Below are 519,194 nucleotides of genomic sequence, written 5' to 3'. Positions count from 1 at the left end.
ATAATGACCACCCATTACAAAGATAAGGCAAGCAAGAAAACAATGTGGGTCAGCTCTCGAAACAGGATTGGGGAAAACAACTATACCATGCAAATGGACACCCTACATAGCAAAGAGACGTAGGACCATAAACACTCACAGAATCGACCTAGATCTTCTGGAAAAATACAGAACAGAGTATGCAAAGAGAATGGTAGTTCAGAGGAATTGGAGGATGAAAGAAGAGGCAGTGCGAATGGCTATTAACAACAAGAAGAGGAAGCATGAGTGGTTGACAGATGAATGCAAGAATGCAGCGGAAACCAGGAGGAAACCATGGATGAAATGGCAATCCTGTAAAAAACAAGAAGACTGGTCGAACTTCCAGACAGTGAGAAAAATTGCTAGCAAAACGATCAGAAATGACAAGAGAAGTAGATGGAATGAGAAACTTAAAGAAGCAAACACAGCCTTCAAGAAATACAAATCACGAATCTTTTTCAAAGAATTGAAGAGCAGAATTAAAAACTTAGGGGCAAAACAACCCTTCGTAATAGCACATGATTGCACAATAAAAATTGGCGAAAGAGAGGTGTGTGAGGAAATGGCTATGTATTTTAGGGATTTTCTGAATGCAGAAGCACTTACAGTAAAGTGGACACACTTACGCTCTAGGAACCATAGTCAGGATAATCTAGACAGTGCACCCACCAAGGCAGAAGTAACAGAGACAATTAAAGACCTGAGACAACAAGACATCAGGCAATGATGGTAACTGTCCTGAAGAGATCCAGTGGGGTGGACCTGAAATAGAAAAAAGTATGTACAATATAATAATGGATAGCTGGAGAAATAAGAAAATACCCATAGACTGAAAGGAAGCCGTTAAAATACCACTACACAAGAAAGGGAACAAGAAAGTACTGGATAACTACAGGGGCATCTCTCTCTTAAATATAGGGTAAAGGTTTTGTCAAGAACCTTGCTGAACAAAGTTGAAGAACAACTCAGGCCTACAATAGGAGAGTACCAGTGTGGCTTTAAAAAAGGGAGGAACAATACAGAACAGATATTTGGAATAAAACGTGTAATAGAACACAGACACAAGAAAGGAAAAAAGATACTCGTGACATTTGTGGACTTCCAAAAGGTCTACGATTCATTTAACAGAATAGTCTGCTTTATGTGATTGCATATAACAAGACCAAGACATTGAAAGCTTAGTCTGACTGGTTTGTCAGTTAGAGGTGAGACTCCATCACCTCCAAAGGTCCGAGGCATTTTGCTATGATTGTTGCCAGCATCATATTTAAAGTATCGGGAAAGCAGGTTGCTAGCCTCTCTTGCCCCGAGTCACATTTAATTTTACCCCTAACGGTTGAGGGACGAACCGGGGGATTTGGTAGTCTTTGCCGTATGAGCACAAAGGTGACCACGACTCAGAATATGTCTGAGATGCCCAGCCTTATTCCAAAGTAACTGGTATCCCGACTGTCCGGACCACTTACTTGGCCACTCATATGTTGCCCGTGGTTCATGAACTAGGAGATGACTACAGGAACCCACACCAGGAACCACCAATTTAAAAACAAGCTCACAGGGCTTAAAAAGACTTGGAAAACAAATAACTGAATTTAATAGAATTTTAAGTTTTACACATTTTGGAAATGAAAGAAACTATCAGTGCTAACATGTGGAGCAATTATTCCGATGAAGAAGACCAGCTGATGTTCTAGAATCTTATACCGCAATTCAAATCTACAAATAGGATCCCAACTAATACAAAACCAAGAACATGATGAGTAATCAAGACAGTTATCTATAAATGCTTCCCCATTAACATACTGCCTCTACTTCTAAAAGCCCCTTTAATTAGAAACTTGGACAGTGTCAGATAATAAAACTTAAAGAAAAAATAGCAAATTAAGAAATGGACAATCATGTCTCTTCAAAATTTTAAACTTGATCAGCGCCAGATGATAAAATTTAAGGAAATTTGGCAACCTGGGCAACAGCTGTTCATGGCCCTGAAAAATATGATCCCATTAGAGTGAAACTGTTAAACTGACATTAATTAAAACACAAGATAGTGTGATGTCCCTTTTAAAAAAGAATTAAACAAAATATTACAATTATTGTGACAGAAGCCCGTAACAAAGTTACATGATTTTCCCGAGGTGATGCAGAAGATGGCTGTCTCAGCAAAGACGATGCCAGCAGACGATGTTAGCTCATCTTATGTGCTGAACCAGTTGATAGCTCACTGAGCCAATGGAGAGCACAGTGATCTCATAATCCAAACGCAAAAGCACCTAATGAATCAGACTCTCCAAAACACCAGGCTCTCTGTACATTAGTTAATACAAACTCAATCTCCAAACGAGAGGAAAAGGACTTCAACATACAAGTAAAATAAATTTTAGTGCTCAAGAAACAACGGGGGCCAAAATTGCTACAATAACGCATACACAGGAATAATGCCAGAGAACTTCCATGTCAACAGGCCTTGTACCGAATGTGACCAAATCTGGGCCTTACACTGCGCATCACTCCAAGCAGACCAAGTTTGACTTGGTGCCACAAACCATACTGTCACTGACAGCAACCGCCAGGTCACTAGCTCAGAACGGTCATACCCTCTAATTGGAAGACACTCTGCGTGGCAAAGAACCGCTACTTCTATAGTGTGCACAATGGGAGACTTGAAGAAGGAAGCCACCATGGCTCAATAATGTTAAATAATTTTGAATAAACAAATGGAAATTTTGTAGTCATTGTAACTTTCAGTTAAAAGTATAGAACGTTAATTTTCCATAAATAAGTGTTTCAGATCTGGAAACAACTCGTACCTGTGAAAAATGAATGGTGTGTGAAGATGAATCAAAGCCAAAGGTTAATTCACTCTGCCACTCACATCACCTCATGTCACGTCATACACTCAGAGCGGAGAAAATATGAAATTCACACTACACAAGTATCTCACTCCAGTAAAACCCTGGCTGCATTAACGTTTTGGAAGAGAAACTGGCATCACTTATCTAGCTGCTGTGCATGCATGGCTGCAATAACAGATGAACAGCTGATGCGAAATTCTGTGTTCGACTGGATTGTGATTGTATATTCACAGCTATAAAATCTGTGCACTTTTCCTTATTTTGATCCCTCCATTATCTATATGCACTAAACAAATTAGGGAGTATCGTAAACTGGCTGACTACTACTAACTGGACAAATGCAGTGCAAATTACATTTCAGTTGCACTAAAGACCTTTCGCCTGACAGAAGCGTGTGATTGCTATTTTTGTAACTCATGTTTGTGATCCTGTTGTAGAAGCAGACCCAAGATTAAGCAGTAGTCAGCATTTTCTGTAATGTATGTGATCAAGTTATTTATCATTGCATTTTAAATGTCGTGAAATGTATTAAAGTATTGAAGCTTTTCCTGCTAAATTAATAAAATAAGAGCATAGATTTCGGTTTTCGTTTGAATATGTCTGAATAATTTTAGCTTCGCTGCGATTAAGATGTCAGTGAACTACCTCTACCGGTGATTCAGACTCCTAGAAGAATTTAAGAAATTGGTGCTTAACACCAACTAGCAACAGAGAAGTGTTTCTGAAATTTGAATTTTCTTTCCTAGGTTCTGACAAACAGTTATACAACATTAATATAATTCATGGGGTTAGAGTATTAATTACATTTAAATTATCTGCATAAATGTGTTTAAAGTAATCCCCAATCTGCCAGTAGTATATGCACTATTAATTACATTTAAATTATCTGCATAAATGTATTTAAAGTAATCCCAAGTCTTCCAGTAAACCCTTCTTTAAGAAGCTAGGTACTGTACCTTTACCATATACACTCCTGGAAATTGAAATAAGAACACCGTGAATCCATTGTCCCAGGAAGGGGAAATTTTATTGACACATTCTTGGGGTCAGATACATCACATGATCACACTGACAGAACCACTGGCACATAGACACAGGCAACAGAGCATGCACAATGTCGGCACTAGTACAGTGTATATCCACCTTTCGCAGCAATGCAGGCTGCTATTCTCCAATGGAGACGATCGTAGAGATGCTGGATGTAGTCCTGTGGAATGGCTTGCCATGCCATTTCCACCTGGCGCCTCAGTTGGACCAGCGTTCGTGCTAGACGTGCAGACCGAGTGAGACGACGCTTCATCCAGTCCCAAACATGCTCAATGGGGGACAGATCCGGAGATATTGCTGGCCAGGGTAGTTGACTTACACCTTCTAGAGCACGTTGGGTGGCACGGGATACATGCGGACGTGCATTGTCCTGTTGGAACAGCAAGTTCCCTTGCCGGTCTAGGAATGGTAGAACGATGGATTCAATGACGGTTTGGATGTACTGTGCACTATTCAGTGTCCCCTCGACGATCACCAGAGGTGTACGGCCAGTGTAGGAGATCGCTCCCCACACCATGATGCCGGGTGTTGGCCCTGTGTGCCTCGGTTGTATGCAGTCCTGATTGTGGCGCTCACCTGCACGGTGCCAAACACGCATACGACCATCATTGGCACCAAGACAGAAGCGACTCTCATCGCTGAAGACGACACGTCTCAATTCGTCACTCCATTCACGCCTGTCGCTACACCACTGGAGGCGGGCTGCAAGATGTTGGGGCGTGAGCGGAGGACGGCCTAACAGTGTGCGGGACCGTAGCCCAGCTTCATGGAGACGGTTGCGAATGGTCCTCGCCGATACCCCAGGAGCAACAGTGTCCCTAATTTGCTGGGAAGTGGCGGTGCGGTCCCCTACGGCACTGCGTAGGATCCTACGGTCTTCGCGTGCATCCGTGCGTCGCTGCGGTCCGGTCCCAGGTCGACGGGCACGTGCACCTTCCGCCGACCACTGGCGACAACATCGATGTACTGTGGAGACCTCACGCCCCACGTGTTGAGCAATTCGGCGGTACGTCCACCCGGCCTCCCGCAAGCCCACTATACGCCCTCGCTCAAAGTCCGTCAACTGCACATACGGTTCACGTCCACACTGTCGCGGCATGCTACCAGTGTTAAAGACTGCGATGGAGCTCCGTATGCCACGGCCAACTGGCTGACACTGACGGCGGCGGTGCACAAATGCTGCGCAGCTAGCGCCATTCGACGGCCAACACCGCGGTTCCTGGTGTGTCCGCTGTGCCGTGCGTGTGATCATTGCTTGTACAGCCCTCTCGCAGTGTCCGGAGCAAGTATGGTGGGTCTGACACACCGGTGTCAATGTGTTCTTTTTTCCATTTCCAGGAGTGTATTTATGGTATGAAAACTCTAGTGTCTTAACAGTAACGTAATGTGCAATGAATAGCAGACTATTTAAGCAGTGACAATCATCATCATCACAATGATGTTGTTATTGTTGTTGTTGCTGTCGTTGCGATCTGCAGTCAAAAGACTGATTCGATGCAACTCTCCACAGTACTTTAGCCTGTGCAAGAGTTAATCTCCGAATGACTATTGCAACCTACATCCTTTTGAACCTGCTTGCTGTATTTATCTCTTGAACAAAATAAACTATGTAAGAAACAAGCAAATTCCAGCAGTAAATGTAAAACAACAGAAAAAAAACTAACCAAGAAAGCAATCGAAATGAGAATAAGCAAGCAATACAAGTGTAGGCAAATGTACCACACGTCTTAGCAGCTATGTTCAGAGTGGTAGAACATGCGCAGCCAGGTGTTCTATGAAGCCAGGTGGGTATGATGTCAGTTTCCAGTACGAAATGTCAGCACATACAGGAGTTTTACTCACACCCCTTCAGACTACCAGCCAACCTTATTAAACTTAGGCAGAATATTTATGACCTGAATGTCCTGTACAAATTAACAAGACTGCATATTGCCAAACAAAAACGTGACACAGATAAAAGACCTTTAAAGCACAACTCCAAACCTCAGAAAACAGGTCCATGGTGATGAAATGTCATAAGCCACTAGCGTAAGAAAGGCCTCCAGTAAACTGATTAACAAGTACTGGGAAACCTACATGCATAGGAATAGCAAACCTTTATGCATTGGATTGGATTTTAACATTACAAAAAAAAGCATCAGTGTGTAACCTTTTTAATAAACACTGCATACCACTAACAGGAAATCCAACATACAATATAGACATGTCCCAAGAGAGACCATATCACATCACTCAAACAGTGGATTATCAATTTAACAGGATTAAGGCAAACGAAAGAAGTTTGAGAATTCTCACATTAAACAACAAACTTTCATCTGAATGGAATGGTATATTAAGTACTGTAGTTAAAACAAGCATAAAAGAAATAGTTAAATCACATATCTACCCCATAAACAGTAATACTAGGGAAAATATTTATTCTAGTAGCCAGAAAATAATTATTGTTAAATCAGTGAATAAGAAGGGAAGTACAAAAGAGGCTTCAAACTACTATCCAATAAGAGGGTGAAATTATTATCCTTTCTCAGCTCTCTGCTTATTTTACAAAAAACAAATTATTAAGAGAAAAAATGCATTGTTTTAGGAAAGATTATTGCACAACAACTGCAGGTATTGAATTTCTCCATACGTAGTGCACCTTCCTATGAAGTCATTAGGCATATTCGTAGATATTTCCAAAGCCTTTGACTTGGTCAACTATGGACTACTCATTAAGAAATACAACATCAAAGACTCACCTATGCATTTACTGTCCATGTTCTTAACGAAGGTTCATGCAGAATGGATAATATGATGATAGATCTCCAGTCTTATAGAGATACAGTAATCCAGGGGGTGCCACTGGGGTCAATTGTTGGTCCCTTCCTCTTACTGACGTTTGTCAAAGACATGAACCAACCCTCCAGATCACATCTGGTATGCTATGTTGATGATACCTCTCTCTTATTCTACAAGAAAGTCTTTGAGGCATTACACTCAGTTGAAATTAAGGTTATAACGGAAGTAACAACACATTTTCCACACCAAGGCTAACACTAACTTCAGTAAATCCCAGCTACTAACATTCAAAGCAACTAACCCTCAAGACGTTGAAATAAACAATATATGTGGTAGTACATCAATAGAAACGCGTAAGGTTAAAGTTCTTGGGGTCCACCTGTACAAAAATCTTCACTGATTAAAGCACATTAACTTTGTATGTGAGAAAATCGACAATAGCTTGTGCCTGATAAGCCAACTGGCAAAATTAATTTCAAATCAAACCTTAAAAATAGTATACTATGGAAAATTTATCCGTTTCTTAATTATAGTATTGAACTGTTGTGCTGTGCAGCAGACCTCCATCTGAACAAATATTAGTATTACAGAAGAGAGCAATTAGGTTTCTGCAGGGACTAAGATCCAGGGAGCCCTATCCAGAAACCTTCATGCAACAAAAATGTTTAACAACGTATTTGTATAAACTTATTATTTTTGTGAATAGTGAAAACAAAGCAAATAAATGCAGTGACACACATAATAAGCAATTAAGGGAAACTGCTCCTAACAAAGGACAAAATTAAAAACAACTGACAATATTCTTCATTTTAGTGAGAGGATATAGTTATACAAGCTTTAAAAACTTTTGAAGCAAAGCTGTTCCACAGAGAATTAAAAGCTTCCCTAGTAAATATTTCTTTGTATTTAATGAGCGAATTCTAAGTTACATTTCCTCTGTTTCAGTTGGTTATATATTTAGAATATTGAGGTAAATATATATACCACTAGTACATGTGTTATTTATATTAATGTACAACACAACACATTTATGACCTCTACAAAACTCATTAGGTTGATAGTTACATACAAATGTAAATAAATAATAAATAAATACTTCACATCGAAACATTCTGAAGTCCACTTCAAATGGCGGCATTCCCACTGGCCATCAACGGATCCTAACGTGACGTTACGTCAAGGTTTCTCGGGAAGAAAGTTTTAACTGCAATATCGTTTGCTACCATCGGAATTTAACCCATTTCCACCGCACTTACTCATCTTGTAGTGGTGGATTTTGTGCTTCTCTGTTTTTTAAATATTTATCATATTATTACTGGTCGTTTTCATGGCAAATCTTTCATGGTGTTTCAAGTATTTTTTCTATTGACTGTTCTTACACAAGCGAGGTCAAATATCTGAAAGAGACAAATTATGTAGATTTTACAGTAAAAGAACAGGGCAGACTCCCACTCCATATATAAATAAGAAAGTAAGTCAACAATACCATGTTCATTAAACAATATTTTATGCGAAAAAGTCAGCTTCAACGAAGGAGAAAAGTATAGTTGTTTATGACCTTACTCATCACTTTAAAAAATCATATTGGATGATGTAAACAGTTTGTAGTTGTTTCCTTATTGAGCGATGTGTTTGGATGTATACATTTTTGCTAGCAAATAAATGTCAATGTTTTGAAATGTTGTTTCACTTCTCAGCACTCTACCACACAAAACTGAGGTTATGAAGTTTGACTATGCTGTAAATAAAATTTATCATTGTTTGTTCCCCACTACAGTACTATAATTCCACACTTTGAATCACATATGATAACATACAACCTCACTTTCACCATTGAGTACTGGAGTAAGGGAACTAATTTGATATGTCGTAATGTGACTCACAGTATGAATACACTGTACAGGTCAGGATGTTGAACAGTGGTATACAAAATGGCTCTGTTGATCTGACATAGTTAATCATTGCCCTCCAAATTAATGAACATGGAAGTCATTTTCTACAGAATTAACATTAATCACGATTAACTCAGTTCATTACATTAAAAATGCATTATCAATCATCTGACAAAGGCTGATAATTTCAATCAATACCTTGGAAAGTCTGGTTAAGGACCTTGGGTCTGGTTCTAATAAACTCATATCAGTATGAAAAAGGCAGACAAAACTAAAGAGGTCCATGCGTTTGCATCTGTAATCAAAGTGAGAGCATATTGACCATAAAATCTTGAAGTAAATCCTCTGAAAGAAGCTTGATATTACACAAACTCAGCAAAAATAATTTGTCTGTTCCTATGGCTTGTCTAGCTGTTGCAGCTAGATCTCACAATATTAATCTGCAGATTGAGAATGAAAAATCATTAATTCGTTTTGTACCAACAACATGCCTCTGTGGCTAAGTTCAAATTAGCTGGAACATTTGCTGAGCCCCACACTCATCGGCTCAAAGAGGCCTCTGCCTGCAGAGATGCTTGACTAAGAACAGAGAAGAAATCTGGCAGAAATGGACCCTGGGAGAGAAGAGTGGCAGAAAAGTATTTTGTACTGACTGCTTCCTATAAGGCAGATTCGTGTTTTCACGTTTTCGTTCTTCACATCATTTCGACTGGCTGACTTATGGATATTTCGAGCGCTGACTAGTAAAAAGAAGCCTTAAAAGAAAGCTCCTCTTGTTTCAGGCAGTTCTAGGGTACTGATGACCTCAGACGTTAAGTCCCATAGTGCTCAGAGCCATTTGAACCTCTTTTTGTCTCAGTCTGTGGCCATTGAGGTTGGACTTCAATTGTACAGACGAGTTTCTCTATATAACTTCTAAATTATTCTTGTTAGCCAGTCCTGGCTGTACTTACATTGTGTTAAACATTTTGCTTTTGCAGTGCCTGTTCTCGGCGACATCCCATGCCTTCAAAGGTGTCCTGGGTTCTCACTCCACTTGCAGATGTTACATATTGTGGCTGGAGTATTTCGAAGAAGCTCTGCTTTCTACATTCCCAAAAGTGTCCTTCCAGGCCTCAGTAAAAGTATCAAATCTCCTTAATCCACATGCAGGTTGTTAAAATAGACTCTGTTGGTGACCCTGCACTAAGGGAAAGCGTATATGTAATGTAACCTCTGGCGTGCGGCGTCAGGCGGTGGCTTTTCAAAGTAAAGGCCATCCTGACCAAGTGACACTTATCTCTGCAGTTTCCAAAGAGTCCTTCTGGGAATTCTCCTTAGAGCGACCTCCCCTGTCTAGCTAACATGATGTGCTATGCAGCTAGGCACTTGTAGCCTAACTCAATATACCTTTCTAGTGGCCTCTTATTTAGATGAAAAATGCAATCCAATATGAAAATGAAATCTACATTAATTATTGGCAGTTACTGGTACTGATAAATCTCTAATTTACCAGTAGGGATTAATTATTCCAGTTTTGGCAAATACGGACAAGTAACATCACCCCTTACAGCTGTTTTTCGATTTATGCAGATGTAATTGCGCTCAGAACTTGTTAAGGCGTAAATGCATCAATGAAATTTTACCTACATAGCATCGGATTATGTGGTAATTTAGGCCACTGTTTGGGATTAGGATTTTGCCAAGGGTAGACATTAGTGTTTTGTTACGTCATACAGGGTGAGTAACTAACTATTTCCACCAAGAATAACTCCAAAAGTATGATACGAGCTGAAACGTTTGTGAGACAAAAGTTGCGAGGGACAACAGGAGCCGTAATATGACGTTGGTTTTTGTTGATTGGGGGGGGGGGTCACTTCAGAGATATGAAGGTCAACCCAGTTTTTTAAAAATTCTATGCTATAGTTTGGTACTTCTTTTCTAATAGCAGCTATCGAGACGATTCCAATGATGTGTAACAGTAAGGTCATTGAAGGTGAACGAAGGTCACAAAAGTGGCAGGAACGTCCATTTGCAGTAGGTGTTCGCAGTGAAGACCTTTGGTATCATTGCAGAGCTGCAATATTCTTATCACTGATTGAGTGGTATTCCTTATCACTTTGGCACTTACCGAAGCACATTCTCTGACAATTCTCTCTCGCATATCATCAGGTGTAGTTGGAATGTCGTTATAAACAATGTCTTTTGCAAATCCCCACAATAAAAAATCCAGGTGAGTCAAGTCTGGCGAACGAGCCAGCCATGACATATCTCCTCCACGTCCAATCCAACGATTTGGGAATTGTCTCTGCAACTCATTTCTAGCCATCAGCAAAAAAGGTGCTGTATACCCATCGCGTCGATACCACATTCTGTTCCTTGTCCTTGAAGCTATTTATTCCAATAACAGACCTAATGTTTCTTGGAGGAATGTAGCTTACTTTCTACCATTAAGTTTTCACCAAGCATGGGTTTTTATGTACAACTTGCCACAGCCAACATGGGTTTTCAGTTGCCGATAATGCATGTTTTCAAATCAACATTTCCATGGTTCGTGAATGTACCCTCGTCAGTAAATAAAATCAAATTAATAAATGTGTCATCCCTCTGTATCTGAAGTGGAGGCCATCAGCAGAATTCAATGTGATGCATACAATCTGTACCAGTTAATTCTTGGTGGAGACTGATATGGTGAGGATGATATTTATGGCGAAGCGGAACACAAACGACACTACTCTGGCTCATGCCAGATTCCCTTGTGATTTGACACGAACTAATACAAAGATCATGAACCACAGTGACAAGAGTACCAAATAAATGTACGATGTGTAGGGTGAGTATGTTGAGGATATCTTTCAGCTTATAAGTCTCTAGCTCTCACTGAAATTCGTTGGCATTCTGCATAAATGAGAAGCATATCGACTTGTTCTTTGAAGGAATACATCATTCACATTCGCTTGATTCGGCGACGCTAGTCTTATTGTTCCTATTAAACTTATATTGCGAAACTGTCGAATGGTGTTTAATGTCAATGGCACGTTAGATGGATATGCCGTATTCGACGAATATTTACTATTTACACGATATACAAGAGAGAATTGTCAGAGCAAATGCTTCGATAAGTACTGAAGTTATAAGGAATACCACTCATTCCATGATAAGAAGATAGCAGCACTGCACTGATACCAATGGTCAACACTTCTAACACCTTCTGTGAATGGACGTTCATGCCACCTTTGTGACCTTCGTTCACCTTCAAAGACCTTACTGTTACACGTCGTTGGATTTGTCTCGATAGCTGCTATCAGAAAAGAAGTACCAAACCATAGCATCCAATTAAAAAAAACAAAACAGGGTTGACCTTCATATCTCTGAAGCAACCCCACCTAGCAACAAAACGGTCATATTGTGGCCTCCACTGTCCCATGCAACATTTGTCCCACAAAATTTCAACTACTATCATACTTTTGGCGTTATTCTGGTGGCATTAGTTAGTGACTCACCCTTTATACTGACCCAATAAACCTTCACCCACTCACCCTTTTACTTCTCTGGCATAAAGTTGAATTAATTTATCAAACATCAGAGATTTATTTAAACTACCAGCTAACAACTCATCCTATTTAAAAATAACATCAGATCTCAGCTTTGAGTTTGAGAGGCATTCGCCCTAAATGACTTTATAAAATAATGGATGTTACTTTTCTCACTCATTCAGATGCTGATGGCTTAAATGCACTCATACTTCGCATCCTTTAAAATATCCACTGATTATTCACCTTTACTCCAAATAATTTTCCTTTATGAACTTGCTCACAAGCCTGCAAAATATACAGGTTAAGACATAACAACATAGAAAAAACCTCTTACAAATTACATCACCATACAAGAATATGCAAAGAACAATATAATCAAAATTCAAAACAAATACATCACCATATTTGTCACAGAAAAATACAGAATTCAAGACACATGCATGATACAAATATAAATAAAACAATGTACAATGCACAACATGCTCCATGCAGTTTAGTGTAAATGTAAACACACAAAATACCAAATTCAGTTTTCCAGATAGAACTCTCCCCCCCCTCTCAGTGTCACTATGCATGAAATGGTGTGAACATTTGTAAATAATGTTAAGTGAATAAGAGTAATAGCTGGTGGAGTCAAACATTACAACACAAGAATTTTCCACATAAGATCATAAATATTTAAGTGAAAAGAAAAAAATTCTACAGAGTTCATAAATACAGTTCATCTGGACACCTACAGGTCTATCTCTGTTACATGAAATGAAACACACACAAAGTGCAAAGACTGACCCTGAAAAAGAAAATCAGGCAGAAATTGTCGTTAGTTGGTGCCACAACACAAGTTAATCACATGAGATTAGCAAAGTCACTGGCATGGTATGTGACTTAGGCAATTACTTTCAGCATTCAACGTTCAGGAAAACAAGTCTGGTTTGTTGTAGCACATCAATCTACTTTGACATGAAGGCTACCTGTTTACAATGCCATGTCATCCTCAGCATAAAGTTTTTCATTATTGTCTTTGCCACTTGTACACATACAAAAACGGAAGCTCAGGTATTCACAGCGCTGGTGACCATAATCTACTCTACGTAAGTGCAAATTCTGGTGTGATCACAGCTGTGCAAATTAGTTTTTAAGTACAGGTGTAGAACTAAGGTCCAATCACTCGCTCAACATTGTGAAATGTGACTAGTGTATGTCTGAGAAACGACCGGCGACCTTCTCTCACTTTGCAAAATGCATCAGTGTTCATTTGATATGAAGACACAGTCTCATCGTTCATTAGGTGAAAAGAAACAGTCTCTAAGTATGAAGACAAAGGTACAGTTATCATCTGGACAGCACATCATGGATAGCTGTCTAACTAAAGGAAGACCCAACGTGACATCACCGTCTGCACATGTAAACAGGGCCACTGGCACTCACCTGTTGGGTAGTATTGAGGCCTTAGACACTCAGCTGTGTGGTTGTTCACTTGATGAGGCGACTGTGTATTTGAGAAAGTCCTTGGGACCACCACTTACACTGTGGTCCCATTCAACCTTGGAGCGTATTGTTCCTGAAAAGGGGTGACTCGATTGGAGGGAGGAGGTCACTGTAATTCACCTCAGCTGGCCCACCATCTCTCTCCGGCCAAGTGTGTGTTTGGTAGTGACTCGACCATCACGCCACCTAATTGTTCCATCCCTTTCGTTATATCTGAAATTTACGCCATTCTCATGTCTACTTCCTGGCGTGACCTTGAAAAATTAAAAAAAATCAACAATATAATCCACATAAATACAATTACACTCTGCTGTTATAGTTTTTTCTCAATAATTGTTACAGTGACACTTCTTTAATAAAACAATCTCCTTTATTTTTAATTCCAATTAATTTTGCTCAATCAGTAACTCAACTTCAGTTTTCTTACTATGAACAATTAATAGAGTTACATTCCTTTAATGCTTTATCTTTATATATTTAATTTGTATCAACTTTAACATTCTCATTAATTCTTAACTCACTGAATTGTATATATTAACATTTACTTTACTTCCTGATACTTAATTACCTCACAGAAAATTTCCAAAACCAAGATTTTTATAAAATGTATTTTTCACATTATTTCAACATATAGTTGTCATCTGTTGCTAAGACAACCAGCGATATTAGCACATGCAACTAATCAATCATGACCACAACTATGTAACTCATATCTCTCACCTAACGTAACATTAGTGTCAGAAATTACACAACTCTGTCACCTTTGAAAACTCTAAAACGCTTAAATAGCATGTAATGACCTTTCATTGATTGAGAATATGCTTATCTTCACCAGGATTACTACAGCCAATTAGCTGAGGACTGTTTTTCTTCCTAGTGGCTCCTGAGTCCTTGTGAAGACAACTGAACCTGTTCAACACGAAAACTCTCCTTTACGACCTCACAACTCTTATATTTTCTCATAGGATCTCTTTATTTAATTATTGATGACTCTTAATGGTACACAGCATCTCTTTCTTTTAACCATCTGAAATTATTTTTCGTCGAATTAATATAACTGATCGTTGACCAAAAACTGCCTACAACTTTTCAGTTCCTTGACATGCATGGCCTCACAGCTTTTCCTCTGCACTTCACTAACGTTTCCAGATACACCAGCATTACTTTTATGACATAAATTATGCATAGATAACACTAAATGATAGAAAACAAGAAGAAGCGGTTCCCAAGAGCAGAAGATAGAGACACAGATATACAGAGGAAACACAAATCATGCCCATGATAGTATAATATTTACATAAGTCTAATTAACGCTAAAACAAAATTTTATGTCAGATCTTATCAGTAAGGTATTTAAAAGTCTCACGTCACTGTCAACACTAAAACCTTGTTATCACTTCCTTAACTGCAAGCCTTCAATATCATCTTCACATCATCTCTTTATAACAACTTAACAGCCACTAATCTGTCCTTTGCATTGCTCTCCTTCAAACACTAACATGTTAATTTCTCTCTCTTTACTCATACCCTAAGCTACATTTACAGTTCTCGACGAACCTTTACATTTTACTTCACCCCCTCTCATCCTACCAGGGCTAATAGATCACTTATCTACCATTGTTACTTCTCTTTGAAGTATACCCGCTCTTCCAAGGTTTGTGATGTGGCATTTGTCCTCCCATTTCATATCGTCCTTCCGAGGGGTCACAGTAGCATAGTTGACACTCAGAACTCACAGTGATTGTGCAAATTCCTTAACGTCTGACATAATCCTCCCAGCCAAAGCGAGTTCTCGTTAGATATGGGGTGACATTTGCATCACACAAATGTTGATTAGTTTGGATGGTTTGTACGGCTCATCTAGGTATTGGTAGTGCTGCAACAATTTCCAAAAATACTGTGCAGTGTCCCAACATCTCGACGGAATGTGTGATTCTATCACAAATGTGTCTGCTTTTTCTTCTTCGTACTTCATCTTCTACCAGTAGTGACTAAAATGCTTGTTTGAATTCTCAAAGATTGGCGCTGCTGATATTGTTACTTGCTGCTTTTTCACATATCAGAAAAATATGTACTAAGCGTTTATTGGTTCATCCTTCTCAGCATGACTGAAATTATTTATTATCTTCTCTGTTGCGGTTGATTCTACGCCTTGCTACTTTTCTGACTAGTTTTGTATGGTGTTCCATGGATTTCAGATACTTCACCCCTCTTCTATCATTCTTGTTACAGGAACAGAGTGTCTTACCTTTGCAGATTTCTGTAACAACAGCTATTTCATCTTTTCAACCTTTCTAAATTGCGCCTCCTCACATTCCTTAAATATTACCCTGAGAATTCCCTCTCAGTTCTTAAATTCTTCCTTCTGTTCTTCAAATTGAATATTACTTTTTTCTCCTACTTTCCCTCGAAAGAATTTTCCCTTCCCTCAAATCATGCATTCATTTTATTAAAACATCTCTGTTTTTCACAGATCGTTCTTTCATTTTCTAGAACTGCTTGTCATTTTTCTCTTCATTTTTCCTTCGCATATCCTCATTTTCCTCGAATATTCCTTCCAGCTTTCTAAAATAACCAATAAAAACACTTCGTAAATCGCATCCTCTGTTGAGTTGTGGCATTATCTCCTGAATTATATTGTCTCTATTATCTCGTCTGCCGATGGTGCCGCAGTAGTGCCAATTGGTAGAGGACTAGAGACTCACACACATGTCAGCCACACCAAGAGCTGCACAGTTATCTCCAGCTATAACAGATGCTCAGAGGCCAGAGAGACTCTCATTGTGACCACTAAGCAGTTAACTGATCAATTTATATGGGAGGCATAACTACCCAGCGCAAACACACGCAATATCGAATCTTCTCACACAACAAAAAGGTTGGCTACTGTAGCTGCTGAACCACCAGATTGGTTACTTCACTATTCAGCCACCTGAGGACGTCTCTGCAGGGACTTGTCCCTGCAGCTGAAGGAAAGATCCGACAGGTCAGAGAATTCTTTGTACCTGCCAGTCATGCTAGGCTATGACACAGTTCCCTGTCACTGACACCTTGCAGCTGCCCCTGAAAGCGGCACACAGCAAGACAAACGGGCATAAAAAATCCACATTAGCCTATCTGAGACATGGACGTTTTGTCCATACACTTCGAATTTAAACACTATATGCAGAATCCTCCCTTTTATACTGTACAACAGTATGTAATAGCCAGTATTTCCTCTAAGTATTCTCTCATCAGGTAAAAACACAATTTGTTCTTATCAGTTTAAAATATCTTGCATCCTGCATCACAGGACTGGAGTATTAAACTCATTTTTGGTTCACAAACATAGTGCTAAGAGTATGTCCTACCTCTGTCACAGGATTCCTCCTCATTTCCGAACTCTCTTAATGTAGCCAAATGCCCCATCAAAGGAATTGTAAATATCTGGTTAATACAACGGGTCGCTCTACAAATTCGGTAATATAGCTGATTTTGTTACAATGGCCATCTGTCCCTGTTTAGGTGGGAGACCATAATTTTTTTAAAAGGTCTTGTTGCCTCGAAAACACGCCTGATTATTGTTCCAACTCGTGAATCACATCCATGGTACTCCAGCCCTCACTTCCAGCCACCTAGCGGTATGTCATTGGTATCAGACTGATATACTAATTAATTAAATTAATCATAATAGTGCTTTTGCATGATGAGTAATTTTCTTCCAGCATTTGGATTACACTCGCCAAGTAACCTTTACAAACACTTCTGTGGCGTCTCTGGGGGTTTACCACAGGTTTGGTAGTCACTTCCTCTGATATCAAAACTGGTGGCAGCCATAGTCAATCAGTGTGGCAAGCATCATCAATTGACCACGTTCCATCTTTTGTTTGCCTTGTCAAGCTGGTTGAAGTATGTCACTTAGAATTCCGGTATACTGCTCCCAAACTAGTCCCGCTGATACCTGTTGGTCTGTGAGGGCAGTAGGATGTTTCACTCTTTTCTCCATGCCTGCGACGTCTCGATCTTTGATCTGCCGCAGAAAACGGCACACACGTGAACACAGCCACTACCGTCAACGCCAAACTTACATGAGCCTGAAGACGTGGGTTTCTCTCTGAATATAGACCTATGGAAGCATTCCTACTGGCTCGCGCCAAATTAATGGGCGGATGCTTCAAGAACTCAGATGGGAATCCTGGAGGGAATGTGGTGGTGTTTTTGGGGATCACTATTCAGGACCAACATTTGATGCTCACTGCAGAAGTATTCTACTGTCACCAACAAAAATTTTGTGAAAGGACCAAGAGAATAAATCAGAAAGATTAGCGCTCATATGGATACATATAGATAGCTCTTTTCTCCCTTATTCTATTTGCAAGTGGCATGGGACAGGATATGACAAGTAGAGGTACAGGGTAACCTCTGCCCCGCACCATAGGGTGACTTGTGAGGTATGCAGATAGATGTAAATTTTATCTGTCCATTAAGATGTCAGTCTATCCATTTATAGGCACACAAATCTCACAGAACAATCTTGTCAATAGGCCAAAGTTCTGATAGTGATAGAATCTCAGTAAAAACTTCGCATTAGCCCCTAATTTTCTCAATGCAATCAGTTCGCAAGAAATATGCGAAGGTCGTATATGTTTGGCCACAATACTTAGAAGAAACGGTATAGGGGTCACGTCGCAACTCCCCTTTTGTCAGAATATCACTTCCCTACCGTATTCTCTCGGATTCTCCGGTCTTCGCCAGTGGCATTTGAATCCATCTTATTTCGACTAGTAAGAGCTGTCCCCCACCAAGTCACAGACCTCTACTAATTCTTCTGAAGTCCCATGACGTTCCGACAGTACTGTTCCATTAGTTAGATGACAATCTAGTCCTCCACCCATTATCGACTATGTAAAGAGCCATCGCAACGACAAAAATAATGCACAAAAGTTAAGGAGGAAATTCACAACAATCCAAAGTATACTTGGAATGCACAAAGAAGTTCAGAGACATAACACAGTTAATTCATTGATATCGAATGACTGTCAATAAATATCCCCTTGTACATGCCCTAATCTCCTTTATCGTATTCCTATGATTACTACATTAGAAATATGATAGCGTAATGGCGTCAGACTCTTTATTGACAGCACAGTCTCTCTCCCTCTCTCTCTCTCTCTCTCTCTCTCTCTCTCTCTCTCTCTCTCTCTCTCTCTCATCGTTATTTTTATAACATCCAACAGAGTAAAACTACAAACTATATAATCTTCGCTAACGCCACTCGCTCGATAACATTTTACCAAGTATCGCTCTTCAAATATATCAAAGCAATTACCATCTGCGTATTGACATCGAACATATGTGGTGATCCCATTAAATATACATGTATTGATCCATTGGAACAGGTGGCCACTGAGCGAAGTCGCTTCTGCTGACCTCTGTTCAATTTGATCATCTTTATTGGAGGAACACAGTATCCCACAGACTATCAATCACAATAGATGCAGCTTGTGTTGTTGTTTCGTAAGCAGTTTGATACCTTGTTTTTTTTTTTTACTGTAACACATAGAAGCAGTGTATTACTACAGCTTTGTACATCGCCATTCACTTTGTTTCTCCACCATGACTTTGAGGTCTGTGTCTGGTGCTAAACTGACATTAACACGTTTTGTTCCATTGGCTCTCACAGAAAGCTGGACACTAAATTGTGTAAGGTAAGCTGCTCTCACAACACACAGGATGGTTGAAATAAAAGATGGAGGTGGGATTTCTTATAGAAAAAATGTCTCGAAGTTTTGCTTTCAAAGATACCAGAGCATTGGTTCCTCATGTTGCACCCACTTATATGAGCTCTGTTTCACTGTCCTAGATGGTGGTCATCTTAACCTCCAAATCTTTGGACACTGTCTCTTTCATTTTTATGGATTACGATTCATAACCACATGTGGAAAAAGCGTGTATTTTTCAGGAATTAAATCCATAGAGCACAGATAGTATGCACCATCAATTGTCAATCCCACTGGTGGAGGAATGGAATGATTTTCATACAACCAGGCGAGCATGTATGTACCCTTATTCTTCCATACTTTTGTCGTAATTTCATCAGTTTTTCATATTTTCCATCAATTTTCGGAATTATACCAGGTATTCTGTACTTTCAATGCATTTTACCCAATTACTTGAATTCGAAACCACAAGCCTCGACGCCATGTCATGTCAACAATGCGGCTTATCGCGTCAGTCTCATTACGGTATCAGCCAATGACATTGCAGCATGTTTCTCAATTTCTGTATCATTGCTAAACCACCCCCTAAATTACTTTGCAAATGCTATATTGTATTTGGACATGTCACGAACCTGTTAAACAGTCTACACAACATGACACAAATACTGTTTATTAGTGTTGGAAATAGCAGTCAGCAAAGGGGTGGTGCAAAAACTATGTTCCTTAACCAAAACACTTTATAAATTCGGTAAGATTTTATAACGAAATGCTATCTCTCCCTGTATGGATGGGAGTCACAAAGTATTCTTGCATGCGTAGGACACAGTCAGAGATTGAAAGATCTCACCAACATATTTGATGTTTACCTCCCCAACAAGCGAATCATGTCCATAGCAGCTTTCTGCTATCTATTTCAAAACGAGTTGTTCTTTTGTTGAAGCTATTGGCTAAGGATCTTGAGCAAAACTCTTAGATGGTCTCTCTATTGTTCTTGTAACTGTTCCTCTGTCTTTTACCAACCCTCCCTACAACACAGTCTCAAATTTTACTTGGAACTGACAAGAAGTAGAAGAACACTACACCCGCTACATTCAACGTCTCATGAAGGAACAGATGAGTCGAATTCCACATAATCAATGCACTTTGATGTTTTGCTTTTGGAAAAAGCATAACACATGTTCCAGACTTCCACAACTGACTGACACTGGTGATACAGACTGGTATTCTCATTCCAATGCCGTAACTAAGGTTCTATGAAGAATGTTTTGTACCTGTTTTACTTATGTCGAACAATGAATTACATACGATCTCTCCAGTTGCATGATTGCTGAGGAGGTTAGCGCTCCTTATTGGCATATAGTAGATACGAACTGGATATATTTGAGAGTGTTTTGGTGATATAACAGACAGTTAAAAAGAAGTAGAAACGTATGATTTGTGCCTGGACCTCCAGATGCAAGGAGTTTGAAACATTTTGCTTAAATCATTTGTGCTATCAAATCTGTAGTATTGTTTTTAGTGTTTGGATTCCTTACCAAGAAGGTACTGGAAAGAGAGAAATACACGTTCAGTCCCAAGGCTACACGGTTTGCATCTAAACATGATATAGTTTTAAAGCAGTGATATATTAGTCGTTAAGAGTGCAATGTTAGTAATATATGCAGGAAATATACACAGTGTATCAAAAAGAATCATCCGACTTGGCATGTTTATATTTCTGAAACTAATAAACATATGCAATGAATTTTATTTTTTGATGAATGGGAAACTCAAAAATTCTTTTTTCATACCTTTTGATAGGTGTTCAATATGCCCCTCTTGAGGTGCGTGGCCTATCTCAATGTTCTATTCAAATTGTTCCCACACTGCAGCGGGTATGTCTTGAGTTACAGCTTCTGCAGTTGCAGTTATGTGGTGTCTCAGTTCATTCATTGTTGCTGGTAAAGAAAGCACATAAACAGAGTCTTTTATAAACCACCACAAGAAACAATCACGTATAGCCATGTCCAGTGCCCTTGGGGGCCATTAATGTAAGGCTGAATCATTTGGTCTAGTGCGACCAATCCATCGTTCAATAATCTTTTGATTTAAAAATTCCCACACCACCAGATACCAGTGTGGCAGTGTCCCATCCTGTTGGTAAATGAAGTCGTTCGAATCAGTCTCCAACTGTGGGAAAAGAAAGTTCTCAAGCATAACGAGATATGTGCTTCCTGTAACAGTGTTCTCGGCAAAGAAAAATGGACCATACACCTCTACCTGTGAAACTGCACTAAAAAGATTAAATTTTGGAGAGTTCCTCCCATGTTGTACAACTTCATATGGTGGCTCTGTACTCCATATTCTCACATTATGATGCTTCACCTTTCCATTTAAGTGGAATGTCGCTTCATCACTAAACACTAAGCGTGGAAGAAAACTGTCATCTTCCATCTTGCCAAGAACGAAATTACAGGATTCCACACACTGTTGTTTGTCACCTTCACGACGAGCTTGAAGTAGCTGAATTTTGTATGGTTTCATGTGTAAATGTCGACTCAACACATGCCAGACGGACATCAGGTGCATGTTGATTTGTCCAGCTGCATGGTGAACATATTTCTGCACACTCCTTGTGAAACTATGGCGGATGCGTTTGAAGTCTGTGTTGGGCACTCGGAGACAGCCTGGCGATTTGCCTTTACACAAACAACCTGTTTCTCGGAATTATCATGCCACCATCCAATGCTCTGTGCTGTAGAGGAATCCACACCATAACTAGTACGAAAGTCAAGCTAAACTGTTCTTACTGATTCGCATTGTGCAAAATGTAGGATACAAAACACTTTCTATTGTCCCAAAACCATTTTCACTGGAACTGAAGTCGGCGCTGCTGCTGTCTAGTGGGAAGCATGTAAAGGTCGAGAGTTTGCTCTTTCCAACAGTACATTGTTCACACACATATCTCAAATAAGATAATAGTTATGATTTTTTTTCAATCAGCTGATTCTTTGTGACACACCCTGTATTTCCAACATCTGCATACAAACGCCGTGCAAGTTTTCTATCCCACTCACTATGGAGAGAAACTTTAAGATGATAATAAGATGTAAATTGCCTTTCGCAGCCTATATTTTACCCCTGCCACCTTCTGAATTTGAAAGAGAGTATTCCAGTCAACATTGTCAAAAGCTTTCTCCAAGTCTACAAATGCTAGAAATGTTGGTTTGCCTCTCCTAAATCTAGCTTCTAAGATACGTTGTAGGGTCAGTATTGCCTCACGTGTTCCAATATTTCTACGGAATCCAAACTGATCTTCCCTGAGATCAGCTTCTACCAGTTTTTCCATTTGTCTGTAAAAAATTCGCGTTAATATTTTGCAGCCGTGACTTATTAAACTGATGGTTCGGTAATTTTCACATCTGTCAACGCCTGCTTTCTTTGAAATTGGAATTATTATATTCTTCTTGAGGTCTGAGGGTATTTCGCCTGACTCATACATTTTGCTCACCAGTGGTAGAGTTTTGTCAGGACTGGGTCTCCCAAGGCCGTCAGTAGTTCTAATGGAATGTTGTCTACTCCGGGGGCCTTGTTTCGACTCAGGTCTTTCAGTGCTCTGCCAGACTCTTCACGCAGTCTTTTATCTCCCATTTCATCTTCATCTACAGCCTCTTCCCTTTCTATAACATTACCCTCCAGTATATCACCCTTGTATAGACCCTCTATATACTCCTTCCACCTTTCTGCTTTCCCTTCTTTGCTTAGAACTGGGTTTCCATCTGAGCTCTTGATATTCACGCAAGTGGTTCTCTTTTCTCTAAAGGTCTCTTTAATTTTCCTGTAGGCAGTATCTATCTTACCCCTGGTGAGATTAGCCTCTACATCCTTACATTTGTGCTCTAGCCATGCCTGCTTAGCCATTTTGCACTTCCTGTCGATCTCATTTTTGAGACATTTGTTTTCCTTTTTGCCTGCTTCATTTACTGCATTTTTATATTTTCTCCTTTCTTCAATGAAATTCAGTATTTCTTCTGTCACCCAAGGATTTCTATTAGCCCTCGTCTTTTTACCTACTTGATCCTCTGCTGTCTTCACTACTTCATCCCTCAAAGCTACCCATTCTTCTTTTACTGTATTTCTTTCCCCCATTCTTGTCAATTGTTTCCTTATACTCTCCCTGAAACTCTGTACAACCTCTGGTTTAGTCAGTTTATCCAGGTCCCATCTCCTTAAATTCCCACCTCTTTACAGTTTCTTCAGTTTTAATTTGCATGTATTCTATTATCTTAGTAGTTATACCTAAGAATGTTGTATCAACTGTTCTGTAAGATATTTGTTAGCTGACACCACATACGGTGCGTGGTGGAGGGTACCCTGTACCACTATTAGTAATTTCCTTTCCTATTCCACTTGCAAATAGAGCGAGGGAGAAAAGGCAATCTATATGCCTCCATATGAGCGCTAATTTTTCTGATCGTATTCTCATAGTCCTTTCACAAAATGTATGTGGGTGGCAGTAGAATCGTTCTGCAGTCTGCTTCAAATATTGATCCTCAATAGTGTTCCTTGTAAAGAGCACCACATTCCCTCCAGGGATTCCCATATAAGTTCTCGAAGAATCCGCCCACTAATTTGGTGCGATCCCATAGGAATGCTTCTATACAGCTATATTCTGATGGAAACCCATGTCTTCAGGCTCATACGCGTTTGACGTTGGCGGTGTTGGGTGCTGTTCACATGTGGACCCATGGTGGTGGCGGGTTGTTAGCGGAGGCCTCATGAGGATGGGGAATGGAGTGAAAGATCCTACTGCCCTCAAAGACTGACAGGTCTCAGCAGGGCTCGTTCGTTGACATTATACCAGAATTCTAAGTACTTACTTCCACCAGACTGACAAGGGAAACAACAGATGGAACTTGATTAGCGTTGCATACTTCAGCATATGGACGATGGTTAGCACCAATTTGGTATCATAGGAAATAACTATTTAGCTTGTGGAAAGCCACCAGAGACGTCACAGAAGAATCTGTAAAGATTACCTGGCGAGTGTAATCCAAATGCTGAAAGAAAATTACTCATCATTCAAAGACACTCTTATGATTAATTTAATTAATTAGTCAATCAATTTGATATCAATGACATGCCACTGGGTGGGTGGAAGTAAGGGCTAAAGTACCACGGATATGTTTCATGAATTGGAGCAGTAATCAGACGTGTTTTCGTTGTGATGAGATCTTTTAACGAAATTTTGGTCTCCTACCTACATAGGGAGAGACAGCCATCGTAATAAAATCAGCTATATTATCGAATTTACAGAGTGATACATAGTATTAACTTGAAATTTACAACTCTCCTGTGTTACCATATTAAGAGACTGCATAGGTGATGAGGCATTTGGCTACTTTAAGAGAGTTCGAAACTGAGGAAGTATCCTGTGACAGAGGCGGAGCTTGATCTAAGGACTCCAGCATGAGCGAAAAATGAGTTTAATATTCCAGACCCATACTGTAGATTGTAACAGACATTAAGGTGATGAGAAGAGATTTTTCGTTACCTGGTGACAGAACTTGGAGAAATGTAGTCCATGCCATACTGTGGTACATGATTTTCAGGATTTTAACGTAAGGTAACGATACACTAACGGTGTGAAAACTTGTGTATGTTACGCTTTCTTTTGTATTCGAAAATAACTCTTATAAGAGGAAGGAATCTACACTTCACGTGAGAAATTGGAGACGTATGGACAAGGCAACATCCATGTCTCAGATTGGGTGTAGAGAATTTTTTAAACTGGGGACAAGCTACATAGGGTGTGGAATTGTGATTAGAACTATACACCCAAGCCGCGCCTGATTGACTCACAGCGTGCTGCAGCCAGTGACATGAGCAGTTATGAGGTGTCGGCGACGGAGCCAGGGCTAAGCCTCGTGCGACTGGCAGAGTTTGCCTAACGTAAATATCACTGCATATCGACGTCACTGTTCACCAGATTTGACAACCGATATGTGGGCAGGTCCACTCGTTACACAATTTATTTTTAATGATAACACTGTTCTTCCTAGGTCATGTGTCGCGTCATTGAGGACCAGTGGATTTACAATCCACAACATAAGTTCCGTGATGGTATGAATGCAACACTTCAGACGGCAAAATGCTGGCATCGGTCCACGATTTGTCCAGGAGGAAGCGGTCGTCGTATTTCTTGCACATTACATTCCCTGAAGTCCCATCCAAAATGCCTCCACCAATGTTGCCTTCAATATTTTTGTGCTTGGCAACTGTAGGTCCAGTGGTTTACCAGTTCCTGTTAATACTGAACAGGATATAAAATCTGTTAAATCTGGGCTCAAGAGGATAATCAATAAGCCAAAAATTGATTATTTTAGGACACGTCTCAGAGACATTCACTGGAATGATGTTTACAGTGCTCATGGCACGAATGAAAAACATAATACTTTTGCTAATAAAGTGCTTACCTTATTTGAACACTGTTTTCCCCCAAAACTAACCAAGGTTACAGCAGTCTACAAAGAAGCCATGGATTACTGAAAGAATAGGGGTATGTTGTTAAACAAAAAGAAAACTGTCTCTGTCAATCTGAAACAGTTCTGACGGTGATGCTATAGCACATTACAAGAAATACTGCACAATATTAAAGACTGTAATACGGACATCAAAGCAAATATATTACAAGGAAAAGAGAGTCATATCAGATAACAAAATAAAGACAATATGGGATATAGTGAAGGAGGAGACCGGCAGAAGCAGGCGTGAAGACGGACAAATAGCATTAAGAGTAAATGATACATTTGTGAAGATGTGCATAGTGTTGTAGAACTTTTTAACAAACATTTTATAACTGTTACTGAAAAGATGGAGTTGTCAGGTTCTGTAGATGCTGCCATGGAATACTTCAGACCAGACGTTGCAAGTAACTTCCACAATTTGAAGTTGACCTTCACTACCCCAGCAGAAATAATTTCCATCATAAAGCCTTTAAAATCAAAAACATCTAGTAGGTATGATGAAATATCAACAAAGTTAATTAAAGAATGTGATTCTGACTTAAGTAACATATTGAGCTATCTGTGTAACCAGTCGTTTATCGGTGTAATATTTCCTGAATGGTTGAAATATTCTGAAGTTAAGTCACTGTTTAAGAAGGAAGATAAAGGAATAGCATCAAATTTCCGTCCAATTTCACTTTTGCCAGCATTCTCAAAAATTTTATAAAAAGTAATGTATAATCGGCTTTAGAACTATCTTATCTCAAATAACATACTGTCGAAGTCACAGTTCGGGTTTCTAAAGGGTTCTGATATTGTGAAGGGTACCTACAGTTACAGTGAAAATGTGCTTAATTCATTAGATAAAAAACTGCAGTCAACTGGTATATTTTGTGATCTGTGAAAGGCATTTGATTGTGTAAGTCACAGTATCCTTTTAAGTAAATTAGAATATTATGGTGTAACAGGAAATGCTGCAAAATGGTTCAAATCTTATATCTCTGGCAGCAAACAAAGGGTGTTATTAGGAAAGAGACATGTATTAAGCTATCAGGCATCATCCAAATGGGAACTAATTACATGTGGGGTCCCACAAGGTTCCATTTTAGGGCCCTTACTTTTTCTTGTGTATATCAATGACCTTTCATCAGTAACATTACCAGATGCCAAGTTCGTTTTTTTGCCAATGTACAAACATTGGAATAAATAGCAAATCAAGTGTAGTCTTAGAAAGATCGGCTATTAAAATATTTGTGGACATTAATCACAGGTTCCTCGCCAATTCTCTGTCGCTAAACTTTGGAAAAACACACTAAATTCAGTTATGAACTTGTAAAGGGTGTCAGACGAGTATATGCTTAAAATAAGATGACAAACATGTGGAAGAAGTGGACAGTGTTAAATTCTTGGGATTACAGCTTGATAATAAATTCAACAGGGAGCAGCACACCACAGAGCTGCTGAAGCGTCTTAACAAATTTCTATTTGCAATGCGAATTGTAACAGACATTGGGGATACAAAAATGAAAAAGCTGGCATACTATCCTTACTTTCATTCCATAATGTCATATGGGATAATTTTTTGGGGTAATTCATCAAGCCAAGCTAAAGTTATCTGGGTACAAAAACGTGCAGTAAGAGTTCTGTGTGGTGTGAACACAACATCCTGCAGAAACCTGTTTAGGGAACTAGGGATACTAACTACTGGTTCACAATATATTTACTCCTTAATGAAGTTTGTCATTAAAAATACATCACTTTTTCAAACCAATAGCTCAATTCATGGAATCAATAGTAGAAATAACAATAATCTTCACAAGGATTTGAAGTCGCTTACTCTTGTACAAAAAGGTGTGCATTATTCAGGAACACACATTTTCGATAATTTGCCAGCAGCCATAAAAAGCTTAGCAATCAATTAAATTCAGTTTAAGAGAAGCCTAAAGGATTTATTGGTGGCCAACTCCTACTCCATTGATGAATTTCTTAGTAGAAACAACTGATTTGTGTGTATATATTTATATATGAGTCGCCTAGATGCAAAACTGTCCATGTCCTCCATAACCAGTTTTGAGAAAAAGTGGATAAACTGTTTTCACTGGGTAAATACACACTGCCCCCACACTGTATGTTGTATACATAAGTATGGATTAGTAGAAAACCATTTGGGCTATTGAAAAAAAAATGAGGAACTCAATGCATGTAAGATATAAGCAAAATAAAAATGGACTTGGACAGTTTTGCATCTGAATTTACAGATGGCCAGTTTTGCATGCAACTGAAATGGACATGGACAGTTTTGAACCTGACTAGTTGTACATGAGGAGAGGATATGGGGTGGACATAAAACTGTGTATTCAGTTTCAATTTCTTTTAATATTTCTGAAGGTACATGGTGTAACAACTGACAAACTACAATCCACTTAATACATCATATCTTGAACAATGTCTTCATCTTCTCCTGCTAGGTATTCTGATTCAACGGATACCCCTGACCCACTGAAACCTAGTAATGTCATGTACCATGACAGGGATTCACATTCCCTCCAGGACTCACCATAGTGTTTCTCGAGGAGTTTGAAACATCCTCCAGTTTCTTTTCATTAACAGGAACAACCGTGTTCATAATGCAGCTCTAGTTTATGTGTCCTAAGTGTTTTCCACGTTTGTATACGGACACTGGTAGGTTGATTTCAGAATTATAATTAGGCTCCCTTTGTACTTTTATAGAATTCTGAGAATCACGGATGATGATCACTCGTTTTCCTTTCGTTATCTGGAAGGGGAATGATGCTGTGGTTTAGTGATGTTTTGAATGGCTCCTTTCCAGGCAACTACCTTCCAGTCTCTTCCAACAATGTGAAGGGTCCCATACTGTTCCATGATGGTATCGTACTCCGATGGCTGAATTATCACTTCTCGTTTCCGCAGTTGCCTTTCGATGAGTGTAAAAATTCCATCAGGAGGCATGAATGAATGTCCAGTTACGTGATAAATAACTTCTATTTTGTTTACTCCAGGCGCATGTTTGTACATCCAGTGACACAGCATTGAGACAACTATTGTGTTCTTATTTTGCCCAGGGCATCCATCGGCAATTTATTTCATTTGACCCCTCCTTACTTTCATGTTCATGCCAAGTGTACATGAAGACATTATTAGTGGTTAACTTTGTTTTAGAGGAACCTACTACAGTGGCAAATTTGTATAGGTATAATTGCCAACTGCAATAGACACTCTGATCAGGTATTTTTGTCAAGGTTTAATTCTTTTGGCAGTCAAAGGACATTGTCAGAAAGTTGTCTTACTTTTCCTTCAGCAGTGCATAGAAACTGTTTGCTTTAAAGTTATGAAGTCTCTTTCGACCCATAAGTTGAGTTTTCTTAATGTCAAACTTTTCAGTTTTGATCTGCTCCAAAAGTCTGAGGCACATGGAACAAACATCTGTTTTTGGAAAGTCAAATCCAATGTTAAACTTAGTCTTAAATGAGTTCCTAAAAAAATTCTGCGTGACTCTCTTTTCCGAGTAAGCACAGAATTGTAATGTCGCGACATCTTTCCAATGTTGCGAGTCGCAGGTAAATACACGCGACAACTTTTCTCCCTGCAGTAATGTGACTCAGTTGGAACATACCTTTTTATATGAGCAATTACTTCCTGTCGTTTGGGCTCACTCTTCATCGTGTGGCGATCACCTCCTCTTCTCTCCTTAGCAATATCTCCAGTCTTGAGGTGATGGCAAGCAATGTTTTGCACTCTTGCTTTTGAAACACCAAGAATGTTAAAAAAATGTTTCACGGCTTACTTTCATTTTCACTGACCCACCAGGTACTTTTTTTTCGTACGAAATAAGAGATTGTCTGTCTTCTGTTGATTTGTCTTTCTCCTGTACAACGAGATCTCGAAGTTGTCTTGATACTGATGTATTTCAGAAGGAAATTATCTTGGTAAGTTTTATCACACTTTGCATAATAGCTGGTATGAAAAGACTTAATATCTGTCATTGTCAGGCAAGCACAGTCCCATCCGACACGATGACCACATTTTGGATACTGAGAAAGTGCTTTGGACGAATATCTGAGATCACACACATAAACAAAAAGTTATTAATAGATCAATGTTAGGTCATGTCAATAATAATAGTCTACACACGTATTTATTACTTTCACACAAATGCGAGCAATAGGGTATACATTTTTTTTAACACGCTGAACTGTTATTCTGATGTTCAGATTTCCACCATTTACTGCATGATGTGAAGACAAAAATAATACATACCTCTTCAATTTTGCCATCTTTCGTTTCCACTGGTCTTCACGGCATACCTGCTTCCTAAAACGGTCAGAATGTCTTTCTGTCATGCCTTGATTATGGTCCATAATTTATAATATATTTAGATGAAAAATGTGTATAACTTTCAGAATAAACAGCTGTAAGAGACCACACAAGTACAATGTTTACATGGTTATGGTATCCATCTTTCATTACAGTCATATGCCCCTAGCCTTCAATGCAATTTGCCAAAAGGGACGAGGCAAGTTTCGCACTCAACTTACTGATGGTCATGGACAGTTTTGAACCTAACCACACTTTTGTGAGCTGTTTTCCATAGGACATGGAGAGCTTTGAGCATAAATAACATTTCAAGTATGTGTAAAATGTCATGCTCCACAATCCAGAGTTGTCAACTCAATTTATTTAAAAAGTGGACATGGGGAGTTTTGCACCAAAGCATATATATATATATATATATATATATATATATATATATATATATATATATATATATATATATATATGTGTGTGTGTGTGTGTGTGTGTGTGTGTGTGTGTGTGTGTGTGTGTCAGGTATTATTATTTGTCTGGCATGTTCTACATCCTGGAGGACCTCCTCACTACAGATCAATTGAAATGAAAGTAAATCTAATCTAATCTTTATTTGCACAGATGCATCATGGTAAATGTCATTAGCCGATGCACTACTATCAATATCTACTACAGATCAATTGAAATGAAAGTAAATCTAATCTAATCTAATCTTATTTTGCACAGTTGCATCATGGTAAATGTCATTAGCCGATGCACTACTATGTTATTGCACTTCACATGCTCAGTTCCATCGTGCTCACATTTTATCTGGCTATGTACAAAGAATGTTTGTTAAGAAGCTTTTCCATAAATGTTTCATCACAATTATTCTCATAGCGATAAATGAAGAATAGTTTTAACAATTTTGCACACTTTCTTCATCGCAGTTACAGGCATTTGCGATGTATGTAGAATGTCTTTAAAGAGGTCTCTTTCACATAAATCTCGTGGTTTTAGACATTGTGATACATATTAAAAATTCTAATCACATTTACATGTATTACATCTTGCTTTACATCAGTTTAGATAATCACACATAATTACATTACATTTTGGCTTTATATGGAATACAAGTATCTACATAATCTTACAGACGTTACAGATTTTTGAGCCAAATTTTGCATTTGGCAATGATGTCACCAGAAATTGGAAAGATTAGACACAACATCTGGGTACATCAGCAAACAAGCCCAAGCCCACATATACTAATGGACAAACATCTAAAACAACACACTGAAATCAAACCTACAGAATTATGGTGTTAAGAATGTGTTTAGAGTGTGTATATGGCCTTGGTATCATATAAACATTTGTTATGCAGTATAAAGTGCATCTAATCCGTTCCTAGGTGACAGTGTTTGGTTGTCAAGTGGTTTTGTGTATGTGTCGATCAGTCATGAATAGTCCTTGACCCTCGCCAGAGTTAGTCAATTATGTTGTCTCGAAAATATTTTCATCACACATGCGTAAATGTCATCATAACATTTAAATTAAAATTTAGGCTAATGTTGTTTACGTATGTTCAGCATAGTCGAAATTTCATCTTACTCTGCTGCTGGCTGGATCAGCTGAAATAAAATTTCTCATGCTTCATAATTTCCTTGCAGTAGTACTCAGAGGTATATGTGTTTTATAAATGTACAGTTTACTTACTCATTACTTATAGGTGTATGTTTACTGTTTAGAATGAAGTACTCTTAAGTCTCGATGAGTGTAAAGCCAAATGATTCTATTTGTTTTTGTATTCTGCAATAGGCATGCACCAGGATGCGGTACGTTGACAATTACACCATTGTACAGCAGGCGCCACTTCACATTGCGCAGCTTTAGAGCAGAAGATTCGTAGTAAGTACGTAATAGCACTTCCAAGCCTACCTTGAATTCCTGCTTTCCCTTAATAGTACTAACGTAGTACCTGTTTCTTGCACTAGCATGCTGCATCAGCGAGGTTAGTACTTCCCTTATCTTTTCATCGTGCGATAGCTGCTGAGATGAAATCCACCATCAACTGTGTTACACCACAATGGCGAACAGGTGTGTCAGGAATAGTGTGTAGAATAGTTTTCTTTGAAATGCACTACAAACTAGCTTGTTCCTATGTCACTGTGCTAACTGCCGAAGTGGAGTCAACCAGAAACCTAGAGCTTGATACTTCTTGAAGTGTAAGGTTTATTTGGCCATCTGCATCTTGTACAATATTGACATAATGCCTTAAGCTGCCCAGCAGGTTGTTGTTGCTGCCATTTGGAATTACAAGGTGAAATATATATACGCTGTTACACCAAACTTCTAAAGATACCATCATATCCGTCATGAAGGTAATTTTCGTGGTGTGCATTGTTTTGTTGTGACCCGCCTGCAAGGCCAACTCATATTTCGCTGTGACCACAACCTCCCTTCTATACAAACATGGCTGACTGTTAAGATAACGAAAATATTTGATGCATAAAGCTGTCTCATAATGTGGCTGAGATACCGAGTGGATTCTGCAATCCAAGTTCAATATCACTTCTATGGGTTCCAGCTTCTTTGAAGTAAGTGTGGCATGTAGAGAAGGTGGGAGTTTCAGTATCCACACTCTCCATGAAGTGTCACCAGAAAAAAACGTTGGATGGTATAGCTTTCTAAATTGTGATGTCGTTCTGTCCCCGAATTTTTCTTTGTACAAGACCTTGTATTAGGCGTTCAGGGCCCTTTGACAAATGTAACAATAAAGTCTTTTTCATCATATCAAAATTTTTTGATGTAGATGGGAATGAAATGTGAATGCTCTGCCAAATCGTTCAGCACTGCTATGAACTTTTCAGTACCATATTTTTTGCAACTTTGTAGAATTAATTCGACAATTTGAATTGTTGAAGTGTTGGTCGGCTAGAACGCTGGTAATTTAGGAATGCTTCCTTATTTCAGTCGCTTGCCATTGAAGACTTGTTGGAAGGTTATCATTTTGCCCAGCTTGGAGGATGAAAGTTTTTGCGATACTTGGAGTTCAGCAGTAACCAGGTACACATCTTTGTCGTCTGTATGGCTATAAACGGTGCGGCAGTAAAATTGGAGCTTGGTTTGAACGATTAAGTGGTATGTTACGATGCAAGCAGGTTATATTCTGGTGCGGTTAGCCTGATGTTGACAGTGTTCCACACGCGACATCTTATAGAAGATTTGATGGTGTGTGGCACAATTTGACATGTTTGCTCCCTCACTACACGAAAGTTGCTGATTACTTGGTCTGCTAAGACCTCCACAGTCTGTGTAGTTTGTTGGTTCAGTATCCTGTCTCCTCCAGTTTTCTTCATTCTATAGTGATAGAATGAGAATGGTGTGCAATCCGCCATTTGAGGCTGTGTCCTGAGTGACAACTTCCACTATTTGCTGGTGTTGTAAGTCATCCACTGAGGCCCAAGGCAGGCCTCTGTGGCCGTGCGGTTCTAGGTGCTTCAGTCCAGAAGCGCGGAGCTGCTACGGTCGCAGGTTCGATTCGTGCCTGCATGGATGTGTGTGATGTCTTAAGGTTAGTTAGGTTAAAGTAGTTCTAAGTCTAGAGGACTAATGACCTCAGATGGTAAGTCCGTTAGTGCTCAGAGCCATTTGAACATATGAGGCCCAATGTTTCGTGTTACGTATTCGTTGTTGTGAAGTATCTGCTGACTCGGGATCACCACCGTAATTATGGACGTCTTAGCGAATGACGAGCGTACAAACCGCATAGTGAACAATAACTACTTCACTGAATGTCGCTTTACACAACATGAATACATACGAACAGTTTGCATTACCAGAGCACAGTGACTATTGTTTTTCCCAAAGAGCCCTCACTTTGGGCAGATGCAGAGTAGTTGCTGTTACTGTGGAGAATCTCGCTGAGAATCTCGAAGTGAAACAATGGTCCTGAGGAAAATTTGGGAGCCCGCGAAAGAAAATTAAATTTTAAACCAGGAAGTCATTGAAAGCTGATCGCTATACAACTATGAAAAACATTATGGAAACCTCATAAACGAATAAATGACTTGATTGCTCTCCTGGGGTTGATCTCCAAAAAGAGTGTCTATTTTCTAAGTAAGAAAACAAACACCTTTTTCTCATTAGTAAAGAAGTCAGGTAAAAAGTTGCTGCCACATTTGAAGGCATCCAGATCGATGCTGTGCAGCAAGAATAGCAGCAACGTTAAGCACACCGGGTTTTCAGAGGAAATACAAAAAATAGACGTTTATACGATACAGCAAAGAAGTGTAAAAAAACGAATATAAGAATATTAGTAAAAATTAGAGGTAAACAAAGAAAGCAGTCGAAATGAAGTGAGCTCGTTACAGTCGAAATGATATTTAAAGTTAATTACTTACTGTACCGTACATAATTAAAATGCCAAAACAGAACAATCTGGAACGAAAATTAGAACAAGTGAAGTGAAAAAATTCTGACATGATGCCAAGCTTTAACATATTGTCCTGCCAAAGTGAAGTGCCCTACTGAAGTAGAAATTACGATCACTTAATACGATACTATATAACATTTTTCCGAACAACTATCGAACACAGAAGCTTGTGTCAAAACAAATGCCAGGCGAATTTTGGATGATGGCGGATCTTTCGTGGTGCATGAGAGAAGTGATAGTTTTGTGCAGTGTTTGTTTACTTTAACGTGTTTACACCTGTTACAGTTCTTGGTTGTTGTAGGCATTGATTCACTGCTTGCTTCGGAATGCAAATAACAGTAGTCACCCTAATTATATGTATTTTGACAAAACACCGAAAAATTTAAATGTTATTCGTGTTTGATATCGGGAACGTTGCATCTAAAATTACAGGTCCGAACGACAGATATTTCGTCTCCGATTACACCTAATGGTAAGTACAGACACATTAGACAATAATTAATAGGCTTTCATTTCGTCTGTGCGGAATTTTACGCTTTTGCTTGTGCTCTCCCAGCATGTTGAATTCACTTACGAATGGCAACTGGTTATTTGCGCACTATACATAAATCGTTAGGCCTGCCCATATTGTATTGGTACTTCACGAATTTTAACTTTAAAAAATTCTTTTGGAATTAATTCACCTTAGTATTGCATAGCCTGTCAGATCTTGGGTTGTCTGCACTCTAAAAGTTTTGGTTATTTTCATTCGGTACGCGACTGACAGATGGACAGATAATCCGGTTTTATTGCAGTGCATCCTCTCCAGCAAGAGTGATTTGAATCTTGGCTAAACATAGCCGTTTGTGATGTGTGTGAAAGCAGTTGTCAGTAAGATCTCTCTCTCTCTCTCTCTCTCTCTCTCTCTCTCTCTCTCTCTCTCTCTCTTTTGTGTTTGTGTGTGTGTGTGTGTGTGTGTGTGTGTGTGTGTGTGTGTGTGTGTGTGTGTCATCACTTCAGTCTCTCTTTGTCCCATAGGTTTTACAACCAAAATGTTCTTAATATTGATGTACTCAGTTATCGTGTGCATGTCTTTATCCCATGCACTGCCATCATTTTCTTCATTCAGAGTCTAGTTACTCCAACATATCACAGAGTTCTGGAATCATAGGATCAAAAGTAATTGTTCAGCACATGTTAGTAGTATATGTTTTATTTTTTGCCATCAGATTCTGTGTTGCATGAATCCCAAGTTGTGCTGTGGCTTGGCAAATTTATAAAATTTTGTTTCACAGGGAAACATCCATCAGTATGATAGTAGCAATGATGTAGGCCTAAGTAGAGATAAAATGTTGTACACTTAATCCACCATGTGGAATGATTCGCAATTGCAAGTAACAGTTCACCAAGTTTGGTGCAGTAGCATGTCCATCACAATACCTGTTACCATACATTCCTATAAATGTAAATAGCATCTAAAGTCATTATGTGTTGTGATCTTACTGACCCATTCACCATACAGTCAGATAAGGAAAGATTAGCATTTAACATCTAGATGACTTTGGGGCCATTAAAAACATTTCCATAGTCAAGTTGAAATTGCACAAAGATTGGGGGGTTGCATTGTGTTGTTATCACTGAACATTCTTGTCTGTAGCTCTCTCAGATGCAGCAACTAAATTAACTTATCTTTGAAGAGTGAGTTCAGAAACCTCACTAAAGGGTTGAAACTGAGAATGCTTTTCTTAATTTAAAGTTCACGCAGATTTCAATGTAATTAGAAGTGTTGAAATCCTTGCATACCATCATCTTTGGATAAGATCTTCAAACATTCACGACTGTCCATTGTGTGAGCCTCCTACATTGGCACTGGTGATGTAGACATTGTACGGCTGCAAGAGGAACATTAACAGCAGTGTACAGAATGCTTTGCTTTGGATGCTGTACCATACTGTTGTTTATTGTGAAGACAGTCTCACCAAAACAGAACCACAAGGAACATCATTCCTTTGCTTGGAAGAGTCCCACCCTCCCATGTTCCACACCCCCTATGTCCTGCAGATCCATTTTTTTTTTTTTTTTTTTTTTTTTTTTTTTTTTTGCATTATCAGTCACGTGTCTGCAGAGGAATGCGTACTGTGTATCCCTTCCAAAATGATTAATCTGTCAAGGATAAAGTGCTGCACCACACCAAAAGCAGATAACAAGCTATATGGATGCTAAATGCCTCACAATGTTTTGCAAAGCACTACACTGTTTTCAGGTTTACTGAACAGTCACTCTTGCTCTGTTGTCAGTATATAATGTTCTTTCTGCTCATTCTTGGTTTTTGTCTCCTGATCTTCACATTTCTGTTTCTGATGTTGTTCAGCCCTCCAGACACACCAGTGAAATCCTGAAAAATATCCCCAAAGACATTTGAAGCAAAAGCTGATATGGCCTAACGAGTCTGAAAATTTTACCGTCAACTGCCATGAAACCTGACCATATACAGGACACCAAAGATGACACCTCAGTGACATTTATGATGTATGGTTTTTATCAAAATCCCAATTCAAGAGTTTTTTGTTGCTTTTTATTTTAGGCCTATGTGAAAGATAACAATTTTCTCATCGGATATGGTTAGTCTAGAAATACTTGCGGAAGTTCTTTTGTGATGGATATCCCACCTTTTTTTATTATTAAAATTAAACAGTAATTGTCTCCATGAGAAATGCCAACCTCATAAATGTAGTTGTTGTTATTATTAATCAGTACTTTAAAGTACCACATTCCTTCAAAAAGGAGAAATCCCCATATTCATTTTAAGCAGTTTTATAAACAATGTTTGGGTTGAACTCATGTGTCTAAAACTGAGAGTTCAGTTGTGAATAGGCATGCAAAGATGGTAGTGCACCAAATTTGTCTCCTGTACCACTATGTAGTTGTGTGAATTCTGCTAACTGCATTTTACAGTTATTCTGTGGGAAAGATTGTCTTTGAAATGTCTTCTGACTGGGTCACAGGAGAAAAAAGTGTGTTGACTATTTGTGTTTCCATTAAAGATCGATTGTAAGACTAAGAAAATGGCAGACTTTCTTCAATTTTCACAAATGTGGTGATTTCCTGGGAAAGGGCAGACTCACCTAACAGACACTTCGTATGGAAAATATAACAGATGACTCTTTGGAAGCTACACTTCTTCAGCTACTTGTGTACTCTGCAAACCACCCTGAGATGCATTTTGGCAGGGGGTACATCTATGTTACTAGTTATTAGGGTTTCTTCCTGTTCCATTCACGTGTGGAGCACAGAAAGAATGATTGTTTGGATGCCTCTGTGCGTGCAGTAATTGTGGCTTGTAAGTAAGTAATGGGACAAGTGCCAAAAAATTGATTTAGAGATGTTGTTGTTGTGGTCTTCAGTCCGGAGACTGGTTTGAGGCAGCTCTCCGTGCTACCCTATCCTGTGCAAGCCTCTTCATCTCCCAGTACTTAATGCATCCTACATCCTTCAAATCTGCTGAGTGTATTCATCTCTTGGTCTCTCTCTCTACGATTTTTACCCTCCACGCTGCCCTCCAATGCTAAATTTGTGATCCCTTGATGCCTCAGAACATGTCCTACCAACCGGTCCCTTCTTCTTGTCAAGTTATGCCACAAACTCCTCTTCTCCCCAATTCTATTCAATACCTCCTCATTGGTTATGTGATCTACCCATCTAATCTTCAGCATTTTTCTGTAGCACCACATTTCGAAAGCTTCTATTCTCTTCTTCTCTAAACTATTTATCGTCCATATTTCACTTCCATACATGGCTACACTCCAGACAAATACTTTCAGTAACGACTTCCTGATACTTAAATCAATACTCGATGTTAACAAATTTCTCTTCTTCAGAAACACTTTCCTTGCCATTGCCAGTCTACATTTCATATCTCCTTTACTTTGACCATAATCCGTTATTTTGCTCCCAAAATAGCAAAACTCCTTTACTGCTTTAAGTGTCTCATTTCCTAATCTAATTCCCTCAGTGTCACCCGACTTAATTCAACTACTTTCCATTATCCTCATTTGCTTTTGTTGATGTTCATCTTATATCTTCCTTTCAAGACACTATCCATTCCGTTCAACTGCTCTTCCAAGGCCTTTGCTGTCTCTGACAGAATTACAATGTCATTATCGAACCTCAAAGATTTTATTTCTTCTCTATGAATTTTAATACCTACTCCGAATTTTTCTTTTGTTTCCTTTAATGCCTCCTCAATATACAGATTGAATAACATTGGGAAGAGGCTACAAACCTGTCTCACTACCTTCCCAACCACTGCTTCCCTTTCACGCCCCTCGACTCTTACAACTGCCATCTGGTTTCTGTACAAATTGTAAATAGCCTTTCGCTCCCTGTATTTTACCCCTGCCACCTTTACAATTTGAAAGAGACTATTCCAGTTGACGTTGTCAAAAGCTTTCTCTAAGTCTACAAATGCTAGAAACGTAGGTTTGCCTTTTCTTAATCTTTCTTCTAAGATAAGTCGTAAGGTCAGTATTGCCTCACGTGTTCCAATATTTCTACGGAATCCAAACTGATCTTCCCCGAGGTCGGCTTCTACCAGTTTTTCCAGTCAACTGTGAAGAATTCGTGTTAGTGTTTTGCAGCCGTGACTTATTAAACTGATAGTTCAGTAATTTTCACATCTGTCAACATGTGCTTTCTTTGGTATTGAAATTATTATTGTTCTTGAAGTCTGAGGGTGTTTCGCCTGTCTCATACATCTTGCTCACCAGATGGTAGAGTTTTGTCAGGACTGGCTCTCCCATGGCTGTCAGTAGTTCTAATGGAATGTTGTCTACTCCCGGGGCCTTGTTTCGACTCAGGTCTTCAGTGCTCTGTCAGACTCTTCACGCAGTCTTTTATCTCCCATTTCATCTTCATCTACAGCCTCTTCCATTTCCATAATATTGTCCTCAAGTACATCGCCCTTGTATAAACCTTCTATATACTCCTTCCACCTTTCTGCTTTCCCTTCTTTGCTTAGAACTGGGTTTTCTATCTGAGCTCTTGATATTCGTACAAGTGGTTCTCTTGTCTCCCAAGATCTCTTTAATTTTCTTGTAGGCAGTATCTATCTTACCCCTAGTGAGACAACCCTCTGCATCCTTGCAATTGTCCTCTAGCCATGCCTGCTTAGCCATTTTGCACTTTCTGCCGATCTCATTTTTGAGACATTTGTATTCCTTTTTGCCTGCTTCATTTTCTCCTTTCATCAATTAAATTCAATATTTCTTCTGTTACCCACGGATTTCTACTAGCCCTTGTCTTTTTACCTACTTGATCCTCTGCTGCCTTCACTACTTCATCCCTCAGAGCTACCCATTCTTCTTCTACTGTATTTCTTTCCTCCATTTCTGTCAATTGTTCCCTTATGCTCTTCCTGAAACTCTGTACAACCTCTAGTTTTTTTCAGTTTATCCAGTTGCCAGCTCCTTAAATTCCGACCTTTTTGCAGTTTCTTCAGTTTCAGTCTACGTGTCATAACCAATAGATTGTGGTCATAGTCCACATCTGCCCCTGGGAATGTCTTACAATTTAAAACCTGGTTCCTAAATCTCTGTCTTACCATTATATAATCTATCTGATACCTTTTAGTATCTCCAGGGTTCTTCCACGTATACAACCTTCTTTTATGATTCTCGAACCAAGTGTTAGCTATGATTACGTTATGCACTGTGCAAAATTCTACCAGACGGCTTCTTCTTTCATTTCTTACCCCAATCCATATTCACCTACTATGTTTCCTTCTCTCCCTTTTCTGCCTTGAATTTCAGTCACCCATGACTACCTGAATAATTTCTTTTATCTCATCATACATTTCATCAATTTCTTCATCATCTGCAGAGTTAGTTGGCATATAAACTTGTACTAGTGTAGTAGGTATGGGCTTTGTGTCTATCTTGGCTACAATAATACGTTCACTAAGCTATTTGTAGTAGCTTACCCGCACTCCTATTTTTTTTATTCATTATTAAATCTACTCATGCATTACCACTATTTGATTTTGTATTTATAACCCTGTATTCACCTGACCAAAAGTCTTGTTCCTCCTGCCACCGAATTTCACTAATTCCCACTATATCTAACTTTAACATATCCATTTCCCTTTTTAAATTTTCTAATCTACCTGCCCGATTAAGGGATCCGACATTCCACACTCCGATCCATAGAACGCAAGTTTTCTTTCTCCTGATAACGACATCCTCCTGAGTAGTCCCTGCCTGCAGATCCAAATGGAGTACTATTTTACCTCTGGAATATTTTACCCAAGAGGATGCTATCATCATTTAACCATACTGTAAAGCTGCATGCCCTCAGGGAAAAATTACGGCTGTAGTTTTCCCTTGCTTTCAGCCATTCACAGTACCAGCACAGCAAGGCAGTTTTGGTTAGTGTTACAAGGCCAGATCAGTCAGTCATCCAGACTGTTGCCCTTGCAACAGATAATCAACAAAAAGTGTATAGCACTGGAACAAAAGCAGTATAAAAGTTGGGGATCACTATACAAACACTATAACTATACAGATTTCTTGTCACGTATGTGTTTTTATTGTATGTTAATGGATTTAAGAACAAAAGATACAAAATTTGAAGAAAATGAAACGTTCTGTTTGCAAAGGGTTTAACATAAATAACGATACAAGTACCATCATGTCCATTTTCACTCATTTCACAAGTTGCTTATGGAACCACTTATTCTCTTCTCTTACATGGTATCAGTTTAGCTAAATTACTTCTCGTATCTTCAGACAGCCTACATTCATGGTGTAGTGTTTCCAGCTGCACATGTTGAAGATCAGAAGGCTTCACGTATCTCTTCAAGATGTAATATTCCTTGAACTCTTCAGTTTCACTAAGAGTTGACTGAACTTCCAGTACCCCAGTCTGTTCAGCAGTCAATCTCATCCAGTGTGCTTCATATATTTTTCAGTAGCTGACTTAAAGTCGTAAAAATCTTTCTTGCATAATAGTCACTATAAATGTTATTGTGTGTGTAGCTGCAGCGATGAGGCGAACTAAATCTTTTGGAACTTCACACACAGCTAGCCTCTTTTGTTTCTCAGTGTGTGTAAAATCATGATCACAAGACATAAAACTGTGTCCTTTCACCAAACGCTTGTGTTCTTTTTCCGTAAAGTAACCCTTTGCTGAAAGGTAAACCCCCAGAAACATCATCTTGTTTTTGTTCTGCCCACAGCAGTTGTCACTCCACATCATTAGTTTATTTTTACAAGTAAGTGTTGAAGTAAAAGCTTTGTGCACACAGGAAGCAATTTCATTCCCACCCCTGCCACATATGGCCTCATGCCAGAGAAACATGTGACCAGTTTGATTATCACCAGCATGAATGCAAAAGTTGTAATTTGAGAACTGTTGTAAATAGTACATTTCACTGTGCCTTAATGAAGGAAGAGAAATCACTTTTTGCAAATCCATTGCAGCTGTACATACTTCCGAGGTAAGCCCGTGACTTTTGATTGTGTCAGCTTTCATGGAATCCATAGCTTTCTATGTTTTTCAGTGATGGCGTTCTAGCTACAGTTTATTGTCTTTATTATTGGGATCACACCTCATTTTGGCTTTAAGGTCACATGTAGAACATGTGTCACTTGACAAATGATGAAATTTTAGCTTGAGGAATTTGTCTTTAAAAACTTTTGCATAGAAGCGGTATATGATGTTGCCTTTGAAATTCCTTAAATAAATGATAAACAGTCAGGTCTTCACTTAAGTATTGTTTATCACCCAATTTTTCCCTTAAATAGTGGCTTTCTTGTCTTGGTATGGCGTTAATGTGAGCAAAAACCAGCTTTTCATCTTGTTATGTATCTTTCCAGTGTTTTGTCTTCTTTCCTCACTTTTCTTCATACACAGTCTCGCCAATCTGCTGCAACTGTGTTAGTGTGTAAACTCTTCTTTTGGTCAAAATGTGAACCTCAATAAATGTTCCTTTACATGCTCTTATTACATCTCCCTCACCATCAGGCAATGTGCAACACAGTTATGTTTTACTTCTTGGGTTGACCAGTTGTCCTGCACCTTCCTCAGTAGACAGCTGAGTAGATTCGTTACTGTCTTTATATACTTTTGACCTTCGCCTCTTACTTTGCAAACATGTATGTGAGACATTGCGTAGTTATTTTGCTTTACTGTATCATTTAGTGAGCAGAGTTCCTTAAACAACCTAAGTTTCTGATCATATGAAAGGTGCCTGCATTTAAACTGAAATTTACAAGAGACCTTAAAGAGTGAAGCAGTATATGTAATATGTTTAAATCAACATGTCTAAGTATTTGCAGGTTAGTAAATGATTTCATTCGAGTAGTTAACTAAAACCTCATAATCTGAATGATGATTTTTGTCCATACAAGATTTGTTTCAATAACAAATTAAATGAGTTAAAATACTAGAATATAACTTATGCAGATTCCAACCCTTGCAATAAAAATTAAAACAGCAATCAAGGCCTACCTGGTGCTTGGGAGCCTCTTAAGCTGGAACCACAGTGCTGACTTTTCGAGTATATTCCTTTCCTTCGTTGCTTAATTTCTTCCTTTCACTTTGAGCTCTACCTTCACCCCTCTTCCTCTGATTTGGTGCACTTTTCCTTTACATTTTTCAATATTGCGTATTATGTATCTGTAATAATTTCTTTGGCAGTGTCCTATTATTGCAAACTAACTACAGAGCTACTCAACAATTTAGTTGAACATCGATGTTGTTGTTAGGCATGAAAGCCGTTGTGTGACAGCTGTCAATACTGTTTCATGCTGTTCTGGTACTTGTATCAGAATATATGTTATTGGCGTTGGCAGTTACAGTGGAATTTCACCTATAACTCAAATTTTCATTTTTTGGCAATTTACCCATTATTTACTTACATGTCACAACGATTCTAATTTTATCCTCATGATTTATGTATGAGTGATATGTAGGATGTTGTATCATATCCCTAGAGTAATCATTTAAAGCTGATTCTTGAAACTTTGTTAATAGACTTGCTCGGGATAGTTTACGTTTGTCTTCAAGAGTCTGTCATTGCAGTTCCTTCAGTATCTCTATGCCACTCTCCCATGGATTAAACAAACCTGTGACTAGTCATGTTGTCCGTCCCTGTATATGTTTAATATCCCCAGTTAGTCCTATCGGGTACAGGTCCCACACTCTTGAGCAATATTCTACAATGAGTTGCATGAGTGATTTGTAAGCACTACCTTTTGTAGACTTTTCCAGTATTCTACAAATAAACCGAAATCTACCATATGCTTTACCCACGACTGAACCTTTTTCATCATTCCATTTCATATCCCTTCAAAGTTTTATAGCCCAGTATTTGTATGAGTTGGCCTATTCCAACAGTGACTTATTCAAATTATAGTTATAGGATACTAAGTTTTTTCATTTTGTGAAGTGCTCAGTTTTACATTTTTGAACATTTAGAGCAAGTTGCCAATCTCTTGCATTATCTCGAAATCTTGTCAAGATGTGACTGAATATTTAACCAGCTTCTTTCAGATGGTACTTCAGGAATTACAGAAATGTCTGAGTCCACCTGCCTGCTTTGACCCGCAACGTCATCAATACAGCAGAAATGGCCATTTTAAGTGTCTCCAAAATGGCGCCTATGACATCACTACATACACAAGACAACAAACTTGGAAATACACATAAAGAAGACATTAACATCTCCCTCCAAAAATACAGTCAGACTACCAGAACAACCAAGGGAAATTGGGGGCTTTAGTGTGGGGACAAGCTAAATATAACAGTAAAAAACACCATGATACAAAACCACACAAAATGACTGGGGGTGGGGGGTGTAAATTATTACAACATTTCGCTACACCAACAAAAGCTACAGGAATTGGACACTTCCCTTGACCTATATACCTCAACCGCAACTGTCGATGACACTAAAATAACACCTACAACTACGAAAATTGGAATCAGATATTTCTCTTGACCTATGTAGGTCAACCAGAGCTGATGATACCAAAACACCAATGCCTACAACTAAAACTACAAACATAGACTCGGACATTTCCCTTGACCTATATAGGTCAAGGCTATATAGGTCAAGACCATAGCTGATGATACCAAAACATCAATACCTTCAATTACGAAAAATAAAATCAAGACCACAACACCTCAAAAACCCAAACATAAAACGTCCTTAAATGAATTAAAGCACAATCAGTTCACCATAAACACATGAAGCATCGCAACTCGAGAAGAATAGACCCAAAAGAACAATTACTTATCATCAACAAATTCCGTTGCTGAGGCCACCTGCCCATGCCCTGCCCCCCCCCCCCCCCCCACCTGCATACACAGAGGGCACCATTAAATGCAACAAGACAACATCTAAAAACACAAGCAATTCAAACTCCCTGCCATAATGACGTCACACACTACAACACCCTAACGTCATGGGTCAGAGCAGGCGGGTGGAATCGGATGCTTCCATTGACCCAGTGCTTCATTACAGATAACTGCATTATCTGCAAAAAGCCTGATTTTACTATTAATATTGTCTGCAAGGTCATTAATATACAACATGAACAGCAAGGGTCCCAAGACATTCAAGATAACATGCTATGTCCTCCATAACAAAAAGTCATCAATCCAGTCACAAATTTCACTTGATGTCCCATATGATCATACTTTTCACAATAAGTGTCACTGAGTCACATGCTTTTCGGAAATCAAGAAACACTGCACCGACCTGGTTGCCTTGATCCAGAGCTTTCGGTGTGTCATGTAAGGAAGTTGTGTATCGGGTTTCACATGATTAATGTTTTTGAATACAATGCTGGTCGGCAATGTGGAGGTCATTCTGTTCAAGATACCTCATTATGTGTGAGCTCAGAATATGTTCTAAGGTCCCACAACAAATTGATCTCAAGGATATTGGATGGCAGTTTTGTGGATCACTTCTACTACCCTTCTTGTAGACATGTGTGACCTGTGTTTTTTCAAGAACTGGATGTGGTTTTTTGTTGGGCGATCTGCAATAGACTACAGTGAGAAGAGGGGCTAACTCAGCTGCAAATTCAGTATATAATCTGACAAGGATTCCATCGGTGCTTGGAGCTTTGTTCAGTTTTAATGATTTCAGCTCTCTCTCGACACCACTGACTGTTACATATTTCATTCATCTTTTCAATGGTACGAGAATTAAATTGGGGCAATTCTCCTGGGTTTTTCTCTGTAAACGAACGATTGAAAATGGAGTTAAGCATTTCAGCTTTTCTTTGCTATCCTCACTTTCAGTTCCTGCCTCATTCTCTAGGTATTGGACACTAACTTTGTTGCCACTAACAGTTTTTGCATATGACCAAAATTTCTTTGGGTTTTGTGAAATATCATTTCACAATTTGCTGCTACAGTAATCATTGAAGTCATCGCGCATTGCTTTCGTGACAGCCAAACACGATTCCTTCATCATCTCTCTATTGATATCCCTGTGCTTTGTACTACACCTATTATACAGTAAGCTCTGTTTCCTTAGAAGTTTCGTTACAGTGACTGCATACCATGGTGGTTCCCTCCCATTATGAACTGTTCTACTGGGTACATATAAACTAGAGCCAGAGTTCCTCTACATGCTTCTGATCTCTGCTGACAGATTCAAGTTCATCATTGAGATATGACATTACTGGTTTTTAATATAGTTTACTGAACGTATGTAGCTTTGTGCTTGTTTAAGTTGTCATTTGTACTTTGGTAACCATTGTTGCCACAACCACATCATGGTCACTGATACAAGTTTCAATCTGGACATCCTCAAAGAGGTCAGTTCTGTTAGATCCAATATATTTCCACTTGCAACATGGGAGAAGAGTACTCATTAGGAAAACTGTTGCCATTGATGCCTTCACGGACAAACTCAAAACTGACAAAGTAATATCACACCAACATGTGAAGAAATTCAACAACAAATTCCAGAAGTTATGGGATGCTTGGAGGCTGCAGAACTGTGTGGAGTGCTTCACTGTGACTTGACTGAGAAATAATGTGTGATTTTACCATAGTAAGTACACGAGTATCACTGGCATATTTTCAAACAAGACCACAAGCATTGCAGTTATTAATGACGACGGAGGACATTATTTATCACATGCATTGTTAGCAGTACACAACATTTTTCAACAGCTGCATTCACAGGCAGATTTGATTGGTCCACCTAGTCACTTCAAAACTCACTACCAGCTGTCTGAATTCACATATTTGCTTATGCTGAAGGAGTATATCTACATAATGACTGTTAATGCTGACTTGAAAGCTTATAGATCTTACTTGTGAGTTAAATGAAATTGTTGTGAACATTATGCTACCAGGTGGACCAGCTTCTGAATATAGGTTTTTGTTGCAAGACTAACTCCTTCACCAGTGTGCACTCCCATTTTATGATGTTTTGAAGACTGTGTGTACCGTAGTACCAATTGGTTCATCATGAAAGCATCATTCAGTACGAAGGGAAGGTTCAAGCTCGTTAGAACACACAGTTAGTTCACTTAATTACAAATTTTGTTTCTAAGCAGAGTGCACGAAAGTACTGTGAGCCCAGTATGTGAGAACATGGTAATGCAAATGGTTTAATGTGTGACAGAGTTTTCAGATGTTTATAAGTCCTATTAAAAAGAAATGTTGAATTTAAAAGAAGAGCATTACATAACCACCAAAACCTGCTGTATTGTGTTGTCATTGGCGGGTATCAGTTTTGTTCATAATTATTATTAGTTGCAGCGTCTAGCATCTGATGTAGGTCTAATTATTATACATTTGACACCAAGGAATCTTCCTGTAACCTGATGTAATGTTAATCTGTGATTTGAAGATGGTCGCTTGACTGAAAATGGTTGTCTGTTGGCAGATAAACATTACAGCAGATGTTGGTGGTTTCGTGACACAGTATTTTACATAAATCAAAGCTGTGCAACACTTTTTACAGAAAAATATTTTGAAAAATGGAAGTTCTTCTTTTCATGTTACGTAGTACTGTGTGATTCTAATTGGCAGTAAAAACAAATTGTATGTTTGGAGGTGGGGGAGGGGGGGGGGAGAACAATTCTTGAGACTTTGGCTTAGCCATTTCTCCGCAATATCTTTTCTTCCAGGGAAATATGTTGGTAGGTCCCCTTGGAAGTGAAGTTGTGAGATTAGGTAGTGAGTCATGATGGGATAGCTTAGTTGTTATGGCACTTTTACATGGAAGGCAAAGTCCCAGGTTTGAATCTCAATCTGGCGCATAGTTTGTATGTGCCACAATATTCATAGAGGTTGAAACTTCCTGGCACATTAAAACTGTGTGCCGGGCCAAGACTCGAACTCGAGACCTTTGCCTTTTGCGGGTAAGTGCCCTACCAACTTAGTTACCCAAGCATGACTCACGCCCCGTCCTCACAGCCTCACTTCTGCCAGTACCTTGTCTCCTACCTTCCAAATTTTACAGAACCTCTTCTGCGAACCTTGCAGAACTAGCATTCCTGAAAGAGAGGATATTGCGGAGACATGACTTAGCCACAGCCTGGGGGATGTTTCCAGGATGAGATTTTCACTCTCCAGTGGAGTGTGCGCTGATATGAAACTTCCTGGCAGATTAAAACTGTGTGAGTCATGCTTGGGTAGCCCAGTTGGTAGAGCACTTGCCCGCAAATAGCAAAGGTCCCGAGTTCGAGTCTCGGCCTGTCACACAGTTTTAATCTGCCAGGAAGTTTCATATCAGCGCACACTCTGCTGCAGAGTGAAAATCTCATTCTGGATTCATAGAGGTTGTTTTTGGTCCCTTTTTACTCTTGCTTTTCATAATTTTATGAGAAAAAAGAGCTATTGGTAGCAACAATACAAATTAAATACAATTCTTGTCATACACTTCTGTAATGTGATTATACTCTCCCTGTAAGTGGAGTTTTCCAAAAAAAATGAGCCCATAACTCATTAGTGAAGGGAAATGGGCAGAATGAACTTAACTTATTCATTTTAAATCAACTATAGCAATGATCATGCATACTGCCAATATTGATGAATATAGGTGCTTCATTAATTATAGGCAGGGGTTTTTCCAATTAAGCTTGTAATATATCTGTAATTCCAAAAACTTAAAACTTTCTACTACTTGGGTTTCATTGTTAGAGAAGACTATTTGATAATTTGTTTGCTGGAACTGCTCACTTTAGCCCATCTATGTGTCTAAACTGACCTTCTTTATCACCAGTCTCCATGTTTAGGAAAAAGGGAAAGGTCCGGGAGTATAAAACGCTAGTCAACCTGTACGACATGTACCAAGAAGTAGTACGGAAAACTTCATTCTCTTGATCTGTCATTAAGTATTTATGTAATTTACACTTTACATACTGCTGCTGAAGTTGCCAACACTTTCATCCTTAGCCTGTAGACAGTGATAAACAGAACATTTTGTCAGTTGTGAATCTGGACTATGATGCATATATGAACACTTTGTTTTCACGTATACTGGAAAATTACAGATTGCTATCTAGTTATTTGTCTGTACCAGGGATCCTTGGACATCATTAATTCATTAGGGAGGAAACTGGATTTCTTCCATTTGCACAATAATCTAAATCAATTCTTCACACATAAATAAATCCATTTGCCACTTAGTATTTAACGCAGATGACCTTCCAGGAAACAGTTAAGACATTTAGTCTGCATCGCTCAACTGGTACACATTGTTCATCAATCAAAGTACTTTATAACACAAAATAGAAATTAAACAATTATAAATTCAGGATCAAGAAATGACAATATTATGAAAAAGATTGCTACTCACCATATGGTGGAGATGTTGAATCACAAACAGGCACAAGAAAAACACACACACACACACACACACACACACACACACACACACACACACACACAACCACAGACAACCACTTTCTGTGGCTGCCAAGTCTTTAAGAGGGACAAACCAGGTGACTGGGAACGAACAGTTGGACCAGATGGACAGACTTTTACAGTGATGAAGTCATTATTTTCCATGGAGCAAATAAAGATAAATGTGGAAAAGTGGATGCATTGGAAAAAGTGCAAAATGAGTTGCTGTTGATTAAGGCCCCCTTTCCTGCACAGTTTCATGCACTTCAGGCATTTGAATGACTGGATGATAGGCCAGCGACTGGTAGTCCACCCAAAAGTTTGATTATGGTACTAGGAATTAACTTTCACAGAGACATTACATGCCAAACAGGCAAGGAGTTAATCTAGCATGGTGAGCTGTATGCTGTGTCAGACTGGTCCAAAAAGATCCAAAAGATATATGTGTGTGTCTGTATATATGCACACTTTCATCTTAATTTTTGATGGATATGTCCTCCCAGAGAAAGATAAGGTTATGCTGTAGAGAGGTAATGTGAAACCTTATGTCCCACTGCCAAAAAGATGTGTTCGTTGCTTATATTTTGAACACATGTCCTCCTGCTGCACAGCAGACTTACAGTGTGGAAGCTGTGGAAGATCACTTCATAAAGGTTGTCCTTGTGTACAACCACCTTTTCAAGTAAGTTGTAAGGAACACCATGCCCCACATTCACCAGTTTGCCCAGTATTTAGAAAAGAAAAGCCAAGAATATAACATGATGGTCGTATGCAGAGCCATGGAAAAAACACGATTATGCAAAAATCATGCCCATTACGCCACCACCCTTTCTCCCACCACCTTAAAAACACCTAATCTACTACGTATATAAACCAAGAACTTTCAAACAATACAAAAAGTATGTGCAACGGAGACTTTCACTACTTTTGACTTACAGTCTTACAGAGTCAGCAGAAGCCTCCCAGCATATGCTGCAGAAGACATTTCATGTCCTTCCAACTGAACAAGAGAGGAAGAACTGCTTCACAGCTTCTTCGTTCCAAAATATAACTGACATACAGTCAAATACTAGACAGTGGTTCTTTTACCCAGAACTAAAACACGGCCAAAAATTACGCGGCAGAGAGCAGCAAAAAAATATTTAAAAAATGTAGGCAACAAGAAAATAACAAGACGGAGAACTAATTCATGTATTCTTTTTTTAACCAGAACACTCCATGACACTGAAAGAATCTATGGTAACTATGCCAATCCCACAGGAGGCATTGGAACACTGTGTAGGTCAAACTATATCAATCTCATCATTTCCGATCACGCCATCTTTACTGCAATTTAACAAAAGCCTGTTGCGTAGTAAAACAAAAGAAGAAAGAAAGTTGGGAGTGAAATGTTTTTTCTGTGACAGCAGGTACCCCAACATCACAGATGTGATCCAGATTACTGTGGATTAATGGATTGCACAACACTAATAGAATCCAGGGAATTGTTGATAAAGGGGAATGAACGCCAGTTTCTCTGACATTGCTGACCTTTTAGCTATACTGTATATTATGCAGAAATGGCAGCATCTAAGAATTACCATCCTAATTCCACTCATTGTTGACTTTTAGCAGAATGTAATACTTTCTACTTCATTGGCAACCTACAATGCAACCTTTACGACCTGCCACCCTACCTAAAACCTCTTTCCTCATTACCTTAGCCAGCTTCATCCTGACCCACAACTTCTTCACTTTTGAAGGCCAGACATACCAACAATTAAAGGGAACAGCCGTGGGTACCAGGATGGCCCCCTCGTACGCCAACCTATTCATGGGTCGTGTAGAGGAAGCCTTCTTGGTTACCCAAGCCTGCCAACCCAAAGTTTGGTACAGATTTATTGATGACATCTTCATGATCTGGACTCACAGTGAAGAACAACTCCAGAATTTCCTCTCCAACCTCAACTCCTTTGGTTCCATCAGATTCACCTGGTCCTTCTCCGAAACCCATGCCACTTTCCTTGATGTTGACCTCCATCTGTCCAATGGCCAGATTCACATGTCTGTCTACATCAAACCCACCAACAAGCAACAGTACCTCCATTGTGACAGCTGCCACCCATTCTACATCAAACGGTCCCTTTCCTACAGCCTAGGTCTTGGTGACAAAAGGATCTGCTCCAGTCCGGAATCCTTGAACCATTACACCAACAACCTGAAAACAGCTTTCGCATCCCGCAACTACCCTCCCGACCTGATACAGAAGCAAATAACCAGAGCCACTTCCTCATCCCCTCAAACCCAGAACCTCCCACAGAAGAACCACAAAAGTGCCCCACTTGTGACAGGATACTTTCCGGGACTGGATCAGACTCTGAATGTGGCTCTCTAGCAGGGATACGACTTCCTCAAATTCTGCCCTGAAATGAGATCCATCCTTCATGAAATCCTCCCCACTCCACTAATAGTGCCTTTCCGCTGTCCACCTAACCTTTGTAACCTCTTAGTTCATCCCTATGAAATCCCCAAACCACCTTCCCTACCCTCTGGCTCCTACCCTTGTAACGGCCCCCGGTGTAAAACATGTCCCATGCACTCTCCCACCACCACCTACTCCAGTCCTGTAACCCGGAAGGTGTACACGATCAAAGAGAGAGCCACGCATGAAAGCACCCACGTGATTTACCAACTTACCTGCCTACACTGTGAAGCTTTCTATGTGGGAATGACCAGCAACAAACTGTCCATTTGCATGAATGGACACAGGTAGACAGTATTTGTTAGTAATGAGGATCACCCTGTGGCTAAACATGCCTTGGTGCACACCCAGCACATCTTGGCACAGTGTTACACCGTCTGAGTTATCTGGATACTTCCCACTAACACCAACCTGTCAGAACTCCGGAGATGGGAACTTGCCTTTCAGTATATCCTCTCTTCTCGATATCCACCAGGCCTCCACCTCCGCTAATTTCAAGTTGCCGCCGCTCATACCTCACCTGTCTTTCAACAACTTCTTTGCCTCTGCCTCTGTACTTCCGCCTCGACTGACATCTCTGCCCAAACTCTTTGCCTTTACAAATGTCTGCTTGTGTCTGTGTATGTACGGATGGATATGTGTGTGTGTGTGTGTGTGTGTGCGCGGACCCTCTCCCTTAAAACCCACATCCTTTCATCTTTCCCTCTCCTTCCCTCTTTCCTGAAGAAGCAACCGTTGGTTGCGAAAGCTTGAATTTTGTGTGTATGTTTGTGTTTGTCTATCGACCTGCCAGCGCTTTTGATTGTTAAATAATTTATATCTAAAAACAAAGATGATGTGACTTACCAGTTACATTGCAGACCCATACACATTCCCTGATACACTTACACATGGAATAACTTATCTGAAACCTAAAGATCAAGCAGACACAGCAAACCCAGCTAAATATCGCCCCATAACATGCCTACCAACAATATACAAAATATTAACTTCAGTCATTACACAGAAATTAATGACACATGCAACACAGAACAAAATTATAAATGAAGAACAAAAAGGCTGTTGCAAAGGAGCACGAGGATGTAAAGAGCAACTGATAATAGATGCAGAGGTGACATATCAAGCTAAAACTAAACAAAGGTCGCTACACTACACATACATTGATTACCAAAAAGCTTTTGATAGTGTAACCCACTCATGGTTACTACAAATATTGGAAATATACAAAGTAGATCGTAAATTGATTCAGTTCCTAAACATGGTAATGAAAAATTGGAAAACCACACTTAATATCCAAACAAATTCAAATAATATCACATCACAGCCCATACAGATAAAGTGTGGAATATACCAGGGAGACTCATTAAGTCCTTTCTGGTTCTGCCTTGCTTGGAACCCACTATCCAACATGCTAAATAATACAAGTTATGGATACAATATCACTTGAACATACCCACACAAAATCACACATTTGCTATACATGGATGATCTAAAACTACTGGCAGCAACAAATCAACAACTCAACCAATTACTAAAGATAACAGAAGTATTCAGCAATGATATAAATATGGCCTTTGGAACAGACAAATGTAAGAAAAATAGCATAGTCAAGGGAAAACACACTAAACAAGAAGATTACATATTGGATAACCACAGCGACTGCACAGAAGCGATGGAAAAAACAGATGCCTATAAATAATCTAGGATACAGACAAAAAATAGGAATAGATAATACAAATATTAAAGAAGAACTAAAGGAAAAATATAGACAAAGACTAACAAAAATACTGAAAACAGAATTGACAGCAAGAAACAAGACAAAAGCTATAAATACTTATGCTATACCAATATTGACCTACTCATTTGGAGTAGTGAAATGGAGTAACACAGACCTAGAAGCACTCAATACACTTACACGATCCCAATGCCACAAATACAGAATACATCACATACATTCAGCAACTGAAAGATTCACTTTATGCGGGAAGGAAGGAGAAAGGGGATTTATCAACATAAAAAACCTACATTATGGACAGGTAGACACTTTAAGAAAATTCTTTATAGAACAAGCAGAAACTAGCAAAATACACAAAGCAATCGCTCATATAAATACATCGCCTACACCACTGCAATTTCATAACCATTTCTACAACTGTTTAGATCACATAACATCAACAGATACGAAAAAAGTAAATTGAAAAAAGAAAATACTACATGGCAAGCACCCGTATCATCTAACACAGCCACACATCGATCAAGACGCATCCAACACATGGCTAAGAAAAGGCAGTATGTACAGTGAGGCGGAAGGATTCATGATTGCAATACAGGATCAAACAATAAACACCAGATATTACAGCAAGCATATTATTAAAGATCCCAATACCACAACAGATAAATGCAGACTTTGCAAACAACAAATAGAAACAGTAGATCTCATAACAAGTGGGTGTACAGTACTAGCAAATACAGAATACCCCAGAAGACATGACAATGTAGCAAAAATAATACATCAGCATCTTGCCTTACAACATAAACTTATAAAACAACACGTTCCCACATACAAGTATGCACCACAAAATGTACTGGAGAATGATGAATACAAATTATACTGGAACAGAACCATTATAACAAATAAAACAACACCACATAACAAACGTGACATAATACTCACCAATAAAAAGAAGAAATTAACACAACTAATCGAAGTATCCATACCCAATACAACAAATATACAAAAGAAAACAGGAGAAAAAATTGAAAAATACATCCAGCTGGCTGAGTAAGTCAAGGACATGTGGCATCAGGATAAAGTTGACATTATACCAATTATACTATCAATTACAGGAGTCATACCACACAGTATACACCAGTACATCAATGCAATACAGCTACATCCAAACTTATATATACAACTACAGAAATCCATAATTATTGATACATGTCCAATTACCTGAAAGTTCCTAAATACAATGTAAAATATACCGTACAGTTAAAAGGAAGTCATGCTTGATCAAGGTCCGCGTCACTTTCCATTTTTTGATTGGACATAACATCTGAGAAAAGAAAGAATAATAATAATAAGTTCAAATCAGTCAACCTAACAAGTAACTTGGGAAGATTATTAGAAGTGATAGTTAATGCATATGCTTGTTGGTGTTTGGAATCTAGAAATCTTTTTTCCCCAATTCTAATGTGGCTTTTGAAGATCTTGATCCACCACAGATCATCTCATATGACTGGAGTTTGTGTTTCAAGAGGCCTTTGTTAACCAACGACATATGGTCACAATATTTTTTGATTTACACAAGGCGTATGATACAGCGTGGGAACTCTGCATAAGTGGTTTTTTTTTCAGCAAATTTACTAGTTTTCATACAGATATATATATATATATATTTTATTAATCGTAGACTGTTTGGAGACAGTGAGTTTGACATCTAGTAACCTATATGTGCAGGAAAATGGTGACCCACGAGGGTGAGTTTTAAGAGACATAATTTTTGCAGTAGCAATAAATGGCATTGTAGACATGATGGTACATACTGTCGCACCAGCATTGTATGTCAGTCATCTTTGTTTATATTATAGCTCCGTATCATTATGTACTGCAGAATTTCAACTAGTCAGCTATACAGAAGGCACAGAAATAGGCCCAAAACTGTTGATACATTTCTCACCAACTAAAGTGTGATTTGTGTACTTCTGTAGAATACTGTGTGCTCATCCTCGTTCAGAGCTGTAACTCGGAACCTAGTTACTCAATGTAGTCGACAGGTGCCATTTACTGGGACTCTTTGATAATAAATTTATATGATTATCACATATATGACAAGTCAAGACTTCCTGCATGGAGAAACTAAATACTCTCCAATTCGTCACTAATAGCTCCTGGGTTCAAAGCAAACAGTTTTATTAACATTTTATAAACAACTCATTTTACCCTTTCTGGACTGTGGAAGCATTGTTTATACGTCAGCAGTACCATCCATCCTAGAAATATTCAATCCTGTCCACCACAATGTAATCCATTTGGCAGCTGGCACTTTTTGAACGAGTCTAGTCCATAGCTCATTGTGGAAGATGGAGTACCACATCAGAAAATACAATGCCAATAACATTTATTGAATGATGCAATCGTGATTAGTCAAATGCCCAACCATCCCTGTCTTCTCATTTTATTTCACAATCCCATAACCTTGTTACTCGTCAGTCATCTTAGAATATGATAACTGGCAGCAGTATGACTGGACGGACATGAACTTCAACTTCCTCTGATTACTTGCTGCAATACTCTGTCGTGAAAGGCATGGTATGTTCCCTACCCAACAGTGAGGATGAGCTTAGTGTGTGCTGCCAAAGAGAATCCTATTCCCAATTTTTATCAATGTGCATTTTATTCATTCATCCAAAAGTATCCTCATTTTAATCTCCTCTAAGCAGATAGCTTCAAACAAGTTGGCAATGCATATGTACACAACTTAAATCAAGAATAACACTCCTTGAGTGTTTGGAAAACAACAGACAAAGGCTGTCCAAAACATCCATTGGTATCTGCCAACAGGGATATTCATTGTTTTTCTCTGGTTGACAAGTCAAGTTGGGGGGTGGATGATACTAACTACATATTTTATGTCAATGAAAATAATCAATTTTTGAAACCATAAAGTCTTTCCTTCTCATCCCATCCTGTAGGTCTCACCAGACTCAGGGGGGTTTCCTGAACTCTACCGCTTTCTTAAACCTCACCAATCCTTTTACTTCACCCTTCTTCCCTCCCCTTGAACCCTTTTGCCAGAAGAAGGAGCCACTGGCTCCAAAAGCTTTCATACATAATAATTTTTATATGTCTGTTTTCCTCTCGGCACTTGGCAAGCAGATTTTTTTATATATCCAATTACATCATAACTACATATTTTCAGTTGCCATTTTAACTTTCAGACAGTGTAATTAGTTGTACTTCTGCCAGTTGAATTTAGTAGGCTAGTTACCCATTTATCTACCTAGTACAAAACATATGGTAGTTCGATTACTGTAAGCAGTGCGGGGTGGGGTGCGGGCAGGGAGGGGGGGGGGGGGGGGTGAAGGGAAGGGAACGGAAGGGAAGTTCATACCTACATCTTCTGACACCATGAGAGGATCAAGGGGCTAATAACGATAAAATTGAGCCACTTTATGTTTACAATCGTCATCATCATTGATGTCATCAATTCTTTGTCTGGTCCTCTTTCAAGTCACCATTCCTTTTACTGAATCCTTTATGATTCAGGCCCTTGCAGTGTTCAAGCCAATTTCTTTTCTGTCTCTTAACTGTTTCTGGTATTTGTCTTTTCTCATTCTCTGTATGTAACACAACCTCGTTAATTACTTTATCCGTCCATCTCACACCTTCCATTCTTCTACAGACTGACATTTCAGAAGCCCCTACATATTTATGGTCTTGCTAGCATACTCTCCATTTTTAGGTACCATACAGGTTTTTTGATACAAAACACTTCAATAATCTTTCCATTAATTGTTTATTGAATTGTCAATAGAAAACAGTCCTCCTGTAAATAATTGCTTTTGCAATAGTTATCTTAGTTTTTATTTCTTGATTGTAAGTCATGTTACTTTATTTTGCATACTGGGTACTTGAAATTATAAAGTTCTTCCACTGATTAATCACAAATTTCTATCTTGTTTTGTAAAAACCATTGTCTTCTTCTTTTTCACATTTATGTAATAATAAATAATAATAATAATAATAATAATAATAATAATAATAATAATAATAATATTTATTCAACATCAAATAATCAAATACAATCCCTAGAAATAATACAGTTTCAGGACATCATACAGATTATTCTTCTGAGTACGTCAGTTTATAAATTACAAACTAAAGATTTGTTTGTATTAGTAAATTTTACATTTTGATGGATTTTACATTTGGTAGTATACAATCACGATATTACAAATATTGTTTTTATCAACATTATATTAGTTGTAGGTCACTTAAAACTATGAGCTTGACATACTTATGAAGCACTTTTCATACAGATATAATACTCGTCTAGGGAATAAAAAGGGTTTTCAATTAGAATTCTTTTTAGCTTATCTTTTAATTTGTTAGTAGGAAGGGTTGTGAGACTTTTTGGTAGGGCATTGGCTAGCTTCAGCCCAGTATGAAGTGCATTTAAAATATATATATATATATATATATAAAGCTGTTCTGTTGCTATTTACATGGTATCTGAACTTTTGCCTTGTATCATACTGGTGCAGGTCACAGTTGAAATTTGGATTTATTGTTTTCACAAGCAATATAACTTTCAATATATATACACCTATAATGGTAAGCACACCTAATTTTGGGAACAGATTCTGACATGATTTTCGAGGTTTGGCACCACAAATAATTCTGATAACTTTTTTCTGTAGTATTAATAAAGTACTTATATTAAAAACAAAGATTCCAAGACTTACCAAGCGGGAAAGTGCCGGCAGACAGGCACATGAACAAAACACACAAACACACACACAGAATTACTAGCTTTCGCAACCGATGGTTGCTTCTTCAGGAAGGAGAGGGAAAGACGAAAGGATGTGGGTTTTAAGGGAGAGGGTAAGGAGTCATTCCAATCCTGGGAGCGGAAAGACTTCCCTTAGGGGAAAAAAAGGACAGGTGTACACTCGCGCACACACACACACACACACACACACACACACACACACACACACACACACACACACACACACATCCATCCGCACATGTGATGTGCGGATGGAGATATGTGTGTGTGTGTGTGTGTGTGTGTGTGTGTGTGTGTGTGTGTGCGAGTGTACACCTGTTATTTTACTATCCCCCTTTTCTTTTCTTCTTAAACAGGTTATCGGACACGGTAATAAGTCAAAATCTGTACCATTAGAGCTGCAGGAAACTGAAACATGTAATACCGGCTGTTCATTAATCTTGGGAGAACTTATACTGAATGAGGTATCAGATTTATTGTCATGTATGGAATATATTCATGCCATTAGTTTATTTCACTATTCACACCATAGCTATTTCTGTCAAATTCTCATAAACGTTGTTGCACAGATGCTGTATTTCCATCTTTCCTTAGCTTAAACCATTGAGAGCTCAATAGTACTCCCATACCCACCAGTCACGTTACACATTTCATTTCTTAAAGTGCCATTTCAACCTGCATAATGATTGGAAATCATTTGTCCACTTGGAAACTCTGTGTTGGAATTGCAACTATATTGGGCATTCCACTCAGAGCTGCCAGAGATAGCTGTCGTATATGTGTGAGGTGTGCTTGCTTTTGTTACGTGTATATGTTTTCTTTTGTGAAGAAGGCTCTGGCCGAAACCTGAATGTGGAACAATCTTTTTGTTGCTCCTGTCGGCATTTCAGTGTGTCATTTTTACGTTAAGTAATTTGTTTACGTCTTCCATATTCAGAGCATTTGAACAACATAATTTTTCTAAGTACATCTTCCATACATTCTTTATTCTTTGTTGTTAAGTAATGTGATTACCATTTCCATCTTTATCATCCAGATAATGTTCCATTTCCTGTTTAGAATAAGGCAACTGTGGAAGGGAGAGGAATGTGATAAACCATTCTGCATTAAATTAAGCTATTCAGAAATATCTTTAAGAGCATGTGAGAAGAAAATTTGGCAAGAAAAACGACTGAAACAGTTAAGGAATGAAGAAAACGAAATGGAAATATATGTTCAGTAGACAGTACATTGCATCAGTTAAGATAACAGATGGCACAGCAGCTAACAACTGGGAGGAAATTGTACAAACATTGGAAGATACGTTTAATGTCTGTATTGTTCGTGAGAGGAATCAGAAACACAGGTAGTTAGTTACCTGTGAAAATAGTGATATTCCTGAAGGAATTTTAGATCAATTGTATAAAGGCTTTTGGGGTGAAAAAAAGTAAGGCACTTGGAGATGCAATGATTGAATATAAATGTTCAAAGCTGGAGGCAAATGAATGAAAAAGGAAACTGCAGTTTTTTTAAAATAATGTTTGCAGAGGAAGAATTTTTTTCCAAATCTGATACAATGCTCTAACTACTCTTCTTTACAAGAAAGGAGACAGGCAATACAAGAGAAGCTGCTGACCTCTCACTCATCTCCCTGCTCCCTGTAAAATACAGGACACTCACTAAAATTATGAACAACCCAATCGAAGAAAAAGAAAGAAAGAAACCCATGGATTTCAGCTGAATGAAGGACCATACTGGATTTTGAAGTGAATGTGGATAATGGACCATTTGCAACTGATAAATTACAGAACAGAGCAGTGAGTACAAATTAGCATTTGCATAGCATAGAATTGAGGAAAACTTTTGGCTCAGTTCCAAATTTATCTGTACAAGAAACTTTAGAAGCGAGACACTGATGCAGCCTATGTTAGTATAGTGAAGAATGTGTACACCAATGGACAGCATCTGTTAGACTTCATACAGTAGAGGCAAATTTATGAATTGGAAGACCTCTCAACAGCCCTAGAGCAGGTCTTGAGGTCCTTGAACATTGAAGAAGAAACACATAAGGAAACATACCTGAACATGGTCTGGGTGAAGCATTTAGTGTACTCTGCATACTGTTTACTGTTCAGCAAATCTATGTAAGTGAATTCTGTGTTGCTGCTAACCCTTCTGTGCACTGTGGTAACTTAAAGAGTTTTTGTGTCAATATTACCTTTTTGGCACTCAGTTATTAAGTAAGTTGTGGATATATTGATCGGTAGATGACTCAATTTATCATCATAATGAATTCTGTTACAACTGGTGTTGTTCACTGTTATTGTACTTATACCACTTTTTAAAGCGTGTATCACAATTTACATATGTTACTTGAGAATCATTATCATGTATGTAAAGTGTTACATGCATAGACTATTTTTACTAAGTCTCCTCTGCATTCATATTAGAATATCACATTGTTTATTATATATGTATATAGTTATCATCATTTTTTTAAAGTTTTCCTTGAGCTCTCTTGTTGACAGAGTATAAAATGCTAATGTAAACGTCACAGGGATGATATTTGACTTACTTGTAAAGTGACTACAAGGTACACGGTTGAAAATTGAGTGCAAAAAGGAAATTACATCTTGCTGCAAACTCAAAACATCAGAGGTTAAGTTTGCCAGTATTGTAAAGGTGTATAAACAGCTTATGACAAGAGTACCTCTTAAAAAATGTTAGACCGACTATTAATTACAGACATATGTTACGATGTCCTTCTTATAGAGAAGCCTATCAGTCATATACCAAGCAAGGGAAAATCCAGGATGGAATGTAACAATATTATGAAAAGGAAAGTTGCTACTCACCATGTAACGGAGATGCTGAGTCGCAGATAGGCACAACAAAGAGACTCTCAAAATTAAAGCGTTCAGCCGTAAACACACACACACACACACACACACACACACACACACACACAAAACTCACGTACGCAACTGCAGTCTCAGGCAACTGAAACAACACTGCAAGCAGCAGCACCAGTGCGTGATAGGAGTGGCGGCTGGGTGGGGGTAAGGAGGCTGGGGCGGGGAGGGGTAGGGGTAGTATGGTGGAGGTTGCGGTCAGTGAAGTGCTGCAGGTTAGACAGAGGGCAGGGGAGAGTTGGGGAAGGGCGGGGAGGGGGGAGGGAGTAGCATAAAAGGTGAGAAATAAAAAGATTGGGTGCGATGGTTGAATGACGGCTGTGTAGTGCTTGAATGGGAATAGGGAAGAGCCTGGATGGGTGAGGACAGTGACTAATAAAGGTTGAGGTGGGAAGGTTATGGGAACGTAGGATGTATTGCAGGGAAAGTTCCCACGTGCGCAATTCAGAAAAGCTTGTGTTGGTGGGAAGGATCCATATGGCACAGGCTGTGAAGTAGTCATTGAAATGAAGGGTATGATGTTTGGCACCATGTTCAGCGACAGGGTGGTCCACTTGTTTCTTCGCCACAGTGTATCACGTTGCCATTCATGCAGACAGACAGCTTGTTTGTTGTCATGCCTACATAGAATGCAGCACAATGGTTGCACAGGTAGCACCGCCATTGTTGGGATAGGTGATGTTTGTGACTGGACTGGAGTAGATGATGGTGGGAGGATGTATGTGACAGGTCTTGCATCTAGGTCTATTACAGGGGTATGAGCCATGAGGTAAGGGATTTGGGAGCAGGGGTTGTGTAAGGATGGATGAGTATATTGTGTAGGTTCAGTGGACGGCAGAATACCACTGTGGGAGGGATGGGAAGGATAGTGGGCAGGACATTTCTCTTTTCTGGGCATGGCAAGAGGTAATAGAAACCCTGGAGGAGAATATAATTCAGCTGCTCCAGTCCTGGGTGGTAATGAGTTATGAGGGGAATGCTCCTCTGTGGCTGGACGGTGGGACTTTCGGAGGCGGTGGGAGACTTGTTTTTGAACAAGGTAGGGAGGATAATTACGGTCTGTGAAGGCTTTAGTGACACCCTTGGTATAATTTGAGAGGGACTACTCGTCACTGTAGATACGTTGATGATGGGTGGCTTGGCTGCACAGAAAGAACTTCTTGGTAAGGAATGGGTGGCAGCTGTCGAAGTGGAGGTATTTTTGGTGGTTAGTAAGTTTGACATGGACAGAGATACTGATGTAGCTACCTTTGAGGTGGAGCTCAACATCTAGGAAGTTGGCTTGTTGGGTTAGTAGGACCAGGCGAAGCAAATGGGGGAGAGGTTGTTGAGGTTCTGGAGGAATGTTGATAGGGTGTCCTCACATTTGATCCAGATAGCCAAACATGGTATCAGTGAATCTGAACCAGGTTGAGGGGTTTAGAATTCTGTTTTTTTAGGAAGGATTCGTATAGATGGCCCATGAGTAGTTTGGCATAGGATGGTGCCATGTAGGTGCCTATAGCCTACCCCAGATTTGTTTGTAGGTAATGCCTTCAAAGGAGAAGTAATTGTGGGTGAGAATAAAGTTGGTCATTGTGACTAGGCATGAGGTTGTTGGTTTGGAATCCATCGGTTATTGGGAAAGGTAGTGTTCAATAGTGGCTAAGGCCATGGGCATTAGGAACTTTAGTGCTCAGGGAGGTGGCATTATTAGTGACAAGCAGGGCACCATGTGGTAAAGGGACAAGAGCTGTGGAGAGTCGGTGGAGGAAATGTTTGGTATTTTTTGTATAGCAGGGTAGGTTCCAGGTAATAGGTTGAAGGTGTTGATCTATGAGAGCAGAGATTCTCTCAGTGGGGACACAGTAACCAGCCGTAATGGGGTGTCCTGGGTGGTTAGATTTATGGACTTTAGGAATCACGTAGAACATAAGAGAGCAAGGAGTGGTAGGGGTGAGTAGAGAGATGGACTCCGGGGAGAGGTTCTGGAATGGGTCTAAGGATTTGAGTAGTGACTGAAGATCCTGCTGGATTTCTGGAATAGGGTCACTGTGGCAAGGTTTTTAGGTGGAGGTATCTGACAGCTGGCAAGAGTCCTTCTATCAGGTAATCCTTGTGTTTAAAAACATCACCAATGGGGGCTTTGTCTGCAGGTAGGATTATAAGGTTGGGATCAGTTTTTAGATGGTGGACTGTGGTTCTTTCTGCAGATGTCCCAGTTCGCACTCACTAATTCCACCTTACCCAGTCACATCTGCCATCCCTTTTCTTCACACTTATCCACCCTCAGACCTGCTACCCACAGTAATATCTTTTTTATCATTTATTCTTTACTTTGATCCTTGTGACTTCTCGCCAATTTGAGCGAGTTTTGGGCTTTCTCTATTGTTGACTTTCTCAGATTTCGTCTTGTTTTCCCCTTTTGCATCCATTTCATCCTTGTTGTGAATTTTCTTAAGTATTTGGACGTTTTTTGTGTAATTTTTCAGACATAATTTCAATTTCTTATTTTTTGCACCACCATGGATCTTTGCTCCTTCGATCTGTATCAGTTCAGAAAAGTTTCCTTATTCCTAGCAGGCCCCAGTCCCACATGCTGCTCCTGCATTCTTGCTTGGCTCATGGAATCTCTCCCCCCCCCCCCCCCCCCCCTCGCACACACACACTCACTGGCCTTACCATCAAATTACCCATCTCTGGCTGCCACCCCTCCTTCCACAATGGCCTGAACCTGTTCAGATTCTGTCAGTCATGAGCTGTCACCAACATAGTCCTGCAAAACCATGTCAACCTAGCCCAAACCTCCTTGCAGTACCTTCTCTCCATCCGTTAAATTCTCCTGCTATGCAATACCATAATCCTGAAACCCATAACACACACTGAAACTCTTGCCATGCAGGAACTTGTTCAACATGCACAACGCCACCTCAAAAAGCTCTCCATCCTGCTCACTTCCTACTCCTTGGAGTACCACTGTCTGTCACGTCTACAACAATCTCCAAACCTCCCCCACATCCCCTCATAGCTGACAAACCCTGTCTTACATACCTACTGCACTTACCCCACCCTCCAAAGCTCCCTCCCAGCACCACACAGAATCCAGAACCTAAACAGACTCCAAACACAGTCATGAACCTTTCCTCCAGAAGCCTTAGTCCCACAGAAATATCAGTCCTTTCCAAAAGCCTCACCTTTTGCCCCACTCCCAAATTCAGTCATGCTGGTCTTGTTAAAGACCTTCTCTCCTTCTCCCAGTCCCTAAAGTGGAAACACTTTTTTGCCTCCAACCCTACCAATCAGACTCAACCAAAGGCGAGTATTGAACCTTGCCTGACTCAGTTCACTCCTGTGATCTACCCACACTGCCCCTAATCACCCCCTGTTAAGTTTCCAGAAATTCTTAACCTTTTACCTTGCCTCACCATCATTCCCAAATCCGTCAGCATGCAAACTATCCTTACATCTGCAGAAAATACCGCAATCCACCATCTAGAAACTGACCCTGACCTATAATGCTACCTGCAGACAAAGGCTCTATCTCTGTTGTTTTGAACCACAAGGATTACCTGGCGGGAGGACTCTGCCAGCTGTCAGATACCTCCACCTACAAACCTTGCCACAGTGACTCCATTCCAGAAACCTAGTGGGATCTCCAGTCACTACGCAAATCCTTAGGCCCATCCCAGAACCTCTCCCTGGGGTCCATCTCTCTGCTCACCCCTACCACTCCCTGCACTCTTATCTTCTAGAAGTCCATAAACCTAATCACCCAGGATGCCCTATTGTGGCTGGTTACTGTGCCACCACTGAGAGAATCTCTGCTCTCATAGACCATCACCATCAACTTATTACCCGGAACCTACCCTCCTATATAAAAGATACCAACCATTTCCTCCACCAACTCTCCACAGTTCCTGTTGCTTTACCACACATGCCCTGCTTGTCACTATAGATGGCACCTCCCTGTACACTAAAATTTGTAATGCCCGTACCCTTACCGCTATTGAACACTACATTTCCCAGTGCCCGATGGATTCCAGACCAACAACCTCCTTCCTCATCATCGTGACCAACTATATACCTCCCCCTGTGGGTCTGGGGGTTAGAACAGGCCTGAGGTATTGCAGGCTGTTGTAAGAGGTGACTAAAAGGAGTGTCTTACGTTTCACCCCTTATGTGATGGCCCCTATAGTGTTTGACCTCCATTCTTCCAAATTTATCCAAAGAGAGGGCCAATTCTTAAACGGCGCCTTACATGGTGCATCTTGTCCATCGTGCACTGAAATTTTTAGCACACTTAATCGGCGTGGATTGTAGTTCTGCTTATTCTCCAGCTGTTGGGCGAGGGCACTTCCCGAGTGACTTTTCTGCCATCCACTGTGTAGTGACTTTTTCTGTGCCAACAATGATCATGGACTTCTTTGCACCTCATATCCAGCATGGTAGCCAGTCTACTGTGGTGACACTGCCATATACTCATTGGTTGTGGCCCCCTGACTACATAGGGATCACTCTGCTGATGACTGTGCTGGTAACTCCCCATGTATGCCAAGAAGTAGATGCCCATCTCCCAGGACTCTCGGCAATGGCCATCCTGGGGAGGGCCCCTAGTCGGAGTGGGTGGCATCAGGGTGGATGACACGCCATGAAGTGCACTATGTCATCACTTGGTAGTGGTCAAACACCAGCAGTCTCTAAGTGCTCCAGGCCTCAGTTTAATGCAAGGAAGTATGATCCCAAATCGTTCCTGTCCCTGGTCACATCATCAGAAGCTAAGGATGGCAGCGAACATTATTCGCCCCGTTACCTCATATGTGCGAGAGCTGATGGGGAATCCTTTGTGTCACTGAAGCCTCAGTTTTTTGTAGAGCATTTAGAGGACAAGTTTGGGGAGATGGAGGGATTCCCCAAAATGCAGTCTAGGTCAGTCTTCGTAAAAACAGCATCCTTTGCCCAGTCACAGGCATTACTCACCTGTGACAAGCTGGGGGATGTGTCTGTCTGCATGAAACGCCATAAGAGCTTAAATATGGTCCAGGGTATTATATTCCATAGGGACCTTTTGCAGTCTGATGATGAGCTGTGTCCCAACTTAGAGCGACAAGGTATTGATTTTGTCCAGTGCGTCCATTGGGGTCTGAGGTATAATCAGGTTGTCACTGGGGCCTTCGAGGATGACACATTACCCGAGGAGGTCAAGGTCATGGTATACCACTGTGATGCGGTGCTTTAAGTGCTGGAGGTTCTGGCATATGTCTTCCCTCTGTACTTCTAGTGTCACCTGCCGAGATTGTGGACGTCCTTCACACCCCAATACTCCTTGTGCCCTGCCTCCCATCTGTGTCAACTGCAGAGAGCACCATTCCTCTTGCTCGCCGGACTGCAGGATTCTACAGAAAGAAAGGAAAATCGTGGAATACAAGATCCGTGACTGACTGACCTACACTGAAGCTAAGAGGAAAGTTGAACGGCTACATCCTGTGTGTGTGACATCCACTTGTGCTGCTGCTATGATAATGGTTCTAGCCTCTTCAGTTCCGCCATTTACAGTTGGATCTCAGTGCCGTAAGACTCCGCCTGCCCCACTCGATGGTGGGGGGCACTTCTATTCCTGTTGCTCCTGCACCACCTACTTCGGAGCAACCCCCCCCCCCCCCCCCCCTCTCCTGGAGGGAAATGCAGAAAGCAGGTGTAAAGCTTAACAGTTGCCTTGGCTAAGATATTTGAGGCCCCCCCCCCCCCTCCTCCCCAAACCATTGGGGACATCAGTCCACACTTATCAGCCAGAGAAGTGTAAGTCTTCTTCGGTGCCTCTCGCTAGGAAGGGATCCCTTGGGTCACTCCATTCCCAGGTTCCTACCAGTGGCAAAGCAGACACCTGCCAGTGGCTGAAGCTCCCACATGTAGTTGGTCATAGGGCTTCACGGTCCTCCTCAGTCCCTGAGACTGAATCAGTGAAGCCCTCCGGGCCGGAAAAAGCCAAGGAATGGCGAGAGAAACCTAAAAAGAAAAAGACCCCCAAGAACCAAGAAATTGCAGTGGCACCCACACCACTGCTACCTACAAGCTCTGCATCTAAGGGTGAAGTGGAGATTTTGGCTTCCTCTGAGGACCTAGATCTCGCTGGGCTGTGGATATTGACTGCACGGGTACTCAGTTGGTGGCAGCAGGTGACTCTGAGGCGTAAACTGCCTCCATAAGCGTTTCATGCCTTTCCAGCCTCACGATAATGTCACCCCCAGTGGAATTGCTGTGGTTTTCTCCATCATTCTTTTTAAGCTGTTAGAACATATGGCAAGTCACGGTTGTGTTGGCTCCTGGAGTCACAAGGTCTACTGGCTCCATGCCAGGGTGGTTACCGCCAGGGTCACTCTACCACTGAAAATCTTGTGTCCCTTGAGTCCGCCATCCAAACAGCCTTTACCAAACGCAAACACCTGGTTGCCGTCTTTTTTATTTAAGGAAAGCTTATGACACAACCTGGTGACATCGTGTCCTTGCCACTTTATACAAGTGGGGTCTGTGGGGCCCTCTTCGAATTTTTGTCCAAAACTTCCTGTCACTTTGCACTTTCCATGTCCAAGTTGGTGCCTACCTTAGTTTCCCCCGTATCCAGGAGAATGGAGTCCTGCAGTGTTCTGTATTGAGTGTCTCTCTATTTTCCATGGCCATTGACGGTCTAGCAGCAGTTGTGGGACCGTCGGTCTCACCTTCTATGTATGCAGACGACTTCTGCATTTCATATTGCTCCTCCAGTACTGGTATTGCTGAATGGCGCCTACAGGGAGCCATCCTCAAGGTGCAGGTATGGACTCTAGCCCACAGCTTCCAGTTTTCAGCTGCGAAGTCATGTGTCGTGCACTTCTGTCAACATCATACCATTCATCCCAAACCAGAACTTTACCTCAGTGACAATCCACTCATTGTATTGGGGACATATCGAGTCTTAGGACTGGTTTTCGAAGCTGGATTGACTTGGCTTCCTCACCTTCGTCAACTTAAGCGGAAGTGCTGGCAGCACCTCAATGCCCTCTCTGCCAGAGCAACACCAACTAGGGTGCCTATCGCTCTACGCTGCTGCAATTCTACAGAGCCCTTGTTCAATCCCACCATGACTATGGAGTCTGGTTTATGGTTTGGTGGCGACCTCAGCATTGTGTTTAATGGAGACAGTGCACCACTATGAAGTTTGACTAGCGACGGGAGCTTTTAGGACAAGTCCGGTGACCAGTGTACTGGTGGAGGCCAGAGTCCCTCCATTGGTGATCAGACATCCACAACTTTTCTCCAGTTATGTTGCACACATTTGTAGCTCTCCTGAGCATCCGAATTACCATCTCCTTTTCCGAACCATGGTGGTTCATCTCCTGCATCGGCAGCCCAGGTCAGTTCTTACGATTGCGGTTCATGTCCGATCTCTCCTGTCTGAACTGGAGTCCTTCCCTTTAACACCTCTACTTGAGGTCCATTCATGTACACCTCCACGGTGTAAACCTAGGCCGAAACTTCGTTTGGCCCTAACTCCACGGCTATACACTGTCACTTCCTGTCAATTCTTGGCTTGTCTTGGGGCTCTGAAGGGGTTTACACTGATGGTTCAATGGCTAATGGTCACATTGGCTTCGCCGATGTTCACCGAGGACGTATTGGAACACCACTCCTTGCCAGGTGGCTGCAGTGTTTTCACTGCAGAGCTGGCGGCCATATCTCATGCTCTTTAGCACATTCGCTCATGCCCTGGTGAGTTGTTTCTTCTCTGTACTGGCTCCTTGAACAGTCTACAAGCTATCAACCAGTGCTTCTCTCGCCATCCATTGGTAGCATCCATCCGGGAGTCCATCTATACCCTGGAACAGTCCAGTCATTCAGTGGTGTTTGTCTGGACCCCAGGACACGTCAGCATCCCAGGCAACAGGCTGGCCAAACAAGCTACACGGAAACTGCTTATGGAGAATAACATTCTTGCAACTGATCTGCATTCATTATTATGCCTCAAGGTTTTTCGGCTCTGGGAGACAGAATGGCATAACCTCGGTATGCACAACAAACTGCGTGTCATTAAGGAGACAACAAATGTGTGGAAGTCTCCATGTGGGCCTGTCACTGGGACTCTGTGGTTCTCTGCCAGCTCCACATTGGCCACCCTTGGGTGAGCCACGGCTTTCTCCTGCACCGTGATGACCCACCTCAGTGTCGGTGCGGCACATGATTGACAGTGGCCCATGTGTTGCGCTGTCCCACTTTGGCTGCCCTGCAATGAAATCTTTGGTTACTGGACTTGTTACCATTAATTAGCTGACAACACATCGGCTGGTTTAGTTTTACATTTAATACGTGAGGGTAGGTTTCGTCATTCTGTCTAAGTTTTAGTGCATGTCCTTTGTCTCTCTAAAACCTCCAGCCTAAAAGCACTAGGGTGGAGGACACAATGTGTTGCAGAGTGGCTGGCTTATCCTTTTTATTCTCATGATCAGCCAGCCGTGGTCATATACTCTCTTGTTTCAATTCCTTCTACCTATTTCTTGCGTCTCTCAGTGGTTTTCTTTTGTCTTATTTTGTCCATTGTAGTCTTGGTTTCCCTTCGGTCATTCTTGTGGTTTTCCCCTTTCTCCCAGTTTTGTGTTGTAAGTCTTGTTTGTTTTATTCTCTCTTTTGTGGAATTGTTTAAATAGGAACAAGGAACTGATAACCTAGTAGTTTGGTGCCCCTCCCCCCTTCTTCAAACCAAACAACCAACCATGTCCTCACCCACAATTACTTCTCCTTTGAAGGCATTACCTACAAACAAATCTGGGATTGGGCTATGGAAACAAGCATGCCACCATCCAATGCCAACCTATTTATGGGCCATCTAGAGGAGCCTTCCCTAAAAACCAGAATTCTAAACCATTCACCTGTTTCAGATTCATTGATGCCATCTTTGCTATCTGGATCAAAGGCGAGGGCACCCTGTCCACTCTCCTCCAGAACCTCAACAACTTCACCCCCAGTTGCTTCACCTGGTCCCACTCAACCCAGCAAGCTGCCTTCCTAGATGTTAACCTCCACTTCAAAGGTAGCTACATCAGTATCTCTGTCCATATCATACCTACTTACCAACAGCAATACCTCCACTTCGACAGCTGCCACCCATTTTATTCCAAGGAGTCCCTTCTGTGCAGCCTAGCCATCTGTAGTCATCGCATGTGCAGTGATAAGCTGTCCCTCTCAAAATATACCAAGGGTCTCATTGAAGGCTTCACTTATCACTGTTATCCTCCAAACTTGTACAAAAACAAATCTCCCTTGCATTGTCTTTCCAGTCCTCTACCACCTCCCAAAGTCCCACTGTGTGGCCACAGAGGAGCATTCCCATTGTAACTAAGTACCACCTAGGACTGGAACAACAGAATTATATTCTCCTCCAGGGTTTTGATTATCTCCCGTGGTACCCTGAAATGAGAAATGTCCTGTCCACTATCCATCGCACCCCTCCCACTGTGATAGTCCACCGTCCACCGAACGTACACAACATACTCGTCCATCCTAACACAACTCCTGCTCCCAATCCCTTACCTCATGGCTTGTACCCCTTTAATAGACCTAGATGCAAGACCTGTCCCATACATCATCCAACCACCACCTACTCGAGTTCAGTCACTAACATCACCTGTCCCATCAAAGGCAGGTCTACCTGTGAAACCAGTCATGTGATCTACAAGCTAAGCTGCAACCAATGTGCTGCATTCCATGTAGGAATGCCAACCAACAAGCTGTCTGTCCGCATGAAGGGCCAACGACAGACTGTGGCCAAGAAACAAGTGGACCACCCTGTTGCTGAACACGCTGCCAATTTCAGTGACTGCTTCACTGCCTGTGCCATATGGATCCTTCCCACTAACAGAAGCTTTTCTGAATTGCACTGGTGGGAACTTTCCCTGCAATACATCCTACGTTCCTGTAACCCTCCTGGCCTCAATCTTTGTTAATCACTGTCCTCATCCATTCAACCCCTTCCCTGTTTCCATTCGAGCACTACACAGCCGTCATTCCACTATCACACTCGGTCTTTTTATTTCTCTCCTTTTGTGCTACTCCCCCTGCCCCCTTTCCATTCTCCCCACCCCTCCCCTGCTCTCCTTCTAATCTGCAGCACTTCACTGTCTGCCACCCCTACCATACTATCCCTCCCACTCCCCATCCCAGCCTCCTCCTTACCCCCACCCAATAGTGGAGCTGCTGTTGGTGCTGCTCGTCGCAGTGTGGTTTCAATTGCCTGAGACTGCAGTCGTGTGTGTGTGTGTGTGTGTGTGTGTGTGTGTGTGTGTGTGTGTTTTGTCTATTATTGACAAAGTCCTTAATGGCCAAAAGCTTTTATTGTGAGAGCCGTTTTGTTGCGCCTATCTGTGACTCGAGTCTTTGCTATATGGTGAGTAGCAACTTTCCTTTTCCATACTGTAAGAATGAGATATCTCAATCTCTTTGGAAAATTGTCCTGAAGGGTGCACTTCATAGATGACATATCTACTACATATAAAACTTGGGCCGTCAATTTTATTGCCTTGCTGGAAATATTTTCAACCCTCCTACAAACGTTTGCTCTGGAGGGACTTGATAGTTGTCCTTGCTTCAGAATGGCTTTGAATCGCAAATATAGCAACCAGTTTAAAAAACTGTTAAAAAAATTGCTACATAAACCATAGCCTTAAAAGATGTTCACATTATTGTTTCAAGAAATACTACTCCTTCTATACCTTCTTCCTCTGTCTTTCTTCGCATTGATTTTATTTCATAACCTGTCAATTTAGAACATGATAAACATAGTCCTGGTTGTAAAGAAAAGGAAAAAAAAAAGGTTCATTGCTGTTTACAACATCCTGGCACCTGCAGTTTGTGTATATGGTTATGTTATGTTGTGTCTTGACAGTGATTGGGTCTAGATTCTGAAGCATGTAAATCTTTGAATTGTATGTTTTGTTTATTTATTTGTTTGTTTAAGATGCACCTATTGATTTGTATTGCAGAGCTGAATATGCCCAATGACAGCGCCAGGCTTAAAGCATTACTTTCAGATTTGGGCAGAGCAACACTTCGAGGAGTTCGTAAATGCCCAAAATGTGGGACATATAATGGAACAAGAGGTGTTTGTTGCAAGAATAAGGCCTGCAATGTTGTATTCAAGGAAGCTGGTGAGAAAAGGAAGCTTTCAACGGAAGCCTGCAAACTTGTTACAGGAACAACAACACAGGTATTTTCTTTGTACATAATTTTAATCTGTACAGGGTCCTGTTATGTATTCTTTCAGGAAACAGTTCTTTTTTGCATTCAGTTAGTGCCTACAGTTCTTGTTTTATAAATACCACATGAGGAATTGGTGTCATAGTCACAATGGTGAGCTGTATTAACAGTTGAGACATACGTTGTACCCCCACTGCCGGTATTCTTTTTGTGAGGTTTCACTATGTTTACAGTCTGAGGATCCAATTAGGTACAGACTCATACACATACTTATGAGGCAATATGGAAAAAAGTAAGAGTAATTGATGAACTGACGACAGAAAGCTTCAAAGCAGCCTTACATGAAGCTGACTGGTGGGATGCATATGCAAGACAGATGTCAGTTCAAAATTTAATGTATTTATAGATTTAGTGTACTTATGTATATTTTTGCAGAACATATCAGATCAATTACAGATGTAATATATACATACGTAAAACACATGCAAACTTTAATCAGCTAGCTCAGTAATGGGGCAGGTTGGCTCTAGCCTTTTCAATGGAACATTCCCAGTATACACAGTAGTAAGTTGGGGAAACCATGGAATACTCAGATCAATATGGCTGGTCAGAGATTCAAACCCCACACTACTTCTGAATGTGAGTCCAGCGTATTAATGCTGTGGTGCCTTGGTTTGTATATTTGATATGGGTTTGTATCACTCTGCAGCTGTTATCCCAAGAAAACAAGGCACTGTGGTACTACCAGGACACCATAAAGTCCTGAACCAAAATATCATGTGTAAGACAAAGGAAATTGTTTGGATGATTAGGACAAAAAAAGAAGTAGGACTGTTTAACAAGAAATAAAGAAGTAGGACTGTTTAACAAGAAATATGGCTGTCAAAGAAAGTGATTAAAAAATCAGGATATCTCTGTGTGATGTCTGAAATCATTGATTTATATAGTGAAATGAAATCTATATGGGAATCAGTTAAAAGAGAAACTGAGAAATCAGTTAAAGAATGAGAGGACTGTGAAAGAAAACAGCCGATAATAAATGATAGCTGTCAGGTAGCCAACATATTTAATAAACAGTTCCATGAAGAAGCTCAGAAGATTGGCAGTCACACAGACAAACTACAATTACTCCATGCTCTGCCAAAGAAATTAGAATGCACTTCTTTCTCAAAACCAAAACCTCTCATGGAATTGAGAATATCTCAGGTAAAGCATTAAAATCCTCTTCCTCACATATATGGAATGTATTCAGTCATATATCAACACATCAGCACCACAGGTGATATTTACAGACAGAATGAAATACGAGGTGAGTTCAAAAAGAAACCGAACTTTTGCTGTATCAGCTTTATTTTTTTTATTGTGCAACATTTTAAGCTCTGTCTCCATCAAAATATACCCTCTACTGGCAATACACTGTCCCTATCATTTCTTCCAGTTTTCGATCACTGCCTTCCTGTATCTCCTCTATGGTTTGGAAATGATGTCCTTCCAATGTGTTTTTCAGTATGGGAAACAGGAAAAAGTTTGCTTGGAAAAGGTCCGAAGAATACAATAGATGCAGCATAATGGAAATATGGTGTTTTGCTAGATAACTGCAGACAAGGAATGACGCATGGGCTGGTGTGTTGACATGATGCAACATCCAACTCTGGTTTTCCCACAATTCAGGCCTCTTCCTGCACACAGCATCCCTATTGCGCACTAGGATTCCCTGGTAGACTTCTTGTTTACCATCTGACAACATGGCACAAATTCGTGATGGATAATGCCTTTATAGTCAAAAAAACACAACCATTATCACATTGATCTTCGACCAACTCGTGCATGCTTTTTTTTTTTTTTTGGACAAGCTGACCCTGTGCCCAACCTCTGCGACGACTGCACCTTAGTTTCAGAATCATAGCCATACATCCACGTCTCATTGCCTGTTTTGATATTCTTAAGAAAGTTTTCATTGTGATTAACAGCAGCAAGGAGTTCCTCACACAATTCAACATGGGTCTGTTTCTGATCTTCAGTCAACAAACACGGTACGAATTTTGCACTGACACAACACATCTCAAGTTTTTCACTCAAAATTTGATTGCATGATCCTACACTGATGTCCACCTCCTCAGCAAATTCCCCAGGTGTTACACGACAATTTTGCGAATCACAGCACGAACGCTATCCACATGTCCATCATCTGTTGATGTGGAAGGATGTCTAGACATGGAATTGTCACAGACTGACATTCTGCATTGTTGAAAATGTTTAATCCACTTGTACCTCTGCGTGCGACTCATACAGTCCTCCCTGTATGCTTGGCTAAGCGTTTGAAATGTCTGTGAAATTTTACCAAGTTTGTAGCAGAATTACACACACACACACACACACACACACACACACACACACACACACACACACACACACACACACACACACGAATGCACATGTTGTTATCTGGGTCTATAAAAACATTATCTATCAGTGTGCTGCTTTCCTGTGCCATCTGTGTAGGAAAATCAATAATTGGCATCAAATTGAAAGAACCAAGTAATACTTCAAGGTCAAGCTCTCTATCGGACTCTTTCAGAGAATCTACATTGAAATCCTCACAAACAATAATTTGCTTTCCACTGTCTGACGGATAGCACAACGAAGAATTAAAGTTTTTCAAAAATAGTTGAATATTTCCCAATGGGGGGAAAATGGCTACAATTATAAAAGTGCCATTATTAAGTTTAAGCTCACATGCATATGCTTCTATATGTTGCTCCATACAAAAATTTTTAGTTTCCAAATTTTTCACATTATGACAGCTTTAACATATATGGCAACTCCTCCTCTCTCCATAGTTTCTCTGCTTACATGCTGTGAAAGCTTATATCCACCTATATTTAACATTTACATACCTGTGACTATATGATGTTCAGACAGGCATAGTACATCTATTCCATCCTCAGTTTCTAAATCTTCTAAACAAACAAGAAGCCCATTTACTTTGTTTTTTAATCCCCCAATATTCTGCTGCAATAATATACTAACATTATTTTTCACTGTGCTTTTATGAGAATCTTGTGACATACTAACATTATTTTTCACTGTACAGTTATGAGAATCTTGAGTTATTTTAACATCTCTAGTATCTGCCTGTCTGAGCTTCTCATTAAACTTAATTTCAGTCAATGTTGGATGACTGGACACTGATCTTAGCCTGAAAAAAAAGTAGTACTCCCTTGAGCTTCAGTGCCCCCCCCCCCCCCTCCCCCCTCGTTTTTGCTATCGTCTCAGCCAGTGTACCCTTCCCTTCCCTTTCCTTTCCTATTGAGGTTGTTGTTGTTGTTGTTGTTGTTGTTCTATTGCCACTGGTGACGGATGGCGCTCCTGGACTCTGATCTGTGATCCTGACCCTGTCACACCTTACCAGTGCACTCTTGTGTGATGTTCAGGTCAAACTGGAATGGATGTTACTGACAGCTACTAGAATTACAACAGATAATTTCCTCCTGTCCAACGATCTGTGTTGCTCTCCAAGAAACACATTTTACTGATGACCATTGCCATTATTCTGTCAGATCCGTACTTGTCCCAAGAGAGCATGTGATTGATTCATAAAGATGTCTTCAGTGAGTGGCCTTCCTCTGTACCACATTGGAAGCAGTGTCAGTGTGAATTACCACAATGATCCACATTTTTGACATTCATTTAATCCCATGCAAAACACTTACACACCTACAGGAGACAACCTTAATTCAATGACTCACTTCCAACTTTCAATGTGCGCTACTCAACATGGAAACCTCCAGGCGCCTTGCCGCTCTTTGGTGGGTTTGTTCTTGGCTACCATGGGGCCCCACCCTTTGCAGCATCTTTTCCCTTACAAGCTGCATGTCTATCTTCTTGCTATTCTCTTTCCCCTCCCTTGGTGAACATGCTTGGGATGTTGTTGGAAATGTGTTCTGCATATTCAGTAGCTGAAATCAGATCACTCTCTCCACTGTTTTTTGTTCCTTCTTTCTTTTTTCGTTCCCCTTCTCCTATCATTCCTCAGCTTCGGCATTTGAGGTTACTATTTTTCTTCTTCCTTCCTGTGCACTCCTGAAGCCCAGCCCATGCGTCTGACGCATAAAAGGTGACTGGTAAACATACAATTCCCAGCCCCAGGTTGACATGTAGGGTTTGCACTTACCCCTGGTAAAGGCCAGGGCCAGGGAGGAGTAAGTTGCTACCTTCCCAAATTGCCAATTGGTCCCTCTGTCAGGTGTTTGCGAGGTGTGAACGATCACCTAAGGCAGTTGTGTCCCCTTCTGAAGGGGCCCCCCAGTTCGGAGGTGCACGTCATCAGAGACGTTGGCAATTGTGAGAGATTTTCTCGCAATGAGCCAGTTATTATCTTTGCAGTCCATGTCTACCAAACGTAAACAGAATGAAGCTCCCAATTCAGAGACCCTCCCAGCTGCACCACAGTTTTTCGTGGTTACACGTACTGAAGATGGTCAGTCCCTTACAATGGTAAATCCGTTTCTGATACAGAAAGTTGTTGATGCAATTGCTGGCCCTGTTAAATCCTGCCCTCATTTATGCAGTGGAACTTTTCTTGTGGAAGCTACATCTGATTCTCAACCACTGCTGCTTGCAGCTTTGCTTCTCCATGGCTGTCTCGTTCGAGTCGAGGCCCATAGAACTGAATTCTTCCTGTGGTGTTATTTATACTAGGCTGCTCGACAGCCTGACTGAGGCCAAAATGCAAACATACCTCTCTGGTCAGGGGATCAGGGTGTTATTGCCATCCATTGGGTGGTGACATATTCCTCCTTAGTGCCCACATGCACTCTTCTTCTTACCTGTGATCAGTGGTATTTCTGTCGAAGCTCAAAGCAGGCTATGAAGTTATCACAGTCTGACCGTACATTCTGAACACGATGCGCTGCTACCCATATCATTGCTTCAACCACACTCAACTGTCATGTTGACACCCGGCCAAATGTGTAACCTGTGGTAGGGATGCGCATGAGGGTGATTGTCCGCCTCCTCCTCCCCGCTGTACCAACTGCGATGGTGACTATGCCATCTCCTCTCAAAATTGCCCCATGTAGCTCAATGAGCGGGCTGTCCAGGAGAGCTGGGTAAAAGAAAAAGTGCCTTACCTGGTCACTCGCAAATAATTGGCTAGTCGCAAATCCTGCATTCTACCATCTGGCACTTACATTACTGTTCTTGCTATATCTCAATCTATGAAGGACATGGCCACGCAGGCATGCTACCTCAAATTCAGCTCTGAGGTTGTGAAACTGCCTTGTGTCATGGTAGCATCACCATCTCCTTGTCCAGCCGTGCAACAAGCAGTGAAACTCTCACCCCACAGGGCAAAGTCACCAGCTACACAAACAGCAGGCTGGAAAGGACAGAGTTAATACTCCTGTGAAGACTTCCTGTGTCTCTCCAGCCAACCAATACTTGAGTCTTCCTCTGCTAACTGAAAGGCTCGAAGAAGTCAAACAAAGGCAAATGGTCTTTCCTTCACTGACTCGAAGATCCTCTTTGATGGGGGCACCATGTGATACCCCATCCAGCCGGCCTCCATGTCGCTGGTGTGCACCATCAACCATTTTTCTGCACTGAAGTCCACTGGCTGACAGCAAAACAAAGCTGATGATTCTGTACGCCTCTTGGAGCAAGATCCTCCTGCCTTTGTGCTCTGTGGCAGTGAGTCTTCGCAAGCTGGCATTCAGCAGCCACTGAGGTGACACCCCTTCATTTTTTCCTCTTCATGACTTTCCTCCAGTGGAACATTCACAACCTTCGATTCAACTTGTTGTCCACTTGTTCTCTGCCTTCAGGAAACAAAATTGTGACCTCATAACTGCATTGAGCTTTCGCATTTCTTTGCGGTCCGTTTTCGACCTTACCCCCGAGGTCGGCATTACATCTCATGGAGGATTCATGCTGCTCATACGGGATGATGTTCTTAGTCAGTTCATCTCCCTTACTATCCACAGTTCGCCTTTTCCTTCCTCACTTGACTTTTTCTCTTTGTACTGTTTACATCCCTCCGTCATTTGATGTCACCAGGGCAGACTTGCGTACTTCCTCCAGCTTGTTGGGCAGCTACCCACCCCTTTCTGCTGCTCGGTGACTTTAATAATGCACACCACCCGCTTTGTGGTTCTCCCAGAACCTGTTCGTGAGGTGCCCTCTTGGCTGACCTTCTTAATCAACTTAATCTCTTCTGCCTCAACACAGGAGCACCCACTTTCCTTTCAGACTCCGTGCACACCTTTTCCCATTTGAACCTATCCTTCTGCACTTCCTAGCTTGCCCATAGTCTCGAATGCCCCAGTCTTTTTGACACATACTCGAGCGACCATTTCCCATGTACTATCTGTTTGTGACTCCTACTCCACCTCCGTGCACACCCAAATGGCAGCTTACCAAGGCCAGCTGGTGGCTTTACTCCTCCCTGGTGACCTTTGATGATCAAGATTTCCCCAGTTGTGATGAACAGGTGGAATATCTACACATGTTATTCATACTGCCGCAGAAAGTTCCATTCCTCACACTTCCTCTTCCCGGTCCCTTTTTTTGGGACGAAGCATGCCACGGTGCAGTTCGCTCGCGGAGACTTGCTCTCTGCATTTTTAACCATCATCCTATGATGCCAAACTGCATTCATTATAAACAGATGCATGCACAGTGTAATCTTGTTATGTGGTATAGCAAAAAAGCTAGCAGGATTTCATTTGCTAGTTCTTTGAGTTCCACTCCCTCTTCCGTCATGTGGATTTACCTCCGACACCTCTTTGGGACCATTTCTGGCCTGACAGTAGCAGATGATGTCACCGTGGACCCTATTGCTATCTCCAACACTTTGGGCCGCCATTTCATGGACATTTCAAGCTCCTCCCACTGTCACTCTGCCTTCCTCCATCGGAAACGAGCAGAGGCGGCTCAGGCGATACCTTTCTCCACTCGAAGGAATCGTGAGTGCTACAATGCCGCCTTTACTGTGAGGGAGCTAGATCATGCTCTCAGTTCATCCCGATCCTCTGCCCCAGGGCCAGATACTGTTCACATTCATATGTTGCATCACCTTTTTCTTGTGGGCAAGTACTTTGTACTTAATACGTACAGCTGCATCTGGGCAGAGTGCATGTTTCCCAAATGCTGGTGTGAAGCCACTGTCATACCCAAACCTAAGCCCGGTAAAGACAAATAGCTTCCTTCTAGCTACCACTCCGTTTCTCTCATCAGCTGTGTTTGCAAGGTGATGGAATGTGTGATTCATGCCCGGCTGATATGGTGGCTCAAGTCTTGCAATTTGCCAACCACTGCAGAGTTATATTTCGAGTGTGGCATTCTGCAGTTGACTGTATGGGGCATTGGCAATGGCTTTTGGTTTTCCACTGACAAAAACGTTTGTATTAATTTCTGGCTGTACAATTGGTTTCTTCCACCGTCTTTATACCTTGGACCTATTGCTCTTCTGCTCGTTGAAACTACGAAATTCCTGGGGCTCATGCTCAATAGGAAACTTTCTTGGTCCTCCAATGTGTCTTACCTGGCTGACTGCTATATGCGGTCCCTCAGTGTTCTACATGTCCTCAGTGGTACCTCCTGAGATGCAGATCAAACCACCCTCCTCCGTTTGTACCGGTCCTTTGTCCGTTCGAAACTAGACTATGGGTGCTTTGTTTATGCATCTGCACGTCTGTCCCTCTTATGCCGTCTCAATACTATCCATCACCGTGGCATCCGTTTGGTCACTAGTGTCTTTTACACTAGGCCAATTGAGAGTCTTATGCCGAACTACCGTTGTCATATTGCTGTGGCTTTCTCCTCACCAGGTATGTATGCCATTTGTCGGCCATGCGTGGCCACCCATTCTATGCCTCCTTCTTTGATGACTCCTTTGATTGCCAGTATGGGATGTGTCCCTGTTCTGTGTTACCTCCTGGAGTTCGCTTTGGCTCTTGCTCTGGCATCTTAACTTACCCTCCCTGCAACTTTCCTGCTGGGTGTGGACCATTCACTACCTTCGCTTTGTGTGGTGGGCCTGTGTTCACCTTGGCCCCTAATATGCTTCCTAAGGCCACTACTCCAACCTCACCCTATCGTCTTCAGTTTCACGGCCTTCGCATAGAACTTTGCGTAGTACCTTTGTGTACACTAATGGCTCTCGAACGGACCGTGGTGTCGAGTGTACCTGTGTCATTGGTGCCAGTTTTTCAGTATCGGCTTCTGGAACACTGCTCAGTATTTACAGCAAACCTGTTTGCCCTGTATCAGGCCACGCAGTACATCTGATGACACATGCTTTTCACATCTGCTCAGACTCTCTCAGTGCCCTTCAAAGCCTCTGTGTGCTACACACATTTATTGCAACGGGTCCAGGAGCCACTGGGATGTTTATGTGGGTCCCTGGTCATGTCGGTCTGACAGGAAGCAAGGCTGCTGATGCTGCTGCCAAGGCTACAGTCCTTGTATGTCAGCCCGTTACTTCTTACTTTCCCTCTGATGATCTGTGTGTTACTGTCTGTCAGCAGGTGGTGTCACTTTGGCATCACCACTGGTCCTCTCTTCATGGGAACAAGCTCCATGTTATTAAAGCCTCTCCCAGTGGCTTGGACGACCTCCTCTTGGTCCTCTGGCAGTGAGGAGATCATTTTAACTAGGTTGCGTATTGGCACTGTCTTTTTAGCCATCGTCAACTGTTGAGTGGTGCTCTCCCACCACTTTGTGCACATTGTGTCCAACTTTTAACTGTCCACCTTTTCCTGACGGAATGTCTTTTTTTTTAACCGCTTATGTTCCCATTCGTGTTTGCCATCTGAGTAATCGGCCATTTTAATGAATGATGTGTGGGCTGTCTACCACGTTTTACTTTTTCTCCGTCATAGCAGTATGGTGAAGGCTATTTAATTTTTAGTTTGGGACTCCATTTCTGTATGACATATTTTATAGACCTTTCTCCACATCCCTGTTTTTAGCTGTCTTCTCTTCCATTGATTGGGATTTATGTGCAGTCGTTTTTAACTCCTCTCTTTATCATTGTGTTTTACAGTTTTGACATGACCGTGTATGACCCTAGTTGTTTTTTCACCCTTAAACAAAAACAAACCAATATGGAAAGTATCGCGTTGCCTGATAGGGGCTTTCTGATTGTCCAGCTCCTTTCTGATCTTGATCTGTCTCTCCCACCCTCTGCAGGGTCATCCAAGGCATCTTTTCAGCTGTCAACCTTACAATCACTTCTCCATCTTGTAGTATCACTACAGTGGTCACTATGTGGTGATCTTCTTGACAGTTATCACTTTCCAGTGATCCTGTCACTTCCTCATCACAGCCTGGCAAACCAGTTACCATGGCGGGTTCTCGCAAGATCCAAGTGGTAGTTGTATACCTCTGTTGTTGCTTTTGCCCCTACTGTGTCAGATTGCATCGACGAGGTTGATGTAGATTTATCCTACGCGATCACTCCTGGCAGTGGAACTGCTACTCCCTTTCTGTAGTTCCACTGTGCCAACAGCCAGTGCCATGGTAGACTGAAAAAATTGCAACAGCTATTCAGGATTACGAAAAGTCCCTGTAAAGTCTCAAATGGCATCCTCCACTGATCACATATGCTTCTTCATCCAAGGTGAGGGTCAAGCTTTGTAGTCTACTGCACCACCAAAGATCAACAGCTGTCCTGGGTCTCCTCCTCCATGGTGGTATATCTGCCAATGTGTTGGTTCTTGTTAAACACCTTGTGACCCATTTTGCAACACCACTGGCATCCTTTTCTTGTCCAACTAATTTTTAAATGCATAAAAGGCAAGTTGAAGATGTCACCCTATTCTTCTCCCTCTGTTATGCTGAATATATAATGAATCTTTCATTGACTGGGAACTGCTTCAAGCTCTTGACTTTCACACAGTATGGCCCCAGGCCCTGATTTCATTCATAATCATACAATCCTAAACCTGAATGTTACTCAAAGACTCCATCTACTCTGGGTGTTCCACCGTATTTGACTAGAAGGTGTTTTTCCTTTGCAATGGCAAGAGAGTAACACATCACAAGCTTTAAGTCAGTTGGAAACACAACATTAATTGACATCTACTGACCAGTTAGCCTCAACAACATGCCTTACAAACGCATTGCAAGGATGATTTCCTGATTTTATATTTTGGTTCTCGAATCAAGGGACTTTTTTCCCTCTTACGGTTGGTTTCTGGGAGGGACAATCCCAAACTGACCATGTGGTTAAGTTGAAAACAGCAATCCAACAGGCTTTCTACAAACACCATCACTTTCTTAAAGAAAAGGATTCTATGTAAGGCATTCAACACTACTTAACACCATCACATTTTATTTACTCTCCATGGCTGGAGATTTGAGGCTCCCTATTTATTTTCATTTGTCAGTTTTTATCCCATCGGTTGTTTCAAGTTAGAGCAGTACATCCCTCTGCTCCCCATGGCTCGATGAGAACAGTATGCCGCTGGACTTTATGCTGAATGTTGCTCTCTTTTTCATTGCTGTTAATGGTTCTCCGTCAGACCACACCTTACCCCGGTGCTGTAGACCGATGATTTTTGCATTTAGTATACCTCACAGTTGGAAACATTGGGTGAACAGCAGTTGCAAGGTGCATCCTTTGGATGCCTTTCGTACCTTGATCCATCTGGACCTAGAACTGTACTTGGGTATCCAGCACTTGGATGCTGTTGCACAGTCCGAGTTTTCGGGACTCCTTTATATAAAGCTAACATGGCTGCCCCATATTTGTCAGTTAAAGACTATAGTTGAGGCATAGTAAAAAGCTCTATGACAGCTGACAGTGAAACTGTATTCTCCTTGATAGCGCAAAGTTTATTAGAGGGGATAGTAGCACACATAAGCATCTTCCAACAGCTAAATGCATCAAAGATGAAGACTACACAGTATTTCATGACAACAAACTGCTTCTGATGAGCATGACATTGCAGCAGTTTACATTACATTTGTCTGAGCAGTTGCCAGTGGGCTTATGCACATGTGCAGTTGAGTCACTTGTGAGCAGTACGTTTTCCCACTTCTGGCTACTTGAAGTATGTAGTGGGGAGGAAGGTAGTCTCCACGTGACCTGTGGGTATGTTCAGTGATTTTGCGGTTTCCTTTTTGTTTACAGCTCTCACATCAAATGAAAACAAAATGGATATCTGTGGCCAGGAGATATCAAGTGAATTAAAATACATTCACATAATTACAGTAGGCTAAAGTACGTTATTAGCTTCAGTTTCCTGCTTTTATTTTATTACCATATTTTTGGCAGTCAAGCATTAATTGCCTTGCAGAATAACAAAGTTATTTTTGTTGATTTGGGAAAGAAGTTTGGATTTTATTAATCTTTCCTGTAGAGGCAGTCAATTTATTTGAAACAAAGTGTTTCATTCCACACTATTAGCTAGTTTTAACTGTTTGCTGAATTTCAAGTGCAATTTTCCATCTTCTGCCACATGTGGCATTATGTCGTAATAAAGAACCCACCATGAGATTTTACGTAAGGTGAATTATGTTAGTGCGAGAATGTGCTTTGGATTTCTTAAATTGCCAAGCGTTCGACTCTCATTTAAAGCTCAACTCTTTGAGGGCCAGTCTCTTAGAAGAATTTCGAGCTCAGAAGACCAGACATTTACGTCTTGCTTGTAGCTTCACTATGTACTCGTATATTAATTTAAACCATCAACTTTTCGTATTTGTTTGTTCATGGTAAATAATAGTGATGTTGCTATTGGCTGAGTACATTTCATGTCCTGTGCTCTGAATATCTAGTATCATCGCCTGGTGAGATCACGTGATGCGAGCCATGATTGGTTTACAAAAGTGAATCGCAGTCTTGATTTCAATGCTTCGAAAACTATCGTGCTGTGTTTGGTGGAATTAGAGTATATACTTTTGTAATAAGAAAGTATGCAGTGTTTCGTAATATGGAAATATGCAATGTACATTTTGCTGCACAGCAAAGATCTTTCCAAAACAACGCAAGTATATTAAACCTTCTCCATTCAAAGATTGATACGTTTCACAGTTCCGAGGTTAAGTACACTGTCACTTAACGTGGAAAAAGTTTGTATTCATCCAGGAAAAAGTGTTAAGTTGGGCCCAGCCTACCACAACTGTTTGATATCAACTTGCTAACTCTTTTGTAGCTGCATGCAAGAGTTTAACACTCTCTGCTTCCTTGTCCACTCCTTATGGTTCAGTGGGACCTTGAGCATTGAAATTGTTGTTTCCAATCTATCAGTATGGAGTAAGACTGGTGACTGGCATCTTCTGGACTAGCCTTGTATGCAGTCTTGTTGCTGAAGCATGGATCTTCCTTTTTCAGCTCTGATGATATCAGCTCTTGCTCACTGATGTGATCATCTTCCTACAACTTCCTAATGACCAACATATCTAATTGTTTTTGTGTACAAGGGGTATCAACGCACTGACACCCATCATCAGGTGGAATTATCAGTTGGAGTGTGCCTTGATGCATTCTTCTAGTACCTCCACCTAACCTTGAACCTTGTTAGAATGTGCTCACTGTTTTTTCCTGCACCCCCTCCCCTCCCCCTCCCATCCCCCTCACCCCCTCCCATCCCCCTCACCCCCCTCCCATCGCCCTCACCCACCTCCCCTCCCCTCCCCTCACCCCCTCCCATCACCCTCCCCTCCCCTCCCCTCCCCCTGCTCCCGTTAGGACCCAGAGCATGAATTAGGACTGATCTGTTTCAAGGACCTAGGGTTTCAGTTATCCCCATGACCTTCTGGCATCATTTCCTCTCAGTTCATTGGTAGTATTGAGATGCTACCATCTTCATTCTAAAACCATGGTCATCACACGGCATAGTTTTACATCTTCTGTCAGTCGGGAGCATTGGTTGCCAGGATCATATAGTGTTTTTATGGTGGAGCTGAGACTTGTTAACAGAGCACTACATTTTTTTAACTGTCATCCCTTGACCACATTTTAATTTTTAGTAATTAAGTGAGTAATCTCCAGGCCATTTATTGATGCTACTCCTGTTATTCTCTGAAATCTGCTATTCTTAACTACTGTTAGTACCTTAGCCATACTTAGACTAAAGCAATAAATGAAAATGTGTGCCAAGGCTGGGATTCATGTACCAAATGAAAGTTTGTACCATACCTGGGATTGAAACCCATGTCTGTTGCTGCCGGCTCAGTTCTCTTTTTTTGGCTCCAAAGTTATATGGTTATCCAAAGGAATAAAGTGGCCAACATTCTGGCTAAAGAAACAATTGATGGCCTTGAGTGCAGGTGCATGGTGCACCTTCTTCCATTCCTCCTGGAAGGAATATACAATCCTATGTCACCTCCACATCTAACCAGATTAAACCATAGGTTTATTTGGTGTAATGAACCATCCCCACGTTGTGATTGTGAAGTTTTACAGACAGTAGCACATGTCCTGGTGGGATGCCCTTCACATCTGGCTCTCCATCCTAAGTGCAGTCTTTTGGATTCTTTGTCTGTAATATTGATGATGATTCATGGACAGACTGGTTCTTAGTTTTCTTCATGCAAGTGGCTTTTATTCTCAGATATGACATTTTAAACTACTTTCAGAGCTGGTAGTTGCTGTTGGGCATCTGCTGCACGCTGTGTCTGAGGACCCTTGGACGTATTCTTTTGTCAGGTGCCTTGTTCACCATCCTTTTACTCTGCTCTAATTGCATTTAAGTGTGGTTAGCCCCTTTTTTGTGCCACATCGTAGTTGCCATTTTAGGAGTAACAAGCCAGTAAACAGAGGGTACTGTCTCCATCTGTAACCTCTGTAACCCTTTTACTAAAATGGATCACAGGTGGGAGGGATGGTTGGAATTGCATGCTGATGTGGGGGTGGGGGGCGACACTTGCCTGGTCCTGACTATCTCTCTCCCCTTATTTCCCTTATTTTATTATTGTCAGTCTAACTGATATTATGTTATTTGGCTTTCTCACTTTTACTATTATGAAGGTCCTGACCAGAAGACTTTCTGTATTTTGTAACTGGACAGTCGTCACTGCCCCTCAATTGGTTTGGGCGGGTTAGATGCCAGTGGGGTTTCTTTTGCTAGAGATGAGGCCTGGGAGGTCAACCTCCCGTCTACTCTGAGTGACATAATGTCCTGACCCATATACTTTTAATTCTCTTTAAATTATTTCTCAGCTCTAGCATCAATATTGTTTTGAAGCCTCGATTTTACCACTCCTACATACTTTCATAATTCAATCAAATTTGTGGCTGACTTCACAAGCTCCAAATGAATGGTCACTTGACTGATGGCCTTGCTGTTTATCCCCTAACCACCCCAACTAACCATAGTCAACAGCATCTTCAGAATGGGCATAATCACTGCCAATGTACTGCAGGGACAAATATTGGGTGCACTGTTGTTCTTCTTATTTTGATCTTCCATCATGTATCCAAGAAGCAGATACATTCTTTGTGCTGAGAATGCAAGTATTATTATCAAGTGTAATGGAGCAACTTCATTGCTTGAAAATGTAAATAATTCACTCAAAAATGTAAATAATATTTTCTTGAAAATTAATAACTGGTTCTCTGCAAATTGATTGTTATTGAATTTAGATCAAACACAGTACATGCAATTCAGACCTAGACAAGGCCTTACCACACTGCTAGACATAATACCTGATGGTAAAGCAATAAATGAAAAACCATATTATAAATTCTATTTGTATTAATATAAACTTGAACGGAAGTCATATTTTATAGATTTTCTTCAATGCCCAAGTCCAGCGACTTTTGTGTTATGGATAATATCAGATTTTGCAGGTAAAAAGATTAAAATTTTACTCAGTTTTCCTATCATCATTCACTAACGACTTATGTCATCATTCTCTCCTCACTGATGAAAAAAGTATTTGTTGTACAGAAGTGGCAGCTCCTGAAATAGTTGGGCAAATTGGCAATAGGATCACAATTGACTTGTTCCATATCACAACGAGAGATCACAATAATGATTGAAGGAGCGTGGAGATAACTAACAGTATATGTGATGTAAATAGCAGTCAGTGTTTGAGATATTGACAGGATAGTGCAAGTTCTTGTGAAGTGGGATGAGGAAGGCGGAATGGTGGAAGTAAGAGTTATGCTTGTCTGATTAGAGAGAGAGAAAGAGAGAGAGAGAGAGAGAGAGAGAGAGAGAGAAAGTCAAATGATAAAAGAATAACATGTAATGTTTTCATTGCTGTGGACACATTGTCACACTCACGTTGGAAGCATGTGGGATAGATAACACAAATTGATATACTGCAGTATGCATTTATTATCTTTTCAGTAGAATCTAGCTAACAGCAGCCACAGACTGACTTTTGTTCCACCACTAAAATGTGGATACTTGCAGGTGGCTAAAATGCAAATTGTGCTTAAAGAGTTTTGAGTCAGTCTTAAAACACAGGCATATTTGTGTGTGATTTCTTTCCTCAGCAGCAAGTCAAACAAATCATCCATGACCATTGCATCAAGGTCCAGAATCAGCAGTGATTTGTTTTCCTATGAAGTGTTCCAGAACAGTCTTTACAGAGAAGCATATCATTGAGCCTTCACTGAGTTCCTTTTTAAAACAAATGTACCCTTGGGCACAGCACACACACAAAAATGGGTACAACATACATAGTACATTGTTATGCGTAACACAGTTGTAAATGAAGATGTGTCACATGCACTTGTAACAAGCTTGGTGACATATCAGTAACTCCTGCTCCCTATAACAGTCTAAATATGGTTCAGGGCATCATTTTCCATTGAGACCTGCTCTTGCAATTCAGTGATGACTTATGTGAATAACGGGGTGTACACTTTGTTCATCTTGTCTGTAGGGGGCCAAAGGACAATAGTGTTGCTACTGGTGCCTTCATCTTGTCCTTTGAGGGTGATTCATTGCCTGAAAAGGTCAAAGTGATGGTATGATTTGATTCGATCCTGACAGGGAAGCTAAAACAGCTTTGGTCTGACGTGCCACTGCCCGCACCGGAATAGAGTTTATTGTGCGGTACCTCTCCCTGTATATCTAGTAAAGCCAACTAATACCCTTAAATAGTGCATGGAGTCCCTTTACCGGGTATTTGTTAGATACAGTTTCTTCAGGTCTAGTTGTCCCGAAGATTCTGTGTCTTTTGCTCTCCACTCCATGCATTCGAAGATTATGTGTGATGCAGTTTCTCATCACAGATCCTACATTTAGGGTCTTCTTCCATTATACCCATTGTGTGTAGGTGGTTTTTGAAATTCCCATGGCTGGCCAACAGTCCAGTCATGAGTTTGTTCTCTTTTCTGTTCAATCCCAGGGTTACAGAGATTCTTGTAAAACATGGCTTAGGCATCATTACCTTACCATGTTTTTGTTTATCGACCTTGGTCCAATATTCTATGTTTCCTAAGTCCGTTCCATAGTTTTAGTTTGATCATATCCTTGCTGATTGTTGGGACAGGTTCTGGTCCAATAAATGGAGGTGTTGCCCCCATCCTGGCCAATCTGTCGGCTTGCTCAATGCCACAGATCCCTGAGTGGTCAGGGATCCACACTAGGTTTACCATGTAGCTTCCCCCTAACTGCAGTAGAGTCCTGTGGCATTCTGCAACAATCTTAGATCTTGCTGCAGGAGCTGCCAGTGATTTTAAGGCTGCCTGGCTGTCTGAGTAGATGTAGATGCTATAGTCCTTGTAGCACCTATGCGTATTCTCCTCCACATATGCCCTGATTGCAGTAATTTCAGCTTGGAATACCAAGGCCAGTTTTCCTATAGAGATGATGCCCTCCAGTCTTGGCTGAACCCTGTACACCCCTGCCCCAATGCCTTAGTCTGATTTCGACCCTTCGGTGAACCGAATAGTATCTCCTGTATGGTGTAGAACTTTTTTCCCACTGCTCCCTGCTTCCAATTATAATATTGTTGAAGCAGTTGGGAGTTGTTATATAGTCAGCTGCCATTTCCCCAGCCATTCCTATATTTACCTAATTCGCTATCTTAGTGTGTGATTCTGGATATCCCAAAGAGATCCAGTACTTACCAGTTTTAAGTCTGTATGCCCCAGCTGCTGCCTCCATCTTGACCCCAAAGGTGTATTGGAGGTATGTCCAGGATGGCTTCCATCCCAGCGGTTGGTGTGCTACTAATTCCGCTTGTTATGGCTAAGCAGGCCAGTCGCTGCACCTTAGCAACCTCCTTTGCTGCAACCTGCTGTTTTACCGTCTTCCACCACACTACAGCCCCATAGGAAATCCTAGTCTAACCGCCGTGGTGTATATCCAGTGCAAAGCTCTGGGGCTTGGACCCCAGTTTTTACCACAAGCCCTTCTGGTACTCACTAGAGTACCTTTTGCCTTGGAGCAGATTGTCTTAATGTGAGGGACTCATGTTAGTTTCTCACCTAAGGTTACCCCTAGATATTTCACTATCCCCTTCACATTGAGTTGAGTTCAGTTGAGTTTCATCGAAGAGCTTTAGATTCCAACTTGAGTGTTGGATATGTCTCTTCGTGAATGGCACCACAACAGTCTTCTTAGGATTAACCCCTATATCCTGTTTAATGCACCAGTCTTGCACAATGTCCAATGCACCTTGTGCCATATTTCTAACTGTGTCAGTAAATTTGCCAAGTATTACTATGACAAGGTCATATGCGTATCCTTGGCAAAAGCATTGTCTGGAATTTAGTTCGTCAATGAGTTCGTTCTCCACTAGATTCCACAATAAATGGTACAGAACTCCTCCTTGTGGGCAATCTCTAGTGGTGTTAATTACTGTCTTTTCATTCATCATGGTAGCCTCTACCTTCCTTCCACTAAGCATGAACCTGGTCCACCTGCATATACTCATCCCTAGGTCATGCACCTCTGCTGCCCTTACCAAGGAATCAAAGGCTGTGTTACTGAAGGCCCCCTCAATGTCCAGGAAGATGCAGAGGGTTATTTCTTGGAAGTGAAGTGCTTTCTCCACCTTCCCAACTTGTTGAAGTAGAGCTGTCTCTCATGATTTACCTGGTTGATATGTGTGTTGGTTTGAATGTAGAGGGGCCCTAATAAGCCTCCTCTCCCCAGTGTATACATTAACCAGTTTTTCCAATGTTTTGAGAATGGAGGAGGACAGGCTGATTGGTCTCATATCCTTGGCCTTGGTATGATTAATTCTCTCTGGCTTTGGAACGAAGACAACCTTCATTGCCCTCCAAGCATTGGGAATGATTTCTACTTCTTGGCTAACCCTGAATAACCTGCTTAGTACTCATGAGATTCTCTCCTGCCTGTTGCAGGTGAGCTGGATAGATTCCATTTAGGCCAGGTGACTTAAACAGTTTGAATGTTCCCACCACCCATTGGCTGTTGTTGAAGTCCACACACTCCTTTGCCGATTCCCAGTCCTTCCTTCGAGTGCGTGAGAACCATTGTCTCTCCTGGATCTCATTCTGGCAGAGCATTTTGAGGAAAGTGATTTTTGAGGAGCAGTCCCAGCATCTCATGTGCTGTCTTTGTATGTTCCCCATCCTCCTTGTGGATTGGTTGGTATTCTAGTAAGGATTCTGTGAACTCGGGCATGAGCCGCTGTGCTCTCCACTTCCTCACAGAATGCCTTCCAGGATGCCTCCTTTGCTTGTCTAATTGCAAGGTTGTAGTTTACAAGGGCCTCACGATATTTTGCCAATTGTCCTTTATGTCTTAATACCTTTTTTCTTTGTGTTTCCAAGTTACTATTCCACCAAGGCACACTTCTGTTTGTGCACTTCTTGGTGATTGTGCAGTTGTTCTGATGTGAGGTCACTACAGCAGAGGTAACAGCCTCTGCTATTTCCTCAAACTCTACTGGATTCCTTATCAAGGCTTTAATTTTCGATAAGCTTAAATCAAGGTCCCTCCTATGTGTCTCCCAGTCTCTTTTTCTGAGATTCCTAAAGGTCATGGTCTGTCTGATTCCCATTTCAACCTCGAATTTAATGTACATGTGGTCCGATGAGAATGGCTCTAAGGCCACATGCCATTGTTTGACATAGTTGCTCATCATCATATAACTGAAGGTTATGTCAATTACTTCTTCCCTTCTGCTATTCCTGAATGTAGGTTCATTGCCCCTATTCAGGACCTCCAAGTTACTAGCTAAGAGAAATTCAAGAAGGTACTCACCTCTACTACCGGTGTCTTACACTAGGTTTTGGGAATTGGCATCACATCCAACCAATAGGTGGTCACCTTGCCGATGGGAATCTTCCATCAGTCTCCTCACCTCCAAAGGAGAAGGAGAGCTGTCTTCGTAAGGAAGGTAAGCTGAGGCCAAAACAATTTCCCTTGTGATAACTTTCCTCACATTTTGATGGTTACTATGTCCCTGGAGCAGAAATCCATCAATCCATCATTGACATGAAAGAAGTTCCATTTATTACATAGATGCATATTCTGGAGTTTCTTAGATTTCTAGCATAAATCACCTTACCTCCAGTTCCACCGAGGCCCGATATGCCCCCTTTATATATGTAGGGTTCTTGTATCAGGGCCACATCCACTTCCTGCCTCCCCAGGCAGCGGCTCAGGGCACCAGAGACCCCGTTACTGTGCTGCAGATTAATCTGCAGCACCTCCAGTCTCCTTCTTGCTGCCATAATTGCCTTTGAGGTCTTTGATAACCCTAGTGATGACCTGGAAGAACCCTAAAAACAATTTCAGGTCTTGCTCTCGCATCACCTTCAGGGTTCAAACGGTTCAAATGGCTCTGAGCACTATGGGACTTAACATCTATGGTCATCAGTCCCCTAGAACTTAGAACTACTTAAACCTAACTAACCTAAGGACATCACACAACACCCAGCCATCACAAGGCAGAGAAAATCCCTGACCCCGCCGGGAATTGAACCCGGGAACCCGGGCGTGGGAAGTGAGAACGCTACCGCACGACTACGAGATGCGGGCCACCTTCAGGGACTTATCTCCGAGCTCCACCAGCTGGGTTCATCCTTTTGGTACAACCTTCTGATTGATTACTCTCCAGTCCTCTACTTTTGGGTTCTGGATGCCTATTTTTTCAAACAGAGTCGTAGGGGTGACTCATATTGAAACCCATGAGGTCTTAATTAGTTCCATCGCCATCTTAAGCAGCAGCTTCACATCCTCCCATGAGAATATCGTGTACCTTGTCCTGAAGCCATTCCACCGTATGCACCCCCTCACAGACAAAAATGAGGGCACCACAATCTAGATAGACCCTCCTGAAGTTAGGTCCTGGACCAGCATCGCCCCCCTCGCCCCAATCTTTTCAAAGAGGACCATCTCTACAAGTCCCACCTGCTGCAAAGTGATGGCTACCAGTGGATAGCCTTCGTGCATAACTACCATCTTAAAAACTGAGACTGCAGTACTATAGGCCTGTTTTCCTATTTCTTGCCTCAGATTTTTCTGGGCTCACTTATCCTGGGAGGAGGGATTCTTAGATTTCTCCCTTATCCTCTTGCTGCCTGTCTTCGATGTTGTGGGGGTCTGCGTATCCCCTTCAACCTCAGGCAGTTTTTTCGTGGGGGTCTTCTCAAGCCCTTTTAATTCCCTCTGCTTGTCTTTGGGAAGCAATTCTTTCCCTTCCTTTTGTCTCTGCTCCCTGAGAAGTTTCGTCTTCTGGGCCCCAGACAAGGCTTTAATCTTGATCTGGTCCAACTTCTCGGTTACAGTTCCCACTTCTGGCTCAGGTCTAGACCCTGATTCAGTAGTTTGGATGTCTGAGGTCTCAGTTTGCCCTGCAGTTTGTTTTAATTTATTTTCTTTAGTTGCGTCAATTATAGTCCCACGAGATTTCGGGATACATGGTCCACACCACAGATACCCCGCGCAGTGTAAGACTACTTACTCAGGGAGGTCGCACAGTATCCCTGAGGCTCTATTTGCCACACATCTTCCCAATTGCCACTCACCCTTTGGCACAGATCGCATTATACCTTGGGTTGGGAAAGGAAATTGGCTAAGGACTAGGAGTGGATAAGGAGGATGGGATGTTGTGGGAGACTCTTAGTCTCATCCATCAACTAAAGGCTTTCCAGCAGTAGGTCCTCTGCCTTTGGCATAGCCCTCAGCTTCATGTGGATACGCAAGTCTTTCCACCCTCACAAGCAGCGCTTCATCAAAGTGGTGTCCCCCCCCCCCCCCCCCCTCGGTGAGGAAGTGATGGTATACTGATGCAATGTGAAACCGTATGTAATGTACCTCCACCCCTGTATGCAGTGCTTCAAGTGTTTGAAATTCGAGCACAGGTCTCTGTGTTGCAATGCTAACCCTGTCAATAGAGATTCTGGACAAGCACTGCATGTATATGCTCCTTGTGCTCCTCCCCCCATCTGTGTCAACTGTGGAAAGCACTATTCTTCCTGCTTTCCAGATTGCACCATTTTCCAGAGAGAGGAGAAAATACAAGAACGCAAGACTCTGGAAAAACTTACTTGTAAAGGGGCCAAAAACCTCTTTGGTGATGGTACTTCCGCACGTGTGCCAACAGCAGGCCCTCAGGGCCGCTCAACTGTGCCTGTCCCCGAGAAGGTTGGGGCTCTCCTCTTGCTGCTTCCTTCACACCTACTTTGGGATCATTGGCTTCCCACTCACTGGAGACATTGGTCCCTGCCTTCCTGCTGGAGACAAAAAACCTTCATCTGGCTTCTGTCACCAGGAAGAGGTCCCTTGGTATACTTCCTTCCAAGATTTGCAACTGGACACCAGCCAGTGGCTGAAGGGGCCACAAGCTGCTGATCGCAGGGCTTCACGATCATCATCATTACCTGAAACTGATTCAGAGAAGCCCTCGCAATCATCCAAATCCTCTAAGGAGAGAAATGGTAAGAAGTAGTTCTCCAAGAAGAAGGAGATACCAGTGGCTCCCACACCACCAGATCCCGCCTGTTCAACTCCTGTGGCTGAGGCAGAGATTCTGGCAGCCCCTGAAGCTCCAAGTCACACCATACAACAGAACCCAGAACCTATGTGTGTTGATCCCATAACCTCTCAACAAGTGGCAGCAAGTGATGCTAGAGTACATCCTTACTCCTGAGTGCCTTCATTGCCTCACAATATGTGTCCAACATTATTCTTCAGTGAAATTTTAACAGTTTTTTGCCACCTGGCTGAGCTATGGCATCTTTTAAGCCTGCAATGTTTACCTTCCTTCCAATAGCGAAGTGTCTCAGAACATATTGTTTGCATTGGTTTTTCATCTCCCGCCACCTCTCCTGATTTTAGTTGATTTCAATGCCCATAACCCTTTTTAGTGTGAGACGGTGATCACTGGCTATGATAAAGACCTCAAAAACTTACTGGCACAACTTGACACTTGCCTCGTGAACACTGGTGTCCCATGCACTTCAGTGTGTGCTATGGAACTTTCTCCACTAGTGACCTTTCCATCTACAGACCTTGTCTTCTCCCATTCACCCACTGGAGAGTCCATGATTGCATGTGTGCTAATGACCACTTCCTTATCTTCCTGTCCCTCCCTCAGTGTCACTCGCTGGAAGCTTGTCCAAATGGGCTGTTAACAACATTAAGTGGGATGCTTTTGTCTCTGCTGTCGCTCTTGGCTCCCCATCGCATGGAGATGTCAATGATGCAGTCCAGAATACAAGTACAGCCATTCTTTTGACAGCTGATTTAGCAATCACCTGTTCCTCGGGTCTGACCCAACAGGAAACAGTATTTTGGGTGTCATCAGAAATACAGAGGCCATTTGAGGTCGTAGGTCGACTCTCCAATGCTATAAGTGGCACCCATCCATGGAGCACCTCATTACCTGTAAGCGACTTTGTGCCCAGGTCTGTCACCTAATAAAAGAATGGAAGCTGGAATGCTAGGAATGGTATATTTCAATCTATGGACTACGTACCTCTCACTCGCAAGTTTGGGTAAGAATCAGACTTATGGCTGCCAGACAACAGCTGCAGGTGTACCTGGTATTGCCTTGAATGGGCTGTCTACACTGACTCAGATACCATCGCCAAATATTTTTCTTTGCCTTATGCACGAGCCTCTGTGTGTGAGAATTATCATCCTGCCTTTCATGTCCTAAAATAGCGGACTGTGCGAAAGCAGTTATCTTTTACTACATGCCACCTGGAGCTATACAATGCTACATTCAGCTAGTGGGTATTCATCAGAGTCCTAGCTTACTGCATACGGCCCCAGTGCCAGACTGCTTCCCTAACCAAATGCTCAAGCCCTGTCGATGAACAGCCAGCATCATACCCTTGGCATCTTTAACCGCATCTGGAGCAAGGGTGAGTTCCCATTGCAGTGGTGAGAAGGTATCATCATCATCAGAGTACTGAAACTAGGTAAACACCCTCTAGAGATGGACAGTTGTTGCCCAGTTAGTCTCACCAATGTTCTCTGGAAGTTGCTTGAATGCATGTTAAGTCAGTGCCTGTGTTGGCTCCTTGAGTCTTGGCATCTTGTGGCTCCGTCCCAGGGTGGTTTTTGCCAAGTCCGTTCACTACTGATAATCTAGTTTATCTGGAGTCAGCCATCCAAACTGTGTTTTCCACCTCGTAGCCACCTTCTTCTACCTGTGAAAGGATTATGACACGACATGGTGACACCATTCCTTGCTCTCCCCCCCCCCCCCCCCCCCCCCCCGCCCCTCCCCGTCCCTCTCCCCTTGGGATCTGCTCCGAATCAATTTTTATTTGTAACTTCCTGTCTCATTGTATTTTCTGGGTTCAAGTTGATGCCTGCCACAGTTCTTCCCATATCCAGGAGAATAAGGTCATGTAGGGCTCTGTACCAAGTGTCCCTCTCTTTCTAGAAGCTGTCAAATGTCTAGCAGCAGCTGTGGGGTCCTCAGTATCACCCTCCTTGTATGCTGATGACTTTTACCTCTATAATTGCTCCTGTAGTATGGGTGTTGCAAAACATTGACTGCAAGGCACCATATGAAAGGTGCAAGCATGGCTCCTCATGCGTAGCTTTCGGTTTTCATTCACCAAGACTCGTTTTGTGCAAAAAATGGTTCAAATGGCTCTGAGCACTATGAGATTTAATGTCTATTGTCATCAGTCCCCTCGTTTTGTGCACTTCTGTTGATGTCATTCCATTCACCCACAACCAGAACTTTACCTTGATGACCAACTACTCAATGTGATAGAGACTTATTACTTTTTAGGACTGTTCTTTGATGCTCAGTTGACATGGATTCCCCATTGTCGTCAGCTTATGTTAATGCACTTTGCTGCCTGAGTGACATCAGCTGGAGTGCATATCACTCGATTCTTCTCAACCTTTACAAATCCCTGATACAATCCTCTTTTGAATATGGCAGTCTGGCATATGATTCGGCATTGGCCTCAGCATTGCGGGTACTGGTCCAATACACTACTGTGGGGTTTGACTTGCGTCAGGAATCTTTTGAACTAGCCCTGTGAACAGTTTACTCAGGAAAGCTGGGGTCCCTCCATTGCAGGTCAGGCACCAACAGCAGCTTGTCAGTTATGCTACACACATTCACAGTTCCCCTAAGCATTCGAAAAATTGCCTCTTCTTTCGAATCGTGGAAATCCACGTACCACAACTGCAGCGCAGATCAGGGATTATGGCTGCAGTTCACATCCAGTCCCTCCTCTCTGAACTCCAGTTGTTCCCCCTACCACCCCTCCTCCAGTCCTTTCATGTGCACCTTCATGAGGCATCCCTTGGCCACAGCTTTGTCTTGAGCTATCACAAGGTCTGAAATACTTGGTTCATCGTGGTGCCCTCTGCCACCAGTTTTTCTCCATCTTTGGCGCATCCTGTGGTTCAAAAGTAGTCCTGTGGTTCAAGAGTAGTCTCTACTGATGGCTCGGTGGTTGCTGGTCACATAGGCTCTGCTTATCAACATAGGGGACTCAGTGAACTGCCCTCCTTGGTAGTTTTCTGTAGTGTTTTCACTGCGAAGTTGGTAGCCATCTCTCGTGCTCTTGAGCATATCTGTTCATGCAACAGTTGACCCCTTTCTCATCTGCAGCAAATCCTTTAGCAGCTTGCAAGCTCTTGACGTGTGTTACCCTCACCATCCTTTGGTAATGGCTATCCAGGTTTCTCTGTACACCCTTGAACATTGTGGATGCTCAGTGACCTTCATCTAGACCCTAGGTCACATTGGGATACCAGGGAATGAACTCGCTGATAGCCTGGCCAAACTGGCTACCAGTAAGCTGACTCTTGAGATCTATATTCTGGAAACAGGCCATGGAGCGGTATTACGCTGTAAAGTTTTAGAGCTCAGGAATACAGAATGGCTCACTCTGACTTCACTGAACAAACTATGGTGATAAAGGAGACTATGAATATGTGAAGGTCCTCCCTGTAGGCCTCTCTCAAGGTCTCTAGTGTCCTTTGCTGGCTCTGCATTGACCATACTTGGCTGGCTCATGGTCAACTCCTCCATTGCAAGGCCCCACCCCATTATCACTGTGGTTCCTGTTTGACAGTCATCCACATTTTGGTGAACTGTTCCAATATAGCCACCCTGTATGCAGCGGGCTCTTAATCTCACTGACTCGCTATCCGTGATGTTAAGAGATGGCGCCTCAGTGACTGACGTATGTTTATGTTTTATTGGTGAAGGGGGCTTTTACCAGTCTCTTAAAGAGAGAGCCACTTGGTCTTACCAGCCCATTGAGGGATTGGCAGGACTTTTTGTTGGTTCCTCTGCCCAGGCTGTGCTGCAGCTGTCTGGACTTGGTGGTATACCCCAGCCCTTATCCTACCTGTTCTTTTACTTTTCCTCCTCCTTCACACATGGTCTGCTCGACTTGTTCATCTTTTGTCTATCTGTGCTTCTCTTACCCTGTCTCTGTTGCTAGTCTTTCCTAGGCATTTTCAGAGTGGACTACCTCTGCTTTTGGGCACTTCTGGCTGCTCCCTAGCTTGGGCACCTTGCCTGCCTTTCTTTCTCTGTTTTGCTTTCTTCTTTTTTGTCCCTTATTTCCTTATCTAGCCTTTGCTGACTTTTTGTAGTCCTGGGGTTCTTTTCCCCTGGGTTTTGTGTGGTAGGCCATCTTTAATGTACAGTTATGTAGACCTTACTGTTCAAGGGGCTGATGACTACTAGTCTGGTACATTTGATCAACCAGCCAACGAACCAACCAACAGAACTTCAGATGGTACACCTTCTTGAGTCACATAGCATGGAATCTACAGATTGTAACATTCCTTATTCGAAGACTCATGGATAAGTTTCACCTGAATTACACTGGTTTCTGCCATCTTCCTGTCTTGCATCAAATAAAAAAATGGTCTCTTTAGCTATGCTGAGAATGACTTGTCTCCTAAAATATGTTTCTGTGGCTAAATGTGTTCAACCCAGTAGGATTGTAGCCATGGAAGGGGATAGGTCCACAAATGGCAAATTCGACAATTCAAAGTACTGATTTTATTGAAACTCACTTTGAAATTTTCAAAAATCAGGAAGTCTTGTTGTTTCATTTGCCTGTCCAAAAAGGACTAAATTTAAATTAAAATCTGCAATTACACATAATTTTAAAGCTGGGGCAACAACAGCTAAAATAGTTATACATGATTAGTTGACAATTCACACAGTGATTTTTTTTTAAACAGGTGTTAAAACTATTAAAATGAAACTGAATGAAATGTCCAATGGCTCACTGTAGCTGTATTTGTTCAGGTCACTTATAAATCCACACAACAGATTTAGCAACTTTGAAGTTGCATCTTGTGGTGTAGATATAAATGCTAGGTTACAGAATGCTATAGAATAACAATTGGCATGGCTAGGTAAAGTTCTCATCCCTCCTCAGTTAGTAAAAAAACTGTCATCGATTGATAGAAAGACCATTGTCAACGAAGAATGTCATGACTGTGTTAAATAATGAACTTGACACTTTCTGATTAAAATATGCACTAGTGACACTTTTTATTTTCCATGTTGCCCGTCTTGGTTCAATTTGTGTCACTGTCTCAGTACCTGGGCGGCAGCCACATCACTCGCTTCGACAAAACATGAGACACTTTGCAGCTTATGTTGTTAGCTGCTGTGTTGGTGGCAAATACATATGAGTGTGTCGGCTTTTGTCACTACAGGGCTCAGTACTTCCCTGAATAACATCTATGAGGGGAATTCTGTTGCTTGACATAGGATGAAAAAAGCATATTTTAATCTGAAAGTGTACAGTTTGCAACTTAAAACATGGATGACATTCATCATTTGTGATGGTCTTTTTATCAATTGACAATGGTTTTTTATTAATTGAGGAGGGCTGAGAACTTTACGTGCTGTAGCTACGCCAGCTGTTACTGTACAACTTTCTGTAACCTATAACATAGCATTTTATTTGCACCAGAAAATGCAAAACTGGTTGTGTGGGTGTATAATACACTTGAACAAGTATAGTTACAGCAGACTATTGGATATTTCATTCAGTTTCTTTTTAATGGTTTTAACATCAGCTTTTTAAAAAAGAACTGTCCACTGTTTGAATTGTCAAGTAATTGTGTACTACAATTACGTGTATTCTTTGAGAGCATAATTAGCACAAACAACTGCGCCATTCTGAAATATTTATGAGTTACTCATGCACTGTGTGCTATCTGTCCTAGCCTCCTTGTAGATGATGAGAGGGAAAATAAACACGTCCATGTGTGCTTTAATTTTCATTGTATTTTCAATGTAATATTCTGGGGAAATTGCATGGAATAAAACACGTGAAGATTTTGTTGCATGAATTAGTACTATTTTTAAGGTTATTGTTGAAAACCCATTCCCAGATTCAGAGGCTTTTTTTGTAAATTTGTAAGATTATATAGTGATTAGGGCAGTGGATTCATATTTGAGAGGAATGGCATTCAGATCACATTCTCGCCTTCCAGGTTTAACTTTTCTCTGCACATTACAAACTTTTTAAGGTAGATATCAAGATTGGTCCTTCCCAAGAGTTTTTAACAACTTGTGCATAACCATTTTCTATATTCCTGTGTATTGCCACAGTGAGTTTTTGCACTGCCCATGAACAAATCAAACACAACGTTTTTGAAATCTTTCCATTTGTATATTTCAATTTAAATTGAACCTTAATCTTCCTTCATTTTGTTGGGCTGCAGAAGTTCAAAATGTTGGTCTTGCTCAGGAGTCTGAAATTTAGAGTGTGAGCTTGTTCTAAATTAAACCTTGACTTACACAAAATGCTCAAATTTTCTTCCTCAGAAGAAATATCATTTTGTTGTGAATAGATATGCAGACAGATGAGGTTAACTCAGCTATGAATGAACCATGTAAGCAAGCACTCTGTGTGTTGCAGTTTTTTCTGAGGATGTCCTTCACAGTCAGTAGTGCTGTCATGCAATAAACTGATAAACAGTGACTTCTGATAAGCTTTTGGGTAGCTACTATTATTAAAAGGAAAAATTAAGGTAGCATCTCTGTTTTTATTGAAATTATACTGCATGAATGTAAATGTAGCACACTTCCAAGATTGTTGTTGTTGTGGTCTTCAGTCCTGAGACTGGTTTGATGCAGCTCTCCATGCTACTCTATCCTGCGCAAGTTTCTTCATCTCCCAGTACCTACTGCAAGCTACATTCTTCTGAATCTGTTTAGTGTATTCATTTCTTGGTCTCCCTCTACGATTTTTACCCTCCAGTACTAAACTGGTGATCCCTTGATGCCTCAGAACATGTCCTACCAACTGATCCCTTCTTCTGGTCAAGTTGTGCCACAAACTTCTCTTCTCCCCAATCCTATTCAACACTTCCTCATTAGTTATGTGAGCTACCCATCTAATCTTCAGCATTCTTCTGTAGCACCACATTTCGAAAGCTTCTATTCTCTTCTTGTCCAAACTATTTATCGTCCATGTTTCACTTCCATACATGGCTACACTCCATACAAATACTTTCAGAAATGACTTCCTGACGCTTAAATCTATACTCGATGTTAACAAATTTCTCTTCTTCAGAAACGCTTTCCTTGCCATTGCCAGCCTACATTTTATATCCTCTCTACTTCGACCATCATCAGTTATTTTGCTCCCCAAATAGCAAAACTCCTTAACTACTTTAAGTGTCTTGTTTCCTAATATAATTTCCTCAGCATCACCCGACTTAATTCTACTACATTCCATTATCCTCGTTTTGCTTTTGTTGATGTTCATCTTATATCCTCCTTTCAAGACACTGTCCATTCCATTCAACTGCTCTTCCAAGTCCTTTGCTGTCTCTGACAGAATTACAATGTCATCGGCGAACCTCAAAGTTTTTATTTCTTCTCCCTGGATTTTAATACCTAGTCAGAATTTTTCTTTTGTTTCCTTTACTGCTTGCTCAATATACAGATTGAATAACATCGGGGACAGGCTACAACCCTGTCTTACTCCCTTCCCAACCACTGCTTCCCTTTCATGTTCCTCGACTCTTATAACTGCCATCTGGTTTCTGTAGAAATTGTAAATAGCCTTTTGCTCCCTGTATTTTACCCCTGCCACCTTTAGAATTTGAAAGAGAGTATTCCAGTCAACATTGTCAAAAGCTTTCTCTAAGTCTACAAAAGCTAGAAACGTAGGTTTGCCTTTCCTTAATCTTTCTTCTAAGATAAGTCGTAAGGTAGACATTAACTTGAAAATGGAATAAGTTTATGTTCTGAGCTAAGAGGAAAATCTGAGCAGGATTATTTCTAAGTAAGGACTGACTCACTTGGCACACTATGAAACCAACTATATAACATGAAACTATAAGGGTAAGTCAATTATTATCTGCAAAGTAGTTATTGTAATCAAATAGGAAACTTACAAGAACATCATTTTTGACATAGTCTCCTTGTGTTTCAATGCACTTGGTTGATCATTGTACAAGCTTCCTGATGCCCTCATAAAAGAAGGTTCTTGGTTGAGTTGCGAGCCAAGAATGTACCGCGTCTTTCACTGCTTCGTCCGAGGCAAATGGACGGCCCCTTAATGCCTATTTGAGTGGACCAAGCGAGAGATAGAAGGGGCAAGATCGAGACTATATGGAGGATGATCCAGTACTTCAAATTTGAGTTTTTGGAGCGTTCAGCAGTGTGGACAGCTGTATGCGGACGGGCATTGTTGTGCAACAACACAACACCTTTTGACAGCAATCCTTGGCAGTTGCTTCTATTTGCAGGCTTTAGCATGGCAGTAAGCATCTCACTGTAACATACACTGTTTCTTGTTGTGTCCCTTTCCCGATAATATTCCGATACTGGTTGATGATGGATCCATGTTTCGTCACCAGTAATGATCCAATCTAGGAAGTTGTCCCCTTCATTACCATAGTGACCCAAATGTTTTTTGCAGATGTCCAAGTGCGTTTGTTTATGCAACTGTGTGAGTTGTTTTGGGACCCATCGTGCACAAACTTTATGAAACCCAAGTCTGTTATGGATGATTTCATAGGCAAAACTGTGACTAATTTGCAGATGATGTGCCACTTCGTCAATAGTTAATCGTCTGTCTAAGAGAATCATTTCAGGTGAATGCTCAATGGTTTCTTCATTTGTGGCGGTAAACGGTTGTCTGGCTCCTTCATCGTGCATAACACTGGTGCAACCATTTCGGAATTTTTCTATCCATTCATAGACACTTGGCTGTGGCAAAACATTGTTTCCATATTGTACTGAAAGTCTTCGCGAATTTTGCCCCCTGATACACCTTCCAACCACGTAAAAACAGATCGCTGAACATTGCTCTTCTTTGGTGCAACAGAGCAGCCATGGTTAACAGCACAGCAGCGATAACGAAACTAATGTAGCAGCTTGAAAATTGCAAAGATACAACAACAAATAAGCAAAGCATATGTCATCAACATAAAATGACAGTACTTCCAAATTAAACAGAAATATAACTAAATTGCAGATAATAATTGACTTACCCTCATATTTTATACTTCATCATGAACTCTCAGGTGGCTCTGTCCCCATAATTTGTTTGGCAAAACTAAAAGTTTACTGCATTGTAATAATGCCACAATTATGACCAATGATTTAGGCACTTCCCCTGACATTTTAAATAAAAAAATAAATTATTGTTACATGTATTTATAACGGAAGTTGTCACTATTTGCCCCACATTATCAGAGTCATCCCTGGTTTACATGTCAGCGTGCAAGATATCTTCTCAAGTAGTGACCCGTTTCTCCCACTACCAAATGCTAGAAGCACCATATCTCACAGCATATGTCCTGCTCAGGCTCTCTCCAGCTGTGGGGAGGGTTTCCTGTTACAGTTATGTAGCTATATCATATAACATTATTTTCTGTACTGAATGACTTGTCCTTTGACAGCTTGTTTGTGTTGACTTTGAAAAGTTATGTTACCATTTGGGTGGTCAGTGGCTTCTTCTGGCTAACTTTGTTTTCAAATAACTTCCGGGAATCCAGCCATAACACTTTCAGCGACCGCCGATTTTTTGGCGTGAGAACACCCCGCCATTTTCAAGGCAAACTGCAATGGACAGGCGGCGTACATGCAAATTTAAAGCCTCGGTTCTTGGACTGAAGCAGGAAAGATAACACACACACACTGAAAACTAGTGCCACTAAAGATGACAAAAGTCAGAGCTATCGATAGTGAGAGTATGAATTCGCAGATGAGGTAGCATTGACGTTGTCCCTCTGTTTTTTGACAAGGCAGAGAGCCGAATTCCAGACTGAGTTTCAACAGAAACCTCCATCCCTGTTAACAAGGTTGCTCGCTAATTTAATCTCAACTGTCTCCCTAATAACACTGTCCCAATAGCTGGACGTACATGCTAATATCTTGGTGTTATTATATAACATGGAGTGACTAGTATCCAAGCAATGTTCGGCAATAGCAGATCTACTTGGCTGCTGTAATTGTGTGTGCCGCTTATGCTCAGTACATCGGTGCTCCACGGTCCTGATAGTTTAACCAATATATTCCATGCCGCAGCTACAAGAAATACGATATACACCCGCCTTACGCAGTCCAAGATCATCCTTAACGGAACTCGAAAGTGCTCTAATTTTAGATGGAGGTTGGAAAACACATTTCACATTGTATTTCCGTAAAATACGACCGATCCTGTTGGGCGTGTTTCCTACGTAAGGCAAAAAGGCAGTAGACTTAGGTGTTGACTCAGAATTATCATCAATCACCCGATGTACAGTTGGTCGAAAGCGCAACGCAAGTTCAATCTGTCTATCACTATAACCATTTTGACGAAATGTAACTTCAAGATGGGACAGCTCAGCTGGCAAAGTCTCAGTGTCAGAAATGACATGTGCCCTGTGTACCAAGGTACAAAGTATCCCTTCACGCTGAGCCGGATGGTGACAACTATTACTCTGTAGGTACAAGTTGGTGTGAGTATGTTTGCTGTAGACTGCGTGTCCCAATGATCCATCATCCTTCCTCCTAACCAACACGTCAAAAAAGGGAAGGCAACCATCCTCTTCCACCTCCATCGGTTGCCTTCTAGTCAAGTTGTGCCACAAGCTTCTCTTCTCCCCAGTCCTATTCAATACCCCCTCATTAGTTATGTGATCTACCCATCTAATATTCAGCATTCTTCTGTAGCACCACATTTCGAAAGCTTCTATTCTCTTCTTGTCCAAACTATTTATCGTCCATGTTCCACCTCCATACATGACTACACTCCATACAAATACTTTCAGAAACGACTTCCTGACATTTAAATCTATACTCGATGTTAACACATTTTTCTTCTTCAGAAACGCTTTCCTTACCATTGCCAGTCTACATCTTATATCGTCTCTGCTTCGGCCATCATCAGTTATTTTGCTCCCAAAATAGCAAAACTCCTTTACTGCTTTAAGTGTCTCATTTCCTAATCTAATTCCCTCAGCGTCACCCGACTTAATTCAACTACTTTCCATTATCCTCATTTGCTTTTGTTGATGTTCATCTTATATCCTCCTTTCAAGACACTGTCCATTCCGTTCAACTGCTCTTCCAAGTCCTTTGCTGTCTCTGACAGAATTACAATGTCATCGGCGAACCTCAAAGTTTTTATTTCTTCTCCATGGACTTTAATACCTACTCCAAATTTTTCTTTTGTTTCCTTCACTGCTTGCTCAATATACAGATTGAATAACATCGGGGATAGACTACAGCCCTGTCTCACTCCCTTCCCAACCACTGCTTCCCTTTCATGTCCCTCGACTCTTATAACTGCCATCTGGTTTCTGTACAAATTGTAAATAGCCTTTTGCTCCCTGTGTTTTACCCCTGCCACCTTCAGAATTTGATAGAGAGTATGCCACTCAGCATTGTCAAAAGCTTTCTCTAAGTCTACAAAGGCTAGAAATGTGGGTTTGCCTTTCCTTAATCTAGCTTCTAAGATAAGTCGTAGTGTCAGTATTGCCTCGGACGTTCCAATATTTCTATGGAATACAAACTGATCTTCACTGAGGTGGGCGTCTACTAGTTTTTCCATTCGTCTGTAAAGAATTCGCGTTAGTATTTTGCAGCTGTGGCTTATTAAACTGATTGTCAGTAATTTTCACATCTGTCAACATGTGCATTTATATAAAGGTATTCTAGAAATTATAAGAAAGAAATATCTGCCCTGTTAATATAAATATGGAATAATTTCATGTAATAAAATACAATCTGTTTTGTGGGTACACAGAAATGAGATGTTTCTTTTTAAAAACTGAATTCAACTGTCTGTTGCTTCAGTCTGCAGTGGTGTTGAAGCACAGAGTTTTGTGTGGGATTAAGTCTACAGCTAATATCATCGTATGACTCAGTGTTACCTGCAGAGATATATCTTGTAATCGTACCCAGGTCTTTATTTTGTGAAGGATCAGGCTCTTAATTCACATTCCATCTCTGCTTTGTTTGTAGCAACTGTTATCTTTTGCATTGTCTCCTATTATCTCATCTGTGTTCTGTGTTCAGTACGTAAGATGATATAACACTAACATTGACTGATGTTATAAAAAAGGAAATGGGGAGAGGCAAACAAACACAGAATAATATATTTATAAGGGAGGGGAATAAGTTAATAAATGATCCACAACACTTATCCAACTAAGTACATGAGCATTTTTGAAGTATTGCAAAAAAAAAAAAATCCCCCAAAACAAATACAACAGCTGTAAATAATGTTGCACTAACTACAATGATGTTACTTCCAACCACAGAGAAAAAAGTGAATAAAACTGTTCAAAAACTAAAAAAATGAAAAGTCAGTAGGCTTAGATGAAGTACTAATGTGTGTACTGAAACAATGCACAGGGATTATACAAGGATCCTTAACAAATATGATAAATGAATCCTTCACATAAGGGACATTTCCAGAGCAGTTAAAACAGTCAAGAGTTGTACCTTTGCTTAAGAAAGGTAATGCAGAAGACATAGAAAATTACTGGCCTATTTCCCTGCTGCCACCATTCTCAAAAATAATAGAAGCAATTATGAAAGACAGATTAATGAATTACCGGAATCAAAACAATCTTTTAAGCGAATCACAGTTTGGTTTCCGAAGTGGCAAAAATATGGAGTCAGCTACAGTAGAATTCACAAAAGTTGTACTTGATGCTCTTAATAAAGATGAGTGTGTCACACACGTATTTTTGGATCTTTCTAAGGCCTTTGAGACAGTCGACCACAAGATACTATTAAATAAATTAGAAGCATTGGGAATAAGAGGGGTAGCTAATGACTGGTTTCGATCATACCTAGCAGATAGGGCACAAAGAGTAGAGATAACATACACGTCAAATAGATCTAAACATTTACCAGAACCAAAATACATTAATATAGGGGTACTGCATGGTAGCATTTTAGGACCAATACTATTCCTGATATACATCAATGACTTTCCCAGTAGTGCTACTCATGGTGAAAAAATTCTCTTCGCTGATGATGACAGCATTATTATATCTAGAAATACTTACCCCCAAGCTATGCATATCACAATACTAACATCTCTTCCTCTTTCTGAGCTCAACATCTCACTCATTATAGAGGGATGCTGACTCAGTTTTTCGGGATAGCAAATGGGAAGTTGCGGTACAGAAAATGGCCCAGAGATCACCAGAGAGAGAGAGAGAGAGAGAGAGAGAGAGAGAGAGAGAGAGAGAGTAGTGAGTGAAGTGTTATGAAACAATGTGAGTACAGTGTGTGCAGTGACTGATAATGAGATATGAGTGAACACTGTGGCATTACACTATTTAATAAGTTATCTGTAGAAAAAAAAAGTATATCAGGAGAAAATCTAATGATTGTCTCTAACTCTCTAACTGGAAGTCTGTAATTGTATGTGTATACGAATTAGCTTTATTTTAAATTGGTCTAAACTTGTAAATATTTTGACATTTCCTAAATCCTTGTGAAAAGGTATTGACGAATGAATAAAGTTGCTTCTACTACTACAACTGAAACAAAGTCTTGAAAGTGGACACTGCTAAGTTTTTTGTGATCTTCCTGCCAGTCTTTGTCATCAGGATTGCTACCATTGACATTCACCTTTCAGAATTTGATGACAAAAATTTTATCCTGTCAGCTGTGCACGTTACAAAAACATTTTCCCATGAATTATGAAAGTGGTGAAGCAATATTATCAAAAGCATCTTGTTCATTAGTATCTGCAACACATTAACATGCCAGAATCTGCGAAGCCTCTAACTGTGCTGGATGCTTAGAATTTCATGGGATGAAGTTTGCTTGTTATATTGGGAGGAAGGAAAGTTGCTTAAAAGTTCTACAGGAAAATGGCTTTTCCTTTTTTGTGGTCAGCATAGTTACCTGCAATAAACACAATTTTGTGGCTTGCTTTGATCTTTGTGAACAAACACTTTCACCTTTGTGACTAATTGTATCCTTATCATCCCGGCTCATCATTTGTTTGTTATCTCACATGACAGCTTATACTTGTTGTACATCCCAAAGCACATGAATAATCTTTGTTGAGGTTAATTTACTACACAGAAAATAATTGTCTTTCATTTGTTTTGCACAAGTAAATGGGTCTGCATGCTATATGTGTACCTGCTTAATAAGAAAAAGAGGCATTTCATAATGTTTTTGCACAGATAATAAATAAATAAAAAGTCTCAGGTGACTTTGCTGTGTGAGGAGGTATGTGGTTGGCAGCTAGAAGTCAGGAAAGTGGTTGGGATGGAGTTTTCCCACATCCATCTGCTAACAAAAGCCCACAATTTCCCCTGTACTAGTTGATAAGTAATCCATCATCAGCTGACAAGCTTGTGTGAGTCTACTGGACCTTCAGAAGAAATGTCACTGTCAGAGGGCAACACATCTCACACAGCAGAGAAGTGCTTTAAACATGTGATGCCTTGTATAGTTTCTTAGGAAAGCTTTGGAGAAGCTTCAATGAAGGAGCATTTTACATGGGAACACATTTTAGACAGGAGTATAACACAAAGGACAGGAATGTTATCGTGACAAGATTTTGCTCTATCAGTATTCAGTTACCCAACATTGTAACCAGCTTATTTTGTTTTATTTCGTGTCATGTCTTGAATAGAAATTCAGCACTTGGAGAAATGACACGTTTATAGAATCTCCACTTCTCTTTGTAAAGTATCCATGTATGCTCAGACTGAGTTGACATTCTTGTGAGAACTGTTCGAAAAGGATTAATACAAAATAGGTTTATCTCCTCATTACAATTTGTGGGGATGCTAATTGTTCTTGTTTACTGCAGTTTGGTAAGATTTTTGTGAGGTAGAAATGTGAATGTGTCATTATGGGGTAACTTGCGACGCAGTGATTGAGCTTATATGTTGTGCACTATGCAATAAAGATTAATCAAGCTGTCTTTGGGCACATTAATACACCACCCTATCATATATATATCCACTGATCAAAATGAACCAACTTTTTTTATTAGATAATCAATCTTCAAAGGTAGACACACAACACATTGTCAAGTTTACTCAGAGATTCCATAGATTCCATCCTTAGTTGTTGGCATAGGTCCAAATTTCCTCAAAGGCTGGTGTTGTAAATGTTTTGGAAGGATTCATTTTGCAAAGCTTGAACATGTTTTTATTGTTAACATTCCAGTAAGAAGTATGCTGCCATCACATGTGAACTGATAAAATAATCGTATCACAAATCATCTTCATACTTATAAAATAGTGTATACTGTGAGGATTAAAAATATAGGACTGTCAGGAAGCTTGAGGAACTATCAGATTCAAGCTATGCAGTTCCTCTAATATCTACTTAATGAAGTATTACACTTCTTGGTAGTCTTTTCTGCCAGTTAGACATTACAAAATTAAAGAACCTTGTTTGCTGCTATGCCCCAGTGCAATCTGCACAACTACGCAGATTTGCTCAGTGAAGTGGCCGATCAAAGTATCCTTAACAGTGTGCTATAACTCTAAATAAACGGCAGGAGGTGCAAAGTTCTGGGGTAAACAGTGTGATACTGTAGGCTATGTAGATAATCTGCAACAAAATCTAACTTTACATCTGATGCTCCAGAATTTGACCTAACCTCATCATTAGAAAGTGGCCATTGAGTGGTAGAAGTTGTAGAGGACAATAAACTCATTCGGTTAGGGTGTAACTAGTGTGTTTTACATATCACATTAAAGGCAAATAGTTTTATTTCTACATGTCACAAAACTCAGTCACATTTATCTGATTAGTTTCAGAAAAATACTGTGATTATAAAATAAGGTGAATGTTTGATTGTACTATGTAATGTACTTTAGTGATCATGTATCTCTTTCTTTCTTTACTGTAATGTCTTGTTTTGAATCAGTGACAACCTCCCGTACTGTAACAAAATTTAGAGTATACTAAGTGTCTCCAGATTAACATAGGTCAGATTTGCAGAGACCAGTTATCTGTTTCCTTGAGTTTACCTCTTCCTTAGTAAGACACTTAATCTTTATGTTCCAACTTAATTTTAATAAATATGTTGTGGTGTCATGATTCAACACAGAAAAATAATTCAACCAAGGCAACTGTATCATAAATAATACTCGTGCTTTTGTAACACTTACATTTCATTTTAGTAAAATCTTGAATGATGAACTTAATTTCTTTTCCCAGAATAAGGTTAAGCTGAAGAGGTGGAGGGGGGGGGGGGGGGGGAGTTAAACAAATTCAAGAAATTACCATCAGTAATTCACAGATATTATTTCGATTTTAACATAAAAAGAGAAATGCCATGTTGAAGTTGATAGAGAGTTAATCTTGCTGCTAGATTCTGACTGCACTCCCACAGGGGTAATATTTCTTCATTCATTATAGTTCCCAGAAAGGTTGCTCTGCTATTGTTACTATGCAAATGTGTGCATGTATATGAAACAAAATACATAGAATGGAAATTTCTGTTGGCAAAGACACAAAGTACATGTTATTTAGCAGAGAGCTTTGCACCCATATATACAAAGGTTCCATCCCATATGGAATAGGTTGCCTGTTTTGCTCTCGTGGTAAGTAGCTGTGTGATACTGTGTAATTTACAGGACATGAATTTAATTCCAACTTGCTATCACCACACTTTATATGTTTACCCTTTGAATGAAGGGGATAATATGATGATTACTCTTTTGGTACACATTTAACGAACATTTTGGATCTTTGAACCAGATGGAAACAGAATGGCGTTCTAATGTAGGGGTGGGGTCACTGTTCTTTTTGAAGCTAAGATTATGAGTAGGAAATTATATCTTGCCATTCAGGAAGTTGATGTTGTGGGGTGAGATAGAGCATTGCAATCAATGTTGCTGGATCAAGGTAATGGGGAGAATGTAGTGTTGAGAAAAAAGAGGAGGAGAGACGTAAAATAGTAACTTGGGGTTGAGTAATTTGAGAAAAATGAGGAAGAGTATTCATTGAGTAGTAAGTGTTTCAAACTATCTTATTGAGCCCTTTCTCCTTTGAAAATTTGTCACCTACCATCAAGAATAATCTAAAGACAGTTCGTTCTGTTTTTCCAGGTTTATTCAGTGCGAGTTCGGGACAAAGGACCTGACTATCGTGGATTTGTTCAGCTCCCTGTTGTGCAGCATGCAACAGAAACAGATTCAAGTTTAGAAAATGAAGTGAACTTGATTACACAGACATCTGCTTTGTGTTTTGTTGACACTTGTCAGAGATCATTTGATGCCAGTGTCCTCAAGTGTCATGTAAGCTGTTATTTGTTCTTGATTTTATGATTTATGTTTTAGTTCTAGAGGATAGGAAGAGGACAACTGACGACAGTTATAAATTCGGACAACAACACTAACAGAACTCAGCACTCCTTTTGATAAAGACTAGCTAAAAAACAATTTCCAGCTGCCATGATCTGTTTCATGCAATGTATGCAAACTATTTTACATAAATGCAAAGTTGGTCTCCTGATTAAAGACAAGGCTGGTTTCTTCTGAGAATCAGATCAGGTTGAAGAAAGTGCACCTTACTTACCCTGGTTGATTTTATGTTGACGGGATTGTCAAAGAAAAATATATTAAATAAATTTGTTGTTTGCAAATGGTGAAACACTAAAGTAAACCTTTGATGTGTGTGCTGTCTACTAAGAAGTTTCTACTTAGAACTTGTCTGTCGCAGAGTAACTTGTATGGGCTGATAAATGATTAAAATACAACTTATAGCTTGCAGTAACAATGAGTGTGTTGTAACAAGTAATTTTAACTGGCAACAGATTCAACAATTAACATTTCTGTGTCATAACAAAGAACTGTCATTTTATTATTGTACATTATTTTGACAACTTCCCTTGTTGTCAGATACCAAGGGGGGGGGGGGGGGGGGGGAACTTATGGGTAAGGCAAATGCTAAGACAAAACCATTTACCAAAAACGACCTTAATCTTAATAGGCACTTACCTGTGAGCGGACAAAAACCATTGATATATTTTGTGGCTTGATTTAAGCAAATGAAGTGCCAAATCCCACACTTTAGTTAAACTAAAGTCTCTATCTCTATTGATTAAATCATCCGTCACTCCAGTTTCAATTGCCTCCTTCATTACACTGTCCCAGAAATTAATTGCTTGTACCACAATACCAACATCTTTGCATTTTATTTCTTGTTGTATTGTGGTACAATATGCAATGTGTGGTTTTCATGAGCAGTAAAATGGGCAGAAATGATGTTTATATTGATCTCCATTCCAATATTCTGTACAGCTTCCAGAACTCTCGGAACCGAGGTGATGCAAAACAGTGTGTGTGTGTGTGTGTGTGTGTGTGTGTGTGTGTGTGTGTGTGTGTGAGAGAGAGAGAGAGAGAGAGAGAGAGAGAGAGAGAGAGAGAGAGATTCCACTCTTTTATTAGCCTATCTCCTCTTTTCTACTCTGTGTCTGTCCATCTTCCCCTCTCCCCTTCTCTCTTCATGTTATCACCGCCACCTCATTAGGAGGCTGGTGGTTCTTACCCACAACATTTCTTTCCAGGTCATAAATAACATGTGTATCAAATTTTGTTGAAATCATTCCAGGGATTTAGGATGAGCTTGTTACCTGTGGCTTTGCCTTATACACCCGTCAAATATATTCCACTTGTATTTAACATATTTCACATTTATTTGTACACATATCTCACCTATAACTCGAATTTTGCTCTGCAGTTTCATTTTCATACAGCTCAATGACTATGACGTTGTATTTCCTGAGCTACATGCTGATGCTGAACAGTGCCATAATTTTGCTCGTACATTCAGTATGAATACTGCGAGTAAAATTTGTTGTGAACACATCTGGTAGTAAAGAAGTGATCAATTAAAACATTATGCCTGATGTGGCAGTTTTATTCCATGAACAGTGAACATTTACTAAGTGATAAACTTTTTTTCCTTTCATCATTTTATGGGGGTTGTCATTGAGAAAAAGTTTTATAAAGTTTTGATCATGTGTAAAGTTTGTTGCAAGTCACTAAGCATTCTCATTCTCAAATACTGGATGAATAAAGTGTGGGTGCTTGTGCATTGTGGACTACACTTCTTTTTCACCCCCACCTCCTTGGATAGGTATATGTACTATAAGTATATAGGTATATGTACTATAAGTATGCACTTTTAACCATATGAATACCATTGTGTTGCACATGGTCCTCTCAAGTTTACGTTACATAGAATGAAGTATCACGATCGATAATGTACACTGTGTGTGACATTGTTAACTCTGCCGTGCATTGAGTGACTTCAGCCTGCTTATGAAAAACACCCATTTACTCCTGTCATTAATAACAATCATTGACTCTGTTAGCATCAAAAGTGAAACATTTCTAAAAGAATATTATTTTTAATCGTTTTCTGTGCCATCATATGACATCATATTGTTTAGTGAATTGTATTATATCTCTGTATGTGCTTGAAAGTGGTACCAGAGCTAAAATTGTAATAGTACAGTAAAATGAGATGAATGAAGAAACATAACTAAGAGCAAAAGGTGTCATTTAAAGAATTTATGGACTGTTACAAGAAGTTAATCTTCTCAGAAATGGCACCAGCAAATGAAAGACACACAATTCTGTCATCCTTATTCACGTCAGTTCCCTATGTGTGTGGTTAGGGGCTGCCCCTGGACACCCTATCTGTTTTGTTTGTAATATTTCCCATAAAAGAGAAAGTAATTTGACAAGAGGATCTGCCAAAAAAGCTGTGTAAAGTCTGTGTTAAGCTTTTTGCCAAAAAATTTCAGTGGTGTTTGAGTAGAGTTGTAATTTTGATGTGGTTCCTCTCTTCACCCATTTCCACTCAAACAATCATTGGGATTGGTTGGTGCTAAGTTTGGTACATACTTCACAGAGCTCTTTTGGCATGTCTTCTTGTCAACTCAATTTTTTCTTAGACAGAAAATATTATCAACAAAGAGACAAAGTAACCATTGGCAGGTTGTTTTCACAAGTAGTTGCCATCTCATACATGGAGATTTAGAGGCCAGAGCGCTAAAATCTGCTGAATGTAAGCAAACATGTATCTTATCAGAACGTTGATGACACGTTTGCATTATGGCCACATGGGATAGAGTAACTTCACAAATCCCTATACTGTTTCAGCTCATATCTATACACTATAAAATTTTCAGTGAAACTAGAAGGAGATGAACAGCTTACCATTTCTTCATATTTTGACTAAGAGAAGAGCAGATGGACTCATGGGGTACAGTGTCTGCAGGAAGTCTGGACTTACTGATCACTATCTGCTTGCCACGAGCCATCATCAACCACCACAGAGATTTGCTGTTCATAGAACACTGATCCACAGATCACACATTGTCTGATGACGAAAACTCACTGAAGAACTGAGACACCAAGGGAAGTTTTAAAGAAGAACGGCCACTCAGAACAACAGAACACTGTCTGCAGACAGGACCAAGATGAATGAAGAAACAGCAAGAATCACATACCTTCCATATGCTAGCACCATTGCTGGGAAGTTTGGGAGAATTCTTTGAACGTATTTTACGTGTTGTTGTAGCCTGTCTTTTGGTTTTAAATTTCTGTTGATTGTTTTATTGTTTAGCACTGCCAGGACACAATTGTGAGGGTGGCATGTAGTGTGTACTGTTTGCAGTTTGGTTGGAGTCCAAACACCAAGCAACAAACTCTGCACTCAATACTTTATGAAGACAGTTGGAGAAGTTGTTGAAATATAGTGCAAAGATAGAATGACAATTAGGGAACATACTCAAATCCATAAAGAAAGCTTGAAGGATATCATACCACATTATGCTCTTGGATGACATGCGGTGCCTGGTCATTGACAACACATGTGCAGGATTTTGTCCTTCACATAGTCTTTTATATCAGATTTTCACTTGTATGTTTGGTAACATTTATTCCACTTGGTTTTCATCAAATTAAATTGGCTCTGAATTTTTGAAAGATACAAACTTCATATTGTCAACAAAACAAAATGCTTCCTTCTTATTCACTGTGAAAGCAACAAACAGTGTGGGTCGAATTTGCTCTGGTAGCATTGTAAGCTTCTGGGTGCCGAATATGCCATTTGTGTACAAGGAAAATTTTGCACGTACCCATCCTAACTTTTGTCTCGAGCGGTAACACACACACACACACACACACACACACACACACACACACACACACACACACACAATGTGGCAATAGACTATGGTAAGTGAATAAAAGGGGGTATTTTATATTGTATAGGATAACAATTGCAACACACTGAAAAAAGGTAACTTCTTGCAAAATGCATAGGGAAATGAGCTGTTATTAAATACAACAGATCAAAAACACAGAGTACAGAGTACAAAGTACAGAATGAAACAAAGAGTGTTTGCAGTAATAAATTTTATCGAATATCTTAGTTAATGGAACTGTTATTGCACATATAGATTAAGTAAGTTGTTGATTTAAATCTTCTATAGAAAGTTCATAATCAAATTTGTATAGAGCATCTAATTGTACCAGGCAGTTCATTGTCATTCCTTTTATGTAAATTATGGATTTTGATTGCCTTTTTTTTATTCAGGAAAAGTCTGACACCGTGACATTAACAACATGTCAGCACATCCGTGCTGCAATGCGTTGTTTCACTGAAGCTGTCCCTCTAACTTTGAAGGATTCTGTTCTGGCAGCACTGAATATCAGCAACGAAATAAAAGAGGTCAGTACAGGTTTATAAGTCAGTGAGATTTATATGTATTGCTGTAATGAAACAATTGAGGCAAATGATCTTTAGCAAATGAAGTGGTCTTGCTTTCAGCTGTTAGTGGTTTATTTTACAATTATGATTTTGGCATTATGCCATTTTCTTGCTTCTACAAAAATAATGCAACATAATGAGAATAATGTAAAGGGGGAATAAAAGTACGTACAACCAGTTTTGCAGTTTGTTGACATTCATACATGTACAAGATTTTGGTATATAGGTTTATGTTAGGCAGAGAAAGTTCATATTCTCTTCTTATTTTTACTGTTTATCATTCCTGTTGAACTTCCGTGTAAGGCTACACTGCTGACATACACTTCCAGAAAAGACTTCCAGACACTCCGATTTGTATTTGGGTCCATGTTGTAAAATACTTTCTGTAAGCAATGCTATGCAATGCAATGAACTTAGGTTTTACTTTTTCCAGCCTCTCTTCTAAGATAAGTCATAGAGTTAGTATTGCTTTGTGTGCCAACATTTCTCCAACGTGAACAGATCAGTCCAGATCGCCCTAGTAGGCCTAAGAAAAGAACTGACAAAGGATGCCACATAGTAAAGCGTACCACAGAAACCAATTTTTGCTTAAAAACACAGGAATTTCATGAGTGTGCTGCTACCCAGAAGCCACTGGTCATGACAACAAATAAGGGTTCACTGTTTAGTACACTGCAAACAGTGCCATCATTGGTCAGTGGAGCAATAAAGAAGATTTAATGGAATGAAGAGTCACAATAGAGGCTTCTAGGCCTAGTGAATGATATTTATTTGTCCGTCAGTGAAATTTGGTAGAAATGTGCATCATTTTAGACTCCTCCTCTTGGTTTGTGTGACAGAATGATTTCAGAAGATTATGAGTGATTGTAGCATGCTTTCCATATTGTGGAAACAGTTTGTTAAATGACATGATATAATAATACAAACATTCCTTCCTCTAAATTGCTGGTTTCATTTACGAACAGGAAATAGATGATAGTAAAATACTTAGAAACTATGTGTAAAATTGTGGACATATACTTTTACAATAACTATAAGCATTCAGTTGTTCATCAGTCAGTAGTTTTGCAAATCTTGGATCAGAGCCAAATGTGGGAATTCAAGGCATCAGTAGGGTGTGGCTAAATAGAGACTGTGCCTTTGATCTGTATCAAGTGAACAACCTCAAATTAATATGTCCCTCCCCTCTGACTCAGACATGATGTGACAAACTATGCGCAATGGAAATGATTGGGAAATTAATGGCCCTGGTGAATTAGTTGTGGGTATGGTCCTTGCCAAAATCAGTAGTAGTAAATGGAGCTATGGGCATAAGCTAAGCACTGAATTCAAAGATAGGTCACTTTGAACAACATTTATTCTTCCAGAATTCAAAAGGAAAACCAAAACATCATTTATCAATGAAATAATGACTTCCCAAATCAAACAGATGTGAGAGAAAATTGGACATCAGAATCTGTTTGTGCATTCAATTAACATAAAAACAACACTTAGTGGCAAAGTCTACAGGAAAGGGAGGAAAAAAGCATCTGGTACTAAATTTGCAGTGCACCAAAATAAATTAAACACATGATCTGAATTGGGCATGATGATTGCATCAAGCATTGTGGGGTGAAGAAAACACATGGAGGCACCCCGAATACCTGAGTAATGAGTGAGCCATCAAAAACAATGTAATTCCTTACTGCAGAAGCCAAAGTTGAAATCATAACTGAAGATGAAATGCATCTTTATAAATGCCCCCAGGAGAGACAGCCGAAGGATCACAGTAAAGTTCACCGAAGATGAGTCCCCAAGAAAACCCGCTCCTCAGAGCTCTACACTGAGAAGTGGAGAAGTTACTGAAATCTGTCTGTGTGCCAGTTTGTAAGACAAACGTGCAGTGGGATGTTTTGTAATAAACCGTGACATCTTTCCTCTGAAAAGTTTATTGATCCACTAGCCAGCTGTAGATTTTGTAAGTGAAACAAAATTTTAAAAGTTCAGTACAGACTCCCACTATCGAAAAAGGTTGTGGCTCAGACCAATGCAAGCAAATCCATACTTCTCTTTCTTGGGAAAAGGTGCATTAACTTCCACTCTGTCTACTTTTTTAGGCACCATTAATTATATTGTCTCCCACTGTGTGTGATAGGAAACAGTGCAACAACCTCTATGCTCAGGCATCAGAAAGGGGTGCTGGCACCTTTTCAAACAATGGACTGAATATTCTGAAAGTTTCACACGCATGCAGACTGGTTGTCCACTCGTAGTCTCTCCTTTTATGATTAGCGTCCAGCTTCTGCCCAGCAAGCACTACAGAGGGCAGTTTGTTTGGCTAGGGTAGAGTGTAAAGAAATGCACGGGTCATCTACAGTTTCAGCTTTTCCTTTATTCCACACTGCTGCAGCTATTTTTTACAGATCATTTGTCAGACGCCTGTGCAGTTTCTGTGAAAAATCTCCCCATTTTGCCAAAGTGGTGCCCTGAACACACAGCCCGTGAACTAGTGACCGACCACTGCACCTGGCTCCAGGGAGCAGGGGAGCTGCTCTCTGCTGTGACAATGCTCTTAGAGCTTGAGAAAGTTGATCTCAGTTGTGGCTGCACCTTCCACTCAGTGGGCCACCTAATGCTGCAAAAGCTTGCTGAAGCCCTGCTAATTTACCAACCTAGTACAACATGCAAACCCAGTACCAAGTTAATCAACTATGTCCCAATTTGCATATAAAATATTGTATAACTTAATCCAGAAAAAAGCAAAAAATGAATCTAATTATTGTATGGTCAAAGAAGGAATTATATTCATGAAAATGAAACAGCGGAGCTTTACAGGACAGAAAATACTATAATGTGAACTGTAACTCTTTCATGTGTGTATCGGTGATTTGGAATGAATCCTCTTCTTGGTTCCACTGTGTTATCTAGCCATATATCGTCCTTTTGAACCAAAGCACTCACATTCATATTTGAAACACACATACTTCATTATATTAATATGTGTTTAATGGCTGATTTGGAATGGATCCTTTTCTTGGTTCCACTGTGTTATCTAGCTGTAAATTGTCTTTTTGAACCAAAGCAGTCACATTCATATTTGAAACACACATACTTCATTGTATTAATATGTGTTTAATGGCTGCCATGAATACAAGAGACTTTAATGTAATTTTGGTTAATTTCGCATTGGTGGTAACAGGTCACATCTGTTTACGGATTGTATTTTGATAGTTGGAAAAGTGACAATTTTTGCTAGGCATTGTCGCTTTTCAAGTGGAGAGGCACAAAGTATAAGCATGCTTTTTAGTTTTAACTCTTTCTTCCAGGGCACGCTCTACTGAATATATAATGGCTTAGTGCAGATTTATTCTTGAATTTTTTTGTGATCATATTTTGTTATTGTTGCTGTACATAACTGATGTCACCATATGACATTCGTGATGTACCAGTTAGCAGAAAAACTTCATGATCAGCGTGAGTGGATCAATATTCAGTTACATGTCTGTAAGCAAATGTTTTTAATTTTGCCCTTAACATAATACATTCTGGTTCTTTTCTTGATCCCATCTGTGTACATTAAATAACTTCGAGGGAAATTGGTGATGTGCTGCAGTTTAAACAGTTTTCAATATTAAATGCAGCACATTATAGTGCTGACCAACTGGAAATGGAATCACCAACCTGGCAGTCATTCAGAAATGTTTTCTGTTCATTAGATTACCATGTAAGGCCCCACAAGGTATCCTAATACAGAAGGAACAGTATTGACATACTTGATGAATTACTCTGATTTACGTTTTTGTTACTTCTGTAAAGTACTCCAAGCAGATACTAGGTTGGTACTCCTAACATTAGCATAAATATTTTATTGTTTTTGTTATCTGCCTAAACTATTACTCTGTTTTCAATCTGTTGTTGAAAGCAGTCCTACTCTTCTCCAATGAATATCATTGTTGTTACAGTAATGAAAAATATTGATTAATCTTTCATTGTCCAGGCTAGTTTGAAACGCCATTATACTTCTTTTTTGTACTTGTTACCACAACATGTAAGTTTACAAAAAAATTATGTTCCAGTGTTTGATGTTAAGTCACTTCTGGAATTTCATCTTTTTAACATTCATAATCAATGAGCAGGTCAATGAATGACTGTCCAAAACTGAACACACTGAAACAAATGTAAAAATATTTATTTACTGCCACATGATACTTTTGAAGATTTCTGACTGAAGACATCATGGAGGCTCTTACCAAGCCTGAACAATTTATATTTCGTTAGGTGGCAAGTTCTGTTAATAGTCCAAAAAACTATGCATTAATTACGTACAGGGCATTACTCGCTGCTACTAAGAATAATATGTGAGAGCTTCCACCCTCTTTTGTTTTGTGGTTCTGGATGTAGTCTAAATAGAAGCATATTTTTACCAATGATTTAAAAATCATATAAATTGCCTTACTTCATACAGTTTACCCTAGAGAAATTTTCATTACTAAAATAATTAATACACATTCCATGTATTTCTCAGTAATTCATGTTCCTTTTTAAATGTTAATTGAAGAAGCCCTACTTCCTTGGAGACGCATTTAAGCAGTATTTGTTATTGATCTAAACTTTGATTTTTAATACAATCTTTAAGATAACTTCCATGTTATTGATGATACAAGGCAAAGTCAAACACATTTTTGTAATAAGCTAACTTGGTACTTTGTCAGTATAGGTCAGTGTTGCAGCAAAAGTTTATTAGTGGTGACAAAATTTTTAGAGCATATGGTATCTTTAACTTCAGTTTGGTGCAGAATTGTTGAGAATATTTTAAGTTCAAATTAAACAAATCCCTTGCTATAGAATAGGTTGTGTGTATAAATCAGCACAAATTTAGAAATCACCGCTTGGGTGAAAATTTGCGTGCCCTTTTCTCACATGATATCCTCAGAACCGTGGATAGCAGGTGAAAGTGTTTGATATGGTTCCCTGCTGCAGACTGTTAACGTAGGTCCAAGCATATGGAACAGATTGTAAGATATGGTCCAAGCATATGGAACAGATTGTAAGATATGTGAGTGGTTCAAAGGATTTTAAAGGAATAGACAAGTTTTCATAAAATACAAGGGTATAATCAGGAGTGTCCCAGGAAAGTATGACAGGACTGCTCATGTTATATATATAAATAAACAATTTGATGGATAGGGCAGATAGCAACATCTGACTGTTTCCTGAAGACACTGTAGTGTACAGGGAAGTATTGTTATTGAGTGACTGTAGCAGGATACAAGATGACTTTGATAAAATTTCTCTTTGACGTGGTGAATGACAGCATCCACTAAATGTAGAAAAATATAAGCGAACACAAATGAATTTGAGGAAAAAATCTTGTAATAGTGTTCGAAAATAGTGTTAGGGGATGTGCTGTTTGACACAGTGTGTAGGCATAATGTTGCAAAGTGGTAAGGTCAGCTTCAACAATGACAAGTTATTGTCTTTGGGTTATTGGGAGAAATCTAGTAAAGTGTAGCTCATCTGTAAAGGAAAAATCAGGTAGAACGCTTCTGCAACCCATGCTTGAGTACTGCTTGAGAGTTTATGATCCCTATCATATTGGATTAAAGGAAGACCGTGAAACAGTTGAGGGATATACTAGATTTGTTACCGCCAGGGTCACTCATCATGTGAGTATTACTGAAACTTCATTAACTCAGATTGGGATTGAAGACTATGTTCTTTTGCAAGACATTATTGAAAAAATTTAGAGCAACGTATGCAACTGATTACAGAATAATTCTACTGCCACCAATGTATATATATCATAAGGACCACAAAAAGAAGATAAGAGCAATTAGGGCTCTTGCAGAGGCTTATAGTCAGTCATTTTTCCTAACTCCATTTGCTACTGGAACATGAGAGAGAATGATTAGTAGTGGTACAAGGTATCTCCACCATGTACCATAATGTAGCTTGTGGAGTTTGCATGTAGATAGATATATATGTTGCACAAATTTTTAACTATTAAGTTTTTCTGTAAATTAAAACTTCTTCACCAGAAATAACTACACCACTAGAGTCAACAAAAGTAAATTAATGTTTGAGAAAAAAACCACCTGTGAGCTATTTTGATATTTACTAGGTAATAGTTACCCAAAAATAAATAGTGAAAATAGGAAAAAAAGTTATTTAATCTAGTAGTGATATCAAATCTAGTGGAGATCCCCCAATTTATGTTTCAGATGGTTCTTATTACAGTAATTGGTTGTTGGTTTGATTCCCTGTGTCTCTGATAGTCTCAGGGTACTGAATAATAAACTCATTTACAGTGCATAATGATGGCTGACAAACATTTCTGACTCTTAGTTTGACTATCTATACCTTATTACCTAGAGAACTGGATTCACATTTGGGAGGAAAATGACTCACATTTCCATCCTGTCATCCAGATTACCTGTAAGTTTTTCCTGGGTTTTCAGAAATGTTTTAAGATGAATGCCAAGGTGGTTCCTTTGAGAAAGACATGGCCAATTTCCTTCCCCATCATTCTTTGATCTGAGCCTGTGCTTTATCATCAGTGACTTAATTGTCAGTAAAATGTGAAACTATATTCTTCCTTTTTTCTTGGCCTTTCTACAATTTGGGAAGTTTCAACTTATTCATTGTTATATATGAAGAAAAATGTTGGCGGATTAGAAAGGTGCACTCTCTCAAAAATATGTTTTGCTCATGTAGCTACACTTGATACATTCCTTGTCAAGTGTTTCATTGCCTGTTTGAAGCATTGATATATACAATTACACTCTTTACCACTTTACTTATGTTTGTGGTATTATGGGAGCCTCAGAAGGTTTTAGCTATGCAGGATAGATACAGAAACTGAGACATGTGTATTCATGATTTTATCCTATGTTTTCATCTTTAGTAATTAATTTAGCAGCTCAATCAATAAGTGAATTTTCTGAAATTTTTAATTCCACTAAGTCTTTCTCAGTTTCTTTAAACCAGCTGGGCTTCGTTTTTCGGTTATGGAAGAAGTCAAAGATTTGTTTAGTTAATCTGTTGGAATTCATTCTTAGAAGATGACCATAAAAATTTATTCTCCTTTTTCGCATAGAATCTGAAAGTTTTTCAATTTTCTTGTAGAGAGTTTCATTTTTGATGTATATAATATTATTGTCTTGAAATTTTGGCCCAATGAATTTTCTTAAAATTGCTGCTGCATACAGTGCTTCTGGCTTAATCACTGTCTTGTAATGTGTAATTTTGGACCCCCATGAAAGGGATTTTTTGTTGTATGTATTTTTTGTTAGTTGGAAGGCCAATTCAAGTTAATTTTTCCGGGTTTCCGTCGCTTTGCTTTCCCCAGCATTCCAACTAATCCATTCTCCTAGATATTTGAATTCTTTTACTATTTCAATCTTCTGTTCTTGAACTTTGAGGTATTTACATGAGTGCTTGATGTTTGTCAATATCTTAGTTTTTTCAAAGGAGATGTGAAGACCAATTTTAGCTGCTTGTTTCTTTAGTTCAAGGATTTGCTCCGGTGCTTTTTCCATTGTTTCAGCAAACAGGGCCATATCATCTGCAAAAGCAATGCAATTTACTTCAAGGTTCTTCTTTTTGCAACCCAGTCTTATACCATCTTAATATTTGTGTTCCATTCTTTGACTACTTTCTCAAGCGCACAATTGAACAGCAACGGTGAGAGCCCATCATCCTGTCGCACTCCCGTTTTTATTTCAAAGGGTTCCGATAGTTCGCCCATAAATTTAACTTTCGAAAATGTATTTGTAAGGATCGCTTTTATAATATTAGTTGTTTTCTTATCCAAACCCATTTCATCCAGGACTGATAGCAGAGATTCTGTATCAATCAAATCATATGCTTTTTTGAAATCAATGAAGGAGATTACGTGTCTTTGCCTTTGATTTTTGGTATGCCATAATGTTTTTGAGGTTTAGTATTTGTTCCCAACATGATCTACCATTTCTAAAACCTCTCTGGTATTCCCCGATTTGCGGGTCCAATTGCGGCTCTTGCCCTTTTCAAAAGGACTTTAGAAAGAATCTTGTACATTATATCCAGCAGTGTTATTCCTCTGTAATTGTTGGGGGTCTGTCTTCAAACTTTTGTTGTGGATAGGGTGGATGAGAGCTGTACTCCATTCTGCTGGGATCTCTTCTTCTTTCCAGATTTGATTGAAAACACACTTTAGGGATGTAACTGCATTTTTGTCAGCCTTTTTCCATAGTTCGGCCACTATTTGATTTTCTCCGGATGCCTTGTTGTTTTTAAGTTTTGAAATGACCTTCTGTAGTTCTTCATTCGTCGGTGGTTCTGAATCCGGCTTCTCACGGTTGTTTGGGATGTATTCAAATTTTTCAAGGATGGGTTCACAATTCGAGAGTTTCTCAAAGTAGCCTGCTAGTATTTTGCAGTTATCCTAGTTTATTGTGCAACAGAATGAAAGACCAAGCCATGAAGTGTTTTTTAATTGTGTTCAGAGATCGTTCAAATGCACCCCACCCCACACACGAGGAATGTCTCAGAGTGGCGTGGAGTAGAAAAGGATGGCTAATCTCCAGCCCGTCAATTTGCTGTTGCTAAAGGAGAATCTGGAACCTGAATTTCATGTTTTATGTGAAACATCTAACTCAGTTGATATTTTCATACAAAACTGATGAATACTTAAAAGTATCATATAATTAAAGTAGACAGTTCAGGAAAAGACAGACTGCAACTTAGTGTAAAGAAGATGTCTGAAGTTGCAGACAGGCACAATTAAAAAACATTCACATATAGGTTTCGGCCACAGCATTCATCAGTAACACACACACACACACACACACACACACACACACACACACACACACTCCATATTCACATATACACAAGCAAGCACCTTCACACACACATGACCACCAAGTACAGCATCTCAGGCCGGAATGCAACATCATGTGGGATGCAAGCAATATTCTGGAGGGGGTGGACCAGGTGAAGGGGAAGGAATAGTAGTGTGTGGATGGGAAGAGAGGCAGACCCAGTTCATTGATGGTCTGAACTCAGGGCCAAGACATCCTATCTTCATTCCTTCACAATCTCAACACCTTCTCTCCCATCTGCTTCACAAATATTCATCAGAGTGTGTGTGTGTGTGCGCGCGCTACCTTTCTGGATGTTGACCTCCTCCTCTCTGCTGGATCCACCCTCACCTCTGTCCACAGTAAACTCAACAAGACCTGAATTTTCCTATTCACACCAAAAATCCCTCCCATATAGCCTAGGTACCTGAGGGTGTCATATCCACTCCCTTGCACAGTTTTCTAAGGATCTCACAAGGTTTGCTCCCTTCATGATCCAATACCACCCTGGAATGGAGCAACTGAACCATATGCTTTGCTGGGGCTTTGATACCTATTATCATGCCCTAAAATGAGGAACATCCTACCTGACTTCCCACCTCTCCCAGAGTGGTGTTCTGTTACCCATCCAATCTCCACAACATCCTAATCGATCTCTATGCCACTCCCAATCCCAACTCTTAACACAAGGATCATACCTCAGTGGAAGACCTAGGTGCAAAACCAGCCCAATCCACCCACCCTGCACTTCCTGTTCCAGTCCTGTCACATGTTTACCCTACCACATCACAGATCTGGCCATCTGTGATAGCAGCCATATCATTTACCACCTCTGCAGGAATCATTGTACAACTTTTTACACTTTTTATATTGGTGTGACTACCAAGCAGCTGCCCACCCAGATGAATGGCCACTGCCAGATTGTGGTCAAGAGCCAAGTAGATCATCCTGTGCACAGTGTGCAGCTGAACATAACACACTTGATTTCAATGGCTGCTTCGCTACCCGAGCCATCTGGAGCCTTCCATCCACCACCAGCTTTTCTGAATTGCGCCGATGGGAGCTATCCTTACAACGCATGCTCCGCTCCCGTGATTATCTCGGCCTCAACCTATGGTAACATATTGCCCCCACACTCTACCCAACAGTTTCCACCCCTTCTGTCCTATCATCTCCTCCCCATTCTCATCTCCCACCCTGTGTATTTCCAGCCCTCTGCCAACACTTCCGCCAATCTTTCCCCACTCCTATCCTTTTTTTGTTTCCCTTTTCCCCACCTCCATGTCCAACAACCTCCTCATGCTGTGCCTGTTGGCAGTCTATTCCCTGCACACTCCACAAGACAGCATTTGCCTCTCTTCCCACCCGTACACAAATATTCCTTCCCCTGAAGAAATTGCAAAAAGGTGGGAATTTAAGGAGATGGGACCTGGATAAACTGACTAAACCAGAGATTGTACAGACTTTCAGGGAGAGCATAAGGGAACAATTGACAGGAATGGAGGAAAGAAATACAGTAGAAGAAGAATAGGTAGCTCTGAAGGATGAAGTAGTGAAGGCAGCAGAGGATCAAGTAAGTAAAAAGACGAGGGATAGAAGAAATACTTGGGTAACAGAAGAAATATTGCATTTAATTGACGAAAGGAGGAAATATAAAAATGCAGTAAATGAAGCAGGCAAAAAGGAATACAAACGTCTCAAAAAATGAGATCGACACGAAGTGCAAATTGGCTAAGCAGGCATGGCTAGAGGACAAATGTAAGGATGTAGAGTCTTATCTCACTAGGGGTAAGATAGATACTGCCTACAGGAAAATTAAAGAGACCTTTGGAGAAAAGAGAGCCACCTGTATGAATATCAAGAGCTCAGATGGAAACCCAGTTCTAAGCAAAGAAAAGAAAGCAGAAAGGTGGGAGGAGTATATAGAGGGTCTATACAAGGGTGATGTAATTGAGGACAATATTATGGAAATGGAAGAGGATGTAGATGAAGATGAAATGGGAGATACGATACTGCGTGAAGAGTTTGATAGAGCACTGAAAGACCTAAGTCAAAACAAGGCCCCGGGAGTAGACAATATTCCATTAGAATTACTGACAGCCTTGGGAGAGCCAGTCCTGACAAAACTTTACCATCTGGTGAGTAAAATGTATGAGACAGGTGAAATACACTCAGACTTCAAGAAGAATATAATAATTCCTATCCCAAAGAAAGCAGGTGTTGACAGATGTGAAAAGTACTGAACTATCAGTTTAATAAGTCACAGCGAATTCTTTACAGACGTATGGAAAAACTGGTAGCAGCCGACCTTGGGGAAGATCAGTTTGGATTCCGTAGAAATGTTGGAACATGTGAGGCAATACTGACCCTACAACTTATCTTAGAAGAAAGATTAAGGCAAGGCAAACCTATGTTTCTAGCATTTGTAGACTTAGAGAAAGCTTTTGACAATGTTGACTGGAATACTCTCTTTCAAATTCTAAAGGTGGCAGGGGTAAAATACAGGGAGCGAAAGACTAATTACCAATATTGTATAGAAAGCAGATGGCAGTTATAAGAGTCGAGGGGCATGAAAGGGAAGCAGTGGTTGGGAAGGGATTTAGACAGGGTTGTAGCGTATCCCCGATGTTATTCAATCTGTATATTGAGCAAGCAGTAAAGAAAACAAAAGAAAAATTTGGAATAGGTATTAAAATCCATGGAGAAGAAATAAAAACTTTGAGGTTCGCCTGTGACATTGTAATTCTGTCAGAGACAGCAAAGGACTTGGAAGAGCAGTTGAATGGAATGGGCAGTGTCTTGAAAGGAGGATATAAGATGAACATCAACAAAAGCAAAACAAGGATAATGGAATGTAGTCGAATTAAGTCGGGTGATGCTGAGGGAATTAGATTAGGAAATGAGACACTTAAAGTAGTTTTGCTATTTGGAGAGCAAAATAACTGATGATGGTCGAAGTAGAGAGGATATAAAATGTAGACTGGCAATGGCAAGGAAAACGTTTCTGAAGAAGAAAAATTTGTTAACATCGAGCATAGATTTAACTGTCAGGAACTCGTTTCTGAAAGTATTTGTATGGAGTGTAGCCATGTATAGAAGTGAAACATGGACAATAAATAGTTTGGACAAGAAGAGAATAGAAGCTTTTGAAACGTGGTGCTGCAGAAGAATGTTGAAGATTAGGTGGGTAGATCACGTAACTAATGAGGAGGTATTGAATAGGATTGGGGAGAAGAGAAGTTAGTGCCAGAACTTGACTAGAAGAAGGGATCGGCTGGTAGGACATATTCTGAGGCATCAAGGGATCACAGATTTAGCATTGGTCAGCATTGAGGGTAAAAATCATAGAAGGAGACCAAGATATGAATACACTAAGCAGATTCAGAAGATGTAGGTTGCAGTAGGTACTGGGAGATGAAGGAGCTTGCACAGGATAGATTAGCATGGAGAGCTGCATCAAACCGGTCTCAGGACTGAAGACCACAGCAACAACATCCACCTTTGCCTTATGAACTTTTGATTCTCGACTCAACCCTTCCCCTCTCCCTCTCTCTCCACTTAGCAGAGCACACAAGCTCCCATACCTCATTGTTCCGTGTGACCCATATTTCTGTTCATTTTTAACCTATTTGTATGTAATTTTAGGTGGTTTCATGCAGTTTCACATATTTTTATGTGGTTTAATGCAGTTTCACATACTTAAGTTTTTGTGCATATTTTTATGTATCTACAAAGATTCCAAGACTTACCAAGCGGGAAAGCGCCGGTAGACAGGCACAATAAATAAAACACACAAACACACACACACAATTTCTAGCTTTCGCAACCGAAGGTTGCTTCTTCAGGAAAGAGGGAAGGAGAGGGAAAGACGAAAGGATGTGGGTTTTAAGGGATAGGGTAATTAGTCATTCCAATCCCAGGAGCGGAAAGACTTACCTTAGGGGGCGAAAAAAGGACAGGTGTACACTCGCGCACACACACATGTCCATCTGCACATACACAGACACAAGCAGACTGACAAATGTCTGCAGACTGACAAGCAGACTGACAAATGTCTGCTTGTGTCTGTGTATGTGCGGATGGATATGTGTGTGTGCGCGAGTGTACACCTGTCCTTTTTTCCCCCTAAGGTAAGTCTTTCCGCTCCCGGGATTGGAATGACTCCTTACCCTCTCCCTTAAAACCCACATCCTTTCGTCTTTCCCTCTCCTTCCCTCTTTCCTGAAGAAGCAACCGTCGGTTGCGAAAGCTAGAAATTGTGTGTGTGTGTTTGTGTGTTTTATTTATTGTGCCTGTCAACCGGCGTTTTCCCACTTGGTAATTCTTGGAATCTTTGTTTTTAACATATTTTTCCCATGTGGAAGTTTCTTTCTATTTTATTTTTATGTATCTATGTGTATTTTTTTATATCTGTGAGTGTTTCTGAGTGTCTTTATGTATTTTTTTTAACTGATCTTTACACATCTTTTTGCTTATCCAGCTCCTACCACGACCATCACTACCTATTTTGCCCCCTTTTTGCGTCCTCACTTCCTTTATCCATTGCTGCCATCTTTCTGCTCCAGTTCAGAAAAGTATCCCTTTCACTGGCTGAAAACCAGTCCCACATCCTGTTTCTCAAACACTGCCTAAACCATGGAATCCACTCAAATGGCCCAACTGTAAAGATTCCTTGCTGTGGATCCCACCCCTCCTTTAACAATGACATAGACCTTTTCAGAGTCTGCCAGTTCCGGACTCTCACAAACCTGGTCCTGCGAAAACGCATCTCCATGGCACAGGCACCCCAGGACCACAAGTGCTCCCTCCACAAGCTACTACTGCTCTGCAGTCCCTGCTCCGTATGTCACACCTGTGATATTGAATCCCTTGCTCTCCAGCACCCGGAGGAGCATTCCAGACACCACCTCCATAAGTTATCCAACCTGCTGACAACCTACTGCTGCCTCATGGCACCACTACTGGAACCCCTATTGCACCTACAGTGTTCCTCATCCACCCCTCATAGCAGCTAAAACCTGCCTAGCTGACCTTTTCAACTTGCCACATCTCCCAAAACTCCCTATGAACCATTCATCAAATCCAGAGCCAAAACATTCCTGTAACACTGTTATTAATCTTTCTACCAAAACCCTCAGCTCCACAGAAGTTTCAGTCCTATCCATAGGTCTTACCTTTAGCCCTAAATCAACATTTGACCATGCTGGACATGTCAAACCTACTCTTTTTCTCTCAATCCATGCAATGGAAGGACTTCTTTGCTGCCAGTCTCTCCACCAGAACCACCCTAATTCCGACATTGAAACCGCCCTCTTCCAGTTCATACCACAATCAAACTGTGATCCTGCTGCCCTCCCACCCAACCACCCGCTGCTCCCCTTCCACGAAGTCCTTACCTCCAACTGAGCCTCAATATCTATTCCCAGGTCCATTCCTCAGAACACCAACCTTTCAGTAAAAGAAAGAACATCCATACACAACCTTACAACAAATCCTACCATAATCAAATGATCTGCAGAGAAAGTTTCCACCACTGTTGTTATGAATCACAGTGGCTACCTGGCAGAAGGCCTCTGAAAATTATCTGACTACTCCACCTGTAAACTCTGACAGAGTGATCCCATCCCAGAAGTCCAGTACCTGCTTAAAGCCTTGGGCCTTACCCAGAACATCTTCCCTGAATCCATTTCCCTCCTCACCCCTATGACACCCTGCACACCCACCTCCTACGTAATCCCTGAAATCCACAAACCCATTGAATCATGGCTGCCCCAAGTGGCTGGTTATTGTGTCCCCACTGAAAGAATTTCAGTCCTCATTGAGTAACGTCTCCAATCAGTTGCTCATCATCTAGCCTCCCATGTCAAAGACACCAATCACTTCCTTCAACAACTCTCCACAATACCCACCCCTTTACCTCCTGGATCCTGCTCAACACTGTTGACACCACCTCCCTCTACACCATCATCAACATCCCTCATGTCCATGGCCTTACCGCTATTGAACACTACCTTTCCCAGCATCCTCCAGACTCCAAACTTACTATTTCTATCCTCATTCACCGTACTAATTTTATCTTAACCAACTACTTCTCATTTCAAGGGAAGGGATATAAACAAATCCACAACACAGCCATGGGCACCCATTGGAGCTGTCCTATGCCACCTTTTTATGGGCCAGCCAGAGGAGACCCTCCTAGCCTCCCGAAACACCAAACCCCTTGTCTGCTTCAGGTCCATTGATGACATCTTCATGATCTGGACTCAGGTCCACGACACCCTATCTTCATTCCTTCACAGTCTCAACACCTTCTGTCCCATCCGCTTCACGTGGTACTCCTCAACCCAGCATTCCCTTTCCTAGATGTTGACCTCCTTCTCTCTGATGACTTCATCCGCACCTCAGTCCACATTAAACCCACCAACTACCAACAGTACCTGCATTTTGACAGTTGTCATATTCCTTTCATAATTAAAAAAAAAAAACTCCATATAGGCTGGCTACCTGTGGACATTGTATCTGCAGTGAAAAAAACTCCCTCGCTCAGTATGCTGAGGAGTCTCACCGAGGCCTTCACAGACAGGCACTCCCCACAGTTTTAAACATTTTTGGAAGGTGACTATCAGCAGCTGTCAAGTAATGTATAAAATGCACATTTGACCATCAGCTGCTTTTATTTTAAACCCTTTCCTTCATGGATCATCATCACCGGTAAGGGTTAAATTTGTTTAAGCCACAACATTACATTTTTCATTACTTAAATAATGTGTAGAGTATGACGTGAATATCAATATACAACACAGGACTATTAGAAGCAAATATACTAATAGCAAGTGTACACAGAGCAGTACTGAAGAGCAGATCAGGTGTGAACCTTGCCCAATCCACCCACCCAGCACTTCCTGTTCCAGTTGTGTCACAGGTTTATCCTACCCCATCAGGGGTTGGGCCACCTCTGAAAGGAGCCATGTCGTTTACTAGCTCTTCTGCAATCATTGCACAGCTTCTTGTATTCCAATCAACTATACACCAGGATGAACAGCCAGAACAAAATTGTGGCTAAAAGCAAAGTAGACTACTCTGTGGTACAACATGCAGCTGAAGACAATACATTCAATTTCAATGGCTGCTTCACTACCCAAGCCATCTAGATCCTTCCATCCACCACCAGCTTCTCTGAACTGCGCAGATGGGAGTTATTCTTACAACACATTCTCCACTCTCGTAATTATCCCAGCCTCAACCTATGGTAACACACTGTCCCCGTGTCCTCCACCCAACGATTTCCACCCACTTGATTGTATCATCTCCTCCCCATTCTGACCTCCCATCCTGTTTATTTGCAGCCCTTTGCCAATGCATCTACCTGTCTTTCTTAACTTCTCTCCTTTTTTGTTACCATTTGCCCCACCTCCCTGCCCCACTACCTCCTGGCACTGCACTATTGGCAGTCTAGTCTGTGAGTACTCCACCAGACAGCATTCGTCTTTCCCCCCACCTGTCCACTACTATTCCTTCCCCTTACCCTCCGCAACCGTCTCCAGATTGTTGCTTGCATCTCACATGAAGTTGCATTCCAGCCCAAGATGCTGGAGTTGGTGTTCTTTTTTTCTCTTTTATGTGTGTTTGCGCGCGCGCGTGTCTGTGTGTGTGTGTGTGTGTGTGTGTGTGTGTGTGTGTGTGTGTGTGTGTGTTGGTGGGGGGGGGGGGGGGGGGCAGTGTGCCCATATGTTTCAGCAGTGACATTGTAGCTCATATTTTTTTTGCTGCAAAAGTTTGTGGTTGTGATGTTGAAATTGCTCCTATTTTAGCACCTGCCTGTTGATATCTAGGTAGCTAAGGGACAAATAAAAAGGGTGTGAATAATAATTACCTTCATTGAGAACACAGCTAATAACCACACTTTGACTAAAGGCAATAATTGCATTCCTTAATTTTTCGGAAGATGGCACTGTGTCCAGTGGTGTTTTAGAAGAAGTGTGGCTCTTGGTTTCAAGATATGCACTTACAGAGATAAAGTAGTAAGTGTGGACATAGAAAAGGGTTCCTTTATGCATGGTCATTCTATGTGTGAGTTACGGTTTATGTTTGTCATGTGAAAATTCGAGGTAGTGGCAAACATCTGTGATCTTGGAAAATTGATTCTCAATACTTTACGAGCAGTCTTTTATCAGATGAAACTTGTCTCTCTTCTGACATGTCTCTTTGTGGCCTCAAGTCATAAGACTGACACACAGTTAATTAAGGGGAGAAATACTGACTGTATCTGTAGAATTCATCCTGGGTCATGCAGAGTGATAAGCACCTTAACAGAGACTTAGGTTAGCTTTGACGTTCTTGGAGTTCTCAAGCTGAGGGCTGATCAGTGCAATCTCCTTTCTATAACTGTACATTCTGAAACCTTGTAGCAACCTGACGCAGAGTGGGTAACTTGGCTTAACAGTTCAAGTGGCAAGGATAGCGAGAGATGGAAGGCTGTCAACGTGACAGTGACCAAAATATAGAGGAATTGTTGCATACCTTTTCATGTTAGGCTTGTTCAGATGCCTGGGGCTTTGCCTGAGGTGACATATTTAGCAATATCTTCTCATTATAAATACATTGAATCTAAAATAGCAACAATTACCACATCTAGTACTTAATTTGTTCTTCTGAAATGTGTCCAAACAATTATAAAACATTGTGTTGACTAGTCCATTTAGAAGTCTGCCAAATCTGAGAGGGCTAATACAGTATACTATCGATTACTCAGGTTAATGTGGGGGAAAAGATAAATAAATAATTGAAAAACATGAATAACAAGATATTTTCAAACATGTATTTTTGTTGAAATGTTTATCCCAGTTCTTTGCGTAGGTACTGTAGGCTTCTTTATTTATTAAAATTGTCAGATGTTGATCTGCTTCTTAGTTGAGTTGGCATTTTTTCTCATGGAATTTTGAATTTTTCTTGCAACAATAGTGTCCTGGTCATGAAACCCCCTGTGGCCCTTATAATTTAGAAGAGTACCAACACATTGCATTGAAGTACAGCGATGATAAGGTCACCGCCTTCATTCACACATTCATATTCACTGTCCTCTTCTTTGTTTTGTTGTGAAGCAGCGGTCACAATTTCAGTGTCACACATTTACTGGAAGACGGTTTCACATACATTGGTTGTCAGCCATTCATTATGATTTTCTTCATTGACATCTTCAAAACCATTTAAACCTGTTGCTAGAGATATTATTTGTGCTGTTGTTATTTCTTCTTTCACTGAAACCTTGTAAATCACTTTCTTCTATATATACCAGAATTTTCCTTCATGATTGAACTAGTGTATGTGGCTTGACTTCCTGTCAGGCATCAGAAATCCTTTGTATGGCACCTAGAATTTAAACTTGTTTCAGAACACCACCAAATCATCCTCATCAGACCAGCCCAGTAGTGCCATTTTACCGAAGCAGCTGCACTGTTGTCCATTGACTGTATAATAGCAGTCATGTTAGGAGGTAAAAACTTAGTTACAATGAGACCATAATCACAAGAATCCACATTGGGATGTGAAGGAGTGTTATCAACCAATAGAACAGCCTTCTGTGTCAATCCTTTCTCCTCTAGAAATAACCAAACTTGTGGTACAAAATGTGAGCGGAACCAGTTTCTGAACAATTCACTATCCATTCATGCTCCTTTTCAGTTGTAATAGTGCACAGGGAGACCCTTAGCTGCAATATCCTTTTTAGCTCCAATGTCCTTGAATGATCAGAGATTTTTTGTTTCCTATTACTAGTAGTTTCACGTTGTTGTTCCCACAAGCATTAGTGGTGAGAAATTCTCTTCTTCTACACTTGAACTGAGGTGTTCTCCTCGCACAGTAAGTTTGCAAATTCCATGATATTGTTTGCATCTGGTTAGCCATCCAGATGAGACATTAAATTCTCCCTCTAACCCTAGAGCTTCATGAAAACATTTAGCTTTTTCAGTACACATAATGTCTGAAACAATGACACCTTCTGCTCAATTTTGGCTAAACCATTGCAAAAGAGCAGCATCTAATTCAGCAAATGTAGATGATCTCTTCATGCTTTTCTGTGCAGATGGTGTAGAACTAGAATTGCATTTTCTGACAAAATCCTGTATTTTCTGCTTATTCTTTTTAAAGTCCCAAACAGCTTCCAATAGCATAATCAGCACTTGGTTTGCAGCTGTTTTCACCTTCTAAATTATTCCTGATTTTTATTTTAATATCAGCAAATATTTCTTTCATTTGTCCATTGTCTCTTTTTACAGATTTACTTTAACTTGCTTTGTTGACACTTACATGCCAATTAACAGCAGAAAATGCCAACCAACATGGATTTCGAAAACATCAATCATGTGAAACCCAACTTGCGCTTTTCTCACATGACATACTGAAAGCTTTAGATCAAGGCAGTCTGGTAGATGTAGTATTTCTTGATTTCCGAAAAGCGTTTGACTCGGTACCACACCTAAGCTTATTGTCAAAAGTACGATCATGTGGGGTATTGAGTGGAATTTGTGACTGGATGAAGGACTTTACTGTGGGGAGGACATGCCATGGAGACTATTCATCCGATTTAGAAGTAATTGTGGGTGTGCCCAGGGAAGTGAGTTGGGACCCTTGTTGTTTGTTTTTATTAATGACCCTGCAGACAGTATTAATAGAAAAATCAGGCTGTTTGCAGATAATGCAATTATCTGTAATGAGGTACTATCTGAAAGAAGCTGCATAAATATTCAGTCAGATCTTGATAACATTTCAACATGGTGCAGAGATTGGCAACTTGCTCTAAAAATTCAGCAGTAGTAACCGATTGAACAAATGCACCAGGCACTTGTCTTATACAGGCATTGTCAACGGCAGTGCTGTATTGTGCCTGTTTACATCTCTCTGTATTTGAGTACGCATACCTATACCAGTTTCTTTGTCACTTCAGTGTAGACAACTGAATTTGTATTAGATTTACATGGAACAGGTTGACTGATAACAATGGAAATGGTACTCTGTTGTCAAGTGGCAGTCATTTGAACAATGGAAATGGCAATTATTGTCACACTATGGGTTGTTTGTTATTGTTTGCTGGAGAAAAATATTGCACATGTCCCCCCTCCACTGCCCTCTTTTTTGAAGATGCGTAAATGGTTCGCACATGAATAATTGGGAGTAGCAAAAGTTAGCTGAGTTAGTTACATCAATAAAGAGGCGGTAGAAAGGGTCATCTAAAGTCGAGACAATGAAAGCTGGCGAAGGAAGTAATTGTTAAGCTAGAGTTGCAAACCACTTTATATGGCATTGTTTTAATTAGCAGGAAGAACATAAGCCTCTTTAACAACAAAGAATGACAATAAGAATGGAAAATCACAAATGTTATGAGGATGAATAATGAGCTCCAAAAGACTGCTACCTACCTTTATTCTCACTGACACAGTACCAAAGTTGTTGAAGTACACTTCACCAGTTATTATTCCACTTGTAATTCTTTGTGTACCTTAAGTGTATGTGGAACCTTGAGTGCCAACAGTCCATGCATGTCACCGTGATGTACAAAATGCATGTTAAGCACTGCAGATTTGTGCTATTGAATAAACTTGCAGAAATGCACACAGTATAATGGACGATGATTTGGAATAATGCTTACGACATCTATGGCAACAGAGAAGTTACACATGGCCTGCTGTTGTGTGAGATGATGTGTACCTCAGGAAACTCAGCCAGTCATGAAAGGTTATAGATTTGGTGAGCTGAGAGTTGATTACTGCTCCAGTCATGTATGGCTGTAAGCTCTGTGCATGCTACAATATGACCACTGTTTCAGATGATGATGGAGCACTGTGTGCCACATGGTGCAGGGTTCTTAGCTTAACAGTTTGGATGGTAAGGCAAGTACAAATCTCTGTTAAAAGCCTCAACTTAAATGTGTGCCTCATGTTGATGGGGCATGTATCGGGCAACCTCTGGGACAATAAAATAGATTTCTTGTACCTACATGAAAAAAATGTTGCATCCTTTACAGTGACAGTGGAAAAGATTGAAAAAATGCATGTTTCTGTGTGGAAACATAAAAATAGTGGCAACTCAAATACGTGTACTTGCTAGTGTATTTGAAAGATTGCACTTGCACAAACAAAGAAATGGAGAATACCAACACAACAATAACCAGATCATTAAAAAGGGCAAATAGCACACAAACATAACTCGCAGTGAGCAGCAAAAGACGAATATTAAACCAAAAAACCAGGCCAAAAAGGGAAAACTCTAAAGCCATCATGCATATAGAATAGCCAAAGACACGTGCGCCAAAGCTGTGAACCTAGAAATTTGCCTGAAGCAATGGAATTGTAAGTTAATCTGAGCAAACCTACTCAGACTCACAAAACAAATGAAGAGGAAAAGGAATGGGGGAAATTATGGAAAAACACGTACAAAAAGTCACCCAGTACAATGAGGCAGTCAAACTGTGATCCAGGACAACTGGGAAATCCGGTATAAACCTGTCAATTTTTTCATCTGGGAAACACCTGGGAATGTTTTAAGATTCTGGGAATTTTCCATAATTTTGGCTGGTAAGAACTGATATTCTAACAAATAATTTGACTTCATCCCACTACTGCAGAATAACACTGCAGTAACAAAACATAAATGAGAGAAGAAAAAAAATAAAACTTTAGTTGTAAAGAAAATGCGCTATTTATAACAAGAAAATGATAGTGCACGTACAAGCATGTGCTGACAGCATAATGTGTCAAAGGCTTTAGGACAAAGACTATACAATACATCGTAGAAACAAACTGCATTTGGTGAGTGTGACATCATAATTGTGTATGTTTCTAATAAGTCAAGGGAAAATATTGCAAATGATGTTCGGAGAAGCTGTACTTACAAAGTAAATTTCCTCGACAGTAAGATGAATTATGTAACTTGTGAGAATGTGTGATGAATTTTGTAAATCGTGGAGAGTCTGACTCTATCAAAACTTAGCAATTTGAGGAGCAGGATTGGCCACTTAGAAAACTTTCAGGCCCAGAAGACCAGCCATTTATGCCATCATTTAAAATTTTACTAGCCCATTTATGTTTGATTTATCTTAAAGGAACACACACTAAAAAAGGCCAATCTTCTATGTTAGTTTTTCATATTTATGGTAGTTTTTTCATAGCTTAAAAATTGTGCAATAATGATGACAAGAAGTTCTTGAGCAATTTCACAGGTAATCGACATTTGTGCAGAAAAGTCGAAGTGCTGGACAGAACCTGTATTCAGCCAGGTAACCCTGAAATGTTCGGTGCACAGAAGCAAGTCTTCTGGTCCAGACTGTATACCAGTTAGGTTCCTTTCCGAGTATGCTGATGCATTAGCTCCATACTTAACAATTATATACAACCGTTCGCTCGACGAAAGATCCGTACCCAAAGACTGGAAAGATGCACAGGTCACACCAATATTCAAGAAAGGTAGTAGGAGTAATCCACTAAATTACAGGCCCATGTCGTTGACGATGATATGCAGCAGAATTTTAGAACATGTATTGTGTTCGAACATTATGAATTACCTACAAGGAAATGGTCTATTGACACACAGTCAACATGGGTTTAGAAAACATCGTTCCTGTGAAACACAACTAGCTCTTTATTCACATGAAGTGCTGAGTGCTATTGACAAGGGATTTCAGATCGATTCCGTATTCCTGGATTTCCGGAAGGTTTTTGACACTGTACCACACAAGCTGCTCATACTGAAATTGTGTGCTTATGGAATATCATCTCAGTTATGTGACTAGATTTGCGATTTCCTGTCAGAGAGGTCACAGTTCATAGTAATTGACAGAAAATCATTGAATAAAACAGAAGTGATTTCAGGCGTTCCCCAAGGTAGTGTTATAGGCCCTTTGCTGTTCCTTACTTGTATAAACGATTTGGGAGACAATCTGAGCAGCTGTCATCAGTTGTTTGCAGATGACGCTGTCATTTATTGACTAATAAAGTCATCAGAAGATAAAAACAAACTGCAAAACGATTTAGAAAAAATATCTGAATGTTTCGATAAGTGACAGTTGACCCTAAATAACGAAAAGTGTGAGGTACATCCACGTGAGTGCTAAAAGGAACTTGTTAAACTTTGGTTACGCCATAAATCAATCTAATCTAAAAGCCGTAAATTCAAGTAAATACCTAGGTATTACAATTATGTACAACTTAAATTGGAAAGAATACATAGAAAATGTTGTGGGGAAGGCTAACCAAAGGCTGCGTTTTATTGGCAGGACACTTAGAAAATATAACAGACGTACTAAGGAGACTGCCTACACTACGTTTGTCTGTCCTCTTTTAGAATACTGCTGCACAGTGTGGGATTCCAACCATTTAGGACTGACAGAGTACATTGAAAAAGTTCAAAGAAAGGCATCACGTTTTGTGTTATCGTGAAACATGGGAGAGAGTGTCACAGAAATGATACAGGATTTGGGCTGGAAATCATTAAAAGAAAGGCGTTATTCATTGTGACGTAATCTTCTCACGAGATTTCAATCACCAACTTTCTCCTCCGAATACAAAAATGTTTTGTTGACACCAACCTGCATAAGGAGGAACGATCACCACGGTAAAATAAGGAAATCAGAGCTCGTACGGAAAGATATAGGTGTTTATTCTTTCCGCGCGCTATACGAGATTTGAATAATAGAGAATTGTGATGGTGGTTTGATAAACCCTCTGCCAGGCACTTAAATGTGATGTGCAGAGTATCCATGTAGATGTGGATGTAGATGTAGAAATTTGTGATCTTGCTTGTCAGAAATATTCAGCTGCTGCAGTTTAAGCTGTGCTCATAGGATCCTGCCTAACCACACACTTGAAAAAAAGAGCAAAAATTTTTTGAGGACCAGTATTACATCTGAAAGCTTAGAATTCTTTGATGAAAAATGTTATCTAGTAGTCGTATTTTTTGAAGCAAGAATACGTATGTGCCATAGTTTTCTGAATCGAAGTTCACTGCCAGGCCACTCGGAATGCAACGACAGCCTGTTTCCATATCAAAGCATGGGCATCGCACTTATATGTTTGTGTTCTGTGTACAGAAACTACCATGCTGTAATTGGTGAACCTGTATTTGTACTCTCATAATATTAAAATCTGCAGTGTACGTGTTTCCAAGCATTAAGGGTCTTTCCAAAAAGTGTTACTTTCTCCTGGGAGAGCTGGGAAGTTCTACACTGATGTTTAAATCTTTACCATTAAGGACTGATACATGTTATAGCTCTGAGCGGAAGTATATTATCAATTACACAGCAAAAATGTACTTTCACCCAGAAAAACTTTATTTTTAACCAGGAAATCTTCTAATAATCTTTTTTTCTTGCCTGCCGCATATACACCCTGTCCGTATTGAGGAACGAAGTCCAAACAGCAATTTGTATAAAAGTAGATTACAGCCTATCAAACATAAATACAAGTGATGATGAAGACACTTGTAACCAAGTCAAATTTATAGCTCGTGAAGTAAGTCACAAAAAACTAAAGGACACGGAAAGCAAACACCCAAGTGTTGGATGACAGATGAAATTCTACAACTGTTTGGTTGCAGAAGATCCTTCAAAAGTAAAGGCTTCCTAACGTACAGAAAATTGCAGAAAGTAAGGAAGTACGCAATGCAAAATCATCGTCTTCCAAAAATAAAGGTGAAACAATTACTAACAAAGAGATAGAGGGGCTGGCCAGTACTTACCTCAGCTCAGTACAGCCGATAGAAACACAAAAAACAACCGAAAATTTAAGCTCCTAGCTTTCGGAATAAATGTTCCTTCATCAGGGAGGAGAGAGGGGAAAGAAAGGGAAGAAGGGAAAGTGGATTTAGTTACTCACAACCCAGGTTATGAAGCAACAGGGAAAGGAAAACAGGGAAGGTAGCAAGGATGGAGGCATGGTTGTCCCTCTGACAACCATGCCTCCATCCTTGCTACCTTCCCTGTTTTCCTTTCCCTGTTGCTTCATAACCTGGGTTGTGAGTAACTAAATCCACTTTCCCTTCTTCCCTTTCTTTCCCCTCTCTCCTCCCTGATGAAGGAACATTTATTCCGAAAGCTAGGAGCTTAAATTTTCGGTTGTTTTTTGTGTTTCTATCGGCTGTACTGAGCTGAGGTAAGTACTGGCCAGCCCCTCTATCTCTTTGTTAGTAATTGTTTCACATCTTTATATGAGATTTTCCATTAATTAGTTAAAAATAAAGGTGAAACTGAAATAGAACAGTGAACATGAAAATCATGACTCATTGAACATTACAAGAAAGTAAGGCGAGCAACAGGGATTGACCACAGCAGTGGTAGTAGACACCTCATAAAAAGAGGGCCCAACAACCTCTATAGCACTGGAAAGAAGCTGGGTGAATGGAAGGACTACATTGAAAATCGTTTCTGGCACAATAAAAGTGCTGATCATGGCGTCTGGGAGAGTGGTGGTATGAATATCACAAGAGCAGATGTAGAGTATGCCATAACAATATCAAAGAATGGGACTAAATGCACATAAGGTACTAAATTTGCTCAAGGATGGACAGTTTCTTTCCTCAGGAGTTGGTTTGCTCAACATTATGTATTGTGTGGAATCATACCACACGACTCCTGAAATCAACATTTGTACCACTTCTCAAAAAATGTAAAGTGCAGCAATGACAGCAGAATGATCAGTTTTATGAGTCATGTCCTCAAGCTATTCCTTAAAATACTACATTTGAGCATGTTCCATAAATGTGACGAGAGCATTAGAGATTCTGTGTTCAGATTCCAGAGTGGTCTCGGTACTTGGGAGGTGTTCAAGTATTATTTCATTGATTTTGTGATATTAATGTCAATGTTTGTCCTTGTTTCATTAATTGTGAGAAAGCTTTTGACTCTGCTCAGCTTGGTGAACTGATGCATATTTTAGGTGGACTGGGACTGGATGCTAGTGACATCTTGGTGATAGGTATGTGTGAACTGGAACAAAAGTGTTAGTGTGTATGTCAGTTTACAGAATTAGTATTGATTTTGAAAGGAGTCTACCAGGGATGCACTCTCCCCATTACTGTTTAAAATCATTTCTGAAAAGTTTTTTGGGATGCTGTTGACAGGAAATATCGAGAGGTTGTTAATGACGTTATCATCAGTAACATCAGGTACGCTGATGACACTGTCATACTTGCAACCAGGCTGGAAGATCTTCAAGAACTACTAAGTACTATTACTGAAGAGAGTAACGCCATGGGATTATGTATAAATGCCAAGAAGACAAAATTGATAGTTGTCAGCAGAAACAGAGGTGAAATGCATGGCACTCTTAAATTCGGCAGTGATAATATAGAATGTTTTTCATCACAGAAATATGTTGGGTGCCAAATCAGTGCAGAATTGAACAAGGCAGAGAAGTTCTTCCTGGAAAATGAAGAACGTTCTGACTAGCTGTGATGTAAGTATTTCATTTCACACTGGGCTACTTCAGTGCTATGTGTTCAGTATCTTACTGTATGGAGTTCTGTCATGGACACTTACTACAGTATTGTGTATGAAACTGGAGGTATTTGAAATATGGGCATATCAAAGTTAAAAGTGTGGCAGTGCTGTGGCCCATGAGCAAAGAATTAGAAATTCTCACTATCATCAGAAGAAGAAAACTAGAGTACTTTGCCCTTATAATATGCAATAACAAACACCACCTGTCACAACTAATACAAGACAAGCCAGGAAAGGAAGTATCATTTCATTCCACCACCACTGCAGCACTAGTGTCACAGTTCCATACTTTCACACTCATCTTTCTGGTTCATTGTCTTTCCACTGATGACATTACAGCCATATTCTGTGGTTTTCGCATTTGTTAGTGATGGTTCAAAATGATTTAAGACACTCTCTGAACCCACCAAATGTGAAGTACATTCTGTAATATGAGTGGTTTTTTTTATGCAAAAAATGTTAAACTAGGTGAAATTCACCATCGGTTTGCAGAGATGTAATGATTGCCAGAATGGTGAGAAAGTGGGTGAGACAGTTCAATGATGTCTATCTACATCTACATTTATACTCCTCAAGCCACCCAACGATGTGTGGTGGAGGGCACTGTACGTGCCACTGTCATTACCTTCCCTTCCTGTCCCAATTGCGTATGGCTCGCGGGAAGAACGACTGCCAGAAAGCCTCTCTGCATGCTCGAATCTCTCTAATTTTACATTCGTGATCTCCTTGGGAGGTATAAGTAGGGGGAAGCAGTATATTCGATACCTCATCCAGAAACACACCCTCTCGAAACCTGAACAGCAAGCTACACCATGATGCAGAGTGCCTCTCTTGCTGAGTCTGCCACTTGAGTTTGCTAAACATCTCCGTAACGCTATCACGCTTACCAAATAATCCTGTGACGAAACGTGTCGCTCTTCTTTGTATCTTCTCTATCACCTCTGTCAACCCAACCTGGTACGGATCCCACACCGATGAGCAATACTCAAGTATAGGTCGAACAAGTATTTTTTAAGTCATCTCCTTTGTTGATGGACTACATTTTCGAAGGACTCTCCCAATGAATCTCAACCTGGCACCTGCCTTACCAATGATTAATTTTATATGATCATTCCACTTCAAATTGTTCCGTACGCATACTCCTAGATATTTTACAGAAGTAACTGCTACCAGTGTTTGTTCCGCTATCATATAATCATACAATACAGGATCCTTCTTTCTATGTATCAGCAATACATTACATTTGCCTATGATAAGGGTCTGTTGCCGATCCCTGCACCAAGTGCCTATCTGCTGCAGATCTTCCTGCATTTTGCTGCAATTTTCTAATGCTGCAACTTCTCTGTATACTACAGCATCATATACAAAAAGCCGCATGGAACTTCCGACACTATTTACTAGGTCATTTATATATTTTGTGAAAAGCAATGGTCCTGTAACATTCCCCTGCAGCACGTCGGAGATTACTTTAACGTTTTTAGATGTCTCTCCATTGAGAACAACATGCTGTGTTCTATTTGCTAAAAACTCTTCAGTCCAGCCACACAGCTGGTCTGATACTTCGTAGGCTCTTACTTTGTTTATCAGGTGCCAGTGTGGAACTGTATCGAACGCCTTCCGGAAGTCAAGGAAAATGGCATCTACGTGGGATCCTGTACCTAATATTTTCTGGGTCTCATGAACAAATAAAGCAAGTTGGGTCTCCCACGATCGCTGTTTCTGGAATCCATGTTGATTCCTACAGAGTAGATTCTGGGTTTCCAGAAATGACATGATATGCTAGCAAAAAACATATTCTAAAATACTACAACAGATCGATGTCAGAGATATAGGTCTATAGTTTTGGGCATCTTCTCAACGACCCTTCGTCAAGACTGGGACTACCTGTGCTCTTTTCCAATCATTTGGAACCTTCCGTTCCTCTAGAGACTTGCGGTACATGGCTGTTAGAAGAGGGGCAAGTTTTTTCGCATACTCTGTATAGAATCGAACTGGTATCCCGTCAGGTGCAGTGGACTTTCCTCTGTTTAGTGATTTCAGTTGCTTTTCTATTCCTTGGACACTTATTTTGATGTCAGCCATTTTTACGTTTGTGTGAGGATTTAGAGCAGGAACTGCAGTGCAGTCTTCCTCTGTGAAACAGCTTTGGAAAGAGTTGTTTAGCATTTCAGCTTTACGCGTGTCATCCTCTGTTTCAATGCCGTCATCATCCCAGAGTGTCTGGATATGATTTAACGTAAAACCAGAACTTCCTAGGATTTTCTGTCAAGTCGGTACATAGAATTTTACTTTCAAATTCACTGAACGCTCCATGCATAGCCCTCCTTACAATAACTTTGACATCGTTTAGCTTCTATTTGTCTCAGAGGTTTTGGCTGTGTTTAAACTTGCAGTGAAGCTCTATTTGCTTTCACAATAGTTTCCTAACTTTGTTGTTGAACCATGGTGGATTTTTCCCGTCCCTCACAGTTTTACTTGGCACGTACCTGTCTAAAATGCATTTTACGATTGCCATGAACTTTTTCCATAAACACTCAACATTGTCACTGTCAGAACAGAAATTTTCATTTTGATCTGTTGGGTAGTCTGAAATCTCCATTCTATTGCTCTTACTAAACAGATAAACCTCCCTCACTTTTTTTATATTCCTATTTACTTTCATATTCAGGCATTGCAATGGCCTTATGATCACTGATTGCCTGTTCTGCGCTTACAGAGTCGAAAAGTTCGGGTCTGTTTGTTATCAGTATGTCCAAGATGTTATCTCCACAAGTCTGTTCTGTGTTTAATTGCTCGAGGTAATTTTCGGATAGTGCACTCAGTATAATGTCACTCAATGCTCTGTCCCTACCACCCGTCCTAAACATCTGAGTGTCCCAGTCTATATCTTGTATATTGAAATCTCCATCTAAGACTATTTATGTGAAATGTATTCCAGATTTTCTCTCAGTTGTTCTGCCACTAATGCTGCTGAGTTGGGAGGTCAGTAAAAGGAGCCAATTATTAACCTAGCTCAGTTGTTGAGTGTAACCTCCACCCATAATAATTCACAGGAACTATCCACTTCTACTTCACTACAGGATAAACTACTAGTAACAGCGACAAACATGCCACCACTGGTTGCATGCAATCTATCCTTTCTAAACACCATCAGTGCCATTGTAAAAATTTTGACAGAATTTATCTCTGGCTTCAGCCAGCTTTCCGTACCTATAACGATTTCACGATTGCTGCTTGGTCCTCACATGCCCTGACTTTTCCCCGCACCCTTTGAGGCTGTTGCCCTTTCTGTACTTGCCCGAGGCCATCTAACCTAAAAAACTGCCCAGTCAACGCCACATAACCCCTGCTACTTGTGTAGCTGCCTGCTGTGTGTAGTGGACTTCTGACCTATCCAGTGGAACCCGAAACCCTCCACCTTATGGAGCAAGTCGAGGAATCTGCAGCCCACATGGTCCCAGAACCGCCTCAGCCTCTGATTCAGACTGTCCACTCGGCTCTGTACCAAAGGTCTGCTGTCAGTCCTGTCGACAATGCTGCAGATGATGAGCTCTGCTTTCATCCTGCTAGCGAGACTGGCAGTCTTCACCAAATCACATAGCCGCCGTAAGCCAGAGATGATTTCCTCCGTTCCATAGCAACACACATCATTGGTGCCGACATGAGCGACCACCTGCAGATGGGTGCACCCTGTGCCCTTCATGGCATTCGGAAGGACCCTTCCCACATCTGGAATGACTCCCGCTGGTACGCACATGGAGTGCACATTGGTTTTCTTCCCCTCTTTTGCTGCCATATCCCTAAGGGGCCCCATTATGCACCTGATGTCTGAGCTCCCAACTACCAGTAAGCCCACCCTCTGCGACCACCCGGATCTTGCAGACTGACGGGCAACCTCTGGAACAGGACAAGCAGCCATGTCTGGCTGAAGATCAGTATCAGCTGGAGACAGAGACTGAAACCGGTACGTCAGACAAACTGGAGAGGCCTTCCGTTCAGCCCTCCGGAATGTCTTTCGTCCCCTGCCACACCTCGAGACGACGTTCCAGTATACCACGGGTGAGGGGTCAGCTTCAGTGTGGGCAGTATCCTGGCCACAGCCGTAGTCCAATCGGGGGATACGTGGGACGAGCTGGCCGTCTCCGACAAACCCCCATCCGGACATCACAGTGATGCCTATTGGCAAGAGCCTCAAGCTGTGTGACCAAAGCCAACACTGCCTGAAGCTGGGAGCAAAGGGTTGCCAACTCAGCCTGCATCTGAACACAGCAGTTGCAGTCCCTATCCATGCTAAATTCTGTTGTGCAAAGAACGTCTGAACTAATCTACAGAGAGCACAAACAATTCGACACAAAATTTAAATGGTTATTAAAATACAAGATTGCCTAGTAAATGCAGTAATGCTGCTACTTGCGCACTGCTGACACACTGCTCAGCAGCAGAAGGAGGCTACGCGATTTTACACTATTCAGGCACTGAAACGCGATGCTGCAACTCTGAAATACTACAATACACCCGAAATTTATGAATTAAACAATGCAAGTACCCAAAAACACGCAAAACGATTGTTCATGAAGAAGCATGGAGAGGGTGACCTTTTGTCAATGATGGTTTAGTTGAGAAGGTGAAAGAGAAAATGCATGAAAACAGATGGTTCACAATAAGAATGCTTTGTTATGAGGTTTTTTTTCTTTTTTTTTCCTAAAATTGCAGTTACTTTTCAGAGGTGCGTGGCGCATCCAGGAAAGATCGATGGCAGACATGGTTCTCATAATAAAAACCTTAACCAGTTTCTTTAGTGTTGATTTGTTGTTTATGGCACATTTTGAAGCACAAAAAGTTTCATTTAATTTTTTTCAGTACTTCTTCCATCATTGCCCAAAAGTCAATATATTTATTCCATTCCAACCTCATTTCATCAAAAATGCATTTACTTTTTTTAAAAATCTCCTCACCAGTAACATGCACTGATAAAAGCTGACAAAATAGTAAATCTTTGTGCACATTCAGCATAACAATGCTTTCCATATTGCAGGAGCTGTGGGAAGTTTGTAGCATAATCCACCTAAAATGTAAATTTTGAACTTCCATTAATCATTGCAATACATTCCTCAGATTGGTCATTGCAATTTCCAAAATTCATAACATTTGACAGTGGAGCTTTTTTAAATTTGCTATTAAGTAAGATGCCCATAGGCACTTTTTATTGACCAATGTACAGGATTTAATAGATGTTTTTTGAATCTTCTATAATTCCAGCAGCTATTCAAAAATACATTTTTGAATAGGAAATGCACTGGTGTGCAAAACATCAGGACAAAAGTAACTTTTGTATGGTGTTTTATTACGAAGTAACATAGGTCGATAAAACTCAGTCAGTATGTAGAAATAACTGTTACAGTATAGTGCAGAAGTCAGCTGAAAGATGAACAATGAGAAGAACAGAAATGGCACTTCCTTTCAAAGACAATAATTACACTGAAGTTACCGCAATTTATGATGGTCCCCTGGGCATTACAAAATGCTGTACACAGTTCTTAGTAGGGCCCCTTTTCACCTGTTGCACAATGTAGCAGTTGTCTGCTGCTTTAGTTGACCGGTTGACCATCTCCTCTCCTTCAGGCTGCAGTACTTGTTAGATTAGATTAGATTCATACTTGTTCCATAGACCATGAATACGACACTTCGTAATGATGTGGAACATGTCAGGTTAGTAAAAGATGTCTGTACAAGATATTACATTACACAAAATATTGCATGACACTAATATTTAAGTTGGTTTTTTTCCTCCCTTAATTTATATCTAAAAGTTCAGCCAATGAGTAGAAGTAGTTGTCATCTAGAAATTCTTTTAATTTATTTTTAAATGTTGGTTGACTATCTGTCAGGCTTTTGATGCTGTTTGGTAGGTGACCAAAGACTTTTGTGGCAGCATAATTTACCCCTTTCTGTGCCAAAGTCAGATTTAACCCTGCATAGTGAAGATCATCCTTTATCCTAGTGTTATAGCTATGCACACTGCTATTATTTGTGAACTGGGTTGGATTATTAACAACAAATTTCATAAGTGAATATATATATACTGTGAGGTTACTGTGAGGATCCCTAGATCCTTAAATAGATGTCTGCAGTATGACCGTGGGTGGGCTCCAGCAATTATTCTGATTACACATTTTTGAGCAATAAATACTTTTGTACTTGACGATGAATTACCCCAGAATATGATGCCATACAAAAGCAGTGAATGAAAGTAGGCGTAGTAAGTTAATTTACTGAGATTCTTATCACCAAAATTTGCAATAACCCTAATAGCATATGTAGCTGAACTCAGACGTTTCAGCAGACCATCAATGTGTTGCTTCCAGTTTAACTTCTCATCAATGGACACACCTAAAAATTTTGAAAATTCTACCTTAGATACAGACTTCTGTTCAAAGACTATATTTATTACTGGAGTTGTGTCATTTACTGTACGGAACAGTATATACTGTGTTTTATCAAAATTTAAAGAGAGTCCATTTGCTGAGAACCACTTAATAATTTTGTGAAAACATCATTTACAATTACATCACTTAGTTCTTGGTTTTTGGATGTTATTACTATACTTGTATCATCAGCAAAAAGAACTAACTTTGCATCTTCATCATTGTGGAATGGTAAGTCATTAATGTATATCAAGAACAGTAAAGGACGTAAGACCGAACCCTGTGGGACCCCGTACTTGATAGCCTCCCAGTTTGAGGGAACAGCTGTTGTTTTAACATTACATGAACCACTTATTTCAACTTTCTGCCTTCTTCCAGTTAAGTATGAATTAAACCATTTGTACACTGCCCCCCTCAAACCATAATGATTTAGCTTATCTAAAAGAATTCCATGATTTACACAATCAAACCCTTTGAGTGATCACAAAAAATACCAATGGGTGATGTCCAGTTATTCAGAGCATTTAATATTTGATCAGTGAAAGCGTATATAGCATTTTCTGTTGAAAAGCCTTTCTGAAAACCAAACTGACATTTTGTTAGTACTTTATTTTTACAAATATGGGTGGCTACTCTTGAATACATTACTTTCTCAAAAATTTTTGATAGAGCTGTCAGAAGAGAGATTGGGCGAAAGTTGTTGAGATCCGACGTATCCCCCTTTTTATGCAATGGTTTTACAATGACATATTTCAGTCTATCAGGGAAAACACCCTGCTCCAAAGAGCTATTACATACGTGGCTGAGAATCCTTCTTATCTGTGGGGAACAAGATTTAAGTATCTTGCTGGAAATGCCATCAATTCCGTAAGAGCTTTTCAGTGAGTTTATTATTTTACTGATTTCAGAGGGAGAGGTTGGTGGAAATACAGTTGTTTCAAACTGCACAGGTATGGCCTCTTCTATTAGAAGCCTTGCCTCTTCTAGTGAAGATCTAGATCCTATTTTCTCCACAACATTTAAAAAATGATTATTGAAAATATTTTCAATTTCTGATTGTTTGTTAGTACACTTGTCATTCAGTTTTATGGCACTAAAGTCTTCCTGTGCTCTTGGTTGCCCTGTTTCCCTTTCAATAATATTCCAAATTGCTTTAATTTTATTATCGGAGTTACTGATCTCAGACATGATACAGATGCTTCTGGACTTTTTAATAACTTTTCTTAGTACTGCACAATAGTTTTTATAATATTGAACAATTTCGGGGTCAGTACTCCCTCTTGCTGTTAGATACAGTTCTCTTTTACGGTTGCAAGATATTCTTATTCCTTTAGTTAGCCAAGGTTTTTTGTATGTTTTCTTGGAATTATGTTTAACTATTTTCTTGGGAAAACAATTTTCAAATACCCTTAAAAATGTATCGTGAAATAAGTTATATTTCAAGTTTGCATCGGGTTCCTTATACACTTCATCCCACTCTAGCTGCTTTCCCTAAAGTTTGCAATATTTATATTGTTAATTGAATGCACTGCTTTGAAATTCTGATTTGATATACTGCATGGAGCTATGCCATGTACTGTAACTAGCTGTGCACCATGATCTGAAAGACCATTCTCAACAGGATAAGCATTTATGTCCTTAAACTTATCTTGATCCATAAAAAAGTTATCTATCAATGTCTTGCTGTTCTTTGTTATCCGAGTAGGAAAATCAATGACGGAGCTCAAATTGAAAGAACTGAGTAATACTACAAGGTCATTCTTCCTATTACACTCTTTCAGGGAATCAACATTGAAATCCCCACAAATGATAATTTGCTTCCCCCTGTCTGACAGATAGCACAACAAAGCATCCAAGTTTTCTAGAAATAGCTGGAAATTCCCTGAGGGGGACCTATACACCGTTACAATAATGAAAGTGCCATCATTTAGTTTTAGTTCAGTGGCACATGCTTCCATATGTTGCTCTACACAAAATTTTTTAGTTTCTAAATTGTATTCGCTGTGGAAGCTTTTGACATATATGGCAACTCCTGTGTTTCAGAATGTTTCCCATGCACTTGAAACAATGCTGTGATCAATACCAAACTCCTGGTCTACACTCGTCAAACTTAATCCTTCTTCCAGTTTCGTGATGATTGTTCCCCATGGGAAGCCATCCAAGTTTTGTCTCTGAGCCACGTTGTTATAAAGACCACTACCGCTAAGCACAGTAACTGCTCACTAGTTGTCACACCAGTGTCTCTTTGCTTTCCTGCTACTGTTGCATGTTGTAGGGGCCAGCCCCATTTGATGCTATAATCACACTGATCTCATGCCATCAGACTTCCAGTGTCTTGTGTATCACCGGTGGCAACATGTCCCCACATTTTGATTCATTTCTACCAATTAGTTGACATTTTATGTTACTTTGTCTAGATCATACTCAAATTTTGCAGAGCATTATGTGTTTTGTAAATAGGTATCTTCTTGAAACTTCCTGGCAGATTAAAACTATGTGCTGGACCGAGACTTGAACTCAAGTTCGAGTCTCAGTCCAGCACACAGTTTTAATCTGCCAGGAAGTTTCATATCAGCGCACATTCCACTGCAGAGTGAAAATTTCATTCTGAAAGGTATTTTTTTAATTTTCGTTTTGGCTTTCATTCACAAATGTGGTCTGTCTTCAGCATTTGCAGAAATAAAAGTAAATCAAAATAAATATTTATTTGTATTTTCATTTTACTTTGTGTGCGAAGGCACAGTTGTTTGCAGTTTTATATATCTGCACATACCTATTATAGGATCTATAGCTTCAGTATGATCTATTTTCTCTGTCATTGACAGATTTAACCATTTATCCATTGCTAAGATATTTTGGATTACTTTTTAACTCTGAATCAATAACACCCAGTAACTCGACCAATTCCCTCACTCATTTCTGGATTCACAAACAAAAGGATTGTAGGAACACTAGACTACATCATATAGAATTCTATAATAAGGCTGTTCAAAAACTAAGGTAACTTCTCAAATTGTGCGGGCAACGTACATTCGATTATCAGTCTTACACAATTCCCAAACATATGTTCACAGTTTCAAGTGTACAGCATACTTTGTTTTTGACAGATAGAAAGGTTAGGCGTGAGTTAGTGTGCTAGCAATTTTCGATTATTATAAAAAATGGAGCAAAGAATTTGCATCAAATTTTGTTTGAAAAATGGAATCAAGTGCTCTAAAACACTTGAATTGTTGGCAGTGGCATACAGTGTGTTTGCTATAAGTAAAAAAAGTTTGTTTACAAGTGGTACAAGCTCTTCCAAGATGGCCAAGAAGATGGCAGTGACGAACTTCGGACGCCCTAGCACATCAACAACAGATGATAATGTCGAGGAAAATTGTTTTGGAAAATAATCGAATTACCATGAGAGAAGTTACTGAGGATGTTGGGATACCAGTCGACTCATGTCATGCAATTTTTTCAGAAGTTTGGGCATGAGATGTTTGTCAGTAAAGTTTGTGCAAAAACTTCTCAGTTTTGATCAGAAGAACCGTTGCATGAGCATCACTCAGAAGCTCTTAAATGACGTCATTGATTATCCTGATTTGCTCAAAAGGGTCTTAACTGGTGACGAAACATGGGTTTACGTTTATGACATTGAAACCATAGCCCAATCATCCCAATGGAAGTATCACAGAAAGCCAAGACTGTAAAAAGCACACAAAGTTCGATCAAATGTTAAATTTTTGCTCCCAGTTTTTTAAGTTACTGTGGCATAGTGCATCATGAATGTTTGCCTCAAGGTCATATGGTCAATAAGGAGTATTACCTTGACGTTATGTGCCATCAGCGAGAAGCAGTATGTGGAAAATGTCTGGAATTGTGGAAAAACAATTCATGCTTTTGCATCACAACAACACACCTGCTCATTCATCAATGCTTGTGAGAGATTTTTTGGCCAAAAACAACATGGCAGTCTTGCCTCAGGCACCATATTCACCGGTGACTTTTTCCTGTTCCCAAAACTGAAGAGACTGATGAAAGGATGAAGATTTTCAATGAGTGAGGAAATAAAAACTGCATCGCTGAAGTACTCAAGGCTGTACCAAAAAAATGCTTATGAAAAGTGCTTCGAGGATTGGAGGACACATTGACACAAGTGTATTGTATCTGAGTTGGATTACTTTGAAGGGACAACATGAAAATTCATGAATAAATAAATACGTGTAGTTTTTCAAAAAAATTGTAATGTCACTTTTGAATGCACATCGTACATTGTACACTAAACTTTTAAGAGGATAAACACTTTGGCTGAAATTGAACAACTGTCTAGATCACTGAACATAACAGGTCACAAGCTTTTAACAAACTTTTTGCTCACAGCTGTCACAAACTTCCACACAGCTAGTCTGTAAGAGCAGTGTTTTGAAAGTGACGGGAGTTCTCCATGCTTCGGAAGTTAAACATTAACCAAAGTAGGAGCAATGCAGTACCCAGACATCACAGAATACAAACTCAAATGTTTACCATTACTGATGACTGTGATGGTTCACAATAAAATATGAAAAATTGTAACCAATTGGTGCAACCAACAAGTGTTTGTAGTTGTTTGTCTTTATAATGCATAGCAAACAATGCCAAAACAATTGTCAAATATTAAAAATAATAAAAAAATTCCAGATTATTATCAATACATTTTAGCTCATTTAATATGTTTAGATCAAGTGAAAACTGAATAAATTTGTTTTCTTTCTTTTCCCCTACAGGCAGTTTGGTTTCTCGCAAATGAGTCAGCAGGCCCTCTTGTTCAAAGAGTGTCAAAAAATATAATGGCTGTAAAGTGTAAAGCAAGTCCAAAACATCCATTAGGATATCTGCATTTTTCATTTTTCATGTCAAGGCTGAAAGATAGAGTGGAAAATAAATATTTCTGCAGCTGTACAGCATTTAAGGTAACAGACATGTAACTGACAGTTTTAATGGATTGTATGGGAACAATTATGTTTATACTCTTAAATTGTTAGTAGAGTTGTATTGTGTGTTCTGTGCCTATTATTTCTATGTAGTTAAGAAGACAAATCTAGGAATAGGCAAGACTCATCTCTCTTGTTGTGGTCTTTATTTTGTTTTGTAAATACATGCTGTGGTACACAGTGATAAGAAAATTGCACTTTTAACTGTCACATATTAGTTGTATCTGCTCTTTCATAATATAGTGTTCTTTGTTAACAGTGGCTTAATTCTGCTAAAAGTTTTTGCTTTTAATGGTTTTTCTTTTTTTTAGGGTCAAGTAAAACATGCAAACAATAAAGATGACCCAACATTCAAGAGATGTGTGCACTTTTATGCATGTATATGTGCATTTGCAAGTGACCCAAAACTTTCAGATGAGTTTTCATACTATATAAATTTAGACAAGCCATTGGTTATACCTACATCTCTGACAAGTATGCATAAAATTATTAAATATTATTTGAATGTTTTCATTCCTTATTAATAATTTGTCAAATTGAAGACTAAATATTTGTAGTTGTATGTATTGTCATACGGTAGAAAATATGCTCATCCACCTGTGCAAACAGTGTGAGTGTTCTGTAACTTAATTCATTTCAGTAGTTGTAATGTTGCTCTGGTGACTTTCTTCACAGTCTGATATCATCTGATGATGTCTTGGTGTTTAGGATGCTACAAGTTAGGTTTACTATGTGTTTAACTTCCAGCTCAGTTTGAATCAGATAAGACAAAAATACCTATTCACCTGACAGTAACAGATAGACATACGAGCAAAAGGTGAAAATAATGATTTCTTGGGGAACTGAGTTTCCTTCTCCAGCAAAAGGGGAAGAAATGGCTGGAATCAGTATTATTTGGGAACTGAGCAAGAATGCCACCCATGCAATTATGTATAAATACCCTATTTGTATTGTCGCTGCACAGAAGTTACTAAAAAATATTAATATGTTGCTTGTAAATCTATTTTGATTGCTAGGAGAAATTTTGTGAAAATAATTTGTTACTTGATACTAGTTTAATAATAATAATAATAATAATAATAATAATAATAAAAAATCATTACTGGCAATTAACTTCACTTTGCACTGAACATTGCAGGATATAATCAATAGTTTGAACATCCAATGGAATGTAAGTTACTTTTACAATGCTGATATTTTCATTACTAATTATGCAGCACAGTAACAAAACACATTACTTTTTGCTGCAATGATTCAGTGAAAACGTTACTGTAAATATAGTTTACTCAAAAAGCTTATTCCATGTCTTAAATACTAAAGATATTTACCGTATTTACTCGAATCTAAGCCGCTCTTTTTTTCCAGTTTTTGTAATCCAAAAAAGCGCTTGCGGCTTAGAATCGAGTGCGAAGGAAGCGGAAGTTCTGAAAAACGTTGGTAGGTGCCACCACAACTAACTTCTGCCTTCGAATATATGTAGTGCTACACAGGCCTGCTTTGCAGGCACAAAGATAAATACTGGCAGCAAAACCTGTGTGTCAGCAAAGAAATTTAAAGATAAGGTAGAAGAATGTAAACATTATGCCATGTATTCTTTCGTGTTTGCTGCTATCTCATTTAAATCCTGTCTGCGTAATAAACTACGAAGCTAGAGTGAGACAACAGCAAACACGGAAGAATATACATATCATGTCATGTTCACATTATTCTTATGCTGAATAGTGATATAGTCAGAAATGAAGTACTGCAACTGACTAGATCTAAAATGACTCTAATTTCTGTGCAGAATGTAATGTACTAAAGAGACGCCTGCAAAGATTTTCACACGGAGAATTTTTTTTGTTAAACTCTCATTCAGAACATAACAACAAATAGCTGTCGCTTGCCATTGTTTCGCTTGTAAGACAATTCCTATCCTTTTTTTTATTTTTTTTAAATTTTTAAATTTTATTGTAAGCGGCGGTAGTGCGCACAATAGCGAGCTATGCCGTGAGCGGCTGCAGGTCATAAACACTCATTATCAGAATGTGACAAACAATGCATGACACAGTACAACAATGCATTTTCAGCTTAGAGTAACGTAAACACCTATAACAAAGAGAACAGCACTTATCTGATCAAAGCACAATAAGCAATCGATTCCCAACTAGACAAAGCACGTGAGAAAGGAAGGGTACCCGTATAAATACGGATGGAGCGCCTGACACATAGCAATGGCTACTTGGTAAATCTTAACTGTTAAGCTTACGACTCAAACCAAACTACTGTAGCTGTATCTTCATCCATTTGACCTAAATTGTGTCTCATGTTACAATGGACATCTTTGTTTCGATTTGGAGGTGCGGTGTAAAACTTTTCTCTCCCCTTGAATTTTGAGTCTCAAATTCCAGGTGTGGCTTAGAATCGGGAAAATCTTTTTCCTTGATTTCGAGTCTCAGTTTTTCATGTGCGGCATAGATTTTGAGTGCAGCTTTCATTCGAGTAAATACGGTAGTTTCTTATTCTGTTAAGTACAATTCCTTCCACAGCAATTCATATTTATGTAGATAATCATTCAAATTTTTGCACAGCACTACTTTTACGTAAGGCATTCTCAGTTATATGAAACTGAATTTCCGAATAGCTGAAATAAAATCTCGTAGCAGCTACCTTAACACAAACATTTACTGCTAAACAAAACCTAGTTCATAAAGGGACATGTGAGGAAAATATACAGTTATTGTAACCATATAAATTGACATGCAACAAAAGTCTCATTGGCAGCCAAATTGTGTATTGTTTTCATATCTCATGCTGGCAATAATCCATAATTAAATGTCTTGTCTTATCTTTTACAGTACTGCTGAATACATCTTTTCATGTCTTCCTTCTCCTTAACTGTGAACCAAAACTTTTGATTGGTAATATTTCTAATATTGACTGATTTTTGACTAATGAGTAGTGATTAGTGTATTCCAAAACATGCGGAAGCTCTCTAGTTTGCCCACCACGAAATACCTTAACAACCTGACTTAGAAGAATTCTTCTCAATTTTGTGAAGGTATTTTTGCATTCAATGAATGACTACTTCAGTCACACTCTCATTAATCACATTAGTGTGCATAACTGTGTGTTCAAATGTATATTGCTAGTAGTGAATTGGCATTGTTTTTGTGTGCATTATTAACAAGGATCATATTAAGATTATTTGAAAACTGTTTAGTTTTGTTCCATGAAATGTTTACGTTAGGGAATGGAAAATCCAGGGTGGAATGTAACAGTATTATGAAAAGGAAAGTAGCTACTCACCATATAGCTGACATGCGTCTGTATGGGGGTAAGGAGGAGGTTTTGGAGGGCAGGGAGTGGAATAGTATGGTGGGGAAGTGACCAATATGAAAGTATAAGATAATTATATCAGCAGAAGTAATATGGGACAAAAGATGCTTTTTTTTTCTTGTGGCGTCTCACCAATTTTTGTTTAGGGCAGCGGGTCCGAGCTGGTACAATTTCCACTAAATTTTCTCGTGGTATTTCATCATCATTAACAGATCAGTTATTGACACTGTCTGTGGAATTGCTGGCTGATGACCCATTTGGATCACCACTTGTCCTGCAGGGGTGTGGATGCTAGCTGTGGTTCACAGGAGGACAACAGCTCATTTTCCATGGGCACACCAGTCCAAGAATGCTCAGCCTCCATTGACTGCTTGGTGAGGGGTTCTGTGATGTTGATGAGAGCTGGAAGTGGCGTAGGGTGTGGGAGCGGTTCCACCTCCACCAGTTCCCATTGTTCGTCATTGTTGACCCCTTGTTGGTGCGTAAAACAATAGCACAGGTTGAAGTACTGGCAGGCAGGCTGTTGGGCAGGCTATTTACAGACAAAGTTGATTGTTGAGGGGAGGGGGCATTACATTTCACTGTAGTTGGAGCTGATTGCACTGGATGACCTTGTAATCGTGGCCAGCTTCAACCTCAAACATTTGCCACTCCGTATTAGCCAGTACATGGGAGTGTATGTGATAATAAGACTAGGTGCAAGGGCAGTGGGCCAGCTGAGTTGGGAACGTTGTGTCAAAAAAGTGTGCCATCATTAGCACGTGTAAAATTTCAGACAGATTACATCCATTTATGGGGCAGACAGGTAGGTTGCGAGGAAGTTGGTCAGTATGTCAGCTGCATTCTGAAGGTCAGTTTCTGGACTGGGCACTGAAATGGAAAGGGGCGATGGTCATGTCCTCAATACAGTTGTGTTCACAAATATCCTGAAATATAGATGCTGTATATTGAAGGCTGTTGTCAGAAACCAGTATGAGGGGCTCTATTGCAAATATGAAAAAAAGGCATGGATGTTAGTTGCTGGTGGTTGGTGGTGTTGGTGTTGGTGGTAGTGGTAGCTACAGGTGATAGGCAAAATAATGTGAATAGTAGTAGTGATGGAATGGTTGTGTTTGATGGTAAACAACGCATGTAAGGCACATGTTGTGCTGGACTGTGCATGTTAAGTACAGACTAGGCATCAGTGCAGATTGTTTACGAGTAGTGCACACTTTGCATTTGCATTCAGAGCTGAGGTCGATGTGCAATGAAAGACCTAACAAAGTTCGAAAGAAGCAGATTGTGGGGGCCCAATTAGCTGGAGCATCAGTAACCAAAACAGGCAGCTTATTGAATGTTTCAAGAGCTACTGATCCGACAATAGTGACAGCCTACACAAAACGTGGAAAGATATTATTGTGTAAACATAATAGTGGGCGCAAATCAAAACTAAATGACAGAGACCATTGTATGCTAGCATAAATTGTGTCAAAACAACATAAAAATGCAGTGGCTAAAGTGACTGCAGAGCTCAATAACCATCTTTGAGACTCCTTATCTATCAACACTGTCCACCAAGAACTTCATAAAGCAAATATTCATGGATGAGCTCTATACCGAAACCATTAGTGATGACAACCAAGGAAAAGAAGATTAAAACATGGTATCAGGAGCATAAATCCTGCACAGCTGATCAGTGGAAACACGTCATATGGTCTGACGAGTCAACGTTTTTGTTATTTCCAACCATGGGCTGGATTTAAGTCTGGAGAATGTCAAAAGAAGCCTACAATCTTTATTGTTTGATTCCAATGGTTAGGCATGGAGGTGGAAGTGTGATGATGTCTGCAGCCATATCATGGTATTCTGCTGGTCTCATCATTACTCTCAAAGGCCATGTTAAATCCAATGATTATGTGAACATTTTAGTTGATCAGGTGGACCCCATGATTTAAATGTTGTTCCCCAACAGTGATGCACTCATTCAGGCAATTAGAACAGTACAATCGTAGTATGAGGAGCACGCAACTGAGCTGCAGTGTCTTCCCTGGTGAGCGCAGTCCACGGACTTGAACATTATCGAACTCTTGCAGGCGGTATTGGAGCACAGACTCTGGAGCAGATTTCTGCATCCCTAGTCACTACAGGAGTTAGAAGAGGGCAAATGGGGGTCCAGCCCCTTATTAATAAACCATTCCCAAGTAAGTACAGGTGTTCACATTATTTTGCCTGTCCCCTATACCTGTGCCACAAATGGAAAGTTAGAGAATATGTTGACAACCAGCAGCTACACTGCTTTTGGGAATGATCCAATGAAATCAATATGTGTTCTTTGCTGGGGGTAGCCGTAGAATGGCCAAGGGTTGAAATGCTGTGCCAATGCTGATTGATGATGGGTGTAGGCTGGCTGGCATTTCTGGGCCATATGTTCTATGGTGGCATCAATATGACATTGCACTTCACACATGACATTGCACTGTTACCTTCATTCTGCCTATTCACTAATGTGCAGTGTGGAGAAGCTTCATTACGTAAGTGCAGTGCATGGATGGAATTAGCACAATACATTCAGATTTGTTTGTGGCTAATGATAAGATACCATCATTTGCATTTCTTTGTCAAATATAATTTGACAGTGTAATATGGAACTTTGTTGTCAAAGTTAGACCTCGGTCAAATGTTCTTTGATTGAATGTAGTGTTTCGCCTTAGATTTGATCAAAGAAAACATATGTCTTCTGTTTACTGCATGGAGAAATGTAACCACTTGGAGCGCTAACATTGCTGCTGTTGTCTGACATCTAATGTTTATCAACATGCCTTCAAAATTTGCGTGGTGCATCACATCTACAACAAAACTGATAGAAATATAGGAGACAGGTAAAGCACTGTATAACTTGTGGCATCTCAAGTACAAAATAGAACAAGAAGAAGTGAGAGGTATAAAAAAATCACGGAGGCCATTTGCCATGAAGTATAGCCTATATGTACCTCCGAGGATAACAAGGAGAAAATCATCACTATGTGCCTGGCAAACTCTTCATCTGAACCACACTGCAAGCACAAAAGTGTTCTGTGTGTGAGTGCTGCATGATGGGCCTGTATGGATCTATTAAGGGACAGTGTCAAACATTGCACCTGCTGTGCCATCTTAAAAGGAAGGTTCAAGTGGGAAAAAAGTAACAAAAAGGCAGCTTGTCATCAGTCATCAGGTGAAACTTAATACTGTACCATAGAGAGATACATGAAACTTCTTGATGCCGTATGTATGATACCCAACTCATGTCTCTATTTGCCAGCAATTTCACTGTGTCACATTCAAAGTTTTATATGAAAATTCAATGGGTTGTTCTGTGGCATTAGCATATTTATGGGACTGCACTGAACCAATGTTGTAATCTGAGGCAACAGTGGCTAGCATTAAGTGTTTGTCCAGATTGAATGTTGCTGTGCAAGGGGCCAACCTAAAGCTACACTACTGGCCATTAAAATGACAGGAAGAAGATGTTGTGATATGCAAATGATTAGCTTTTCATAGCATTCACACAAGGGTGAAGCCAGTGGCGACACCTACACGTGCTGACATGAGGAAAGTTTCTAACCGATTTCTCATACACAGCCAGCAGTTGACCGGCGTTGCCTGGTGAAACATTGTTGTGATGCCTCGTGTAAGGAGGAGAAATGCCTACCATCATGTTTCCAACATTGATAAAGGTCGGATTATAGCCTATCACAGTTGCGGTTTATCGTATCGCGACATTGCTGCACACATTGGTCAAGATCCAATGACTGTTAGCAGAATATGGAATCAGTGGGTTCAGGAGGGTAGTACAAAACGCCGTGCTGGATCCCAACGGCCTCATATCACTAGCAGTCGAGATGACAGGCATCTAATCCGCATGGCTGTAATGCATCGTGCAGCCACGTCTCGATCCCTGAGTCAACAGTTGGGGACGTTTGCTAGACAACAACCATCTGCACAAACAGTTTGACGGCGTTTGCAGCAGCATGGACTATCAACTTGGAGACCATGGCTGCGGTTACCCTTGATGCTGACAGGAGTGCCTGCAGTGGTGCACTCAATGACAAACCTGCGTGCACAAATGGCAAAACTTTTTTTTTTCGGATGAATCCAGGTTCTGTTTACAGCATCATGATGGTCGCATCTGTGTTTGGCGACATCGCGGTGAAAGGACATTGGAAGCGTGTATTCGTCATCGCCATACTGGCGTATCACCCGGTGTGATGGTATTGGGTGCCATTGGTTACACGTCTCGGTCACCTATTTTTCATATTGACGGCACTTTGAACAGTGGACGTTACATTTCAGATGTGTTAAAACACGTGGCTCTACCCTTCATTCGGTCCCTGCGAAACCCTACGTTTCAGCAGGATAATGTACGACTGCATGTTACAGGTCCTGTATGGGCCTTTCTGGATACAGAAAATGTTCGACTGCTGCCCTGGCCAGCACATTCTCCAGATCTCTCACCAATTGAAAATGTCTGGTCAATGGTGGCCGAGCAACTGGCTCGTCACAATATGCCAGTCACTAATCTTGATGAACTGTGGTATCGTGTTGAAGCTGCATGGGCAGCTGTACCTGTACATGCCATCCAAGCTCTGTTTGACTCAATGCCCATGCATATCAAGGCCGTTATTACGGCCAGAGGTGGTTGTTCTGAGTACTGATTTCTCTGGATCTATGCATCCAAATTGTGTGAAACTGTAATCACTTGTCAGTTCTAGTATAATATATTTGTCCAATGAATACCTGTGTATCATCTGCATTTCTTCTTGGTGTAGCAATTTTAATGGCCACTAGTGTATTTTTAAGTAGCAAGAAAGATTCCTGGTGTGCCTATGACAACAAGAGTTTAACTCCTTTTTATGCAATTATTGATTAAGCTGGTGGGAAATCTGGGCTCCATTGGGACCATAGTAATTAACTTTGCCCAAAAATGTGTGTAGTTCTTTTAAGTTACTGATTGCATTCACATCATCCTCTGTGGCCATGAGGCCTTCTGTACAATATGTGTCCTAAGTATTTTATAGTTGGCTCAAAGAAACTACATTCATTAAGGTGACAGTGCAGACCATGGGCTTGAAGTAACTCTGATACCATTGTAGGTTTTGCAGGTCCTGATTCTCCATGGCCCCAATAATTAGGTCACCTAAATAATTAACACAATTGAGCATACCTCGAATGAGCTGTTAAGGTGTCTAAAAATAGTGCTTATGACCCTAAATGATATCCTGTTATGACTATACACATTGGTTGTCCTGGTAATCACTAAAAACTGTCTGTGTGATCATCTACAGCTAACTGAAAGTAGGTATCAGTAAGATCTATTTTTGAAAAATAATGGCTCCCAGCCCATTGTCCCAATAGTTCCATCAGTCTAGGAACCGGATACAGATCTACATTAGCTTGTGCATTAATGGTAGACTTAAAAGCACCATAAATACTTAGTGAACCACTTGGCTTCTTAACTGCTGCCATGGCCATTTTCCACTGGCTACACTATTACTGGGGTTATTAGATCCATACTTTGAAGTCTATCTAGTTCTGCTTTAACTTGATTGTGGATGGTGAAAGGAACTAGATGTAATATACAAAACTTAGGCACTGCTGATTGCTTTAAGGATACATGGGCTTGGAACCACCTAATGCAGGCTCAGACAGATGCTTATAATGTATGAAGTTATTTGAATGATATCATTGTTGAAAGTACTATAGGAGTTTTTATTTTAGAGACCTGAGTTTAGGCTGTAATTACAAGTGACCCACTAGGTCTATCACAAAATGAGGTATACCAATATTTTGTCTTGTTTTATTTTGTAATAGGCTGTATGGGACAATTTAGTTTTGAAGTTCAGTATGTATTATTTATTTTAGATTGTAGTCAGGATTGTCCAGTCTTGGGAATCTCCATTAGAAACTACATAGCTTGTAATGTATTTGTCCAATGTTAATGAAATTTTAATACTTTGTAGGCACATACATTGATAGTGAAAATCTTCAGTTAAAGACCTTTTCAGTCCCCCCCCCCCCTCCTCCACCTCCCCCCCCCCCCCTCCCAAAAAAAAAGTGTTCTTATGATTTTTCTGAAGTAACTTTTTCTCAACCCAGGATAAACATATAACAAAAAGCTTGGGTTTGTTTTGAAGGTCTCGGAGGCATATTGATATGATAAAGCTACCAAGATGGAAACAATCAAGTAGTAACTCTAGCATACAGGCAGAGCAAGGTCACAGGCATTCCGTTTCCCAATCACCTGAGGATAGGTAACTGATTGAAACAATGCTGCACTCAGTTGCACAGCTATGTGCGCTGCTAATCACTTACACACAATTGCTCTTTAATATCCCTCTTTATAAAATCTGCATCACACTTTACTGTCGTGGTTGTTGTCATTCTTGCAAACACAAGAGACATCTTCAAAACAAATCAACGCTTTCTGTTACATGTTTATCCCCAGCTGAGAAAAAGTTGAAAATCATAAGAACTTTTTTTCGGTGACTGAGAAATTATGTAACTTGAGATTTCCACTATCACAAAATGTGTCTGTAACATATTAAAGTTTTGTTAACATCGGACTAATACATTTCAAGCTATATAGTTCTGAAATGAACAGTTCCTAGCAAAGATTCCCAAAACCAGATAATCCTTATGAAAATCTAAAATAAAAAATACATGTTGTTGTTGTTGTTGTTGTTGTTGTTGTTGTGGTCTTCAGTCCTGAGACTGGTGCGATGCAGCTCTCCATGCTACTCTATCCTGTGCAAGTTCCTTCATCTCCCAGTACCTACTGCAACCTACATCCTTCTGAATGTGCTTAGTGTATTCATCTCTTGGTCTCCCTCTACGATTTGTACCCTCCACGCTACCCTCCAGTGCTAAATTTGTGATCCCTTGATGCCTCAGAACATACCAACTGATCCCTTCCTCTAGCCAAGTTGTGCCCTAACTTCTCTTCTCCCCAATCCTATTCAATACCTCCACATTAGTTATGTGATTTACCCACCTAATCTTCAACATTCTTCTGTAGCACCACATTTCAACAGCTTCTATTCTCTTCTTGTCCAAACTATTTATCGTCCACGTTTCACTTCCATACATGGCTACACTCCATACAAATACTTTCAGAAACGACTTCCTGACACTTAAATCAATACTCGATGTTAACAAATTTTTCTTCTTCAGAAACGCTTTCCTTGCCATTGCCACTCTACATTTTATATCCTCTCTACTTTGACCATCATCACTTATTTTGCTCCCCAAATAGCAAAACTCCTTTACTACTTTAAGTGACTCATTCCCTCAGCATCACCCGACTTAATTCAACTACATTCCACTATCCTTGTTTTGCTTTTGTTGATGTTCATCTTATATCCTCCTGTAAAGACACTGTCCATGCCATTCAACTGCTCTTCCAAGTCCTTTGCTGTCTCTGACAGAATTACAATGTCATCGGCGAACCTCAAAGTTTTTATTTCTTATCCCTGGATTTTAATACCTACTTCAAATTTTTCTTTTCTTTCCTTTACTGCTTGCTCAATATACAGATTGAATAACATCGGGGAGAGGCTACAACCCTGTCTCACTCCTTTCCCAACCACTGCTTCCCTTTCATGTCCTTCGACTCTTATAACTGCCATCTGGTTTCAGTACAAATTGTAAATAGCCTTTTGCTCCCTGTATTTTACCTCTGCCACCTTTAGAATTTGAAAGAGAGTATTCCAGTCAACATTGTCAAAAGCTTTCTCTAAGTCTACAAACGCTAGAAACATAGTTTTGCCTTTCCTTAATCTTTCTTCTAAGATAAGTCGTGGTTGTATACGTGGAAGAACCTTGGAGATACTAAAAGGTATCAGATAGATTATATAATGGTAAGACAGAGATTTAGGAACCAGGTTTTAAGTTGTAAGACATTTCCAGGGGCAGATGTGGACTCTGACCACAATCTATTGGTTATGACCTGTAGATTAAAACTGAAGAAACTGCAAAAATGTGGGAAATTAAGGAGATGGGACCTGGATAAACTGAAAGAACCAGAGGTTGTACAGAGTTTCAGGGAGAGCATAAGGGAACAATTGACAGGAATAGGGGAAAGAAATACAGTAGAAGAAGAATGGGTAGCTCTGAGGGATGAAGTAGTGAAGGCAGCAGAGGATAAAGTAGGTAAAAAGACGAGGGCTGCTAGAAATCCTTGGGTAACAGAAGAAATATTGAATTTAATTGATGAAAGGAGAAAATATAAAAATGCAGTAAATGAAGCAGGCAAAAAGGAATACAAACGTCTCAAAAATGAGATCGACAGGAAGTGCAAAATGGCTAAACAGGGATGGCTAGAGGACAAATGTAAGGATGTAGAAGCTTATCTCACTAGGAAAATTAAAGAGACCTTTGGAGAGAAGAGAACCGCGTGTATGAATATCAAGAGCTCAGATGGCAACCCAGTTCTAAGCAAAGAAGGGAAGGCAGAAAGGTGGAAGGAGTATATAGAAGGTTTATACAAGGGTGATGTACTTGAGGACAATATTATGGAAATGGAAGAGGATGTAGATGAAGACGAAATGGGAGATACGATACTGCGTGAAGAGTTTGACAGAGCACTGAAAGACCTGAGTCGAAACAAGGCCCCCGGAGTAGACAACATTCCATTAGAACTACTGACGGCCTTGGGAGAGCCAGTCATGACAAAACTCTACCAGCTGGTGAGCAAGATGTATGAGACAGGCGAAATACCCTCGGACTTCAAGAAGAATATAATAATTCCAATCCCAAAGAAAGCAGGTGCTGACAGATGTGAAAATTACCGAACTATCAGTTTAATAAGCCACAGCTGCAAAATACTAACGCAAATTGTTTGCAGACAAATGGATAAACTGGTAGATGCGGACCTCGGGGAGGATCAGTTTGGATTCTGTCGAAATGTTGGAACACGTGAGGCAAAACTGACCTTACGACTTATCTTAGAAGAAAGATTAAGAAAAGGCAAACCTACGTTTCTAGCATTTGTAGACTTAGAGAAAGCTTTTGACAATATTGACTGGAATAATCTTTTTCAAATTCTAAAGGTGCCAGGGGTAAAATACAGGGAGCGAAAGGCTATTTACAATTTGTACAGAAACCAGATGGCAGTCATAAGAGTCGAGGGGCATGAAAGGGAAGCAGTGGTTGGGAAAGGAGCGAGACAGGGTTGTAGCCTCTCCCCGATGTTATTCAATCTGTATATTGAGCAAGCAGTAAAGGAAACAAAAGAAAAATTTGGAGTAGGTATTAAAATTCATGGAGACGAAGTAAAAACTTTGAGGTTCGCCGATGACATTGTAATTCTGTCAGAGACGGCAAAGGATTTGGAAGAGCAGTTGAACGGAATGGACAGTGTCTTGAAAGGAAGATATAAGATGAACATCAACAAAAGCAAAATGAGGATAATGGAATGTAGTCCAATTAAATCGGGTGATGCTGAGGGAATTAGATTAGGAAATGAGACACTTAAAGTAGTAAAGGAGTTTTGCTATTTAGGAAGTAAAATAACTGATGATGGTCGAAGTAGAGAGAATATAAAATGTAGACTGGCAATGGCAAGGAAAGCGTTTCTGAAGAAGAGAAATTTGTTAACATCGAATATAGATTTAAGTGTCAGGAAGTCATTTCTGAAAATATTTGTTTGGAGTGTAGCCATGTATGGAAGTGAAACATGGACGATAACTAGTTTGGACAAGAAGAGAATAGAAGCTTTCGAAATGTGGTGCTACAGAAGAATACTGAAGATAAGGTGGATAGATCACGTAACTAATGAGGAGGTATTGAATAGGATTGGGGAGAAGAGAAGTTTGTGGCACAACTTGACTAGAAGAAGGGATCGGTTGGTAGGACATGTTTTGAGGCATCAAGGGATCACAAATTTAGCATTGGAGGGCAGTGTGGAGGGTAAAAATCGTAGAGGGAGACCGAGAGATGAGTACACTAAGCAGATTCAGAAGGATGTAGGTTGCAGTAGGTACTGGGAGATGAAGAAGCTTGCACAGGATAGAGTAGCATGGAGAGCTGCATCAAACCAGTCTCAGGACTGAAGACCACAACAACAACAACAACAACAACAACAACAAGATAAGTCGTAGGATCAGTATTGCCTCACGTGTTCCAACATTTCCACGGAATCCAAACTGATCTTCCCCAAGGTCGGCTGCTACCAGTTTTTCGATTTGTCTGTAAAGAATTCGCGTTAGTATTTTGCAGCTGTGACTTATTAAACTGATAGTTCGGTACTTTTCACATCTGTCAACACCTGCTTTCTTTGGGATTGGAATTATTGTATTCTTCTTGAAGTCTGAGTGTATTTCACCTGTCTCATACATTTTACTCACCAGATGGTAAAGTTTTGTCAGGACTGCCTCTCCCAAGGCTGTCAGTAATTCTAATGGAATGTTGTCTACTCCCGGGGCCTTGTTTTGATTTAGGTCTTTCAGTGCTCTGTCAAACTCTTCACGCAGTATCATATCTCCAATTTCATCTTCATCTACCTACTCTTCTATTTCCATAATATTGTCCTCAAGTACATCACCCTTGTATAGACCCTCTGTATACTCCTTCCACCTTTCTGCTTTCCCTTCCATCTGAGCTCTTGATATTCATGCAAGTGGTTCTCCTTTCTCCAATTGTCTCTCTAATTTTCCTGTAGGCAGGATCTATCTTACCCCTAGTGAGATAAGACTCTACATCCTTACATTTGTCTTCTAGCCATCCCTGCTTAGCCATTTTGCACTTCCTGTCAGTCTCATTTTTGAGACGTTTGTATTCCTTTTTGCCTGCTTCATTTGCTGCATTTTTATATTTTCTCCTTTCATCAATTAAATTCAATATTTCTTCTGTTACCCAAGGATTACTACAAGCCCTTGTCTTGTTACGTACTCGATCCTCTGCCACCTTCACTACTTCATCCCTCAAAGCTACCCATTTTTCTTCTACTGTATTTCTTTCCTCCATTCCTGTCAATTGTTCCTTTATGCTCTCCCTGAAACTCTGTACAACCTCTGGTTCTTTCAGTTTATCCAGGTCCCATCTCCTTAAATTCCCACCTTTTTGCAATTTCTTCGTTTTTAATCTACAGGTCATAACCAATAGATTGTGGTCAGACTCCACATCCGCCCCTGGGAATGTCTTACAATTTAAAACCTGGCTCTTAAATCTCTGTCTTACCATTATATAATCTATCTGATACCTTTTAGTATCTCCAAGATTCTTCCATGTATACAGCCTTCTTTTATGATTCTTGAACCAAGTGTTAGCTATGATTAAGTTGTGCTCTGTGTAAAATTCTACCAGACGGGTCTTCTTTCATTTCTTACCCCCAATCCATAGTCACCTACTATGTTTCCTTCTCTCCCTTTTCCTACTCTCGAATTCCAGTCACCCATGACTATTAAATTTTCATCTCCCTTCACTATCTGAACAATTTCTTTTATCTCATCATACATTTCATCAATTTCTTCATCACCTGCAGAGCTAGTTGGCATATAAACTTGTACTACTGTAGTAGGTACGGGCTTCGTGTCTATCTTGGCCACAATAATACGTTCACTATGCTGTTTGTAGTAGCTTACTCGCACTATTATTTTTTTTAATTCATTTTTAAACCTACTCCTGCATTACTCCTATTTGATTTTGTATTTATAACCCTATATTCACCTGACCAGATGTCTTGTTCCTCCTTCCACTGAACTTCACTAATTCCCACTATATTTAACTTTAACATATCCATTTCCCTTTTTAAATTTTCTAACCTACCTGCCGGATTAAGGCCTCTGATCTGTAGAACTTCAGTTTTCTTTCTCCTGATAACGACGTCCTCTTGAGTAGTCCGTGCCCGATGATCCGAATGGGGGACTATTTAACCTTCAGAATATTTTACCCAAGAGGACGCCACCATCATTTAAGCATACAGTAAAGCTGCATGCCCTCGGGAAAAATTATGGCTGTAGTTTGCCCTTGCTTTCAGCTGTTCGCAGTACCAGCACAGCAAGTCTGGTTTGGTTAGTGTTACAAGGCCAGATCTGTCAATCATCCAGACTGTTGCCCCTGCAACTACTTTAAATGCTGCTGCTCCTCTTCAGGAACCACACATTTGTCTGGCCTCTCAACAGATACCCGTCCATTGTGGTTGCACCTAGGGTACGGCTATCTGTATCGTTGAGGCATGCAATCATACCCACCAACCCCAAGGTTCATGGGGGTAGAAAAAAATACATATTGAACTATAAATCCAAATTGATGCATATAGTCTAATTCAGAATAAAACAAGAAAAATTTTGGTGTAACTCATTTTATGACAGTCCCATTAGTTCAGCTGTAGTAAAGCCTAAACTGAAGTCTCTATAATTAAAAATCTGATAGTAGATTCACTTGATTTTGAATTTGAAAAGCAAGAAGCCACAAAATATCTAAACCAAAAACTTAAGTTGTTGTCCAAGGATTCACTGCCAGAGGCTTAATAACTAAGTGACATTTTCATGTAGCTTGGCACACAATCTGATCCCCCAAAGGGGTCAATTGTATGTCACACCTCGGCTCTGAGGATACCACAACTGTGATGAACCAATGCACTGATGTGTGTCCACATTAGTCAGTGACACAGCTGCCCCAAATGTAACTGGAATACTGCAGTTGCTCCATTCATTTCCACCTGCAGCACAAACTTCTGCATCCTTTCTGTAACTGCCGTTTGTAGCAACAAGATAAGTGCAGCACACTGGTGGCTGTTGCTGTCATCATCTGCTGGTCAAGTCAGGCACCTGCTAGGTGCCCCGGTTTGGGGCATGCAAAACAGGCGACATCACATAATGGCCAGTGATGTCTTCGATGCCTTGGGCTGCAATCTCAACACAATTCAATTGCATTAGCTTGTCTTTTTGACAGGACACGGAGGGACTTTTCGCATGAGTTACCACTCACTTTGGAATTTGCTGTTGGTATTGTAAGTGTAAGCAAACAATCAGGGGAGCTGTCTTCATTGAAAAATATAAACATGAGTGGGGTCAATCATTCTCCTATCAGTGGTACATATCAAAAGCTTCTGAGAATATCAAGGATTGCTGGACAAGTGCAAGGCCTTGGTATTTACAGACACTGCTGTGTCAGTGGGCAGTCTCACATGACATGCCCACCATGTTGGCGCCCTCCACATGACCTGTAGTCATGGTATGAAACCTTAGTGCCTCTGACCTTTCCTCCATATCAACTCTCAGGCTGGGCATGGAATTCGAATCACTGTTGCCTGCTAAACATTGCCTGCCCTGGAATTTGTGCTGTTATTTATCATAACTTCAGGCAAAAGAATTTGGAGAACTTTGCTTGCTTGTCATGTGTGGCAGGGTATATGTGAATCACGTTCAATATTATCAAATGGTTGTGTAGTGAATTTTGAAATTATCAAGGCTTAAATCAGTGAACATGTATTATGAGAATGGATTATGTGATTCTGTTTCAGGACATCAGATTAGAAAAGAAAGGAGACATAGTCTTTACATGTTCCAAATTTTTGCTGTTATTGAAAGGCATTGCAAAATTATTTTTTAAAAATATTTATGTATTTGGTAGCTTTTACATATCATTCTAATGCAATACTACCCTTTTTTACAGAAAATTTGAAGTTATTAATTGCATTGTTTGAATGAAGATGTAGTCTTGTAAAGAAATCAATCTAGCAATAATTTTTGTGTAGGCCTCAGTTGATGCATGAGAAACTTTGTTTACTTTTGTGAGATGTCCAGTTAAAAATAATTATATTCGATTATAAATATAAAAAATGAAATATAATTGACTTTGTATCATTGGAAAGACAGAATAATTATTTATGGTTCTAGGTTCAGATGAAGACTGTAACAATCAGATGGTTACAATCTTGGCCAGTGGGGTACCCTGTGAAGTGGAAGTACAAGTGTTAAGAAATGATGCCACTCTCTTGGATGCTTCCAGTATACCAGTTTCTGATGACACTCTGGCTGAGGTTTGTCCCTCAATTACTCCACTGAAAAAAACACATTTTGATTTTCTTCAACTCACCAGCAACACACATGTATATCCATGAGAAATAGTAGTTATATTACCACATAGATTGATGATGCAAATATTTGTATTTATTACACTTTATTTGACGCATTATGAAAGGTTGTATTAGTTTGTACAGTTCTGCAGATTCCATTACTTGTAACTATGTTTGTATAAAAGCTTAGATCTGATGCTTCATCACACTTTCCAAAGAAAGTTGAATATTTGAGAGAGAAAATTATAGCTCATGAATTTCTATGAGTAATCAGACATAGCAAACTTAATGTGAGCAAAACTAGATGAATGTGAACTGGCAGTTACTATACCTCTGAGTAAGGAAAATATTCAGTCTTCCACAAACATGGAGTGTAGCCCTTTCATAATGACTTAGTATCTCTTCTGTCCACTCTGTTTTCCCACTCACTGCACTAAACTGTTTGGTGACATAGTCACAGTTTATACAAGACAATAGAAAAATCAGGTTCTGTTTTAAGTGTAGGTTATCTACATGTGTTAAAATAAGAACAGCTCTTACCCCAGTAAAACAGATTGATTGAGCACATAATGAATGTGGTTCGAAATTTTGATCAACTTGTTGCGGAATGTTCAACAGCAGTGTAGAGACTGACACACAAGGTGAAACAAGCAAGGGTGTGACTTCAGAATTTAACTTGAAGCATGTAAAACATGTCCCACCTCTCTCGGTTGTATGTTTCTGTTAAATTGTGTGTGTGTGTGTGTGTGTGTGTGTGTGTGTGTGTGTGTACAAGGCACTACTTTTTGGTATTGTAATGAACCTTCATGTTCAATAAAAACTACCTGGCTTCTAAGAGGGTAACTATTTATAATTTATTTAACAAGAGTTTAAAATTTGAGCGTGTCCTATAAAAATTAAACTATGGTAACTCTAAGAACTTTGCCGGGTTTGGAACATTCCAGACTTCAGTATTATCAGAACAGAATTTTGAAATATTATGTGGTATAAATATGGTTCTCATCTTAAAATGTTGTCTTAATTAATTAATAACTTATGCCGTATGGACACATAAGCTAAACTAATCCCTTTCTCAGAATAGTGAACAATTTGTCTACAAAGTTAACTATTCTGTTTTTCATATATTTCAGTTTTGTAACATGTATTTTTGTAATTAACGGTATTATATTATCTTCAAATTCTGATATCACACGAATAAATTGACTTTAAATAAAAACAATTAAACCACAATGTTCCTGGTTGGATACATTATATGTGTATACTTATGTGTAGCCATGATTCTAAGTTTGTGATAACAAGATGATGATAGAAGTCTGTAGTATATTAGGTGACTGGCTTGTATTGAATTAAACAGACTTCATTTCACATTCATCCATGCAATGAGCTCATCCCCTGATACTACTATAGTAGCATACACTGTAGTCTTCATAGAAAATGGTCAAGATCTGGTGGCCATGATATTGGGCCCCCTTTGCCATCTGTTGATGTGTGTGTGTGACATCCAGATGGTGCTACTTATTTGAAAAGGAGTTCCATCATTTTACAGTGACATTGTCTGCCCATTACTGGAATATGCTGTGCTATAAATGCTGTTGCACAAACTGTGCTTGTTGTGTGTAGCCCTCCACAACTGTTGACTGGACTGGATGTCACTCTTGTTCACAGACAACTATCCACACATAGAAGTAAAATGTGCCCAACACTTCTACCTCTTGGAGAGCACAGGTGGGACAGTTCCACTTTGAAGTGCTTCTAAACATTCTCTTCAGAGGCAACCATTCAGGATCGAGGATAGCGGGCATTTATTCTTGATACTTAATATTAGACACAAGGGCACAGAAATTGATACAGTATTCATATGTATATCAGGTATATTGTAAATTTCTTAATATTCCACAGTACTACGTTACATATGAGGGCTGCTATATATATTTCTGGCCTAATAATGAAAATACGAATATTTATCAACGAAAATGGTTTATTGTTTTTCAAAATATTCTCCATCAAGATTTATACACTTTTGGATGCGCTCAAACCAATTTTCGAAGCACTTTTTCCACTCCGATTGAGACACCTCCAAAACATGGTTTTTGAATGCTGCAACAGCATCTTCTGGCGACGAAAATTGTTGACCACGCATTTTTTTCTTGATGTGTGGGAATAAAAAGAAGTCATTGGGTGCCAAGTCAGGGCTGTACGGCGGATGACCCATCACTTCGACGTTTTGGCCGGTCAAAAAGGCGCTGGTTTGAGCCGATGTGTGACAGCTCGCATTGTCATGGTGCACAATGATTCGTCTTCTCTTGTTCATTTTTCGAATTTCTTCGAAGACTTCAGGCAAACAAATGGTGGTGTACCACTCAGAATTGACCGTCCTACGTTGCTCAAGCGGAACAGTCGCCACATGACCAGTTTTGCCGAAGAAACAGGCGACCATTTGCTTCGAAGTGCTTCTTCCACGAACAACTTTCGTTGGATTTGGCTCGTCTTGGAAGACCCACACGGTCGATTGCTGTTTTGTTTCGGGCTCATACGCATAGATCCATGATTCGTCACCTGTGACGATCTTATAAACGTCTTTTGAAGCACCGCGATCGTATTTTTTCAGCATTTCTTTACACCAATCCCCACGAGCTTTCTTTTGAGCGATTGTCAAATTGTGTGGGATCCAACGAGAACAAACCTTTTTTACGGCCAGGTGTTCATGCGATATCGAATGTATGCTGGTGGGAGAAATGCCTAGTCATGCCTCTATCTCACGGTATGTCACATGACGGTCTAGCATTATCAATTCACGTACGGCATCGATGTTTTCTGGCACAACGGCTGTTTTTGGACGACCTTCATGGAATTCGTCTTTGAGCGAGCGTCGGCCACGATTGAATTCGTTGTACCAGTTTTTCACAGTGCTATAGGATGGTGATTCGTCGCCATACAAAGATTTAAGTTCATCGATGCACTCTTGTCGTGATAATCCACGTCGAAAGTTGTGAAAAATGATCGCACGAAAATGTTCATGAGTTAATTCCATTTTTGTGCCAAATTGATTTCTTCAAGTCCCTGTAAAAGAAAAAAAAATTGTCGTAAGTCAAAAAGTTCTGAGTACATTTATGCTAAAAAATGTCAAACTTTCCAATGGAAATGTCAGATTGCACCTGGCAACACTTAGTGTTGCCTAGGCCAGAAATATATATAGCAGCCCTCGTACAACAAAATGTTCATTGCTGTATGTAAATGCTAAAATTTAGAGGGAAAACTAAAGGAGAAAAATATGCTATGAACTTGCAACTTTTCTGATCTTTTGTCAATTGCTGAAAATGTCAAATGATGGGCAGTATCTCTGTTGGTAAACCTCTCTGCTTACTATTGTGCAGCAACTCTGCTGTTGGCATTGTCATATGTAAGCAACATATCAGTCAGTTTAACTCGTGTACTGTAATACTATCAGCAACATTGATGCATTGATCCACAACAACCCACTTGTAATTACAATAAAGGATTTAAGAAGATGCAACACATGCACAGGAGTGGTATGTGTTCAGTCTGTGAATCAACCTTACTCTGATGGCATGTAGGTTGCATAACTAATCAAGATAGCTGACATAATCTGAGGATACATAGATGCCACCACTCTCAAACTTTGACAGTGGCCAAACTATTCATTTTTGGTCTGAGATTTTTGGCCATTTTACATCTGCACAACATATCAAGAGTTACCAGGCTTTTTATTGTTATCACCAATGTGTACATAATGTTATGTAGCTATCAAAATTTCAAACTGTAGGTCTGTACCACTTGTCAAGAAATGAGAACTCCAAGGAACAGCCCTTATGTGGAAGGAAGGAGAGGACAGTAATGGTCTGTAACAACCAGTTTTTGCTTGCTCCTATGGCTAGAAAGCTTTTGTAAACCTTTACCGTTATGTTATTTGCTGGCCGAATGTTTATACAAAATAATGTTCACCATGGCAGCAGCTATCAGTCTTATTTACGCACACTAGACACAGTATCTTCTGAATGACAGAGTCAGTTGACTTGAACAGTTATTTAGTATGGTACAACACATCTCAAAATGAATCCACAAAACAGCCAAGACGTTAATGTGATGTTTCACAAACACACGGTAGATAAAGACACCATATGATGATGAGAAGACATGACTGATGTCATAATTTGGGATCAGATCATCATTAGTAATTAATATAATGTAATTATAATAGAGGGAAACATTCCACGTCGGAAAAAGATATATAAAAACAAAGATGATATGACTTACCAAACATGTGTATGTTTGTGTTTGTTTGTGTGTCTATCGACCTGCCAGCACTTTTGTTTGTTAAGTCACATAATGTAATTAAATAAATAAAAAAAATCTACTCACCAATTGACAGCAGAACATACACTCATAAAAGGAGAGACAAGCTTCTGGATCCAGTGGCTCTTGTTCAGGCTGAAGGGTTGAAAGGGAAGGAAGAAGGGTGAAGGAAAAGGACTGGAGAGGTCTAGGAAAATGGGTAGATTTTGGAAAATTCAGCCTCAACTGCAGGTCAGGGGAGAATTACCAGCTGGGATGAGAAGGAAAGATTGATACATCTAATTAATATAAATCAATTGCCAATACGGCACTAAGAGAGAAAAGACAAAAGTTTTGTGAGCTACAATCCTCCAGAGATGTCAACCATTCCTCAAGATTTTGAAAAAGATCAGAATTATTTGTGGGTAGTGAAATAATATCAGTTGCTGGTGTGCTGAAGAAAGTTTTTCTGGTGACAAAACCGTGAGGCATCAACCATACAATGGTGTAACATTTGTTTGGTATTACTGCCATTGAGGATCCATTTCTCCAAGCTACTGGAAAGGAATGGTTGAGAGAGGTACACCAAGTCATACAATTTCCTCTTCACCATGTAGCCTCTCTTACATGAAACTATGACTGTTAAATCATTGCCACAACATCTGAAGAGAACAGTTTGTGTCATTTCATGAATAGTAAAGGGACGAACATATTTTCTAGAGTACCTGTTTTAGGTTTCTGTAACTTGTGTATAAAGGGGTGGCAGTGGAATGGCTACTGCTGTAATAGATTGTTAGAATCAAGATGCTGTTTTTCTCATTTGGTTCTATTTTAAACCATTCCTACATAAATGACAAGTAATTTATGATGCTGTAAAATCATGAATGGAATACAAGTAAGAAAGAAAATTACTAATGTTGTAGAGTAAGTTCTGAGCATCTGGTAGACAGATCAGCTTTTGTTTAGCATTGTAGTTTGAAATATGCTCACTATTTTTATATACTTCAATTTAGTGTATTTCATGGCAGTACTCACTTTTCTGTGGATGATATTTTACTTTTTTGTGTTGGTTTCAGTTGTCTAGTGAAAGTATGATTCCATAATGCCATTTCGTCGACTGCGGAAATGTCCTGGTTCAATGCGTTTGCCTCACTTTGGGTGCCTCAAATACCATTTTTCCAAATGTGCTTCCTTCTTGATGTTTATATAAAAAAAAGTAGTAGAATAAATGATTTTTGCTGGTCACTTGCAAATTATTATAACTGGGACCTGTACATTGTTCTACCGTCACACACCGAGTGTTCACTGCAAATTAGCATAAAATAAGGCAAATTACAATTCACAAAAAATATTCTGACAAAAAATAAGAAAACATTTACAACCTCCCTCATTAGATTTGGTATTGACAAATCCGGTAGAAAATAACACAACTCCCAGATCCATAACAAGTTCCACTTTGTGTTGTTTCTTTCTGTTTTATGAAGATACTTCACCTCTGTTCATTATAATAACATAGGCGAATTGTTTCATCTATCAAAAGACTAGAATGTCACTTGACAAAGACATGTTTTGGGCCAGTTGTATCTGCATAATAACAAGTTACAAAACGATCCAGTGCAATCCGTTTGATGCGACAGTGGTCTGCAAAGCTGAGCAAGTCACTTTTGCTCGTGACTGGCTTATCCAACTCTGCAAACAAGCTTAAATGAGAAGATGGATCTGGAGGATGAAGTAAAAACTGAGGAAACGGGAATTTCTGCACATCTTCCAAGTGATAATGTTGGATAGCAATGATTTCAAAGCAAACAATACTTTGTAAAAGCTCTAAGACTACAACCTTTTGCAACTGCGGTAGACATTGTTTTGAACAACATCTGTTGTTTTGGAGTGTGTAATTAACATACTGATAACTTGTTTCATGTGCTGCCATTATCAGTGTAATGTAAAAAGTGTGTATCAGTAAATAACAGTAATAGTACTCCATCCAACACACATTTCTGATCTTTGCTTGTCTTTGCCAACCCCCCCCCCCCCCCCTCCCTCCCCTCCCCATGTTGCTTCTGTCACCTTTGTGTGAACTACTCCTTGATACTGTAACAAGTGACCTAATAATCTGTTCCTTGTTCTGTGTTCCATAATCTTTCTAGTACATATTCATTTCATTCTTTATCTGTCCAATTAATTTTAACACCCTTCTGTACCTGCATATTTTATTTATTTACAGTTTCCCCTTTTCAGATTCAGTTACACCTTAGTTTTGCTTATTTTGAACCTCTGTTTTGTGCTAAGTGTGTTGACCATTCCATTCAACATGTTACCTGGGCTGTAAGAACTATGTTGTATATGGATGTTTTCATTGGTATATGTTTCCCCTGAAACATATAAAATTAAAACAGGAAATAGGAGCCAAGGAAACACACCATATGAAACTTGTTTTATATGATTTGTTTCATTCACACATTACTTTAGAATGTGTGGAGCTCAAAGCTTGCTTTTGCCAGTATTCTGCATATTCAAATTAACACATCTAATTACTGTACAGCAATTGCAGCTTATTGTATAACACTTTATTCTCCTCTTGGTTTGTAGTTCATTGTTTCAACACCCACTTTCAAGCAAAGTACATACAGTTAACCCATTCAAAATTCTTTCAGTTGACAATTTCATAAAGAACATATCTCCCCAAAACATACAAATTCCTGCAGCAAAATAACCCTCCAAAACCTCTGTACATTGTAATAACATAGGCATGTTGTTGTATCTATAAAAATGACTAGAATATCACCATACAGAGACAACAGCGTAGCACACATCCATGACCCTCAAAATCCTTTCCTAAAAACAGAAAACAACTCATTTCTTATATATAATCTCATTTCACCATCACATTGGCTGCAAGCAACTACTGTTTGCATAATGTGGCCTTACTCTCACTGCTTCACCAAAAATCTTATCTCTAAACACCAAACACAAATACATAATAATATTAAAAAAAGGAAAATAAAGCAAACTATAAGCTAACCATAATCTACTATATACATTGGTACACATTCTAATTCATCTGCACCTGTCCCTCATTTCACTGCCTATTTCCCATTTCATCAGTGCCCAGAATGTCTTGGAAAAGTCAAGGCATTCTTAAACTGAATTTTCTTCCTGCACCCTTCAGCATTTATTTTCAGTACCTTTCCTTTATATTATATATTTGCCTCATATTTATTCAGAAAGTCCATCCAACACCAAATTTATGCTCAGATTTGGCAAGACAAGAAAAGCTTTATTAAACAATTCTCCACAGTTATTTACAACTAAAACTACGTATCTCCTTACTGGCTTGCTGTAATTTCCAGTAGCACTTTTTATTTTTACTCTTGTGACTGAAATTCAAATATTTCCTCATTCTTAATGTGCTCTTAAAATCCTGTGCTGTTTCACTAATCCTCATTTGAATCCATTTGTTCCTGGCTGTCCAGTAACTAGAATTAAAATGAACCTCCTCCTTAATGTCCCAAGGTTCAGCCAATAAAGGTGCCTGTCCCACTTCTTCGTTTATACTATTTGGAACAGAATTTACATCACTAGGATTAATGGTGTTACACTCAGCTTCCAATGCAAAAACATCATTATCTGCAGCAATCCCACCCACTGTGTATTACAAAATTACCAAGACCGCTGACTGCCAGACATAAAAGAAATGCAGCTATATTCTCCATATTACAAAAATACACATTCAACTGCCTGACCACAGTTAACTTCACACAAACACTAGATTCTGGCAATATTTGCCTCCACCCAACTTATATTTACTTCTGCTGAAATAGATTACATTTCATATAGTGCAATATTATTTTTATTGCAAACTACTCTCTCATTCTTAACATCACAACACACATTAGTTGCCCAGTCTCCATTGCTGATTTTGACTCATTATTTAACATAAATGCCAAACCAACATTATTTTTCTCTACATTCACAACACTGTTGTCTTCTTCATTAAATAGACCGTCGGTATTAATTTCTTCCCTTTACTTTTCTATTTCTCTGCAAAAATTTCTCCTTTAACCATTTTTTTATAATGCTGTTTAAATCAGCTTCCAAACAAATTGTTAATTTCCGTAACTGCCTCCATTTACATATCCTCTCTGCCCTACTTCTTTGCTTTTATTGTTACAAAAATCCCAACTATTCCGCATATAACCACTATTCCATCTCTTGCCCCTATGTCTCTTACTTTATGTATTGTTCCAGTGCAGACCCCAGTTGGAACAAATTTCAGTTTTCCAAATTCTGTCTCTTCTGTTGCCCTCAGTTATTCAGTTCTATTTTAATTCATTAATTGTGGTTCATTCTGGTAATTATATTCCCCCTGAACTCCTTTGATTCCTATTATCGCCACTTTTTTCCCTTTCCCCCTCTTTTCCCTCTCCAATAACACCAAGACTCTTGTCATTATTCTGTTCCTGTGGATTGTTCCCCCAACTTCTGTTATTTTTATTCTCATGGTAATTCCTTCGATAGTTTTGCTGATTATTAACCCAGAGCTTGGCTTACAGCACAGTGCCTGATCCATCCTCTAAAAGCCATGAAACTCTTCATAGAATCTGTACGTCAGTGTATTAACCTCCACTATAATTTCTCAGGTATCATTCTCCTTAATGTGAAAATTTCAGTAAGGATCACCAGCGCTCTATCTAAATGCACCAACTTTTGTAATTCCTCCTGCCAAATCTCTCTACATCTACATATATACTTTGCAAAGTACAGTGGGGAGCATAGTAGGAGATACATCCCATTGTACCAGTTACTAGGGTTTATTCCTGTTCCGTTCACATATAGAGCATGGGAAGAATGATTGTTAAATGCTTCTGTGCATGCAGTAATTATTCTAATCTTGTCCTCGTGATCCCTGTGTGAGCGATACGCAGGGGGTTGTAGTATATTTGTAGAGTAATCATTTAAAGCTGATTCTTCAAATTTTGTTAATAGACTTTTGTGGGATAGTTCACATCTATCTTCAAGAGTCTTCCAGTTATGTTCCTTCAGTATCTCTCTGATACAATCCCATGAATTAAACAAACCTGTGACCATTTGTGCTGCCCTTCTCTGTAAATGTTCAATATCCACTGTTTGGCCTACCTGGTATGGGTCTCACACACTTGAGCAGTATTCTAGAATGAGTTGTGCTTCCACTTTATTCTACTAATAAACAAAAATCTACCACCTGCTTTGCCAGGGCCTGGACCTATGTGATCATCCCATTTCATATCGCTACAAACTGTTACAGCCAGGTATTTGTATGAGTTGGCAGATTCCTACAGTGGTTCGTTGATATTATAGTCATAGGATACTACGTTTTTTCATTTTGTGAAGAGCAAAATTTTACATTTCTGGACATTTAGAGCAAGTTGCCAATCTCTGCACCATGTTGAAATGTTATCAAGAACTGACTGAATATTAATGCAGCTTCTGTCAGATAGTACTTTACTACAGATAACTGCATGATCTGCAAAAAGTCTGATTTTACTAATAATATTGTCTGTGAGGTCATTAAGATGCAACATGAACAGCAAGGGTCCCAACTTACTTCCTTGGGGATCACCTAAAGCTACTTCTAAGTCTGATGATGACTCACCATCCGAGATAACATGCTGTGCCTTCCCTACCAAAAAGTCGTCAGCCTGGTCGCAAATTTCACTTGATATACCATGTGATCATACTTTTGACAATAAGCACAGGTGCAGTACTGAGTCAAATGCTTCCTGAAAATCAAGGAATACTGCACCTACACGGTTGGCTTGATCCAAAGCTTTCAGTATGTCATGTGAGAAAAGTGCGAGCTGGGTCTCACATGCTCGATGTTTTCGAAATCCATGCTGGTTAACATTAATGATGCTGCTGCTGCTGATGATGATGATTTGTTTGTGTGCGCCCGACTGCACGGTTATCAGCACCCGTACAAATTCACAACTTTTGCTCAGTCCAATCTCACCACTTTCATGAAAGATGATGAAATGATGAGGACAACACCAACACCCCGTCTTCTCGAGGCAGATGAAAATCCCTGACTCCAGAGGGTATCGAACCCAGGACCCTGGGCTCGGGAGCGAGAACGTGACCCCGAGACCGTGAGCTGCGGACAGTTAGTATTGAGGCGGTCATTCTGTTAAAAATACTTCATTATGTTTGAGCTCGGCATATGTTCTAAAGATTCTACATCAAATTGATGTCAAGGATGTTGGACAGTAGTTTTGTGGGTCACTTCTACTGCTCTTCTTATAGATGGGCGTGACCTATGGCTTTTTCCAAAAGCTGGGCAAGGTTTATTTGTTTGAGGGATCTATGATAGATTATAGTTAGGAAAGGGGCTAACTCAGCCACAAATTCAATATAGAATCTAACAAAGATTCCACCGAGGAACCATTTCAGCTGTTTCTCAACACAATTGACACTAATACTCTTATAGTATATCCTTCCCCCTCCACTCCACTGTCTCCTCCCTGCACCCTCCACTTCGCCATCTCCTGCCTCCACCCCCACCCCCACCCCCCACCCCCCAACCCTCCCCCAATACACTGGTTGATGAAGAAACTCATTCCGTAACCTGCATTGCTTGACTTGGTCCACCAAGTATTCAAAAATAAATGTTCAGATATACCGTATGAAGTGGATTGAGCAGCACACTGATTTGCCCATGTCTTAGCAGGACCTTCTAATTACCTCTTAAAGAACTTATTTCTATTTTGGTCACTCATCCCTTCAAGAAAATAATCTTTGCAAGTTCCAAGGAAATCCACAGCCTGGTGTTTACCTTCGCCTGAAAACGTTTTTCCATTGGGTACCCTCCTGATAGGCCAGCCCACATTTCCAGAAGCACTGCATTATTCTAAATTGCTTACTCTACTATTTACATTATTAATTTCACTTTAATTTACAGCTGCCATGCTTATCACTTCTTTTCTTCGATTTCTAGCTGTGCTTGCCAATTCACCCATCAATAATGCTTTGGTTTCGTCACTGCTAGCCACAATATTTCTATTCAACAAAATCAGAGGTGGCCTTGTATTCACATTTCTTTTGTTACAAAACATCTTTCCTGAACCAGCTTCACCCCTTAATTCAGCCTCGGCTGTGTCAGTTCTGGCAAATTGTACCTCTCCAAACTTTACAGTTAAATTCCAGATTTGATCATTTATTCTCCCTCGGTTTTACCATCCTAATTATCTATTTTAATTCCTTTAGAACAATCTGTACTCTCAACTTTGCTACCTAAATTATTCATCTCAGTTTTACATTAAGTAATTATCCAACTCACCATTGCTCTCATTTTGCCTACCTTCAGTTGCTCTGGGCTCTCAGTCTCACTACAAGTAGCTGTGGATTCGCAGTCACTGTGTGCTGTTCCATTTTGTGGCTCCATTACTGTGGCTTGGAGCCTGGGCCTCTGCTTGGTACTGTTGTTGGTTGCTCCAATGTTCTGCGATAGGTTGTGTTTGGTTCGCTGATTTGGGTGAGGGGACCAAACATTGCAGTCATTGGTCTGGTACGTCATGCTGGGGAAGTAAGGCATGATGTGTTACAGCATGGTGCGGTATATGGTTCAGCAGTGGCGGCAGCAGTAGCAACTCCTGGCCTACTGGTCAGTGATCGGGCGGGCATCATGTGCTGATACTCCTGCTGGCTGTTTGCCACTTGGTGATTGTTGCATGTTGGTACTGCTTGTCACTTGGTAGCACATTTCTTGCAAGTTGCTGCACTGGCTTCACTCATAAATGTGCACTGCCTACCGAGTTAGTCCACTCAGAAATAATACCGGATCTGAGTCCCCAAAATGCAGTGGTACGGTGTCCTTTTTTTATTTATTAATTTTTTTTTGGGGGGGATGTGAAATGTTAATGTAGCGTTCACACTGGTTGTCTCGTTGCTTGTTATTGAAAAAGTAAATGACTAATGGTGAAGTTAACCAGTATTTTCACCAGAGGTAGACCTGAAAGCTCCCCATGCATCTGCATGAATGAAAATTGAATAAAGCAAGAAAAACACTGTTCATTGGGCCTCGTGATGCATGGCCAGATTTTAAAATATTAGCCCTGTCACTATCAAGGGGCCAACCAATGCATCCATTGCATTAACCCAAATGAAATCAGTTAGAAGTTTAATAAATATGCAGGCAGGAATTAGCAGCAAAATAATTTTCACTTTTCACAGATGGAATTTGGTGAAGAAAAATTAAATGCAACGTCCTTTCACACTATTTTGCAACAGTTTAGTATTTAAGTAATAATTATCAGTATGAAAACCTAAGTAAGTCAACCAGCAACACATGTTCGCTCAATCTTTGGAAAATCCCCAGAAAATATTAAGTGGATGAGCACATTTCTACATTGAATTTTTGTAATCGCGAACAAATAATATATCAAATGTATTTGCAGAACAATTCATGAAGGTTTAGACTGTGTCACCTAACCTGACGTTAGTCAGAGTCCTCATGCTGAAGAATGTTTCAAAGTCCTGGCAGTCATCACTCATGAAATATTTACAAGTCCATGACCAAAAACTTACAAAATATTTTGGCTTCACTCACAAGACAACTTCCAGCAATTCACAAGCCTTTCTGTTTGCCAGCTCCACTCCAACTGTGTACTGAAATCCAAGCCATAAGCCATCCTGCATGAAAATGGCCACCATTGCTTATACCTTGCACTGATTTGAGTCAAAGTTGTGCAAATATGACTTCAAAAAACATATATAATTTAGAGCAAATTTGACCAGCTTTTCAATGTTTCTTGTAGTTTTTGTGTAGCTTTAATGGATTTTCACACATAATGGTTTTGCCCATATGGACACTATTTTGCATCATTTTGTCACTAATAAATATGAAACAATTAAACTAGTTACAGTCATACATCTCCAGTGGTGCTGCACCTTCACTGTTTCATGTTTTATTTAATAGGAAATTCAGTTGTCCATATGCAGATTATACATTCTTGCCTATAATTTGAAATATGTAATATTCACAGAAACCTGTTAGAGCAGTTTAGTGGTCCTCACTGAGCCCTAACAATTTAAACTATAATTGAAAGAAAACAGCCGTCGGTCACTAATTTTTAATGAATTAACCGGGTTTCAACACTGCTACAAGTGTCTTCCTCAGAATTTAAAACAAAGAATGGTCTATAACATGGTCACAGAATTGTGACTAAAAATGTATGATATAGTAAGAGCTGCATCAGTCTATGACTGAAGACAACAACAACAACAACAACAACAACAGAGTATAAGTTCGGAATCATCATGAAAGACTGGCAGTACTTACATCTCATTTATAAAATAATAAATATGCCAAAAGAGCATTAGTCACAAATATATTTAAGATAATAAAAACTGTGATGTAAACTGAGTCCGTTTACAACCTGCACCACGCAAGTAACAAGCAGCCCTTAGTGGCTCACCATCACTAATGCCCTATTGGCATATTTATTATTTTATAAATGACATATAAGTACTGCCAGTCTTTCACGATGACTCTGTACTTATACTCTAGATCATACATTTTTAGTCATGATTCTGTGAACATGTTATGAACCATTCTTTTTTTAAATTCTGAGGAAGACACTTGTAGCAGTGTTGAAACCCGGTTAATTCGTTAAAAATTAGTGACCGAGGGCTGTTTTCTTTCAATTTTAACTATTCACGGTCTCTGAATGTGCAGCCATGTACAAAATTTTGGAATTTACACTATATTTGTCTGAATCACTTAAGGCATTATTGAATTATTTTATATCCAAAACACTAAATATTTAATAACTCATAAACTAAATTTCATAGTGAGGACACATCAACATTCACATGTATGTCTAGTTTTTGTCTTTAAAACCATTTGATTGATTTCTCTGTTACTGGTTTGGTTTAGTTTTTATTTACAGTTTTCAATTTTCATATATTCTTTCTTCAGTTAGTTTGGCCATGGTGGCTATCCTCTGCAGTTCATCCAAATGATAAGGTTTACCACACCATGTGGCTACATAGCCAGTTGACCTGTAGTGGTGACAACGGTAAGTAGCGGTCGAAAGAAACCGATCACAGATGTTAGGCAGTTAGCTTGGACCTCGGTCAACGTAACCTCATTCAGACATTACTTGATTTGTGTCTGCATCACAAAGTTGTACTTGATTGAAAATGTCAGTTTACGAGCCTAATTCTCGTCATTTTTGGGAGGTGTTACTATTTGCTTCAATATGTAGAAAACAATGGCTGAGTCCCATGGAATGCTCTCAAGTACGCTATTTGTGTAAGAACATGATGTGAGTGGTTTCAACACTTCAAGAATGGAGATTTTAATGTCATAGACTGGCATAGTGGTGGAAGAGAGAATGTTTTTGAAGATGCAGAATTGGAGTCATTGCTGAGTGAAGACTCATGTCAAACTCAAGAAGAATTGGCATGATTAGTGGGAATGACACAGCAAGCCATTACAAAACATCTCAAGGCTATGGGCATCATTCAGAAAGAAGGACCTTGCAGTCCCTTGTGAGCTGAAACCAAGAGATGTTGAACGACATTTGTGTGTTTGTAAACAGTTGCTTCAGAGGCTAAAACGGAAGGGATTTCTGCATCGCATTGTGTCCGGGGATGAAAAATGGGTTCATTACGATGAAAAATGAGTTCATTACAATAACCCTAAATGCAAAAAATCATGGGAATATCCCGGCCATGCTTCCACATCAATGGCCAAACCGAATATTCGCAGCTCCAAGATCATGCTTTGCATTTGGTGGGACCAGCTCGGAGTTGTGTACTATGAGGTGTTAAAACCAAGTGAAACAATCACATGTGCTCTTTATCGAATGCAATTAATGTGATTAAGCAGAGCATTAAAAGACAAACTGCCGCAATACAGCGAGAAGCACAATAAAGTGATTTTGCTGCACAACAACCCTTGACCCCACGTTGCAAAAGAGGTCAAACATAGTTGGAAACGTTAAAATGGGAAGTCCCACCCCATCCACGGTATTCTCCAGACATTGCTCCCTCTATCACCTGTTTTGATCAATGGTGCAAGGCCTGACTGACCAACACTTTCGATCTCATCAATAAGTCACAAATTGGATTAATTCGTGGATTCTTTCAAAAGATGAACAATTTTTTCAATGTGGGGTTCATACACTGCCTGAAAGATGGGAGAAAGTGGTGGTCAGCGATGGAAAATACTTTGAATGATACATGAGTAACCAATTTGTTTCATTAAAGCCTCAAATATTGGGGGAAAAACGGCGGAAGCAAAGCTGTACACCTTGTATGTTCCACAAATTTCCATCCTTGAAGTTAAATAATGCAAAGTATAGCATGCTTGCATCAATATTATTTTAGCAATGTATAAAAATGTATCATTTTTCACTAAAATGCCTATAATGAGAGATTTTTCACCCACCCCCAGGTCATGTGTAACTGTTATTTAATAGTGACCTGCAACGCTGTCCAGGCAAAGCCAGATAATACAGCTAGTTAACCATAATTTTGCTAAGTTTCTAGAGTAAGTGGGAGGGCAGGAAAATAAATTAATATATGTGGCAACAAAGAAATTCTGCATTTTTGCTTTGTTGTACAGTAAGCATTCTCTTACATTCACTGACTCAGCTGTTGAATCAAAGTTATGGCTCAGTGATTTCAACAATGCCGTGATGATTCTGTACAGTCGCAGTTGCAGTGTAAGACTACTCTTTGTTATATTAGTTCTCTAGTGAGAAAATATAAAAGATACACCTGGCTTCTAGTGCTTATGTTGGACACATGTCTATACACAACATTTTGTTTAAGGCACCTTGTTTTCTAATGAAGAGATAGCCCATGATTTATTTCATGGTGCTTCACTGTTACATTTTTGGGCAACATGACAGACAAATTGTAAAATGACTAACATATTCAGCATTTTTGTGTTCACTTCTATCTCAGACCTAGACTGTTGAGGAGAAGTAAAAATACATTTTTTTAGTGGTCTGGTTATAACCATCAAACTATAAATATTTCATATTTGTCAAATATTTACATGTTTTGTGTTTATCATTGTCACATTATTATTGTTGTTGTAATTGAAATTTTTATGTAGTTTATTTTTCCACACTTGTCTCTATGGTCAAATTGTTATGAACTCCATCCAGTTCAAATGGCAGCTGTTCATGCACAAAACTTACGAAACCTATATTCAGCTGATCCTTGAGTTCTGCTTGTCAGTCTGCACACCTTAATATTCATAGAAAATTGAAATTTCAGTAACGTGCCTCATCAGAAGTTTGTTTGGTAAGCATGAGATGGATCACATATATACCTATCCAGCTCTGGTGGCAGACATTACAAGAGAGGTATTATGTATCAGAGAGGTTTACTTTAAAATGAAAACATACACACTTAAGACAAAAAGAAATGTTACGCCATGAAGGAATTATCCGAATAGGATGGGAATCAGTTGAGATGATGATGTCTAAGTACAGACGAACATCATCACTACTGGTTATTGGGCCGTACGGCAGGCGACAATCAGGTTGGTATCCTACTGCGAACCAGGATGTCTCCAGACATTTCTTCAGCCTGGATTCTCATTGACTGTAGTAGAATTGTCTTCAGTGATAAGTCTTGCTTCAAATTGAGTCCCAGTGACCAGCAGAGTAGTGTCTGGAGCTGACCCCAACATTCGTAAGATACCAACTTCTTGGTCGCCCTCTGTAGGGCCTGACAACAGAGAGTAATGGTATAGGGTGCCATTTCATTTCACAGCAAGACCCCTCTGGTTGTCACCCGCGACATCCTTATAGTGCAGCAGTACATCGACAAAATGTATGACCACTTTTTTGCGCTTTGTGGTAATCCAACCTGGGTTTACTTTGAAGCAAGGTAATGCTCGCCGGTGCAGAGGGAGAGTTTCCACTGTTTGTCTTCTTGCTTTCCAAATCCTTCCTTCACCAGCAAGGTTACTGGAACTCTCCTCTGCCGAATAACTGCTTGCATTAGGACCAAAGGTGGACCAATGCATTATTGACTTGCTCAATTTGTGAATCTTTTTCTCTTGAATAAATCATGCAATTTTTCAGAAATTGTAGTCGTTTGTTTGTCTGTACTTGTGCTCCCATGTACCGGTTTCTGTCTCATTCACATAATTCCTTTGCGGTGCTGACAGTCCTTGTTGAACATCAGCCATAGAAATGACAGTACTACATAGTGTATTTTTTGCAAAATGCCGCTTGTGGAGTGTAGATGCAGGTGCCAAATAACTAGCCTTCTTATTGTGAAATTTGGTACACAATGGTGGCTGAAAAACAGAAGAATTGTCAAGAAATGGCTACAGTTGAAACACTGAGGAAACACTCGCAGTCCTCACCTGGTTAGGTGATGTTTACTGTATTTTGATATTGTTGTAGTGTCTTCTGACAAAATATGTAAAAAGATAGACAGAATATTACTGTACAATGTTATAAAAAGGTATTGGCAAAGTGTGATGCTAAATATCAAATGAAATAGATGAGATATTGCTGAAAAAGCTATTTTAATCCTTTGTGGAAATGCTCTGTGCCTCCATTCTATTCAGTCACTCTGTGCTCCTTTGTTTGAGCAAAGGCTGTGATATCTTGTCCTGTCTCCCATATTACACAGAAATGACATATATTACTTATTTTAAATTCTAGTCCTGAAAGAACCGTTCCCGTTTTTTAGTTTCATAGTCAAACGTTGTAGTAAGATATATTATGCATAGTCAAGGAATGTGGATAAAAATAACTGTGACCAAATTTGGCAAAGAAGGGCTAACAAATACACACAACTTAGGATTTTTTTTTTTTTTTTACACGCAGGTGTACCTATGTTTTGAATGTGTGATGTATCAAGTTAACCAACTGAAATTCTGTTTGTAAGAAAACTCTTTATCTGCATCTCTCTTTGAATTATGTTAACCTTTTACAGTATTTTGCTGTTTTACTACACAAGGTGTTATTGCATAGTATATTTTGACACAATTTCCAAAACACCAACACATCTACATAAAATAGAGTAGAAGACAATGCAGAATGTTTTTACAAATGAAAGAATATCAACATTATTTTTTCTCTACAGGAAAACTAAGTTGCATATGACACATTCTCCAGCCAAAACAAAACTATCTCGATATATCACTGATATTACTTTAACTGTTTACATAGGCCTATAAATTTAGTCATATTTTCGATATGTTTTGCTGTGAAGGTGTGCCTATAAGCATGCTATAATATTTTATATACAATTAGCTGAAAACTAGAAAAGTAAAACTATATTAAAATGGATGACAGTTCAGAATATCTGTTGAAGTTGACATTTTTGGCTAGCAAATAGTATTAAGTTAGGTATCCTTGCAGCATCATTCAATGGTTTTAACATCATGGCAGTGCAACATAATCTCATAAAGTATTTGTTTCTTTCGAGGAGTCAGGTTGGAGATAATGCTGTTGGTGACTGGAATGTTCCCATCTATATCGAGAATAGTGCTGACATTTTAAGAATCTTTTATTTATGTATCTTTTCTATTTTCTATGTGCACTAAATTTATTCTGTGTACATGCAGTCAAATAAATTTTGCTTGAAATTACTGGTTGTACTGGAAGGGAGGCCCAGTTATCGAGTACTGTACTTTGTTTCTTTAAACGTCACCAAGTCAGTATGGGTGTAGTCTACTGAGAAAAGGAATAAAGGACTTGGGTGAGAAAATTGTTAACAGTATTTACAGGATGGTTCCGTAGTGATGTTACAAACTTATGGATGACGGAGAAGGGTAAGTGTATAATTTGGGTGAGGGACCCTGGTCTAGGAATGACCAAGTTAAAAGATATAAGCAAAAATCATTCTGATACCTCTGACAGTGGAAAATGTGTACTGTTACTGTTGTTGTGAAGACTGTAGGGTAGGCAACTTTCAGAGGCAGTAGTATGGACCAAAACAAGAAAAAGAGTGTGGTAAACATGCACACTTCAAGAGCTATGAGCACTTGTTCATCTTTGATACTGTGAAACACATCTCTTCTACTGAACGAGTGTCCATAGCTCTTTTAGGTATGCATTTTAAACGACATGTTTACTAGACTTTCTTTTGTTTTGGTGCATACTACCAAAATTGAATGTCGGTTACCCTAATATCTTAGCAACAACAATACTAGTACATCTATTCCACTGTCAGAAGTAACAGAACATTTGTTCACTTATAACTTTCAATTCAGCTGTTTCTGGACGAGGGGCCCTTACTCAAATTGATACAGTTACCTTTCTCCGTCATCCCAGAAAGTTTGTAACTTCATCATGGAATCAACCAGTATGTGCCTATGCATAGAATCTACAAGTTTCAAGAAGGAATTTGTTATTGTTTAAATAAACATTGTCAGTTAAAAGTTGTTATGCCCTGTAAATGTTGCCAAATTTATATTGTGCTCAAATTTCCAGGTACATAGTTTGGATGTACTTCAATCTGACCCTGTCGAAGTACAGATACGTGATATTGACGCAGTTGGAGAGCTGACATTTACTGAGACAAGTTTACTAGGTGACACCACTGCTCCACTTGAGGTGTGTTATTGCTAATAATGTGTTTGGTGATTAAAATCCCATTTCAAATAAAAGAAATGCTTGAAATGTAAGAGTCTTTTGCTACTTAGTTTGTAAACTATTTTTTGTGCATTTTATTTTAACTGTGAAAAGGTAGACATTTGAAATATACTTGAAATTTCAGATTGTAATATGTGAAGTGACAAAATTTCACATACTGCATTTTAACACAACATTTTTTGTCTACATGTCAATCTATACAAATAACACTGGGAAAAAACATCCATGGAAGTCTCTTATTATTGGCTTCTATATTACTGTAACTTTTCTTATGCTGAGAATAACTTGAGCACTGATGTATTAAATCCTTAGTAATTGAGCTGAATTGTGTTTAATAAAACCACTCTCCATAATTCATAATATCTCTCCCTCTCCACTCCCCATCCCCTCACACACATGGATGCGTGCACAAACCCCCCCCCCCCCCCCCCCCACACACACACACACAAAATCACCATACACCAGACCCCCGCATCCCTCACCACAGCGCACCACACATATTGTCTTGAAGTGAGAACTGAAACTAAGAAAACTTTACTGCTGATAAAGTTCTTGAATAATAAATCAGTTTAATCTAAACTGTAGTCCTGGTGGACACTGCAAAATATTGATTGTTTTGTAATGGGAAGTGAATTTGCTAAGTTTGAACAATTTATGTTATTGCTTTGTAGGTTGAAAAACTGCCAATTGGTTTTAAGAATGATGACCATGTTAAATACCATTCCATTTAGCGATTATAGTGGTTAACAATACATGAGACAGAAAAATTGCAAAAAGCTTTTAATTGATGAAATAGAAAAGGCTAAAACATGGTTGACTGAGGGACAAATGAGAAAACGCAAGGAATGGTGTAGCGTAATGGCCTTGTTAAACACCATTCTTTAGCAGAAAAAGGCAAAAGAAAAGGTGACATTTTTCCAAAGAAAGGGAGGTAAAAGACGTCATTTCGCATCCTGAATCCAGAGAGAGAGAGAAGGTATGAGAGAATCCAGAACACAAGAATCACATCTGAAATTTACATTCAGAATTACAGTTATAATCTGGTGAAGTGCCACACGTGAAAGATGGGAGATAAACTTGTGAGATATCACAGGGAATTGTAAATATAAGCTAAAGGAGATGAGTGAAGGATGGGATTCTTATTTGGGGAGGGTGGAGGTGAAGATATCATGAGAATTAAAGAAACAAAATGACAAGAATAAGTGCTCAACAATAATATTGGAACAGACAGAGAGACAGAAAGCAGCACTTAAGTAGAAAAGCGGAGGAAGGAAAACTGTAAAGAAGAATTGAGGACCATTGTGGAAAGTAGTTGATGTAAATTAAAAACTGATATGACAGGAGCCAACTGAACATTTGGGAATTGGGTCTTATCCCAGTGGTAAGATAACCAGCCAAATATATATGTTATCTGATGCCTGAATGTGGCAACAAAACCTTGTCCCCTCAACAGCTGGATTCCTCTCATCCATGGGTCTGAGTGACCCACCCGTCCTTTTTATCATCCCCACCTTACGCCTGTCTCTTCCCTGAGAAATGAACTAATAGTTCCAAAAGCTTACTTTTACAAGTGACTTCTACCAGTACTAAGTATTCTGCCTACTATTCCAATAGTGACCATCAATTCTGTCTCATAATTTTAAGGATTTCTCAGTGTATCTTTCCTTTGTTCCAACAAAATTATGCTGTGTTTGTACTTTGTTTGTAACTTTTCACAGCATCCCTTCATTTATTCCAATATTTAATTAATACAATTCAAATTTTACTGTTCTAACTCTGCTTTGTTTTCACATAAGAGTTGAGAGTACATAAAAGTCTAGAATAATTTGCTAGAAATATTGTCCAAGGGTGCACTCACTGTTAATTTTAATCCGACACAGAAGCTAAGTGTACATACCGTGTCATTGAAAGTTGTTTTGAAAGGTGTGATGTTTGTAGTTTTATCTTGAAAATATGAAAGGGAGGAAAAATCATTTCACAAATGATTTTTAAATAAAACCTGTTTTTTCTGTCTTAAGTTGCAGTGTTTCTTTTCATTTCACAATTTCATAAGAAATGCTTTCATTCTGCTACATCAAAATATTGTTTGGCTACCTATGTTCATATAATTGTTTTGTTAAATGTAACATCTATGAATCTTAAAAGTATAAGTCCTATGTTCCATAAAACCCAAGAAGTCTTTAAAAAGACGCTCAAAACATTTTAAAATAGTAATTTATGATAACAAGTAACATCTGTTATAGTAATACTGATACACTTTGAAAGGCATCTTTTCATTCCCTTGTTGGATAGCCTGTTAAGGCCACCTGGTGATTTGAAGACAGATGTGGCAATTCATGAAGGTGATAAGTCCATTCACAAATGACCTGCTCGGGGGACAAAATGGTAAGCGCCAAAATCATAGTTTCGAGATACAGCGCATCTAAAGTTTCAATTGATCTGCAAATCTGAATAATTTTTTTTGAACAGTCCTTTTATTCTGTAGTGATTCTAACATCTATCTTCTACTATACAGACATAAATGAAACTCAGAACTGACTAAAACAAATGAAATATACAAAAATTATTACATTACCATACACCATTAACAACACTTTACTGAAACTGCAAAATCATTCATCACTCTCATTACTAATGTCTTTTTCATCCGAAACTGTTGGCTTTAGTGACAGGAAAAATCCACGGTGGACAGGAGGTATGTAATTTAGGAGCGACAGGACGTCAGCAACTTTCTTCTTTTCAATAAGCCTTGGCCCATTGTATTTAAGTTGAAGCGTAGGAACTGGTCCTTGCCTTCCATGTTTCCTGAAGCTTATTTCATGCCAAATGTCATGACAAAATGTCTCGCTGATGAATAACAGGGTGTATACGACCCGGGACAACCGGGAGATCCGGGAAAAACCTGGGAATTTATTCATCCAGGAGAAAACCGGGAAAAACCTGGGAATTTTTTAGAATTCTGGGAAGTTTTCATTGTTTTTGTTTTCAGTTAAATTTTTGTAATTTTGACTATCAAGAACCGATACTCTAACAAAAGATATTACTGTATACCACTATTTCAGAATAATGCTGCAACAATAAAACATGAACGAGAGAAAAAAACGAAAATAAAACTTAAATTGCAAAGGAAATGCGCCAATATACAGCAACAAAACACAGTGCTCATACAAGCGTCTGCCAACAGCACAATGTGTCAAATGTTTTAGGAAGACTATGCAATGTTCCGTAACAACAAATTGCCTCCAATGAACATGACGTCACAACTGTTTACGTTAGATTCATTGTAGCAGTTACGAGCGGGATCATGCGCATGTGCAGTTGAGTTGTACCTTCTCCCACTTCTGGCTACAGAAATGTGACTGTTGGCTGTGTAACCAGCGCAGCAAGCAGCTGGATGCTACTGGGAAAAATTTTACTGGAGCGCCCAAGCTGCCAGATTCTTGCATGCACAGCAGGCCCAGTTCTAGGAGGGGGTGGGGGCAAATTCATACTATTGAGGGGGGGGGGGGGCGAACGTGTTTCACAAAGCGACTAGCATCCAGTGCGCGTTAGTCTATTGATTATTCAAGGGGAATCCTTGCCGCATGTCAAAAAAGGGGCTATATGAGCTGAGCGTAGTAAGACCAAACGGAATGAGTGACAACCGTTGTCTGATTGTGTGGTTGATTGGGTTTGCGAATGACGAACTTTGTTGTAATTACTAGCTAAATCCATAGATTCAGAATGGCTCTGAGCACTATGGGACTTAACATCTGAGGTCATCAGTCCCCCTAACTAACCTAAGGACATCACACACATCCATGCCCGAGGTAGGATTTGAACCTGCGACTGTAGCTGTCGCGCAGTCCAGACTGCACGCCTAGAACCGCTCGGCCACACCGGCCGGCCATAGATTCAGACTACAGGAGTGGAAATAAACGAATAACAGGTAAGAAAGATTACGTATTACCTTCTCGGTGCATCTAAGAAAATGAAATTTTAACAGGAAATTTTTGGCCAGCTTGCTATACTACTAAGGGCCAGTTGTACAGTCTCCGGCTAGCAGCTGCTTTAAATTCTATTCTGGAAGAAGTGCAGAAAATGCGTTGTACGAACATGTAGCAACGCCTAACCGGAGATTAATCGTGGGATAACTAAACCGGTGATTCTGGCAGAGTTAGTGGAGTTAACCTGCGAATAGCAGGAATAACTACAGAATTAGTGGTAATAAGACTGTTTGTTATAACGAGGAAGGAGAAGAAACGGGGACATCACTTAAATTATGGAACAATATGACAATTCCAAGTTTGTATAAAAATTTCGTACTACTACTTTTCGATCTCGTACTTGAGAAACTGGAATGTACGAATGAAGTGCGAAACTATTTCCAAACATAAGGCTTTTTGCTTGTAGTAGGACTAATAGGCATTTGATTTTGGTACTTTGTGAATTATATTCTGTCGTTACAAAAAAAGACCGTTTGTGCCAAAACAGTCTCGTTTATTTGGTGTGTATTACAATTGTTGCAGTATTAGAAAGGCCTATTTTGCTTTATCTAGCAGAGAGTGACATAATAGATGTAATCATATTGGGAAACCACACCAGTCTTGGGTCCTATTAGCACTAGCAGCTTTTTCAGAATGAGACAACGACATTTCGACTTTTCATGTAGCAAAACATTTTACGAACTTTGATGAGGTAATAGATTCTTTCGCAGAAAGGAAAGCATGCCATGTAAAGCTGTAGCAAGATTAGAGAGAAAAAAATTCTAGGCGCTAAGGATTGAAGAAATGTGTATTGTCTTGCTTGTCTCATGTCTTTACTGGGTTTATGAATCCTATATTTAATTTTATGTCACACAAAGCAGCAAGTTGTTAGCTGATAGGGAATAAAGAGTGCAATTTTTTTTTTTTTTGAAGTGACAGGATTTCAAACCGGCCAATTGTAAGCAGGAGAAGCATCACAGGACATTTTTAATTTCCACTGTCCTGAATATGGTTTGATGGCATCCATTACAAAATATACAGGTTTCAATTCCACAGAGCATAGCACACTGATGCGTGATAGAAGAATGCTGTAAGAGGAGGCGAGGCACTGCCCTTTGGCACACTTAAGACCAAATAACATGGCTTACATTTCCTCGAACACACAAGTTTTATGTACCAGACTCTTCAGAAAGTTGTGCGCTACAAAATGAAAATATTTTTGAAAATTAGATTTTTTTTTTTTTTTAAACGTCTTATCTCAAACGCTTGAGGGAGTGGCGGGGTATTGCACCTGTTTGGAAATACCGTAGATCCGGGGCTGATGCGCAGAGCAGTCTGAGTTACAGTGGGGTAGTGGGTAGTCTCCACGTGACCCATGTTTACATTTAGTGATTTTGCTGTTTCCTCTTCGTTGACTGCTCTCACGTCAAATGAAAACAAAACAGATTTCTGATTTCCACCTTTCTGACAGTCAAGCATTAATTGCCTTGGAGAACAATGAAGTTATTTTTGTCGGTTTGCTAAAGAAATTTTCTTTTTAATTCCACACATTGTTCGCTGCATTTCAAGTGCACGTTTTCAACTTCTAGCATGTATGGCATTATGCCATAATAAAGAACCAAACATGAGGTAACACAGTACTGGTACTCCTAGAAAATTTACATCCCGAAAACCACATTGGAAAGCTTAATATCAGGTCGTGGCATACTTAACTGGGAATATGGACATACAAATGTGCACATTTTAGTATGGGTCTCGAAATTCCAATGCTCTTGGAGTATCCTCTGATGTCTTGTTTCTTCTATGACATAATATACGATCTTTTAATGTTTTACACGTACGAACATACTCGCTCTCTGCGACATCGTAGCTGCACAAGCGCAGTGACGTCAGTCATCTGGCGCTCTCTGCCAACTGCAGAAAAGAACTTATTTATAACAGGTCATGGGAAAATATTCCAAATGGTGGTTTGAAAATCATTACCATCAAAGTACCGTTCTGGCAGTTACAACGGAGCTATGTACGATGAATTTCTTAAATCACAGAGCGTTTGACTCTCATTTAAAAATCAACTCTTTGATGATGAGCCATTCAGATGAATTTCGAGCCCAGAAGATCAGACATTTAAGTCGTTCTTAAAAATTTTACGATCACATTGGTGTGATATATCTTAAATTGTAATACGTCCATAAAAGACCAACATTGTATGTGAAAGCTTAGCTTCTCTTGCAGCGTATTAATCTTACAGACCAATATTATATGTGAAAGCTTTGCATTTTGTGTAGCAACACTATGTATATTAATTTAAACCATTAACTTTTTCTGTTTGTGCTTTCACGCTACTTAACAGTGATGTTGCTATTGGCTGACTACGTAATGTGCCCTAAGCTCTGAATACCCATTGTCATCGGCTGGCAAGATCACGTGACATGAGCTATGACTGGCTTACAAAAGCGTATCGCAGTCTCGATTTCATTGCTTCGGAAAGTTAACATGCGGTGTTTAGTGGAATTCGTATTTATACTTTCGTCATATGAAAATATGCAGCGTATATGTTGCTGCACATCAAAGATATTTCAAAAACATGTTTTTTTCCCTGTGTTTAGTTTTATAAAGCACCGGGAAATTCTACTCCTGTGTATAAAACCATAGTCGTTCAAAGGACTTATACAGTTCCGAGTGAAAATATACTGTCAGTTAACAGGGAAAAAGGATGTTTTTACCCGGGAGAAAGTGTATTTTTAACCGGGAAATCTGGGAGAAATCCGGGAATCTTTTTTCCTTGTCCACGTATACACCCTGAATAAGGATAATGGATATTTGGAGGTCACCTTCCACCTACATACTTTCCTTTGGTTGACATCTCGACCATAAACTGTCTTCTTTCTGAAGACAAACGCTTCTTTAGAGTGTCGTATTTGACAGAAATCCTCTCTTTTCATATCATATACAAGCAATGTATTCTTCTTAGCTGACTTCTTGATGATCTTGCACCACTGATCTGGACTGTACACTACTTGTACTTGTCGGCGAACGTAATTTTCAATTGTCGCGAAATCTCTATCGGACGGCAACATTGTGTGCCCGCTCACGGGGAAGTGGTGTTAAATCACACGAAATCTACCAGTTGAAATTAGATATTTCCAAAACAGTACCATGTCCCAGTTCTTATTCTGGCCACAGAAGTTATCACATATTGCAATGAGAGTCTCTCCTTTTATGTCGTTTTTCTCAAAGTAACATAAAAGGCACCACAAAATTTCCTCTGATCCATGGGCAGCAGTAGTCTCATTCCACAAAGAGCAGTGCCCTTTCTTCTTGACACAATCATGAACATTGAGATTATACAACCAAATCTTCCTTTTGTAAAAAGCTGGACCACAACTTAACTTAGGAACTGGGAGAGTCTGCTGCTAGTCAAAAGTCACAACATGTAAATTATTGTCTGCTTCTGCTCGGTTCGTCTGGATGGCAATGTTAGCTTGCCCTGCTTCTGCCCAATGTTGGTGTAATTCCAACTGATGCTCCAGACTTACTTTCAGTTGGGGGCAATCAGTGCTCTCAATTTGCACTTTGAGCATGCCACAAGTCTTACACGTATCATTCTTTGGTAACTTTACTCCTATGTTATACTCTTCAGTGAAAATTCGCCTGTACTTGTCTGCAGATACAGGCTCATAGGACATCTCTTTGCAGAAAACATTCTTATAGTGCTCGTAACAGGAGGCGATTGTTGCATCTGTGCCCAGATACAATCTGGCACGACTGTTTGAGCATCTGTAATGACTCTCGTATTTTGGTATTTTGTCGATGTGTTCCCTGACATGGTTAACCCTAGTTTCAGAGTAAGCATGCAGACGTATGGTACGCTTGCCCCATTTGTCCTGGGGTGATGTGGTTGATCGGGATGCGATTTTCTTCTGTATATTTTCGACATGACCGCGATTGTTATGTAGACCATGAATGGCAAGAAAAGCTTTCTTGCATACTTTTACATCACTGCCACTAACTTTTACACTGTAGGAAATAGTACAGTTTCCCCAGCTGCTTTTCGGCAACGTGCAATAGTATTAGATTTCATTGCACCAAAGAAGTATGTATTTGGAATGTTAAAATCACCTATTTCCCAAAATGTTTTGAATAGTTTCATCACATTCAAATGTCCTACTTTTTTGAAACATTTACGAGGGCACTGGCAATTAGGTCCCACAGTTGTTTTACGTACAGTTGCTCCTGTACGAGAAACATACTCTTCACCCGAATTACGTCTCTTATGTTTAATTTTGCATTGAGAATCGACTCTCAGCCTTTTCCAAGGTGTCCTCTTTGTCTGTTCGAGGGCCCCTTCCTGAATGGTTTCTGCAGGAGCGATACACTGTTCATTGTTTTGGGCAATATGATCTGATTCACTATTAACCTGTATAACAACAAAAACTACTATTACCGTTACCATTATTATTATTACATGTAACAATATAAATGAAGAATACACATTCACACACCACTTAGCCAAAAAAAATGTAGCCATTCTAAAATAACCTCAAAATTAACCTACTTTAGGAACATAATGGTATGTACATGCACTTATCATTATGTTCATGAAACGTACTAAAGACAGTATATTTACAAAATAACATACCTCTGAGTCATCTGAATAGTTAGGAATGTATTCTGGAACCTTCTAGAAGATATTAGTGTCATTGGAAGTATATTCCTCGTCTTCTGCCATGTTCACTGTTGCCATAATCTCGGAGATGTTTTTACATGCCGCCTTTCTCTCTGTTACTTACAATTATGTTTCCGCAACAGACGGACAGTAGCACTTACCATTAAGCTCCACCCTGACATCTGTTGAGTGAATTTGGAACTACTAGTAAGTTTACTGCATTGTGCATCCCACAGGTGTTGTCATTAGCTATCTACCGCAAAGTACACGGCGATGGCGCTTTCCATTGTGTTCCCCCGAGCAGCTCAAATAACTCAAAGTCAAAAGATCTCAGGTACACCAATCAATAACTAGATAAACTTCTGTAACATGGAGAAGTTACACAGTTACTCAGTTGGATTCTGGTGAGTGTAGAACATGATATAATGAAGCAATGGAATTTCTTGAAGTAGTTCTCGCACAATATGTCAGATAAGTACTTTGAACATCGACACCTTTCTGTAAATAGGCAATCAAACTATTGAACAAGTATGTTAAAAAAGACACGTAATCTACATACCAATGTTAAACTAAACCAGGTTCACAAATCAAAATGTGTTAGTATTTGGTTGAAACTGAATGTTGTAGAGAGAAACCTGTCGTAAGAAACGAAGTGTGCACAATGGTTCCAACTTTCAACATTAACAGTTTGTAGAGTAATAAATTGTATGTCACAATGGATTACACTTATCTCATCAAGATGAAGAAACAAAGCATGCAATACATTACATGCTCATAATGGCAACATGTAAACCAACAAGTAGGAGACGTAAATGATCAGAGGTGATTTTCTAGCATACAGTTGCAGTAACAAGAATGGTGGAAAGCTCACTCCTTTGAAAACTGTTTGGCCCAAAACTGGTATCAATTCTGCCAGGGAAAGTATTATTTGAAAATAGATTTTACCTGATCGAATTACATACCTGGTCCACTACCAGTTGGATCACATAGCAGTATCCAAACAAACCATAGAGAAAGAGGACACAACATTGATGACTTTTAATAGCATACTCGTTGCCAGATATTTGGAACATTGGCACATATCAGAGGAGCAATGGCAAAATTGCCCCAAAGCATTGGGAAAAGCCAAGGAGGAGAAAACACACATAAGGGAAAATTGGTATGCCAGAATAACAGAGTAGTTAAATGTAAGTAGACACAGGAATTAAAGACAACAGTACTAAGAACTTGTTCAGAGTCTTTACAGTGGTTAGGATGGGTTGCAAACCAATTAGTATGGTGACTGCTTACAAAGAGAACTAGCCGAGAGTTCTAGTCTGATGCATCGAGGAGCTCCTAAATTGTGAGAAATAAACAGAACATTAGTTTTTTTTTTTTTTTTTTTTTTTTTTTTTTTTTTTTTTTTTTTTTTTAAAGTTACACAAGGAAACCCAGCTCCAAAAACATCAGAAATGGGTGAAAGAGAGAGAGAGAGAGAGAGAGAGAGAGAGAGAGAGAGAGAGAGTCTATTATACAGTTGGGGTGGAGGGGGTGTTCATCAGGGAAAGAACAAATTTGAAATGGAAATAGGCACTTAAAGATCTGCACAAGAGTGTCAAAGAATTTTGGAAATAAGGAAAGACAGTGCTTGGTGAAAACAGGTCCACATCCAAGTGTTACATAAAAAAGCACACAAGGCAAATAGCTTTGGCTATATTGACACCTTTTTACCACCAGTTACCTACAAACCACTACAAAAAGTTAGAAGTACTGTTGAGATAAATATTAAAATGATTAGGCCGCCCGGAGAGGCCGAGCAGTTCTAGGCGCTACAGTCTGGAACCACGCATCCGCTACGGTCGCAGGTTCGAATCGTGCCTCGGGCATGGATGTGTGTGATGTCCTCACATTAGTTAGGTTTAAGTAGTTCTACGTTCTAGGGGACTGATGACCTCAGAGCCATTAAAATGATTAGCTTACAGAATTGACAATTAACAAACTAGGTTGAGAGAAATGGATAGGTTTCTACCAAGGTGGTTGTTGTTGTTGTTGTTGTTGTTGTTGTTGTGGTCTTCAGTCCTGAGACTGGTTTTATGCAGCTCTCCATGCTACTCTATCCTGTGCAAGCTTCTTCATCTCCCAGTACCTACTGCAGCCTACATCCTTCTGAATCTGCTTAGTGTATTCATCTCTTGGTCTCCCTCTACGATTTTTACCCTCCACGCTGCCCTCCAATACTAAATTGGTGATCCCTTGATGTCTCAGAACATGTCCTACCAACCGATCCCTTCTTCTGATCAAGTTGTGCCACAAACTTCTCTTCTCCCCAATCCTATTCAGTACTTCCTCATTAGTTATGTGATCCACCCATCCAATCTTCAGCATTCGTCTGTAGCACCACATTTCGAAAGCTTCTATTCTCTTCTTGTCTAAACTATTTATTGTCCACGCTTCACTTCCATACATGGCTACACTCCATACAAATACTTTCAGAAACGACTTCCTAACATTTATATCTATACTCGATGTTAACAAATTTTTCTTCTTCAGAAACGCTTTCCTTGCCATTGCCAGTCTACATTTTATATCCTCTCTACTTCGACCATTGGCAGTTATTTTGCTCCCCAAATAGCAAAACTCCTTTACTACTTCAAGTGTCTCAGTTCCTAATCTAATTCCCACAGCATCTCCCGACTTAATTCGACTACATTCCATTATCCTCGTTTTGCTTTTGTTGATTTTCATCTTGTAACCTCCTTTCAAGACACTGTCCATTCCGTTCAACTGCTCTTCCAAGTCCTTTGCTGTCTCTGACAGAATTACAATGTCATCGGCGAACCTCAAAGTTTTTATTTCTTCTCCATGGATTTTAATACCTACTCCGAACTTTTCTTTTGTTTCCTTTATTGCTTGCTCAATATACAGATTGAATAACATTGGGGAGAGGCTACAAACCTGTCTCACTACCTTCCCAACCACTGCTTCCCTTTCACGCCTATCGACTCTTATAACTGCCATCTGGTTTCTGTACAAATTATAAATAGCCTTTCGCTCCCTGTATTTTACCCCTGCCACCTTCAAAATTTGAAAGAGAGAATTCCAATCAACATTGTGAAAAGCTTTCTCTAAGTCTACAAAAGCTAGAAACGTAGGTTTGCCTTTCCTTAATCTTTCTTCTAAGATGAGTCGTAAGGTCAGTATTGCCTCACGAGTTCCAACATTTCTACGGAATCCAAACTGATCTTCCCCGAGGTCGGCTTCTATCAGTTTTTCCATTTGTCTGTAAGGAATTTGCGTTAGTATTTTGCAGCTGTGACTTATTAAACTGGTAGTTCGGCCTCTCAACAGATACCCCTCCGTTGTGGTTGCACCTACGGTACAGCTATCTGTATCGTTGGGGCATGCAAGCCTCCCCACCAATGGCAAGGTCCATGGTTCATGGGGGGGGGGGGGGGGGTCTACCGAGGTTGCAAACTGTAAAGAGTCCTCAGAATTGGAATGCTGAAATCATTAAAACAGTTGAGTATTATGGAATGCTTATTAATTTACTGCAGGCATTAAGTTTGCAAATGACATTTTTGAGCTCTTCAGAATTAAAATAATAGCTAGGTAACATACGTTGTTTTACTAATCATTAGAGTTTGATGTTGGATAAAATCAGAAGAGAATGAATAAGGAGAAAGGAGTATGGTAGCATGATGTTAGTTGAAAATGAAGATTTGAATTATAGTGCTTTACTTTTACTGGTAATATTAGTGTAATTTTTAAGGGTGAAATTAGTGAAAAATAGTTTCTAAGACTCTCAATGAAACTGCTAATTCTGAGTGAATGATATCCTTACAAACACTGAACATAGGCACAGTGAAAAACTTGAGAAATGTAACTGCTTGGTAGAATGGATCTGATTATGTGTACTGAATAAAAAATCTACAAGGAGAGATTAAAGAATGTGAACTAGGAACACAAAACACCCAAAACATTACAATAATGTAATTTGAATCCTTATAGGCAAAAATTACAAATTATACAACACAATCAAATGAAGGAAGGACAGTTAGGTTTTAATGTATACTGTAGGCAACAATGTCATTACATATCATATTAAAGCTTGGATTAGGAAAGGATACAGAAAGAAATTGACTGTGCCATTTTTAAAGCAACTGTGCTGGCATTTATATTAAGTAATAGGGAAACCACAGGAAATCTACATTTGACAGTTAGATGGGGATTTGAATTGCCATCTTCATGAATGTGAGCCTATTTCTGATGCTAACATCTGCGTTTTATTTGCTGGGCTGTTCAAATGTATTCTGTTGAGTGACTGTATTTATTCAGTTTTGGATTGGAGGAGACCACTCACCAAAAATCAGAAGCATTGAGTTGTCAATAGGCAAACACAAAAGAAAGAGCTAGCTTATGGAGTTATCCTTTGATGAACTAGAGTAAAATACGCATTTTATTTTACTCTAGCTCGTCAAAGGATAACTCCAAAAGCTAGCACATTTTCTTTCTTTTGTGTGTGCATATTGACAACTCAGTGCTTTTGGTTTTTTGTAAATGATCTCCTTAAATTCAAAAGTATTTATATTCTACTAGAATTTTCCTACAACATGTATTTATTCAGTCATTAATTGAAACAACTCATCACCATAATAACTTGTATTTGACTGGAAGTGATTTGCTTGTTGGCATTGGCCATAATGGGTTTGTAAAGTGGGGTTTCTGCTCCAAAATGATGTTACAGTGAAAAAGGTGAACTGGTAACTGGCTCTTAGATCATCCCACAGGGATTTTTTTTTTAAATTTAATGTCAGAACCAGATGGCCCTAAAAAAGGGGAGGGTGCTTTCTATCTGCTGCCTTCCCCTCTCCACCCCACCTCCCACTCCACCCCCTCTGCGAGCTTGCAGTTTTTGCTTGTCGTTTGTCTCTAGAGAGAAACTGGCTAACAATACATTAATGCAGAGTGTATTTGTTTTCTGTTATTTACAATTAGCCACCTTCTCATTTACTTTAATAAAATGGATCAGATAATATACTTACAGAAATGGGTTTAATTTGGAGACTGAAAAAGTGTAAAATTAATCCTCAAAATGTGTGATGCTATAAACACATGGAATAGTCAGCACTACACAACATTGGAAATACAAGTTAACACCACAGAAGCTGCTAATCTCGGAAATGTAACACACATAGAAAAGGGTGTTAGTGTTAGTTCTGTTGGATTACTTCATATAATTTGTGTACTCTGAAAGTTTCCTCAAAATTTTTTGTTATTACTTTTACTTTACTGATTATAACCTCTTCATAGAAGTTTACTGAAAGAACAAACTGAACAGCAAATCCACAGAAATGATACTTACTGTTTATGTAATGCTTTTCAGCTAGCTGTGATTTAACATTAGTCACTGGACATGCAAGTTAAACTTTGCACTGGTATGTAATTATTTAATTATTAATGTTTGAAGCTATTTTTCTGAGAAACAGGATTGTTTCATAAAGATTTTCACTCACCTTTGGAGAATTTTTTCAGTGCCCCTATCTGTGCCTGTTTAAAATAATATTTGACAAATTTACACACGAGTATCTTGTAAATGAAAATAAAAATATTTTAAATAATTTGGAAATATGTTGAACAACGGAAAATGTGGGATGGAATGTAACAGTATTATGAGAAGGAAAATTGCTACTTCGCCATGTAGCGGAGATGCTGAGTTGCAGATAGGCACAACAAAAAGACACTCACAATTAAAGCTTTCAGCCATTGGCCTTTATCAACAATAGACATGCATACACACACACACACACACACACACACACACACACACACACACACACACACACAAATGCAACTCGCACACATGACTGCAGTCTCAGACAACTGAAACTATACTGTTATTGTGGTTTCAGTTTCCTGAGAGTGCAGTCGTGTGTGTGTGTGTGTGTGTGTGTGTGTGTGTGTGTGTGTGTGTGTGTTTATTGATGAATGCCAATGGCTGAAACCCTTAATTCTGAGAGTCTTTTTGTTGTGCCTATCTGCGACTCAGCATCTCTGCGATATGGTGAGTAGCAACTTTCCTTCTCATAAAATTGTTGGAAATATGTTGGACACTCTGGAAGTACATTCAACAAATCTTTGAGGTTAAATTGTTGTTGTAATTGTATTTGGAACCACAACCCAAACTACTTCTGAGAAAACAGTTTACATTTTTGAAGAAACTCCACTTTTTGTGAATGTATTCTGGCAGACTGAGGAAGACCTGAATCCGTGCCTTTTTTGCAGTTTGGTGCCATAACTGGCAAAGTATATTTCCTGGTTGAATTTTTAGTGGGGTTCATCATACAAAGTTTGAGGTTATTTTCCTATGAAATACAGAAGGGCTATTATCTGAGATACCCAAGCAGCTAAAGCTCTTGGTTCTAGTCCTCCAAATAATGGAACCTTAACAACATTTTGCTAACCAGTTTCACAGATATTTATGTGAGAGATTTTGAAATAAAAGAAAACAACCACTGTTGGACTGTACAATGTCGCCTTCGTTTATAGTGGCACTTATATCAGGTCCACCTCTGCCAGATTGCCTGTACATTCTTCATTTACTACTACTGACTAAATTGATACTTAAAATGTTGACCAAAGGAAAGTGTTCCTATTGCTCGTTGACAGCTTCACGCTTCTTGAAGTATAAATTAATTTGTGGTTATCTCATTGTTGTTCATGGCATTATTTACATGAATGCACTTATGGGCAAAATAACTTTTTCCACTTTTTGTCTTCACAGTTTTATTTAACATATACTTTGTTCAAAGTGTCTTTTTTATTTTTTAATTATATTACTTTCCTATCAGATATTTATGCCATTCATAAGATGCTACGTATATGGTGTCATTTCATTTTCATAATCAACATATCTTACTGTGTACACTTCTGGCTTTTAGTCTCTAATTCTCTTCCTCCATTACTTGAGTGACAGGGAAATAGTCACTGTATCTTTGGAATCTTCCCAGTGCCTGGCTAACTGCAACCCAAAAATGCTATGAAATATTTTAACTGTTTCCTCATTTCACTCACTAACCAAAAATGCTATGAAATATTTTAACTGATTCCCCACTTCACTTGCTAAGATAGAAGAGTGAACACAAAAGAAATGAGGAGGAGGAGGAGGGAAATGATGAGGGCAATTTTAAGACCAGCAATAAATAAAGATAACAGTTGGACAATGAAAGAGAACACAAATCAGAGTGAGATTAAAATTATGTGGACACTGTCTCAGACTGAAAAGCAAATTGACCAAGAAAAACCCCAAAGTTAAAGTTAAAAACATGGTATGCTTTATGGAAGAGTCAGGATAGGATTTTAGGAGGCCCAAATGTATCAAAGACAATGTAAAAAAATTGTGGACTTCGATTAACAGACAGAGTATGCAAACTTGAAACAACATGAAACTGCATCTTCAAGGGACAATATCTTGATGAAAACAGCTTTTTAACAACAGCTGACACTTATAATCCTGGGGAAAAGATAACAGTCATGAGAAAGATAACCTTTGTTGTAGATTCCAAATGAAGGAATGAGAGACAATTCGTCCAACAACATTTTGACATATTTGATAAAATAACAACTTCTACAATTTGTAGCTCAGAATATTTCAAATTAGTGTATTCTGCAAGAAACGTAGGACTTGAATGGAGAGGGAAACTTGAGCTAGTAAGGATTAATGAAGTGAAATAATGAGAAATTACTGAATGATCAAACATAGTGTACCAATCATTTTTATGAATGACATTGTAGGAATCAGAGTATTGATAGACTGGGAAGTGTTGCAAACAATAAAATACGATTAAAACGTTAAGAGTGATAAAGCTTTTCTTTTATGGATTGAAATAAATCTGACACAGGCCTATGCAGCATGAGTTTAGATGCATCTGACACGTGCCTGTAATAATAAGTTGTAACTAACACTCTATTTTTAAAAAAAAATTGTGGTAGAAGAAAGTATATATACAAAAAAAAAAGCCCTACAGAGTTACTGGGGTTGTCTAACAGTTAGGGATTCAAATACTGTGTAATTTACCAAGTGGCTGATCTGGACACTGACAACCCAGTAATGACAAAGAGTAAACTGAAATTCAGGGGGTTTGAGAAAAAGAACCACCAAACTTTGAAGTGGAATACTTCTAAGTTACCAAGTGGGCATTTGCTTTTGAAAATAACAGAGGATTTTTTATAGGAAAAGAAATGACACTCAAAGCACAACAAACAGAGAGAAATGAAATTTCATAAACAAGAAAGTAATACTGTCTAGGAAATCAAATATAAACCTAATATTATTATAATGCAATCTATGAAATCAAAAAATGTGGACAAGCAACCACTCGCCTGGAGTTAAATAGATAGTGGTGTGAATACTTCTCTCCCCCACTCCCCCCCCCCCCCTCTGTCTCTCTTGCTCCACCCCCTCCCTCCTTCTCTCCCTCTCTCCCCCTTCCTGGCCCCTCTTTCAATTCCGTGCAGAGAAAGAACAGGGTATGAGATTATTAGAAAGTGGCAAAGGGGAAGATACATATATCACATTGGTAGTGACAGATTATAGAGTAATACTGGTAAAAAAAAGTAGTATGCAGAAATACCCATGAAAAAGTCATTAATAACTCAATTACTCCAACATATTGATGGTGGAAGAAAACACTGGAATTGAATGAGTAGGAAAGGACAGGGTTCTCCTCCATACTGGACTTGTCAGGAAGTAAGTTTGCAAAGTTTTCAAGATAGGAATTTACAAACACTTCATACAAGAAAACAAACTCAGTTGCTTCTTTTGGATTGTCAACTGAGAAGCTTATATTTATCTCGACAGGTGATTTACTAGAGTTATTACTATAGGGAATATTTTGTGACATGGCTGAGGCATTTTACTCTGTGAACCACGATACAGGCAAATCATAAATATTCAGTTCTTAGTGAAGAAATAAAGAATATATTTAACTCCCTCAAAACCAAAACTCTCATGGCATTGAAAATATCTCAGATAAAGAAACATAATTCTTTCTTTACTTGTATGCAATTTATTCAGTTAAATATGCAACACATCGCTATCACAGAAAATATTTGCAAATAGATTAAGCTATACATTTACAAGACATGTTGTAAGTAATTTGTTAATAATTACTGAGCAGTTTCTTGCCTGCTCCTAAATGGTATTAGAAGAAATTATGTATGCAACAACCATAACAGAAATCTCTCAAAGTAAAATACTTAGTGTTGTTTATGACTTTGTTCACAATGGTAAGGAAAGATAGGTTAGAGAGTGGTGTGGCAACTGTTGTCATAGGAAAGCTGGACAGGAACAAAAATGAGTAGCGAGCGAGTTAACACAGTAAACAGAAGAATTACTTAGCTTGTATTTCTGCAAGTGAATGAATACTCATTGCAGCAAGAAATGAAGTCTGGCTCTCTGTGTCAACAAGGAAGAGGCTCCCTGAGCTAAAGCACACACATGGAGTTGGAGCTGTGACTAAGTGACGTCTTCATAGCATTATGTAATAAAGAGGCACTAGTGGGCTGAATGCCTGCCACTGGCCATCCTGTATTGCAGCGGCAGAGGGCACACATGGTACGGAGCGACTGGGGGGTGGCTCAGTAGGTGCATACCATTGAGTCCACCAGATCTTGTGTGACTGTTATTGGCATCAGATGGAAACTTGGAATTCTGTTACCAGCCACAAGAAGCCAGTAGGGTGGTATGGATATGTGATCTTTGTCATTTTGGATTTCAAAGGTGTGTCTCCACAGCAAATGCAATTTTTCAATTCACATACAAAATTTAAATGACAAATTATTTCCAACTGGTATTCTCTGTTACTTGTCAAAGGCATTTCATTGTGGAATTCACAAAAGGTCAAGTACTGTGGTATCAGAGCTCTTACTGGTTACTAGTTTTCATTCTTGCTAACTAAAAGGATGTAATGTGTTGCATTAAGAGACTTGGGGAGTGTAAACAGTGAAACAGCACTTCAGAATGGAGAATAATCACTACAGATTATGATGTTTGTTGTCAACAGTCAGTCTCAGTTTGAAAACAACAATGGCATTCATAAGCTAACTCCACTCAGCCTTAGTGTGACACAGAAAGGAGCAAAGTATTCAGCCATAAACATATTTGGCCTCCTACTCAGTAATGTAGAGAATTTAATGTATAACAAAATTAACTTCAAACATATACTATAATTGTATCTAAAAACAAAGATGATGTGACTTACCCAACGAAAGCGCTGGCAGGTCGATAGACACACAAACGAACACAAACACACACACAAAATTCAAGCTTTCGCAACCAACGGTTGCTTCGTCAGGAAAGAGGGAAGGAGAGGGAAAGACGAAAGGATGTGTGTTTTAAGGGAGAGGGTAAGGAGTCATTCCAATCCCGGGAGCGGAAAGACTTACCTTAGGGGGAAAAAAGGACAGGTGTACACTCGCACACACACGCATATCCATCCGCTCATACACAGATACAAGCAGAAGAAATGTCTGCTTTTTTTCCCTCAGCAAATTTTGGTTGAAAAAAATGCAAAGTTCATTGTGGAACATTATGGAATATTCCCGCTTCAGCCCCTATAATTTCATGAAGTTCTGATAGGTGGCGGTGCTATACATAGCTTTCAAAATGGTGTCTGTAAAAGAGCTGTGTTCCAGGCAGAGCTGGCATTGAATTTCTTTTGGTGGAAAACAAAAGCATCAGTAATATTCATAGGTGCTTGCAGTACATCTGTTTAGTCCTGGAAGTGAACAAAAGGATGGTGACTTGTTGGGTGAGGCATCTGTCATCTCAACAAGGCCACGCAAACTTGTTTGGTCTCCCACGTGCTGGTTGACTGCACACAGCTATGACTCCTGCAATGTTGGAACGTGAAGGAATGAGAATAGGGTGTCATTGATGATATCTTCATGATCTGGACTCTAACCTCATTCCATCACAACATCAATGTCTCCTCTCCAATTCACTTCCCTGGTTCTCTTCAACCCATCATGTACATTGACCACCTCCTCTCTGAGGGCTCCATCTACACCTCAGTCCACATTAGACTCACCAACCAACATCTGTATTTGCATATTGACAATTCCCATCCTGTCAAAATATCCATATATCCATCCCATAAAGCCTAGCCACCTGCTACCTGGGGACAGCATATCTGCAGTGATGGGAGGTCCCTTGCCCAATATGCTTTAGGCCTCAAAAAGGCCTTTCAGACACAAACTAACCTCCAGACCCAGTCTGCAAACATATTTACCGTGGCATATCCCCACAAACCCCAAATCCTTTCACCACCGCCCAAGAACCAGCCTACTTTGTCACCCAGTACCATATGGGCTGGAATAATTATAAACAACATTCTTTGGCAGGGCTTTGATTATGTATAACCTTGTCCCGATGTGAGGAACATCATGCCCGAGATCCTTTCCACCCTTCCTAAAGTGATGTTCCATTACCCACCCAACCTCCACATCATCCTAGTCCACCCCTACACCACTCCCAATTCTAACCCCTTGCCACAGGGGTCTTATTGTTGTGGAAGACCCAGGCACAAGACGTGCCCAATCCACCCACCTAGCACTTCTTATTCCAGTCGTGTTATTTGGTTGGCACATTGGACTCGCATTCTGGAGGACGACAGTTCAAACCTGCATCCAGCCATCCTGCTTTAGGTTTTCCGTGACTTCCCTAATTGCTGAATGGTTTCTTTGAAAGGGTGCAGCTGATTTCCATCCCCATCATTGCCTCATCCGATGGGACCAATGAGCTCACTGTTTGTCCCCCTCCTGTAGATCAGCCAACCAACCAATTCTGTGACAGGCTTATCCTACGCCATTAGAGGCCGAGCCACCTGTGAAAGCAGCCATGTGGTGTACCACCACTGTTGCAATCATTGTATAGCTTTCTGTATTGGTATGACTACCAACCAGCTGTCTACCAGGATGAAAGACCACTGCCAAACTGTGGCCAAGAGCAAAGTGGACCACCATGCTGCACAACATGCAGGTGAACGTAACATGCTTAACTTCAATGGCTGTTTCACAACCTGGGCCATTTGGACCCTCCCCTCCACTACCAGCTTCTTTTCACCCACAAAATCATCCCACCCTCAATCTAAGGTAACCTACTGTCCCTCCCTCCCCCCTCCCAACAATTTCCTTCCCCTCTGCCCTATCAACCCCTCCATTCACATGTCCCTATGTCCCTACCCTTTTTTGTGTGATGCTCTCCACCAATGCACCCAGCTATATAGTCCTTTCCCTGCACCTCTTCTTTCTGTTCCCTTCTTTTCTTTTCCCTCACTCTCTCCCTACACTGCATGAAGTAGCCTTGTCTGCCACCCCTAGTTCCTGCATGCTTTGCCAAGCAGCACTGTTTCCTTTTCATCCACCTATACCCTGCTTTCCCTCCCCCTTCCCCACCTCGCTACAGGTTGTTGCTGCTATTCAACATGTTTCAGTTTGCCTGGCCCCAGCAACCAGAGTTAACAGTTTTTTTGTGTGAGGTGTGCTTGCTTGTGTCAATGCATGTGTGTTTCTCTTTTCTGTAAAAGGCTTTGGTGGAAAGCTTAATCATAATAGTCTTTTTTCATTGTGCCTGTCTGCAACTCAATGTGTCATCTTTACAGTGAATTGCAAAGAATCTCACTTGTGTCTAATGCAGTGTGATCACATGCCACTGTTTTGGACTTTGATGAAGCTGCAAGGTCTAAATTAAAACATATGATTATGGAAAAATCTGAAATCATTCTCACACTGTGGCAACTGATTATAACTGCATATTTCTGTATCATCATGGTAATGCACTTATCCACTAAAAAATGACTGTTACTTTATAATTTAAAAAAATCAGGTGGTTTTTCTGTCGCGACCAGAACAGGAACTCATGTGAAAAAAAAGAAAGAATGATCAATTTGGTCTTCTCTATGATCACACTTATTATTGTCTTGAAAAATATAGCCCCATCTCGCTAAATTAACCTTTGGTCTACTAACTCCAAATCCCAGTCTATCCAGGGACTTCCAAAGTGTCCACTCTTCATTGTAGCAAGGAGGTAAAATTTCAGAAACTTTCTTAGACAGGGAGATGGTAGGTCAAAGCCCTCCATAGTTGCAACCAAGCTTTTCATCAGTGGCTCTAAATGCCGTTGACATTCTAAGGAAACTCCCCCTTCACTTCAGTTGTTGTGGTTGCGGTTTGTGCACATACAGAGGATGAGTTCTGTGCTGCTCCACCAGTTTTCTTTCCTCATTTGCAGCTATTTCTCTTCAGACAGAAGACGGTAAAGCCATTTGCCTTAACTGGATTTCACGTAACCTGTTATGAGTATTCAGGTGTCATTCAAAGGTATGTCAACCTGTTTGGCATGTACTGAATTACATCAAACAGGACCTGCTTACTCTTCAATAGCCTAGCGTAGTGCCGTTGCTGAAGTTTGTATAGTTTCAGGTTGACTATCCTCACTGTGATCCATCCAGTTTCCATAACAGATCGCTCCAGGGGAAATCTTTTGGCTTGCAGTTTATGCAGTGCTTCTTGAACGTAAAAGATGTATCAAGTGTCATTCCCAGATATTTTGGAATATAACAGGGTTCCAGTTCAACACCTGACTATGCCATCTTTAATTTACTGCTAGCTTCCCTGTTTCTCAAATGAAAAGTACACACTTGGGTCCTTGAGTGATTTGGTTAAGTTGGTTTGAGTTGTAGTATATGGAAAGTTGTTTAAGGGCATTCATAATGGTATTCTCCATCAGTTCACCCAAAACCTGAAAACAACCCAATATTTTTTGAGGAGAGTAAAAAGAAATTTTGGTTTCATTGTAACAAAATATGGCACTAAGCTTTTTGCAGAGATTGAATTTTATGTAACAAAGTAATCAACTAATAGTTATGTGACAGGCATGTGTGTAATAAATGGAACTGAATTTAATTTGATCCTGTAGCATTACATTGTGTACAGGAAATATATGTGTAATTTAGGAAACTTCAGATACAGAAAAAACTAATTATCATTTGCTATTATTCCTATGAATTTTGATTACACTCTCTAATATCATTGATTCTAAAGAACAATATACACAAATTTAATTCAGTGGGTACTCTGCAATACGGTAAGATTCCTTTTCCACCAGAGAGTTTATTTGGAAGTTAGTGTCAAGTATGCTGACTTTTGGCAGACTACTTAGTAACTTGAAATCCAAGTACTTAGATTCTTTTTCAGGCATTGTTGGTCTGCAGGCTATGATTTGTGTATTGTTCTTCCTCAGTGTGCTGTGGGTGGGTACATTAAAATTTGTAATCTGCTGTGAGCTATCTTTTGTTATGTATATGTAAAAGTTAAAAATGCATATATTTTTGTAGCAGTTTCTGCATATTTCGAATTTCCTTTTCAGAAAATGATCATAATTGCTTTTTTTATGTGAATACACATACTGTTTCTCAAATTTTTGAGTTTTCCTATACTGTCATTCCATACTTCAGGTACAGTACAAAGAACCCACAATATAACGTGCACAGTAGCTGCTTCAGTATGAATAGGATGGGGCTGAGTTTCTTACGTACAAAATTAATATATGGTTTCTATTTCAACTCATTATACACAGTAATACATAAGAATCTAGTCGATTCTACTTCTTCTAACTTTGTATCCATTTTTATATTCATGTGCATATACTCCTCTTTGTTTTTGAATATTCCATGTTTGCAGATATATACGCTCTTCTCTTAATCTGTTCAAAATTTTTGCCACAATTCACTATTGCCACATCATCTGCATGCATTATTTTCTTCTCTTTCTCCTCAACACCTATATCATTTGTTGTTGTTGTTGTTGTTGTTGTGGTCGTGGTCATGGTCTTTAGCTTGAAGACTGTTTTGGTGCCGCTCTCCTTGCTGCTCTATCCTGTGCAAGTCTTTTCATTCCTGAATAATTACTGCAACTTACATCCTTCTGAATCTGCTTACTGTATTCATCTCTTGGTCTCCCTCTGCGAGTTTTACCCCTAACACTTCCTTCAGTACTAAATTGATGATCTTTTGATGTCTCAGAATGTGTCTTATCAACTGATCATTTTTTAAATCAAGTTGTGCCGCAGATTTCTTGTCTCCCCACCTTACATGATCTGTCCATCTAATCTGCAGTGTTCTTTGGTAGCAACCAAGGGAGGTGGTGCTGTGGTTAGCACACTGGCCCCACATTTAGGAAAATGATGATTCAAACCCACATCCAATCATCCTGAATTCGATTTTCCAAGATTTCCCTAAAGTGCTTCAGGAAATGCTGGAATGATTCCTTTGAAAGAACACAGCTGATTTCTTTTCCTATTCTCCCTTCTGTTTTCCTTCCTATTCTCCCTTCTTCCCTGACTTGAGCTTGTGCACCATCTCTAACGACCTTGTTGTCGAACTGATTTCCTTTCCCTCCTCCTCTCTTCAGTAGCGCCACATTTGAAAAGCTTCTATTTGCATCTTGTCTAAACTATGTATTGTCCATGTTTCTCTTCCATACATGAGTACATTCCAAACAAATGCCTACGGAAAAGATTCTCTAAAACTTAAATCTATATTGAATGTTAACAAATTTCTCTTCTTCAGAAACACTGTTCTTGCCATTGCCAGTATGCATTTTACACTGAAGTGACAAAAGTCATGTGATACCTTCTAATATCATGTTTTGTTGTGTCTAGAAATCCTGCATACTCGGTTCATTAGACAAACAATCAAACAACTCGTATTAGTGAGTTTTATTACAGCAAGACAAGTACAAATACTTAACTTTCATCTGAGAACTGAACTGCAGTGACTGCTGATTTGTAACTTTGTAGAGAATGCTTATGAAGAGGTTACGATGTGTCAGCTAATGAAGAAGCTAACATTGACCCTGCTATCAACGTGGCTGCCACCAGTCAGGCATGGCGCTTATGTTGTCTTCACCTAGGGGCCGCCACTGTCGTGTTGTTGTCCTGGTGTCCTGGAGGGAGGTCGCTCAGTGTGCGATTTGCTGACGTCTTCTCGTAGCCTTCTCTTCTCTGTTGTTCCCGACTGGCATGCCGCAACAGACCATCGTCGTATCGACAACAGGAGGGAGAGGGGAGGATGCAGGAGAATGGATGCTCTGATGGACCGGAACCTGTGGCTGCAGGGGACATCGGACTTTTGGTTGTACCCCACCATCCGCCTGGAGGCGAGAAACAGTTGCAATGACGGATCCTCGGTGTGTGTGGTGCGAAGTTTGGCCGTCTGCTGCTTGAAGCTTCTGACAAAATCTAGATACTGTACTCCATTGAGTTCACAGAATGTTTCACCTTCATTTGACATGAACTGAGGGCTGGTGTCTGACACTGACTTCAGGCAAACCTTCGAGGCAAAAATAGAGGACATTGCCTGAACTGTACTATGTGACATTGTTGAGTTCATTGGCATAGCAAAAGGAAACTTGCTTGAGTCTACCACAATCAACCAAAGAATGTTCCAAAAAGGACCCGCAAAGTCTATGTGGACACGTTGCCATGGTGATTGCAACTTAAGCCAAGCAGAGAATTTTTGTGGCAGAGTGGACAGATTTTCCGCACTTGCGTGACACTGTGACGTCATCTGTTCTGTTTGGGTGTCCATACCCTGCCAAGTACAGTGTCACACTCTAGTTGTTGCATATGAACAATCTGCCAATGTTGTTGGTGAAGTAACTGTCACATTTCTTTTTGCAACGCTTTGGCGCTCAACTCATGTGACTGTCCACTGTCTTTTGAACAAGAATCACATCTTTCTGTATTGCGAGACTATGCTGACATGCAAAATATTGGCACACTTCAGAGTTCTTTATGCTGTGCAGTGAGCAATTCCAAGATGTGTGAATGTCTTTTAGCAAAATGTGAAAATCTGAATCAATTTCTGTGGCCAGTTGTGCAATTTTCCTGTAGTTCAAAGGAAAGGATCGAAGCAGTTCAGAATCATGAGCACCGACATGAAAGCAAGATGCAGCAGAAGCGTCAGAGTCTGTATCAGGGCAACTTGGAATACCCGAAAGTGCGTCTGCATTACCATGTTGAGCTGTCAGACAATACACAATCTCATAGTGGAATTGAGACAACAACAAAGCCCATATTTGCAATTTTTGGGCAGTTCATACAGGAACCAGCTTCATCGGATGAAACAAGGACTGCAATGGCTTGTGATCTGTTGTTGTCTTCAGTCCTGAGACTGGTTTGATGCAGCTCTCCATGCTACTCTATCCTGTGCAAGCTCCTTCATCTCCCAGTACCTACTGCAACCTACATCCTTCTGAATCTGCTTAGTGTATTCATCTCTTCGTCTCCCTCTACGATTTTTACCCTCAACGCTGCCCTCCAGTACTAAATTGGTGATCCCTTGATGCCTCAGAACATGTCCTACCAACCAATCCCTTCTTCTGGTCAAGTTGTGCCACAAGCTCCTCTTGTCCCCAATTCTATTCAGTACTTCATTAGTTATGTGATCTACCCATCTAATCTTCAGCATTCTTCTTTAGCACCACATTTCAAAAGCTTCTATTCTCTTCTTGTCCAAACTATTTATCGTCCACATTTCACTTCGCTACACAGCTACACTCCATACAAATACTTTCAGAAACGACTTCCTGACACTTAAATCAATATTCGATGTTAACAAATTTCTCTGCTTCAGAAACGCTTTCCTTGCCATTGCCAGTCTACATTTTATTCCCTCTGTACTTCGACCATCATCAGTTATTTTGCTCCCCAAATAGCAAAACTCCTTTACTAATTCCCTCAGCATCACCCAACTTAATTCGACTACACTCCATTATCCTCATTTTTCTTTTGTTGATGTTCATCTTACATCCTCCTTTCAAGACACTGTCAATTACGTTCAGCTGCTCTTGCAAGTCCTGACAGAATTACAATGTCATCGGCGAACCTCAAAGTTTTTATTTCTTCTCCATGGATTTTAATACCTACTACGAATTTTTCTTTTGTTTTCTTTACTGCTTGCTCAATATACAGATTGAATAACATCGGGGATAGGCTACAACCCTGTCTCACTCCTTTCCCAACCACTGCTTCCCTTTCATGCCCCTCGACTTTAATAACTGCCATCTGGTTTCTGTACAAATTGTAAATAGCCTTTCGCTCCCTGTATTTTACCCCTGCCATCTTTAGAATTTGAAAGAGAGTATTCCAGTCAACATTGTCAAAAGCTTTGTCTAAGTCTACAAAGGCTAGAAACGTAGGATTGCCTTTCATTAATCTATTTTCTAAGACGAGTCGTAGGGTCAGAATTGCCTCACGTGTTCCAACATTTCTACGTAATCCAAACTGATCTTTCCCGAGGGCAGCTTAATCCAGTTTTTCCATTCGTCTGTAAAGAATTCCCATTAGTATTTTGCAGCTGTGACTTATTAAACTGATAGTTCAGTAATTTTCACATCTGTGAACACCTGATTTGTTTGGGATTGGAATTATTATATTCTTCTTGAAGTCTGAGGTTATTTAACCTGTCTCATACATCTTGCTCACCAGATGGTAGAGTTTTGTCAGGACTGGCTCTCCCAAGGCTGTCAATAGTTCTAATGGAATGTTGTCTACTCCGGGGGCCTTGTTTCGACTCTGGTCTTTCAGTGCTCTGTCAAACTCTTCACACAGTATCATATCTCCAATTTCATCTTCATCTACCTACTCTTCTATTTCCATAATATTGTCTTCAAGTACATCACCCTTGTATAGACCCTCTGTATACTCCTTCCACCTTTCTGCTTTCCCTTCCATCTGAGCTCTTGATATTCATGCAAGTGGTTCTCCTTTCTCCAAAGGTCTCTTTAATTTTCCTGTAGGCAGTATCTATCTTACCCCTAGTGAGATAACCCTCCACATCCTTACATTTGTCCTCTAGCCATCCCTGCTTAGCCATTTTGCGCTTCCTGTCAATCTCGTTTTTGAGATGTTTGTATTCCTTTTTGCCTGCTTCATTTGCTGCATTTTTATATTTTCTCCTTTCATCAATTAAATTCAATATTTCTTCTGTTTGCCAAGGATTACTACTAGCCCTTGTCTTGTTACGTACTCGATCCTCTGCCACCTTCACTATTTCATCTCTCAAAGCTACCCATTCTTCTTCTACTGTATTTCTTTCCCCCACTCCTGTCAATTGTTCACTTATGCTCTCCCTGAAACTCTGTACAACCTCTGGTTCTTTCACTTTATCCAGGTCCCATCTCCTTAAATTCCCACCTTTTTGCAGTTTCTTCATTTTTAATCTACATTTCATAACCAATAGGTTGTGGTCAGAGTCCACATCTGCCCCTGGAAATGTCTTACAATTTAAAACCTGGTTCCTAACTCTCTGTCTTACCATTATATAATCTATCTGATACCTTCTAGTGTCTCCAGGCTTTTTCCATGTATCTGTTACTAAGTAGAATTTTCTGCTATACAAATAGTTGTGAAATGTAATGACACCAAACACAATAGGCAATGTCTCTTTCTCTGTTTGTGAATAGTTACACTGAGATTTGTACAGCACTTTTGATGTGATAACAATAGGCCTCTCTTTATCACCAAATCTGTGCAAAGCACTGTGCTGATCCCTTAAGAGAAAGTGTCAACTTGTAACACAACTGGTTTGTCAGGATCAAATTGAACCAAGCATCAGTCACTGAGCAATGCATCTTTAAGTTTTTGAAAAGCTTCTTGGTACTCTTCTGCCCAAACAAAGGAGACGTTCTTGCGACGCAAGCATCACACTGGAGCTGCAATTTGTTCAGCATTCCATATGGAGCAGATATAATAGTTCATTTTCCCTAAGACTGACTGCAATTCTGTGACAATGTGAGGAAGTGGCAGGTCACGTATGGCTAACAAATGTGACTGAAGAGAAAGTACACCTTGACTGTTTATGATGTGACCACGATACTGCAGCTCAGGTTTTAAAAAGATCACACTTACCCAGTCTGCACTTTAGTCCTGCCTCATATAACACACAAATCAAGAAACCCAAATTTTCAATATGTTCTTCAGGTGTACGACCTTCTACAACAATATTGTCCAAATAGTTTTAACAGCATGGTACTTGAGAAGACTTTGTCCTGCAATGCAATGGGAACAGTTGAGGCCCAGCAAAATTTCAGCTTAGCATTGTCTTTCATAGTAATATGTGCAACAAAATTGGTAGCCTTGCCTAAACCTACAGAAAAGGGTTCAGGGAATTCATTCAGCAGGCTACCTACACTGTTTTTGGCATTGAATGCAGTCACTGACAACACAGTATCATGAATTTGAAAGCCATACAAATCATATGAATCAAGGCCAGATATGTTCCCACAGTCACTTGATTGTAGCACAGTGAAAGTCACAGTCGGCGTACCCGAGCGATACACGGCAGGCAAAGTACATTTTCTGAGAACGGGAATACCTTGTCCATTATAAGTCGTCGGGTGTGTGCTAGTTTTAGACATGCTTGGGAAGCCTAACAGTTCATATGTGTTATGATTCAGCAGTGTAACAGAGGCACCCATGTCCAACTGAAATTTCACGTTTTCCACTAAGATGCAAATGAACAAAAAATTTGTTGGCCTGACGTAGCACAGAAGAAACTGTTTGTTTGCTAGTTTTGCTAATGCTTTTTATACACTGCATTGATTACATGGGCATTATGACTAGATTTTTGTAAGTGGGCGGAATTCTTATGTTTGTTCCATTCAAATATATGGATTGTATGTGTTATTTCTTGCCACAAGCTTAACACTGTGCTTGTCTAGAAAGCAATCTTGGTGTTTGTGCCATGACTAACACCAAGGACATGACTTAATTCTATACACTGATGTAGTTTCCTCGTTTAGAGAACCGTTTATATGGCTTGGCGTGTGCATGCTGTTGCTGCCTACTGGGCTGGTCAAGAGCAAGGGATCGACTCAACCCATCAAATTGGTGGCTGTTCAGATTTATTGGCCGCTGCGGCTCCTGAATCATACTTATCTAGAATTTGCACTGTGTGATGAAATGACACATCTGACTATTTCAAAATCTCTTAGGTTGACACCAGTTACATTGTACATGATTGCATCACACAACGTAACATCTGAGTATAAAGCACCACAAGCACATTTGAATTTCCTTGTCATGCCCTGCAAATCTGTTACCCACTTGCGAAATTTTTTTTTCTGACCTTTTCTTGCAATGAAAGAATTGGTACCTAGCTGCCACCACATTCACTTCCTTGTCGTAATAGTTAGTTAAAGAACCTACAACCTGATCATAGGAAAGTTCACCCAGAGTGGCATTAGGGAACGATTTCTGAATTAGGCAAAAGACTGCAGTTCCTACTGTTGACAAAAAGTGATGTAGTTTCACAGTACCTGATACTTTGTGAGCAATGATGTGGGCTTCATACTGTTGTAACCACTTGAGCCAATCATCTTCTTTTTTATTAAACTAGTGAAAAGGTGGTATGGCACTTGGAGCTACAGTTATTGCATGTTAGTCTGGTGGGCATGCAGTGTCTGTTGCTTTGGTGGCCAGTAACTGCTGTACTGTGTTTAGAAGGGTTGCAATCTGCTCCATCTGAAACTGAAACAACTGTGTTAGCTGTGTTGCATATACCGATTGCAGCTGAGCTGCCTGAGCAGGGGGTAGTAGATGTGGGTTGCTCATTTTGGAACAGGCAAATGCAACAAACAGACAGTGCAAGCAATAAAAAGAAACACACAAGCAAAGAAAATTTATGCAACACCCACCTGAAAACACTGAATAGGAAAAAAAAAACACTTTAACAGACACTGTTAAAAGATGTAAATACACCACTGCAAAGAAAGACAAAGTAGAATTAAGGCACCAGAAAAACACAAAAGCCCACGACAGAACAAAACAGAGACAATCTGTGGCAGCTGATAGCTCTGGGTTCGAAGTATTAACAGGTTGTTGGTATATTAATGCTCTTATATCGTCGGTACCATGTCATTTGTACATCTCATCACCATGTTGTTGTGTCTAGGAATGCTGCATACCAGTACTTGGTTCACTAGACAAACAATCAAACAACTTCTATTAATGAGTTTTATTACAACAAGACAAGTACAAATACTTAACATTGATCTGAAAATTGAATTGCAATGTCTGCTGATCCGTAACTGTACTACGTAGAGATTGCTAGTGAAGAGACTACGATGTTTGGCTAATAAAGTGGTTAACATTGAAGCTGCTATTGAAGTGGCTGCCACCAGTCGGGCGCAGTGCTTATGTCATCTTCATCTAGGGGCCGCTGCTGTGGCGTTGTCGTCTTGGTGGGAGGTCAGTCATCATGCTACTGGCTGACATCTTTTTATAGCCTTCTCTTCTCTGTCGTTCCTGACTGGCATGCTGGTGCTGACTTTACACCGTGACATGTTCGGCTCCTTTTGCCCAGTGTAATGCAGCAATTCGACTTGGCATGGACCCAACAAATTCGAATTGGCATGGACTCAACAAATCATTGGAAGTCCCCTGCAGAAATATTGAGCCATGCTGCCTCTGTAGCCGTCCATAATTGTGAAAGTTTTGCCAGTGCTGGATATTGTTCACAAACTGGCCTCTTGATTATGCCCCTTAAATGTTTATTGGAATTCATGTTGCATGATATGAGGGCCAAATCATTTGCTGGAACTGTCCAGAATGCTCTTCAACAAATCACAAACAATTGTGGCCTGGTTACATGACATTGTTGTTTGGGAACATGAAGTCCATGAATAGCTGAAAAAGATCTCCAAGTAGCTGAACATAACCATTTCCAGTCAATTATTGGTTCAGTTGGACTAGATGGCCCAGTCCATTCCATTTAAATACAGCCCACACCATTATGAAGCCACCACCAGCTTGCACAGTGCCGTGTTGACAACTTGGGTACCTGGCTTTGTGGGGTCTACACTACCTCTTGAATCCTACCATCAGCTCTTACCAATTGAAATTGGGATTCGTCTGACCAGGGCATGTTTTCTTGTTGCTTAGAGTTCAAATGATATGGTCATGAGCCCAGGAGGGGTGCTACAGGTGATGTGTTGTTAGCAAAGGCACTCGTGTCAGTCATCTGCACTGGACTCGCATTCGGGAGGACGTCGGTTCAATCCCATCTCCAGCCATCCTGATTTAGGGTTTCCGTGATATCCCTAAATCGTTTCAGGCAAATGCCGGGATGGTTTCTTTGAAAGGGCGCGGCCGATTTCCTTCCCAATCCTTCCCTAACCCAAGCTTGCGCTCCGTCTCCAATGACCTCGTTGTCGACGGGACGTTGAACACTAACCACCACTGCCAGTCATCTGCTGCCACGGCCCATTAATGCCAGATTTTGCCACATTGTTCTAACAGATATGTTCATTGCACATCCCACATTGATTTCTGCAGTTATTTCACTTAGTGATCTGTATGTGTTAGCAGTGACAACTCTGTGCAGACGCTGCTGCTCTTGGTCGTTAAGTGAAGGCCATCGGCTACTGTGTTATCCATGGTGAGAGGTAATGCTTGAAATTTTGTATTTTCAGCAATCTCTTAACAAAGTGGATATCAAAATATTGAATTCCCTAATGATTTCCAAAGTGGAATGTCCCTTGCTTTTCCAACTACCGCTCCAATCACGTCGAAAACCTTTCCGCATGAATCACAAATGTTAGCTCCGCCAATGAACTGCCCTTGGATACCTTATGTACATGATATTACCACCATCTTTGTTTGTGCACATCGCTGTCATGACTTCTGTCACATCAGTATATATATCCTGTGTTCTTCAGCCATCATTATTTTTCTGGCCAAACAGCAAAACTCATCTACTACTTTAAGTGTCTTGTTTTCTAATTCAATTCCCTCAACATAACCTGTTTTATTTGACTACTTTCCATTATCCTTTGATTTGCTTTTGTTGATGTTCATTGTATATTCTCCTCTTAAGACACTGTCCATTCCATTCAACTGCTCTTCCAGTCATTTGCTGACTCTGATAGAATTAAAATGTCATTGACAAATCTGAAAGTTGTTTTTCTTCTTCTCCCTGAATTGTAATTCTTACTGCAGCTATTTCTTTGGTTTCCTTTACTACTTGGTCAATGTACAAATCGAATAATACTGGGGACAGGCTACCACTCCACTCCCTTCTCATCCACTGCTTCCCTTTCATGCCTCTCTACTCTTATAACTGCTGTCTGGTTTTTGTCTTTCCGTAACCTATCTTCTCAGATAAGTTGTAGGGTCAGCATTGCCTCGCATGTTCCTACATTTCTTTGGAATCCAAACTGATCCAACCCAAGCTCAGCTTCTACTAGTTTTTCCATTCTTGTGTAAAAAACTTGGTTTAGTATTTTGCAACCATGACTTATTACACTGAAATCTGTAATATTTAAACCTGTCAGCATGTGCTTTCTTTGGAATTGAACTTATTACATTCGTCTTGAAGTCTGAGGGTACTTCACCTGTCTAATACATCTTGCACACCAGATGGAAGAATTTCATCATGGCTGGCTCTCCCATTTATGAACAGACTTAACATTACCAGAGCCTGTGGCACTCTTTGTTTGATCGCATTGGTTTCTAATTGGTATGAGGTCTTCTTTGATACATACTGTTGCATAGGTATGATCATCTCCTTTTTCCAGCTTGCCTTTGAATGTCATAGTTTTCCAATTTTTGTATCAGTATTTCATGTACAATGTTATCGAATGCTTTAGAGACAGTGTTTCTCTCCATATCTATCAGCAACAAGTTACCATTTTTATTCAGAAAGATGCTGATCTTGCCACCAAGTATCTGCACACAGAAAACAGTCTTGTCATCTGTCATTACACAGGTAGTTCCAAAATAATTTTCATTAGCTATGAGTAATCTTGCAGCTTCACTATTTCAGCCTGCTGGAGCTTTTTGATTTGAATATGTAAAGAAACTCCACCACCTTTGTGTTTAGCTCTGCAGAGGTAACAGGAAAAGATATTCACCTGTATTGGTTGATTATCTATCTGACTTCCAGTTAGCCCATGTCCAGTAACGCATAATATGTCTGGTTGTATTTCACTTAGGAATACTTCGGCTTCTAGTTTCTTGTTACCATCGTATCGGATATACTGGTGTAGTACTTTTACGTAATTTTCATTCTGCCAACCTACATGCTGGGAATTGCATTGTGAAAGCCTATTCTGTAGTGCCTTCTCCTTTGGGTGGTTCTTATATTTGGAGTTTTCAGCTAGAACTTCTGATTTTTCACCCGTTTCAGGCCACATTAGTTCTGCCTGGATCTTGCACAGACACTTCTAGCTGAACGAATTATGTTTCTTGTCTTCTTAGGAATTTCTTCGTTTCTGCTGTTGATCTTTAACAAATTTATTCTAAAGTATACAAGTAGTCACATTTGGAACCAGAAATCAGAAATTAATTTTTATTCCTTTGTACAGATATGGTCTTGCTTTTTGTAGTGATCAAGCAATACACAAAACCATTCCAAGTAACACAAATATGGCTTCATTCATAAACCTCTGAACAATAATGTAAATAAGCCTCTCATGACTTCACATGTAACAAGGCAAGAGATTCATACAAAAGATGCAGCATAAACAATACCCAGAACAACTGCTGTGAGTGGTACAAACTAAAAGAACATAGAGTGAGTCACCACTGCTCTGCACATGTGTAGGTGCCAAGTCACCAGTAGATGGCATGGCAGAGACAGTACTGTGTGCAAACTTGCTGCAGGTGGCCTCTAGCTGGCCTGTGCTGATACATTTGGGTGTTAATTTAAGTACACATACGGTGCCCTCACACTCAGATGCACTAGTAGCAGTATACAGCACCCCTCTCCATCATGCATGGAGGGCACCCAGTCAATGGAGGAGATGCCGGTGGCCTGAAAAGAGATGCGTCTGTCACATCCAGAGTGGTAGCAGCCAATGCTGATGGCAAGGGTGGGACGATGTGCTGGGTGAGCACCGGAGCGTAGGGCTGGAATGTGTGGAGACACGGGCACACCTGAGGATGGTGGGCCTGTACAGCGTCCAATGACAGCACTGAAGAGGAGGATGCCATCGCCATCTCTGCATTGTCATCAGCAAGCAGGTTACAGTATGGAAGAAATGGGGCTGGACCCAGTGGTGACGAAGGTTGAGCTGATGATGGCGAGGGGGCCAGTGGAGGTGGCCGAACTGCAACAGCAGACTGCAGTAACGGACCCAAGGCCGGAGATAGATCAGTTCTCAGTGCTGTGAAGCTGGAACTCCAGGACGCCGCACATTAAGGAGGCAGCCAATAGGACAGGAGCACCTTCATAGCAGGTGACTATGGGCTCGAGACGGAAGGTGACAGGGTGAGCTGCTGCGACAGGGGCTGCACCCACAAATGGTTAGCTTCTGGTGCGAGTGGGAGCGCAAGTGATCAAAGTGGTGCACCATGGGCCTGTCGACTGTACGGGTGTCACAAAGCTGGCATCCCTGACAGTGGACCACAGTGGCCTCTACCCACTTGGGCTTGTGCCAAAACCCTCACTCCCACACCAGCAATCCCAGCACGAAGTACATGGAGGCATCCGACTGCTGCAGTGAAGCAACTTGGATGAGCTCTGCTCTTGCATAGACATGAAGCGATTGGTGCTCAGAAAATCAAGAAGGGTATTGTCCGGCAGAGAATCCACCACAGACTTTTTTACGTGGGACTCGAACGTACACACTCATCATTCCACCTCGTCATTTGAATGAGAGTGGAATGGCCTCTTTTTCCACCTGAGAGTAATGCTCCTGTTCCGGAGTGAGAGATTTAGATGTGAAAGCAACAGATCAGTTAGAGCCATGAGCATATTGGTGCACTACAACTGTGCCAAGGCTGTATTGTGAGGTGTCAGCCACCAAAAGTATGTGCTGGTCCAGAGAGAATGTCGGTAAACAAGGGGCTAAGATAATTCACATTTCAGCATCTGAAAAGCATGTTCGCAGTCCGGGCTCCAGCAAAAAGGTACATTCATTACAAGGCAATGGGTGACCCTCCCCCCCCCCCCCCCTCCCCCCCCCCCCCCCCCGTCCCCTTGCCACCGGCCTTTCCTCCTTCCCTACAGGAATTTGCGGTAGTATGTTATCTTCCGTAGAAAGGCCTGAGGATCGGAGATTTTGCAAGGTTACACTGTAAGACAGAAAACAAAGTGTGTAAAATTTTTCAAGTGATCTGTGACAGAGCAGCTCTTGACGACAATATCATCCAGATAACTAATGCATCCTGAGACAGGCATAGTTAGTTTCTCTAAAAATCATTGGGAAACAGCAGGAACACTAGCTCCACCAAAAGTAAGGTGCAAATATTGATAGAGACCAAAAGGAATATTCAAAGCTAGAACTCGCTTAGGCTCTTCGTCCACTGGAACATGCAGATGTGCTTCAGGTAAATCAATTTTAGAAAAGTACTGGCCACCAAAAATTTTTGCCAACAGTTCCTCCTGGCATGGGAAATGCTATATTGCCACGATCGCTGCACATTGACAGTATTACTGAAGTCGCTACAGAAGCAAAGTTTTGCTGACAGCTCACTAACTGCATCCAGCAGAGCTGACCATTCACTAGTCATAACATGTTGCACCACCCCTAGCTACTGAAGTCTCTCCAAGTCTACTTCCACTTGAACTTTCAGGGCAACAGGGATAGGACACACATGACAAAAACTATGGGAACCGTGGATTTCAAAGAAATATGAACAGAAAAATTTGTAACAACCATATATATGCCTTCCAAAAACAAATCCGAAAAATCCTTGAATAGTGTTTCCAGTTGAATATATGGTACATGATCCAACACAAGGTTATTTGTGTTAGTGATGGAAAATCAAAAGACCTGAAATGCGTCCATCACAAACAAGTTCTCAACACTGTCATCGGCAACCACCAAAACTGTAATGGAAAAAAACCACTGACTTGCAAGAAGCAGATGTAGTAAACTGCACCAACAGCGGGCTCTTCTATTTGCTTTAACTGACCAGCTCCTGCGTGACTGGTGCCAACAGTGGCAAGCCTAAACTCACATAGATTTGAGAATTTAATAATGATACTGCAGCACCTGTGTCAGCCTGTAACTGGTGGCCTTGGCAAAAACATTTAACTTTATAAACAATTTGGGAGAAGTCACAACTATTGGAGTTTCATCGTGTATGTCCATGTCCATGTCCACATCCTGAGCAATCTTTGGTGAAGGACACAGGGAGCCAATGTGCTCTTTCTTTTGGCAAGTGTTACAAGAAGTCCGGAACTTAGAGCATGCTGAATGTTTGTGCTGGACAAAACAGACAGGACGAGGTGGGAACAGAGAATGCTGACACTGCCGCTGTGATGGTCATAGCCGCTTGGGCCAGTCTTGATCTGCTTGGTGCTGGGCCCACATGTTTACCACCAACACTGCTGCTTCCCCGTGCAACCTATCTGTTGTCCTAGTATGCACATCTTGTGACACTATTGCCACATCACCCCACGCGTCAGTTTGGTTACCTGCTGCCTGAGAAACTTCAAAATATTGTGCTGTTTGCAAAACTTCTGCCAGTGTACGGTTTTCACAGAGTAAAGCCTTCTGCCAAACTTCCTTGTCTGTAGCCAAACAGATAATGTGTCACACACTATAGAATCTGCATAAGAATCGTTATGGGCATAAGTAACGAAGTGACACTTGAGGCTAAGGTCGTGAAGTTTGGCAGTCCATGCCCTGTATGACTGATGTGGTATCAGGAGAATTCAACTTGCACACCACTATGACGTGTTCGTGTATGATGGTTGTTGGACAATAAACTGCACATGTGATCAAAAGTAAGAGCTGCTGATTCTTGTAAATGGGCAAGCTGACACAGTAATTGATGCACCTTATGTGGAATCCGTGAGGGGAATAAGACTTTGCACAAATTCGAGTGCGTCGCACCAAAAGCCAAGAAGTGCTGTCCGAGTCTTTTTTTTGTAAACTTCTCAGTCCTTGTTTGAATCATCTTCATGGAGAAAAAGTGGGCAGATAGACTGTTGGAATGGTACCCTGTTTGTTAATGGAAGCTGACTAAGTGGTCACTGCCAAAGTAAGCTGTTCAATCAGGGCCAGTAGCACAGTGTCCATAATGATTACACGTGATGAAATCACACTTCAAGATTGAACATGCAGAAACTATTCGAATCTCATTGCCAGTCGTGTAATAACCAAGTAATATATGAAACTGATATGAATAACACAAATCAGGCTTTATTCATCAACCTTTTAACAATAACGGCAGTACAGTGGAGACTATGCCATGTGCACACTTCCTACAGCTGCCCTCTAGTGACCAGTCTGCTCTGGTGCAGTTGGTGGTTGATTTAAGTACACATGTGCTACAACACTACACTCAGCACACTCACACTCACTAGTAGCAGGGTAGAGCACCTTTCTTTTAATGTATGTCAAGAACTTCCATTTATATTAGTCTACAGTTTTTTGGCTTGTTGGGTTTATTGTGACACACACACACACACACACACACACACACACACACACACGTCATCTTGTAATACCTTTGTAACTTGTTTTTGTATCCATTTCAGTAGCAAAGGTCAGGTATCCAGAGACTGTCTCATAGCGTGTGTATTTTTTTCCTTTATATAGAATGTAGTGAAATCATTTTGGAAAAGTATTTATTCTTCCAAGCTTAAATTTGTGTTTGTATAAAGTGTTGAAACATTCTTAAACACATCAATATCTGAATATGTTTCCAAGATAGTATCTGGATCCATTTTGTGTTATTTTTTTACAGGTCCTGACAGTGAAACGGAAGCGTGAGGAGCAGTCAACACTGCTTGCACTTGTTGATCAGCCCCCTCGTATAACAGAAAGCTGTGGGAACACTGTTAGTGGAAGTAACATCAACACTGTCAGTAGCAGAGAGATAGGCTGTAACACAACAAATAGGAGAGGCAGTGCTCCAAAAATACAGCAGCCTAGAAAACAGACAACAGAAATTACAGGTCTAGTTTCTTCTCCTTACCACTCCAACATGCTGTGCTCTTTGTTTTGCCTCTGCCTCCATTCTAACCCTATCAATCTCTTCCTCCTATCTCTCCCCCATGAATCTCTTTCCTCTCTATCCACACTCTGATTACATCACACTATCCATCTCTCCCCTTTTCCCCAACCCACTCACATCCCTATCCTTTCCTCACTCCTCCTACCCTCCTCCAATCCCCTCACTCTCTCACCATCGTTACGCTCACTGTCACCAGTTTCTATGATTCTCTCCCACATGATTACCGCCTCCCACTCACATCCCTATCCTTCCCTCACTCCTCCTACCCTCCTCCATTCCCCTCACTCTCTCACCATCGTTACGCTCACTGTCACCAGTTTCTGTGATTCTCTCCCACATGATTACCCCCTTCCACTTTGACTCCAGCCCCATCTCACTTTTTATTTCCTGATCTCTTCTCAGTCCCCCCCCCCCCCCTACCTGCCCCCACACCACCACCACCATTTCTGTCTCTAACTCCATGCTACTCTCTTTCTCTCTCTCTCTCTCCCCCCCCCCCTCCCCTCCGCTCCCCTCCCTTTCCCCCTCCCCCTCTCCCTCCTTCCTCCATCTCCCCGAACCCCTCTATCTCTATCTCTTTCTCCCTGTCTTTTGTCTCTGTCTACCTCTTTCTGAATATCTCTGCCTATCCTTCATCTGCCCCCCCCCCTCCCCCCAGTTTAGTTACTAGAATAACACTCAAACTGTTTGCTTCACAATTTAAAACAACTGTTTCTACTTTAAAAAGCAGTGTAATAGACTCTAAAGCTCCATATAATAGTAATGTGTTATGTAATGTGTTCTTTTGTGATTTCTTCCATTCATGGGGGGTTTAGTCATTAAGCTCAGGGTTATTGTCGGAGCAAAGCCAGTTTATCCAGCATTTTTGTACTAATTTTTAAAATTTTTTAGCAAGGGGGAGACTTTGAAATAGATCAATTTTACTTTTATAGAGAAGTTATTGAACATTTAAGGACAGTTGAAAGATTTTGTGTCCATTTGTTTTGACACTTCTTTTGTGTTAGATACCCATATTTTGCTGAAAGAACTTGTTTCATCAAACCATTGACTAATGTGGCAATAATCTTCTTCCAGGCTTTAAAAGCTATGATAACTTTTTCAATGCTCCTTCTTGTTTGAGGAGAGTTTAAATACATTTTTTAAAATAGTCTTTCAATTAATTATCCACTTTTCTCATAATTAAGATACTCCTTCTACACTTGTCATATTTCTTTGACATTATCTTTAGAAGTTTTACTGAAGACGTGATGTTTGCATGCTTTATTTCTTTGTTGATAGCCCTCGGTGTCGACGTACTGCGTTCGTCGATATACTGGCTGAAAAATGGGGGGTGGGGGTGGAAGTTTAACACTGACTACTGTAAATGACGTAACCATCAGCTGCACAGTTGCATTTGACAGTTCTTTACTTTCACTGTTCACAACCCTCCAATATTACACAGTTAATATGGCCAGTTCACTATTGGTTAACTTTTTATAAGCCTCATTAACAGTTTGCGGGCAAACATCAGCATACTGCTGCAATAGTTTACCATTGAACATGTATGAACAGTAAAAACCTAACCATGCAGTTCTTGCAGAATAATACGGTACATGTGACACTATTGAACACACTCTGTGATTATTTTAACACGTGGTCTATTTATGTTCCTCTTATTTGAAGGTCAAGTTGATGCATTGTTGTTGACCTAATCAATACTGGTTTCTCATCTGAAAATCGGCCTTGGTCTGACTGTCTTGGGATAAAAAATCAGGCCTTTATATATCCTCACAATAATAGGCACTGAAACTATACATTGTTTGATATTTGAGTTACAGAAATTACAATTAAAACATAACTCATTCAATTAACTGAATATATAGAAAAATTCCTTCTTTTAAACAGTTACTTCTACCAAAAAGGTTAGGCTGAATTATTTGTTTAAATGATGAAATTAACACATCTAGTTATACAAACAATATTTTTGACAAATTCAGTAATTATTTTGGAATTAATTAAGGGCTGACTTTGCTAATATGTTTTTGAATAGAGCCAAATAAACATGTAAATATTGCTAGTGGGTCTTATTCCAAATGTTTATAATTAATACACAATTTATATTTATTTATAAATCAACAAAAGAATCTAAGGCATGAAACAATTACTGATCTTCACCCTATAACAAAAGCTATCCACTAAGAATAGTCAAAATAAATTAGGAAACTAATTACATAAATAAAACTAAGCACAAAATTATATCTGATGGTATATTTCTTAAGACTGAGGGTCAACCTTTCTATTTTATGAAAATGCTTATTATACACAGGCATTTTAATGGTAATTAGGGAAAAATAAAAATAAAATGAATTTAAGGAGGGAGATGGCAAAACAAGAGAGGAAGCAAAAAGATCCCAGCTTGCTTCGTTACAAACACTGTTGTGAATGATACGGTGAGGGAGTAGACTCATGAGCCTCTTTTGTAATTGTGGCTCATTATCTTATGTTCCTGTTTCATATTTCCAGCTATTTAAATTAATAATCAAGCAAAAATAATAATTTTTTGGGGACTATAATAAAATTGGACGGATAGAAGATATATTCACCAGAGACAACAGGAGAAGGCACATATAAAAGTTAAGGAAATGTCCAAGCTTTTGGAGCCAGTGGCTTCTTCGTCTAGCAGAAGGATTAAAGGGAAAGGAAGAGGGATGAAGGAGAAGTATTGTTGAGGTTTAGGAAATTGTGAGTGTTATGGAAAAGTTCTGGGTGATTTTTCCGTAACTCTCCCCTTTTCCTAGAACTTGATAGTTCTTTTCCCTCATCTCTCTTCGTTCCCCTTTAATACTTTTGCCACGTGAAGGAGCTATTTACTCTGAAAGCTTGCACATTTCCTTAACTTTTATATGTGTTTTCTTGTGTTACCACTTTGAGAGAAGATTTTTCTTTCTATCCATTTATATTACATATTAATAATTTGATGCAGATGATAATCTTATCTTTTATCCAAGGAAATTCTCTGTTTAATTGAAATAAGCGAATTGTGCTTCTCAACATTACAGTGGCAGGATCTCCAGTACATGCCTTTGTACACAGATTGTTGTTAACCATCCCAATTTCACAGATTTTTTTATTATTTCAACTTTTTGTTGGACATTCAGCTATATTGCATAATTATTTATCAATGATTTATTGAGTTTCTGTGCAGTTCCACTCCAAATGAAAATAATGTCCAAGTACGTGAGGCCATATGTAAGTGAAGTCTTGAGTTGCCCTCTGAACATCATAAATATATACAAGGTGGAGATAACATGAATTTAAACAATGGGAAGTCAGTCCAGGTTGAAATATCAACAGTATTAGGAAAAGTATAGATCACTACTCACCCTAAAGATGACATGTTGAGTTGCTGGCAAGCACAACAAAAAGACCGTTAAACATCTATGTTCCAGCCAAAACCTTCTTTAGAAAAGAAAAACACACATTCACACATTATGCACACCTGACTGCTATTTCCAGCAGCTCTGATCAGAATGCATCTGTCTTGTTCAGTGAAGCAATTCAGAATGGGTCGGGGAAGGGGAAGGGCAAGGAGGAGAGAGAGAGATCGGGGTACAGGTGGGGGCAGAGGAGAGCACTATCAGGCAGAGCATGCAGAGACTAGATGGCGGCAGATTAAAACTGTCACGCACAGCGTCTGCAGGCAGTGGGGGAGAGAAGTTAAGGGAGAGAGGGGGAGGGGGAAGGGATGTACGTGCAGGAAAGGAGGGGAGCAGGTAAGGGGAAAAGACAGGCAGATATATTGCCAGAGAGTGGCACGCAATGTAGGTGATGGTAAGTGGATAGGGAAGAGGTGATAGAGCACTGGGTGGTTGAAACTGTTGGGTGGAGCGTGTGGAGACAGTAGATTATTGTAGGTTGAGGCCAGGATGATTTCAAGAAATTATAATGTGTTGTAAGGATAACTCCTGTTAGCACAGTTCAGATCCATATGTCCTGGGCAGCCACTGAAATCAAGCCTGTTATGTTCAGCTGCATGTTGTGCCACAGGGTGGCCTACTTTGTTCTTGGCCACAGTCTGGCAGTGTCCATTCATCCTGGCAGACAGCTGGTTGGTAGTCATACCAATATAAAAATCTGTGAAATGATTACAGCAGAGCTGATATAGAACACAGCTGCTTTTACAGGTTGTTATTAATGACGACTATGTGGCGGAAGGCCTCTTCCTATTATCTGACACCTCCACTTTCAACTATGCCAGAGTAATCCTCATCTCCGATATCCAGCATAACCTCGAGTCCCTGCTTAAAGCCTTAGGCCCTTCCCAGAACCACTCCACAAATCCATTTCCCTCTTCAACCCTAATGACACCCAGCACACTCACCTTCTACATGCTCCCCAAACTGCAGGAGCCCAACAATCCTGCTCATCCCGTTGTAGCTGGTTATAGGGCCCACACTGGAAGAATTTCAGCCCAATTAATTGCCCGGAATCTAGTCTCCAGTGCCAAAGATACCATTCACTTAATTCACCTACTCTACATCATTTCCAGATCTTTACCATCTCTTTCCCTACTCATCATTGTTGTTGTCACTTCCCTATACACCATCATCCTTCATGCTCTTGGTCTTGCCACTACTGAACACTACCTTTCCCAACATCCTTCAGACTCCAGATCCACTACCTCATTCCTCATACATCTTACTAACTTTATCCTAACAGACAGCTACTTCCCCTTTAAAGGGAAGGTATGCAAAGAAATCCACGGCACAGCCATGAACATTTGCATGGCAGCCTCCTACTCCTACCTGTTTATGGGTGATCAAGAGGAGAGCCTCCTAGCCTCCCCAAACCCCCCAAACTCTTGGTCTTGTTCAGATTCATTTGTGATATCTTTATGATGTGGACTCAGGGCCAAGACACCCTATTCCGATTCCTTCACAACATCAACACCTTCTCTCCTACCCACTACACCTAATCCTCCTCAACCCAGCATGCCACCTTTCTGGACATTGGCCTCCTCATCTCCGGTGGCTCCATCCACAACTCTGTCCACATTAAATCCACCAACCGCCAACAGTACCTGCATTTTGATAGTTTTCATACCTTTCACACCAGGCTCCCTTATAGCCTGGCCACTAGGGGATGGCTTATCTTCACTGACAAGAACTCCATTGTCCAGCACGCTGAAGGTATAACCAGGTGGTATCCCCCAAGATGTAGTTCTGCAAATAGAATACCAGTGACATGTCATTACACACCAATAATCCTCCCACAAACCATAAGAGCCAGCTGCAATGGAGTGTCCCCTTTGTCATCCAATACCACTCTTTATCGAAACAGCTGAACCAAATCCTCCATCAGGGATCGTTTATTATCATGCCCTAAAGTGGGGAACATCCTACCCGAAATCCTTCCCACCCCTCCTAAAGTGGTGTACCATAGCCAACTCAACCTCCACAACACCCTATTCCATCCCTACGCTACTCCCAATTCCAACCCCTTGCCCAAGGGTCATATCACTGTGGAAGACCCAGGTTCACAACCTGCACAATCCTCCCACCCACCACTTCCAATTCCAGTCCTGTTTCAGGCATATCCTACCTCATCAGAGACTGGGCCACCTGTGAAAGCAGCCACATCATATACCAGCACTACTGCAATCATTGCACAGCTTTTTGTATTGTTATGACTACCAACCAGCTGCTCACCAGGATGAACAGCCAGTGCCAAACTGTGTCCAAGAACTAAGTAGACCATCCTGTGTCACAACATGCAGCTGAACATAACCTACTAGATTTCAATGGATGCTTCACAACATTGGTCATCTCAATCCTCTCCTCCACCACCAGTTTTTCTGAACTGCGCAGGTAGAAATTGTCTTTAAACACATTCTCTGCTCTCAAAATTATACTGGCCTCAGCCTATGGTGTGACCTATTGTCCCCACACCCTCCACCCAACAGTTTCTGGCCCTTTTGTTCTAGCACCTCCTCCCTGTTCACATCCCCGTCACTCTCATTGTGTGCCAATCACTGCCAATGCATCGACTCATCTTTCTACACCCCTCTCCTTCCTCTTGCCCTCCACCTCACTGCATCATAGTCTTCTAATGCTGTCCCTGACAGTCTTCTCTTGCTGCCATCTAATTCCTCCATGTTCCGTCAGACAATGTTCTTCTCTCCACCCATCCTTATCCCTGCTATACCTCTACCTTCCATGTTCCATTTCAAACTGCTACTTTTGTTCAACTTGACAGTTGCATTATAGTTGGAGTTACCAGAGGTAGCAGTCATGTGTGCGAGAGATGTCCCTGCTTGTGTGAAGTTTGTGTTTTCTTTGGAGAAGACATTGACCAAAAGCTAAATTTTCAGCAACTCATTGTGTAATCATTATGGTGATTAACGTGTTATCCTTTCGCTAATATTGTAGATATTATAGATTTGATAGGTAACAGAAATAGAATGTCAGGCAGCTTATAAAACTTCTTTTAAGCAACTAAAAGGTCAGAAGAGAGGTTCGCAGACAGCTGAAGAAGTGTGTAATTCCACGTGTTCTAGATTGTGTCTGTTAATTATGTTGCTGTGGGCCTCATGATTACATCATTAAATAGTTGAGAGATGTCTTGTAGGTCAGGCCCAGTTAAGTGAGGTAGTCATCTGTGGGGAACAAAGGTAGTAGACAGGGAAACCAAAAGTTAGAGAAATCAACATTGATTGTGTGCCATATGTGTAATTTTTCTTTAACAAAGAGAGGAAACCACCAGTTTCTTTCCTTTATAATGTGTATTTGTTTCTTCTCAATGTTTGCATAAAAACTCTTATAGATTCTTCTGACCAAATTTATTTCTTATTATCACATAATTTTTATGAAATTCTGCAAATGAGAAAAAAACTTTTCATGTGTGTCCTCCTTTCTAGCAGATTTTTATTTCCACCCCCACCCCCCCCCCCCACCCCCTCTTCTGTCTTATTCTCTCGCCATCTGCAGTTCGCAATCCGGCCTCAGAAACCAGGGCAGTGGTCATATGTGTGTGATTTGTGCTTGCATGAATGTGTATGTTGTCTAATTCAGAAGAAGGCCTTCTGGCCAAAAGGTTGTTTAGCTGTCTTTTTGTTGTGCCTGTCTGTAAATCAACATCTCTGGTATATGGTATCAGTCTATCCTTCTCATAATATTAGTTCTCTGCAACTACTGCTGCAGATATGCTTGGAAGGAAAAAAAGTGATAGTATCTACGGGAATCCTTCCTGTTGCCAGGAAAAAAAGGGAGGAATGGGTCATACTACTGTGACCCATGTCATTATGGAGGCTGAGGAAACAGCAAGCTGAGGTATTAGCCAAGAAGGTGTGCAGCTGATGTAATGTTCAACCGTGTGCCATGCCCTTGCAGAGTGATTTATTGTTATTGGGAAAATAACAAGTGTGGGAAAAGAGGTTGTTGAAAGTTAGACATAGCTGAGTTGCTGTGGGTAATTACAGATATAGTTTGATATGACAATACAAGTAGTCAACTGTGGCCTTATAGTAGGAACAACCCCTGCATTTGCCTTAAGTAATTTATCTTTACCATGTGCAACCAAAATAAGGTTTTTCAGATGAGATAAGAGCTTTCATTCTACCTAATGCAAGGCTGTAGTTAAGCTGACGTAACTTGATCCCTGACAGCTGAAGTAGGCCTACCTCAATCAGTAACATAATGTGAACATCTGTATGGCAATGCCTCAGTGTTGTCACAGTTCTGTAGATGGCTGTGGTTTGTGCATGCAGCCTTTAGCACTTCACAGTTGAAAGTTGGCAACAGCACTACAAACTGTAAGGGATCTCAAAGCCCTTGTTGCCCTCCGCTGTTCAATTTCTACATCTAAATATGTTCTCCACAGGCCAACGTACTGTACGTGGCAGAGCATAACACTGCTATTCATTTCCTTTCCTGTTCTACTTGCAAATGGAGTGAGGGCAAAACGACTGTACGTATGCCTCATTTTCATCTATAGCCTGTTTAACACTCGCAACCGCATTTGGTTCATCTCTAGTGTACAATACTTTTCTTTATAGTGTAAGTTAATGTTTGTTTCTTGCAAATAATTTATTTAATAATTTATAAAGCTAGTACAATGCCAGTCATTACCTTATTAACATCAGTCACAGTATGCACATTATTTCATGTTGCAGAAAGCTAGTGCTGTACTCACTGTTCATTCATTTATCAACACCAATCACTGCATACATTATTTCAAATTGTAAAAAGCAAGTGCAACTCTATGCACTCTTTTCTCAACACCAGTCACTGCTCACTGTATACACTCGTTTCACTATGCACGTAGTGCCAATTTTTAACTTTTTTGCTGTGATTGTTGAAGATATGCTGTTGACACCAAACACAATAATAATAATAATAACAATAATAATAATAATAATAATAATATCCATTATCTACACTATGTTATCAAAAGTACCCAGACACCTGGCTGAAAATGACTTACAAGTTTGTGGCGCTCTTCATCGGTAATGCTGGAATTCAATATGGTGTTGGCCCACCCTTAGCCTAGATGACAGTTTCCACTCTCACAGGCATATGTTCAGTCAGGTGCTGGAAGGTTTCTTGGGCAATGGCAGCCCATTCTTCATGGAGTGCTGCACTGAGGAGAGGAATTGATGTCGGTCGATGAGGCCTGGCACGAAGTAGGCATTCCAAAACATCGAAAAGGTGTTCTATAGGACTCAGGTCAGGACTCTGTGCAGGCCAGTCCATTACAAGGATGTTATTGTCGTGTAACCACTGCGCCTCAGGCCATGCATTATGAACACGTGCTCGATTGTGCTGAAAGATGCAATCACCATCCCCAAATTACTCTTTAACAGTGGGAAGTAAGAAGGTGCTTAAAACATCAATGAAAGCCTGTGCTGTGATAGTGCCATGCAAAACAACAAGGGGTGCAAGCCCTCTCCATGAAAAACACGACCACACCATAACACCACCTCCTCCGAATTTTACTATTGGCACTACATACACTGGCAGATGACATTCACCGGGTATTTACCGTACCCACATCTTGCCATCGGATCGCCACACTGCATACCATGATTTGTTATTCCACACAATGTTTTTCCCCTGTTCAGTTGCCCAATGTTTATACTCCTTACACCAGGTGAGGCATTATTTGGCATTAACCAGCGTGATGGGTGGATTATGAGCTGCCGGTTGACTGTGAAATCCAAGTTTTCTCCTCCCGCCTAACTGTCATAGTACTTGCAGTGAATCCTGATGCAGTTTGGAATTCCTTTGTGATGGAATGGATAGATGTCTGCCTATTACACATAACACCTCTTCAACTGTTGGCGGTCTCTGTCAGTCAACAGACGACGTCGGCCTATACACTTTTGTGCTGTACGAGCCCCTTCAAGTTTCCACTTCACTATCAAATTGGAAACAATGGACCTAGGGATGTTTAGGAGTGTGGAAATCTCATGTAGAGACGTATGATACAAGTGACACCCAATCACCTAACCACGTTTGAATTCCATGAGTTCTGCGGAGCCCCCCATTCTGCTCTCTCACGATGTCTAATGACTACTGCACCTGCTGATATGGAGCAGCTGGCAGTAGGTGGCAGCACAATGCACCTAATATGAAAAATGTATGTTTTTGGAGGTTTCTGAATGCTTCAGATCACATAGTGTATATCATATCTACCAGAACCTGTTCTCCAACTGTTCTACCCCCTTTACACTTTTTTACCTGTTTCAGTGTCCCTGTCTTCCTTTCCTTCTTCTATTCGCTTCTTTCTCGTGTTGATCTCGTACATATCCCTTTTCTTTTCCATTTACTTATTTATAAATTTCTCTGTATATTTTTCATATTTTCTTTAATGTTCTACTACCCATCATGGTTTACTTACTATCTCAAATTTTGCTCTTTCTCGTTGGTTGCTGTTTGTCTTTTCTTGCTTCTCTCCCAGCTGATTTCCTAGTTTGTTCCTCTTATTACCCTGTCCCTCGTGAACATAGCTATGCTGTCACATGCCCTGTAGAGCTCTGTCTGAGCTCTTATTCCTCTCCCCTATTCCACTTCTACATCTAAGTACATACTACACTGTCCACCTTATGGTGCATGGCAGAGGGTACCTTGTACCACTACTAGTTACTTCTTTTCCTGTTCTGCTTGCAAACAGAGTGAAGGTGTCTATATGCCTCCATATGAGCTGCAGTTTCTCCTGTCTTGTCTATGCAGTCCTTACACGAAGTGTACACTTGCTGCAGTTGAATCATCCTTCAGTAAGTCGCAAATTCTGCATCTCTCAAGTTCTCTCAGTAGTATCTCTGGGTATTCCCATTTGAGCTCACAAAGCATCTCCACAATACTCATGTGTTGACTGAACCTGTTGGTAATAAATCCAACAATATGCCTGTAAATAGCTTCGATTTTCATTTAATTCTGAGTAGTGGAGATTCCATGAATGGATCATGCAAGTGTTCTAAATATGGTCTCCTTATAGATGAGCTCCACTTTCCTTAAATTCTCCTAATAAACCAAAATTGTCCATTCACCTTCCCTCCTACCATCCTTATATCCTCATTCCATTTCATATTTGGTTTGCAACATTGTGCATGAACATTTGATCAATGGGACTGTATCAAGCACAACACCATTAATAGTGTATTCAGACATTACATGATTTTTTCCTGCAATTCATTTGCATTGGCTTAAGTTTTTCTACATTTAGAGCAAGCTGTCATTCATTACCAAATAGAAATTGTGTCTAAATCATCCTGTGTCATTCTAGAATCACTTAACAATGGTACTTTCCCATATATTACAGCATCATCAGCAAACAGTCACAAATTGCTGTTCACTCAACAATGGTACTTTCCCATATATTACAGCATCATCAGCAAACAGTCACAAATTGCTGTTCACTCTTATGTGTCAATCCTGACAGTACCCTTGTCTCTGATGAACACTTGCTGTTGAGAACTAAGTACACTTAAAAACTCTTTGATCCACTTACATATCTGGAAACCTATTCTGTATTCTTGGATCTTTGTTAACTGTCTACTGTAGGGCACCATGTGAAAAGCTTTCTGTAAATATATGATTGTGGAATCTGCCTGTTTCCCATTATCTGTGGTTCACCGGATATCATGTGAGAAAAAGGCAAACTCAGTTTCTAATGAGCAATACTTTTATATCCTAGTAATTTGTAGACGGAATCTTTTCTGTCTCAAGGAAGTTTATTATATTCATATGTAGAATATTCTGAAGATTTAGTGCAGCAGTCTTGTGTTTAGGATATTCATCAGTAATTTTATGGACCCATTCTTTTACCCTTCTCATATATAGAGTCAGCTGCACATTTTTTCAGTCACTTGGAACTTCTTGCTAAGTGAGAGATTCACAGTGGAAGAAAGCTAAGTAAGAGGCCAATGCTATAGATTACTCTCTGTAAAACTGAATTGGGACTCCACCTGGATACGGAAACTTATTTGTTTTCAACTCTTTCAGTTGATTCTGTGTGCCAAGGATGCCTATTACACTAGTTAACAACTTTAAACTTTTTTTCTGCATCTGGTTTGTAAATGGGTGGATTTACCTAATTTTGGGATGCTGAATACACTGGTAAAATCAGTTTTTCTCTATGACATCACATTTCCTAGATACACAACAGAATAAAAAATGGTAATATCAAAAATTGATACAGTTAAGTCAAACAAAAAATACACATTCAAAACATTTGAAATCACTACTATTTTGTATGTATATATGGGTATGATGCCAATAAAAGGTCCAAATTAGTTCAGAAGATACCTGCTATCCAGTTACCCCACCCTGCAGTGCCCTTGTGGTCACGCATTGACAGTGCGCCATGTTTTATTGTCATGTCCCCATTTTAATCAATCTCATGTTGTCCTGTCTCTGCCATCTACCTTTTAGCTGATGACGCCCGAGCAGCTGCTCGTGTTCTTCGTTTTATTACTTTGACAGGCTTGTCCAAAGACATCTAACTCTTTTAATTATTTTATCTGCGTCTTTGTAAGAACTTTCTGGTGTTCCCCCTCCCCTGGGTTTTACCAGATTATATGAGCATTTACATTTGTGACTGGCCGCTAATGACCTTAGTAGTTGAGCGCCCTAACCCCCCCCCCCCCCCCCCCCCCCCCGCCACACACACACACACACACACACACACACACAAAAAAAAAAAGTTCATTAGCTATTTTCACCCTTAATTGTCTTTGGTTTTTGAAAAATCCTTGGTAACGGTGTTTCATGGTAAGAATGTCTTGGTGAAAGCATTCACTATGCTCATCGCTTACGGCTCCCAAATTTTCTGGCAAGAAATCAAGGTGAGAATGTAATAAGTGAATTTTAAGTGACGTTCTGCATCCCATGTTCTTATAGTTGTCCAACAAATCATTCACAGTGCTAACATAGTTTTTATCTTTTCTGTTACCCAAAAAGCCCCCTCACAGTTGCTTTTAAAGAAGACCAATCAGATAATTGGATATCTGTCAGTTTAATATCAAAGGTTGGATCTTTCAGCAATTTTATTATTTGTTGTCCAACAAATGTACCCTCTTTCCCCCACTTAATTTGGGAAACGTTTCTTTTAAGTGATTGACAGCCTCATCTTCTTCATCCAGAGCTTTTACAGAGTTCTTGATAAGGCCCAACTTGATGTGAAGGGGAGGAAAATGATTTTATTGTGCCCAACCAATGGGGTATTGTTCACATTTATGGTTCCAGGAACATATGACTTCCTTATAGGCCATTACTAGATCGTATACTGGTTCTTGTTGTCACGGCCATCCCAAAGGCACAAAAAGCAGCAGTATTTCATGAATCCATCCTGTAAACCTGTAAGGAGTGCAACAGCTTTAAAATCACAGCAAAGCTGCCTTTCATGATCCTTATATTTGATTGCCTCTAGCAGCAAAGCCATGGTTTCATAAGTTCCTTTCATGTCTGCTGCATAAGTCGAAGGTACCAATGGAAATGCATTGCCATTATGCTGTAGTACTGCTGTCAAGCTGGTTTTACTGGAGTCAATAAATAGTCACCACTCCTGTGGATTATGTTGTACACCTAGCTGCATCATCAGACCATTGACATTTCTACATACACACATTGAATTCTGCATATCGAAATACTGAGCGAAGGAAGTACCTCTTGATCTGAAACAGGAAAGTTTTGTCCCTAGAGCTACTAGATTGTGAACCAAATCGTTCAATTCCTTTTTATTAAAGAGCTGAGGTGAAGTGTCATAATATTGAGGGCAGTACTCTTCTGTATGTTCGATACTTTCTGATTCACTTGACATGGTGTCTGGTTCCATAGCTTTCAAGTTACAGACAGGAACAGGCAACACCTCATCGTGGGGCACAGACAAATGCACTGAAGATACATTTGGATAGTTTATTTTATGTCTAGTTTTGCTTGAATGTCTTGAAATATCTGTAAGACAGTAGTAACAGTCTGAATGATGGTCATTAGGCTCACACCACAACATCGGAGTTGCGAATGGCATGGCTCACCATTTATCTTCCAACCACTCGGTTAAGGTTGTAGTACAGGTTATGCAGGCAATATGGGGTGCCACATTTTTATCTTGATCACCAACAGGAAAATCAAAATACAATTTATATGAGTTCTAAACCATATCAGTGATTGGTTTTCTTTGGACTATGCTCTCCTGTGCAAATCAAAAACAAACAATTAAACATCAAAAAGAAGAACAGCAAAAAGTGAAATACCAAATACAAAAAGAAAAAACCTTTAAAAACTCAAAAATGGTGCATCCTAGAACATTTTGAAAGGTATATTTGGATTCTACACACCAAAATACATACTAGTTGATGCATCACATCCCAGATGTGTTGTTATGTCCTCCATACAGGACTTTATGTGATGGTCAAACAACAGTGTATTTGGATGGTACTTCTATGTGAATGGTTTCTTAAACACGAAATTTAGAAATTTAGCCTTCCTTTTGCTGTCTTATATTGTAACACCAAACTGGTTGATGAGAGACGGGATAGAATCCTGGGTCCCGCTCAGTTATTTTATGTAGGATAAATATTTTCTTGGGTTCTTGGCAATATCTGTCACTAAAGTATGACAGTGGAAGTTGCTGTATACTTCGTGCCTTGATCTTTTTATAGGCATAGAAATTTCTAGCAATGTTTGCCTGTTAACATTTCCACATTCCTTTTCAAACTCAGAGTGTAACATTCTCTGCTTCCTCAGCATTTTCTAAATTTTATGACTGAACCATGGTGGGTTTTTTCCATCTTTAATCCACTTATTTGACACATACTTCTCCAGAGTCCAAATTACAGTCAGTTTAAACTTTGTCCCTAATTCCTCTATGTTCATTGTACGGGAACTATATTACGTCCATATGTCCATTCATTCTCTAAACAGGATGCAAGCAACTCCTAAAGTACTTTTTCCACTGTAAAACATACTCTACTATCCATCTTAATGGATTTATTATCTTGAGCAACCATTGTCATTATGGTGTATCGTGATCACTAGGGCCCGGATTTTTCTGAACTGTAGGGTGAATTTTAGAACAATTTATACGCAAATCTAGGCATTTTACTGTCATAAAATGTATTTTGATTGTGCATATAAAGTCATATATCAACAAATTTTAATAATAGGTCATATAGCACCTAACTTTTAGTATAATAGGTCTGATTTCTGTCAACTTTTGCCAAAAATGCATATACCGTTTTTCTCTTATCCTATGGGACACATGAATAAGAAAATGAATATGTTGCTCACGAGACAATATGTAACATGCTATTATGAAAGATAAACAGGTAAATTAGTACACAGCTTTATTTCTCAGGACTGTAGCAGAAAATTGGTGTACCACAACAGTCATTTTGCAAACAAAAAACATTGTTGCACAGAGTCGACAATACGCCCTCAGAGCCAACAAAGGCGGCTTATGCCGTAATAATCATGCCAGTTGCACAGGTGTTCCCAGTAACCTGTTTGAATACAGCCTTTGCCTTGTTCAACATGTCTAAAGCAAAGTGCTCCGACAGCGTGAAGTTGCGAGAATATGTTCGAGACTTTGGAGAGAAGTTCTTTAGTACTGATGGGAAAATATTATTTTGTAAAGTGTGTGAAATTAAAGTTAGTGCAGAAAAGCGCTTTAATGTGCAACAACATTGTAATACTGCTAAACACAGCAGCTGTGTGAAAGTAAGTGCTGAAAATAACAGCAGGCAAACACTGTTAACTGAACATACAGGTCAATTGTCAACCTTGCAATCATTCTGCAAGGATTTGTGTGAGATGATGGTGTCCTGCAGCACCCCATTGGAAAAGCTGAAGAATCCACGCTTCAGACGGTTCTTGGAGAAGTACACAACACATCCAGTTCCAGATGAATCTACACTGAGAAAGAACTATTTATCTGTAAGCTACAATGATGTGCTCAACAAAATACGAATTACTATTGCTAAGCAAAAGATCTGGCTATCGATAGATGAAACTACGGATATTAGTGGGTGATATATTGCAAATTTTGTTGTTGGTGTTCCGCAAGTTGATGGCCCTGGAGATATGTTCCTACTAATGTGTGAAGCTCTTGATAGAGTAAACAATTCAATGATTGCCATTTTGTTTGACAACTCTCTGAAGCTACGGTGGCCAGATGGTGTGAAAAGAGACAGCATTTTGCTGCTTGTAACAGATGGTGCTTCATATATGGCTAAAGCAGCCAAAGGGCTTCAGATTCTCTACCCCAGTATGATGTACGCCACTTGCCTTGCACATGCGTTGCACGGAGTTGTCAAAGAAGTGTGATCAAATTATCCTGACATGGACAAATTAATTTCCTGTGGCAAGAAAATCTATGTGAAGGCTCCACTATGGGTGCAGAAATATAAGAAACAAGCACCTTCAACGCCTCTCCCACCTAAACCTGTTCTTACACGATTGGGTTCTTGGCTTAATGCTGCTGAGTATTACTGCACCAACTACACCCAAATAAAGACAATCTTCTGTGAGCTTGATAGCGATGAATCAAGTGCTATCAAAATTGTGAAAAGATACATTGTCTCGAAACTTGGCATACATCAACACCAACTTTTCAGTGATATCAAAAGCCATCAAATGACTGGAAGCTGTTGGCACTCAGCTATGTGAGGCTCTGAGTATTGTGCAACATTTGCAGAGTGAGTTGGGTTAAGCTCATGGTCATGTGGCTGACAAAGTGAAAACCAAATTGCAAAGTGTTCTCCAACAGAATCCTGGATATTTAACACTGTGCAAAATAGTGACAGTCTTTCAGGGAATGCCGCAACATTTGAAGATATTGAAACAAAGGTGAACTCCAGTGACCTGGCGGCCTTCAAATATGCTCCAGTGACGTCTTGTGAATTGGAGAGGAGCTTTTCCAGGTACAAAAGTATCCTCAGTGACAACCATAGATCTTTGACGGTGGAAAACCTGAAATTGCACCTTGTGATCCAGTGCAACTTTGCAGATACTATGTAGAAACAAAAACATTGTTTTACTGTTTTGATAGAAGATCTTTTTACTGTACTTTGTGTTTAGAAAATAAAACATTCAGACTTTCAAAAAATAGGTGCAAATTAGCCACAAACCCTATGCTAAGAAAGAACTATACTTATAATATTTTGAGAAGTGAATTTTGTATTACTTTATGGTGAATAAAAAATTAAATGAACAAACAAGAATGCTTTAAATAAACTTCTATTAAGTCATATCTTATTTTTTAAGGTCATATTTATGTAAGTTTTAGGTCATAAATGCTTGCATATTTCACTGTTTTTTTAGGTAATTAAAATCCGGGCCCTAGTGATCACTAATCCGTGTCTATGCTGATATAGTGCCGTTCCCCCTCCCATTGTTTTTCTCCTGCTGTGTCCCATACCTTTTTTGTCCTGTCTCACAGTTTTATTCAGCTCATCTCTCCCATTGACCTTCTTTCCCAGCTTCTCACTGATTTTTCTTTGCTCCTCTCTATCCTTGCTCTTCTTCCCCTCTGCCATTTCTCATCTCCCTATTTATTAATTCTCTTTTCCCCAACTATCACTTATCTTTCCTCCACCTCCTGCTTCTCTTGCCCTTCCTCCTGTTTCTCTTCTTGTTTTCTTATACTACTTTGTACCACCTTCCCATCCCCACCATTAATGACCTTCAATGCCCTTCATCCTAGGATGTCTTTTGCACATCTTCTGAAGCCGAACTTAATTTTGTGTGTGTGTGTGTGTATGCGATTACACTGTGAAGTGATCTGATGCCAGGGCATCGATGTGCAGGGGCAAAGCCACCCACACCCTGCCTCTTAGGACAGTCATGTGTTTTGCTTTCAAGAATTTTATTTAGAAGTCTGTATTACACAGAATTTGAACAAGGTCAGATCTGGAACTGCTTTATGGCTACTTACAAGTTGCCATTCATCTTCCAAAATATTAAAAATATTCCATACCTACAGGTCTAGCCCTGCCCACCCCCATCCTTCCTCCCCCCACCCTCAGCCACACTACAAACTATTGTATAGGTGCCCTTGATTTGATGAATACATCTTTTTTTTCCCATTGTGAGGCCATCTTCAGTTGTACTTAGCTATATGCCAGACTTTCTAAAGTATTACTAGCTATACTGTTGCTTGTTTGTATACTGGTGACAGGCCTGGTTTACTGGTGCCCAGGTACAATTTGTTTCAGAAAGTCTCAGAAATGTGTAATAGTTTGAGGTTAGGAACTGCATGTGAAAAACAGGCGGGTAGAAGCTGTGAGCTATTTTAAGACAACTCATTTGGTAAACTGATGCCCATGAAAGGCACACAGAATTACCAGGTGAGTCATCTAATGAATTGGTATTTTGTGTCCTAAATGCTCTTTAGCCCAGGGTACAGGACAAGATATAAAATGCTGAGATAAAATAACTGACTGAATAATGTCTTTGAAGAACTAGTTACTCATGAAAGACAAATTTGAACTTGTTGATTTTGTTGGGGCTCTTGTTTTGTTACAGATCATATTGATGAAACAACAACAAGCTTCTCATTTACTCAATGGTTGGCATCAGTGACAGAAAGAATAAATCAAACAATGCATTTCCAGTTTGATGGAAGACCAGATCCACTTGTTTTTCATATACCACAGGCAAGTATTTTACATAAATAAATTTTGTTAACAACTATTTGTTACTAGGGCTACAAGTAAATGACATGCCCAATTTCCTAATTCCTTAACTTTCAAAAGAAAAAGAAGGGAGGTTAGGAGTTCAGCGTTTGATCAACATGTCATTAAATGAAGCAGCTGTTGTTTTATCAAAGGAACCATTCCAACATCTACTGTAAATAACTTTCAAAAATCACAAAATATCACTATCTAGATTTGAACTGAACTGCTCCTCAATGTGACTCCAGTGTTTTAACCCTTTGTGATCATACACATCCCACCCAGTGCTGCAAAGGGTAGCCGTGCTGTCTGAGGCACCTTGCCATGGTTCGTGCGGCTTCCCCTGTTAGTGGCTTGAGACCTCCCTTGGGCATGGGTATTGGTGTTGTCATTAGCATAAGTTAGTTTAAGTTAGATTAAGTAGTGTGTAAGCCTAGGGACTGATGACCTCAGCAGTTTGGTCCCATAGGAGCTTACTACCATCCCATCCAGTAACAGGTCATGATTTTCCAGTCATATGGTCCATTCTGTTTACCCTGTAACTTACGCAGCTAAAATCTTTGTTACATGGAACGGGCACCTCAGGGATGTTGAGTCACCTTACTGACCTTTCTTTCACCACTGTTATCAGTAATACCAGATCACCCATCCATCAGGGCAGGCTCCATAATGACAGAAAAAGTGCAAGTGGTGAGTGAACTTATAAATAAGTGATCCAGAGTGAAGAAATTAACATTGGAATAAGTGATAATAGTAAACCATGACTTGAGTTGTAAAAACAATGAAGAAAAGTATGACTAACAGGGTACAGGTGGCTAGAAAAAAATGTGTGGCAGTGAGAATATAATTACTGCGTCAAAATTTACTGTTCAAAGAAATAACACTCACATTAATGAGTACCCCATAATAGAAAACACCATTGCAGTTTTCACATTTGCTTTTATGGCAATTTCTGCAGAAAATGACAAAACAAATCAACTGATATGCTTCATAAAAGTTTGCTGATTGTTTATTAAAGAAATACTATGTGTATATTGACAGACGAAACGTGATTATAAAGGAACTGAATACATTTCTGGCACTGATTCTCAAAATGGCTATAAATCCAAAGTCCATTGTGAAATAGTACTTTTCAAATTTTTAACTGGATTACACAGTTTTATTTGAATCTCTTTTCATGTCCTAGAACCATACACAGCCTTTGAATATTGTATGTGAACCCGCCATAAGATACTGACAGTCATGTGACCAAAGTACAAAATTTTGTGCTATACTTAAACAGAAAACTGTTGAAAGATATTACAGTGCCTTGTGATCTCACTTTAAATGATTAGCACAGTACTTTTCATACAACACATCATCTTCCAAATGTTCAATCACAAAAACCAGAGTTTCCATTCATGACACAAATTGTACACCACATGTTTGAAGAAATGTTGCAGAATTGTTATGGCATATGTTTCCATACATGCACAGATTGTTTTTACATGAATATCGTTTTGGAAGATGAATGGCAAAAGGAAAGGATCTGCTTGATAGGAACTGTACAAAGAAGTAGGGTTGGCACACCAGAAATAAAGAAATAAAACAATAGCGAAATAAGATTATGCACATGGTACCTTTGAAAATGATATACCTTATACACGCGAATAATCCACACATATTTTTTCTCCAATTTCAGGGCAAAAAAACTGGTTATGCAGACTGATTTTAATAACGTTAGTACAGCTCTGCCTCCAACAATAGATCATGTTGTAGTGTAACATTATTGTGACCTCAGTCTGTAACGCATCAGTAACATGTTAGAATTTAAGTATTAACCACATACAAAATTGCTAAGTATGGCGGCAAGTTCTTATCACTCATCATGTGAGTGAGGGCTGTATTCAGTACTGGTGGAAAAACAAAAAGCGGCTTCGAGAAACGAATGGTAATCACCGGGCATTTCAGAGCCAGAAAGTGAAGCATTCAGATCTTGAAAAAAAGACCCTATGATTATGTAGACGAGAAGTGACGGTATGGATAAATGATAACTTGTGAAATGTGCCAACTCATCGCATTGGCTTTAACCAAAGAACTAAGCATCACGAGCTTCAAAGCTAGCAGGGACTGGCTATTAACCCTTTAACTGCTCTGGACGTGTTAACACACGTGCTTTGTACCTGTCCCTGAGTGCTCTGAACATGTTTAAGTGCTCCACCGGTCCCTCTATCTGGTACTCTGAAGGTGTCTACATGTAAACACTTTCAGAGCACACAGGAACAGGTACAAAGCACGCACGTTAACACGTCCAGAGCAGTTAAAGGGTTAAGATCTTTCAGTCGAAATGGATTAGGCTTCTGAAAGAAAACTACAAGTACTCTATGGCTTCCAGGCAATTACGAGCAAAAAGTAATGCATTTTTATTGCTACATGACAAATTTCCACCACAGACATTCCTATATATTACCCCAAATTGGTAACAAGAGCAAATGCCAGTCTTTTTTGAGATGATGGTTGACAACACCATGAACAGGATAGGAGAATCCACCATTGCGACATGAACTGGTGACAATGAGAACCAAAGGTGTGGAGTGGTGTGTGTAACTGGCGATAGACAAAAACTTTCATCGTACATGATATTTAAAAAGGAAAGCTATTCCAAAAACATCACTGAAAGGCATATTAGTGCGAGCGAACCTGAAATGGTGGATGGACAATGATCTTGTGGTTGACTGGATTATGCATGTTTGGCAATATTGGCCTGGTGCATTACTGAATTTAAGTAACATATTGCTCCTGGACAGCTTCCGTGGACACACAGCTGAGGAAGTGCAAGGAAAACTGGCTGGGTCATTATTGCTGGAGGCCTAACTTCTGACCTGCAACCAATAGATGAGTGTGTAAATCAGCCATTCAAAGCTGTATTTAAACAGCAACATGTGCAATGGATAGCCGATGAAAACCACAAGTTGGCACGAAGTGTAAAAATCAAATGGCCAGATTCGTTCTAGATTTGTGACTAGGTGAAGTGTGCATGGTATCAAAATCTACAACCACTAGTCAACAAATCCTTCAAAAAATGTGGTATCATAAACTCACTGGACAGAACCAAGGACAACGATGTATGGCAAGATGATGATGACAACAGTGATTCTTTTGCTAGGGATGATGAATAGGACCATTATGTTAGAATATTTTTTTGCAAATAAAATAAAAATTAAAGCCAGTATTTTTCCTTAAAATTGGGATGCAAGAGTTATTCATCTGCATAGATTATTCACATACACTCCTGGAAATGGAAAAAAGAACACATTGACACCGGTGTGTCAGACCCACCATACTTGCTCCGGACACTGCGAGAGGGCTGTACAAGCAATGATCACACGCACGGCACAGCGGACACACCAGGAACCGCGGTGTTGGCCGTCGAATGGCGCTAGCTGCGCAGCATTTGTGCACCGCCGCCGTCAGTGTCAGCCAGTTTGCCGTGGCATACGGAGCTCCTTCTCAGTCTTTAACACTGGTAGCATGCCGCGACAGCGTGGACGTGAACCGTATGTGCAGTTGACGGACTTTGAGCGAGGGCGTATAGTGGGCATGCGGGAGGCCGGGTGGACGTACTGCCGAATTGCTCAACACGTGGGGCGTGAGGTCTCCACAGTACATCGATGTTGTCGCCAGTGGTCAGCGGAAGGTGCACGTGCCCGTCAACCTGGGACCGGACCGCAGGGACGCACGGATGCACGCCAAGACCGTAGGATCCTACGCAGTGCCGTAGGGGACCGCACCACCACTTCCCAGCAAATTAGGGACACTGTTGCTCCTGGGGTATCGGCGAGGACCATTCGCAACCGTCTCCATGAAGCTGGGCTATGGTCCCGCACACCGTTAGGCCGTCTTCCGCTCATGCCCCAACATCGTGCAGCCCGCCTCCAGTGGTGTCGCGACAGGCGTGAATGGATGGACGAATGGAGACGTGTCGTCTTCAGCGATGAGAGTCGCTTCTGCCTTGGTGCCAATGATGGTCGTATGCGTGTTTGGCGCCGTGCAGGTGAGCACCACAATCAGGACTGCATACGACCGAGGCACACAGGGCCAACACCCGGCATCATGGTGTGGGGAGCAATCTCCTACACTGGCCGTACACCTCTGGTGATCGTCGAGGGGACACTGAATAGTGCACGGTACATCCAAACCATCATCGAACCCATCGTTCTACCATTCCTAGACCGGCAAGGGAACTTGCTGTTCCAACAGGACAATGCACGTCTGCATGTATCCCGTGCCACCCAACGTGCTCTAGAAGGTGTAAGTCAACTACCCTGGCCAGCAAGATCTCTGGATCTGTCCCATTGAGCATGTTTGGGACTGGATGAAGCGTCGTCTCACGCGGTCTGCACGTCCAGCACGAACGCTGGTCCAACTGAGGTGCCAGGTGGAAATGGCATGGCAAGCCGTTCCACAGGACTACATCCAGCATCTCTACGATCGTCTCCATGGGAGAATAGCAGCCTGCATTGCTGCGAAAGGTGGATATACACTGTACTAGTGCCGACATTGTGCATGCTCTATTGCCTGTGTCTATGTGCCTGTGGTTCTGTCAGTGTGATCATGTGACGTATCTGACCCCAGGAATGTGTCAATAAATTTTCCCCTTCCTGGGACAATGAATTCACAGTGTTCTTATTTCAATTTCCAGGAGTGTATATATGGTAGTACAGATACAAGCATGGCAGGATGAGTTACAGATACTGATGTTAAGCACATGATGCAGTGTTATCCAGGAACAGGTGTAGCAGAGGAAATGGTGTGGACGTGTAACAAGTGAAACACCTACAGTAGTCACAACATATATAAAAAGAATGGGTGTTTTGGGCAGAGCTGATGTGGCATTGTCAGAAAGTCATTGCACCTGTGACGAAAATTATTTTTCTGGCTGCTTGAAATGTCTATAGTAAACATTTTTATAGTGTGCAAGGAAGGACAAAAGGAAAAAGCAACTAAACCTGTTAAAATATCTAGTACAGGCATATGAAATGGAACGCCAAGTGAAAAGAAAACATATGCATACGAAAGACAAAACTTTAGCCTTCTGACCCTTTAGCAGCATGTCATACTATGCAGTTGTGCAAACATTATGTATCTTAAGTGAAAAACATAAGAAACCCTTGCGTATACGTGAATGGTTTCATATGGTAGAGATTGTTGCTCACCGTCAAGAGGAAAACTGTAGGAGCAGAGAGAATGAATCACTATCTCATTTTACTCCGTGTTCTGTATGTTCTTTCTGTATGAATGAAAATATATATTGAGATTCTTTAGTGCACTCTTAAAGCTTTTATTTGTTACAAACTAAACTATAGTAATAGTAATAATAATAATAATAATAATAATAATAATAATAATAATAATAATAATAATAAACCCCGTGGAGGCCCGGGAAAAGAATAGGCCTCCGGTATGTTCTGCCAGTCGTAAAAGGCGACGAAAAGAGCAAACCACTAATAGGGCTAAACCCCCTTTTAGTGTGATTAGTTGGTTCAGGACAGAACTAATGAAGCCTTGGACAAGCGCTGTCATGGTCGGGGACGACGCTTGAACCCTATGCCCGTCCACAATGGTAACGACACTGCTAGCCACTCGGCAAATGATTTACATCCAAATAGAGGTGTTTTGCAGGATATGCTTCCTGCAACCACTCTTGAAGGAAAACAAAGGCAAAGGATGAGATGGCCAGATGAAGTTAACCGACACCTCATGTTCTGTTATTACCAAGCAACAAACTTGGGAACTAACGCAACTGGATACAGATCACAAGTATACACAACATTTATTACCAGATACCCAGGATTAACATTTTTAACAGAACAACAACTAGCTGATCAGATCCGTGTAATAATAATAAATAACAGGATACCCCAGTCAGGATTAGAAAACATCAAACAACAAGTACAACAAATACTGGAACAAAATAATATGCAATCAGAAGAAGAAGAAAATCCAGTAATGGACTCAAACATCCCAGAGCAAACAAACAAAGAACAACACTCATCAATTAAACAATCAGAGGAAAACGAAATCTTAAAACAGCCACCAGAACAAGCACAAATAGAACACAAAGTGACACACATGTTAGATATAGAAGAAAAATTTCAGTTGACATATATAGACTACAAAGACACAAATACAGACATTAGACCATTCTTGCATAGACCACCAAATAACCCACAAGTTGAAACAACAATAACAACTATCAACACAGTCATAAACAACACAATAAATGAAAACACAACTATGGAAGAGTTACAACTACTGGTTTGTGTAGGAGCACTCACGACACTAAATATACACACTAGGCAGAGATCAGAACCAACCAACACACAGACGAAACCCACAAAACCAGCATGGCATCACAGGCTACAGATCAGAAAAGAAAAACTGAGAAAAGACATTGGACAGCTAACACAATTTATAAGAAATGAAATATCAGACAAAAAACGAAAAATGTTAGGCAAAATCTCACAGCAAGAAGCGATAGAGAAATTAGATGAAAAGAAGCAGAAATTACAAGCATTGGCCAAACGACTTAGAAGATACAAAAAAAGTGAAAATAGAAGGAAACAAAACCAAATATTCAACACAAATGAAAAGAAATTTCACCAGACAATAGATAACACACACATTAAAATAGACAATCCACCAAACATAACAGACATGGAAACCTTTGGAGCAACATATGGTCAAACCCGGTACAACATAATAGACGTGCACGGTGGATACAAGCAGAAACACATACAAGATAATACCACAAATGCCTGAAGTGATAATTTTGCAGCATGAAGCCACCCGAGCAATTAATTCTACGCACAATTGGAAAGCCCCTGGAAAAGATAAAATAGCAGATTTCTGGCTAAAGAAATTCACCTCAACACATTCACATCTAACTAAATTATTTAACAATTACATTGCAGACCCATACACATCCCCTGATACACTTACACATGGAATAAATTATCTGAAACATAAAGATCAAGCTGACACAGCAAACCCAGCAAAATATCATCCCATAACATGCCTACCAACAATATACAAAATATTAACTTCAGTCATTACACAGAAATTAATGACACATGCAACACAGAACAAAATTATGAATGAAGAACAAAAAGGCTGCTGCAAAGGAGCATGTGGATGTAAAGAGCAACTGATGATAGATACAGAGCTAAAACTAAACAAAGGTCACTACACTAAATATACATTGATTACAAAAAAGTTTTTGATAGTGTACCCCACTCATGGTTGCTACACATACTGGAAATATACAAAGTAGATCCTAAATTGATACAGTTCCTAAACATAGTAATGAAAAATTGGAAAACCACACTTAATATCCAAACAAATTCAATTAATATCACATCACAGCCAATACAGATTAAGCATGGAATATACCAAGGAGACTCATTAAGTGCTTTCTGGTTCTGCCTTGCTCTGAACCCACTATCCAACATGCTAAATAATACAAATTATGGATACAATATTACTGGAAGATACCAACACAAAATCACACATTTGCTATACATGGATGATCTAAAACTACTGGCAGCAACAAATAAATAACTCAACCAATTACTAAAGATAACAGAAGTATTCAGCAGTGATATAAATATGGCTTTTGGAACAGACAAATGTAAGAAAAATAGCATATTCAAGGGAAAACACACTAAACTAAAAGATTACATATTGGATAACCACAACGGCTCCATAGAAATGATGGAAGAAACAGATGCCTATAAATATCTAGGATACAGACAAAAAATAGGAATAGATAATACAAATATTAAAGAAGAACTAAAGGAAAAATATAGTCAAAGACTAACAAAAATACTGAAAACAGAATTGACAGCAAGAAACAAGACAAAAGCTATAAATACTTATGCTATACCAATATTGACCTTCTCATTTGGAGTAGTGAAATGGAGTAACACAGACCTAGAAGTGCTCAATACACTTACACGATCACAATGCCACAAATACAGAATACATCACATACATTCAGCAACAGAAAGATTCACATTAAGCAGAAAGGAAGGGGGAAGGGGATTTATCAATATAAAAAACCTACATTATGGCTAGGTAGACAATTTAAGAAAATTCTTTATAGAACGAGCAGAAACTAGCAAAATACACAAAGCAATCACTCATATAAATACATCGGCTACACCACTACAATTTCATAACCACCTCTACAACCCTTTAGATCACATAACATCAACAGATACGAAGAAAGTAAATTGGAAAAAGAAAACACTACATGGCAAGCACACGTATAATCCAACACAGCCACACATCGATGAAGACGCGTCCAACACATGGCTAAGAAAAGGCAGTATATACAGTGAGACGGAAGGATTCATGATTGCATTACATGATCAAACAATAAACACCAGATATTACAGCAAGCATATTATTAAAGATCCCAATACCACATCAGATAAATGCAGACTTTGCAAACAACAAATAGAAACAGTAGATCACATCACAAGTGGATGTACAATACTATCAAATGCAGAATACCCCAGAAGACATGACAATGTAGCAAAAATAATACATCAGCATCTTGCCTTACAACATAAACTTATAAAACAACACGTTCCCACATACAAGTATGCACCACAAAATGTACTGGAGGATGATGGATACAAATTATACTGGAACAGAACCATTATAACAGATAAAACGACACCACATTTCAAACCTGACGTCATACTCACCAATAAAAAGAAGAAATTAACACAACTAATTGAAATATCCATACCCAGTACAACAAATATACAGAAGAAAACAGGAGAAAAAATTGAAAAATACATCCAACTGGCTGAGTAAGTCAAGGACATGTGACATCAGGATAAAGTTGACATTATACCAATCATACTATCAACTACAGGAGTCATACCACACAATATCCACCAGTACATCAACTCAATACAGCTACATCCAAATGTATATATACAACTACAGAAATCTGTAATTATTGATACATGTTCAATTACCCGAAAGTTCCTAAATGCAAAGTAACATATACCGTACAGTTAAAAGGAAGTCACGCTTGATCAAGGTCCACGTCACTGTCCCTTTTTGACCAGACATAACGCCTGAGAAAAGAAAGAACAACAATAATAATAATAATAAAATATTTTAGTCTCACTCAGAGCAGCTGATGTATGTAGTCATTGTTTTCATAATATAATGTTATACATAAGTATTACTTTTATATGATATGATAGGTTATGAGGATCAAGAAACATATTAATCGTAGCATTCTTCAGCTGCTTACTTTTTTACTGCTTAATTATTTAAAGTGCAGTGTTATTGCAGCTGGGAAGTTGGATATTTTTTTCTGGGGCTGTCTGTTTCACATTTTCCACCGAATTTCACATTTTCCACCCAGTAAACAGATTTTTTGTCTGAAAGTGACACTGAGAGACATCATTCCAAACTCAGTGTAAAGCTCACTTACACAAGTCAAAGCCACCCATTTTGTATACATCACCGGAAATAAAAATTTTCAGGAAGTGTACTATATCCAGAAAGATATACATTTATGTTTACTTAACTCGAACACTTTTGCATATTCTATCATGTCTTGACTATTGCAAATCCTGGCCACAAATGCTATCACAGAATTTCAGTAAATGTTCCACACTGCGATTCTCTGTTAACTGTAAAAGTTTACTATGGGTTAAAAAGATCTCTCACAATGCAGCTTTCAGAATTCCTTGACAAATTACAGCGTCAAAGTGCCTCAAATTCGAGAGAACACAACCACTCAGTTCTTACCTCAGAAATCTTGGGTAGTATAATACAGGAATTTCTTTAAACTTTTAAGCATCTGGAGTTATATCTCAACTGATAAGTGGCCCACTTTTTGCTGTGCAATTGCTATAATTACCCAGATACATTGTCAAAACTGCCACAAACAAATTATTGCCTCTGGAGCTCAACTAGAAATGACTCGAGTCTTAACAACATGTCTCAAGGATGTGCTGCCTTCTGTGAAAGCAAGTAAAGCTGTTGCCATAATTTGTGCTGGGCCCAAGTAAGTGCAAGTATTTTGACACACACTAGTTTACTGTACAATATAGAGACTTGGTAAATAATTTCTCCAATATGTGACCCCTCAATATCATAAATTCCTTGTATTATTTTACTAGAATGAGTCCTTAGCAAGCGATGTCTCAGTTCAAAACTAATCCTCAAACATTACTTGGGAGATTCATGAATCTTATGAGCAACAATTCATGATTCTGTTTGCCATGACCTGATAAAATGTATACAAAAAAAAGTAGTGACATTTTACAACATGCTGCTAGAGTACAAATAATGTAGTTTCTGATCACTTTTTATAGGATTGAGACATTATAATTGCTATTGCTGCACCGCCAACGTCTCTTAATTTCAGTATGGTCTGTCCTGGATGATCCTTTCATTGCATATCTCTTTTTCACAGTTATCGGTATTGTGTAAATCAAGCTGTTCCAGTTTGAGTGCCACCGGCAGGCAGCCAGGTGCCCACAGACAGCCAGCTTCCCACGAGCACATGTGGGCCGTGAAGGGCAAACACCTGATGTGCAGCTAGTTGTGCAATTGGGCTGTAGCACATGTGATTGACTGCAATGGCCTAGTGCGCGTGGGGAGGGGTGGCCAAGTGGCTCACCCATGTACAGAATGTCTGCAATATGGCTGCATGGTGGATAGTGTACACACACCTGTGTATGCTTATGGGCAAGCTGATGGGCACCTCTAAAACACCTGTACCTGATAGGAAAGCATTGGAAGATCTTGGACTAAATTATTTGTCTTTAATTTTTCCTCAAGTCCTATATACTGTCACTGTTATATTCACATCTTACTATTGATTTTGAACCACCTCTTGCAATATAATTGAGTGAGGAGACACAGTGACAAAGTACGGGACTTGAATTCTTGAGCAGCAGGGTTGAAATACCAGTCAGGACATACTGATTTAAGTTTTGTGATGGAGCATTAAAAAAAAAAAAAAACACGTAGCTAAATTTCTTCCTCGTTTGTATTCAGCTCCATCTCTAATGAAGCCGATGCCAATAAGAGAAAAAGGAAAAGTGCTTGATTAGTGAATACAGAACAGCAGCATTCAAATACCAGTCAGGACCTCCTGATTTCAGTTTACTGTACTTTCCCACAATAACTATTATCAATATTGGGATGGAGCATTAAAAAAACCTGTAGCTAAATTTCTTCTTCGTTCGTGTTCATTCCAAGCTACTGCCTCATCTCTATTGGTGCCAATGCCAATGAGAGAAAAAGGAAAAGTGAAAAGTGCTTGATAACTCAATACAGAAGCATAAACAAATATAAGCAGTGTATTGGAACTAGAGTTGTTAGTCCCTCCCATTTAAACACACATTATCAACTCTTTCTTCATCTGAGATCTTTCTGTAGTTCTTCATACAAACCAATGGTAAGCAAGCTTATCCTGCACCAGAGTGAGTTAGTGTTTATGTTGGTGCCTACTGTATTTTAATTTCATTTGTCCATCTGTGTCATTAAGTGAAGAATCTCCTTCTCCTTCAACCCTTGTTACTAATTAAGAGACCTGGTTACATGCTTATTTAAAATTTTACAAATTTCCATTCGCCTCCTCTCCCCATATATATTCTATATTGTATTCTGTTGTCTCACTGCTTTAATAACTCAGTCTCTGAGTGCATTTCTAACTTCCCCTTTTCTTAATTTAGCTGATTTAAGTGTATGTGTCTGTTTTGATATTTAATTATATTCTGTTGTTCAAAATTAATCAATCCATATTCTTATTTCTTTCTTTCTCCTTCCTCTCTTCCTCCTCCCCCCCCCCCCCCCCTCCTCCTCCTCCTCATCCTTCTCCTCCTCCTCCTCCATCATCATCAGGTGATGACATAGTTTGTTACATTGCAGTCTGTTTCATGGCAGTTTTTCTTAGTATGGATTCAGAATTTCTTTTTACTTGTTAAAACTGGTTTCACTTTTCTTTGAAACTGTCATCAGATCCTTTGTCCTGTGTAACATGTGCAGTTAAATAGCTTAATATTTTTGCTTTCATTTCTCATTTATTGTGTTTCCATTTTTTCTGCCAGTTGATGTTTCAGTTTGCCAAATGGCAAGAAGATGTCTCTGTACCTCATTTGAAATTAGACACTGTACCTCCAATTTCATTTAGAAATGACTGATCTACTCTTAACTGAACACTGGTAGCTGGTTCTCCTTTTGGTGTATTACATCTTACTTCTGTTTATTTATTTTTAAGTTTTGAATCCAGTTCCAAGTCACTACCTTCGCCAATCATTTCATTCACTGTCACCCTTTTTTCCCCTTTACCCTAAAAATAATACTGCTGAGGAAGGTGACACAGTGGTTAACACATTGAACTCATATTCAACAGGACAGATGGTAATCAGGGTTCAAATCACCATCTGACCACCCAAATTTAGTTTTTCAGTGGTTTCCTTAAATTATTAGAGGCAAATGTCAGTATGGTTCGTTGGAAAAAGATACAGATTATTTCCTTCCCCCCCCCCTTTTTTTTTTTTCTTTTTGAAGAAAGATAGAATGTCAAAGTATCAGATGTGCAGCTGGACTCTTAAGCAATTTTCATTAACAAGCAGCTGCTTCTTGGTGTACAGTAAGAAGATTTTTACATTTATTTCTTCTCAAATATTTCTGTATATGACACTTACTGAAATGAAACAGTCCTTGCTTACTGTTGTTTATCAATTTGTTTTAGAATTTCTTTGATTGCCTTCGTGAACGTATTTCATGTGGTAGTAGAAAAAAGAGGCTACCAAATTCTACCACAGCATTCATAAGAAGACATTCAGTGCCAATAGGGACATTTACAAAATACACCTGGAACATTACGAATATCATTCAAGTGAAGCAAATTTTTGAAACATCTCTGGTAAGTGAAAAAGTGTGATGCTGTGAGTTGTGAAACATTCCTGTATTTATGTGTGGCATGAAAGTTGATCAGAAAGTATTGACTCATAATTTGTAGTTAACTTCTAAGAAGCAAACAAAAGAAGTGAAATTTCAGAACATGAACTGATAACTTAAATTAGTAATAATTTTAGGTTTTAATCGTGATCTTTGTCTTTCTAGACTATTTCTATACAGATTCTATAGATTCTATACAGATTCTATACAGATTCCCATGTGCTAAAAAGTTACTACTTCTTTTCCTCACTCCTTAGTGAACAAATGTGTGCAGAATTGCTGCATCCTTAAATTTATTACCATAATGAACTCTTTTTAGTGACCCTAAGAGGTGGCAGACTAATGTCATTGACCCTAGGCTGTATGTCAGAAAAGGCAAGACACTGCATAAAAAGGATCTGATGAGAAAGATAGTTTAAACTGTAATGTTAAAACTTTGCTACAAAAGTTTCACTGCAGATTTAAATAAACTGTAATCCTTGTATAAAATTAAGGCTAAACAAATCCAAAGTGAATGTAAAGAGCACAGCATGAGGAATATTCAATTAATTTGTGTTGGACAGACTGTAACAAAGTTATTACAGCTTGGGATAAAAATGTTTCATCTATTCTAATAATAAAACTGTGAAACCATCAGTCTTTTTTGTACATGATAACTTCAAAGCTACTAGACAAATTTTCATGGAGTTTTCAGAGGTAACTCCATAGATTGGGGCAGCATATAAGCTTTATTTTATTGAAATTGGATCACAGAAAAAAAGGTATCATAATTCAAAGTTGTATCTAAACTCCTCTGCTCAGCTTAGTAGTCCAGATGTATAATTGTCATGGCATAGTACAGCAAATAACGGTTACATGGTGCTGTTAGTTTTTTTTTTTTTTTTTTTTTTTTAAAAAAAAAAACTCAGTGAAAGATGTATTTCTGGGAATTTATGTCAGTGATAGAATTGAACACCACAACTTACCTTTACAAATACAAAGTAGCAGCCAATCTATTTGGCTATGGTACACAGATTTACTGATTATGCTTTGTGTATTAAAAACTTAATGACCTTGCTTGGCATCTTTCAACAGGTATTATTTATATTATTTGCTAGGAAATGTATTTATTAAGTTTGCTCTGTAATTTGGGTGCCTACTCATTTACTTTTTGATTTTGTTTCATTGACGAATAAAGGGCCTAAAAATGGTCAAGTCTTTATTGAATATACCAGAACAGTTAAAAACCTGATAACTGTATAATCTCAAGAATCCACTGAAGATAGTGATGTGAGACTTGCTGTGGCTTGAGAACATAAGGCTTTAACTCATTCTGGAAACAAAGTGTGACATGACTCTGACTGGCAGCATCATGCATTCTTTCATTCTTGAGAAATCATTATCCTCACAGCCTTTAATTTACTTCTCTGCAAATGAAAGAAGTGGAAATTTTTATGTGAAGTGGTGCAGGTGAAAGTATTTTTATACCCAGAAGCCCTCTTATTTTTTATAATTATCCATTTAACTGTAAACGTTTACAATTTCTGGTGAGCTTATGTTATGCCAAGACCATAACACACAAGGCCAGATGTTGAATTTTGCTGGTATTGGCCTTAGTGTCAGTTGCTTTTTGCACAGCCAGCTGGCACAAGTGTGTGTCTAAGTGTAAGTGTGTTTTGAGCATGTATTTATACTCTAGCTTGGCAAAGAATTTATTCTGAAAGCTAAAAAGTTTTCTTTCTCTTTTGTGTGTGCGAGTGGATGTGTCAATGCTGCAGCTAGATCCTCTAATAAGATATTGTCCACTCGCACACAGATATCACAAGATACCATTCTTGTTTGCTGATTTGAAAGACAGAATTGATAATGATTTACAATTAGTTTGGAAACTTTTCTCTGGTCAGTGTTTTGGTAAATGTGTCTGCCAACTGACCAGATTTGATTTAGGGTACAAGGGTACAACGTTCATTTATCTTTTCACTAATATAATAAAACTTTTTGAATGTTTGTTTAGTCAATTTGTGATGATCATTAGTTTTTTACATTTGCAGTGCTGTCTGGTTGTCCACAAATAATTAAATTGGTTGTTCCATATAGACACTGGAGCTTGTGCAAGAATGTGGAAATCCTCATTATTTCAACAACTGTGTCAGATGCTGCAACATAATCTGCTTCCATTTTAGATCTGTCAACACATTTTTGCCTAGGAAATGTCCGGGTAATTGATACAGCCATACACGTTAGAGACTGCTCCAGTCCGTAAAGGTTTTTCTTTAATTTGCAGACTAAGGTTGCATTATCATTAATAAAACTTTCAGGATGTGCAAAATCTTCTTGCAAATAACTGTTCAGAAAGGCAGTTTCCACAAAAAATTGCTTCATGTTCGTACCATGCACTCCAGCCAAAGCTAAAAGAATATGAATTGATTCACACTTAATATGTTGCCCATTAGTTTCACTGTGTGGCATATTTTTAGTATCGTTTTATTTACTGCAGATCACCATTCATGAATTATCTTAAGATGATTCCACATATCACTTGCTGTAGAACACAATACATCAGTTCACCACTGGTCAAATTCCATACCAAACAAGAAAAAGAAGCATTTCTTATGTATTAAGCTTAGTCCACAATTTCTGTGTATCTGTGCCTTCCATTCAATATTTCTATAACTGAAAATCAACTGCATTAAATTTCTGGAGACCGAAAAACTTTGTTTGATCCATATTTTACCTTTCCACTTCCAAGTGAAAACTTTTGCTGTAATAATTGAGCTCTCTTCAAACGTTAGGCTGATGAATGTGGAGAAAGTAAAATATTACCCCAGTTAGTAAACACATTTTACTGGGCACATAACCTGTTAGACAGGCTATTATCAAGTTATTAAGCATAACTTTGAAATGAGGGCAACCACACCCCAAAACTCTGCATGTTGAATAAAAAGTCTTCCGCTCAGAATGTTAAAGCCCGTTATTGAATGTTCACAAGTGGTTTTTGTATCCTTAAAATGCATTGCCAGGTGATCCGTACATCATAGGAGTAACATACGAACTTAATAAAACCTTCTGAGGTTCCAGCCCAGTCAACTGGTTAAATTCCCATGAACTTTTGATGAAGCTCTCCTTGGCCATTGTCAATTGGTGAATGAATGCCGTGTTGCCAGGGCCTCACTGTTTCTTCAGCCTGCGACAGTCATTGCTCATTTTGAATAACCATGCTGTTAAATTATCAAAAGCCTGTTTTTGTGTCAGGAGTCACAAGCAGTAAAAAAAGATCCATAGTTTGCTACAAGTCCACCTAAAACTTGGTAAATCTAGTCTGTATCTGGCTGCTGACTCTGGAATCATTGGTGCTCTCTTCCTTGCTAGATGTTATAATGTTTTCGTGCTGCGTCTGTTATGCCTGCTTCAACTTCATGATATCCGGATCCCACGCTGTGCTGAGCTGCAAACCACTATCCTTATTGCTGGTGTTTTCAGAACTTTTATTTCTACTGCTTCTTTTTTTATGCTGTCCCAATATCTCTTCATCTTCATAATGACATGTTTCGTTGAATAGGCTTAGATGTTGATTTACTCTTTGAAATAACCAATTTTAAAAAATTAGTGATCATAATCACATAAGGCTGCTAGGAATAATATACTTACATTATCTTTTAAATTATTGTAGTGTATAGGGAACACAGGTCTAGCCAAGTCCCACTGTTCAGTTTTAAAGCAATAGAAGTAAGCCGCACAGAGTGGCCATGCGGTTAGAGGCGTCATATCATGGACTGCGCGGCCCCTCCCACCAGAATTTCGAGTCCTCCCTTGGTCATGGGTGTGTGTGTTGTTGTTAGCATAGGTTAATTTAAGTTAGTTTAAGTAGTGTGTAAGTCCAGGGACCTATGACCTCAGCAGTTTGGTCCTTTAGAAATTCATACACACTAGAAATAAGTAACTTGCTGTAAAGCAGTGGCTCAAGTTAAAATGATTGGCCCTTAAAAGCAACCTATAAAATAAAGGTATATCTCAGTAACCATGAAAATAGAAAAAAAAAGTAAAAAACCATATATGCCATAAGAACAGAGCATTAACAGAACCTCACATCTCTTTGATCAGTCTGCTACATTTCTGGACAACAGAATCAGTCCTTATAGAAAGCCTATAGCTTCCTGACCTAGTAATCCATAACTCTTCAAACCATCCAATACAATGCAAGATGGCAGCCAGCCTACAAAGGTGAGTTCAGGGTAATTTAGTTCATAGCTCATTCCAGTAGATATGGGGCTGACTTTGTTACTAACATTAATGGAAGTGTTTTAAAGACCAAGAATGGGAACCATAATCCTTGTGTGGCCTGGGAATTGCTTAATGGCACAATTATCCTTGCTGCCATACACAATGAGTTCTGTAATGATAAGGCTTATCATAAAATACCTTATTTTGGTAACATTTTCAGTATGACTGGCAAACATTTGAGTTCTAAAAACATAATTCCAGCCTGCTTTAATCCTAGAAATAATGGTCAGAGGGTCGGAAAATAATGGTTCAGACATAGGGAAAAGTTGAAAGTTATACATCTCTGGAGTGTATTGCATTACGTGTGATGGGTGTAGTTCAAAGATCAGTCAAACTGGTAGAAATTTTGTGATAGATTAGATTAGATTAGATTAGATTAATACTTGTTCCATAGATCATGAATACGACACTTCGTAATGATGTGGAACGTGTCAGGTTAATAAAACATGTCTGTACAAGAAATTACATTACACAAAATATTGCATGACACTAATGATTAAGTTTTTTTTTTACTTAGTTTATATCTAAAAATTCAGCCAATGAGTAGAAGGAGTTGTCATCTAGAAATTCTTTTAATTTATTTTTAAATGTTAGTTGGCTATCTGTCAGGCTTTTGATGCTGTTTGGTAGGTGCCCAAAGACTTTTGTGGCAGCATAATTTACGCCTTTCTGTGCCAAAGTCAGATATCGTTTAAGAAGCACATTAACAACTGAGGCTACAAATCAGCCTTAAGTACCCACCGACAGGAAACTGGGTGTTTAATTCTACAGGAAACTGGGTGTTCAATTATGGATCTTCCCTCTAATCTTCAGATACTGCATTAAGAAAACAAGGACAATGCACCTAATATTGCTCATGACATGTTTTGACATTCAACTGTATCCTAACCCACTGAAAGGATTTATAATATTATTAGCTCTCTTAAAAACAAGTGTTCCAATGGTTATGATGAATTCAGCACTACCATAATTAAATGTTGCTCCTTTTACTACCACAGTTGTGCAACAAAGTCAACAGTAAAACACTATGCAATATGACTTAAGGAAAACGGCTCACTAATAAAATTACATATGATCATTAAGAATACCATAAAACAGAGAAAGTTAAAAGAAAGACTAGCCACATTGGGACTCTTATTGGTTTTTCCTACCCACAAGTAAATCATTGAAAAGAATCAAAGAATGACCTAGAGTGCTTGAAATTTGCTCATTTATTATAAGTTCTGTGTCTACCTGATTACTAACATACAATTTCTTCCGAAATGTCCATTATTATACCTTCATTACCAAAATGCAAAATGGACATGTTATCTTCAGTGTTTTTAAGCTGTTGGTTCTCCTGTAAATGATATCCCAACACTTCCAGTACCATACTTACATAACCATGTTCTTGAAATCTAGTTTAAAACTCCCTTTCAGTTTGCCTGATGTAATATTTCTCACATGAAAAATAGAAAATCTTATAGATACCTGCATTATAGCATTTGTTTGGTGGTGGTTCTAAGCTGTGTTGAAGTAATTTACTCAGTTTATTATTTGTTCAAAACCCCACTGTAATATTATATTTCTGAAAGACAATCTGCTATCTTACTTAATATGGATCTTTAGTGTGACAAAGAAATATACTACTTTCCTTTCTACTATATTAATTTTTTTTTCTCCTAGTCCTCCTGATTGCCACTTCAGTGAAGTCATCAGCCACTCAGACCTGAACAATCTTTAGAGCAATAAAGCTTAGCTAGCAGATAAAACATTGATGGAAAAAAAAGACAACGATTTTGAGCTTGTTTATGATATACCTTTATTTTTACATTGTGTCGTATTCTGATGATAATATGATGTAAGTATACAACCCCTAGTGGCCTTATGTGATTATGATCACTTATTTTTAAAAATTGGTTATTCTGAAGAGTAAAAGTGTTATTACTCCAATGTACAGATCGGCTGATGATGCATTTTGAGAATGTGAAACTGGTTGTCACCTTTAACAGCCTAAGTAGAAGACTTTCTAGTCAACATATTATTACAATTTGGGATAAATAAGTTTTATTACTTGAATAAAAAGAAAAGAGACACTTCAAATGTAGGGCACACACAGGTTCCATTAACAGTGTTAATAAGACAAAAGGAATAAAAGACAATGTGTCAGTCCGAAATGGCAAAGATATAAAAACATCTGCTGTACTAATAACAATATTATGAAATGGATAATTTGCCACTCACCACATAGAGGAGGTGTGGAGTTGCCAGTAGGCACAATGAAAAGACTGCTAAATACTTAAGCTTTCAGCTAAAAAACCTCCTTCAGAAATAAAAAATGCAGATACATGGCCACTGTCTCCAGCCCTGGATTTGATATGAACAGCAATTTGGGGTGGGTGGTGGGGGTAAGGAGGAGGTATGGGCCAGGGATGGGGAGGGACAGCAAGGTGAGGGTAGGGGCAGGTGGCGTGCTGCATCTAAGAGCGTGCAGTGACATGGTGCAGACAGGACAGGGCTGATAGGTGCAAGGTTTGGAAGCTGTGCCATCAGGACCCTTACTACCAACACAAGATTTTCTGAATTGCACAGGTAGGAAGATTGTGAGTTATTGTAAAGCCAATTTTACACTATTTAGAGTCATGGTGTATTATGTAGTTTATGTAAACATACAGTAACTTTGAGGAGTTTCCATTCATCTGAAGGAAAGATGATTTGCCTATCCATCTGATGTATTTCCTTATCTTCCTATGATGATGATCATTACGAATGAGTTCAGTAAAGGATAAAGAATAGTTCAGACAGCTGATGGCTAGAGTGCAGTTCTTGAAGTTTCAGTCAGCTGTAGCAAGTCACCTCACTAAAATATCAGTACCGTTTCTCTCTCAGTACTGTATCGCAGCTGACCCCTCTCATTCCTATAACCTCCTTTATTTGGTCCAGCTGTCTGTTCCTTTGTCTTCTTACTGGCTTTCTACCAATCACTTCTGTACACAGGCATCTCAAACGGATCCTTGTCACTTTTTCTTTGAAGGAAATGTGCACTCCACCTTCTTCCCTTAGTTTTGTCTTCCCACTCTAACCTACATTTCAGTAGTTTGCAGTTTGTTGTCCTCCTGTTTCCAGTCCAGATGTTGTTATGAAGATAAGGTATGACTGAAGGACAGTCTGTTTTGATCATAAGGCATCATGTTAATTCCGTAGTGAATTCCCAACTTGATGGTAGAACTGAGCTGATCTTTTAATTCGGTTATTGATCTCATGCTGTGTTATCATTCGCAATGATGCACCCAAGATATTTGTACTGGCCTAATGTTTCCAGCTTTGTATTTACACCCTTATTTTCCTTCCTTGTTCTGCCTGCTAACTCAAGTAAATGAAAAAATCCGAAAATTGTGAAATTGTAATTATATCACATATAAAAATATATTTTTGCCATTACAAACTTACATTGCATTCATAATCTGTAAAAAAAAAATCCTCAGGGACTATTGTATGGATTGTGATCTGCTTTTCAGTAGTGGATAGGTTTTGTTTATAATTCATAAATATTGAGTTTTAATTAGCTGAACTCTGATGGAATGAACTCCCCTGTCGCTGTGAAGACAATGTCTTTGCCACCTAGCAGTGTTTGGCATAGGGCCACCAAACTATTATGCTGACAGCTATGCCTAGGACACATATAGCACTTCCATTGTCTGAGATGAGGTTCCAATGTCCCATAAAATATCTGTTGAAGCTTTCCACAGAAAAATCCGACTTAAACATAACATCTGTAGCCCTATGGTTGGCTGTACCCATTTTCTTCTCGGGAGACTTTCATCAAATCTTACCAGTAATTGCAACAGGGATGAGAGCAGACAGAGTCAAGACATCTGAGATTCCCAGTTAACACATCATGTTAATATAACTCCAAAATTAATAAACTAATTGAAAAATTACAACAGAAAACGTGAAATTACACAAAAAATTTTAGCTTAAAACTTATCTCGAATTTCTTGGAATTTCCAGTCTGATATAGTTAACAGCCAAAAATTCTATAGTTCTCCATTTCTGGGACAGATGAGTTATCCATATATGTAATTAAGTTTGTACAGAACTCTTGGTGTGCGTCCCACTCACACTTATTGGGATTTTTTGAAAAGAAGTACTATTATTCGCTTTCCTATCATCTGTAATTTTCCTGTTCTTCCATATTGCATCTACTATTCTATCAACAACTGTATTGTTAATGGACTAGCTGATTTGATCATGTCTGCACCGACTTCATCAAATTCTGTTAATTTTTCTGTGTGTATAATATAAAGGGCTGTTTCCACCTCGTTCTATGTTGAAGGACCCTCTTGATCAGGCTCACCATTACAATTAAAACTGACCTGTGTCGTTACTTCATTGAGGTCTTTTCGTGGATTGCTGTACAGCTTTTCAAAATAGACCTTCATGGTCTTCCTTATTTCTGTTTCTACCCTTACTCTGTTGCTGTCTGGTTGTTCTATTGCTGTTGTGTATTCATTGTGTCTTCTCATATTTCTTATAGTTTTGTAAAATAGTTTAGAATTAACTTAGCTTTCCTGTTCTAGTTTATCTGTGAAATCAATCCCGACTCTCTGTTTCCTTTGACCACAGTTCTTTTTACTTTTTAACTTCTGATCTTGTATTTCTGCTGTAATTCATGTACACTGGATTCATTTCTTCTACAATACTTTTGCATTTCTTTGTCTCCACTTTCATGTCTTTATTTTTCTCTTTCACAGCAATTTCTACTTTGTGGTTTTTGTTTACATTTATTTTGCTTCTAGGTTTACCACATACTTCTACTGCAGTTACAGCAATGCTTTCTTTCCACTCAACATTTCTTTCTTGTAACATATCTGGTGGCACCGTTTTGCCCACTATTTTGTGCACTCAGCTTGTTTCCCATTTACCTTTTAGATATCAAGGTAATTTATCTTCAAAAATATGCTAGTGGATAGGTGTCAGTTGTGTTATATACAAATTTAGTTACCCTGAAAAAATATGTATTGGATAAGCAGTAGTCATGTAAGATACAGTAAATTTAGCGTACTTATGTCAAATTTAGTTCTTGGGAAAGGATAAATCTTCAAATTCATCAAATCAGTTTTATAAAAAGATGTTAATGTTAGGCTCCTGTTGTACATATACACCTACATCTACCTATACACTCTACAACTGATCTATGGTGCATAGTAGAGCATATATTGTACTACTACTAGTCAATTCCTGTCTTGTTCCACCCGCAAATGGAGCGAGGGAATAATGATTGTCTAGATGTCTCCATATGAGCCCAAATTTCCTTTATCTTACCTTAAAGGTTCCTGTTGGATAAATTTCTGTAAAGGCCCATGCCCATACCCAATCATTTAGCAGTGCATTAAGTATGAAGCATCTCATATAGAAGGTTTTGCAGTGAGATCTTTTACATAATGCGGAAACAATAAAATCAACAACAATTAGAACTTTCAAGCTTCCAGTAAAATTAATGAACTCTTAAGATTTCTGGGTTTGGAATTGAGATGATGTCGTCACTTCTCAAACTGTTTGTAGGGCTACATTCGTCAGGAGTGTTCGGTGCTATTTGTTCTAGTTTTGTTGTTTGGTTCTGTATGAGACAGTGCTTAACACATCAGAGGAAGAAAGTTTGAAATATCACAGAAAAAAAACATAACATCAACCCAGTTGCAAATCTGTAGATTAAGAATGTGAACAGGTAATTTTATTTGCTCTGAGAGCATGCAGGTTATCATTGTGCATTTGTGGAGAGGAGAAAAAGAAACTATGGTTTGTCCATCGTGGTGCTTGGTTGATTAACAGGATTGACTTTATGGGACTTACTAGGTTCACTGTAAATACTGACTCACTAAGGGCAGTAAAGACATAGAAAGTGACACAACAGCCTTTTCCATACCTAATGTGGCCTGAAGGAAGTGCTGTCCCTGTTTTCATTGGGGATGGCTAGATTCAGTGCAATACACTGTATACTGAGATTGGTAGTCCAATATATGCATTGTGACAACTGCAGAAGACTGCCATTTGTGGTGATGAAGCAAAACAAATGCAGTTGATTTCTGTTCTTTTGACAGGGTAATGTCATTTGAGGGGAAAGTTAGAGCACCCCTCCTTGTGTTATTGTATATGAGTGAAGGTATCCTGGGACCATCATGAATTATGGTGTGATACTAGCTCAACTCATCATTCAAGCATATTTGTTTCACACTTGATAGCATCAGAAATTAACTGTATCAATTTCACTTAATGCTGCAAGCAGCATTAGTTCTACTCCAGAGGCTGGTGGACATCTGCCCAGAACATCACCTCCACATACACCTAAACGATGTTAAGTTTATCATTTCAGCCTGTTTACACTGTCAATGCCCAAATAATATTTGCAGTATCTTTCAGCAACCTACAGAAAAGCTTTTATCCTGAACACAGGTACATTCTCCCAGGTATTACCATGCCAGAAGTTTGGAACTTTATTTTCTTTTTTGTAAGATTAAAAGTATCTGCCAAGGAAAAAAAACAAATTTTTGTTAGCGATTCTACATCAGCATCCACATTTACACCCTGCAAGACATCTTTCAGTGCTTAGTAGAGCATAAAATATGTACCAGTGTGGTTCTCATTCCCTCTTATTCCATTTGTGAATTTTACATTGAAAGAACAAACTGAATTATGTTACTTGGAAATGTTGAGTGTTGAAATTAGCCATAGTCAAGAAAAATATGTTTCTTGCAATCCATCGTGCACCATTTTCGTTTTTTGTTAGTTTAATGTTAATAATTCAGTTTGAAGAACTGGGAAAACTTGACTTTTTATTGTGTCTTGGTCTGCCAACAACCAAGTCATTTACATCTGGCCGGTAATCAAATCTTATGGACTAGCATAATAGGAATTAGTTGTCCAACTGAAGCTGGACTGTTGATCAGCTACTGTAATGATGGCTGGGCAGTCTTGGAAAAAATGTAAAGGTGTTTGAGCGGTCTTGGAAGAAAGCCACAGAAGATGAAAGAAATCATTGAGGAACTATTATCTGCAGGATACATCCAAATGGTAAGGGAATTAGTAATGTTCTAGTTGTATTGATAGCCGGCACTTTGTATCATCACTGCTAATTCAAGTAAATTGAATTATTTTTCTGATCATGCCTCTACAAAGCATAATCATAGTCATATAACAAATAGCTTAAATGCAGATGATTTAAGACTAACATTAATATAGAGTAATATACAAAAGGGCAGGTTTAATCAGAATGAGGATTTCTGAATATTTGTAGTGTGTGATGGTATCAAGAGTGTGGAAAGTGACATATATGATCAGAGTAACACCAACTAAGAACTAGTCAAGCTTTGTGCACAGTCTGGTAGAATTCCGTCACTCTGCTCCTTACACCCCACTATCACTCTTTCCTTTAGCCCCTTTCACTGTCTCTTGCGTTTTTATATTGCAGTATTGATGAACTTTTTCTGCACTCTTTTTCCTTTCACATATCTAATAACTTTAACCATTTAATCATCAAATCATGTAGCTCAGTTAGATTCTCAGAAGATCAGTCATCAACTGTTTGATATCCACTGTATCCTGCAGAAAAACAAACTAGAGTGAAATATACACTTATATTGGTGTATTTCACTTTTTTCTATTGCTTCTATAGTACAAATAAGACATATAATTCCAGGTGATGTATTTGTATTTCTAAGTAGTAAGGGATGAAATCAAACAATGTACGATCTGGGATGGAATAACAACATGAATTAGGATCGATTGCTACCATCCATGTAGAGGAGGTGTTGAGCCATGGAAGGCACATCTAAAAGTAGACTGTTGGATTAGCTGCTGGAATAAATCCTTCGTCGGATGAAGAAACACACACACACACACACACACACACACACAGAGAGAGAGAGAGAGAGAGAGAGAGAGAGAGAGAGTGGGATTGAGCAAGCAAGCGCCATTGCACTGAGGTGAGTGACGATCTTGACAAGAAGACAGGGGAAAGGGATTAGGAGGGTAGGGATCAGAGAGCTGTAGTACTGCCTGTGGGAGCACTTAGCTGCAACTGCTGTGCTGCGTTCTACATGGGCATGACCACTACCAAGCAGTCTATATCGTCGCCGTTCTAAACAAACAGTTTACAAAACCATCGAGAACATCGAGTTTGCTACAACACCTGGAGATAAGAAGAATCGTATTCCAGTTAAGTCTGTCGCTGCTCAAGCCCTGCTGGATGGTCCTGCCATTTTCTGTAGTTGCAGACTGAACTTTAGTTTAGATATAAATGATTCATTTGGTCATGGCAACGGATAGTTTACTGTAGCCACCACCAAACTGTGGCTAAGAGACAGATGGATCACCGAGTTGCTGAGCATGCCACTCAACATAGTGTACTTGACTTCCGTGATTGCTTCACAGCCTGTTGTGACATCTGGATTCTTCCTACCGACACTAGCTTTTCTGAATTTCTGTGTGGGAACTTTCCCTGCAATATATCTTTTGTTCCTGTAATTCCTCGTGGCCTCAACCTTTATCAGTCCCAGTAACTGCATCTCCCTGCTTGCCTGGTCCACCAACAGCCTTACACACTCCTTCTGTTCTCCTAGTGCACTTGCTTGTTGCTTTCTCTTCACTCGTCTCTTCTGCCTGACACTCACCCTTCCCGAGCAAAAGCTCTTGATGCCCCTCCTAGCAGCCACAAAGAGCTCTGTCCAGTGACTAATAAACAGCTTATTTGTAAATGTGGCTGTTCACTGCTCAGTGTCTCATCTATGTTGTGAGTAGCAATCTGCCCTATTCATGTTGTTATAAGTAGTAAGAAGAATTCAGTACTTGACCTTATTTCTTTATTTGTATGCTTTATTACATTTCCTGGTGGAATGTTTGTTGCTTCACTACACCTTTATTTTCAACAGATGCCACTGGAAATAACACGAAGCTTTATACAGAATAGGGATGGTTCATATGAACCATACCGGCATAAAAGTGATGAGAATGAAATTTATAGAAAAACAAATTGCCAACCTTTGATTAAGCCTCTTGAACTGAAGACATTCCTAAAAGTTGGTAAGTACCGTATTATACAACAACTCATGAGATTTCATCCCAGGATGGAGGTCTGTTGTGATGATGACTAGTGTGTGTTGGGGAATGTCAAAACTATTATAGATCTTAATTTTACATATAATATGTCAGGCAGTATCAAAGCATTTATTGCTTTATCTCTTGTAACAAAAGCATTGTGTCATCAGTGACCAAGTTTGCTACCCTAATCTCGAACTCAGGGTTAAGTGATATGGATCAGGAAGTGGAAAGCATTTTTCTTAACAGTACTTTGAAACACATTTCTCAAAAAATTAGCACATGAAACATATTGTAGCAGCTGCATATGACCATTTAAAATGAAAATATCACTATGGTTGTCCATGACATATTCTGATCCAATTTGGTATAGAATAGTCATTCCACCTGGTAAACTCATATTGCATCCATATTTTGTAGCTTATGGTCTGCATCTTTCAATAGCTCTGTGATCCCCAATTGTGCAGCTTTCATTTTACTTACCTGTTGACCTATATGTATAATCATTGGGATGACTCAAATTTGGTTAAGTCACGTAGATACCATACTTCCTGGTATATGGAGGGTGTCTTAGCTATGTGTTGATAATTTGAGGTTACACCCATGACCATCAACTACTTGGTGTTAGGAATGACCCTGTGAAATCTAAATATGTTTTTTTTCTTTCTTCCTTTCTTTCCTGATGGGTCTTTTCGTTTGGGACAACCTGTGTCTACTTATGAAGGTACAGCTGGCCTTTGCAGTGCTGCTCGGTGCTCAGATTAAGTTTTTGGTATCTTTATTGAAGTGTGCCCAGTAGACATCTGGATGCAAGATCTATTTCTTGGATATCATTCCCCAGCAACACCTATGTAGCAAGTGTATTACTTGGCTCTGGAGACCCTATGGTATTTGTTTCATAAGAGCCTTTTCTAAATGAGAAGAATAAATACGTGCAAGTCCTTACAGCTGTGTAACTCAGCTTGCACTAATGTAGCTCATGTGTTGCATTCTACCTAATACCTTGTGCAACTATATATGCATTAATTGGGAAATTGCCTAATGATTTCTAGCTTATCATTTTGGTTAAGGAACACAAGTCCCAAACATTGAATCCTAATTATTGCCTTATGAATAGACACGAGGAAGCATCTACATGCTTGTCAACTGAACTGGATGTCATAATTTTTTTAGCTTAGGTTTAGAGGCTAATGTTGTGGGCATTGGGCTGTTTCTGTTGTGGCTCGCCGATCTTTCTAAGTGCTGCTGTGCAGTTATGTGCGTCCTATACATGCAGTGCTGTCTGCCAGCCGTGCAGCAGCAGCGCCACCTAAGCGGCCAGCCAGCCAGCGGCCGCTAGACTTGGACTCAGTTATGAGCTATGTTAAAGTGTACACACATCTTACTCTATTTACTTGATCTGTGACTTTCATGTATTTTGCCTTCCTTGAAATATATTTGTTCAACTTGAAGTTATTACAATTGGCGACGAGGTAGTGATTTTTCTTTTCTGTCGTTGACCCAAATGTTTCCATGGCTACTTTAGAGCAACTATTGCAAGGTCTCATAGAACAGCAAACGCTTCTCACAAATGCGATACGTGATTTCGGCGTGGCCTCAAATGCGGGGCGTCTCTCGTCGTTGTCTTTACCTACTTTTCCTCCTAACGATGAGAGGAAGACTGGTCTGATTACGAAAAAGTCTTCGACAGCACTTCTTAGCATTTCATGTCGCGGACGAACAAACATTAAAGTCTTGGTTCCTTTCATGGATTTCACCTCAAATGTATCGGTTGTTGTCGCAATTGGCTCCTTTGAAAGATCCTGCGTCTTTGTCCTTTGCTGAAATGTGCTCACTTCTGTCTGTCTATTTTCAAAAGCAAATGCATGTGGTAGTCTCTCGCGTTGCCTTTTATCATTGTCAAAAAACAACTGAATCAATCCTATCGCGCTTGGGCTGCTGAACTTCACGGCCTCAGTAGAAAGTGTTAATTTGTTACTGAAGTTCACAAAGAATCCTATGCCGATTCCATGGTACGGGATGCTATTATCCGATCGGCACCGACAAAGAAGTTAGGCAATGTGCCTTTCATTTGGCAAATCCGACTCTAGATGAAGTCCTATCCATCGCTCAGTCTCTTGAAATTTCTCGTGCCGCTGGAGCAGAAATAGAGGCATGCGGCGGGCTGGGGAAATACAACCTCTGTGCGGTGTTGACGAAGCGTGTGGTGTGTCCCCACCGGCCAACGTGGCCACAGTACGCTTCCAAGCGCAGCCTCGGCCTAACCATAAACAAACCTCTAAGAAACTGCAGCAAAACCCAAAGCAACTTCCTTCATGTCCGCAGTGTTTTATAAAACATTCACGAGAAGATTGTCCACAACGTTGGACTGTGTGTCACAAATGCAAAAGGGTCATGTGTCATCCATTTGCAAATCCGACCGCATACATGATGCTCATGAACATGACGCAGATTCTGATTCTGTGTTGTCTGTCAATTGTACTTCTTCCCTTTCAGGAAAGTTATTCCTCATTCTCCAAATACTTGGTTGAGATGTTCGCACGCAGGTGGATATTGTTCTGCTGCCACTATCATCAAGTCTCAGACGTATCTTCAGTTGGGTTCTCCAATCCTGTCACCTGTCACTAGGCAATTACAGACTTACAGTAAACACAAGATTTCTCTCTTGGGACAATTTGATGCTGAGGTATAAATCTGTCGTTCGCACTGTTCCCATATTTGTGGTGAACCATAGTAATGCGGAGAATCTTTTAGGTTTCGATTCCTTTCTCGTTTTTGGGTTCTCCATAGATGATCTGTAAATATCATCTCTGATGCTGTTCCTTATGCTCAACTGGATTCCTTGTCGACAACATTTTCGTCCCTTTTTTCTCCTGGGTTAGGCCGTGCAAATGACTTTGAAGCTCATATCACTCTCAAACCCACTGCTCGGCCTAAGTTTTTTCGGGCTAGGCCCATTCCTGTGGCCCTTAATGATCAGGTAAGATGGGAGCTGGATTGTCTCACTGCTTCAGGGGTCTTGCTTCCTGTCACTTCCAGTGAGTGGTCCTCTCGTGTCGTTGTTGCTAAGCCAAATGGTGATATTTGTCTCTTTGGTGATTTCAAAGCCCCTGTAAATGCTCAATGCCTTATTGACACTTACCCTATGCCTCGACCTGAAGAATTGTTCACTAAACTTGCTGGAGGCCAGTATTTTTCTAAACTTGTCCTCTCAGAAGCTTATCATCAACTTCCTGTCGATGCTGCTTCCCGGCAGTTTCTGGTCCTTAACACGCCTTTCAGCCTCTATCAATACCAACGATTGCCATTCGGGTTTGCCAGTGCCCCTGCTCTCTTTCAGTGATTCTTGGAACTATTGCTCACTGTCCCTGGGTGGATAAATTACCAGGACGACTTTTTTTGTCACTATCTCCACCACTGACGAACATCTTCAAAGTCTCCGCACACTTTTTCATGTCTTACAGACTGCCGGTCTTAAGTGTAATTTTCAGAAATCAAAATTTTTTCAGGCATCTATCACGTACTAGGGGTTTCAACTCTCTCAGGATGGTATTCGTCCACTTCAGCAAACTGTCGCTGCGATCGATGCCCTTCCTCACCATACATCTGTTAAGGAACTGCAGGCCTTCTTGGGGAAAATAGCATACTATCACAAGTTTTTACCATCTGCTGCTTCGATGGCTCAGCCATTGCATCGCCTGTTGCATAAAAACGTGCCTTTTCACTGGTCCGCGTCATGCGATGCAGCTTTCCAGAAATTGAAGGCTATGCTGAAACACGCCCTGTGCCTGGCTACTTATCGACCTGGCCAACATCTTGTTCTTGGACGGATGCCTCTCAATACGGGGTCAGTGCAGTCCTTGTGCACCGTTTTTCTGATGGTTCTGAACAACCCATTGCTTATGCCTCCAAAACGCTCACGGATGTCCAACAAAAGTATTCTCAAATTGAAAAAGAAGCTTTGGCCGTTATTTATACTCTTCATAAGTTTTGTGTTTTTTCTCTATGAATCCAAATTTCATCTTGTTACGGATCACAAACCACTTGTTTCCTTGTTTCATCCATCAATGTCACTTCCAGACAAGGCTGCACACTGCCTCCAGCGTTGGGATCTTTACTTGTCTCGTTTCAATTATGAGATTCATTTCCGGCCGACGGCTCAACATGCGAATGCTGATGCACTGTCTCGCCATCCCATGGGTCCTGATCTGGCATTCGATAGGGATGATGCAGAAGGGTTGGCCAGATTGTCCGTCCGCTAAGACTTCTGATCTGTTGCGGAACTACTAAGCTTTGCATTACCGCCTCACGGCTATGGATGGTGTTATCCTCCTTTCCACCGAAAATGCTTCGCCACATGTTGTGGTACCTGCATCTTTGCGTGCTTCGGTCTTGCGCCTCCTTCACCAAGGGCACTGGGGTGTCTCTCGCACAAAATCTCTGGTGCGCTGTCATGTGTACTGGCCCGGCATCGACTCTGAAATAGCACACATGGTTGCTGCCTGCAGCCCTTGTGTGTCACAGGCCGCCACCTCGAAGTCATCTTTGTCGCCGTGGCCTTTGCCTGAGAAGCCCTGGGAGCGTATTCTTGCTGACTTCGTGGGATCTTTTTTAGGTACTTATTGGCTTCTCGTTATTGACGCCTACTCTAACTTTCCTTTCATTGTCCGTTGCACGTTGCCTACCACCGCGGCAACCACCAATATTCTAGCTCACATTTTCTCTTTGGAAGGCCTTCCATCTACTCTTGTTACTGTTAATGGTCTGCAATTTGCCTCTTCCGATTTTGCGGATTTTTGTGCCTGTCGCGGCATCATGCATGTCACAGCCCCTCCGTTCCATCCACAGTCAAACGGTGAGGTTGAACAACTGGTCCGCACATTTAAGGCTCAGATGAGGAAACTCCTGACTTCTTCTGCTGATGATGTGCTTCTACAATTTCTGGCTTCTTAGCGTTTCACCCCCATGGGCGACCACAGCCCAGCTGAGCTCTTACATGGCTGACAGCCCCGCACGCTACTTCATCTTCTGTGGCCTTCCACCTCACGGCCGCGGGTGCCTGTGCTTGGCTGGTTCACTGCCGCCAACCTTGTATGGGAGCGGGGGTATGGCAGGCGGCCAAAATGGAGTCCTGGCTGCATCTTACGAGACCGTGGCCAACGCCTATATGAAATCCAGATGAACACGAGTGTTGCAGTGCATCATTTGGACCAGCTTTGGCCTCGTGTGCTGGTAACGCCTGTTCCAGATGCCGCTACACCACCACCGGCTCTACCTGACACTCGGGATGCTGGAATCTCTCATTACTCACAATGCAGTCCTCTCACCACCATATCGGTGCCAGCACAAGAACTGACGCCACCAGGAGACATGCCCATGCAGGAACCAGATGACCATCATCTGTCGGAGCAACTCTACTCGCCTCCTTATCCTACGGATGCAGACACATCGCCCATGTCTCCTGTTATAACAACCGGACTTGCCGCAATGGGCAGATTGGTGCACGGGGCCCCAGCAGATTCGATCCCCACGTCTCCTGTCATCTTGACCCGTTATCATCGGGGACACTTCTGTCCGTACGGGAAGCCTCCTCCTCGAGACTTTACGGCCAGTCAAACAACACCTATGGATGTTAGCAATCTACAGGCCACCTCCAAAAAGACCTGTGCAAAAACTTCAAATGGGGGAAAAGTGTTGTGACTCTCCGATCTTCCAAAGTGCCGTTGCACAGTTACGTGCATCCTCTACATGCGGCGTTGTGTGCCAGCCATGCAGCAGCAGTGCCACCTAAGTGGCCAGCCAGCCAGCCAGCGGCTACTAGACTTGGACTCAGTTACGATTTGACTGTTAAAGTGTACACACGTCTTACTCTGTTTACTTGATCTGTGACTGTCATGTATTGCATCTTCCTTTAAATATATTTGTTCAGCTTGAAGTTATTACAGTTTCATGTGGAAGTTTGCAGTTAAATGTCACAGTAAAGGATTTGTGGCTAGTTTAAAATATGTTATGGGGGAGGTATGGAACTTCTTTGTAGCATAGTTACAACCAAGACCTCTTTTTGTTAAAATTTTATTTCCATGCGCATCCACAGACAAAATCATGCTCCAGTGTACAACAGACTGTGTTTTCTTTATAAACATGTTTTCATACTTGCATGTTGTATTGCCGAGCTGATGGGAATGAGGGCCTTTCAAACAAAGGCAGGGGCTATTCCCTGCCAACCTGTTTTTGACCCTGATTTTGTATTGCAAAACCACTCCCATGTTGTTCTGGGAATCATTTGCTGCTATATTTATTGTTCTCCAGCCAATTTATTGTGAAAAAAGATGCTAAGTCTAACAGCTCATCCTTTTTTTAAAAAATATTGTCATATGTTTATTTCCTTGTTGGTGACCACGGTGTTGCTTATCTGATTTATTGCAGCTGCTTACAGTATGAACTTTGTGTATTAATTTATTATGCTGTTAAAGATGGGCATTCCTTAAAGATATAAAATTGCTGAAAAATTTTGTGTGTGTGTGTGTGTGTGTGTGTGTGTGTGTGTGTGTGTGTGTGTGTTGGGAAGGGCGGGAGTGGGAGAGGTGACTGTCTTTATTGCCACGAATATGGTGAAAATATTCTGCTTCTTTCTTAAAACAACTAGAATATTTGTATGCCAGATCACCAGTTGTAACCACAAAATTTGTAAGAGATGCTGCAAGCTTTGTAAATGCAGTTCCTTAATAGTCACTGTGGCTGTGTCATCATCTAAAGAATTATAAAAAAAGGCATGGTTTATGTCAGTTGTTTCAACTATTGCAGCAAAATTTCTCGGGCACTAATTACACCAAATGTTAACTGTAAGTATTTGCAACAACATAAAGATGGTGTTTATCATCAGGAGTTGGAGCAGAAATGTAGCAAGTTCAGTTATTGCATCTTCCAAGCCAATTTAAAAAAATACCATTTGCCAACTTGCATAATATCTCTTCTGGGAGAGGTATGATACACATAATCACTACCTCAAATTTGTTTCATTTGTTGATGGTAGTTATGGAATTGTTCTATACTTTGATTGGGTGTTGCATGTTTTGAGTGAGGACTGACATGTGTAGCAGTTTGGTATCACACACACACACACACACACACACACACACACACACACACACACACGCGCGCGCGCACACTTGTGACAGGTGGGTGTGTGTGTGTGTGTGTGTGCGTGTGTGCATGTCTGTGCGTGTGCGTGTGCGTGTGTATGTGTGTGGTTTTTTTTGTGCCTGTTGATGGATCACTGCTTCTGCTTTACTTCTAAATTATTTACACTCTGCTACAACTTTCCTTACCATCTTTATATTTTGATGTGTCATTAACTGACTTCTAGTGTTAGTATTTTAAATCATGTTAAACATCCTTTTTTTTTTAAACTTCCTGGCAGATTAAAACTGTGTGCCCGACCGAGACTCCAACTCGGGACCTTTGCCTTGCGCGGGCAAGTGCTCTACCAACTGAGCTACCGAAGCATGACTCACGATCGGTACTCACAGCTTTACTTCTGCCAGTATCCGTCTCCTACCTTCCAAACTTTACAGAAGCTCTCCTGCGAACCTTGCAAGGTTGTTGTTGCATAGTATGGAATCTTCATGTTTGAATAAGGGTTGATAAGTTATGTGGTTTTATCATACTTCAGTCATTTCTCAGATAGAATGTAACTATTTTAGAATAATCACAGTCTGATGTCTCTAGCATGTTGTTCTTTAATTGAAAGCATAGTGTTAGTAGCCTATAGGCCATGTTTTCTTTTGATTGTCTTATACTACTGATAAACTCATTTTTCTGAGTTTTGTTTTAGCTGACTTCTTCAGCTTGGGTCAGTCTCTCTGTTAGAGCTGTTTGGTCAGTGTAAGTTTCACAAAAGGTTTGTGATTTTTTGCTGTTCCTGATTTGATCAGATAGTATTTTATCAACATGTGGAATCTTTTTCTGATGATGATTTCACAGATATTGCTCCCTACCAGATATTCCACTTCTGCAAGTTCCGTGCAGCGTTGATGAAGTACTTTTTGCTGTGGTGTAAGCAGTTATTGACTCTCTGCATATCTTTGTATCAGTTGTTGGTTCCAGTGGTTGTGAGTAGATCAACTTAAAAGTGATTATTAGCATATATTGAATTGTAGAGATGTTTACGTAACATTCTTCTAATGAACTAAGTACATGTGCTTACTTTTTAACCAAAACAGAAGCGGCAAATCAGTGAGATTAACGTTCTCATTAGGAATTGACAAACAGTAATAAATTAAATACATGTGTCAGTACATAGGTTTTCATGTTATGTGTCATATTGGTTATATCTCTCACAATGAACTTCTTATCTACCTTCAAACTGAAAACTGTGTGTGATAAGTATTTTTTTTCCTTTTCACTGTCATTCAAACTGAATTACAGTATCATTATTCATGGCTGCAGAAATCACACTGCCTAATTATATTACTTTATTTGCTTGATACATTTTGCTGACCTTTTGGAATCAGAAACTTCTGCTACAGAACAGTCCTCATCATAGTGATGTTTAACTTCCAAAATAATGGATTACCTCAGCCCTTACAGCACTTCCTGATGGTAGTCAGTATAACATCTAAGAGCTAAGAAGTCATGGAGTTCAGTATATAGTATTCATTGTATACATAAGGTAATAATCTTCCACATTGTATTTGCACAAGCACAAAATTTTTCTGTCTTTTTGTGTGTTATTACAGCCAGTGACCTATATAAAGATATCATATCTGTAAAATGCAGTGTCTTTTAGTCACATATTATTCATATGTACACTCAATTCGTAGCTATGGAATTCTTTTTAGGTGAACAAATGCACAAAATATGAACACAGTTTTCAAACTCCAGAAATGAGCCATAAGAATAATAACCAAAAATACTAGTTGAGCTCATTGTAAAGATCTGTTCAGAACACTGGGGATTTTAACTGCTCCATGTGAATACATTTACCACTCAGTTGTACACATAAAAAATAACATTGGTAATTACTGCACAAACAGCTCTATCCATGATCATGCAACAAGAGATAGACTCAACTTACATTTACAAAGAAAAAATAAACATAAAACACAAAACAGCATTTTTTACCAAGGAATAAAACTGTGCAATAAATTACCAAAAGAGATTAAAGAAATTGCCAAAATACACTTATTTAAAAAGGGAGCTAAAAAGTACCTATTATGCAATACATTTTATACATTAAAGGATTTTGTAGCTAAAACAGAGTAGGGGTTTTATAAAAAAAAGTTATACAAATAAATAATAATAATAATAATAATAATAATGATTATAAAATATCCAACATTCCACATAACATCTTCACTTTATGTTTTCTCCTTCTTTTTTTCCTTTCTAGAAATACTTACCCCCAAGCTATGCATAGCGCAATACTAACACCTCTTGTGTTTTGTGTGTGTGTGTGTGTGTGTGTGTGTGTGTGTGTGTGTGTGTGTGTGTGGTGAGGAAGTGTTATGAAACAATGTGTTTACAGTGTGTGTAGTGACTGACAGTGAGATATGAGTGAACAATGTGTCATTACATTATTTAATAAGTTATTTTTTTAAAAAAAGTATTGTATACAAGGAGTAAATGTAATGATTGTCTCTAACTAGAAGTCTGTAAATATAGGTATCTATGAATTAGCTTATTTTAAATTGATCTAAATTTGTAAATACTTTGAAGTGTCCTTTATCCTTGAAAAAAGAGATTTACAGATGAATAAAGCTGCTGCTGCTACTAGTACTACTACTATTATTATTTTGAACATTGTACATGCTTAAAGTTTGCTTCATGTGCTTTATATTGTTTACAGGTAATACTGCACCTGACCAGACAGACCCAACTCCATTTGTTATAGAGTGGATTCCAAATATATTGCCAGAAAGCAGTATCGGTGAATTGAGGATCAGATTTGAGTTCGGACATCAACGTAATGGACAAGTGGAAAAGCATTTACAATTAAGGCAAACATATTCGAGATTGGAATCCCGGCTTAATGATGACATCTCAATAACAAGAGTAGATGACTGTGGTTTATTGCCAATGTGATACCTTTGTAAAATGTACATGTTAAACACTTAAGATCTGCAGATTAGCTATTATACATTACTGGTACTCATGAGTAGTAATTTTACTGTTTTATAAGATTTTCTTAAGTATACTTAGTGAGATGTATTTAATTCTTTGGGAAAGTAGTGTGGATAGAGAAACCATAATCAAGGCCACTCAGCTGTGATAATGCTATACTTTCTATGCACTATAGTTTAAACGTGTTGCAGGAGGGGAACTGTCAGTGTAATTTTGTAATTACATATTTTAGTAAAGAATTTTGCAGCTTTTGCATTGTTATATATGTTTAAAAAATTGTGACTTTTTGTGATACTTTCAAATTACAATTAAAGTTGAAAAAAGTGTGCTTTTTTTTGGTAGATAATACTCACTATGAAGACTTGAAAAAATTATAGTGTATGTTTGTTACGTGGCTTGTCAGTGAAGGTGTGAGACTAAGTATGTACCACTAAATAGAAGCCTTGCTTAAAATGTGCATACTGGCGTACAATACCGGTCACAGTGAATATTGTTTCAATGATGATAATTGTGAGTCATATGATTACTACATAATAAAAATGTGGGTCTCTCTAATAGTTGTTTATGTTTGTATTGTGTAGAATATGAAGGACTGAAGAATAAATGAGGAGCAGTTCATGAGTTTGAAAATAAAAGTATTTACAATAGCTTTTAACCACACTTTATACACTCTGCTCTCTGAATTTGTGGGAACTTGATTTTATCTTTCCCTGTATTTTATTTGTCTGTTTTACTTTTTAATATAATCTGAAACATGCCATTTTTTGTAGCTTTTCTTGTGCGCACTTTTGTCATTGTGATCATAAACCTACTCTCATTATGTTCTCATATTTATTTTTCTGTGATTTGCATTTCAACCAACTTTGCAAAGGTGACATCATAAGTATTGTGCCCATCTTTTTCATAGCTGTTACTCGAAGTTTAGTATCCGAACGAGCTTCTTTCAAAACCTAAAAAATTGGTCATTGTACACAGCTTCTTTTGTAAGATCATTTTCTACCTACTTGGACTGTTCTCTCGTAATGTGTACATTTACATTTACATCATCTTCTTAGTGCCATCAGACAATTACAAACAGAAAAGAATATTCAACCATATATATCCCATTAAAGCTCATTTCTTACATAAGACATAATGAAAATGTGCAACTATATTATAATGTCGGTAGCTAAATAAATCCGGTTCACTATTTGGGAGGGGGAGGGGGGGGGTTGCAAGAGGGGCACCTCTCCTTCCTGGAATCTGGGTAAAACCTTTTTATTCATTAGTGGATTCCCAGGAATTTCTAGCAGTCATTCATTAGAATTCTATTAAACTGTAGACTTAACATTGGAGACAGCAATGAGCTTCAGTAAACACTATTGTATACCTAGGATTTTCTTAGTTGTTACTCTATTCATGGGAAATTATACCAATTGCTTAATGCAGCTGCCATTGTGTGGCAGATCTGCTGTCAAGGTGAATACAAACATCTACATAACCATGTCGAAATAAAATCTTGAATTTATTGCGTCAATTCCTTGTTAGTCCTTATCAAAGCTGCAGAAAGTAGCCAGTCTAGCACCCTGATGCACAGATTTTGTCACCAATTCCCAACACAATAAACATGGCAGCAGTATACATACCAGTCATCCATTCCCTGTTTCCATAAGGATAGTCTCATTTGATGCACAATGGAATCACAACAGCACTTTACTATCTCTCTGTGCAAAAAGAAAATCTATAATGTCTTTTTGATTCTGTTTTCAGTTTCACATGAGAGAACAACACAGCCACATTATGTTGTAGCTGTACAAACCTATACTTAATCCCAAATATATAAATAAAAAAATTAAAATAACTTTTTCTACCCTAGAAGAAAGGAAAGAAGTGCGAAATTTCAAGGCTGAGAAATATGCTTTCCAGGCTGTGGACGTTTCAAAATCTATGAGTGCAACACAGTGCCACATGCAGTCACAATGCTATGAATTGTGCATTTCAGTTGCCATGCTACACAATCATGTTATATACTGGAGAGTCAAGGGTTATCTTGATGCAGTCCTTGGATTTGGTTTCCCACATTCTTCAAGCCGTATATTGGCCCTAGGCTACACTTTACCAAACCAACAAAATAGGTGTATCTTTCAAAACAATTTTGTTCAATCTGAGTTAAGCCATTTGACACTATAAAATAAAAATCATGAAACTAATGCAAAAATTAAGGTTTATAAGATGTCATCAAAGTCGAGTAAGCCTTTTAAAAAACTTTATTCCATATTACTCCACATTGAGTTGTGTTAATATCGTATTTTTGTTGATATGCACCACAATTTTCTCTGTCATTCTGGCTTTTTTCCTATTTTAGATTTTTAATTTTCGGATTCAACTTAGCAGTATGGAAGTATGAATAAATTAGTTTTGTGAATATATTCTAGCTATACTACATAACTTGTCTGCCATGGATCAGGATGTAATCTCACATCGTTGAATCAAAAAGGTGACATCAATATTCACATTAATAACAGAAAAAGCGGACTTTGCTTATACTATTGAAATATGCGTACGATTTAGGCACCAATGTAATCTACCTTAAAAACTGTAAGTAGAACCTATTGATGTTTTGAGGCACAATAAGTTTTATTTTCTTCTTGACAGTTTTAATTTTTGGGTCATGACACATTTCAGATTTTCCAAGTCAGTTATATCAAAGCTGGCAGATTTCGAATCTGGACCCCTCTCTGAAGAAGTTTCTGCAGGCTCTCATACCCCTATACATAACTCCAAAATGTTCTAGCATATACTTGCCAGTTACAGAAGAATGGCTGACTGACACAAACATGAGAATATAATACAAAGTAGAAATTAACTTATATTTAATCTGACACAATATTTCAACTACTTCTTTGATTTTATATGGTTTTTCTTTTTTGACATTTTGTCATTATGTCATTTTCACTGATAACATACATTTATAAAAGTATAGTCACCCTAATATTTACTTTCTTTAGCAAAATCAATTGTTGTTGTGGTCTTCAGTCCTGAGACTGGTTTGATGCAGCTCTCCATGCTACTCTATCCTGTGCAAGCTTCTTCATCTCCCAGTATCTACTGCAACCTACATCCTTCTGAATCTGCTTAGTGTATTCATCTCTTGGTCTCCCTCTACGATTTTTACCCTCCACACTGCCCTCAAATACTAAATTGGTGATCCCTTGGTGCCTCAGAACAGGTCCTACCAACCGATCCCTTCTTCTGGTCAAGTTGTGCCACAAACTTCTCTTCTCCCCAATCCTATTCATTACTTCCTCATTAGTTATGTGATCTACCCATCTCATCTTCAACATTCTTCTGTAGCACCACATTTCGAAAGCTTCTATTCTCTTCTTGTCCTAACTATTTATCATCCATGTTTCACTTCCATACATGCCTACACTCCATAGAAATACTTTCAGAAACGACTTCCTGACACTTAAATCTATACTCGATGTTAACAAATTTCTCTTCTTCAGAAACGCTTTCCTTCCCATTGCCAGTCTATATTTTATATCCTCTCTACTTCGACCATCATCAGCTATTTTGCTCCCCAAATAGCAAAACTCCTTTACTACTTTAAGTGACTCATTTCCTAATCTAATTCCCTCAGCAGCACCCGAGTTAATTCGACTACATTCCATTATCCTCATTTTGCTTTTGTTGATGTTCATCTTATATCCTCCTTTCAAGACACTATCCATTCCTTCAACTGCTCTTCCAAGTCCTTTGCTGTCTCTGACAGAATTACGATGTCATCGGCGAACCTCAAAGTTTTTATTTCTTCTCCATGGATTTTAATACCTACCCCGAATTTTTCTTTTGTTTCCTTTACTGCTTGCTCAATATACAAACTGAATAACATCGGGGAGAGGCTACAACCCTGTCTTACTCCCTTCCCAACAACTGCTTCCCTTTCATGTCCCTCGACTCTTATAACTGCCATCTGGTTTCTGTACAAATTGTAAATAGCCTTTTGCTCCCTTTATTTTACCCCTGCCACCTTTAGAATTTGAAAGAGAGTATTCCAGTCAACATTGTCAAAAGCTTTCTCTAAGTCTACGAATGCTAGAAACGTAGGTTTGCCTTTCCTTAATCTTTCGTCTAAGATAAGTCGTAAGGTCAGTATTGCCTCACGTGTTCCAACATTTCTACGGAATCCAAACTGATCTTCCCCGAGGTCGGCTTCTACTAGTTTTTCCATTTGTGTGTAAAGAATTCGTGTTAGTATTTGGCAGCTGTGGCTTATTAAACTGATAGTTCGGTAATTTCACATCTGTCATCACCTGCTTTCTTTGGGATTGGAATTATTTTATTCTTCTTGAAGTCTGCAGGTATTTCGCCTGTTTCATACATCTTGCTCACCAGATGGTAGAGTTTTGACAGGACTGGTTCTTCCAAGGCCGTCAGTAGTTCCAATGGAATGTTGTCTACTCCAGGGGCCTTGTTTCGACTCAGGTCTTTCAGTGCTCTGTCAAACTCTTCACGCAGTATCGTATCTCCCATTTCATCTTCATCCACATCCTCTTCCATTTCCATAATATTCTCCTCAAGTACTTCGCCCTTGTATAGACCGTCTATATACTCCTTCCACCGTTCTGCTTTCCCTTCTTTGCTTAGAACTGGGTTTCCATCGGAGCTCTTGATGTTCATACAAGTGGTTCTCTTATCTCCAAAGGTCTCTCTAATTTTCCTGTAGGCAGTATCTATCTTACCCCTAGTGAGATAAACCTCTACATCCTTACATTTGTCCTCTAGCCATCCCTGCTTAGCCATTTTGCACTTCCTGTCGATCTCATTTTTGAGACGTTTGTATTCCATTTTGCCTGCTTCATTTACTGCATTTTTATATTTTCTCCTTTCATCAATTAAATTCAATATTTCTTCTGTTACCCAAGGATTTCTACTAGCCCTCGTCTTTTTACCTACTTATCTGCTGCCTTCACTACTTCATCCCTCAGAGGTACCCATTCTTCTTCTACTGTATTTCTTTCCCCCATTCCTGTCAATTGTTCCCTTATGCTGTCCCTGAAACTCTGTACAACCTCAGGTTCTTTCAGTTTATCCAGGTTCCATCTCCTTAAGTTCCCTCCTTTTTGCAGTTTCTTCAGTTTTAATCTACAGGTCATAACCAATAGATTGTAGTCAGAGTCCACATCTGCCCCTGGAAATGTCTTACAATTTAAAACCTGGTTCCTAAATCTCTGTCTTACCATTATATAATCTATCTGATACCTTTTAGTATCTCCAGGGTTCTTCCATGTATACAACCTTCTTTCATGATTCTTAAACCAAGTATTAGCTATGATTAAGTTGTGCTCTGTGCAAAATTCTACCAGGCGGCTTCCTCTTTCATTTCTTATCCCCAATCCATATTCACCTACTACATTTCCTTCTCTCCCTTTTCCTACTGCCGAATTCCAGTCACCCATGACTATTAAATTTTCATCACCCTTCACTATCTGAATAAATTTGTACTACTGTAGTAGGTATGGGCTTCGTATCTATCTTGGCCACAATACTGCATTCACTAAGCTGTTTGTAGTAGCTTACCCGCATTCCTATTTTCCTATTCATTATTAAACCTACTCCTGCATTACCCCTATTTGATTTTGTGTTTATAACCATGTAGTCACCTGACCAGAAGTCTTGTTCCTCCTGCCACCGAACTTCACTAATTCCCACTATATCTAACTTTAACCTATCCATTTCCCTTTTTAAATTTTCTAACCTACCTGCCCGATTAAGGGATCTGACATTCCACGCTCCGATCCGTAGAACGCCAGTTTTCTTTCAGCTGATAACGACATCCTCTTGGGTAGTCTCCGCCCGGAGATCCGAATGGGGGACAATTTTACCTCCAGAATATTTTACCCAAGAGTACGCCATCATCATTTAATCGTACAGTAAAGCTGCATGCCCTCGGGAAAAATTACGTCTGTAGTTTTCCGTTGCTTTCAGCCGTTTGCAGTACCAGCACAGCAAGGCCGTTTTGGTTATTGTTACAAGGCCAGATCAGTCAATCATCCAGACTGTTGCCCCCTGCAACTACTGAAAAGGCTGCTGCCCCTCTTCAGGAACCACACATTTGTCTGGCCTCTCAACAGATACCACTCCGTTGTGGTTGCACCTACAGTACGGCGATCTTTATCGCTGAGGCACGCAAGCCTCCCCACCAACGGCAAGGTCCATGGTTCATGGGGGGCAAAATCAATTACTTTGTTAAATATCTTGATACTTATGCAGAATTAAAAGTACTCTACTGCCTTGAAACAAGTATGCATCAATATATTGTCATATTTTTGAAATAAAACTTGACACCCAATGTAGCTGGCATCTGGCCTTGGTTCAGTTTTCAATATTGACAGGAATTTCTAATTTGCAGGAAGACTGAAACAAGATGCACTAAGCCATGTAGTGCTAGTGGTGTTCATTCTTGAATGAGAAGTAATGACTCCAAGGAAAAGCTGGCAGTGTCTTTTACTGTGACAACAGCAGTGTGCTAACCACATGCCACTCCACATGCGTCACACAATTTTAGGGGCTTGGTTGTTTATGTTTCTTGCTTTTCTTTTTCCCCAACCCAAAACTAAAGAAAAGCTAATAGCTTTGTTACTTGAAATGTGTCTTTGATAGCAGTGCAGACTGCTAATTAAATTAATTCACATGTCAGCAGTAGTTTTATTGGTATTTATAACTGTCATTTTATATTAAGTGATATGACATCCAGAATCTGTGGCAAAAGTGCCTAGAGTTGTGGTTGATCTGAATACAAGGAAATCATTAGTGAATGAGAGGCCATTCTCTCTCTCCCTTCCCCCCCCCCTCTCTCTCTCTCTCTCTCTCTCTCTCTCTCTCTCTCTCTCTCTCTCTCTCTCTCTTTCTCTCTCTCTCTCTCTCTTGAGCACTTTCTTTTTGACTTTTTGATAGTCTTTATATTGTGAAAAATATCTTTGTATTCATTGCATTTTCAAGATCATCCATTTCTTCAGTTACAATTGCAACTATGTGGAAACATATTATTTCAGTTTCATTCTACAGTTTGAATGTTGCACTTGTATTATAAACACATTTCTGCTAGAAACATAAATACCCTCATATTCACAATATGAAATTGTTCATGCCAGTAGAAAACAGAACAGTCATTCAGTTGCAATGAAGTACTTGAGATAGACTTCACTGCATGATCAGTGATTGCTAACCTAATGTGTGACATGATTGGTGTTTATCTCATCTCCTTGTCCGAAGAGCTAATGCCAATGCATTAAATTATTATGAGCAGATAGAATAAATGTTATAATTAGAGGTAACTTGAAGCTATAGTATAGTTGTTTTACTAATTCTCACTACATTTACTATGTGTGTCTGCATAATGGTGCAAAATAAAATCTAGTGGTATGACCACTGTTAATGATAGCTGTCTTATGAGTGTATGAATGCTGTTCATTTCTGTATGTGTTGTTGAAACTGCACACTTTCAGTTACTAAATGGCAAAGGCCATGACCAAGCCATTTTGAAAAATTTTGTGTTGGGAAGTGTGAGAAATAGATTGAGGTCTTAAATAATTTCTATTTTGTTATTTCTGCAAGTCTGGTGGAAGTCGCAGGCACAATTTTGTTGTGCTTTAGCATTTCCTGGAAGGGACTGTGAGGTGACAATGTACCTTGTAACTCAACTGGAGTGTTCATGGTTGTTCACAATGCTGCTACTTCTTGTTATCAACCTGTATTTAACTCTGACAATATTATGAAAAGGATTGACTGCTTCCCACCATATAGTTGAGATATTGAGTCACAGTCAGGCACAACAAAAAGACTGATACCAAGTAAGCTTTCAGGCAAAAGACCTTCATCTGAATTAGACAACAAACACACATACATTCATGCAAATGCAACTCACACATAAATGACCATCGTCTCTGGCTGCTAAGGTCAAACTGCAAGCAACTGTGCATGATAGGAGAAACCATGTGGATGGTGAGATTGAGGGGCAGGCTGGGGTGGGGAGTTGGAGGGATAGTAGGGTACGGGTGGGGGAGAGTAAAGTGCTGTTTGTGGGAGCATACAAGGACGAGGTGGCATACAGGGATGAGGTGGAGAAAGGGTAGGGCAGCTAGGTGCCGTCTGGGGATTAAACAGGAGGGGGGGGGGGGGGGGGGGGGAGCTTCAAAGGAGAGAATAAAAAGACTATAGGTGCATTGGTGGAATAGGAGGCAATGTAATGCTGGAGCGGGAACAGGGAAGGGGATACGTGGGTGAAGGACAATGACATGGAGAGTTCCCACCTATGCAGTTCAGAAAAGCTGGTGGTGGTAAGGAGGATCCAGATAGCACAGGCTGTGAAGCATTCATTAAAGTGAATGCCATTGTGTTGGGCAGCATGCTCAGCAATTGGATTGTCCAGCTGTTCCTTGGTCACAGTTTGTCAGTGGCCATTCATGTGGACAGCCATCTTGTTGGTTGTTATGCCCATGTAGAAAGCAGCACACTGGTTTCAGCTTAGCTTTGTAGATCACGTGACTTGTTTCACAGGTAGCCCTACCTTTGACTGGATAGGTGATGCTTGTGGCTGCACTGGAGTAGTTGCGTAGGTGGCTGTGGGAGAATATATTTGACAGGTCTTACATCTAGGTCTATTACAGGGGAATGAGCCGTGAGGCAACAGGTTGGGAGAAGTGGTAGCAGGGATTGTATAGGGATAGATGAGGATATTGTGCAAGTTCAGTGGGCAGCAGAATACCACTGTGGGAGGGTTGGGTAGAATAGTGGGTAGGACATTTTTCATTTCAGGACATGGCAGAGAATGTAATTCATTTGCTCCAGTCCTGGTTGTGACTGTGTCACGAAGGGGAATGTTCTTTTGTGGCCGGACAGTGGGACTTTGGGAGGTGGTAGGTGACTAGAAAGATAAGGTGCGGGAGATTTGTTTTTGTGGGAGAGTAATTATGGTCTGTGAGGGCCGTGGAGAGACCTTCAGTATATTTCAAGAGGGACTGCTTGTCACTACAGATATGGTGGCCAGGAATGGCTAGGCTGTATGGAAGGGACTTCCTGGTATGGAATGGGTGGCAGCTGTTGAAGTGGAGGTGTTGTTGGTGGTTGGTAGGTTTGATATGGACAGAGGTACTGATGTAGCCATCATTGAGATGGAAGTCAACAACGAGGAAGGTGGCATGTTCGTTAAAGCGAATAGGGGAGAACGTGTTGAGGTTCTGGAGGAATGTGGATAGGGTGTCCTCAACCTTGATCCAGATCATGAAGATGTCATCAGTGAATTTGAACCAGGTGAAGGATCTGGGAGTTTAGCAAGGATTCCTCTAGATGGTCCATGAATAGGTTTTTGTCTGAAAGCTTAAGTCTTTTTAGGGTGCCTATCTGCGACTCAACATCTCCGTTATAGGGTGAGTATCAACTATACTTTTCATAATATTGTTACATTCCACCCTGGATTTCCCATTGCTTAATTGTTTGGTTGACTTGAAGATAAGACACTGGATTCAAATTCAGACATATGTGTATTCAAATCCCTGCCCATCCATCCAGATTTAGGTTTTGTATGGTTTCCATAAATAACTTAAAACAAATTTTGCTATGGTTCCTTTCAAAATATTACAGCAGATTTCCTTCCATGCCTTTCCCTAATCTGAGTCTGTACTCAGTATCTAATACCTCATTTTCAGTGGCACAAATCTTTCCTTCAAGCAAATATGATTTAAATTTTTGTTTGAAATTAATTTTATTGTGTATTAGACCCTTCCCACTATTGTGTAAGTGGTCAAATTTTTTTTATGGCTGATTATCTCACTCCTTTTTGTGAAATCCATCCTGGATTTTCCATTGTTTGATTTCATTCCTTTTTGTGCCAGTTGAAGTTGTAGGTAGTGGAAATAATTTCACCTTGTAGTATATTATATTTATGAATGCTACTGTTTTTTTGAACTGTGATTGATTGTTGACAACAGACTTCATGTGAAGTAAATATAATGTGAGGCTGTTATCAGTATGCTCAACTATATCTGAAAAGCTGCCTTTAAGAGGTTGTAGAGTGGACACCACATATTATCCTTGTTATTTGCTTCGGTACAACAAAAATAATTGCATCCTTAATGAAGAGTTACTCCAGAAAATGCTGCCACAACTCATTATACTTAGTCTGAAACAACTTTTCTATGGACAGTTTCAGTGGATCGAGTAGTAGGGGCCACCCACTGTTTGTTAAAAGTCCTTTCTTGAGCACCACATGCTCACCATGTTGCCTGATTCATAGGTTCATACAAAACCTTGCCAACTATAACAGGTGCACATCTACAACACTGACCACCCCCCCCCCTCTCCCCCCCCCCCCCACCCCCCAAGTAGCAGCTGCAGCAACATTAGTTGTTCACATTTGTGACGTTAGTTTGCTTGTAAAGGGATCTGACACACTATATTTTAGCGAGCCTTTAAATATACTTTGTATGGTGATGTACAGCATATCAACAGCTCTAAGTGTTAAGATAGTAACTCCAAACTGTCAGCTGTACAGGAGAAGTAAAAGAAGTTTAAAATGAATAATATAAATCCAAATTTATTTCAGTTTTTTTTACGCTTCGATAAACAGATACAAGTGAAGGTATTTAACATATTATTTTAATATGCTTGACTGGTTTTCAAAAATGGGCTTTGTGGACTTATGCGGTGTTTTCCTCTGGAAAATCTTCAGCATATTTCTATCATAAGTTGTGTTACGATAGCTTTGTGATAACAAAAACTGAGAAAGTAATGTATTGTGATGATCTTATGCACTTTTCATAAGAGATCCCATTCATCAGCGTTTGATACATCACCATCAGTGTGTTCTGGTTTGTTTTTCTACCTGGCATTGATAAAACTGATGATAAGCACTTGGGATGCAGTTGCTGTTCCATAAGGACAAGAGAACCTCCTTGCTTCTTCCATGTATGTGTCCTTGAAGTAAACTTTATATGGTCATACTTTACTCCATATCATTTTATTTTTGTTGGTGTGATATATCCACCATTGCTTCTGCACCCGTTTCTGGAAGTCTTATAATAAGTGCTTAGTCATTTCATTAAATGTGTATGTCTTGTCGGTGATCATGCTCATTCTAATTAAGGTGACCCACTGATCCAGAATTTACACAAAATTGTTCTTCTTTCAATCAGAGGGTGCATGTGTCACCTTCATTTTCGGAATTGCACCCATTATAGAAAGCAGTGTGTGACTCACAATCCAAACTTAATAGATGTAATGACAAACATAGAAAATAGAAATCTGTTCCTTTTTTGGCCTTCACAGTTATCCAAATAGAGTTTGAATATTTTGCCACCTTTACCTGCTTGCATCTGTAAGAAATGGTATAAATACAGCTGGCTATTTCATTTGGATTGCGATGGGTAATGGCCTCGTGCCAAACATAGCACTGCCCTTCCTTGTTTCGCTTGCCATACACTGTGCAATAGAAAATGGAATATTTCTGTTTGTAATAGTAAAGGCTCACATTAGACTAAGGAGTAGCCAACACTTTCTGCAGATCAAAACATACACTGATAATGGATTTTCCTGATTGAAGGGATTTTGTACTTTTCTTTTAGTTCTCTTACAATAATGTTAATTGCAATGTGAGAGGCATATTTGCCAACTTTACTTTCTCCTCTTTAAAAGAACTAGTGTAAAGTTCACACTTATCCTTTTTAGGCTGAATGAATGACAGATTATATTCTTGGTTGAATATATATGTGGGATTCGAAGAGATATAATTATTTTCCTTGATACATTCTTTACACATTCTGTGCATCTTTGCAATGCTCAGTTTGGTATCAAGGTGTTTTGTGCTTGTTTCTCTCCTTGTGTAATATGATTCCACACAAGGATTGCTGTTTGTATGCTCTTGCGCTGACTCCTTTATTTCAGGTTGTATTGTACGAGGCTCACTCCAAAAGAAATGCACACTATTTTTTTAAAAATCCATCTTGTATTCTACATGTTTGAAAGTTTTACAGTGTGTAGATACATCCTTTAGGTACAATATTTTCATTTCTCCACATAATTTCCATCCCTCTCAACTGCCTTACACCATCTTGGAACCAGCACCTGTATACCCGCACAGTACAATTCTGGACCAACCTGTTGGAGCCACTGTTTCGCAGCATGCACAAGGGAGTCATTATCTTCAAACCTTGTTCCACGAAGAGAGTCTTTCAGTTTCCCAAAGAGATGATAGTCACATGGAGCCAGGAAAGGACTATAAGGCGGGTGTTTCAGTGTTGTCCATCCGAGTTTTGTGATCGCTTCCATGGTTTTTTGACTGGCTGTGCATTGTCGTGCAACAGCAAAACATCCTGTTTTTGCTGATGTGGTGGAACACGACTCAGTCGAGCTTGAAGTTTCTTCAGTGTCGTCACGTATGCATCAGAATTTATGGTGGTTTCACTTAGCATGATGTCCACAAGCAAGAGTCCTTCAGAATCGAAAACATCGTAGCCATAACTTTTCCAGCAGGAGGCGTGGTTTTGATTTTTTTTTCTTTGGGTAAATTTGCATAATGCCACTCCATTGATTGCCTCATTGTCTCTGACGAAAAATGATGGAGGCATGTTTCATCACCTGTCACATTTCTTCCAAGAAATTCATCTCCACCATTCTCGTACTATTACAAAAGTTCACTGCGTACTGTCTTTCTTGTTTCTTTGTGAGCCACCATCAACATCCTGGGAACCCACCTGGCACAAACCTTTTTTAACGCCAACTCTTTCGGTATTCTGCAAACACTTCCTTCCCCTATCCCAACGTAGTGTGACAATTCGTTCACTATGATACATCTGTCAGCAGTCAGCAATTCATTAACTCTCTGCACATTGTCCGGAGTGTGTGCAGTACGAGGGCTCCGAGTACAATCATCAATATTGCCGTGCCTGCTTTCATCATGTAACCTGCTTGCCCACCGAGTAACTGTACTGCGATCAACAGCAGCATCTCCATACACTGTCTCGTTTTCACAGCACAGGAATTCTATGACAGCACGTTTCTTCTGACGAATGTCAAGTGTAGCAGCCATCTTGAAGACATACTCTGACAGCGCCACTCACAGGAACAGGTTAAACTAAGTTTCAAAACAAGCGGGAACGATGCATCTACACACTGTAAAACTTTCACACATGTGGAATGAAAACTGTATTTTTACAAAAATAGTGTGCATTTCTTTAGGAGTGACCCTCATATTTCCCCTTTTGGAACCATTCCCCCTCATATCAGGTGACAAAATTCCACCTGTTCGCAGTTTTTTTCCTGGCAATCTTCATTCATATATCTGAAAGAGAGAAGGTATGTAGAAACGGTTCCTCACGCACCATAGTGTTATTTTCATGAACAGTTACAGAATATGGTCTTCAAATTTTTCTTCTTGATTCAGTCATGTTTTGGATCTGTTTTCTGCTAACATGTTTCACACGTCAACAGATGAATTCTCGCTGTCTGCTATGATCTCCAAAACTGTTCAAAAATATCCTGCCTGCCTTCTTGGTTTGACTTATTATGACATTTCAGTAGGCATAAATTAGGATCACATCCAGGCTTCATTAATCTAGCTTAGATTTCAGCACTATTTTGGCCTTTATGGCCAAGCCTCTGTGCAAGGATTCCTTATGCTGTCTGTGCAGCATCCTTGAGGATGGAGTCCTGCTCCTTTTGTGGGTCTTCCTTTCATTACTTGAGCATCACCATGTTGTCTGGTGAGAAGCATGCTGCGTTACATTCTGCTTTGAAGCTGGGTTGCCCATTGGTTTGTAAGGAGTTTTCTCCATTTATAAAATGCATAATGTTAACATGAAATTTTTAAAGTATACTGTTTCCTGAAATATGTGTGCTATGAAAACCTCTACCTTTATCTTCCTTTTGTTTCCCTTTCAACAATATTCTCCTTCACTCCTTCTCATTACATCTGCTTGATAAACTGTCAGCTGTCGTGACACCAAAATCAGGATCAACAACAGGGTCATCACTATTATCCAAATGTAAATACTCAGTTTTTGCCCCCTTTCACATTGTCACCACTTCAGCTGTACAAAAATAAAGCTTCTCTAAGAACAGTTGGAATGAACAAAACTAAGAATTGATATTATGTTGATTGTGAACAAGAGGGAGAGAGGGGAGAGTGTGTGTGTGTGTGTGTGTGGGAGGGAGGGGGGGGGGGGGGAGGGAGAACTCGTAGCCAGCCTTGAAGGCCCAAAGGATGTCTACTGGCCATCTTGTCTTCCTCTGCATTCCAGCATCGTGCAGGTGGGGTAAGGAGGAATATAGACTTTCCAGACCATGGAGGTGCTACTACTCGGTCAAGCAGCTCCTCATTTGGCATCTCAAAGCTGAGTGCAACTCATACCAGTTGTCCCACCAAGGAAAAATCCGTGGTTGTTCTGGGAATTGAACCCAGGTCATGTGCACGGCAGCCATGTACGCTGATCACTCGCATGGGGAGCTCCCCAGTGATGGAATCAAATTTTTGAAATTATGTATACAGTGATGTATGTTAATCTCTCGGTATCAAACTCTGCTGCCATTCACGCTACTGGGCCCACAAGGGCACGTAATCAACAGGCAGACTGGGGGTGGGGGAAGGGGGAATTTTGCATGACACTCTCCGCCTTTAAGAAGACAGATGGAACAGACTGATTGCACATCATAACGGTGAAGGAACAGGACTTGTGCAAAAGGTTGTGGGTTAGTATCTTGCAAGGTGATTTTGAAATTTCTTAAATTTTCATCAAAATGACTTCAGATGGTATTTTCATTCAATAAATTGGGTTGAATGTATTTTTTTCTTTCTATTCCTTTGTCACGTCACTTTAAACCAACTTTACATATTGCTCTCATTTTTTCTTCCTATTCCACTACAGATCTTTGTACATGTGTGTTTAAATATTTTTATTAATCTATCTTAATATTTAAAACCAAAACTTCCAAGACTTACCAAGCGGGAAAGCGCCTGTAGACAGGCACAATAAAATAACACACAAACACACACACAAAATTACGAGCTTTCGCAACCGGCGGTTGCTTCGTCAGGAAAGAGGGAAGGAGAAGGAAAGATGAAAGGATGTGGGTTTTAAGGGAGAGGGTAAGGAGCCATTCCAATCCCAGGAGCGGAAAGACTTACCTTAGGGGGAAAAAAGGATAGGTATATACTCGCACATACACACACATATCCATCCATACATATACAGACACAAGCAGACATATTTAAAGGCAAAGAGTTTGGGCAGAGATGTCAGTCAAGGCGGAAGTGCAGAGGCAAAGATGATGTTGAATGACAGGTGAGGTATGAGTGACGGCAACTTGAAATTAGTGGAGATTGAGGCCTGGTGGATAACGAGAAGAGAGGATATATTGAAGGGCAAGTTCCCATCTCTGGAGTTCTGATAGGTTGGTGTTGGTGGGAAGTATCCAGATAACCCAGACGGTGTAACACTGTGCCAAGATGTGCTGGCCATGCACCAAGGCATGTTTAGCCACAGGGTGATCCTCATTACCAACAAACACTGTCTGCCTGTGTCCATTCATGCGAATGGACAGTTTGTTGCTGGTCATTCCCACATAGAAAGCGTCACAGTGTAGGCAGGTCAGTTGGTAAATCACATGGGTGCTTTCACACGTGGCTCTGCCTTTGATCGTGTACACCTTCCGGGTTACAGGACTGGAGTAGGTGGGAGGGTGCATAGGACAGGTTTTACACCGGGGGCGGTTACAAGGATAGGAGCCAGAGAGTAGGTAAGGTGGTTTGGGGATTTCATAGGGATGAATCAAGAGGTTACGAAGGTTAGGCGGACGGCGGAAAGACACTCTTGGTGGAGTGGGGAGGATTTCATGAAGGATGCATCTCATTTCGGGGCAGGATTTTAGGAAGTCGTATCCCTGCTAGAGAGCCACATTCAGAGTCTGATCCAGTCCCGGGAAGTATCCTGTCACAAGTGGGGCACTTTTGGGGTTCTCCTGTGAGAGGTTCTGGGTTTGAGGGGATGAGGAAGTGGCTCTGGTTATTTGCTTCTGTATCAGGTCGAGAGGGTAGTTGCGGGATGCGAAAGCTGTTTTCAGGTTTTTGGTGTAATGGTTCAGGGATTCAGAACTGGAGCAGATTCATTTGCCACGAAGGCCTAGGCTGTAGGGAAGGGACCATTTGATATGGAATGGGTGGCAGCTGTCATAATGGAGGTACTGTTGCTTGTTGGTGGGTTTGATGTGGACGGATGTGCGAAGCTGGCCATTGGACAGATGGAGGTCAACGTCAAGGAAAGTGGCATGGGATTTGGAGTAGGACCAGGTGAATCTGATGGAGTTGAGGTTGGAGAGGAAATTCTGGAGTTGTTCTTCACTGTAAGTCCACATCATGAAGATGTCATCAATAAATCTGTACCAAACTATGGGTTGGCAGGCTTGGGTAACCTAAAAGGCTTCCTCTAAGCGACCCATAAATAGGTTGGCATACGAGGGGGCCATCCTGGTACCCACGGCTGTTCCCTTTAATTGTTGGTATGTCTGGCCTTCAAAAGTGAAGAAGTTGTGGGTCAGGATGAAGCTGGCTAAGGTGATGCGGAAAGAGGTTTTAGGTAGGGTGGCAGGTGATGGGCGTGAAAGGAAGTGCTCCATTGCAGCGAGGCGCAGGACATGCGGGATATTTGTGTATAGGGAAGTGGCATCAATGGTTACAAGGAGGGTTTCCGGGGGTGACAGACTGGGTAAGGATTCCAGGCGTTCGAGAAAGTGGTTGGTGTCTTTGATGAAGGATGGGAGACTGCATGTAATGGGTTGAAGGTGTTGATCTACGTAGGTAGAGATACGTTCTGTGGGGGCTTGGTAACCAGCTACAATGGGGCGGACGCGATGTTTGGGTTTGTGAATTTTAGGAAGTAGGTAGAAGGTAGGAGTGCGAGGTGTTGGCAGGGTCAGGAGTTTGATGGAGCCAGGTGAAAGGTTTTGTAGGGGGCCTAAGGTTCTGAGGATTCCTTGAAGCTCCGCCTGCACATCAGGAATGGGATTACCTTGGCAAACTCTGTATGTAGAGTTGTCTGAAAGCTGACACAGTCCCTCAGCCACATACTCCCGACGATCAAGTACCACGGTCATGGAACCCTTGTCAGCCGGAAGAATGATGATGGATCGGTCAGCTTTCAGATCACGGGTAGCCTGGGCTTCGGCTGTGGTGATGTTGGGAGTAGGATTAAGGTTTTTCAAGAAAGATTGAGAGGCAAGGCTGGAAGTGAGAAATTCCTGGAAGGTTTGGAGAGGGTGATTTTGAGGAAGAGCAGGTGGGTCCCGCTGTGATGGAGGACGGAACTGTTCCACGCAGGGTTCAATTTGGATAGTGTCTTGGGGAGTTGGATCATTAGGAGTGGGATCAGGATTATTTTTCTTCGTGACAAAGTGATATTTCCAGCAGAGACTACGGTGTAGGACAGTAAATCTTTGACAAGGGCAGTTTGGTTGAATCTGGGAGTGGGGCTGAAGGTGAGGCCTTTGGATAGGACAGAGGTTTCGAATTGGGAGAGAGGTTTGGAGGAAAGGTTAACTACTGAATTTGGGTGTTGTGGTTCCAGATTGTGTTGACTAGAATTTTGAGGTTTTGGGGGGAGTAGAGCTGGAAGTGAGAGATTGAGTAGATGGGAGAGACTGGGTCTGTGTGCAATGAGAGGAGGTTGAGGTTTGTTGGAAAGTTTGTGGAGGGTGAGTGAGTTGCCTTTCCGGAGGTGGGAAACCAGGAGATTGGATAGTTTTTTGAGATGGAGGGTGGCATGCTGTTCTAATTTGCGGTTGGCCTGTAATTATTTGAGTAAAAATGACAAAGTTATTTCATTGAACACTAATCAAATAAAAAATTTTGAGTCACCTGGTAAGAAATGAACCCACTACCTTCTACACACAAATCCTGTACCTTGACTGTTACACTGTGCAATCACTCTGTTACGTGTCCTTTTCTTAAGCTGAAGAGTATCACACAAAATTTCATCAATTACTAGCAGACAAGGGCCAACCGTGGTGAATGGACTCAGAGTGTGAAACTAGGACTCTTAACCTACATCACTTCATAGATGATTTCAAAAAGTCAATCCCATCATTGGGGAATTCTCTTTGTCTGCTACGTTGTTGTGGTCTTCAGCCCTCAGACTGGTTTGATGCAGCTCTCCACGCTACTCTATCCTGTGCAAGCTTCTTCACCTCCCAATACCTACTGCAACCTACATCCTTCTGAATCTCCTTAGTGTATTCATCTCTTGGTCTTCCTTTACGATTTTTACCCTCCACACTGCCCTCCAATACTAAACTTGTGATCCCTTGATGCCTCAGAACATGTCCTACCAACCGATCCCTTCTTCTAGTGAAGTTGTGCCACAAACTTCTCTTCTCCCCAATCCTATTCAATACTTCCTCATTAGTTATGTGAGCTACCCATCTAATCTTCAGCATTCTTCTGTAACACCACATTTCGAAAGCTTCTATTCTTTTCTTGTCCAAACTATTTATCGTCCATGTTTCACTTCCATACATGGCTACACTCCATATAAATACTTACAGAAACGACTTCCTGACACTTAAACCTATACTCCATGTTAACAAATTTCTCTTTTTCAGAAATACATTCCTTGCCATTGCCAGTCTACATTTTATATCCTCTCTACTTCGACCATCATCAGTTATTTTGCTCCCCAAATAGCAAAACTCCTTACTACTTTAAGTGTGTCATTTTCTAATCTAATTCCCTCAGCATCACCTGACTTAATTCGACTACATTCCATTATCCTTGCATTGCTTTTGCTGATGTTCATCTTATATCCAACTTTTAAGACACTGTCCATTCCGTTCAATTGCTCTTCCAAGTCCATTGCTGTCTCTGACAGAATTACAATGTAATCGGCAAACGTCAAAGTTTTTATTTCTTCTCCATCGATTTTAATACCTACTCTGAATTTTTCTTTTGTTTCCTTCACTGCTTGCTCAATATAGAGATTGAATAACATCGTGGAGAGGCTACAACCCTGTCTCACTCCCTTCCCAACCACTGCTTCCCTTTGATGTCCCTCGACTCTTATAACTGCCATCTGGTTTCTGTACAAATTGTAAATAGCTTTTCGCTCCCTGTATTTTACCCTTGCCACCTTCAGAATTTGAAAGAGAGTATTCCAGTCAACATTGTCAAAAGCTTTCTCTAAGTATACAAATGCTAGAAAAGTAGGTTTGCCTTTCCTCAATCTAGCTTCTAAGATAAGTCGTAGGGTCAGTATTGCCTCACGTGTTCCGATATTTGTACGGAATCCAAACTGATCTTCCCCAAGGTTGGCTTCTACCAGTTTTTCCATTCGTCTGTAAAGAATTCACGTTAGTATTTTGCTGCCATGACTTATTAAACTGATAGTTCGGTAATTTTCACATCTGTCAATACCTGCTCTCTTTGGGATTGGAATTATTATATTCTTCTTGAAGTCTGAGGGTATTTCGCCTGTCTCATACATCTGGCTCTCCCAAGGCTGTCAGTAGTTCTAATGGAATGTTGTCTGCTCCTGGACCTTTGTTTCGACTCAGATCTTTCAGTGCTCTGTCAAACTCTTCACGCAGTATCATATCTCCCATTACATCTTCATCTACATCCTCTTCCATTTCCATAATATTGTCCTCAAGTACATCGCCCTTGTATAGACCCTCTATATACTCCTTCCACCTTTCTGCTGTCCCTTCTTTGCTTAGAACTGGGTTTCCATCTGAGCTCTTGATATTCATACAAGTGGCTCTCTTTTCTCCAAAGGTCTCTTTAATTTTCCTGTAGGCAGTATCTATCTTACCCCTAGTGAGGTAAGCCTCTACATCCTTACATTTGTGCTCTAGACATCCGTGCTTAGCCATTTTGCACTTCCTGTCGATCTCATTTTTGGAGCGTTTGTATTCCTTTTTGCCTGCTTCATTTACTGCATTTTTATATTTTCTCCTTTCATCAATTAAATCCAATATTTCTTATGTTACCCAAGGATTTCTACTAGCCCTCATCTTGTTACCTACTTGATCCTCTGCTGCCTTTACTACTTCATCCCTCAGAGGTACCCATTCTTCTTCTAATGTATTTATTTCCCCCTTTCCTGCCATTTGTTCCCTTATGCTCTCCCTGAAACTCTGTACAACCTCTGGTTTAGTCAGTATATCCAGGTGCCCTCTCCTTAAATTCCCACCATTTTGCAGTTTCTTCAGTTTTAATCTACAGTTCATAACCAATAGATTGTGGACAGAGTCCACATCTGCCCCTGGAAATGTCTTACAATTTAAAACCTGGTTCCTAAATCTCTGCCTTACCATTATATAATCTATCTGATACCTTTTAGTATCTCCAGGATTCTTCCATGTATACAATCTTCTTTTAAGATTCTTGAACCAAGTGTTAGCTATGATTAAGTTGTGCTCTGTGCAAAATTCTACCAGGCGGCTTCCTCTTTCGTTTCTTACCCCCAATCCATATTCACCTACTACTTTTCCTTCTCTCCCTTTTCCTACTGACGAATTCCAGTCACCCATGACTATCAAATTTTCTTCTCCCTTCACTATCTGAATAAGTTCTTTTATTTCATCATGCATTTCTTCAATTTGTTCGTCATCTGCAGAGCTAGTAGGCATATAAACTTGTACTACTGTGGTAGACGTGGGCTTCGTATCTATCTTGGCCACAATACTGCATTCACTAAGCTGTTTGTAGTAGCTTACCCGCATTTCTATTTTCCTACTCATTACTAAACCTACTCCTGCATTACCCCTATTTGATTTTGTGTTTGTAACCCTGTAGTCACCTGACCAGAAGTCTTGTTCCTCCTGCCACCGAACTTCACTAATTCTCACTATATCTGACTTTAACCTATCCATTTCCCTTTTCAAATTTTCTAACCTACCTGCCCGATTAAGGCATCTGACATTCCACGCTCCGATCCGTAGAACGCCAGTTTTCTTTCTCCTGATAACAACGTCCTCCTGAGTAGTTCCCACCCGGAGATACAAATGGGGGACTATTTTACCTCCGGAATATTTTACCCAAGGGAATGCCCTCATCATTTAACCGTACAATAAAGCTACATGTCCTCGGGAAAAATTACGGCCGTAGTTTCCCCTTGCTTTCAGCCGTTTGCAGTACCAGCACAGCAAGGCCGTTTTGGTTAGTGTTTTTGGTTAGTGTTACAAGGCCAGATCAGTCAATCATCCAGACTGTTGCCCCTGCAACTACTGAAAAGGCTGCTGCCCCTCATCAGGAACCACGTGTTTGTCTGGCCTCTCAACAGATACCCCTTCGTTGTGGTTGCACGTACGGTACAGCTATCTGGCTATCTGTATCGCCTGAGGCATGCAAGCCTCCCAGCTATGGCAAAGTCCTTGGTTCATGGGGGGGGGGGGGGGGGGGGAGGGGGGGTTACAGAGGCAGAAAAAATGAAGTAAGCCATCATCAACCCATGTTACTAGGTGGCCACCAAATCCAAGTACTAACCAGTCCTGATGATGCTCAACTTCAGTGATCGGACAAGAACCGATGTATTCAATGTGGTATGGCCATTCGCAATATATGTAAGTAATCATGCCTTTTGATACTGAATCTGTGCTATTATTGGAACAATCATTTAGAAATCAGGGACTACAGACTCCAGCATCAGTAGGAAATGATTCCCACACTATTTTTTGTGGCACTAAATAGGGGTCTTTGCCATCAACATTGACGACTCACAAAGTAAAGGGAGTCAACAGCAACTGATGTTCCTGGGCGGTCACCTGTCCAGCTATGAACTGCTCCAGATGTTGCTTAACTTTGGTGATTGGAAGAGAACCAGTGTATTCAACATGGTAAGGCCATTGGAAAAGTAAGTAAATAATCTTGCCTTTTGATTCTAAGTCTGTGATATTATTGGGATGGTCATATAGAAATCAGCTACTACAGCCTTCAGCATCAGTAGGAAACAATTCCCACATTATTATTTGTAGCATGGCAGCCATCAGTGCTGACCACTCAGTTATGGGGGTGGACTAAATGAAGGGAGCCAACAGCACCTGGTGTTCCCAAGCAGTTACCCATCCAAGTACTAACCAGTCCAGTGTTGCGTAACTTCAGTGATTGTACAAGGACTGGTGTATTCAGTATAGTAAGGCTGTTGGCGAAGTAAGTAAATAGTCTTGCCTTTTGGTACTAAATCTGTGCTATTATTGGGATGTCGTTTAGGAATCAGGTACTACAACCTCCAACATCAGCGGGAAATGATTCCCTCACATTTACACTTCGCTCTCCTGTAGAAAGAAACCAGCAGCATGAAATAACAGTTACTGCTGTGACAACATGCATTGTTATTTGTGGCACTAAGCAGGGGTCCTCTGCAAGGCAGCCATCAGTGCGGACCACTCAGCTATGGAGGTGGACAAAATAAAGAGAGCCGACAGCACCTGATGCTCCCGGGTGGTCATCCATCAAAGTACTAACTGATCCAGATGTTGCCTAACTTCAGTGATCTTTCAGGGACCGGTACAGAGGTGAGGTGACACAGTGGTTAATGCATTGGATTCACATTTGGGAGGATATTGGTTCAAGCTTGCATCCAGCCATCCTGATTCAGATTTTCTGTGCTTTCCCTAAATCACTTCAGGCAAATACCAGGATGGTTTGTTTGAAAGGACATGGCTGATTTCCTTCTGCATCCTTCCCTCATTGCATGCGACCGGTGACCTTGCTGTTTGGTACCCTCCCCTGAATCAGTCAACCAACTAACCAGCCAACCTAAGCAAATAATATTATCTTTTGATACTAAATCTGTGCTATCATTGGGACAACCATTTAGTAATCAGGTACGACTGCCTCCAGCATCAGCTGGAAAATCTCCCTCATATTTACACTTCTCACTCCTGTAGAAAGAAATAAGTAGCCTCAAATAATAATTACTGCTGCGACATTACACATTATTACTTGTGGTGCTGAATGGAGCTATGCAGCAAACGAGTTATGAAAAATATTCTTAATTTTTATATAACATGGGTATATATTACTATCTACAGAATTTCTCAACTCTTTTCAAGTTTTTAGTTCTGTATACAAAATTCAGTTCTTTATTATTGTTCATATGAGCAAAAATGGTTACCTACATTCAACAGCATTCACAGGGTTGAGAACCAGGCTCATTATTTTTAATGTTTGACTTGAGTATGTAATTAGTCTGGAGCTTAATTACTGATACCAATAATAAAAATAGTGAACTCAGAACCCATTCACACACATTTTTATAAATTATTATTCTGTGCAAAATCACAGATCAGACTCATACTGATAACCAAGTCTACAATCAGCATAGATATTATTAGCTACAAGCAACCACAGATGACAGTGCTCCCAATTGAATAGCAAGGACAATAAACGTTGTGCCCTTGTAAATTATATACTTCCCTATAAAAACTTAGTAATTGCAATTATGATTTTTATTGTCCTACTATTCTCCAAGGAAAAATTTCGTACATGACTTGTGATTCTTGATTCTTCTCATTGTTGAATGTGTTCCCTAGATGACTTAACAATATTCTGAAGATTGCTACTGCCACTTAAATTGCAGTGCTAGAGATAAGATTTTTAGACAGGAGAAAAGTAGTGAAACAACAATTCTTGTGAATATCATAACTCAATTTGTCCCTGATGTTAATACTTAGATCCATCCATATGTGACTGATTACATGGCATACATGTAACAAATACAATTTCGATAATTTACTCGAGGCATTATGAACACCAGGGAAGCTTTTGCTTTTGAGAGAGTTACATTCTTAATTTATATGTCTGAGCAATTGTACTTTGGCTGTATGGTCTAATAAAGAGTTTTCTTTATCCTCCAGTACTTTGACTAGTAGTGTTTGATAGGGCATTGTAATATACTTAAAGCTTTAGTAACAAACTGCAAGTTAGATGTATTATCACATGGGCTAAGGTTGCCTCCTAAAGGCGTTGAAATATTGAATTTTTATTGATGATGTGACACACAGGAAAGAAATTTTCTTGAAACTGATTCCAGCATCAAGCTGAGTCCAGCACTGGACTCGAATAGTAAGCATTTGTCATTGATCATGACATTAATATTCTGTAAATGCTTCTTGCTTTCTTGCATCTTCTACTAATCTCCCCACTGTTACGATGTGTAAAGTGTCAGTGTTGCTGAAATGATCTTCCCATTACCTGAAAGCATAGATGTTCCATAATTTCATGTTTATTACATTTCCAGATTCTGCTGCATTATTTGTCCACTCACTTTATTTCTTCAGTTGTCTCTCAAAAGATTTGTTACAGAGAATCTTACATGTAGATTACACATGCTATTTCTTAACTGTTAGTCAACTGTTGAACATTAACTGAAGATAAATTTTTGAATGGTAATTACTAGGAATGTGTAAAGCAGTAGAGACTTAATTAATATAAAATGTTATAGACGAAAGTTTCAGCTGTCAGCAGACTGATTTTAGACAAAAATTTTAAGCCTAGTTGTTCTTGTGTATTGTACTGTGGAACTGTAAATGCAGAAAGAAAAATAATGACAATTGCTTTGTTGATGTGTTGTCATTTTGTGGATGTTTGTACCACACCTGAATTAATGATTGTATTTATAGGGTGCAAAATACTTCAAACTTTATTATATTGTGTGCATTTTCAGAATCAGTTATCTTGTCCTGTTCAAATAATTTTTAAAACTGGTAACTAATGATGCTGTTCACAATTAATTTCTAATAATTTTCGTGTGAATGTTGACAGTTTGTTATTTTGGCTACTGCAGCTAATACGATTACCTTAGAGAGTATTATTTTTTAAAAATGCACAAATTTCATAATTCAAGTGGTAACTTGTGTGATAAGTGACATTTAATTGTAAATATTGTAAAATTCAAGGCTCTTATTACTGTGACATTTTTCTTAGAAAAAAGAAGAAGAAAAAAGCTATGTGTGTGTTCTTTGTTTTACCGTTCTTTTTCTTCATTGCTGCAGAATGATCTGGGAAAAGCTCGAAGGTGCAATTTTTAAATCACAGTGGAGGAAAATTTCTACAATACTGTGTTCATTGTAGCAATTTTGTGATATGCAATTGTTCTATATTTGTAGTATTTTGGCACTACTAGAAACAACTTTTCTACTTCCCCTATAGTACACTAAGTATACTTTTAATGAGTTCACAAAGAACATTTGAACTGTAGAGAAATACCATGAATATGATATTACACTATGTCTAATTCCATGATTACACAAAGAACTTCCATTTCATGTTCCATAAAATTGTACTCAGTGTCTTTAAATTAACCATAGTGGCTTGATAAAACATAGGAATCACAACAATATATCCAGACAAAACAGGAAAAAAATGTTGAAAAGAATGTATCGAAAAGTGGGTCAACAAACAAATCCAGTTGCACCAAAATTAATTACACAACCTTACAAAATACGTATAGGACACTAAATGGTGTGTTGCTATTTTGCATATTCACTATATTAGTAAACCAAGTTAAAGGCACTTTTGGATACTACTATGAGTTTTATTAACACATAACTTGAGAACTCATGCAAACTGTCAAAAGACAAAAAATTCCAAAGACTAATCTTTTAACTGCAAAAAGTAAAAGTAATGCCAAACCGTGTCTATTCCAAGGCATGCAGTTTGCTCTGCCAGTAGCAATTCCCACTCAGTCCCTCAGCCCCTCAGTAGAGAGCAAAGGGGAGTTCTGGAAATGTAGGGTACTTGTACTGCATGCATCAACCAGCTCTGGTGTGAACTATTGGAATCTCCTCTGGGTTTCCTTGTATTGACAGCTGCATTGCTGTACTTCACTGTACTTGCTCTGTACCTTCTTTCCATCTCCCTGCAGTGCCCCACAGTTGCTTCCACCTTCTCATGAACCACTTTGTCATCTGATGATGTACATATGCAGGCTGTACTCATTCTAGGGAAATTGTCTGTTGCTTGCAATTACACTGTATTGGCCTCATATGCTCATCACAGTTAGGACTCTGTATGGTCTGGGATACAGTGGTTGCAGAGGGGGGGACACTGCATCTGTCCTCTACATTATATTTAACCGTGTACTCAGATCTTTATGCACAAAAAATTTTTGTTCACCATGCTGTGATTCTGGTGGCAGATATAGCTTGATTATTTGGGTTTCACTTGTTGCAGCAAGTATGGCAGATTGGTCACTTTCAATTATTGCTGTGTCAAAAAAAAGACTGATGATAGGCATAAGATCTCACCTTATACCATCTCTGCTGCTGAAGCTCCTATATCTTATTTATATGCAGTGTGGAGGACTAAAAATACCAGCAGCAGTGTTGAGGGCCAAGTGCCCTCATGACACATTACCACGGCTTTCCTTGTCATGTACCAGCATTCCACTATTTCGTTACTTGCCAGGTGGTGGGTGGTTGTATGGTGATGTTGGAACTCTCACAGATTAACCAGTTCTAGGAACAGTGTTGACTCAAACTGTCACACCTAGTCTATAGTAACGTGTGACTGGCAGCCAAAATGCGCTATCCGCATTCCTAAAAAATCCTTGCCACCATCTCTGTTGAGTTGTTTTTGATTGGAATTGTCTCTGCCCTCTGTGTATATTGCCTGATGGCTGTTTAACAAGTATCAGCACTGTTACTACAGGAAAAGCAGTACTACAGTGTTCACTTATACATGGTAGAAATGGTCTGTCATTTTTGGACATGTCTGCCCAATTTACAATATTTGCATGCCACACATCCCGCAACAATCCCTCCTTATCCTGTACCATGTGAATTATTCTGTCGTAAGTCTACAGTTGTGTTTGCATTGTGGTGGGATGAATTATGAGTTCTGTCGAACACTACTTTGTATTGTTCTTCGGGTATGAAAGATTTGGGCCTGCCTTTTGACACATCATACCAGATCTTTACCCTAGCCCGTGCTGGCTGTACCTGGTTAAAGTGCAGTCCCATTGATTTGCTTTGTAAATATTCTTTTAGCTGACCATTGGTAGACTGTGCTGAGGCCAGCTCCTATAATCCACAGTGTATGAGATGGCTCCAACCCATGAAAAAAAATCAGCCACTATGTTTTCGGCCCTTTTAATGTGGCTGATAAGTGGAATAAAATGTCCAACAAATATGAATTGTCAGAATATTCTTGGTGACCAGTTGTCCTTGTGCTTGCCAAAGACAAAGGCTTATAGTCCATATGTATTATGAATGGTATGGCCTCTGTGTTTGGGTGAAAGTGTGGCACTGCTTCATAAACAGCCAGTAGTTCATGACCAAATGCGTTCCACTCGACTTTTGATGATGTGAGCTTGTGAGAAAAGAAACTTAAAGGTTGCCAGTAAACTCCCAAATACTGGTGGAGTGTGACGCCAATTGCCTATTGGCTGGTGTCCACGACTATTGCTAATAGTACAGCTTGCAGGGGACAGGCTAAAGGAATTGCTTTTTGCAAGCTGTCTTTTACCTGGTTGAAGGCTTAATGCATCTCTGGTCTCCACTGCATTGACCATTGACCTGTAGTGTCTTTTCTTTTAGTGCTCCCATCAGTGGCACTTGTACCTTGGCAGCTCCTGGTAGATGCCAACAGTATAAGTTTACAACCCCTGGGAATGTTCTTAATTGATGAAACTCTGTTGGACAAGGTATATTCTTTATGATTTTTATTCTGTCTTTGAGATGCTGGTTGCTGAAACTGCATAGCTGAGGAAATTTACTTGCTTCTGCCACAGAGTCCGTTTTGCTTCATTGACTACTATGCAGTACTAGTATATCTGGTCAAATACTGCCTTGAAGTGTTCCTTGTGTGCTGTAGCAGTCCTGGAAAATATCAGGATGTCATCCAGGCACAAAGCTGAAATCTAGCCCTCTGGGGACTTCGTCCACGAAATGCTGCCACCTCTGTGCACCATTTTTCAGCCCAAATGGCATTCGTAAAAACTTGAACAACCCAAGTGTAGTTGTCACAGCAATCTTTGGTATGTCTTCTTTTGCCAATGGTATTTAATTGTACACTTTTCACAACCAGATATGCTGAATGTTGTGGCTTCCACTAGCACATTGGTGAAATCTTTAATATGAGGCACAGGGTGTTGTTGCAGAATTGTGCGTTTATTCAGCATGTGGTAATCCTTGCAGGTCCTCCAAGCGCCATCCGTCTTTTTGATCATCCCCATGGGCTGTCTGATCTGCATATAATGGCTGTTTGTAGTGTGTCCTCTAATTCTGCCTTTGCTGCAGTAAAATGGTCAGGCACGAATCTTCTCAGGTATTGTGAGACTGGTTGGCCCGGGGTCATCGTGAGATGGAGTTCTTTATTATGCAACATCCGTTCTATCTGATCCCCAATATCTATGGCACACACAGCACTTCAGCCTGAAGATCATGTTATGATTTCTCTGTCCATCTTTACCTATACTGCATTGAGATTTATCTCGATCTTCTGCTGATAAACAAGACCTGCTTCCAGAATGGGTTGTGCTATATTTGCTTGAATGAAGTTTCGTGTGTACCTCTTACTAAATCCAAAATCCACCTTTACTCTTTGATTTCCATACATTGCTATTGGTGAACTGTTTGTAGCCATGAGATAAGTAGCCTTGAATGTTGTTGTGCTTCCTTTCTTCAGCAATCATTAATGTCCCAACATCAGACTCATAATCAAAGAGATAGAAACGATCTGCAGTAACATCTCTCACATATAATCTTTGTGACAATGTTAGAAGTTTGCTTTGTTACTCACTCTTTTGTGGCCACTTTGTGTTCAGCTTCTTTATTATGGCGATTTGTTAATTCTGTAGCCTGCTGCATCTACTGGCAGCTGCTGGTGCTCTTTGGGTATGAACACAAAGAGCTACACATTGTGGCCTGTTCACTGAAATGGCAATGATGCCAACATGTTGAATCATACTGATTCTTAAGGGCGTTGTCCACTCTTACTTGCAACATCTTGTCTGATTATATTCTTCTTACCTTCTGCCAGTGTGGCTACTTGCTTCTGTAATGCTTTTGTCTGCTCTTTCAGGTAGCTTAACTGCTTACTAATCTCCATCTGTTGCTCTTTTCGAATAGGTGCAGTCTCTTGTGTGTTGATTTCTTTAGTCACTTTCATTACATTTGACGCGTTTGCCTTGTCCAATGCTGCATACAACATGTCTGCAGCTGTGATTATTGAGTTGATGTTGGCTCTTTCATATGCGATTACAGCTTCTTTTACTGCTATTTGCAGCTGCACCATCCATATGTGCTGCCGGCCAAAGTGGCCATGCGATTCTAGGTGCTGCAGTCTGGAACTGCGAGACCGCTATGGCCGTAGGTTCGAATCCTGCCTCAGGCATGGATATGTGTGATGTCCTTAGGTTAGTTAGGTTTAACTAGTTCTAAGTTCTAGGGGACTAATGACCTCAGAAGTTGAGTCCCATAGTTCTCAGAGCCATTTGAACCATTTGAACCATATGTGTTGTAGCATCACATCCAATAACTCTGCCTTTTGTAACAATAATTTGTAAATGCCACCAGAATTTTGAAGGCATTCTATCACCTTTCTGTTTTGCTACACAGTACTTGCTGCATCTGTTGCTCTACTGCCATACACAACCAATTTATTGGTGTTGTCTTCATATGTATATACTGTTGTTCTTGTGGTGTTTCCACTCTAACCTCCATGGCTACAGTGACCACACTAACATCCAAACTATTTACCCTTAACATGAATTTAGTGTTGATTGTCAGTCACATGGTTCTGTACAAATGCTAGGTCTAACATTGCAAACCGTAATTGTGGCCGTTGCGGCAAGACCGACAGAGTTTGGCCTTTAATACTGGGCTTGATTTATTTCATATTTGTCAGCCTGCCTGTTCATTGAATTTCTTTCATCTCTCAACAACTGTGGACATGTCTCTCTGTTGTACTACATTACTATTGCAGCCTGAAGATCCTTAATCTGTTTGTGAAAGTCTTCTTCTAGTTTTAACAACTCCAACTGGGCCCAAGCTTGATCAACTTCTTGATACAAAAATACTATACAATACTGCATAGTCTTTGTTTTTTGTGAATTTTTCTGTGTTTTAGAGGTCACCAATTTTTAGCTATGTTGCGTACAGGTGTATAAAGGAATGAACCTGGAGATAAAATGCAACATATGAGATTTCCACATGACATTGTTCTGTTTACGTAGCCCAGATAAACTATAGAAAACTTTAGTTTGTCTGTTTGAAAATAAAGAACAGCCAGTCAAGATATTTTTAGTGAGCTACTACTTCTCTATAAAGAGTACAGTCTGTAGCTAATTCTTTTGCCAGTGTTACATTTGTGTCATTGTTGTTGTGGTTCAGTCCTAAGACTGGTTTGATGCAGCTCGTGATGATACTCTACCCTGTGCAAGCCTCCTCATCTCTGAATAACTATTCCATCCTTCTGAATCTGCTTACTGTATTCATGTCTTGGTCTCACTCTACAATTTTTACTCCCTACACTTCCCTCTAGTACTAAGCTGATGGCATCTTGATGTCTCTTAAATGTGTCTTATCAACCTATCCCTTCTTCTAGCCACAAATCCCTTTTCACTCCAATCCTATCCAGCACCTCCTCAATTGTTAGGTGATCTAATCTTCAACCTTCTTCTGTAACACCATATTTCAAAAGCTTTAATTCACTTCTTGTCCAAATTACTTATTGTCCTTGTTTCACTTCCGTTCATGGCTACACTCCATACAAACATTTTCAGAAAAGACTTCCTGACATTTAAATCTATATTCAATGTTAACTGATATCTCTTCCTCAGAAAAGGTTTGCCAGTCTACATTTTATATCTTCTCTAATTTGGCCATCGTTAGATATTTTGTTGCCCAAATAGCAAAACTCATCTCCTACCTTAAGTGTCTTGTTTCCTGATCTATTTCTCTCCATATCACATGATTTAATTTGACTACATTCCATTATCCTCGTCTTCCTTTTGTTGACATTAATCTTGTAGCCTCCTTTCAAGACACTGTCCATTCTGTTCAGCTGCTCTTCCGAGTCCTTTGCTGTGTCTCACAGAATTACAATGTCACTGGCAAACCTCAAAGTTTTTATTTCTTCTCCCTGGATCTTAATTCCTACTCCATACTGTTCATTAATTTCAGTTACTGCTTGCTTAATGTGCAGATTGAAAAATGTCAGTGATAGGCTACAACCCTGTCTCACTCTTTCCTCAACCACTACTGCCCTCAGATGCCCCTCAACTGATAACTGCTTTCTGGTTTCTGTACAAGTTGTAAACAACTTTTTGTCCCTGTATTTTACCCCTGCTGCCTTCAAAATTTCAAAGAGAATATTCCAGTCAACATCATCAGAAACTTTTCCTAAGTCTACAAATGCTATAAACATAGGTTTGCCTTTCCTTAATCTATCTTCTAAGAGAGGTTGTAGGCTCAGTATTTCCTCACATGTACCTACTTTCTCCAGATCTCAAACTGGTCTTGTGCAAAGTCAGCTCCTACCAGTTTTCCCATTCTTGTATAAAGATTTAAGTTAGCATTTTCTAACTTTGATGTATTAAACTGATGGTAATTTTCGCATCTGTCAGCACCAGCTTTCTTTGGACTTAGTATTATGATATGACATTATTTTGCCTGTCTCATACATCTTGCACACCAGATGGAAGAATTCTGTCATGGCTCACTCTCACAAGGCTATTAGTAACTTTTCTCCAAAGACCTCTTTAAATTTCCTGTAAATGATATTTGTCTTTGCCCAAGTGATATATGCTTCTAAATCTTTACCTTCGTTCTCTAGTCATATCTGTTTACCCATTTTGCACTTGTGTCACTCAGATTTTTTAGATGTTTGTATTGCCTTTCACGTACTTCATTTACTTGATATTTTCTCCTTTTGCCAATTAAATTCAGTATCTCCTGTGGTAACCATGGGTTTCTACTTGGTGTTCTCTTTTCATCTATTCCACCCTCTGCTACCTTCACTATTTCGTCTCTCAAGGCTACCAGTTCATCTTCTACTGTATGCCTTTCCCCTGTTCTTGTCAATCATTGCCTAATTCTCTGCCTGAAACTCTCAACAACCTCTGGATTTTTCAAATTATCTAGGCCCATCTCCTTAATTGCCTACCATTTTGCAATTTCTTCAATTGTAATCTATGGTTCATGACCAATAAATTATGACCAGAGCCCTCATCTGCCCCTGGAAATGTCTTACAATTTAAAATTTGGTTCATAAATTTCTGTATTACGTGCTCAGGGACTGGGTGTTGTGTTGTCCTCATCATCATTTCATCCCCATCCCCATCTCCAATGCGCAAGTCACCCAATGTTGCATCGAATGCAAAGAGTACTTGCCCTCAATGGCCAAACTTCCCTGAATGAGGGACTCCCAGCCCACAATGCCATACACTCATTTCCATTTTTTCATAATCAGTCTGAAACCTTCCAGTGTCACCAGGTCTTTTCTGCATGTAAAACCTTCTTTCATGATTCTTAAACCAGGTGTTAGGGATAATTAAATTGTGTTCCATGCAAAATTCTGACAGGCAGCTTCCAGTTTCATTCCTTTCCCCCCTGTCCATATTTATCTACAATTTTTGCTTCTCTTCCCTCCCCTACTGTCAAATTTCAGTCACCTGTCTCTACTAAATGTTTGTATCCCTTAAATATCTGAATAATTTCTTTTATCTCAGCATACATTTCTTCCATCTTATCTTATAATAGGATTTTCTGCCTGTTTATGTACAGTATGTTACAGTTGTTTATGTTGAAGGCCAACTGCCAACCTCTGCCACCAAGTATTGATCCTTTGCATCTCTTCCTGTATTTCACTACACTTGCCTCACATTGTGACATATCTACATATAAAATTACTAACCGTGAAGAGCCAGGTTCTGATGTTATCTATTTATCCTCTTATAGATTTCAGGCTTTTCCACATTTTTGGTGGGTCCACAGTTGTGTCTTTGGTGAACAGCTTCCGGTATTGGCTAGCATTATTTCCTCAGATGCCACCAAACATTGAGAGATTGGAAACAGAATACAAAAAGCTTCCAAACTCTATACAGCACTGTAAGGCAGATAATTTGGAATAAACCTTTCACAGGCTTCTAAGTTCACCCTGTATAAAACATACTTCCTTTTTTGCTAATATACAAACTAAAAGCAGCATCAAATATTAGACTGAATAAGAACCATCTACAGGCAACAGAAATTATGCTCTCAGTATTTGCATACAGAAAACAAAACTGGATAAAATAAGGAATGGAGACATCAAACAGCAGCCAGGATTAGAAAGAATTTTGCTGGACATTCTTGAACCAAAGTAGCTGCAATGGTATGAATATGTAAAGACGATGGCTTCCCACAGGACCCTTCAGGTTTACTTTATTGTAATGTCCCAGGGTAGTAGTAGTAGTAGTAGTAGTAGTAGTAGTAGTAGTTTTATTCATCCGTAGATCTCTTTTTACAAGGATATAGGACATGTCAAAGTATTTACAAGCTTAGATCAATTTACAATAAGCTAATTCGTATACACATATATTTACAGACTTCTAGAGACAATCATTAGATTTTACTCCTGGTATACAATAATTTATTTACAAATAACTCATTAAGATTAAGAGGAAGGTCTCATGACAGCTGGGACATGAGGAGTGACAGGCCTCAAAATTCAACATGCCGCTCGGCTTCAGATAAACTAGCAACAACAGTGGAAGGAGAAAAAAGTTGGAGGATATAAAAAAAGTAGAAGCAGGTAATCAGTAAGTATTTATTATACATGGAGAAGCAGGAGCTTTTTTCAAAGTGCACTCTGTTAAGGGTACCATATTGATATAGAGCTTTTTATAAAGACTAGAAAAATGTAGATTAGATTAGATGAACTTTTCGTTCTAGTGGACTCTTAGTGAGGAGATCCTCCAGCATCTAGAACATGTCAGAAAAACATCATTCCAGTCGATACAAAGTGATGAGATCCTCCAGAATGTAGAACATGTCAGAAAAATGAGAAAACACCGTGCATATTTACAAAGAAAAACAAGTATGCTAATGTACCTTCCACAGGTTCCAAGCGAAATGGTCCTGATGGATGAGGAATACATCAAAAAATCTCAAGCATATACTCATTTAAAAGGTAATAAATAGCTTGTCACAAAACATTAAGTGTGCAATACTGTGAGCTGCATCTCGTAATACTTACATGATTGTAGTCAAGCTTCATCAAATAGAAAAATCATTTTACAACATTTACTTGCAATAATCACATTACTGCACATAATTTGTACAGAAGTTAGGTTGTAGTAATACTCACATTATTTTGATATTATTAGTAAGATGAACACTTCAGTAGGTTCTACTTAGAAATTCATCAGTAGACTAGGAGAAAGAAGAAAGTGTTGTATTTTTTATCCCTTTTTGTTCTGATAATAAACTTTATTATCTTATGACAGCTTACAGTAAATTATATAGAATAATAAAAACCGAAGACATAATATCTGTGCAATTAACTTTTTTTTTTTTTTTTGACATGCTGAGAGAGAATGTTGTAACAAGCATACATAACAGGTCCCGGTAATAAAAATGCTTAGTGGTTGCTGTGATTGCCAGCATCATTAAAAGCAAATGTTTTTTCGTATTTCTCCTTGAAACTACGAATTATTGGTGTACAAAAGTCATAGCATGGCAGAAACGAAATCACGTTTGATTGCTGAATCCAGGCCACATGGAAACAATACAAGACATGATGGACAGTCCACAAGTAACTCACAGGAACTGAAATGCAGAGGTAAAAGCCAGTCTTCACTATTTCCAAGCCTATCAGCACCAATATTTATCCAGTAAGGACAATAAAGTAAGTTTTAACATCATATGTACAAAAAGTCATTGCAAAACCTTTATGTTTCTTGCAGTTTCTGTAAGGGACACCTTAAAACAACTCAATCACACTTTTTTTTTCATTAGACTGGTGGTTGCCCTCACCAGATACTGGCAGCAATCTCTACAGTTCCTACAATGACAGTATGCTAGAAACCAATAAATTCTTCAGGCTCAATTTAAACTGTGGTTAAACTTTTTATGGCTGTATTAACAGTCTTCAGAAGAAGTTGATGCTTCCTATTTACTCTGTCCATTGATATCGTGGCTTTGCCAACTATCCTAATGATTCTTATTCATCCTGTACCTATGGTACATAGTGTACCAATAGGTGAGTAGTCACACACACAATTACAAAATAAGACATTTGTTCTATGGAAATAATGTCTTCAAACTATTGCAAAGGCAAGTTTAGTTTATTTTCTATTTCAAGAGGAAAAAGAAAGCATAAATGTGAAAGAAAAGTATATAGGGTGCATATAAATTAGTTACACGAAAGTAACCTTTAATTGTGAAGAAGGTAAATAAGATACAGAAAGATCTGATACCGCACTGAACACAGCATATCTTCAAGTTATATTTACAAATGTTCAATGTGGCTACCTTTTGTAACATGACAATGTCCCATGTGTAATCAGTTACATGTCAAATCCTATCAAGCAAGTCTTTATGTGTGGCGGCAACTGCTTGTGTTATCCATTGTTGCAGCTTGTCAACATTTCCTGTAAGTGGAGGAACAAACACAGTGCCTTTAATGTAACCCAATACATAGAAGCCCATCTGGGTTAAATCAGGTGAATGTGGTGGCCAGTTTATTGTTCCACAATGTCCCATCCATGTCAATATATCACTATGGAGATTTGCAATAACTTCATGATGATAAAGTGGTGACGTGCTATCTTGCTGGAAAGTAAATTCTGTGCTCGCAACCTATTGTAATTGAGTTGTTGGATAATTTAAAGATTGACCCATTGTGATATGCTAGTTACTGTTGATTTGACAAAAAAGAAAGGATCATAAATCTTGTTACATTTTATAGTACAAATCATTTACCTTGGGCAAGTCCGGTACATGTTTGTTTATGTGACTTAGCTTCTGCTTATCCCATGTTCAAACATTATGCTGTTTCACTTTACCACAGTTATGGGAGATGTCTTCATCATTGAACACAATTTATTTGTTAAACATTTCTACACAAAACTCAGCTCGTTTTTCTTTGTCATTTTCTCTTAAAGCTTGCAACAATTCCACTTCGTAGGTTTTCAGTGCCAAGCATTTGCATAATACCTACCACACTGCAACAGTAGTCATATTCAATTCTAAGCCAGCACGTCTTTTTGATTTACCTGGACAATGAATTTAAAACAGCTGAACTTGTTCAATTGCTGTATAAGAGACTGCTAGCCGACCCTGACCCAGCATCTTATGTGATACACAGCCAGTATTGGTGAAGAGCAGTTCTACCATTTAATAACAATTTGTCTTAGAGGTGGTGGCTTGTGACATTTAGTCCCAAATTGTTTCTGAAATGTAGTAGTGGATTTGGGTTCACGAAACTATAAATAATAATGTGCTAGCCTGCACCATCATATGCTTCAAAGATAACTGTTGAAATAACTCATTTGCACATGCCTCCTAGTGGGAACTTCAGGAATTAACAGTGTTAGGCAGGAATAAAACTTGAAGCTATCCAGCATTTAGTGTTGTATCAAAGATTATCCCCCCCCCCCTTTCACAATGGAAGGTTACTTCTATATAACTAATTTATAAACATCCTGTATTGTATGGCTACCTCAGATAATAGATGAAATGTAAAAGACATGGGGCATGCACTTAAAATCCTATATTAAATTGTTATATGTTTTTCCTGCAAAGGTTAGTGATGTATCATGCAGTGTTGTGTAACTCAGTATGAGATTCACTCAAGAAAATTATATTTCCCTTATGGTAGTGTTTGCTCTGAAGAACAAATATTGTTGGCTAAGGTTTTGATTGATTACTTGAACACACAAGAACAACTAATAGTGACAGTGTACACAACTATTCACCTTTACGCCTCTGGCTCTTGCATTCATACATTTATTTTTGACGTAATGTGAGACGACTCACTAACCTCCAACTATTTCTACTCAGACCAGGACAAAGCCTGTAAAAATTGCAATTATCCTAAAAGTTACAGCATAGGTAGTTGCCAAGTTGCTACACAACGCTTTCACTCATTGTAGTGTGTCTGAGATACCTGTTATAAACAAAGGAGCAGGCTGTTGCTCGCATAAGTACACACATACAGTTAATAAGTCCCCAACATGATGCATGTTACAATGGACATGTTGACCTGATCAGTTACAAAGACAAATTAGATGCCACTCAAGTGGTAAAAGTGAAAGAGAACATAATATACTCCCAATCTCAAATGAGCATCATGAGAGAGAATCCAGGTCATCAGAGTGACCATACAGTGGCCTTAAATTTAAGCATACTTCTGTCTGAGTTATTACTGCAATCAACTCTTGAAATGGCATCACTATATTGGCCAGCAACAGGTTTATAGTGTGACTTCATACATAGCAGTTGATAGACTGTGAGGTCAAGAAGTTCATCACATTTTCATCTGTAGAATCCCGACAGGGAAAAAAGAAAATTCTGCAGTTCATTGTTTGCACCTAAAAAATTCGTTCTTGACACCAAACCAACTGCTTTGATTTTGCTTGTTTTAAGACCCATTTTTGTGAATGTTACACATACTAAGAACAGAGCCTGTTAATGATGAACAGCATTGCTTATTGCCCTACTGATGTGGCTTACTAACTCTAGAATCTAAATATTGTCAAATAATTTGCAGAAATTCGTGTACATAAATAAAATTTATGTATTGTATTGGATTTGTGTGAAACTGATCTCGTCAATAGGCACAAATACCATTAAACAGTTAATGCACTGGAAATGGAATCCTAAGAATATTTGAAGTGGTCTCGAAAAATGTCAGGGACTGATGACCTTAGATGTTAAGTCCCATAGTGCTCAGAGCCATTTGAACCATTTTGAACCAACCAAAAATGTCAATTTATTCACATCATGTATTGTACATGGCAAAGGGTAACAGTGATAAACTTTTTATTACATTTCACTTCCATCATTTTAACTTAGCCTTGGGGAGTGGACAGAGCAGTAACATAAATGACTCTGCTGCACTTGTGGCCAGCTCCATCCTATTATGCTCAGCTAGGGTCACCACCATGTTATTGCTGAGTGAGACATGCCAACTTTCTGCCCCATACCGCTGGGAGGACCGGGAGCTGTCATGTGAGGTACTTAAGAGGGTCGATGAGGTAGCAGACACAACAGTGGGTCGCTCTCTTGCCTGCCAGCTTTCTTACCCTTTGGATGCGCCTAACAGTCCTTCCTATTGAGGGCAAAATGCTCTTTGCATATCGTGTGCAGTTCAATATGTGCCAGCTACAGCCAGTTTTCATGAATTTTCTACCCCATAGTGGTAGTTCTTGGGAATAAAACCCATTTTTCTCTGAATCCTGGCATTTATTATTTTATGTGTAGTAAAACCACCCCAGATGCCCACCTGAGCTCCTGATACCATTCTGACATGTACAAACTGGTGTCTGAGAGTGAGATCTTTCCCACTGCTTGATCCAAATTGATATCTTCCTGCCAATCCTATGTTCTGGCAACTACAGTGATGCCTAACTGTTTGCTGCCACAGGCTGCTTAGCTGTTTGTGCTAGAAATGCCTTTGGGTGTCCTCAACTACATGGTATCCCATGACGGCCCAATCAAGCTTGTGAGCACACTATATGGTGGTGCACTACTACATTTTGTCACACATGTGGACAACCTACCAGCAGTAGAAGAGTCACCATAGGCCACATTTCACTGTGTGGTGCTGCTGGATGCTGTAACTGGACAGCTGCCTCTCACAGCTGCAACCAACACTGCCCTCGAAGAAGGTGGTGATGCTGCCGCAACCTCTATGTGATGTAAGTGTCACTGCAAAGTATTCTGCTAGTTAACAACTCTAGCAAACTCCCGCCAAAGGATCTTGACATTGCTTAGAATAGAGCAGGACCTTTTTTGTGTATAACTATTAAGTCTCAGTCCCAGTTTTGTAACCATGCCTAATTTATGTTCTTGCCAACCAGCAGAGAGGATCGAATCATCTCCCAGTGCTGTGACTATGGTGCCGAATGAGCCTTATCACATTACTTTACTGCAACAGCAGATATGCACCATCACTTGAAGAAATAGAGCTGCAGGAACTGCTTAATGTGATAACTCATGAATGTGAAGCCAGAGTTGCAAATGCAGCTCTTCAAGAGCCCCTAAAGTTGAAACAGAAAAATTAGTACCAGTTACAGCCAGTACACTTCCAGATGTAACTTTTGTACCTTCTTTTGCTGGCCAGACCATTTTTTGTTAAATGTCACCAAGCTGAAGAATTTTGGGCAATGCACAAACTTACGTTGAATCAGTAGATGCACTGTGGGAAGCATCCACTTCTGAATTTTTGCAAAGGGTCAGCAGAACTCTACTCCGAAAAGTGTGGTTTAGCTATTACTGTGATTTTGTGTCCCGCTTTTCTAAGCGAGGAGGACATTTGAAGCATTTGCAGACAGAATTAGGGGAGTATGTTGCTACACATACACCCTAGAAAGAGACAATACACATAGTGAAGTGTTAATTGAAGATGCTGAAGCGAGAGCAATCAATATATTCATTTGCATAATCAATACACAAATGGGGAGTGAGGTAGAGGTTGCCTCCCCCATGTCCTTGCATGAAGCAGTCAGACTTGCTCTATTATGCAAGGAAGCGGGAAGATTTGCATCCACTCATGGGTACTCCAGAAAAGCACGATATATGTTCATTAATGACACGAATTGTCAAATACCCAACAATACGGCCAAGTGCTACTGGACTTTGTGTTGTAAGAAATGCCATACTGTCAGACGCAAACAAGATTGTTGTCTGCAAAATAAGTGGCTGAATTCCCCCAAGAGGAACTCACCAGCAGGCAATAAAAAAATAGTTTGTCAGACACACATGCTTGGAATGACATGGGGTCTTATTAGAGGGTGGGGGGGAGGGGAGGGGGAACACGAAGTTCACAAAATGTCCAACAGATGGCACTGGACAGCAAAACGTCAGTGACTGCGCATGACAATCGTGTATAAAAGGAGCTGTAATGAGAGAGAGAATCAGATGCACCAGCAGTTGCAGCATGTTGACATAACTGGAAAAGGCCCTTTTAGTGAAGCTGTATTATAAGAATGGGGAATGTGCTAGTACAGTGTTACGATCCTATCACCATAGGAAGGGGATTCGAACGGGTAAAGGTCCATTGACAAATGAAGCTGTGGCGAGAATGATTTCAAAGTTCAAAGCCACGGGTTGTTTAGACGATAGACCCCATAGTGGCTGACTGAGCACAAGGTGTAAAGCTGCCGAGACAGTTCAGGAAGAAATGGAGACTGTAGCGGGTTCATCTATGCACAGGGAAGTCAGTGCTCGTGCAGTCGCACGTGGCACCGGAATTTCATACACTACTGTTTGTTTGGCACTGAGGTGTACCCTCTGATGCTATCTGTACAAAATCTATCAGCATTATGAACTGTTACCTGGCAATTTAGTGAAGCGGAGGGCATTTGCTGTGTGGGCGTTTCGAAAGATGGTGGAAGGTGACGATTGGTTGAGTAACGTGTTGTGGACCGATGAAACTCATTTCATGCTCCGAGGGTCTGTCAACACCCACAACTGCAGAATTTGGGCTACCGAAAATCCTAGAACTGTCGTGGAAACTCCATTGCACCACAAGAAAGTCACGGTATGGGTTGGAATTTCCACATCTACCGTTATCGGACATTTTTTCTTCGAGGAAATGTGTGATTCTGGTTTTGTAACTGCTACCATGACATGTGAGAGATACGCTGATATGTTACAGAATCACATCATCCCCAGCCCGGCTGATAAACACCTGCTGGAACGCACAATGTATATGCAGGATGGCGCTCCACCCCATATTGCTAGACACATGAAAGATCTCTTGCATGCATCGTTTGGTGATGATCATGTGCTCAGCCGCCACTTTCATCATGCTTGGCCTCCCAGGTCCCGAGACCTCAGTCCGTGCGATTATTGGCTTTGGGGTTACCTGAAGTCGCAAGTGTATCATGATCGACTGACATCTCTAGGGATGCTAAAAGACAACATTCGATGCCAATGCCTCACCATAAATCCGGACATGCTATACAGTGCTGTTCAAAACATTATTCCTCGACTACAGCTATTGTTGAGAAATGATGGTGGACATATTGAGCATTTCCTGTGAAGAACGTCATCTTTGCTGTGTCTTACTTTGTTATACTAATTATTATACTGATCTGATGTAGTGCCATCTGTCAGACATTTTTTGAACTTTTGTATTTTTTTGGTTCTAATAAAACCCCATGTCATTCCAAGCATGTATGTCAATTTATACCTCTCCATCTACATTATTCCGTGATTTATTCAGTTTTCAAATTTATACTGACTTCTTGATCACCCGGTATATGAACCCTCAATGAAATATATCAACTCTGTAAAAAGGAGAGAGCCCACTGAGGTGGCAGACTTAGTTTTAGAGGGAAAGCTCAGAGCAAAGACTGTCAAAATTCTTGTGGACACCAGAGCTCAGATTAGTGTTCTTTTTGTTTCTAATAAAGACAAGCATGTGTTAAATCCACCATGCCACAATATAAGGGGACGTGGAGACAAGATAAACATTACTGCGGGCATCTGTAAAACATCTGCACACTGAAAGGAAAAAGTGTATCTTTGATACGGAAGTAGCAAGGGAACGTAGATGGGACTTTGATGTTACCTTAGGGAATGATTCTCTAACCCACTATCATGCCCTGATAGACTGTAGGACATGCACTGTTCAGTTCAGTGATACAGACCACTGCCCAGACAGTGAGCATGCATCTCATTTTCAAAGCACTTGTGAAGTGGGGCCTACCTCACAAGCTTCAACTGAACCACGTATGCAGACATTAAAGACAATCATATCTGTGACAGTTAGCAGTGGAGTGGGAAGTCAAAGTCTGTGTATCTCTGTGATCGAACTATCTTGTTGACCCACTTGCCCAGAATGACTTTCTCAACAGGCTGCAAATCCATGTTAAAAGAGGTCTAAGTAGACCTGAAGTAAAAAGTAACAGGTTTTAAATACCTCTATGTACTTACAATTTTAGTCAAAGGGACATAGAAATCTCATGTGGCGCAATACTAGCCAGTGGTGAAGAAGTTACCCAAATAGAAGTAGAGAACCAGAAACAGCAGGAAGAGAAAAGATTTTGAGCAATTACTTGTGAGGAAGGTTTGTGCACTAATACCCCCAATAAGAAATCAGTTGAAAGAGAAGTTGGCACATTTGCCAAAGTCTGCACAAAATATTTTGCATTCAGTTTTAGAGGACTATGCATGGTTATTCGAGAAAAGGCAATATTTGCTAGCAACCGACCTTGTATAACATGAAATTCCTACGGGAAATGCTAGTTCATAACCAATAGGTTGTGGACAGAATCCACATCTGCCCCTGGAAATGTCTTACCATTAAAAACATGGTTCCTAAATCTCTGTCTTACCATTATATAATCTGAAACCTTCCAGTATCTCCAGGTCTCTTCCATGTATACAACCTTCTTTCATGATTCTTAAACCAAGTGTTAGCTATCATTAAGTTATTCTCTGTGCAAAATTCTGCCAGGTGGTTTCCACATTCATTCCTTACCCCTGGGCCAAATTCACCTACTACTATTCCTTCTCTCCTTTTTCCTACTATCGAATTCCAGTCCCCCATGACTATTAAATTTTCATCTCCCTTCACTATCTGAATATTTTTTTTTTATCTCACCATACATTTCTTCAATCTCTTCATCATCTGAGAGCTAGTTGGCATAAAACTTATCCTACTGTGGTAGACATGCACTTTGTGTCTATCTTGGCTACAATAATGCATTCACTATGCTGTTCGTAGTAGCTTACCTGTGCTCCTATTTTTTTATTCATTATTAAACCTACTCCTGCATTACTCCTACTTAATTTTGACCGAGCGAGGTGGCACAGTGGTTAGCACACTGGCCTTGCATTAGGGAGGACGACGGTTCAATCCTGCCTCTGGCCATCCTGATTTAGGTTTTCCATGGGTTCCCTAAATCTCTCCAGCCAAATGCCGGGATGGATCCTTTGAAAGGGCACGGCCGACTTCCTTCCCCATCCTTCCCTAATCCAATGAGACCGATGACCTCGCTGTTTGGTCTCTTCCCCCAAGCAATCCAATCCAATCCAATCCTACTTGATTTTGTGTTATAACCCTGTATTCACCTGACCAGAAATATTGTACCTCCTATTAACAGAGACTTCCAATTATGAATGACTGAAGTGACACCAGTGGATAATTATATTGTAAAGTAAAACCACAAACTTTTTACCCCCTGCCCCTACTGCATATTTCATTATCAATTTTTTTAAATGAGAATTCAGCCCTCCATTAGTTTTAAGACCCCTTTATTAAATAAAAATGCTAAATGTTGGCCACCTTCCATATACATCAAAAGAAAAACTTCTGTGCTCTCAATTGGTCATTAAGAGTGATTAGTGTCAGACATTGCGACAATCACAGATTTGTAACTGGCCCTCATGGAAGGGGGAAGGAATTGTACATGGTAACGGGTAATAATGGTAAAAAAATTTTTATTGTGTTCTACTTCCATCTTTCTAACTTAGCCTCAGGCAGTGGCGTGAGCAGTTACATAAACTACTCCACAGTACTTGTGACCAGCTCCCAAGCTGTTACACTGAGCTATTGTATTGCCGAGAGAGAGAGACACGAACTTTCTGCCACAAACGGCCACTGGGAGGATGTGAGTTAGGCAAGGGGAGCAGTGAGGTAGCAGCCTCAACAAGGATCGCTCTCTTGTCTGATCGAGGGGTCCCGGGTTTGATTCCCGGCCAGGTTGGGGACTGGGTGTTTGTGTTGTCCTCATAATTTCAACATCATCATCATTTGTGACAGTGACTAGATTGGATTATTTAAAAAAGAAAAAAAAGAGGACTGTGTAAAAATTGGGACTTTGTACGGGCGCTGATGACTGGAAGTTGAGCACCCAACAAACCAAACATCATCATCATCATCATCATCATTATCATTATCATCTTTTGAGTGCCAACTTCCTTACCCCCTGGATGTGTCCACTAATCCTTCCCATTGAGGGCAAAATGCTCTTTCCTTTCCATGTGCGCTTCACTCCATGGCTGTAGCCAGTTTTCATGAATATTGTACCCCTTAGTGGTAGGTCTTGGGAATAAAATCCATTTTTCTCTGAATACTGGCATTTCTCATTTTACGTGTAGGAAAAACACCCCAGATGCCCACCTGAGCTCCTGATACCATTCTGACATGTACAAACTGGTGTCTGAGAGTGAGATCTATTAAGTGTGGTTTTCCAATTTTTTATTACTATGTTTAGGAACTGTATCAATTTAGGATCTACTTTGTATATTTCCAATATTTGTAGTAACCATGAGTGGGTTACACTATCAAAAGCTTTTTGGTAATCAATGTATGCGTAGCGTAGTGACCTTTGTTTATTTTTAGCTTGATATGTCACCTCTGCATCTATTATCAGTTGCTCTTTACATCCTTGTGCTCCTTTGCAGCAGCCTTTTTGTTCTTCGTTTATAATTTTGTTCTGTTGTATGTGTCATTAATTTCTGTGTAATGACGGAAGTTAATATTTTGTATATTGTTGGTAGGCATGTTATGGGGTGATATTTAGCTGGGTTTGCTGTGTCTGCGTGATCTTTAGATTTCAGATAAGCTATTCCACGTGTAAGTGTATCAGGGAATGTGTATGGGTCTGCAAAGTAACTGTTAAATAATTTATCTAAAAACAAAGATGATGTGACTTACCAAACAAAAGCGCTGGCAGGTCGATAGTCACACAAACATACACAGAAAATTCAAGCTTTCACAACCAACATGTTTTTAGATATATTTTTCCCTCATGGAATGTTTCCCTCTATTATATTCATATTGTTAAATAATTTAGTTAGATGTGAATGTGTTGAGGTGAACTTCTTTAGCCAGAAATTTGCTATTTTATCTTTTCCAGGGGCTTTCCAGTTGTGAGTAAAATTAATTGCTCAGGTGACTTCAGTTTGCAGAATTATCACTTTAGGCATTTGTGGTATCATTTTGTATGTGTCTGTTTCTGCTTGTATCCACCGTGCATGCCTGTTATGTTGTACCGGGTTTGACCATATGTTGCTTCAGAAGTGTTCCATGTCTTTTATGTTTGGTGGATTGTCTATTTTAATATGTGTGCTATCTAATGTCTGGTAAAATTTCTTTTGGTTTGGGTTGAATGTTTGGTTTTGTTTCCTTCTATTTTCACTTTTTTTTGTATCTTCTTAGTCATTTGGCCAATGCTTGTAATTTCTGCTTCTTTTCATCTAATTACTATATCGCTTCTTGTTGTAAGATTTTACCTAACATTTTTCGTTTTTTGTCTGGTATTTCATTTCTTATAAATTGTGTTAGCTGTCCGATGTCTTTTCTCAGTTTTTCTACTCTGATTTGTAGCCTGTGTTGCCATGCTGGTTTTGTGGGTTTCTTCTGTGTGTTGTTTGGTTCTGATCTCTGCCTATTGTGTATATTTAGTGTAGTGAGTGCTCCTATATAAACCAGGAGTTGTAACTCTTCCATAGTTGTATTTTCATTTACTTTGTTGTTTATGACTGTGTTGATAGTTGTTATTGTTGTTTCAACTTGTGGGTTATTTGGTGGTCTATGCAAGAATGGTCTAATGTCTGTATTTGTGTCTTTGTATTCTATATATGTCAGCTGAAATTTTTCTTCTATATCTAACATGTGTGTCACTTTGTGTTCTATTTGTGCTTGTTCTGGTGGCTGTCTTAAGATATCGTTTTCCTCTGATTGTTTAATTGATGCATGTTGTTCTTTGTTTGTTTGCTCTGGGATGTTTGAGTCCATTACTGTATTTTCTTCTTCTTCTTCTGATTGCACATTATCTTGTTCCAGTATTTGTTGTACTTGTTGTTTGATGTTTTCTAATTCTGATTGGGGTATCCTGTTATTTTTTATTATTACGCGGATCTGATCAGCTAGTCATTGTTCTGTTAAAAATTTTAATTCTGGGTATCTGGTAATAAATGTTGTGTATACTTGTGATCTGTATCCAGTTGTGTTGGTTCCTAAGTTTGTTGCTTGGTAATAACAGAACATGAGGTGTCGGTTAACTTCATCTGACCATCTCATCCTTTGCGTTTGTTTTCCTTCTAGAGTGGTTGCAGGAAGCATATCCTGCAAAACACCTCTATTTGGATTTAAATCATTTGCCGAGTGGCTAGCAGTATCGTTACCATTGTGGACGGGCATAGGGTTCAAGCGTCATCCCTGACCATGACAGTGCTTGTCCAAGGCTTCATTAGTTCTGTCCTGAACCAGTTAATCACACTAAAAGAGGAGTTAGTCCTATTAGTGGCTTGTTCTTTTTGTCGCCTTTTACGACTGGCAGAACATACCGGAGGCCTATTCTTTTCCCGGGCCTCCATGGGGTTTATTATTATTATTATGATCATGATCATCATGATCGTCATCATCATCATCATCATCATCATTAGCATTAGGATTCTTATAAACATTATTATTTTGCCCTATAATTAATAGAGTCTTAACTCATCTACATTTGCAGTGTGTATTATTTCTGCTATAGATCCTTTAGAAATTAAGCAACTAGTTCTTGTTGTAAATTTCTGTTTGCTAATGAGCGGTGGAATACTTTTTTTTTGGGGGGGGGGGGGGGGGGAGGGGGGTTATGGGAAGCGGAAGTCAAATTACAAGGATAGTATATTCCTGCCCATTATAACTGCAATACAATCAAGACAACATGCAACATATGTCAAACTGACACGAACATTTCTACATGCTTGGACTGCAAATGATTAGCATCTCAGCATAAACATACAGAGTAGGTAGTATAAGCTCCCTTCATCTTGGAGATTATATGGGTTAATTAATGAATATTATGTACAGTCTTCTTGTTGTAGTTGACCATGTATATCGAGACTTTGTTCATTGTTAAAATGCAATGGTGTGGTACTAACTGATGAAGATGCATTAAGAACTGGTAAAATTTAATTTATTTCCTTTAACACACTGCACAGACATAAACACACTATTATTCAAACTGTATGCCACTACTATTAAACATAAAGATAAATCCTTCACTACGCAACCACCTTTGGCTCACGCAGCCTAACCTTCCACAGCCTCTCAACAACTGCCTCTGCTTGCGACTCCCTGCGCCACTGGGCATTGTGGGCATTGTCGCCCTCCAAAGAACAACCATTTAGAGATACTGCACACCAGTACCTTCATAGTAGGAGCAATGCCGTTTAAAGTTTGTACGTAAGTAAAGATTATGTAGCAAGTTTGTCATTCAGAAATCACAGCTGAATGTTGGTTATAAAAAGATTGTGTTATGTCACATGTGAGAAGTGAAACGTCTACCAGAATGTGTGTGAATTTGAGAGCAGGAGCATTGTGACCTAAGACAGTCTTTTATTGTTCTGTGATAATTCCCCTCATCATGTTAGTTGAAATTGCTTGACTGTCATGTAAATACAGAATTGATGGGTTCATGAGGGTCATATGTATATGACCATGCAGTTTCTTGTAAGTTGACAGATTTAGGCGTGAGCCATGTCTGTACAAAAGTGGTGCATTCTGGTAAGTCAGAAACTAGTGCAATGGCCCAGAAGGACTGCATGCGGCTGCAGGCAGAATGCAGGTAACACTTACAGACAATAGGAAATATGCCAGGAAAAGCCTGTGGAAGTCATATTCTGGAGGTTGGAAAGTACTTCCATTCTGAGCTCAGCAGAATTTGGAAGTTGATGGAGAATATTCATATTGAGAGATTTGTAAATTTCCTTAGTCTGATGGCCACCACTTTATTATGATACAATTCTATAGGCAAACAAGGGGTATATGATGAGGAATAACACTTTGGAGTATCTCGTCATTTGTGCACATTTCTTTTTCACTTAAAATTAAGAAGTTTAAGAACAATATTTTATACCGGGTGTCTTGGATACCAATCACTGCAGAACCAACCACTTAGGCCTAATATTTTTGTTTCATTACTGTGCATGTGAAGTCATATATTATAGTAATGAATCATAAGATGAGTCCGTAAAACAACAGGAAGCCAGAGGCACAAGTAATGATGTCCAATGGGGCAATTTGTGTGTGAGGACAGTGGTGACCAGTCTCGTGGTAGGAACATTCGTTCATCTGGTTTGGCAGAAGTGGTGAGGAGTTTTGTATGGTAGCCTCCAGGTGTTGAACAGTACCTTGAGCTGGATCAATTGTGTTAATGAATCACATGAAGTTATAGAGATATCTAATGCCATTGGGAATTATTAGTGGTTCACAGAGTAATCTATGTTAGACGGTCATATGATTTGGTTTTTGTCTACAACAGAATGATTCATGTCTGTTTTGTGGTGTGTCTGCTCTGACATAGGTCACTCTCTCTGGTCTCAAACGAACACAATATTATATTGAACTTTTAATTTGTCACAATAAACTTTTATTGAAACATAGATGATTCTGTGTATCACCTAAATCAGTGTTTTTGAACTGGTCCAATCTATTGAAATTTCAGACTTTCAGCAAGATGCCATAGTATTCAATATTCTTAACTGTTCTGCTGGAAATAGTAAGTGTTTTGATTTTGCTGCTTGATTGGGTCTATCAGCTCATAATTTTGGGACCTTGTCTGCAATTTGTCTATTGAAGTAGCTAGGTAGGCACATCTGTGGATAAACTTACAGACAGGATTAGGAATGGCTATGTTATTCAGTGTGACCCTGGGTGGTATTCAGTGTGCCACTGGGTGATACTACCCTGCAGCACATCTTTGACAAGGTTTTGGCATAATTCTGATGGTGTCATCAAGGGCACCAGCAGCTGTAGCAGCACAGCTTTTAACATGGCATTGTCAGTAGCAGTTAGTGACTTCACAATGCACACGGACCACACAAAGGCAACTCCAAGCATCAGTCACACACACCACATAAACATTTAGTGAACATCTCTTCAGCTGTACTTCTACATTGTTTTTCACTCTTATTACCTATGGCGTGTGCATCAAAGGATAAATAAGAAATCAGGAATGTCCCAAATCGTCAAGGGAGATGGAAACAGAGAATCCTCGGACAACAGTAATCATGAGTTCTTTGGCAGTATTAAATAATGAATTAAGAGGAATGAAAAGTAATATGGGCAATGAAATCTGAGAATTACATTAGAACTCATGAATTAGCTAGAAAATCATAAAAAATTGCTTGAGGGGATTGACGATAAATCACATATTGTACATTATTAGTATGATACTAAAAGTACTACTATGAGAACCAACACTTTGTCCAACAATTGTTGCAAAAGTTTAATAGATGCAGAGGCAACTCCTCCATACAGGAAAAAGCACACTACTAAATCACAGATGATCAAGTTTGCATATGATTGCATGCCTGCAATGCAGTTTAGGCACACAAACTGACAATGGCAGCTATGGCATATTATCAGCTAGCCAAGCTTTATTTGACTGTGATGACAAGTTAGCCAGTATTAGAGTTTTAGTCTAGCTGTTATTACATGTATTTGTACAGTGTAATGAGTGATCAATCTGTTGCAATTGTCAGGGGGGGGGGAGGGGGGGGGGGGGGACCACATGAACTAGTATCAGCTGTTTGCAACAGAAGTGAAGCTAGCTTCTGTTGGTGACATTGTTCTAGTAATTGAATTTACTTTCGTAGAGCTACGCATTGATAGAGAGTCTGATCAAAAAGTCCTGACAATACTGAATCCATTTTGAAAGATGTAAGTCAAAATTTAAATGATTAATGGAAAATCTAATATAAAGATGTGAAACAAATACTAACAAAGAGATAGAGGGGCTGGCCAGTAATTACCTCAGTTCAGTACAGGCGATAGATACACAAAACAGAACAGAAAATTTACGTTCCTAGCAACAGGGAGGGTAGCAAGGATGGAGGCTTGGTTGTCAGAGGGAAGCCAAAGATTTCCACTGTAAGTGCTGCGCCAGCTTCAAACCAAAGAGGATGCATACAGAAGTAAAGAGGTATGTAGTATGAAGATAAACATAACTGTGAAGGATGAAAAGATGTGTGAATGGCTAAAGAGGAATGGGAAAGAGGATAAGACTGAAGAGTAAATGGGAGTGAGGCTGGTTATCGTAGGTTCAGTCCAGGGGGATGGCGGGATGAAAGGATGTGTTGGAGTGCAAGTTCCTATCTCCACAGTTCCGAGGGACTGGTGTTGGGTGGGAGAAGCCAAATGGCACGTACGGTTTAGCAGGTTGCTAGGTCCCTAGAGTTATGCTGGAGGGCATGCTCTGGTACTGGTTATTGGACATTTCCTAGGTGGACAGTTCGCCTGTGTCCGTTGATGCACTCAGCCAGTTTAGTTGTCGTCGTACCAATGTAAAAGGCTGTGCAGTGCAGGCATGTCAGCTGATAAATGACATGTGTTGTTTCACATGTGGCCCTGCCTTGAATTGTGTATGTTTTACCAGTAGCGGGGCTGGAGTAGGTGGTTATGGGGGGATGCATGGGGCAGGTTTTGCAGCGGAGTTAGTTACAGGGGTAGGAACTGCCGGGTAGAGAAGGTGGTCTGGGAATATTGTAGGGTTTGACAAGCATGTTATGGAGGTTAGGAGGGTGACAAAAGGCAACTCTGGGTGGTGTGGGGAGAATTTTGTCAAGGGATGATCTAATTTCAGGGCTTGACTTGAGAAAGTCATATCCCTGGCAGAGTAATTTGTTGATGTATTCAAGGCCAGGATAATATTGGGTTACAAGAGGGATGCTTCTGTGTGGTCTGGGGGTAGGAACATTGTTGTTGGACGGGGAGGAATGTATTGCTCGGGAGATCTGTTTGTGGACCAGGTCTGCAGGATAGTTGCGGGAGAGGAAAGCACTGGTCAGGTTATTGGTGTAATTGTTGAGGGAATTCATCACTGGAGCAGATACGTTTGCTATGAATAGCTAGGCTGTAGGGAAGGGAACGTTTGATGTGGAATGGATGGCAGCTATCAAAGTGAAGGTACTGTTGTTTAGCAACAGGGAAAGGTAAACAGGGAGGGTAGCAAGGATGGAGGTATGGTTGTCAGAGGGAAGCCAAAGATTTCTACTGTAAGTTTTGTGTATCTATCGGCTGTACTGAGCTAAGGTAAGTACTGGTCAGCTCCTCTATCTCTTTGTTAGTAAGTCAAAATTGCTCATTCCCACTGCTACCCATTCATTGAGACAAACCAACAAACGTATATGATAAAAGGAAGGTCTCTTTTGGGTCGCAGAAGTGCAGAAGCTTGTGAATGTTTCACCACTGGTCACATCCAAAGTACATATTGTAAACAGCTTAGCACATACTAATCCAGTAGGTAGGTAGTGTGTGTGTGTGTTTCTGACCGGAATGCCCACATACAGTTCATGTTATGATTACTGGCACTAAAGAGGCCATTTAACTAATCTCTGCAACAGCGAAATGAAAAACAATATTCAGACACAATTAAACAATTTCCTCTAAATAAAACAACTTTAATATGTAATGTCATTGGATGCATGCCCTTTAAGCTGGAAATTTCCCTGTGAATGAAAGATAAAATAGTAACTTTGCAGATTGACACCACTTCATCTGTTTCGCTACTTGATAAGCATACTTTCATTTGCCTAGGTTCTTCAAAGCTGAGTCAGACCAGACAATGTATCCCCATTAAAGATAAAAATTCAGCTGAAGCATTTTACAAATGGTTTACATCTGTCAATAATTGTATTTCTTGCCATGCATGTTGTCAAATATGTATTTGGACTTTATACCATTACAAGTAGGATGAAATGCATCTGCTTTCAGACAGCTTCCTGTACCAAGACAGCATTATCTTCAAACGCAAATGATTCAAGCTGAATTAGAAAGACTGTTATTGTGATCCAAGGACTGATTTGATGCAGCTAGTCTATTATGTACAACCCTCTTCATCTCTGCTGCTTAACTACTGCAACCTTCATTGATCTGAACCTGCATAGGGTAGTGAAGCTTTGGTCTCCCTCTATGATATTTATCCATCACACTTCCCTCCATTACCATATTGATCCAGGATTCTGTAAATCATGTCAGCAACTGTATAATTTACCAAGTTATGTAATAAATTGCAGAGAACTGTCCAAGTTGCAATATTAATTTTCTCTGTTACTTGAAGACTAATTTCAAGTGCAAGCTCATTACCAAATCATCCACCTAGCTATGCAGTAACATCAATTATGACAGCCACATTATTGTTCATTCTAGTTAAATACATCTTTTAAATTACTGCAGGGCTGAACTTCATTCATCTAACTCTTAGGTTTAAAACTGGTCTTCAAGTAGTAAAGAAATTTAATATTGCAACTTGGATAGTTCTCTGCAATTTATTGCATTATTTGGTAAATCAACAGTCCGTTGATGCCTTAAGAAGTGCACTGTCAACAGATCTCTTCTGCTATAAATTCTTACACTTCCATTTTCATTTGATACTTCTTCATTAGTTGTCTAATCTTCAGCATTCTTCTGTAACACCAGATTACATAAGCTTCTATTCTTATCTTGATATGCATACAAACTATTCATTTATGTTTCTTTACATTCCAGAACAAGTAACTTCAGTCAAGTCCAAAGACACTTACATTTACATTCAATTTTAACAAATTTCTCTTTTCTCAGAAACACTTTTCTTGGTATTGCCAGTCTGCATTTAAAATCTTCGCTGTTTCAACTATTGTCAGTTATTTTGGTGGCCAAATGAAGCAGAGCTCATCTATTACTCTTAGGGTTTCATTTTTTAATGTAATTCACTCAGCATTCCTGAATTAATTCGACTGCATTAGGTGCCTTGTTTTACTTTTACTGAAGTTCATCCTATAACCTCTTTTAAAGATATTCTCAATCCCAGTCAACTGCTCTTCAAGTCCTTTCCTATTTCTGATGGAATTACAGTGTCATCTGTAAAATTTCTGTTTCTTCTACCTGAACTTTAATTCCCTTTCCAAATTCCTCTTGATTTTCCGTACTGCTTGCTGAATATACTGATTGAATAACATTTCAAATACTCTACAATCCTGTCTCACACAACTTTCTGTTTACTGCTTCCTTTTCATGTCCTTTGAGCCTTTATTTTATTTCTGCTACCCTCGTAATTTCAAATAGTCTATCCCAGTCAGCATTGTCAAAAATATTTTTGAACTTGCCTTTCTCCAGTCTTAGTTGCAGAAGATGTCATTGAACCACTGCCTTCACACCTGTGGGCTCACTGTTTTCTATTAGTTATTATCAAAAACCATGTGTGAAAATTTTATAGGCACTATAAATGCTCAGTCAGTGATCATTTCATATGCCTTAGCCAGAGGACGTGTTTGTGAATTAAGAGACAGCAATTGTTTTTCCAAAATAGATTTATCGTCTAGTTATTCACAGCTTCCACTAGATGAATACTTTAAAAAAAGTTTTAATAAATAAACCTTTCATATTATATAATTATAAGAAATTACTATTTGGACTCGCAACTTTTCAACATTTTGTGTACCAAACAATCCAGAATCACACACTTGACCGATATTCAAGGAAGAATTGCATAAATGTTTTGCAAACAATCTCCTTTGTTAACAGATAGATTTTCACAGTATCCTGCCCGTGGATCAGTGTGTGCCACCTACTTTACCTATGACTAAGCTTATGTAATCATTCAGTTTTGTAGCCACATAAGTTGTTACAACCAGGTATTTGCATGAGTTGACTGCTTCTAATTGTGACTCATAGATATTGTAGTTGTAGGATATTTCCCTACAAGTTATTAACGTATTAAGTTAACCACAATAGGCCTGACACTCTTCTCTGAGGAATGCCTGAAGTTATTTCTACATCTATAGATAAATCCCCATCCATTGTAGTGTGTTCTACCTACCAAGAAATCCTAAATCGTCACGAATTTTGTTTGTTACATCCATGCTGGCTAGCATGAAGTATATCCCTTTTGTTTGAAACATATCACTACATTTGAAAGTATATTGTTCTCAGACTCTACAGTATATGGATGTCAATGGTACATGACAGTAGTTTTATGAATCAGTTCTGCTACCCTTCTTGTAGACAGGTGTGGCCTGTGCGTTCATCCAACTACTTGTTTAACCTAAAAAGTGAAGCAGGAATTTGTTGTGAAGTTAGGTTTGAACACAACAGTGCTCCACTAGGCATTGTCCTATTCAAGATACGAAGCATGTTCAGAAAGTAAGGGCTCTGCGATCATAAGAGGCTGTGTTTTTTTGATGGTTGGCAACACTGAGTGGTAGAGGAAGATTCCCTGGCCAGAGCGACCTTTACAGGAACACTGCAGTGTGTAAATAAACATTGTAGTGTCTAGTTACGTGAAATATGTTGGTAAGAGACCCTGCCAAGTGTGAGCCACATGCTGTGATCTACTTCCTACTCACAGAAGGAATAACGCCTACTGAAATTTTTTCATGAATCAAAACAGTTTATGGAAAATGTGTTATGAACAGAATAAGTATGTTTATGTGGTGTAGGGAGTTTAGTGGGCACAGAATAAATATTCATGATGAACACAGGAGTGGAAGACTTTCCATTTAGTCTGATGAGTTGGTGCAAAAAATTGAGAAAGCTGTTTACTAAAACCACTGACTGGAAGTGGATACAATTTATTCAGTGTTTGCACAAGTCTTCAGAATTCTTTTATATGATACAGTTACAGAAATGTTGGTATACTGGAAACTGCACAAGATGGGTCCCAAATGGCTGACAGAGCAGCACAAGAAAAATAAGGTCAGGTGTGCCTGTGAGTTTCTTGAATGACTTCATTCAGAAGATGAGGATTTTCTAAGTTCTATTGTGACTGGAGATGGAATGTGGGTTACTTATTACACACCCAAGACAAAAAGACAGGGCCATCTGCCAAAAAATATGAAACCATAATTTCTGGGAAAAAATCACTGTGTTTTGGGTCTGAAAAGGCATCATTTTAGACAAATTTCTGCCTCAGTGAGAGGCTACCAATGCACAATAATATTGTGAGATGCAAAAAACTCAAAAGGAGTATTCAAAACAAAGAAGGGGACTGCTGACAAGACTGACCTCCCTCCACACATAAGTGGAATTAAATTTTCAACCAAAGAGAAAAGGGGGAAGAAGCTGACAGTCCTCTGAACTTTGAATTGACTTACTGCGCAAGTTATAGGGGGAGCTTCAGTTTGACATAGATTCTCAACGTCCATGCAGCTTGGAATTTTTCACATTAACAGACAAGCCAGAGACTAAAGAAGTGACAAGAGACAGATAAAAATCTTAGGACCATCTGGGGATCACATGCAGGTCTTTGAATTCATTGCCTGATACTTTACCACTGAGTTATGGAACAACACTCTATGCAGTTTCTTTAGAGGCCTCTTTACAGAGACTGTATACCATGAATGGTCTCCCCCATCAACAACTGCTGCAAAAAGTAAGTATTTATTCAGTGCTTGGTCAATCATCCTTTTAAGTCTGAGCCATTTCTTTATATGCTTCTGCTCAATGCTAAATGTTTTGGGTTTCTGCTTTCTGGTGCCAACTTCAATGTGAACACTGACAAATAAAGTATGTACATTTATCATAATTAATATAATTCTGTCATGAGTGGGCTTCTGAGCTATTTGCTCTATATAGTTTTCAGAAATAGTGATTTTATTGTTCACAAGATGTCTTGTCATACCTGCCACATGTACAAAAATGTATTGTCATACCTGCGACATACACAAACTAAAATTATCCCAACTGGCTGTTGGAGATTAAACTCTCCCCCTCTTCTTGGAAGATTGATAGGGGAGCATAAGCCTTAGAAAGACATGAGATTTTCTCTTAAGTTTTTAATTGCATCTGGGGGTAGTCCAATGATGGACAGAAAGATCCAATTACACATTTTTGTCCATGCCTGATGCTAAGTCCTGCCGCAACAAACTCGAACACAGCTTCAATTTCTATCTTGTGAGGTTTGAGTTTCCTTTCTACTGCATCAAGTACACCACCTACATCACCTCCATTTCCCAGTATCATCATCATCATCATCATCATCATCCTAGAGTTTACAGCTCATGACTGTGTCTCTTTGGAACATAGCCATATTTTCCTGACTTCGCATCATGTTTCTCTCTCTTCTTTGACCCAGGCTTCTTCTCTCTTCTTCATACATTCCTTTACTCTGTCAATCCATTTCTGTCTTTGCCTTCCTGTATGAGTATTGCCTCCTATAGTCATTTCAAGAACCTGTCTCTGTATCCCACCAAATCCCATCATTTTAACATGCCCATGCCACCTTAGTACTGTCTTTTCTATGGTTTCTTGTAGGGGTTTCTCTTTCACTGTTTCTCTCACCATCTCATATCTTACTCTGTCCACTCTAGTAAGTCTTATACTATTATGCTGAAATTTCATCTCACAAACCTGTATCCTGCTCATCTGCCTTTTCTCAGCTACCCACTTTCCTGACGCATAGGTGAGTACTGGAACATCATATGCCCTGTATAACAATTGCTTTCTTTTAGCAGATATGTCCTTACTCCATGCCAGTCTTTTTACTCTCTACAGGAATCCGTGGACTAGCCTTCCCCTTTAGATGATCTCCTTATCATTCCTCCCACTGTCTTCTGTTATGCTCTCCTGGTACTTGAAACTTTCTACTTACTTTAGTACCTTCCCCTTTCTTTAGCACTTTCCACTTTCTGTAGTACTTTCTCCCTAATACATATATCCATTGCTCCTCTCATTGCCACCATAAATTCACACAACTGTGCATTAAATTCCAATATATCCTGTCCCACACTTCCTCGTATACATTTTGCCTTTCTTGTATGTCTCCCCCTTCATTTCCCCATACCTTTAGAACATCAGCCTCTTCTTTCAATACATGCTTAGATGAACCACAAAAATTTCACTGCCATCAGTTTCAGGTTTTATCCAGCTTCCTGTCTGTAGTATTATGTGAGCTCCACTGCTTTTCGGGAATGTTTCAGACATGGGATTTTATTGTGAATACTTCAGCTGTTGATCACTAATATTTTAACAGTTTCATCTGTGGAGGGGCATTTCCTTGGGCCTTTGGGTATCCTATGGCTATGATATAAAAAAATTAGCAGTGATCGGAATAGACAAGACTACCTGCAAAATCTGCAGATTTTGTTTTCACATCTCCATGCCACAAGACAACCCACGAAACAATGTGTTGAAGCCATAGATCAGCAACCTCAGCCTTGAATACTAAAGAATTGGAATCTTTTCTCACCAAAGCAAGATATTACATTAAGTTCACCCTAAGGGCTGCCAATAATGTGTCCTCACTTTATCAGAACTGTAAGAAAAAGATAGTCTTTCAATGGTCTTGACCATGCGAGGTCACTCATTAGAAATTGAGATGGTAATTAAAGTCAGCATTCCGTAACAATGTAAGTGCAAGGGGAACAGTTTGTGATTGTCACAAGCAAATCACAGCATGGCATAGACACAGTTCTCTCACACAAGGAGAATGCAGTTATACATCCAATTGGTTATGCATGAAAAACAATGATCCCAGAATAACAAAATTGGTTATAATTTACAATGTAAAAAGTCTATTGTCTTCTGATACAGTACCGAGTTTTACTTGTTCACTGATTGCAAGGCTCCATGATGAGGCAATTCAGATTACACCATGGGTCCATTCCTATGCTGATACACTTGTGACATTTTTAATCGGCCTCCATATCAATGCTAATACTCTGTACCACCTGCCAAAATCCTTCATTGTTGCTTTTGACAGCCAAGAAGTGGTATATTTTCAGATGAATGTTAAACTGACACACTTTATCAAAGAATTTTCTGTGACACCACTGAAAGTGGCCCAAATGACTACATGAGATCCATCCCCCCTCCCCATTCTTGAAATGAGTTGTGTCTGTGTGATACACAGATGGCCTCAAAGCTTGACACTAAAGGTTAACCCAGATATTCAGATCTATTTTTCAGTACAACAGTGTCTGCCTAGTCCAAGGTGCTCTGGTTCTTACAGCAGAACATGTGGAGCATCACCTAGTTAAACCTGGCAGCACTTATGTTTTGCATATTGCAGTTATTGCATAACGACCATTGCAAAATGAAAAACATTGTGCAGTGATACACACACTGGTTGGGCATAAAGACATACTGCACACAGATAGAGCCTGTGTTCATATATTGAGTGATTCAGATAAGACACAACATCCCTTTTATTTTGTGAATAATTCCAGATATTGAAATGAGGTTTTTGGCAAATGATAGTATGTTAAGAGCCACATACGTTTGTCATGTGATAAAATGTTAAGTCTTGTACCAATCAAGATGTTGAAGCTAGTATGATTTTTTTTAACAGAATAATATACTTTTCTTAGTGACATCAAAAAGCATTTGTAAATATGAGTACTGTGATATAACATTTGTTAATTTTGAGATTGGAATTCTTTGAAAAACATTCGAAAAATTGTTCTTATAGTGAAAGAGAAGTTGGCTTGAATTAGTTATTGTGTTATAAACACACTAATGCCAGATTATGTCATTGTATGAAGCCTTTTACTGTTTACTTGTCTGCATTGCAGAACTAGCAAGAATTGTATCAATTATCAGCAGGTCCTTTCAGCTTCGACATTTCTTCCATGCAGACATGTTCACCGATGAAGAGAAGGTAGCCATGCTACTTTTGTGCAATGACTGTCAAAGGAATGCTGTTGTGATGGTCTAATGGTTTTGGTGACAACAGAAGCAGCACAGAACTGGATTGCGCATTTTATTTTTCTCTTATTACAACTGACTTACTTGAAATGTTCAGCTGATCCTCTTCACTGGATATGCGGGTGCATCAGCCTCCACAACTTCTTCCCCAAAGAAATAATTCTGGTTAGAGGGATCACAAAAACTCTCTCACTCTCTCTCTTTCTGCTCTCGAAATAACTAGGTACTCTCATAATACTTTCAGTTCAGTTCTGTGTAATCTTTGTTTTACAGCATCAAATGTAACACTGCATATACTTTGAAATGATCTTAATTTTTAACTAAATTCAGATTCTACATTATTACATTTATCTTCAATATCAAATTATAGATTTTTTAGCTATGTCCTGGAATTGGTTACACTGTGTCTGACTAAAGTCAGTGAACAGTTGGTTTACATGGTTAGTCAAGGAATTACTTAATTCATTCTTTAAATCTAACTGCAAACTCTCCACTTTATCATTTAAGGCATTGAACTTAGCATTTTAAACCTCACCCTGTGCTTTTAGTTTTTCACTTAAGGTAGCACTTAGTTCCTTTCGTATAGAAGTATTTTGAGCAGTAAATTCTTTACTTTGTGCATCTAATCTAGAATTTAATTGTAAACTCTGAGCTTCTAGATTTTTACATAAAGTAGTAATTTGAGCATTTACAGCTGCTGAATCTGCCCACTGGACTTTAATTAAATTCACTATTTCAGACCAGTCTAGCATTTCCCTAGTCACTTTAATAGCTGTGGCTGGTTCTGCTAGTTGCTGTTCTTGATAAGTATTCTTTCTACTTTTAGATCTCATGGCCATTAAAAAAAATTCACATCTGAGTATAATAACTATACTAACAGTCTATTATTGAACAGTGTCCTTAACTTTACATTCAAATAATTATGTCTTTCACTCACCCAGCGTAGAGTCTTAGGCTGCATCGGTGAGCAGGTGTGGAGTCAGTGCCTGTGAATAGCATGGATGCCGGCAGTGCTGAAGGTTAGTTTTAGCGTCGATGTCAGTGAACAGATGTGTAGTCAGCACCAGAGAGCAGCAGTTGGCTGGTTACTGCATCCACAACCCTGCGATGTGTATGAGGGCTGCTTACTCTCCACACCGGAGCCTCATTGTTGAAAAGGTCTTATCGTAACTCTCCTTAGTCTAAACTGTTGAAATTTTCCTTACTTCTGTTTATGCAGAATCCAATTCTGCTAAACAATTTCTCTGTCTTGTTACTATTGGTTGCTATGGCAACACACGATATCTTCTTACGTTGATTTCATTTTAAAATTCCTCTTTCTTCGAGTCCTGATCACGTCAGTTGGCACGTTCTAATGGTTTAGATGACGGAACGTGTAATGTCAAACTGCTGTTCTTGTTAAATAAGTAGGCAATTCATGATGTATTTATACACCATAAAACTCTCTTCTTGTATTTCATTCATACTTCCAGCTTTAGAAACATACTTAATTAACATTTACAAACAAGTTTGGTATTAGAACCACTTGGAAATTCAAAAACAGTTCTGGCTTCTAGTAAGTCTAACACCCAAATTAAGAGTCTCTAGTCAAATCATATTTCATTTGGTGGTAACAATTTCAATCCTTACACCATCAAGGAATAATGCTTGCTTGCTCCTTGTATGTCAGTATGTCACATATAGCTCCTATGATGTGAGCACCAAACATTTGTCGGTGCTGATCAACTGACACGTTTGCAGTATTCTCCCAATACACGTCCATCCTGCACATACAAAAACCGGTGGCACGGTAGATATGTCTCCCCTCTTCCACACTTGTGCTTAAAAATTGAGTGTCTGAGACGGGGAAGACTGAGTGTCTCTGGAATTTACCCCGAAATTCTCAAGGTATTACAACGGTACAGTGGTAAAGGGATATGTCTATCCTGATCATCGCTGTACATTATTCCAGGCCTTTCCATGAGTTATTAGTTCACTAATGCAAACAGACAGCATCAACATCAGAGGATAAGAATGAAGACTGCAGCTGACGGAGCATGTGAAGAAGGTGTTTTAGCTACAATGTCCTTCAGTCCACAAGATTGCACAACACCTATTACTACATAATATGGGATGACCAGACAAGCATCATTTGCATCTTGCAGTGATGTAAATTCCACGCTTATCATTCCATCACAACATCAGGCACTTGGATGGTGTGTTTTTGAACATTGTCTAGTATTTTGTTTTGGTTTGCTCTACGGTGTGTGGGAGACAACACTATGTTTTTCCAATTTGTGCCTTTTGCCAATGAAGCAACATTTATGAACCACACAGAAATTCTATTGTAGGACCTTGCTTTTCCAGAGATAGTAAATGAAAATAAATATGCACATTTTCTTACAAAAATTCTATTTATTCATCTAGAATAAGTACCAACGGATAATCAGCACTGTATGTGGTTCCATAATAGTTGCTGCTCAGCTGACTCTTCCTTTGTTACAGTGGAATGCAACTACTGAATGGAAAGTTTTCTGAGTAATGGACACAACAGGATACTGCAGTACAATGGTCAACCAGGTCCCCTGATTTGACTCCTCTTGATTTATTTCTATGGAGAGCTCTGAAATACACAGCCTATCCTGCAGCCCAGATGATACATGCTGTCGAATTGTCACAGCATGTGATGGCATATCATCCAATGTGCATTCATCTGTTTATCAGTCTGAGTAAAATGTTTAGTTTATTTAAAGTGTATTCTTTATAATTACAATTTTGAGTATTATCTGTAGACACATTTGTTTGGCAGCAGGTTTTTTACCTTTAAGAATCATTCAGGACTCTCAAACTAAAGAGAGTCCAGGTATTTTGTTTTCAAAACTAAGAAAGTTAATACAATAGTTCCTTTTTTGCCATGACTAGGGCTATTTATCATTTTGAAGTATGCGAGACCAACAGCTGTTACACATAAGCAGCAATGGGGAGTGTTTAAATGGAAAACAGCCTCACAAAACTGTAGTTGTTTCCATAAAAACAAGGAAATGTACTCAAATAGCAATAGCAATAGCAATAGCTATAGCTGACTCTGGCCATATTGCTTTCAAATTTTAGTACATTTTTGGATTATTTTGTGAAAGGTTTCAGTGTCAATACTAACAAGTGCTATATCACTGTAATTGTCTTTCCAAGAGCTGTTGACTGCAGTTACGAAAACCATGTGGTTGGAGCAAAACCATACTTGTTTCAATATCTTGGTTGATACCAGAGTTCAGAGTATTATACAAACAAAACATTATGTGCCCCTTAGCATATTGTCAATTGTGCAAAACCTAGTTTCAATATCTGTAACCATTCATGAAATAAAAGAGGTGTTACATCTTAGTGAATCACCATGTATAGAGGGCAAACTCAAACATGTGCCATAATTATCTGTTTATGTACTGGAAAAGTTAAAACCTATGTAACATGAATAATACTGTTAATTAGAATTTACAACCCAGTTGTCTAACTACTCACATTAATTATAATCTGTTTTTGAGTATCATAACCTTTTCTAGTGTGCTTTGTAATCTCCCAATGAGATATTGGAATGTTTCATGGCTTATTTTCCTACTATGAGGTGCATTCAAGTTCCAAGGCCTCCGATTTTTTTCTAATTAACTACTCACCCGAAATCAATGAAACTGGCGTTACTTCTCGATGTAATCGCCCTGCAGACGTACGCATTTTTCACAATGCTGACGCCATGATTCCATGGCAGCAGCAAAGGCTTGCAAAGGCTTCTTTAGGAGTCTGTTTTGATCATTGGAAAATCGCTGAGGAAATAGCAGCACGGCTGGTGAATGTGTGGCCACGAAGAGAGTCTTCCATTGTTGGAAAAAGCCAAAAGTCACTAGTAGCCAGGTCAGGTGAGTAGGGAGCATGAGGAATCACTTCAAAGTTGTTATCACAAAGAAACTGTTGCGTAACGTTAGCTCAATGTGCGGGTGCGTTGTCTTGGTCAAACAGCACACGCACAGCCCTAACCGGACGTTTTTGTTGCAGTGCAGAAAGGAATTTGTTCTTAAAAACATTTTTGTAGGATGCACCTGTTACTGTAGTGCCCTTTGGAATGCAATGGGTAAGGATTACGCCCTCGCTGTCCCAGAACATGGACACCATCATTTTTTCAGCACTGGCGGTTACCCAAAATTTTTTTGGTGGCGGTGAATCTGTGTGCTTCCATTGATCTGACTGGCGCTTTGTTTCTGGATTGAAAAATGGCATCCATGTCTCTTCCAGTGTCACAGCCGATGAAAAGAAAGTCCCATTCATGCTGTTGTTGTGCGTCAACATTGTTTGGCAACATGCCACACGGGCAGCCATGTGGTCGTCCGTCAGCATTCATGGCACACGCCTGGATGACACTTTTCGCATTTTCAGGTCGTCATCCAGGATTGTGTGCACAGAACCCACAGAAATGCCAACTCTGGAGGCGATCTGTTCAACAGTCATTCGGCAATCCCCCAAAACAATTCACTCCACTTTCTTGATCATGTCGTCAGACTGGCTTGTGCAAGTCTGAGGTTGTTTCGGTTTGTTGTCACACGATGTTCTGCCTTCATTAAACTGTCGCACCCACGAACGCACTTTCGACACATCCATAACTCAGGTCGTCATCCAGGATTGTGTGCACAGAACCCACAGAAATGCCAACTCTGGAGGCGATCTGTTCAACAGTCATTCGGCAATCCCCCAAAACAATTCCCTCCACTTTGTTGATCATGTCGTCAGACTGGCTTGTGCAAGCCTGAGGTTGTTTCGGTCTGTTGTCACACGATGTTCTGCCTTCATTAAATTGTCGCACCCACGAATGCACTTTCGACACATCCATAACTCCTTCACCACATGTCTCCTTCAACTGTTGATGAATTTCAGTTGGTTTCACACCACACAAATTCAGAAAACGAATGATTGCACGCTGTTCAAGTAAGGAAAACGTTGTCATTTTAAGTATTTAAAACAGTTCTCATTCTCGCCGCTGGCGGTAAAATTCTATCTGCCATATGGTGCTGCCATCTCTGGGATGAACGCGGCCTCATTTTAAAACAATGTGCATGTTTCTATCTCTTTCCAGTCCGGAGAAAAAAAAAACAGAGGCCTTAGAACTTGAATGCACCTCATAATAGTGATAGGCAATGGTCATTGAAACAGTCCAGTAGTAGAACTGCAGCTCTCATATTTTACTGGTCTTCCAATTCTCTTGCAGTTTCCATCAGTCACCGTGCAATATCAATGCTGCTGGAGTCCTACTACACAGTGCCCCTTCACTCACAACCCCATGTAGCAAGTAACTCTGCCCAGCAGGTAGAAGCACCAACCAGCAGCCCTTATTGCCAACAGCACAAAATGAGTATACTTCCGATCTGCACAAACCATAAAAAACCTCCCAAAAGTGGAGTGTTTCCTACCTACCAACTACCTTAACCCACAAACATCTTTCATCGGTGAGTGGAGATCAAGGAAGAGGAACATCTCATTCTACAAATGACATTTACACTTCAAAACCAGGGCATTAATGTCACTATTTTTGAACTTGAAGTTTATGGATTGAAGAAACTGTCATTATTGTCATTACTATTACTATTATTATTATTATTATTATTGTTATTATCATTATCATTATCATTATTATTACAACTATTGTCATTATTAGTGGTAGCAGCAGTACCTTCTTATGTAGCAGTCACTACTACATGTAGATGTTGGCATGCGATGGAGGAATGTAGGACGTGGATGGAAACTGTCAGGATGCGCCGTATTAAAACTTGGCCATGATCTTCAAGTATTTTATTATTCCCAGCTACAGTGCTGCGTTCCTCTCCGTCTGTGTCACAGAGTCCCACAATGTCAAGGATGCCACTTCACTGTCTGCAAAACAGCTTGGTGCGGAAGGGCTAACTCAGTGACACATGTAACGTACTGTGGCATGCTGACTGTGTTCAGCCACGGAGTTTTGACTACATCAGGATGCACTGACAGCTGACTCAGCAGCCTTCATCCTCATTGTCTCATGGCCGTTAGCAGGAAGCAGTAGGGTGGCCCACTGTTTGCTTCTTGGCTGTCGTGGTTAGGATCAGAGTGACAACAAGCACTTGTGATCCAATAGCCATATATGCAGCCCTCGCCTCGGGATGCCTCTGGCGTATGTTGGGAGCCAACAAGACTGCCTACAGTAGTGAGCCATCGAGTGGACCATCGCTGGCTGGCTATAGACCCTGCGTTGGCCTCAGATGGTCCAACCAGCGACCTACCGTGGACTGGAATGCAAGCACCCCATCTGGTGCTGCGTGTAGCCGGTGGTGTGACATGCGCCGCCGCCCCCCCCCCCCCCCCCCCCCAATCCATGAGACCTGCCACACTTGAATCCCACTCGTTAGAAAACTGGCACCTATTTATATGTGGCTGTGCACCTCTGTTTTGCTAACGTGTCACTCTGAGTCATGTACTCGTAACACCTAGTTAGGCCAGTGGGCCCCTTCTGCCTGTAACTTACGCCATGCAAACCACTGTATTCACTCTTTTCAGCAGTTCTACAACCATGTGACCTCCACTCTACTCTGCAACTGCTGGTAAGTGTAACTTACTGTCAACAGGCCTGTGCCTGGCTGTAACCTGTGCGCTCAGAAATATTGACCGAATCTTTTTCCTATCTTAATGGTGGTGCCGCTACACTTAGTACACAGTCAGTATCACTTACTCACGTTGTCATCATAGACACTCAAATCATTTTGATACTACTTGTCCTATTCACATTGTTATTTCTTGGGAAAATATGATGTAAAAAAAGGTACTGTATGTGTGAAACTCTGGTCCAATGTAAGAGGTCCTGATGGTCCTAGTGAGATCAGATTAAATAAATAAATAAAATAAAGTTTTCTTGGTGACTGTTTCATTAGTAAATCTGTATGATCAAATAAAGAAATCATAACTTTACACAGATGTGTATGTGCGGATGGATATGTGTGTGTGTGTGTGTGTGCGAGTGTACACCTGTCCTTTTTTTCCCCTAAGGGAAGTCTTTCCGCTCCCGGGATTGGAATGACTCCTTACCCTCTACCTTAAAACCCACATCCTTTCATTTTTCCCTCTCCTTCCCTCTTTCCTGACGAAGCAACTGCCAGTTGCGAAAGCTCGTAATTCTGTGTGTGTGTTTGTGTGTTTTGTTCATGTGCCTGTCTGCCGGCGCTTTCCCGCTTGGTAAGTCTTGGAATCTTTGTTTTTAATATATTTTTCCCATGTGGAAGTTTCTTTCTGTTTTATTTACAACAAACATATACATGTACTCTTCCTTCTGTCTTTGTACCACAACTAGTTTAGATTCTTCAGTTTCAACTGGCTGCCTCTTACAGAGTGTAAGGAGTAGTGGCTCATGATCTGCAAGTCCACTTCCTGCAAGTCTAACTGTAAAATCCTCCCTAAGGAAATTCACAATAATATTGTCTATACAGGCATTCTTACGTGTGGCACAGTTATTTGTACAATAGAGGTCTAATGATCTTAGCATGTTCAAAAATGTCCTAGCAACTGGTCTCTGTGTGTTTACCATTTCTATGTTGAAATCACCACATATAGCAATTCTCGTTTTACTCTTCAATATTTTTTTAATTATTAATTCACATTTTTCAGTAAACAAATTTACATCACCATCTGGCGACCCATGTAACCTAACTACCACTATATTTTCATTCATTAGTTTTACACAACTTAACTCCCCATCTAGTTTTGAGGAGTAAGTAGATGCATCAATTCTGGAAAACATTATTCCTTCTTTGACAAAAATTCCCGCCTCACCATTCTTTCTCTGTTTTCTACATATCATGTCTCCCACAGCATACCCTTGGGGAATGAACATATTTACTTGTTCTTGTGTTAACCAGTGCTCAGATACACATATAAGATCTACATGCTCAGTGTTACATAAATGTTCTAATTCTAAAATTTTATTTATAATACAACGTATGTTAACTTGTAGAAAAGTAAGTAGTTTGTCTCTGTCTGTATTCCTCTGAGGGCAATTTGACTTTATATTTGAAGTTGTAGGTTCCGTTAATGTCTTGAATCTTCATGCACTGTGATCATATGTGTTATGTAGTCACATACCTGTTCATCCACTTGATGTCTCATTTTGTTAACTGCTTTCGTCTGTGAAACCACTGCTGATCCCACCAAAAATCCTGATCCCTCGGTTGTGGTTCCCCCCCCCCCCCCCCCCTTCCCCCTTCCTCCGTGTTGACTGCCGTACTCCACATGTTGGTTTTCTCATCCCTTGAGCTTGATTTGCTGCTCTTCTTTTTGCAAGTAGGTCTCTCTTCTCATATGGTGCCTTCTTTCCTGCCACCTCATTTGCTGCTTCTTCAAACTTTTGCACTGTCCTCTTGGGTAAGTTTATTGCTTGAGTAATTGTTCTCTCCACACAAACAGAGTTCACTTTTAAGGATTCTGTTGTTATTTGTGCTTGCATTGTGTCAGTAACAATTCTCATTGATTCTTTATCTGAGACTTCAGTATCCTTCCATTTAAGTTCTATTGCTGTTTTGTACACTTTCCTGTCTGTTTCCACTGATTCATAAATCCTTGTAGCAATTAGTTCTTTACCAGTTGCATTAAGGTGTTGTCCAGGTGCTGTATAAAGCTTCTTGTTACTAGGAGTATCAATAAAACAAGTGTCATGGACGCCTTTCACTATTTTTTTTTTTTTTTTTTTTTTTTTTTTTTTTAGTTTTCTGTTTGCAGACTGAATTTCTAGGTTTACACAAGACCAAGGCAGGTCATGTCTATGTGGTACACCAACTACAATCACCTTTGTATTTGTATTTTGTAATGCTGACAAGGCTTTATGTAGTGAATGAATTGCCATCTTCTTTTCATTCTTTGCTACATCATTAGCCCCTGCCCAGATAACTGCAAAATCTTCACTTGTCAACTTATGGAGGTCATTGCATTTTTTTAGTATTTCACTAGTGGGGGCACCTGGTATCACCTTCCCTTCAACATCATATTTATTTGAAGCTAAGTTTAAAATGTTTCTTGCACAGTCTCTGCCATGGCTATCTGAGACAACGAAAATTTTGGGTCTCCTATTCACTGACTGACTCTCAGGAGCAAAGGTTTGCATTTTCACTGCTGTACCCATAGATTTATTCCCTTTTTTAACTGCTTTCTGTGTTGTGGTATGCACACTGTGTTGTGAATCATGAGTTATGTTGGGTGCATCAAATCTGTAGGTTTTGCACATTTCTATCTTGCCTGATTCTCGCTTCTGTAGTTCGTTTGTTAGCAAACATATAATTGTTTTCGAGTACTTAAGTTCCTTTCTTACTATTCTGAGTTCATTCTGTAACTTTTTGCACTCACACGTTTTTAACGGGTCTGTTTTGATTTCATCCATATCGTCACCGTCACTACGAAAACAATCACTGCATTTCCAGCTTTTCACTCTATTCGTTGAATTTACACACGAGTCATGGAATTTCCTGTTACACTTTACACAACACACGCCTTTTCTTGCTGTTTTGTTACAGGAACATGGTTTATTCCACGCTTCCTCACTTATTTCGTAAATAGTATTCAAATTTTGCGAACTGGTCACGGCCATTGTGCACAAGTTAGTTTCAAAGCACAATATGTCCCTGTTCTTTCAACAGATCGCCGTATTTCTAGTTACTCACTGTTGCACAAGCAGAACCATCCCAACATATAATGAAATGAGACAGAACGATTCTTACAAATGAAAGTATATCAGCCAAGCTTGATTGGTAACTAAGTGAAGTTTTTGTCAGAATAAAACAGTCATAGAGTGTCACACTTAAGCAGAGAGAAATTTAATCTCAGCACTATTGGTGTCCAGTATGTGAACTCTTTTGACAGCTTCATTGAACAAATCAGCTGACAACTTGCTATAAATGTGTGTTGATGTCTGCTGCTACATCAGATTCCTTGGGACAGAGGTGTGTCATCCACAAATTGTGCCAGAAATTGTATGTACCATCCAGCACACAATGGGTGCTCTGGCTGAGCTTCTGTTTCCAGTGGACAGATGCAACGATGGTTCACTGACCTTGCTGAGCAGGGCATGGGCTGCAGATGATGAGGGACAGGTGCAGCAGCCACGTACTGTGAGGAATCCCTTGAAGCTAGAAAATGACATCCTGTAGATTCGTCCGTGACAATGCGGAAATGACAGCATGTGGAGGACAGCTTGACACAGGATCAATGTGATTCAAAGATGCAGTAGATGCAAGTGTTGGTTCACCTTCTTGCAGTTCTGCAGACTGGCTGTGACTTGTACTCCATCTGTGACAATTCAGCAGAGGGGCTGGCAATGCAGGTGTGTAACACCTCATTCTGTGTGTGGAGCTCATCGATTTGTGAGTGCAAGTCTGACAAATCAGAGTGCTGTGCAGTAATACATTTGAGCAGAGATGCACGTGAGGAAAGTGTAGCCAAGTAGGAGGAGAGTGAAGTCATGCTGAACTTGTTTGAGCACAGAACAGTATAACCAGACATGTGCCGGAGCATGGCGGCCTGCAGGTCTAGTGAAAGTTCATAATGGTGTAGAAAGTCAAACCTGATCACAGGTTCACCCAAGTGGGTACATGTCAAAGTCCAAGGGAAGGTGGCAGATGGTGATAGGCAAAGTGACATCTTGATGGAGCCAAGGAGAATGATTAGCAGCAATCAAAGCAAGATTAGTAGGGGAAAGCATGTTGCCCACATGTTTGGCAGGGATAATGCTGATGTCGGAGCTAATGTTGACAAGAAAGCGAGTGTCTGATGACAAGTCAGTGACGTAGAGGCACTGCACTGCTGGAATGAGTGGTGCAGTGTCGGACGATAAGGGGCCATGAAGGATCGTGGCAGAACATGGTGTCTAAATGTGCCTGCCAGTCTCAGTTGGGCAAGGCACAAGGCACGTGGCACGTGGCAGTTGCGGGCATTGCCCCCATAAGTAGCGTGGAACCAGCACAGCGCATCTGACTGTGTCAGGGCTGGTAGCGTGCTGCTTGGGTGAGGTTGGCGGCTGTAGGGAGACCGCTGGCAGTACCTCCTGTAGACTCCTAGGTGGCAGCTCCTGATTGGCAGATGAGGTGCCAAGGCAAGTGCGCTGGCCTCTGACAGCAGGGTGTGGATCCAGAGGCACAGGCATGCCAACTGAGGGTGAAGGAGAAGTCATTCGTGACAGGAAGTGTCAGTGATGAATGATAGCGTAAGCCTGATCCACCATGTGTAAATGAACCGCTAGTGGGTCGTCGACATGAGATAGCTGGTGAATTTGTAGGTCCAAAGGCAGTTTGACCATCCACTAAGTCCAAACCATGGTGTCAGGTAATGCTTGATCATCAATTAATGGATGAAGGGACAGCCCAAGCTGTGAGGTGTACGGTTGCCGAGGTGCTCATCATAAATAGCCTCCGCCGGCGGGCAAGAAAGGCACCTGATGAACAGTGTTTTCACCATCAAATACTTGGGCAAGGCAAGCAGTGAGAGCAGAAGATCCCTGATGAGGCCTGGGTGAACGTGGAGGTGACTCACCAGGCAGACAAAAGGAGTGTCATCGTCCAAAATGCCGTGGCTGTCCAGTAGGTGATCCACAAACGCCAACCAAGTCTTAGGGTTATCTTTTTGCAAAGCTGGTAGCTTGGGTAGCCTGCTGGGTAAAACATGTTGAGGCAGCACCAGCAGGCGGAGATCCATGCGAGCGGGGCAGGACACCTCTGACACTGGAAGTGTAGTAGCGGTGACTGGTGAGTCGCCCAAGGTCTGCTTAGGGTTGGGGCAGCCACATGCAGCACATGCCATGGAGTGTGCGGGTGCAAAACTTGACATGGTGTGTCCAAACTGCAGGCTCAACGAAGAACATGGCGCAGTTGTACCAGCCGGTGCCATTGCAACAGCGGGTGGTAGGTGGTCATGGCTCAGCAACAGGGAGGCTGATCCAATAACCAGTGCATATGGAATGGTCAGCACCATTATGAAAGTGAGCAGAAGGTGGTCATGATGCAACAACGGTGTGGTGGTTGTGGAAACCGATGTGGTCAAGGCGACCGGCAGTATCAAATCAAACCAAACCAAAGGAGACTGCATAGCTGAGGAGTAAACCACAACATTCTTAACTGGACGATGGTCCATGATGTCATTAGGCAACGTGCACTGTCCATGTTGTGGCTGTTATTGTGTTGCTGCTCTAAGTGGTGGCCATGTTGAACCGGGTAAGGTTAGGTGGCCTCCGGAGAGGCTGGGCGTAAATAACTGTTAACTTTTTACCAAAATCAAAGAAGGTACATTTGTCCACTTGTGATTGCAAGCAAAGTCAATTGGGTCTGTTGTATTTGCACCAGAAGTCACTGGTAGATCGATTGTGGCGGAAACAATGTGGGCTGGCATACAAAACCCATTCATGATGAAAAGAAGCACAAAATAACTCGCGATCACACAATGACATTGTTGGGGTCAGCACTGAGGCTATCACGTGTCATAGAGTGGTAATAACATGCTTTAAACATAAAATATACATTTATTTAGCAGAGAAGTAAGCAAATACAACATGGCAGTACAAACATAGCACACCGAGAGAACATAGAACAAAGATGATCAAGTCCAGAGATATGGCGCTTTATGCCAGAGGTGCCACATGTTTAAATGTGTAATACCAATTAATTTATGCAGTGTTATATCACAAGTAAGTAAATTAATAACTGTTGTAAGCTGTCTATTGAAGGTTTCACTTTAATTTGTGTATTTTTCAGAAAAATCAATCATTTCATAGGCACAAATTTTGACCTATTTTTTGTTTACATTATCTTATACTGTAACTTATATGATTGTTTCAATAAAGTACAATTTGTGGTGTTGGTATATTCTTATACACTATCCATTTGTCTCTCTAGTAAGCAGCCAAAGTGATAAAAGTTGGAAATAAGTGAAAAATTCATAGAGTGTAGGCTCAGTTCTTCGTTTTGTTTTGTTTTGTCACATAAACAATATAGATTTAATCATTTCCTTTTCTCCAGAAGTATTGATTTCTTACCAAACTTTAGGCATAAACTTTCTAAGAAATTTAATATACTAATTGAGTAGTCTAGGATCTTATTATTGTTTAATTTAAACGAAAGCTAAGATTTGTTTGCCATGAGTAAGAAGTGTATGACTTGCTGTATAGGATTATTAGTTTCAGGGTGTGATGTGAAGATTGTTGCAGTTTCTTTCATATAAGTGACTGTAGTGGTAATGCAGGAATTTGGGAAATAAACAAGGCTCATTGGTTGTGTAGGATTTGCTGTAGAGATAGGAAGATAGTGGAACAGGAGGAAATGATTGCAGCCCTTCAGGCACAACTAGATAATGAAAAACAAGATCTGGAAAGGTTAAGGGGGGAGAAGGGAAAAGAAAGGTAAAAAGTGACAACAGGTTGTACAAGAAATTGGAATACGACTTTCTCAGACAATTCCGTTGTTAATGTGGAAAACATGTTTTATCTGTTGCCACAATTGGAAACTGAGGAACCACAGATAAATTTAGCAGTAGATAGGACACAACTAACTTTCAAAGAGTGTTTAAGAAGTAAGAAGGCAGAAAAAGGTGCGAAGAAGAAGGAAGTTCTTGTGTTAGGTAGTTCACATGGTAGAGGTTGCAGGATGGACTAAGGTCAGGTTACCATGTCACAAGTTTTTTTAAGCCTATTGCAAATCTGGGACAGATGATAGAAGATATAGATTGACTTTGTGAAGGCTTCAAACAAAAAGACACCATAGTAAAAGTGTCAGGCAAGGGCATAGACAGAGACCCTAATTATTCAATTGAGGTTGCTCTGGTAGAGATAGCTTCAGTAATGAGACATACTGGTGTTAGTTAGGCTTGTATCTGTTCTGAGGCACTGGCATAGCAGCCACTTGAATGAAGTATGGGGTCTGATATTGGTGTGGTTCCTGTTGATTATTGGTATGTGGGACTATACTAGGCATGGCCTTCACCCCAACAGAAAAGGAAAGGAAAAACTGTCTGGGCAACCACCAAATAACTTAAGAGGAGGTACCGTCACATGTGATAAAGTACCAGTGGTTACAAGTGACAGAACAGCAGTTTTCTTAGGATAGGCAGAACAGAAACAAAAGACACTCAGAGACAGGTTGGAAATGACAGTCAAATTGGTAAGACAGGTAGCTAGAAAGCAAATTGTAGTGTACACAAGTCATATAATCAGTTACTGATTGAAACTGTAGATATTAAAAAACTGACAGAAAAATTAGGTTCATTCTGTTGTACTGCAGCCAGTGTGCAAAATCAGTTGTCCTTATTGCACCAGAATATCTGAAGACTGAGGGGTAAGCTTAATGAGTTGCTTATTTGTGTTGAAGAATTAGAGTTGACCAAACCAGTTGATATAATCTGCCTCTCTGAACAACATGTGACCACTGATACAGATGTGTTAAATGTTACAGGATTAAAGTTAGTCTCTTACTTCTGTAGAGAAAACATGGAGAAAGGAGGAACTGCCACATTTATCAGAAACTATTTTAATTTCAAGAATACTGATATAATAAATTTCGCTCACAGCAGCACTTACAAGCTTATGCAGCAGTGGTAGTAGTTCATAATAATCCTTTATAACAGTAACTATATACAGAGCACCTTCAGGAAACTTTAACCCCATCTTAAAAAAGTCTAGAATAGTGGTTCCAGGTGATTTTAATATGGATTTATTCAAAAGCTCTGTCAGGAACAGTTATTGCAGTCAGTAAAACTGTCATTCACAGTAAACTTTGCAATTGTGGTATGTAAATGCTCTGAGACTGCTACTGATACTATCTTTGTTGACAAGTCTAAGGAAAAAAGTCACATTCCAAGACCAATAGAAAATAGGTAATCTGATTATGACATGCAGCATCTTATGACCAATGTTGAAACTTGTCAATTATTAAATCTGAGTACAGGAAGGTAACACATCAGTAAAAATTGAGAATTTTAGCAGACTGCTCAAAGACATGAACTAGATAGATATTTACAGTACTTTGGACTTAAATGGAAAATACAGAGCATTCATTAGTAAAGTTACTTCCTCATTTGAAAATTGTTTACCCCTAAAGGTAACTCAATCCAAACAGAAGCCTAAAAATAAACCATGGATAACACAAGGAATAAGAGTATTATGTGGGACAAAAAGGAAACTGTATCTAGTATCTTGTATCTAGGAAAAGCTCTGATGTTAGCATTGAAATGGATTACACAGAATACTGCAAAATATTGAAGCAAGTAATCCAGATATCAGAGCAGCTTTATTATGAGAAAAAGATAATTGCATTAGGCAACAAAATAAAATCTATATGGGACACAGTGAAGACAGAGACAAATGGGGCCAGAAAGGAAGAGAAACAGATAGCTCTAAAAATAAATGATACATTGATAACAAATGCATGTAGTGTTGCAAATCTCTTAACAATCCTTTTTCTGTTACTGACAACTTGGGGTTATCAGGTTCAGTAAACAGTGCAAATAACTTCAGTAAAATGGAAGTGTTACTTATATCTTCCAAAGAAGTACCTCCAGCAAAAAACCTTAAAATCAAAGAATTTTAGTTGTTATGATAATATATCAACAAAGTTAATCAAAGACTTCTATCTTACGTTATTTGTGTAACACTAGTCTGTACTTTAAAACTTTTTGTCACATGATTTGTTGAATGTAGGTGTCCTTGAAACAATTTTTATGTTGATTCTAGAAATAACTTCCATTTCTGTCTATCATGTTAGGTATTTACACAGAATAAGACGAAATATTTTGATGATTTTTACTTCTGAGCCCACAAATATATTCAAACACTGTCTCATACAAGATGAGTTTTTATAAAAACACATTTTTTAAAAATACCATACATTTAAGAAATACTCCACAGAACCCCCCCCCTAATTTATTTTGTGACTACCTTGTCTAAAAAACATGAAGTCAACAGTGTTCCATAAATTTTTAACCTTCTCTTCTTTGACTTTGTTGCAGATCCTTGTATATGATGACTTTCCCTCTTCAACTTCAAACAATATGTGGCCATAATAGATGTTTTCCATTTCCCCTGGTACCTCCTCTCCATCTCTTTAACATCTTGGTGACAATTTTTACCCTGCACTTGACTGTAATGTCCCAACTTTTGCAGAAAGTAGTCAATATGTGAGTGTAGAAAGTGGACTTTCAAACTCATATTACATCCCATCTTCTTGAAGTTTTGTAATATTTTTTCAGCAAATACCTTGCAATTAGGATCTTTTTGTTCCCAGAAAGTTCTCAGTAACTGACTGGAAGGCAGGCCATGTGTCTTTTTCTCTCCTCTTCAATGTCTTATCAAAATCTTCATCCTTTATCAATTTATTTATCTGAGGATCAACAAAAATTGTCTCATGTGGTGAAGGGAAATTTCTTGGAAAGCTACTTGAACCATGGACCAACCTTTGGTAGAGCCTTTACAAGCTGATCATCAAGCCAGAATTTGTGTGTAGTGGTGGAAGCAAGATTTTCTTTGTTTGTATTTCTACAAGTGGTCTGTGCAGGATATTATTAGTTCCAGGCATAACATTTCTCCACTGTGGCCAAACCCTCACAATCCAATGTATTTTCCTTTCCTGACTGCCCCTTTTGCGTATCAAGCAAGGCATTTTTGTGAACCCAGCCTGTTGTCCTAATATTATTCGAATAATTTTGAAGTCACCACACATTATCTCCATGTCCTCATATACCTCTTTCAGTTGAACATAACAGGCCACAGGAATGGACCCATACACATTCCCATAATGCAGTAACATGCATTCAGGCTTCTTGCTGATGAGTCTAGTAAAAGTCCCCCACTGGGCATGATCGTGTTCAGTGCCACAGATGTTCATTAACTCCTTTATTTTACTGCAGTAAACTAAGGAATCATTCTGTGAGAATGAATCAACTAGTTCTTCCTGTATCTGTAACATGAGTAATGTGTTTCTGGTTCCAGAAGAGTCTTAACTTTTTAACTGGGAGCGAAGTAGGTTCACAGATTCCTTAGGTGGATTCAAATCTCATACGAGATAATTAATTTCACTCTGAGAGAATAATTGTGGAGTAAAGTCATATTCAAGCAGGTAGATACCACTACCATCTTCAGTAATTGCATCAAATTCATTTTCATAATCATCTTCTGCCGCTTTCTCTAAAACAGCTGGAGGAAGAGGAGCAATCAGATCTTCTCCATGTGCAACTGGCCTAATGGCTGAATCAAAGTTTGGATCGAAAATTTGTTTCTTATTTATGGAACTGCACCCCTGAACATTAACTAAACAGAAGTAACAGTCATTAAGGTGATTTTTATCCTACCTCCACACCATTGGAATCACAAATGGCATGCATATTTTCTTTCCACAGTCCTCTATACAATAGCAGCAAACTGTCTTTGGTGCCCATAATTTATCCTGGTCACCACATTTCATTTAAAAATAAGCGTGGTAACCTTTTTTCACAACATCAGTTTTAACCATTCTCTGTTCAGGCACTATTATTTTCACAAATGCATTAGAAAACATTTGGGTCATTCACACACTTGAGTGTTGACATTGTAGTAACCACAAACAACAGGCGAACTCTTTTATTAATAGTGTCTTAAATATAAAGCATAATCAAAATATAGCATTGGTAATGCAAGCCTGTGAGATAAAAAATACTTTCAAGGTGACACAATAACGACTAGCATCACCAGGTGTAGCAACCGAAAGGTATAAAGTGCTGTATTTCCATCCAATAATATGCATAATGCTACTGGCACAGCAACATGCTTTTAAGCAGATTGCAGCAAAAATGTACATGATAGGAAAAAACTGAAAACAGATTTGGAATCAGCATAAAAAGTTGAGACCGAATCACATGTTAGTTTTCAGTCATCTGATACCATGCACACTAGTGCAATCAGCCTCTTATCAGCAGAACATTTCCAGTCTGGTTAAAATATACTGAAGTTAAGCCTCTTTACAAGAGGAGGATAAATAGCTGCCACGAAACTGTCAACCAATTTTACTTTTGCTGGATTTTTCAGAACTATTGGAAAATGTGGTTGTGTTCAGGCATCCTCTTAAGCATCTGACTGCAATTAATATGCCCACATCACAGTTTGGTTTCCTTAAGGATCCCAATATGGAGAAGCTTATTTACATGTTCAATGAGAATATACTTAATTTATTAGATAATAAATTAGAGGCTACTGGCATTTTCTATGATCTCTCAAAAGTCTTTGACTGTCTGAATCACAGCATTCTCTTAAGTAAGTTAAGATTATTATGGTGTCATTGGCAGTGCTGTGAAATGGTTCAAGTCTTAACTAACAGGAAACAATGGGTGTCATTATAAAATACTTGTGAAGTAAGCATTCAGTCTTCATCAGATTGGAAATTAATTACATGTGATGTTCTTCAAGACTCGGTCTCGGGTTCTTTGCTTTTTCTTGTGTACATTAATGACCTCTTGTCTGTTACATTGCCAGATGCTACATCTGTTTTGTTTGCAGATGATACAAACACTGCAATAAATAGTGCACCAAGTACAGATTTAGAGATCCTGCTAACCAAAATTTCACTGACATTAATAAATGGTTTAAAGCTAATTCACGGTCATTAAGCTTTGAAAAGACCCAAAATATGCAGTTCAGAATCTGTAAGAGTTTTCCTTCTAGTATGTGTATAACACATGAAGACATGGAAATCAAAGAGGTTGATAGTGTTAAATTTCTTTCATTCTATTATGTCATATGGGATCATACTCTGGGGTAACTCATCAAACCAAGCAAAAGCCTTTAGAGTGCAAAAGAATCTAATGAGACTCATGTGTGATGTAAATTCAGAAACATATGTAGAAACTTATCCTAGTAACTGAGTATTCCAATCAATGTTTCTCAGTATATTTATTCCTTGATGAAAGTTCTCAAATAATACGACTATTTCCAACCAATAGCCCAATACGTAGTATCATAAGAACAGTCTAAATACAGACCAAAATCACTTATCTGGGTCCAAAAAGTGGTCCAGTATTCAGGAACACACATTTTCAGTAAATTGTCAGCAACCATTTAGAGCTTGCTTTCATGTAAAGCACAGTTTAAACAGAGTCTGAAAGACTTTTTGATAGCTGCCAACTCCTTCTACTGTATAGATGAATATCTTAACAGGGAGAGTTAGACCAGCTCACGTAAAAATGTCTGTTGGATTTCAGTTCTCACAACAGTTGGTTGCAGCAGCCAAGATTAGTCATGTTGTGTGTAATAAATTTATTAAAAGTGCATAACTATATTTCATTCTGACAATGTATTAATTCTGTGAACATTAGCAGTTCCAATGTACTGTAATGTATTCACATATTTTGATTAGGGAAGTGAGTATTGTATTCAGTTGCTAGAACAGTGGTCTGTTCGATCAATAAATACACCAGGAGAAACTGAAGAAACACATTGTATTCAGTGGTTCTATGATTTTTATGTAATATTTTATGTTATATACCAATCCCAAAGAAAGCAGGTGTTGACAGATGTGAAAATTCAAAATTGTTAAGACTTTCGTGGCCACTTGTTGACAAACTGCTTATTTGCTTCTGTCTCGGGTTCTTCGGCCGACGTTCGTGTGATGATTTTGCTGACGTTTCGCCAGCACGAGCGGCTGGCATTGTCAAAGCTTCACCCTCCGGCAATGGAGCATTTATTAAGGCAAACATCATCAACTGAGTGTTGAATAGGTTGTTGTTGTTGTGGTCTTCAGTCCTGAGACTGGTTTGATGCAGCTCTCCATGCTACTCTATTCTGTGCAAGCTTCTTCATCTCCCAGTACCTGCTGCAGCCGACATCCTTCTGAATCTGCTTAGTGTATTCATCTCTTGGTCTCCCTCCACGATGATAACCCTCAACGCTGCCCTCCAGTATTAAATTGGTGATCCCTTGATGCCTCTGAACATGTCCTACCAAACGATCCATTCTTCTACTCAAGTTGTGCCACAAACTTCTCTTCTCCCCAGTTCTATTCAATACCTTCTCATTAGTTATGTGATCTACCCATCTAATCTTCAGCATTCTTCTGTAGCACCACATTTTGTAAGCTTCTATTCTCTTCTTGTCTAAACTATTTATCATCCATGTTTCACTTCCATACATGGCTACACTCCATACAAATACTTTCAGAAACGACTTCCTGACACTTAAATCTATACTCGATGTTAACAAATTTCTCTTCTTCAGAAACGCTTTCCTTGCCATTGCCAGTCTACATTTTATATCCTCTCTACTTTGGCCAACAGCAGTTATTTTGCTCCCCAAATAGCAAAACTCCTTTACAGCTTTAAGTGTTTCATTTCCTAATCTAATTCCCTCAGCATCACCCGATTTAATTCGACTACATTCCATTATCCTCTTTTTTTCCATTATCCTCGATTTGCTTTTGTTGATGTTCATCTTATATCCTCCTTTGAAGACACTATCCACTCCATTCAAGTGCTCTTCCAAGTCCTTTGCTGTCTCTGACAGAATTACAATGTCATCGGTGAGCCTCAAAGTTTTTATTTCTTCTCCATGGATTTTAATACCTACTCCGAATTTTTCTTTTGTTTCCTTCACTGCTTGCTCAATATAGAGATTGAATAACATCGGGGAGAGGCTACAACCCTGTCTCACTCCCTTCCCAACCACTGCTTCCCTTTGATGTCCTTTGACTCTTATAACTGCAATCTGGTTTCTGTACAAATTGTAAATAGCTTTTCGCTCCCTGTATTTTACCCCTGCCACCTTTAGAATTTGAAAGAGAGTATTCCAGTCAACATTGTTAAAAGCTTTCTCTAAGTCTACAAATGCTAGAAAGGTAGGTTTGCCTTCCCTAAACTTTCTTCTAAGATAAGCCGTAGGGTCAGTATTGCCTCACGTGTTGTAACATTTCTACGGAATCCAAACTGATCTTCCCCGAGGTCGGCTTCTACTAGTTTTTCCATCCGTCTGCAAAGAATTTGCGTTAGTATTTTGCAGCTGTGACTTATTAAACTGATAGTTCGGTAATTTTCCCATCTGTCAACACCTGCTTTCTTTGTGATTGAAATATAACTTAAAATATTACATAAAAATCATAGAACATCCTCTTCCATTTCCTTTAATATTGTCCTCAAGAACATCGCCCCTGTTAGACCCTCTTATACTCCTTCCACCTTTCTGCTTTCCCTTCTTTGCTTAGAACTGGGTTTCCATCTGAGCTCTTGATAGTCTTGCAAGTGGTTCTCTTTTCTCCAAAGGTCTATTTAATTTTTCTGTAGGCAGTATCTATCTTACCCCTCATGAGATAAGCCTCTGCATCCTTACATTTGTCCTCTAGCCATCCCTGCTTAACAATTTTGCACTTCCTGTTGATCTCATTTTGGAGACTTTTTTATTCCTTTTTGCCTGTTTCACTTACGCATTTTTGTACTTTCTCCTTTCATCAATTAAATTCAATATTTCTTCTGTTACCAAAGGATTTCTACTAGCCCTCATCTTTTTACCTACTTGATCCTCTGCTGCCTTCACTACTTCATCCCTCAGAGCTACCCATTCTTCTTCTAATGTATTTCTTTCCCCCATTCCTGTCAATTGTTCCATTATGCTCTATCTGAAACTCTGTATAATCTCTGGTTCTTTCAGTATATCCAGGTGCCATCTCCTTAAATTCCCACCTTTTTGCAGTTTCTTCAGTTTTAATCTACAGTTCATAACCAATAGATTGTGTTCAGAGTCCACATCTGCTCCTGGAAATGTCTTACAATGTTGAGGTTGAATGATGTAATAATACTTGTATTCAATATGTTCTCTTCAGCCACAGGAATTGTGCGGAGGCCTTGGCAGACTCTAGCATGCTAAATATAGTTGCAGTATGTAATGCATGATTTTAGTTTTTTAATTGGGATTCAGAATAACAATCTGGTGCCGTTCTAGCAGTGATATGGTAATCTCTGCATATTTCCATGCACCACACTTCTTTGGTACCATGTGTAGTGATGGAAGGGTGTATGATGTCTTCCTCCAACATATCATTGTACTCTGCTGTGGCAGTAGCACAACAGTATGGAGCAATCATCTTCACCTTCATGAAATTGGTGTGCCATGGTGGTGTTATGTGGTGCACAGTGCTGTGGTGTACCATTTCCAGAGCACCTAGAGGTCCTGTGATACCTGGGAACTGCTCCAGTAGCTCGGTATATCCACTGCCTGATAAATTTGGTAGCTGATAGACCAGGGATGCTGTCGACAAGACATGCCTTAGTGGTGTCCAGCAGCAGATGATGATGCTGGCAAATCAGCTCTCATTACGGGTCCTGCCATGTCTGATATGGTAAATTTTCAATTGAAGACACAACATAATCCTGACTCTTAGTTCTGTGTGTTGCATGACATAGGTCACTATGGATGTGTTATTTCATGCAGACAGGTGGTACAATGTTGGTGCCTGATGTTTATGCAACAGGGTCCACGGAAAAAACACATAAATTGGATCTTGGGACCATTAGAAACTTTTGTGCTGTCTTCTAATTGATGATGAAGAGGCATAGAGATGGTGACTGGCAATCAGGTGAGCCTTCTTCTGATTGCCATTGCTGTTTGGGAATGTGCATGGCAAAGCGCTTTCGTGCACCTGGTATCTGAACTTCTGATGACACCAACAAAAGTCCTGCTATGTGGTGTCGCCCACTGCCAGGGAGTTCCTAGAGGAATGACTTCTGGACCTCCTATGAAAGCATCCTCTAATATTTTGGTCAGAGAGTAGCTCACCATTCTGTTTGGTTAGTGCTTCTGCCTCATTCATGAGGCTGCTGTGATCTGCACACATCACTGTGATGCACTTGGGCATGCTGCCACTGTTAAACTTTATGAGAATGGCATGATTATGTCCTGGATTCTATCTACCATGTCTGCTATGATGTCTAGTGGCACCTCTGTCTGCGACACTATAATTGCCTTTACTTTAAATGGCACCACAGTGTGCACAACAGTGTATCCGGTACTATGTACACATTGACCTTGCTGTGAAGATGTCAGAGGCTTTCTGTCCCCAATGTCTTCCTGTGTTAAGTATGTGTAAGTACTTGTCTCACTCACTCTTCCTGTGAAGCTGACACTTTGCATATCAACTCTGTCTTGAATCATTTGTATGATTCTGTCTCCAGAGATGTGGTTATAGTGTCTTGTACTTCCCCAGCATAGAGATGGTCTAATTGGCTGAACACTAGTGTAAATTTAATGGAATCTGCTAATACTTAGCAGAGAGAAAACTCAACATGACTTGAGCAAACCATAATGTTGGATTGCGTGGCCAAAACAGGGGTAGTTCCTCTGTGAATCTTGATATGGTGCATACATCTTCCATCTAAAAAAACTCTTGACTCTTCAAGAATTTGTCATAATTTTCAATGGCTCCATCACATTGTGGTCAGTAATGTGGCATGACTAGTTGATAGCCTTTTGAACTGGATGTGAAGTGCTTGTAACTCAGCCAGGTACAGATAAGAAATTTTAATTCTGGTGTATCATGAACAACATTTTATTTACAATAAACCAAGTCACTGTTACACTGCACAACAATCCAAACATATAATGAAACAAAACATAATGATCATTACAAAGGTAGGTATATGAGTCAAGATAGATCCATAACTAAGTGAAATTTTTGTTGGAACAAAACAGTGATAGGGCATCACATTGCAGCAAAGAGAAATTCAGACCAGCACTCCTGGTGGCCAGCATATGAACTCTTTCGACAGCTTCACTGAACAGATCAGCTTTTGACTTGTTAGTTATGTGGGCTGGTGTCTGCCACTACAATTCCTTTCTCCCGTCTGCCCCCCCCCCCCCTCCCCCCTCTCTATACCTCTTTTTTTTTCAACCTTTTCATCATGTTCACCAGTTGTCCAAATACCATAATAGTCTTTGCCATTACTCACTTGTACAGCATATTAGCTTAGACATTCCTATACTTTGAATATGAAGTAGTATCAGATTTATTTGTTCAGGTTTTTTTTGTGATTCCTTATGCTTCTGTTTTTGTATTGATGTATATACTTGTGAAAAGTCACTTATCTCTGAAAAAACAATTTTTGCACACCTTTGAACTCTCAGTGATGTGTGGACTATCTGTTTAGTGTTAAGTTATCTGAGGATGGCCTAAAATTCCAAAAGCCATTCGTAATGAACTATTAAATAAATCCCAGAAGTTGAAAATACCGCTGAAGTTGTAAAGTTCTTTTATTATTACACGATCAGTTTCAGGCTCTTATAAGCCCATCTTCAGGTGTTGTAACTTGGTGCTGTGACCCCCGAGCACAGCACAGCACACACCATGCCTTGTACACATACATCACGGCACTCGGGGGTCACAGCACCAAGTTACAACAGCTGAAGATGGGCTTATAAGAGCCCAAAAACGGTCATGTGATAATAAAAGAACTTTACAACTGTAGTGGTATTTTTAACCTCTGGTATAATGCTCGGTTGAGGATGTCCCTCCAACAGGATTGTTTGTATTAAATAAATATTATTGTGGAACATCAATTTGGTTTATTTAAGTTTTTGAACATAACAATTATATTCCCAGATTATCAGTTTTTAACGTGCTTGATTGTTGGGTAGAGATGAGTTATTTTTGATAATGCAACTCTTGCACAGATATTCCATGTACAGCAGCAGTTTTTTCCTCATGTTGTTAATCTGCGTAAAAATGCACTGTTTTAATGGGAGAACTGAAAAGCACTATTGCCAGTAGCAAATATCATCCTGTTCTATGAGTTCATACAAACTCAATTACCCAGATTTCTTAGTGTCACAAGTATACTGAGTGTTACTGTTACAATTTGGTATTGGTGAGATTCCTATAGTGTTCTCAGCTTGTCATTGATGCTGGATGGTTGTACATATTTTACTTAATGGTGATGGGGATAACCATGAACAATCATATGTTTCTCAAAGCTACATTTGTATTAAAAAAGTAACTGAATAAATATATTTGCAAATTGTTAAACATTACAAATTAATAAAAAACAAATACAGATAGAAGCAGCAAAGTTACAAAGTTTTTTTTCCCATGATGATTTGTGTTTATCCAGTTACATTATTGTAGCAGCAATAGAGCTCATTCAGCATTTTCCATGTATGCCAAATTATCCAGACCCTGTGCAGTAACATCATTTGTGTTTTTGTCCTTTGGGTCACTGATACAGTAACCAATTGTGAAGTAAATCAAGAGCCCTGAAAAATTACAAAATAACTGTCAATAACTAACTCTAAGGTACAACTTATCTCTTGTAGTGTTTTTCTACCGCACACATTCCATTCATAGTTGCTGCACAAAGTTTTCAACTGCAGATAATTAGTGTGTTGGAGATATCTATTACGATCAGACATAATTCACAGAGCAACACACAGCAATAGAAGTGCCTACCTTTCTCTTACTGTTTATGTCTCCTTATCATCTTTATATTTTATTACTTCTTTCCTGCAAGTGACTGTAGAGATTATTTGTGACAGTACAAAAAGCAAAGCTTAAACTTGAACCAGAAGTATAACTAATACCCTGTACATGAACGCATAGGCAGACAAGCAGTTAAAACCAACCCGCTGTCTTGCTCACCACAAATGAGCCTGGGAACAGTGGGGTACTGGTCCACTCACAAATGAGTCTTGATTTAACCTGTTTAACTGGAGAATGAATCTGATCGTCTGCTCATATATCATCCCCATAGGACGTGGTACAATTCTGTCAATATAGTTGTGAGGGATCAATATGATGACACAAGAGTTATCATTTAGGTACATGAAAATCACTGCACTGTTGTGTGGTGTAACTGGTGGTCCATTATCAAGGGAGAGGGGGGTGGGGGCAGGAGAGGAAGTTTGCATGTAATGGACACAAGGTGGTGTGCAATGCAGGGTATAGGATTGCAGGACAACTCACAGTGCTAGGTATAGAGAGGACTGTGTTACATACATGACAGAAAGGGGGAAAAGGTTATAAAGAGAAAGGAAACAAATAAAACAGCTGTAACAAACAGAGTGTGAGAAAGGATGTGCAAATAAGAAAAATTGACATTATTAATGTATAACAAACAATGAATTGTGATGATTAATAAAGTTAGAATAGGCAATATTATAAAGACCTGAAATTAATTGCACTGAGGATTGGAATCTGAAGAGAATGCTAGAGAGGACAAAGGGGATAGCTTGTCTTAAGGTAAATGGATTGTGGTACCCCAAGATATAGCAAGAGGACATTTACCACTTGTGAACTCCAGAATTGTTATTGCAGAAGAACATTTATACAGCATGAGTCACAAAGTAAGTGTTAATATTATGTTGGGCAATGAGTAGCACAAACTGCAGTTGATTGGCCATATTGTACTGATAATTCACTTGATTTGGTCAGTGGCTGGTTATCATCACAAAGGTTGCAGGACAGTTTTTTTAATGATATAGCTAATATTCCAAGTTGCTTTAACTATGGTTAGGTAATAGGTTAAGAATAATCATAAACTTAAGTCTTAAGACTATATCCAAAAGTTATGTCTAATCAAGAAAAGAAAACATGTTCCAGCATCAGGGGAAAAAAAAAATAAAGAAAAAAAAACTTTACAAAACAAAGCACAGCTCAGTCACAGGGTTTAGGCTGTACTAGGTTGTCCAAAATACATAACTGAGAAAAGGTTATAAATAATATCTTCACACAAATCTGTGCTCCTCCAGTCACTGTATGGTGTGAGGCAGAGCATATTTCTGGTACTACAATCTTATCCTCTTCCCATATTCCATTCACGAAAGGCGTGTAACAAGAATGACTGTGAATAAGCCTTTGGGTGATCTCTAGTTTCTTGAATTTTCTTGCCATCAACATTTTATGATATGTGTATGAGTTGCTCTTGGAATGTAGGCCATGAAATTTCAATAGTAAACACACCTTGTGATACACAACTCTTCTCTTGTAATGTCTGCCACTGAAGTTCGTTGAGCATCTTGGTAATGTTCTTCCACCAACTATATGATGTTATTGGATATTCTCTATCTCCTCTGTTGATCCAACATAGTGATGGTCTCACTCATGTGAAGAATTCTCAATAATTTGTGAAACATTGAATTTGTTAACTACTTCTTTCATGGATGAATTGAATTTCCCTAAGGTTCTCCCGATGAATATAAGCCTGTCATCCGCTTTTCCTATTTGTTTTAAGTCTTCATTCCACTTTACGTCCCTTTGAATGGCTAATGCTAGATGTTTTATGATATTTAATGTTTCCAGCAATTCACTGCCAATAATGTAATTAAAGGATAGTGGATCTGCTCACCTGCTTATGCACTATATGTTACATTTATATATGCTCAGGGTAACTGCCAGTTCCTGCATCATTCATCTATTCTCTGCAAGTCTTGCTGAATTTACTACAGTTTCCTATCATTGCATCCTTCTTATAAACAACTGCATTATCTGTAAATAGCCTCATGGAACTTTCAACATTATCCACTACATCAGTAACATATAACTTGGTTATAATTAAACTTTCACTACTTGAGAGGGGCCCACGAAAAACAAGTGAGTGTAGAAAAATGAAACATTATGCAAACATTTGTAAGGACATGCAGAAGAGAAACAATGAATAAACCACTAAAGGAAACACATTTTAATTTCCACATGAGAAGGTAACATTTGATAGTTCAGTACCAATTTTACCTTCCACGTTACAAATGTTGCTCAATGTGATGACTGTCTGCATCCATGACATCCTGGGACCACACTCATATACCATTATACAATTATTCACAGATCTTTTCAAACAGTAGAATGTTCAGTTCTCATGATAGAGCTCATGCACTAATTGAAGAATGCACATTGTGTCCAGCAATGCACAGATTGAACATCTGAATACGAATATGATAAATAGTTTTCCATCTACATTGGTTAAAATTGCAAAAGTTTAACTATCACTACCCAGTGCACTGCCTGGAAAAAAAAGTGAAGCACATAGATGACCTGGTCAGATGTCAATGTGAAATTGTACACGTGCATACCATCAGTGGTACGATTTAGGGTTGCAATTATTTGTGGCAGGTAGAATGGCCACCAGAGTACACTGGTATTATCTGTGTTGATACCATGCCTGATATAGCATTTAAGGGGTGTGGACAGTGTCAGATGTTGAGTGATCACTGTGAAGTACACAGTGGTGCTGTGTTCTCATCTGAGACAGCATTATTAGCACCTGACAGAGTTTCAAAGCTGGCTCATTATTAGTCACCTTTTGGCACACTAGTCATATTATGCACCATCCAGGTTTTGGGGGCATTCTGATGTAACAGTGACCAGACACTTCTCTGAATGGGAACTTAAGGGCAGGCGTACATGTTGTCAAGGTTCCGGGTGACCCCATCTGATCACCAGAAGGTCACCCTATTGTGCACAAATCACATCATAACTCCATCACATTTGCACCTGCCATAAACTCTCACCATAATCCCAGCAATATTACATGTCATCCTACACCAATGATTGGAAACTAACAGCAGCCACACTAGAGATTAATGTCACATGTGTATACTGCCATTGACATTACAACACAAGCAGGTGGATTTGGAGTGGTGCCTGACTGGGAAATATGGACAGCTGCTGAGGGTATTGCACTGTCTTCAGTGATGAATCACAGTTCTGCACTATTCCAAATGACCATCACCATTAAGCATGACAGTCACCTGGGGAGAGGACCCATACTTCCAAGCTTTTGGAGGGCATTGTGATTTGGGGAACCAGTGGATGTGATGTCAGGTCTTGACTGGTTGAGACAGAGAGAACTCTGATGGCACAGTGGTATGTCATAGACATCCCGCATTCTCGTGTGTTACCTCTCATGCGGCAGTATCATGATGCCATTTTTCAACAGGATAGTACTCATTCACACATGGCTCACATCCTTGTTAACTGTATGCATGATTTTAAGGTACTCATGTGGTCAGCAAGATCTGAAGATCTGTCCCTGATAAAACATATTGGGTCTAGCAGAGATAGTATACAGGATATCAAGAATCAGTTATAACAGTCGTGGGACAGTTTGCCTTAGGAATGAATATGATGGCTTTATGACACCCTTCCCAACTGAATCAGTGCTTGCATCCAAACCAGAGGGTATGCAACATTATATTGATGCATAGGCTCATACCGTCAAGTTCTTTGTAAGTTTGACTCAATTTTGTAATCACTAATAATAATAATAATAATAATAATAATAATAATAATAATAATAATAATAATAATGGCGTGTGACGAGGGCCTCCCGTCGGGTAGACCGCTCGCCTGGTGCAAGTCTTTCGATTTGACGCCACTTTGGCGACTTGCGCATCGAATTGAAATCACTGAAATAACATCACATATGCTCAGATGGAAACCCAGTTCTAAGCAAAGAAGGGAAAGCAGAAAGGTGGAAGGAGTATATAGAGGGTCTATACAGGGGCGATATACTTGAGGACAATATAATGGAAATGGAAGAGGATGTAGATGAAGATGAAATGGGAGGTACGATACTGCGTGAAGAGTTTGACAGCGCACTGAAAGACCTGAGTCGAAACAAGGTCCCCGGAGTAGACAACATTCCATTGGAACTACTGACGGCCTTGGGAGAGCCAGTCTTGACAAAACTTTACCATCTGGTGAGCAAGATGTATGAAACAGGCAAAATACCCTCAGACTTCAAAAAGAACATAATAATCCCAATCCCAAAGAAAGCAGGTGTTGACAGATGTGAAAATTACCGAACAATCAGTCTAATAAGCAACAAATACTTATGCAAATTCTTTGCAGGCGAATGGAAAAACTGGTAGAAGCTGACCTCGGCGAAGATCAGTTTGAATTCCGTAGAAATACTGGAACATGTGAGGCAATACTGACCTTACGACTTATCTTAGAAGAAAGATTAAAAAAAGGCAAACCTACGTTTCTAGCATTTGTAGATTTAGAGAAAGCTTTTGACAATGTTGACTGGAATACTCTCTTTCAAATTCTAAAGGTGGCAGGGGTAAAATACAGGGAGCGAAAGGCTATTTACAATTTGTACAGAAAACAGATGGCAGTTATAAAAATCGAGGGACATGAAAGGGAAGCAGTTGTTGGGAAGGGAGTAAGACAGGGTTGTAGCCTCTCTCCAATGTTATTCAATCTGTATATTGAGCAAGCAGTAAAGGAAACAAAAGAAACATTCGGAGTAGGTATTAAAATCTAGGGAGAAGAAATAAAAACGTTGAGGTTTGCCGATGACATTGTAATTCTGTCATAGACAGCAAAGGACTTGGAAGAGCAGTTGAACGGAATGGACAGTGTCTTGAAAAGAGGGTATAAGATAAACATCAACAAAAGCAAAAAGAGGATAGTGGAATGTAGTCAAATTAAGTCAGGTGATGCTGAGGGAATTAGATTAGGAAATGAGACACTTAAAGTAGTAAAGGAGTTTTGCTATTTAGGAAGTAAAATAACTGATGATGGTCGAAGTAGGGAGGATATAAAATGTAGACTGGCAATGGCAAGGAAAGCGTTTCTGAAGAAGAGAAATTTTTTAACATCGAGTATAGATTTAAGTGTCAGGAAGTCGTTTCTGAAAGTATTTGTATGGAGTGTAGCCATGTATGGAAGTGAAACATGGACAATAAATAGTTTGGACAAGAAGAGAATAGAAGCTTCTGAAATGTGGTGCTACAGAAGAATGCTGAAGATTAGATGGGTAGCTCACATAACTAATGAGGAAGTATTGAATAGGATTGGGGAGAAGAGAAGTTTGTGGCACAACTTGACGAGAAGAAGGGATCGGTTGGTAGGACATGTTCTGAGGCATCAACGGATCACCAATTTAGTATTGGAGGGCAGTGTGGAGGGTAAAAATCATAGAGGGAGACCAAGAGATGAATGCACTAAGCAGATCCAGAAGGATGTAGGTTGCAGTAGGTATTGGGAGATGAAGAAGCTTGCACAGGATAGAATGGCATGGAGAGCTGCATCAAACCAGTCTCAGGACTGAAGACCACAACAACAACAACATGCTCTCAAACTGTGAAGTTTCATTTCATTTCCACCTCCCATTGTGTATGCTTCACATTTTGTCAGGCAGTGTAAACCGTAAAGAGATATGGGCCTATAACACTCCCTTTGGTTAATCCCAAATTCGCTTTACATCTGTTGATTTTGTTCCATTAATAACAATATGTTGAAGTTCTATTTGCAAGGAAGTCCTGAATTTAATGATAACACTTACTTTTTTTTCAATTTTGTTTACATAATGACTGCACTATACTCCACATATCACTTTAATGCATATAGTGGAGTGTACTTTGTACCAATATTAGTAATTTTCTGTCCTTTTCCATTCATGCATTAATAAAGGGAAACAAAACTGTCTGTAATTTTTGAACAGGACAATGCTCAGCCACGCAAGGCACGTTTATTTGTCAGCTGCTGCATGATGTTAAGCTATTCCCTTGGTCAACAAGATCTGCAGATCTGTCCCTGAGAATATATGTGGGATCAGAGTAGCAGTATCCAGGATATCCATGATCAGTTACAACAATTGTGTGCCAGATTGCTTTAGGAGTGGATACAATGGATTTATGACACCATTCCCAACCAAACTAGTGCATGTGTCCAAGAAAGAGTATGTATAACGTATACTGACACGTGGGCTCATACTGCAGTTCTTTACAAATTTGACTCCATTTTGTAACCACTGAAATGACAATATCACACCCCCTCAACCTGGGAAGTTTCTTTTCATTTCCTCCTCTCCTTCTAGGTGCCCTTCAGGCAGTATAACTATAAACAGATAAGGGTCTGTAACACTCCTCAGGGTACTCCCAAAATTGCCTTTACATCTCTTGATTTTTTTTCCCCATTTAGAACAACATATTGAGTTCTGTCTGCAAGGCTATCCTGGATCCAGTTACAAATTTGGTCCAATACTCAGTATTGTTTTTTTAATTTTTCCACTAAATGACTACACTATACCCTACAAGTCACTTTACTGCTTATGGCAGAGAGTTCTTTGCACCAATAATAGTGACTTTCTGTCTGTTTTCATTTGTGTATTAAGCAAGGGAAATGGAACCATCTGTATTCCTTGGTATTCCTGTGCAAAATATATGACAGAGGAAGCAGAACTGTCACATGGTTTTCCTCAACTACTTGTTTCCTAAATTCACTCTAGAGGATTTTGAAATGATTGTGTCATCTTTATTATAAAGAGCCCCATTTACAATCTCTGGACATTTTTGTTACATTTTCATATGGACTGTACCAACTGTTTATGATGCTAACAGAACATCTTTGAATTCACTTTATGCCTACTTTCATTCTTAATTGAGACGGACTGTAAATGATGAAACAGTGTTCTGGAATTGGTCATGTCTGTGATTTCCTGTACAGGTGCACAGCAGTTTGTGAGACTCCTTCCACTAAATCCACATTTGCCTTACCTATCATTGATTTTCACAGTTTGCTGCATTTAATAGTACTTCTTAGTTGTCTTCTTTTTCTTCTTCTACACTTCATGGATTATGCATTGACTCCATTCAGGCTTCACATATTGTCTGTCCGTTTATTCTTAGGTCTTTCAACATGTCCTCTTCCTGCTGGATTGTAAGCTAATGCTAGTTTGAAAAGTCATTTACGGTTCTTTCTCTGTACCCATTCATATAACATGTTTTGGTATTTGGTTATACTACTTTCTTTTTGCCAATACCCAGCATTTATTGCCATGAAGAAGTACTGTAAGAGCCATAGTTTTGTAAAATTTTACTATTTCTTATGTGTCGTCCTCCAGTTATTTGGGTTTGGGTTGTCAAACTGGCCTAGACAGTTATAAACATCTACAAATAAAATTGCCTACATTTGAAAAAATATGTGGCACCATTCATCATTACCTCTTAGTGTTATACCTAAATATTGGAAAAAATGGAAGTTTAGCATTAATGATAGCTAATGGAAGTTTAGCACTAATCTTGTAAGCAGATACTAACATATTCTTTCTGTTATGGATATTTTTTTAACATTCATTCACATTTAAAGAGCGCTGCCATTCTTTCAATCTATGGAAATTTATGCATAAAACTTTCTAAATTGCCTTTCAATCATTGTAGACATCAGAATCATCAGTTAACAATCTGATAGTCCTACTGATATTATTTGACACAATAATTATGTGTATTGAAGGGTCTTATTTTGCTTACGTATGACACATAAGATGTTACTTTCATTTCTATCTCCATTTATCATGTATCATATTAGTACAAGTTTTTCTGTTAGTCAAAAATTCATTATACAAACTGCAGATCTGTGGAGACATTCCATAGGATTATTTAATGGTTATTAGTTGACAATATGGGAGTGCTGAATGGCTTACAAATATTTAAAAAGATAAACTTTCCATTCATCTCTGTCTGCTGTTTGCAGGCTATAATACATGAATAAAGAAGTTGTTTTTCACGTAAGTGTTTTTTAGAATCCTCACTGATTCTCTGAGAGAAGGAAAGTGCGAAACACAATTTTTTGGTGCTACCGAGTAATAACAGCTGTTGCAGACAGGTTGCAGGGACCATTGCTTACAGTACTACCAATGGCCGTATAGGTGGTTTGACCACAGCATTGGCAGGCTACTTGGCACACCTACTGCCCATTGCCTTATTTCAGTGTATGTTGTTAGAAGCAGCACATCGGCACGGCATATGAGCACCGATACCAGTATAATAACCCATCATTTCTAACCAAAGTATTTTTAGCCTGGCAGTACTATGAAGGTACATCCATACCAGGCAACAAGGTAATGGGGTTCTGCAAGCTACTTACATGAGACTGGACTCCATCATAAACGAGTCAACTACTTGGGCTAGTTCCACTCCTGGAGGCTTTGCCTTCCAGTTGGTGGGCTACCATGGGCTCACTTCAGCCACAGCTAGTCTCCTGCTCTGGATGGCACTAGTTCATGTCTAGGGCAGTGCAACCACCCAACTGCTTGCACTCGTGCACGCAAATCTTCCCAGCAAGCTGCTGTTTACAGGAGAGCCTCCACTGCCACAGCCTGTCTTCTGATATGAGAACATGGCAATAAGTTTGCTGGGTAATGTTAATGGCTATTGTCAGTAATTACTTACCTTTCCTCTTTCCATTTTCCTTTTCTCTGTTTATGCTTAACTTTTGATTTGGGTGTGTGGAAGAAATCTATCACAGTGTCATTTACAAGAGTATGATCAAAGGAGGTTTGATGTTGGAAGCATGAATGATAAATAGATGGACCAAATACTGGTAAGCTGCAAAATATTACCATGTTTGTACAGCAAGGATCTTTGCAGAACTTTTTTTTCCCCAGTGCATGATGAAAGGTAGTTTAATTCTGTGGAATAATGTTGTTGCAACATTCAGGTGCTGGTTGGTTGTTGATACTGTGCAATGATGACAATGAATCAGAAAGTATCGGGGGTTCATAGAGGCATGACATGAAAGGTGAGTTGTGAACCATATGGTCCTATCATACTTGGCAAGGTTTCTAGCATTCTCCGAGAAAATTTTTTTGTCACTGTTTGTACAGAATCCATCATATCCCTATGTAGGGTAATGCCTTTTGAGTTAGGTAGATGTGTCTACATCACAGATGAAGTACTATTGATAGTAGTTTTTTCTGTAGACAGAGAGTCTTATAAAACCATCTGAACAGAGGAAGCTAGTATTGAAAATAGCAATATGTTTTGACGGATGCAGAGTGACCAAAATCAATAAGGCGTACAAGTGAGTTGGACTTATGAATTTTAGGAAACATTTAAAAGAAGAACACATGGGGAGTGATGAAGGTTGGGACCAGGAGGAGGAAGTGGTGGTTTCAGGTGAAAGACATTTGCAAGTATTCAGATCAAGTAGGATATGTGGTAGAGAATTTCAGTGTTAAGATTTGCAAGTACAGTAATCTACCATTTGGCAAATACTCTCCATCAGCTAATTCCTGTAGTATACGATCACAGTAGTGAACCAAATGAGTTGGCATAGTTGTTATCACATATTTTGGAGGAGCAGGGTTCAAATCAACATCTGACCCTCACAATGTAAGTTTCCAGCTATTTTCCCTAGCTGATTAAGGTAAACAGGGATGGTTCCTCATAAAACAACATGGAAATTTTTATTCCCCATTCTTGTCCTATCCAAATTTGTGTCCCACCTATAAAGGCCACATCATCAACAAGATGCTGAATTCTCATCTTTCTTCACAGTACTGAGCCTTTTCCACAGGGATAATTATTAGTTTAAGACTGGTCTTAAGACTTTATGTGGTACAAGTTACAGCAGATATGCTTTTTCTGTGAGGGATTTTGGAAGTGACAGAGGCAAGATCGGAACTGTCAAACTCTTAAAAAGTGTACCTGTTGATGATTGGGTGAAATTAGCGGGTCACTTAGTGTCTAATTGTTGTGCACACTGAAAAGTTTGCATCTGGATAATTTTCAACTGATGAAGTTAAGACAAAGTGTTATTGACAGGTCATGGGAGTTGGTGATAAGAAGGTTACAGATGACAAAGGAATATCTTCCACTGCAATTAGTGACTGATGCACAACAGATATTTGACTAATCTAGCGTGAATATAATTAAGTGAAAGATTAAAAATTCAGTGGGATTCAGTGTGTTGGGGGGACTATATTATAACAATCATTTGCATGTACTTTTAATTTTTGTACTCTAGTTACATTTTTACAATAGGAGACTATCTCTCTTTCGCCTTCCTTCTTAAACTCTGTTCCTCTTCTGCCGTTGCCTCCTATTATATTGCTCTCTTTCCTTCTGACCTCTATCAATTTCCTCTCAACTACTCCACTGGCCTAACTCCTCAAATCATCATAATCATTACGTCACTTCACCATTTCCACTGACCTATCATCAATACAACAACTAACACACTTTCCCTACCACACTCCCATCTATTTGCTTTATGCACCATTCTTCCAATCTCTGGACATAACTCCCATACTCATAGCATCCATTCATAATTGTCATTATTTCTCCTCACAACCTCTCAGTTTTACACTCTTGCCCCTTTTTCTTTCACTCTCCTCTCCCTCCCACCCCATCACAGTATTGTGTTTCCTCTCCTTACCTGACTTCCTTTCTGTTTCTACAATCCTCCTCCTGCTCCCACTCCTCACTCTTCCATATCTTCTCTTCCTACCCCTCACATATCCTGTATTGGTATCCCTCTCACTGATTCCTACATTTCCCACCTTCTCCATCAATCTCTGATTTCTCCTTCATCCTCCCCATGATGTAAGTTTCCAGCTGTTTTCCCAAACTGATTACGGCAAACTGGGATGGCTCCCCACAAAACAACATGGAAATTTTTATTTCCCATTCTTGTCCTATCCAAACTTGTGTCCCAGCTATAAAGACCACATCATCAACAAGATGTTGAACTTTCATCTTTCTCTCCAATACTGTCCATTACTTTTTTCACCCTTTGTGTCTCCCCCAGCTATTTTCTACTGTTCTTGTATTCCTCTCACCCCTCCAGTGTGTTTTTGATGACTGTGATATTTGTCTTTCTCTGTTCATATCATACTTAAATTAGCTCTTCTGCTGACAATATTCTTTTTATTTTTCCTATCCCCTACACGACCATTGACCTATCATTTATTTTGATTTGTGTTCGCTCCTGGTGGATGATTATTATGTTGAGTAGAAGGAAACATTAACCTGCACTGGAATTTTTTATATTGCCAGCAATGAAGTTGACATGAACAATGAATGGTTCCTTTAGTGTACTATATTACACTAAAAAACACAGAAATTGTATATGAAACATTTTATTACAGCCTGGCAAGAGCCACTAGTGAAGATTTCTTTACTATATTGCTTCAGTCCACAGATTACATCAGATATCCTGCATACCAAAGGTAAACAGGAACCCTGATAATAGTCTGTGGACTGAAATTGGTTATACAATAAAAAACGTTTTGTCAGTAGCTCTTGGTACTGAATAATGATGTTTTTTTTAAATATTTATGAGCTGTGGAACACTACATTCTTAAAACAATTAGTATATTTACCTATGATGAGCCATACACCAAATCGGATCCATGTGAATACATCCAACATCATCATTAAATAAGTGTTGACAAAAATACATATTGCAGGCAGAATTGGTATAAATGGTACCTGAAACGAAAAAATTCTTTACCATTCAAACTACAATTACAATTATAGTTGAGCAGTTCTACATATGCATGCACCAAGTTTATGCCATAAGCAAGATAGGATACTGGAATACTGAATTTTTGTCCAGTGTGCAGCTTCTGGATAACATATAATTTCCCATACTAGGAATATTGTAATCCTTTTGGAATGAGTGCTGAATGACAAATTGAAATTTCAGAAACAAAATAAAATCAATGTATCATTCAAAACTTTAGTTTTCCTGCTACCTGCATTTTCTTCACAATCTGGGAAGGAATGGATGATATCATCAATATGCTTGATTAGTACTGCATGAAATGACTTTCATAACATGTACTTCATATGTCTTGAGATTTAATACATTCTTGTTCTTGTTGTTGTTGTCTTCAGTCCTGAGACTGGTTTGATGCAGCTCTCCATGCTACTCTATCCTGTGCAAGCTTCTTCATGTCCCAGTACTTACTGCAACCTATGTCCTTCTGAATCTGCTTAGTGTATTCATACCTTGGTCTCCCTCTACGATTTTTACCCTCCTCAATGCCCTCCAATGCTAAATTTGTAATCCCTTGATGCCTCAGAACATGTCCTACCAACCTATCCCTTCTTCTCGTCAAGTTGTGCCACAAACTTCTCTTCTCCCCAATCCTATTGAAAACCTCCTTGTTACTTATGTGATCTACCCATCTAATCTACAGCATTCTTCTGTAGCACCACATTTCGAAAGCTTCTATTCTCTTCTTGTCCAAACTATTTATCGTCCATGTTTCACTTCCATACATGGCTACACTCCATACAAATACTTTCAGAAACGACTTCCTGACACTTAAATCTATACTCGATGTTAACAAATTTCTCTTCTTCAGAAACGCTTTCCTTGCCATTGCCAGTCTACATTTTATATCCTCCCTACTTCGACCATCATCACTTATTTTGCTCCCTAAATAGCAAAACTCCTTTACTACTTTAAGTGTCTCATTTCCTAATCTAATTCCCTCAGCATCACCCAACTTAATTCGACTACATTCCATTATCCTCGTTTTGCTTTTGTTGATGTTCATCTTATATCCTCTTTGCAAGACACTGTCCATTCCGTTCAACTGCTCTTCCAAGTCCTTTGCTGTCTCTGACAGAATTACAATGTCATCGGTGAGCCTCAACGTTTTTATTTCTTCTCCAAGGACTTTAATACCTACTCTGAACTTTTCTTTTGTTTCCTTTACTGCTTGCTCAATATACAGATTGAATAACATCGGGGAGAGGCTACAACCCTGTCTCCTCCCTTCCCAACTACTGCTTCCCTTTGATGTCCCTTGACTCTTATAACTGCCATCTGGTTTCTGTACAAATCGTAAACAGCCTTTTGCTCCCTGTATTTTACACCTGTCACCTTTAGAATTTGAAAGAGAGTATTCCAGTTAACATTGTCAAAAGCTTTCTCTAAGTCTACAAATGCTAGAAAAGTAGGTTTTCATTTCCTTAATCTATTTTCTAAGATAAGATGTAGGATCAGTATTGCTCCACGTGTTCCAATATTTCTGTGGAATCCAAACTGATCTTCGCCGAGGTCGGCTTCTACCAGTTTTTCCATTCGTCTGCAAACAATTTGTGTTAATATTTTGCAGCTGTGGCTTATTAAACTGATAGTTCGGTTATTTTCACATCTGTCAACACCTGCTTTCTTTGGGATTGGAATTATTACATTCTTCTTGAAGTCTGAGATTCATTTGCCTGTCTCATACATCTTGCTCACCAGATGATAGAGTTTTGTCAGGACTGGCTCTCCCAATGCCATCAGTAGTTCCAATGGAAAGTTGTCTACTCCCGGGGCCTTGTTTCGACACAGGTCTTTCAGTGCTCTGTCAAACTCTTTACACAGAATCGTATCTCCCATTTCATCTCCATATACATACTCTTCCATTTCCATAATACTGTCCTCAAGTACACCGCCCATGTGTAGACCCTCTAATACTCCTTCCACCTTTCTGCTTTCCCTTCTTTGCTTAGAACTGGGTTTCCATCAACGCTCTTGATATTCATACAAGTTGCTCTCTTTTCTCCAAAGGTCTCTTTAATTTTCCTGTAGGCAGTATCTATCTTACCCGTAGTGAGGTAAGCCTGTACATCCTTACATTTGTCCTCTAGCCATGCCAGCTTAGCCATTTTGCACTTCCTGTCGATCTCATTTTTGAGACGTTTGCATTCCTTTTTGCCTGCTTCATTTACTGTGTTTTTATATTTTCTCCTTTCATCAATTAAATGCAATATTTCTTCTGTTACCCAAGTATTTCTACTGTCCCTCATCTTTTAACCAACTGGATCCTCTGCTGCCTTCACTACTTCATCCCTCAGAGCTACCCATTCCTCTTCTCTTGTATTTCTTTCCCCCATTGCTGTCAAATGTTCCCTTAAGCTCTCCCTGAAACTCTGTACAACCTCTTGTTTAGTCAGTTTATCCAGCTCCCATCTCCTTAAATTCCCACCTTTTTGCAGTTTCTTCAGTTTTAATCTACAGTTCACAACCAATAGATTGTGGTCAGAGTCCACATCTGCCCCTGGAAATGTCTTACAATTTAAAATCTGGTTCCTAAATCTCTGTCTTACCATTATATAATCTATCTGATACCTTCTAGTATCTCCAGGATTCGTCCATGTATACAACCTTCTTTTATGATTCTTAAACCAAGTGTTAGCTATGATTAAGTTATGCTCTGTGCAAAATTCTACCAGGTGGATTCCTCTTTCATTTCTCTCCCCCAATTCATATTCACCCACTATGTTTCCTCTCTCCCTCTTCCTACTCTCGAATTCCAGTCACCCATGACAATTAAATTTTCTTCTCCCTTCACTAACTGAATAATTTTTTTTATCTCATCACACATTTCATCAATTTCTTCATCATCTGCAGAGCTAGTTGGCTTATAAAGGCAAGGGCTTCATGTCTATCTTGGCCACAATAATGCATTCACTATGCAGCTGGTAGTAGCTTACCCGCACTCCTATTTTTTTATTCATTATTAAACCTACTCCTGCATTACCCCTATTTGATTTTAACCCTGTATTCACCTGACCAAAAGTCGTGTTTCTCCTGCCACTGAACTTCACTAATTCCCACTATATCTAACTTTAACCTATCCATTTCCCTTTTTAAATTTTCTTACCTACCTGCCCGATTAAGGCATCTGACATTCCACCCTCCAATCCGTAGAACGCCAGTTTTCTTTCTCCTGATAACGACGTCCTCTTGAGTAGTCCCCCGCCCGGAGATCCGAATGGGGAACTATTTTACCTCCGGAATATTTTACCCAAGAGGATGCCATCATCATTTAACCATACAGTAAAGCTGCATGCCCTCGGGAAAAATTACGGCTGTAGTTTCCCCTTGCTTTCAGCTGTTCGCAGTACCAGCACAGCAAGACCGTTTTGGTTAGTGTTGCAAGGCCAGATCAGTCAATCATGCAGACTGTTGTCCCTGCAACTACTGAAAAGGCTGCTGCCCCTCTTCAGGAACCACATGTTTATTTGGCCTCTCAACAGATACCCCTCCGTTGTGGTTGCACCTACGGTACGGCCATCTGTATTGCTGAGACACTCAAGCCTCCCCACCAACGGCAAGGTCCATGGTTCATGGGGGCATTATAATCTCACATTTTATGTGGTATTACTGGAGAGGACTGCAATTACTAATTTGTGCTCTACAATACTACTTCCCTTTAGAATTCAAAATTTGACCTGAAATGCTGATACATCTGGTAGGGACCAAAATTCTGCACATTATACAAAATTTGATCCCTTCATGCAGAACAACAATTCTCAAATACCACCACTTCTCAAGTTCTTTAAAACTGCTTTAATAGTGTTTACCATATCATCAATTTTTGTGTACCTTAAAAGTTAATTCCTTTTTTGACACTGGTTGCCGTCCAATGGAAATCAATATACAGACAATACACAGTAAAACAATAATGAGACCTGATATGGCCAATGGGTCTACTGCTTCAATAGATGAGCCTGCTTGTATCACAAGCTGTGATGTCAGGATGCATAAGATTACTGAAAGAGAAAGAAAATGATGATATTTTCAAGAACACGTGTGTCATATCTGTAATCTTTGTAAGTACTTGATCAAATAACTGTGTGTCTTACAATATAACACAATTTCATAAGCAACAATTTTTGTTGATAATTTTGTTGGCCTTTTAAATTTGTCAATGTTTAGTATTTGTCTCACAGTGGCTTTAATATTTGATTGTTTAATTCTGGTTCCTTCAGCTGAATCTGTGTTTTGTTTCCCAGCATCTTCCTCCTCAATTTGTAGATGGTCTTCAGTTTCTCCTGTATACCTATGAACATAAAAACAACACAGAAAAATAAAACAAGAAATTTTCAAACACAATTAAATAATTATCTTCAAAGTCATTACACACAACTATAATTTTGTTGTTATATTATTATGAATTACAATTGTTTTTGGAAATTGATTTATACTTGACAAGAAGCTGTCCTCTTTGTTGTGCCATTGGATCTATTACCTATATTAGGTAATACAGATGAAATACTGAATTTCCTGCCTTAGCTCCTGTGATTTTTATTACACCCTGTGTGACCAATAAGGTCAGAATCATGCAGAAGAGCCCTCTTATAAGACTTTATTGAAACAGATTTCCATAGAATACTTATAATGAACATTTCTGTTTTGAAAAACAGAAATACAATAGTTTCCCATAATTTATGTTTTATTCAGTTTTTTGACAGCTTAAACACACTGATTTTACAGACCTGTTATGCTTTAATGTGGTCTTCAGAGGATTAGTTTGAATACATATTCTTGTTACCACCCAGTTGATGATTTCCATGGAATACTGATAACAGAAACTTATATTTAAAACAATATTGTAATAAATACAGGAAAGACCTTCATTTTATATGGCAGAAAAAGAATAATTTCTATGAAGTTATTCTTCATTTTTCCATTTTTCTTTTTTGATCATTCGAGACCAATGAAATTTCCAATATTGTAATGTTTTAGTGTGGCCATTAAAGAATTAGAGTTTTTCTATTAATATTGTTTTTACCATCTAACTGATGGTTTTGAATAACACTACCTTTCACGATAGTGGAATTACTGTAGTGTAGACCTTAATAATAATTTTTTGTGGAACAAAGTGAATTGCCTGTTAATTATTTTGCCTATAGTCTATTTCTACAGCTCATTCATACTTCTTTCAGACAAGAGTTCTGCTAGGAATCAAAGATCCATGTTAACAGTGTTCTAGTATGTAACAATGCAAGACAAAGGCAAGGGCCTGTTGCTGAAAGCATACCACACCATGCACATCATGCTGCCACTGTAGGAGCAGCAGCACATCTGCCCAATCAATGACCAATGATATTACTGTAATCATGGATGCTTTTGCAGACGATGTGCATCGCAACTGCAATGGCCACTCTGGCAAATGTAACTACTGACCATTGGGCAGGCTTGACAATAAATTAGCAGTTTAATCCTTAACTTTATTGCATGTACATGTGCTTACTCAGCAGTCTAGCATTTTTACTAACTGTGTAATGTACAGTTCCATTGTCTTCAGTATGGAGAGAGACTGTGACTGTCATGTTCACATGTAGGCCATCACTCACAGTTCCAGGTGGTGCAGTTTGAGGCTGTTGCTGATGCACATGCAGATCTGAGGGCACTCAGCACATATAACATGGTCCCCCAATTGGCCCACTAACGATGATGCTTGAGTTACTGCCCACATGAGGTTCACCCTTCACCTGTTGTCAACTGGGAGTCATCCCAAGATATGGGAGGCAGTGAAAGACTTTCTGGGGGACCCATTAAAATGTCTCCCTAGTGCATCTGACAAGTAGGTTTAAGGTGCTCTCTGTGGTTAATGAAGATCCTGAGCCAGATGCTGTTGCTTTTCCTTTTGTAGTGGAAGCCTCTCAGCCTGCAAGATCCAGGCAGCCACAGAGATTGGGATAATTGATACTTAGGAGCTCCAATGGTAGGCATCTAAATGGGGCCCTTAGGGACATGGCTGCCAAGAAGGGGAAGAAATCCAATGTGCATTTAGTGTGCATACTGGGGCATCATCCGAGGTGTGGAATGGGTTCTTCCAGATGCCATGGAGAGCACAGGGTGTAGATAATTGGCAGATAAATGCAGGTGGTGGCTCATGTCAGTACTAATGATGTGTACCTCTTTGGATCAAAAGAGAGTGTCTCTGGTTTCATCCACCTTGCTAAATTAGTAAAGACTGCCGGTCTGGCTTGTGAGACGAAAGCAGAGCTCACCATTTGTAACATTAGTAACAGGGATGATTGCAGACATTTGGTACAGAGCTGAGTGGAGGGTCTGAATCAGAGGCTCAGATGCTTCTGTGGCTATGCAGGCTGCAGATTATTCCACTTGCATGGTAGTGTGGTGGGGTATTGGGTCCCACTTAATAAGTTTGGGGTCCACTACACATAGGAGACAGGTACATGGGTATTGGGGGCTGTGTGCAGTGGTCTAAGGAAAAAGCAAAAATGGTTTCAGTCTCAGAGGGTGTAGGGAAAATACAGGGCAAGGTTTGACCTAGGAACATTACATATTACAGTAGTAAATTGTCACGGCTGGACTGGGAAAGGGCTGGAGCTCCAGGCACAAACAGAAACCACTAAAGTACAAATCATTGAAGGTACTGAGAGCTGGCTGAAGCTGGAGATAAGTTCAGCCAAAAATTTTACAAAAGACCTAATGGTGCTCAGAAAGGATAGATTAAATACTGTTCATTGTGGTGTGTTAGTTGCTGTTAGAAGTAATCTATCTTGTGGCGAAAATGAAGTAGATAGTTCCTGTGATTTTGTATGCACAGAAATCCTAATAAATATTTCCTCCAAAAATTATTTTCAGCAATTAGTTCAGGAGCCCACTCAAAGTGTAAATGGTTGCAAAAAGATATGTGACCTCTCAGCAACAAATAACAATGACCAAATAGGGAGCATTATGATGGATACTGGGATTAGTGACTACAACATTGCTGTAGCGAGACCGTACACTGTAACATCCAAACCCACAAAAAATAAACACAAAATATATCTATTTAAAACAACAAATAAAAATTCACTAGACAGCTGCCTAGAGGACAGCCTCCATTATCTCTAAACTAACTATAAAAAGTGTAGGCCAGATGTGGCTTGGATTCAGAGAAATAGTATCAATAGCAATGGATGGAATGGACCCCACCCCCTCCCACTTCCCACTTGGTATTCCAAACAGGTCAGAACAATGTTGCAGAAATAATGAAAAAAGCATTTAAAATTTAAAAGAATGCAAAATCTCCAAGGTTGGCCAAATTTTACAGAAGCTCAAAATGTAGTGTGAACTTCAATGCAAGATGCTTTTAACAGTTTCCAGAATGCAACTCTGTCTCGAAATCTGGGAGAAAATCCAAAGAGATTCTGGTCATGTATGAAGTATACCAGTAACAAGACACAGTCAATACCATCACTGTATGGTAGCAATGGTAATGTTGCCAATGACAGTGCCAGAGCTGCTAAATACAGTTTTCTGTAATTCCTTCACCAAAGAAAGCAACGTAAATATTCCAGAATTTGAATCAAGAACTTCTGGCAACATGAGTAACTTACAAGTAGGTACCCTTGGTGTAGTGAAGCAGTTTAAATCACTTAGTAAAGGTACATCTTCTAGTACAGATTGTACCTATTACATTCATTTCAGAGTATGCTGACGTAATAGCTCCTTAGTTAGCAGTCATATACAATCACTCACTCAAGGAAAGATCCATACCTAAAGAGTGGAAAATTGCACAGGTCACACCAATTCTCAAGAAAGAACTAGAAATAATCCCATGAAATACACACCAATATCACTGATGTTGATTTGCAGTAGGTTTTTGGGTCATAAACTGTGGTCAAACATTATGAGTTACCTCAAGGATAATGAGCCATTGACACTGAGTCAGCAGAGCTTCAGGAATTATCATTCTTGTGAAACACAATTAGTTCCTTATTCTCATGAAGTGATGAGTGCTGATGACAGGGGATCTCAAATTGGTTCCATATTTCTAGATTTTCAAAAGGCTTTTGATACTATTCCTCATAAGAAGCTGATAATCGAATTGCATTCCCATGGAGCATCATGTTAGTTGTGCAATTGGATTCATGATTTTCTGTCGAAGACGTCAGAGTTCACAATAACTGATGGAAAGTTATCAAATAAAACAGAAGTGATATTTGGTATTCCCCAAGGAAACATTATAGGCCCTCTGCTGTTCATAATCTATGTAAGGGATTTAGGTGACAATCTGAGAAGCTATCTTAGATTGCTTGCAGATGATGCTTTCATTTACTATTTGATAAAGTCATCCTGTAAAATTTTGGTTACATGATAAATTACATTAATCTCCAGGCTGTCAGTACAACTAAATACCTAGGAATTATAATTACAAACAACTTAAATTGGAATTTTCAGATAGGTAAAATTATAGGAAAGATGAACCAAGGACTGTGTTTCATTGGCAAAACACTTAGAAGAAGATGCAACAGATCTATCAAAGAGAATGCCTACACTACCCTTGTCTATTCTCTGCTAGAATATTGCTTTGCTCATGAGATCCTTATTAGATAGGATTGAAGGAGGACATAGAAAAAGTTCAGAGATGGGCAGTTCGTTCTGTCTCATTGCAAAACAGGGGAGAGGGTCTCACATATATGATACATGATTTGGGGTGGCAATCATTCAAATGAAGGCATTTTTCATTTTGGTGAGATCTTTTCATAAAATTTCAATCTCCAATGTTCTCCGTTAAGCGCAAAAATATTTTGTTGACACCCATACATGTAGGAATAAATGATCATTTTAATAAAACAAGAGAAGTCAGAGCTTACATGGACTGAGTTACGAGTTCATTTTATCCACACACTGTTCAAGAGTGGAATGATATAGAAACATTGTGAAAGTGGTTTGATGAACCCTTGCCAGACACTTAAGTATAAATTGCAGAGTAGACATGCAGATGTAGATGTAGATGGGCATGCTCTTATCCCAACTTATCTCTGCCTATGTTAAACACCAGCACCGGCTCATTAGCAACTACTTTTTCAAGCAAATCAGGGAAGGATGGTTCTTTTATAGACAATTTAGTTGCAGTTGTAAAATTGGGGAGTGAAGAGTAATTATTAACTATGGCTTGATTAAAGTTGATGGGGTATGATAGGGCATATGTGATATGGCATGAGCCGGTATCAAACAGAGATCGCATTCCACACCAATGCTGGCAACACAAATCAGTTCCACAGATATTAGAGAAGGCTCCCTGCAATCTGCAGTGATGTATGGAAGGCACTACTGAAGACCACACCTTCCCTCTCAGCATGACAGTGCCCTCACACTGAGGTCAACATAGTGTCAGGCTGGCAAGAGCTCTCCCCACTTTGAGATATCAGCTTTAGTAGCCAACACCGTTGTCTAGGACCAACATGTAGATAATTTCCTGAAAAATTCTTAGTGTTGAACATTGTACCACAAGAGAACAGTCTGTTAATTAGAGCATCATGTGATTCTTTGCTATCCCGTGACAGTTGTAAATTATCCAGTACTCCTGTGACAAAGAAGTGTGTCAAAGTTAGGTAAATCTTTTATTCATTTATGTAATAAAAGGAACTAATGTTTCATGTGTTCTAGTTTGATGAGCCTTCTCTCAGAGCAATCAAAGAAGATACAGCTGTAGCCAAATGAAAGTGTTTTGCCAGCTCACAAAAGTGAGAAGCTTTTGAAAGCTCAATCTTTCCATGACATCCTGGAAGGATGTAGGAATGGCACAGGTTCAAAATGGCTCTGAGCACTATGGGACTTAACATCTACTTAAACCTAACTAACCTAAGGACATCAGACACATCCATGCTCAAAGCATGTGGTTGCGTGGTTCCAGACTGAAGCGTCTAGAACCGCTCGGCCACACCGGCCGGTAATGATATAGGAAGGGGAGGGGGACCATCTAAGTTTTATCATGAGCTGCTTAATAGTATAAATCGAAAACAAGGGGAATCCATGGAAAGTTTTGTTAACAGGATTAGGGAGTTTAATATTAATGCATATGAGCTAATACACAATGACATCAATGAGGCCATTTTTCATTACGTGCGACAGAGAGCACTAGACGAATTCTTGGGGAGTTTACTGGCCAAAATGTCTCATAAAGTGCAAGCTGAAATTCTACGGTCCATAACTTTAGCAGAGACAGATGCAATGACCAGAACTCGGGAAAAGAAGGTAGTTTTTAATGCAGAGATTGTCTGCTATCAGTGTGGTTAGTGTGGTCACACTCAGCAAAACTGTAGGAAATCTCAGTGTGGGAGTGGGAAGTGTAATCAAACTGGACACTTAGAATGGGAATCTCAGCTCATGTTTTCACAAGAACAGGGAAGGTGGTTGCAGGTTAGAGATTGCACAGTGATGTTAAACATCAAAGATAACAGTGTGGTCATTGTGGAGTATTCTCAGTAAATGTGAACACAGGGTACCTGTGTGCTGAATCAATGGCAGACTACAGTTTGACTGGCTGTGTAGGAGTAAGGAGGTGTAAATTTTTACTGGGTATGTATCAAAGATAACTACAGCAAATGAGGGTGTATTTCAAATAAGTAATTTGAACCCAACTCATTGTGGATTAAATGGCATATGTGGTGGTAGTATTCATTCACCCAGTTCTGAGTGAGAGGAAAAGATTTTTGGGCTTGTGTGAAAGTACTTCCTTGAGTTAGCAATTGCTATGATGTCATATTTGGGCTGGGTTTTCTGAGTAGAAATCACGCCAAAGTCATCTGGAATGGCACAAAGCTGAGCTGAATTATATTTAATTTTGTTTGGGTTTTGCTTCCAGAAAAACCAAAATCTCACATGCCTCATCCCTGTCTCAGGGGAAGCAAACTAAACTGCCTGCATGATTCCTTACGTACTACTCATGGGATAAAATACCGAAAGGTACAATGAAGTTAGTCTGGATAGATGCAAACACACATTTGCCATTACTTTGTGTGTAGTTTAGCCCTGTGTAGAAAATGAGCATCTAGATAAAGTGCAGTGTTTTGTACCTTGTTTATCATGTATAAAAGAGGTTGGTGGAAGCCAGGTAGTGCCAGTTAGGGAGAATAATTTTGGGTCAATGAAAGTCAATCTACCATGAGAAGCACAGATAATCAAACTGGAAGTGGGGGAGGAAGAAAAGTTGGATAGGAATATCAATATGAAATGCTCTAAAGCATCACAACCTGTCAATTTAGCTGCACACTGGGGAAAACTCTCATATTTCAAGGAAGTGATAGGGAGATAATAAAAAAAATCATTACTGGAATATAAAGAATTGTTCAAACTTCCCCAACCAATTTGTTTTTTTGTGGTCTTTCATTTAGATGGAGTCATTTAGGGGCGAGCATGGCAGGTGGTACTGTGGCTGGAGTGCTGAATGAAATAATGTATTTGTATGAAGCATAAAAGTAAGTTTCTGTGCAATAAGCAGATTCAGTTTAACTGTTTATTTTGAAGAGTTTATTGCTCCAGGTGTTCAAAGTACTGAGTGACTTAATATCTGAGTATCTGGTATTTACTCACCTGCACTGATACCTTACACCTGATGATGAGTGACCGGACAATCTAAAATGAAGAAATATGTGTGGGAGAATAAACTGAGGGAATGATATTAAAATCAAACAGGTAACTGTGAAAAAACTGGAAGTGCGTGCCAACAATAAGTGGTAGGATAGCCATTTCTCAACTGTGGGTAGGAGTGTGGTGTGACATGTAAGTTCTGTGGAATAGCATTTACCACTTCTAAACATTCAGGTCAATAAAAGATGTTTGTGAAAACTGGATACATTATTAGGTAGTCAGCACTTCCACCTGCTGTGGAGGGCTGTTTATGCTTTGGTGTTGTGGCTTGGTGGTGCCTTAGAAGTCATGGAAAGGTGTGGGCAATAATATCAATGCCAGAACAATTGAAGATTATATATGAGAACTGTTAGTCTGCAATCTCATATCATTTTATGGAGTACTTGGGTGTAATGATATATGTGCTTATGAAACTGGATCATCACTTAAGCCCAGTCATAGGTAATGCAGATGGCAGATCTTGGTTCATTGGTAGGATATGGGTAAAATGGTATCAGTTTACAACACAAATTACTTACAAATCACTTGAGGAACCCACCAATAGAATATTGCTGAAATATGCTGGATTCATTCCAAACAGGACTACCAGGGGATACTGAAATAGTGAAAGGATGGCAACATGAATGGTGACAGGTTTTCTTGACCCATGGGAGAGAGTTATAGAGCTTCAAGAACCAGTGTTAGGTGAGGAATATGTTATCAAGGTGGTTAGGTCAACTCCTTTTAACCAAGCTCAGGGATGAACATTAGAGAGAAAGAGAGAGGGGGGGGGGGGGGAGAGAGAGAGAGAGAGAGAGAGAGAGAGAGAGAGAGAGAGAGAGAGAGAGAGAGAGAGAGAGAGAGAAATTTTCTCTTGTTAGTTAGTTAGTTATATTACTTGTTCCATGGATCATGAACACGATTCTTTCGTAACGATGTGGAATGTGTCAAAGTACACAAGATTCATTTATCCAAAATAATCATTGTTAGTCTTATATACGGTACAATTGTTAATGCTTACTGTATTTCTTTGGCCTATGTCTAAAAATTCATCTATGGAGCAGAAGGAGTTGTCATTCAGGAATTCCCTTAACTTACTTTTGAATGCCGATTGGTTGTCTGTCAGACTTTTGATATTGTTTGGCAATTGACCAAAAATCTTTGTGGCAGTATAATTCACCCCCTTTTGTGCCAATGTCAAATTCAATGAACAGTAGTGAAGGTCACCCTGTCTCCTAGTATTGTAGCTGTGGACTGTGCTATTAATTCTGAAGTGATCTGGGTTACTAACAACAAATTTCATTAGGCTGTATATATATTGTGAAGCTACTGGCAATATCCCTAGTTCTTTATATATTTGTCTACAAGATGATCTTGGATGAGCCCCAGACATTATTCTGATACCTTCCACCAAACCAATGACAAGTACTTGCCCAGACATTGCAGCAAACTTGACTCTGCAGCACAATTATTAACAGATATCCAGCATGTCTCAAGACTGATTAATAGTGTAGCTGACTCCTTGTACAACAATCTGATCAGGAGCTCCATGACATACTCAAAGATACTGAGGGAGGCCTTCAACTCAAATTTCTAAATGTGCCAGGAACAGATGTGCAATTATACTGTGACACCACCAGTGGAAAGACTTGCCTGTATGTGCTAGAAGAGCTCTGCAAACCCCTTTTTCATAGCCTTCACAACCTCTGCAAACTAGGAGTCAGGGGAAATGCTTAAACTTGTCCATGCCCATTATGTATGACGCAGACTACAGAAGTGTTACCAGGAATGGGCTTGTGCATGCCTAGGCTGCCAGCATAGTAAAGTTTTGTGCCATGTCCACACACTCAATGGAAACTTTCTGGAGACAACTTAGAGATATGCTCATGTTCATATTGACTTTTTGGGAACCCTGCTATAGCCAAATGGACAACATTATTTGCTGACAATCACAGACAGATTTACATATTAGCCAGAAGCAATTCCAGTGGACAACAACTCCACAGAGACACTGGCAACAGCATTCACGTCTCAGTGGGTTGCGCATTATTGTTGCCCACTACACATTACTATTGACAGATGGCACCAGTTTGAGTAGGAGCTATTTGTGCATCTCAGCAAGTTTTGGAGTGCAGCCCACCATTCTACCACAAGCTACCACCTGGCCAGCAACTGGTATGAGGAGTGATGGCACAGAACTCTTAAGATGGTGCTCATGTTTTAAGTGGACCGAATCTTCCTATTTGTCCTACTTGGCCTGCATGCAGTGTGTAAGCCAGATCTTGATGTAGCAGTGACAAGAATGGTAAATGGCAAGACACAGTAGCTGCCAGGGGACTTTGTCAATATACACACCTCAACAGGAAGTGATTCACATCTGCCAGATTTCATAGCACAGCTGAGGGAGCACGTATCCGATCCTGGTCCGTATTTTGTTATGGCTTACATCAACATTTCTACACAGGAACTGTCCAACAGTACTAATGTCTTGCTCCATAGAAATGGTGTCAGACCAGCACATATGCCTCCTTGTAGTAACCCCCACCATGACCTGGCTCCACCATAACAAGAAATTGGGCATTTTAATCATTGGCAGACAGCTTAATGTTTCCAGTGACCCCCTAAAGGCTGCAATTGTGTTAGAAAACACACTACTCCATAGCCATGTCACCCACCTCCACTGTCATCTAAACATAGTTGGCTGCCTCCCATCTCTCCAGTGCCACAGCCTCTATGCCAGATACAGCCTGGTCATCATGTACATTTTTCTTCAAGATTCCTAAATGACGCTGAGCCCGGTGGATGCTGGTGAAGCTTCGCTTCTCCTTAGGGGGCTGGTGTAGCTACCACTTGAGATCGCATGCTTAGCATGCACAATCAGCTGATTGCCACAGAATGTCAAGGAGTTCATGTACCTGGCATTTGGGGAGCTGCCTTGTGTTTATTTCTTTCCGCAGTGCGGATGCTCTGTGAATTCCGTGATCTAGCACTTAATTATTCTATTGTTATTTACTACTATCTAGTTCTTTCACTACTGCTGAGAGAACTAAATGTTCATATCCTCTCTCCTATTGGAGGTTATTACACAGAATAGATGGAAGCAATGTATGTGAACTCAGAGCAGCGAATTATTGAATGCAATAACTGCCATCTGTAGTCCACATGCTGAGCACAGCAAACTAAGCCATCGTCTCATGTCCCTACAAGATTAGCGACATATATCTATGTAGGCATACATCTGTATTCACTCACGAGTCACCAATGTTTCATATAACACATTATGTGACAATAAATATTCTGCTCTATTCGATTCACAGTAGACGATAACAGACCGTGAATGGAAAACAAAAGAAATGAGCTACTTAATTATAGTCTTACGGCCAGCAGAAGTAAGATAGGCAGATTTATGAAGGATGAAGGAAGATGACTACTTTAAGAGCTGGCAGGTATTGGACAAAAATGAGAAGGAAAGAAAAATATGACACGTATGCTCCAAAGTAGTTGTAGAAAAAGAGTAAGTGCCAGATCAAAATGTTTTGAGGCAAGGATATTCACAACTGGTTTTTGAGGTTGGATACTTCACTCTATTAGCAACATCTCACAGAACTGTATCTGTTGCAAATAAATCATTTCAAACACATTATGTTTCCCCATTTTATCAACTTTCTGACTGAATTCTTGTAGATACCATCAAATCACTCCTGACATACCATCTAAATCTACACAAAGGGTGTTAAAAATGAGTTGACTATTTTGAGAGGTGGTAGTACCTATTAAAACAAGAAAAAAATTCAATGAACATGGAATCTAAAATGTATGCCTTAAGAGCTTTGAGCAATTGTTCATCTTCAGTGCTGTGAAACACATCTCTTCTAATGCAAGTTCTTTGCAGTCCATATTTTGGAGGAGGAAGTATGGACGGAAATAATAAATAAATGTCCAGTAAACATGGGCTCTGAAATTCATACCTTATGAGCTATGAGCTCTTGTTCAATAGAAGAGATGTGCTTGACAGTGGGAAAGATGAATGTGTGCCCATAGCTCTTAATTAATGCATTTTACAGCCCATTTTATTGGACTTTTTTCTTGTTTTGATGGTTACTATCAGCTCTCAATATCTGACACTTTTTTAACGTCATGTATATATCTTGCAAACAACTTCGAAGGTGCATAGCTTTTTTACCTTATGTTACAGTTTCTACCATTCCAATCATACTTGGAGTGTGGGAAGAATAACTGATTGTGTGCCTCTCTGAGTGCTGTAGTTAGTCTAATTTTGACTTTTTGGTCCCTATGGGAGTGATACATAGGGGGCTGAGGTATATTTCTAGAATCTCCACTTAATACTGGTTTTTAAATAGGTGTATGTAGGAGGATACAGTGCACACATTCATAGCTAGTATTCATGTCACTGATGAATCCTTTTCTATGGGCCTTATGTCATGGTTCAAGATATATTTCTACATCAAAAGCTTCCCCTCCCAATGCTGGAGATATCATCAAAGGCTAAAAGTCTAAGGTGACAGTTCCAAACTCAAACAATCAGCAAGCCAAGCTGTTTACATGCATCCAAGAAACACTAATGTTGTGAGGTCAACAGCTATTGGGGTCATGCCAAGATTTGTTACTAAGCCTGTGATGAGGAAGAGTTGGTGCTGTTTATTTTGTTTAGCCCAGAACTTGTCTAGTTTCAGTCCTTCTTCTTTTCTGTTAAATTACTTCTCTTTTGAATTAGTATGCCTTCTCTGTACATCCTGGAACACTAACAGTTGGTTCTTGATAAAACTGCAGTACTGGGGAAACAAATTTGTTGGTTTCCTGCTCCCATCACATGATCTACTTCAGCCACTTTATCTATGTTTCCCAGACAACAGTTGCTTCTGTGTTCATTAAGTTGAGTGTTAATGCTTCTTTTTGTAGTTCCTAGGTGTACTTGATCACATATAAAATAGATTGTGTATACTCATGCTGTAGCAAGTGGTGGTGGGTAGATACTTTTGCATTCACCAAATATTAATGCAACTTACTTGTTCATTTAAATATTTAAATAATAGTTTGACGTGCAAGCCAGAATCTCCGTGTTGGGATAGTGTTATTAAGGAAGCTGTTGAAATCAGACTATCAAGAAACCTTATTAACAGAGATGGTGGATTTTGTTTAAATGCTGCTTGGAATCTGGCTCTGTCTCTCCTAAAAAAACAGAGGGACAAAATTAGTGCTACCTCACCTGGTGATTAATAGTAACTATCGATATTTCTGACGTGGGTTATCTTTGGTTGTGTTGACACTTGTTCTGTGTGTGCTATCTTCCTTGTTTCTCCTCTATGAACCGAGGTATTAAATTTGCTTGCACATTTTTCTTCCTTGCATTTGTGCCTTGAGAATGGCAGGGTGTGCTCCTGTCAAAATATCGGCGGTGTCCAACGACGTCATCCGGCAGCAAACCCGTAAGTTATTTGAACATTCGATTCACCGGGAAAAGTTAAGGTCTCACATTTAAATATTGTTTAAATACTGAGTTCTTTTAGTACTCTGACCTGCTCAGATAACCATGAATGTTACAGCACCTGCTTCCAGGATTAGGAGGAGCAGCAGCTCATGTTTGAATCTGCAACCTGGATGTGGTTTTAGGTGGTTTCTCACATCCCAGCAGGTGAATTTCAGATTGATATCCTACATCGGATATATGCTATGCCAACATTTAAAACATTTCCTCACACTTGCAAATAGAATTTACTCTAGATTCTGACAGGTATAGCACACTGATTCCATCCTGGAAAGTGGAAAAGGGCAAGGGGAGGGGGAGGGGGAGGGGGGGGGGGGGAGATGAACAGGAGAATGATGACCTTAGATGTTTATCCTCCTTAAATCCACAATCAGCTATCAGCAGCTTAGCACTCAGCTGATGATATCCTATGTGGTTGTTGAGAGCTTCTGTAAAGTTTGGAAGGTAGGAGATGAGGTACTGGCAGAAACATCAGTAGTCATTAGACATAGTGAGAGAGCAGAATGGGGCACTCCATGGAACTCACAGACTTCAGTCAGGAGATTGGGTGTCACTCGTGTCATTCATCTGTACGTGAGACTTCTAGTCTCCTAAAAATCCCTAGGTCCACTGTTTCTGATGTGATAGTGAAGTGTAAATGTGAAAGGACGTGTACAACACAAAAGCATACAGGCCAACCTCATCTGTTGACCGACAGTGACTGTCAACAGTTGAAGAGGGTTGTAATGTGTAATAGTCAGACATCTATCCAGATCATCACACAGGAATTCCAAACTGCATCATGATCCACTGCAAGTACTATGACAGTTAGGTGGGAGGTGAGAAAACTTGTATTTCATGGTCAAGAGGCTGCTCGTAAGCCACACATCACACCGATAAATGCCAAATAACACCTCACTTGGTGTAAGGAACATAAACATTGGACAACTGAACAGTCGAAAAATGTTGTGTGGAGTGACAAATCATTGTACACAGTGTGGCAATCTGATGGCAGCGTGTGGGTATGGTGAATGCCCAGTGAATATCCTCTGTCATCGTGTGTAGTACCAACAGTAAAATTCGGAGTCAGTGGTGTTGTGGCGCAGTCATGTTTTTCATGGAGGGAGCTTGCCCCCCTTTTTGTTTTGCATGGCACTATCACAGCACAGGCCTACACTGATGTTTAAAGCACCTTCTTGCTTCCCACTGTTGAAGAGCAATTCACGGATGATGACTGCAACTTTAAACATGATCGAACACCTGTTCATAATGCATGACCTGTGGCGGAGAGGTTACATGACAATAACATCCTATAATGGACTGGCCTGCACAGAGTCTTGACCTGAATCCTACAGAACACCTTTGCGAGTTTTGGAATGCTGACTTCATGCCAGGCCTCAATGACTGACATCAATACCTATCCTCAGTGCAGCATTCCATGAAGAATGGGCTGCCATTCCCCAGTAACCCTTCCAGTTGTTATCCAGGCTAAGGGTGGGCCAACACCATATTGAATTCCAGTGTTACTAACAGAGGACACCACGATCTCGTATTGTAAGTAATTTCAGCCAGGTGTCTGGATACTTCCAGATGTCTGGATACTTTTGAGTAAATAGTGTAGTATTTCATTATGGACAACTGCATTATCTGTATGAAGTCTGACTGTTAATACTGCCTGCAAAATCATTAATATACAATATGAACAGCAGTGGTTCCAGCACCCTTCCCTGGGACACACTTGACATTACTTCCACATCTGTTGATGGCTCTCCATCCAAGATAACATGCTGCATCCTCCATACCAAGAAATCTTCAGTTCACACATACATTTTGCTTTATCCTCATACGACTGTATTCTTAATAATCAGCATAGAAATCAAGAAATATTGCATCTGCCTAACCGAATTGCTTCATACCTTTCAGTATATCATGTGAGAAAAGTCTGAGTTGGGTTTCATATGATCAAAGTTTCTGGAATACATGCTGGATTATCATTCTGTTAAAGATATGAAATTATACTCATATATTAAAAACAAAGATTCCAAGACTTACCAAACGGGAAAACGCCGGCAGACAGGCACAAGAACAAAACACACAAACACACACACAGAATTACTAGCTTTCGCAACCGATGGTTGCTTCTTCAGGAAGGAGAGGGAAAGACAAAACGATGTAGGTTTTAAGGGAGAGGGTAAGGAGTCATTCCAATCCCGGGAGCGGAAAGACTTCCCTTAGGGGGAAAAAAAGGACAGGTGTACACTCGTGCACATACACACACGCACACATATCCATCCGCACATACACAGACACAAGCAGACATATGTGTATGTGCGGATGGATATGTGTGCGTGTGTGTGTGTGCGCGAGTGTACACCTGTCCTTTTTTTCCCCCTAAGGGAAGTCTTTCCGCTCCCGGGATTGGAATGACTCCTTACCCTCTCCCTTAAAACCCACATCCTTTCGTCTTTCCCTCTCCTTTCTGAAGAAGCAACCATCGGTTGCGAAAGCTAGTAATTGTGTGTGTGTGTTTGTGTGTTTTGTTCTTGTGCCTGTCTGCCGGCGTTTTCCCGCTTGGTAAGTCTTGGAATCTTTGTTTTTAATATATGTTTCCCATGTGGAAGTTTCTTTCTATTTTATTTAAATTATACTTATATATATACTATATATTAAGTCAGAATATGTTCTTAGAGTCTACAACAAATGAATATTAAGGGTATTGGATGGTAGTTTTGTTGATAACTTGTGCTACCCTTCTTGTAGACAGTTGTTTGAGGGCTCTACAGTAGATAAGAGGGTAACTCAGCTGCAAATTTCATATTCTGTTAGGGATACATCAGTCCCTGGAGCTTTGTTCAGTGTTGGTGATTTCTGCTGTTTCTCAACATAACTGATACTAATATCTGTGAAAAAAAAGAAAACTCCACATTCTGGCACTGATGGGCTTATCAGGATAAACCAGTCCTCTATCAGTGGTATCAGTGCTGGATGTGATATGGAAGAGTGCGGGCTTAGCACACTGCTCTCTCAGAAGTTATATTTCTTGACCTTGGAGCCTTTATTCTCACTCAAGTATCTCCTCAGTTGGCATCATGAGGTGAAGTGTATGCACCCCTCTTTCAGTCCTCCCATCAAGGAAAAATCCTTGGCAGTACTGAGAATTGTTCCTGGGTCCTACACATAGCAGCCAGAAATGCTGATCACTGAGCTAGAGTGGTGGATGGGTTTGCTACAGTAGTCATTCAAAGCTTCACACATTGTGATCTTGACAGCCAAACATGTTTTATTGAACATCTCCTTATCTATAGCCCTATGTCTTGTTTTATACCTGTTATGCAGTAGTCTCTGTTTCTTCAAAGGTTTATTTGCCAGAGAGGTTACTTCCATCATGAACTGTTATGCTAGGAATATATCTGTCAAATATTTATTTACCAGCACATTAAGATTTTTGCCACAGCCTTCATCAGAAAAAGAGAAACACAAACCATTCCTTCAAACATGCAAGCACACGTCATGCACATGTGATCACCAACTCTAGCAGCTCAACCTTCTCTACCTGTCAAAGGAAAGATGCAAGTGTGACCTTAGTGCACAGGTGACAGGTACATTTGTTCTAACATGCACCACAATCTACAGTTATTTGTGCCTTGTACCCTACATAACTGCCACAATACCCTATTCACCATGCTGAATGAGTCCCCTGGGCATAAACACAGAGTACACCTGGTGTTACTTCCCATCCACTACTGTCATTTGCATAAGGGCAACAACAATATACCACATGTTTGAAATTACAATGATTACCAGATATCTATCCCTTCATGTTTACCTTCTCTTGAAACAGGACACAGTAGATTTCACAACAGGTGAAGTGAGGCTCACTGACTCAATTTCATCTGTGGAAGATAGAATCTTGAAGCTGTTGGTTAGAGTTATCAATATAACTCCCTAAGCACCTCAAAGCTGCATGCTAGGGGAATGAATATAACTCACCTGTTCGGGTTATCTAGTACTGTCATTGACATGCAACTCATAGTGGAGTGGATGAATAGTGATAGAGCCCATAAATCCTGCAGACGAGACAGAACCCACACTAGAGATACCTTTGGTTTCTCTTGGGGGCTATCCCAACACACACATTTGCAGCAGTTTCCACTCATTTGACATTAGTCAGCTGCTTACGAACATCAAATAACTCATCTTGTGTTCGAGAACAGCTTTCACAGTGGGACAGTATTGTGGATGGTGCAATGTTTTACAGAACAGTAAACAAATAACTTTAAAACAAGCTTGCTGAGTCTCTAGTAATTTCTAGGCCTGTTGAGACTCTCTGCTGATGTGGCAACTATGTTTCAATTAAATGAAGAATTTTAAAAAACCATAAGTAATTACCTTAACAGTAGCACACATGCAGAGACCATAGAATATGCTGTCAATGTTCCTATTGATAGCATGCTAACTAGCTGATCCACATTGAAGATGAGTGCCATAAAAGCTGAAATAAAATGAAAACATTTTATATTTAATAGAGAAACACAGAAGGCTCAAGTGAATGACATATAACAGTACTAATCTGAGAAAAAAAACCCTTGGCACTGTGGACACTTAGGCTTCTAAAAATAATTGATCATTTTTCTTTCTTGAAGCACTTGTGTGGCCTATAATAAATGGTTTGCCTGCCTGTTATGGTCAAATAGCACCAATAAAACACCCCAGTCAATTATATTTAGCTAAGAGGGAAACAGGACAGTTTCATATTACTCATCCACTGTTGGCTCAGTACAATACTCACAAAGGGGAGATAAATTAAATTATTTTCTTAAAATATTCTTACAATAAGATAAACCCAGTTTTTCTCTATGAGCAGTCAGGGGCACTTACAGTGGATGCCAAGAACACATGTTAACATCTGGGGTTGAGCAGTTTTTGCCAGATATGTAATATATATTTAATATAGAGCAATTGCTTTAATCAAGGCAAATTTGTTGTACTACAAACAATACTGCAAAAATTTTCAGTGGCTTCTAAAAAAAGCAAAACCTGTGAACTATGCACAAAAATTCCATGATCAGATAAAAGACACTTCAGAGCCTTGTGAAATATGAAACAAAGAAACCCTATAGGGCAATGATATTCAGATTCTTGATGACAACACACTGCTGGAAAAAAATTAGTACACCTGGTAACATGATATTGATTCTGATTTGATGATGGCATATGCAACCTGGGGGATAATAGATGTACTAATAATGGTTTCAAAATCATCCACCACCAGGTAGCATAGCGGCATAATTACCAGAGCAGCATCTGTGTCCACCTTTTAATAGGGAATGCTCATAGCCAGAAGGCTCAATTTGATGTAAATGTGTGAAGCAAGCAGTCAACAATACCACAGATGCACATTCATGCTTCCCACAGTCAACTGAGTGAGGTTCAAAGGTATCAAATTGTGGACTTTTGAGTGGTGGAATGGTCCTTTTGAAGAATCGCCACACATGTTGGACATGCTGCTTCAGCCGACAATGATGCTGGTATCAGTGGATATATGAATATTCTCACACTCATAGACAAGGTTGTGCATGTTCATGCAGCCCAGATGCCTACCAGGACCATCATATTGTAAGATCAGCAGTGGCACATTTTACAGCTACCACATCATAAAGAAGAGGGCTGATGAAGCATCAGCACCAACTGTTGTGAACCAGTTATTGCCAGTGGGACTATAGGTAAGCACACCTCTAGCCCATCTTCCACTCATGCCATAGCATTCATTTGCATAGATCAAGTAGTATACTGTCAGAAGATCAGTTGGAAAATTGAATGGTGTTCTATGGTCTTCATTGATGAAAGCAGATTCTCCCTGCATGCAATGATGGTTGTTCATGTGTATAACACAGACCTGATGAACACTGTTTTGTAAAGTGCATCTGTTCAAGACACACTGGCCCCATCCTAAGTCATATGATGTAGAGTGTGGTAAGTTACACCTCTCATTCAGCTTTGGTGTTTCTGGATGGGATGCTAACCAATGCTCAGTATGTGCAGAATGTTGTTAAACCCCTTCATTTGCCATTTTCCAACAGAAAGGTGATGTGTTGTTCTAACAGGATAATTCTCAACCACACACTGTCCGTGAAACTCAACATGCTCTGGAAGATCTGCAGCAACTTCCTTGGCCAGTAAGGGCTCCAGGTTTTCCTCCAGTTGAGCATAAGTTGGGTATGATGGAATGAGAAGTGACTTATTAGACTCATCAATGAACAATTCTTATAGTACTTCATGAACTGCGCAAGCAGGCACAGCAGAACATATTCCAGGACAGTATTTGTCATCTGTACAATTGACTGTACAGGAACAGGAACAGGAGGAACAGGACTTCTGGTCAGGTGACTGCAGGGTTATAAACACAAGATCAAATAGGGGTAATGCAGGAGTAGGTTTAATAATGAATAGGAAAATAGGAATGTGGGTAAGCTACTACAAACAGCATAGTGAACGCATTGTTGTGGCCAAGATAGATATGAAGCCCACACCTACTACAGTAGTACAAGTTTATATGCCAACTAGCTCTGCAGATGATGAAGAAATTGAAGAAATGTATGATGAAATAAAAGAAATTATTCAGATAGTGAAGGGAGACGAAAATTTAATAGTAATGGGTGACTGGAATTCGAGTGTAGGAAAAGGGAGAGAAGGAAACATAGTAGGTGAGTATGGATTGGGGCTAAGAAATGAAAGAGGAAGCCGCCTAGTAGAATTTTGCACAGAGCACAACTTAATCATAGCTAACACTTGGTTTAAGAATCATGAAAGAAGGTTGTATACGTGGAAGAACCCTGGAGATACTAAAAGGTATCAGATAGATTATATAATGGTAAGACAGAGATTTAGGAACCAGGTTTTAAGTTGTAAGACATTTCCAGGGGCAGATGTGGACTCTGACCACAATCTATTGGTTATGACCTGTAGATTAAAACTGAAGAAACTGCAAAAATGTGGGAAATTAAGGAGATGGGACCTGGATAAACTGAAAGAACCAGAGGTTGTACAGAGTTTCAGGGAGAGCATAAGGGAACAATTGACAGGAATAGGGGAAAGAAATACAGTAGAAGAAGAATGGGTAGCTCTGAGGGATGAAGTAGTGAAGGCAGCAGAGGATAAAGTAGGTACAAAGATGAGGGCTGCTAGAAATCCTTGGGTAACAGAAGAAATATTGAATTTAATTGATGAAAGGAGAAAATATAAAAATGCAGTAAATGAAGCAGGCAAAAAGGAATACAAATGTCTCAAAAATGAGATCTACAGGAAGTGCAAAATGGCTAAGCAGGGATGGCTAGAGGACAAATGTAAGGATGTAGAAGCTTATCTCACTAGGGGTAAGATAGATACTGCCTACAGGAAAATTAAAGAGACCTTTGGAGAGAAGAGAACCATGTGTATGAATATCAAGAGCTCAGATGGCAGCCCAGTTCTAAGCAAAGAAGGGAAGGCAGAAAGGTGGAAGGAGTATATAGAAGGTTTATACAAGGGCGATGTACTTGAGGACAATATTATGGAAATGGAAGAAGATGTGGATGAAGACGAAATGGGAGATACGATACTGCGTGAAGAGTTTGACAGAGCACTGAAAGACCTGAGTCGAAACAAGGCCCCCGGAGTAGACAACATTCCATTAGAACTACTGACGGCCTTGGGAGAACCAGTCCTGACAAACTCTACCAGCTGGTGAGCAAGATGTATGAGACAGGCGAAATACCCTCAGACTTCAAGAAGAATGTAATAATTCCAATCCCAAAGAAAGCAGGTGTTGACAGATGTGAAAATTACCGAACTATCAGTTTAATAAGCCACAGCTGCAAAATGCTAACACAAATTGTTTGCAGACGAATGGAAAAACTGGTAGAAGCCGACCTCGGCGAAGATCAGTTTGGATTCCACAGAAATATTGGAACACGTGGGGCAATACTGATCCTACATCTTATCTTAGAAAATAGATTAAGAAAAGGAAAACCTACTTTTCTAGCATTTGTAGACTTAGAGAAAGCTTTTGACAATGTTAACTGGAATACTCTCTTTCAAATTCTAAAGGTGACAGGTGTAAAATACAGGGAGCAAAAGGCTGTTTACGATTTGTACAGAAACCAGATGGCAGTTATAAGAGTCAAGGGACATCAAAGGGAAGCAGTGGTTGGGAAGGGAGGAGACAGGATTGTAGCCTCTCCCCGATGTTATTCAATCTGTATATTGAGCAAGCAGTAAAGGAAACAAAAGAAAAGTTCAGAGTAGGTATTAAAATTCATGGAGAAGAAATAAAAACTTTGAGGTTCGCCGATGACATTGTAATTCTGTCAGAGACGGCAAAGGATTTGGAAGAGCAGTTGAACGGAATGGACAGTGTCTTGAAAAGAGGATATAAGATGAACATCAACAAAAGCAAAACTAGGATAATGGAATGTAGTCAATTTAAATCGGGTGATGCTGAGGGAATTAGATTAGGAAATGAGACACTTAAAGTAGTGAAGGAGTTTTGCTATTTAGGAAGTAAAATAACTGATGATGGTCGAAGTAGAGAGGATATAAAATGTAGACTGGCAATGGCAAGGAAAGCGTTTCTGAAGAAGAGAAATTTGTTAACATCGAATATAGATTTATGTATCAGGAAGTCGTTTCTGAAAGTATTTGTTTGGAGTGTAGCCATGTATGAAAGTGAAACATGGACAATAACTAGTTTGGACAAGAAGAGAAAAGAAGCTTTTGAAATGTGGTGCTACAGAAGAATGCTGAAGATTAGATGGGTAGATCACATAACTAATGAGGAGGTATTGAATAGGATTGGAGAGAAGAGAAGTTTGTGGCACAACTTGACTAGAAGAAGGGATCGGTTGGTAGGACATGTTTTGAGGCATCAAGGGATCACAAATTTAGCACTGGAGGGCAGCGTGGAGGGTAAAAATCGCAGAGGGAGACCGAGAGATGAGTACACTAAGCAGATTCAGAAGGATGTAGGTTGCAGTAAGTATTGGGAGATGAAGCAGCTTGCACAGGATAGAGTAGCATGGAGAGCTGCATCAAACCAGTCTCAGGACTGAAGACAACAACAACAACAACAATTGACTGGATGCCAGAGTCAATTCCTACATTGCTGCCCATAAAGGCTACACTACGTACTAATGTGGGTGTTTCAGCATTGGTCGATACCCAGTAAAAGTAAAAGTAATCATTTCATATACTCCATATGCGCTGTTTCAACAATGAATCTTGAGTAAATTGGAAGTTATTAACAAAATTAGTCACTACATTGAGAATTTCTTGGTAAAGAGCACACAATAATTAACTAATTTTTTCTGCTAGTGTATCAGCAAAACAGATATTATATTCAAATTATTAGTCATTAAGTTACATGAATTCTTCCTAACAGCAGCAGTAAAGAAATGGGCCATTGAAAGCAGATTCATTAGATTAGTCAGGTGTTAGATGCTACATAAACAGACATTACTGCTGTCAATTATGGCATGAAAGAGGTCATAAAGATCATTAGGTCACTGTAAAGCAGTAATTCTTTTTGTTATAATGGTGCTGAAATAGAATTATCGAAATCTTTTTCTGATTTGATTGAACCCAGCCTTCTTGTTGCCTTTCTCACAATCATCAGTATGGGTATAATTTGTTACCAGTACAGTTTACAGAAGTATCCACTGCTTATGCCTTTTAATGTATAATGTTTGATGTACATGAAGGCTCACCTTCATGAAGGCTGAGATTAAATCTGAACAGTTTTGTAGACAGTCTTTCTATACATTATCTCTTTCATAACAAATTTACAAGTTTTATCAAGAAAATGGAGGAGCTCATCAAATAAAGCCAAATTACTTCTTATGAAAAGGTTTCCTGCATGCTGGGTGAGCACAAAGAGTGATTTACCATCTGTATAAGGTAGTTAGCACTGATGTATAACTTCAATATGCTAGGAGGGAATGGATGGAAGTCCATACCTATAGCACTCCCATCTCATCTTCTTGCAAGAATAATGTCTGGGGCTCATCCAAGATCATCTTGTAGACAATTATTTAAAGAATTAGAGATATTGCCAGTAGCTTCACAATATATATACAGCCTAATGAAATTTGTTGTTAGTAACCCAGATCACTTCAGAATTAATAGCACAGTCCACAGCTACAATACTAGGAGACAGGGTGACCTTCACTACCGTTCATTGAATTTGACATTGGCACAAAAGGGGGTGAATTATACTGCCACAAAGATTTTTGGTCAATTGCCAAACAATATCAAAAGTCTGACAGACAACCAATCGGCATTCAAAAGTAAGTTAAGGGAATTCCTGAATGACAACTCCTTCTACTCCATAGATGAATTTTTAGACATAGGCCAAAGAAATACAGTAAGCATTAACAATTGTACTGTATATAAGACTAACAATGATTATTTTGGATAAATGAATCTTGTGTCCTTTGACACGTTCCACATCATTACGAAAGAACCGTGTTCATGATCCATGGAACAAGTAATATAACTAACTAACTAACAAGAGAAAATTTCTCTCTCTCTCTCCCTCTCTCTTTCTCTCTAATGTTCATCCCTGAGCTTGGTTAAAAGGAGTTGACCTAACCACCTTGATAACATATTCCTCACCTAACACTGGTTCTTGAAGCTCTATAACTCTCTCCCATGGGTCAAGAAAACCTGTCACCATTCATGTTGCCATCCTTTCACTATTTCAGTATCCCCTGGTAGTCCTGTTTGGAATGAATCCAGTATATTTCAGCAATATTCTATTGGTGGGTTCCTCAAGTGATTTGTAAGTAATTTGTGTTGTAAACTGATACCATTTTACCCATATCCTACCAATGAACCAAGATCTGCCATCTGCATTACCTATGACTGGGCTTAAGTGATGATCCAGTTTCATAAGCACATATATCATTACACCCAAGTACTCCATAAAATGACTGATTCTCTCATCTCATAGAATCAGGTATACTGCTGGTGGCCTGTGTCTTCCCAACAGGATATTTTGATGTCATAACTCAGCATCTTCATAAGTCGAAGATGAAGATACTAAGTTACAGCATCAAAATCTCATACGATAATGAATTCTGGGAAAGTCTAAGAAATTATTATGATCGATGCTGAGTATGACTGATTAACATTACAGGCATAGGGTACTTTGTTCTGTGAAGTGCATAATTTTACACTTGTTTGTATTTAAAGCAAGTTACCAATTTCTGCACCACTTTGAGATCTTATCAAGATTTAAGTGTTTGTGCAGTTTCTTCCTGATAGTACTTCATTATAGATAACTGCATCCTCTGCAAAAATTCTCATGTTACTATTAATATGGTGTGACAGGTCATTATTATACAAAATGAATTGCAAGAGCCCCAATGCTCTTCCCTGTGCCATATTTGAAGTATCTTCTACATAAGTTCTTTACTTCCTACCCAAGCTAACAAATTGTTTGCTCCTTACCAAGAAATTCTCAGTCTAGTGACTAATTTTGTTTAATATCCTGATTGTAGTGTCCTTTTAATTTTGGATTAAAATAGATTTATCTTCCTAGAACAACAAATTTCAATCTCAAATATTACTCATTCTTTGTCTCAGCTTCCTCATTATGACCCACTGTGAAGGAAAAATGGATTAATAATATTGTAAAAATATTTTTAGGAAAGAATTGTTTTTCTCATCATTGGTAAACTTTATTCCATTATTTGTTCTGCAGATTCTGTGTGAACTATGTTGTGGCAATGTCAATCAGGCAGTGCACCACAACACGCACAAAAGAAGAAAATTGGGGTACAAATGAATAATCTTTGCCATTGTCGGCATAATAACTAGTGTTTGCTCTCTTATGTTTGTTCTTTAAGTGTGTATTTTGGAGCTAGAAATAAGTAGTCATATGAAGTAACCCTCCACATTCTTCTGTAGCAAATACATCTATGGGAAGTTCACATAGGTGTGATCCCAAAAAGAGAGAAACAGAGAAACATGTATCATTGGAAGAAATGGATTTTCTGACCCATATATCAGCAGCAGGAGGTAAAATGGAACAAGGTTTTTCACCAGACTCAGGATCCTTGATGGCTAATTTGCCACCAACAGCAACTAGAGAATAATGTCCAAGAGGGGAATGTAAATGTATGAAGCAGTAATGTTATGCTTGCTTCCATCATTTTAGATCATGAAACTGCAGCGGGGTTTATGCAGCCTGAGTGTATTTTTCAGCAATGAAAAGTGTTGTGATAGTGCCACGACATTTAACAGTGCCGCCACGACAGTACGCACAAACGGCGATAGAGGCGCTCCGCAAATCGGATGAGCGCGGGAGCGCCACCTAGCTACGAACGGCACCGGCCGCATGTCACGGCACAGCAGTCGAATACGAGAGACTGAGTTGTAATCATGTGATCAGATATTGTTTCTAAGAGAGAGTGTGAAAATCCACGCAATTATTGTGATTAAAGGTTATAACACTTTTTGGCGACGAGGTCGGGATATTTTCACCGCGTTGTGGATTTGCGTGTTCGTGAAGGGGCAGACATGGAACAGCTTATGCAAGCGCTCATTGAACAACAAACACAGCTGACGGCAGCGATTCAGGCGTTGTCGACGTCGCTTACTCATCGTCTGTCTTCCTCTTCTCCGCCTCCATTCCCTCCTTACGACGAAGCCGCTGAAGACTGGGAGAATTATGAGAAGCGTTTGCGGCAACACTTCTTGGCTTTCGGCGTTGTCGACGCTCCTATGTGTAAGTCGTTATTTCTATCTTGGATTTCCCCTCGGGTCTATCAGCTGCTATCTCAGTTAGCCCCTCTGCGGGAACCAGCCTCCCTGTCCTTCCAAGAAATGTGTGACTTATTGTCTGCCTATTATCGAACAAACACCCACGTCGTTGCCGCCTACGTGGCGTTCTACCGGTGTCGTAAACAGCCCCATCAATCTTACCGGGCTTGGGCGGCGGAACTACACGGCCTGAGTAGGAAATGTCAGTTTGTCACGGACACTCATCACGAGTCTTATGCTGATTCAATGGTTAGGGATGCTATTCTACGGCTTGCTCCTCATAAAGAAGTTCGGCAACGTGCCCTACAACTGCCAAACCCATCGTTGTCGGAAGTTCTAAGCATCGCTCAATCCTTTGAAGTGTCTCACGCTGCTGGCGCACAAATAGACGCGTGGTGTGATGTAGGCGCTGTACAGTCAACTCTCGACAAGGACAATTTGCCTGTTGCACAGGAGAACGAAGATGTGGGGGCGGTTCACTCGCGTAAACAACGTCGCGTTGGGCCGCAACGCTCACAGCGAAACCAGCAACCACAGAAGCCGGTTCGTTCCGCGCTTCCTTCTTGCCCCCGTTGTTTCGTACAGCACGACAGGGCAGCGTGTCCAAAACGTTGGGCCACGTGTAATTCATGTAGGAAAAAAGGCCACATTGCTTCTGTGTGTCAGTCCCATAAAGTTCCTGTCGACGAGGACGAGGCGTCGGACATGGATGTTCACTGTGTGCTTTCTCAAACAAATAAGTTGTTTGTTACTGTTCGTGTTCTGAATAAAGACATCCGCATGCAAGTGGACACTGGCTCTGCAGTAACTCTCATTAATTCTCGCACGTATTTGGCGTTGGGCTCCCCTCCTTTGTCTCCAGTTACGCGCAATCTGAGGACTTATAATCAGCAGAAAATTCCTATCATGGGCCAGTTTGATGCTTCCACTGCCTACAAGTCTGTTGTTCGGTCCCTCACGTTTTATGTGGTGGATCATGCGGGCACTGAAAACCTGTTCGGTTATGATGCTTTCCAGTTGTTCGGGTTCTCCATTGATGATGATGTGCACCTCATATCTGAGGACATTCCGTATCAACAGCTGGATGGATTGTGTTGTGAATTTTCGTCCGTGTTCTCTGCTGGTCTGGGTTGTGCCAAGGATTTTGCAGCCCACATTACTCTTAAACCTACGGCTCGCCCTAAGTTTTTCCGGGCACGCCCTATTCCGGTGGCGTTGCGTGCACCTGTCAAGGCTGAGCTAGACAGGTTAACAGCTTCAGGGATTCTCCTTCCGGTTACCTCCAGCGAATGGGCATCGCCGATCGTGGTGGTTTCTAAACCAAACGGGAGTCTGCGATTGTGTGGTGACTTTAAAGCCACTGTCAACGCTCAGAGCCTCATTGACACTTATCCTCTTCCTCGTCCTGAGGAGTTGTTTACCAAGCTCGCTGGGGGCCAGTTCTTTTCCAAACTTGACTTATCGGAGGCATACCATCAGTTGCCGTTGGACGCTCCTTCCAAGGAATTTCTCGTTATCAACACTCCTTGTGGGTTGTATCAGTACCAGCGATTACCATTTGGCGTCGCTAGCGCACCGGCCATTTTTCAGCGGTTTTTGGAACAGCTCACGGCTTCTGTTCCCGTCTGCATAAACTATCTGGATGACATTGTTGTCACGGGAGCCTCCACTGCGGAGCACCTTCGTAATTTACGTTCACTGTTTCGGGTTTTGCATTTGGCTGGGTTGAGGTACAATCTGGACAAGTCACAGTTCTTCCAACCCTCCATTGAGTATCTTGGTTTCCACTTGTCCCGTGAGGGCATACGCCCTCTCCGTGAGCACGTTGCGGCCATTAACGCTCTACCCCGGCCGTCTACGGTCAAAGAACTTCAGGCGTTTCTAGGCAAGATTGCTTATTATCACAAATTCATTCCATCCGCAGCAGCGGTAGCTTATCCTCTGCATCAGCTGTTACGCAAAAACGTCCCCTTCTGTTGGTCCGACGGGTGTGAGCAGGCTTTTGTCCGCCTGAAGGCTCATTTGCAGTCGGTGCCTTGTCTTGCCACATTCCGTCCGGGTCAGCACTTGGTTCTGGCGACTGACGCGTCACAGTATGGCCTAGGGGCTGTTCTCGCCCATCGGTATGAGGATGGGTCGGAACGACCCATTGCCTATGCTTCCAAGACCCTCAACGAGGCGCAACGCCGTTACTCTCAAATCGAAAAGGAGGCGCTCGCTATCATTTATGCTCTAAAAAAGTTCAGCGTTTTTTTGTATGGTTCTAAGTTTCACCTCATCACCGACTACAAACCGCTGGTCTCTCTGTTCAGCCCCTCGGCGTCACTTCCGGATAAGACAGCTCACCGCCTGCAACGTTGGGCCTTATACTTGTCTCGTTTTCATTATGAGATTCACTATCGCCCCACGGCCCAGCACGCAAACGCTGATGCATTGTCGCGATTGCCGATGGGTCCCGACCTTGTTTTCGATCGTGATGAACTCCTCTGTTTCCACATTGATGAGGAAGAACGTCGTGCAGTCGAGGGCTTTCCACTTACAGGTTCGCAGGTCGCGTCAGCTACTGCGCGGGACCCGGTCCTGCGTCGGGTGATCGGTTTTGTTCAACGAGGTTGGCCGGACAGGACCGGGGGCCGGGCATCGGATCCCCTTCGCAACTACCATGCCTTGCGCCTTCGTCTGTCTGTTCGTGATGGTGTTGTTCTTCTGGCCATGGATGGCGCATCTCCACGGGTCGTGGTGCCAGCCTCTCTTCGCAAAGATGTTCTCAAACTGTTGCACGGAGGCCATTGGGGTATTTCTCGGACTAAGTCCCTGGCCCGCAGGCACGTTTATTGGCCCGGCATTGATTCGGACATCGCCCATATGGTTGCTGCATGTGGCCAGTGTGCTCAGCAACTGGCGGCACCTCGTACAATGCCCTCTCCGTGGCCTGATCCAGCTCAGCCATGGGAACGGGTGCACGCCGACTTTGCTGGCCCCTTCCTCGGTACTTATTGGCTACTGTTGATTGACGCCTTCTCGAAGTTTCCATTTGTTGTTAGATGTCCGTCGCCCACCACTGCGGCGACGACGCTTCCTTTGTCCAAAATCTTTGCGCTAGAAGGTCTTCCATCCACGATCGTCACGGACAATGGCCCTCAGTTCTCTTCGCAGGCCTTCCGTGATTTTTGTACTGGACAAGGGATTCATCATGTTACCGCACCTCCCTTCCATCCGCAATCGAATGGGTAGGTCGAGCGCCTTGTCCGCACTTTCAAATGCCAGATGAAAAAATTCCTTTGTGATTTTTCCACAGATGACGCCCTGCTGCAATTTCTGAGTTCTTATCGCTTCACGCCTCTGGGTGATCGCAGCCCTGCTGAACTCTTGCATGGCCGCCAACCGCGCACTCTACTGCACCTGCTTCACCCTGTCAGGCCTTGTACTGTGTCCCCTAGTGCGGGAAAATACTCGGTGGGCGCCGACGTGTGGGCACGAGGGTATGGATCTCGCCCTAAATGGATTCCAGGGGTGGTCAAGGCTCTTCGCGGCCGCCGGCTTTGTGAAATCCATACGGGCGACGGCACGGTTGTTTGCCATTACGACCAGATGCGCCCACGAGTGGTGGCCACGCCTGTGCCACCGCCCCATCCTTCGCCTCCACCAGCTCGAGACGCCAGTCCTGTCGCTGCTGCCGATCTACCGTCCGTGTTGATGAAGCCGCCGTCGCTGCCGCTTCCAAGTACTCCGGAACCGGCCCCAGTCGCGACGCCATCTTCTCCGGGACCCATCTCACTGGAGCACACTCCCAGGTCAATGACACCTATGGATGCTGCTCCGGAGTTTTCACCCATCATCTCATCCAGGAGGCACGTTCCACGCACGAGCTTCCGTCCTGGACATTTTCGACCATACTCCCGTGTCTCTGCGCGGGATCTCCTCGGGGCCTCTCAAGAGGCCATGGATGTCTCTGCGCTGTCCATGTCTCCAAGGAAGTGAGTGTTTATTTTTTTTCAAGGGGGGAAAAGTGTTGTGATAGTGCCACGACATTTAACAGTGCCGCCACGACAGTACGCACAAACGGCGATAGAGGCGCTCCGCAAATCGGATGAGCGCGGGAGCGCCACCTAGCTACGAACGGCACCGGCCGCATGTCACGGCACAGCAGTCGAATACGAGAGACTGAGTTGTAATCATGTGATCAGCTATTGTTTCTAAGAGAGAGTGTGAAAATCCACGCAATTATTGTGATTAAAGGTTATAACAAAAAGTGTTCACAAAATGTGTTAAATTCAGTATAGTCTGGAAGGTATAGAAGAGTTAGTTGATGCCTTGGGACAACAAAGCTATGGTACCACTCAAGGAGGCACTCATAGAGCCACCTGCTTTATTGCGGAAATATGTTTGTGAAAAATTTTTGCAGATGACAGTATGGGGCACAAGAGCAGATACTTGGAATACTTTGCACTTTAGTGAGACTGGATCTTCTTCCTGAACAAACCTTAAGGGTGCTGTGGTTGGGAAAAATTCTGGCCAACATCCAAACTGTTGTAGAGATGCAAGCAAATACGCCATAACAGGACAGCAGACATTGTCACAAACAATTTAGAGCAGACCTCTACATGGGGAACAGTCAGTGCTATGTGAGAGGAGGGGCCTGAGGCAGACATGGAAACAGTTAAGAATAGTATGAACCCCGTAACAGACAGGAGGAATTCACACTTACAATGCATGCCAACCGGATACACAATGGAGCAGCTAGCAGTACAAGTGGCCAATCTCAATATGCAAGCAGCAACCCATCAGCAACAGGTACATAGTTACAGCTGGAAGAAGTGCAAGGACATCAAAATGCAATCTTCAATTGGAGGCAATGGTGCTGGTATCACAAACGTTTTGGGAACCTTGTTCACCAATGCCCTCAACCCTGCAATTACCCAAACTGCAAAGACAGGTGTAAAGAGCACAAAAACTTGTGATCAACCACATAGGCACCAGGAACAGTATACAATACATGTAAGTAAAGATGTGATGCTGACATCAAACAATACTTTTCAATGATTGTTTGTGCACAAGTATGCTTTGAGTGAGAAATTTCTGGTGGACACATGGTCAGAAATCAGTGTCTACCCAAGAAAGTCTAAAGACACAATAAGAGCAACCACACAGCGTGTATTAACAGCAGCTGGCAATTCCAGAATTTTGGCATATGGTTGGAGCTGATCTGAATTACAACTGAACCAAAATTTTCACCCATCATGGACTTCTATAGTTGCAGATGTGCCTGATCCTACAATAGGTGCAGGTTTCCTGTACAATTGTCATCTCATGCCAGATTTAGTCAACTGTCAATTGGTGCCAATTCATAGAGGAGGAACATTGTTTACAACATCTTCCAAGTCGGGTTTTCACACAGCGCAAGCTGCCCATGCCTGGTACCCCTTCTGCATCATCTGAATAGGGATTCAATGCTGCATTATCTGCAGTGATGTGTGGTGCACATGGGTACACCACACAAGAAGAATGCAAGAAGGTGCTACAATTTGGTTATGGTAGGCAACCTTATAACACTACCCAAGGATGGCCATTTCACAATTTATTGCCCAACTTCCCAGCATTTACAGTGTCTCCTGTCACCTGCAGTGCCTGGCTCCAAATAAGCTGCTCGCAGTGCAGGTAGATTTTGAATGGCTGCTAAAAACAGGTATTGTAACTAGATGTAACAGCACATGCGGATTATCAACTCATATCATTCCAAAGGAAGATAAAGCCAGGAGGATATACGGTGGTTACAGAGCACTCACAGCATGCAAAATTCTGGATGAGTACCCCATTCTGACTGTCACAGACTTCAATAATACCACTAGTTGCTCGGCAGTATTTAGTGTGACAGATTGTATGAAAGCATATTCTCATACACCTATGACTTCAGCGAATCTTTAAGAAACAATAGCCACCATGTCTTCAGACTTTTCAAATACCATTTCATGCCATTTGGCCTCAGGAATGCTACACAGATTTGGTTAATGTTCATGCACAAAATGCTATTGGAGTTGCCATTTGTGTTTTGTTACATGGATGACATTTAATATTCTCTGCTTCAGTAGATCAGTACACAAACCAGCTTTTACACAAGCTGCAATATTACAGTATCATCATTAATGATGTGAAGTGTGTTGTGGGAAAGAGTGAAGCTTGTTTCCTGGAATACTTAGTTTCAGAAGCAGGGTTGGCACTATTACATGACCGGGTCAAAGCAGTGCAGTAAATACCTCTTCCCAGTAAGCACAAAGGCCTTTGGAGATCTTTCGGCATGCTATCTGCCAAGACTAGCAGTAACCCAGGAAATGCTCACAAGTTGCTCATCAATAAGGATACTACAGGCAACTGAAAGATTCCTTGGACTTCTGAGGACATCCAAAACAGGCATTCCTGTAGCTGTAATGGTAGATGCTAGCCAGATAGTGGTAGGTGCAATGTTGCAACAAAAGGTAGATGGGAAGTGGCAGCCACTTGCAGTCTCCTCTAAAAATCTGATGCAACAACAACAAAAATGGATCAGCATCAACCATCAAGCATGTACCTGGCAGGCTGACATTCTCACACAGCCACAGAGGGGAGATATTTTACAGTTTTCATGGACTACAAGCCCTTGGTTGCTATTTCCCAATGAAGCATGGAGCTTACATCACTGCATTAGTACAGGCATGTTGAATATATAACTCAATTCACAACAGACACATGGCACATAGCAGGAAAGGAGAATGTGGTAGCAGATTGTCTGTCCTGGAACTGTGCCAGTCTATGGTATATTCGTTGGGACAAGTTAGCATCAGAGCAGCATGTTGATCCTTTTTTACACAGTCTTCTCCAGGATGGAAACTTGGGATTATTAGAGATGAGTACCACTTACAGAGGTCTCAGAAGGAATTCGGCATGATGCGAGAAGTCAGCAATGGCCTTAAATCCCAGAACCATATTACTGGCAACTTTTTGAAGCATCACACAATCTAAAACACCCAGGAGTGCAATCTACAGCTAAGATGGTCACTGCCAGAGTGGTGTAGGCCAAGATGCAAAGAGATTGTCAGGTGTGGACAAGCATGTGCTTAACATGTCAGTGAAACAAGGTTGGAAAGCACTTGTCCACACCGATTGCTCAATTTCCAATACCTACAGGCAGTTTATCATATCCCCATGTGGACATTGTTGGCCCATTGTAGAGCTCTATGGGATAATAATATCTGTTAATGATCATCAATCATTTTAAAAGGTGGCCAGAAGTCGCAATGTCTACTGACATATTGGCAGAGTCAGTGGCAGAAGAACTGGTGCAAACATGGATCTCCATGTTCGGCCAAGCACATGATATTAGTATAATACATATTGTGAACGGCAATTTGAGAGCCAGCTGTCAACAAGCTCCTGTTATTATTTGGCTGGAACTATCTGTGTTGACAAGCTATCATCCCACCAGTAACAACATGGTGGAGTGCTTCCAAAACACACTCAAGATGTTGCTAATGCATAGTCCATCAGAGTGGGCAGAAGCACTATCCCTAGTCTTATTGGGATTACATGAGGCAATAGAGGAGGATATTCAATGCTCTCCAGCACAATTAGTTTGCAGTGAACAATTGTGGGTTCCAAGGGAATTAATCTCGCCTGACTCCACACAGAAAACTGAACCACAGTTTCTTACACATTTTGTACAATGACTCAATAATCAAATGAGGAACATGCAATCAACCAGCCTCACCAGATATGGCAAATGTTAGTATTAGTGCTCAAGGACTTAGAAAACATGTCCCATGTGTGACTTTCCCTGACTAATTTCACCCTTACAAAGTGATAGAAGGAGCCCACCACATCTTCAAAATTGATAGAGGTGGGAGACAAAAAACAGTTTCTATCAAGAGGCTCAAATTAACATGCATGGAAGGAGGTACCTTCTTACGCACATTGAGACTTTGTTATCTGATGAGGAAACTGACAAGCTGACAGGCAGTTCCAAGGAACAGGGGAAAAAAAGGAAGAACGAGAAGAAATCTTTGCCTATTTTGGCACAGTATCTTATACTAAAAGGTATGAGATAGATTATATAATGGTAAGACAGAGATTTAGGAACCAGGTTTTAAGTTGTAAGACATTTCCAGGGGCAGATGTGGACTCTGACCACAATCTATTGGTTATGACCTGTAGATTAAAACTGAAGAAACTGCAAAAATGTGGGAAATTAAGGAGATGGGACCTGGATAAACTGAAAGAACCAGAGGTTGTACAGAGTTTCAGGGAGAGCATAAGGGAACAATTGACAGGAATAGGGGAAAGAAATACAGTAGAAGAAGAATGGGTAGCTCTGAGGGATGTAGTAGTGAAGGCAGCAGAGGATAAAGTAGGTACAAAGACGAGGGCTGCTAGAAATCCTTGGGTAACAGAAGAAATATTGAATTTAATTGATGAAAGGAGAAAATATAAAAATGCAGTAAATGAAGCAGGCGAAAAGGAATACAAATGTCTCAAAAATGAGATCGACAGGAAGTGCAAAATGGCTAAACAGGGATGGCTAGAGGACAAATGTAAGGATGTAGAAGCTTATCTCACTAGTGGTAAGATAGATACTGCCTACAGGAAAATTAAAGAGACCTTTGGAGAGAAGAGAACCACTTGTATGAACATCAAGAGCTCAGATGGAAACCCAGTTCTAAGCAAAGAAGGGAAAGCAGAAAGGTGGAAGGAGTATATAGAGGGTCTATACAAGGGTGATGTACTTGAGATCAGTATTATGGAAATGGAGGAGGATGTAGATGAAGATGAAATGGGAGATACGATACTGCGTGAAGAGTTTGACAGAGCACTGAAAGACCTGAGTCGAAACAAGGCCCCCGGAGTAGACAACATTCCATTAGAACTACTGACGGCCTTGGGACAACCAGTCCTGACAAAACTCTACCAGCTGGTGAGCAAGATGTATGAGACAGGCAAAATACCCTCAGACTTCAAGAAGAATATAATAATTCCAATCCCAAAGAAAGCAGGTGTTGACAGATGTGAAAATTACCGAACTATCAGTTTAATAAGCCACGGCTGCAAAATACTAACGCGAATTCTTTACAGACGAATGGAAAAACTGGTAGATGCAGACCTCGGGGAGGATCAGTTTGGATTCCGTCGAAATGTTGGAACACGTGAGGCAATACTGACCTTACGACTTATCTTAGAAGAAAGATTAAGAAAAGGCAAACCTACGTTTCTAGCATTTGTAGACTTAGAGAAAGCTTTTGACAATGTTGACTGGAATACTCTTTTTCAAATTCTAAAGGTGGCAAGGGTAAAATACAGGGAGCGAAACGCTATTTATAATTTGTACAGAAACCAGATGGCAGTCATAAGAGTCGAGGGGCATGAAAGGGAAGCAGTGGTTGGGAAAGGAGTGAGACAGGGTTGTAGGCTATCCCCGATGTTATTCAATCTGTATATTGAGCAAGCAGTAAAGGAAACAAAAGAAAAATTTGGAGTAGGTATTAAAATTCATGGAGACAAAGTAAAAACTTTGAGGTTCGCCGATGACATTGTAATTCTGTCAGAGACGGCAAAGGACTTGGAAGAGCAGTTGAACGGAATGAACAGTGTCTTGAAAGGAGGATATAAGATGAACATTAACAAAAGCAAAATGAGGATAATGGAATGTAGTCAAATTAAATCGGGTGATGCTGAGGGAATTAGATTAGGAAATGAGACACTTAAAGTAGTAAAAGAGTTTTGCTATTTAGGAAGTAAAATAACTGATGATGGTCGAAGTAGAGAGGATATAAAATGTAAACTGGCAATGGCAAGGAAAGCGTTTCTGAAGAAGAGAAATTTGTTAACATCGAATATAGATTTATGTATCAGGAAGTCGTTTCTGAAAGTATTTGTTTGGAGTGTAGCCATGTATGGAAGTGAAACATGGACGATAACTAGTTTGGACAAGAAGAGAATAGAAGCCTTCGAAATGTGGTGCTACAGAAGAATACTGAAGATAAGGTGGATAGATCACGTAACTAATGAGGAGGTATTGAATAGGATTGGGGAGAAGAGAAGTTTGTGGCACAACTTGACTAGAAGAAGGAATCGGTTGGTAGGACATGTTTTGAGGCATCAAGGGATCACAAATTTAGCATTGGAGGGCAGCGTGGAGGGTAAAAATCGTAGAGGGAGACCGAGAGATGAGTACACTAAGCAGATTCAGAAGGATGTAGGTTGCAGTAGGTACTGGGAGATGAAGCAGCTTGCACAGGATAGAGTAGCATGGAGAGCTGCATCAAACCAGTCTCAGGACTGAAGACAACAACAACAACAACATCTTATGTTTGCTCTTTGTAGCATGAATGCATTTGTGAGATAGAAGTAAATAGTTATTTGAAGCAACCCTTTACATTCTTCTGCAACAAATACATAAATGGCAAATTCTCAAAGTGTAAATGAATCAGCATTTACAATTCTGTGAAACTGAGTGTTTCCTTTCTTGGTTTAACCTTGTTGATGGATTATTGCTGTTGTTTGACCAATAAGGACAGCTAAACCATTTATTTTTAGGCTCACATCTATTTCATGCAAAACAGTTGGATTTACAAATAAATTATCAGTTGTTGTTGCACTATGTCCTTCCATCATTGTTGAAAATGTAATTGTGCAGATCAGACCAAAGCTAGACATCAGCAACTCTACCTGCCCTTGATCAGCACTATCCAAGATGAAATCAATACTGGAATTTCCACATGCAATACTTCCTTCCCAGTTACACCAAGTAAGTCTTATTTAACAAAAAGCAATCTAAATGGCAATAATTTATTTATTTTTGATTCTGGTAACCAGTTCCCATACACAAGACCACCTTCATCTTGTAGACAAAAACTAGTTACTGGAATCAAAAATAAATAAGTTATTGCAATTTTGACTATTTTTTACAAAAATTGTATGTATGATACAGTGGATCCAAACTGATATAAAGAATAATGTCTTATTTGACCTCCCTATTTCGTTTCTTTATTATCAATCTTCTGACTGGTGTGTAGTGGCCCACCATGAATAAATTAGAGGCCACATGTTTTGTGATTACACATTAGGCCTCTTTAACACAGTGTTTTCCACTGCATTCTGCATCCTCATGCTGTTGATCATTGGTGATTCTTCCTTCTTTTAGAGGTATGCCAAAGGCAAGAGGTTGTCCACACCTCCACCCTCTTTGACAATGCCATTGGCAAAAGCAGTGTGAATCTTCATGCTGGAAGCCTTCAGCCACCACTGCTGATAATTCTAATTCAAAATTTAAGGAGTGGCTTGATTTGGATCTGAGACCTAGAACATTTTTATTATCAGTCAAAGATGCTACCCCTGAACACAGGGCAAAGTTTAAAACACTTCCTGTTTATGGCTTGCAGGTAGACAGAAGTGTTCTCTAGCATGCTTCAAAATCTATTAATGAAGTACTGCACTTGAAGAACTGTTCAATGCAGCTTAATTTAGGTGTATTGATAATGACTTTATTTGCCTTTTTTGTGTATATAGTCACTCCCTGTTCCCTTACATTAGGCCTAACTTGTATTGTAAAATGGAATATTAACTTTTACCCATCAAGGGATATTTGTTCAATTTTTATGGCCTCCAGACGATATTCTGTTATGAACAGTCCATCTGTAAAAGTACCTTTAGATTTTTAATTACCTGCATTGATATATGATGATCCACTTTCTTATTTAATAAGCTTGCTATGTTCTGAAGAAAAAATCTAAATGCATCACAGTTGTCACCTTTTGTGCTACCTGAGCTGCCGTTTTTCTGCTGGTTGTTGCAACTGTGACTATAGTGCTGTTGCTACAATTGGTAGGTAGGGTATACTAGACATGGTCTTCATGAGAGGAAGAGAGGGAAAGATAGGTTGACTGACATTACAGAAAATGTATGAATGGGCCACCATCACACAGCACCAGCATTCAAGCACTTTGTTAAGAAATAAGTTAAAATAACAGAAGAGTTGCAAAAATACTTAAGAATACATGGAAACGTAAGGTTAGCTTATTTCATCAGAATATTAGAGGAATGATACCTTTTTTATGTTAGAGTCAGCCTTTAGGCACCCCATTATGAAAGAATTTAAAACAACAAAAGAGTTATTCAAAATGCTTAAGAATGTACAGAAAAGTAAGGTTAGTTTATTTCACCAGAAAATTAGAGGACTGATAATCAGGTAGAAGAACTTCTTGGCTATTTAGAATATTTAGAGAGCACTAGAAAGACTGACATCCTGTGTCTATCTGAGCGCCATGTAACTACAAGACTAAAGAAGTTAAATATAAAAGATTACACTCGATCAGATTTTTTTTGTAGAACTAATATGGACACAGGAGGAGTTGTTACACTTATTAAGACAGTAAACAAGTTCAGAAACATTGAGATTTTGTAGTGATCAACACACAGAACTGTGTGCTTGTGAATTAATATTGAACAATAGTTCACTCTTAATAGTAACTGTATACAGATACCCATTGAGATAAGTATACAGGGTGATTCAAAAAGAATACCACAACTTTAAAAATGTGTATTTAATGAAAGACACATAATACAACCTTCTGTTATACATCATTACAAAGAGTATTTAAAAAGGTTTTTTTTCACTCAAAAACAAGTTCAGAGATGTTCAATATGGCCCCCTCTAGACGCTCGAGCAATATCAACCCGATACTCCAACTCGTTCCACACTCTCTGTAGCATATCAGGCGTAACAGTTTAGATAGCTGCTGTTATCTCTCGTTTCAAATCATCAATGGTGGCTGGGAGAGTTGGCCAAAACACCATATCCTTAACGTACCCCCATAAGAAAAAATCGCAGGGGGTAAGATCAGGGCTTCTTGGAGGCCAGTGATGAAGTGCTCTGTCACGGGCTGCCTGGCGGCCCATCCATCGCCTCGGGTAGTTGACGTTCAGGTAGTTACGGACAGATAAGTGCCAATGTGGTGGCGCTCCATCCTGCTGAAATGTGAATTGTTGTGCTTCTTGTTCGAGCTGAGGGAACAGCCAATTCTCTAACATCTCCAGATACTGTAGTCCAGTTACAGTAGCACCTTCGAAGAAAAAGGGACCAAAAACTTGATTGGCTGAAATGGCACAGAAAACGTTCACCTTAGGTGAGTCACGTTCATACTGAGTTGTTTCCTGCGGGTTCTCAGTGCCCCATATACAGACATTGTGATGGTTGACTTTCCTGTTAGTGTGGAAAGTTGCTTCATCACTAAACACAATCTCTGAAACGAAAGATTCATCTGTTTCCATTTGAGCAAGGATAAAATCACAGAAATCGATTCTTTTAATGTTATCAGCTGCAGACAGTGCTTGAACCAATTTCAGACGATAAGGTTTCATAACTAACCTTTTTCGTAGGACTCTCCATACAGTTGATTGCTTAATTTGCAGCTCTCTGCTAGCTCTGTGAGTCGATTTTCCTGGGCTGCGAACAAATGCTTGCTGGATGTGTGCTACATTTTCATCACTCGTTCTTGGCCGTCCAGAACGTTTCCCTTTGCACAAACACCCATTCTCTGTAAACTGTTTATACCAATGTTTAATACACCACCTATCAGGAGGTTTAACACCATACTTCGTTCGAAATTCACGCTGAACAACTGTCGTCGATTCACTTCTGCCGTACTCAATAACACAAAAAGCTTTCTGTTGAGCGGTCGCCATCTTAGCATCAACTGACGCTGACGCCTAGTCAACAGCGCCTCAAGCAAACAAATGTACAACTAAATGAAACTTTATAGCTCCCTTAATTCGCTGACAGATAGTGCTTAGCTCTGCCTTTTGTCGTTGCAGAGTTTTAAATTGCTAAAGTTGTGGTATTCTTTTTGAATCACCCTGTATTTTGTAGTGATCAACACACAGAATTGTGTGCTCGTGAATTAAAATTGAACAATAGTTCACTTTTAATTGTAGCTGTATATAGATACCCAGTGGGAAATTTTGAACTGCTTGTCAGAAGTTTGGATTCCTTAGTAAGCCTCTGTCAGGTAGCAGCCAGTAGTTAATAGTCTGTAATGATATAGATACTCCTCAGTGGAAATCAGTTATAATAATTAATGGGCCCAGAACAAATGTTCTTAAGAATGATTTATATAAGATATGACCTCAGATCAAATTTATAATGAACCAAATGCTGACACAAAATTTGATCTATTCCATGATAAATTCATATCATTATTTGAACATCGCTTTCCACATAAGCTGACATTTAAATGGCTGTGTCAAAATCCTTGGAGAACAAGAGGAATGAAAGTATCTTGTGAAAGAAAAAGAGAATTGTGTCTGTTTGCAGGAACAAGTACAAATCCTGCACTAGTTGCACACTACAAAATTACTAAGAAAAGCTATTAAAAATCAAGGAACATGCACATTATGTCAGAAATCAATAATTTTGACAACAGTCTTAGAGTATATGAAATGTAGTGTAACTAGAGACAGGATAACAGGCCAAATAACAGGATAACATAAGTATTGACTGAAATGGAAAGGCTATAAATAATGATCCACAGGTAGCAAATTAATTTAATAATCATTCCTTTGATATAGTGGAAAATATAGGGACACACAGATCAAGAGAAAAGCACACCAGCATACTGAAAATGCAATGCTGATGAAATTCAACCGTATGAATGTATCACCAACTTCTAACCCCCCCCACCACACACACACACCCCTCCCCCCCCCCCCCCCCCCCCCACACACACACACACAAAAAGGAAACTATATATATTCCTTCAAAAATAAAAGTTCATGTGAATGTGATGGTGTTTCCCACAGAGTACTAAAGATCTGTTTCCATGTAATATAAGCTCTGTCTTTTCTGAAACACATAATGCATCATTTACTCATGGCATTTTCCCAGAGAGACTGAAATGTGTCATTCTTAAACCCCTCCATATTAAAGCTGATAGGACGGACATTAATAACTACCAGCCTGTTTCGCTACTGACATCATTTCCATAGGTTTTGAGTAGGTGATGTAGTCTAGAATAGTGTCCCATCTGAACTACAATGATATCCTCAGTGAATCACCGTTTTCATGTCAGAAGAGTTGCTCTACTGAGAATGCCATTTACACATTCACTCAATAAATTTTACAAGCATTAAACAACAAAATAACACCAGTTTCTATCTTCTCTGACCTATGTAAGGCATCTGACTGTGTAAACCACAATACCCTCCTAGATAAACTGTGGTTTTATAGAGTAATGGTACAGCCAAGTGATGGATTCATATCTAACCAAAAGAACACAGAAGTTTGCACTTAGTAATGCTACTGATGTAATCAGGAGAGATTTCTTTGACTGGAGAGACACCATGACTGGAGCTCCCCAAGGCTCAGTCTTAGCTCCACCATTGTTCCTTGTATATGTAAATGATCTTCCAGCTAACATACAACAAGCAAAATTACTTCTTTTTGCAGATGACAGTAGTATTGTACTCAATCAAAGCATATGTACAGCAGCAGAAGAAACGGTAAACAAAACCAGTTAATGTGCTATTAACTGGTTTTCTGCAAATGGTCTCCCTCTCCATTTTAAGAACACAGCAGTATTATGGAAAAAATAGACCACTACTCACAGTAAAAATGACATAATGATTTACAGACTGGTACAATGGACAGACTGTTACACATGAGCTTTCCGCCAAAGATTTTTTTCAGAAAGAAAAATGCACACACATTCATAAAAGTAATACACCTCACCCACACATGACTGCTGTCTCCAGTTGCTCCAGTCTAACTACAACTGTGTCAAGTTGAAGCAGCAATCCATACTGGAGTGGGGAAAGGGGAGGGATAGCAGGGCACTGGTGGGTAGAGAGAAGTCAGTACTGCCTGGTAGAGAGCTGGACACGATGAGGGTCAGAGGATGTGAACTGGGGGGAGATGATAGGACAGTGGAGTTGAAAATTGTGGAGGGTATGGAGACAATAGTTTACCATAGGTTGAGGCTGGGATAATTCTAGGAGCAGAGAATGTGCTGTAAGATAGCTCCCATCTGCATAGTTCAGAAAATCTGGTGGTGGAGGGATGGTCCAAATGGGCTATTGCCCATAGTTTGGAGGTTGCCACTCACTCTGGTGGACAGCTAGTTAGTAGTCATACCAATATAAAAAGATGTGCAATGACTGCAGCAGAGCTGGTATACAGCATAGCTGCTTTTGCAGGTGGCCTGAAATCTGATGAAGTAGTACAAGCCTGTGACAGGACTAAATAATCTATATGATGTCCTGAAACTGTATTATTTCTAGGGATTGTATTTGATTATTCGATGTTGAATAAATATTATTATTAAATAGCAAATGCTGTGTGGGTGGATTGGGCAGGTCTTGAACCTGGGTCCTCCACAGGGATATGACCCCTATGGCAAGGAATTGGGATTGAAAGTGGCACAGTGATGGACTAAGATGTTATGGAGGTTATGTGGGTGACAGAACACCACTTTAGGAGGGGTGGGAAAGTATTTGGGTAGGATGCCCTTCATTTTAGGGTTTGATGATATAAATAATCAAAGCCCTGATGAAGGATGTGGTTCAGCTGTTCCAGTCTGGGGCAGTATTGGATGATGAAGAGGTGTGCTCCTTTGTAGCTGGTTCTTAGGGGTGGAGGGGACCAGTAATGCCATATGGAGTAATGTTATGGAGTAATACATCTTTAAGGGAAAAGCCTTCATTATTTGAAAAAGTGTTGTGTGAATAATATGGGGAGCTCACCCACAATCATCTTGTAACCATCTGTTCTTCAAATGTTGCTTCTCTATATTTTCTCAATAGCATTTCAAAAAAAAAAAAAAAAAAAAAATTGCCTTCCCTCCAGGGATTCCCATTTGAGTTCCCAAAGCATCTGTGTAACATTTACGTCTTGCTCAAACCTACCGGTACCAAATCGAGCAAACCGCCTCTGAATTGCTTCGATGTCTTCATTCAGTCCAACCTGGTACAGATCCAAAACACTTAAGCAGTACTCAAGAATATATCGCACCAGCATCCTATATGCAGTCTCCTTTACAGGTAAACCACTCTTTCCTAAAATTGACAATTTGCCTTCCCTACCACAGTTCTCAAATGCTCGTTCCATTTCATATCGCTTTGTGACATTATGCCAAGATATTTAAATGACTTGACTGTGTCAAGCAGGACACTAGTATACTGTATCCAAATGTTACAAGTTTGATCTTCCTACTCATCCACATTAACTGACATTTTTCCACATTTAGAGATAGCCACCATTCCTCACACAAACTGGTAATTTTGTTGAAGTCACCTTGTATCTTCCTATAGTCATTCAACTTTGACACCTTACAGTACACCACAGCATTATCAGCAAACAACTGCAGATTGCTGCCCACCCTGTCTGCCAAACCATGTATGTATATAGAGAACAACAGTGGTTCTATCACACTTCCCTGGACAACTCCTGACGACACCCTTGTCTCTGACGAACATTCACCGTTGAGGGCAACATACTGGGTTCTATTACACTGGTGTCCAAAATTAAAGCAACAAAGTACTATTTCCCCATCCTATGTCTAATTCATGATATAGTCATACAAACTGCCAACAGATATCCAAATGATCGTGTTCTGCACAGAAGATGGCAATCCAGTCAACAGACAACCACGTCAACAATGATGCCAGAGCATCTATCAAACAGGGTAGTGTTTGCTGGGTAGTACCATAACCACAATTACTGTGTGCACAGTCACAGATGGTGCAGTACAGCACAGAGAAGAAACCTATTGGACACTCTGCTATGGAGGGCCTCAGAAAGAATGGAAGCACAACAGCTGCAAACTGATGTTGCCCCGTAGCTTACTGTGGATTGTTCTGTTGTTTCTTGGATGTTGTGACAGTTTATAGAGAACAGAACTGTATCCCAAAGACTATTGCAGGGCTGACCACATGTGATATCAGAAAGAGAGGACTATTATTTGGCTGTAAGGGCACAATGGTAATGCCTTGGTACTGCATGGCGACTCGCACCTGACATCACAGCACCCACTGGACGTGTTGTATTGAGGCAAACGGTGTACAGAAGTCTTAAGTAGGATGGCCTTTATAGTTGCAAACCCGCTGTATGTTTACCTCTGACGTGTCTTCACAGAAGGGAATGTCTAGAGTAGAGTCATCAACATGCCACCTGGACGATTGAACAGAGCTGGCCTGTTCTTTTTACCATGAGTCATGATTTGGTCTGGAGAGTGACTCTCAGCGGATTAGCGTCTGGAGGGCACATGGAAAATGATTTTTGGACCCAAACAGTGTGGAAAGAGACCAATATCAGGGTGGATCCTTAATGCTGTGGGCAGGGATTATGTTAACCACTCTATCACCTCTCTGTGAAATTGTATAGGTGAATCGGTAAGGTTTAACTGCTGTCAGGTATCATGATGAGATCTTGGGACCTCATGTACAGTTGTTGCAAGGTCCTGTGGGCTTGGACTTTGTATTCAAGGATGATAATGCTCAACCTAATAGACCACAGGTGATTGATCTTTTCTTAGAAATGGAAGATATTGCATGTCTGGCATAGCCTGCTCGCTCTCCCAATTTAAATCCCATAGAACATGTCTGGGATGTAGTAAGGAGTTGGTTACACCCATCAGCTTCCATAAACCACTCCCCAAGACTTGTGAGCAGCTCTACAAGAAGAATGGGCTTCATTGCCTTAACATGAGATTGATGACATCATTCACAACACGCCCTGTCATTGTCAGGCCTATATTGTTTCCAGATGCAGCCACATCCCATACGGAACACATTGACCAGTTTCAGAATGTGTGTGCAAACCTGTTAAGTTGGAATGAATGAAGACCACCTTTGTCTATCATTATTCTTGTTGCAGTTGTTTATGCTCTGCAGTCTATACACTGTTCCTACTTTACTATCACCCGTTTATAATGTTTTGTGGCAAAATCAATGTAATCTTGCTATATTTCCATTTGTTGCTTCATTTTGGACACCAGTTTATTTAAGAATTCTTTGAGCCACACACATAGCCATGAACTTATTCCATATGCTCGTTCCTTCATTACAGACTGCAATAGGGCACTGTGTCAAATGTTTCCAGAAATCTAGAAAAATGATATCTTCATCCGTTGTTCACAGTATATCAAGTGAGAAAAGGGCAAGCTGAGTTTTGCATGAGAAATGCTTTCTAAAACCATGCTGATTCATGGACAAAAGCTTCTCAGTCTCAAGAAAGTTTATTATTTTTGAACTGAGAATATGTTCAGAGATTCTGTAGCAAACTGAAGTTAGGGATATTGGCCTGTAATTGTTTGGGTCTGTTCTTTTAACCTTCTTATATACTGGTGTTACCTGCAATTTTTCCCAGTCACTTGGGACTTTGTGCTGGGTGAGAGATTTATGATAAATGCAGGCTAGATAAGGGGCCGATGTTGTAGAGTACTCTTTGTAAAATTGGACAGGGATTCCATCCAGGCCTGGTGATTTATTTGTTTTCAAATCTTTCAGTTGTTTCTCTATGCCAGGGATGCTTACTGCTACGTCATCCATATGGGAGTCTGTCCAATGGTCAAATGATGATATGTTTGTATGACTTTTCTGAAATATGTACTTACATGTTTGACAGAAAATCTCAAACAGTACTTGATTTGTCACGTTTTCACATTAGTGCGAGGAGCGTATCCAGAAATGTAGTTGGTGTTTTCTCAATTGTGTAGCTGAGTTTTTGGTCTGAACTGTTCCTGGCACCCCTCCATCTCCCCCAATAATCACTATATGATTTTCTATACAAAGTTCATTCTCGACAGAGCCTAAACCAATGAGGCTAGCACTTTACTTAAAAATACTAGTTACCTTTATTCACATGTGAATATAGCAATATTGGTCTAGTGTTTATCTAAAAGTTCATAAAATATCATGTCGAAAACATTTCCAGAAGTATCAAGTCTCCCATATCTTATATGAGCAACGTAGTACAGTGCTCTCCCATTCAGAGGGAACAGTGATTAAATTCTCAGGCAACCATAAAGATTTATTTTTTCAGTAATTTCCCTAATTAGCTTGGTGGAAATGCAGGGGCGATTCCTTTGAAAGGAATACAGCTCAAATCCTTTTCCCATTCTTGTGAAATTTAATCTTATGCTCTGATTTCAATGATCATACTGTCAATCAGGCAAAGATCCTTAATCTTCCTTTCTTCATTTCCTATGCCTCAGGAAGATTTAAAATTATGATGAGCACCTATGATAACCAGGATCTCACACCCTGAGCTAGCACTGGTGTTTATGCTATAACAAAAGCCACAATGCCATGCTTTGTGCACATCCCAAAAGGTATTATTCCTTGCAAGAAATTCACGAGAATCATTTCCTTGGCAGAGTGAATAAAAGTTTGGCATTAGTAAAGAACTTGTAAGCTGTATATACAATGAGCAGCTGCAGTTCATCATTATCATCATCTTCCCTTCCATGAATTAGGCTATCTGCTTGTTGCATCTTCAAAAGTTATTGATGAGCCCTCCTCATTTTGAGTCCATCACAATTTCTTCATTCTCTCAGGTTGTATCTCAACAGTTGTTTTATAGCTGGATCAATAAAAATCTACTCACTAAGTGGTGCAGGAGAACACACATATATAAATGTTATGGAAATTTTGAAGTTTTCAAAGCTAGTGGCTCCTTCTTCTGGCAGAAGGATTGAAGCGGAAGGAAGAGGGATAAAGAAAAATAATTGTCAACATTTAGGAAATGGGGAGAGTTTGGAAAAGTTACCCAGAAGCCTGGGTCAGTGGAGACTTACTGAGCAGGATGAGAAGGAAAGACTGATTGATGGAGACTGCGCTGGATGAGATTTGAAAACCTACAAACTTAGCGGTAGAAGATGTGGTAATAAGGAAGACAGATATTACTGACAAAACATCATGCAAGAGTTAATAAGAGTGGAAAGACAAGTGTATTGTATGTGGTAAATGTTGGGGGCAAGGAAAAATAGGCAGTTTAGAAACTAAAAGCTATGAAAAACAAAAGATATGGAAAACTAAAAGGGAGTGAAGAAGGGAATAGTTACCGAGAAGAGATGCTGAGACCAAAGAAATTAATATAAATTAAAATCAGGTGGGTGGTGAGAACTGAGGATATATTGTGATGCCAGTTTCCAGCTGCCAAGATCTGAGATGTTAGAATCTGAAGCAAAAATCAAGATGGCACATCTGGGGAAACAGTACCCAGGGTCATGACTGTCATATAGAACATGCTCTGCAACAAGATATTGTGTATGAATGGTGGGCTCCATGTAGTTCCCAAGTCGTACAGCGACTGTAAACCATAAAATTATCAAATATGCAGCAACCAGTCACAAAACTATGTTTTATTTATTCATTTTTGCAAATTGATTTCAACTGATTGTTGAAACCATCCATTCCAAGTCAAACATTACCTGCCAACAATACTTAATTTAGGATGCAGTTACAATACTAGAAGTAGAAATAATTTCTGCATAGCCTGTACTTCCTTCTCTAGGGTTCAGAACGGAATTTTATGTTCTGGTGCAAAAGTCTGTAACAAGTTGCCAGATGATATCAGCCAGGAAAGTGGAAAACCCCTTACATTCAGCAGCAAAATGAAATAGAAGAATACCTTGCTGGTCACTCCCACAATTTATAACTCTTGGATTCAGGAATATAAATTGCATGTACTATCTCTAATATTTAACAATATTATGAGAAGGATAGTTGCTACTCACTACTTAGCAAAGATGCTGAGTCACAGTTAGGCACAACAAAAAGACTGGCAAACATTTTCAAAATTGGTTATTTTCATTGATATAATATTTGTATTAGTGACAGTGTGTGTGTGAGCTGTGCTTGTGTTAATGTTGTGTCAGTTTTCTACTTTAGAAGAAGGCCTTTAAGCTGAAAGCTCAAATGTAGAACTGTCTTCTTGTTGTGCCAGTCTGAAACTCAATGTCTCCTCTGCATGAAGAGTAGCAATATATTCTTATCATAATTCTATCATTTCCCATTCTGGATTTTCCATTTTTTAATATTTCTATTACACAGATCCTGACTTTTCCGACTGACAGAGGTTTGTTTAGAGTTACATAAATGCTTTGTTTGAAGTATCAGCTGAGTAGTAAAGGAGGAGGAGAAGTGGTTGTTTTCAAAGAAGCTGTTTCTGTCCTCACATACAAAGTAATCTCAAAGTAATTATCAAAATTATGAGTTTGAGTAGATTAATGTTAGTCATAACTTGTGGTTTGTGTACTTTACCAAAGTAACCAACAGTGAGTGCTTCTGCCTGTAAATATATATCTTGCCTCATTCCACATCCATAGATGCTTTCACCATTATGGGATTTATAAAACACAATGGGAAAATGAATGAATGAATTACTATGCTGCTAGAAGGAATTTTCAATCCTTGAATTAGGTAATCAGATAATTTGTAAGCATTTATAGTGAGATAGGTTTTTGATTTTCTTGTCAGGATTTCCACTCTCTTTCTTTATGATAAACGATATGTTTATTACAGATCATTTCACATATTACATAACCCCACTCTGCTACTCTATTTGAGAAATTTTTTGCATTTTGTATTATGGAACTCATGCTTCAACTCACTAATGTTTTATTATCAGCAACAAATGCTAACAGCTGGTAAAACTACAGAGAAATGAGACTACGAATACTAGACTCTTTAAAGAGACCTCTGAAAGATTCATGGTTATCAACTTAACAGAATATCCATACTGTTTACTGCAACTAAGTAAATAGTTTATTTACTTTAGATGCATTGTCCCAGAAAAAAATAGTAGTGAAGATATATGAAATAATTCAACACCCCTGCCCTTAGATGAACACAGTGTGATATCTTCTAAGTGGAAAACGTGTCAAACTGTGGGTGTTGATTAGTTTATCTGTGTGTCGACTCCTTTTTAATTTGTTTGCAGTCAGATCCCATGTAATTTTACACACAGTGTTTGATTTAGTGTTTAGCTATTAATTTCTACTTCTGGTACCAGTAGGCCACTTTTAGTTGTTTCAAATTACATAATATTAGACAGAGATTTGAACTATTTGCTGTGAACCAGCTGGGTATCTGCTGGTAGAAGTGAGAGCTGCACTTCCTTGCTGGCTTATCTCTGTTGTGAATTTAACAACTTTGGTAAATGGCCATTTTCTTTTTGTACTAATAAATATAAAACTTGGTATGTTTTGTTAATAATCACTCTCTTTCAGCAGTTTTAATCCAAGAACATCACAATGATGATATTCTAGAACTGATGACATCAGACAACTGGATGTAGTGGTTTAAGTTACTACAGATATGTTCAAAGGGCACACATGTTAAGCCTGCAGAGTGAACTATTGCTGTTTACATACACTTATGATACAGGCAACATGAAAAGAAGTTGAATCAGAGTTGAAATTGCAGTTGTCATACCAGTGATAATCCCAGCACAAATGGTTCCAATGAAAGGAGTTTTAAATCTGTGATGTACCTTTCCCAAGAATGGAAATAGCAAACGGTCTTCAGACATAGCATAGATTATCCGTGGAAGTGGAAACATTGCTCCAAGGAAGCTGAAACAGATGTGATCAACAATCTAAATCATTTTCTTAAAGTGCACTCTGTCTCATTTACAGTTTTAGCAATTTAATTTTTTTTAAATGGCCAGTTGTAAGTAGGGAAAAAATTAACAGATTTGTCTATTTTTAAGCTGTATTGCTACTCTCTAATGAATTAATGTATGTAAAGTCTGGAACTGCAAATTCGTTTCATGATACATCTATTTCGGATTACTTAGATTTTGTTGGTTCTCATGATATCTTCAATCTCAGTGACCAAGTGACATGAGACAATTATTAGCACACTGGACTGGTATTCATGAGGCTTATAATCCCAGTTTGGGTATCATGATTTCGTTTTCCTGTGGTGTCCCTAAATCAATTGCGTGGCTTCAGAAGATGAAGGGGTGGGGGAAGAAAGGAAGTGGATAACTTTCCTCCCCATCATGGTACTACTTGAGTTTATGGTGTGTCTCTAATGTTCTCACTGTCAATTCAATGTAAAACACCAACATTCATTTCTTCATTCCAGTGGCTAAAATTTCTTTTGAAAACATCTTTGTCTCCACCATACCCCTGGACAGCATTTCATAATCTGTCTCTCTCTAGTTGCAATTATAATTTTTTTGAATGATTTCTAATGCCTATTTAAAAACCAATGTCATTTTTGAGCAGCAATACAACTTAGATGCAAGCAACAAATTGTTTTATCACCATCTAAATGTAAGCAGCAACATTTTATATTTCACTCCATTAAAATATAGTTATCAATGTGTGAAGTGTAAAAAGTCTATAAAAAGCAGTTACTTTTTCTTTTAAAACTGAAGTAATCTAATGATAATAACTGCAAGGAGGAGAAAAATGCAATGCAGATTTTTATTGCATACCTTGCTCCAAGACCAAATATTGCTCCCACACTTACGATCCATGCTGCCCAGTCCCAACCAACCTCTTGAAATGCATATGATAGTGGGGCACTTGTATCCTAAAACAGAAAATCTTACATTTTATTCACTATACTTTCTGATGGCTGAAGTAGAACTGGTTTCATTAGTCCCATCGTTATAAAATATTAAACACGTTTGTATATTTCTTATTTCCCTCACAGTCACATTAAATTGTTAGTGGACAAGAAACAGTCATAAGCTGTTAAATAATAAAACAATACTCAACCAATTTACCTGTTGGTAGTAGGGAAGCATAAGGGTAAGCACCGATGAAATTCCAAAGTAGTAACAAAAGACAATAAACAGCGAGATTATAATAGACAAAGGAATGTTTCGCTTCGGATTTAGAGCTTCCTCTCCTGAAAGAAAGGAGATGTTAATGAGACATATAGCTTAATTTTGTGAAAAATCACTAGCAAAACTTTTACTCACCTGTTGTAGCTACAGCATCAAAGCCAACAAAAGCATAAAAACAAGTCGCTGCTCCTTTGATAATTCCAGCAATTCCAAATGGTACATATCCACCTTCACCACCATAATAAATGTCAGGTATTTCATTCTTTTGTATTTGCCAGTTATCTATATTACCTTTAAAGAGAATAAACTTTTTTGGTGAATTACACTACAATATTGAGAGCATATTGTTAATATGTTTAAGTATGAGAAAATATTTATCACTTTATACATGCAAAATATTTTCATATTGTTTTGCAAGAAAATTCTGGTAGGACCTAAATACCTTAGCAGTAAAGAAGACCACTCACTGAAAAGCGGAAGCATGGAGTTGTCATCAGGCACACACCATAAAGAAAAAAATCTTATTAACTTTTGGAGTAAACCCTTGTGTGTGTGTGTGTGTGTGTGTGTGTGTGTGTGTGTGTGTGTGTGTGTGTGTGTGTGTGTGTGTGTATACAGCTTTCAGATTAGCTTAAACACAAAAACAGACAACAATATGTTCACTTTTATCTGTTGACACTTCTGAATTGTTCATTCCCTACCTTACTACCCTTGACATTATGGAAACAGGCCTCTTGTGATACAGATTCTGTCAATTAATTTGCCACAAGTTTTTTGGATGCTTTGCACCTTGACAGTAATGTTGAATCTATAATGGGTCACCCTCCTATGAAATTAACTTTTTTCAATAGTAAAACCAATACCACTTATACTATTGAGTCTTGTATGGGTAAACATTATATCAGCTGTCTAACTGAATGAACTTCATATGATTTTGTATATGATGTGTTATGTTTCAGACTAAAACATGTAAAAAGTACTCTGTATGTGCAGTTAAAATTACTCTTCCTTTAAAAGTATTTGAAATTATGAAATTTCTGGTATACTTAAAGTTCATATTATTAATTGCACAATCTAATGGTAATTATTAAAATTAATTCTGGACCCATTTATAAAATAATGATATAAATCAGTAAAGATTATTTTTGTGTCAAGAAAGTTTGTATACTCTTTTAGTTTGTAAACTCTTTGCAATGTGGTAAGTACCACAGAAAGTTGGTAGTGGTGGGCATGGCTTTGATGGAATCAGACATGTTTTTGATTGTGTCACCAATAATGAAATTTGTGGCATGATAGAAGTGGAAATTGTTAAGTTGGTGTGATTTAGATGAATGGGATAAAATAAAAAGATATTCATAGGAAACAGGCAAATCTTCATCAGTTATTTCATCTTCACAAACCCAGAATATTATAAAATTTCAGCTGTCAGAATGTACCCCTAGAAACAACAAGAATTAGAGCCAACAACAAGAAGAGAAAATAAAGACAAGTAAAAAGTTCTTTTTTGTATATCTTACACTTCTTGAAGCTTCCAAAATGTTTACAAAGAGAGAGAATTTTAATAGTGATGTGTGGGAGGGTAAGATTACAAGTCCGTCTATGCAAAAAGATCTGTTAAATTATATGAGGGTCATTCATAAGTCACGGTAACTATGGTATGTCATGTGAACATGTGGCATCACCGTAATCATAGTAAATACATTCAAAAGCCCATGACAAACATTACCAAAATCAACCAACAGATTGTAACCACTTGTGAGGGTTGCTCAGTACCAGTGTTTGAAACTATTCAGTGTGATGTTGGCCATTCTGCGAGATGGATCCTCAGTTCATGCAGCATCAACATTCATTCACAACTGAGGAAAACATTGTGTGGGAAAGTGGGAGATGATTGCAAACAGGGTGAATGTTCTCGCAGCATTTTGGCATTAATGGCAATGCCAGTGACATTCAGTGCCATCCCCATCATTGGAAATCCTGTGTGCATGTGCTGAGGGTCTATTTTGAATCACAGTAGTTGATTCTGATTCATTTTTGTCCCATTTGTACTCATTCACAATACATTTACACAAAGTTACAATGTGTGTGCTTCATTTCAACCTTTACTGTTACCACCTGTACTAGAACTATTTTGTGTTGGGACTCTGATACACACTGCCATACCAGCTCAGTGCACATCACAGAATTCTCATGTTGCCACATTATCACAAGATTTACCATAGTTGCCATGATTTATGGAATGACCCTCATACTGGATCGTCCAATTCAGAATGACATCCTACCACAAGAACTTAGAACTATTCCCATTACCATACATTATTGTGTCACAAAATTGTTGACACTAACACTCATAATTCTGTTGCTAGCAACAGGTAAGCAAGCACCACACACACACACACACACACACACACACACAACTGCCAACTCCAGCATCTGGGGCTGGAGTTGGCGGTTGTGTGTACATGAAGTGTGCTTGCTACTGTGTGTGTGTGTGTGTGTGTGTGTGTGTGTGTGTGTGTGTGTGTGTGTGTGTGTGTGTGTGTACATCTTGCTTTACTGATGAAGGTTGTGGTGAAAAGCTATATGTGAGAATCTTTTAATCATTCCTGTCTGCAAGTTGATGTGTCTTCGTTCCGAAAAGTAGCAATCTATCTTTTCCTACATTGATGACATTCCTGTCTGGAGTTTACATTGTAGGAAAGTATGTTGGTACCCATGGCACAGAAGTATAGCCCACCTTGTGAGCAGGAAAACACAACAGAGGCTGAGTGATGACAGCCACTGATGCTCTGAATGGCAGCCTTTCATTGTTTGTCACAGGCCAAGATACAAAATTCCAGTTCTTAGTAGACATGGGTGCAGATGTATTAGGCTACCTGTCTGCCCATCTGCCACCTCATAAGTGTGGTGGTTACCATTTCTTTGCAGTCAATGGCTTTACAACAGTTACGTATGGTCTTACCGCATTAGTGTTAAACTTAGGCCTATGATTCGGTTGGCCATGATGTCATGGTAAACATCACACATTTTACATTAGGAGCAGATTTTCTATCATTTTATGGACTTTTGTCCAACCTCTGGCATCAATGCCTGCTGGACACTAGCACAAACTTAGCTAGCAGACAACTAGTACGTCGTGTGAAGATGCTGGCATCCGCATGATAACTGGTAACTGAAGATACTCCAATTAATTGAATTTATGAAAACGTTTCCCAGGATCATGTGTCAAGCTCCTATGTTAGCTCCCTTGCACAACATTTTGACCACACCTGGGCCACCTCTTTGTTTGACCACATTATTTAATGCCCCAGAAACTGAAAGTGATTAAACAAGAATTCACATCCATGCTTGCACAGGTTATCTGGAACCTGTCAAGTAGCAGTTGGGCATCTCCCCTCCATATAGTATAAAAAAAGGACAATGGATAGCATACTTGTGGAGACTATTGACAGATAAATGCAAGAATGAGTCTAGATAGTATCCTATACCACACACTGAGGATTCCATGTCCAATGTCTACAGAAAGAGGATATTTTCTATGCTGGACCCCGTTAGACCTTTTTACCAGATATCTGTGGCACCAGATGATGTTCCCAAGGCACATGTATGCATGCCTTTTGCGTTGTTCGAATTCACCCACATGCCTTTTGGACATTCCAAATAATTATGGACAAGGTTACACATAACTTGGATTATTGCTTTGTATGAGGGTTGAATGAAAAGTAATGCCACCACCTTCATTAATTGGGTTTGTATGGGAATATTTTAATAAATCAAATGCAGAAATAATCCTTAGAATGTGATCTTTAATTATCAATTTTCCACATAATCACAAGCCAATTGGATACATTTCTGCCAATGATGAACAAGTTTTCTGAAGCCATCATGGAAGAAGTCAGCACTCTGTTTCCAAACCACAGTCTCACAGTTCTCTCAACATCTTCATCAGAAGCATAATGATGTCCTTGCAGATCGTTTTTCATTACCAGGAACAGATGGAAGACAGATAGTGCTATATCTGGACTGTATGGAGGATGCCTTACGGTGGTGAGAATCAGTCTCTGAAGTTCTGCTGTGGTGACAAGTGAAGTGCATGGTTTGGCATTGTTGTGTTGCAGGAAAACATTTCTCTTTTTCTTTCAGACTCTTGTTAGCCATCATTCCGAGTTCGCGGCATTGTGATGTAATGCTCTGAATTTATTGTTGTTTCACGATCAAGGAAATCAACATGGATAACACCATCTGCATCCCAGAACACTGTGGCCATGATTTTTCCAGCTTAGGGCTGCATCTTGAATTTCTTTTTCTGAGGGAAGTCTTTGTGTCGATATTCCATAGACTGACATTTCGTCTCTGGGTTGTAATGGTGTATCCATGTTTCATCTCCTGTCACAACTGAATGAAGAAAGGCATCACCTTCATTCTTATAATGTGAGAGCTGTTCCTGGCAAATTTCAAGTCTGTGTGCTTTCATTTCAGGAGTCAGCATTTGGGGTGCCCATGGTGCACACATCTTCTGATAGCCAAGCAAAGTAATAATGTGACCCACACATTCTTGTGATATGCCAATTGTGCTTGCAGTTTCTCTCTGAGTGATCAATCTGTCAACATTTTGCTTGTGAAACATGGTAGTTGCTGCTGTCACAGGACATCCAACTCTTCGCTTATCATACAGGTCAGATGTTCCCACCTCAACATCTTTAAACTTACTTGCCCAGTAACGCACAGTACTTACATCAACAGTCACCATAAACTGCTTTCATTCTGTGATGAATCTCCTTTGGGGTGACGCCTTCTGCTGCCAGGAATTCTATGACTGTACGTTGCTTAAATAGCATTGATTGATTGTCTGTGCAGGGTTCCATACTTTACACTGTAACAATACAACTGTTCAATACTAAGGCTGCCCTCCAACTGGAGCTGTAGAGAAGAGGCTTTAGAACAAGCCAGTACCTGCCTTATACCAATGCTGCCAACTGCTGAAGAGTTGGAGGCATTACTTCTCAGTCAACCCTCGTGTAGATAGATGATGTTTTGGTCATTTCATACTTAGAATCTGAGCATCTGTCACACTTATGATAACTCTCTAACCCTCTACACAAGCATGGGCTCATTATTAACCCACTCAATCGTGCCCTTGGGCATCAGATATTCAGTTTGTTGTCTATACTACTAATGTTTCTTGGCTGTACTACTACTGCTCAAGGAATTTGGCAATGAAAAGAGAAGTTAGATGCAATACTTGGTTTCCATGACCTACAACAATTAAGGAACTATGATGCTTTCTCAGAGTCAGAAACTTTTGTTGTTATTTCATCCACAATCAGGCCCTCCTAGCTGCATCACTAAACAATTTCATACGAGGCAAACCAAGACCAAAGGATAAACCTCAGTGGAAATCAGAAGCTGAAATGACATTTTCTGACTTGAAAACTGCTATCACTGAAGTAGCACTCTTGGTGCATGCAGTACCACAAGCACAACTTGCAGTGATGGTTGATGCTTCTGCCTCCACAATTGATGCGGCACTACAATAATGTGTTGATGGACACTGCGTAACACCTCCTTGGTTCAGTTTACAGTGATAAAAGGTATAGAAAGAGTAATTCAAAATTCAGAATAGAATTTTTAGAGGGAGAAAATAGTGTAGAATCAGAGTTCAGTAATTGCAGATCAAAATGGTAGTGTATCAGCAAGTAGTTTAACGTCTAAATACAGAAAAGCCACGGAAGCTCCTTCATGGAGAAGGCAGTGATGTTAAACTCTTGTGATGAAAAACCTGTAAAAAGCCCTGATCGCCATTATTGCTGCCTTTTTTTCCTTGATTGTTTCGTTAAACGACGGAGAACCCGCGTCATTCAGTGAGACAATAATTAGATTGGACTTTATCATGTTAAGATTCACGATAAACTGTTAGAATATTACGGAGATTAAAAGTGATGTAGTGTACAATCTCTGACTGTTGGTAGCAACGGAGTATTAAGGGGATTTTAGGACTTTAGTGCTAGATTGGAACTTTACAGACATATAGATGACAGAAACTCAAATTATCTGCTGATACAAGTGAGTTCAGAGGTACCGGTATTCAGATATTAACGTGTGGACTTTTGAAAGTGTCATGTGCTGTTAGTTGCTAATCTGTACATAGAGCGCCTGCATATCAGCATTTGCAGACTATTTAGATTCCTCCAGGATAGGAACCTTTTAAATAGACCATCCACCACCATCTTAATCCTTGAATATAGAGTGAAAGTGAAATACAAGAGTGTTGTACTTATTTCATTTACCTAGTACTAATCAGTGAAGGTTTTACAGAACAAAAGCTATTCAGCAGTAAGTCAGCACCATCTAGCGGAAAGCGTAGGCATTAACTAACATGCTAACTGAAGTGAACGTTTACATGTTTTACGGACTGCTTAATATGAACTATTGTGACTCTTTGACGTCCCCAGTCCCTCCGAAAGGTGGCACAGGCTGTCTTAATCATAAAAGAGGAGAGTTTACAAGACTCACAGTAATAGCAAAACACAAGGCCCACACCTCATCGGAGAGTCGTCGCTGTCACATCGGGAAGTAAAGCCGGAAAACCTACCGACGATACGTATCTACGAGCAGACGTCAACGTGGAGTACCTAAAAAGGGAACCACAAGAGAGTTGGGGATGCTTCAACTGGCAACCACTAGCCTTCTTCAGCAAAAAGTTATCACCTTCACAGCAAAATTTGTCATCCTATGACCATGAGCTGTATGCTGCCCATGCATTCATCAGAAAGTTCTGAGACTTGTTGGAGGGACAGCAGTTCATTTTGGTGATGGATCACAAGCCACTATTGTATGCTTTCCAACAGTGCCCAAAGAAACCTTCACCATGACAGCTTCGACATCTTGATTTCATCAGTCAACTTACTACCAACATCATCCCCACTGAAGGTGAACTGAACATACCAGCTATCATGTTCTTGTGCATATAATCTATTTCTGAAGCAATTGACTTTGAAGTTCTCATGCAACACAACAATCAGACAATGAATTACATGATTTGTTGATGCAGCCATTACGCTTGTTGCTCCACTGCATTGCACTACCATCATCAGCTGTCCAGTTGCATTGCAATGTTACTATTTGTGACTACCAAGTTCTGTCAAAAGGCAATCATGTTCCTGAACAGTATTTTGCACACTGTGATTAGAACCACAACAAACATGGTGAAGCAAGTGTTCATCCAGCTGCATATGACAGGAATTGTAAGTAATTCATATGATAATGCTTGGCCTGTCAATGCAATACTATTAGAGTACATGTCAGGTCACCACTAGGAAGGTTCATCTCTCCAAATCTACAATTTGAACATATCTGTATAGCTCTCAGAGGACCTCTTCTGCCATTGGAAGGATACAAGGATACACTTACTGTCTCACAGCTACAGACCGCTATATATGCTGGCCTAAGATATTCCCAGTAACTGATATAACCACTGAAACTGTCGTGACCACATTCTTTCATGAGTGGATCACCAATTTCAGCATACCCTCGCAGATCACAAATCACCAGGGAAGGCAGTTTAAATTATATCTCTTCAAAGCACTCTCTGTCTTACTCAGCATGAATTAAATCAGGACTACAACATATCACCTAGTGCCAAACAGCTTAGTTAAGCATATGCACCACCAACTCAAAGTGTTGTTACAAAGCCACAGTTTGCAATGATGACCTATGTGTTTTCCTGCAAGAAGACCTCCAGGCAACTACTGTGGAGCTCATGTGTGGTCAACCTATATGCCTTCCTGGTGCATGCTAACACAGTGTACAAGATGAATCCATTGACCCCCAACAGTTTGTGAATAACCTGCACACACAAATATCACACCTATGTCAAGTGCCACCAAGGGCAAGCTGAAACTCCACCCATTTGTGTTTGGCAAGCTACTTGATTGTCACTACATTTTCATCCAACATGATGCAGTGCACAAGCCACTTCAGCCACCCTAAGATGGATGATACTGTGTAGTTAGCAGGCACAACAGAGTATTCACTGTCATCATAATGGGCACACCCATGGCTGTCAACATCAACAGACTTAATCCTGCCTTTCGTATAATCACCACAGGTCGTGAACCATTAGTACCCACTCATGCAGAGTGGAGCAGCCACAATGGTTGTCAGACTCTACCATTAAGAAACTAGCAGCTACTACTACACAACCGTTGTCAATTGATCTGGACAACACATCAATTCAAAGAGAAGTAGTGAAATTTATCCAAGCTACTGCACTGTGTGTGTGTGTGTGTGTGTGTGTGTGTGTGTGTGTGTGTGTGTGTGTGTGTGTGTGTCATGTAGTGCTATGTGCAAGTGAAGGCTCCACGCAAGATCATCTTTGGCTCAGCCTATGATCTTTGTTTACTCTCTGTTTTTCCTGATATATTATTCTGTTGTTTTGAAGTTGTTGGAAGAGCAGCTGAATGGAATAGATGGTGTCTTGAAAAGAGATTATAAGATGAACATCAATAAAAGTAAAAGAAGGGTAATGGAATGTAGTCATAATAAATCAGGTGATGCTGGGGGAATAAGATTAGGAAATGAGAGACTGAAGGTAATTTTGTTGTTCGAGCAGCAAAATAACTGATAATAAATAAAAGTATAGAAGATACAAATTGCAGACTGGCAATAGCAATGAAAGAATTTCTGAGAAAGAGGGATTTATTAATGTGTAGTATCAATTTAAGTGTTAGAAACTCTTTTCTGAAGGTATTTATTTGAAGTGTAGCTTTGCATGGAAGTGAAACATGGACAATAGGCAATTATGACATGAATAAGAGTAAAGATTTTAAAATGCAGTGCTGCAGAATAATGCTGAAGATTATATAGGAAGATTTAATAGCAAATGAGGAGGTACTGAACCAAATTGGAGGAAAAGGAAATTTATGACACAACTTGCCTAAAACAAGAGATCAGTTGGTAGGACACAACCTGATGCATCAAGGAGTCATCAGTTTGGTGATGGAAAGAAGTGTAAGGCATTGTTGAGGGAGAGAAAAGCTTTGTAGCGATGTTGGTCACCAGCCGAAACAGATGTCAGTTAATCAGCTGATCATCCATCAGATGTCAACAGGATTCACGCACTGACTGCCAGGAGCACTGTGAAATGCTTTCTCCATGTTGCAGTGCATACTCCATGAATTTAATTATTTGCTTTGACTTTTTTAGTATTCCTGTTATGTTTTCCTCACTTAGCTACCAAAAAACTGGCAATTTTCGTTGCAATGGAAATATTTCATAATGTTTTTCCCACTGTTATGTGAGCTTAAAATAAACTTCTTGTCTAAATAGAATATTGAACAGAATTATGCATCATGTGTATCATATTCTCACTGCGCACAAGAACATGATAATGATATTGCAAGCACAACACACACAACTTGCGACATCGGTGACCCCAATGTGATTGCAGGTAGAGAGAGGATAAATCAGCAGCACAGATGGTTAGCAGCAAACTTGAAGGATCAGAAATTGGTGTGCCAACCACATCAAGATTGGCTTTTCAGCTACCACTGTTTTGGCCTCACAAGCTGGCATTATGATTTGCACAAGTGGAAGTGAGTTTCATCTGTGCCAGAGTGGCCACCAACTACACTAAGTTCAAACTGGTGGTCAGTCAGTTGGATCATTGTTATGTAGCTGAGATTCAAAATATTATAACTTCACCTCCAAACATGGAATCACATGCAAAATTAAAGACTGAATTAATATGAAGAGTGTCCACTTTGCAGGAAGAACAAGTATGGCAAATTCTCACACAAGAGGATGTTGGTGACAGAAAACCATTACAGTACCTCTGTCATTTAGGAATCAAGGTTGATGTGCTCACGGTGCCTGATTCATTTTTACGCATGTTGTGCAGCAGCCATCTGCCAGCACAGGTGAAGGCCATTATAGCATAGCAAACGGACATGTCGTTAGATACCATTGCAGACCTGGCACATTGAATTCAAGACACCATCATGCAGACCCCCTGCCCTGTAATTATGATGGTGTGTAACAGCACCTAGGTAGTAACATGGTCAGATTAAGACAGTCTCATGAGCAAGGTCAATGTGCTGAGTAAGCAGATGGGCAAACTACTCTCAGGTACACTAGAGGATGTTTCTGTAGAAGATCTAGAAGTTCTTTCTCAGAGAACTCTGCCATGGCTGAAGATTCAACCTGGGCAGACATGTGTTGGCACCACAGGAAATTAAGAGATCAGATGCAAAAGTGTACTTTGCCTTGTATCTTTCTCAACTGTAAGTGACAGGCAGAAGTAATCACTCCAGACTGTCAGTCGCCATCCTTGCATCTCTTTATGACAGATCACAAGACAGAATGCACATTTTTGGTGGTCATGGGTTTTGACTTAAGTACTTTGTCATGGACCCAGTTACACAAGTATCAATCAGCCACCTTGTTTTGCATTTCAGCAGCTGATAATTCCACCACCAGCACATCAAATTGTACATGGGATTACATCATGCCTTGAAGCGGAATTTCACCGTGGCGTACATAACGGAGCTGATTTCTTAGCGGATTATCAACTGCTGCTGGACGTCACCAATGCCAACCTAATAGAAAACATCATGGAACTATCTGCCAATGGATTCTGATGTAGCGTGGCATTAAATGATGCCAAATTGATCTAGTCAAAGAGTGATGAGTATACCATACTTTTAGAACAATTCCTGGCTATCACAAGGCCTCCTGGGACCCCAGAAAAGGTATGTCACAACGCTGTACATTATATCAATACTACCGGAGGCCCTCTGATCAATTTAATACAATGTTGAAGGAAGGCCTCATTCACCAATCTTGTATGCCTTGGTCGTAACCCCTCATTTAGTGCAAAATAAATAAATAAATGCTTCATGGCATCCTTGTGGTGACTACCAATCCTCGAATGTTAGGACAATACTGGAGCGGTACCCTGCTCCCTTCTTGAAGGATTATAACTACACATTATGTCAAAAACAAGTGTCTAGCATATTACATTGCTCAAAGGCACATACATGGATTCCTGTTGCCAAAAGAGACATCTCGAAAGCAGCTATTATAATGCCATTTGGTCTGTTTGAAAGCCTGTTTATGATGTTTGGATTGAGAAATGCTGTCCAGATGTAGCAAAGATTTATAGATTCATTTTGCAAGGCTTCCAGTGTTGTTTAGCATATGTTGATGATATACTCATCTTTTCAGTGACCCCAGCATCTGATTGAGGTATTTAAATGCCTTGACGAATATAGAGTAGTGTTGAACATCTCAAAGTGTGTTTTTGGTCAGACAGAAGTTACCTCTTTAGGCCACTGGATTTCAACTAAGGGATCACTGCCACCACCAGAAAAAGTAGGGGCTATATTGAGTATTCCATGGCCAGAAACTGCTAAAGGAGTGCGACAATTCTTGGGAGTCCTTAATTTCTACCGATGTCAAATGGTTCAAATGGCTCTGAGCACTATGGGACTTAACTTCTGAGGTCATCAGTCCCCTAGACTTAGAACTACTTAAACCTAACTAACCTAAGGACATCACGCACAACCATGTCCGAGGCATGCAAACCTGTGACCGTAGCAGCAGCTCAGTTCTGGACTGAAGTGCCTAGAACCTATCAGCCATAGCGGCTGGCTACTGATGTCACCTAACTCCGGGAGCCTCTTACTGCAGCTTTAACTAACCCTAAGGTTAAAGGCAAAACACTGATACTGTGGACAGAAATGATGAAAAATGTGTTCGAAGTGGCCTAGAAAAATATAGCAGATGCAACTCTTCTTGCACAACCAGCTTTGGAAGCACCTCTCACGCTGGTAGTGGATGCTAGGCAGATGGCAATCAGTGCTGCCTTGTAACAATATGTAGACGGAGTGTGGTAGCCTCTCACATTCTTTTCACGAAAGCTATCTCCTGTGCAGCAGCAATGGAGCACATACAACCACGAATTATATGTGATTTATGAGTCCATTTAATACTTCCATACACATTGGAAGTTAGAGTTTTTGTCATTTTTACAGACCATTAACCTGTCACCTATGCCTTTTGGCAAAATAATGACAAATATTCTCCAAGACAATATAATCAACTGGAGTTCATCGCACAATTTACTACTGATGTTCGGAATATATCGGGAATCAACAATGTCGCTGTAGACAATCTATCCCCGATGAGCAGTGTCATGAAGACTGTAGATTTTGCACAGCTAACCCAAGCACAGGACTCTGACCTGGAGCTTTGAGACTGTTCACAAGATGCCATGGCATCCATCCATGACATTCGGAAAGTCTCTGTACGTCTGTTTTTTCTTTTCTTTTCTTTTTTTTTTTTTTTTTTAATATTCGAATTTGAAATGTGTATGCAATCAAAAATTCCACCAGTTGTGAGGTGCAGTCTGTGAAATGATTTTTATTGGCAAAAAGCCTAAAACCTATAGAAATTTATCATGAACTGTGCGAAGTGTATGGAAACAATGTAATGAGTGAATGTCCCGTCCAGAAATGGTGCATTTAGTTAAAAATGGCCAAACCAATGTTCATGATGTAGAGAAGAGTGGATGCCCGGGCATTATGACTGATGAACTTGTCACTAAAGTTGATGAAATGATTTCGTGAAAACCATCACTTCACAATAACTGAGCTTCCAGTTTATTTTCTACAGTTTTCATGGACTTTGTTGCTTGAAATTGTCACTCAAAAGCTAGGCTACCACAAATTTTGTGCACGATGGGTGCCCAAAATGTTTACAGAGCACCATAAAGAACAGCGAATGGGGGCAACATTGACATTTCTAGATGCCTACCACAAACATGGTGATTCATTACTGGATAGAATCTAACTGGTGATGAGACTTGGGTGAAACACATCAATTGTGAGACAAAATTACAGTCCATGGTGTGGGGGCACACAAGCTCTCCCGAAAAACCAAGAAAATGTTTGCAAGCCTTGTCAGTAAGGAAGTTGGTGGTGACAGTGTTTTGGGATAGGCAAGGTGTGCTTCTTATTGATTTTCTCAAATGTGGAGCAATCAAAAATTCTGCCCAGTACTGTCAAACTTTGCACAGCCTTAGAAGAGCAGCTAAAAACAAACACCAGGGCAAGCTGTAGTCTAAAATTTTGTTTTTGCACAACAATGCCGACCTCACACAGGAAACTGCACTAAAGAACTTCTTAATTCATTCAAATGGGAAATTTACCCTCATCTGCCCTACAGCCCTAATCTTGCACCAAGTGAAATCCACTTGATTCCCAAGATGAAGAACTGGCTTGCAATGCAGCACTTTGGTGATGACGTGGAACTCCAGGCAGGCATGACCTACTGGCTGAAGTCTCAAGCAGCATAATTTTATGATGAAGGTCATTCAAAGCTCGTCCGCCACTATGATAAGTGCCTCAGTGTGTTTGGTGGCTATGTGGAAAAGTAGTACACCACTCGATCTTTCAGATGTATATAATAAAATGTATTTCTTGCAATTAGTTTCCTTTAATGCCAAAATTTCCCTACTTTCTGAATACCCCTTGTATATTGTGAGATTTCAACTGGGAAAACTTGCCCAATCATTCTCATGGCACTACACAAGCAAGCCTTAAAAAGTCTATATAATTTATGTCACCTTCGGGTGAAGGCAACGATTAGACTAATAGTTAGTCGTTTCGTATGACCTGGAATAGAAAGAAGACTGTCACACATGGGCTGGAGCATGCATACTGTGCCAGTGAAGCAAGATTTCTCACCATGTTTCTGTGTCAGTGAGCAAATTTCCAGACACAACAGCATGTTTTGCCCATATTCATATTGATGTAGTAGGTCTGCTGCCCCCTTCAGTAGGACAGTGTTACCTACTGACAGTAATACATCAATTCATGTGCTGTCCAGAAGCCATTCCTGTAGATAACATTTCTACTGAAATGCTAGCCCCTGCATTTGTGTCACACTGGATTGCCCATTTTGGTTGTCTGCTTCATATAACCATGGACAGAGGTCAGCAGTTTAAATCTGACCTATTTGTTCAACTAAGTAAATTTTGTGGCGCATTGCATCACACAACAACAAGTTACCTTCCTGCCAGTAACAGCATGACTGAACACTGGCTTCTTCCCCAATGTTCTATTCACTGATGAATGTTCCTTCTCAAACAAAGGACACGTAAATACAAGGAACATGCATTATTGGTCCAATACCAATCCACAATGGCATAGACAGGTGTAATATCAGCGTCACTGGAGAGTTAATGTCTGGTGAGGGATGCTTGGTAATACAATTATTGGCCCTTGTTTCATCAATGGTAGTCTGAGCGGCACTGCTCAGACAAATTCTCCCTCCTCTTCTGGATGAAGTGCCGCTAAGAACCAGAATGCTTATGTGGTATCAACACAATGGATGTCCAGCACATAATCCCTAGCATGCACGTCGTGTTCTGAACCAAAGGTATTCTGTCAGATGGATTGGCCAAGGAAGAACAATTACTTGGCCTGCTAGGTCTCCTGATTTAAATCATCTGGACTTTTTTCTTTGGGGATGAATTAAAAACATTAGCTATCATGAAATTCCAACAACTCCAGAGGACATGCAGGAATGTATCATGCTTGCTTGTAATTCTCTTCAGCAGGCAACACTGGAAGCAGTAAATAATTCTTTCATTCAATGAGTGCACCAGTGTAGTGGTGTCCAGGGTCAACACTTCAAGCAACTTTGAATGTTCTACTTCTGGGCAGTGGTACAGGAGAGTCAAAGTCAAGTTTGTGTTGTTTTTACTTGGTTTTCATTTGTTTTCTGACAACTTCAGCAAGGGGACAAGTTTGTGATCCCAGACTCAAAGTCAATGTTGTGTTATGTACTTAATAATGTTGTGTTTCAGTGAATGGTACACTGTGATATATTTTTTGAATAGGTCTTTAGGAGAAGAAATGAATTACCTGTATATTTCAATCATCATTTATGACATTAATTACTTGGATCATGCCTTTACAAACACAAAAAGCATTGTTACATACCTTTCAATGCACCGGCAATGATGGCAAAAGTTAAAACACCAATATTAGCTACACCCATTATGTTGCTAATGATTGATGACTCCTTCACACCAAACGCCAGAAGAACTGTGGAGAACACATATATTTCAGTTAAGAATTTTGATGTTATCTTATTTGTTAGTGTTTCTTCCATATTTATCTGCAACAGTAGTGCAGAAGAAATATAATTTTGGAACTGGCTTTTAAGATAAGTATTATGTGTTATCCAGAAAGTTTTGATATGTTTTTAGATTGTTTTAAATACAGGATATGTGTAGCAAATATTAAATAAATTATTATTATATACATTTATTTCTAGAATGAAAACACAACAACTGTTGTTGGAAATAACAGTGAGGTTCCAATTTTCTACCTTACTTGCATAAATTTATGTTTCATATTTTATTTTGTTTGGTTATCAGTATATTGAGGTATGGAAATGTCCCTTGAAACAAAATGAGCAAATTTTTAAAAATCTTATGTGTCAGACTGTAGCAGTCTGATCACATAAAGTACATTCATAACCAGTGGAATAGAAAGGCTGTCGGGATCTGGACCACGTGTGCTCCCTGCACGAGGGAGTATCAAACACCATGACACTATGCAGAGCAATGGCTTCTGGCCAGTAAACATAGCTCTGCACAAGTAGATTTGTAGTAGACCCTATGTCCTGCTGTTCTGTTGGCTTTTTGCTAACCATGATGTTCAGAAATGGTAAGCTGCTATCTTTTCCCGTTTGCTTCATGAACAGATTATTCGAGTGAAAAGTCCAAATGCTAGAGAAATGTAGGTAATGTTCCTGTTCCATGGCGCCACGCTACAAATGTGTTGACAACATACCACCTAAAGGAGGAAGTAACCATTGTTACATGGTGTCCATGAAACTAACATAACTACATCTGGAGATCTCATAAAACCTCTCAAGCTGTATATCTGGGCTGGGCAGATAGCACTACCTGGGTGCTAGAAAAGATTCATCAAACGACAAAATATGCTTGTGTCAAATCATAAATGCAAAAAATATAATATGTCAACGTACTGTGTTTAATTTCATGGGTGAGATTAATTTCTTTTGTTACCACTTGTAGACATGTCTCTATGGTTTTACTGTCACATATTTGCAATCTTATAGCATCACCATCTATGAACTACAAGTTTATAATTTTCATTTGGTTTCCTTTAAATACAGAGTTTGTTTTGTATTTTAACTATAATGAGATTGTCAGTACTGAATATCCAAAGAAAAATCATCTTACCTGTGAGGAGAAAAGTTAGTCCAAATGCCAAAAAATCTGGATAATCAGATAAAAAGTCAATATTAATTGGCATTGCTTGCCTGCAAGCATTTGAAATAGAATTATTTACTAATGAGTCAATATATCCAGTGAGACCTCTAGCTACACTAGCTGCACCTGTAACAAAAATGGGAGAACATCAATAATTACTTTAAGGGCATTTGAAAACATGTCACATTTTTATCTGCTACAATGCAGATGCTGCTGAACATAACTATGTGTCTGACATTAGCATGTCAGTAAAATAAAAAATACACCCTATTGGACATCTGATGTCAATATAACATTTATGTAGGTAGATCAACATGTCCACAATTCTGTGGATTTTGTAAAATGCCTCAGCAACTTCAGAGTGAAAGACTCAGATATCCTGGTGAGCTTTGAAGTCATTTTGTTATTCACCAGAGCTTATTGGTCAGAAATTTGACAAGAAGACCACAGACCTTTTCAGGCATGTCCTGACCCCCCACATATTTGTTGTTTAATGGAGAATACTATAAAGAAACAGAAGGAATCATAATGGGCAACCTACTCTCACCTGTGGTTGCAAATCTGTATGTGGAGCAGTTTGAGGAGGAGGCCCTGGTGTCATCCAAATGGAAACCAACATGTTTTTTTTTTGTCATATGGATGATACAATGGTCACATGGCTGCATGGAAGGGGCAAACTCCTTGACTTTCTGACACACTTGAACTCCATACATCCAAACATAAAATTCACTATGGAGACCAAAGCAGAAAGATTACCATTCCTGGATGTCATGATCAAGAGAAGAGCAGATGGCACCCAGGCCATGGTGTGTATCAGAAGAAAACGCACCACACTAACCTGTATTTGCATGCACACAGCTGCCACCACCCTTCACAGGTGAATGGGGAACTAAAACCAATAGTACACAGGGTGCATACTGTTTCAGGCACAGAGAGTCTTCTCCAGGAGATGAAATATGGTAGAAATGTATTCTGAAAAACAGGTACACAGAATGGCAGATCAGGCATGCTCTCCACCCTACCACAATAGTACAACCTGTGGAGGTGGAACAAATCATGGAGAAAAGGCAGCCACTGCTTTTATACTGTACACTGGTGCACTATCGGGAAAAATCAGACGCATATTGATGAAGCACCAAGTGAAAACTGTCTTTCGCCCACTCAATAATACAACAGCATTATTGGGAAGTGTCAAAGATGATCTCGGTTTACAGGAGGCCAGTGTATACCAGATTACAGGCGAATATGAGAAGACATATATTGGAAAGACAGTGTGCACCTTTAAAGATCATTCCCAAGAACACCAGAGGCCCAGTCAACTGATGTATCCTAACAAGTCAGCAATTGCAGAACACTGTCTGTCTGAGAACCTTGCGATGGAGTATGAATAGACCAGGACCTTGGCACAGACTTCCAAATACTGGGAGAGCATCATTAGAGAGGCCAAAGATATTTGCAACAGGGATGATCTCATCAACTGAGATTGTGGCTCTAATCTTAGCAAGGTTTGGGAGCCAGCACTGAGTTTAATTGAGAATAGTCTCAGCAAACAAAGGATCTGGTGACCAGACCAGACATAGAATTTATGTCAACACTATCACAGACACCAAAGCTAGAGCCTAAGTGATCACCAATATGCAGCTGCAGATGCAGACCATAGATGGGGCTGTGAGACATTTGGCACACAGAACAAATTCCATAATATTAGCTTTCAGGCAGTTTGTGTTCAGAGCAAACCTCGATCTGAAGCTAATCCTTAGATACCAGAGAAATTGTAGCAAAAATTTTGTCTTCACATTTTTGATTGTAAAAAAGCCTGTGACTCAGTTGACCATACTTCAATCTTCCAGATGTTAGAAGAATAAGGCCTAGATCTGAAAACAGTTGCAGTCATAAAACAGATACTGAGAGAAACAAAGTTCAAGGTTAAATTTATGAGGGAAATCTCAGTCCCTTTCAAAATCAAAATGGGAAGTAGACTGGGAGGTGGGTTGACTCCACAACTTTTCAACTGTGTCCTTGAGAGTAACAGGTTTTTCTCTCACCTCCACATTTACCCCTCCATTGTGGTTGCATCTACAGCACAACTTCCTTGAGAAAGTGATAGAAGAATGGCAAAAACAGAAATCAGTCCTCAAAATTGACCACTTTAGGCAAAGGCAAGTTACCTACACAGTGATTCTTATTAATGTTTAAAAATGCCCAAGGTGACATGGATGATTCTGAGACAAGTAATTCAATGCAAGACACATGGTGCTGCAAATATCTGAACATACCTCAAAAATGGATGACAAATGTTGAACATGTAATGCAAACACTTGACACACATCACCAGGTGCAGCGATTAAGCCTGTTTGTCTGTTGCACCTGACCACCCAAACTCAAGTCCAGTATGCACATCTTTGTAGCTCCACACCTGTGTGTGCAATTTCAGAGTGTGTGGCTCAGGGTTCGAGTCACGCATCTTGCAGGCAGCATTTTTTTCATTGTGTGAGACAATTATGTGTTTGCATTAAGGTATTACAAAGTACAGTAAAACAAAAACCAACTGTACTGCATCACAAGCAAATGAGTATAAGTTTCCAAATTACATCATTATCAGTAAAGACCTATGTTTTCTTTCTATGTAACATCTGTAAACAAAAAAAAAGAAGGAATAAAAGGAAAGAAACACAAAATAAGAACAGCTTTTGCTTGGTTACGCTGAGGACAATCATTTTGTATCTTTTACATTTGCAACAGATCACATTTAGAAAAGGTGTTTGAAATTTGCACTGTTTGCTTCAATGCAAGTATTGCAACACTCAGTCATCCCTTTATGCGTGGGCTCAAGAATACCCTCCATATTGTGGATGTGATGCCACATGTTCAACATTTGTCATTCACTCTTGGTGTATTTCCTGACATTTGAGGCCCCATGTATCAAATATTAAATTACTTGTCTCAGCATCATCTACATTGCTACATGGTTTTTAAACATTAATAAGAATCACCCTGTATAGATTGCCTAGCATTTGCAGACAGTTTAACAATATTAACTCACAACATTTCATCAGCCCAAAATCAAATTGAACTCTTGAAAGCAACTGCAGAAAAAAGTCAGTCACCAACAGACAGTGTACATGGCCTGCAACAAAGAAGCACCAAAATTCTTGAAGCTGGAATACAACAAAATTAAACAAGTTCCAAAATTTCAATATCTCAGCATAACCATTCAGGAATTTCCATCTTTTAGCACCTAACTTTCTTTTCTTTTCTTTGCTTATAGACAGGCAATACTGACTCAGAACCAACCAGAAAATTAAACAATACACAAATATCCATAGTGAAATTACAAAACACAGGTGAAGGTTCTATGGACACATTAAAAGAATGAACCCAGACAGACTTACAAAACAAATGTTCTACAAAGCCTAAATTGACACATTTAAATGGGTTACAAGATAAAAACTGATTAGAAATTGGTATGAATTACTCCAGAATACTGTATAACCAAAACTGTGAAATCCTTAGGTTCATAATTCACACATGGAAAGTTGACAAAGAGGAAAAACCAAAAATGTGTGTGTGTGTGTGTGTGTGTGTGTGTGTGTGTGTGTGTGTGTGTGTGTGTGTGTGTGTGTGTGTGTGTGTGTGTGTGCACATACAGGTGAGTGCATGGATGGAAGTATGTGTGTGTGTGTGGGGGGGGGGGGGGGGTGAGTGGGTGGGTGGGTGGTTGGGAGTGTGGGTGGATGGTTGGTTGGGTGGGTGGGTGTGCTCCACATCTCCCCATAAAATACTGATGCAATTTCAACCAAACTAGGTACACATATCCTTTGCTCTCAGGCAACAATCTCTATGAGTGTTAGAACCACCTACCTAACATACTTCAGGAGATATGACATCATAAAAATGCATGGCATGGAAAACTGCCACATCATGCATGACATTTAAGTGTATTACTTATATGATACTAGATGTATTCAAAATAAATTTTGCAGACAGTATTAACATGTGCTGCTAAATGTACTGTTGCTGTTTCAGTTTACATGTTGTCATTTTGTTATTTGAAGATAGTCAGTGGAGTTGTGAATACTAGTAAACAGAGTGCAAAGCAGAGAAATCAGAACATTTCTAACACATTCTTCTGTTTGAATTCAGTAGAGGGGTGACAACAGTAGAGGCAGTTGGAAACATTTATGCCATTTGTGGGACTATTGCCACTGGACAGAACATGGCAAGAAAATGGTTTTCTTGTTTTAAGGAAGATCATTTTGACATTAGTGACTCTCCATGTTGAGAAAGACCTTCAGGGTTTGATGCAACAAGGAAGGTACAAAAATCAGGTGTATGGGTACCATGTGCTCTAAGTCAAAATAAAAAAAATCGGCAGGTGGCCATATGTCCCTACCTTCTCACTTGTCATCAATGGCTCTGAACAACACCAATCATTCCTATCTTGTATTGTTACTGGTGACTAGAAATGGTATCTTTATGCTAACATAAAGAAAAGAACAGAATGGTTCAGCCTAAACAAAGCAGCTATTCCCCATACAAAGATCTGCTCCAGTCTACAAAAGATAATGCTCTGCATCTGGGGGAACAGCAACAGTGTGGTGTACTATGAATTGCTTCCCCAAGGTGTAGCATTCACTGCTGACATCTATTGACAACAATTGTGATGTCTTGCTGATGCAAGCCAAGAACAGTTACCAGGAAGACTAATATAATGTCCATCCGCATTCTGCTGGACTGACAAAAAACACTATACAACAGAAGTGGGCTGGGAAACCATTCTGCATCCACTATATTCACCTGATCTTGTGCTCTCAAATTTTCCTCTTTTCCCCTCAATGTTGAACAAACTTCAAGGAACTTCCTTTCTGAAAGAAAATGTTCTTATAACATGGCTCAACAAGTGCTTTGCCTCAAAACCACTTGATTTCTAGGGTCACAGAATCGAAAAGTTACCCCAGATGTTGTGCATAGTGAAGAAGAATATATTATTGTTGACTAAAGTCTCTGTTATGTGTATCTGTTGTGTTTATTAAACTTATGGAAAACCACTATGAATTCATGCACCAACCCAATATATCATGGTACCAGGCAAATTTCAGAAGATGTGACATCATAAACACTGAGATGCATAAAAAGCTGCCACATTGTGCATGAAATTTAAATTTAGTACTCCTTTGCTACTAATTCTATTCACAACATATTTTGCAGACAGTATGCACATATGGTGTTGAATGTACCTACACATATACATCATTGTATGACATATTTCAAGAAATGTGGTATCATAAACACTGAGCTGCAAGAAAAATTGCTCCATCATGCATGAAGTTTTAATAGATTTATTCTTTATTATTGAGACACTTGTACAGTCAAATCAAATTCAGGAAAGCCCTGACACTTGATAGTGTTTTCGACAGCTTTCAACTGTGCAGTGCAAATGGCTGTAAGCCAAACAGTAACCATCTTTAGGGCTATGAAGAGGTATTGCCATAGATATGTTTACAAAATCACATAGCAGACGTGGAGAGCAACTGTGCCCAGAGCAGAGAAACTGTCTGGGGTCATGTTTATTAACACTGAACTTACACTTTTGTACATTATGCATATTTCTTTGTAGAACTGTTTCATAATTGAAAAGGAGTTTTCACGAATACATGAAAACGAAATTTTTTGATACTTCACTACAAATACAATTCAGTTTTGTTTTTCTTTCTAATAGAAAATTGACAAAATGAATACCTTCACAATGCTGTGTTTGTTGGCTAGTAATAATAATAAAATTGTTCTAAAAATTGCCACAAATATAAAATACATAATAACAAACAAAGCATCTGAAATATGTGTAACAGAATATTTCTATTCAATAACTGAAGATTTGAGTTTCTAGTATATTTACATAAAAATGAATTGTTTCAAACAGTGGAAAACCCATGATGACCAAATGATGAAAAGGATAAATTGCTACTCACTATGTAGAGGGGATGATGAGTCACAGACAGGCATGACAAAAGAAGGTGTACAGCAGTCTCTCTGTTGTGCCTCCCTCAGGCTCACTGTCTCCTCCATATGGTGAGTAGCAGTCTATCTTTTTCATAATATTAACATGATAGTTTCCCTTACAAACACTGTATTTAAGTCAGGTGTCAGATATCATTAAGGAAATTGCCCTGTATATGACCAAAGAGGCTAAATATATAATAAATTCCACAGTCTACCACCTATTGTATTCAAGGACAATCTGCTTGTCGTATCTGTGTTTATTCCTACAATGAAAATGTGGCATGGGCACACCACTGAGCTAAATGCCACATACCATCTGAACTGAATGGCCAAGGTGGCAATGTAAAAAAATGACATCATGGAGAAGAGAGCATAACATCATTTCATCGACCATGCACAGTGAAGTTACAATGTGTAAGTTGTACACAAAAGTGACTTTTAGCACACAGACTGCAGAAATAACTAAACTGAAGGCCTGAAGACAAGATTTGGGATACTGCACTGCAGTGTAGAGCACTGATGGGTCCAGAAAACTAGGTCACATCCTGACATTCTTGCCAGATGATAACATCATTTGTGTAGGCCAAGTGGTATAAATACTCTGTCTTCCAAATCCCAGTTCTCAGTTTTGCAGCTAACTGGTCCGTAGGTGGGACCTGTGATGCTACATTCATGGCCCACTCAGATGACTGCTCTGTGGTGTTACAGCCAGCTCAGCCTGAAGGACTTAGCTGGTGCTAGTTGCTGCTGCCTTGTCTTCATCTTCGGTGATGAAAAGACCCTGTGTGCCTCCTATCACCGGGCCCCCTGTGGGCCTAGCTAATGGCAGACAGTGAGCTGCCAAATTACCATCACATCAATGCTTACAATAAAAGGTGTACTTTGTACATACTGTGAGAAGAGATATGACAGGACAAAAGTACCACTTATTATGAGGTTACTAATTACTACAGAAGTTAAAACAGTTTGCAATGCACAGTTACAAGGCTTACCTTTACACCAGTGCTTGTGACTTAAAAGTGTCTGCATGTATACCAATACAACAGCCAGTGTCAGCCAGCATGGATTTGAATGTACCAGCAGCCTGCCCTTCTTCAACAGATATTGCATTTATATGTCAACAAACACTAACTTTCTAACTTTTCAGTAATTGTGGATCACAAGCAACATCAGTTAAGGTAACAGGATAGAAATACAGGAATATTAAGACAGCTCCATAAAGGAATGTAAGCAAGGACAGTAAAAAATGCATGTCAGGTGATATATAATCAAAAAGCGAAGCAGCCAAATTGTATAAGTATGGGGAGGGGCAGGGGGTTGGGGTGAGAAGGATGGAGGGAAAAGTATCTTAAGTAAGTGAAGGGAAAGGCACCATTATAATAATATATGTATTAAGAAATATTAATCATAAGGATGAAATGCTGAAAGGGAGACAAAAAGAGAACAGTACTAACAGAAGTTCAATTTTGGTTGACTAAGGAAATTTTTGGTTTCTAGAGTCATTACAAGTGATCTGGATCTTTGTTTCAAAATCAGTGTGATCATTTCTAGTATCAACATATCTTCAAATAATTCCACTGTTGAGGCTATGGTTCACTGGGCATAGTTCTGATGAGGAGACAGTTAATGTAATGGATAATACATCAAAATATTTCACTGTATTGTAATATATGTAATGAAAATCCACTCTCAGTGTCGCTATGGATGGCAAATGACAGCAACTGAGGATTCCAGGTGTTGCACTGCTTGTTACCATATAGTCTTAATGCTTTAGTAATATATTCTTTGAAGTCAGGAATGCATTCTTACCTATCACATATTCCAGAATGAGATTCCAACCTATGAGAAAGGCTATAAATTCACCTACAGTAACATAACTGTAAATGTAAGCAGATCCTGCACGAGGAACTCGAGCTGCAAACTCGGCATAACACAAACCTGTGAACAATAAAGTGTGAAACATTTTGACATTTTTGTACATTGATGACTCATTCCAGTTTTAATTTTATCATCATTAATTTATGTGATTCACTTCAGTTATTTAAGAAGAGAAAAACAAACAGGACTGTATATCCATATGTGACTGTTATATCAGATTTGAGAAATTTCTAATATAAAAACAATAATAGTAGTTTTAATATAATGATAACTGCAATGATAATGACAATGAACATAAATACAGGTTCTACAAGAGGTAGAACAGTTTTACTGAGTAATGTGGAGCTGTGTGTCCCACACTTTAATCTCAGATGTTAGCCACACTATATCTCAGGTTCCACTGTAACTGTTCCTTACAAGTAGTAAGAATATTTGTAGGAAAGAAATAAATGTCTGATCTACTATGATGTACTTGAAAAATTTCTTCCCATTACCTTCATGTAAATTCTCCATGAATAGCAAATTGAGTCAGTCTTTATTATTCAGTGAAACTGTATGTTTTCCTTCCTAGTTTAACATGATTAATTGGGATGCTTTATTGCTATCATTTGAGTATCATGTTCAGATAAACCATTTATTATAGGCTCATAGTTGTTTCATAGAAGACAGTTGGATTTACAAGTAAATTATCAATTACTGTTGCATTGTGACCTTTTATACATATATGTCTACATCTATAATCAGCAAATCACCACGAAATATATGGCAGAGGGCACATTCTGTTGTACTAGTTATTAGGCTTTCTTCCCATTCTATTCATCTATGGAGTGTGGGAAGTATGACTGTTTGAATGCCTCTGCAAATTCTGCAATTTAATTTAATCTTGTTCTCATGATTCCTTCATTAGCAATACGTAGGGTCTTGTAGTGTATTTCTAGAGTAATCAATTAGTCAGTCCTAAAGTCCTAAAAACTTAGTTTACATGTCTTCAAGAGCTTTCCAGTGCAGTTTCCTCAACATCTCTGTGACTCTCTCCCACATACCAAACAAACCTGTGACAATTTGTACTTAGCATATGTTCAATATCCCCTGTTAGTCATTTTGTCTACAGGTCCCAAACACTTGAGAAATATTCTAGAATGTGTCACACAAGTGATCTGTAAGTAATTTCCTTAGTAGACTGATGGCATTTCCCCAGTATTCTACCAATAAAGCGAAGTATACCATCTGCTTTATCCACAATTGAGCCTATATGATCATTCCATATCATATCCCTATAATGTGTTAACTCAGTATTACTATGATTTGACCATTGTGAGGTGCATAATTTTACATTTCTGAACATTTAAATAAAGTTACCAGTCTTTCCACCACTCTGAAATCTTATCAAGTTCTGACTGAATATTTATGCACCTTCTTTCAGACAGTGCTTCATTACAGATAACTGCATCATTTGCAAAAAGTCTGAGGTTACTATTAATAGTGCCCACAAGGCTGTTAATATACAATATCAACAGCAATGGTCACAACACACTACTCTAGAGCATACCTGAAGTTACTTCTACACCAGACAATGACTGTCTGCCCAGGATAACACATTGTGTCCTCTATACCAAAAATTCTCAACTCAGTCACAAATTTTGTTTGATACACCACACGAAAGCTTTGAACAATAAGCACATATGTGGTACTGAGTAAAATGCTTTTCAGTAATCATGAAATAACCACATCCATATGACTGCCTTGATCGAAAGCTTTCATTATCTCAGGTAAGAACAGTGTAAGTCGAGTTACGCATCATTGATGTTTTTGGAATCCACGCTGGTTGGTGCAGAGGAGATTATTCTGTTTGAGGTAACTTATTGTGCTTGAACTGAGAATATGTCATAAGATTCTACAACAAATAAATGTCAAGGATATTGGGCAGCAGTTTTGTGGATCACTTCTACTACCCTTCTAATAGATGGGTATGATCTGTGCTTTCTTCCAGCTACTGGGCATATTTTTCTGTTCAGGACATCTATGATAGACTATACTGAGATGAAGGGCTCAATCAGCTGAAACTTTAGTATAGAATCAGACAGAGAGTCCATCTGGTCCTGGAGCTTTGGTCAACTTTAATGGTTTCATTTGTATCATAACACCACTGACCTAACATTTATTTCACTCTTCTTTTCACTGATGCAAAGATAAAATTGGGCAATTCTCCTGGGTTTTCCTTTATAAAGGAACATTTGAAAATGGTGTTATGCATTTCCTCTTTTGCATTGCCACCCTCAAGCTCACAAGCTTTGGTGCGACTAACAACTTTTACATACAACCAGAATTTCTTAGGGTTGTGTTAAAGAACATTTAACAGTATTCTCCTGTGGTAGTTATTGAAGGCTTCCCGCAATGATCTTTTGACAGCTAAATGTACTTCATTTAGCATCTCTCCTTCTATAGTCTTGTGCTTTGCTTTACTTCTGTTATACAGAAGTATATGTTTCTTTAGAAGTTTCTTTATGACTGTATGTCATGGGGGGGTCCCTACCATTATGAATTGTTCTACTGGGTACATACCTATCTACTGCATGATCAACTACTCTTTTAAACTTGAGCCATAGTTCCTCTACATGCTTCTGCCCTGTGCTGCAAATTTTCTCATTTGGAGGTGACACTACTGCCTTTTTTCTACTTTACTGAACATATATGCCTTTATACTTATTTTAGTTGTCCTTTGTACTTTGGTAATCATTGTCGCCCTAACTGCATCATGGCCATTGATACTGGGTTCGATGTGGACATTCTCAGAATGGTGAGGTCTATTTGTTGCCATTTGATGTAATATATTTCCATCATGAATGGGATTCTGAACTATCTCTTATAGCTAGTTCTCAGAGGAGATATTTAATAATGTTCCACAGACTGCTTCCTCATGCTCACACTAAGAAAACTGTAATTTTCCCAGATGAATGTTGGATGATTAAAGTCTCATTCAATGATTACAGTATGTTTGGGGAAATTTTGTACAGGCAAGCTGAGGCTACCTATAAAGTTTTTGGTTAGAACAGAAGATGAGTCTTGTGGGCGGTAGAAGGATCCATTTACTATTTTATGCCCACCTGTGATACTGGGGCCTGCCCAAATAATCTTGAATGCAGCTTCAATTCCTATCCTGTTGGATTTGAGTTTCTTGTCTACTGCTACAAGTACACTACCTTCATTTCCCATTGGCCTACCCTTTGGATATACACTTAAAATTTTCCCAAAAATCTCACTGTTATCAATTTCACATTTCGACCAGCTTTCTGTTCCTACTATTTTGTGAGTGTCACTGCCTTTCATGAGCACTTCAAACAAATAATTGTTGAGAAAGTTACTGTGGGGGATTGCACCAAAGTTGGGTCTGTGCATGCACTTGATCAGAACTATCTGAGAAAAAAATTATTCACTATTGCTGCTCAGTTATTTTTATGGCATGTGATTAGTACTGCCTTTAACAGCTTAATGAAGCTTAAAACATTTGCTATGGGGACCTGTTGGAACCGCTGTCTTGCATGTTTCCAAGCCTATTAGTGAGGTACAGCACCCAAAGAGATGGTCAATGTAGTACTCACTTACAACTGTGGCATAGTTCATCTTTATTCTATTTTACAATCCTCCTGTTCCTGCATTATGCCCATCTTATATAATGGGATACCAACTTGTATCCATCTAAGTGTATGGGGTCTGTCTGCTGCCATTGAAGTTTCCTCAGAACCATGGCCTGCCCTGAAGCAACACATAATGTAGTTCAACCTACAAAAGCTGTTTAAAAGACATGCATCACTATACCTTTGCGCAGGGTGTACAAAATCTTCTGTTTCCTGTGGTAAACAGCATTCTTGATAGAACTAACTAAGGTTACTGACTAGAGCAAGTGATTCTTTATGTGTGTGCTCTATATGCTCATTCTAACATAAAAAAGCTGTTACCAAGTCCACTCTAACATTCATAGTTCTTGATAGGAAAATAAAAAAAACTGGCTCACACTACCACATTCACTCACATATCAGATTAATGCATGACCTGCTGTTAAAGAACCAAACTTTTTAAGGATCAGTTGATATATTGAAAGTTCAAGATGGTTATTAGTTTTGGTGTGCTTGCTCAGTACTACATAGTTCACTCATGTTCAGTAATCTAAAGTGGAATTACGACTGCATAGCACACCCATTGAATTTTTTAGCCTACTGGAAAGAAAGTCACAATATCCTCTAAAATTCTCAAATCTTCTGAGAAAGTTGTTTATACTTGATCTCAACCATGTTCCAAAACAGTTGTTTTGTACTCAAAGTAAATTACAACATCTTTACTAGAAGACCTAAACATAGTCCCACTCAGTATAAGACTTTACTTACATCTATTCAAAATTGGTGCACGCTAATATCCCCCTCCTCCAGATAGTGCATGCATTCCCCTTTCTGACTGACTGGAAGAAAAAATAGCCAATCACCTGCATAGTTTTTTTATGGGCAACATGGTAATTTCCCTCCTTGACCAATCTCCAGTTCTGAATTTACTTTAATCAGTTTCAAAACTAAATATTTTTTGAAAAGTAATTAATTGAAAATAATCTTATCTTTTCTTGCTCTAAGGACAATATATAGATTTTACTTCTCTGATCCTTACACTAACTACATTAGCCCATCATACCATGTATGTCCCCCCCATGAACCATGGACCTTGCCGTTGGTGGGGAGGCTTGCGTGCCTCAGCAATACAGATAGCCATACTGTAGGTACAACCGCAATGGAGGAGTATCTCTTGAGAGGCCAGACAAACATGTTGTTCCTGAAGAGGGGCAGCAGCCTTCTCAGTAGTTGTAAGGGCAACAGTCTGGATGATTGACTGATCTGGCCTTGTAACATTAATCAAAATGGCCTTGCTGTGCTGGCACTGTGAACGGCTGAAAACAAGGGGAAACTATGGCTGTAATTTTTCCCGAGGGCATGCAGCTTTACTGTATGACTAAATGATGATGGCGTCCTCTTGGGTAAAATATTCCGGAGGTAAAATAGTCCCCCATTTGGATCTCCGGGCGGGGACTACTCAAGAGGATGTCGTTATCAGGAGAAAGAAAACTGGCGTTCTACGGATCGGAGCATGGAATGTCAGATCCCTTAATCAGGCAGGTAGGTTAGAAAATTTAAAAAGGGAAATGGATAGGTTAAAGTTAGATATAGTGGGAATTAGTGAAGTTCGGTGGCAGGGGTTAGTGAAGTTCGGTGGCAGGGGGAACAAGACTTCTGGTCAGGTGACTACAGGGTTATAAATACAAAATCAAATAGGGGTAATGCAGGAGTAGGTTTAATAATGAATAGGAAAATAGGAATGCGAGTAAGCTACTACAAACAGCTTAGTGAACGCATTATTGTGGCCAAGATAGATACAAAGCCCACACCTACTACAGTAGTACAAGTTTATATGCCAACTAGCTCTGCAGATGACGAAGAAATTGAAGAAATGTATGATGAAATAAAAGAAATTATTCAGATAGTGAAGGGAGACGAATATTTAATAGTCATGGGTGACTGGAATTCAAGTGTAGGAAAAGGGAGAGAAGGAAACGTAGTAGGTGAATATGAATTGGGGCTAAGAAATGAAAGAGGAAGCTGCCTTGTAGAATTTTGCACAGAGCACAAATTAATCATAGCTAACACTTGGTTTAAGAATCATAAAACAAGGTTGTACACATGGAAGAACCATAGAGATACTAAAAGGTATCAGATAGATTATATAATGGCAAGACAGAGATTTAGGAACCAGGTTTTAAATTGTAAGACATTTCCAAGGGCAGATGTGGACTCTGACCACAATCTATTAGTTATGACCTGTAGATTAAAACTGAAGAAACTGCAAAAAGGTGGGAATTTAAGGAGATGGGACCTGGATAAACTGAAAGAACAAGAGGTTGTAAAGAGTTTCAGGGAGAGCATAAGAGAACAATTGACTGGAATGGGGGAAAGAAATACAGTAGAAGAAGAATGGATAGCTTTGAGGGATGAAGTAGTCAAGGCAGCAAAGGATCAAGTAGGTAAAAAGACGAGGGCTAGTAGAAATCCTTGGATAACAGAAGAAATATTGAATTTAATTGATGAAAGGAGAAAATTTAAAAATGCAGTAAATGAAGCAGGTAAAAAGGAATACAAACGTCTCAAAAATGAGATCGACAGGAAGTGCAAAATGGCTAAGCAGGGATGGCTAGAGGACAAATGTAAGGATGTAGAGGCTTATCTCACTAGGGATAAGATAGATACTGCCTACAGGAAAATTAAAGAGACCTTTTGGAGATAAGAGAACCACTTGTATGAACATCAAGAGCGCTGATGGAAACCCAGTTCTAAGCAAAGGAGGGAAAGCAGAAAGGTGGAAGGAGTATATAGAAGGTTTATACAAGGGCGATGTACTTGAGGACAATATTATGGAAATGGAAGAAGATGTAGATGAAGACGAAATGGGAGATACGATACTGCGTGAAGAGTTTGACAGAGCACTGAAAGACCTGAGTCGAAACAAGGCCCCCGAAGTAGACAACATTCCATTGGAACTACTGATGGCCTTGGGAGAGCCAGTCCTGACAAAACTCTACCATCTGGTGAGCAAGACGTATGAGACAGCCGAATTACCCTCAGACTTCAAGAAGAATATAATAATTCCAATCCCAAAGAAAGCATGTGTTGACAGATGTGAAAATTACCGAACAATCAGTTTAATAAGCCACAGCTGCAAAATACTAACACGAATTCTTTACAGCCGAATGGGAAAACTAGTAGAAGCCGTCCTCGGGGAAGATGAATTTGGATTCCGTAGAAATATTGGAACACGTGAGGCAATACTGACCTTATGATTTACCTTTGAAGAAAGATTAAGGAAAGGCAAACCTACGTTTGTAGCATTTGTAGACTTAGAGAAAGCTTTTGACAATGTTGACTAGAATACTCTCTTTCAAATTCTAAAGGTGGCAGGGGTAAAATACAGGGAGCGAAATACTATTTACAATTTGTACAGAAACCAGATGGCGGTTATGAGAGTCGAGGGACATCAAATGGAAGCAGTGGTTGGGAAGGGAGTGAGACAGGGTTGTAGGCTATCCCCGATGTTATTCAATCTGTATATTGAGCAAGCAGTAAAGGAAACAAAAGAAAAATTTGAAGTAGGTATTAAAATCCAGGGAGAAGAAATAAAAACTTTGAGGTTCGCCAATGATATTGTAATTCTGTCAGAGATAGCAAAGGACTTTTAAGAGCAGTTGAATGGAATGGACAGTGTCTTGAAAGGAGGATATAAGATGAACATCAACAAAAGAAAAAAAAAGAGGATAATGGAATGTAGTCGAATTAAATCGGGTGATGCTGAGGGAATTAGATTAGGAAATGAGACACTTAAAGTAGTAAAGGAGTTTTGCTATTTGGGGAGCAAAATAACTGATGATGGTCGAAGTAGAGAGGATATAAAATGGAGACTGGCAATGGCAAGGAAAGCGTTTCTGAAGAAGAGAAATTTGTTAACATCGAGTGTAGATTTAAGTGTCAGGAAGTCGTTTCTGAAAGTATTTGTATGGAGTGTAGCCATGTATGGAAGTGAAACATGGACGATAAATAGTTTGGACAAGAAGAGAATAGAAGCTTCCGAAATGTGGTGCTACAGAAGAATGCTGAAGATTAGATGGGTAGCTCACATAACTAATGAGGAAGTATTGAATAGGATTGGGGAGAAGAGAAGTTTGTTGCACACTTTGACCAGAAGAAGGGATCGGTTGATAGGACATGTTCTGAGGCATCAAGGGATCACCAATTTAATACTGGATGGCAGTGTGGAGGGTAAAAATCGTAGAGGGAGACCAAGAGATGAATACACTAAGCATATTCAGAAGGATGTAGGTTGCAGTAGGTACTGGGAGATGAAGAAGCTTGCACAGGATAGAGTAGCATGGAGAGCTGCATCAAACCAGTCTCAGGACTGAAGACCACAACAACAACAACAACAACAACAACAACAACAACCATGTATGTGACACACTGTTCTGTTGCTCCATATGATTCACACTCTCATTTACACTAATTCCATGATTCATGTACCACATACATGCTGCATGCACTCCAGCTCTCAACTCACACAACATCACAAATGAAAACAGTTGTGTCAAACCCTGAAAATAATAATTACTGCATGAAAATGGTACATTATGTAACACATACGTTCTGAACAAGATATTATTTAAGTAACTATTTTGCAACAAGCTATCATTTGACACATGCAAAAACTTATTAATGTATCAAATTGTTGCTTTTAGTGAAAAGTTATATATATATGTTTTTGGGTCATTTTATGCATCTCTGAAATCATTTCTAGTATGAAACTGAAACTTATACACTAGTTAATCATTGTTATCCTGAAAGGCTCTATATAATTTCATCTCAACTCATGCACAATAAAGGACTTCATTAATTCACAGATTGGTGCATAATTTAAGCAATTTGCAAAGTGTATATCTGTGGCTGGGCCTGCAACTAGCAACTGATCACAGAGGTGAAAGATGGTAAAATTTCCCAGTGTCTGAACTCATTCAGTAGCGCACCAGTGTCACTGAGATTAATCTTATAGCTTCCTAATCTTTTATGCAGAATGCTATACCACAGGTGCACCTGTGCAATCTCTGTAATGTTAAAGTGATATACCATTATTCATAGCACATCTATAGTTTTAACATTAGGTATTTCAGATTCCTATAATGATAGAAGCTCATCTTTATTACTTGACAAGCTTCTTATGTTCTGATGGAAGATCAATTGTGATTGTTACTCTTTCTGCTGTCGAAGGAGCCATTTCTTCCCCTCACTGACTGTTACAATTGTGTCTATTCCTATTCAGCAGCTCTGCCTTTTAGGGAAAATACTCTAAAATGGCCTAGGAAAAATGCTTGAATTTTCACTGGTATTGTACAGTTAATGCTTGTGTTACACATGAATATTTCTGAAAATATGTTGTTTAAGCAATCTCATATTGGATATGTTCAGAAGCAGTATGTGTGATGTAGTCATGCTATATGCTCCATGTACTAGGTTCTATTCCTACATGTCAAAAAGAGAAAAAGAGAGATAGAGAGAGGAGAAAGATATGGTATTGGTTTTTGTCAAAAGACTGTATCATGAAGGATAATTCTTGGAAAGAAAAGAAGTGATCTGGCTAAGGCTACCCCAGAAGTCCAAAATAACCTCCAATCTCTGCTTATTGTCTGAGGTCCTTCCCTTGAATCCATTTCCCTCCTCATTCCTATGACACCATGCACATCCACCTTTTACATGCTCCTCAAATTCAACAAACTCACTGGTCCTGGATGCCTTATTGTAGCTGGTTATTGTGGTACCACTGAAAGGATTTTAGCTCTCACCAACCAACATGTCCAACCAGTTGGCAAAATCTAGCTTCCACATCAAAGACAACAACCACTTACTTCATTCACTGACTCTCCACCATCAGCACCCTTTTACCTCCTGGATCAGTACACATCATTGTTGATGCCACTTCCCACAAACCAACATCCCTCACCCCCTTGGTGTCACCACTATTGAACACTACCTTTGCCAATGTCCTTCAGACTTGAGATCCACTACCTCATTCCTCATATGGCGTCTGTTCAAAAAATTCTGGAACTATGTCCACAAAATTTTTCTACGCTTACCTTTTACTTATTGCGCATGGTTTTCTTTGAAATACTCTCCTCCACAATTGATACACTGCAACACTGTTTCCACTTACAGAAGCAGTCTTGGTATGCCTCTTGTTCGATTGTGTGAAGCACCGTTTGCAAATTTTCTTTTATCTCAACTATCTTTGCAAATTTTCATCCTTTCAAGTGGTTTTCAAGTTGGAAATAAAAAAAATTCTGCAGGGCCCAGGTTTGGAGAGTATGGAGGATGAAGCAACATAGGATTTTGTTTTTTGTACAATAGTCATGCACCAACAGGAATGAATGTGTGGCTACATTATCATAATGCAAGAGCCATGAATTGTATCACCAAATTTCAGGCCATTTTCCTTCTCACATTTTCTCACAGGCATCGCAACATGTCCTAATAGCACCATCAATTAAGAGTTTGCCCCTGTGGCCTGAATTCATGATAAACTAATCCTTCACTGTCAAAGAAAACTATCAGCATGGCTTTGGCATTTGATCTGACCTGCTTTTTTTGGTCTTGGATAACCTTTCCTAATCTATTGTGAAGATTGAACCTTGGTATAAACATCAAATCATAGACCCACATCACATCACCAGTTGTCTCTTAAGGAACATCTTGGTCTCATTTGTAGAATCCAAAAGGTCTTCACAGACTGCAAGGCAAAGGTCTTCCTGGTCCTGACTCATGAGCCATGGGATGAATTTGGTGGCAACACATTGCATTCCAAGATGCTGTGTCAGGATTTCATGACATGATGAACTGAAATGTTACATTCTTTTGCTATCTCTCACACAGTCAGTCTTTGATTGACACACACAGTTTTTTTGACATTCTTGACATGAGCATCATCAGTAGATATTGAAGGGTGTCCTGAATGGGGGTCATCTTTAACCTCTGTCTTGCCATTTTTAAACAATGTGAACCATTCATAAAACCAAGTATGGCTTAAGCAATCATCACTGTAGGTTTCCTGCAAGTGTCTCTGTATAGGTTTTCTTGAGTTTGATGCAACATTTAATGCAGACACATTGCTCCTTTGACTCTTCCATCTCAAAATTCACAAACTGTGTGACACAACATTCTACTCAATACAGCATTGAACTAACAGACATGCAGCGATTAAACTTCTGGTAGTTACACCATAAACACACGTGTGTGCAGGAATGCCAAGTGCATTTCACTCCAACACACCATTGGTGTGAAATTATGAATGTTCTGGAGGTTTGTTTTTTAACAGGCCTCAAACACCTTACTAATTGTATATCCTTTGAAAGGAATATATACAAACAAATCTACAGGACAGCTATGGGCACCCACATGGCACCTTACTAGGTCAACTTGTTATATGGACCATCAAGATTATACCTTTCTAGCCTTCCACAACTGCAAAACTCTGGTCTGGTTGAGGTTCACTGAAGATATGTTTATGATCTGGAATCAGGGCCAAGACACTCTATCCTCATTCCTTCACAGCCTCAAGATCTTCTCTGCTATCAGCTTTACCTGGACCTCACCAACCCAGTGTCCCACCTTCCTGGATATAGGCCTTCTCCTCTCTGATGGCTACATCCAGACCTATGTCCACATCAAATCCACCAAACACCAACAGTACCTGTATCTCAACACCTGCTATACCTTACACACACACACACACACACACACACACACACACACACACACACACACACACACACACAAAAGGTTACATACACCCTGGCCACCTAGGGATGGCATACCTGTTGTGACAATAACTTCCTAGCACAGTATGTTGAAGGTCTCACAAAGGTCTTGACAGACAGGCACTATCCTCCAGACCTAGTCCACAAACAGCTCTCCCATACCATTTCTACCCTAAAGAAGCAGTTACAAAGGAGTGCCCACTACATCAATCAGTATCAATTCTTTATGGAACAAATGAACCACACTCTTTGTTGGGTTGGGTTGTTTTTGGGGAAGAAGACCGGACAGTGAGCTCATCGGTCTCATCGGATTAGGGAAGGATGGGGAAGGAAGTTGGCCATGCCCTTGGAAAGTAAGTATCCTGGCATTTGCCTGGAGCAATTTAGGGAAATCACGGAAAACCTAAATCAGGATGGCCGGATGCGGGATTGAACCGTCATCCTCCTAAATGTTTAACCACTGAACCACACTCTTTCTCAGGGCTTTAGTTACCTATCATCATGCCCTGATATGAGGGACATCCTACCCAATGTCCTTCGCACCCCTCCTAAAGTGATGTTCCTTCATCCATCCAACCTCCACAACATCCTACTCCATCATCATTCCTCTCCCAATCCCAAGCCCTTACCATAAGGGTCATATCCCTGTGGCAGACCCAGGTGCAAGATCTGCCCAATCCACCCATCCAGCACTTCCTATTCCAGTCCTACCACAGGCTTATCCCACCCCATCAGAGGCCAGGCTAAAAGTGAAAGCAGCCATGTCACATACGAGCTCTGTTGCAATCATTGCTCTGCTTTTTATATTGGTATGGCTACCAAATAGCTGTCACAAAGCAAGGTGAATGGCCACCACCAAATGTTGGCCAAGAGCATAGTACACCACCATCCTGTGGCACAACTGAACATAACATGCTTGATTTCAACCCGGCCCATGTGTATTATCCCCCCCACCACCTGTTTTCCTGACCAGCACAGATGGGAGTTATCCTTACAACACATTCTCTGCTCCTGAAATTATTGTTTCTACCCCCTAAATCCTATAACCTCCACACTATTCACAGCTCCTCACCCTCATTGTGTGCCGCCCTCTGCCAACACGCCTGCCCGTTTTTCCTCTTTCCTGCTCCTCTCCTTCTCTGCTCTCTGATTCCTCTGACCTCCTCCCACCTATACCCTACTATCCCTCCCCCTTCCCTGCCACAGTCCTGATTAATGCTCAGTGTGACAATTGCATTCCAGTCTGAAATGCTGGTCATGTGTGTATGAGGTGTGCTTGCTTGTGTGAATGTGTGTGTATCTTCTTTTCTGAAGAAGGCTTTGACCAAAAGCTAAGTTGTATTAGAAGTTGTAATTGTATCAAAGTTTATCGCCAGTTGAACATTGAGATGAGACTATCACTCTGTATTGTGTCAAGTGATGAAATATAGTTCAGCGACAGTAACATGACATTTCTGTGGCTCTGGATTGTTTCCAAATTAAGTATTTCATATTGTTCAAGTTTTAATAAAGTGATATAACATTTTGTTTGTTTTGTAGTATCCACTTGACCTCCTGCAGAAGTAAATGTAGGCTCATGAATGTCTTAAGTGTTTTATTTTTGACTGCCACTACAATTTGCAAAGTAGGTGTTATATTTCTGATGTTTCTGCACCCTATCTTCAAGGACTATGAGACATTAGCTTTCAGCATGATAATTCATGACCACATGTGGCCTATGTTGTCCCGACCTACTTCAACAGAGAGAGTGTTTGACTATTGCCCCATCTAACATGTTCTCTAGAACTGACCCATATTGAAAACATCTGGTCACGGGTTACTGAAAGACTGGCACACCAGCCCACGCCATCCATTATAATTGTTAAAATGTGGTACAGAGCTGAAGTAGCATGGAATGCTGTTCCCAGATCTATCACCCAGGCTCAGTTTGACTCAATACCCTGTCTGCTTAGAACCATTATTGCTCTGTGTTTTAAATTATGCACCATCCTTACTCCCAAATCACATAAAATTTTAGTCAAGCATTCATCATACAATACTGTACATGCACAGTAAGATAAATTTTCTTTTTGTAATTCTTTATAATGTTGCACTCTAATGGCCAGTTGTATATTTGGTAAATTAATTGAATCCCTTTACCCATTTTGTCAGATCCTGGCCAGTATTTCCTGATTACATTGCTGAATGTATGATGTGCACTTAACACAATGATGCTTTCTATCTATTGGTATCCTGACAATGCACACTAAGAAGGAATGTACTGCTTGTGCTTGTAGTCCTGCCTATGAATGTGATGACTTTTGCATAGCCTTATTGGAGCCATAGCAATAGTGTCCTAGGTACCCAATGTCTTCACAAAACCACATCACGAACAATCATGGTTCAGATACCAGTTATGAAAGCAGGATCAGCAATACAAAATGACACTTTAAAATACATTTCTATTTCTTTGACATACACATGAAATTACACACAGAGCTGAACTGCCAGCATCCCCAGAGAGCATGCATATACAAATGTAGGCTGTTGACCCCACTGTTAGCTGTGCAACTTGTTAACCCTGCAGTGGTTGTGTAGATTACATACGTAATCCACATGTGGAAATTCAAATAAATTTGGAAGTCCAGAAGCAACATTGCTTCAAGCTTCTGTGTACTTTAAGATGGACTGTTTTTGGACCATGTCAGTGTTGTGTGAGCGCCACTCACATGAGGTTGCCTCACAGGACCTCGTCAAAGTCGACAGTCTACCACTGTAGTCCATGCGGCCTGTTACGTAAATATTTTCGAAAAACCGATTTTTTTTCTTAGTCCACTTTTTCCACTTATTTGTTGGAATATGTATTACATCTATTCATTATTGTTTTACAATGTATAAATATTTGAAGTAATAGTAGAATTTCATTGAATTTTAGGTAAATTATGGATCAGAGGCAAGAAGCTCGGATTATGGAGTGGCTGAAGGAGACTGAGTATGAGAAAGATATTCCCGACTCAAGTTCTAATGATGAAAATGACATTCTGGAAGAGCAGGACCATCAGTCTGAGTCTGAGAAAGAAGGAGAAGTATCAAGTGAGGCAGCTGAGAACAGTCCTGAATTTTCATGTGATGAACCATCCCGGAGAAGCAGATGGGTTGATTTTTATACTGGTGTAGATGAATATCTGGTCAAAGACTCCTCAGGACGAACTAGAGGTCATAACATTGTATATGTTCCTCCTGGTCTTAAAGGAACTGCACGGCAGCAAACTAGATTGCCTTTCCTTGATAATATCTTTTATCTCATAACCAAATACACTTACATGAAAATAGACCACATCAAGAATAATTTTTCTAGAGAGGGAGGTGTTAAACATACAGATCCAGCTGAAATAAAGGGACTTATTGGGATTCTGTTGACAAGTGGCATGCTGAAAATAAGCTGATCAAGCACAAGCCAAATGTTTGACCACATACTGGAATTGATGCAATTTATTTGACTATGTCTGAGCAAAGATTTAAATTTCTTATGAGGACTTTGCGATTTGATGATATTAATGACCAGGAAGTGAGTGCAAAAATTGACAAACTGGCCACAGTACATGAAATATTTGATCTGTTCCTTGTAAACTTTCAACAGTACTTTGTTCCGAGTGCTGAAATAGCTTTGGAAGAACAACGTTTGGCATTCAGGGGACACTGTCCATTTAGGCAGTACATTCCCAGCAAACCCACAAAATATGGAGAGAAGGTATTTGCACTTATGGATGCTCACTACCCCTATACTCTCAACTTGGAAATATATGCTGGCAAACAACCAAAAGGGCTATATCATTTGAGTAACAAAAGAAGTGATGTGGTAATAAAAATGGTACATCCTGTGTTCAGTAGAAACATCAATATAACAATGGACGATTGGTTCTCTTCACTCCATATTGCCAAGCAGCTGTTTGAAAATAGAACAACCATGGTGTCATGGTAAGGAAGAACAAAAGAGAAGTTCCCAAGGAATTTCTTGTTGTGAGAGGAAATCCACCCCAAGAAACATTGGTTTCTTAAGTGCCAAAACCTAAAAAAGTACTGATTTTGATGTCAACAATGCACAATGATGCAAAAATTGATGCCGACACAGGATCTAACCAGAAGCCACAAATAATAACTCACTACAACCATAAAAAGATTGGTGTGGCTCTGTTGATAAGATGTGTATGCTTTATGACGTATCCAGAAATTCAAGAAGATGGCCTCTTACTGTAGTTTATGATTTGCTGAACCTTAGTGCCCTCAATGCACTTTGCATTTATGCAGCGAACCAAAACTACACTGTTATTCAATGTCAAGATTTTTTTATTGACCTGTCTTTGTCTTGGATGAAACCTCTGTCTCAGTAGAGATTAGACAAAAAATGTTTCCAAGAAGTCTGTCCTTCAAAATAAAGAACTTTCTTGGCATTCCTCTCATGGAAAGTTAGCCAGAAACTTCAGGATTGACACAGAGTAGTTCTGTGGGTCACTGCTACAACTGCAGAAGGTCAAGAAATAGAAGTACAAAAAAAAGAATAACACATGAAAAAATTTGTTTGCTCCAATAATTCCAAGATCGTCTGTATTTATTGTTCAGAAAATCATTATTGGATTTGTTTTTACATAAATATGTGGTTTTAGAAAGTAAATCAAAGCCAATGATGCTATTTTCCTTAAAATTATGACTTGCTGTGGACAGTTTGTTGTTTTTTCAAGTATGAGGTCATATGTATACTTTTTGTTGATAGGTTTTAATGAACATTACTATGGGTAACACATTAAAACATTCAACAAAAATATTTGAAAATTCAGTGGCCTCAGTTTTTAGTTGAGAAAATGGCATACATACGTAATCCATGTGACCACTTAAGTTTCTTTTTAGAGCGCGACCACTGCAGGGTTAAGGTTGGGTGACTCGTGTTCTTAAACAATGTAGATAAATGTGTTGTACATGCAACTGCAATGGAGAGGTGTATATGGAGATGAGAGAAAAACCTGTGATTCCTGAAGAGGGGCAGCAGCTCTCCCATTAGGTTCAAAATTCATTTGTTGCAGGGGAAACAGTCTGTATGATTGAGTGATCTGGCCTTGTAGCATATTTTGGTACAGTCAACAGATGAAAGCAAAGGAAAATTACAAATTAAATTTTTTCTGGGCAGCACTATTGTATGGCTTAATAATCATCTTTTGTAATATATTCTGTGGGTAAAGCTGTTCCTCATTCAAATCTCAGAATGTGGATATCATTAAAAAGACACATTGGCATTCTACAGGTCAGAGTATGGAATGTAAGTAGGTTAGTAAATTTAAATATTAAAACAGATAAGGTGCAGTTAGATATGGTGGGAATTAGTGAAGTGCAGCGATGGAAAAACCGTGAGTTTTGGTTAGGTAAGTTTTGGGTTATAAACACAAAATTAAATAGGATTAATGCAGTACTATGTCAAATAATGAATAAAATAGGAACAGAACAGTACAGTCGATGATTTATTGCAGCAAAGATAGATAAAAATCCAGCAACCACAACAGCAAAACAATTCTATATTCTCTGTATACAAAGAAATTTAAACAATACATCATTAATGAAAAAATAATACACACAGCTAAGGGAAACAGCAATTTAATTATTAATTTCTCCATATGCGGATTCCACAACTTATTGTTTAATTAATGAGACACTGTTCCAGTTGCTGTATAGGACTTTATGTAGTCCACAACCAGTTTCAGCCTTTATATTTTGCCAGTTTTCAAGAATATTTATTACGTAATAAATTAAACAGTCTTGAGACATTCTACGCCTCATAATATCATTGGGCATGTAACATTTTAAATCCACCTGACTTGAATTTTTTATCATTTGGATGTGCTCATCTATAGTATAATACAACTTTTATATTCTGTTTGTACTCATACATATGTAAATCTAGTTTTTTCACCCTCCATCATATACCATGTGTCTATACCTATAATATTTATGGCAGTTTTGAGAAACACTTGAAAAGAGCATAATATAAATGCAGAAAATGGTAGTGAATTAAACAAAGTTCTTCACAGCAAAAGGAGCAGCTTTTTCTTGAATAATAAATGTGATTGTGATGTGAGAATGAACTGCAGAAAAAGGCAGAGAAGGAAAAATATTAGGAGAATGTGGACTGAGGGGAAAGAATTGAAAGGGAAAGCAGACTGTTAGAATTCTGCACAGAGCATAATTTAACCATTGCTAAAATTGATTTAAGGACCAAGAAAGAGGCTTGTATGTGTGGAAGAATCCTGTGGACACAAGAAAGGTTCAGATAGATTGTATAATTGTAAGACAGGGAATTCAAAATGAGATTTTTAACTGAATAACCATAATTGATTTGTTATGAACAGCAAATTAAAACTGAAGATATTGCAGAATGTAGGAAACTGGGGAGATGGGACCTGAACCAATTTAAAGAACCAGAGACTGTACAGAATTTCAAATGGAGCATTAGGCAATGACTCACTGAAATAGGGCAAAGGAATACAACAAAAGATGAATGGTTAGCTTTGGGAGAGAAACAATGAAGGCAGCAGAGGATCATATAGGCAGGATGACAAGGCCCAGTAAAAATCCTTGGATAACATTCAATTAAACTGGTAAATGAATCATGCAAAAGGAAATACAGATGTCTACAATTGGCTCAGCAGGCTTGGCTAGAGGAAAAATGCATGGCTGTCAAAGCAAGCATAATTGAGAATTAATGCCACCTACTAAAGGGATCTTTGGAGGGAAGAGAAGCAGTTATATGAACACAGGAGGCTCCAAGCCAGTAATAAGCAGAGAAGGGAAAGTTGAAACATCAAATCACTATACAGAAGGCTTCACAAGGGAAACTAATTCAAGGACAATATTACAGAGAGAGATGAGGAAGTAAGTGAAGATGAGGTAGAAAAATGATATTGTGAGAAGAATTTGACAGAGAACTGAAAGACCTAAGCAGAAACAAAGCCCCTGAAGTTGATCACAGTCCCCCAAAGTTATCAAGATCCTTGGGAAACCCAGCCATAAAAAACTGTTCCAATTGGTGCATGATATGCATGTGACAACGAAATGCCCTCAAACTTCATGAAAAATTTAATAATTTCATTTCCACACAAAGCAAGTACTGAGAGGTGTGAAAATTACCAAACTATCAGTTCAACAATTAAGGGTTGCAAAATACTGACACGAATGACCTGCAGATAGGAAAATATCATATAGAAGGGAGAAAAATATCTGGAAATATCACTTTGCAATCCAATTCCAAAACCTTTCCAACAGCAAACCTGACATTGAACCCTGCCTTGAACAGTTCTCACCATGATCCCAACTTGATCCACCACAACTATCTCAAAACTAACACTTCCATGCCTTCCAAGAATTCTTCACATCCAGCACTGCTTCACAACCCTTCCTCAGGTACCTACAACATGACCCTAAACTGTCCTCCACAGAACTTCAGGCTCTACATTCCCCAAAAGCTGATGACTCCATCATTATCCTCCCAGCAGACAAAAGCTACCACTGTGTTACTTGACTGACAGGAATATGTTAGTGAAGGTATACACCAGCTGTCTGACACCTCTACATAAAGCATCTGCCATCATGATCCTACCCCTGTGCTTCAAACTGACCTGCAGTCCCTCCTGGAAACCTAAGGTCTCTCACTAGGACTTACACTTCAATTCAAAGAACTTCTTACCCTACCTGAACTACACACCTCTACCTTTCACCTACTTCCTAACATCTACAAACCCAATGATCCTGGCAATCCTATAGTTGTTAGCTTCAAAGCACCCACCGAACATATATCTTCCTTAGTTGATCAACATCTTCTTCCTAAGACCCACAAACCCATTCATCCTGACCATTCTATAGTCACTGACTTCAAAGCACCCATAGAATTTATGTCTTCCTTAATTGATCAACACCTCCTGTATTACAGATCCCAATGATTTCGTAGATCATCTGAAATCTGTAGCTGTCCCACTCTCACCACATACCTTACTTGTCAACATTGATGCCATCTCCCTGTATACCAACATCCCCCACATGCATGGTCTGCTGCAGAACAATACTTCAGTCAGCGTCCACCTGATTCCAAACAGATGTTATCTTTCCTGCTCAACTTAATCAACTTTATACTTATCAATAATTACTTCACCTTTGAGGGGCAGACATACAAAAAGATCAGGGGCACAGCCATGGGAATCAGGATGGCTCCTTCCTATGTCAGCCTTTTCATGTGTGAGTTGGAGTGCGCGTTCCTGGGATCCATAAGCTTCAGACCCTGGTCTGGTCTAGATACAATGATGACATCTTAACCATAAGGACTCATGGTGAGGCTGACTTGTTAAAATTCCTGGAATCTCTCAATATCTCCTCCCAATTAAATTTCAAATGGTGCTATTTCAAATCCCATTCCACCTCCCTTGATGTTGATCCCATCCGCACTACACACTTCTGTCCATATTAAACCTACTTACAAACAACAGTACTTACATTTTGACAGCTGCCATCCTTTCCATGTCAAACATACCCTCCCACACAGCTTTAGCATTTGAGGAAAAGTATTTGTTTGGATGCAGTCTTTACATCAATACACAATCATTCTCACCTCAGCCTTCACTGGACATAATTACCACAGCAGCGTACTTCAAAAGCAGGTTTCCTCTGCCATCACTTCCAATCCTGGCACTGCTGATCCCTCCTAAAACAACTTCAGTGCACTCAGTATTGTCCAGGTCTTGGATCTATTAATTAGCTGCTTTGACAAGGCCATGACTTCCTAAAATCATGCCCTGAAATGAGATCCATTGTGTATGAGATTGAACCCACCACAGTTAGAATAGTTTTTCATGACCCTTCCAAGCTCTGCAATATCCTTATCTGACCATATTCTCCTTCTGCACCAATCTCCCTACTCTATGACTCCTACCCTTGTGACTGTCCTTGCTGCAAGACTTGCCCTAAGCATCCTCCTACCACCACCTATACCAGCCCTGTGACTGGCAAAACATACACTACCAAAGGGAGAGCCACCTGTGAAATGATAAATGTCATACCATACACCAGCAGTTGTGTAAACACTGTTTGTCCTTTTACACTGGCATGACTACTACCATGCAGTTATCAGTTAGGATGAATGGGCATAGGCACAGGGTGTATACTAGCATGATCTGTAACAGGACATTCATGACCTTGGTGCCTTTTTCAGCACATGCAACATCTGTATTCTTCCCCCAGACACCAGTGTTTCAGAACACTGTGGTGTGTGTGTGTGTGTGTGTGTGTATGTGTGTGAGTGAGAGTGTGTGTGTGTGTGGGGGGGGGGGGGGAGGATGGGTGGAGGGAGGATGGGGGGAGGGGGGGGGAGGGAACTAGTGCTACAACATATCCTTGGTTCTCGCCACTGATCTGGCCTTAATTTACGTTAAATCCTTCTGTCTCAGTATTTATCCACAGTAACTACTCCTTTCTTCATTCCATTTTAGTTTTCTACATCTTTACCTTGTTGACCTGTCAATTTTTGCTGTCCTTCCTTCCCACCTCTGTTACAAACACTGTACTTAGCTTTTCACTCTTACTTATTCGTGTGTGATGTTTCAGCAGTGTCTCGCATATTATCCTGTCTTCCACCATTAAGCTCTCAGATAAATGAATAAATGATCAAAGAGTAGACAGGAGCAGAGTTTAATGTAGGCTGAGTCCCAGAGTGGTGGGATGAAGGGATGTGTTGGACCACAAGTTCATATCTGTGCAATTGTTAGGGAATGGTGTTGCATGGAAGGACACATATGGCTCGTGTGAGGTATGTAGCAGGTGCTATGTCCCTAGAGTTATGCTGAAGCCCTGAAATGAGATCATTCCTCCACCAATATCCTCCCTATGCCATCCAAAGTGATATTTCATCATTCTCTTAATGTCCTCAACATCCTCGTCAGACCCTACAACATTCCAACCACTTTCCCAACCTAAAAGATCCTACAACTGTTACCGACTGTGCTGCAAAACCTGCCCCATACATCCCCCCATTACCACCTACTCTCCTCTTTGATTGTTTACTTATTTATTTTAGTTTTGCACCCTTTTCTCCTCTCTCCACATGTGTGTGTAGTATATAGATATAGGTGCGCTTGTATATGCCCCCCCCCCCCCCTCTCTCTCTCTCTCTCTCTCTCTCTCTCTCTCTCTCTCTCTCTCTCTCTCTCTGTGTGTGTGTGTGTGTGTGTGTGTGTGTGTGTGTGTGTGTGTGTGTGTGTGTTTTACCCTGGCCCCATTTCATTTTTCATTATTTACTTTGTGCTTCTTTATCTTTCTCTTCTTATTTAATATTATTTATCTCACACACACCTCCTTACATATAAGACTACCTTCTTTGCTTCAAAGCTGGCACACTACTTACAATACACTATCTTTGACTTCATTTTAAGACCTTAACTCAATATTTGCTTACCTTCCCCACATTGCCCCATAACCTAGGTTGTGAGTGACTTGCATCCACTTTTGCTTCTTTTGCCTTTTTCCCTCCCTCCTCTCCCCTCCTCTCCCTCCCCTGATGAAGAAACGAGTTTCTAAATGCTATATATATACTCTGAAACCCCCATGAGGTGCATGACAGAGGGTACACCCCATTGTACCATTTATTAGGGTTTCTTCCTGTTCCATTAATTTATGGAGCATGGAAAGAATGAGTGTTTGAATGCCTCTGTGTGTGTCAGGTATCTAATCTTATCCTCACCATCCCCATGTAAGCAATACATAGGTGGTTGTAGTACATCCTTAGAGCAATCATTTGAAGCCAGTTCTCAAAACTTTGTTAATAGACTTTCGCAGGATAGTCTATGTCTGCTTGAAGAGTCTGCAAGTTCAGTTCCTTTGGTATCTCTGTGACATTCACCCACAGATTAAACAAACCTGTGACCCTCTGTGCTGCTCTTCTTTGTGTATGTTCAATATCGCCTGTTACTTTTATCCAATATGGGTACCACACACTTGAAAATTATTCGATCTGTACATTGAGCATGCTATAAAGGAAACCAAGGAGAAATCTGGAGAAAGAATCAAAGTCAGGAGGAAGAAATAAGAACATTAGTCTCTGCTGATGACATTTTTGTTTGTCAGAGATGGCATAAGACTTGTAAGAATTGTTTAACAGAATGGATAGTACCTTGAATACAGATAACAGCATGAGCATCATTAAAAATAAAACAGTGATAATGGAATGAAGTCAGATTAAATTGTCTGATGCTAAGGGATTACATTAGGCAAAGAGACACTAAAAGCAGAAGATCAGATTTGTTATTTGGGCAGCAGTATTATTAATTAAGGCTGAAGTAGAAGGGATATGATTTGTAGACTGGAAATAGCAATAAAACGTTTATGAGAAAGAGGCATAAATTTAAATGTTAGGAAGTTTTTCCTTAAAGCATTTGTCTGAAGTGTAGCCTTGTACAAAAATGAAACAGAGACTACAAATAGTTCAGACTAGAAAGGAACAGGATAAATCTAATGATTATATTTGTAGATTGGTCAATTAATGTGGAGGTATTGTATCAAATTGGGAAATATGGCAAAACTTGATGAAAAGAAGGAAACAATTAATAGGACTCATCCTGAGGCATCAAGGAATTATCTATTTGATAATGAAGGTAGGCTGTAAAAGGGGGTAGGGTGGTGTAGGTACAAAGAGACTAGCACAGAACAGACTAGTATGGCGAACTGCATCAAACAAGTGCTAAAAAAAATAATAAAAAAACTATTCTAGCAAAGACCAAAATTTGATAAAAAGTTTCTCCCAAGATCTTCCAGTAATCACAAATGTTATTTGAGAAATAATTGTAAAAAATCAAACCAATGAGCCACCTGTTGCCAACCAGCAACTGTAGTTGCTACAGCATGGAACTTGTTCATGAACAACTGAAATCTCTCATTCATGATGGGATTTTTGGAACATGATGTGTGAATGAATCCTTCCTGATACATTCCCCATTTTGTACCACATAGGGGAGTAAGGTAGGTTGAAAAATGCTTCGGATGCAACATTTATTACACTCAGTAGTTTTCAAAGCCTTCTAGGTCATTATGCACAGTGAGAAATTCATTAAAATTTTACATCTATTGTCCCAAAGAACTGTGAACTTCCATAAGTTCTTCATAAACAACCAGTAGCAATTGGATAGAAGGAAATTTGCTACTCACCATACAGTGGAGATTCTGAGTCACAGAGAGGCACAACAAAAAGATTCTCACAATTAAAGCTTTCAGCACACACACATACACACACGCACACACACACACACACACACACACACACACACACACACACACACACACACACACGCTCATGCACACGCAACTCAAACACACAACTGCAGTCTCAGGCAACTGAAACCACACTGCTTATAATGCATATTAGGATTCAGTCCACATCTATTAAAGTTCTCTTTAATGGTTAGTTCTATGGAATGAAATAAAATGAAATATACATTAATTCTGAGCTGACTGTGTAGTCATAAAATTATGGACTCAATTTTTAGTATAATGATAATTTTGTTTTTAATTACCTGCCAACAATGATGCAACAGCTGCAATGAGAAATGAGATTGCTATTGCTGGACCAGCTTCATTTCTTGACACAGATCCAGACACGACATATGCACCAAGGCCAAGTGTGCTGCCAGCACCCAGTGCAATGAGATCAAAAAGTGTAAGTACTCTGGCTAGACTACTCTGAGAAATATTAGTGTCATCAAACACCTTTTTTTTAGTCATTTTCTTCACTAAAGATGGAAACATCTTGAAATCTGCCAGAAATAAGTAAAACATAAATTCATAACTGTAACTAATACATCACACAGAAATATTGTTGTTCAAATAGTCATTATTTTTCTTGACTCACTCAAATCTTTTTATGGATTAATAAGATTTGTCTATGACTAACAGAAAATTACAGAGCCAGTACACATTCAATTTTAATTCTTTATAATGATGTATAAATCCCTTTGGCCTAGGCAAAAACTCTGAAAACTTTACAAAATTCTCAAAAGTTTCTTTTGAGGATGTAGAAAATGCTATTTTAACATTAAGAAACAAAAAATCTGCAGGTTGGGATAGAATACCCACCAAAGTTATTAAAGTGGTACACAATAGAATTGCAAACCCACTAGCTCAGATAATAAATCAATGTTTTGAAGAGGGCTGTTTCCCAGAGGTACTGAAATATGCTGAAGTCAAACCACTCTTCAAGAAGGGATCAAGAGAGATCATGGGAAATTATCGTCCTATCTCAATTCTCCCAGTCCTATCTAAAATGTTTGAAAAACTTGCTGTTGCTCAAATCCAAAACTTCATTGCAAAATATTCTGTTATTCTAAACAATCAATTTGGTTTTCAGCAAGGGAAAAACACCGTAGATGCAGTTAACAGTTTCATTGAGAAAATAAGTACGTCATTAGACAAGAGAAATAAGGTGGCAGGAATTTTCTGCGACCTCACAAAGGCATTCGATTCCGTAAACCACGCATTGCTTGTTTACAAACTTGAAAAGTATGGCATTGGCGGCAGTGCCCTACAATGGCTTAAATCCTACTTATCCAACAGAAAGCAAAGAGTTAGCATTTCTTCAAATGGCGCATATTATTTTTCTGACTGGAAAAAAATTACTCAGGGTGTTCCACAAGGCTCCATATTAGGCCCAGTCCTATTTCTCTTTTATGTTAATGACTTACCATTAAATATCAGCTCCCCATCAGTTCTGTTCGCAGATGATACTTCTGTCTTAGTTGAAGATCAGGATTCAGAAAAAATTCTCAAATCTGTGATCAGTACCCTCAGTACCTTAGAAACTTGGTTTCAGCTAAATGGGCTGAATCTAAACATATCTAAGACTCACGTGATGCAGTTCAAAACCAAACAGTCAAAATGTGAGCAAATTAAGATTGTACACAACAACCAAGTTATAGAAGAAGTTGACTCAGTCAATTTCTTAGGTCTAAAAGTAGATGAAAATTTGAGGTGGCAGGCACACATTGAATACCTTGCAAACAAATTGAGCAGCTTTGCATTTGCAATGCAAATATTATCAACTGCAACGGACATTGACACGCGGAAAGTAGCATATACAAGCTACTTTGAATCCATTATTAGGTATGGTATTGTTTTTTGGGGTAACTCGACAAACATAGTGCGGATACTAAAAATACAGAAAAAAATCATACGAAATATGTGCACTGCCAATCACAAAGAACCATGTCGACCATTATTTAGGAAACTCAAAATATTAACTCTGCCATCCTTATACATATATGAGATTATTATATTTTTGTACTCCAGACGCGACTTATTTGAGGGAAACCATTTTGTCCATTCACATGATACCAGAAACAAAGAAAATTTTATGCTCCCCACCCACCGCCTCAGACTGTTTGCCCAGGGACCTCAATACATGGGAATGAAAATTTTTAATAAATTAAAAGGGAACAAGTTGATGCAGATGAATTTAGGTTCACTTAAAAGAAAGCTATATGAGGTACTGACAATGAAGTGTTATTACTCAGTGGATGAATTCATGCAGGACAATCTGGAAATTTGAGCTGGGTACAATGTGTTACATGTTCCAAGAAATATCCTTATAGTGTTGTTATTTATTATAGTGCTATCATTAATTAATGTAAAAATCATTGTAATTGTTTTATAAATTTTTGACATGTCTCCTGTACGCAAACCAAATGGATTGCAAATGTACATCATGAGATGAATAAAACACAATTCACAATTCACAAGTTACAGGGATAGCTTATGTAGTCCAGTCCATCATGATAAAGGACTAGTGAGAGTTGGGTATAGTTGTGACAAAGACAATTTTCCATTAGGACATGTGGAATTTTGCTGCAACAGAAAATTATTTCCATTTATGTAAGATGCAATGACACATTTTTATGCATATTCACCATGTAAATGACTCATTTCAATAATAACTAAATGCTAGAGGAATTTTGTAGCTACTATTGAAATTGCCTAGAAAAACAAATTATTTACGCTTTCATGACAGTTATGAGTAACATCAAAATAAACAAATGTTCACAATGTAAGATATAAAATAATTTGCAAATAACCATTGTATCCTTTTCCAAGGTCTTGTATTTTGCTATGAGAATTTTTATAAACACAGACAGATTTCGGAAAACTAATAACTGCCAAAAATTTTATTTAGCTATTTATTCACTTCAGACCACATGTTTCTGAAGAGACCTGTGACCATCTTTAGCACTGAATGGTAATACATTTGTCTTGGTCACCAACGTAATTTTTTATTTACCATTTTATTATGCGTTTTGGGGTAACACCATCATCCAGTTAGTGGTACTTTATAAATATACAATACAGGACAGATATGTTTCCCTGCTTCATTTCATTGCTACTATCTTGTCTTATATTGTATGTTTTGTACCACAGATCTCATGAAATGTGTAATGAGATGATAAATAAAAATTATGTTGGTGACCAAACAACTATTATAATCATCAGAAATTAAAAAAGAAGAGAAAAATCATTCTTCTAAAAGCATACTCTCTATACACTGTCCAAATATAGAGCAGTACACGAAAATGTAGACACTCTTTGATAGTTAATATCTTTCAAACAAATTGACATATCATTGCCGTTTTGTATGGTAGTGGAGTCCATTGTTTTCTCAACAGATCTTGGTGCACATTTTCCAGCTAATGAGAGTGCAGCAATGAGTGATAAAAGACTCTCATTTGAGCAATACAAGGCAATATTAAATGAAGTATGAAAATATGATGGAGGTACAACAGCAACAGCATAATGTTTGCAGAACTCAACCATCAACATGCACAACAATTTATCGTATTCGGGGTAAATTTGAAGCTGATGGTGCTGCTCAGTATGTGCACAAGGAGAGGTCTGGGCAACAGAAAACATCAACAAGTTCACCCCCCCCCCCCCCCCCCCCCCAGTGGCTGCTGTGTTGCAACATTTCACAATGTCACCTCAAAAATCTGTAAATCTGTGAAGCAGGGCAAGCCAATCATGTGTACAATGAATTCTGAAGGCTGCAAAGTGAAAAGAGTGCTTTCCAAGATCACTGCACACTATGAATGAGGATGATCCAGATTGAAGGACGAAGTACGGCAAGTAGTTTGAAGGCTTACTTTGTGAGGATGAAAGGTTTGCGGGGACAGTTATTTGGTTGAATGAGGCACAATTCAGACTGAATGGCACTGCAAAGTGCCATAACTGCATGCACTGGGTTCCTGAAAATCCTAACATTCATGTGGGGAAACATGTTAATCTACTGGGTATTAACGCGTGGTGTGGTCTTCATCGCACAGTTTGATGGGCCCATTCTTCCTTGAAGGTATCATAAATGATGAAGTGTATCTTCTTATGCTACAAACATCAATTTTACATGCCATATGAGAGGTGTCTGGAAATAAAAGATTTTACCTACTACAAGACAGAACTCTGTCTCCCTACCATAGATATGTCAGAGCCTACTTGGATGAAAAGCTACCTGGACAATGGATATGTCAAAGGGTAGCTATTGAGTACCCACCATGGTCTCCAGACTACACAGCTCTTGACTTCTATGTTTGGATGTTTGGGGGAACTTGAAAAATTGAGTTTATAAAAGGACGCCAGCTACACTGAACATGCTATGAGAAACCATCAAGGCATCCTGTGTGGCTACACACCGGCAACACTGACGGACATTGTTTAGTCAACAGATTGTTGCATCAACATTGTTTAGCTGCTAATGGGAGACACTTTAAATGTATAAAATAGCCTTGCCTCCTCTCCCTCCCCCCCCCTTTCCCCTTCATGTACTGAATATGAAAACATTGACGCTACAACAAATGTATCGGATTTGATGAAAGAGTAGACATTCTATCAAATATTGTACTGGGTCAGTAAATGCACACATGCAAAGATAGCACTCACATGATTGAAAAAGGTCAGGCTCCATGTTATATCCATTGTAGGGGCAAATGGAGCTGGACTGACTGCATTGTCACCCTTTCATAGTGGTGTTGATGGATGCAGTATGGAAGTAAACAACACTACTGTATTTATTTGACACCATATTACGAAACTGGAGGAGGGTGGTAAGCCTTTCTAAAGACCTGACATACATAGTGGAAGTGAGGTAATAGATGTATATCAGTTTTGGAGTCGTTGGGGTCAAGCAAATTTAACATTTTCATAGTACTGGTGGAAATGAGAAGGATTGAGATCTAATTATATTATGAAAAGTAAAGACTGCTACTCACCACATGAGGAGGTACTGAGATGCAGATAGGCACAATGAAAAGACTGGTGAACATTGAAGCTTTTGGTCAAAAGGCATTTTTTGGGAATAGAAAACACATACACATTCACAAAAACATAACTCACATGCACACATGCCTGCCCGTGACTGAATGCCTGCTCAGTGTGGTGATTAGCAGTCTACCTGTTTCATAACATTGTTGTTATCCCATGCTGTACTTTCCGTTTTTGAAAGATTGAAGTTTGATGATCTGTTGACAATGAAGTTAACCGAGATAGTGCACAAGCTTGGATTGGACAAGGATGGGACAGGAAAATGGTAGTGATACTGTAGACAATCCCAACGTCAACATTCACCTTGAGAGATATAGGAAACCCCACACATAGGCATCCATACACACCACATTTCAACATCACTGTTAGAAAAAGGTACCTGCCCCAACTTTTACAGTTCTCTTTGCCCTATCATGTTCCAGTGGTAACAACAGTTACATACTCATATTATAGACACAGAATTTTTTTATTGTGTGCACTTCATCCAAAAAACTTAGAAAATAATAACACTGACTATGTTACTTTTTATATTTTAGAAATAAAACAAAAATGCATAATTGAAAGTGTGTTGGGACACTGTGTGGCTAATAGGTCACAGTAGCACCAAACACTATCTCTTAAGATAATGACCAACCCTTTTATGATTCTCTCTATGTCCAATGCTAAGACAGAAGCACTGCTAGAGGAGATTCTAAAAGATACTGAAATTGCTATCCAACACAATGTGGTCATAGCTGTTTAGACCTGTAGTTTCAGTTAACAATAATGTTCACATTGTACATGTCTGAAAATTTTTTCCACAGGAAACACAGATAGGTGTAGCTGCATAAATACTTAGTATGACCTACTAGAGAGAAACAGCAGCTGAATAGTGTAAAAGGAAAAATCAGTGGCTTTTTTTCAAAGTACTTGCTTTGTTACTAGAACACATAATATCCTGATTTGTAAAGAATGTAAAAGTAACCACATAAATAACAGTGTGAGTAGATTAGCACTAATTTAATTTATTGTTAATATCATTTACACAAGTAGCAATGGCTGCTTCTGCCTGTTAATGTACTACTTTAATTGCCCCTCATCCCTGAAGGATCTCTTTCATGCTGGAATTTACAGACAACAAGGCATGTATTAATAAAATTATTACAATAACAAAATATCGGGCAGATTTGCTGGCCAGTAGGCCGGCATACTTACAGAAGTGCCAGAAAATGTCTCACAACTTATTTGTTTTGTCAGCTGAGTTTCCTTCTGATATAAATACATTGATAAAACTTCATCATGTGGGATCATCACTCCAGAGTGTTCGTTTTTCATTTTACATTACTCTTTGTCCTCACAAAACTAGGTGTCCCATCTAAATAATTTCAATTGCTGTAATTCTTATCTACCATACTTTGAGATGAGAGAACAATTGGTTCTGAAATCTTGTCTTTTTATCATCTTTCATTTGTGTATATATGGTGCTACTCATTAGGTAGTTGTTCTTTCAGCCATCAGATGAGTTCAGTTTAGAGCTCCTTATCTTTTCTGTCCAACAGAATATATAAATTACATTCTTGCTACTGAATTATCTACTTCAGCTTTTTAGTTATTTGGTTTCTTGGTAATTTTAATTAGCCTCAATAAAGACATAGACTTCATCAAACAATAGTGCTGTCAACAGTGGACAGTTCATTGCTGTGTCCAAAATACAAAAGTGTATTGAGTAATGCCACATATCTGCATAGTTTTGCACAAAGGACAAGGTGGATGCCTTTGGTCCATTCATATGCCTTAGACTCATATCAATTTGCCATAAGTAAGTTATTATGTCTCCTATTACATGTGTAGTTATTTACAAAGGCCTATATGTCTGAAAGTAATTGACTTATATATAAGTTTGGTGGTAATATTACACCTTCACTAACTCACATTATTCCACACATTTAAGAAACTGCTCTTGTAAAGTAAACAAGAAATACAATAGTTTGCTAATATTTTATGGTAAGTAATGCCCATGACTGCGCAAAGAAAAGTAACGGAAGATAATTAGGGTGAACACTATATGAATTCTATCAGATAAATGCTTTTAATAATAATTTACAAAAATCATTAAGTCACTTACCTGTAGCTGCTAATGTACTGGGCTGAAATATGCTGCACACTTGATGCGAAATCACAAACTAACCAGACACAGCAATGAATATGTTTACTAGTTAAATGAATTAGTTTATCTGACCAATTGTTATCTTTCAGTGATAGCAATGATAGCTACACAACATTAAACATTATCTCTTCTCATCTTGATGCAACTTGCCTGAAGTAGCACACAGTTTATCAGTAGCAAACAGAATTGTTGAAGTATGTGATACCTTGAGATGGAGATATCATTGGTTTGGAGCTCATCTATTGCAGTAGCTATTAATTCATGTGGTTCCTTGTTGGTCTGAAAAGGAATTTATTATTCATTGTCCATATTTGTGTCAGATAAATGTTATAGCACAAGAATTTCATCAAGAGTATAGGAAAGTTACAGAATTAATGATCTTTCTCAAAACATTTAATAGAAAGTAGACTATAAGATTGTGCAAAGAATCACTGCAGGTTACATGAAGCCTGGGCTTCAATGCTATATGTCACACATTCATTGTTTGCAATATGTGTTCATTGAATTGGTTATATTTGTTTCCTAGTTAGCACTAACATGCATTAGGGTAACAAGTGATTGGAACATGTTCATTTTGAATGTGCCACAGCAATAAAAGTTTGTAGACCAAACTTATTAAGAATCATTTCTGGTTGGTTGTCTAACGATATGAATTAGGACAGATTACTCCTCTCCCCCCACCCCCCACCTCACCATATGAAAAGGTATTGTCCAGAGGACAGACATCTTACAAGGTACACTTGGCATGCTAAAATGATAAAATCACTTGAGCTGACGGGTTTATCCATGATTATTTCTACTTTCCAGAAAAAAATATTTTTATCTGCATTTCCTGCCACTATTTAATTGCACAGCCCATTAGTGCCTGAACAGGGTATACATGGGAGCTACACACATTTTGTGTACATCAGTTAAGTAAATATGTGGCATATTTGATGATTTAGGTAGAATCTACAGTTCTTTGACAACAACAAAACATGTTTGTAAATGTGAACTGAGTGTGCTTCATGTTCTGTATGTTATGTGCAATCCTCGTTTCTTTAGTACATTTGCTAGTCTGTGTGTAGATTTGTGTTTTTATGTTAAAGTGTGCCATTACTTTTTGTTAGTAATGTCATGAGTGTTCCTGTTATGGTTATGACTTGCATTGTTACTAATTCTTATTCATAATCTGCTCTTCTGAGCTGGACTTTATTTAGTCTGTGTAGCATGTGTTGGCAAGCTACAAGTCTGTGGTTTTATAGGTGGTTTGGTGTGGCATGCATAAATACTGCTATTCTGTAAATGTTAAGTGTGTGCTTATAGCTGTCTCTCTTTATTGCTATGTCCAAAAAGTGGTTTTTTGTTGTTGTGTTTTTTCCCATGGTGAATTGGATATCTTTATGTATTTGTTTATGTCTGCATGAAGTTGATTTATCTTCTCTGCTGCTTCATCTACCATACAGATTATATCATCCCCAGCTCTGCACCAGTATACAATATTGTATCCTTTCTTAGTAATTATTGTGAACATTTTCGAGATGGGTGATGAATATGTTTGGCAATATTCCTGGTATTGGGGATCTTATTGGAAGGCCATCTTTTTGTAAGTAATGTTCCTTTGAAACTGGAAATAATCTTGAGATGTGGTTACTTTAAGGGTTTTCATTATTTCTCTAACTTTATCTGGGGGTAGTTTGTTGTAAGTCAGTGGATTCTCTTCAAATAGTTTTACTGTGTCTGTAGTTGGTAGCAGGATAGGGGTGGTGGACAATAAAGTGCTGCTTGTAGGAGTGTGCAGGGACATGGCTGGGACAGAGTAGGGCAAGTAGATTGGGGGGAGGGGGGTGGGGGTTGGGGGAAGAGTGGGGAATGACTATGGGAGCAGAAAAGGAGAGAAATAGAGGAGAAGAACTGTGGGTGCATTGGCAGAACAGAAAGCTGTGTAGTAGTGTGGGAGCAGCGGAGGAGGTAGGTGGGTGAAGGGCAGGGACTAACAAAGGTTGAGGCTAGGAGGGTTACAGGAATGTAGCATATATTGCAGTGACAGTTTCCAACTGCACAGTTCAGGAAAAGCTGGTGTTCATAGGAAGGAATCAAGTGGCAGAGACTGTGAAGCCGTGATCGCAATAGAGAACATTGTGTTGGGTTTCATGCTCGGTCCAGCTGTCTCTTGGCCACAGTTTGTCAGTGGCCATTCATGTGAACAAACAGACTGCTGGCTGTCATGCCCACATAGAATGCAGCAAAGTGGTTGCATCTTAGCTTGTAGATCACCTAACTCCTTCACAGGTAGCTCTGCGTTTGATGGGATAGGTGATGCTTGTCACCAGACTTGAGTAGGTGGTGGTGGTGGGAGGATGTATGGGACAGGTCTTGCATCTAGGTCTATAAATCTATTGCAGAGATGTGAGGCATGAGGTGAGGGGTTGGGAGTTTGGGGGGAGGGGGGTATGGATGAGCATATTGTGTAGATTCGGTGGGCAGTGGAATATCCTGTTGGAGGGGTGGGAAGGATAGTGGGTATGGCACTCCTAATTTCAGGGCATGAAGAGAGATTGTTGAAACACTGACAGAGAATGAAATTCAGTTACTTCAGTCCTGAGTAGTACTGAGTCATGAGAGAATGCTCCTTTGTGACAAAATGGTGGGACATTTGTTGGTGGTGGATGACTGGATAGATAAGGCAAGGTAGATCTGTTTCTATTCAAGCTTGGGAGGGTAATTGAAGTTTTCAAAGGCCTCAATGAGACCCTTGGTATATTTGGAGAGGGACATCTCATTTCTACAGATGCAACAGCCATGGGTGGCTAGGCTATGTGGAAGGGATTTCTCGGTATGGAATGGGTGGCAGCTGTTGAAGTGGAAGTATTCCTGATAGTAGGTAGGTTTGATACGGACAGAGGTGCTGACATAGTCATCTCTGAGGTGGAAGTTTTCAAAAACCAGTATTACTCTCCCAAGCTGGAACAGAAACCAGTCTCCCATGCCTTATCTATAAATCACCCACCTTCTCCAAAATGGCCACAAAGGTGCACACCCTTTGTGACTCATTACCACCCACGACTGTAGCAGCTCAACTACATTCTCTGCCAGGGTTTCGACTACCTGTCATCATACCCTGAAAAGAGGAATATCACACAACCTATCCTTCCAACCCCTGTCACAGTGGTATTATATTGCTCACCAAACCTAAACAACATCCTCATCTATACCTTCTCCACCCATCCTCCCAACCAATATCCCTGCAACAGGCCTAGATGCAATACCTGTCCTATACAACCTCCTACCATCACCTATCCCATACATCCTGTGTTCTTATTTGGATAATAACTATGCCTTGCTGGGCTAAAGGAAACCAGCTGGAATAATTGGCAAATCACTTGGCGTTTGAATAGAAGCAACACCACTATTTGCTGATGTTGGCAAAAATGAATGAACCATGTAGAAACATAGTGTCAAGAAGGAAGCAGTGGACTTAAAGAGACAACAGAATATGAGGACTGAGCAGTCATCAGAGAGACATTTGGAGCCCCAGAGTCACAGTTACCATTGGTTCAATGGGAAACTGGTGCTTCAGTGACTACAAAGACCATTAACAGGTGGCTCTCAGAAAGGGGGCTGAACTGACATTGTTCCTTACACTGATTACAATTGACCTTCATGCACCAACAAGCCCTTTTGCAGTGGTGTTGGGTATATTTGGCCTGGAATCTTATTGACTGGAGTAGAATTGTCTTCAGTGAAGAGTCCTCCTTCTTTGAAATGAGCCCGATGACCAGCAAATATCGGCCTGGAGATGCCCTGGACAGTGGTGGGAGACATGCACATTGTATCTACTGATTTCCATCCAATTGAGATAATTCCTTCTGGTCTCTCTCTCTCTCTCTCTCCCTTTTTTTTTTTTTTTTTTTTTTTTTTTTTTTTTTTTTTTTTTTTTTTTTTTTTTTTTTTTTGAGTGTATGAAGCGAGCACAAGTTTTGTAAGGTGTGCTGCTTAAGATTTTTTGATCTTGTTATTCCAAATGTGTCATCTTGGAGTAATATTCAGTTGGCCTGTGTACACCAGCATCCCCAATATTTGTTATTTGTGAACACATGTCAATTGAACACTTCACTTCCACCTGTGTGTTGGTTGTGTGTGTTTACTGTATATATTGTTGCAACTATCACTGTGTCTTCTTCATTCATAATTACAGGAAAACTTTAACATACAAAGAGCCCTTGCAATGAACAATAAACTAATACATGACAGGCTGACATATGCTGATCAACCAGAACATTATGACCACCTACCCAATAGCCAGTGTGTCCCAACTTTGGCATGGATAACAGTGGCAACACATTATGTTATGAAAGCTATGAGACCCTGGCAGGTCACTGGAGGGAATTAACACATCTGCACATGCAGATTACCTATTTCCCATAAATTCTTGAGAGGCGGGAAATGTGTTCTGACACCTCATTCAATCACATCCCAGATGTGTTTGATTGGATTCAGATCTGTCAATTTCGGGGGCCAGCACATCAATCAGAACTCACCACTGTGTTCCTCAAACCACACCATCACACTCCTGGCCTTGTTTCAGGGAGAGCATAAGGGAACAATTGACAGGAATGGGGGAAAGAAATACAGTAGAAGAAGAATGGGTAGCTTTGAGGGATGAAGTAGTGAAGGCAGCAGAGGATCGAGTAGGTAAAAAGACGAGGGCTAGTAGAAATCCTTGGGTAACAGAAGAAATATTGAATTTAATTGATGAAAGGAGAAAATATAAAAATGCAGTAAATGAAGCAGGCAAAAAGGAATACAAACATCTCAAAAATGAGATCGACAGGAAGTGCAAAATGGCTAAGCAGGGATGGCTAGAGGACAAATGTGAGGATGTAGAGGCATATCTCATGAGGGGTAAGATAGATACTGCCCACAGGAAAATTAAAGAGACCTTTGGAGATAAGAGAACCACTTGTATGAACATCAAGAGCTCAGATGGAAACCCAGTTCTAAGCAAAGAAGGGAAAGCAGAAAGGTGGAAGGAGTATATAGAGGGTCTATACAAGGGCGATGTACTTCAGGATAATATTATGGAAATGGAAGAGGATGTAGATGAAGACGAAATGGGAGATACGATACTGCGTGTAGAATTTGACAGAGCACTAAAAGACCTGAGTCGAAACAAGGCCCCCGGAATAGACAACATTCCATTGGAACTACTGACGGCCTTGGGAGAGCCAGTCCTGACAAAACTCTACCATCTGGTAAGCAAGATGTATGAGACAGGCGAAATACACTCAGACTTCAAGAAGAATATAATAATTCCAATCCCAAAGAAAGCAGGTGTTGACAGATGTGAAAATTACTGAACTTTCAGTTTAATAAGTCACAGCTGCAAAATACTAATGCGAATTCTTTAGAGACGAATGGAAAAATTAGTAGAAGCTGACCTTGGGGAAGATCAGTTTGGATTCTCTAGAAATGTTGGAACACGTGAGGCAATACTGACCCTACGACTTATCTTAGAAGCTAGATTAAGGAAGGGCAAACCGACGTTTCTAGTATTTGTAGACTTAGAGAAAGCATTTGACAATGTTGACTGGAATACTCTCTTTCAAATTCTGAAGGTGGCAGGGGTAAAATATAGGGAGCGAAAGGCTATTTACAATTTGTACCATGTAGAAGAAATAAAAACTTTCAGGTTCGCCAATGACATCGTAATTCTGTCAGAGACAGCAAAGGACTTGGAAGAGCAGTTGAACGGAATGGATAGTGTCTTGAAAGGAGGATATAAGATGAACATCAACAAAAGCAAAACGAGGATAATGGAATGTAGTCAAATTAAGTCGGGCGATGCTGAGGGAATTAGATTAGGAAATGAGACACTTAAAGTAGTAAAGGAGTTTTGCTATTTGGGGAGCAAAATAACTGATGATGGTCGAAGTAGAGAGGATATAAAATGTAGACTGGCAATGGCAAGGAAAGCGTTTCTGAAGAAGAGAAATTTGTTAACATCGAGTATAGATTTAAGTGTCAAGAAGTCATTTCTGAAAGTATTTGAATGGAGTGTAGCCATGTATGGAAGTGAAACATGGACGATAAACAGTTTGGACAAGAAGACAATAGAAGGTTTCAAAATGTGGTGCTACAGAAGAATGCTGAAGATTATATGGGTAGATCACATAACTAATGAGGAAGTATTGAATAGGATTGGGGAGAAGAGAAGTTTGTGGCACAACTTGACGAGAAGAAGGGATCGGTTGGTAGGACATGTTCTGAGGCATCAAGGGATCACCAATTTAGTATTGGAGGGCAGCGTAGAGGGTAAAAATTGTAGAAGGAGACGAAGAGATGACTACACTAAGCAGATTCAGAAGGGTGTGGGTTGCAGTGGGTTCTGGGAGATGAAGAAGCTTGCACAGGATAGAGTAGCATGGAGAGCTGCATCAAACCAGTCTCAGGACTGAAGACCACAACAACAACATGAATTTTCTGGGGTTCTCAGCAAGGTCCTTCACTAACAAGATGTTAATGGTATTTCATTTAGAGTGATGCTTTTTAAAATTGCAATTTCCAGTTTCTAATATATTTTTTGTGTACTTCCACATGTGAAAATATTCAGTACAATTTGTTATTTATACTTATCTTTGACTTACCAGTTGCATTATTCATATAATTTTAATGAATTGGTGGATTCCACCAAGCTGGACAGCTTATTTTTTCTTATTAACTCTATATTTCCTGTACTTAGGCCTTAATTTAAGTCTGTGGCAAAGGAATTTTGAATTCCAAAAGGTAGCAGTGCATTTCACTAGTAAGCCTAATTGTAATCCATAACATCCTTGTCTTTAATATAATCCAAAATACAGTCATATTTCATCTTCTCTATCATTCCTAAACTTGTTCTGACATTGACATAGGATGCAGTCATTTTGTGTTTTGTCCTAGTGTCCTCCCATTTCACAAACAGCAAATGGTCTCATTTAAAAACCATTAAAAATATTACCGAAGTGGCAGCTCAGTTCTGAGTGTTCATCATATGTTCACCTGAGAACTGGATCACAATCACAGTTTCACTAGTCAGGCTATATGCCACACTGTGGTCAAGTTTGAGCAGGATTTCACTCTACATGATCCAAAGCCACTAACAAGACAATGTACATTGTGGCATAAATATCACAGCACTAGTGGTCAGTATTGAGAAAGAGCTTAATGTGTCAGTTTCAAGATGATTTCAGTGGTTGTGGCTTTCTGGGACATCAACTTGGTGAATCTTGTGAAAGGGTTTGGGCCTCCACCCATAGAAAGTTGTATTGATTCAAGAGATGAATCCAGACAGTCATAGACTGTGTTGACAGTTCACTGATTGGGTCACACAGCAGTTGGAAATTGATCTTGATTTCACTGGAAAAATCATCTTCTCAGATGAAGAGCATTATTATCTTGGAGATTTCATCACTATGCAAAATAGTGATTACTGGAGTGACAAGAACAAAAAACTTGTCCATGGGATGCCACTGCATTCAGAAAAACTCAATGTGGTGCAGTTTATGACATAGTGGAATCAGGGAGACCTTATTTTTTTAAAGATGATGAGGAAAGAACAATTACCATCAATGACAGCCACTACAGATCCATGTTATGTGAATCTTTGTTGGTTCCAGCAGGATGGCACTATGTGGGAACACAGCTAATACAATGCTTGATTTGCTGAGGGAGAAGTTTGGTGATTGGATCATCCCAGGATGTGGCTATGTGAATTGGCCACCATGGTCATGTGATTTAACACCCATAGATTTTTTTCTTTGGGGCTATATCAAAGCCCAGGTCTATGCTTAGCAAGCCACAAACTTTGGAACATTTGGAGGTGAATGTTGATCAGGCTGTTGCAGGTATAATGCCATTTATGTTGGATGGAGTGATTAACAATTAGAGGCATTGTGTGTGTCAGTGTGTTCAAAGCTGTGGCAGACATTTAAACAATATTTTGTTCAGAACATAACTGCAATGTTTAAGCTTCAAAATAAAGCATGATTTACATTAATAAGTTGAGTGGTTTATTTTTCTTTCCAATATGAAAAACAATCACTCTTAATGTAAGAACCTTTATACTTTACTTACATGGTCCCTGTAACAAGGACCAGTAATATATATATGAGAAACAGCTGTGGATGAAGAACAGATACCTGGGATACTCTGTGGAGTTCAGTGCGCCACTCAGACTCTACCCACTCAACTGCTTTCCTGTTCTCTTCCAAAAATAGCTTCTGCTTCCTGTCTTTGAAGTAGGATTCTTATGTAAGTGGTGTTGCTCGAAGATTCCATACCTCACATGGGCTTCATTTGAACAGTCTTTGGAAAAGGTTCCTAGCACAAAAACTAATTGAAAGAAGCACATGCAACAGTTTTACTACAAATTCAACAGTAATGACAAAATGTGTTTCATCGCCAACCACAGAAAAGAAAAATAGTGATATTTTTCCACAGCAACACATTCCAGTAACACTCAACACTCAAATAAGGTCTTTTTTTAGGCTAAAGAACAGACGAGAGCACAGTGTAAATGTTGTACCTTTTGATAATTTAACTTGTGTGATAACTAACATTAAGGAAGAAATTGAAAAAACCATTAAAAAACTCAGATTCCTGTGGATACGATGGCATATCAATTAGGATTTTAAATTCATGTGCAGGCTTAATCAGTTATATATTGTGCTATTTGTGTAACCAATCTATGGAAACTGGTGTGTTCCCAGATAGATTAAAACCTGCAGTAGTGACACCAATCCACAAAAGTGGAGCAAGGGATGAAATATCCAACTATCAGCCCATGTCCCTGCTGCCAGCATTCTCAAAAGTATTTGAGAGAATAGTGTATGATAGAATTTATAGTCACACTACACAAAATGGCTTATTGGCACCTAAACAGTTCGGTTTTCGTAAGGGCTCCTCCACAGACAGAGCTATATTTAACCTAACAGATGAAGTTTTAGGTGAACTTAATTACAAAAGGTACCCAATGGGGATATTTTGTGACTTTGCCAAGGCATTTGATTGTGTAGATCACAACACACTCTCAAAAAAGCTTCCACATTATGGCATTAACGACAAATCTTTGACTTGGTTAGAATCATACTTACTAAACAAGAAGCAAAGGGTTGTCTTAAGGGGGACAGGTATAGCATTAAGATCAGACTGGGGAAATATAAAGTATGGAGTCCCACAGGGCTCAGTGCTTGGGCCATAAATTTTCCTGATCTACATTAATGATCTACGAATCATAATCAACAACAGAGCAAAAATAGTAATGTTTTCCGATGATACAAGTATCCTCGTAAAAGGACCCAACTCTACAATGCAGGATACAGCCATGACAGTCTCCACTGTGAATAGCCTAACCTTAAATCTTTCAAAAACCAATATGATACAGTTTCTGAAAAAAAAATAAAGCTCCTGAAATACATGTTAGTAATCACAAAATTATTGAAACCACACATACAAAATTCCTAGGTATCCAGATAGACAGTCACCTAAGATGGAAAGAACAAATTGATCAGCTGGTCAAGAAACTTAGCTCATTGTGCTTTGCACTAAGAGCTCTCCATCGGTTAGTAGACAGAGAAATAATGTTGTTGTCATATTTTGCATATTTCCATTCTATTCTCTTCTATGACATAATCTTCTGAGGAAATGCTGCAGGTGTTGAAAAAGTCTTGAGCATACAAAAAAGAACAGTGAGGCTAATATGTGGGGTCCCTAATGGGACATCTTGCAGAGGTCTCTTGAAATCTCTCAGGATACTTACCATCACAGGTCAGTATATACAGGGTGTCCCAGCTATCTTGTCCACCCAAAATATCTCTGGAACAATAACAGCTATTGGAAAACAACTTTCACCGGTATCAATGTAGGGCTGGGGCCACGAATGTACATATTTGGAAACATTCTAAAACGAAAGCATACGTGTTTTTAACACAAACTTATGTTTTTTTAAATGGACCTTCTATATTTTTTCTTCAGCAATCTATAGCATGACAAAGCACATACACAATGGCATTGATTGCATTGCATTATTCCCATTACATCCCAAGATATTAAGACGCGAAGTTGACGCTTGAAACACCTGACATGTGCTGCTAGCGCATGTCCTGAGGCTCAGGCGTGAACCCCATGCTGCCCGTAATCGCTATGTGATTGACATGTGTAATCACACCTCCATACTTATCAAGAAGTCCGAAACGAATAATATGGTCTGCTGCCATCAACTCTCATAAGCACGTAATGGTTTCCCTCTTGCACGTTTTACGTATCTATGTACACAATATGAACCAGTACCGATTGGTGTACACCTTGTCTTATTTATCCTGAACACCCAAAGTAAGGTTTATCTAATGTGTTATATGACCCATTGTGTCTGTTGCGCAGGGCCTGGCTCTACCTAGTCAAGTGTCCAACGTAGTTCCCACCACTACCACAGTTACCACTTTGCCTTGTTTATGATTTGCGACCCATGCAAACTCCTGTACTCCACCACCCTCCAAGCATTCCATTTGTTGTTGCTTTGGCATGCAGTACACCACTTGCCAGTGTAGTCGTGCATCACAGTAATCTAGTGACGGCATGGAGGTAGTACACATTGAGAATAAACGTTGTGTTGTGGAACTTATACCGTACAGTATAATGCACACACATGAAGATATGGTAGAAATGCTGCTGATCTATGGAGAATGTATGTTGACGGGAAATACGTTATGAGATTGCTTGTTTGTCGATAGTACTGTTAGCAAACATTATGATTATTAAGTTAATATGTCTGTTTTCTACCCTACTCCACATACCTGTACTGTACCCTGTTGTACGTGGACGAAATGCTGTTCAGGCAAAACAAGTGTACAGAAGACGATTTCCTGACAAGCCATCACCTTCACGCCGGATGTTTGGTCATCTCACATCTTGTCTATGTGAAACGGAAAGCTTCCTAGAACACACACAGATGAACGTGTTGAAGTTGCTGTGCTCGCTACCATAGCTGTGAATCCTCAAATCAGCACATGTCAAATTGAACATGAAGTTGGTGTGCCAAAATCAAGTGCACAGCGTATTCTTAAATGTCATAAATTTCATCCTTACCATGTTCATTTCCACCAGGATCTTCATGGAAATGAATTCTGCAATAGGGTAACATTTTGTTGGTGGGCTCACCAAAAACTTCTGACTAAACCAAATTTTTTTGCAGATGTTCTCTTTACCGATGAGGCATCATTCTCCAGCAAATGAATTGTCAATATGAGGACTATGCATTATTCGTCCGCAGACAATCCAAAATGGCTCTGTCAGGTAGAGCATCAACGTCCGTGGAAAGTTAATGTTTGGTGTGGGATTATTGGAGATACCAATATCGGACCTTTCTTTATAAATGGAATTCCAAAATGGCAGACAATACTCCAGATTTATATGACACAATCTTCCTGTTCTCATGGACACCATACCTCTGAACCAGAGAATAGTCATGTGGTATCAGCATGATGGAGGCCCTGCACATAACGCCTTACGAGCACGACAACTTCTGAACCTAAGTTCCCTGGTAGGTGGATTGGACGAGGTGGCCCAGTTAGGTGGCCTGCCCAATCTCCGGACCTTACACCGCTGGATTATCTTTTTGGGGAGCAGTGAAGGATGCTGTTTACCAACATGAACCAACAACAACAGAGGACATGAAGCAACGCATTATTGATGCTTGTACAGCCATCAAAGAGGAAACAGTAGCACGAAGTATGGCATCCTTCATCCACAGAGTGACCCTACGTATGCAAGCCAATGGGCATCACTTTGAGGATGAGATGTGAACACTATGTTTAGTATGTAGTGCTGGTATCACAGTGGAAGTTTCTACAAAGGGCCATTTTACCCAGTGATGTTAAGAAGCATTTGTTTGCAACAATTTGTCATTTAACACATTAGATAAACATAACATTTATAATTATGTGATAATAAAACTAATTGGTTAAACATGTTTACTTTTATCTTCTATGTCCTACCTGAACTTCCCAAATCAAAACATTTTTACCTAAACAATAGTAAAACTTTTAGTCCACCTGCTCATTTCACTAAAACCATCAACATGAATTTTACTATTACAAGTGAATGATTAATTGTCACTTGTGCTAGATCTACAGTAAAGTAAAGTTTTAATGTTGAATGGCATTACCTTTTTAGTAACGGATTAACGTTAAGTGAAGTTAACTTTGTGACTAACATTGCGGTACACAGATATGTTACAGAACCACATCACCCCTAGACTATGGGATAAATACCTGCTGGAATGTACGACGTTAATGCAGGATTGCAGCAGACCGTATTATTCGTTTTAGACCTCTTGATAAGTATGGAGGTGTGGTTACACATGTCAATCACATCGCGATTACGGGCAGCATGGGGTTCACGCCTGAGCCTCGGGACGTGCGCAAGCAGACCAGTATCAGTTGCAAAGCGATTTAGAAAAGATTGCTGTATGGTGTGGCAGGTGGCAGTTGATGCTAAATAACAAAAAGTGTGAGGTGATCCACATGAGTTCCAAAAGAAATCCGTTGGAATTCGATTACTCGATAAATAGTACAATTCTCAAGGCTGTCAATTCAACTAAGTACCTGGGTGTTAAAATTACGAACAACTTCAGTTGGAAAGACCACATAGATAATATTGTGGGGAAGGTGAGCCAAAGGTTGCGTTTCATTGGCAGGACACTTAGAAGATGCAACAAGTCCACTACAGAGACAGCTTACACTACACTCGTTCGTCCTCTGTTAGAATATTGCTGCACGGTGTGGGATCCTTACCAGGTGGGATTGACGGAGGACATTGAAAGGGTGCAAAAAATGGCAGCTCGTTTTGTATTATCACGTAATAGGGGAGAGAGTGTGGCAGATATGAAACGCGAATTGGGATGGAAGTCATTACAGCAAAGACGTTTTTTGTCGCGGCGTGTTCTTCTTACAAAATTTCAGTCACCAACTTTCTCTTCTGAATGCGAAAATATTTTGTTGAGCCCAACCTACATAGGTAGGAATGATCATCAAAATAAAATATGAGAAATCAGAGCTCAAATAGAAAGGTTTATGTGTTCGTTTTTCCAGCGCGCTGTTAGGGAGTGGAATGGTAGAGAGATAGTATGATTGTGGTTCGATGAACCCTCTGCCAAGCACTTAAATGTGAATTGCAGAGTAGTCATGTAGATGTAGATGTAGATGTAGATGTAGCAGCTTATGTCAGGTGTTTCAAGTGTCAATTTCGCGTCTTAATATCTCGGAATGTAATGGGAATATAGTGATGCAATCAACGCCATTGTGTATGTGCTTTGTCATGCTATGGATTGCTGAAGAAAAAATATAGGAGGTCCATTTAAAAAAACATAAGTTTGTGTTAAAAAACACATATGCTTTCGTTTTAGAATGTTTCCAAATATGTACATTCATGGCCCCAGTTCTACATTGATACCGGTGAAAGGCGTTTTCGAATAGCTGTTATTGTTCTAGAGATATTTTGGGTGGATTAAATAGCTGGGACACCCTGTATACTCAATGATGTTATTTGTAGCCAACAACAGGGAATTGTTTCAGAAAAATTGCGACATCCACAACCATGACACAAGACAGGTGAAAAAGTTTCACCAAGGCTCTGCAACTCTCACCTAAGTACATAGGGAAGTTGCTGAGTCAGGTATAAAGGTCTTCAATAAGCTCTCCATCAATATAAAAAAGGAAATAAATAATGTACAGGTTTTCAAAAGGAAACTAAAATTATTCCTCATTGAACAAACTTTCTATAAAATGAATGAATACTTAGAGTTATAAGGTATAAGAGTGGGGGAAACTGCCTAAGAAAAGCACTCCCTTAACGATAAAGTGTGATGCTGTTACTTGTAGTTTAACTGAAATTGTTGTGATAAAATGTAAATTTATCTGTTTCATTATGAGAAAATGTGAACTCTCAAGTATCCCTCTCTCTTGAGCATTCACTTAAACCTCTTCTTAAGGAATGCAGTTAAAATTTGTATTCAATTCAAACCATGACCATGAAGAAAATTTACTTCCTTACATACATCAGTAGCAGAAAAATATGCACTGTCACTTGTTCTACTATTTTAAACAATCACTTAAACTGTTTTTGGCATAATGCAGGCTTTAATACTACATGCAAGTAATTGTTCTTGTTAAGTAAACCAATGTCTGTGCAATGCAATGTATAAATGTTCATGTATTTCTGTAATTGCATCAATTGACTTGTCCTATATTATTTGTACACTGGCTGTATAACATTTAATCAACAGGACCAATCAACAGGCCCTTCTGGTGCTGCAGTGGTACACTTTGTCAAATGGAATTTCATGCTTCACACAGTCAAAAAATCTTAAAAAGATTGTAGAATACACCAACTGGCTTCATTGGTTTGTTTAGGGATTCTAGTACATCATTAATGTACTTTGCACTTTTTTGTAAATCAAACTGTCTTTCACTGATGATGTCAAAGTTTTTGAGGTGTCTCACAATTCTGGAATCTGCTACTTACCATATAGTGGAGATGTTGAGTCACAGACAGGAACAACAAAAAGACTACTAAACAAGTAAGCTTTCAGCCAGAAGGCTTTCTTCTGAATTAGACAACATTCACTCACACATTCATGCAAACACAGCTCACACACAAATGACCACTGTTTCTGGCTGCTGAGACCAGCTCAACCAAGGACAAAGTAGGACTTCCCCAGAATGCATGCAGTAGTTCGCATTAGGTATGATGTGCTGTGTTGCTTGCTAGAATAAACTGTGGAATAATCCCATCAGAACAATTGATATATGACCCACTTACATTTCTACAAGATTTAATGCAAGTCTTTATGATAGTAAATAAAGTCTGGTTTAATGTCATAAAGTAGTTTTTGAGATATATTACTTGCTTCATAAATTTTATTGTCAGTGCAAACAATTTCTGTAAACTTGAAATTCACAGAGCATGTGTGTTTTAACATGGAAATATCTATTATTATTTAAAGTTGGAATACTAGTTAAAATTTTCAGCACTATTTCCAATTGAGGAATTTGTAACACTGTAATAATTCTGATAATTACATCTATGGTAACTTTGGATGTGAAGGGCAATAATTGAGCATAATTTTATTTTATATTAAAATATTTATTTAAAAAAAAGGATGATATTTTTACAGGTTCACTGGGAAATAGTCCTTTATCAAAACAAAATAATTGCCTTAACAAAATCTAAAATCGGAAAGTTCTAAGCAATCAAATGAAGAATTAGAGGCATTTTGTAGCCACAATATAGACTTCAGAAAGGTGTTCCATATGCCATTCTACGGATCGGAGTGTGGAATGTCAGATCCCTTAATCGAGCAGGTAAGTTAGAAAATTTAAAAAGGGAAATGGATAGGTTAAAGTTAGATATAGTGGGAATTAGTGAAGTTCAGTGGCAGGAGGAACAAGACTTTTGGTCAGGTGAATACAGGGTTATAAATACAAAATCAAATAGGGATAATGCAAGAGTAGGTTTAATAATGAATAGGAAAATAGGAATGCAGGTAAGCTACTACAAACAGCATAGTGAACGCATTATTGTGGCCAAGATAGACACAAAGACCATGCCTACTACAGTAGTACAAGTTTATATGCCAACTAGCTCTGCAGATGATGAAGAAATTGATGAAATGTATGATGAGATAAAAGAAATTATTCAGGTAGTGAAGGGAGACGAAAATTTACTAGTCATGAGTGACTGGAATTCGTCAGTAGGACAAGGGAGAGAAGGAAACATAGTAGGTGATTATGGATAGGGGCTAAGAAATGAAAGAGGAAGCCGTCTGGTAGAATTTTGCACAGAGCATAACTTAATCATAGCTAACACTTGGTTCAAGAATCATAAAAGAAGGTTGTATACATGGAAGAATCCTGGAGATACTAAAAGGTATCAGATAGATTATATAATGGTAAGACAGAGATTTAGGAATCAGGTTTTAAATTGTAGGACATTTCCAGGGGCAGATGTGGACTCTGACCACAATCTATTGGTTATGACCTGTAGGTTAAAACTGAAGAAACTGCAAAAAGGTGGGAATTTAAGGAGATGGGACCTGGATAAACTGAAAGAACAAGAGGTTGTAAAGAGTTTCAGGGAGAGCATAAGAGAACAATTGACAGGAATGGGGGAAAGAAATACAGTAGAAGAAGAATGGGTAGCTTTGAGGGATGAAGTAGTGAAGGCAGCAGAGGATAAAGTAGGTAAAAAGATGAGGGCTGCTAGAAATCCTTGGGTAACAGAAGAAATATTGAATTTAGTTGATGATGGAGAAAATATAAAAATGCAGTAAATGAAGCAGGCAAAAAGGAATACAAACGTCTCAAAAATGAGATCGACAGGAAGTGCAAAATGGCTAAGCAGGGATGGCTAGAGGACAAATGTAAGGATTTAGAAGCTTATCTCACTAGGGGTATGATAGATACTGCCTACAGGAAAATTAAAGAGACCTTTGGAGAGAAGAGAACCACGTGCATGAATATCAAGAGCTCAGATGGCAACCCAGTTCTAAGCAAAGAAGGGGAGGCAGAAAGGTGGAAGGAGTATATAGAAGGTTTATACAAGGGCGATGTACTTGAGGACAATATTATGGAAATGGAAGAGGATGTAGATGAAGACGAAATGGGAGGTAAGATACTGCATATAGAGTTTGACAGAGCACTGAAAGACCTGAGTCGAAACAAGGCCCCCGGAGTAGACAACATTCCATTAGAACTACTGACGGCCTTGGGAGAGCCAGTCATGACAAAACTCTACCAGCTGGTGAGCAAGATGTATGAGACAGGTGAAATACCCTCAGACTTCAAGAAGAATATAATAATTCCAATCCCAAAGAAAGCAGGTGCTGACAGATGTGAAAATTACCGAACTATCAGTTTAATAAGTCACAGCTGCAAAATACTAACACGAATTCTTTACAGACGAATGGAAAAACTGGTAGATGCGGACCTCGGGGAGGATCAGTTTGGATTCCGTAGGAATGTTGGAACATGTGAGGCAATACTGACCTTACGACTTATCTTAGAAGAAAGATTAAGAAAAGGCAAACCTACGTTTCTAGCATTTGTAGACTTAGAGAAAGCTTTTGACAATGTTGACTGGAATACTCTCTTACAAATTCTGAAGGTGTCAGGGGTAAAATACAGGGAGCGAAAGGCTATTTACAATTTGTACATAAACCAGATGGCAGTCATAAGAGTCGAGGGGCATGAAAGGGAAGCAGTGGTTGGGAAAGGAGTGAGACAGGGTTGTAGCCTCTCCCCAATGTTATTCAATCTGTATATTGAGCAAGCAGTAAAGGAAACAAAACAAAAATTTGGAGTAGGTATTAAAATTCATGGAGACAAAATAAAAACTTTGAGGTTCGCCGATGACATTTTAATTCTGTCAGAGACAACAAAGGACTTGGAAGAGCAGTTGAACGGAATGGACAGTGTCTTGAAAAGAGGATATAAGATGAACATCAACAAAAGCAAAACGAGGATAATGGAATGCAGTCAAATTAAATCGGGTGATGCTGAGGGAATTAGATTAGGAAATGAGACACTTAAAGTAGTAGAGGAGTCTTGCTATTTAGGAAGTAAAATAACTGATGATGGTCGAAGTAGAGAGGATATAAAATGTAGACTGGCAATGGCAAGGAAAGCGTTTCTCAAGAAGAGAAATTTGTTAACATCGAATATAGATTTAAGTGTCAGGAAGTCGTTTATGAAAGTATTTGTTTGGAGTGTAGCCATGTATGGAAGTGAAACATGGACGATAACTAGTTTGGACAAGAAGAGAATAGAAGCTTTCGAAATGTGGTGCTACAGAAGAATGCTGAAGATTAGATGGATAGATCACGTAACTAATGAGGAGGTATTGAATAGGATTGGGGAGAAGAGAAGTTTGTGGCACAACTTGACTAGAAGAAGGGATCGGTTGGTAGGACATGTTTTGAGGCATCAAGGGATCACATATTTAGCATTGGAGAGCAGCATGGAGGGTAAAAATCGTAGAGGGAGACCAAGAGATGAATACACAAAGCAAATTCAGAAGGATGTAGGTTGCAGTAGGTACTGGGAGATGAAGCAGCTTGCACAGGATAGAGTAGCATGGAGAGCTGCATCAAACCCGTCTCAGGACTGTAGACAACAACAACAACAACATGCCATTTGTGCAGTGGTACATCTCTAGGAGCACTGTAGAAAGTCAATACAGTATCCCCTTCTCAGACTCTGCAAAACTGTCATGACAGTCACACTGTGAGAGACTCCCTGCGTGCCTTCAATAGTAGCTTTACAAAATTTTTTAATCACTGTTGAGCTTTGGAAAGACAAAACTAAGACAAATCATGGGGAGAACTGTTATTTAGCTGCCTTTAAGGTATTGATAACTCAGCATTTTTCTATTAAGTCACCTGAATGACATACCAAGTGGCAAGTGGAATTTGATTTTAAAAATCAACAGGTTTAAGGGTTGCAAATTTCACTTGACTTATCTGCCAATACTTTTTAATAACTTGTGCCAACAAGGTGTCATCCTTGCAGTTGCCAGTATTCTCACTTAGAAGATTTTTAAATAGTATGAAACATGGCCTGTAATACAACTGTCATGGTGAATGACATAGGAATCTCCTGTCCAATTATGTAGATCTGGTTATTTACCTAATGCATAGTAAAGGTGACCTGTACATTTAGTAAGCCATTGAAACATTTCAAAATGTATCAGATTACTTTGAGGAACATCCTGTGGACATGTGGGAGTTTCTGTGGCTCCATGATGAGTTGGTTATATTCTTATTGAGCGCTTCTGGGCCACCACTAATATGTGCACCTGGTATTTGGCTTTGAACAGTCTCTATAAGTTGTGGTCAGTAAATGGATATGGATTGCTCACACACTGTAGACGTCATATGGGTCTGTGCCATGATGTGTCACTGAAATCATCATGGTGAAAGAAAGCGTTTCATGTTACTAGGTAGGTAGCTATAATTAATAGCTCATGACTAAATTTCACTTCCTGTTGAGTCATTAATTTTTTTGTATTCCTATTATAAAGTCTGACTTATAGCATTGAATGTAAAGGAAGAGATAAAATGTTCTTAGAGTGGCACAAAGATGATGTTAATAATAAAGCTAACCAATAATGCTATGTTGGGCACAATTTTCTTAGAATATGAGCAGACACCCAATCATGCCCACATGTCTTCTCAGGATTGTTATTTATAAGCATATTTGCAATTTCCTTTGTTTTTAGATGGTCATGATTAGAAAATATTTGCTATATGCTCAGTCTTCTCTTAGTGTATGTTTCTCAATAAGTCTCATTCTTCATTTTCAACAGCTTAGTAATCAAAGCAGGGACAGAAGTCTGTTGATCTGCAACAAAAAAAAGGAAAATTTTATTTATTTTGCCAGAAAGATTGTGGTCTGAGCTTTTTGCAGTGTGACAGCAATTGTTCTTATTGATTTCTTCACAAAAGATGAAACAATAATTGGAGAACAGCACGCAAAGTTGTATCTGGGTCAAGTAGGTGAAAAAATATGTGAGAAGAAGTCTATATTACACCAGTTTACAAAACACATAAAATAACAGAGAGGATACCACTTACCTATAGAGGACCTATAGAGGAATGATGCATGGCCCACAGGAACAGGTAATAGAAAACAGATAATACCAGCTTTTCAGCTTTCTAGCTCTTTTTCTAATAACAGTACAGACATCCACACACTCAAATACACAGACACACAAACATATGTGGTCACGGTAGTGGTGAGACTGAGTACTGAATATTGATTAACGAAAGTAGTCGCTTGGGTATATGGAGGTGGAGAGGGACAAGGATGCATGATGCAAAGGCAGGGACCAGGATAGTGTGAGGCACATCTTTTACCAGATGTCTTAGTGGCTGCACAACAAAACAAAGGGATAGGGAAAGAGGGAAGTGGAGAGAGAAAGGGCAGGAAAGTAGAGGAAGGTGGTGATGACAAGGAACACAAGGAACGCAAAGCGGAAGGGATAGGAATGGGAAAAAGGGAGAGAGAGGAGGAGAGGGTGTTAGGAAGGGGGAGGGGAAGATGAACTATACAACCTGTTTGGGTAAGGTGTACTATGGAGAAAGCAGAGAAGGGAAAAGTAAGGTGAGGCAGTGGGAAACAAGCAAGCAGAGGTTTAGGCTAGGTAGATTGGGAGTGCATGTGATATGATAGAAACAATTCTCACCTCAGTACTTCAGAGAAACTTGTGTTGGAAGGGAGTATCCAAAACGCCCATGTAGTGCAGCTCTCGGAGTTATTAGTGTTGTGGTGCACAGTACATTTGGCAACTGGATGGTGAAGTTCGAGAAGTTTCTAGTTAGCTACAGTTAGATGGTGGATATTCATGCAAGTAGACAGTTGATTATTTGTTATACCCACGTAAAATGCTGTTCAGTAGTTGTGGCATAACTGAGATATAACAAGGCTGCTTTCAAACATGGTCCTGCAATCTGCTGGGTAGGGGAAGGCTGTAATTGAAATGCAGTAGGAGGGTGGTGTGTGGGTGTATGGGACACATCTTGCACACTTGTCTACCACAAGAGAATGATCAAAGGGGTGCAGGATTGGATTAGGGATGGACGATTATAATCCATAATTTGGATGGGCAGAAAAACTCTTAAAGGTGATGTGGGTAGTTTAGAAACAGCATTGAGTCACAGACAATCACAGTGAAAAATATTTAAGCTTTTGGACAAAGTCCTTCCTTAGAAGCAGAACACTCACACATTCACACAATAAGTCACACATGCATGATTACTGCCTCTGGGTACTGGCAAGAAACTGTAACCGTGTGAATGAAAGTTGTTGTTGCATGTATGTGTGTGAGTTCTACTTCTGAGGTCGAACTTTGTCCGAGAGGTTTTTTTTTTTCATTGTGCCTGTCTACAGCTTAATGCCCCCTCTGTGCAGTGAACAGAAATTTGTCCTTTCCATATTATTGTTATTCCATCCTGTTTAAAAATTGTAAAAAATTATTTCTTCAGGAAAATGCACTTGTCCATACTGGTACTTCAGTAAATAAACGACTAAGGGATATAAAGTAAAAATTGATGGAACATTCACCGGCTATAATTTACTTGGTATCTTCCAACATCTAGTTATTCCAAAAGATAATACACAAAATAATTGTGTCACGAAACCACGTAAGGGGCATTGAAGATGTTATGGCAGCCGTGATTAGCATTTTTCAGGTCCCCCCAAATGTCACACCTGAAGGATGAAATACAGTCAGTGAAAAAAATGCTAGAGAAAGTGAACTATGTAAAAGAAGAATATTTTGAAAACAAGGGAGATTCTGATCTAAGAGATACAGAGCACTGCAATGCCAGTTTGTAAACTGTTTGCCTTAGCCCCCTCCAACTAGAAATGGGGACTGGAAAAAATCTTTCATTTTTTGGCCAAGTTCAGTGTTATTTGTTGCCCATTTCAGTGCTGATATTAGTTTTCATTTATTTCTATATTTTTTGGTTTTATGTTGAAAATTAACAAACACTTATCAATTAAATTACAATGATATGAAAAAGGATAGATTGCTACTCACCACACAGAGAAGACATTTAGTGCAGGTAGCCAAACTGAGAAATGACAGCTAGCTATTATGTAGCTGTTGGAACAAGTCCTTCATCAGACATAGAACAAAACACACATCCATTCACAACTCACATACACAGGCCACTGTTTCTCCAGGTGCTAATGCCTGACAGTGACTGCATGTGAGGTGAGCAGTGTTCTTCTCACATTGGGTCACGAGGGTAAAGAAGAGGGATGATGTGGGGAGGTTTGAGGGAAGATGCTACTGCGGCATGTGGGAAAATGCTGGGGTGTGATGGGGACAGGATAGTGGGCTGCTAGGTCCTGTATCAGGAGACTGTACTAGGGAGGCAGCTAGGGCCTCAAAAGCAAGAGAAAAGAAGCAGAGAACAGGAAGAGACAATGCAGGTGTGCTGGAGGAATAAAAGGTCAATGTAAGACTGGAGTAGGAGCAGGTAAGGTGATAGTTAGACAGACAAGGTGTCAGGTGGCTTGCGAAGTACGGATGTAGATGTAGATAATGTCTTTTCTGTTTGTTTTAGATTATTTTTGTGGCTATTGGCTACCTGACTCAAGCATGGGAGCCCTACATAGAGAACATGCCCTGTTCTGAAATAAACCTGATCGTGTGTCTAATAATTACTAACAAAGAGATAGAGGGGCTGGCCAGTACTTACCTCAGCTCAGTACAGCCGATAGAAACACAAAAAACAACCGAAAATTTAAGTTCCTAGCTTTCGGAATAAATGTTCCTTCATCAGGGAGGAGAGAGGGGAAAGAAAGGGAAGAAGGGAAAGTGGATTTAGTTACTCACAACCCAGGTTATGAAGCAACAGGGAAAGGAAAACAGGGAAGGTAGCAAGGATGGAGGCATGGTTGTCTGAGGGAAGCCCAGAAGTAAAGAGGTGTATAGTATAAAGATGTAGGATGGAAAGATGCATGAATGGCTAAAGAGGAAAGGGAAAGAGGAGAAGACTGAAAAGTAAATGGGAGTGAGGTTGTTTAACGTAGGTTCAGTCCAGGGGGATGGCGGGATGAAAGGATGTGCTGGAGTGCAAGTTCCCATCTCCGCAGTTCAGAGGGACTGGTGTTGGGTGGGAGAAGCCAAATGGCACATACAGTGTAGCAGGTTCCTAGGTCCCTAGAATTATGCTGGAGGGCATGCTCCGCTACTAGGTATTGGACATCTCCTAGGCGGACAGTTCGTCTGTGTCCGTTCATACGCTCAGCCAGTTTAGTTGTTGTCATACCAATGTAAAAGGCTGTGCAGTGCAGGCATGTCAGCTGATAAATGACATGTGTAGTCTCACACGTGGCCCTGCCTTGAATTGTGTATGTTTTCCTAGTAGCGGGGCTGGAGTAGGTGGTTGTGGGGGGATGCATGGGGCAGGTTTTGCAGCGGGGTCAGTTACAGGGGTAGGAACCGCTGGGCAGAGAAGGTAGTCTGGGAATATTGCAGGGTTTAACAAGGATGTTACGGAGGTTAGGGGGATGACGAAAGGCAACTCTGGGTGGTGTGGGGAGAATTTTGTCAAGGGATGATCTCATTTCAGGGGTTGACTTGAGAAAGTCATATCCCTGGCGGAGTAATTTATTGATGTATTCGAGGCCAGGATAATATTGGGTGACAAGGGGGATGCTTCTGTGTGGTCTGAGGGTAGGAATATTGTTGTTGGACGGGGAGGAATGTATTGCTCAGGAGATCTGTTTGTGGACAAGGTCTGCAGGATACTTGCGGGAGAGGAAAACACTTGTCAGGTTATTGGTGTAATTGTTGAGGGATTCATCACTGGAGCAGATACGTTTGCCACGAATACCTAGGCTGTAGGGAAGGGAGCGTTTGATGTGGAAGGGATGGCAGCTATCAAAGTGAAGGTACTGTTGTTTGTTGGTGGGTTTGATATGGACAGAGGTGTGGATGTGAGCTTCAACAAGATGAAGGTCAACATCCAGGAAGGTGGCTTTGGTTTTGGAGAAGGACCAGGTGAAATTCAGATTCGAAAAGGAGTTGAGGTTATGGAGGAAATTAAGGAGTGTTTCTTCACCATGAGTCCAGACCACAAAGATGTCATCTATAAACCTATACCAGGCCAGGGGAAGCAGCTGTTGGGCCTTCAGGAAAGCCTCCTCCATGCGGCCCATGAAGAGGTTGGCATAGGATGGAGCCATCCTATCCTGGTTCCCATGGCAGTTCCCCTGATTTGTTTGTAGGTCTGGCCTTCAAAAGTGAAGTAAATATGGGTGAGGATGAAGTTGGTAAGTGTGATAAGGAATGAGGTTTTTGGAAGATCTTCGGGTGGGCGTTGGGAGAGGTAGTGCTCAAGGGCAGAGAGACCATGGGTGTGTGGGATGTTTGTGTAAAGGGATGTAGCATCTATGGTCACAAGAAAGGTTTCAGGTGGGAGAGGAGTGGGAATGGATTTGAGGCGTTCTAGGAAGTGGTTTGTGTCCTTGATGTAGGATGGGAGTCTGCAGGTGATAGGTTGGAGGTGTTGGTCTACCAGAGCTGAGATACGTTCTGTTGGGGCTTTGAAGCCTGCTACAATGGGACAGCCAGGATGGTTTTCTTTGTGGATTTTGGGTAATAGGTAGAAGGTAGGGGTATGTGGCTCAGGTGGAGTGAGTAAGTCTATGGAAGCTATTGTGAGGCCTTGTGAGGGACCTTGGATTTTTAGGATTTTCTGCAGCTCAGTCTGAATGGAGGGAATGGGATCCTGGGTAACAGCTTTGTAGGTTGAGGTGTCGGAGAGTTGACGCAGTCCTTCTGCCACATACTCCACACGGTCAAGTACCACAGTTGTGGAGCCTTTATCCGCCGGAAGGATTACAATAGAGCGGTCTGTTTTCAGCTGCTTAATGGCACGGGATTCAGCTGGGGTGATGTTGGGGGTTGTCGGGATGTTCTTCAAGAAGGACTGGGAGGCAACACTGGATGTGAGGAATTCCTGAAATGTCTGCAAGGGATGGTTTTGGGGGAGGGGAGGAGGATCCCTTTGAGAAGGCGGTCAGAACTGTTCTAAACAAGGTTCAACACTGGGTCTAGTATTTGGGGGCTGTGTTTGGGTGGTGAAGTGATATTTCCAGTTGAGGTTCCGGGTGAAAGAGAGGAGATCTTTAACCAGGGCAGTATGGTTGAATTTAGGTGTGGGGCTAAAGGTTAAGCCTTTTGATAGAACAGATGTCTCTTGAGGAGAGAGGGATCTGGATGAGAGGTTTAGAACTGAATTGGAGTTGGTGATATGTGGCATTTGACTGTGGTTATAGTTGAGATTTGGTCTGTGTGGGGTATGTGCTGGGATGGGGAGATTGAGTAGGGTGGCTAGGCTAGGTCTGTTGGCTATGAGGGGGGTTTGTTGACGGTTCTGTTGTGGTTGGTGTTTGTGAGGGATAGGGAGAGGGACCCCACTTCTTAGGTGTTGCACTAGCACTGTGGATAGTTTTTTCAGGTGGTGTGTGGCACGGGACTCAAGTTTGCGGCTGGCTTCTAGGATGATGTTCCTGAGTGTGTTCTCCAAGCAAGGGTCTGAGAGGTGGAGGACTTTGAAGAGAGATAGGAGCTGTTGGGAGTGGTGGTTACATGAAGTAGTGTAGAGATTCAGGACAGAAGTAAAGAGGTGTATAGTATAAAGATGTAGGATGGAAAGATGCATGAATGGCTAAAGAGGAAAGGGAAAGAGGAGAGAAGTAAAGAGGTGTATAGTATAAAGATGTAGGATGGAAAGATGCATGAATGGCTAAAGAGGAAAGGGAATAAGTACAATATATGATATATAAGTACAATATATGATACTTTTCAGATATTGAAGTTAAAAAGTTAAAGTTGAAAAATGGAAAATATCACTTTGAAATAGTAAAAATACGGGTCAAATTACGTAGTTTTATTGTATTTTTAGCATGTAACGCTTCCTTAACAATGAATGCTCTTATCCAGTCTAACATTACAGTTACATTTGAGTCACATTCACAGTTATGTAATGATTGCTATGTTGCATTTTCACATTAATTAAACAAATAATACTAGCCAACAGTGAAAATGAACCTTGGATAAAATAAATGTTCATTAACTGTTTCAACCTCACTGATAATGAAAACAACAATGAAAAACTCGAATTAGCTCTTGTTTCCAAGATATAGAGGGTAAATTTAATTATAAATTTTCAGGCAACAATAGCTCTGTGTATTTTGTATCTATTTTTAGCCCTAGCTTGTAGCGATATGGGGAAGGGGAAGAGGAAAGGAAGATGGTTCAAATGGCTCTGAGCACTATGGGACTTAAGATCTGAGGTCATCAGCCCCCTAGAACTTAAAATTACTTAAACCTAACTAACCCAGGAACATCACACACATCCATGCCCGAGGCAGAATATGAACATATGACTGTAGTGGTCCCACGGTTCCAGACTGAAGTGCCTAGAACCGCTCGGTCACATCAGCCGGCAGGAAAGGGGGAGCTGAGCATGTTTCATTTAAGTGTAGTTTCAGTCTGTTACAAGCTTATTCTGTTTGTGAGCTGGAAGAACACATTACTGAAGTGTAGTTAGAGCATGTGGTCATTGTAATTCCTATGATATGTCTTGCAAATAGTTAAATATGGCTAACAATTTCTGCAACAATTGCGGGCAGGCAAGATTGAAATCACAAAGGAGGTCAGTGAAGCCAAATATTAGGAAGGCATACAGACTATACTTTAGCTATGAAATCAGGGACCAGGATGAGCACTGAGCTCCTCATGTATGTTTCATGTCTTGTGCCTTGAGTCTTCATTCATACTTGGATGACTTAGGTCATTGGAGATAGCCTGAGTGACCTATTGTCCCACCATTTCTCCCCGCCAAAGCTTCCCCATCATTCTCTTGGCGAAGAGGGGGTGAGGGTTAGGTTAGTGGAGGAAGTCCAATTGACCTGCTTTCCCACCAAAATTTGAACTCCCTGCCATGACGACATTGTGACACTGTGACACTGCCACATCTATCACCACCGTATGGGATATATCTGGCAACAAAGCAACGTCGGATGATGCTTTTGTTACACCTGTGTGTGTCTGTCTGTGTGTGTCTGTCTGTGTGTGTGTGTGTGTGTGTGTGTGTGTGTGTGTGTGTGTGTGTGTGTGTGTGTGGACTGTACACATTAAGTAACTGTGTTATATATAGTGGCACAACAAAGCCATCAGCCCATGTTGCAATGTTGCCTGTGGTAGTTATTTAGTGTGTACAGACCACCCAGTCAACAAACTCTTCCAGTACCAAACAAAATGTGTTGCACATATGTAATATTAGCTGTAACATAACTTTCAGGATAGTGTAGTTGAAAAACCCTCAGATTCAACTATGATGGAATTAATATACAAAGAAAATAAAGCTTCAGTATACAGAGCTGTGAGGAGTAGCCGCTTGGTCTGAGGTACCTTGCCATTGTCCATGCAGCTTCCCCCATCGGAGGGACGAGTTCTCCCTTGGGCATGTATGTGTGTGTTGTACTTAGTGTAATTTAGTTTGTTAGATTAAGTAATGTGTAAGTCTAGGGACTCTTGACCTCAGCACTTTGGTCCCCCAGGAACTTATCACAAATTAATTAATTAAATTCAGTATACAGATCGTGAATCTTTGTAGGATTAGCATTTCATCTTTTGTAACTGGGTAATTTTTCTATGAGACTTAAAAATTTTCTCTTCCAAATACACAAAATGACTGTAGTTCCACAGAATTAACTAAATGAAAATTGAGATTCACAAGTCAGACATCATCAGAAAGGATAGAATAAAAGAACAGTTAGAGAATAACTGTACCATCAGGAGATAAAAATCACAGAAGCAAACAGTGCAGGCTGGGTCCCTAGAGGTTGCCACACTCTTAATGTGCAAAGAAAACACATTTACCTGAGGGAATGATGACATTGTTGTAAAATAAAAATCATCTATAATAATTTACAAATTTCTGAAAATAGTATGTAAACTGATTTCTAACTTTTCCGCTTCATATCACATGATAATTTATATCTCTTTCCTTGTATGGAAGCTTTTAATTGTACTATGTTCCTTAACCCAAATATTTTTCTTGTGTTAGGATAAACTAATCTGTAAGAACCTGGATGAGAATTTGACATCACTTCAAATGATCCAATGTATATATCAATTTTTTTTTTATTTATTTACTAATTGCTCTGTATCTTTCATTGGTCTTCACAAGAACCAGGTCCTCAATTCTGAATCGTGTAACTTTTATTTTTCTGTCATGTCTCTATTTTCTTAAGTTGTACTGTTGTTTCATGATATTTCTAACAATTTCTTCCCCATTCTCACTATAACCCCTTCCTGTGACTCCCAGCTCTTCATTTTTTTGTAGCTTCCTCTCAACAACTTCTCTATTTGAAACTGGATTGCAGTAAGGTTATATGAAACAATTACTAATGAGGTTTCAACTTTAATGTACACTGATAGTTCCTCACTCTTCTGGGTTTACTGACAAACATGTGTTGATACCAAATACAAATTTTCTCAATTTCCTTTTAAGTTTTTGTTAATCTTACTAGCCTCATTAACATTTGAATTTGCAAATTCATAACACATGGCCTTGCTGCTGTGGTAACACCAGTTCCTGTCAGATCATTGAAGTTAAGCACTGTCGGGTTGGACTAGAACTTGGATCGATGACCATCCGGTCTACCAAGCACTTTTGGCAAGTGGCATGCACTCAGCCCTTGCGAGGCAAACTGAGGAGCTACTTGACTGAGTAATGGTGGCTTTGGTCTGATAAACTGACATACAGCTGGTAAAGTGGTGTGCAACCACATGCCCCTCCATATCCGGAATTAGTGATGCCTGTTAGTTAAGTATGACACGGCAGCCAGTCGGTACCATTGGGCCTTCATGGCCTGTTCAAGCTGAGTTCTTTTTTTTAATTCATAAAACCCATCCTCTCTTTCTTCCCCGTCACTACTGTAGTTTTCATCAATTACATAGCACCTGTACACATTACAGACAATCCCTTTTACCTGATTGGTTTCAGCACTGCAATATAACATTAACGGTTTCATTTTCCCAGTAATCCTACTCTTTGGCTTTATGAAAATAATTACCTCAGTTTCCCAACTAAAACATAACTTTGCTTTAACAATCCAATCAGTCCCCAAAATTAAGTCCTTATTAAGCTTAGGAATGACAAGACAGTCTTGTACCAAGGGTATGCCACCAATTTCGAATTCTAGCCTTACCTGCCTTCCAGTAGCTCCCTTAATCTTGATGCTCATAACAGATAAGTTAGTAAAATTTTTGTTGTATTTAATTCTGTCTCTCAATTTCTAAGAAATTCCGCAGATTGGATTTACAGTGTCTACCACACAGTTCCCTTCCCAGTTACCAGTTTAACAAAGATGTAAGGACTCCCTGTACCTCCCCATCATCTTTACTTTCTTCTTCAAATAATAAATCATGTTTTACTTCTTCATACCTACCCTCACTTTGATTATTATCAAAATCACTATCAGAAACTCGTTGCAAAGCTCCTATAAGTATCTTAGTTATCTCTGAATTGCCCTCATTTTTCTTTCTCTACTAGACTGAAT

General features: G+C 39.7%; 2 protein-coding genes across 5 annotated transcripts; one reads left to right on the top strand and one right to left on the bottom strand.

Moving 5' to 3' along the window:
• The first annotated feature begins 34,513 nt into the window (after positions 1-34,513).
• LOC126353929 (uncharacterized protein C2orf42 homolog) lies at positions 34,514-284,844 on the top strand. 4 transcript variants are annotated; one of them, XM_050003188.1, is made up of 15 exons: positions 34,678-34,989; positions 58,703-58,810; positions 72,223-72,446; positions 111,334-111,522; positions 115,838-115,972; positions 153,489-153,674; positions 154,007-154,169; positions 155,061-155,132; positions 170,867-171,009; positions 190,788-190,910; positions 229,321-229,531; positions 247,590-247,720; positions 260,517-260,690; positions 273,892-274,042; positions 283,905-284,844. In XM_050003188.1, the coding sequence occupies exons 3-15, from the start codon at positions 72,231-72,233 to the stop codon at positions 284,138-284,140; spliced, it is 2,130 nt and encodes a 709-aa protein (XP_049859145.1). In that variant the 5' UTR covers positions 34,678-34,989; positions 58,703-58,810; positions 72,223-72,230; the 3' UTR covers positions 284,141-284,844. The 4 variants fall into 4 exon arrangements, with proteins under 4 accessions (XP_049859147.1, XP_049859145.1, XP_049859144.1 ...); XM_050003187.1 differs by lacking the exon at positions 58,703-58,810; XM_050003189.1 differs by lacking the exon at positions 155,061-155,132 and having other exon boundaries at positions 34,680-34,989; positions 283,905-284,734.
• Positions 284,845-367,961: 83,117 nt separating this feature from the next.
• Positions 367,962-490,066, bottom strand: LOC126353930 (cationic amino acid transporter 3-like). Its single transcript, XM_050003191.1, has 14 exons — positions 489,994-490,066; positions 483,110-483,349; positions 459,086-459,214; positions 451,247-451,402; positions 449,973-450,077; positions 435,103-435,258; positions 434,905-435,029; positions 434,611-434,708; positions 433,599-433,738; positions 401,739-401,841; positions 384,355-384,551; positions 384,095-384,261; positions 380,085-380,193; positions 367,962-368,235 (listed from the first exon to the last, which is right to left on the bottom strand). The coding sequence occupies exons 2-14, from the start codon at positions 483,339-483,341 to the stop codon at positions 368,120-368,122; spliced, it is 1,833 nt and encodes a 610-aa protein (XP_049859148.1). The 5' UTR covers positions 483,342-483,349; positions 489,994-490,066; the 3' UTR covers positions 367,962-368,119.
• Between the last annotated feature and the right edge of the window lie 29,128 nt (positions 490,067-519,194).

This window comes from Schistocerca gregaria, chromosome 3, assembly GCF_023897955.1.
Source record: "Schistocerca gregaria isolate iqSchGreg1 chromosome 3, iqSchGreg1.2, whole genome shotgun sequence".
NCBI lineage: Eukaryota > Metazoa > Arthropoda > Insecta > Orthoptera > Acrididae > Schistocerca > Schistocerca gregaria.
The sequence above is the reverse complement of the archived record's forward strand: the minus strand, read 5'-3'. Positions and strand labels throughout refer to the sequence as shown.

Excerpts from the sequence above, each read along its gene's own strand:
- LOC126353929 (XM_050003187.1), top strand. The coding sequence starts at position 72,231 with ATGCCCAATGACAGCGCCAGGCTTAAAGCATTACTTTCAGATTTGGGC. Across the intron at positions 72,447-111,333 it reads TTACAGGAACAACAACACAG|GTTTATTCAGTGCGAGTTCG; the intron begins GTATTTTCTTTG and ends CTGTTTTTCCAG. Across the intron at positions 153,675-154,006 it reads GCAGCTGTACAGCATTTAAG|GGTCAAGTAAAACATGCAAA; the intron begins GTAACAGACATG and ends TCTTTTTTTTAG.
- LOC126353930 (XM_050003191.1), bottom strand. The coding sequence starts at position 483,341 with ATGTTTCCATCTTTAGTGAAGAAAATGACTAAAAAAAAGGTGTTTGAT. Across the intron at positions 451,403-459,085 it reads CATTCTGGAATATGTGATAG|GTGCAGCTAGTGTAGCTAGA; the intron begins GTAAGAATGCAT and ends TTTTTGTTACAG. Across the intron at positions 384,262-384,354 it reads TTATGAAATTGTGTTATATT|TAATCTTATGCATCCTGACA; the intron begins GTAAGACACACA and ends TTTCTCTTTCAG.